At 45.9% G+C, this 576,716-nt stretch overlaps 1 protein-coding gene across 2 annotated transcripts; it reads left to right on the plus strand.

The window, feature by feature from the left end:
* The first annotated feature begins 1,344 nt into the window (after positions 1 to 1,344).
* Positions 1,345 to 275,180, plus strand: LIMK1 (LIM domain kinase 1). 2 transcript variants are annotated; one of them, XM_086954687.1, is made up of 16 exons: positions 1,345 to 1,524; positions 42,659 to 42,755; positions 174,033 to 174,171; positions 220,870 to 220,979; positions 222,707 to 222,913; positions 225,168 to 225,273; positions 226,808 to 226,992; positions 228,246 to 228,429; positions 230,551 to 230,637; positions 233,791 to 233,922; positions 234,019 to 234,078; positions 250,919 to 250,984; positions 252,142 to 252,298; positions 253,164 to 253,219; positions 269,875 to 270,032; positions 270,465 to 275,180. In XM_086954687.1, the coding sequence occupies exons 1-16, from the start codon at positions 1,467 to 1,469 to the stop codon at positions 270,625 to 270,627; spliced, it is 1,965 nt and encodes a 654-aa protein (XP_086810813.1). In that variant the 5' UTR covers positions 1,345 to 1,466; the 3' UTR covers positions 270,628 to 275,180. The 2 variants fall into 2 exon arrangements, with proteins under 2 accessions (XP_086810813.1, XP_086810812.1); XM_086954686.1 differs by lacking the exons at positions 1,345 to 1,524; positions 42,659 to 42,755 and adding an exon at positions 94,104 to 94,529.
* The last annotated feature ends 301,536 nt before the right edge of the window (positions 275,181 to 576,716 follow it).

Genomic DNA, 576,716 nt, shown 5'->3' on the forward strand with positions numbered 1-576,716 from the left:
TCTCTTCTTACTGGCCTCCCCAAATCTCACCTGTCCCCACTTAAGTCTGTCTTCCATTCAGCAGCTCGTTTCATCTATGGGGCCAAAAGAAGCGATCACATCACACCGTTGTTATCCACCCTCCGCTGGCTTCCCTTCGAGGCTAGAGCTATCTACAAGACCGCTTGTATCACCCACAAAGCCTTGCACTCCTCCTCTCCCCGCTACCTGGTGAATAAACTGAAACTCTCTGGAGGCTCTAGACCTTCACGCAATGCCGAGAATCTACTGCTTGAACCTCCCACTTTCAAGAAGGAAAGAACAATGGCCCAATCCTTTTCAGGCAACGCAGTGAGAATCTGGAACTCGTTTCCGCCTGAGCTCCGGACCACCGCCTCCTCCCAGGCCTTCAAAAGGGACCTCAAAGTTCTCCTCCTCCAGAGACACCTCCAAAAGTAATTCACGTCCTCTTGCTATTCGGAGGAAGACTTCCCACTACTGATATTTTCTACTTTCCATGACCATGGGAGTGCCTTCCCAGTGTTTTCCTGTGGTGGGAGTGTCTGCCTTTTTGCAGTATTCTCCATGTACTTGTGTTCGGTGCCCTTTTGTAACATGCACACAACACTTTGCCCTTGTAACACACGGTTGCTACCTCTCACATGTTTTTACCTTTGATACTTGCACAAGTGCCACCTTGCCTACGTAACGCCTGTTCTTGTGCCTAGCACTTATTGCAGTATTATACCTCAAATTATACTCTGTTTTCTCTTATAACTGCCCACTTGTCACTTTTCCTCTTGTGCACTTTTGACTACCTCATGTATTTTTGGTTGTTCACAATTTTTACTACCTCAAGTATTTTGTTTGCTCACAATTGTCACTATTACCTTTACTACCTCATGTATTTTTGGTTGCTCACAATTTTTACTACCTCAAGTATTTTGTTTGCTCACAATTGTCATTATTACCTTTACTACCTCATGTATTTTTGGTTGCTCACAATTTTTACTACCTCATGTTTTTTGTTTGCTCACAATTGTCACTATTACCTTATGTAAGTAACGTATGTTTTAGTAATCTGCTCTTCTGTAATGTTTCTCATTATGTTTCATTTCTGTTCCTAATGTGAAGCGCTCTGACGCCTTCGGGTAAAGTCCGCGCTATATAAAAATGCATAAATAAATAAATAAATAAATAAATAAATCTCTTCCCAGCTCATGCCCTCATCCCTCCTCCCCCCTCTCGGTCGGCGTCCCCCGCACCCTCCTCCTCCCCCCTCTCTTTCCCAGGGATGCTGCGTCTGTTGGCCATCCTGCTCTCCTTTTCTGCCGTTCAGCAGATTCCAGCCCTCTCGCCCCTCCCTCCCTCCCTCCCCAGCACACCCCGTGCACACTCACGGAGGCAGGGACACCCCGAGCAGGGAGACCCCCGCCGCCGGACCCCCGATCCCCTGCCCAGCCTGGCCGGGGGCAGCCGGCTGCCGCATGAGGCTGATGTTGCTCTGCTGCACCTGGAGGGAAGAGCTGATGGGCGAGGAGGAAGGTGGGTGTCCGCCTGCGGGGAGGGTCCCAGGGTCCGCTGGGGGGTGAAAGTCAAACAGAGAGACGAGGAAGTGTGGGCGAGACGAGGAATACGGGGCAGAGGGAAGATGGGCACCGAAGGGCAACGAGGGTGTGCCCTGGGGTGGCGCATCGCAGGATGGGGTGTGCGTGGGGCTTTGAATGGGCATAAGGCGAACGGGGCAGGGGGGAATGTGGCTGCACAAGTGGGGTACATGGGCGTCTGTGAGGTGGAGGGGGCCCGTAAGAGGAGAACGTTTGTCCGTGAGGTAAAATGTGGAGGGGAGTGGAAGGCAGGGGGTGGGTGGGTGAACTGGAAGGTATCACTCCAGAGGACCAGGAGGTGGGTGGTAATAGAGAGATGGTGAGTGGCACTGGCGGAACGTTGGGTGTCTGTGAGGGTAAGGTGGGAGGATGTGAGGTGGAAGGCTTTCACCCATTAGGAGGACGTGTGCCCCTGAAGTGTAAGTTGAGTGTAGCGTATGTGTCCATGGGACCAGAGCTTCAAGGTGGATGGTCATGGGGGCAGAATGGTGTCATGAGGGTAGCATGGCGTGCTATCCATTCCGAGGGTGGGTGTACTGGAAGGAATGTGGGTGTTGAGAGGGTGAGAAGGCACATACCCCTCAGGTGCAGAGTGTGTGTGTGAGGAGGAATGTAGGCACTCATGGTAATACGCGACTGGGGGAGGAAGCGAGGTGCCCTAGGGAGGAAAGGGGTACCAAGAGAAGGAAGGTGAGCGTCTTTGGGGGACGCTGGAAGGTAAGAAAGCAGTCCCTGCCTGGATTAGGAAGGTAAAGTGTCTAGCGGAGGAAAGCATGACTCTTATGGAGGAAAGTTTGTGATCTTGGTAGGAGGCTGGAGAGTAATAGGGGATGGATGTCTGTGAGTGAATGGCTAGTGACTCAGGAGGAGGGTGGGAGTCAGTGGGTGGATAGGTGCTTATGAAGGAAAGTGGGGTCTAATGCTGACATTATGAGAAACCCACCTTTCTGCCCTCAACACCTTAGAAGATTCGTGTGGGTATTTAGGAGAGGCTGGTATGTTTCTTGGGAAGGAATGTGAATGTCTTGAGGAGAGTGGGACTCTGTAGAGGGGTGGGTGGGTGTCTGGGGAAGATGGTGGGTATCATTAACCCTTTCGCTGCTGATGACGAGCTCAGCTCGTCATCACCCACGGGTGTCGTGTGCTGATGACGAGCTGAGCTCGTCATAACTGCACCAAAATAGCAATTTGCAGCACAGCGCAAAAATCCCCGCAGCAGCCATGTGGTTTAGAAGACATTTGTCCATGGAAGGAAAGTCTCTGCTCAGGGTATTGACGATGGTTATGTATAACAGAAAGGTGTGTATTGAAGAAAAGATGAGGGTGCACATAAGAGGAGATTGAAATTCTTGGGGAGGACGGTAAGTGTTTTGGGGACCCTCAGAGAGAATTAAGGTGGCTGGTTAAGGTAGATGCTGGTCGTTAGTGGAAGTCAATGGGTCTTTAAGTAAGGGATGTGTATATTCAGGGTTGAGACAAAACAATCCCTAGCATATGCTCAATCTCTCTTGTAACATGAATTGTGTCAACAGTAGTGTCAGTTTCCGTCTTATTGTTTGTATTGTATTGTAGATCCATCAATCTCAGCCAACAAGTGTTTCGTCGCTGGTCGGGCACCAAATCCTGCGACTTCTTCAGGGCTAAGAAATTGTATATAACAAAAAAGTTTTTTTGCTATAACGCGGTTGCTTAACCGGTTTACATTCACTTCAACCTCGTGACTTCTGTGTGCTTCTCAATCCTTGTCAGATATCACAATTAATGATGCGGCATTAATCCGGGAAACCATGCACAACTGTAGCAAGTTATCATGCTTGATCACCAAGGAATAGATCCTTAAACATCTGAAGCATTTTTGAATAACAATATCATAATGTATATCAATCTGTTACACTACAAACAGTATATAATTGCCCTCATGGGACCCATCTCTAAACTAAGTTTTTGCACTAACAATTATCCCATGCATAAATCTTGAAGGAGCGCCCTGCCACATAAATCTGTATCTACATAGAGTGTGCCATCCACACTATGCCTGTGTATGTGTTGCATGCTCTCTATAGAAAGGCGGAAAAATAAAATATAAGAAATACCTGAATATGCAATACTTCATGCCTAATTCAAAAAAGTTCTGTTCCGAAGTAAATTTTATGTTGCATGGGTTAATATTCAGATGTTCAATGAACCCATTAAGTTTCTCAATCGTACCTGTACGCAACATTATGCAGTCATCAATAAAGAGCCCCCAGTATAGAATTGAATCGTTCCACATGGGAGAAGTGAATGTAAACCGGTTGAGCAACTGCGCTATAGCAAAAAAACTTTTTTGTTATGTACAATTTCTGAGCCCTGAAGAAGTCACAGGATTTGGTGCCCGACAAGCGACGAAACATGTGTTGGCTGAGATTGATGGATCTATAATAAAAAGAATAGTGCGGAAATGGACACTACTGTTGACACAATTTACGTTACAAGAGAAATTGAGCGTGTCCTGGGGATTATTTTGTCTTGATTAGGTGATCTTGGCCACATTACAGGCAGAGGGGTGGTTCTCTCTACCTTACAAGCACCGCACCACAGATTCGTAGCACTAGGATAGGGTGTATTTCCCGTAGGAACGCCACTACCCTGTCAACAAACCACCTTTCAACAACAAATTATATCTAGGGTTGGTAGGTTGCTGTGCAGGGTACACAGTGGGTGTCTTAAGAAAGAAAGTGAGTCTACGTGGAAGTGATACAGATGTCATGGGGAAAATATGTGTCTACGGGAGGACGGTGGCTGTTTAGAGGCGTGATGGGAATGTCCACGTTGAATGGGTGTTTACAAAGAAGGAAGGTGTATAAGGGAGGGATGAGGATGTCCGGCAGGGAGATAATGTCTCTTTAAGGCAGGTTGGTGGAGTGAGGGGAAAGGTGGGTGTCTATGAGTGGACGGTCAGTGTTCTTCGGAGGTGAGTGCTTGTGGGAAGATGGTGGTGCCTTTGTGGAAGATATGGTACATACAAGCACTTCACTAGGTCTGGCTTACCATTTCTGTAGCAAATGCGGAGGCGGTAGCTGTCTGTCAATGTTAGTTTCATTAAAAATGAGACTAACCTGTGTTGTCCTCACCAGTACCCGTCCTGTCACTAGTACGGTGGTGGGACAGCTACTCTCCAAGCACTCTTCAGATAAAACACATTATGTGCTCAATGTGGCAGGAACATCATGCCCAGCTGTTCAATGATGGTAACCCATTCTAACAAGGGCATCGGTTGTGCCTTCATTGGTGGATTTGCTAAATCTTTAGGATTTGTATTAGGTTACAAATGGTCTCCCATCTTCATATCAAAAATAATATCGCAAACAGCCAAGTACTAGTACTTCTAAGTCCTCTAGAGAGGCTTCTCTCAGTCGTGCATGTCTGAAATATTCCCATCTCCCTCTAAAGACTGCTCTCCATCTGACTTCTCACACCATCATTGGGGTTAGTAAATATATCTTACACCTCTTCTGATGTTCCGTGACTCCCTTCTGCTCACAGATGTTTGTATTCAGTTAATGTTGGGTTGTCTTGCCTACAAAGCACCGATCACTCATATCCAACTTCCAAGCAAGGCTTCAGAGGGAGATTCACGCCTTACGAGAAATATACCTTCCGGCAATGAAGCATCGCCTAAGGGCTAACACTCACACACAATCTGAGGGTTTCTACAGTGGTGTGAAAACATGCTGGAATGTGCCTTTTTTTTCTTCACCTGCAGCCATGTCTAATAAGACATGGCATCAGAGAAAGACATGGCGTTGGTATGGGGGTGAGTTTCCAAAGCACGCCTGTTTCAGATCCTGGAGTCAGGTAGCTTGCCTCTGGAGTTAGTGGGCGAGAGGTTTGCAGTGGGTTGATGAGGACAACTGCTGAGCTCTGACCATAGTCTGCAGGTATAGTCCAGGTATGACATCTTTACTCATTCTCTACATCGATCGATCATATTCAGTGCAGCGCTTTCTTAAACTGTTGAATGTGTGAATGTGGCTTGTGTATAGCGCTCGCAGCCGGAAGGCAACTCAGAGCTGTACAGACTCAAAGGCAAAGATGCAGTCAGAGTGACTGGTGAGTACCCGGGGTCTGAGAGTGGCGGGGGGCTGTTACTGTGTCATGGTGAAGTGTTGTTCTTCGTCTCAAGTTTGATGGTGTCCTGGCTGAAGGGTACCCTCCAATGGCTCCGTTTATAGTACTTTCTTAAGATAAGATAGTTTGTTTAGGATCTTCCTAGTGGGTTGAAGGTGTTCACAGCTTTGGCCCTTGCATGCCTATGGCTCCTCCCGCCCCATGTTTTTATCATTTGAACTTTTGTTGCTTGATGCCTGAGATTTGGACCAGCGCAGAGTCTTGGTTTCGGACATAGTATGGTTATTTTTCTGCAAATAGTATGGATCCTTGTTTCAGAATGTCTTCTCCATGGTGGGTAAGAACTGGAACTGGACACTTAAAGCCAGTGGCTGCGATTGGAAAGTTTTCAATGGTGGCTTGATGTGATCCAGTTTTTTTCAAGTTGAGGCCAAGTCCCACTCTCTAGTTCTTTGCGAGGATGTGTGCACAACAAAACAGTATTCCTGATGTGCTATCAATAGGGATTTAGTTACCTGCACTTTGTGGCTTATTTGTTAAGTGAACAGATTGCTTAAAACCCAGATACCTAGAAATTGGTGCCACTCATTTCTGCATTTACTTGTGGAGTGAAGTTGTGATCCAGTTCAAATATCACTCCCTAGTTTCTGACTATTTGCATTGAGGCAGGATAATTTCTGGGGAACAGGGTGTTCCAATAGGACTGCACACCCTGCAATGATGCTCATCTTCCATCGAGGCAGAGGAAGCCCTACCTCCTCCAGTGATACGCCTGATCACCACTCCCCGTCAGGACCGCCTGCAGATCTTCAAGTCTGGAAGAGTGGCTCCAGATATCCCTGCATGAAATGGTGGTTCAGGGACTCCCGCCCTGCAATGCTACTCACAGCTCTTGGGCCTGGTGGCATAGATCATGGTTCCTGATCCCCTATTTGGAATTCTGGTTCCTAGTCACTTCTGATGAATGCAGGTCCTTAGATCAATCTGTCTGCAGCGCTTCGGTCTGGTGGTATCCATGAAGTTTCCAGACCCAGGTGTTGAATGCTAGTTTTAGATCCCTGCAGGAATGCGTTTTCCGTTTTTTCTGTATTGGGCTCAGATCCTGATAGTTCCCCTATTCCTGGATCACATGTTTGTTGGTAGGGTTCTAAGTACTCGATCACGTAAGACAGATTCGGTTCTCAATGCTTGCGACACCAGGCCTTACAGTTCTCTCAACGTGGAGTTACCTCTGATTTAGTTGGCCTGCTGGGAGTGGCTTTGGTTTGCATTTAGATTTTGAGGGTTGATTCATGTTGAAGTGTCCAACCCCACGCACAGCTGATTCAGTTCTCAGCGCAAGCACCATTCTTGTTTCATGCATGGCTGGTGTGGGACTGGTGTAGGATTCAGTGACTAGTCTGTGTGAGAGACAGGATCAGAGCAATGCACTACCCATGTGTCCAGGTCTGTTCTGTACACTAGTTGATTCAGGTTTAATGAGGTGTTTACCTGGGACTGGCTCCTGCCTCCTCCTCTTCTGCTGTGGTGCTGCTTGTGATCCAGAGGACCATGCTCAGAACATGTTTCTAGGCACAACTGATGCCAGCTGTGAAGCAGGTGCCAGGGCTGTCCACTGCTGGACCCCGCACCGTGGCACAGCTCTGTCTCCACTTGTACCTTGCTTGCAGGTCAGTGCTGGCCCAGGGACAGAATTCATCAGAGCGCCTGCCGGCTGCCAGCCTCCGCTGTGACATAATTCCTGGCTGGCATTGAGAGAAACTTGGACTGTACCAGCAGTGATGAGGAGGAGGGCGCTTAGAGGCTCAGGAAGCTGCATAGACAGTCACCATGGTGGGAGGACGAGGCGGCTGCAGGCAGGTAGCATAGTCAGCAGAAGGCTGAGGCTCCCTCTTCAGCATCAGTGACTGGTGGCTGCTGAGTGGGTACCAATGGCAGTTGAGCAACCAGGTGTTTGGTTGCGAGAAATATACTGGGTGCCTTCATCCACACCGGACGGCCACAAGATACATAACATTGCGAACATCTGGGAGCGCTGTGCAAAGCAGCTCATGTCTTTGATGGGAGCTTTCTGTTTTTAAGATAATTTCTTAAGTGTCAAAATGGGTTGCTCTCAGCTGTGCATTTGGGGGTGCACGGTTTTCATGGTGGGAGCCACTGATCAACTTGATAAAAAGTAAGTGCCAGGCCCTTTTCGGGAGGACACTGCAGCCTGCATCACCCACTGCCTCTGTCAGCGCTGCCAGTGATAGTACCAGCACACCTACTAACCATTACACCCTGCAAGTAGGACAACTCAGACTAATGCAGGCCACCCAAAGCTATTACAATGGCTTGGGCAGCAGGGATTTGTCATTTTGATTGTATACTGAATTCTAAAAGAGCTGTTGTTATACTCAGTTCATAACTTTACAGACAGTGCCACCATATGGCAAAAGTGCCGGTGTTGATAATAATTGAGTGGTGGTGGCCAAGCCCCGGAAACCACCTGCTCATATTAAGCACTGGCCAGGTCAATGAGCTGCTTCCTTCCTGCTTTCAGCTCCCTCTGCTCCTCTGCTCCTCCCCCTCTCCAGTCATTGTGCCTTTGTTTGCGATTCTCTCCACTGTTTCAGTGCTTCCATGATGTTTTTGTATCTGTTTTGATTTTAAGTGATACGTGTATGAGGTAACCTTTCACTATATTTTATTGCATATAGGGGAATGTTGATTTGACATGGTGTAATCTTGTAACTTTGTTGTGCGAACTTCTCAATAAAGGTCTTTGAAAATCAAAAAATATATTTATATATTAAGCATTGGCTGGGAGCTTGAGTTATGTTTTTTGTAACCAGCTGTGTCTGGTCAATTTCGGAGGGGGTGAGGGAGAGCTGGAATATGTTTATTATGTGCAAAATAAAAAATAACTGCTCCTTAAAGTTATTTCAGAAGTTTTTTATTATAACATACTCTCTCCAACTTCTATACAACCAATTCCCGCTACCCAGCATACCACAAAGCGGCAGTGGTAGACGTAGCCATGGCCTTTAGCCAGGTCTGAGCCCTATTTTCCGTGTGTCCCACTCTGATCTTTGCTGTGAGCTGGAGTTGTTAGCCACAGAACCATTCTTATGGCTAGGGCAATCAGAGGTTGAGGATGTGGATTCTTACATATAAGTCCTGAGAAGATTAGCAGCGGACTGCAGGTTTGAAAATTTCACAGACCAACTTATCAGAGACCAATTTGTTTGTCACTGTAAGGATAAAAACATTAGACAAAAATTACTTACAATGGGTGACCCTTCTTTGGATGAGACCATAAAAATAGCTAAGAGTGTTGAAATCTCTATGGTCTCTTTGAAAGAGTTGGAAGAGAAACCTGTTAATGCTATTAACCTCAATTCAGGTGCTAATGTTAAATCTTCTAAAAAACATGGCAAGTTGTATTCTAACAAAGAGTCAAATTCAGTTAAAAAGCTTGATACACAATATTGTCTAAGGTGTGGAAATTCTCCTCATGCAAAAGGTTCGCGTTGTCCAGCATCAAATTTCACTTGAAATTATTGCAAAAAGGTTGGACACTTTGCAAAAATTTGCTTAAAACTTAAAGGTCAGAAAAACTTCAAGAAACCCACTGTTTGTATGATTGATTCAGAATCTTCTTCTGATTCTGAAGTGGTTTCTGTAGTTAACGATCTTACTTCTAGTGAGGTCATAGAAGGTGATCCCAAAGATTGCGTTGATCCTATAGTAGATATTTCTGTTGGTTCCAAATGTGTCAAGTTAGTGGTTGATTCCGGTGCAAAGATTACTATGATTACCGAGAAACTTTTAATTAAACATGGGAAGGGTCACAACCTCTTCTCCCTCCTGACAGATCTCCGGTGTCATATGAAGGTCTGAAGATTGATCTTCTTGGTTTTTTTGAAGAAGAAATCTGTTTTAATGGAAGAAGAATAAGAGGGAAAATCTATGTTGCTATCACGGGGCTTAATATTTTAGGATGGTTTCACCAAGGACTCTTTGGTATGATCCTTAAACCTGGAACCAAGGAACAAGTTCTTGTTGTAGGATGTTCTGATGAAGTCCAGGCCCTTCAAGATGAATTTCCTTCTGTTTTTAATTATAGGCTTGGGAAAATTAAAGGTTTTAAGCATAGAATTATTGTTAAGGATGGAGCACAGCCTGTAAAACATAAACTCAGAGGTGTACCTTATAGTGTCAGGGAAGACTTAGAGAAAGAACTAAGACAACTTTGTGATAATGGTGTTATTGAGCCAACAGAGTCTTCACTATAGCTTTCTCCTTTAGTGGTGACTAGGAAGAGGTGTGGAAAACTCAGAGTTTGTGTCGACTTAATGCCCCTAAATAAGGAGATTTGGGTTGACTCACACCCTCTCCCTAAAATAAAATACATGATCTTTTTGCATCTACCAAGGGTGCTAAGTTTTTCACAAAACTTGACCTGGCCAGCGCTTATCACCAGGTTGAGTTGCACCCGGAGTCACATCATCTCACTGCCTTCATCTCTCCTCTGCGTACGTTCCAATATCGACGAATGCCTTTTGGGTTGGCATCTACCACGTCGGTATTTCAACGGGTCATGAACAACATCCTCAAAGGAGTGGATGGGGTTTTGGTTTTTCAAGATGACATGCTCTTTTTTGCAGAAGATATTGTTTAACATGGCCGTATTGTACACAAAGTGCTTCGTTTATTTCAGGAACATGGTGTCGTTCTTAAGCTGGAAAAATGTAAGTTTTTTTGCACTGAGGTTGAGTACTTGGGTCATATTGTCACCCAAGACGATATCAAACCCAGGCCCAGGCTTCTAGAAGCAATTTCCAAAGCTGTTGCTCCCACAGATAAAACTGGAGTCAAGTCTCTTTTGGGATTGTGTGAGTACTACTCCAGATTTATTCCACATTATGCTTCCATTGTTCGCCCCATTAGCAATCTCTTAAAGAAGGGTACTAAGTTTGAGTGGAATAATGAATGTGTTTTGACGTTCCAAGAGGTCAACACTCTTTTTAGTGAGAGTTCAGTACTCAAACCTTTTGACCCGAGTTTGCCTTGTTGTTTAACTGTTGACGCTAGTCAAATGGGTTTAGGGGCTACACTAACGCAAGTTGAGAATGGAGTTGAGAGAACAATTGGGTTTGCTTCTAGAGTTTTGAGATCACCAGAGTCACTATGTGTGGGGAAAACGTTTCTTACTTCAAACTGACCATAAACCATTAGTAAATATCTTAGGTGGAGCTCTTGCTAAATGTTGTACTCCTAGAATAATGAGAATGGTTAGTAGATTACTTCAATATCAATTTGATGTCAAACACATTTCAGGAGGCAAGAATGGCAGAGCAGATTTTTTCTCTCGGTTTCCGTGTACAGACTCCCATGAGGAAGATGTCACTTTTTCAGATCTCATCAATGAGGATTGTGAAGATTGTTTTGTAGTGGGTGTGGACATTCCTGAGTTAAGGTTTTGTTCTGAGGAAGAGTGAAAGTTAGCTTTTGCTAAGGATTGTGTCCTTCAAGATGTTTGTAAGTTCATTTGTTGTGGATGGCCCAGGGAAAAGGTTTTGTCTCCTGCTCTTCAACCATTTTCTAAAATTCAAGATGAGTTATCTGTGGAGGATGATATTTTAATCCGCAATGACAAATGTATTCCTCCACATTCATTCAGAAAAGGGATCATTGTTAGAGCCCATGAAGGACATTTGGGTGCATCGTTTACCAAGCGACGCATCCGTGACACGTTCTGGTGGCCGGGAATGGACTCGGAGGTTGATGAATTTGTTTTGGATTGTGACATTTGTAAGTCTGCTGATAAGTGTCTCAAGACTTCTCTTCCTCCTCTCATTCCAGTAGAGTGCCCTGAACGTCTCTGGATGAAGGTTGGAATAGATGTGATGGGACCTTATGGTACTTTAAGTGGGAGTTCAAAATTCATTCTTGTTCTGCTTGATTATGCATCTAAAGCCTGAATTCAAATTAGTTAGAGAAGCTGACACAAAAACTATTATAGAATTTTTAGGGCAAGTTTGGTCTAGAGAAGGTTTTCCGGAGATGCTTGTCTCTGACAACGGTAAGCAATTTATAAGTAAAGATTTTGAATCCATTTTGTCTACTCATGGTGTAAAACACATTAAAAGTTCGCTTTATCACCCTCAAGGGAATGGACTTGTTGAGAGGATGAATCGAGTTGTAGGGGATAGTGTGAAATGGGCGAAAGCTTGTAACAAAGATGTTGTAAAATCCCTTAACAGCATGATTTGGTTTTATAGAACCACCCCACATTCCTCAACGAAAGTGTCTCCTTTTGAATTGATGAGGGGAAGAAAGGCTATTACCTCTTTCCGTCCAGGGTGGATGTTCAAGTGGCTCAACACCGAGTCTGATGTGCAAAAATTAATGTATTTTGTAAGAGAAAACTCATCTGCCACCCACACCAAGCAAAAACTTTGTTTTGATTCTAAGAGGGGAACTAAAATGTCCACATTGAAGGTTGGTGACACTGTCAAAATAAGGAAATCTGTTAATGTCAACAAAGGTGAAAGTAAATTTGGTCCACCTGTCACAGTTGTTAAAATCGTAGGAAATGCAGTTCAAGTGGACAGTGGTTGTTGGTGGAATTTGAATAAAGTAGCTAAAATTCAATCTGTTGGTCAAGTGTCATCAAGCAAGGTTAAGTCCAATGTTGATCTTAATATGAGAAATGGACCTGAAACTTGCAGGAAAAGTTTAAGGACCATTGTTAAATCTGCAAGGTTTAGGTAATGTAGTATAGTTATGTTTTATTTTTCTTTGTTACATTGATATTGTTTAATCTGTAAAATTCTAGTTATAAGACATTGTTATGTTCATGTATTTTTTTATATGTTAGTTTTTTTGTTATATTGAGAAGGGAGGTAATGTAGTAATCTGTATTTTAGCTATGATTATTTATTATGTAGTGTTTCTTTAAGAACAGTCATGGTTGCTCCTTAGATACATTAGAATGTACATGATGCATTCTTGAGATGATATCCGTTGAAACTGGTTGGAGTAAAGCTGGCTCATCATCCATGTAACTATGAAATAAACCTCTCAAGACATCCTATGTATCCAGTTTCGTTACTACAGCCTGCATCCAACATCCTTAGCCTCTAACCTCCAACCTCCGCAGGGCATGACATTGGACCTGTACAGTGGAGGTAGACTAAGGAGCCTGGCTCTGCTCCGAACCTGCCGTGCATCCAACCCCGCAGCGCCCCTATCATCCAACCTTCCACATGCCCAATCCCTGCTGCCTTTAGCTGTGTGAAGGGTCAGGGCCGGCTTTAGCACTGGTGCGACATTGTTTCTTGGTGCCCCAATGACCATCCGCCACAGATTCCCAAACTGCCACCCTTTAACAGTGCCCTCAAGTCTCCATAACCACTCTCTCTCTCTCAGATGCATTTAATTTGTTTTAAAGCTGCACTCATACCAGTGTAGGGTGTCAGAGCACTTTACATCACACACACTATACAGAGACTATCAATCAAAGTTATGAACATCAGTGTATAGGAAATGTTACTTAAGACAGAGGGCTACAAGGTCACATGTCATCCATACTGGTCGACAATATAGTTTAATAGAATAGAGCTTGTTTGGACAAGCACAAACTCAGAATTTAAAACATAACACTGTGGCCTAGCAATGGGGGCGGGGGTGTTCCGCCCCAGGTGACACAGGTTTTGGAGGCAGCCCCCCCCCACTCTTACATGCAGCCGCCGCGTGGGGACAAACGCAGGGACCGCCACGGCAGCCTAAGGTCTAGCTACGCCCTTGACGTAACACCATGGTTGGGGGTTCTATTTAATAAACAGAATTGATTTATATCCAAAGGAACCCCTTTTCCAACATTAGGATACCAAAAGACTGGGGAACTAATCCTTAAAAAAAATTGTATATACTGTATCAATCAATCAATCAGGAGTTTGTTAAAGCGCGACTACTCACCTGTAAGGGTCTCAAGGCGCTAGGGGTGGGGGGGGGTGGGGTGTTGCAGGTTCCATTCCATCAAGGAGGGGGTCTGTCGAAGAGCCAGGTTTTGAGGTTTCTTGCGAAGATGGGGAGCGATGTTGTCTGTCTGAGGTGGAGCGGAAGGGCGTTCCATGCTTTGGCCGCGAGGAAGGAGAAGGAGCGGCCTCCCGATCTGGTCTTTCTGGTGCGGGGGACCACGGCGTAGGAAAGCTGGGCTGATCGTAGGGTCCTTTGGGGTGCGTGGAATTTGAGTCGGCTGTTCAGGTATGCTGGTCCGGTGCCGTGGAGGGCCTTGTGTGCGTGGGTGAGCATCTTAAAGGTGATTCTCGCCTCGACGGGGAGCCAGTGGAGTGTGCGCAGGTGCTGGGAGATGTGGCAGTGTTTTGGCAGGTTGAGGACCAGTCTTGCGGCGGCGTTCTGGATGTTCTGTAGCTTGCGGATGAGGTTTTTGTTTATTCCGGCGTAGAGTGCGTTGCCGTAGTCGAGTCTGCTGGTGACCAGGGCGTGAGTGACTGTCTTTCGGTGTTCGAGGGGGATCCATTTGAAGGTCTTACGAAGGAGGCGGAGGGTGTGGAAGCAGGAAGATGAGACAGAGTTGATCTGGCGGTCCATTTTGAGCTCGGAGTCCAGGATGATTCCCAGGTTGCGTGCGTGGTCTGTGGGGGTTGGCGGGTTTCCGAGGGCGGTGGGCCACCAGGTGTCGCTCCAGGCGTCGGGGTTTGGGCCCATGATGAGTACATTCACAAATACTGTTGCAGGGTTAGCCACACCTGGCATAGACGCGCTTACAATGCTGTATATGTGGTTACCCTCTTGCTGGTTAGAAATAATCCTAACCTCTAATCTCTAATCTATACCTTGTAGTTGGAATGCAGCTGTTTGATGATGGTTTATAGCTCACTGTTCTATGTTAGGATGTTGTTCAAGTAACAAAAGATCTCTCACACTAAAGCAGTAAGAAACCCACTGACCTATTTACATTATATGCACTTAGTGATCTGCAAGTTACAAGTTCTTTGCAGCAGGCACATTAACCCACTGCGCTATCTTACCACGAGTCAACACTTCCACTAGACAAACCTCCGATCTCTCCCCAGGAAGAACATTAGTTACCGGAGTTATCTTGGCATTTTTATTCTTGCTGGAGGCCAGGTGCTTGAAAACACGACGCAGTGACCCAAAGCCAAGGCCCGCGGCGGCGCACCAGGCGCGCGGCCCTAGAGGCGGCACTGCTAGGGTACCTGGGTGCCGGCTGTGTACTGCCCTCCTGCCACTGCCTTCAGCAGGTCAGAGAGCGCCCTAGGTACGAGACCCTCCCTGCACCAGCCTCGGTGTCACAACAACCACTTAGGCATGGCCATTGGTAGTGCGCCAGTCCCCACTGCTCCCCGCCTTTTACATATGTATAATGGTTTCTTATACAGCTGCTGTGTTTTTTCAAGACACGGATCAAAAAACTCCTAATCGCCTGAATGCCTTGAAGGTTTGGGTACAACATGCATCTATCTCTGCGTCCTCGAAGGTGGTGCTAAAGGGGCCAGGGCGTTAAAGGGCCCCCTCTGCAGCGGCGCCGAGAGCTTGTGCAGGAGCATACATGTGTCCTAGCAGCCTCGGGGGTGGAACGAGGGGGAGCAGCTGGGGAACCTCCCCCACCCCCGCCATGACACACACACTTTGTTCGCCGCTGCGCCCCCGCGCAGGGAGTGGATGAAGTTTGACCGTCCCCAGGGCTGCAGTGGACAGCAGGAGGCTTCCGGCTGCAGCGCAGGGCAGCGCCGGTGCCAAGACAGAGACGTGTCTTGCAGAGACAGCAAACCATGCGTCAAGCCTGGGCATGGGCACCGGAGCCACAATCTTCTGTGGCGGGTGCGTGCCAAGGTTATGAGAGGGCACTGCCCGTTTAGGACAGTTATGACCCGTCATACAGAGGGCTGGGGGCGGGGCAGATCGCAGTGCATTTTAGTGAGTAGGGAGTGTGAAGGTGCTGACGTCATGCAGGCTTCGCTGGTGCTGATGCTGAGGCCGGATGCCAGGCATCGGCGCCCTGCAGTCCTTGGCGGATGAGCGGTCTCGGGAGGCCCTTCTTGTACCGACCCTCTCAGGGACATCCGAAGCGAGGAGAGCGCTCTGACATCAGTCCTGTCCCACAGATTAATGACGCAATACTGGCTGAACTCAATGGCACAACACAATCCAGTGCATTTATACAACGGCAGACGCCCTGCAGGTTATAATGCTTTAGACAAGGTTTGTGCCACACATGCTCGGGCCTCAGACCTTAGACCTTCTTCGGGCACAGACATCCCTCATGCACAGCTCGAAACCTCGGACAGCACAGCCTCCTAGAGGGAACAGATACCCCCCAGACACCGACACCTCAAGCCACAGGCAGCAGAGCGCCACCCTTCAGGCACCAACACCTCAGGCTTTAGAGGGCACAGGCATCCCTTGGGCACTCACAGGTCAAGCCTCGGACACCAAAGCTGCCTTCAGGGCACAGACATCCCTCAGGCATACACAGCTCAAGCCTCAGGCAGCTGAGCTGCTCCTCCTCACAGTCCCAGCCACAGACAGCATGCCTGCTACCTATTCGTTAGCCTGTGTGGACTTTCCTTCCTCTTCTTGTGTGTGTCTCACCCCTGGAGCGTGGATGCATTACTTGTGCCCTTCCATAGCTCTTTTTTCAGGCGCTTTTTTTTCTCTTTGTTGATGCACTCTACAAGAGCGCACGTGTTTTCCAGCTGTCTCCCTAGTGTGCTGCCCCCCCCACCCCCTGCGCTCCGTGTTGCACTCTCTCTTGCCTGTGTGCTTCTCCCCTGCCCTCTTCTGTTGCTCTTTCAACTATTTACTTTTCCTCCCCTGCTCCACATTCCTCCCTCTCCACTCCCGCATTCTTCTTGCTGTTTCCCTCCATCCTTGCCTGTGTTCCTTCCCTCCTGTTGCTTCCCCCCCACCCATCCTCCTTGGTTCTTCTCCCGCCTTCCATATTGCTTCCTCCACCCCTCCCATGTTGCTGTCTCTCACCCATGTTCCTCCCTTTGCTCCTGACTCCCAGAGAAGCTGAGGATATTTGGATCTGCTCCACCAGGGAGCACATGACCCGCATGACTTTTAGACCAACTTCGCCAAGGAATACATTCTGTAGCTCCCCCTCTAAAGGGGTGCGGTGTCACAGCACGGGGTTCGTGAAATAGTCACATACCGCTCCACACTGAAGCGTAAAAGGCCATTTTGTTAGGACAGGTTTTGCAGTATATTGTTAACTTCAATGTAACTTTACATAAATGTCAACTTCAAAACATCAAAAACCCTAAATGTATACTAACCTTTCACACCCCCACTTCTTCATACCCCTCCTACATTCTTCCACTTGTCCTTACATTCCCTCAGTCTTTCTCTCACTTACCCTACCAAACATCCTTCAATGCAGCCTCCTTGTTCTGTTCCAAAGCCCCACACATCGTCTTCCCCTCCCCTAAGTCCCCACCTACTCCCCCAAGGGGTGACTTCGTCCCACCTGACTCACCATTCCCCCAAACTGCTGCCACCCAGGAAGAACCTCGTAGGGCAGTTTCCTGCCCATCTGCCTCCTCTGGCACACTTTTAGCCTCCGTGCTCATATACACCTCTGCACCCAATACTTTCATTCCAAAGCTTCCCCACCATATCCGGCCTTTCCATCTGGTAGTACACATTCCCAAACTGAGAGAAATGCACTCCATCAGTGAGAAACAAGAACTGATCCTCTTCCTTCATGCCACTGTGAGATAGTACCTTAGTGTTCATTGCCATACAAAAAACCCTCAGTGCTCTGTTGAGCTTCCGCCTGGTTTTATCAATGGCTGAGTGTTTCAAAGCACCCCCCTCCATTGTCTTCTAGGCACAAACTCCACCCACACTATTCACACCCCTTGCAAGCTTCCTCTTAATCCGTTGCAGAACCTCCTTCATGTGTTGTAGCGGTGTCATACCAGACAACCTAACCAAATAGTTTTCACCCAAATGTATAAGCAACATGTCCGGGCACCTCCTTTGGGGAACCAGGCTTTCTAGAAATGGCAAAATGTTGTCCCATCACATCCTGATCCTGTCCCACCATGTCACCTCAGACCTGCCACCGGTAGTCCAAGGCTCTGACCATAACTGCTGATCTGCATACTTAGCTGTCCATCTCACAAATGAATGTCCTACAATCCTTGTCACCAACGCACTCATCCATGGGCCGTTCACACACCCTAGGGCAGGGGTCTTCAAACTGTGGGGCGCGACCTCCAGGGGGGCCGTGGAGCGATGCAAAGGGGGTCGTGCCATCACAGTGTCACTTCTGCCCTGGCCTCCAGGGCTTCAGTCCCCCTCCTCCCCTATCCTGTGTCTCAGCCCGGGCTGCTGCAGTGCAGCTCACACTCCTGGGGCCTTGGCTGGGCAGTGTCTTATCTCCGGCTGAGTTTTTCACAGGTCTTTAAAGACCATTAGCATATTTACATGCCTTTGTTAACTGGTTACCAAAGCTTAGTTTTTTATGGTTCCAGTACCCCCTGGTCCCCCACTCTGCCTATTCCTTGCATTTGTATTTTTACAAGTACTGCTGTAGTGTGAGAATGCATTTAATGAAAAGAAATATAAAGTTGTGTTGCCAAAAGAAACATGCCTGCTATGTGTTGTTTAAAGATCCTGCAGAGACCTGCTCTTGACACTAAATTGAGTTATAAATAAAAAAGTATGTCTTAATTAGTAATGTGACTTTTTTGTCTTTATTTTCTTTAATTATTAGTCATGGATCATTGAGGCATCCCTAGAACACAATTAAAAGTGCTTTCTATTTATATTTGCTGTTCTAAGTATTCACAGATAAGTGCTAAAAATACAGTTAGGTGACTGCTTATTTCTGGGCCATCACAATAATGAGCTGGTAACCCTAATCATTAGACTGGAAGTTTGTTGCAGGATCAGCACATTATTTATTTCCTCCACCCTCAAACCCTGATTAATGCCATTATAGCAACAGTTTAACTTATATCTGAAACCCTACGCTTCAAGTTTCTGGGAATGCACCCTGCTTTCAAATTACTCACTTATTCTCGCCTTCACTTTCACGTTCACCCTGCACTCCCAGCGATCACAATGCACTCACACTGATCACCATGCACTCACACTATTCACCCGCTCACCCTGCACTCACACTGATCACCATGCACTCACACTGATCACCATGCACTCATAGCGATCACCATGCACTCACACTGATCACCATGCACTCACAACATTCACCCGCTCACCCTGCCCTCACAGTGATCACTCTGCACTAAAAATTTGCTTGCATTGTTCACTCTGTACCTCACCCTGCAGTCACACGAGCACACTTCTCACCCTGCACTCATGTGACACTCCACTCACCTGTCCCCCCCTTACTGCTCAATCTGTAACTCACTCAAATAAGGCCATCACTAACCATGCACTAATTCGTCCCACTCTGCACTTACAGCCGAACCCAAATTCATATGGTCATCTTACTCACCCTGCAGTCACTCCTTTTACCATACTTTCACATTGTTGCATTGCTCACCGTGCAGTCACATGGGCACTCTTGTCACCCACACAGTGCAGAAGGTTAAAGTGCCGGGTACAAAGAAGATGTACCATGCACATCACAGAACTGAGTGGGAGTAAACTATGAGTAGCGCTATAAAAAAATGAAATGTTTGTCAGACAGGTGCTATAGAGAGATGAGGTGTATTGTTGGTGAGTGGTAGTGAGGGAATTCATGTAGAAGGTGGAAAGACTGTTGCACTGTGTGCGACCAGTGCTCGGACAAGCCCTGGCTGGGAGTGTTAACCCCCCCCCCCCCCCCCGAAGTTCGGGTCTAGTGGTTCCCCTGATTCTGCCTATTATTTACATTTGTAGTGCGCTACTGTTACCAAAAGGTGTCCTGGGGCTAATAACCATCTGCCTGCAATGTGAGAGAGGGATCCGGGTTTGGGAGAGGAGAGAAGAGAGGGATGTAAGGAAGGGGGTGAGAGGAAAGGGGCATGGGTAAACTGTTTAACTCTGCACAAGACTGCCACGGTTTGAATGCACCCTTGCTGCTCCCGGCCATGGACAGTGAGCTTCTAATGTGGCAGCGCGTATTCCTGCGGATTGGGAGGCCCTTCACAGAGGTTGACTAGACATCTTTCTGATGTTAATTGCTGTATTTTGGTTATAAACTGGTAGTGATGGGGTGAAATCTTTCCTCAGTATTACTGTGTTTAAAAACATTCTAAATAATAAAGCAATGCTATCCCAAAATACGCAGCATCACAGAACATTATTTACATTTTCTATTCACACAATTTAGTGAAGCATGTCGCATAATTTGGTCCTCACCTTCCTCATAACCTAGATGTTTAGAAATTTTTGTCAGGAGGGGGTCCTTACGCTTGACAATGTTGACAGGGGGGTCTCTGCATGCAAAAGTTTGAAGACCTCTGTCCGAGAGTCAAAAATAAATATTAGTCTGGATCCGCACACCCTTTACCCCATAGCCCCAAGAACCCCCCTCACTTTTGCACGTAGGGCCGACAGCATCTAAATCTTCAACGACCTATCCTCCTAATATGCCTCCAATCCCACCCCAACTGTGCTGCAGTCGTGGCCGACCCAATCCTGAATGAATGCATGCCGAACCTGGCTGGTTCCATGCCCTCTTCAGTGCCAAGCTGAATACTGATAACAGACGGAAAGCCATAATCTTCCGTCCCCAATCACGGCAGAAAATCTATTATGTTAATAAATTTTAAAAGCGCACAAATACCCCAAAATTTTCCTTGCGCTATATCAGAAACATTATCAGACAGGAAAAAATAAACATGTGACCCTAATTTGTTAGTGGCCAGAGAGAAACAGCCAAGTCTTTAATTGTTTTCTAAAACTAAGCAAATTGGGCTGCTCTCTGAGATAATCCGGGAGTGTGTTCCACCGTTTACAGGTAGTGTGGGAGAAACTACTTCCTCCCTAGTGGACCTTCTTAATCCTAGGGACACTACCTTATTGGTGGTGGAAGATTGCATGGTACGGGTGGGTGTATACCACTTAAAGGTCTTTTGGATGGAGAGAGGGCCAACCCCGTGAAGGGACTTATGGGCCAGCACAGTGCCTTAAATTTTACCCGCTCCTTGATAGGCAGCCAGTGCAGGTCACAAATATTCTGCGAGATGGAGCAGAATTTGGGGAGATTCAGCAGCACTCGTGCTGTAGCATTTTGAAGCATTTGCAATTCACTAAGTATGCGCTGCTGAGGGCCTGCGTACAAGGCGATAATCAAGACTTGAAATTACCAAGGCCCAGAATAAAGCCTTCTTTAACTCTGAGGGAAGACAGGGGAGGATTTTCGTTAGCACTTTCAGGGTAAATAAACAGGCAGAACTAACCTGATTCACATGTTTGGCAAACACCAGTCTGGTATCAAAAATGACCCCTAAATTCTTTACTTTCTGAACTGATGATGGAAGGAGGCCTAAAGTAGAAACCACATTGCTGTACTCCAAAAGGAGGTGTTATTGCCAAAAAGCATCTCCTCAGTTTTCTCCGATTCGATTTTAAGGTACTTTTTCTGCATCCATTCGGTAATGTTTCTCATACAGATATTACATTGTTTGACTACACTTTTGTGATTTGAGAAGACCGACACTACTATCCGAGTGTTGTCTGCGTATCAGAGAACTGAGAAACTAAATGATTCACGTGAACCCAATGAGGGGGTTAATGTATATGTTAAAAAGGGTAGGACTCAGCGAGGATCCCTGCAGGGCCCCACAAGGAAGTATGAAAAGGTCAAAAATAACATTTCCAAGAGGTACTACTTGCTCACAATAGGAACAAAAGGTGCTAAGTAGGCCCGGTGCTCGACCCCTAAAGCTTATATGTTTTAGATGGTTTAACAGAAGAGAGTGGTCAACCCTTTCAAACGCGCCCGAATGATCAAAAAAGATCAAGGCCGCTTTTCCTCCATTATCAACAATGTCTCTAATTTCTTCAGTAGCATCTATAAGGGCTGATTCTGTAGAATCATTGGGTCTAAATCCATGTTGAACTGGGTCCAGGATGCTCATGGATTCCAGAAAGGCCATGAGATCCATGTTCAGGTTTTTTTCTAGAATCTTTGCTGGAAGTTAAAGCTGAGGGATGGGCCTGTAGTTTTTGACCTTCAATGGATTTGGTGTCATTTTTTTTTAACAATGGCAATATAGATGCTTTCTTCCAAGCCAACGGAAAATAACCAGAGGACAATATTTATTTAAAAGGGTTACCAGGTGTACTGATATGGTGCTAGCTATCGGATGGAGAACTTGCAGAGGGCAGGAATCAGAAGGGGTACCAGACCTTGAACCTTAAATTCATTTAGTCACTTTTTTTCTCTGTGAAAAGGGTGAATGTAGTAAACTGTACAGACCTTTGTTGTTTATTGGCGGGAAGGATATTCTCTGATAAGTCCTTACTCTTTAAAATCTCAGGATTTCCCTCCAGATTGGTATACTCCTTAAATATATTGTTAACTTTGGAAATAAATACATTTGCTGTTTTGCCGCTTAATGACTGATCTGTAGTCACAGCGTCCTTAATACTGCATTTGGATAAAGATTTAATGGTATTAAACCGCTTTTTCAATTAGTTTTTTGCCAAATTGATTTTATATGTGAAAAATATAGCTTTGGCTGCCTTTATTTTCCTTTTATAATCTTAATCATGGATTATATTTAATGTTCTGATCAGTCATAGTAAGCTCTCCACAACTGTTACTGATGTCTAAATTTCTGTCTACATGTTTTAAGATCTTGAGAATACCTTGGAGATGGCAAAGCGATCTTGATTTTTCGAGTTACCAATCGTGTGACTGCCATATCAATCCAGCTAGTAAATTTAGTTTCTGCAAGATCGACATCAACATCGCTCTCGAACACATTCTGAGATTTTAACAGTACGTTGTTTAGTTCAGAATAATCTAGTAAATCCCACAGGAGATGTTTTAGTGTTAATGGTGCTTTGCGGTGGCTATGTTGTTGATGGAATTCCTAACTTGAAAATTATAGCCCTCTGATCAGTCCAGGCTAAAGGTATCACCTGCTTAACCAGCAAATGCGGGTCATTGGTAAAAATACCATCAAGCGTGTGACCTGCTTGATGTATGTGTAGTTTAACCAATCGTATCATATCAAAATTGCTCACGGTGTCAGGAAGCTGTTGTGTGTCCTTATCCTCTGATTGATCTAAATGAAAATTAAAGTCTCCCAGAATTGTGAGATTTGGGAACATTATGCATGATTCAGTGGTGTTTGATGGGGATTTAGTAAAGGATTCCCTTGGGCCAGGGGGTCATAAATCAAAATGCCATTTAAAGTGTAGGTGCTTATTTTTAAATTAAACTTAATCGCCTCACAACTTGGAAGTGGAAGGGGCTTGAAAGTGGCCTTGAGGTGATTGCACTAGACCATTGCCACCCCCCCTCCTCGGTTAGTTGCTCTGTCACCTATAGCTACCTCATAACCCTACGGAATAGCAATAATGAAATCGGGATCGGATGCCGCATCAGTCCAGGTTTCTGTAAGAAAAGAAACATCTGGTCTCACTGGATCTAAAGGATCGGCCAATTCATGTCTATTTTTTTGATAGACCTTGTGTTTAAAAGCAGGCATGAGAGTGAGTTATTAGAAAGCCCTGAGTGCGCCGAGAATGGGACAGGACATACAGGGATAAAGATCCCTCAATTAGAAAATGATATTGCAAACTGGGATTAAGAACAAATTCACAATTGGGGCATGTAGACCTACCATCCGGTAGCTAGGCGTTGGGAAGGATGGCACAGGGCCCAGGTTTATCTATGTTCTCAAAAGACAATAATTCAGATCTAGAATAGACATGGAGGGTGCGGGGGCTAGGGGTCCTGGCGTACGGCGCAGTCTGTCATGGACAAGCGCAGACGGGCTTGCCTTTGGCATGTTATTAGCGCGCCCGCTGCATGTACGTGACAGCTTCCTACTTTTGTAGCCCTTCCTGTGCCCTATGAAAAAACAACTAGACTGCGCACCCCTAAAGAGGGGATGGTGGCCGTGAAGTGGCCTTTCAGTTAAAAAGGAACAGTGGCCACAAAACATGATAACCTTAAAAAAACAGGTATTGTTGTGCAAAAATCAATCCTTTTAAAAACCATATTAAGAACAAGTTTGATTTAAAAAAGCAAATTCTTCTCCCCATTTCCCTATGCAAATGAGCAATTAGTAGACAGTCAAGGGGCACCCACTTCCTACTTTTTGTAGCCCTTCCTGTTCCCTATGAAAAAACAACTAGGCCGCTCACCCCTAAAGCAGTGATGGTGGCGCTCAAGTGGGTTTTCAGTTGGAATTTTGTTTTATACGCCTGTGCCCAGACCACAAAGGAAACTGTTGGCACTCTCTCCCTTGACAAGCATCCTATGTGCCCCCTTCTCAGAGCCACACCCATCTACCCCTCCCTGCCTTACCAGTCTTAGAACTTCGCAACCATATCCTGAACTGCATCTGCTCCAGCAGCATCTTGCCATGCAATAAACCTGCCTTCTGCCCGGATACCAGTCGCTCAGAGACCCTGAATGCTCCAGAAAACATCCACAGCATGCATAACCTGAAAACTGTAACTTCACCACAGTTGTAGCAGCAAACCAGCAATACCTTCAAAAGACGAAGCAACAGATCTGTGCCTCACACTGTTTCTCACCCCTTCAGAATCCTCCCTGAGATCTCGCCTTGAGCCGGGTAAACTCCCCAGTACAGTTTGACATAAAAAAGAGATACCAGTCAACTTTCCTGATATAGTCATGGGTGATAAAGCCCTGTCAATCAAACATAAAACAAAACTCATTAGTCTTCCTTCCCAGCTTCCTCGCTCTGGAGCGTCGTCCTCTTCGAACACCGCTCAAAACTCCTAAACTACATCCAAGCCAGCTGATAACTCATTCTTGTCAAATCTGCTAAAGAGCTTTCCACCAGATCAAACACTTTCATTTTCCTCAACTCCAAATGTTGTGAGGGAGCTGTGTCTTCCTGTCCTCTGCTCCCGGAGCCAGCTGACAAAAGCTGTGCCACTGTGAACGAGATAAGGAGTCTGCTCTATCATTGTTCACCCCCGGCACATAACTAGCTTGGAAAACAATGTTCAACTGTTAGCATTTCAACATAAATTGTCACAATTAATGCAGCACCCTGAGGTCCAAGCCTTTTACCTGTTCACCAGGTTGCTCACATTGAATAGTACCGTTTTGTTGGCCAATTCCCTGCCGCAAACCACCAATGCCACTACTAAGAGGACGAATTCCAAAAAAGCAATGCTTCTGCCCTGCCTCAGCCAATGTGCAGGCCATGTTTCTGCACACCATCCCTACATTCCAAAAAAGTCTAAAACCATGCGCTCCAACCACTCAGAAAAGATGTGCACCTGCCAAATCATGTTGTCATCTAAAAACAACATGGACACCCCATGAAATCCTCCAAAAAGGTCCTCCACATGCATTGGTCCGCTCGTACTGCCAATGGAATCCACACCCTGCGCTAGGGCAAACTCTCCCTGACATAGCCATGCCCAGCCTATGGCAAAGCATCCTTCCACCTCTCACCACCCTGCGTGCTAAGTTCAAGAGACCCAGCTGCTTCTGTATCATCCTCAATTCCAAACTTCCTGCACCATTCACTTCCTCCAAAAATTGTCGTATCTCCCTGGCTTTACCTCTGTGTATCCAACTCCATGCCCAGAAAAGTCAACACCATGCTTGGTTCTTCAGTGCCAAAGAGACACCAAATTCCTTAGACAAATCCTCCAAATGCCAGAACATCCTCAAACACTCCCCTGAATTCTCCCTTCCAACAAACAAAAAATCATCCAAATAATGAGGCACCTCTTTGTGACCACTCCTCTTTGAAAAGAACTACTGCAAGAAGTTATGAAATGCTTCACACAGGGCACGTGAAATCGTGCAGCCCATGGGCAGAACCCTTAGCCCCATCGATTTGCATGTCGCATTTCCGGTCCCTGTGCAAACCCTGGTTTGCACAGGGATCAGAATTTAGCTCTTAACTTGTAGTGAGGGCACTATCTGGCAGGGTTGCTCAGTGAGCTAACTTTTGCTGCTGAGGCAGTGGCAGTTGGTAATTCTAGCAGGAGGGAAGGCAAACATGCACACACCTATCTACATGCACACTCACACACACCCATTCACAAGCATGCACACATACACCCACCGTCACAAGAACACGCACCCATTCACAGCACACAGTCATGAATATTTACAAATAAACACACACACACACATCAAACATTAAAAAAATAACTTACTGGGTGCAGCAGTGATCTTGACTTCCGAGGTTCCTGGAGGATTGGTACTGCTGCGACCTCCCATTGGCTGGCTATAGGTCAGCCAATGAGAGAGGTGGCAGTCCCTACCTCATCACAGAATGGGATTGGGTCAGTGAGACTACTGACCCCACCCCACTCTGTGACGGGTTGTTACTGATTGGTTACTCAGTTGTGTGCGCTTAAAACTGACAAGCCCATCTACGAGGGTATCAGTGACGCTCTCCTGCGTCATAAGGGGGGAGGTCCACCAAGTGCTTTGCTGTGGTTAAGAGGTCAGGCCCAGAGAGCTGTGGCATCTTCAGCGTGGGAAAGCTCAGCTCAGGCAGCCAGAGCTCATGCATTTAGTGCATATATTGCTCCTGGCTGCCTGACCTAAACATAAAGAGGGTCTGTCAGGCTGACCCTTGCTCAGACCAACAGACACTATTCATGTTGGTCAAAAGGTGGCAGTCAGGGTTCCCCCTGCCTTTAAGTGCTGGCCGCTGATGTGCTTAGGTATGAGGTGCTCTTCAAGTCACCTGCTATGAGTACCATAAACTCTGGTGTTGGAAAGTTGGATTCTGTTGCTGTAACCCTCCCAACCTTTTGGCAGATTTCTGATGTACTTTAATTGAGTGTGCCCTGGGTCCCTGCAAATCAGGTACCTATGGCCTGTGTATTTTACCTAATAACTGTACCATTGTGTCCACTATTGGCACAACTCTGGCATACCTGTAGGTCACTTGTAAGGGGTACCTATGGTACCATGGGCATGGTAGCCAGGGAAAGTCCTCTGAGGGCTGCACCATGTATTATTCCACCCTCAGAGACCTCTCACGACAAACATGCACCACTGCCATTGCAGCCTGCGTGTTGTCATGCAGCTAAACGTGGCGTCAACATGGCACACATCCCTGTGTGCCATGTCTGTCCAGCACTGCATGAGGCCTAGGTAAGTAACCCTTAAGGCAGGGTGCCCTATCCTTCATGTGAGGACATATGTGCTCGAGCAGACAGGTCCCTATAAGTGCCCAGTAAAGCCATCCTGAGTGGATGGTCTGGAAACTAGTCATTAGGAGTTTTCTAGCACCATAATAGCTTTACTGAATCCTGAGATATTTGGTATCAAACATCTCAGAAAAATAAACCTGCACTCATTCCAGTGTCAGATGTATTAATCTCTGCACTCGGGGGTCCCTTTTAGAGGGACCCCTGAACCAAACCAACCTATGGTGGGTTCCTAACTTGAGAACACCCCCTACCACCTCGAGACAAGTTTCTGGACCCCTGGGGTGAGAGCCTTCGCTCCCTGGGCCCAGAAACAAAGCCTTTTTTGGGTAGAGGTGTTCACACCTCCCCCAGGTCAGGAAGAGCCATCTGTGGCAGGGTAGCTTCTAAGGCCTTGCCGCCTTTGCAACGCCACCCCAGCCTCTCCTGCTATCAGGAGCAGGCCTCCTTCCTGTCTCACCCCCTTTTCAGTGGGAAGACATTTGGGAAAAATTAGATTAGCCCAGAAAGTGTGCCCACCTCTGTCAAACCCACCCTTCAGGAGGGGGAGGCAAGGTGAAGCCCACTCTTCATTGCCCACCATCTTGCAAATGGCGCACCCTCCAATCAGGGTTAGGGATTGTGCTCACTCCCCGACGTGTAGTGAGGAAATCAAGGGTGTAGTCACCCTATGGTCAGTAGCCAATTGGCTACTGACCTAGAGACCCCTAACACGCCCCCTAAGTACAGTATTCAAGGGGCAGGCCTGAACCCAGAAGTCAGTTCTTGACGACCTAAGAAGTTTGGAACCCCGAAGATGTTGCAGCAGTGAAGACACAAGGTTGTGCTGACTTGGCCCCGGCCCTACCACCCTGCCTGCAGCTCCGAAGAAAACAACAGCTTCAAAAAGGAACAGCGACCTCCAGATTTGTTGAGGACTGATCCCCCTCGTCAATAAAGACTTGAGACTCCCAAAGACAGCAGCCCTGTCCACAAAAGAAGATCCAGCCCATGTGGGACCAAGAAACCCTGCTCCAGGACTTACCTCTGCACCCATTGTCTACGACCTGTGTTCCGAGGGTCCATCTGTCCTAAAGTGGCACACCAGCGGTTCTGACCTTCGAGCTATCTAAGGGTGTCACCTCCAAGGTTCCATGTCGATGCCTGCAGTCTCTTCACGACAACCCCCTTCCACCACAACCGGTAAGCAGATTCCGGACATTAGAAGGGACTCCTGTAGTCTCCCATTCTGCATCCTGGTGACTCGATCCTGAAGTGTTCTTACGTCAAGGGACATCTCTACTTACCTGCCCAGCAGTTGGTTCCTCCCGGAAAACTTTCTGGACCGAACCTGTAGCCGAAATCGAAAACCTGCAACCTTGATAGGATTGCATTGGGCTCCTGACACCGCCTAAGCACCCTGCACCCGGCCGCCCCTGTGCCACTGGTAGTGAAGTCTTGATGCTAACTTGGCTCCCTCTTTGCCCTTACCTTACCCCCAGGAGCCTGCCCCCCAAGACCGAGTGAACTGCCCATGAGCAGCCCTCAACTGAGGTGCCCCATTGCCTAACATGGGCACCCTGACTTTTCACCCGGCCACCCTAGTGCCACTGGTGGTGCCCCTTGAGTGCCAACTGAACCTTGGGGAACCTAGGTTCTACACTCCAAAAGTCCAATCCTAAAACTGTTTACTTACCTGTAAACTTAACACTTCATTTTTCTCCAGAGGACTGAATGGTGGGGGTTCTCTGGAAATTCTGCTGTGTTGAACTGTCTTGTACTGCAACAAAAAGTAACTTAGTGCCTTCACAAGAGTTAACCTATGTTCCAATTTCCTGTGTTGCTTAAGCTGTGTTAGGAGTGTATTTTATGCCAACCTAGAAAAGTAATCACAATGCAATCTGATAGTAATTTAATAGTAATTACAAGCATTTTTGAACTATTTACAAATCGTTTTCTCAACTGCAAAAGTAATCTGATGTTCCTACAAATGCAATGTTCACTGTATTTTGAAAAGCAATATTATACGAAGAGTTTAACTTACCTGCTACGAAGTAAATCTTGTTTCTAGAAATAAAACAACAAAATAACTTTTTATACAAACCATTGGTCTAGATTCAGTCTTTGAGTGTGTGACGTCAGTTCTTGCCTAAGTGTGCACCACAAATGCTTAACACAACCCTCCTGAAAAGCCTGACTGCTCAACCACACTACAACAAAAGAGAGTTAGGTATTATCTACTTTAACCTCTGCTATACCTCTGGGGATCCACTGGACTCTGCGCACTATTCCTGAAATTGGTAAAGTATATACAGAGCCAGCTTCCTACATCTGCTAATCCAAGTGTGCCACATAAAGACCTATTTCAAACAATGTATTAATATAGAGTGCAAGGGCTGCGGCTTCAGACAAAAGAACTATAACTAGGATTCACAGTGGGTATAACCTATAGGGCCAGGTCTCGGGCAGCAGTCTGTAGTCCCATACAGGTGGCATGTCCAGTTGTTAGATAGCAGAGCTGTCACTCTGAAGTGGCAGCTTTGATTTTATTGAATTTTCATGTACTAAGCACCAACCGTCACTCGTAGGCACTTCAGAGCTCTTTGTTACATTTATCGGTGTATTGTTTGAGGAAGCATAGATGGTAGGGTACATATCGACGTAGCAGCAGCCCTTGGAGATCACAGTACTAACAGGCTCAAGCCTTCGACAACAGAGTTTTTCCTCAGATTACAGAAGTAGCTTATGGTCCAATGTGGAGCAGCAGACTATTCCCTTAGATTACAAAAGTAATGTAAACTCAGGTTAAAACAGTATTACAGGCTCAGGTCATAGAAAGCAGAGCTATCCACAGATTAGAAAAGCAATGTAAACACAGGTTATAGCACCAGGGTCTCCAACCGGTCGATCGCGAGCTACCGGTAGCTCGCCGACCCTCTGGGAGTAGCTCGTGCTACTTTCCAATTACGAGAGGTCATTTAAATAGTCTATTTTTGATCCTTTCATTGTCTTTCGCAGCTTTAAGACCTTGCCCGCCCACTCACAAACCAGCTGCTCTGATTAGCTGAATGAGTTTAGCTGGGGGCGGGGCGGGCCAAAGAACGTGACGTTCTTCCTAAAATCCCGCGCCGTGGCGCAGTTCGTAATTGCCATCTGGCCTATCTTATCCTCCTGGGAAGCTGCGCTGGGAAGCTGCGCAGGACTGGTAAGTGTTCCCCCTGATTATTAGAAGTATTGTTGGTAAAACTGTGTACGATTTTAATATCGGCTGCCACCGTGCTTTACATCTGCCTTCAGTAACAAAGCGCGATGGCAGCCGATAATAAAATCAAGATCCTGCAGGCAGTGAGCAGCTACCGCGCTCACAGCTGATTTAAAAATCCAAAGTCCTTGCCTGCACCAACTACTCTCACTATCACGCAAAGGCAAATTTAAAGCGTGTGGAAGTCAGTGACATTTTAACATTGGCTTCCGCTGACCACAGCACGCTTTAAATTCGAAAGCTGCTCAGTGAATGCAAAGATCCTGCAGGCACTGAGCTGCTACAACAGCGGAAGCCAATGTTAAAAATCAAAAGTCCTTGCCTGCCTTGAACTGCTTTCACTGACTTCCACACGCTTTAAATTTGCCTTCGTGTGGAAGTCAGTGAAAGCAGCTTTACAGTTTGGTGCTAGTGATGTCTCCGGGCAGATGAATGTGAGCAGGCCGGCTGCCGTTCCTCTTAGGTTAAATGGCGTCTCGTCTCACAAGGGTAGTCTGAAGATGTTGTGCTCTTCAAGCAGGGAAGCCTTGGATGAGAGGGGACATATTTTGGACTTGGAAACTGGTCCTTAATCTACTAAAAGTGTTGGATTCCAGCGGCAGTTGGCGACAGCTGTTGCATTCCAACTGGCTGCTCAGTACTCGAGTTGTGAGAGTCTCCTTTATTGACTGTCCTTACCATTGACAGAATTCCTTCCCTGTGGCAATCTGCACGCCTTTCAACCTTCCTGGGTCACATCCCCTGGGGAACCTTATCAAAAGACCACCACTCAGGAGCTGTGCAGTCTGCATTTTTAATTAATATGATATATTTCCTGACCTATACATACCCGTAGCCATCAGTGACTCACGATTAGTGCATGCAAGGACCTTTTTTAACATCGGCTGCAAACATGCTTTATATTTGACTTCAGTAACAAAGCACGGTGGCAGCCGAGGTTAAATTAAAGTCCAAGGTCCTTGCAGGCACTGGGCAGCAACTGCGGTGGCAGGCAATGTTAAAATCAAAGATTCTTGTCTGCAAGAGCCACTTTCACGTACTACTACAGCACGCTTTAAATTTGCCTTTGCGTGGTAGTCAATTAAAGCGGCTCAGTGCATGCAAGGCCCTTTGATTTTAACATCAGCTGACAATGTGCTTTATTATATTTTCTTTCAAATTTAAAGCACTGTGGCAGCGATGTTTAAATCAAAGCGCTTTACATTTACTGACCCAATCCTCCCAAAACAGGCCCTTCCCCTCTCTGTCCTGTCGCTCCCAGTCTCTGTCTCACACACTCTACCTTTGTGCCAAGGCAGCTCTGCTTGTGTGACAAGGAGCTGTGTTTTGCTGCACAACAGATACGCAAAACAAATTGTTTTGTAAGTACTTCTACTGGTTTGCGTTTAATAGAGGCAGTTTACAATTTTAGTGGCCGAGTTGATGCAATTTCTTCTTGTGTGGGATTTTTCTAAGCAAGGCTCATAAGTCCTTAAGGCAGTGGTTTTATCCATGCACTTTGATCCCATTGATGTTCTGTCTTTATTAGCATGGTTCTTGCTTTGTTTTACTTTTTTTGATAAGAAAGGGGATGCCTTCTATTGAAGCATTTTAATAGCGCTTACTAATGTGCTGGACTGAAGCACTTACCTTCATGGTTAGCAGGCTATGACATGTGTAGGGTAGGTGGTTCAAAGTGTTTTCTTAGTTTTTTTTATCCTATTTTGGATGGGCTTCCTTGTCTTGCCTGATAACACCAAGTTGCAGTTATCATGTTATGGGACGCATTGCATAGCAGTGTGGTGAATGAGGTGTGAGACAGATATACAGTTTATTATGTTATGATTTTCAGTCTGCTGACCGCTTTGAACAGCTCTATAGTTGTATTTTGTTCAAACCACAGTATGAGCCACAAAGAAATTAGACTTAAAGACAATGAAGTAGGGCGTGGGAGGTGTCTTCGAAAAATGCGCGAGTTGCTTGACCTTTAGTAGCTCACGACAATTTTCACTGATCAGAAGTAGCTCTCACTACAAAAAAGGTTGGAGACCCCTGTTATAGCAGCATTAATGGCTCAGGTCACAGACAGCAGAGCTGCCCACAGATTCGAAAAGGAATGTAAACACAGGTTATAGCAGTATTAATGGCTCAGGTCACAGACAGCAGAGCTGCCCACAGATTTGAAAAGGAATGTAAACACAGGTTATAGCAGTATTAACCTCTTCCGTGCATCGGGCGGCCTCCTGCTGTCTGACCTCACGGTGGGCGTGTGCTTCGGACAGTTGGGGGCTGTCCGATTTGCACATGCGTGGAATTTACCCGCTCCGCGGGGAAATGTGCACCGCATCAAAGCGGCTAAAGGCTCAGGTCATAGACAGCAGAGCTACCCACAGATTACAAAAGGAATGTAAACACAGGTTATATTAGAATTACAGGCTAGGTCATAGACAGCAGAGCTATCCACAGAATACAAAAGTAATGTAAACAGGTTACAGCAGTATTAGAGGCTCCAGTCATAGACAGCCGAGCTGTCCACAGATTACAAAAATAATGTAAACACAGGTTATATCAGTATTACAGGCTCAGGTTACAGAAAGCAGAGCTATCCAGAGATTACAAAAGTAATGTCAACACAGTTTTATAAGAATTATAAGATTCGGGCATAGACAGTAGAGCTATTCACAGATTCCAAATGTATTTAGGACTCAGGTGTTAGACAGCATTACTATCTCTTATGCTATACAAGTCTTACAAAAACAGGCTGTAGACAACATAACTGTGATTCACATCACAACAGAATTGTCAGTGGAGTTTACATAAATAGTACAGATTTAGGTCCTTGCAGCGGCGTGAATAGATCCGAACTTCCATGGGGCTAGTACTAAACAGTGGTGGTGGGGCACAATTTCGCACACTGGAAACCGGGCACGTTTCGAAGGCCGATAGGTCCGGGGTTAATGTGCTAATGCATGGACAAGGCATTTGTGCCTGCCTGTTCTTTCATGCATTAACACATTAAAGCCAGATCTTTTATCTTCGCCAATGCATTCCCCTGAGACACCGAGCACTGCTGGATCTCAGAGAGTGTACACCAGACCTGCAAACATCAGTTTTCTGCAAGATGGTTGGTACCAATCTAGTTCTATGCATGTCTGAGGAAGTAGTGTAGCAAAGATGCTATGGGTCTTTGTGCAAGTAGGGGAAATGGCCCCTATGAATGCTGTTGAGGTCGTAAGTACAGCAATTATCAGGGTTTAATCTACCCCTCATGGCTCTAGGCTCTGGTGCGACTGCACCTGCTGCACCAATGGTAGCTACAAACCTGGTCTGATGAACAGAAAAGAAAAGTGTCTTATCTGATTAAAAGTAGCATGAATGCACAATGCTTCCAAGGAATAAGAAGATGTGTGTGGGAGGAATCTCCTGATGCGCCTAAGAAAGTGTTTCCACATACATTGAGAAGTAGACTTGAGGTGTGAAGAATAAACTGGGATGAAAAAGATTAAGGGGATCGTCTATCTGGCTGTCACAAATTGAGGGAAGCACACAACCAAATCAAAAGGAGCAGGGCCGGACTGAGAACAGAAATCGGCCCTGACAAACTGCTCAGCTGGCCCCCCCTGGGGTCAGGGGGAGTGCAACTGAGCAGTTTCGGCCGATCTTTTTACCGGGGGCCAACATTGCTGACCCCGGTAACAAAAATGAATGAATGAATGAATTTGGGATTTCTATAGCGCATGGCTGCCCGGGAGCGTCCCAGCAAAAACAGCCCCCCAGTGGCCCAAAACCGGCCCCCGCCCTAGCAGCCTACCGGGGAAACGCCCAGTGCCCGCTATGGCCAGTCCGACCCTGAAAAGAAGGAGTATCCACACAGAGTATATTCTTGATACCTGTTCGTGAATGAATGAATGAGAAAATTTATGGAGCGCACAGCTACTCAACAAGAGTGTCCCGGCGCTAAAATTACTCTATCAAACCTGCTGCAATCCCTAAAAGCGGGAGACCAGGATTTAAACTGCAGCTAGAAAAGAGGAGAGCTTGCTTTGTTACGGAATAGCCAGGTTTTAAGCATTTTCCTAAAAACGGCTTGGTCGGTCACAGTTTTGAGTGTCAGTGGGAGAAGGTACCAGGCTTGGTTTCCCTAGAATCTAAAATAACGACTGCCTGATTGGGGGCGGCGTATCCTGGGGAAGGATGCCAGGCTCAAAGAGGAAGACCTCAAGGTTGTAAGCAGCACATAATGCATAACTCTCCTTCTGAGATACTCTGCACCGCTTCCATGAAGGGCCTTGAAAATGAGCACCAGAGCTTTGAAACTGATCCTCTTTTTTTACTGGGAGCCAGTGTAATGCCTTGAGGTGTGGGGAAATATGAGTCCTGGGCTTAAGCAAGAGAACAACTCTGGCAGCTGTATTTTTGGCGACCGGTAAGTGGTTTAGCAGATACTCAGGGAGGCCGAGGTACAGGAAATAGACATAGTGCAGTCTGGAGATAAGTAGTGCCTGGACTACGGTCTTCCTATGCTCAAGGGGGAGAAATCTCCTCAGCATCCGCAAAAGCCCAAAACAAGTGTCTGCTACCGACTGGACTTAAGATCTCATCGAGAGAGTACCGTCCATCATGATGCCCAGATTTTTTACTGAGTTTTGCGCAGAGAGAGGAGGTGACATATCCGCAGGCCCCCAGTGTTTCCACTCATCAGAGGGCGGGGAACAAAAAAAGATGACTTCAGATTTCTCTGGATTACATTTTAACTGGTTCCGCCTCATCCACGAAAACACCTTTGTGAGGCAGGTACTGATCTTCTCACCCTCAAAGTCAGCTTCCTTGTCGCAGGTGAAAAGGAGCTGTGTTTTGTCAGCGTAAGAAATTATTTTTGCACCACAGGCCCCCACCAGTGATGCCAAGGAGAACATATATAAGTTTAAGAGATTGGGGCTCAATATAGAGACCTGTGGAACTCCAACTTTCAGACTGGGGATGGGGGCCGCAAAGGGAGGAGTAAAACCATTTCAGAACGGGCCGCCTATTCCAAAATCCTGTTGCCTGTCCAGGAGTCTAACATGAGGAACGGTACCAAAGGCCGCTGAAAGGTCTAATAAAATCAGAATGTCTTTACCCCCCTGATCCAGCTTCTCCTTAATATGCTAAGCAGGGCAGTCTCTGTACTATAATTGGGTCTGAAACCTGATTGGCTAACGTGCAACAGTAAGATGGGTCAGCAGAGGGCTTCTTTAGCAGCAGGAGAATGTTAGCATGTTTCCAAATAGCAGGCACATGGCTGGCAGTTAGAGAAGAATTAAGTACCTTATTTGCCACAGGATTTAATGTTTTGGCCATCGCGGCCAGCAGTTTTGCTGGGCTAGGGTCAACTGCAGACCCTGACTGCAGACACTTGATGATATCAAGGGATACTTCAGGTTGTAGCAGAGGAAACTGCATATGAGCCGGACTTCCTCTTGAGGGGGGTTCCACCACGGGAGCTGAACGGTCTGCAGGCTCATGGTCCTCAGGAGACCCGCTAGAGAAGGAGTCCTAAAGAATCACGTTTTTTTCGTGAAACAAAGTCGCTAGTTGATTCGTCCATTCGGGAGGAAGCAGTAGAACCCTAGCAACAGATGAGGGGGAAGAGAAAGCTTCATTGATTTTAAACATCTCCTTGCCTTTATTGCTGGACGTCTCTTTTATCTTTGAGACAGCTTTTTTTTGCATCATGGACTTTTGTATAATGGGACTTCAAGGCCTGTTTGTACTCAAGTTTGTCGTCAGAATTAACGTTTTTACGCCATCTCCTTTCTAGGTGTTAGCAGGTGCTTTTTGCTCATTCTTAGTAGCTCATTAAACCAGTGTGGAAATTCTGGCTATCTTGGGGGTACGTGTGGTCATAGGGGCTAATGCATAAGCGCTGTGCTGCACCCAGGTCTTGAGCTGGGGCGCATCTCTCTCAGGATTCTCTGATAGCAGAGGAGTGGAGGTTTGTAACGCCTCCCCTAAAGCAGATGGAGAAACTCCATGGAAAGGTCTTTGATTGTTTACCCATTTATTGGCAGGGGTCTGGCAGCTCCTCCCTGACCCAGAAACCCTAAAACTTATCCGACCAGACCAACAGTAGGGGCAGATCCACCTCGAGCTCTGAATTGGAGAAAACTGTAAAAGCATGCATGTGTTGGTATTTCTATAGCATGGCTCTAGCCCGAGAGCAACAGAGGGTTGCACATTATGGGAGGTGATGGAAATTGATGCAAGATTGTATTCATCAAGTGGTAGCTTGAATCCTTTTGTTACACACACTTACAGTAGTATCTCACACATGTACATTTAGGCAAATTTTGATTCAGTGATTTCCCACAACTGCAGAATTTTCAGTCAATGCCAAGCTGGATTCAAACCAGGGTCCTCCGATTGATTGCTTAGCAACTAGACCACACTTCCTTCCTTAGTTGACGTAATATAACTTTCTAAAAAAGCTTCAAACATTTGATTTTACAACTCCTTTTGAACGCTGATGTTCTCTTGTGTTTTAACATAGCCACTAGGCGGTATTCTTCATGCTGTCCAGTGAGTCAAGTGAATGCAAATTATTTTGCTATTTATGTGTTATACATGGGTAGCACCTAAATAATTTGTCTCTTGTTTAAAGTTAAGGTTTATGTATTTGGTTGAGTACATACAGAGGATACTTTAACAGGTAACTGTGTAGCTGGTCCAATATTATCATTGAGGGGTTATAGTGATATCCTTGGCCCTGTGGTTTGTAAAGGTCAACACACACAGAGAGTTGATGGATGGAGCGCTGAAACTTTTCAGACACTCAGCCCCGTCACAGATCTGGGTTGAATCAGTCATCGTACAATAGCTAACTTTGCCACCCCAGTTCAGACACAGCTATATTCAAATCAGTCTTGACCCTGTGCCTCATGAGAACAGTTCAGCCCGAACTGCCAAGCCAGGTCCTCCCTGGACCGGAAACAAGCATCCTGGGCCCGGTTTCAGGGTAACACCCCTCATCAGCCAGGCTAGCTTGAATCGAGTGGCAAAGTGAGCAAGGGGCCCATGTTTGTAAAGGTCACCAGAAGTCTGAGCTAGTAATGACATGGTAAGCATTATGTATTTTTATGTTACAAGTTGTTTTTAAAATGCAGTCGACGATGGGCCGCAACTTGAATTAAAATGTTGAGGTTTTGTTTTCCTGTCATAAACAGATTCTTGACAAAACAATAGGCAGTGGTGAGATCAGTGGATTTATGTGAATCTGCAGCTGCAAAGTTTATAGCATAATTATGGATTTACTGAATTTGCCACAAGATTTCCAATATATGCAGATTTCACCAAAATTGTTTCTAGCTCAAACGGATGAAAATAAAACCACCAGACAATGTGCCACATAATTTACATTTTTGCCATACAATTAATAACCTTGGTCTTCCAAGCTGCATATTCTTAGAGCCTAGACAATGTAAAAATGTAAAACCTCGGCACAGTTGTTTAGGGACTACCATTATGACAACAAAATGTATATTTCACATTTAACCGGGAAATATTTTCCCTATTTCAACGTTCTTGTACTAGATGGGATTTATACCACTGCTTTTTGTGCAATACTAGTACCAAAACATGAAATACATGCATTTTCACTCAAAGAGGTACTCAGTGGTGGCTCCTCCGCTAAGGCGGAGGAGCGTCACCCCACTTATTTTTAGCAGCGAAGTTAAGGAAAAAGAAAATGATAATAACTGATGCTGTTATCATTTTATTTTGTCCTGATGTCCGGCAGCTTTGCGGGCGGGGCTGCTCTCATGACAGGAGCAGGGGGAGTGGTGCACACTGTAAGTGCACATGAATGTTTGGCCAGCCGTCTTAAGCCGGCCAAACATACATGAGCACTTTGCATGTTCCCCACGCAGGCTGCATTACAGCCTGCATTGAGAACATACCCAGGCTCCCAGTCAGTGTCTGAGCTCGTAACCTAGGTGCTCAGACCTATAATAATGCAATATTGCAGTTTGGTGATTGGCTGACTGGGTGCCGGGATGTGCTTCCTTTTCTGCCCAGAGCAAGGGTCTACAGAGGAGATACATAGCAAGGAAGTGGCGAGAAGCTAAGTTATTTTCTTTTTCTTTTTTTTACAGCCGCTTCCCCGCGTCACCCCCTCGCTCTCGCTCACCCCCAATCCTTGCCGGCCGCCACTGGGTGTAATGACTTCTCAATTATCTCAAAATGGCAATGCACTGCTGTGAGAGGAGTGAGGCAATATTGTAAATTACATCCATACAGGCAGTTCCCATTTTGTTTGCTCTGAGTTAATTTTCTTATTAAAAAAATACACACTTATGCCCTGTTTATTTTGACAAAGAAGCACGCTGCAACATACATTCATCATTAGCGAAGGAGCTGAAGCCCTGTGAAAATAAATGTATTCTTGTTATGGTGAGCATCAGCCACATAAGACCCTTTTGCAGGATTAGATTGAGATAGCCAGGAGAACTGTGAGTCGACCCATGCATGTGGGAAAGTGTGTGCATGCCCATAACCCAGCTGCACGCCTCTCAGTGGGCTCCAGTAGCTCCCGCCGCTGCACAACACCTGCACCCTCAGCCAGTGCAGGCTCATGTTCCTTCACCCGAACAGATGCTTGGGGGTCTGTTGCAGGAAGATGGAAAGTACAGCAGGCAGCACCGGGCAGTAGCAAAACGTTTGTCCACTGGGGGGACCATAATTTGAAGGCACCTTGAGTGGGTCCTTCCCTTTGGTTGTGATGGCACCAAGCCATACATTAACAGTTAGCACACATGCTCTAGCAGAGGATCTTGCAGGAAACCCCTTCCATTGCACCCTTGAATGGGAGCTGCTCTCGCAAGCTGTATGCTTTACTCCTACATCCACTCACTGTGGAGTTTGCCTGCTTCAACCAAGCCAGGGAAATGAATATATAAAATGCCAAACTCCTGCAGTATATGGAGGGTTAACGTTTGATGTTCCACGTTAAACACAATTTCGAACTGGACTAGATCACCTGTACAATTCTATAACATAGCTGCAAGTGGATCTGTCACGTGTGGAACACCTTCACTATCACCCAGTGCTTCATTTGCTTAAAAAATAAGGGCTGCTGGTGACCAAAGTCTTTGTTTTGAGATTGGCATCGGCACCATCCGCAGCCACCACCAGCACTGCCCAGCGGCACAGTGAAAAGCAGACTTCTGATGAAGGAATGGGGGAAATGTGCTGTGAAGTTTACTTTAGTCAACGTAGTCACCGCCTCCTGCTTCTACACCCTCAAAATGCTCAATGAAATCTTCAAATGGTTCCCAGTCAACACATGCAGAATGGTCACTCAGCCCTTAATCACCAGCAAGCTGGGCGGTGGCAAAGCTCTCTGTCGGGATCACTGTCTAACTGCTAGAAGACTTCAGACCATACAAAACCCAGCGGCCAGACGCACACTCAGCCTTTCCCCTGCATTCACATCATTCGCACCTCGAAGACCTCCACTGGCTCCCCAATCTTTAAAGAAGCGACATACACATACAAAGTCCTGTACAATCCGTACCCCACCTACCTCAATAGTCACGTCAACTTCAACACACCCACCAGATCCCCCTGCTCAGCCAGACTCCTGCTCGCACACAACCCCTGCATACACGAACCAGGATCGGACTTCTTGCTTTATCCTACCTCACGCCCAGAGCCTGGATCGCCCTGGCCCTACACATGCCACCTTCTCAGTACTCGAGCTCCGCAAGAAACTGAACACTTTGTTATTACGTCTCTTTGGTGTCTCCCATTTCACAAGGAGTCTGTACTTTTCCATCTCAGGCACAACACTCTCCTCTCGTTTCTTTCTCACTTTTCTGTCCATATTCTTACACATGCTTAATTTTCCTTCACTACAATCTCTCTCTCTCTCTCTCTCTCTCTCTCTCTCTCTCTCTCTCTCTCTCTCTCTCTCACATCTTCCCTCCCACCGTCTCCTCCTCACTCCCTACCAGGGCAATGTGTAAGATTAACCCGGGTGAGAGACGTGTGATATTCCCACAGAATATTAGCTGGTCCTGGTTTCTCGGTCCCCACAGACCCTCGGGTCTAGGAGTAAACGCTGCCAGAGCTCAAAGCTGTCTGTGAATTGGCTCACTCACCTCGGTGCGTGTCTGCGCAGGGGCTCAGCGCTGTCTGCAGTGGAGCTTAGCTGTAGACTTGGAAGAGATCAGCTCTGTCGGCCCCGGGCCGCAGCGCTTTGTATGCAGGAACTCATCTCCGGCTCAATGAAAGAAATCACCCATGGGTTCACGGTCTCTGCTCTTCATGGGTTCAGTACTATGTATGCAGGGACGTGGCTGCATCTAGGCTGGGGCTCGGTTTCCAGAAGAGTGAGTTCAGCTCTATAAGGGGATACGGTCTGTTTGGGGCAGAGCTCCACTGTCTTTGGATGCACAAGAACCTACTTCTCTGTTTGTAAAAACATGTTTTAATGAGAGGGAAAGTGAGAATCTGTGTTTGAAAGTGTATATGAATAAGTCAAAGTGGGTACAAGGGAGTGGGTGAAGGAGAATGAATCTGTTAGAATGAATGAATGAGTGATTGGAGGTTGTGAGAGGGAGGTCAAGCACGTGTGGTTGTAGCTATCAATGGTGCAGCAGGTGCAGTTGCACCAGGGCCCAGGTTTAGTGAGAGTGTGTAATTGTGTTAGCAAGTGAGAATAAGAATGATGGAGTATGAGTAAGTTTGTGTATGAGTAACAGTGAGTGGGGATAAATAATTATGAGTGAGAATGAGCAAGTGAGAGAATGTGAGTTAGAGTGAGTGAGGGAAGAGACTAAAGCCCAGATTATCAAAACTTCCACACAACGCAGAACAGCACCCAAAGTTTCTGAGTTGCATGAGAGGAAGAGAGCTTCTAATCGCTAAATCTACAAAGATATGGTAGTATCCTATCCTCTCCGTATCGCTGCCACACAATTAGGCTGCCAAGTGCTGCGAAGACATCTTTGCACTGTAGTGCAAATATGTTTGCATGAGTCTTAGCATAGGTTTTGTACTGGAAGGGTGCTTTTCCTGCGCAAAGTGCTATGCTTGTCTAACTTTAAAACTTTTCCTACTTTGGATGTGTGCTGCACAGCGTAGTACACTTGCAAAGTGGGAAATGTTATTAGAAATAAAATAATGTATCCTTTTTAATGCCTTTTCAACCAGCATTTATTTTTTGGGTGCAAAACCCTGTCTACTGTTGGCAATGGATAAAGTTTTGCATCAAAAACCTATAAATAAATAAATAAATAGTTGGTTGCATGGTAGTGCCCATGTAGCACCTATAGAACACGCTCTTGACACAGCGTAAAGAAAAGCAGCTCTTTGCACTGCTTTGTGTTACTTTCAAGCAGCTTTCCAGTACAAAACAGGTTTTGTGCTGGAAAGTAAATTTAAAAAACACATTTTGCGCAAGTTTGCATCCCTTTTGAGATGCAAACCCAGCACAAAATATTAATTATTCTGGGCCTAAATGTGAGAGGGAGCGAGTATGATTGAGGCAAATTTCGAAAAAATACAGTTAACTCCTGTGCGGTAATATGCCCCACCACTTTCAAAGATCACTAGCAGCTATTGGCTCAAATACTAACTGACACCATGTGGCCTAATAGCCAGAGCTGCTGACTTTGGGGTGCCGGGTCAAAATCATGTGATCCTGGGCAAATCACTTAATCTTCGAAGGCAAAAAAAAAAGTGATTTTGTGTTATGCAATCTGGTACACATGTAAAGTGCTCTAATGCCGTCGCCTCCCTAGCCCCCTGAAACATGCTAATCACATGGGTAGGAAGTACTATATAAATGTAATTCTAAATCAAGAACATTTGCCATCTTCCTGTGGTTTCAAACAAACAAGGCAGAAATAGTAGAGATTGCCTTTGAAGTGCAGACGTATGGGCAAGCACCGTCTCTCTTTAACAATGGTGTGTTCAGTAAAGCACACTGCCTTGCACAATTAGAACCCCCATTGTGCGGTATTTGTCCTGGATGTTGTGATGCGTCTGTGACCCCTGTCGCCTCATTTGAGGATACTGCAGAAGCAACCTAAGCTGAAAGTGTCTTTGGAAAAAAGTAAATGTTTGTTCCGAGACTTCGCCCAGCTATTCCCTGCTGGGACAGACACCCACACAGCTGCAGGCCTGCAGCCCGGGCTACTTATCACGACGGGAGAGGGAAGAGTGGGGACTGAAGCCCTTTCCACCCAATGGGCATTGCACGCCTCGGACCTTGACAGTAGAGCTATATATAGGTTATACAGAACCTACAGACTCGGGTTTTAGTTTTAGGCAGCAGAGCCATGCTTTGGATCTCGCAGTGCCTTCAGGAGTGGTTTTTCGAACAGCAGAGCTATCGCTTCTTGAACTCTTCTCTCCTCTTTCGTTATAGGAAGTGATCTGCCGGTGTGTGCCAGCTGCGGTCAGTGTATCTATGACGGTCAGTACCTCCAGGCTCTCAGCGCCGACTGGCACGCGGACTGCTTCAGGTAAGGGTCTCTCGCCCCTGGTTCTATTGCCCATCCTTAGTTTAGCTTCCTGTGATACCCACTTCTGTTCAGAGGCAGTCAACGTGACACAGTGACTTTGAGACCCTTGTAAGTCCATGACCACTACACCCCTCTAATCAACGCATTACCATGAATTCATTCTTTTATGGCATTGCATGGCCTGTTGTGTCCCAAGGTGCCAGCAGAAAAGAAACCCAGTCCTCCATAGGCAGACTCTCTCTGCGTTCATAAGAAAGGTTTGTGTTGGAGACTTGCTGATGTTTTGCGTAGAACATGCAAGATGGGGGAGGGTGAATAAAGATGGGCTTGAGGGGGGAATCAAGTAAAGATGGGTCTTTCTCAAGATGAAGACGGTGCAGAGGAGACGATGGTCTAAGTAGTGGTTGATTCGCCTTCAAAGATTGATGGACTTTGCCGTTGATGTGTTCTTTTGGTGCTTGCTATTTGATTGACCATCTTTTTATTGTTACACATTTATCCCTGGGTGATATTGAAAAACTGTAGTAAAATAAATCTTCACATGTTTTATCTACACCCGAGACAAAGTATCTCTTCTTATATGCCAAACAAAGCTTTACATTTTATAAATTAATTTTGCATGCAATTGGATTCAGGTGAAGGCCAATCCTTAAAATGTCTGCGTTCTCTTAAATTATTTCTTCACTGTGTACGTCTTTCTCGATACACCAAAACGCACCTTCTCTGAAATCCCACCTTTCGCTCATATTGCATATGATCAAACAGTATGGTGTTTAACTTAATGTGTTCAATAAAATATTCTTCTCTGAAAAAACACCATCTTTCCTATGCCAGGTAAATCTATGCTAGGTAAATCAAACTAAAAGTGTGATATTAGGAAAAAAACATGACAGGACATGTATTATGGCTCAAGAAAGCCATGTTGGCATTCTGTTGACGTTTACAAACTACTCTTCCTTTGGTCTTGTGTTTTAATATTATGTTTATTATTATGTCACTTGAACCCCTGGAGGACCTCATGGGACCATATCCCTGACAATATGAAACTAGAGAAGCGCACTCATTCCTGCCAGCACTGACTGATCAGCAAAGCCAGTGGCAAAGGGGCGAGCTGAGAAATGAACACTCAGTCAGAGTATATCTACACTGCATGCTGTAAACTCCTCCTCACCTGTAATCCTGATGAGAACCTAAGTTTCTTTCAAATCAAAAGCCAATAAATCATATACTGATTATCACTACACCCCTTTCAGTCGGTGTTCAAAGCAAGTTTCCTGATTGGATTTCTGTTAACTTTTTTGCGTTGCTAAGCGGGGTGCATTAGGGAGATTTTCCACTCTGAGTGAAACATTCATTGATCTTTTTTTTTATTTTATCTAACGCAATTCTCCAAACACTGACTCTCTGGCCTGAGGATAACCACCCGAATCCACTTGTCAGGCGATCTTCTAAATCCAGGAAAGATGGTGGAAGAGGAATACATGTTCGAGATCCTACATGGTGAACCGTGTCCTCCTCCACCGCTCTCTGCAGACCCCCAATATCCTAAGCTTTCAGAGATCTACGAAACTTAGCTCTTCCGCTCAGTTTTAGACTGCTGATTCACTAGCGCGACAACCACCGCCAGTTCTTTTGCACTATCCAGCGCTTTAAAAACACAGGTAGAAGTCCTCTCCCATTAGATGAAATGAAATAAGGAATGTATATAGCGCTACAAATACCCGCAGGTGTATGGGTGCTAAATAGACAAGCAAGCAGAGGTGGAACTGTGGAGGTATGTTAATAGAGCCAGGTTTTTAAGCTCTTCCTGAATTGAAACAAGCAGGGTTCTTTTTTGAGAGAAATCGTCAGGGAGTTCCAGGGTTTGACAGTGGTGTAGGTAAAGCTTTTTCCTCCCCATTTTACTTTGTGTACCTTGGAGATGGTCAGGTTGCCACAGAGGCAGTGAGCCAGAGAGAGAAGTAGGCAGTGTCCCGGACAGAGGGACCGGTGTGCCAGGCATAGAGGCAGCGAGCCAGGGCGGGGGCGGTGAGCTGGAGAGAGCAGGGGGAGAGATGACGTGACCGGAAGGAGAACAAGGAAGCGCAGGTGTGGGAGAGGGCGGGGCCGTCGTGTGAATCTTCACACGCTGATAAGAATGCAGAACTGGAACCGGCAGTGACGCAGAGGCCTCCGGTGGAAGCGCGCGAGGGAATGTCGGACGGGTGCAATGGCGCAGATAAACTGCACGAGCAGAGCAAGCGATGCAGACAACAGACGGAGGAGGCCTGAGGTGATGGATGCAAGAGGAGGGAGACGAGGAGCAAGGGCAACACGCCCTGCATCGAGAGTAACAGCAGACCTGGGAGGCCGTGACTGACGGATGCAGCACAGAATGACAGCTCCAAATGAGAGAGAGATAATAACATGAACATTGACGCCCAAAGTTCTTCGGAGAATATCCATAGTGAAACCAAGGTCATCACTTCCTGATACACCCAAACTGCATCGGAGACTAACGAGTCAAGGCATCCTCGAAGATAAAGAGGAACCCACAAACAGCCGTCTCTCTAAAGAGCTCTGCAAACTAAAAACACTGCACCCAGCAGGGGCGCAACTAGGTCTTAATTTCGGGGGGGGGGGGGCTAACATGGCAGATGAAGGGGCGTGGCTAATGTAAATCAATGGGGCGGAGCAAAAATGGCAAATAATCAGGATCGGTTAATGCTCAGGTCAAGCTGAGAAAAAAATGTGGTGAATTCTGCATTTGAAACTGGACAACAATTAAAGCACACATTTTTGTTAGTTTGATGCATTGCCCCCCAAAACCCATACTCACCCTGAATTGTAAAATTACCCCTGGCACACCAAAACACATACCCACGCTGAACCCTAAAATTAACCCCCTCACACCCTAAAACCCATACCCGCCCTGAAATCTATAATTACCACTGGCACCCCAAAACCCATACCCATCCTATCCCTAAAATTATCCCTCCCCGGCACCCCAAAACCCATACCCACCCCACACCCTAAAATTACCCCCTGGCACCCCAAAACCCAATACCACCCTGAACCCTAAAATCACCCCCCTGGAGCCCCAAAACCCATACCCGCCCTGAACCTTAAATTACCCCTGGCACCCCAGAAACCATACCCATGCTGAACCATAAATTCCCCCTTGCCCCCCAAAACCCAAACCCACTCTGAACCTTAAAATTACCCCAGGCACCCCAAAACCCATGTCCATGCTGAACCATAAATTCCCATCTGGCACCCCATAACCCATACCCACCCTGAACCCTAAAATTGCCCCTGACACCCCAAAACCCACACCTGCCCTGAAACCTAAAATTACCCCTGGCACACCAAAACACATACCCACGCTGAACCCTAAAATTAATCCCATGGCACCCCAAAACCCACACCCACCCTGTACCTTAAAATTACCCCTGACACCCCAAACCCCATACCCATGCTGAACAATAAATTCCCCCCCGGCACCTCATAACCCATACCCACCCTGAACCATAAATTCCCCGCTGGCACCCCTTAACCCATACCCACCCTGAACCCTAAAATTGCCCCTGACACCCCAAAACCCACACCTGCCCTGAAACCTAAAATTACCCCTGGCACACCAAAACACATACCCACGCTGAACCCTAAAATGTCCCCTGGCACCCCATACCCACCCTGAACCCTAAAATAGCCCCCTGACATCCGAAAACCCACACCTACCCTAAACCCTAAAATTACCCCTGGCACCCCATAACCCATACCCACCCTGAACCATAAATTCCCCCCTGGCACCCCATAACCCATACCCACCCTGAACTCTAAAATTACCCACTAGCACCTCAAAAAAAAATGAACACTACAAACTTACACTACATTTGCATATTTGGAGGGGACTGTCCTCTTTGACGTTTCTATGTATGTAAGTCAAGAACAACATTCACAGTAACCTTGATATGCAGGCAGTAGGTAATGCTGTGCTGAAAAATGCATTAAAGTTACTGGAACTTACACAAAAAACTGCTCCCTGCTCTTCTGATACTAGAGTCTGGCTGATCAGCAGCACTGTGTCCTGGCATCCAGCCCCTCCCGAAGGTCTCACTGTGCAGATCAATGTGGGTCAAATGCACAGACAGCAGGGGGAAAGGGATGGCCAGTGCAGGTGAAGCTTTTCCTTTGTAAATTAATTCCTGCTGGCATCATAGCCAAGGGTTTGCTGTCTGTGCATTTGTATGGAATACACATCTATACAAGTACACAGACAGCACACCCTGTGCTAAGATGCCAGCAGAAATTCCTTTACAAAGGAAAAGCATCACCTTAACTGGCCATGCCTTTCCCCTGCTGTGCACATCTTCACACCCCATGCTGACAACCCATCAAGTGCTTAGGTGAAATCCCTGCCTTCAGGCAAGGATTTCACCTCTGCGCCACTCTAAAGGAAACACAAGAGGTCAGGGCAGGGGGGTCGGTTCACTCGCTGAAACTTTTCAGAGGCTCGCTGTCTGGCTCGGGCTGCTGGGCCTCTCTGAAATCATTAAACAATCACCTTCTCGGATCGGATGCGCAGCCTTCCTGCACCATTTCAGTGCGTGTGATCTCAGCCCGGGCAGAGGAGGCGACGGGAGGGGGGGGGGGGGCAGGCTGAAGCCCGGTGAGCCCAATGGGTGTTGCGCGCCTGGCACCCAGCATGCAGAACCTCACCTGAACAGGCAAAGCTGACAACTACTCAGCATCAGTACATCACATTCTTTCCATTTTAAAAATTACGTTTAAAAGCAATACATTTTAGCCTCGATCCTCTTAAAATCTTTTACTCTGTACCTCTGCTCCCTTCGACCATGACTACCCTCAGTCTCCATCCTCTGCCGCAATCCTCTCTAAACTGCTTTATCCTCAAACTTTGTTCTTTCAGACTTCCAATATCTTCAGCTTCTCTACTCTTGGACCTCCACTACCCTCCGCCTTTGTCCTCTTAGACGTCCACTGCCCTCAGTTCCTGTTTTCTTGAGTGACTCTACCCATAGCCTCCATTCTCTGCTACGATTCTCTCAGATCTCCCCTTTCCTCAAAATCTTTTCTCTCAGACTTCCACTATCCTCAGCCTCAATACTCCTGGACCTCCAATACCCTAAGGCTTTGTGCTCTTGGGCACCCACTACTCTCTGCCTCTATCCTTTCTGACCTCAACTACCCTCAGCCTCTGTACTCTTAAGCCTCCCCAACCCTCAGCATCTGTTCTCCTGGGTGTCTGTTTCCATAAGCCTTCCCCCTTTTAGACCTCCACCACCCTCGGCCTCCGTCCTCAGACTTGCACTGACCTCAGCCCCTGTTCTCTTAGGTGATGCTACCCCCAGCCTCCATCCTCTGCCTCAATCCTCTCAGATTTGCTTTATCCTCAAACTCTATTCTTTCAGACTTCCATTATCCTCAGCGTCTTTACTCCTGGACCTCCGCTACCTTCAGCCTCCATCTTCTCAGACCTTGCCTTGCCCCAGCCTTTCTACTCCTAGACGTCTACTTCCCAAAGCCTGTGTTCTCTTAGAGCCCAGCTACTCTCAGCCTTGATTGCCTCAGACTTCTCTGTACCCTCAGGCCTCTACTTACCTCAATTCCTACGTTCTCAGGCTTCCAGCATCCTTGGCGTGCCCCACTACCTGTTATTTCAGACCTCCAGAACCCTGTGCACTATCCTGTTAAGCGTCCATTATCCTAAGCTTCTTTCCACTGGACCTCGACTTTCCTTGCCCGCTATCCTACGAGACCTGCACTGCCTTTTGCCTCCATCCTGTCAGAACACCCTACCCCCAACCTCAATACCGGCAGTCTCCACTTCCCTTGCCCTTCATCCTCTCAGACCTTCTCTTCACCCAGCCTCATATTTTTAGATCTTTGCTAGTCTCAGCTTCCACCTCCTCAGGCCTTCACTACCCTCAGAACTCTACCGCCCTCAGGTTCCATACTTTCTTTTTAACACCACTCTGACCTCCATCCTTCATGCCTCCACCACTGTCAGCAGTGCTTAATTTGTAAAATGTTAAGTGCCAGGGCTCTGCAGCCTCCACCACCCATCGCCCTTGTCATAGCTGCCAAAACAACTACTAATCATCTCTCTTGAAAGTAAATGCAATAATTCAGAGTATTCCAGGGCCCTAAAGCTAAAGGAGTGGCTGGGGCGGCAAATATTTGTACTTTTAATGTATATTGTATTCCTAAACAACCGTTTTTCTGCTCATCTCTAAATTAGACGAGCAGCGGCACCATGTGGTAGACTGTTCTATGTATGGTGTTGACAATTAGGTGCAGTTGCCGAGTACCGGAAACCAATTAAGTGTCAGTGCTTAGCACCAGAAAGCCCCGGCTCAAATTAAGCACTGACTGTCAGCCTCCATACTCTCTGGCCTCCACCGTCCTTGGCCTCTATCTCTCATACCTCCATTCGCCGTGGTCTCGATCCTCCCCAACCTTCACTATTCTCTGCTTTAATTCTTTCACATCTCCTGGCCTATTACCATCTATTCTCTCAGACCTCTATTACCCATGTTCGCTATGTGCTCAACCTCCACTGCCCTCTGCCTTTATTTTCTCCGGCACTTTTCCCCTCAAACCCATACTACCCTCGGCCTCCATCCTCTCACGTCTTCACGCTCTCTGGCTGCCTTAATCTCTGTTCCCAGAGAGGGACACAAGATGAAACGACTTCACTTAAGCAGAAGCTCCACCCACCCATCCTGTCCTCAGATCTCAGGAGAGGGGTCGGAGGGCCTGGGAAGAGGCCACATATGCTCCTTATTAGCCCATCTGTCTGGTCCGGAGATCAGCATCAGAGCCCCGGGACTGAGATTGTGGCTGGCTGCACACGTACAGGAGCCTGTATAAGTATTATATATTAGTGATCCTGTATCTGTGTATGTATACACTCAAACATCCAGTGAACATATATCCGTGTATGCATTTACTCAAATACACAGTGATCTGTATCCGTATGCACTCAAACACACTGTGATCCTGTATCCATGTGTGTATGCACTCAAACATCCAGTGAACATATATCCGTGTATGTATTTACTCAAACACACAGTGATCCTGTATCCGTGTGCGTATGCACTCAAACACACTGTGATCCTGTTTCCATGTGTGTGTGTGTGCACTCAAACACACTGTGATCCTGTATCCATGTGTGTGTGTGCACTCAAACATACTGTGATCCTGTATCCATGTGTGTATGCACTCAAACACACTGTGATCCTGTATCCATGTGTGTATGCACTCAAACATACTGTGATCCTGTATCCATGTGTGTATGCACTCAAACACACTGTGATCCTGTATCCATGTGTGTATGCACTCAAACATACTGTGATCCTGTATCCATGTGTGTATGCACTCAAACACACTGTGATCCTGTATCCATGTGTGTATGCACTCAAACACACCGTGATCCTGTATCCATGTGTGTATGCACTCAAACACACAGTGATCCTGTATCCGTGTGCGTATGCACTCAAACACATTGTGATCCTGTATCCATGTGTGTATGCACTCAAACACACTGTGATCCTGTATCCATGTTTGTATGCACTAAAACACACTGTGATCCTGTATCCATGTGTGTATGCTCTCAAACACACTGTGATCCTGTATCCATGTTTGTATGCACTAAAACACACTGTGATCCTGTATCCATGTGTGTATGCACTCAAACACACTGTGATCCTGTATCCATGTGTGTATGCACTCAAACACACTGTGATCCTGTATCCATGTGTGTATGCACTCAAACACACTGTGATCCTGTATCCATGTGTGTATGCACTCAAACATACTGTGATCCTGTATCCATGTGTGTATGCACTCAAACACACAGTGATCCTGTATCAGTGTGCGTATGCACTCAAACACACTGTGATCCTGTTTCCATGTGTGTATGCACTCAAACATACTGTGATCCTGTATCCATATGTATGCACTCAAACATACTGTGATCCTGTATTCATGTGTGTATGCACTCAAACACACTGTGATCCTGTATCCATGTGTGTATGCACTCAAACATACTGTGATCCTGTATCCATGTGTGTATGCACTCAAACATACTGTGATCCTGTATCCATGTGTGTATGCACTCAAACATACTGTGATCCTGTATCCATGTGTGTATGCACTCAAACACACTGTGATCCTGCATTCATGTGTGTATGCACTCAAACATACTGTGATCCTGTATCCATGTGTGTATGCACTCAAACATACAGTGATCCTGTATCCATGTGTGTATGCACTCAAACACACTGTGATCCTGTATCCATGTGTGTATGCACTCAAACATACTGTGATCCTGTATCCATGTGTGTATGCACTCAAACACACTGTGATCCTGTATTCATGTGTGTATGCACTCAAACATACTGTGATCCTGTATCCATGTGTGTATGCACTCAAACATACTGTGATCCTGTATCCATGTGTGTATGCACTCAAACACACTGTGATCCTGTATCCATGTGTGTATGCACTCAAACACACTGTGATCCTGTATCCATGTGTGTATGCACTCAAACATACTGTGATCCTGTATCCATGTGTGTATGCACTCAAACACACTGTGATCCTGTATTCATGTGTGTATGCACTCAAACACACTGTGATCCTGTATCCATGTGTGTATGCACTCAAACATACTGTGATCCTGTATCCATGTGTGTATGCACTCAAACATACTGTGATCCTGTATCCATGTGTGTATGCACTCAAACATACTGTGATCCTGTATCCATGTGTGTATGCACTCAAACATACTGTGATCCTGTATCCATGTGTGTATGCACTCAAACATACTGTGATCCTGTATCCATGTGTGTATGCACTCAAACATACTGTGATCCTGTATCCATGTGTGTATGCACTCAAACACACTGTGATCCTGTATCCATGTGTGTATGCACTCAAACACACTGTGATCCTGTATCCATGTGTGTATGCACTCAAACACACTGTGATCCTGTATCCATGTGTGTATGCACTCAAACATACTGTGATCCTGTATCCATGTGTGTATGCACTCAAACACACTGTGATCCTGTATTCATGTGTGTATGCACTCAAACACACTGTGATCCTGTATTCATGTGTGTATGCACTCAAACACACTGTGATCCTGTATCCATGTGTGTATGCACTCAAACACACTGTGATCCTGTATTCATGTGTGTATGCACTCAAACACACTGTGATCCTGTATCCGTGTGCGTATGCACTCAAACACACTGTGATCCTGTATCCGTGTGCGTATGCACTCAAACACACTGTGATCCTGTATCCGTGTGTGTATGCACTCAAACACACTGTGATCCTGTATACATGTGCGTATCAGGGGCGGCTCGTTCGCTAAGGTGGAGGAGCATCAACTCATTGAACAGGTCAAAATGGAAAAAGTAAAATGGTAACTCATTGTTAATATCATTTTATTTTTCGGTTGTTACTCAGCTGGGTAGGGACGGGCGGGGTTGGGCTCTCACAGAGGAGCTGGAGGAGGAGTGGTTTGCATTCTCTTAAGTGCGCATGACGGTTTGGCTGGCTGTCTCTGGCCGGCTAAACAGTTATGCACACTTTGCATGTTCTCCACCCAGGCTGCATTATAGCCTGGGTGGAGAACTTGCCCAGGCTCCCTTTCCCCATTTGAGCGCCAAACTTGCAGCATTGTCATTGGCTTAGGGGAGCCTTGAAGCCTAGGTGCTTCCTGTTCCTGCTATCGAGCCCTGGAAGCGGGCGGCGGCACACAGGTAAGTGCTTGTTAAATTTTTTTTTCATTTCCTCTTTCCTCCCTGCAACCCCCAGCTGTTTAAATATCAGCCGCCACTGGTGCGTAAACAAACACACACAAACAGTGATCCCCAATCCACATGCATATGCACTCAAACACAGAGTGATCCTGTATCTGTGTGTATGCACACTCAAACACACAGTGATCCTGTATCTTTGTGTATGCACACTCAAACACACAGTGAGCCTCTGTGGGTATGAACACTCAAACACACAGTGATCCTGTATCCGTTTGTATGTACACTCAAACACACAGTGATCCTGTGTCCGTGTGCATGAACGCTCAAACACACAGTGATCCTCTATCCGTGTGCATATACACCTAAACTCACAGTGATCCTGTATCCTTGTATGTATACACTCAAACACACAGTGAACATGTATCTGTGTACGTATACTCTCAAACAGACAGTGATCTTGTATCCATGTGCGTGTACCATCAAACTCAGTGATCATGTATCCATGGGCATATACACTCATACACAGTGATCCTGTATCCGTGTTCATGTACACTCAAACACACAGTGATCCTGTATCTGGGTATGTATGCACTCAAACACACAGTGATCCTGTATCTGGGTATGTATGCACTCAAACACACAATGATCCTGTATCTGTGTACGTTTAGACTCGAACACACTGTGAGCCTGTATCTGTGTACGTAAACACTTAAACACACAGTGATCCTGTATCCTTGTGCATGTACACTGAAACACACAGTGATCCTGGATCCGTGTGCATGTACATTAAAACACACAGTGATACTGTATCCGTTTGCATATACACTGAAACACACAGTGATCCTGGATCCGTGTGCATGTACATTAAAACACACAGTGATACTGTATCCGTGTGCATATACACTCAAACACACAGTGATCCTGTATGCATGTGTGTATGCACTCAAACACACTGTGATCCTGTATCCGTGTGCATATACACTCAAACACACAGTGATCCTGTATGCATGTGCATGTTCACTCACAAACACTGTTTTCCTGTGGCGTGATATACATTCACTCTTATCCTGTATATGTATGTTGTATGCACAGTGAGCCAATGATTGTGTTCTACATAGTATACAAGATGAGTATTTGTTATAGCCGCGGTGAGCCTACTTGTGTATCGCGTACACACAGTGTGTGCGTGGGGACCTAGTATTAGGTTAGATGGTGGTGACTCCGATGGTGGGAAGAGCTCTCTAGAAACGTTATGTACCTCAGGCGTATCCAAACACAGCTGGGCACTGCTTTTGTATATTCTCGAGGGGATGCTTATGCTTTGGACTCAGCATCATTGTTTCTTGGCCGATCTACAGATAAAGAGGAATCTAAATGTGCAATCAGTGGATGCTGAACTCAGTGAATGAGCATTACGCAGTCTAAATACTGGGGTAAATACCGCTACTAAAATGACTAATCAATGGTAACAGATGCAATTCATTCATTAGCTCCCATGTACGAATACAAAGCATTAGAAAGAACTTGGTATAAGGATAACAATCCACAGAGTCAGGCAAATGACGCTGCGGTTCTAAATAGGTTTACAACAACTAGTAAAAGTAACTAAAGCTGCTTTCTAGGCTGCTCGAATTTTTTCAGCCAAGGATCGCTGTAGAGCAGTTTTTAAAAGATAAATTATCCGATCCCAAATGCTGCTGTACTCAAATCGTCCCATCAGCTGACCTTGGCATTACACTTGTTTGAGAAATTAAAAAGAAACCATTTACAAATCGTGTCAGTTAAATGAAGGGGAGCATTTAGATGTTATTAAAGTACATGCTTTACTTTTAGAAAAGGCGATTGCATGCTCAGTTAAATAATGTTGCCCTAGTAACAGCGGAGGGATTTAGTAGAATTGCCCACATGGTCAAATCTGGCTCAACTTTAGATCTGAGTCCTGCTAGCATCCATCATTCGGCTTTAGAGAACATAATGTTTAAGTTGATAGAAAGTATTAATTATTTATTTCAAACTGCTATGATCTTAAGGGACTACAAAATGCAACTGTCAAGCCCCTGTTAAAGAAGCCAACAGCTGACCAAGCTTTATGCAGCAATTACAGACCTAATAGCCTTTGAAACAGTGTCTAATTCCATACTGGGCTTGCTGAAGTTGGGTTGAAAACCTTTGCCTTTGAATGGTTACAATATTTTCTCCAAAATCATATCCAAGCAGTTTTCTTGCGCCCTTTTCACCTTCACTGAGTGCGGAGTTCCGCAGGGGTCATTGAGTCCTGCGTTCTTTAATGTGCGCGGGGCTCCTCTGGAATGCCTTTTTAGATCTTACAACTTGGACATGAAGACCTGTGCGGATGACGCTCAAAGTATCTCAAGCATGGATGGGAATGTTTCTCAGTCCAGAGATCATTTTAATACATGTTTGTCATCTGTGGCCAGATGGATGAAGCGAAGTGTTCTTAAGTTAAATTCGGACTGAAAAAAAGTTCTAATTATAGATGGTTCTCCATTAACGTAGACTAGTCAGTGGTGGCCATCCTCCCTAGGCAGGGCCAGACTGGCCGTAGCAGGCACCGGGTGCTTGCCCAGTGGGCTGGAAGGGTGGGGGCCAGTATTTGACCAGTGGGGGCCGGTTTTGCAGCAGTGCTGCAATATCTACCCCCTGTAACTAAAGCAGCAGCAGTGCTTAACACTAGCACCCTTCCCCCCCTCCCACCATCCCCGCCACTAGCAGGCATGCTCAGTAGCACCCCTCATCTCCCTGTGCCCCAGAGGCCGGTCAAGCGGAATTGCCAGGGCTGGTTTCTGTTCCCAGTCCGGCGATGTCCCCAGGTCGATGTCCACTACCTGGAAGTGCTTCTTTGGAATTGGGGGTTTATATTTGATGCCAAACTAGACTGCTCATCACAAATAACAAAACTAACCACTACTTGCTTCTTTCTTCTCTGACAGTAAAAGCTAGGATTGTTATCTACAAAATATTTTTTATTTATTCATTTATCTTGAGGTTTTTATAGCGCTACCTAGACCCGAGGGGATTAGAGCGCTTTACATGTAATGTGATTACGTTTACATGAAGTCCATGCGGCGATTCATAAGAGTCAATGTCAAAGAACAATATAAAATGAAGTGGTTATAAATTCGCAAACATATAACACAAGGAAGTATTGAGGAAGAATGCAGCATTGTGTTTATAAAGTCACAAAGATTAAAAACAAGGAAGCATTGAGCGAGTCATGTGGGATAGAGATGGATACTAAAAGAGTCATGTGTCCGTTTTGAAGGAGCCAGTCAATGAGGGAAGCGAAGAGCAGCTTGCGTGCTTGTTGAAGTAGTTGTTAAGGTGTTGAGATTTAATGTCCTGTGTGAAGGAGTGGAAAGAGGGATGCAGCGGAGATCCTTGGCTAGTGAGTTCCGCATAATGGTAGCATTGCCTGAGCGTGGCTGAGCTGATTTCTTCTTTAAGATGGGTGGAATGAGAAGAAGAGCGTTGGAGCTTCTCAGAGTTCGAACTCTTCCTGTTCTAGAAATTCTGGTTTCTAAGTATTTGGGGTTGTTTGTATGAAGGGCTTTTTGGGTGATACAGGCTATATTGAAGATGCATCTTCCTTCGATGGTGAGCCAGTTAAGATTCTTGAAAGCAGGAGAGTTGCGATCGAGCCATTGTTGTAGTCAAGTTTTGAGATGACAAGCGATTGCACTACCGTCTTAAGATCTTCTGGGAAAATAAAAAGTTTTATTTTCTTGAGATTTCATAGTGTGCATAGCGCTCCTTTGACTGAGTTCTTGATGTGCACCTTCATCGATATGTTTTTGTCCAGGGTAATGCCCAAGGTCTTAACATAGTTAAAAAGAGAAAGAGAGCAGTTAAACACGCCCATATTCTTGATCCACTCTTGGACAAGTAAAGGATTGTTTTGGGGGAAAAGAGTAGTAGTTCAGTCTTTTGGGGTTCAGTTTAAGGTGGTTGGTTTTTAGCCATGTTGTATCTTAATTAGGGTGGTATTCAGATATCGGGGGTCACACAGTGATTTTATTTTGAAGTAGAATTGTATGTCTTTGGCATTGAGGTGATATTTGACCCCTGCTTTGTTCAAAATGGCAGTGAGGGTTCCATGAAGAGATTAAAAAGGGTAAGGGACTCTGGGGTAACCGACCAGCCCGTATTGCTCAAGCAAAGCTATGTAAAAGCTGGTACGACGGGGGGATTGCACTTCCAGACCTCCACTTTTACTATTGGGCGGCGCAACTTAAAATAATAAACCACTGGATCCACAGACCCCCAAGATGACCCAGCATACAGGACGGATAGGGAACAACTGGGAACGAATAATATGCTAGCAGTGCTTTATAACAAAGGATCGGTCTCGAAACTAATCAGCCCTACTAAACACACTGCCCAGGTTTGGCATGCGGCACAGACTCGATTGGGCTGGAGAGGGGTGATAACCAAGCTGACCCCACTATGGGATATCAAGGTATTAGGGCACCTGCGACGAAGTAAGGGTTTTACACAATGGGACAACATAGGCATCTCCACAGTGGGAGATTTGTGGGATAAGGGAACAGTGATACCTTTTGAGCAATTACAACGACAATACCAATTGGGCACGAACGAGAAATTCAGATACATGCAAAACGACACGCCTTACTAAAGGCGATACCGCTAGACACAGAGATTCCGGATGCTTCCCCGCTGGAAGACTGGCTACTCACAGATTACATGGAGGCAAGGGCCACCTCATTCACATATCGGAAATTACTCAATAATTTTCCGGACCCTACAACCACACTGAGTGCCAAATGGGCGACAGAAGTGGGAGAATTAGATGATCAGGAATGGCAGGATGCCCTAGCATCACCTAAGGAGGTGGGAATATCTAGCAGGCTCAGGCTAGTGCAGCTTAAAATCTTGCACCGCATATATTATACTAGAACCACTTTACACAAACTACAGAGAGCAACACACCCATTCTGCCTCAGGGGCTGCGGGGAGGAAGGTACCTTCCTACACACTTTATGGGACTGTCCAGTTTTGACAAGCTATTGGCGGCAGGTACTGTGCACCATATCGCAGACAACAACAGCGTCACTCTTACCAGACCCGAGACAGTGTTTACTAAATGTGTGGGAGCCTAACAGCCTTTCACGTTATATGCAAGTCTGGATCACGCTGGGGTTCCTAGTTGCTAAACGAGACATTGCACAGAAATGGGGGGCAGCGGAGGCTCCAACATTGTCAACATGGTGCAGGAATATGGACTAGACGATGATCACTGAACGAACAGTATATGCAACCAGGGGCTGCCCACGGAAGTGGATTAAAATCTGGACGTCGTAGAATACTTTCCGTGGGGACATATGTGACCCATTGCCAGAGTCAGAGGTAGATAGTTCAGACGAAGAAGAAGAGGGAGAGTAAGGAACAACATTGGGACTGAAGTGAGGCCAAGAACTAGTGGGGTAATAAGGTCTGACTGTATTTAACAAAGAATGGCTTTAAATGTGTAACATGATTTGACTGAGCTGAGAACTCCCCTGATATATATGCTAATGTCTGTATTGCCACATTTCTTATTGCTTTAACAAAAACAGTTTAAAAAAAAGGGTAAGTGAGAGAATTCAGCATTGAAGTACGCCTTGTGTAACTTGAGCAGGTTTGGAGAGACGGCTGTTCATTTTTATTTGCTGACAGCGGTGTTGCAGGCAGGACGTAAACCATTTCAGGACTGTGCCATTGACATCCGTGCGGTTTTTGAGAGTTTCAAGTAGAGCTGGATGATTTACTGTATAGAATGCCGCAGACAAGTCAAGTATGATTAGGAGGCCGGCGTCGCATTCAGCTAAGGATCTGTGAATGTCATCAGCAATATTAAGCATAGCAGTTTCGGTGCTACAGCCTTTCAGGAACCCTGACTGGAAAGTGTTGTGGAGATTGAATTCCTCTGTGTGTTCGTTGAGTTGAATGAGGACGCACTTCTCCAGCGTTTTCGCTAGGTTGGGAAGAATGGTGATAGGCCTGAGGTTGTTGAAGTTGTTAGGGTCCGCTCCTGGTATTTTGAGAATGGGTTTGACTTGGCCTATGTGGAGGAAATTAGGAACATAGCCTGAATATAGAGAGGCATTGATGATTTTGGTCCAAAACAGGGAGATGATATAGTTGAGTTTCTGTACTTTGAGCGAGGGCAGTGGATCGGAAATGTGGGATGTGGGCTTTCAGGGTCGCTTTCAGTCATGGGTTTGAAGTCTGTCTACTTAGCTTTGTTTTTCAGTTGTAGATGATCATGATTCATTTAGGTTTTTGTGGGTCATACTGGTCTTTGGTTAAACCTTGGGAGGGGGTTTTAGTTTGTACTGAGGGGTCAATGACACAGGAGGGGAGGGATGTGAGAATGGTATTGTGGCTAAGAGATTTTTCAATTTTTGCAACTTTGTCAATGAGGTAGTTCGCTATTTCTTCGCAGAATTCAATGGTGACTGGTGCATCAGGCTGGGAGGTAGTGGTAGTTTGATGTTTAATTATGTAAAGGGCTCCTTAGGTCGATTCTTTTCACGATCCAGTTGATTGCGAAAGAAGGTGGATTTTTCTCTAAAGATGTGTTTCTTGTAGGAGAGCCGTTCAGATCTTAGGAGTGTGAGGTGTGTCAGTGAGGCGTTTTGACTCCTGAGCCTTTCAGTTTGTCTAAGTTGTCTCCTCTTAATGTTGAGGTTAGAGTTGACCCAGTTTCTGGATTGATTTTTCCTGATTGCTTAAGTTTAAGCGGTGCACATCAGTCATAGCTGAGCAATAGTGGGTGGTAAGGTCATCAACGGTGTGAAGAAGAGGTTTAGAGGGAAGCTTGGCAGGGCACCCTGGATTCCAGTTCCATTGGAGGATGCGTCTGATGTTCCTTGCTCAGTGGGTGGGTTTGTTGGTGGGGACTGGGATGGGAATTGAGAATGTACAGCATGAGATAGTGGTCAGACTAGTTATTGGGCATGATGGATCGGAGGGAAACAAGCTTTTTTCTGGAAAAGATAGTCTTTTATTGTGATTCGGTTTGTTGCGTAATTGCTTGTGGTAGTTGATATCAAGAAGGTTAGTTAAGTTATGGACTGTGGCGTCTTCAGTGTCATTCCATTGCAGATTGAAGTCGCCAAGAAATATGTCATCGGAGTCAGTTAGGGAGTGCTGTGTGATAAAGTCTGTTAGTTCTTTGGTGAAGATTGTGCGATCACCAGGGGGGTGGTAGATGGTATGGAATTTGACGGGAGTGGTGTCATTGGTTGTGAGTACGATTCCAAGGTATTCAAAGGTCAAATAATTCGCTGGTTCTGGTGTGTTCAGCTGAATTTCTTCTTTGTGGATGATCGCTAGCCCACTCCCAGTTCGTGCAGGTCTGTCCCGTCTGATGATAGAATAGTCCGATGGAGTGAGCAAGTCTAGGAACGGGGTAGAGTGTTCATAAAAGCAGTGATTGATTCACAATTAGAATACTGCAATTCATTGTACCTTGCATTTATCAAATGTGCTGTACACAAACTTTAAATGGTTCTAAACATAGAAGTGAGATTCACTCATCATCTTGACCCACTTCATTGGGTACTAATTGATAACAGAAAGATGTTTAAAGCTCTAGCTAGGTGTCATAGTCATTTTGTGGCCTTGTCCCAATTTTGTAAATAACATGATTGAGGTTTATGAGCCTTTTCCTAAAGTGTTCTTCTAGGACTCCCTAAAGTTGAGCATGGAGAACAGTCAGTTTCATTTACAGACTCTCAGTTATGCAACACATTTACTATCCAGCTAAGGACCACTAATTATCACTTAACGTTCAGGAAATTGCTAAAGGTGTATATACTTAAATAACATAATCACTGTTCGGATCAAATTGAAATTAGTTTAGTTCCAATATCATAAACAGTTACTCAGGTCAGACAGTCTTAGCACAAGAACACCCTTTTTGGTCCAGCATTCGCCAAGCCTTTAGATTTATAGGTCTGGCATTAGCCAAGACTTTTTGATTTTACTAAAATATATATAATATACTTACATATATATTTCAGCCAACTCTCGTCATCCATTGGTCTGTTGTTGTGTCATTCCTATTTTGCTTCTGCCCACTACAGCATATAGCATGGGGCGGTGGGTCAGCCTACTTAAGCCACTAGTTAACTTCACTTTGAGTGACTGCATTTTGGTTTCTCATAAGAAGCACATCCACACACAAGCTGGTTCCCTCAGTGCCAGTGTTTTTGTTTTTACTTTATTATTACTTTAGTATTGTCTTTGTGTTTAGAGCCTGATGTCTCAGCGTACTAATGGTCCTTCGGAAGGTTCTGGATCTCCTCCCAATTGGTGCCAGAAAAACTATTGTCCATGCCCTGGTGACCCCCCACCTCGATTATGGAAATGCCCTGCTAGCAGGCTTGAGTGCAAAAGGACTTCATCAACTACAGCGTGTCCAGAACGCTGCTGCACGACTTGTGCTTGGACTTCCTCGCAGAGCCTCTGGTAAAACCGCGTTGGCAAAGCTTCATTGGCTCCCTGTTAGGGAGCGGATCAAATTTAAAGTCCTTTGCTTTGCTCATCGCATCGCACAAGGTAAAGGCCCAAACAATCTCCAGAACCTCCTCAGTATACATCGTCCCACCCGGAATTTAAGATCCTCCGGCACGATGTTGTTCAAACTTCCTCGAGTCAAGAGGGCCAGGATGGGTGGCCGCTCATTTAGATACTTGGCCTCTAAACAGTGGAACGAACTCCCGCTATATTTGCGCATGGAACCCTCGGAAACCATTTTCCGGGGTAAACTTAAGACATTCCTGTTTCCCATCACGTAATTCCTCCTCCCTATGGCTCTCCTATCATCTGCCTTCTTGAAATCTTTGCAGCAATTAGCACGGGGACACACTGTCTTCTGTGTAACCAGGCGCTCAATAAATGGTTTATTATTATTTATTATTATGTGATAGCAGGACGCTTCTGACGGGAACACAGGGCACGTTCCATCTTTATCAGATCCCATCTCCGGCCATTGCTGTTGTGAATTCTGTTTGGGGTGTTTTGCTGTCTGTAAATAAACTACTACTTCATGTATCCTGAGTTCCACATATTGCAATGTGCAGATTGAAAACCAAGCTACCATTCGAAGAAGCCGATTGCTCTCTGGGACTCCCTGTTAATCGATCACTCAGAATAAGAAAAGCTTGTAGTTTACACACTTCTTTGCAGTAATCAGAATCAAGTTAACATGACGTCTGCACGTGCACAATAAGGCCATCTAGTCACCTACCGGACCCTACTCTTTTTGGTCAAACTTGATGCTGAAACGTAGAATTCCCAAATACTTTCTTTGCATGTTGAACTCCAGCTCACAGCATCAGCTGACCCATCGAATGTTCAGAGCCAACGCCCATTGATCAGGCTCTTATTCCCAGCCAAACCATCGAAAGCTGCATCTTTTCTCAACTACAATTTATCATAGGAAAAAAAGGTCCGGAAAACCACAAACCAGGCTTTCGGCCTGTGAGTGGTGGATGACCACTCTGTATCCTAGATAAAGGAGAGGCATGACTAGTGATCCAGCTGGATCTTAGGGCCACGTTGGACACATCCTCAACACCCTTTGCAGAACAGTGATGCAATGGGTGTGTCCTGATGGTTATTTATTTATTTTATTTATTTTATATTCTTATAAAGCGCCAGACTAGACTCCCGAAGGGGTATCTCTGCGCTATTGCTGTGCCACGAGATTGTGCAGGTTACGAGAGCATGATAGTTAAGGAGTGCCGAAACTGAAGGTAATTTATTTATCGGGATATAGGTAAGTCTTTAAATTCTTCCGGAAACACAGATGACTGGAGATTGATCTGAGTTCTGGGGGCAAAGAATTCCAGAGTATTGGGCCGGCATAAGCTAATGCACGGCCACCTTGTCTGGTTTTTTTTATTCTTGGTGTCTGTAAGAGCTGCTGATGAGTAGAGCGCAAAGAACGCCCCGGGATGTAGGGCTGAAAGATCTTTGTCATGTACTTCGGGCCCTCTCCTATCCTGCTCTTATGGATTGTGCATAGAGTCTTAAATTGGACTCGCTTCCTCACTGGAAGCCAGTGGAGTCTCTTCAGCAGGGGGTTTGAAGGAGTCCTAGCTGGAACATTCAGGACAATCCTTGCTGCTGTGTTTTGGATTACTTGCAATTTACTGAGCTGCTCCTCGTTTGCTCCGAGGAGCAGCCCATTGCAGTAATCCACCCTGCTGATAACCAGAGCCTGCACGAGCGTTTTTCTATGATGGTCTGGTATATAGGGGAAGACTCGTCTCAGCATCCCGATAGCCCGGAAACAGGTACCAGCCACCTGATTGACATGTCCCTTGAAGGTAAGTTGCTGGTCAAAAAGTACTCCCAGGTTCCTGACGGAACTCTTGGGGGTGGGGACAGGGCCAAGCTCCGCGGGCCACCAGTCAGATGACCAATATGTCGCTGCTTGCCCGAAACACATTACCTCCGTTTTCCCCACGTTGCACTGCAGACAGTTAGTTGACATCCAGTCTGCAATGGCTCTCATGCCATCTGCAAAAGTTCTTTTTATTGCAGCTGTGAGAGTTTTAAACGGGAAAAGGAGTTGGGTGTCGTCAGCGTACGACACCGGGGTGAACCCGAAAAATCTAGCCAAGTTGGCTAGGGGTGCCACATACACGTTGAAGAGTGTAGGACTAAGGCATGAGCCTTGTGGCACTCCCTTATTGAGCTCCCTTAGTGTGGATTTGTGGGAGCCCAGCCTAACTTCTTGGACACGACCAGTCAGAAAGCTCTTCATCCAGGTCAGAGCCTCTCCCTCCACACCCACCTCACCTAGGCGGTCAAGGAGCACCGTGTGAGACACCGTATCGAAAGCGGCAGAAAGATCCAACAGCACCAGAATCAGGGAGCTGCCCTCATCCAGTGCCATTCTGATGTTGTTGGTCACTGTCTGAAGGGCTGATTCTGTGCTGTGGTTAGGCCTGAAACCAGATTGTGAGTGGTCCAGGCCTTCCGTCGCTTCCAGATGTTGAGAAAGAAAGGTGTTCACATGTCTCTCTGTAACCTTACCCAGGTGAGGCAGGAGGGAGATCGGTCGTAAATTGGAGAGGTCAGTCCAAGGAGAGGATGCCTTTTTTCTGATCGGGTTCACCACTGCCCTTTTCCAATCTGCAGGGACCTGGCCTTTAGTTAGGGAGATGTTAATCACATCCAACATGTGCGGACCCAAAATAGGGATCATGGGGCCGACCCTTTTGGTTGGAATAAGGTCATTAGGCGACCCGGATTTAATGTGGCTGCAGAGTGAGAGGAGCTCTGTGTTAGTGATCGGTGGAAAGGATGAAAGGGTGGATTTGTTACCAGATACAGATATTTGAGGATAAGGGTGGCCAGTGTTGGAGGATTTTATAGCAGCATTGGCAACCACTATTTTTTCGTAGATGTTATTTATTTTATCCTCAAAGTATCTCGAGACTTCATCACATAGGTCTTGTGAAAATTCCTCTGAGCTGTCACAGGCAGTCGGCTTAATGAAATTCTGCAGGATGTTGAAAAGCTCCTTAGAGCAGTTGCCGGCCTGTGCAATCTGCTGTGTTAGGTGTTGCTTCCTGGCTTGCTTTATATTTTTATAGTACTTAGATTGAGTATCTTGGAAGGCTACTCTACTGCTCTCGGTCTTCCCTTTCCTCCAAGCTTTCTCAGCCCGTCTACAATTCTGCTTAGCTACCCTCAACTCATGGGTATACCAGCTGTCTTGCTTGGACACTGGGTATTGTTTGTGCTTTTTTAATGGGGCTATAAAGTCAATAGCTTGCTTGATTGAGACATTAAGCTTAGTTAAGGCCATATCAGCAGTGTCGTTTGCTGAGATTTCTGGATTAATCCAGAATTCCTGGATTTTATTGGCCGTGACTTTGTGCCACTCTCGTCGCCAGGTAGGGGGAAGAGGTACACTCTTAACCTTTTTTATAGGGGTAGCCAAAAAGAATTCAAGCATGGAATGATCTGTCCATGCTATTTCTTTTGCCGGGAAACAACTAACTTTAGCACAGTTACAGAAAAGCAGATCTAGCGTGTGTCCACCTTTGTGGGTGGGTCCATGATTCTGTAGCTGCAGACCTAAGTTAGCAAGGTCTGTAATCAGGGCAGTGGCATCACAGTGTGTGGGTAGATCAACATGTGTATTGAAATCTCCCAGAAGAAGAAAGTCTTCTTTGGATTTGATATGAGGGGCCAGAATTTCTTGAAGCAGAAGAGCAAAATTCGTGTTAGTGCCTGGGGGTCGGTATACCAAAGCACCTTTCCAGGTAATATGGTTGGTGAGAGTGAATTTAAAAATCATTATTTCTAACAGGGGGAGCATGTGCTGCTCACTTATAGTGACTTTTATACAATCCTTATGTATTATAGCAAGACCGCCTCCGGTTTTTATTTCTCGGTCTAGATGTTTAATTTTATACCCAGCAGGGATCCCCATGGCAATGGCAGTGACTGTATGTGGCTTTAGCCATGTTTCGACCAAGAAGCAGATGTCTGGTTGCATAGAGTAGATTAGATCCCATACTTGATGTTGATGCTTAGGTAATGACCGTACATTAAGGAGGAAACTCCTAAGACCCGAAGGAGGAGATTTAGGAACTGTGGGGGGAATACTATTTCGGGATGAGTTACACCCTTATAGGAATGTTACTCTTTTCTCTGTTACCAAACTCAACTTGTCACTAACCGAAAACACCAGATTTACCATTCTTCTGGATCCTGCGAGGCTCACTGTTGTGCTCTATGCTTTTATTTATTTACATGGAGCTCCATCAGAGCACTGACCAAAAAGATGGTCTTCAAAGTTCAACATTGTGTAGCTGATCCTGGGTATCACTTCCATGAGACAGTTCCACATGCCAAAGCATTGCCGTCAATGTCATAGGATGTATGATGTTACAACGCATGCTTTTACCACGCATGCCTTCACAATGCGGTTTTTACAACGCATGCCTTTGCAACGCATAGTGCTTTGGGGCGCTGGATAGTGAATAGTTTAATTTACTATTCCAACTCCAGTCCCCGTGGATAGTAGGGAAGGTGTTGGATAGTAAATTAAACCTATTCCCTATCCTAGAGCGCCCCCCAGCGCAATGCTTTGTAATGGTTTGCGTTGTAAAAGTTGCGTCGTAAAGGCACTGCGTGGTAAAAGTTGCGTTGTAAAGGATGTTTCCCGATATTTCCATGGCCAAATTGACATATCCCCTTAAGAAGAGTGTATCCATTAAATACCAATTAATCCTTGAAAACACTTTTTAGCACAAGATTGAGTATTATGCTGTGGCCACAATTACGGTAGGCCCAGAAAAGGGTGTGAAATTTATTGTACCTGATGTTTTGCATCACCGCAGAGATTGGAATTTTTTAGGTGCTACAAAGGGCAGCCAATTACAATTATCGTCCTAATTTTGGTGCTTATCTGCACCACAATGCACTATGTTCAGTTATTTATTGGGCATTTTCCCCTGGTAAATTGTGGCAGGTTGACTTGCCAAAATTTGCCAGAGGAAAAAGACAGGGGCACATTGCTTAGCCCACTACTTGTAACTATCGGCATTGCAACGTATAGGCATAATACAATTGGGGCTTCCATATCTTCATTGATAAATGGAGTCTTTTTTTCACATAGGGACGTTAAGCAATTGCTCTCTAAACTTTTGTATCAATTTATTTTTCAACCTGTTTTTGTTAGTTGTATTTGCCTCAATTTATAAGTCAACACGTTTTGGCCTCTCAGTTTTTCCACTGCTCCTCGGGACAAACCCACAAGGACCAGGAATGAATTTATCTTGTGGGAAATCAAAAACAAGATCTGTATTCCAATTTGTCATAGAACACCGCTCTCAAATGTTGCTGTTGCTGAACTCTTTGGTTGTCCAGCATTACTCCATTTTCCTTATGTTGGAGATTTAATATCATAGGTTCAGACCACTAAAATTTCAGGTCCCGCGGTATTAACCACAATAACATGTCTATGTCTCAAAGCCACAATTTGTAACTGATAAAAAGGAACCTTAGCAAAATGGAAGTCCCTCTCCCTTCCCATCAGAGCTCCGTCTGACCATTTCAACTGTGGTTCCCTCCTCTAGGAGGATCCCTCTAAATCTCCCTTCAACCCCAGCATTGGAGGCGAGATACCCTGGAATAAATACCGAATCCCAGTTGAGGCTCGTGTCTCAGCTGAAGGCTATATCCAAAGACTGCTTCTCGCAGCTTATGTCTCTGTGCAGAACTCTGTGTCGCTTTAGTTTTCCCACAAAAACACACCCTAAACGCCCAGTTAAAGCCTCACCTCACGTCCCACCAACCTAACCCCAGCCCCCCTTCACTGGATTATGGTCCAGTAGCACATTAAGCACATTGCCTGGTGCACAAGACCCTGAACTGCTTCCGTACTACTTTTCTGTGCCAAAACTGAGGCTGCCCACGGCCCACGCAGGGGACCTTCCTAGGAGGGCGGCTAACTTAGTGCCACATGAAGGCACATAGCCAGCTGGGCCAGTGTTTGGACCCTCTTGGCAGCATGTCATGTGTCATTTCCGGCGCGCCAGTGGGCGGGGAGCAGGTATATCTACCTCTCAGGCCCACCTGGCGACCCTTTCTGCCGAGATCGCATGCCTTTTACCTCCCTACATCTTACCCAGAGTGTCGGCTGGTAAGGTGGCTTGGGTAGGTAGGCTGTTTACTTGTTATTTTGTGTTGCAGGCGGAGTTACAAGGTGATCCAGAGGTTAATGGTACATAGGGGTACCCTCTTCAGGTGCACAACAAGGATGCAAATGCCAAACAACCCCAGGAAGTCCTTACGGCAGGACATTGGAGGAACAACGGTGCCCTGTTAGACCTAGGGGTGTCATTGCTACCTGCCCTTGCAGCAATGTTTTCTCCAACATATAATGTGTCTTGTGTGTTCTTTATTATGAGATTGCTGTGTTTGCAGGAGGGGTATGTTGCTGATATTGGCACTATGCACTTTACGTCATCCAGAGAACCAGCTGCGCTCCTCAGCGATGGACTTTCTGTCCTTCCAGGCGCCCTTCACCTGGGGAGGTGGTCCGGCTCACTCCGGGCCGCAGTACTGTCAAGCTCACTGTAGCACTTCAGTTGCAGTTGGTCCTTGCATGTGTCTGGCAGTAATGCGGCTAGATTTCTGCTCAGGACCCAGTCAGCTCTCTTATACAGGGCCAAGAAGCCCACTGGCATATGTTGAGCTGTACAAAAACAAACGTAAATGCAGTGCACAGCGCAAATTGCTCCCCGTGCTGCCACATAATATTGCCACAACCAGACTGCCCTGTTGCATCGCACTGTCGTGAATCCACAGGAGTTCGGCAAGGCAAACTCTATTTCCCCTGAATGCACAAAATATATCCATGCTACGCTGAAAGGTCCTCAATTGTGTAAGATACCGTCATGCTACCGACAGTGATATTATATGTATATTGCAGATACTGCATATCACAAACATTGTGACTTTATATGTGTGAAATGCAAAATCCCATGCTACAGGCAGTGACTGTATGTTTTCTCATAATACTGCCATCCTTAGACACTGACGTTGTATGTATGCGGTGGATACAGCTGTGCCACATGCAAGCAATGATGTATGCATGCAGTAGTTACAGCCATGCCACATGCAATTGAAAATGTATACAGTGGATACAGCTGTGCCACCTGCAAGCAATGATGTGCGTATGCAGTAGATACAGCCATGCCACATGCAATTAAATATGTATACAATGTATACAGCTGTGCCACATGCAAGGACATATGCATGCAGGGGATACAGCTGTTCCACAGTCAGTGACTTGTGTGCGCAGTGGGTACGGCCGTGCCACAGTCAGTGACCTATGTATGCAGTGGATATGGCTGTGCCACAGTCAGTAACACATGTATGCACTGGTTACATCAGTGCAAGAATCAGTGACCTATGTATGCAGTGGATACAGCCATGCCACAGTTAGTAACTTATGTATTGAGTGGATACAGCCGTGCCAATGACAGCGACCTATGTATGCAGTTGATACGGTTGTGGCAAGTCAGTGACCTACGTATGCAGTTGATATGGTTGTGACATAGTCAGTGATCTTTGTATGCAGTGGATTTGACCGTGCCACAGTCAGTGACTTGTGTATGCAGTTGGTACGGCCGTGCCACAGTCAGTGACCTATGTATGCCGTGGATATAGCCGTGCCACGGTCAGGGACCTATATACGCACTGGGTACAGCCATACCTCAATCAGTGAGTTATGTATTGAGTAGATACAGCTGTGCCAGTCAGTGACCTATGTACGCTGCGGATACAGCCGTGCCACAGTCAGTGGCCTATGTATGCAGTGGATACGGCCGTGCCACAGTCAGTGGCCTATGTATGCAGTGGATACGGCCATGCCACAGTCAGTGGCCTATGTATGCAGTGGATACGGCCATGCCACAGTCAGTGGCCTATGGATGCAGTGAATACAGCCATGCCACAGTCAGTGGCCTATGCATGGGGTGGATACAGCCATGCCACAGTCAGTGGCCTAAGTATGCAGTGGATACAGCTATGCCACAGTCAGTTGCCTATGTATGCAGTGGATACAGCCATGCCACAGTCAGTGGCCTATGTATGGGGTGGATACAGCCATGCCACAGTCAGTGACCTATGTATGCAGTGGATACAGCCGTGCCACGGTCAGGGACCTATGTACGAACTGGGTACAGCCATACTTCAATCAGGGACCTATGTACGAACTGGGTACAGCCATACTTCAATCAGTGAATTATGTATTGAGTAGATACAGCTGTGCCGGTCAGGGACCTATATACGCACTGGGTACAGCCATACCTCAATCAGTGACTTATGCATTGAGTAGATACAGCCATGCCACAGTCAGTGACCTATGTACGCTGCGGATACAGCCGTGCCACAGTCAGTGGCCTATGTATGCAGTGGATACGGCCATGCCACAGTTAGTGGCCTATGTATGCAGTGGATACAGCCATGCCACAGTCAGTGGCCTATGTATGCAGTGGATACAGCCATGCCACAGTCAGTGGCCTATGTATGCAGTGGATACAGCCATGCCACAGTCAATGGCCTATGTATGCAGTGGATACAGCCATGCCACAGTCAGTGGCCTATGTATGCAGTGGATACAGCCGTGCCACAGTCAGTGGCCTATGTATGCAGTGGATACGGCCGTGCCACAGTCAGTGGCCTATGTATGCAGTGGATACGGCCATGCCACAGTTAGTGGCCTATGTATGCAGTGGATACAGCCATGCCACAGTCAGTGGCCTATGTATGCAGTGGATACGGCCATGCAACAGTCAGTGGCCTATGTATGCAGTGGATACGGCCATGCCACAGTCAGTGGCCTATGTATGCAGTGGATACGGCCATGCCACAGTCAGTGGCCTATGTATGCAGTGGATACAGCCATGCCACAGTCAGTGGCCTATGTACGCTGCGGATACAGCCGTGCCACAGTCAGTGGCACTATGCATGCAGTGGATACAGCCGTGCCACAGTCAGTGGCCTATGTATGCAGTGGATACGGCCATGCCACAGTCAGTGGCTTAAGTATGCAGTGGATACAGCTATGCCACAGTCAGTGGCCTAAGTATACAGTGGATACAGCCATTCCACAGTCAGTGGCCTATGTATGCAGTGGATACAGCCATGCCACAGTCAGTGGCCTAAGTATGCAGTGGATACAGCCGTGCCATAGGCAGTGACATGAGGTGTATTTTCAGAATCCTGCCTTGCCACAGACAGTGACATTGTATGTATGCAGTGGATACCGCCGCACCACAGACAGTGATATTGTATGTATATAGCAGATACTGCCATGCTCCTGACTGTGACACTGCATATATGCCAACAATACTTCAGTGCCACAGACTTCGACCATACAGGAACATTGAATGTATTGCCATGCCGCATACAGTGGCATTGTATTTATGCACACTTATACTTCTGTCACACGTAAAGCTAAACTATATGTATGCACACTATACTTCCTTGACACATAGACATTGTGTTTATGGGCGCTATACTTCCGTGACACGGAGAGACATTGTGCGGAGCGCTGAAACTTTTCAGACACTCACCCCCAGTCACAGATCAGGGTTGAATCCATCATCATTCTTTAGCTCACGTCGGCGCCCCAGTTCAGACCAAGCCATATGCAAATCAGTCTGACCCTGCACCCCATGGGAACAGTCGAGCCCAAACTGCCAGGGCAGGTCCTCCCTGGACCGGAAACAAGCTTCCTGGGATTGGTTTGGGGGTTTGTGTTGCACCATACTTCTGTCACACAGACATTTTATTTATGTAGTGTGTAAAGACAGTGTGATTGTATTTCCGCACAAGATACTTCCATGTTACAGACATGACATTGCATGTATGCATGGGATACGGTCATGCGACAGACAGTAACGTGGTATGTATGCAGGTGAAACTGTCGTAAACAGACACGTGGTATGTATACAGTTAATACAATAAGGCACAGACAGTAACACTGTATGTGTGCAATGACTACCATCATGCCGCATGTTGTGAAGTCAGCATACCAGTAGTTGGGTGTGGGCGGAGCCAGGGGGTCAGAGGAAGAGGAGGAGCGGACGTAGGAAGTGGGCAGTTAGAGTAGGGACACCGAGTAAGCAGGCTGTACTAAATAAAGCTCTTGAATCTAAAATCAAGGTGTTTGTGATTATTGGTAGCTGGACGCTACAGCTGGCGACGAGGGTGGGATCTGGCACATCTGCCACCCACAGAACCCTGAAGGAGTGCCCTGTCCCGAGCAGCGTGAGAAAAGGAAGAAACGCTGCCGTGGGAAGCGAGGCTGCCGCCTAGATTGAGAGGCCAGCAGCACATGCCCTGCTCCACAGTTAGGCCACTGTGTAGAGCACAGAAGGAGCGGAAAACAAGAAGCGCTGGAGCACTGAGAAGAGGTGCGTCCGATCGCGCCAAAAACGCGACTCACCCCCAATGCGTGCAAGTTGGCACGCGCTGAACGAGCAGAGGTCGGGAGCTCACCCCGACTCTGCCTACCGCAATAATCCACGAAGGAGTGCCCCCTGATGCTGCCTGGTGCCCTCGGGAAAGCCCTGCTGATCAGCGCTATCGAGCGCCAGAAAGACAGAGTTGGAGCGATACACGACATCGGGACCTCACCCCCGATGCGTGGGACTCAGCAAGTTATCGCCAATTGAGTGCGGGACCCAGAGAGACAAAGTGGGAGCCCATCCCCACCTTACCTGAAACTCCGCGGCGGGGAAAGCTGTGTGGAGCGCTGAGCTAGCGTGAAGCTCCGTGCCTGGCCGGTGTTCGCGCGCTGGCGGTGATCACGCCAGATGCGTGAGGAAGCGGAGATGTGGTAGCGACGTCGGGAGCTCACCCCGGTCCTACCCGCTGAGAAGACATCCTGATCCTGGAAACGAGGGCCCGACCTCCTGCGTGGACCGTGCCCGACCGGTGAGTGTCTGAAGTTACCGGTGGTTGAATGCCCGGTGCAGGAGCCAAATCTCGTGGGAAACGAGATTTCAAGCGCGGCGGCCATCTTAGAGTCAGGCAGCTGGAAGGACATCCCTGTGAAATTTAGCGGCGGCCATCTTTAAGTCAGGCGAACAGTGGGAATAAGCATTGACAAAGGACAAACATTGGCAAAGACCAAACAACCATTGGCAAAGGCAACAGACATCCAAACAAGCACTGGCGACTACAAGAAACAAGCATTGGCAAAACAAACAAAGCACTGGCGACTACAAGAAACAAGCATTGGCAAAATAAACAAACACTGGCGACTGCAAGAGACAAACCTTGGCAAAATAAATAAGCCCTGGCGACTACAAGAAACAAGCATTGGCAAAATAAACAAACACTGGCGACTACAAGAGACAAACTTTGGCAAAATAAATAAGCACTGGCGACTACAAGAAACAAGCATTGGTACATGCCAGTAAACAAGCATTGCTACATGCAAATCAACGAGCATTGGTGCATGCAAAGGCAAGTGAAGCAAGCATTAGTGACTAACAATACAAACATTGACCCATGCAAACAAACATTGGCAAATGCAAGTGAAGAATAAACAGACATTGGCACCTGTCAGAGGAAGCAAGCATTGGTGACGGCAACAGTACAAACATTGACGCATGCAAACAAGCGTTGGTGCATGCAAGTGGATATTAATAAAGTGCCGAAAAGACGACAAACCAGCCCATGCAAATGCAAGAAGCAATCTAAGAAGACGAGCATTGGTAAAGGAAAGTCACCAAGCATTGGTGCCTGTAAGGGCAAGCATTGGCCCAGAGCGAACAAACATTGATACATGCAAACAAACAAGCACTGACACGTGCAAATCAACAAACGGAAGCAGCGTTGACAGTGACCAAACTAACACGAGGGAAGACAAGTAAACAAGCACTGGTGCAGGCAAACAACCACGTGTTGGTGCGTACAACTCAACAAGCCTTGGTATGTGCCACTAAACAAATGCTGGTAAATGCAAAAGCAGTAAGCGAGGACAACGACACGTGGACAACATTGCACGAATCTTGGCAACCAACCAGAGTAAACACATGCTAACGCGAGAGTGTATCAATCAACAAGCACGAGCAACCACAAGAGTGACTCAACGAACAAGCAGCGACAAAACTAAGGTCAGCACGGGTGGAAACACGAACAGTGGGATACGCAAGTGACTGTGCAGTGGCGAACGTCAGGAAGTAACGCGCGTCCGTCAAATAGAGGAGGCCACAAACAAATATAAACCACGACAAAGCATAAGTGATTACTCCTGAATCAGCAACAAGCACGAGCCAATGCGCATGTGGGGCAGCCAATGACCACACACAACAAGCAAGGGAAATCCAAGGCAACATGGACAGCACAAGGTCCCGCGTCTACGACCGGTCAGGACTTCCTTCTCTCAGGGCGGGAGGAGACGTAAATCAATGCTTCACTCCACATCTTGAAGTATCGCCCCCAGTGGCACAGAGTGACGATTGGATTGAGGACCTCAAACGGCACTGGTGGCTGGAAGCATTGGATGATTTCTTGAAAGCCAACGGTGAGCAAAGGGAAAGAAAATGTCTACTGTTACTCCTCCGTCTGGTGGGTCCCGGGGGCCGATGCCCAATTAGAACATTTTCCAAGGAAGAAGCAGACACTTATGACAAACTCCAAGAGGAACTCCATGCCCATCTCAATGCACAGGCAGAGGTAGATCACAATCGCATGGTCTTCAACACGGCACGGCAGGAACCAGGCGAACCATTGCCGCATTTCATCATTCGGTTGCAAAGTCTGGTTCAAGGCTGTCATTTCAACACGTTTACGAATGAGGATGCCGTTCGGCTCAGAATAATCGAAGGCTGTGAAAACCCCGAAACAAGCCGCAAGATACTTAGAGGACATTGGTCGCTAAATGAAATTATCAAGAAAGCTGAAATTGGGATGCACGTCCATACAAGAGGCAAATGGAGGGATGTGCATCTGAGTACAAAACTTCGAAATACCTGGGAAGTGAGAACCCAGAATTCCAACAACCACAAAAAGAGAGAGAGAGAAGGCAGGCCAGAGAAAAGACAAAAAAGACAGCGGAGGAGGCACAGTAACATGGAATGCTCAGAGTCAGACTACTCAGCGTCTGGCCACTCGGAGAGAACCAAAGAATACTCGGAGTCACCCCAGAATCATCCGTCCTCCAGGAGTCCCTCAAGAAGTCAGTCACCGCACAACACACGTCACTCTGACAAAGAGGGAGCGTCCAGTGGGACAGACTGCACTCCTGGGCAAAACGACAGTCTGCACAACCAGTGGGGGAGAGAGACAAACAATAGGAGGAGCGGCAGTGATCAAGACAGGAAATCGACGTTGGAACATCAATCACCAAGGGGCAAAGATAAGCCCGAGGAAACAGCTAGCAGAAGGATGCACCCCCCACCGATCAGAGACACTAGATCACCAAACAAATGGAGAGGAAAAGACCCACACAGTCATGGGCCTCAAAGCATCCCTGGGCCCCGCGACAACGTAGAAACAGAGCGTGGATGGATAACATCAGACGAGGAGAACGAAGAGACAACCGCCTGGGATCAAGCGCAAGGAACAAGCGCGGAATCTTCAAACAGTCTCCCAAATGAGACAACCGTGAAAATGTTACGACACCGACACACGAAGAAGCCTTGCAAAGGCAATTCCGAGACGGAAAGCAGCTTGTCACGGACTACCCGGTTCCGAAGACCACCGGGTAAGACATTCCCAAAGGAGCACCCCTCTGATTCAGAGAGCATGTCGGTCCGATCCTTTGAATCAGGAGAATCGTGGTCCCGACAACGACCACACGCAACATTTTTAAAGAAACATCATCATCGGGAAGTGAGTGAGGACCCCTCTGACTTAGATAACATCTCGGTCCGATCTGTTGAGTCGACAGAATCGTGGTCCCGACAACGGCCATGGCGCCAAGCACCTGAACACATCAGCGAGCCAAGGGACACTTTTCCCGTTCAGAACAACGCGTCTAGCCCCAATGACAATGCACACTCGATTACTCCACCAGACAACCTGCCACATCGAGCACAAGTGCCTTACGACGCAAAGACTAAACCGTCCCCCCGGGTAGGGGCAGAAAGGCTGACTCGAAGGTCCTGGTCCTGGTCCCACAAAGGGGAAACAGACATCGTGGCCAGTAGCACTCAAATAAGGATGGACCAACCAGTTGATCCGCAAAGGAAGTCGGGCCCGCCTGGAGAGCCAAGTCATCATCAGACAAGAACGAAACACACAACTATCCAGCCGGTTCCAAAGTTTGTTTGGATCAGGTGCGAGCAGGAGTGGGAGAAGCAACCCGAGGCAACCACTCGATCCCCGAGTCATGCCAAGATGGCCTCCCCAAGTCATACTCCACCGGCTGGCATCCCAGACTCGAAACAGGAAGACAGTGTTGATCTCGACCTGACAAGGCAAAATGAAGCGACAACACATACAGATACTAGGAAGGGAACTAAAGTAACCTCCCCGTGGAAAAGAGGCCGAGCGTCAAGTGAGCGAGAGTCACAATGGGGGACAGACTGCCGATATCAAACTGAGCTCACCGGAGGCACCCCAGACATTGAAGGCCCCATCCCTCCAGACATCCACAACAGAGCTTGTCTAGTCAAAGACGAACCATTGGCGAATACTTATCACGACATACGTCCATCCCAGAGACTGATAGTGGAGATGGACTGAGAAGTCAGTTTATTTTATTTGTTTTGTTACAAAGGGGGGAGATGTTGTGAAGTCAGCATACCAGTAGTTGGGTGTGGGCGGAGCCAGGGGGTCAGAGGAAGAGGAGGAGCGGACGTAGGAAGTGGGCAGTTAGAGTAGGGACACCGAGTAAGCAGGCTGTACTAAATAAAGCTCTTGAATCTAAAATCAAGGTGTTTGTGATTATTGGTAGCTGGACGCTACACCGCAGACAATAGCATTCCTATGACACACACAGCACCATTGTATGTAGGCTCATGATAGTACTATGTTGCAGACAGTCAAGTTACATGTATGTAGCAGGTGAAGCCCTTCCGCATGCAGCAACACAGTGAATATGTACAGAACAGGGCTGTGCAACTGACATTAACAATAAATGTATGCTAACGATGCTGATGTGTCCGAGACAGTGACATTGTCGTCAGCGCTATATAAATGCGATTACAATACAATATAATTGTGTGTATGCACAGGACACTACCACGCTACAGAGAGTAACACTGCCACGAACAGTCAGGGTTTTGAAGCGTGACACTGCACACATGCATGTGACAAAGCCATACCACAGAGAGTGACGCTGTCATGAACAGTCAGGACACTGTGCACGTGATAATGCCACACCGCAGGCTGTCACAATTTCCTGTCAGCGCAGAGACCCAGTGATAGGGCACTAACTGACCCGACGTGGTGAAAACTCCATGACACTGGATTAGCAACACCGCGGAAAACACTGCTGTTCAGGCGCTGAAGCACGAGGCTGAGGTCCACTGGACTTAAAGCGCTGTATACGTAAAATATTACAGGCCGTGAAACAAGAATGCAGGTTTAGGATTATTTATTTATTAATAGGGTATTGGTTTATGCAAGAGACTCCAAACTCTAAAAGAAGAAGCCAAAAGGGAGTCTAAATGAGGGTAGAGGCTGCCGCCGCCATGTTAAGACTGATGCTGTCCCTCCAACAGCTGCAGGGGTTTAAAGGGAAAGCCTCAGGACTTCATTTTTCTTTTTTACGACATGAAATATGTGGATCAACTTCACCCTACCCATATCACTCTGAGCTCAAGCGGGTATAATTTCCCCTCTTCAGCCACGACTTTTCCGTCGGTTGTTTTTACTCATAGCATAGGAACCCAGTGAATAAAATTGTCTTTTTGGAGTCCTATTTTTAATCCACACTTTTTTTCTTGCCATCTCTACTCACTACACATACGCCCCAGTACCATTTTTTAGCTTCACATCGGCAACCAGAGCAGACCTCTGGGAAAGAGCCCCCGCCATTGGGCATTGCAGCGCCGGCCCAACGAGGAGCTGCCCAATGATGAAGCATGACACCCCTCTGGGTATGTGAGGGCTCTTGCTCCTAATTGGAGCTATTCCATCTTCAGTTTTTTGTTCTCCATAAGGAGCACCTGATATCTACAATCTAACCCCCTCTTTCCCTCCTTCCCACCCTTAGGAACTGCATACCCTTGCTTTTGTCATAGTCATCTGTGATAAGCAAGGAAAACGCACCCATGTTTTTTTCATAGTAAGACTGCCATAACTGGCGTCCAGTGCCCACTCACACTGAAGGGGAGGGCTCCTGTGCTGTCAAACATATAGTGGAGAACTAAAGAAGAAACATACCTTCTCACCAAGGTGCCCTCTACCTGAAAGAAATGTCAATGTGTGCAAAGGCTAATCACCAAATATAATGGCAGCTTTGGAGCCAGTGTAGATTTTAATTAATGCAGTCACTCGGCTTCATTGTGACAGATATTTATTCTGTATGAGATGCAATTCATGTGGACGTTAAAAGGACTGCACCCTTTAAATAGACACATAAAAATATTGACACTAGATATAGTCTGAATGCTTAGAGCTAAAAAGTGTATTTTGAACGCTCTTGTTTTTTCTTAAACAGTATTTTGCAGCCGCCTGTTTTATATAGTGTAATACAAATTATAAATAATGACATTCACAGTGCTGTCTCTAACAAATTGGGACTTCGTAGTACTATAAATGTCACTATTCCTCACAGCACTAATAAGGATTTCATTCTGTGAAGACATCTGCAGTGATCACATTAGCCAACTGAGGTTTCATAAGAAAAAACTGTATATTTCTGTTAGATTTTTTACCCTATATTTATTTTTAATTTGAGGTGAAAAAAAAAAAACAATCAAATGCTGAATCTTTCTTCTTTGTAACCATGTCTTTGATATTGACTTCACGCTCCCTGACCCTGCTCCACACCACTCGGTAGCACTCAATAGTATCATCTTTCATTTTCTTGTTTTCAAAGTGTTGGGGTGTCTGTGATCCGTTATTGAACACAAACAAGATATAGTGTTGCTGTCTTATGTTGCAGTACAGTGTTGCAGTAACATTTTTATGGTGTTTTATGTTTTGCGTGATTTGTAGGCATTCCATCGCCATTTCTACTGTAAATACAGTTAGACACTACGAGACTTCATTAAAGTGCTATGTATTCACAAAAACTCACATTTCTGACTAAACACTCACATCGTTATTACAACTAGGATAACTTTGTTGTATGGTACCTAGCCTCAGCACTAAGCCACTTGTAAAGATGACGCTGAGACAGGAACTGCAGTTAGGATGTTTATTCAGGAGAGAAGAGAGCCGTCCAGCATGAAGGACAGGAAGGGCAGCTGCAACTGCCAAACAGGGAACACAGGAGGAGAATGCACAGTACCAGAAGAACCCACTGGTGACATAGTGGAGTTCCAACAAGTATTGCGTAATACAGATCACCACACACCTCCCCCCTTTCTGAAAAAAAAACAAGAAAAAAAAAACTACAATGAATGGTAAATCATACATAGTCACGAAATCTGTTGGGTTTAACAATCAACCTAGAGCTTTTCCTTAAACCATCGTCAACTTGGAAATTGGGGGTAGGAACAGTTGCACGAGAAGCACGAGAGGGATCTCTGGCAACCCGGGAGGTGCTCCACCAATTTCCATTTGACAATTTGACAGCATTTTTGCGAACTTCCACAACTTGTTGGGAATCAAGGAACTTTGAGAGACCTTTTTTAACAGTGACAGGGTTCTTAATCTTGACCCAGTCACCAGCATGAATACTATGAAAAGACTTCTTAACATGCTCCATGTCACAAGGCAGAGAACTGGAAGATTTCTTGTTGGCACAATCCCATGCCAGTTCCAAGTCACAACCTTTGTGGAGACTTTTGACCATCCAAAAGGGAAAAGCTTGGGAAGAAGCTTTCCTTCCTCTCATCAACTCAAAGGGAGAGAAGCCTGTAGCAACATGTGGGGAAATTCTATAAGACCATACAAGATCTTTTACAGCTTGGAAAATGCAGCTATTGGAATTGAAGGCGGCCTGCACACATTCAACAATAACTCTATTGAACCTCTCGGTTTTGCCATTGCTCTGAGGGTGATACAAGGGAGTTCTAGTGTGTTTGATGCAACAGTTGTTCAAAAAGGCACTCATTTCCATGGAAATAAATTGAACCCCATTGTCGGTAAGGATTTCTTCTGGACAACCCTCCCTCAGAAAAATTTTAGTCAGGCAATCAATAACACTCTTTGAATTGGGGATATTGATAGGTTCAACCTCAACCCACCTGGAGAGATGATCGACGAGGACCAAGAAATACTTGGAAGTGTTGGGAAGGACATGGAATGGGCCCAGAAAGTCCAGGCCAATTTTTTGCCAAGCTCTGCTGGGTGGGGGAACAACAGAATCACAAACACCTTCCAAAACAAGGACTTTGTCGCTGGAGTTACAGCGTGTGCAAAGTTTGACAGCATCTACAATTTGATTATCCATTCTTGGCCACCAGAAATTTGACCTGACATTTCTTTTGGTGATAGTGGCACCCAGATGACCAGAATGAGCATCGGCAATAATTTTATCTCGGTAAACAGAGGGAGGAATGAATTTATTGCCCCTAACAATTTTGCCACTTTCCAAGGAAAGTTCGGAATTGATTTTCCAATAAATTTGAAGCTCAGGGGAAAGGGATTTTTCCTTGGGCCAACCTTTCTGTATGAAAGAGACAACATCCTTAAGTACAGTATCATTCTCAACAGCATTAACCCAATCATTCTCAGCAAAGGAAATGGAAGTTTGTGAAATGTTGGCCACAAAGCACTCTTCAATTTCTGTTTCCCACTCATTTTCGTTAGGTTCTTGTATGGGTAACCTGGAAAGACAGTCAGCACGTTTGTTTTTGCCCCCAGGAATGTAAACAACTTTGAAGTTGTATTCCAAAAGTTTAGTGGAGAGTCTAGCCAACCGTGCGGTTGTGCGCTTGACATTTCTGCCGGAAAGAATGTCGACAAGAGGTCGGTGGTCGGTTTGAAGAACAAATGGTCTGCCCCATAAGTAAGATTTAAACTTTTCAACACTCCATGCGCAAGCCAGCAGTTCTTTTTCAATAACAGAATATTTGCGCTCGACAGGACGAAGAGTCCTGGAGGCAAACCCCACGGTAAATTCTTTGCCAAAGGCTAGTTGAGAAAGGACAGCTCCTAGGCCATATTCACAGGCGTCAACAGTGACAAAGGTTTCTCTGTTGCCATTGAAGGGCTGAAGAGCAGGAGCCTTGGTGATGTGTTCTTTGATGAGCTGGAAACCTTTCTCACACTCATCAGACCAGCTGAAGGTGGCACCTTTTTTGAGTAAAAGTCTAAAACACTCAGTGGTCTTGGCGTAGTCTCTCATGAATTTGGAGTAGAACTCACAGAGACCGAGGAAGGACAGAAGCTGCTCTTTATTAGAGGGAGCAGGAGCGTCAATGATACTCTTGACTAGACCTGGCCTGGGCTTAATACCACATTCCGAGATGGTATGGCCAAGGTATTCTACTTCCCTAGTTTTGAACACACATTTACTCTTTTGTAGGGTAACGCCTCTTTTTTCCAAGATGTTGAAAACTTGGTCAATGACTAGATTATGTTCGTGTTCAGTTGGGGTGAAGATGAGGATGTCATCCTGAAAGACGACAACATTAGAGAGTTCCTCAAACATTTCAGACATAATGCGCTGAAAAACAGCGGCGGCAGACGCCAACCCAAAAGGGAGGCGACGAAACTGAAAAACCCCATCAGGAGTTACAAAAGCGGTGAGATGTCGAGAGAGTGGGTGTAACTCAATCTGGTGGTAAGCCGCCTTTAAATCAAGTTTGGAGAACCAAGTAGATGAGCCTACTTTAGCTATCAGATCCTCAATGCGAGGGAGGGGAAAACCATCGACCCAGATAGCTTCATTGAGACTGCGTAAGTCCACACACATCCTGAGATCGCCAGACCTTTTTCTGGCAAGAACAATGGGAGAAAGCCATAAGGTGGATTCTACCTTTTCAATGATTTCTTGCTCGCAAAGCGACTTAAGGTGTTTGGACAAATCTTCTCTGATACTGAGGGGAACATTCCTCAGCTTGTGTTTGATTGGGGAAACACCATCTTTGACCTTGATAAAGTGTTGGAAGTTGGTGATCTTGCCTAAGCGATCTTCAAAAATTTTTCCATATTTGTGCTCCCAAAATTCACTATTGAAAATGTTGCAGATGGGGGAAGATGCAGGAGAAGAAAGATTGCACCCTTCAATGAATACAGGATTGGGTAGGCCGGGTTTAATGGTGACGCCAAATTCTGCCTGATGTATAAGCCCAAGAACATTGATACCACGTTTGGCAACATAGACCTTCCCCTTAATGGACTTGCCAAAAATGGAAATTTCAGCTAAGAAATAACCTAAAAGGTTGATTTTGCTTCCTTCAAAGGCCACAGAAAGGACATCTGGAGGAAGTAGACACTTATTTTGCCAAAAATGAGAATACTTATCATAGGAAACAATGGTGATGCGAGCACCAGTGTCTACCAGTAGTAAGATATGGTGACTGTCAATGGTGGCATCAACTTCAGGATCAGGGACGAGAAAGGTACGGCTGATGGTGTCATTATCTTTTACTACAACAACATATTCCTGATTGGTCACATCACATTCAGAATGTTCAGTAGAGAACTCAAGGGGATTGGAGTTTTGGAAGGAATCATTTTCACACATGACGCTGCGTACATTACCTCTTCGTCCTCTCATGCAGACCCTAGAAAAATGACCATTCTTCCCACATTGGGTGCATTGTTGATTGGCAGCAGGACAATTTTTAAAGTTGGAAGCATGATAAGAAGAGCCACATCTATAACAAAAAGTACTTTGATTAAATTGCCTATTGGGAGTGAAGGGTCTTCTAAAACTGGTGTTTCCCATTCTTTTGAAATAGCCACGAGAGTCGCGAGGAGTTGAAATGGGGGACTTGATGGGAAAGGGCACCTTGGTGGAAACAGCACTAGAAATGGAGGTATTGGAAAGAGAAACTTCCAATTGTTTTGAATCTTCTAAAGATGTTTCGATACTTTTGGCTATATCGATAGCTTTGTCAAGGGAGGGATCTTTGCAGGACAAAAGTTTCCCTTGGATTTGTTTGCAGGAGCAACGAGCAACAAGCTGGTCTCTGATAAGCTGAGAAGTGAAATTGTCAAATTCGCATTTAGATGCAAGAATTTTTAAAGCAGTAACAAAAGTATCAATGCTTTCTTCGGGCTTCTGAGCTCTAGTGAAGAATTTATAACGGTGTACAACCATATTTTTAGTTTTAACAAAATACTTGTCTAACTTAGCTATGGCTATTTCAAATTCATCGGGAGTTTCGCCAGTAGGTGGAACATAGACTGGTAGATGGTCAAAAACATTTTGCCCCTCAACGCCAAGATGATAGTACATTAGACTTTTTTTTCTTTCTGCACGGTATCTAAGACCATCAATTGCTCCTAAATAGGCCATAAAGGATCTCAACCAAAGTTTCCATTCTAGGGGAGGATCTCCAGGAGTCTGAAGAAAAGGGGCAGGAGGAGATACATTTTGCATTGCGAGATCTTCTATTTTTCCTTTAGGTTGACAGAATGAAATACAAAAGGGGAACAATAAAGTAACAGAAGGGAGAAAAAGGAAAAAAGAAGAGAAAAAAAAAAAATGTTGTTGTAAATATGGTAGTTCAGATGCGTGCAGAAGCTGTGCACGTCAGCGTGTAGATAAAATACGTGCGGCAGCTGTGCACGTCAGCGTGTAGATAAAATACGTGCAGTAGCTGTGCACGTCAGCGTGTAGATGAAATACGTGCGGTAGCTGTGCACGTCAGCGTGTAGATGAAATACGTGCGGTAGCTGTGCACATCAGCGTGTAGATAAAATACGTGCGGTAGCTGTGCACGTCAGCGTGTAGATAAAATGCGTGCAGTAGCTGTGCACATCAGCGTGTAGATAAAATGCCTGCAGCAGCTGTGTGCATCCGCGTGTGGATAATAAATGTTTCGGTGTGCACGTCAGCGTGAGAAAGTAGGTTAATTTCCTTGTAAAATGTTTAAGCTGTGTGCTTGAGTAGCGCACGTTAGCGTAGAAAAGTATTCAAAGCTGTGCACATCAGCGTGTCAAGAGCTGTGTGCGTCGGTTGTGCGAAGAGATAAAGATGATGCAGATAAGGATAAAACGCGAAGCTCTTATGACGTTGCTGGCATAAAAAGCGTCTTGCTGGTTTCTAGGGAAACAATGACGTTTTGCCTTGCGTGCTGGCGCTGAACAACGTGCAGTTCTGGTTGCTGGGGAAACCAAGTGCGCGCTGACAAGGGGCGTCTCGCAGGTCGCGTGCTAGCGCTGAATGGACGAGGAGTTCTACAACGTCATCATTCAGTGGCGGAGCTTGAGGGTGAAAGAACAAGCAGCGAGGACGAACGCAGTGTCGAGCAGAAACACAGACAGCACTTGGAGGTGGTCGGAAAAGGAGTCGGAAGGCACAGGCACAGAGGCAGACAACGGAGGTAACAGGGAAAAGTCACACGTGGTGCTGGGAGGCGTGTTGATGGTACGAGGCAGTAGAACAGTGCGTAAGGAAGTGCGCAAGGCAGGTTTGATTGGAGCGCAGGACGAGGCGAAAAGTAGAAGTGGCTGCGACGGCTCTCTGGGATGGCGGGTGAGAATAATATGGGAGAAAGTACTCACAGTAAAGTAGATTGTAGATGTAGCAAAAGTTCATAGGTTCAAACCGTTTTGTTTGAAGATGATCTGTGAGTGGATCCAATAGCTGAGGAACAGCTGACCATCCTCGTCGTCAGTGTAAAGATGACGCTGAGACAGGAACTGCAGTTAGGATGTTTATTCAGGAGAGAAGAGAGCCGTCCAGCATGAAGGACAGGAAGGGCAGCTGCAACTGCCAAACAGGGAACACAGGAGGAGAATGCACAGTACCAGAAGAACCCACTGGTGACATAGTGGAGTTCCAACAAGTATTGCGTAATACAGATCACCACACCACTTCTTTTCAGATGGACCTTGTCTGCGTGTCCACATCTACCCAGAGAGCCAGCACCAGTACTAACAGGAAAGACCAGTACTCACCAGTGGCATAACAAAACTTGAGGCGGCCCCCCTGCAAAGTACACGCAGGGCCCCCCTTGCTTCGGACCCAGTCCAGATATCTCAGGCCAGGGACCTGCCGGTGCCGGAGGGGACCCCGGAGCTGGGGGGCCCTCCTGCACCGCAGGGGTTGTGCGGGCTTGTGTTACGCCACTGGTACTCACCGCTTTGATAGTTCTTGACAGTCCAAGGCACTGATAGAATTAAGTAAAAAAATCTGACAGACACACATTTGTAATAAACCTTCTACATATATAGCGCTCTCTTACACACACACATGCACCCCCACTTCATATGTTTTACTCTCTTACATGCACACAGGAAATATCACTTACAAATATGTCGCTTTCTCTGAGACACGCATAAGCACACACACATTTTAAATAACCCTGCTACATATATAGCTCTCTTTTACACACACAAAAACACCTGCACACACAAAGAATCAGAACCAGAATACATATCTTTCAGCAGTAAAACGCAAGCAAAATGCAAAATAAAAAAACCTCACAATCCCCCCACTGGAAAACAGAGGAGAGCAATCCAACCCTTAACAGAGGAAACAACAATTCCTTGATGCCATGTTAAGGCTGTTTTATGAGCAGGCACAAAGGCGGAGAAATCACTCTCATATGAGTACAATCAGATGTTTAAATACTGGGCCTAGAACCTGTGAGATGAGCAATCTTCCACCTATGTAATTCAAGTGCTTTTCAATGTTTATCTTGCAATGCCTCATTCAGTACATTTTAAAATGTTGCGCTAAATCAACTAAAGCTTTCCAGGCATATACTGAGCATGTCCTATTAATGAGGCGGCCCTCGAGTAAGATGAAAACTCTGCAATGCGCCATCTTTCCCTCCATTTTAGTGGAAACCGCCCACTTCTTAAAACAGAAAACAACAATAACGTGTTACCATTTAAAACTATTTCTATGAGTCGCCATATGAAAAGCATACCGTCCTCACACTCTTTTGTGGGCTTTAACTGCCGCATGTAAATGAAGAGAGCCTGGAAATGCGCCCTCACACGCTTCCACGCTATCTTCATTTACATGTAATTGCAGACCCATTTATGCCCCCCTGGGAACACGTCCGCGCCCTCTCCCTCAGATACACCCCCCCTCCCCCCCCCGCGTCCCACAGTGTGAAGACTTTTGAGTTAGAGGGTGCGAGAAGGGGGGACTTCTGTATGTTGTATATAAATAACTAATAGGTTTTACATTTTTTTAATGACTTTCGGGTGTTTTTAACAGCTCACAATTTTCCCAAAGAAGTTTTCACAGTTTTTTTGTTTTCTTCACTTTTTACAGTCTGCTACAAATGGCGCTGAATACATGTTTTTGCTGAATAGCCCTAGGAAATCAACAAAACGCGCCCTCTGAGGTACTGGCTGCATTGTCATGGGGTAGTATGTGCACTCGAGGACAGTATTCTTCGTCAAGGGCCTCCTGCACTAGTGGGCAGTATTCTTAGTCAGTAGGTAATACGTGCGCTGCCAGTCACTGGTTAAACTGCACACTGGGAGGTGGCATTAGTACTGGCACTAAATTAAATGCACCGGTGCGTAGTAGATATTGTCATTGGGTAATATGTACACTGGCGGGCTGTATTATTGTCACTGGTTATTCTATGTAGTGCTGACAATATTTTCTGGTGCTGTATAATATCTGCAATTGTGGGCAGAATTATTTGATACTGTGCCATGTATGCAGTTGTAGGCAATAACCATTAAAGGTAAATCACATGTGCATTGGTGAAGATAATTGTTTGCCACTAGGTCATATGTGTACTGGGGAGTGCACATTTTTATCCGTGGGCAATATGTACAGTGAAGGGTAGTTTATTTTCACTGGTTAGCAGTATGTTTCCTCACTTGATTATATATGCAGTGGTTGGCAGTGTGTTTTGTAGTTGCGGTATGTGCAATGGTGGGTGATGTTGTGCCGTGGAAATGGCACAAGGACCCTGGGGCACAGGGTGGGGACAGGGGACACCGGACACCACATCCGGTCAGGGGAGGGGACCAGGGGTCAGCAGTTACTAGCAGGACCTCGGGGTAAGAGGTCGGGAACACGAAGCGCTACAATCAGGGCACGAGTCCTAAAAAGCGAAGTGGGGGGACGCTAGCACCGGAAGTGAAGTCACGGCAGGAAGTGACGTCACAAAAGGTGCGCTCCGATCTCGTCCCAGAGCCAAAGAGTGAAGTCCAGCTGTTTGGCAGGGGGGACGGCGTCCACCCGGTAAAATAAGTGGAGGGACGCCGTCCACCAGCGTGGTACCCCGACTCGAGCCCTGGCTACAATGATTGATGTACTAGAGATCCAAATAAAGAAGGTATTGAAGACCATACCGTTTCCTGCGTGTTCTTGGGGCCAGGGAACACGACATCTGGCGACGAAGGCGACGGCATCCATCTGCGTGCCCATCGACAGAAAGTGCGATTTTACACCAGGAGCCCACCCTGGATCGCATTGTGCCCAGAAGAAGAATTGCATCATACTAGAAAAAAGGAAGCGCAGCGATGCGGGAGCCCACCCCGACAGCTGCGAGAGAAGACTGATTGTGCCGGTAAGCGCCGTGTATCAAAGCGAGAAGTTTAAAGAGTTAGCACGAGCTCTCGCGAGAGTCTTGGCGGCCATCTTGGAATCAGGCGCGAGGGCCAATCAGCGAGCAGCAACACGCGGGCGGCCATTTTAAAGTCAGGCAAAGATCGAAAAAAGTGCAAATTTTTAAAGGAAAATAGTGAAAAAGCACAGGCAAAAGCAAAGGGAAGGAGAAAAAAGGAAAACGTGGAACTAAAAGAAAAAAAAAAGGAAATAAAAGACATTACTGAACAAACAAACAAACAAAAATAAAAAAACAAAGACAAAAGAAAAAAGAAGGAATAGAGAAGACATAAGAGAAGGAGGAACGAAGAAATGGCAGACCCGAAACCGAGTGCGCAATATAGAAGGCCGCTACCATTGAGCCTTTCTGAACCACAAACAGGAATCAGATGGGAGAAGTGGGGCAGACGATTTGAAAATTATGTAGAAGATACTGATGTAGTGGAAACAAAGAAGAGAGGTCTATTCGTGAACTTGGTAGGCGATGAAGTGGAGGACCTATTGGTGACTCTGCCGAAAGAAGAGATTGCCACCTACGACCAGCTAAAGAAATGCCTAACGAATAAATTCGACCCCCAAAGAAATGTAGACTTCTAACCATATAGCTTCATGATCGCATTCCAACAAGCAGAAGAGTCTCTGGATGACTTCCCAACAAGGTTGCGGTAACTGGTAACTCACTGCGAACTTGACAAATTCGACAACGAATAAGCAATAAGGTTGCGCATCATCGAAGGTTGTCGTGACATTGAATTCCGCACAAGGATCCTCAAAGAACCGATCTCATTAGAAAACATTATGACGCTGGGAAGGGCTGAAGCAGAGCGACAGCACACGCAAAAGAAATGGAACGAGGCAAAGGAAGAGGCACGGAACAGATTCAGCGAATGACGAACAACAACCGCTCAGGAGGCTGGAGAAAAGAAAAGAGTGAACAGACGGCAAAGAAACAACCGGAAGGAACATGCTACAGATGCGGACTGGAGTTCCCACACAGAGGCACATGCCCGGCTTTTGGCCAGACCTGCAGAAAGTGTAATGGAAGAGACCACTATGCCAGTGTGTGCCAAGGGAGACAATTCAGAAACAACAGAGGAAGGCCAGGGAGAACACGAATGCCAACAACCAGACACATCAGACATGTCGAGGCAGGGGCAAGAAGCTCATCAGGAGGGTCGGAGGAAGAGGAAGTAGAAGAAAAAACGGAACGATTGTATCTCATGACCGCAGAGTCAGAAACAGAAGAGGAAGATGAAGATGAAGAAAGAATATGCCTGGTAGACAAAAAGAAGATAAAGAAAACAGAGTTGGTGAACATAAAGGTGGGGCCACATGAAGCAGAATTTGTCCTGGACAGGATTAGGAAAGCTGAAGGACCGACAAATAACGCTGCACATCGACGAGACAGTAAGGCCAGTCGCACAGCACCACAGAAGAGTGCCAATACATCTGCAGCCACAGGTAGTAGCAGAGCTGGAAGCACTACTAAAGCAAGACATAATAGAACCGGCGGAAGGACCGACTCCCTGGGTGTCACCCATTGTGGCTGTCCCCAAGAAAGACACATCAAAGATAAGAATATGTGTAGACATGAGGATACCGAACAAGGCCATCGAACGTGAACGACATCCTGGACCACACTTGGATGACATGATCAGCTGTCTTACAGGCACAAGGCGTTTTTCCAAATTGGACCTACATAAAGGATACCACCAACTAGAACTGAATCCTCAGTCTCGATATATCACAACATTTTTCACTCACCTAGGTCTGTTCAGATACAAACGTCTGAGCTTTGGAATCTCATCAGCTGCAGAAATATTTCAAGAAACAATAAGACAGATAATTTGGCCAATAAAGAACAGCTTAAATTATAGCGATGACATTCTGGTATTTGGCAAGTCAGACGAAGAGCATGACAAAGCCCTAAGAGAAGTGTGCTCACGCCTGGAGCAATCTGGTTTAACACTGAATGAAAACAAATGCGAGATATGGCGAAATTAACTGGTTTTCTTTGGCCACATCTTCTCCAGGAAAGGAATGCGGCCGGATCATAGCAAGGTAGAAACACTGAAAAAAGCAAAAAAAACAACGGATGTAGCGGAAGTAAGGTCATTTCTTGGTCTAGCAAGTTACTGCGCAAGGTATATCAAAGACTTTGCCACTTTGAGCGCACCACTAAGAGAACTAACAAGACAAGGACAAAGTTTCCTGTGGACCGACAAATGCAGCAAAGCATTGAAGAAATAAGACAGGCCGTAACAGCAGTGGATCATCTGGCCTATTTCGACCCAAGACTATGCACAGAGTTAACGGTAGACGCCAGTCCAGTGGGGCTGGGAGCAATACTGGCTCAGCATCAACAGGGGAGGGACTCCCCAAGACAAATAGTGGCATACGAAAGCAAGAGCCTGTCAGATGTTGAAAAAGGATACTCGCAACCGGAAAAGGAGAGTTTGGCGGTGGTGTGGGCCTGCGAACACTACCACATGTTCATCTACGGAAAACCATTTACAATTATAACAGACCACCAGGCACTCACAACAATTTATGGAAACCCGAACGCAAAAATACCGCCCAGGATAGAGAGGTGGGGAATTAGGCTAATGGACTACAACTTCAAGATCATTCACAAGCCAGGAAAAGAGCACAACCCCGCTGACTATGTATCGCAGCACCCTCTGCCACAAGTATCACAAGCAACCACGATGGCAGAAGAATACCTCAACTTTGCACTGAAACTCAGTACACCAGCAACAATCACATTGGAAGAGCTCGAGGACGAGACGAAAAGCGATCGCACCATGCAGGAATCAATGAAGATCACCAAACAGCAAAGATGGAGACACGTGAACAGCAACAGCTATGTGGAAAAAGGGGTAGAAAAAGAAGAACTGTTGGCTTTTAAAAGGATAAGTGAAGAACTATCGGAGTGCGGGAATGGAATACTAATGAGAGGCACACGGATAGTGATGCCCAAAACACTGAGAAAAAGGACTGTGGAGCTAGCACATGAGTCACACAGAGGAATGGTAGCAACAAAAAAAATGCTGCGGGGAAAAAGTGTGGTTTCCGGGACTAGACAATATGGTGGAAGAAATGGTGATGAACTGCTACATTTGCTAAATAACAGGACCGTCATCAAAGCCGGAACCACTGCAAATGTCCCCACTACCGAAGGCGGTGTGGACAGAGCTGGCAGCAGACTTTTATGGGCCTTTGGAAATAGGAAGTTACCTGTTGGTGATCATAGACGAATACTTAAGATTCCCAATAGTGAAACCAGTGGCATCAACGTCAGCAAATGCGACACTGCCGGTGCTAGATGATGTATTTGCAGCATGGGGCTCGCCCCAGACACTAAAAACAGACAATGGCCCGCCATTTTCTGGCGAGGAATTCAAGAAATTCATGGCGTATCTGGGAATAAATCACAGAAGAATAACGCGGCTGGGGCCACAGGCAAATGGCATGGCCGAACGATTCATGGGAACAATCAAGAGGTGATACAGAGAGCGAAACTGACGCAAATATCGACAGGGCAGGCCTTATCTCAGGTGCTAAGAGACTATCGCAACACCCCCCACAGCTTCACGGGGAAATGCCCTGCAGAACTGGTACTAGGGCGCTCAAGCAGAACGAGATTGCCACAAATGAAAGAGGTGGAGCAGACAGAACAAAGGGACGTCGCGACAAGAGACAAGGAATAGAAGGCGAAAATGAAGGCGTATACTGACCAGAGAAGACACGCGACAAGCACAACAATTAAAGAAGGAGGCACCGTGCTAGTGAAACAGAGACGAGTAAAAAAAATCAGACAGCGCCTTCGCAAAGGAACCTTTGAAGGTGACTGAAGTCAAGGGGCCTATGATAACAGCCTCAGCCGGCAGATATCACATCACGCGGAACAGCTCCCACTTCAGAGAACTAAAAACAAAAGAAGAGGAGACACCAAAGCAAGAACAGAACGAAGACACAGCACAAACGGAATCACCAACTAATGTCGGAGAACAACGACCAAGAAGAGAGTGCAAGAAGACAAAAAGACTGATTGAGGAGATGTAAAGGGACATTCAGTCTCTCTCTCTCTCTTTCTCTCTATCTCTCTCTCTCTCCCTCTCTCTTTTCACTCTCTCTCTCTTTTGTTCACAACAAAGGGGGAGATTTTGTGCTGTGGAAATGGCACTAGGACCCTGGGGCACCGGGTGGGGACAGGGGACACCAGACACCACATCCGGTCAGGGGAGGGGACCAGGGGTCAGTTACTAGCAGGATCTCAGGGTAAGAGGTCGGGAACACGAAGCGCTACAATGATGTACTAGAGATTCAAAATAAAGAAGGTATTGAAGACCATACCGTTTCCTGCGTGTTCTTGGGGCCAGGGAACACGACAGGTAGTGTGTTTTGTAGGTGTGGAATGCGCACTGGTTGGCAAAGTGTTTTGTAGTTGTGGAATGTGCACTTGTGGGCAGTGTGCTTTGTAGTTGTGAGGTGTGTACTGGTGGACAGTGTGTTTTGTAGTTGTAGAATGTGCACTGGCGTGCAGTGTGCTTTGTCGTTCGGGAATGTGCACTGGCTGGTGGGCAGTGTGCTTTGTAGTTGTGGAATGTGCACTGGTTGGCAGTGTGCTTTGTAGTTGTGGAATGAGCACTGGTGGGCAGTGTGCTTTGTAGTTGCGGAATGTGCACTGGTTGGCAGTGTGCTTTGTAGTTGTGGAATGAGCACTGGTGGGCAGTGTGCTTTGTAGTTGTGGGATGTGTACTGGTGGACAGTGTATTTTGTAGTTGTAGAATGTGCACTGGCGTGCAGTGTGCTTTGTCGTTGGGGAATGTGTACTGGGGGAAGTGTGGTTTGTAGTTGGGGAATGTGCACTGGTGGGCAATGTGCTTTGTAGTTGTGGAATGTGCACTGGTGGGCAGTGTGCTTTGTAGTTGTGGAATGTGCACTGATGGGCAGTGTGTTGTAGTTGTCGAATGTGCACTGGTGGGCAGTGTGATTTGTAGTTGTGGAATGTGCACTGGTGGGCAGTGTGCTTTGTAGTTGTGGAATGTGCACTGATGGGCAGTGTGTTGTAGTTGTCGAATGTGCACTGGTGGGCAGTGTGTTGTAGTTGTCGAATGTGCACTGGTGGGCAGTGTGTTTTGCAGTTGTGGAATGTGCACTGGCAGGCAGTGTGTCATAGTTGTGGAATGTGCACTGGTTGGCAGTGTGTTGTAGTTGTGAAATGTGAACTGGTGGGCAGTGTGATTTGTAGTTGTAGAGTGTGAACTGGTGGGCAGTGTGATTTGTAGTTGTGGAGTGTGCACTGGTGGGCAGTGTGACATAGTTGTGGAGTGTGCACTGGTGGGCAGTGTGATTTATTGTTGTGGAGTGTGCACTGGTGGGCAGTGTGTTGTTGTGGAATGTGCACTGGTGGGCAGTGTGTTGTAGTTATGGAGTTTGCGCTGGTGGGTAGTGTGTTTTGTATTTGTCGAATGTGCACCGGTGGGCAGTGTGTTGTAGTTGTGGAGTGTGCACTGGCGGGCAGTGTCTTGTAGTTGTGGAATGTGCACTGGTGGGCAGTGTATTTTGTATTTGTGGAATGTGCACCGGTGGGTAGTGTGTTGTAGTTGTGGAATGTGCACTGGTGGGCAGTGTGTTGTAGTTGTCGAATGTGCACTGGTGGGAAGTGTGTTGTAGTTGTGGAATGTGCACTGGTGGGCAGTGTGTTGTAGTTGTGGAATGTGCACTAGTGGGCAGTGTGTTTTGCAGTTGTGGAATGTGCACTGGCGGGCAGAGTGTCGTAGTTGTGGAATGTGCACTGGTTGGCAGTGTGTTGCAGTTGTGAAATGTGAACTGGTGGGCAGTGTGATTTGTAGTTGTGGAATGTGCACTCGTGAGCAGTGTGATTTGTAGTTGTGGAGTGTGCACTGGTGGGCAGTGTCATAGTTGTGGAGTGTGCACTGGTGGGCAGTGTGTTATAGTTGTGGAGTGTGCACTGGTGGGCAGTGTGTCATAGTTGTGGAGTGTGCACTGGTGGGCAGTGTGATTTGTTGTTGTGGAGTGTGCACTGGTGGGCAGTGTGGTTTGTTGTTGTGGAGTGTGCACTGGTGGGCAGTGTGTTATAGTTGTGGAGTGTGCACTGGTGGGCAGTATTCTCGGACAGTAGGAAAGTGTGCACTGGTGAGAAGTCTTTGTGTGAAGGGTTAATGTGTGCGCCAGCGGGCAGTATGTTTCCTCATTGGGTGATATGTGCAGTGGTAGGCCGTCTCCCTTGTTGTTGCGTTATACAGCCTGTGCTACAGTTTCATTCTAGACTTGTGTTTGTTACATTTTGCACATGGCGTGCGTCTTTGGGTGTGTTTCCTCTCCAGTCTCCTCAAGTGGCTTTAGACTGTTTTAAAGTCGTGGTAGGCAGGGCAGGCCAGGGATGCTCGTGCCCGTCGCGTGTACACGCTGAGGACGTGCTAGTTGCATACACACACAGTAAGGGAAAGACATCTGTTATAAGCACGGTATTAATGTTACACTCACCGATGCACTGCTTCTGTTTAATACACAACGAATGTACACCTGTATGTACATGACAAAGTGGGGCTGTGCCTGTGCTATCCAGTGCGAGGTTTGACCTTTTTGTACTCAGCGGAATTGTGGTCTGTGTATATTCACACAGGATCAGCGTGTGCTCCGTACATGCCCGGTGGGTGACCTGGTGGGTGTTACAGACACAGTGAAACGGCTCCCAAACTTCTACGACGTGTGTGTGTGTGTGTGTAACAAAGGTACGTTATGTCTGTGCTATACAGAAGAATGTTTTATCTGTGTTTACGGTGAAGTTGCGGTGTGTGTGTGTGAAACTGTATATATGTTTCTAGCACGAGCCTGTGGTGGTATATGGTAAAGTTGGGCTTTGCCTGTCCATTCATAACAATAGTTTACCCTCCTTGAACAGTGTGTCTGTGGTAAGGCTGGGCTGTGCCGGCGCTGCACAGAGTGACGCGTTGTCGGTTCTGTACGGAGACTGTGGTATGTCTAATGACCGGGACACTTTCCATGTGGCGTGTACCGATGTACAGGACCGGGGGCTTGGTATTCCCATCGAACCGAGCATTGACGGGAAGTAAGGGGGGAGGGAGGAGGTGCCGACATAGCCCCAACCACGCCCCTCCCCTCCCCCACTTCCCCTCGGGGCTGGTGGGTTCTGCCTGTGGTGGATGTGCGGATGGTATTTGCTGCCGGGGCCCCTCCCCTGCCTTCCTGTCCATGCCTCACAGCTGGGAGCGTGTCTGGCTGTGTCACCGAGGCGTTCCTGTACTTCCTCAGTACGCACAGACCGTGGGATCGCAGCCTGCACTGGACGCCCCGAGAGACACACGGGGTGCACCTCCCAATGAGAGTGAACCCCGAGACGGACAAGGGCCGGGACTGGAGTGTGACAACGAGGCAGCGCGCCCCCTTGTGAGAGGGGCTGGAGATTGACCCCAGAAGAGTGCCTGGAGTCCCCTGCGCCCCCATCGCCCCATCCACCTCTCAGGACAGAGCCTGCAGCCCAGGTCTGGGCCTGCCCCCTCCCCCCCCCCCCCCCCCGTCTGAGCCTGTAGTGTGCCCCCCAGGACAGACCCGGAGGATGCTGAGTTCCTTGCTGCGGCAGAACCACTGCATCAGCAGGGGTGTCAAGTAAGTGTCTCCGGAGTTTAATGCCGGTATTAGGGTCGCCGTGTACTTACTTTTCAAAGGTGCATGTTCTGTCTCGGGGTACGCCTCCTGTTACATGGCTCTTTCAGCATACGAGTGGCCAACTTTTTATTCTCCTTTGCCTGTCCCCGGCGGCACGGCTATGTAGTATGTACAGTGAGACTACATTCACCTCAGATTGTTTCTTGCATTTGTCTGTCTGGTCTCGTGGTGTTTTAAACGACCTAGGAGGTCTCCCGCAGCTGTAAAGTGCGCCGCCACATCACAAAGACAACAACACTTTCCATGGGACTTGGAGGGCCATACTTCTGATTGGAGACACGAAACTACAAGTCCCAGAATGCAAAGAGTTAGACTTGGCTAAAACGCGAGGACCAATTGTTTGAAGGTGTCACACACATGACGGGCATGTCTTGGGCCTCTTCCACTTGACCAAGGTGTATAAGCCTTTGCATCTCCCCTGTGGTCAATGTTCAATTTGACCACAGGTCTCCATGGATGCTTTTTTTTCGTCGTAGGCCTTACATTTCCTTAACAACCTCCTGGTATCGCCTCAGCGTGCGCAGGGCACGAGCTTCTCTTGTAAGCCGAGGCCTCACGGCCCCTCTCTCCGGCGGGTCTGGACGTGTCTCCTCCAGCCAGAGGCAGTGTGCCTCTGCCTCCCTTGGCAGTGCACGCAGGGAGGGGTGCATGGATGCGCGAGGCTCGGCCTGGCCCATGTGAGGACATGGGGGTGGGAGAATTCGCCTCGCGCGGGGCCAGTTGCAGGATAGTAGCGAGGCCTTGAGGGTACGTTCTCCAGACTATGTGTCTTGGGGGGAAGATGGCGGGGTGGGTATGTTGTCCTTCCTGGACTCTTCCTGACCAGGTGAAACTTGAAGCGAGTGGAGGGGCCAGAGACTGTATCTCCCACCCCCTCCACAGGGGGGGGGGGGGGGGGGGGGCACCCACCTCCCTTTATACACACTAAGACTTTTCCCTGTGGCCCCTGGTGGGCTGTTACAGGGAGTGGTGGTAGTGACGCCCAGGCACAGGGGTCGCCTTTCATGCAATCCCTCTGGTGCAACAGGCCTGAGCCTGGCCAGCCTCAGGGAGGGGCGAGGGACTGTTGAAAGGCTGTCCTCCTGGTGGAATCCCCGCACTTCAGCCCGGAGGCATGGGCCTGCCCCCCAGACAGATGCAGCATTTGGCACGTGTGATACATTCACCATTTACGGCTTTTTAGGCGCCATCTGCCTTGCCACTTTGTGTCCCCCCCCAGCATAAAAAATAGATACATATATACACACCTGCCTTTTATTTAGCCCGGTTCATCAATTGGTCTGTTCAAGTGTCATTCACATTTTGCTCCTGCCCACCACAGCATATATAGTATCGGGCAGTTGTTCATCCCTCTTCCTACACTGCTTGTCTTGCACTCTGTGACACATTTCGCATGGCCCCGTGTGCACAACCGCATGAAAAGCAGTGCAGTTTCATGGCCTGGCTGGTGCACCTGGGTCACCCCTTTACTATTACTTTATTTTAGTGTTTTTGTAATTGTTTTGCATTATAAATATGCTTGCAGAGAATAAATGCTAAACCATGCAATGTCATGGCGTTACCAGTGCTTGTTTGAGTTGTGCAGGCCTGGGGGTAGAACCACCTCCAGTCCTGAGAATGATGCATCACACTGAGCAGGCCCGGAAGAGAGGCCTGCCCCTGCCAGTGTACACGCCTGCCCCTGTGGCCTGGAGATTCCTGACAGTGCAGGTGCACGTGCCAGCGATGTGAGAGGGGAGGGCTCAGAGCGGGCAGGCCAGGGGGCAATACGCTGACAGCTATTGACGGGTGGCACTTTATGGCCGGGATGAGCGATTGACTTTTGGAACTGGGGAACTTGGAAGCTGTGCTGCTGTGCACACTTGCTTAGTGTGCTGTGCTTAAAAAAGTCTCTCTCCCGTTGAACTCCTGAATGGCAGCTACCCTTGGCTGTTATTCTTAAGATACATTTTAGGTAACAGAGATCTGAAGTTTTCTACGTCCATTCCCGAGTAGCTCATACAGTCCTGATTTTTTTTTTCACAACATACTTTTATTGTTGACAGCCAATATAATACAAAGGCCTTATAGGACACCCAGAGTATGTACGCAGGGTAAATTACATGAAGGTCGACTTTTCCAACAACAATGAAGGATGGATTGCACACTAAATATATTGCAGGAAAAAATAGGAAGTGAAAAGAATAAGAGAGAGAAAATAAACAACATTGCCACAATACCTCAGTTCAACAAATACAATTCTGAATATAGGGGAAAAAGTTTGCCACCCATAGTTTCCTCTAACAATAGCACTACTTAAATGTTGGTTGACTGGTGTCATAGCAGTGGTTCCTCAGCGTCGGTCGCACAGTCCTGATTTTTAGCTCTACAAAGTGCTAGCTGTCTGGTTGTGGAAGACCTATTGCGGACCTTACCAGAAACTTACAATGGGCTTATAGCCCTCCCATTGCTTTACATAGGTTGGCTTAACTGTCACTTTCATGTGCTTGCTTCTTAATTAAAGGCCTGCCTTCCCCTTCTTCTATTTGTTCTTCCCCTGGAGCATATCCCGTTTACCATGATTTAGATTTTAAGGGTTATACCCTTTCACTGCTTATATTTAGGGAACTACTTTTTAGGTCTCGACCTCTTCCAATACACTTGCGCTTTGCAGATGTCAAGACTATTGTGTTGAAGCTAGGAAAGCTAAACCAGGCGGATTGCTCTGAGTGCATGTGTGTCCGTGCACGCGCTTTCCATTTGCTTCCCGAGCCGCCTGCCTGCTTCACACTTCAAAGGAATGCGCCCCCCGCCCACGCAATGCCGAGAGCCAGCGCTTACCTCCCACTCGCTCACTCCCCTTCTCCCCCGCCCCACTTGTTTTTTTTATAGCCGCGAGGCATCACATTTACAGCCGCACGGCGCCAATGCTTGTTATCATAATGTTTCACCCAAATTTTATTCTTCATCCCTTTTTGTCCCTCGATTTACTCTGCCATTTACAGCTGCAGTAATTGTTATTATTATTATTATTATTATTATTATTATTATTAACTGAGCTTATAAAGCGCCTGGTTACACTAGTCAGTGTGTCCCCGCGCTAATAGTGGCCCAAAAGATCCCTAACACAGCCAGAAAAGAGCACTTCAATATTTGGGGAACAGATGTGTCTTGAGTTCCTTGCGGAAAACTTTTTCAGACGGCTCCATCCGGAGTCTGAGAGGAAGAGTGTTCCAACTCTGTGCTGCCAGAAGGCGGAAGGATCTGCCGCCCATCCTGGCCCTGCAAGTCTTCGGGATACACATTAGCCCAGTGCCCTCCGACCGGAGGGGCCTAGTTGGTTTATACAATGTGAACAGATTCCTCAGGAAACTCGGGCACTTACCGTGAGCGATCTGATGGCCTATACACAGGATTTTAAACTGGACACGCTCTTTAATTGGGAGCCAGTGGAGCGTCCCCAATGCCTTTTTGGTGGAAGATCTTTTTGGCAGTGATAACACTAGGCGTGCAGCAGCATTTTGGATACCTTGCAAGCGTTGAAGACATCTCACGTTAGCTCCCAGATATAAGGCATTCCTGTAGTCCAGCCTGGAAGTCACCAGGGCATGGACCAGGGCCCTTCTAGCTGACACTGGGAGCAGGTCGAGTGTCTTTCTCAGACAACGGAGAATGCCAAAGCAAGTACCAGCTACACGTCTAGTGTGATACTCAAAAGATAGTTTTGAGTCCATCCAAATACCCAGATTCTTGACCTGTTCTTTAGGTTGAGGTAAGGGGTCCAGGGTCTGGGGCCACCATGCGGATGTCCAAACAGACGGAGACTTGCCTACAATAAGCACCTCCGTCTTGTCCCCATTTAATCTGAGACAATTGTTTGACATCCAATTAGCCAAGTCTTGCAGGCAGGATGTAAACTGACTGGCTGCCTGCTCAGCTGGCTGAGAAAGAGCTACAACCAGCTGAGTATCATCCGCGTAAGTCACCACAACAACCCCATGTTTCTCCGCAATAGATGCCACTGGGGCAACATAGAGGTTGAATAAAGTGGGACTTAGGCTTGAGCCTTGGGGAACTCCTTGGCTCAGGGCGATAGCTCTGGACCTATGGGGCCCCTGCTCCACACAAAAGCTGCGGCCAAGGAGAAAGGACTTCAGCCAGTGCCACGCTTTGCCAGCAACTCCTCCCTCTCTCAGGCGCTGTAGCAGTGTGTGATGGGCCACAGTGTCAAACGCGGCACTGAGATCTAAAAGAATCAGTGCCGCAGTTTGACCCTCATCCGCATGCTTCCTAAGCATCTCCGTGGAATAGAGGAGAGCCGACTCCGTGGAGTGGAGAGCACGGAAGCCAGCCTGGGTGGGGTGATAGAGTTGTTGGGTTTCAATGTGAGCCGTAAGTTGTTGGTTCGCCAATTTTTCCGCTATTTTGGCGATGTAAGGGAGAAGTGAAATAGGCCGTAAATTGCTCATTTGAGCGATGTTAATATGTGGCTTCTTCTTAAGTGGAAGTACCACAGCCTGTTTCCATGTCGTTGGAACCGTGTCAGAGTCAAATGACAGTGTCAGGAGATGTCTGACATACGGCGCTAGTGTCTCCATATTGCTTCTCAGAATTTTGGCGGGTGCCGGATCTCTAGGAGAGCCTGATTTTATACTTCCAGCCACCTTTTTCAGTTCAACAATACAATTGTACAATTTAGATCCATATTATTGTGTTATACTAGACTCTACACACTATTGCATAGGCTTTCTGTCGCCATACGTGAACGCTTTCGTATTTTGGTGTATTGTCCTTCAGGTATGCCATCTCCTGTGGCTTTTACACTTGAGTTTTGTTTGAGTGTATCCGTGACATGCACTGCCCTCTTGCTCATCCAGATCCTGTCTGGGAGCTCCCCATGTGGCCCAGGTCATGACCCATTTCCTGCCATGTACTCGTAGAATTTATCTAAATATTTTTTGCACATCTATATTCTTTTTCCTTTTTGTCCCTCGACATAGTCTGTTATTTTTGACCCCAGTAATTGGTCTTTATTTTCACCATACTGGATCTACTAGGCTAAATCAGTTGTATCAGCTGACTCATGCCGATCGGGTCTTTACCGTGATCCTGTCATGTCAGTTTACAGCAACCGTCTGTTACTGGCATTTGCCTTCCTGCCCAGAGTTTACGTAAATGCAGCCGACTGAGCTACTGCACGCCGCTTATTCAGAACGCATAGATTTTCCACGCATCCCACTCGGGGATGCCTATCTTATCGAATCATCATTTGCTATGGTCATTTTTTCTACCTTTACCTTGCAACTGCCACCTTGCTCATGTCTACCCCCTTGACATCACTCACAAGCGGAATGCCGCCTCCAGCACGCCCATTGTTATCGTACAATCATTATTATTTTCATATTGATTTCTTATTACACCTTGTTGTTCTGACGTATTATTAATCGTTTTGGCACGATAATTAGCATATTTATTTTTTCCGCCTTCTTCCTCTTCAGACATCGTGCGTTCGATTTGACAACAATTGTGACTCTTTACTAACCTTAGATCAAGGTATCAACTTCATTGTCATGCTATCGTCCTCTCCGGTAATAGGCTTCTGTCTTCAGGAAATACAAGTCCTCTTGTACTAGTTAGGTCTCTCATAGGACCTCGCTTCCTTTCTAAAGGTACAACTAAGCTCCCTAGTTTCCCTTGTTTTTTTGCCCTTATGCCCTCTATTAGACTCGTTTTTTGTGCCCTTCTGCCCTCTGTTAGACTCGTTTTTGTGCCTTTCTGCCCTATGCATCACCACATAATCACTCAGCGCCACCCCAGCATCACTCAGCACCACTACATTATCCCTCAGCACCAGCACATTATCCCTCAGCACCACCACATTATCACTCAGCACCTCTCAGCACCACCACAGCACCACTCGGCACCACCACATCACTCAGCAGCACAAACTCAGCACAACCACCGCATCACTCAGCACCACCACATTATCACTCAGCACCATCACAGCACCACCCAGCACCAACCAGCACCATGACAGCACCACCACAACATCACTCAGCAGCACCACTCTGCAGCACCACTCAGCGGAACCACAGCATCCCTCAGCGGAACCACAGCACCACCACAGCACTACCACAGTACGACCACAGCACCACTCAGCACCACCACAACACTACTCAGCACCACCCCATGATCACTCAGCACCACCACATTATCACTCAGCACCACCACAGCATCATTCAGCACCACCACAGCATCATTCAGCACTCCCACAGCACCACTCAGCGGAACCACAGCATCACTCAGCACAACCACAGCAGCACCACAGCACAACCACAGCACCACCACAGCACTACCACAGCACCACCACAGCACTACCACAGCACCACCACAGCACCACCACAGCACTACCACAGCACCACCACAGCACTACCACAGCACCACCACAGCACTACCACAGCACCACCACAGCACCACCCAGCACCACCACAGCACCACTCAGCACCACCACAACATCACTCAGCATCACCACCACAGCACCGCTCAGCACCACCACATTATCACTCAGCACCACCACGACAGCACCACCCAGCACCACCACAGCACCACGCAGCACCACGACAGCACCACCCAGCACCATGACAGCACCACTCAGCACCACCACAACATCACTCAGCAGCACTATTCAGCACCACTCTGCACCACCACAGCATCATTCAGCAGCACCACTCAGCAGAACCACAGCACTACCACAGCACCACTCAGCACCACTAAAGCACCACCCCATTATCACTCAGCTCCACCACATTATCACTCAGCACCACCACAGCACCTCTCTGCACCACCACAGCATCATTCAGCACTCCCACAGCACCACTCAGCGGAACCACAGCATCACTCAGCACAACCACAGCACAACCACAGCACTACTACAGCACCATTCAGCACCACCAGAGCACCACCCATTATCACTCAGCACCACCACATTATCACTCAGCACCACCACAGCACCACTCTGCACCACCACAGCATCATTCAGCACCAACACAGCACCACTCAGCACCACGATAGCACCACTCAGCACAACCACAGCATCACTCAGCACAACCCCAGCACCAGATTATCACTCGGCGCCACCACATTATCACTCAGCACCACCACATTATCACTCAGCACCACCACATTATCACTCAGCACCACCCCAGCACCACCCCAGCACCACTCAGCATCACCACAACCTCATTCAGCAGCACCACCACATTATCACTCTGCACCACCACATTATCACTCTGCACCACCACATTATCACTCTGCACCACCACATTATCACTCTGCACCACCACAGCATCATTCAGCACCACCACAGCATCATTCAGCATCATTCAGCACCACTCAGCTCCACCACAGCACCACCACAGCACCACTCAGCACCACCACAACATCACTCAGCAGCACCACCACAGCACCACCACATTATCACTCAGCACCACCACATTATCACTCAGCACCACCACAACACCACCACATCACTCAGCACCATCACAACATCACTCAGCAGCACCACCAGAGCACCACCACAGCATCATTCAGCACCACCACAGCATCATTCAGCACCACCACAGCACCACTCGGTGAAACCACAGCACCACTCAGCGCAACCAAAGCACCACTCAGCACAACCACATTATCACTCAGCACAACCACATTATCACTCAGCACCACCACGTTATCATTCAGCACCACCACAGCACCACTCAGCACTACCATAGCAACATTCAGCGCAACCACAGCATCACTCAGCACAACCACAGCATCACTCAGCACAACCACAGCATCACTCAGCACAACCACAGCATCACTCAGCGCAACCCCAGCACCACCGCATCACCACCACAGCACCACCCAGCACCACCACAGCACCACCACAGCACCACTCAGCACCACCACAACATCACTCAGCAGCACCACCACAGCACCACTCAGCACCACCAATACCACCACAGCACCACTGCACCACCACTGCACCACCATTCAGCACCACCACAGCATCACCACAGCACAACCACAGCATCACCACAGCACCACTCAGCACAACCACATTATCACTCAGCACCACCACATTATCACTTAGCACCACCACATTATCACTCAACACCACCACAGCACCACTCTGCACCACCACAGCATTATTTAGCACCACCACAGCATTATTTAGCACCACCACAGCATCATTCAGCACCACCACAGCACCACCACATTATCACTCAGCACTACCACATTATCACTCTGCACCACCACAGCATCATTCAGCACCACTACAGCATCATTCAGCACCACTCGGCACAACCACATTATCACTCAGCACCATCACAATATCACTCTGCACCACCACATTATCACTCTGCACCACCACAGCATCATTCAGTACCACCACAGCACCACTCAGCACCACCACATTATCACTCAGCACCACCACAGCATCACTCAGCACCACCACAGCATCACTCAGCACCACCACAGCATCACTCAGCACCACCACAGCACCACTCAGCACTACCACAGCACCACCCATCTCCACCACAGTACCACCCATCCCCACCACAGCACCACCCATCCCCACCACAGCACCACCCAGCCCCACCACACCACCGCTCAGCACCACCACAGCATCGCTCAGCACCACCACAGCATCGCTCAGCACCACCACAGCATCGCTCAGCACCACCACAGCATCGCTCAGCGCAACCACGGCAGCGCTCAGTGCAACTGCAGCATCACTCAGCGCAACCACAGCATCACTCAGCACCACCACAGCATCACTGGTTCAAATATGTTCTCTCAATGTTTCAAGCTTTATTACAAATGTCGATGTTAATATTTCACTTCTGTTCTTGGATTTTCGTCACAATAAAATACACTGAACATAATCTTCACAAAAGTTTAAGCTATTGCCATTATAAATTACAATCCCTTTTATATAAGTATTAATTATTTAAAAAAATTAAAAGGCATTGTTATTTGTAATATCAATACATCTAAGTCACATAAATACAAAACATGTTGCATTACAAATGCTATAGGTGTCACATTTGCGAAAGTTATAACTATTGGCATTGTAAATGACAAAGCTATTAATTTAGCTATTTTCAAAAACACATAAATAAAAAAAATTGTCATTTACAAGACCAATAGCTCAAACGTTCATAATGCGAGATCTATTGCATTGCAAATGCTTGTTTCTTTTTCGTTCAGCACCCTATGAGAGTGGACGTGTTTTCCAGTTCTCTCCCCATGTGCTGTGTAGGGGAGCAAGACGTGGCCGTAACAACTCAGGGCCACGGGCTAACGGGGCACACACTCAGCACAAAAAAGGAGACCACACACTAGCAATGGTGATATGGACCGGAAGCCACGAGCGACCACCGTCCGTTTATTTAAAGCCTCCTAACCACGCCTGGCCAGAAGGTGTTACAATGTTTGCAGGTGTTTCCGGGTCTCAGCCGAGACCCGCGAAACACTAGAACGCTACATGCTACAGTGCAGTCCTATCCCAAACATCCAGCGGCCCAGAGTGTACTCCATGTCACGCTTTCCCTTGTGTTCTGATAAATGTTGTTATCTGAGGTCTTCGAAGGCCGATTGTGTACAAGTTCCCAAGGCCTCCAGGGCCAGACGGGGGCACGCACCGTCTCCTATCTAGACGCCAAGGCTTGGAATTTCCTCCCGGCTCTGCCGAACCCTCTGAAACAATGTTTAGGAACACATGGAAACCCTGTTTGATCTGCCCCAGTTAGTGCTCTGCTACTGCTTCTTCTGACTTGGATTCTTGGTTGTAGCGTAAAGTCTCCGCGCAGGGGCACAACCAGGCGCTTTATAAATCCATCTTTTATTGTTATGAAATGGTGTTTTGCTTGCTGAAGGCTGTCACACTGCGGTGGTCACAGTGCTGGGAGAGCACTGCTTGAAGTAGACACACTGCAGTGGTAATTAATAGCACTGCCTAAAGATGTGTGTGCTGCTGGAGTCCTATATTACTGCTAGGGCACTGCAGGGAGTAGTCACACTGCTGTGGTCATAGCACTGCAAGAAGAAGCGCGTGCTGCTGGAGTCCTATAGCACTGCCAGGGCAGTACAGGGAGTAGTTGCACTGCACGAAGATGCGTGTGCTGCTGGAGTCCTATAGCATTGCTAGGGCACTGCAGGAAGTAGTCACACTGCGGTGGTCATGGCACTGCATGAAGATGTGTGTGCTGCTGGAGTCCTATAGCACTGCCACGGAGTAGTGATACTGCGGTGGTCATGGCACTGCAGGAAGATGCGTGTGCTGCTGGAGTCCTATAGCACTGCCACGGAGTAGTGATACTGCGGTGGTCATGGCACTGCAGGAAGATGCGTGTGCTGCTGGAGTCCTATAGCACTGACAGGGAACAGCAGGGAGAAGAAGTGTGTGCTGCTGGAGTGCTGTAGCATTGCCAGGACAGTACAGGGAGTAGTTGCACTGCATGAAGATGCGTGTGCTGCTGGAGTCCTATAGCATTCCTAGGGCACTGCAGGGAGTAGTCACACTGCGGTGGTCATGGCACTGCATGAAGATGTGTGCGCTGCTGGAGTCCTATAGCACTGCCACGGAGTAGTCATACTGCGGTGGTCATGGCACTGCACGAAGATGCGTGTGCTGCTGGAGTCCTACAGCACTACCAGGGCACTGCAGGGAGTAGTCACACTGCAGGAAGAAGTGTGTGCTGCTGGAGTGCTATAGCATTGCCAGGACACCTCTGTAGGTGGTCACACTGCTGGGGTCATGACACTGCATAAAGCAGTGTCTGCTGCTGGAGTATCATGGCACTGCCAGGGAGTAGTCACACTGCGGTGGTCATGGCACTGCATGAAGATGTATGTGCTGCTGGAGTCCTATAGCATTGCTAGGGCACTGCCAGGGAGTAGTCACACTGCGGTGGTCATGGCACTGCATGAAGATGTATGTGCTGCTGGAGTCCTATAGCACTGCTAGGGCACTGCAGGGAGTAGTCGCACTGCAGTGGTCATAGCACTGCACGAAGATGCGTGTGCTGCTGGAGTACAATAGCACTGTTAGGGCACTGCAGGGAGTAGTCACACTGGCCCGTCTACGTGTTTGAAGCCAGGAGTCATTGTTTTGATTGGACAGAAGTTGTGTGCTTTCACAAAAAAGTGCTTGCCCTCCACACAACAATGATATATATTTTTTTTGATCCAGCTGCCTGAGCTTGAACTTTCGGAGGCACACACATGACATTGTAATCCTATTAAAGTGCCTCAGATAGCTAGATAACTAGTGGTGTTTATCTAGGAGGCAGTACATACATGTTTAGCTCTGGCTTGACCGTGCAATTGTCACCTCGTCATTTAATTTACTCCAACAGTATTCTACAGTTCTTTGCATCCACACAAATACATATCCATCCCCATGCGATCAATCAAACAAAACTTGTAATGCGCGGCCAATCACCAGTGAGTCTCCAGGCACTGAGGATCTTGCTGCGGAGGCTCAGCCGAATAGCCAGGTCTTGAGCCCTTTCCTGAATTGCAGTAGTGAGGGTGAGGTCTGGATGTGAAGAGGGAGGTCGATCCATAACTTGGACGCCAGGTAGAAGAACAACCTCTGCTGCAGCGTTGACGTATGCAAGGGGTGAGAGCAAGGTGAAGGGAGGTGGTGCAAAGTTGTCTGGAGCAGGGGTCCGTCGGTGCCCCTGAGTGGACAGAGTTCATGATGGTGGTGGTGCTTGGAGTGGTATGCTGGTCCCAGGTGGTTAGCAGGTGGTCGCGGTTTGCCTCTGTGGGGGAGATGAGGCTAAGGGTGTCAGCAGTGGTAGGATGGGGCTCCAAGTTTTTGTAAATATCCGAGATCTTGTTGTGGACGAAGTCCATCAGGGTGTCACAGAGTTCCTGGGATGAGGTGATGATGTTTTTGGAGGCTGATGGGTTGGACAACTCTCTGATGTTGAACAGCCCTTAGCTGTGGTTGGCACTGGTCTCGATGCAGTTGGCGAGGGTGTCTATTTCATGAGTTGATGGTATTGGTTGAGCAGTGCTTTGTAGGATGTTCGGGCTGTGGTGTCTTTGCTGGTGTGCCATCTTCTTTCAAGTTGCTTGTAGTTGCATTTAGTAGTTGTTAGTTCCGGCGTGTCCCAGCTGGCTTGTTTGGAGGGTCTCTTGAGCTTGGTGGGCTTGATGGGGGCAGCTCTGTTAGCACAATCAGTAATCCAGGCAGAGTCGTTCTTGACATCCTCTCCTAGGTTGATTGAGGTGTCTGGGTAGTATGAGTTGAGGGTGTTGGTCCATTGGCTCTCTATTACTTAATTTCAGCTTCAGTGAGAGGCGATGGGCGGTGTTTTGGTGGTGCCGAGGGGGGCCTGTAATGGCTAAGTGGACAATGGCATGGTCTGTCCAGGTGAATCTCATTACGTGGCTGCACTTGACTCTGTTGCTGGCCTTGAAAAGGGGGTCGTGTGTGTGTCCTACGATGTGCGTGGGGTCGGTGACTAGTTGAGTGAGGCTGAGGGTGTTCATGCTTTCAAGAGGTTGGCGATGTTGATGTAGCTAGGGCCGTCGAGGTGGAAGTTGAGGTCTTAGAGGAAGATTTAATGCTTGGAGTTGATGGTGAGCAGTGTGAATAAGTCTGGGACAGCAAGGCCCTCGTTGTTTGTAGGCGACTGAGCCTCTGATGGTGCTTTAATGGTGCTTTAGCCGTCACTGTGGAGTTGGAAGTTAAGAAGCTCAATGATCAGAGCGAGGTTGTCTGCGGTGGTGGTGCAGTGTATGGTTTACTTGTGGATGATGGCGATTCCACCTCCATGTTTAGTGACGCGGTCTTGGTGTATTGCCTTGTAGCCATCGGGCGTTGCAGAGGCAATGGCTGGGGCTGATGCAGGATTGAGCAAGGTCTCAGTGAGGAAGATTATGTCGGGGTGAGGGCAGCAATGGTGTCCCAGATCTCGTGGCATATTTGCAGAGATATATTGTGCATTATGCAGGAGGCAGTAGAGATGTTCTGGGTGGTGGTGGTCGGCATGGTGGAGGGTGCTGTATGTGCGGGTGCTCCGATGTTGCAGGCAAAGAGGCAGTGCAGGCAGGCAAAAATTTGTACCATAGATCGAGGCAAGGTGCTGCAGCAGATTTTGTTGCAGAATCCAGATCTTGGTGGCGGTCTAGATACAGGGGGTGGGAGAGCCGGGGTTCCTGGCCCTGGGCACAGTCCAGGTGCGGACGGGCGCAGACAAGCTTACTTTTGGCGCTGCCATTCTGCGGCCTCCATTAAGTAGGTCAGGAGGTGGGAAGTGGGAGGGAAAGAGCGGAAGCGAGCAGGGGCGGCTCTAGGCTCACGGTGGCCCTGGGCAGGGAGCGTACGTAGGGGGCCCCGGAAGAGGGGGTCCGGGCGGAGGGGGGGGTAGGCGGGAGCGTGGAGGCCAGTGTAAAGTGGGGGGGGTCAGGGTGTTTGAAAGTGGAACAGAGCCAGAAGCCGCCAAATCCCTGCCAGGGGCCGCCTCGCAAAATGTATCCATCCTCAGAGGATTATTATATTAAGGATATATATTGGCGTGGTGGCCCCTGGGGTCTGGTGGCCCTGTGCAGGTGCACAGCTTGCACATGCCTAGGGCCGCCCCTGAAGCGAGGCAGTGGAAAAAAAACTAGTAGCGGTGGGGGATCAGCTGAAAAAAGCAAAGTACAGAGTGAGAAAGAACAGCAAGTCCAATACAAAGTTAAACAAAGTTCACCAGAAATACATGTTGCAAATAGTGTCAAATGAGCACAGGGTTTACAGCAGTGATGGACAGTGGAAAGGTATTGGCCATCTAGAAGGTAATGGCTATGCAGAAAACAATAACACAGGTGAAATTAAAGGCTACTAATGCAAGGAATAACAACAGATGGTGGGCGAGGCAGCAGTGAGTGGAAGCTGGCCCCCGATGACATGCTATTCACTTGTAATGCTTCACACTACAATACATCTTTCTTTAAAGTCAGACCTATTGGCCTTGCCAATGCTTGTCTTTTCAAGGAGTGGCTGTTGGCTAGACCCTGCATGTGTGGTATAGAGATGTCGGGTGGACGAGTGCGCCAGCAGACTCATGGGCTGGGAAGGTCTAAAATCTGACCCAGGCAACACATTCATGTGCAGCACAGAGATTTTGGCGTTAGTGTTTTTTGGCTAAAGTGATAACCCAGGCCATTGGAATTATGTTGCAGGGGAGGAGGAAGTTATACGGCAGAGTTGACTAAATTATGCAGCAAGAATAGGCAAAGAAAAAATGTTGCACTACGAGTGATATTACTTCATTAGCTTGTCATTTTACCCTTCTTTATACTGTCTTGGCATAGGTTTCACCTCATTAGTTCCAGTTTAACACCCAGAAATAGCAGTAATCAACAGAAGTGTGACCAGTCAACCTTTGTGAAGGCCTTACACTGGGCAGCAACGCTCGTCACTGCATTTTAATAACTTTTAATCCTTTCGAGCTAGACATTTTTTTTGTGCTGATCTGCAGATTATCCAGCAGATGATGGATCATGTGGCAAATCCATAGTTATGCAAATTTGTGGCTTAAGCGTTTTCCACATAACTGCAGCTGTCCTGATTATACCCTTTCCTTGTACAAAAGCTTATCACTTTTCCTTGTCAGCATTGTTAGGTGTTCAGCTGCCATCTTCTACTAGTGAGCCAGATTACTGAAGTGCCGGACAGCAGCATAGACGGGCCATGAGACCTAGTGCAAGGAAGGAAATGGCCCAGCGTCATTTGTAACTCTGCACCGGCAGCACGTTGTATGCTGCGACCTTACCCCTGCTGTTTGCCCATTTGTAAGTATAATACATAATTATGAGCATTAGTTTATGAACTACCTTGCCTCTAAGCGCTGAAAAAGGCTGCATGTGTCTAAATATCACAAAATGCAAATAGCTGTGGGCTAAAAATTCAGGACTGGTGAAAGGAGTCAACCTGTTGTGGGGCCATCAACAGTCGGACCCTTCCACCTATCTATGCCCGGCCAGTGCTTTGGCAACACAGGGGCACCCATGATCCCTCGAGGATTGCGAAAACAAAAACTACCTTCATTGCATATATTCTCAAATGGCCACAGATTAAGAAGAACCTTCCTACACTGAAATAGGCCAAACATCACTCTTCCTTTTAGGTCAAAAATGAGGTAAACGGGCATATATCACTTTAAGAATGCAGAAAAACGAATGATATTTTGCATGCCCAACACCCAATGTACGTGATGAAACGTCTGGAAAAACATAATAAGGCCAGCCCGTTTACTTGATTTGTAAATATCTTGTACAATTGTGTTTGTAAAAACTTCCAGCTCTTTTTGGGGTATCCCAGTAGTGTATGCTTCCTTCCAGCGGTGCTAGGCCAATGCTACAGGTATAGAACAGAGTGCAGTAAGACCTATGACGGCATCAGAGTGGGCTTCCTCCATAAGTACCCTACAAGTGGTAGGACTCCAGCAGTGTGACCTTCCTCCTGAAGTGTAGCCTGCAGGGCCAGAGAAATGTTTGCTTCCGGGAGCAGTATGTGGAGGTGGTATTTGTATAGCCCTATCTCACCCCAAGGCAGCGGAGCCTCATGCCGTGTCAAATGCAAAGATACAGTCAGCGACTGAATGGGGGATACAGGGTTCTCAGAACAGCGTTGTGATGTGGTGCTCTTTAAAGAGGTGTATCTTTAGCTCTCTCCTGAGCAGGGCTTGTGAGGCCCTGGCAGATACAGAAATGTTGTTTCAGGTCCTGGGTGCATAGATGGAGAAGGTCTGTCACCTTGCTTTGTTCTTTTTTCACATTATTGCCTCCAGTATGATGGCACCAGGCTGTCCTTGCTTTCTTGGCAGTGTGGTCCTTCAGACTGAGGTTGCTGTCCAGGGGGAATCCAAGTAAACTGGTTATGTATGAAAGTTGGGGTCTGAATGGTTCCAGGTTCATGCCGTTGACTCAGGTTTGGACTAGTAATTGCTTGTTTTTCTGGGCAAATAAGAGCCCCTTGGTGGGGTTGAGTTTCAGAGAGGTGCTGAATGAGGGGCAGGCATTATGTGTGATTTAGAATGCCTGGAGGAGAGGAACTGTCCAAGTAAAATGACATTTGCCCTGCGTTGCCCTATAAGTGCTAAGACTACAGCAGAGTTGCCCCTCCCTGCAGTGTACCCCAGAAGACCCAAGAAAGGTGGGCTTCCTCCAGCTTCGTGTCTTTAATACAGGAGTCAGCAGTGAGAGCGTTCTACTAGCAGGGCCCTGTCAGTACAGTTGCCATAGTAGTGTGAGTCCCCTGCCCTGCCCCTTCTGCTACAGGACTCCAGCTGCGTTCTCTTCCTCCCAGTAGTGACCTGACAGTGCTATAGGGAACCAGCAGTGTGAGCTTCCTCCTTACGGGAGATGGGCCAGCCAGGCAGGACTGGAGGCGGGCTCCATCCAGTTGAATATCCACCCCGGGCCTGCCTTGACCCAAGGAGCTAGTGCAACTAAACCGAGCCGGGCCCAGCGCCCCAGACAGGGCCTCTATTCCTCCTTAATGCACTTGTTAAAAGACAAAAAACACTGAATACAGGACAACTGAGAGGAAACTGGGTTCGAACGAAGAACGTGTATTCAACTTTGCATATATAGTCATAGTCAAAGATTTTTATTGAGCGCAACTTTTCACCGTGAGGTCTCAAGGCGCTTGCAGCCATATCGATTAATCCTGAGAGAGCATCAGCCGAAGAAAGCGCAGGATAGAGTAAATCCGAGAGGAGCATCTACTTAGAAAACAACCAGGTTTTTAAAGCCTTACGAAATTGCTTGTGTTCAGAAATTAAGAGAAGGTGAGGAAGCAATTTGTTCCAAAGAAGATGAGCCAGTTAAGAAAAGGAGCGCTGACCGGTGCGGACACGTGGTTGATCCAACAGTGATTTGCTACTAGATCTCAGGGATCTCTTAGGGATATACCAGTTCATATCCGAATGAAGTGCTGTAATCTGAGCTCTGGGATCGGCTGCATCTGATTTCTTTCCGATTCTATTTAATTGCCTTGTGATGCCGATACATCGATCTGTTTGTCATTGTCAAGTCAGGGATCCTGTAACATTAGCTTGAACTGTGCATCTTGTGACTTCCCTTACACTTTTCTACAAACCTAGAGTCCGATTGAGTTAAGATGGTAGGTGTCATTGCTGGGCATAGACTGCGAACAGGACAGAGAACGCAATGCCAATTCGTTGGCTGAAGTGCACAATCCGCAACCAGGAAACACGGCTTTAATCCCAGCTTCCTTGCTTGACCGAACTGTGTGATTTCAGGCAAATCGCTTTACTTCACACTGTCTCATTTCCCGTGGCCAACTAATTTGAAAGCGCTATGAAGTAAGGATGTTCAGGGTGACACTATACAAGAAACACATTTGTTTTCGGGTTCACTGGAATGATCTTCACATATATTTAAAAAGGCTGGTGATGTATACAGTGGTCATGACAAACTGACATTTCATGGCTCTCTGGTGCCAACGTCATCGGGGTACAGGGATACTCTAAGATCAAGTTAAAAACTGCTGTTTTTTGTAAATGTCAATGCAGTGGCATGATCAAACAAACTAAATTGAAACACTCAAAGTATTGAAGAAATAGCCTTTTCTAACATTGTTATCATATTTTTAGGTCTCGGCTAAAACGCGCGAAGCGCGTTCTCGCCGAGAACTATTGTTAGCGAGTGTGCTTCCCAGGAGACACTCCTGGCCGCGCGCATCGCCTTGGAGGCAATTTCAAACTGTCACGCGCGCGCGAATGAGCGCTGCGGCCTGGCGCTGTCTCTTGGGAAGCACACACGCATGCGCATACACACACACACACAAGCGCCCACGCACATACATACAGAGACACCCACCCCCCCTCCGCAGACATACACACACGCGCGCGCACACACACACCCGAGTGCACCCCCCCCTCTCCCCCGCCGTCGCACACATGCATACACATACAACGAGGGAACCGAGCCCCCCCCCAGCCCTTTGTAAGTTACCAGATCAATTCTGAGGGACTCCGCTCTCCTTCTGGCATCGCGAGACGCTTTCACTCCGCCTTCTCTTCGGGTTACGTACGCAGCCCCGCCCCCGTCACAGGTGACTTTGCCTGACTTCCCGTCCTAACTGCGCTCACTGAGTTCGGGATCTCCTGTCCCCGTATTTACACGTTACATGTTTTCTTGTTGTGAATATGCATTGTATAGTTTAAGTACTCAAGAAAGAAAAGTCTGTCCCATACATCGACAACGGGAAACTGAATTTCCTGATTTGGAAATTCGGCAATCAACTGTTGCGCTCTGCACTAGGAACGCACAAACTGTGTACACAAAGACACACAGACAGACCTCTATGTGTGTGTATATATATATATTATATTTTGTGGACTTATTTTGTGTCCTCTGGTTTACCGAAATATGCGTTCACGGCTGTGACACAGAAAGTGGACGTATAAAGTAACTTGTCTCCCGTGGCAATATTCACCCCGAGAACGCTGGCCGTAATGAATTAGTGACAAGCCGTCACTCTCCGCACTCCTAACGCACCAACGTCACACAGGCCTCCTGAGTTCCTCGCGCTCGAGGGGCAGCTAGCTCGCGAGTAAGGTTCCAAAGCGCCTAGCAGCAGGCGTCTGTCCCCTGGCACGCACGCATGCAGCATGCTCGAGGTGTGCTCTGATCTGACAAAATAAATTAATTGTGGCCCGGCGAATTATTGTGCAGGAGCAGAGTATGGTGTGTCTGCTGGGAGTCGGTACCACTGCACAGGAAAAGAGTGCAGTGAACCCGTCATGGAGCAGCCTGGTTTATGCAGTGTGTCTGCTGGGAGCCGGTGCCACTGCGCCGAAAGTGTAGGAGGAAGCGAGCGCATTGAGGCTGTCAGGAAGCACTGTTCACTGCGCTAGGGGTACAGACACACAGTGCACTGCACCAGTCACAAGCAGCGCCCGCTGGGGTAGGGGTGCTGCTGTCAGGCAAAATAGCTCTGCGGGAGAGCAGCGTCTCCTGCGTCATGTGGGCAGGTGCCGAATGCCGTGCAGCTGCAGGGGGCCGGCACCGCCGAGCTGGCAGTAATGGAGCGGAGTGCAGCGTGTTTGTCAGTAAGGGAGTTCACTGTCCTACAGAGAGCAGAGTCCGCTATGGTAGGGGTGGTACTGAGTTGGTAAGGGAGCAGCGTCTCACGTGCAGTGCGTGCGCCAGCTCAGGGCGCACATACACTGCGTTTGGTGTGCTGCTCCAGAGTGCGGTTTGTCTGCCAGGAAGCTGCTTCGACAGTGCACTGAGTCCCACAGGGGAAGGCACCGCTGTGCCACGTGAAGCCGAATGTATTTGCGCCTTTAGAACCAGACTCTACTTTCTGTACCACGTGCCGTGCGTTCGAGTGCCTACATTTCCGAACAGGCTGCATGGGTGCAGTGTGCGCATGCCCACCGGGCCTTTAGTGCACTTTGAGCTCACAGAGTAGGCTACAAAAATGCAATGCCAGCCCGGCTAACAAGGCCCCCAGGTCCATGTGTGATGCTGCTACAGTCCATTTTTTTCTTTGAACTCTGGGACCCGTAGTCATATTCATTCTTTCTGTTATAAAACGGGACTACAAGTACATTTCAGAATCCAAAACACAAATAAAAAACTGTTCGGCGCCGGCATCTCACACCTGGCCCTGGGAAACTTGGCAGCTATGCAGTACATGTCCCAAGAAGCAGATTGCACGTGCCTCGCCGCTGAAAGCAAAGTGTCTCCCGGTATTTACCATCATTGTGTGTTGGTGCTCCGAGATAAAGTCTCTGCTACACCAAGATGAGCTTACATTGGTGTACCCTTTGGGAATCAGCCTGACAGGAGCACTCAATGGGTTACAATCTCCAAGGGGGCCGCCTGCAATATACCCCCTGTGGTGCAGCGCACGCGCGACTGAGCTAAACGCTTGGGGGCTTATTTACAAGGCACTTGCACCACTTTTGCGTCATTTTTAACATGGGAAAAGTGACGCAAAAGAGGCGCAGGTGGCTTGTAAATCTGCCCCCTGGTTCCCAGTTCATTACATGTTACAGGGTGTGAGACCACAGCCGCCAAGTGCTTAGGATTTAAGTGCAGTGAATATCCTGGTGTCCAGCGGCCTCTGCAATGGAGCTGAGTGCGGATTATCATCCAGCGGGAGGCCTCTGCTGTTCCATGTGCAGGTTAGTGAGTGCAGAGTAGTGAGTGCAGAGTAGTGAGTGTGCAGACTGCAAAGTAGTGAGTGCAGAGTAGTGAGTGCAGAGTAGTGAGTGCAGAGTAGTGAGTGCAGAGTAGTGAGTGCAGAGTAGTGAGTGCAGAGTAGTGAGTGCAGAGTAGTGAGTGCAGAGTAGTGAGTGCAGAGTAGTGAGTGCAGAGTAGTGAGTGCAGAGTAGTGAGTGCAGAGTAGTGAGTGCAGAGTGCAGAGTAGTGAGTGCAGAGTGCAGAGTAGTGAGTGCAGAGTGCAGAGTAGTGAGTGCAGAGTGCAGAGTAGTGAGTGCAGAGTGCAGAGTAGTGAGTGCAGAGTGCAGAGTAGTGTGTGCAGAGTGCAGAGTAGTGAGTGCAGAGTAGTGTGTGCAGAGTGCAGAGTAGTGAGTGCAGAGTAGTGTGTGCAGAGTGCAGAGTAGTGAGTGCAGAGTAGTGAGTGCAGAGTAGTGTGTGCAGAGTAGTGAGTGCAGAGTAGTGAGTGCAGAGTAGTGAGTGCAGAGTAGTGAGTGCAGAGTAGTGAGTGCAGAGTAGTGAGTGCAGAGTAGTGAGTGCAGAGTAGTGAGTGCAGAGTAGTGAGTGCAGAGTAGTGAGTGCAGAGTAGTGAGTGCAGAGTAGTGAGTGCAGAGTAGTGAGTGCAGAGTAGTGAGTGCAGAGTAGTGAGTGCAGAGTAGTGAGTGCAGAGTAGTGAGTGCAGAGTAGTGAGTGCAGAGTAGTGAGTGCAGAGTAGTGAGTGCAGAGTAGTGAGTGCAGAGTAGTGAGTGCAGAGTAGTGAGTGCAGAGTAGTGAGTGCAGAGTAGTGAGTGCAGAGTAGTGAGTGCAGAGTAGTGAGTGCAGAGTAGTGAGTGCAGAGTAGTGAGTGCAGAGTAGTGAGTGCAGAGTAGTGAGTGCAGAGTAGTGAGTGCAGAGTAGTGAGTGCAGAGTAGTGAGTGCAGAGTGCAGAGTAGTGAGTGCAGAGTGCAGAGTAGTGAGTGCAGAGTGCAGAGTAGTGAGTGCAGAGTGCAGAGTAGTGAGTGCAGAGTGCAGAGTAGTGAGTGCAGAGTGCAGAGTAGTGAGTGCAGAGTGCAGAGTAGTGAGTGCAGAGTGCAGAGTAGTGAGTGCAGAGTGCAGAGTAGTGAGTGCAGAGTGCAGAGTAGTGTGTGCAGAGTGCAGAGTAGTGAGTGCAGAGTGCAGAGTAGTGTGTGCAGAGTGCAGAGTAGTGAGTGCAGAGTAGTGTGTGCAGAGTGCAGAGTAGTGAGTGCAGAGTAGTGTGTGCAGAGTGCAGAGTAGTGAGTGCAGAGTAGTGTGTGCAGAGTGCAGAGTAGTGAGTGCAGAGTAGTGTGTGCAGAGTGCAGAGTAGTGAGTGCAGAGTAGTGTGTGCAGAGTGCAGAGTAGTGAGTGCAGAGTAGTGTGTGCAGAGTGCAGAGTAGTGTGTGCAGAGTAGTGTGTGCAGAGTGCAGAGTAGTGTGTGCAGAGTAGTGTGTGCAGAGTGCAGAGTAGTGTGTGCAGAGTAGTGTGTGCAGAGTAGTGAGTGCAGAGTAGTGAGTGCAGAGTAGTGAGTGCAGAGTAGTGAGTGCAGAGTAGTGAGTGCAGAGTAGTGAGTGCAGAGTAGTGAGTGCAGAGTAGTGAGTGCAGAGTAGTGAGTGCAGAGTGCAGAGTAGTGAGTGCAGAGTGCAGAGTAGTGAGTGCAGAGTGCAGAGTAGTGAGTGCAGAGTGCAGAGTAGTGAGTGCAGAGTGCAGAGTAGTGAGTGCAGAGTAGTGAGTGCAGAGTAGTGAGTGCAGAGTGCAGAGTAGTGAGTGCAGAGTAGTGAGTGCAGAGTAGTGAGTGCAGAGTAGTGAGTGCAGAGTAGTGAGTGCAGAGTAGTGAGTGCAGAGTAGTGAGTGCAGAGTAGTGAGTGCAGAGTAGTGAGTGCAGAGTAGTGAGTGCAGAGTAGTGAGTGCAGAGTAGTGAGTGCAGAGTAGTGAGTGCAGAGTAGTGAGTGCAGAGTAGTGAGTGCAGAGTAGTGAGTGCAGAGTAGTGAGTGCAGAGTAGTGAGTGCAGAGTAGTGAGTGCAGAGTAGTGAGTGCAGAGTAGTGAGTGCAGAGTAGTGTGTGCAGAGTAGTGTGTGCAGAGTAGTGTGTGCAGAGTAGTGTGTGCAGAGTAGTGTGTGCAGAGTAGTGTGTGCAGAGTAGTGTGTGCAGAGTAGTGTGTGCAGAGTAGTGTGTGCAGAGTAGTGTGTGCAGAGTAGTGTGTGCAGAGTAGTGTGTGCAGAGTAGTGTGTGCAGAGTAGTGTGTGCAGAGTAGTGTGTGCAGAGTAGTGTGTGCAGAGTAGTGTGTGCAGAGTAGTGTGTGCAGAGTAGTGTGTGCAGAGTAGTGTGTGCAGACTATTGAGTGCAGACTATTGAGTGCAGAATGCAGAGTAGTGAGTGCAGAATGCAGAGTAGTGAGTGCAGAGTAGTGAGTGCAGAATGCAGAGTGGTGTGTGCTGTTGAGTGCAAAGTGCTGTTATTTATGATTTAAGGGAAAAAAAAGATATGTCATGAGCAATGCCAATAGCTCTACTTTTAATGATGCCGAGACCATTGCATTGTAAATGCTTGTTTCACATTGTGTCTGTTGCTTTGCCTCCCCTGGCCCGGCGGTCAATGAATTTGCCAGCTGGCCACCTTTACTCTCAACAGTGTCCTGTCAGTGCTATAGGACCGGAGCAGCGCCAGCCTTCTGCAGTCCCATGGCAGTGGCACTGCACACCCTGCCCAGTAATGCCCTGACAGGGACAGTACTGCTGCAGCATAAGTGTCTTTGATGAGTGACCTCTCTGTACCACGGCCACCGCATCCAAATATGAAAATGGTTTCAAGGTGGTGGATCAGTGCTTTGGCCACCCGAGTGTGCCCACCCCCAGCGGTGCGCTGTCAGTGTGTAGGACTCCAGCGGGACACACGTGCTCCTGCAGTGCCTTGTTAGAGCTATGGTCACCGCAGTGTGCCCACCCCCAGGGCTCCAGCAGCACACGCTGTTCCCTGCCAGGGTTGCCTGACCGAGTTGCACAGCTCTGCTTCCGCCAGCAGTGCACCGAGGCCTGCACCTGCCCTCGTTCCCCGTCTCTGTGGCATTGCTTTCCTCCTTTCGAATTCGGTGTGCCCAGCCTTACAGCCGTGCCCGGCCAGTGCTAGGTCCCCCTTTAGCACGCGCTTCCAGCGCTCCCCGGTAAGCACTGGAAGATCCGGGCACACGAGATGCTCTGCAGAGCCCCGCCTGCGTTAAAGGGCCCGGACCCTCTCTGATGCGCGCGCGTGCACTGCCGCGCGCCGAGCCGGGGCTGTCCACCCAGGGTTCGCTCGTGCTTGGCCCGCCGGCCCCCGCCTCCAGGCAGCGAAACAATGGAAGTGACAGCGTGACTTAGCAGGGGACACACCCCCTGATACTGCTGATGACAGGGCGGGTGGGTCCGGTGACATCATCCTGTCCATCCGTCCTCTGGGGCATAGAGCCGAAGGCAGGAGCCCCTCACCCGTGCCACTCTGCGAAATGCAGCCCAGTACACGCCGGGGCAGGGTCAGTCTACAGAAGCGGCGGTCCATGTGCCTTTGAGCCCAATCACAATCTGCATCTGTGTATATAAAATGCAACTCCCACAGTTTGCCCACATTAGATATTGGAAGCCACGAAGTCCTTTATTTTGTTGTATTCTAGTGCTATTTATCATGCAAAAAGGAAAACACCTATTAAATGAGCACATACATTGCTCGTACCCGATGCAGCAGTATTGCATCAAGCTCATACCTAATGCAGCAGAGTTTGCACCATGCAGATCTTTGGTGCAAACTCAAGCACAAGCTGTACTTGAGCATACTAAGGGTCCCTTAGTCCCGGACCTGGCGTGACTCCATAAAGTAGAGTGCAGCACACTAGGCCCCACAATGGTGACAGACAGTTGTAAATTTACAACCTGCGCATGTTTATTACCAGATTAACAAAGTTACAAACTCAAATCATTCAATGTTTTTAAAAATTGGGAATCAATACGTGAATGTATCGGTTGGAACAATTCAAATCAGAATAGCAAATACAAAGACAAACTGCTTAAAGTTGTCATAAATCGAACGGAGCTGGCTCAGCCTCCCGTCAGGACCGGCTGTAGTGCTGGTGGCGCCCTGTGCGACAATGTTCGTTGGTGCCCCCAATGACCACCTCCAACACAGATTCTCTCAGTAGCACCCTTAAACAGTGACCGAGTCTTCATAACCACTCTCTCTCAGATGAATTGAATTTGTTATATAGCGCTACTCATACCAGAGCACTTTGCATCACACACACATTACACAGACAATCAATTATACTTGTGTAAGTCACTGTATAGGAAATGTTACATAAGCCAAAGGCCTGAAAGAGTAGAAGTCACATGTCATCCATACTGGTAGACAGTATAGTTTACGAGTGATTGGTGTGGAGAAGCACAAACTCCGAGTCGAAAAGAAACCGCATAGTTGGGAGTTTTCTTTAATAATAAGAATTCCTTTCTACCCAAATTAACCCTTTTTGCAACATTATTCAATGTTCTATACTTTGCAGAGTGTTGTGTATGCAGTCCTATTGTGAAAGTTAATTAATACCTCACTAGGACTTTAAGTTATAAATTGCAAGTAACAAAAGGATGTCTCTTTTAAAAGCAGTATCCTGCTGATCTATTTACATTAAATGCACTCTGTAATCTACTTGGTACATATTCTTTGCAGTAGGCATATTAACCCTCTGTGCTATCTTCACATATTTCAAAAACATTAACTACACACACCCTGATCTCTGTCCAGGAAGAACATTAATCTCCGGAGTTATCTTGACATTTTTGTGAGGCCGTGTCATTGCAGGAGGAAACTAACGGCAGCGGGTGCTATAAAAGCATAATAATGTTGCAAACACGGCGCCCCAGGCAGCCAGCACCCTGTGCGATGGCACCGGTCGCACCACCCTAGAGCCGGCCCTGCTCCCGTTCCCTAATATGCTTCACTAAGCAGTCGGGTAAGTTGGGAAGAAGCAACGCTTCCAGAGGCGGACGCAAATGAAGATTCAGCCCGACTCTTTCGGCAGGAGCAGAGAAAGTGTCTCCTCCGAGGAGAGTGATAAGGGCTTCTGAATCTAACTAGGAAATGCACAATTAAATCATTTCTTTTCAGAGAAAAAGTAACTCCCCGCTGTTCCCATTATGAAAACCAATGAAGAATTGAATACTTTTTCTAGTTTCATCCTTCTTTCCAGCCATCGCACCATAGAAGTCTCAACTGCATGATCTTCAATTGATATCTTGGAGAAGCGTGGCTCAATGGTTAGAGTGGCAGACCCTGATGCAGAGGTCTGGCCAGGGACCAGGGTTCAATTCCCTCCTCGGCGGCTCTTGGACTTAATCTCCCCAGACCTGATAATTCCCGCCTCGGTGCCTAGTCTAATCATGGGTCCCACTCTGTGACTATGGGCAATAGCTTGCTTAATCTCCACAACGGCCCCAGCAGGGCTTGGATGCCTGGCTTCACCTTGGGGGTGCCCAGGAGTGGACATCTCACAGGAAAAGCCAGGAAGGGTTCCACAGCGGTATGAATACAGCGCTATGAGACCTCTGGGTAGAAGGCGCTATATAAATACAAAACACACATATCTTGTAGCAGGCAGATACAGTTCGTCAGCATGTTCTTCTTACAGGTGCAGATGTTCATCATTCTGCATTCCAAGACACACAGATACACATTCACACAGAGGCTGAAAACATTATGAAACAATTTAATAGGCATCTATTGCTGCAACTTGTCTCCTGAAATGGAAAAATACAGAGCAGACAGAAAAAAATTCAACTTAACATGTCATTTTAAATTCAGGCCTATACAACCATGGTCAACAGCATTGGACTTTGTTTCACTTTTTACATTAAAAACTCCTGAATGTCAGTATGCAAAGCGCTATTAGCAAATAAACCAGCAGTAAACCGAGTATTGCAATTGACATGCTAGGTAGGGTCACTTTTAAGCTATGAGGTTTCCGTAGTTAGTTGTAGTTTCCTCTCTCCCGGCCCCCCTGACTCTTGTTGTGATCAGCGAAACGGTTATAAGATCCTCCACCTCATGAGGTGCAACCAGGGCTAAAACCCAAGACTAAAGTCACTTCAAAAGGATTAGAGCTGGGTCCCTGGTGCTGATTTCAGATTTTTTTTAAACATTAAAAACTGAGTGTCTATAAAATGTAGACTGGGCACGAATCAGGATGTCTCATGGGGGCCCGGATCCCTCGAAGGCCAGCAGGGCTGGGGAAAGAGTCATTACACACATGCACGTGCAATTGGAGCTGTGTGGTTGGCCAGTTGTCCCACAACCTGTAACTGTTCTAATCCCACAATAGACATATATGTGAAAAATGGGCATATCCGGATATTATCTTAATGTTTTAGCAGAGGGCAGAGGTCTTCAAACTGGGGGGGTGGCGGTCCCCTAGGGGAGTCTCAAATGATCCCGGGGGAGGGACGGTGGCAGGTCTGGCAAAAATAAGCCTTATGCTGATAACAGTTCTTTGTTTTCAGCAGGGGGTGGGGTGGGTGAAGGGGTAATGAGTGGCAGTCAGTCACGCTGTAATGGCCCATCCCTCACTAACAGCGCCATTGATATCCTGGTGGGAAGAAAGTGCCAAAAGGGAAGGGACTCCAAATATTCTTCAAACCCCCACACCCATTTATAATCATATTGTGGATACTTTACAAGTTAGTAAGGCCTGCCTGACCAGAATAGTATGTTTGACAATCATGTATTTGATTGCATTTGTAAAAGAGTACATAGCTTAACTGCAAAGTTTAAATAAATCTAGACATATTTAAACATTGCCATTTTAATAGAATAATTGTGGAAATTTTGGAGCCCCCCCCCAACCTATGATATTTTCCACAGTAGGGGGCATTAAAACAGTTTGAAGACCTCTGGCGTTGGGCTATAGGTGATTATTTACTGCAACAGTCTGCAAGCTCAGTAACACTGTAAGTAACAGTTTTTTTTTTAAACCCAACTCAATGATATTCATTTTATCAAGAAATAAAGCTAACGGATAACTCCTTTTCACCAAGTAAACAATACTGTAGACTGGTCTTAAACGAATACATTGTGGTAGTTTTAGTCTCCATCAAAACATCAAAGAAACCCATTGAAATAAGCAAACAGATTAGAGTGGTTTTGCAAAAGGAAGTCCATGACTCAAGCATTGTGTCCTTCATTGTATCATGTCATCTGGTAAGCTTGCAAAGATAGTATGCATTCTTTCTGCTAGGTTTTTAACCAGGGTCATTGCATGTTAAGTATGGTTACCAGATGAGTCAATGGCGTCCGGGTCAAGGTTTACAACCAGGGCTTTCCTTTCACCAACTGATGCTCTCTGGTTTCTTTATTCCTGGTTTACATCAATTGACCCAATTTGACTGACTAACACCTGAAAACAAACTTTTGAAAAGGGGAAACCCATGACAGGCCTAGAAAAATGTTAACAGACCTGCAGGTCTAGCTATCTGCATAATATCTGAATAATCTACTCGACCTCTCTGTAATACACTTATCCCATAAACACGCCTCTCGTTGTGTGATCCTATTTTATTTCATTGCGTCATCTTTTTCTTCAGTACCCCATACAAGAATACTTTCAAATATGTCAAGTCAGAATGTCAGCTGTATAAAAAACTATTTTGTTGACTTAATAGGCTAAACTATTGCTCCAAGTGTAATAAAAATTATAGCCCACATATGCGGTGCACGTGACCCCTGACTTACATCTTAGTTCACAAATAGAAGTGTCATCAGGATGGGGTAAATGTTTTTCTGATTCATCTGTCATCTGGGTAGGATGCACACCTCATATTTCATACTTGTCTAATGTATCCATTTTATTCCATGAATGCGTGCAGTCTCGGTGAGTGCCATGCCCAAATGGCACCGGAGTGATAAACAACATTCATGATGGGGCATCATCTTGCCCCCCCCAGTCGCACAGCTAAGTTGCGCCACCTTGGCGGTAGCGTAATCATGCTTTATTATAATTCAAATGTTCCTTATTTTCCAATTTTTTTTTTCACTTTTCTTCAACTGTTTATCTGAATCCACACAAGGAGTGTCAATGCAATATCCCAAACTTCTAATATTCCAACTGGGGGGGCAAGATGACGCCCCATGATGAATGTTGCAAATGTTTTTCTGTTCATATTTAAAAACTCTTACTTTTAATGAATACAGCAGAAAAGCATGACGTTGTAGCACCCGGTCGTTTACAGACATTTTCTATTAAAATGGCCACAAACCTTCCCATCGACATGCAGTTTTAATGATACAACTATGTAGGTTTCAGCAAATATTTATCATTTGTACTAAACCAAGTAAAGTATTCTAATTCTTTTTTTTGATCATATTAAAATCTGTTTGAATCTCACTTCCGAATTACAAAAAACGTGTTTTCCTAACTACTGAAATGCATTTTGAAAAATGTGTCCAGATCTCATTCAAGCTACTTAAATGTTGCATGCCCCTCACAATTGTCAGGCTGTTCTCTTTATAAAATTCTCTAACGTTGTAGTCGGAGAAAGAAAACTAAAAAAAAATTTCCAGGATAAATAAGCAGGGATTTGTCAGAAGGCGTAGGCCTGCCTGACATTTGGCTTCTGTCTTTGAACACACAGAAAACTGAAAAGATAAAAACAAGATTTAAAGTCCTTTTTATAGGCTCATCCACTTTCTGAATGAACAGAACGCTTGTTCTTTGCCCACTTGCCAGATGGGGCCAGTAGACCCCAAAGATAGCTCGACCTGCTATAATCTGACTAGACCATGGTATCCCTGATGACATGGAGTCACCTGGCAACCTTCATGTTCAGTTCAGATTCCTGCCATCCGCGGAGCTATTTTATACGCGCTCTCAAATTTCTTTAGGAAGGGATAATACCTTTGTCATTACCTTAGCAATTAGCATAACTAGAGTTCTCCCGTTTCCCAGGTCCACGCATGAGCAGTTTTTCCATTCCACTTTTTTAATTGGATTCTAGTAGCTGCACGACAATGGACTGTGCTTGTATTACACTTTGTGAACAAGGACGAAAGGGTACATTACATTTCCTATTGTTTTTTCGTGGTCACAAGGTAAACAAAGACGGAAATAGAATACAGGGAGGATGGGTTTAACAGTAGGGTATATTCCCTTTAGGGCAGATGTGTGTGAATACATGTCTTCAGTTCGTGAGGGACTTAAAGATCATGGTGCTGCACGCGTCCGCCTAGAGTTCAAGACGTCTTTGGAAGTTCCTGAGCTAAACTTGCCCTGGTGGGTTATACTTGTTTTAAGGCAAAGACTCTTCTTATCATGGACTCCGATCCTCCAGCTTTTACAGAGTGTGCCTTTACTGCGTACCCTCTTCGAACAAACACGTGGAGGGTTACACCATTCTCCAGGTATGTGGAGTCAGATTGGCTTCTCCAACTTTGGATTTTTAAAGTTGATTTTGGGGCAAGGTGTCATAGAGGCACACTAGTTTGAGTGAATAACCATACCATAGGGAGGTAATTTCCTTCTTTCCCCTTTGAACTCTAAGTCACATCATGCGCATTAAAGTTGAATGTACACCAAGCTGAAGGTGGTCTTTGTGACTGGGGCCGGTATGCAGGTGTGGTAGAGTGTAAGGTAAATTACCTTTCAGTACAAGCTGAAAAGGTAGGGGCAGTCTAGAAGTAATTGGGAATTCCATGTGCCTAATTCTAAGCATTCTTGTTTTTATAGGTCGAGGGAGACAGTGCACCCATTTGCATGACGTATTGCTTATGATATAGATAGAGAGGGCTTTGTGTCAGCCCCCTTCAACAATTGGCCTGGACGGGCAATCTGCAACATTTGAAGTGTTAAAAATATATGGACCTTCTCCCATGTGATTGTTTATAACAAGGTTAAAACTTTGATGACCTCGGATGAATAAAGAATTTGAACTTGAAAAATGAAGTAACCTTTTGTGAAAATGAGTTTGGCTGTGCGTCTGATAGAGCGGGATGCCGCCCCATTCATGTGTAATACCTGGGCGGATGCCATACCCATGCATGGGCAAGACTCTGAACCAATGCCCTGGGCAATAGGACAGATGGGGCGGACTGCTATGCCACCTTCAGCCCGCTCTTTGGTGTCCTAACCTCCCTTCATGGTCAGAATCTTGTTTCAACTGAAAAGTTCGCCTTGTGTATTTAGTAAATATGGTGGCATCTTTCTTGGCTCCCTAAACTTCTCCCAGATATCCATTTTACTTTGGTATTTGGCAGGGAATGTTTTTTCCGGAGAAGGCACAGATTTTAACAATGGGCAAGCAATGGTGTGGGAGATTATTTACCCTGCTATTCCGGCTCTGCAGAGTGGAGCTGACTTGACGGACTGTTGATGCTAATTTTTTAGTTTGACCCCATTTATTTTGTACAAGCTTGAAGCCACTGTCCTCTTCTCTAAAATGTTCTGGACATGACAAAAGGTGAGGCATACTTATCTGAGTTTTTCACACCCGGCTCCTAAATGCACCTACGTATACCAAACTGCCGCCGAGTTCAATGCATCAGAATGACTTATTAGCAATTAGCGCATCAGGAATGTGTCCAATTTGTCATCCTTTGAGAGGGCTCTCAAAATTCATCTGTTCCATTTAGAGAACATGCTTGAAGACCCGCTCATAGGGATGATTGTAGTAGTGTGCACCATAAAAATGCTTTTATTCGGTCATTCTGTCTATTTAGGACTCACCGGGTGTGATAGAGCCCAGTAACATAAGCCCTTACTTCTAAAACGTGACCCACAGGTGAATATTCACATACAATACAAATACATAAAAATCATTTAAATTGAACATATTTAGGTTGTTGGAAGTTATCTCCAAAATTTATCCTGGGTCCAGCCTCCTGGTCCCCAGTTGAGTATCCATAAGTTTGGTAGACTGGAAAAAGAAAATTTGTTGAAAGTGCTATATTAATTGCACTTTTTCCTAAAAGGATCTCCCATCCCCAAAGTCTTGTACTACAAACCCCCTGTAGCCTGACACAAAAAAGTTCAACATAATCTGTGAACATGCAAGTTGAGGAAGAGTGGAACAGCACAGACCACTGACACCGGGTTTGTGTGAGAAAGGCTGCTTCATTGAAACACCTGCACATTACAGAAAACAACCTTGGCCTTTGCCTTAGAAAACCACAACCTCACTACACAGGTTTATTCACCTCTGTTAAGCTACCTCCTACCCCCAAGATATCCCTCCCCCTTTATAAGCACTTAATTCATCAATATTTTACATGCTCCATGGCTGGTGAACTGCAACTAAGACCTCTAAAAGCCCTTCCCTCTATCCTATATCTAATAACCTCTTAACCCATTAAACTTCCTACAAAACCTTAAACTTCTAGGCTGGTCTAGGCGTAAACTTGCCCACTCGTTCCCTTCCAGCCTGAGCTGCAGCGGACAACAACAATAAACTTTGGTAAACCATGGCAACGTCGCTGCCAACCACCTATGCACCTGCATCAAGCGACACACTTAATAGCATAACCCCTTTGCACACCTGTAATCAACAAAACCTGGGAAGAAAAACCAGGAGAAACCTTCCCCAATCCTATGGAACAATGAGGATGGGGCAAAAAAACTACTACCATGTACCAGCCACGTGTCACCAGATAAAATGGTGGCTGGCACCTTAACATGGGCGTATATAAAACCCCACATTGGGCTACATGAGTAGTCCAGAACCCACCTAAACCCAGAGTAGTCGTCCGACTGCTCCACTTCCCCAAAATAACTGGGGGAGGGGGGAGACCTCCCTGTGATAGGCCGCCCTCCAAATCCCCCTTCTGCTCAGCAACATGAGATGTGGCACCAACACGAATACACAACTAAACCACGTCAGAGAGGAGAAACTTGGGTCCATGTTATGGTTCTGTCTGTCAATCTGTTTCCATGCCATAATGGCCATGCCAGATTCAAAAATCTCATAAAATCAACCTATTTCTGACAATGATACTGCGCTGTCACCAGGCAAACACAACTCCACTCTCTTGATACTTTATTTGGGGGGAAAGATGCCCTGTTTAGCTAGACCTACACACCCAAAAGTCTTTAACAGCACCACACCCAGACTATCCCAGACACGGAGGGAGTGTCTGCGAAGAAAACAAATTGAATACCGATGGGTAGTCTGAGGGGTGGGGGGGCAGTCGTTCATGTTGTGTCAGTTTGTATGAGACTGTTTTGTCTTGTCTTTACTGTGCCCGTCTGCCCCATAACCCCTATTTCTGAATCTTTACTGAGGAACAAGACCTGCATATTTGTGCTAACTCTCAATGGCATTCAATTGCAGGGCCCAAACTTTCTTCACTACATTTCGAGCGCAGATGGCATCTCGAGGTAGGCCCTGCTGACGGTCCTGGCATGCTCTGCCCATGTACTTTTATTTTTAACGTGCACGGAAAACAAGTTTCATTAGGAACAGTGGGCAGGAAAGTCTCCTGAGCCAGAGTGTAACTTATAATGCACCAAAGGTTCAGGTCTGAATTGACCATATGCCATAGACATTTTCATGGTGGGCTGCAGGAGAGGTGGCTGCTTCCAGAGCAGGAGGGGCTGCTATGACCCTTCCACACCCCCACAGCTCCAGTCCCTGCACCCTCCAGTGTTGGGCTGGTTTGAACAGTTTTGCCAGGGCTCATTGTCCTGTTCACTCCAGCCCTGTCAATGTTCAGACATGACCCATGCCCTGAGCTGATGAGCAGAACATTCCTAGCATTAGGCCTGTCGCCAGGGGTCCCAGTGCACCCTAAACAAAGCGCCCATTTTAATAAAATCGTGGTACCAGCTGAGCTGAAGATACTTTTTGAAAAATTGACATGAAGCTAACGCATTTAAATAATTCTGCTTCTCTATCACATGAGGCACATCATACCCCCCTCAAGTCCTTTAATGTTGAGTACAAAACTGTAAGAGATTATTAGAAATCATGACCTGCTGTTTTGATCACAGGCTGTTGACAGTCAGATATTAATCAAAATCCAATTCATAATTCATAGGGAGCAGTTTATCCAGTCCTGGTTTTTGCTTTGTATTTTGAGACTTTAGGCAATTTTTAACTCTGAGGTCTCCAACCTTTCCTGTAATGAGAGGTACTTCTGATCAGTGAAAATCGTCATGAGCTACTGAAGGGCAAGTAACTTGCGGTTACCAGACACCCCCTTGCCTAGCTACATTAACTTTACACCTAATGTCTGTGGAGGCCGATACTATGGTTTGATAAAAAAAAAACTGTGACTAGGGCTACTATGATAGGACTGCCATGTGCGTCAGTGAGTGCATGGTCTGTGGGCATGTGTGAACATGTGCATGAATGAATGGGATATGTGTGTATGGGTGACTGCGAACCTGTGTTGTATGGACTTGTGGCGCAGGACATACCTTTCGCCATCTGTGGCATAGTAACATGTACAACATAAACATAGAATCTTTTTTTTTTAAATGGGATAAATTTAAAGTGCATAAAAATGTTCTGCTTAAAGGATCATGAGAAGGAACATTTTTCACCACTTTACATTTATTCTATTTAAAAACAAAATGGCTGTATTTTTCAGTGATGAATATGGCGGCATGTCTACCAGCCCCTGGGCGCAAAATGCTTGCTGGGTGTAAATGTGAATCTTTAAAAATGGACAAGAACTCAACTGAAGAGTTAACTATGTTTATATGCATTACATAAAACTTGTCATTTTAATTTTCTCCCATGTCAAAGTGTCTTTACAAACAGTAGGCATATTACTCCCCGTGTCCTCTAGACACCATGCCATATTTATAAAAAAATATATATAGTCATTTGTTTAAATGTGAGAAATTTAAAGGGAAGACACATGCTTCATAAAACATTAGGACCTAATTGGCTTAATTTAAAGTAAAGAAAAACATTAAGACATTTTTTGATAGAAACCTTTTTTGTTCACTTTACATTTCTCCAATTTAAATGAATATGATGGTATGTTTCAGTTTTAAATATGGCACTGTGTCTACAAGCCACTGGGAGCAAGATAACTGTTGACACTTTAGAAAGGGAAAAATTAAAATGAAACGTTTAAGTTAACGCTTCATTTTAATTTTCTCTCATTTAAAATCATTCAGAAATATCATTTTGTTTTCATGCTTCAATACGGAGTTAATAATGACCTTTATCTAAGTGTTTAATAACTCCATGCTTCAGTTCTGAACCTCTGACCCACATAGGTCATAAATCTGAAAGAGCACTGTGGAAAATAAAGATGCAAGATAGCCAGAAGAATATGTGAAACAGGATAAGGTTTATTCTCAAAGTAGGAGTCTCAGGTTACAGGAAAAAATGGTCATAAGGAAGCAGGAAGGCTCCCCCTGGAGCAGCATCTTTGCTGCCAGCCCACACATCCCAATTGACCACTCACTCAAACCATGCACACATCAGCCCTCTATTACCTCCCAGTCACACTGGCCGGGCGGCAGGGAGCACATAACTAACTTATATGGAAAATATGAATCCATGTAAAAAAGTAATACATAACACCCGCGGGATGAGCACAAAACATGAGTTAAAAAAAATAAATACAGAAGATGGTAGTACTCAAAATCATAAAAAATAGCCATATGATGTCAGTAAAAATTCAATCATATAATAAACTAAATGGGGCATACATACATCAGTCTGAAGAAACACCCACACTTTGCCCCCTCAGCAGACAATAAAATATAGAGGAGCAACAAAAGTTACACCTCACACTAAAATCACTGACTCTACAGCATAGCGCAAAGGTACAAGATGTGTCCCCCAACTGGTGCCATACATGTATCCAATCAACCAACTACACAAGAAGATCTAAGTAAGTGCAAAACATATGCCCCTGTGGGTGCAACACATATAACCCAAAGCAAAAGGTTTGGGAACAAACAAAAGCCCATCACCAGTACTTGTAGGAAGTTGTAATGTAGTATTGTTTTGGTAGCAACTCACTTGCCCATCACAATCTAATGTTATGGTGAAAGTAAAATGGCCCCAACACATGTTAACTTAACCCCTTCGATGCTTGTGACGGAACCATTCCGTCATCAGTCACAGCTGAGCTGTGCTGATGATGGAATGGTTTCGTCACGACCGCACCCTATTCTGGAATGTCCAGCACAGGGGAAAAATTCAAGTAGCAGCCAAGGTGTTAAGTACGGTTTAGGCGAAAAGTAAATACCTATCACCAGCAACATAAATCTTAGTATAGTTTGAGTGCAAAAGAGGTGCTCCATCACCAGCAACAGTAAGAAATGTCTGCTTGTAAATTAACATCCCCCAGTACAAGTAAAAGCAAGTATGGTTTGTGTGCAACAATGTGCCCCATCACCAGCAACAGTAAGAAATGTCTTGGTGTATACACACTTGCCCCAGTACAAGTAAAAGCAAGTATGGTTTGAGCGCGAAACACTTGCCTATAACCAGCAACATTTAATAGGGTTTGGGAGCAACTAACATGCCGCAGCACCAATAACTGTAAGTGCCGTTTGAGTCGCAGCATCCCTGCTCCATCACTAGTAACTGAAAGAATTGTTTGAGGTCTCCAAGTAGGAGTCTCAGGTTTCAGATAGAGATGGTGTTAAGGAATCAGAAATGCCCCACCAGGTGCAGCATCCTTGCTGCTCAGCCCATCATGCATTCCAATTGACCACTCACTCAAACCGCGCACACACCAGCATTCTATTACGTCCCAGTTACACTGGCTGAGCAGCAGGGGACATATAACTAAGGAGAGAATGCATGGAAAAGACATGAAGATACCACAAGCACTGTTCATTATCGGTCTCCGCTATCTGCAGCCTGATAATAATGCAAAATAAGCATCGCCTCTCCTTAACTTTGAGTTTAACTTTAAGAGTCTGCAGTGATTAACAGGCAGAGGTGTGGAGCAGCGGCCAGGGTGGCTGAATCCGTAACTTCGGGGGTTCACGGTTCGATCCCCGGCACAGGCGGCAGATCAGGGATACCAGACTCTGGGCATTAGCTCGCTTAATCTTCCCGACGGCCCTCCGTGCCTTGACGCCCTCGGGTAATTGTTTGTGCTTTACAAATACTGGACATTTACCTTTAAAAGGAAAACGCAGCACAAAAATTGTTGTAGTTCTAAGTTGAAAATGAACTCATTCAGCACTGGGAGCTACTCTGAAGGTTTCTGCAAGCTACTAGTAGCTCACGATCACTGGTTGGAGACACCTGGTTTAACCCATCACAATTTCAGGACTGGATGACCTTGGAATAGTGAAGCCTGAGAGTTCTGTGGAGAAGCAATAATTAGCTGGCTGTAGCAAACGCCTCTTTTAGTCCTGTGGCATGGCTGAAGAAGCCTGCACTTGCAAACACATACCACCACCACTAATCTGAGAAAGCTTCCACTTGGACAAGAGTTCGGCATGGACTGCCATTCGTCTAAATGTTGAAAATGGTTCTACTTAATACCAAGAGCCGCATCTTTACAAGCAAAAACACAAGTTTAATAAAGAAATCCCTCCCCTTTCCCACCTCCATCCGCCAAGCGGAGACAACTGTTTTTGAGGCCCTTGAACACAATAGGTCCATTAGCTGTGGATGACATGATGGGTTGATTCAATATTCTTTTCTTTAGACTTGATAATGATAGATTTAATGGTTTTGGCAAGATTGGCCTAATTAATGGTGTTTTAGTTACTGACCGGGATAAGGATGGCTCTGCCTTATATTTCCTGGATTGGTATGAAATCAGCACAGACAAACCAACCTTAAGAGTCTGCAGTGATTACAAGGTGGAATGGCTGGAGGTGACTGAAGCGGGACATGTTCTTTTCCCTGCATTTAATTTTTTGTGCAGGCTCGGGCGCATTAGATGACATGAGCTTTGAGTGTCTGTCCTTGATGTTGGTGGTTGTCTCCAGGAAGAACTTTGACTTGTCAAGGAAGATTTTCAAGCACACCTGCGATGGTGCCTATTCACACGGAAGCGTGCGAGTTTAAATTCTTGCCTAAGGCCTTTTGGGAAGGTAGTCGTTGGGGGCCAATGCATTTCAGAAAGAGCTATGATTCTTTCTTGTTAGAACCGGGACCCTGGCCGGCCAAGACTCGCGTCGAGGTCAGTCAGGGATCGCCAGTTCTAAGTGTCAGGGCAAGGGAGTCACACACCAAGGTAACCCCTACTCGCCCTCTAGGTAACGTGGCGCGAGCAGTCAAGGCTAAACTTGGAGGCGATGTAAGTTAAGTATTTGCGCACGCACCCCAGCAACAACACCCAAGGCCCACCACAAAGAAAGACTCCACACAAGGTTATATAAAAATAGCCTTTGTATTCCAATAAACATACATTAGATAAAACACACACTTTACATTGTGCCAGAGGCACGGGCAGAATTTACAGGGGATAATGTACAGGACAGGGCCACCTGGACCACTGTCAGGAATCAGAAGTAACACTTTCAGAGATAGCACTTAGTACGTAGAATATAGCACAAAATAGCACACAACCAGTAATCACTGGTAACCAGGACCTCACTAGCACCACCTGCACTAGGGAGAAAACAACCACCTAAGTATTACAATACCTGTAGGGGTCTAAGGAAGGAAACACATGATGCATCACAATACATTCAGAGGTGTAAAAGCAACAACACACATGATGAATACACTACCCATTCAGAGGTGTAAAGGTAAAGCACATGACGCATAACATACACATTCAGCGGTGCAGCGCAGGAGAACACAATTGCGCAAAATCCACATTAGCCACCACCTGTGGCAGTCCCTGTGTCCAAATGTCAGGGTCCTAAACGTGGCAGTTGCCCACAAAGTGCTGGGCAACTGGGTGAGGATGGGGCAACACGAGGGAGCCTCGCAGGCTCTGAGTAAACCACTGTCCCCTTGAGCCTCCTCTGGGCTCTAAAACATCAAGGGGCGCAGGGAGCCTCTCTCAGGCTTTAAAACAATAACATGCCCCCTCAAGCCTCTTCTGGGCTCGTAACAAGGGTGCCGCCTTGGTTGGAGTCCCCCCTCTGGGGGACTCGAGACGCAGAAAATGCCCCTTGAGCCTCTCAGGGCTCAAACAACAAATGCGAGGCCTGGAGCCCTCGTGGCTCTGTAAGGAGAGAAAATGCACCCTTTTCCGTTGGAGCGGCCCTCTTTCAACCGGGCCCGCTCTATAAACAAAAAGGAAACTGGCCCCGCACTCACCGGGGCGTCGGGGCTCCCTTCTGACGCTGCTCCGGCTCTCTTTGGGGGACTTGTGGACAATGCTCCACTCACCGGCTGGCTGCGGAGGTCCGGGGCTCTCCTCACAGGCTGCGGAGACTCTGCAGGCGGCGGCTGGGGCTGGAAGACTCCCGCTTCTCCCACGGGACAGGCCAGACCTCCGGGGCTCCCCCTTCACTCGGGAGCCTCGGCAGGACGCGCAGGCTGCTTCCTGCTTCTCCTGCCTGGCCCAGTCACACCGCAATCCGCCTGACTTCCTCTGGGGCCGCCAATGGCAGCGCGGCCCTGGGGGTTGAAGGCGGGACTTCCGGGTCGCACTTGGCAGCGGCCCGGCAACGTTTTCAGAGCACTCCGGGCTGCGGCGGTGATTCGATGCTCTAATGTAGATAGCAGGCGAGGTGGGCTCTCGCTATGGCCACAACAATAGCGGCCCAGTCCCTGGCGAGGTGGGCACTCGCCAGGGGCTTCTAAATTGGCAAATTAGAGCGGGCAAATGCCGGGTGGGCACCGGCTGTGCACAAAAGCGCTCCCAGGTGCTGGGACCTAAAATAAAGCGCTCTCAAGCGCTAAAGACAAATAAAGCGCTTCCAGGCTCCAGGGAAAGTCCAAAAGCGCTCCCAGGTGCTAGGACAGCGCCCCAGCAAACAAGTCCTTGGGCAGGCAGGGGGGGGCAAGGCTGGGCCAGGGGCCAGCTCACTGGCCCTCCAGGCAGGGAGGCAGTCCAAGTGGCGGTTCCTCCTGGCCCCAGCAGCAGCAGCCCCTCAAGTAGGATCAGGAAAAGAACAACTTCTGTGGGGACACAGCCCCATTTTTATACACCTCATTCCTTTGTCTAAGGTGCAGGGTGGGGGAGAAACCAGTTGCAACTGGTTCTGGAGCACTCTTGATGGGCCAACCACCCATTTCATTCACTGGGGAGGCTAGGGTCGTTAGACACACCACAGGGGGGCGGAGCCAGCATTGTGTGGGGAAAACCCAGCCCATCCAGGACACAGGTACACTCCTCCCACACATCACTCATGCTAATCTCCCACTCACCACCGGGCAGACCCATCCAGACTTCCTGGAGCCTGGCATGCCAGCCAGCTCCAGCCAATCACGCTCCAGCACCCTCACTGCACACATATCTCAATGTCCAGAAGTAGCACTTCCCAACTAGACACACACATGCCGCAGACACCATCTCGCAGCATTCACTCTCACGAGTTTATACATACCAACCTCGAGCCTGTACTCCCCACGCATCAGGAACTACCAGGGACACACACATTCCCCATGCATTCCTATGGGAGGGCAGGCCAGCCATACTACATGCGCGCACTTTCACTCTGGGGCCCAGGGAAAAGTGCGCAGAGACCCAAAAATCACTGACACAGGGTCACAAATAAGGCAAAAAGTCTAGGGGTGAACCTGCCCTGCGGGCCAAGTCCAACACAACCCCCTTCCAGCCAAAACGCAGGGGAGAACAATCACCACCGTGATGGACTTCCCTGCTTGGGGCGATAGAACACGGACGCAGGCCCGCCACTGCCGGGACACCCTCCTGTTCTATGCCACATTGAACCCCTAGGGTTCCTTCTAAAGCTACTGTAAGGACCAACTGGGCTACCCCACTGGTACTCCTCAGCTGTCCGCGGCCAGGACCAGGCCCTGGGCCACCCAGGTGCCACCGGTCCTTGCCAATTCGCAGAGCGGGGGGTAGTAACCCCTGGCACATAGTATCCATTCTCCACTCTCCCTGTCTGCAAGACAGGACTGGACTGCCACTGGTTCTCCAGCCTAGGGTCTACAACCTTAGGTGGACCAGGAGTCGCAGGGAAGGCTCTCCTCCCCTTACCTCTTCTCCTAGGGTTCCTCCTCCTCCGGCGAGGGGTACACCTAGCACGCCATTCCAACCCAGGGTTTAACCCCTCAGGCTGCACCGGGGTCAGAGGTGGGCTTTCCCACCCTCTGCACCCCCTTCCAGAGGTCTGCCCTCTCCCAACTGGAGAAGTTCCTCTGGAAGAAGAACCGGTCAGGACACTGGTTACAGTCGTCCTACCCTTCAGGTCAGGCTGATCCTGAACCTGGCCATCCACCCGCCGGTCTAAAACCTTTGGTGGAACAATTGCCTGGCACTCCAGGACTTCTGGGGACTCACACTCCATCCCCCTGAGGCTGACACGTGACCCATGTGTCGTGTAACTGTCTGTCTGGCGCAGATCTCCCGTCCCCTGTCCACCTGACAGTGCGTGAAGATCCCCCAGAACAGAAGTGGCGCCACCCGGGTCCCCCCAAGAAGATCTAGCCCAACTGGCTAGTCTCTGGTCCACTGGTGCATCCACTGGGAAACTCATCCCCCAATCACTCCTCACTTCGGACTTCCGTGCCCTCCCAACTGGAGCGACACTGCCGGACACTGGAACCCCTGGAGCTCTAGTTACAGACGCTCCAGGTTCCCTAGACACTAGGAGATCCTCCTCAAGTGTACTAACAGGACAGCCTAGGTCCATAACCTGGTGTTCCCTCAAGAAACCACCCAGGTTCTGAGACAGGGCTTCGGGCATCTGAGGACTCTCAGCCTCCCACTGACTCCTGCTCCACTGAGCCAGGTAGTCAGCCTCTCCACCCCTCTCACTATACTGGGACCTAGCTGGGCTACACTGAGCCTCTTCCACCACGCTGGGCTGGAAGATACCTGTACCACTACTGTTGGACTCACTCTCTAATGACTCTACAGAACCTCTGGCACTTTCCCAGCGGTCTGCTTCACTTGCAAGTTCCCAAGGATCCATGGTTTCACACCTCAACAAGTGTTGCCGCAACTCCGGCCAACAACGACTGAGCACCTGCTCCTTGAGAATAAGATCAAATAGTTTGTCAAAATCAGGTCCCGTGGGAACCTCTAACCACTCAATCAGTGCACACTGACAGTCCTCTGCAAACTCCTCCCAAGACTGGTGAGACAGTTTCCTACTGCCCCTGAACTTCAACCTATACTCCTCTTCTGGGGAAACAGGTACCATACTCTGGGAACTGGGACTTTCTGCACTGAGATTCAAATAGCTGCCACCACTGGACTCAACCCTCCCTGGGGGATCCAGAAAATTATGACTGCGGTCAGGGGATAACCTACACTCTAGGGCTATCTTCTCCCTGGCCAAGGCCCTCTCAGCCTCTGCAATCCGCTCATTCACACCCAGCTGCGCCATCTTCCAGGCATGCTCTAACCTGAGCTTCTCTATGGCCAGCTGGTGCTCCCTCTCTTCTCTCCTATCCACCCACTCCTCTGGGGACAGGGAAAGGGATGGGGTGCTACATCTGACACTGGACCCAGCAAGGGACTCCCTATCTAGGGGGTACTCGCTCTCTGCTGGCGCCCATCCACTGTCAAACTCACTCTCCACATCAGACTCTTCAGGGCTCCCCTCAGACCCACCACCCTCATGGTGTGCGGTCCGGGCCCTCTCCCTCTCACTGTGCTCACGCTCCCAGTCACTCTTCTGCCACAGGATCATGTTATCCCTAAGCTTGGACTGGGTGTCTGACTCACTCACTGGGATGTCTCTCTCCTTACATAACCGTACCAACTCATGCACACTGTACTTAAACAGGCCACAAAGGTTAAAAGGAGATTCCATCTTGACAGGATGCTCACAAACACGTGCAACACAAGGGAACTAGCAATCTGAAGTAAAAGTACACAATTCCAAAACTTCCACACTCTCCTTAAAAAAGAACTCACTCATGCGTCCAGGAAAACACACCATTCATCCACGCACACCCTCCCCTCGGATCGGTAAGGCAGTTTCTACCACCCCTGACTTCTCAACCTGACCACATGTGACACAGGTACCAAACTCTGGAAGCAGGGCGGGGGACAAATGTACTGAACACAATTATCAAATTACACTCTTCAGGAGAAGCAATAATGGAACTTCACCAAAAACACAATAATCCCCAAAATGTGGTCATCTAAAATGCAGAGCTTTGTAGTGGCCAGTTGCTACTGTGGTACAACGCAAACACAAATTCTTATCCCACCGCTGCCACCAATGTTAGAACCGGGACCCTGGCCGGCCAAGACTCGCGTCGAGGTCAGTCAGGGATCGCCAGTTCTAAGTGTCAGGGCAAGGGAGTCACACACCAAGGTAACCCCTACTCGCCCTCTAGGTAACGTGGCGCGAGCAGTCAAGGCTAAACTTGGAGGCGATGTAAGTTAAGTATTTGCGCACGCACCCCAGCAACAACACCCAAGGCCCACCACAAAGAAAGACTCCACACAAGGTTATATAAAAATAGCCTTTGTATTCCAATAAACATACATTAGATCATGGGTACTCACAAACTTTCTCTCGGGGGCCAAATTTACAGTGTGGTTTGTGTCCGAGGGCCGCATCGGTGGGGGCGGGGTCAGTGGGGAAGGGGGCGGGGCTAGAGCAAAGAAAACCTGTGACCATGAGGTTGATCACAGGTCCCTGCAGTGGACGCCTTCGTCCACTGAGCCACCAGACCCAGCATACACACAACTCTCTCTCGCTCTCCCTCCCTCTCTCTCCCTCCCTCCCTCTCTCTCCCTCCCTCCCTCTCTCCCTCTGTCTCACTCACTCTGACTCTCTCACTCTCTCTCTCCCTCTGTCTCATTCACTCTGACTGTCTCCCTCCCTCTCTTCATCTGTCTCACTCACCCTGACTGTCTCACTCTCTCTCTCTCTCCCTGTCTGCCTCTCTCTGTTTCCCTCTCCCTCACTCTATTTCCCTCTCCCTCACTCTATTTCCTTTTCTCCCCTATCCCTCTCTCTCCTTCCCTCTGTCTCCCTCTCTATCCTTCCCTCTGTCTCCCTCTCTCTCCTTCCCTCTCCCTCATTCCCTCTGTCTCCCTCTCTCTCTGTTACATTCTCCCTCACTCTATTTCCCTCTCCCTCCTTCCCTCTGTCTCCCTCTCTCTCCTTCCCTCTCCCTCATTCCCTCTGCCTCCCTCTCTCTCCTTCCCTCTGCCTCCCTCTCTCTCCTTCCCTCTCCCTCACGTTGAGGTCTCCCTCATTCTGAGGTCTCCCTCTCTCTCCTTCCCTCTCCCTCACTCTGAGTTCTCCCTCTCTCTCCTCTCCTTCTCTCCCCCTCACTCTGAGCTCTCCCTCTTTGAGGTCTCCCTCTCTCTCCTTCCCTCTCCCTCACTCTGAGGTCTCCTCCCTCTGTCTCCTTCCCTCTGTCTCCTTCCCTCTGAGGTCTCCCTCTCTCTCTTTCCCACCCCCCCACTCTGAGGTCTCCCTCTCTCTGAGGTCTCCCTCTCCCTCCTTCTGTATCCCTCCTTCTGTCTCCCTCGCTCTGTCTCCCTCGCTCTCTCTCTCTCCCTCCCTCACTCTCCCTCCTTCGCTCTCCCTCCCTCCCTCGCTCTCCCTCCCTCCCTCGCTTTCCCTCCCTCCCTCGCTCTCCCTCGCTCCTCGCTCTCCCTCTCGCTTTCCCTCCCTCCCTCGCTCTCCCTCGCTCCTCGCTCTCCCTCGCTCCCTCTCGCTCTCCTTTGCTCCCTCACTTGCTCTCCCTCCCTCGCTCTTCCTTGCTCCTCGCTCTCCCTCGCTCCCTCTCTCGCTCTCCCTCGCTTGCTCTCCCTCCCTCGCGCTCCCTCTCCCTCGCTCCCTCTCGCTCTCCTTTGCTCCCTCACTTGCTCTCCCTCCCTCGCTCTCCCTCCCTTGCTCTCGCTCCCTCTCGCTCCCTCACTTGCTCTCCCTCCCTCGCTCTCCCTCCCTCCCTTTTGCTCTCCTTCGCTCATTGCTCTCCCTCCCTTGCTCTCCCTCCCTTGCTCTCCCTCCCTTGCTCTCCCTCGCTTGCTCTCCCTCCCTCCCTCGCTCCCTCTCGCTCTCCTTCGCTCTCCCACCCTCCCTCGCTCTCCCTCTCTCGCGCTCTAGCGTCCCAAACCCCAGGCACTGCCCGACCCTATGTCGCTACCCCCAGACCTCTGGTGCAGACACCAGGACGCTCGGAGAGGCTCGGCATCGTGTCTGGAGGCCTTATGGCTCGTCCACCACCTGTCTTCACTACCGGGCCGTACCCCTGAGCTGACGGACTCTTTGAGAGCCACGGCTGCCCAAAACCGGGCGCTGCGTCCCTAAAACCAGTGAAACTCACGAAGAGGGCAGGGCGCTGCAAGAGCCTCGGCTCTGTCCCTGGAGCACGCAGAGGCGGGCAGCACAGGACACTCCGCAACGCCCCTGGTGTTCCCAGACATTGTTGGACCCCGTCACCTCTGCCACTGTGCACCAGCGATGAAGGGCTGGACCTCTAAAGAGAGTCTGCTCTGTCACTGGTGCTCCCAGCACAGGGTAGAGCCGATGAGGTTCTAGGCAGCGCCCCTGGTGATCACAGCGTGCGATACAGGAGTCTCTGTACCTGTGCTGTAAGCATCAGCCTGTGCCACGGACCGCCGCCCCCTGTGCCCCTCGAGGCGGGAACCTCTGTGAGCCATCACCATTTGCTGCCATGACTGGCGGGCACCACTGCCACCCGTTCGCTCAGTGACCCCAGAGAGACTCCAAAACCTGCGCGTTGACACGGAATAAGGTGCATCAAATCAATAAGCAAGTCGCTGAGGCGTTCCGGCGCTTGCAAAGTAAACACCAACTATCCAAGCAGACGCAAATGAAAAAGCCTCGCTTCATTTAGTCCTAAAAACAGTCTTTGAAACGGCGTGTCTCCTATGCTGTTCAGCTTCAAAGTGCTGCTGCCCTCCTGCGAAGAAGTGCAGCGATTTGAGAACATTTCTTTACTGGGCACAATCTCCAAACACAGCCGCACCCAAAAGCACTTGACAGCTTTTTAAACGACCATTGGCATGTTAATGAGGTTTTGTTCACCTCTCAGCGCCCCTGCAGCTCCACCCTGACTATAGTGAGAATCGCCCGGCCCCCACAGAGCAGCAGAATCTGAGTCGCGCTCTGTTTGCAGACACTCTAAAAAAAAAAAAAAAGCTCGGGTACGATGTCTGGAAGGTCCGCGGGCCGCCAGGGAAGGCTTGCCGGGCCGCCACTGGCCCGCGGGCCGTACTATGAGTACCCCTGCATTAGATAAAACACACACTTTACATTGTGCCAGAGGCACGGGCAGAATTTACAGGGGATAATGTACAGGACAGGGCCACCTGGACCACTGTCAGGAATCAGAAGTAACACTTTCAGAGATAGCACTTAGTACGTAGAATATAGCACAAAATAGCACACAACCAGTAATCACTGGTAACCAGGACCTCACTAGCACCACCTGCACTAGGGAGAAAACAACCACCTAAGTATTACAATACCTGTAGGGGTCTAAGGAAGGAAACACATGATGCATCACAATACATTCAGAGGTGTAAAAGCAACAACACACATGATGAATACACTACCCATTCAGAGGTGTAAAGGTAAAGCACATGACGCATAACATACACATTCAGCGGTGCAGCGCAGGAGAACACAATTGCGCAAAATCCACATTAGCCACCACCTGTGGCAGTCCCTGTGTCCAAATGTCAGGGTCCTAAACGTGGCAGTTGCCCACAAAGTGCTGGGCAACTGGGTGAGGATGGGGCAACACGAGGGAGCCTCGCAGGCTCTGAGTAAACCACTGTCCCCTTGAGCCTCCTCTGGGCTCTAAAACATCAAGGGGCGCAGGGAGCCTCTCTCAGGCTTTAAAACAATAACATGCCCCCTCAAGCCTCTTCTGGGCTCGTAACAAGGGTGCCGCCTTGGTTGGAGTCCCCCCTCTGGGGGACTCGAGACGCAGAAAATGCCCCTTGAGCCTCTCAGGGCTCAAACAACAAATGCGAGGCCTGGAGCCCTCGTGGCTCTGTAAGGAGAGAAAATGCACCCTTTTCCGTTGGAGCGGCCCTCTTTCAACCGGGCCCGCTCTATAAACAAAAAGGAAACTGGCCCCGCACTCACCGGGGCGTCGGGGCTCCCTTCTGACGCTGCTCCGGCTCTCTTTGGGGGACTTGTGGACAATGCTCCACTCACCGGCTGGCTGCGGAGGTCCGGGGCTCTCCTCACAGGCTGCGGAGACTCTGCAGGCGGCGGCTGGGGCTGGAAGACTCCCGCTTCTCCCACGGGACAGGCCAGACCTCCGGGGCTCCCCCTTCACTCGGGAGCCTCGGCAGGACGCGCAGGCTGCTTCCTGCTTCTCCTGCCTGGCCCAGTCACACCGCAATCCGCCTGACTTCCTCTGGGGCCGCCAATGGCAGCGCGGCCCTGGGGGTTGAAGGCGGGACTTCCGGGTCGCACTTGGCAGCGGCCCGGCAACGTTTTCAGAGCACTCCGGGCTGCGGCGGTGATTCGATGCTCTAATGTAGATAGCAGGCGAGGTGGGCTCTCGCTATGGCCACAACAATAGCGGCCCAGTCCCTGGCGAGGTGGGCACTCGCCAGGGGCTTCTAAATTGGCAAATTAGAGCGGGCAAATGCCGGGTGGGCACCGGCTGTGCACAAAAGCGCTCCCAGGTGCTGGGACCTAAAATAAAGCGCTCTCAAGCGCTAAAGACAAATAAAGCGCTTCCAGGCTCCAGGGAAAGTCCAAAAGCGCTCCCAGGTGCTAGGACAGCGCCCCAGCAAACAAGTCCTTGGGCAGGCAGGGGGGGGCAAGGCTGGGCCAGGGGCCAGCTCACTGGCCCTCCAGGCAGGGAGGCAGTCCAAGTGGCGGTTCCTCCTGGCCCCAGCAGCAGCAGCCCCTCAAGTAGGATCAGGAAAAGAACAACTTCTGTGGGGACACAGCCCCATTTTTATACACCTCATTCCTTTGTCTAAGGTGCAGGGTGGGGGAGAAACCAGTTGCAACTGGTTCTGGAGCACTCTTGATGGGCCAACCACCCATTTCATTCACTGGGGAGGCTAGGGTCGTTAGACACACCACAGGGGGGCGGAGCCAGCATTGTGTGGGGAAAACCCAGCCCATCCAGGACACAGGTACACTCCTCCCACACATCACTCATGCTAATCTCCCACTCACCACCGGGCAGACCCATCCAGACTTCCTGGAGCCTGGCATGCCAGCCAGCTCCAGCCAATCACGCTCCAGCACCCTCACTGCACACATATCTCAATGTCCAGAAGTAGCACTTCCCAACTAGACACACACATGCCGCAGACACCATCTCGCAGCATTCACTCTCACGAGTTTATACATACCAACCTCGAGCCTGTACTCCCCACGCATCAGGAACTACCAGGGACACACACATTCCCCATGCATTCCTATGGGAGGGCAGGCCAGCCATACTACATGCGCGCACTTTCACTCTGGGGCCCAGGGAAAAGTGCGCAGAGACCCAAAAATCACTGACACAGGGTCACAAATAAGGCAAAAAGTCTAGGGGTGAACCTGCCCTGCGGGCCAAGTCCAACATTTCTGAACTAGCCATATGTTTTAGGGCTGTTTTTCTGTGTTTTTGTCCCAGGTGTCATCATGCATTCTCCATTTAGGACCAGATGTATCCAAGGGTTTTGTCCATTCTGTGTCTATGGGGAAATGTGTCGATACATACAGCCCTTAGTCTCTAGTTTAAGGCGCAGTGCAGTGTACCATTACCAGTATTCTGCTGGCGTTCTAATGCGTAAGCCTCATTTTGGGGGAGACTAGTCTAGTGCTTTTGGAATGAATCTTAAGTAGTCGACGCAGGTGGGGAAGTGGTTAATTAATCTGAAGTACTTTATTGCAGCTGGACAAGATAGTCTGCCTTTTTGTAGTGCACCAATTTAAGGGATCTTCTTGGGCACTGGAAGTGCCCTAAGAATCCCCACTTACATGTTCACTCTCTACAAACCCAGACAAAAGCGAATGGCAGCACACCTCATCCGACGCCAGAACATCTTACTCACTGTTGCAAACCCCCAAACCCCACCCCTCCCCCAGTCCACCCACCTCAACCACGAACTGTTTGCTAAAAATACAGCCGAGATCCCGATGCACATTTCAAAGCAAGATTGTGGTCCTTACTCTAAGCATAGTGTAGGATTACAATATGGCTTCTGGTTTTCCGTTTTCACAAGTGTTTTTTTTTTTTTTTACATGAACAGACGCAGACGGAAGACAACATGTTGACTGGAAGCATTTATTTTTAAAATACCTTAAAAAAGAAAGTAGGTCTTCCTTTGACTCTCTCTCTCCATGCTGTCCTTATGACTGCCAGGCCAATAACTGTGTGTGTTGAAGAGAGAGTGAAAACAGCGATGGCTTTTCTAATTGAAGCTTGTATTTCTGCAGATGTTCACTGCTCTAATGTTTTCACGTAAATGCCTAGCCTGTGCACAAACCCATACAGATATCCAAGCGCGAGGGTACATGTATCTGTTAGATGCATTTTCGTCAACCATTAAAAAAGAACAACAACCATTACGATGAGAGAAAGAAAATAGATACAACCAGAAATGTAACAAAAACAATTCCACAAAAATCGACCCAAAATGATAAATAGCTCCAGTTGGTGGTTTCAACCATTTCGTTTGGGTGTGGCTGTCTGTTCATGGCAGAGTATTGCAGTGAGTTGATATCTATTCAAAATGTTAAAACGTTTTCTGTGGTTTGGCGCCCAGGAGGCAATGCAGCTAAGTGAATATGATGTGTGGAGTGCTGGGAGGCTAATGTACTTTTATTTTTTTAGGTCTGGCTTAGAAACAACTTTGTCACAGAAGCTCCATCTAAAAACAAATAATGTGAATAAAGTATGCATACATTTATGGGGAAGCCCTCTTCATTCATTGATCTATTTATCTGTCATTCGCATTTTGCTCCAAACTACCACGGTATACAGCATGTGGCAACTGGCCAGTCAGTCATTTTAGCCATCGGCTCTCTTGCACCGTGATGTTGGCATTTAGCCTGACCACATGTGGACAGCCACCAAGAAAGAAGTGCACTTTAGTGTAGGGCCAGTGGGTCAATATGTTACTCTGGAAATGGATTTTAATGTCTTCCAATTCTTCGTCCTTTACTGTTTTTCCTTTGTAGCCATCCTTGTGTGTTTACACTATACCTTCTTGTTGCAGCTGGTAGAAGCCACCAGTACCCTTTTCAACGCACCATCACGTTGCCCTCTGATGTGCATTACAAGGGAACAAGTTTCTAAATAAAGCTGCCTTCGACGAAGCACCTTTACTGTTCTAATATTATGTTTTAATATAATATTTTTATTGTTAGTATATGGCTGCTATATTTAGGCGGCAGGTCTTCTCACTGTTTTCCTTTTAGTTTTTAATCATATGGACGCAGTAAAGAATTAACAAACATTGGCATAGCCAATAGGTCTAGCTTTTGTGACCTTTTAAGTGTTTAGCCATGCTGCAAATGCATACAAAAAACATGCAAATATGCAACAAAAAAAAGAAAGCAACATAAATAGATATCTCTACTCTCAAAGACCAACAGACTTAGTCAGCCTTGGACCCGGGGAACATAGTTGAATGTGCAGAGCGCTCTTCACATGGGAAGATTCCTGGAATGTAGAGATATGCTGATGTTCGGATTGAGAGGACAGTATAGTTTGTGCAGGGATCGTTGTGCCGGCAATGTAGCCTGTTTTTTGTGTTTTTGGTGTATTGAAAGGAGTTGAGTTAAGGGGGGCATGATGCTTTTGGAAGAGAATGTGGCGTGACGTTCGGGGCTGCCGACCGTTGTGTGGGGGAGCAGTGGTTGAGGTTTGGCATCAGTGGCATAACAAAACTTGAGACCCCCCTGCAAAGTACATGGAAGGGGCCCCCCATTCTCTGCGTCAGTCAAGAGCTCTCACGCCAGCGACCCACCATACTGGAGGGGCTCACCCCAGCCATAAAAAAAGGATTCTGGTTCCTCCATTGGTCACATCCGCACTTTCATTGGGCGATTTACATACATCAGTAAATACTGCTTCTGTAGTAGGGGATCTCTGTGTATAGTCATAATCTGTGAATAGTCCCTCCATGTGCTGGGACCCCGGAGCAATTAAAATAGCCTCTTAAGTCTTCTTCTGCAGTCCTGCATAGACACTTATAAGAAAATAAAAGACAAATAATGCAGCCTGACATTAACAAGGCTACATTGGCCAGCACTTCATCCTGAAGTGAAAAGGATTGCCAAATAATAATAATACATTTACACATTTTACAGAGTTTCACCACACATATAGAAACTCCCCTTCACAAAAATCCTTTGCATGATAGAGAGGAAGGGTTGGACAGACAAGCCTCATAGGCTGCCATTGTGTGTCTGGAAAAGGGAAACCGTGCCTTTAAGGAACCCTCCAGAGACCCTCGGTATCCCATGATGCACAGCCAAAGGCAAGTTACTTTCAGTTCTTTTTAAAGGTCTCTTAAAGCCAGGCCTGTAGCATCCAGGAAAAAAACTTTTATTTCTACCGGGTAGGAGGGTGGATCGCTTATGACTATAACAGAGATACCCCTACTACAGAACTGGAGTTACAGGTAAGAACTACTCATTCTGTAGTAGGGGATCTCTGTGTATAGTAATAATCTATGAATAGAATGGCAAGCCCATCCCAAAACCAATTCCAGCGGTGGAAGAAAACTAAAGAAAAAATCCTTACTGAGCAAATAAATTCCTCAGCAAAGCCTGCCCAACTTGCGCATCTGTCCTGGCATCAGAATCCAGGCAGTAGTGCTTCGCAAATGTGTGGACAGACTTCCACGTAGCAGCCCTACAGATGTCTGCAATGGGAACGTTACGTAGCAAAGCCGTAGTAGCCGCTTTGCCTCTAGTTGAATGAGCCTTAGGCTCACCCCCTAGAGTCTTGTCAGCCTTCTGGTAGCATAGTTGTATACAGGACACAATCCACCTAGATATATACTGTTTGGAGGTGGCAAGGCCAGTCCTGACTGAACCATAATTCACAAACAACTGACCTGACCTACGAATGTCCTTGGTCTTATCTAAGTAAAATTTCAACACCCGCCTCACATCCAGTGAATGAAGGGACCTCTCTACCAGAGAGTAGGGGTGTTGAAAAAACGTCGGTTTCTTATACGCAGTTAATGCTGCGAGGTGAACCTTAACAGAATGGAAATTAAGGCCAGATTGAGCTAAATGCAAGAGGTATGGAAGGATGACATCTTCCTTGCAGGTTTAGGGTTAGCGTTCTTGGATGTGCCCCAAATGCAGAACCTCTTCCACTTGTAGGCATAAGAAGTCCTGGTGGATGGCCTTTTAACCTCCTTAAGTATTTCCATACAGTTGTCAGGCAGGTTCAAGTGTCCATATTGTACTATCTCAGGAGCCATGCCGCCAAACTCAACGATGAGAGGTTGGGGTGCACCATCTGCCCCCCGCACTTTGTTAGAAGGTCCAGCCGACATGGAAGCCTCAGATGGGGTTGGAGAGACCGGTGGAGCAGGTCTGTGAACCACCACTGTCGAGGCCACTCCGGAGCAATAAGGATCATTCGCGCTCTGGCACGGGTGGCCTCACATAAGCTGACGCGCTGCAGACACAACCATTATATTCAACTTCCGCACCACATGATCGTTAATGATCATGACCATGGAGAACAGACTATCCTTAATTAGAAATATGGTATAAATCTTCTAAACTGTTCCTATAAATATAATAAATATAGGCATTTAAACTGCAATAAATATAGGCATATATATAAATAGACATTCAATAGTAACACAACATTTGTAAAAAAGATGTTAGCATATCCCAAGAATAAATACAGTGCTATATATACACATGCACACACCTATATAATTTAAATATGATATATTGAAAACAAAACATGTAGGATCTATATGCGGTGTCTTAGGGCGATGGTCATGTCCATCTCAAGTATACGGATAGTGCAACTGCTGCGACTGCCCCCTCTTCTAAGCAACAGGGACAGTTCAGACACGCAGAGGTCTTTGAAAGGCTGGGAGTGTGGTGACAGAGTCAGACATATGGCAGGTGCCCTTGACACAAATCTCTGCTTGACTTTCTATTCAAAGGTCCTGTCCTGGTACAACTCTGGAAACTACCCGTAAGCAGTATTGCAGGGAGTTGGCTGTTCCACATTTTATACTCCACCACCCCTATCAGGATTATGAAGGAAGAGCGGGCTGCTCCCTTTTGGCCATCTTGAAGCAAGGGAGGGGGTCGGGCCCTATGGGCGTGGGTACAGTCAGAGTTGGGGCCTTACGCTTTTTCACTCCCCACCTTCCCTTAAGCAACAGAGGGGCTATTTCCCTATCACCCCAAGAAAAGGTGGTGCTCATCCATCCTTCTCCCCTTCCCCCCCACACTCCCGATGGAGGTGTTGGTGTTGTTGCTGCGCAGTTCTCCAGGGACTCTGGGCCTGCCGAGAGGACCTGTTACAGCCCCTAATGGGGGGACAGGCAGCGCGTGAAGGAGACAGACTTCTGAATCAGCAATTAGCGGTGGAGGCGTGCCAGCATCTCCCGGCTTTGTCTGCCCGACGCCTGCAGCGATCCAACCACCCGCGCAACCTGCGCCCTGCATTAACCCCGTTAAGGAAATATTTCAATTTACCCAAAGATTAATGTATTTTATAGGCGGGTTGTTCCGTCTGCTCCCTACACCACAGCCTCTGGTAACCTCATGCCATTCTGCCCTCACCCACTAGGGGAGGACTGGCTCACCGAAACAAGGTTTGAGCCTCGGCGTTGGCTCAGCATTCTTTGATCCTGGGCTAATCATGTAATATCCCTGTGCCTACCAAAAAATGAATGTGTCCACGTGTAACGTAACTTGTACTCATGTAAAGCGCTTCAATACCTTCAGGTGCGCAAGAACAACAATGGGCATGGCTCTAATCAGTAAGGCGCAGCCTGTAAACATCAAAACGACCAGAAATGGCAGTACTGGTAGCTATTCAAAAACCCTTTTAGGACACAAAAAGCCACTGGTCAGTCTGTTTCCAGATTAATCAATAGTCTTTATTTCATTGAAAAAAACAGTTCATTTCTTAATAACCTTTTTCTCAAAAGAAACGCCGCAAGTTTTTACAAGAAATGTAAACAAGTGTTAAAGAAATATAGACACCACACTTGGTGTTTAAACAAAGTTCATCTATATACACAAGAAAGAATATATGAAAACTCAAGTCTCAATTCACTCATCCAAACCTTCCATCATTCAAACCACATTTTCTCCATCATCCTGTTCAGCATTCATACACATACTCATGACCCCATGAACCAAAAAAGAGAAATTTTCAAAAGTTTAGACAACCTAGGGGGTCCAAGACTAAACTATGCAAAGATTCGATATAAAGGATTGGCTGTGCACAAACTTTTGATTGACAGTGATAAATTTGATACACAATTTAGAACAGCACAAAACCAGCCCTGTCTGTCACAACAGCGCATTTGTTTGGTATACCGCAATAAAACCAAAGGGTCTACACGTTTCGAACCCCTTTTAGTTTTTGGGGTTCTCCTCAGGACCAAAAAGTGACTGAAAAAGAAATATGCTTGTGTTTAGAAATTCTGACTTACAATCTCATAAGTGAGCCACCTAACAGCAACAAGCCATAGCTGCCTCTTACCTACTTTGTAGCTGCAGTAGTGAGCAATAAAGTTATTTCAGAGCTGGGGGGGGGGCGTTATAGGTTCTAGAGGAAACAAGAGCACATAGACACAAAAATGACATAAAGTGCACTGTCAAAAGGAAGTCTTGTTATGTCTAGGTGTCGACACCTGTGAAGTTTTCTTACCGATATAAAACAGCATGGCGTCATATGATGGTCAGGTCAATTGACTTCTGAAATAGTATCATTTCCTGAAGGAAGAACGTTTTTAAAACATGTGTTAAGACTGGCTGTATTATATAGGGAGCTCAGTGCCTGAAGATTAATGTCAGGTTCTTTAGAAGATATACCTGGACATCCAACTTGAATCTGATGTCAGCGGGTGTCAGGCCGGAGCAGCCATGTGACGAAACTCTGAAATGGATAAACAAAGGGTTTAGCGGACTCAACGTTGTCATTGTTGTCTTTGCTTATAAATAAAGTTGGGCATGCTATCCTAGCTTGAAAAAAAATCAAAAGCAGCGGTCTGCTTGCTAAATTACTGGTGAACCGGGCTTAGAGAGTCGTGTATAAAGGACGACAACGCTACATGCCTCTCCAGTGATCAACATACCTTATTCATTAAAGTTACCTCCTTGGCGGCATGGCGTTTCAAGTGCTCGGTACTCGTATTCGCGCTTGAATCACTCGGCGTTTTCTGGATTTTTCGAAGGCTATAACGGATAGATTATCTATATTATTAAATGGATTGCAGTGAGCTACTGTTATACCCGGGCTCCGGTAGTTTGACAGCATACCTGTGTTTTGTTCCCACGACAGCGATCAGCGGGGTGCAGCGTGGTCAGCTTTTTTATAGTTGAGGCTGTAATGAATTTGAAACTGCTTTAAGCTTTGGCACCACGCTAGCTTGCTGCTGCACAAGTTTCTACTACGTACAGGCAGCTTACCTGCATCTACTTAGAGTTGCATGGCTCTCCGAGTAACAGCGAAGTCTGTTTCAATAACCTCTGAGTGTGGCTTTCCTCCTGTCGAGCTCCAGGCTAAATTGATCTCTGTAACGGTAGTCGCTAGAAATTGTGGGAGCGCCCTGCCGCTAGGGATCATGGTAGTTGTAGTACAAAGATCTCTGTAAGCGTAGTCTACACGTCTACATGGCACTTTTGGCTACAAAAAAAGAGTCCATCTTTACAAATTAAAGATTTCAGGTAAGTCATTTAAACCGGCACACGCCGCGTTGAATTTGACAATAAGCAAGGCCTCACGTTGGGCCAATCTCAAATCGGGATTGCCTCTTCTTTGGTCCCTTTCAATTTTAGAAATCACTGTCCATCGTAGATCTTGTTCTGAATGGGCTTTTTAAATCCAGTGATTGACTAATGGGGCCGTAGCCCCTTGCTTTCGAATACGTGATTTATGTTGCGTAATGCGTTGTCGCACTTCCTAGTTTGTTTTCCCTATATACAGCATAGGGCAGGGGCAAAGTACTCCATACACCACATGTTTTGTCTTGCAGTTTGTGTAACTGTCGTGTTTCCAGTGAATTCCATTGTGGCTAAATAAGTCACCCTCTACTGTATCGTCGCAGCAGGCGCATGTTCCGCATTTGTGGTGGCCTGTGATTGGGGGTAGGCCGTTCATTTGTCTCATTGATGGTTTTTCAATTTTAAAAGCTGCTCTCACAATATGATTGGATAAACTCTTTTCTTTTTGTAAGCAAAAAGTGGAACATTGGAAAATGCCGGGTGAAGATTTTGAATTAAATGCCAATTTTGGGTGATGGTTTTTTTGAGCTGGTTCGAATTGGGACAGAAGGTTGTTACACACGCTTGGCGATCTGTTGCCTTTTTTTCTTTTCTTTGTAACAATGCTTCCCTGGGTGTCCAGCGGGCCCTCTTCGTTGTGGTTTTCAACAGTTTTTTTGGGGAGCCCCGCTGTAGTAATTTCCCTCTCAAATTTTTGGCATGAGCACTGTATTCATCCTCAAATGTGCAATTACGGCGAATTCTTAAAAATTGGCCGTACGGTAGGGTCTTTTTTAGGCTTCAAAACGTTCTTCCTTCAGGAAACGCTACTATTTCAGAAGTCAGTTGACCTGACCATCATATGACGCCACACTGTTTTATATCGGTAAAAAAACTTCACAGGTGTCGACACCAAGACATAACATTGACAAGACTTCCTTTTGACAGTGCACTTTGTCATTTTTGTGTCTATGTGCTCTTGTTTCCTCTAGAACCTATAACGCTCCCCCGGTTCTACAATAACTTTATTGCTCACTACCGGAGCTACAAAGTAGGTAAGCGGCAGCTATGGCTTGTTGCTGCTAGGTGGCTCACTTATGAGATTGTAAGTCAGAATTTCTAAACACAAGCATATTTCTTTTTCTTTTTCAGTCACTTTTTGGTCCTGAGGAGAACCTCAAAAACTAAAAGGGGTTCGAAACGCGTAGACCCTTTGGTTTTGTTGCTGTATACGTATACCAAATAAATGCGCTGTTGTGACAGACAGGGCTGGTTTTGTGCTGTTCTAAATTGTGTATCAAATTTATCCCTGTCATTCAAACGTTTGTGCACAGCCAAGCCGTTATATCGAATCTTTACATAGTTTGATCTTAGACCCCCTAGGTTGTCTAAACTTTTGAAAATTTCTCTTTTTTGGTTCATGGGGTCATGAATATGTGTATGAATGCTGAACAGGATGATGGAGAAAATGTGGTTTGAATGATGGAAGGTTTGGATGAGTGAATTGAGACTTGAGTTTTCATATATTCTTTCTTGTGTATATAGATGAACTTTGTTTAAACACCAAGTGTGGTGTCCATATTTCTTTAACACTTGTTTACATTTCTTGTAAAAACTTGCGGCGTTTCTTTTGAAAAAAAGGTTATTAATAAATGAACTGTTTTTTTCAATGAAATAAAAACTATTGATTAATATGGTCACAGACTGACCAGTGGTTTTTTTGTGTCCTAAAAGGGTTTTCAAATAGCTATCAGTACAGGCATTTCTGGTCGTTTTGATCAATACCTTCAGGGCGGGTTCGCCCTATTTAAATCTGCAAAAAAAAAACAAGAATAGTGGCGGTAGAAAAACAAATGGAGGAGAGCGGGGAAAACGAAGCATGGTTGAGGGGGCTAGGGGCCTCCACGACAAAGACAGCTGGAATGTAAACTCAAGGCTGGTAGCAGCGGCGGATGCTGAAGAAAAGACCAGTAACCAAAAATGGAAGATACCTGTGAGGAGAGGGCAGAAACAAAAAGTAGCAGGGTCAATCGCCAGGGCTGTAACAAACCAGCCACAAGGTGGGACAAATGCACATGGTTCACCAATCATAGCAATGGAATTTCTAAAGGCAGAGCCAGCAACCAATAAAAAAGTGCTGGGCATGTCTGGGTGTGTTCAAACCTCACAAAGGGATTACACCATACCTCGCAGAGCAGCGCATGTGTACTGACTCTAGGCTTGACCTAAAAAGAAACCTTCGCATCAGCATGCCAAGGCCTGGGTTGCCAGTGCATGTTTTAATTAACATTGAGATCAGAACGGAAACACACATTATTCTAGGATAGGCTGTTTTGTTGAGCTGTTATGGATAATTCATGTCTGAATGACAGCGATGCCTCCTTTGCGGTTTGGCCTGGATGCAGTAGGTATGTGTGCGAGACAGAGTGCTCTCAGATCCAAGTTTCCGTCAGGAGGAATAGGTGTCTCTGCGGTACCTCATAAGGTCACTGTGCTGACACCAGTGTTCTGTCAGCCTCCCGCAGTATTTCACATGGAAATATTGTGCACACACCAGCCTGACACATTTACTCACAAGGAACTGGGTGGGAATTTAGTTTCTCGGGCCACGGTGGCGAATGTGGAACACACAGTGCTCAGGGAGGATATTGGTTTGCGCAAAGGATTTAAGGTTGGATGTGGACGAGGGTGGAGTGCGGGTGGTTCAGAAGGTCAAGGCGGGGTTTTTATTTCACAGGTCAGGGGGACATTGTGGGATTTGGATTTTGGGGGGTTTTTGGTCATTCATCGGGTCGAGGCAGGATTTTCTCTGAACCACAAGTCCAGAAGAGGTTGCTGTCACAAAGACCAGGAGCAGAGCGGAGTGCGGAATTCAGGTCAAACATGGGCCACCAACGTGCCAGGGACCATGGCACAGCCACAGTATTGACTAGAGAAAAATGTAAAACTTTTACAACAAAGTCTGAATTAGACCAGGGCTTCTTTGGACTAGGAAGAAACCAAGAATCACACACATTCACTTTCAACTCACAATCTTGGAAAAAATTGGCAAGTGCACCATTTTAGGAATATATGCGATCAAAAAAGTGCCTTAGAGGCAAACTGTCAGAATTTAGACAAAGTAGGGGGCACATAAACTGCCCTGCTTATTGTGGAATCAACCGCCTTTAGTAAACAGTTTGGACGAGGGGACACCGCATTGTTGGTGTTCCTGGATCTCTCTGGCGACTTTCTCACCCCAGACCACCAGATCATGAAGGCAAAGCATGAGGGCAGTGGGCAGGGTGTCGGAGGCAGCGGGAAACTGGTTTGAATACTTCCTTAGGAACAGCGACTATAGTACGCACAGGTGTTTCAATATTCAACACACAGGTGGTGCAGCCCATGCTTATTGGCAGTCTCTTTCAGTATCTTTTTGTCATAGACTTACCAAAGACGTGAGAGCGGGAGCAGCACAGACCACTGACACCAGGTAAAGGCCGGCTTATTGAGACGGGGGCACACCAGAAAACAACTTGGGCCCTTGGCTTACAAAACTACAATATCACCATACATAATTGATCACCTATGTTAAGCTACCCACCACCTCTAAATAATCCCCCATACAACTACTTAATTCAGTATTGGTGTACTTGCTCCATAGCTGATTAATTGCAACTGCGACCTTTAAACCGAAGTACAGTGTCCTGCCCATGAAGGACAGATGCACTCCATCCCCAAAGAAAAATTCCACGTTCTCATATTGTAGGTCCGAAAACTCCACACAACCCTTTCCTACCTCCCTACAAAAGATCGCATTTACTTGTTCAGTTTTCTCCTGGCCCTATCTATCACTGCTGGCTTCAAGGGACCCTGTCAAACCCTTCTGGGCACAAACTCCGTCCATAGCACATGGCAACCAGCCCACTACATCTTAATCTCCTTCAAGTCCTCCTTCATTGATTTTGATGAAGCTAAACCTTTCTGTACCACTAAACCATTCTCACATAAGTGAAGCAGCAATGTATCAGGACACCTGCCTCCAATCAACGGCCTAATCAAACAGGGGAGCAGCTCCCTCCATCTCATGCCCCCTTTTCCATGCCAACTGATAGAGTAAATGGCAACATTAAAGACCAGATTTTCGCCATGGCTGCTGGTTTTTGCGTGTCTCTCAGCCCACTTTACGAAAGAATGGTCCACAATCCAGATATTCAAACCAGCTGCCTCAGGCCTGGGAACAGAACCTGCAAGACACAGAAATAAAAGTTGACAACCTGAACAATTAATCACAACATTCCCTTGCCCCACCCCTCAACATTCCGCTGGCAGCAGTTGGATGACCATCTTCCTTGTCTCCTCTACCATGTCATCCTACTTCTCACCTCCCACACTTGCTCTCTTGTCTAATACTTTAAGTTAATACCCGGATTGTTCCATGCCCAGCTCTGCTTTTCCTGAACCCCCCAGCACCTCTTATCCCCGTGCCATGGTTCCAGAGCTCTTGAACTCAAACTGTGCTCTTCCGTAATAACCCCAGTGCCTCTCACTTAAAGACCTTTCCTTAAGTGGGCCTCCCCGCTCACCAGTGGTTGCGTGGCCTCTACTTCCATGGATACCCTTTTGGCTGCATTCGCCCTGCCCTGCGTTAGCTTACCTGGCACCGAAGTTGGTGCCCGCTCTGGGGCCCGCCATGTCTTCCTGGCCAGGGTTTCACTACTTGTGCCTTGAGGGTGCCTAGGACCTGCATCCTTATGCAAGGTTCCACCACTTCTGCTGAGAACTTGCATCGTGCAAAATACGGGCAGATTGATCAATAGCACTCCCCCCAACGGGAGCCTTGTTGCCACCACCTTGCCTCCACAATCTGTTCATCATCTCTCAATTCCCCTTCCTCCAAGCTCTCTTACCCATAATTGAGCGTGGATAACCTCAGCAGGTCCTGCCCAACCTCATCGTCCCTCTTCAGCGTGTGTTAATCATGCTGCACCGTCACATTTAGAACCAACTTGTGCTGGGGTACTGTACCCTGCTCTTCCAAACTTTCCTATGATGCGGGATGACCCATCCTGTGCTCTGGTCTTCTGGAGGTTGTACCCTCTAGCACGTTGCACCACTGCGGCCACTCCAGACCATTCCAACCAAGACCGACAACAGCATTGTCACCAAAAACGCTAACTACCAGGTACCAGCCACAGTTTCGCCAAGACAAAAGGGTGAATGGTACCTTAAAATGTCCAGTAATTAATCCCTTTGGCTTCGAATGTAGCCCCCAAAAATTCCCAAACCGGAGCCGTAGTTCGACTTCTCCACTTCCCCAAATTACCCCAGGAACAGTCCTCCCTATGGTCGGCAGCCCCCCTCCCCCATCCCTATTAGAGTTAAGGAAAAATATGGGTAATTGATCAAATTCAGAAATTGGTGAATGCAAATAATCTTTGTTTACTTAAAGGAAAACGAAGTTCACTGTTATAAGTTCAGGGAGCATTCCACTCGTGAAGAAGGGGCATTGAAATACAAACCAGAGATATGGTCTAAACGTTGGGGATGATTTTTGACTCTAAAAATACATTATCCAGGCAGCTGCCACGATTGCAGCGACAGATTACCAGGGAATGATGTGGAAGCACGTAAAATCTTCCTAGCAGACAGACATCAAACCGGTCTGAGCCAGGCTGGACGGTAATAGGTTATAGAGTGGAATGGTGCACTCCAACACCAGGAAGCTGCAGCGCATTCAAAATTCAGGGGCAGCTTATGACCCATCCAAGAGACCGCACACGATGACCATATAATTAGTTAAATGGATTTCTCGCCAGTTCAAACCCTCACTGTGACGCACAAAATGGTGGAGAATTGTTGGATTATTTAAAGAGATGGTACAGGTTCACAACCTAAATGGAAACCTCAGGACAAAAGATAAGAGGGTCTTGAGTCGGACTAACATTGTGAGGGTTGGGGCTGGAGGAAGAAGTTTTGCGAAATGGCTGCTTGCCTGTAGAACTCTGTGCCGGAGAGGCTCAGACTGTGGCATATTCTAAATCAGTTTAGGAAGGATGTGAAGACCCATCGTTTCCCTAGTGGCTACAGCGCCTATATATAATAATGCTCGAATGTCCAATTGTGACGCAGCGCTTTCCAAACACTTTGACATGTACGGGCTGGATGGCAGCCTGTGCTTGGCTTGGTTTTGCACAGGGACAAGTGTGAGTTTGGAGTGTCAGTGTAGGGTAGATGCGAGACCCACATGCCATGGCTGGACTGGGCAGGCATAGGTGGTGGAAGGGGGTCATGTACAGGTTGGAGAAGTGTGGCTCACCGGTTAGAGGCGGCAGACCCCGAAGTAGAGGTCGGCCTGGGACCAGGGTTCAATACTCGACGCGGCAGGGTACGGAACCAATGTCAGCGGGCTCGATAAATCTCACCTCGGTGCCTCTCTAACCATGGGTCCCACGCAGCAACTCTGGGCAATAGCTTGCTTAATCTCCACAACGGCCCCCTCGCTGCCGGGGATGCCTGGCTTCACCTTGGGGATGCCCAATAGGGACCATCTCACAGGGAAAGCCAGGGCGGGTTCCCCAGCGGTACACAGCGCCAAGAAACCCCGGGGTGAACGTGCGCTCTACAAATTCATACTAAATTCATACTAACAGGTTGGTCCTGGTTGGAGCTGGGCTGTGCTTGACTGTTACACGTGGGTCCCTCTGGTTTGAGGGTGCAGGACAGGGTGTTGCTGTGAGACGCGCGCAGGCGCGGCTGGCCCTGAGTCCAGGCTGGGCTAGGCTGCTGCACATGGTTGGAGTCACGCACCACATGTCAGGGCCACTGACTGTGTCTCTGGTGTCTTATCTGGTACTTCTGCAAGCTGCCTGTTCTGGGTCACTTGAAACAGGAAGGGAGGGAGGCTGTGGTTTTACTTCCTGCTCTGCAGAACAGCCCAGTGAGGTTAGCCGCTGTCATCGACTGAAGTGAACTAAATGTTCATACGCCTGGAGCACAACTACCCAGAGCATCAGCAGCTCAAGCCACAGAGAGCCTGGGGACAGGGATGCGAGGGTCATGGATGCAGGTTAATGGACCTTTCTGGATCCATGTATATATCAGTTTTATGAATGTCTATCGATATACGTACATATAGGATTGTATGATCCATTGGGTACACCAGTATCGTGCTACATATATATCATGTCCAAAATATTGAATACATATGTATTGTTTTTCAGTATGTCCTCTGTTTTGTTACATAATGTATCATATAAGTGTCATCAATATATGGTCAAATGTGAGAGCACAACTCGCCCTCAACCTTATTCCTGAACTGAACCGTCCCCTCACCCGGAACCTGGCCTCATACCTTAATACTCTGTGTCGATGCACGTACAGAAGATATTATGAGTCCCAATATATTTATCGTAACAGCGTATGACCTTATTATTGTATCATGATATTTTGCGTTATGATTGTTCTACACTGGTCTGTCCCTTTAAATTGTTAACACAACCTTGACACAACCTTGAAGTTGCACTTATTGCACCATAGTGTTTTTTTTGTTTTGTTCGTTTTGTCTACATTGCAGTAGCCTGTCCATTACCTGACATTTGTCATTCACAACAATACAAGGCCAACGATTGAGCGGTTAACTCACCAGAAGCACTAGATGGCTTTTGGTGGGCTATAATTTCACCTGATCCAAAACTTTTTTTGGACCACTTTTGCTGCAGGCGCATTAACTGGTATAGCAGTTGTCAGTACAAAAAAAAAATCTTTCAAATTGCTCCTGCGGTTTCTAGTGAATACGTTTTTCCATTTTAGAGCTTATTTTAAAAGCATCTTTCATCAGAAGACATGACAGCAGCCTGGTGCAGTGTTCTGCTATTAATTCATAAGTGATTGTTTGAAGTGATTCTTTCTTTTACAAGTCATGAGTGGAGTACTTATTAAATACATAGGATTGATTACATTTCATAACATATAGAATTAATTTTCAAATATATTGCGAGGCTTGGAGGATAAAGACATTCACTGGTGTGACGGAACTCCAACAGAGCTGCTTGCGTTTTAGACTTCCCGAATTGTTTCATTCCTTTATTCGTGCGATCAATGTTGTTGTGTAGTTCCTATAGTACCCATGCAGGACTTGCACGTTTTGATAACATAAAGTGTAGGATTGGTGGCAGACTAATTCTGAACATCCCCACCGCGTATGTTAGCCTGTTTTCATTAGCTAGCTCACAGTGCCTAAAGAATCTCCTCTTATCGGGGAGAGAATAGTTTCTGGCAACCTTGAACCATGACAACTCTTTTCCCCAGGATTGTGGAAACAATGTACTACCTTTCGCTCAGTCACTTGCACTCACTTAGTTTCTCTCAGAGAGTTACACAGAATAAACAGTTGGGCGTGTTACAATAAGAATTTATTGCACAGTTGTTCTTCTAGTGTAAAATAGATGTGCTGCGCCAACTGCTAGACAGTAGTACAAAAGGGGGTGGTGATGGACGGAGCATCTGAATCAATCAAACACTCAAAAGATCTGGGTTTAATCCATCACCGTTCTTTAGCCCACTCTGCCACCCCAGTTCAGACATGGCTATATGCAAATCAGTCTGACCCTGTGCGTCATGGGAACAGTCCAGCCCGAACTACCAAGCCATGTCTTCCCTGGACCGGAAACAAGCTTCAGAGGACTGGTTTCTAGCATTCCAGCCGTCTTCAGTCCGGCTTGCTTGAATCCAGTGGCAAAGTGAGCAAGGGACTTACGTCTGAGCATACACTGCCACACTTATGGCGGCCAAAAGCGGTACAAAAGGGGGTGGTGATGGACGGAGCATCTGAATCAATCAAACACTCACACCCAGTCAAAAGATCTGGGTTTAATCCATCACCGTTCTTTAGCCCACTCTGTAAATGTGTAAATGTGTAGGCATTTATATAGCGCACTACTTACCCATAGGGTCCCAAGGCGCTTCGACCGCTGCGAAACCCTTCCTGGCTTCCCTGAGAGATGGTCCCTTAATGGGTATCTCCAGGGTGAGACCAGGCATCCCCGGCGGTCTGGTGGGGCCGTTAGTGAAGATGAGGCAAGCTAATGCCCAGAGTTGCCGAGTGTGATCGCTGATCAGAGTGGGCACCGAGGCGAGAGAATTATCGAGTCCGCTGACCCTGGTCCAGAAACCTGCCGCGCCGGGATTCGAACCCTGGTCCCGGGCCGTCCTCTGCTCTCGGGTCTGCCGCCTCTAACCAGTGAGCCACACTACTTCACTGCCACTCCAGTTCAGACATGGCTATATGCAAATCAGTCTGACCCTGTGCCTGTGCCTCATTGGAACAATCCAGCCCGAACTGCCAAGCCATGTCTTCCCTGGACCGGAAACAAGCTTCCGAGGACCGGTTTCTGGCATTCCAGCCGTCTTCAGCCCGGCTTGGCTGAATCCAGTGGCAAAGTGAGCAAGGGACTCACGTCTGAGCATATCCTGCCACACTTATGGCAGCCAAAAGCGGTACAATATTCATTCATACTGTGAAAGATGAAGTCATAGAACGCTATTGTTCAGGACTAGAACTAGGTAAAGGTTCAATCGTAAAAGGCTTGTTACTCTGTAGTGTAGTGTAGTTGTTAACACAACCTTGAAGTTGCACTTATTGTGCGTGAAAGGGTATAATGTTACCCGGGCTTATATTAGGGTACCTATATGAAACATAACAATGTGTTTCTCTTAGGTTGTGTTCTGTAGAAGCACTCCTTCTGTTCAGTGTGGGACAGGCCTGTTGTGTCACTCAGGCACTGACAGATGAGCGGTTTGAAAGGAGGGAGTGTGCTTTACTTACATTACTTTACTGCCAGATCATTTGGGTAGAGATCTGTGTTTGTGATCCTGGTCTTCCCTTTGGCAAATTGTTTTCAGAGGTTTATAAGATAAATGTATGTACTGCTTTGTATTGTGTCTCACTCATCAGTTATCACACCCGCAATCATATCTATCTAATATAAATGCATGTACTGTCTTGCATTTTGTCTCAATTACCAGTTATTATACCTGCAATTGTGTCTATGTAAAATATATGTATGTACTGTCTTGTATAGTCTCAATCAACAGCTACCACAATCATGTTTATCTAAGATAAATGTATTTTGTGTGTTGTATTGTGACTCAAATCATCAGTTCTCACTCTCACAATAATGCTCCTCTACCAAAACAGTTCTTGACCTATGTACCTTGTTTCATGTTGATATTATACAGTGTTTCTTGTTGAAACGGTCATTTGATTGAGTTTTCAGATATGTTAATCCCATTGGTTCAGTTGAATCCAACCAAGACTACATCTCCCAGAATGCATTACATTGTCAAATGAAAGTCCCAGGGTGGATTCACGATTCCTTGCTGACATGAAAAACTGTGTTTATGGACAGTTACCATCCACAAATGCACACCTCCCAACTCACACAGTGCACCCGTGGATCACACTTTTTCGGCTCAGTGACGAGCCAACTTACATGGTGGAAGGGAAGATGCACCGGAAACTACTAGTCAAAGTGGATTTCCAGCTTGTCTTTGGAGGCTTTTAGCAGCCAATGTCCATTAACCGGTGTAAAAATACTCCAGGACATCAGTGACTGCCTCAGTGACCATTTAATCTTTTTTTTTTTTGGGAGGGGTTGGAGGGCAGTGCACCTTGCAGGTAGCTCTTGGCATGAGGCCCCACCCCTTCCAAGCCCCCAGCCCCTCCTCTCATGCTGAAATACATTTATATGTTGGCAGGTATGCAAATAACTATTTGAACATTTTGTTATTATGTCAAGTCAAGTCAAAGGATTTGTATAGGGCGCTACATACCCAGAGGGTCTCAAGGCGCTTGAAGAAGGGGGGGGGATTACTTGTCAAATATCCAAGTTTTAAGTTGCTTTCTGAATGCAAGGTGGTTCTGAGTGAGACGAAGGTGAGTGGGGAGTGAGTTCCAGGTTTTAGCTGCGAGGTAGGAGAAGGATCTACCTCCCATGGTGGTTTTATTGATGCGAGGTACGGTAGCAAGGGCTTGGTTGGAAGATCGTAACTGGCGAGAGGGGGTGTAGAAGGAAAGTCGTGTGTTGAGGCATTCGGGTCCAAGATCGTAAAGTGCTTTCTGTGCGTGGGTTAGGAGGCGGAAAGTAATTCTCTTATTGACGGGGAGCCAGTGGAGGTTTTTCAGGTGACTAGAGATGTGGTCTTTACGCGGGATGTCTAGTATGAGTCTGGCTGATGCGTTCTGGATGCGTTGGAGTTTTTCTGGAGTTTTGCGGTGATACCGGCGTATAGGGTGTTTCCGTAGTCCAGGCGGCTTGTAACCAGTGCATGGGTGACTGATTTTCTGGTTTCGGTGGGGATCCAGCGAAATGTTTTTTTGAGCATGCGAAGAATGTTGAAGCATGATGATGAAACGGCGTTGACTTGTCTGTTCATAGAGAGTGAGGTGTCCAGGATGACGCCCAGGTTCCGTGCGTGGTCCGTTGGGATGGGTGCTTTTCCAAGGGCCTCTGGCCACCAAGAGTCATCCCAAGTGGAGGGGGAGGTACCTAAGATAAGGACTTCTGTTTTGTCCGAGTTCAATTTCAGACGGCTGTGCTTCATCCACTCGGCTACTTCTTTCATTCCTTCATGTAGGTTGGTTTTGGCGCCGTTAGGGTCTTTGGTGAGAGATAGGATCAGTTGAGTGTCATCCACGTAGGAGATGATGTTGAGGTTGTGTTGGCGTGCGATCGCCGCGAGGGGGCTCATGTAAACGTTGAAGAGGGTGGGACTGAGTGAGGACCCTTGGGGTACGCCGCAGATGACTTCAGAGGCCTCTGAGTTGAATGGTGGGAGGCGGACTCTCTGGGTTCTTCCGGTGAGGAACGAGGTGATCCATTTCAGTGCTTTTCCTTGGATTCCGATGTTTTTGAGGCGCTGTAGAAGGGTGCTATGGCAGACTGTGTCGAAGGCTGCGGAGAGGTCGAGGAGGATGAGGGCGACTGTGTCTCCATTGTCCAGTAGAGTTCGAATGTCGTCTGTTGCTGCGATGAGGGCGGTCTCCGTGCTGTGTTTGGCTCGGAAGCCGGACTGTGAGGAGTCGAGGGATTTGTTGCTTTCGAGGAAGGCGGCGAGCTGGTTGTTGACGGCTTTCTCAATGACTTTGGCCGGGATTGGAAGGAGCGAGATGGGGCGGTAGTTCTTGAGTTCGGTGGGGTCCGCTGTGGGTTTTTTCAGAAGGGCGCTAAGTTCTGCGTGTTTCCAGCTTTCTGGGAAGGTGGCGGAGCTGAGTGAGCAGTTGATGACATCTCAGAGGTGTGGTGCTATGATGGAGTCTGCTTTGTTGAAGATGTGGTGAGGGCAGGGGTCTGTGGGGGATCCTGAGTGGATGGAGTTCATCAGGTGGATGGTGTCCTCAGTGGAGATTGGGTTCCAGTCATTAAGGATGTTCAAGGGGGGTGAAGGTCCTGCAGAAGGTTGGGTGGGTTGGTCTCCGGGTCGGTTGTCGAAGCTGTTGCAGCTTTGATACATTTATCACATTATGGGTAAATAGATGACCTTCCCACTGCTTACCAAACCTAAAATGATTGCCTTCTCTCACCTATTCAGGGTAACTAGACGACACCATGTTGCCATGACTCCGACCTGGACTTTCATATAACAAGCTAATAAATAGTTTGAATCTTGAATCCCATTAATTAAAACAATTTGAATAATTTACTAGATTGCAATGACTCGTATAATGAAATTCCAGGACTGGAGCATTGCTTTATTGGGACATAGTCACCTGTCAACATTACCCCATACCTCTCCATCAGCTACTTGATACCACCAGAGCTCGGCCCACACTCCTGTGCAGCCATACGCTTCAGATCAGCCGTTGGCCACCACTGAGTGGAGGCTCTCACGGGCTGATTGCCATCTTAGCTTGCCAAAGGGTAGACTTGTGAATACCAAATGTGGTGACAGTGTTTAAACTCTAGTCCTTCACAGAATTCCTATGACTTGTAAGTGAAAACGATTAACCCATTAACGCCACTCTACTCTACACCACTCTGTGCCCACCACCGATGCACTCTACGCCACGCTACTCTACACCACTGCCCTCTACGGCACTCTATTCTACACCACTACACAGCACTCCATGACACTCCACTTCATGCCACTCCTCTCTATTCCACTGTACTCTAGTGTGCAGCACTCTACGCCAATGCACTTTACCGCTGATGCACTCTACTTCACTGCACTCCATGTCAGTTCATTCTGGGCTACTCTAATCTACAGTGTACCACTGCCCACTGCACTCTATCCCACTGCATTCTACGCCTCTTTACTCTACTTTGCACCACTCCACGCTATGCCAGTGCAATTACTCCACTCTACGATGCACCACTGCACTCTACACCACTCCAGTCTAGGTCAGTCCACTCTAGTCTGCACGACTTCACTCTACGTCACACCACTCTATGCCACTGTACTCTGCAACACTGTGGTCTACGCCACTACTCTCTACCCTGCAGTACTCCACTCTACGTCACTGTGTTCTACGCTGCACCATTCTACAACACTCTACTCCAATGCTTTTTACACTACTTTACTCAAAAGCACTGCACTTTAGGCCACTGCCCTCTACGCCAACTACTCTGCACCACTGCACTCAACACCACTGCACTCTACTCTGCAACTCTCTAGGCCACTGCACACTCTGCCACTTCATGCGACACCACTGTACACCATTGCGCTCTGTCACTTCACTCTTCTCTGAAACAATCTACCCTAGGCCTCTGCACTCAACACTGCGCTGTATGTCACACTGAACTACTCCACTCTACGCCATTGAACTCTATGCCACTGCAATCTACTCTGCATCACTCTACTTCACTGCACTCTACAACACTCTACTCTGCGTCAATGCAGTCTGTCAGTGCAGTCTACACCAATTTTTTGAAAACCAATGCACTCTACGCCAATCTACTCTGCACCAGTGGACTTTACACCACTCTACACCCTTCCACTTTACGACATTCTATTCCCGCCATGACACAACACTCACTCCATGCCACTCCATGCTACTCCACTTCACCCCACTCAACTCTACTCTACGGCACTACATAACACTCCACTCTACTGCACTCTACAACACTCGACTATACACCATTCTCCTTTACCCCACTAACCTTTAGCGATGTTGAACAGCAGTCCGCTGGTTTACAACATGGCTAAATCATATTGGCAAAGCCAATAGCTCTTGCATAGGTGATGTATTGGCAGAGCCAATGCTTGTTTTTTAAATCACAGAAGAAGCATCCGAAGCTTGGGTTGCTGCACTTGGAGCAAGGTTGCTATGGTATTGTCCAGTTCAAACCAGGTTGTGAAGAGGTGGAGTGGGTGGTAATCTGGATAGTGATAGACACTGCGTTATTTTGATCATCGCACCTGCTTTTTTCAAAACGCACAAGTCTGCATTTCCTTAATTAAAATCTGAGGCCCTGGGAAATGCAATGTTTATGTTATGTTATGTTATGTGATCTTGTATAGCGCATGGCTACCCCAGCGACGGGGCGTCCCAGCGCTTGCAGACATGCCAGATCCAGGTATGGTAAAGGAGGTGCTAGATGGATGCAAACAGCCAGGTTTTTATAAGTTTTCGGAATTGCAGATGATTTAGAGTAGCCCGAGCTTTAGGGGGGATAGAATTCCAGAGCTTAGGGGCCAAATACCTGAAGGAGCGGCCACCGGCTCTGCTCCTCCGAATTCTGACAGTACAAGCAAGTGAGAGGTCCGCTGAGCGGAGTGCGCGCGTGGGAGTATAGAAAGAGCACAGTCCCTGCAGAGTATGGGGGCCAACATTATACAGGATTTTATGGGTAAGGCAGAGGGTTTTAAAGTGAATGCGCTGTTGTATAGGAAGCCAGTGTAGTCGACGGAGAAGGGGGGACGTGTGACAGGTTTTAGGTAGAGCAAATAGAACGCGGGCGGCAGCGTTCTGTGCTCTTTGCAACCTATTTATTGCAGTCTTGTTAGATCCTAGCATGAGGGCATTGCAATAGTCCAGGTGAGATAGAACTAAAGCCTGGACTATGATCTGACGAGTGGTAGGCTCAAAAAAACCCAAAATGGGTTTAGGAGAGCGAAGACGCCCAAAGCAGGTACCTGCCACTTTTTGAGCATGAGACTCCAAGTTGAGTGTATTGTCCAATAACACCCCCAGGTTTTTTACTGACTCCTTGGGTATAGGAGCAGGTCCCAGCGCCAGAGGCCACCAGTGCTCTTCCCAAGTCTGCGTGCCATTGCCAATCAGGAGAACCTCTGTTTTGGAGGCATTAAGCTGAAGGCAGTTGTTGGATAGCCACCTTGAGATCGCCAGAATGTCTTCCTGGAATTAAATTTGGTCCTCCACATTGTTGTTGGAAAAGTTGAAAATAAGTTGCGTGTCGTCCGCATATGATGTTAGTAAGATCTTACGTTCCCGGGCCAACAAGGCCAGGGGGCGGACGTACGCATTAAACAATGTGGGACTGAGCGCAGACCCCTGAGGCACTCCACATTCAAGAGGGAGCTTGCTGGATGAGTACGGCGGGGCGTGCACCTGGAAGGAGCGATCAGATAAAAAAGACGCAAACCAATCCAGGGCCGTTTCCCTGACTCCGATCTCCCATAGTCTCTCAAGTAGTATCTTGTTGGAGACCGTGTCAAAGGCCGCACTCAAGTCCAGCAGAACCAAGATAGAGGTTGTGCCCGTATCCAGGGAGGCCCTTAGATGTTCTGTAACTGTTAACAGGGCAGACTCCGTACTGTGATTAGCACGGAAGCCATGCTGGGACTCATCAAGGATCCCATTAGACTCCAAGTAGGCAGTCAGAATGGAATTGACATGTGCTTCCGCCACTTTCGCAAGATAGGGAAGCAGCGAGATAGGTCGAAAACTGTCTGGCCTTAAGGGATCCAAAGTTGGTTTTTTTAAGAGGGGTAGTACTTTGGCATGTTTCCAGGATTTGGGAACCTCGGCTTGCTGTAAAGATAGATTAATCAGCGCCCGCCCTTCCTGCAGGACAGAGTCATGAAGTGATCTGAACAGATCCGGTTTAATGGGATCATCCGGAGAGCCTGATTTTACTCTTAAGGCTAGGTGTTCCATCCCTGACTGTTCTATAGATGGAAAAATCAGGAGGGAGTAAGGAGGGTCAGAAGTGACTTTGTCAGGATTAGAGGACCCCAGCGGGCTGTCCAGTTGTAGAGAGTCATATATACCTTTAACTTTGTTTATAAAGAAGCCAGAAAGTTCTTCGCACTGTGCGTCTGACACGATCAGATTACCTGTGCCTCCCGGGGCTTTAGTCATGTCTTTTACCAGGGAAAAGATCGTTTTGGAGCGATTTGTACTTGAAATGATTAGGTCAGTATAGTAACTGGCTTTAGTTTTCTTTATAAGCTTATGATAAGCTTTAGTGGCCATTCTAAATTTAGTTTTAGCTAGGGGATCATACGATCGTCTCCAGGTACGTTCTAGGAGCTTACAGTGTTTTTTAGTTTCCGTAAGAGTCTCCGAGTACCAGGGGTGGGTCTGAACTCGCCTAGGTCTGGAGTATTTCATGGGGATAAAATGGTCTAGAGAGTTATTTATCCACTCTCTGTAAGCATAATCTGCTTCATCCATGTTACCTGACCACACAGGACGGGTCTGGTTAAGCCTAGCTTCAAACTGAACTTTATCTAGGTTGTTCCAGGGACGCCTCCGTAAAGAGGGAGGAGGGGTCTCCCTACCGCTGACTGGAATCCTAACTGAAACGGACACCAAAAAGTGATCAGTCCAGCTAAGAGGGCTGGGGGATTCTGCTGTAACTTCCTCAATATTAGTAAAAACTGGGTCAAGGAGGTGGCCTGCCTGATGAGAGGGTCCCACAATCAGTTGGTGAAGCTGGCAAGCTTCTAAGTCGCCAAGAAACTTTGATATATTGGGGGAGTCTTGACGCTCGAGGTGAAGATTGAAATCACCAAAGATACTAAAGTTAGCTGATTGAAGCGCCAGTGACGAAATAGTTGCTAATAGCGACTCTTGAAATGCACTTGCCGATCCTGGGGGATGGTATACAAGAAGCCCTGTAAGAGTGAAAGTGTCAGAGACTTTTATCTTAAATAGTGCGCATTCGCTACTGGATAAACTAATGGCCTTAAGGGTGCAAGTGTATTTGGACTTGTAAATCACCCCTAGTCCACCACCCCTACCGATAGGTCTGTTTTGAACACATATAAGATATTCAGGAGGGAGGGCCAGAGCTAGGGTAGCCGTAGAATCCTCAGATAGCCATGTTTCTGTCAAAAGCAGAACATCAGGCCTTTCATCTAGGAGGAGCTCATGGACGTCCTCATGGTGCTTTACCAAAGACCTGCAATTAAGACTTAGTATGTGAAGCTTGGAAGAGCTGGTGGGAGCTAGGGTTGAACAAGATAGTGAAGAGCAAACCCCAGAAGCCTTAAATCCGCAATAAATGCAGTTTATGGTAGAGGACCCAGGGTGGCATGCATGCGCCAGGCACTTAATCTGAGGTCTAAGAGCAAGCAGCTCATCCCTGGCATAGGGCGCCATCAAAAGTACGACATTCAGGGATCTGGGCGACAGGCGACGGACCAGCGCGGACGGGCGCAGACGGGCTCGCCTTTGGCGACCCGCCGCGCGTGTCCGCTGCGCGGGAGGTAGAGTCTCCGCCTAAATAGGCACCAGTCCCGCCTCTGGCGGTAAAGTTACACCCTCGGGGGCCGTGCAGCACGGTCAGGTACGCCCTCCACACAATCGGCACAAGCCGTGGTGGAACGGGGCGGCGACCTGGAGGAAACAGCTGTAAAGTGCGAGTAAGATTTTGTCAGGGAAACGCTAATGAGGATTTTTAAAACACATGACAATATGCAAAACAGATTTTAAAAACAAGGAGCAGAGCGCCGCTACAGTGCCTCGCGTTTCTAGCGTGTCAATGACTGAGCAAGAGTTGAAAGAACTTTCAGACAAATGCCAAACCTGAATTAGCACCCGGGTCTCCGCAGTAGTCTGCTGCTATGAGGCTGCCAGACCTAACCTCTTATCTTACTATAAAGAGTGGCTTACTTCCTTAAATTCGACAATTTATTGGTAGTATAAGTAGTAACCGGAGGTCAAAGGTGCAAGATACTACCAACCCTCTCTCTACTATGGGTAAAAGTACCACAAGAAGGTTCGTTTTCCAAAGAGAAAGATCTTTTTGATGAACTCCACAAAGACGCTTCGAGGCACGTGGATGTAAGACACGAGCAGCAATGCAGGGGTAGACCAGAACAGCTGTCTAAGTGGGTTCAACAATGCCAGAGATGTGCAAAGTTCCAAAGCCGACAGTATGTCCATTCGTAGCCTCAAGGGAGTATGAAGAGCTGGAGACCCTCGGCATCTCCTTCGCGACTCTGCTGAATTCAGGATCATCGGAGTGGTCTCTCTCCAGCTGGGCCTGAGGTCACTTGGTCACCCTCGAATCTGGCCCTTTCTTGCCATCCTGGCACCTACACGTGCAAAATAACCTTGAATTTTCACACTACCATAGATGGCAAAACCTGTGCATTCGTCTTTTCAGATAGACTAGAAAACAAGCAATGGATAAGGTTTCTCTGATTGTTTTAAGTAAGCAAAAATAGAAGGGCCACACCCCAATGTGATCTTACTTCGATTATCCATCGGGGCTATATTTTCCTGATGAGAGGTGGGTGATCCGCCGAAGACCCGCCAAAGAGCTGCCCGTCTGCGCCCGTCCGCGACAGGACGGGGCGTAGGGGCCAGGGCCCATGTGTTATGGACCCTCCTGACTCAGGTACTCGTTATATTTCCTACTCCGCTAGCTTCTTACGCCAGCTTGAACCCATAGGCATTTGTACCACACGACTGTCTTGCGCACAACTCGAGGGTTGCTTTTCTTGTCGACAATGCCGCTATCAATCAATGGGGACAATAGAGTGTTCCCTAGACAATGTAACTTCTTTAGTATCCCCTCTAGAACTGAAGTGTCTTCTCCTTAATGTACGCTCTTTCCCCAAACACCAACTTCAGATCTGGGACCTGATTTCTTCCCAACAACCGGATATATGTTTTTTAACCGAAACTTGGATGAAACCACACACTATAACTGCTATTACACTGGGGGTCCCAGTAGGTTATAGAATCATACATGCGGATAGGCCAATTAAGACAGGAGGGGGGCTTGCTATCATATTTAAAGACTCCTTTAAGATAGCAACGCTAGAACAAAGTTTTACTCCTTTTTTGGAAATTATGGTATTTAAAATCAACCTAGCAAGCAACATCTCATGGAAAGGAGCATTAATATATCGTCCACCGGGACACAATTCAGATTTTGCTCTTTCTCTCCTGGAATTACTGGCCCCCCATGTTAGAGCTAAGGAGGATTTTTTCCTCCTCGGCGATTTTAATGTACATATGGATAACCCTGAAGACCCTGAATCAATACAATTAACAGCAGACTTGTCCAATCTTGGACTTGAGATAAAAAATAGTGGGGCAACCCATAGAGCGGGTCACACTCTTGACTCTATATTTTCCAATTGCTCTAAAATTAGGTGTCTCCCTGCCACTGAAATCCACTGGACAGATCATTTCCTGGTGGAGTTCCATCTGGCAGGACCTACTAAAAAACAACCTAGAACACCACCTCCTCCTACCTACCGCCGCCAGTGGCATAAAATATCAGCTGAAAATCTGCGTGAATGTTGGCAACAACCTCAGTTCTCTGAAACAGACTCTGCTGAAGTGGCATTGGAAAAGTATAATAAATCTCTTAAACAAGCTATAGATACTCTTGCCCCGCTTAAACTTCATAAGCAGTATTCCCCTACTAAACAAGAAAAGTGGTATACCCTTGACCTTAGGAAAGAAAAACAGAAATGTAGGAGGCTTGAAAAAGCTTGGAGGAAATCAAAAAAAGAGCAGGAAAGGGAAATATTTCTACTTGCTCAGTCTAACTATTACAAGAATATAAAACTTGCTAGGAAAAACAACTTATCTTTACAATTAGAGGAGGCGGGTAACTGTCCGAGGGAATTATTCAAAATTCTGCTCAGCTTTGTAAAACCGTCTGCTACTGAGAGCCTTGACGATGCCTCACAGACTCTGTGTGATGAGATTTCCATCTTCTTTGAAGATAAAATAAATTTGATTTATAATAAAATCATTGCTTCTCAAGGCACAGGAACTAGGTCCCCCTCTTCATGTGTATCTTCGACACCTATAAAAAGCACCTTTCTTACCATTCCACCTGTCAGTGATTTAGACCTCCCACTCCTCATTACTCACATGAAAACCGGCTCCCCAAATGATCACCTTCCTGCTAAAATGGTGGCCTCTCTGATCTCCATCCTAGGACCCTCCATTCAGTCAGTTATGAATACCTCGCTGGCGAAAGGACAAGTCCCGAGGGAATGGAAAATAGCTGTGGTAAACCCCATAAGGAAGAAGGCGACCTCCCCCTGGACAGACCTTTCCAACCTTCGGCCCATCTCCCTCCTACCCTACATCGGTAAAATGACAGAGAAGCACGTAAACACCCACCTATCGAATCACCTGGAAGCAGCAGAAGGCCTGGACCCCTCACAATCTGGGTTCAGGCCTAACCACAGCACCGAATCAGCCCTACTTGAAGTGACCAATAACATCAGGTTGACACTGGATAGTGGGGGATCTATGATTCTGGTGCTGTTGGACCTGTCTGCTGCTTTCGATACGGTGTCCCATAAAGTGCTTCTCGGTCGTCTGAGGGATGTAGGGGTGGGAGGTACAGCCCTGTCCTGGGTGGAAAGTTTTCTCTCCTGCCGCTCTCAAGAGGTCAGGTTGGGCTCCCATAAATCCACCTCTAGGGAGCTCACCAGGGGTGTGCCACAGGGCTCATGCCTCAGCCCCACATTATTTAATGTGTACGTGGCCCCCCTGGCCGACTTAGTGAGGCCTTATGGGTTTACCCCGATATCCTACGCTGACGACACCCAGCTGATGTTCCCCTTTAAAACTTTCACCCCTGCCCTGCAAAAATCTTTTGCTGAAGGTATGAGAGCCGTCGCAAATTGGATGGCCGAGAATTGCCTTCAATGCAACGTGGGCAAAACGGAAGTCTTATTGTTTGGGGAGGCGGCAACATCATGGCCTGGGGAGTGGTGGCCCACAGAATTAGGACCAGTCCCTGTCCCAAAGCAGACGGTCAAAAACTTGGGGGTGTTATTCGATCAGGCCCTGACTTTTAAACATCATGTCAACCAAGTTGCGGGCACATGCTTCAGGGCCATCGGACTATTAAAAAGGGTGTTCCCTTATATACCTGATGGTCACAGGAAAACCCTAGTCCAGGCACTAGTGATTAGTAGACTGGACTACTGTAATGGCCTTCTATTGTCAACTAATGAAGGCCAACTAAATAAATTACAAGTGGTCCAGAATACGGCGGCAAGGTTGGTTCTCAATGTTCCATCTAGAACTCCCTCCCGCCCTCTACTAGCCAAACTTCATTGGTTGCCAGTGCGGCAACGTACAAAGTTCAAAATCCTTTGTACTATTCATAGATGCCTGACAGGAAAGGGCCCTAAATATTTGACCAGAGCCTTTCAACCCTATGTGCCAGGCCGATCACTTCGATCGAGTAATCTTCATTTACTTCAGGTCCCCAAAATAAAAAAATCCCGTCAAGGAGGTCGTGCTCTGGCACATACAGGCCCTGCTCTCTGGAATTCCCTTCCCCTTGAACTTAAACTAATCACCAATCACTTATCTTTTCGTAAAACTCTCAAGACCCATCTTTTCAGCACTAATTAATCTAGTTTATGATTTCTCATCTCTGTAATGATCAGACACAGGTCCAATCCCCCTTTCCAACATGAGCGCGGAGATACCCCTTCGGGGATTTATTCAGGCGCTATAGAAGCATATAATAATAATAATAATCTAGTTTTATCGAATTTGTGCCTGTTCTCCGACTCCTACCATCTCTCATCTAGACAGCTACATCATGCAGTCACACATCCCAGTTACCTATGATAAACACCTTTTCACACTTCTTGGTATCTGAGGATACCTACAGCAAAAGATCTCCTTCCAGGCTTCACGAGCCACAGAAGACCTCCGCTCTAACCTAACCTGTTAGTGTTGTGGTTCTGTAGTAGCAATTGCTGGAGGAGGGCCTTGCTCTGGTAGATGTTCCCCTATCACTGCCCCGTTTAGTCTGAAATTAACCAGAATGTCATTTGCAGTCCACTTTCCCCGACATGTCTATCTTCCCTCAGTTTACATTGATTGAAGCATTGCACGTGGAACTTGGTGTCGGCATCCTCAGAAGAAGGACACATCTGTTCTTCTTAAAAGGCCTTCTACGTCTCCAAACTCTTGAAATAAATTCCCTCAGAACCGGTTTTCAGTGAAACCCGCCTGGACAAGAGCTAATGCCCAACAAGGAGCTCAGAAAACAATTCTTACTAAATAGGAAATCACTGGTGAGATTTCCAGTGTCACCAACCAAATCACTCGAAATTTGAGTGATGTCACAGCGTAGTTAAGAAGTATCGAACGATAAAAGCCATTATCCTTTAAAGATTTATAATGCCATCGTTTCAACATCATCACACAGTCCATCCTTGCCAGGTCTGTGACTTCCCAACTTTTACCATCTTTGAATTGTGTTTTCTCACAACTATAGCTATTTATTCTGAAGACTGTGTGCCGAGGTCATGGAAAATAAATTCTAGATTTCTTTGAAACATTGAAGAGTTCTGCTCTCCAGCCTTGGATTGTGTGCTGTGTTCTCCTGCATTATAACCTGGAAAAGCCTGAACTGGGGGGAACAACCAAGAGAGGAACAGAGAGGAGCGGCGAAGGCTGTAAGGCCCTCCAATGGGCGCCTGCTTAAGAGCGTCCCAGCATCACAAAGGCAATTTGGAAGTACTGTGTCTGATGGGGTTAGGTAGAACTGAGCGCTGCACTAATTTTTGGCACTATATCAGTGTGATGCGAGGGCTTCTCTCATTAGGCAACGGGACCTGGTGATATTTACAATTTCCAGCGTTGCGAGCCCAAAGGTCCGCAGAAGTTTATTCTCATCCCAACCAGAATTAGATCCTCCTGAACACCACCTTAAGACCACCACTGCTGGAGAAGAAGGAGCCCCAGAAAAAGAAGTGGCAAGGCAACATTTCCAACAAGGCAATCCTTCTCATGTGTGTATCCCCCATCCATTCAGAACCTGGTCTGCCCTTGGGCCCTCGTCCAATGTACAGACGCATTAGGCGGCTTTGTCATGCTTTACATCTTTTGCACACTCCCTTAGACTTTAATTGGGCACCATGGACTTTAATGTTAAACGATTCCCATTCACTTAAACTTATAAGTTGAGCTTATTTTTTCCATTCCATGTAGATGGTTGTTGTACTTAGCCAAAAAGAACAATACTGTATACATTTTATTGTCTGAGCTTATATGCACTTTATTTTCCAACTTTGTATTTGCGCTTGATGATTTCTGCCTGCTAAGTGACTTAATACTCTGAACCATTCGGCATCGCAGATGGTGGGTGTCGAAAGATGCCCACCAATTACTACTGGAGGGCTTCCAAGGGAGCCACTTAGATGTCTCTGTTTGTAAAACTTTGGAGTTTGTGGTTGGGAGAGCTCACCCAAAGCCTCCTAAACATATAGCCACTCTCTTCTGTCAGTTGGTTTCTTGCATGCCTTGTGGTGACTGACCTCTGGAATTGAAAGTGTGGTATCTGTGCTTGCTGACTGTTGTCTTCCCCCAGGTTCTGTGTGTGTGGTATCTATTGTTGGTCACTTCTGTCTCCCCACTCCCCACTGAGTGCTGCAAGTGTTGTGTCAATGGTTGCTTATTGCTGTCTCCCTTTAGGTGCTGCAAGTGTTGTGTCCCTGCTTGCTTACTGCGGTCTCCCCTCAGGTGCTGCAGCTGTGGTGTCAATGGTTGCTTACTGCTGTCTCCCCCAGGTGCTGCAACTGTTGTGTCCACAGTTGCTTACTGCTGTCTTTCCTCGGGTGTTGCAAGTGTGGTATTTATAGTTGCTCATTGGTGTTTGCATCTTAGGGGCTGCACATGCAGTAGCTATGGTTGCTCACTGCTGTTCACTTGTTAGGGGCTGTGTGTGCAATCTCTAGGGTTGCTCATTGCTCTATACCTTCCATGGGTTCAGTGAGTGTGGAGTTCATATTCTGATCTTTTTTCCTTCCACAGCTGCTGTGGTGCCTATGGTGGCTGACTCTTCTGTTTTCAGAGTTGCAGTAGAGGTTGTGCCTATGGTTGCTAACTTCTCTTTCTCACTCTTCTTCAGATGCTGTGAATGCGGAGCCTCCCTGTCCCATCGATACTATGAGAAGGATGGACAGCTTTACTGCAAGAAAGACTACTGGCTGCGGTTTGGAGAGCTGTGCCATGGCTGCTCGGAACAGATCACCAAGGGCCTCGTCATGGTAAGCCAGTCTCTCCCTGAGACCATCTACTTCCTCCATGGGGATGTGCAAAGCAACTCTGTCTTCTCCCACTGAGAGGGCCTATTGAATATTCTCTTCCGGGTTTGACGACAGCAGAGCCCACCCAACCACATCCCACTTGATCTAATCAGAGACAAGTCGCTAAGGCCCGTCATCTACTGTTAGCCCATATCTGGAGGCAAGCAGGCACCAGAAATCTTTCCTGACCTTAATCGGGATATAGATGCGGCCCATTATTTATACACTCGCTGAGGATGGAATACACCATCCTGTCTCCTCCCACCATGGGGTGTTGGGAATGAAGAAACCTATCATTTATTCTCATAGGGGTAGGAGGCGTCCAGTCTGGTGGTGCACAGGGCTTTTGCATCTTTTCCCACCCTTGTCTGGACAGAGCAAAAGACCGACGTTCTGTTCACTCCTGACCTAACGCGTCCTCCCTATCCACTGTGTCCTATGTGTGCCCCCTCTTTCTCTTGCAACACCTGGAGGAGTCCTGGACACCACTTTTAGCGCCCTTGGTCTCCAGGTCCGCACAGACCAGGCCTCCTGTTCAGGCAATTCCTTCACTACACAATAGTCCAAAAGCATGAGGCAGCTCTTTGTAATGATTTAACTTCATCTGCTCTTGTGGGTGGTCTGCCTGTGGACAAGGAACAATTCGTTGATATTTCGCTCTATCGTTCGCTTTCCAGAGTTGTTACAGTTCTCTGAATGAGTGGTGACTGTCATCTTTACAGTCCTTTTGAAACAAATATCATTATAAATGTCTTTGTTGATGCTAATCTGACTCTAGAGTACAATAATGTCCTTCGCATACCTCTGAGATGTTATGATGAGGAGCTTGGAGGAAAATATTTGGTCATTACCATTACATAAGCAAATCTTCACGTACTAGGGCAGAAATCCTACAAACAAGGTATTCTGGTTCTAGGATGTTCCAACTACAGGAGAACACAGCTGCTTGGTCGCCAAATCAAGATTTTAGTTTTGCACATATAAACAAATATTACCAAATCTGCGATGATCAATTTTGATCATCAACATCTACTTGAAGTTGGCCGTGATCACCTCTAAAGCTTTGGAGGTTAGGATCCCTGTGTATGTACAATGTCGAGAAGAGCATTATATGGTCAGGTGTTACAAACTAAATCCATCTGAGAGTGTCTGGTCAAATCCATCTGAGAGTGTCTGGCCAATCAAATCAGTCGTACTGCACCGAATGAAAGAAGTCGTTGAGTCCTTGCATCTGACCAGGTATGCATGGCAAGCTTCAGACGGTTCCAAATCATGCAGTAAGAACTACATTTTCTTTGCAGTGTTTTTTTTAATGCCTATTTAATCTTAACCTTATGCAAAGCATTCGGAGTCTCCTTTAAACATGGACTTGTTAGGTCGAAGTCTTCCTGGTTTGCTTACATCTTGGACTTGGAGAATAATTGGAAAGCTTCTTTGGGAATGCATTCCACCCTTGCTTACCATTGTCTTTGTTTTGTAACTCATATTTGCTTGCTTACTATTTGCTGGCTTTATTTGTTTTAGGCTGTCCAGCTTTAATCAATCCGGATTTATAAAGCATGGCTAATCACCCAATACAGTATCCAGGCGCTTGCAGGCCCTGGAAGCTTATAGGACAGCAGGTCTTGAGGACCATTTGAAATTTCCTTTAGTGAGGTGATGGTTTGGAGTTGCGTGGGGAGGCTGTTCCAGGTCTTTGCTGCGATGTGGGAGAAGGGGTGTCCTCCCCTTTTGCTTCAGTAGATGCAAGGAGTATGGGCAAGTGAAAGAGAGCCATAGGGTAGTCCTCTTGATGGCTGTTCAGGCGTGGTTAATATAGGCGGGTCGTATGTTGTGTAGAGTGCTGTCTCCACGTAGGTCAGCAGCTTGAATAGGCATCTCTTCTGTGCATGGAGACAGTGGAGTTGCCTGATGTGTGGTGTGATGTGTGTTCGTCGAGGAAGGCTGAGGTTGAGTCTGACTGCAGAGTTTTGTATGGTCTGAAGTCTATGTAGGAGGTATGCGGCGATTCCTACTTAGAGGGCGTTGCCATAGTACAGTCAGTTTATGATGAGGGCCTGTGTCAGCGTCTCGCCACTTAAAGATTTTACGTAGCATGTGCAGATTAAGGAAGCAGGTGTAGGAGATGGCATTGATCTGTGATTTAAAGCTGAGCTTGTTATCATTGATGAGTCTTAAGTTTTTTGGCATGGTCAGAGGGAGTGGGTCCAGGTCCTAGGTCTGATGGCTACCAGGAGTTGTTCCATGTGTTGCTGCAGTTGCCGAAGATCAGTACCCACGTCTTGTCTGTGTTCAGCTGGAGGCAGTTGTTCTTCATCCAGTCAGTGACGCTTGTTATGTATCTGTTGAAATTGGTTCTGGTGGTGGTGGGGTAGTTGGTGAGTGAGAGGATGAGTTGGGTGTCGTCTGCGTAGGAATTTATGTTGAGACTGTGGGATCTGATGATTTTGCCAGCAGGGTTATATATGCGGTGAAGTGCGTAGGGCTGGGGGATAAGACCTGGGGGGGACAGCACAGGTGATCTCCTTGGGTTCTGAGGTGAACGGTGGGAGGTGGATCCTCTGATTTCTTTTGCTCATCGTGTGTTGGGATATGGTGTCAAAGGCTGCCGAAAGGTTGAGGAAGATTAGAGCTGCTGTTTCTCCTCAGTAGAGGAGGGTTCAAATGTCATTGGTGGCTACGATCAGGGCGGTTTTTGTGCTGTGGTTGCTGAGGAAGCTAGATTGGGAAGGGTTGAGTAGCTGGTTCTGCTCCAGGTGTGTTATGAGTTGCTTGTTGATGATCTTTTCCAGTTCTTTTGCTGGGAATGGGAGCAGGGATATTCGCCTGTAGGTTTCGAGTTTTCTGCGGTCGGTGAAAGGTTTTTTGAGTAGCGGTCTGCCTTTAGCGTGTTTCTAGGTGTTGGGAAATGTTGCTATGGTAATAGAGGTTTTGAGCAGGATGGTGAGTTCCTGCCTGATCCTTTGCTTTCCGAGGTTGAAGATGTGATGAGGCCATGGGTCTGTGAGTACGCGGGTGGATGTATTTCATTGTGGAGGTGTTGTCCTGGCTGGAGAGGAGGTTCCAGGTGGTCAGTCTGTGGTTTGTGTCGGTTGCGGTGGTGGCATATCTGTCGAGTAAGTCCGTAGGTGTGGGTGGTTCAAGTTGGGGGAGTCTTGAAGGGTGCCCTGTCATGGTGTCCATGCTGGCGCGCCATCTCCTCTCCAGCTATTTGCTGTCTTGTTTGGCTGTTCTGAGTTATTTGGTGTACCAGCTGGCCTTTTGGAAGGATTTTCTCTGGATGTTGCTGTTGATCGGGACGATGCTGTCAGCGATTGAGTTCGTCCTTTCTCTTGCCCTAACCCTATTTACTGTATCCTTCCAGCAATGCTTGATTTCTGTAAACAGTCCTCTGAAGCTGCTTCTTATCTTGTCACATTGTCTGTGCTTTCAAAGACGAAGGTCAAATGTCAGGCTTGGTCTTAGGAGGTATATTGGTGTTTACTTTTCCTTCTTTCACTTCAAAGTGAGAGGAATTATGTGGCAATCATGGTGGCTATTGGGGGTGTGCTGGAGGGAAGTCTGTACGATGTTATTTTATTCAAGCATGCTGTAGCACAAAACTCCATAAGTCAATCTAAGGTAGGGAACTAGGGGCTTAGGTGGCTTCTTAGCTTGGCTGACTAGAGGACCTGAGAGCAACAGCTATTGCAAGTATTGTTTTTTCTGGAATGAAAGGTTTATGCAAGTGATGCAGGGGCGAAACACAGGCCCCCGCAGCCCATGCAGTGCGGGGGGGGCCCCAAGCTCCAAGAGGCCCCCTCGGCACTGCACCCTGGCCAGAGGGCTCATGATTGAGCCCGGAGGGGGCCCCTATACATACCGTGCAGGGAGGCCCCCTCAGTTTTCGTTACGCCAGTGAAGTGGTGTATACTTTAATAGGTTCTTGTGCATGTCCTGATAAATGCTGTGGACTCTTAGCCGCCTGGGCAGTAACATATCAACACTTAAGTGCTGTTGGGGTACTAGTTTCCCTACACTCCGCGCCCAATTTGAATACCAAGTGGTACTCCACAAAGTAAAATACATACCGGTTTATCACACTGGTTTTTAACCTGTTTAGTGGATCCCTAACTCCAAAAGAGCTTAGTGCCACCTTGCCTCCAAGGTGCAGGCCCGCTCTCCATCATACTGGAGTTTTTATGAGCATGGGGTTGTCCAGTGATGAAGCAAGGCACCAGGTAGGTGTGTGAAGATATCCCTTCAACTGTTTTGTATGTGTCAAAAAGCTGTGCGATGGACGGTAAAACACCAATAAATAGAAACTGTGATGTTGGCCCGGGTAGGCTTCTCCGGTTTCTCTCCCACAGTTAACTTGGGTGACCTTTTGTGAAAAGAAAAGTTTTTTTTTTGGAGTACAAAACAAAATGTAAATGAACTGTGCAGATATTTCAGAACATTACAGAATTGGGGGAGTGCAAATGAAGCACATTTTTGGTATATCTGAAGTGTGGGGGAAACAAATATTTTAATAGGATGAAAACAAATCAATACACTAGGTCAGTGGTTCCCAAACTTTTGACTCCTGAGGACCCCCCACTGAATCACTACTGTAAGCCAGGGACCCCCAAGCAATTTGTACAATTTAAATTTCAAAAATTAAAACAGTAATTTGCAAAAAGTACACAAAACAGTTCACATCAAGAAAATACTCAAATTAATAAAGTGTTTATTATATTATATTGAGAAAATATGCAAAAATCAAAACATTTCAATCGGACGGATGGACCTGCATCTTGGCGACTAACTTTTCAATGTTTGGTTTTATTTCGGAAAGTTGAATCCTCAGGTCTGATTCTACGTTTTCCAAACGATTTCTGTATTTATTTTTTAGATACATAAGATCTAAGAAAGCTTGTTCACGTGAATATGTGGTGGGGAAAGGAAGTAAAACCTTAACCTCAATACAGAGATCTGGGCCTAAATAAATAGTTTCTTTGCTCCCCATGCCATTCCAGTTTGAACCCAGCTAGTTGCAAATCAGTCCTGACCGTGTGCCCAATGGGAACTGCCAGGCCAGGTTCACCCTGGACTGGAAACAAGCATCCTAAGACTGGTTTCGGGGTTTCACCCCTCATAAGCCAGGATGAAAGCTTGACAGCACATATAATTCACCCAAGGGCTTATGGAAAGTGTGCAAACGAACAGCAACGTGAAAACCCTACTGCTGATCCTGGCTGCATCTATTGTTACCCGCCTGCCAAGTAACAGTGACTGACACTCTGAACATGTGCCTTTCCCCTGCAGCAGCTATAGACCCAAAAAAAACATAATTCAGCCCTGATGCGCCATTTTCTTGCTCATTTTCTTGCTGTAGGTGAGAAGCCATGCCAGCAATGACTCATTTTCATCTTCTTGAGTTCAGACACTGATTTTGTGTAGTGCAGCGTATTAAGTGCATTTGTGTACCCGTAAAATAGCAAAATACAAGCACTACAGATTAGTAAACCGGGTGACAGTTCTCCAGTCGTAACATGAGGTACTTAATTCATTCATGGCAGACAAAGCACTTGGCATTAGTGGCAGGCTTTTGGTTTCTGCCTATTCAAGGAGCGGCATTCATGTTTTTAATTCATGAGCTATGAACGGCAATTATTCAGGAATGGCAAATCTACCTCAGTGACTGAGTCACCCATAGCGAGCAAAATAAAAGTATGCATGCAGCCCCTTGAAGTCATGGGTTCCATTTATTCAGTGATAGGATGGGGCAGAGCAGGAGGTAGAATAACAAGACCCTTTTAAGTGTGTTTATTAAGACGCACTTCTAGAAAAAGCAACTTGGATTTTTATAGCGTTGTTCACTTTCAGTTTGATGAGGCTGATAACATAAAAATGAAACACTTTTTTAATGCGTTTGTGCGTTCGCTTTAAACTTATGCGTATGTCATCAAGGCAGGGTTGGGTATCCTGTGGGGGGAAAGTACTTTAGTTTATGAAGGGGTGATTATCACGCTGCAGCCACTTTGAGTAAATATGATTTTCAGAATGAGGCTTACAGGCATAGATTGTAAAATTCAATAATTTGGACTATACCTCGAGGGCAGATACGCTTTCCAAGAAACCAACCCTGACGGCAGAAATGAACATGACTGACACTAGCATATAACAAGCTGATCGCTCATCACATGTTTAGAATCATTCATATCAAAAGGCTGCTGCTAATTCCCCTTGTGTAGACGTAAACACTTGTGTTTCTCTTTGATTTCCAGGGTGAAGTGCCCTCCTGCTGGCCCTAGGTGGCATGGGGTGGCCTTAGGCATGTACAAGCAGTGCACCTGCACAGGGCCGCCAAACCCCTGGGGCCGCCACACTAATATATATCCTTAATATAATAATCCTCTGAGGGTGGATACATATTTGCGTGGCGGCCTCTGGCAGAGATTTGGTGGCCTCTGGCTCTGTTCCACTTCCAAACACCCTGACCCCCCCCCCTCTTCAGGGCCCCGCCCGGACCCCCTCTTCCGGGGCCCCTACCTACCCTCCCTGCCCAGGGCCGCCATGAGCCTAGAGCCGCCCCTGAGGTGGCGAATGCTGCGTATCCGTGAAACAAGAGGCACAGCTGTATTCTGCTTTCAGGGCAGAAAGTCAATCAATCAATCAATCAAGGGTATTTGTAAAGCGCGCTACTCACCCTCTAGGGTCTCAAGGCACTGGGGGGAGGGGGGCTGCTACTGCTCGAAAAGCCAGGTCTTGAGTTGCTTCCTGAAGGAGAGATGGTCCTGGGTGAGTCGTAGGTGGGTGGGGAGGGTGTTCCAGGTCTTGGCCGCCAGGTAGGTGAAGGATCTTCCGGTGGTGGTTCTGCGGATCCGTGGGACGGTGGCGAGGGCGAGGCTGGCAAAGCGGATCTGGCGTGTTGGCGTGTAGAACATGAGGCTGTTGTTGAGGTATTCGGGGCCCACGTCGTGGAGAGCCTTGTGTGCGTGGGTGAGGAGCCTGAACGTGATCCTTTTGCTGATGGGGAGCCAGTGCAGGTCCCTCAGGTGGGCGGAGATGTGGCTGTGTCGGGGGATGTCCAAGACGAGTCGTGCTGAGGCGTTCTGGATGCGCTGGAGTCTTTTCTGTAGTTTGGCGGTGGTCCCAGCGTAGAGGGTGTTCCCGTAGTCCAGACAGCTGGTGACGAGGGCCTGGGTAACCGTTTTCCTGGTTCCAGTGGGGATCCAGCGGAAGATCTTGCGGAGCAAGCGGAGAGTGTTGAAGCAGGAGGCAGTAACGGCGTTAGGAGAGAGGACATTGCGCCGCAAAACGCTCTGGGCCGGGTATAAACACAAGGGGACACGCACTGCTGTGTGAGCACGACTCAAAGGCAGGCAGGCAGGCAGAATCAAATAATAAATTAAGGCCAATCACCCTTCAACTTGCACCTAAAGTTGAAGGGTGATTGTCCAGATCTTATTGTGGTCTTGCTGCATTTGCGCTGTCATTCACAGCTCTTTTGGCGCATCAACGTTTTGTCTTTCTATGACCGTTATGACGGAAGGCACTAGAGTCCTGCGGACCCCCTGGGAATGTGTCACGGACCCCTGGGGGTCCGCGGACCACAGTTTGGGAAATGCTGCACTAGGTGATGACATTATCATTTATGCGCTGTATAGTTTTATCAGTAAAACCTTTCTTCTGTTCAAGTGTAAAGGTCTTTTCAATTGAAGATGTCTGTAATGGCAGTGTGCTACCACACCATGCAGACTCCACTTAACCCCACTCCACTCCACTCCACTCCACTCTACTCTGCAGCACTCCACACTACGCCACTCTACACTACCCCACTCCACACTACGCCACTCTACACTACCCCGCTCCACATTGCGTCACTGTAGTCTACTCTGCACCACTCCACTCTACACCACTTTACTTGACCCCTCTCTACTCTGCACCGCTCTACTCTTTGCCAGTGCACTCTACCCCACCCCACTCTACTCTACTTAGCACCACTATACTTCTTATCACTCGGGACTAGACCACTTGACTCTACTCTGCACCACTCTATCACTGCACTTTACTGTAACCACTGTACTCTACATCACTGTGCCGTATGCTAATGCACTCTACAATACTTTACTCTGCACCACTGCACTCTATGCCGCTATACTCTGCAACATTCTACTGCACTGCACTCTATGCCACTCTGCACCATTGTACTCCATTGTACGCCAGTCTACTCTGCAACAATGCATTCTCCGCCATTGAACTCTATGCCACTCCAGTCTAGGCCACTCCACTCTATTCTACACCACTCCACTCTGCGACACTCCACTATGTTCCACTCTACTCTGCAACACGGCACTCCATGCCACTGCATACTAAGCCACTCTTTGCACTGCACTCTACGCGGCTCCAGTCTACTTTACACCACTGTGCTCTACGCCATTCTACTCTAAACCACTGCACTCCCTGCCAATGTACTTTATAATCAAAACCAATCTACTCTGCGTCACTCCACTCTGCTCCACTCCACGTTGTGGCACTCCACTCTTCATCACTGCTAACTTTGCCAATGTGCTTTAAACCACTTTACTCAAAACCAATGCACTCTAAGCCACTGCAGTCTACACCAATCTACTCTGTACTTTGCACCACTTTACTCTAGGCTACTCTACAACACTACACTCTACGACACTCCACTCCATGATACTCCACTCTGACGCTCTACTCCACTCTACGACACTACTCCACTCTACACTACTCCACTCTACTCAACACACCAGCCTCTTCTCCACTCTGCCACTCCACCGGAACACTCTACTCTACGGCACTCCACTCTACAACACTCCACTGCACTCTATGCCATTCCACTGTACTGCACTTCTCCACTCTACGCAACACCCTCTATACCACACCACTCTGCACTATGCTACTCCACTCTAATCTGACACTCTATTCTACATCCTTCCACTTTACGACACTCTACTCCCTCCACAACACTCCAGAATACTCTGTGCCACTCTACTCCACTTAAACCAGTTCACTCTACTCCACAACAATCCACACCACAACACTCTCCTCTATGCCACTAACTTTTAGCCCGGCTGAACAGCGGCCGCACTGGTGTACAACCCTGCTAAAACAGATTGGCAAAGCCAATAGCTCTTACATAGACCTCTTGGCTGTACCAGTGTTTCTTTTTTAATATAATCATGGCTTAAGATGTAATCCCTTTAACAGTGACTTTTATTAGGGTTTCCAACAGTGAATCCTATCGATTCCAACCTCTATGGCGAGTGCATCTGAAGGTCCCTCCTTCACACATACATGCTTGTCTTTTTTCACTTGTCTAATGTGTACCAGTGTTGTATATAAACAACTAACGTTATGTGTGGATTGTGCAACTCATGATGTCACGTTGCTCTAGAATGACCTGAAGCAAGAACACTTAAGACAAACAGAGGGGAAGTTAAAATAAGTTGTGGGAAGTGGTGGTGTGACTCGAGTGTCTCTCATTGGGCAAGAGAGTTCCGAGCAGAGGGCCGCTGTTCATGGGGGAAACAGACCGCATTAAAAGGAACCTCTCGGGGCAATAGTGGGGGAATTCCTTAGAAGGTTGAACAGGCCTGAAGAAAGAGGAGCAAGCTGAAAAAAATTCTGTTTTCGTAGGTCTTGAGGATTCAAGCGGTAGTCCATGCAAGCTGTGTTCATAGTAGATTTTTAGGCTTACCCATAAGTATGTAATCAATTATTTTTAGGTTTATTGTACATAAATATCTCCCCCCACAGATACGCTGGAAAAAGGTATTGGCTCAGCTTTCGTGTGGGTTATTGAACAGTTTGGCATGCACACAGGTGGTCGCCCCGCAATCTTTCAATGGACAGAATTATGAGTGAAGATCAACCCATACTTCACTGCACTTACATGTTTACTACACTGCATTTGCTTGTAACTTCAAGCGCATTGGATTGTTATTCTATGTTCTTTTCACCACAGATTAGTTTGCCGCATCCAGTTTCTTAAGGTTGAAGCAAGGGCAAGCATTAGACCTGATTAACAAGGGCCACATGTCTGTAGTTTGACCAACCGTTTAAAATCTGTGGAACGATGAACTTGGAGTTGTATTTTTGCCAAACTTTGGAGAATTATAAGTAGGAAATGTGGGAGCACTTGAAATTCTATGGTGTCATCTGTAGCAGTTGGTGCACTATGTACATTGAAGAAGGTTTATTTGTCAACATGTTGGCACCAAGGTATTTTGAGGTTTGTATATTCTTCACGTAATATGGTAAGGTCCATTAGATCTCATTTTGGAATTCTGGAAGGCTGGGATGGTAACCTACATGACTTCTCAAGTGGAGAGGCAAGGTAAGTACTGGTTCACAGAGGGGTTGAAATCTGAGTAACCCTTAGGGGTTCAGTCTCCTATTATGCCACTAGGGGGATATTAACAATATCAGGAAATTTAGTGCGGGGGCCACTGAGGGGCAGGAATATCCATTTCCCTCCTGTATCTCCGTACTAAATCCTGGCAATTTTCTCCAATGACAGAAAACACACACAGACTCTGCGATAGCGGGTCCATTACAGCGCCTTTTACTGCTGACTATTTTAGTCTGCTCCGAGAAGGCGGTAGGTGTCAGTGGGGGGCTGGTGGTATGGGGACGCACAGTGCAGGGCGGCTTGTGCCTGTCCACGGGACCATTGTCTGCTCCTACCTGACTGTTGCAGCGGTCGAGTAGAGGCTGAGCAATACAGATGCCCATAGCCCCTCACCTGAATCACTCAAGAGCAGGGGTCTTCAAACTGGGGGGCGGGCCCCTCTGGGGGGAGGGGCGGGCCCTTAAGTGATCCCATGAAGCAGGCGTCTGGCTCTGCCCAAAAGGAGCATTATGCTGATAACCTTGCTTTATTTTTTTTAAGTTCAAATCTTTTTTATTGAGCAATGACAAAAATGATAACGGCCATAAGGCATCAGTAGAATTACAGTCGTATTGTAAAAATTATTTTTACCAATGATTTTTGTATTTTTCCCTGTGGGGGGGCGCAGCATTAAAAAGTTTGAATACCGCTGCTCTAGAGGCTTATGTGTCTCTTAGCTGGAAACTATTATCAAGTCTGGAATTTCTGGACCTGATGATTCCAAGTCCACAATTCACCCAAAATGTGACTTTCATTTTAGATTTTTTTTTTGACAAAATTGGAGTAGGAGGTGTAGGAAGGAGCTCTCGAAAAGAAGAAAAAGATGTCAAATTATCATCGTGAATTACCAAATAAAACCTGGAAAAGACGATTCAACATTGAGAAAAATTGTTTTTTGTCAGGGTCTATGACTATTTCAGGAAATGTATTTCAGGGCAGTTGGTTATTCTAAACCTCATAAGCGTCATTTTACACCATGAGTAGTTTATTCAAGTTCTGGCGGAACTGTTTGCTTTCAAAGACCCGTGCCCAGTATGCATGTTATATCTTGTTTTGAGACTATTTGTCTGAAGAACTGCTATGCATGTTCTTTATTCACACCAAAGACTTTAATTTATAGAGACATTATTTTTCAGTATTGGGTTAAAATGATCTCCCTACAAAGGAGACTGACGCCGACTCTAGAGGACATGGGATTAGCTTCAGACAATGAAGATGGCGAGGCAGCCAGTTTCTGAACTTGAGGAAATGGATGCTTTTTCTGTCGAGGCATGGGAATCTGTCTCTCAAAAGATTTTAAAGACTCTTAAGACTAAGGAATTCAAGTCTACGGTGTCTCAAAGAGATCTTCAGAGACATGTGATAAAACCTGGCGTACAGGTTTGTGGGAGAAATATTCACTTTCAGAGAAAACTACAAACAGAAATAATATTGATGTTGATAGCAGCACCAGTTGAATCCTTATCCAGATCGGTAGGAAAAAGCCGAAAGGTATTGCTTCGACTTCTGCAGACAATTGAGATCAAATGAGCAAAGAAAGGTCCTCGTGCTTGAAGGATAAACAGGACATCTCAAAGGTATCGACTTTGAAGGTTCCATCCTCAAAATATAAACTGGAGACTCCAAGACTATATACCTTGAAAGCTGGACAAGAAACAATGAGGTTATTAAACTTGAAAGATAAACAAAAGTGAGACAAACTGATGACTTTGACAGACAAACGCCAAGGTCTTCAACCTCTAAAGATATGACCGGCTTAATAAAATAGCTTAAGGTTTAAGATACTTCGAAGACCCCTACTTTGAAGGAAAAACAGGCAATTAGAACTCTGGATGTCAAGGAAAAAGAAAAAAGCCATTGAAACTGAAATAGATAATGTAGGTAAAAAGAAAAACATATTTACAGAAGGCATTGGCATACCATTTCACACTACCACAGCCATTTGGCATAAAATGACCTAAGGAGGATTCTGAAAAATGTATGCAAGAAAAAAGACAAATCCTTCTTACAATGAGTTGAGGCCCAACACGAGGATAAATAAAATCAGGAATTAGTAGAGGAGTATCTTCAAATTCCAGAAACAGAGGAGGAGCATCGTATGTATGCCATTCAGGGGGAAGAGGAAGGAATATGGAATTAAATTGATATAGATTCTCCATTAGAGGAGGTGGAATCTTATCCTCCATAGCAGTGTCCTCCAGATGATATCACTGTGTATAACAATGTAGTGAAAAAAGCCCCGTAAGCCCCGTAAGCCTTTGATGTCCAAGTCACTCCTTTTAGTGGAGACACTGAGACCAAATGTCATGAAAAATCCCTTTTCCCTGGAAATTTTACATCAATGTCGACAAGTTTTCTAAAATGTCAGCTACCTCTTGGCAGTAGCTTCCAGGATAAAATAAATAAACCTTCAACATAGTACATACAACACATTAGCACACATGTGGAGCCTGACACTGTGATCGTCAGCTCAGCACAGCCAGGAAAAGAGCCCACTCCCCAAGTACACGACCGGGTACAGACGGAGCCAATGGGCAGGAACATAGTAAGTTGCTGTCATACGTTGGCAAATACCAAATTCTAATTCCCAACTCAGCTGATGCGCTCACCAACAGTGGGACATATGGAAACTTCTTCCAGAACAAAACCAACAAAGAGGCAAACACCATAGTGAAGGAAGGCAGAATAATAGCAAGTCTTTGCTTAAAGTCTGCTTTAGACGTACCTTGTACAGCCAAGAGGCAATTACCAACAAAATAGTTCTACAAAAACAATCCTGGGTCCGAATTGTAGTCTTCAGAAGTATCATTCCAGCAAATATTCATGACACTTTTAACTGGAGAGCACTTATTTGGTCCTGCAGTAGATCAGATTCTTGACCAAATGAAGGAAGCTTGTAATACTACAAAGGGAATGACTATCCTCAGTACATTACCTCTGAAACAATCATGCCTCCATCTTTCTAAGACCAGTTACAGTGGCAGCAAAACAAATAGAGTAGACCACCATTGTGCATCAAAGACTAGAGAATAAAACAGAGGGGGCACCACCTCCAAGAAATTACTCTTTTGCGTCACACCAAATACATGTAACACCAGTAGACACCATTAGGGGGCAGAATCCGGGACTAATGGGTATTGAATGTTATAAAATTCAGATATTGCATTAAATATCTAAAACGCCACAAGCCATTCCTCCACGAAACAAATATACAACAAAGACGGTTGAAAGTACCAGAAAACGAGTTCATGGAACTGTGCAATACAATACTGAGGAAATATAAATTTTTTGGTCATGTTATGTTCCCTAGCGCGTACCCCACCAACTCCATGTACCAGCTTAAAGTGCATGTAACTTCCCTCCTGTACCAGCTATGAAGACGCAAATACATTTGCGTCCAACGTTAACTTGTCCTCTTTCAGATCCACCCTGAATGGATTATATAGTCCGTTCCTAAGTATGCTATGCCACCGTCTTTTTGTAGTGTACTTTACATGTTTTTCCTGCTCTGACAGAGTAGGCCCTGAATTCCTGCCATCGAGCCTCTTTTCTGGCTTCTGACTCTGACAGCCTCTGCCCAGGCTACCTCTGTACCCGTGAACTCTGACTTACTTCCAGCGCGGCCCCTCGCGCTCAGCTCAGCCTGCTTTCTGCCAAGACTGACTATAACCTTCGAGTTATCTGTTCCGCTCCTCGAAAATGCATTCCTGCCTACTAGCTTCAGTAAACATCCTCCCCAGCTGCAGAGCCAAAGGGCCGACCTGTCTCAATGCAAGTAAATCATAGCTTCTGTTACCATGTTTCCATGGAAGGCCCCGTGCCCCACGCTTCTCATGTAGACACTTAGGCGCTTGTACATGCATCCACAGTTAGCATAGAATAGCTTCTGCCCTAGAGACCTTTCCGTCCAGATAATATGGTTCCTAAACATCAGATATCAGATATGATAGAAGTACAAGTTGATCTGACATGCCAGACTTCTGTCTCTTGCCGTCAGTGTAAATGTCAAGTCCCCTGCACCCCGTCAATCACACGTCATGCAGCTGCGCGCGCATCCAAGCTTCCGATTTCTGCTGACATTCCCACATTTCTGCTTAGTACCACCCCCTCGCGTCACCCATCTGTGACGTTTCTAGCACACACCTCCAGTTCACGCCTAGTTCACGCCTCTTGATTACGTACTAGTACCACGTGTATACTGTTATCTTGTCTTCTCTCAACTGTTACGCCTCCTGCACTATTACTTATGATGTGAATTAAGTATATAAGCGATGTATTGTTAATAAACTGGAGCGCGCTCATCTATCCCTTCTGACACCCCTGTGGTGTTCAGAATCCGATATCCTGGTCACGACCATTCCTTTATGAGGAATAAAACCCTTAGAAACTCTAACACCACGGACTCTGTCTTTTTTCATCCGATCTGAGTTATTATTGATTAAGTACTTACCTGCATAGGAATTAAGAGAGTAAATTAATTATTTACGTCATTTTGGCGCCCGAATAGGGACCCCTCCCCCACCTCACTCGCCGGTTGGTGCGTTGCAAGCTCTGTCCCCTGCCATCAGTTAGACGGAACCTACGCGTACTGGCAGGATTTCCTGCATCTCCCTCTGGCCCACGGAGGTGACGAAGACTGCGATCAGTGCCCAGACGAGGCGGTGAGGAGTGCGGAGGATCCCGACCAGAGCCTAGCCGAAAGAAGCAAGGTCCGAGGTGTCAAGAGGCCCACCAGGTTTCCGAAGTTTTCCGAAGTTTTCCGAAGTTTTCCGAAGTACCGAGTCGAGTCCAGTCAAGTTTTCCGAGGCCTTCTGTTTCCGTGCTTCCCGGTGAGTACCATTGCTGGGACGTATCTAGACGGGTTTGGGTACACAAGTCCGGTCTGCACTGTTTTTAGGCAGTGTATCTGTACTGTTTAGCAGTATATCTAGTATTCCGAATTTCTGCACTGTTACACCAGTGTATCTGTACTGTTGAGCAGTACATCCAGTATAGGGGGTAGTCATCTATGTCTCTAAATGTCTTCTTATGTGATTAATGTCGTGGTATGAATGTGACCGTTTAAATGTGCATTTTTGTGTTTCTTGTATAAAGTAGCTGTAACCAGTATTAAGTAGTAAGGATTGAGTATTCAGTAATAAGTAAGCAAAATGCCGTTTTTCAACAAGTTAAAGCAGATAGGAACTAGGAAAGGGATACTGGAGGAAGAAATTCCTATTCCCCCTAGGGACACTCCAGGTAACTTTATGTATCATAAACATGGCATAGATGCCATATTGTATCTGGACTTATGGGCCGATTACACCAAGCACCTAGACGAAAGACACAGGTGGCCTGTTACCGGAACATGGGATGCCGAGTGCATCATGAAGGTAGAAGAAGTATTATGGAAAAAGAAAGCTAGACAATCTCAGAAAGACGCCATAGAATTTTGGCGTAAGGAATCACATAAGCGTGCTGAGAAAGCACTCCGTAGAGAAGACAGACTTAAAGAATCAGAAAAGGCCCAAGAAAACGAATTAGTTATTGAAGGGATCCGAGTAAAAACAGAACAAATAGACCGTGCCCGAAACAATCTTGTAAACGGTATGTATCTTGCAGCCGAGGGCACATCTGAGGCCCTATCAGAAATACCGAAAAACTTACCGCCACCATTAGTTCCAACTAAAGTAATGCATAAGACTACTAAAGACATATTCCTAAATTCTTATCTAGAGGATGTAGCACCAGCTTACACCAATTTGCCTGTTCGTGCCCTGCCTACTGACAGGGACGGGGGTGGCACTACGCCCCCAGATCATGTTCCGCCAGTACCGCGACAGACCTCCCCCGTTCCGCCAGCTCCGCCACTTCCCGCACTAAAAACTGACCTGCCGAAACCACTCCGACCTGATCTTACTAAACGACAAATTCAAGTTCAGATCCAGACTCCGCAGGGAGATAATGCCCAAGCATCTGCTTCAGGAGGTGCGACTGCGGGTCTTCGGACCCCGCCATTAACACGCAGATTCAATCTCAGGGATATGCAGAGTCCTCTCACGTTCCAGTCTCCCCGCCTTGACGCATTAAAGGAAAACATGTCAGTTTGCAGATATGATCCAGTGCCCGGAAAAAACGATCTAATGATATTGGCATCACTACGGTTAAGATCTGCTACTGATATCTTGCTATGCTATGTAGGAATGAAGGACCGTCTAGATAGGATATATGAGTTTGTTCAGACAGGGAAAGACCCTGACAGTATCAAGGATGCCATGGAGAAACAGAAAGTTGACATTCAAGCACAAATACTACGATTTTTCATAAATTGTCTAATAAGAGAACGAGACAGGCCTGAAACAGATCAGAGTGAATTAGATGCACTGAATAAGTGGGGTCAAAATATAGCCGATGGAAAACATGACAGGGGGGCTTGCATAGCCAGTATGTACAAGAAAATTAGAAAAGCAGTGATAACGGTACACCAGAAAGGGAATGACAAAGCTTCCTCCGAGGAGGAAGAAGAACCTGAAGAACCAGGAAGGACTACAGATACTATAGCGTATGTAGGTAAGGGAAACTACCTTAGGAAAGGCATCCGTCCGGAAAACAAGAGAGTTTTTCTCTCTGCTTTAACAAACCCGAATTCTTCTGAACATCAGTTCCAGGAAACTGATAAAAGGCTTCGAGACCGAATGGGGTACCATGTACTAAATTCTATGGATGAACAGGAACTAGCTCGGTCAGCCGTGTTATGGGCCGAGAATCCAGACATATATAATGATGATACGTTAGCGCAGACATTCTTGAACCTCTCCCCAGACGAGCAGAAATTAGCAGGTGTATACATGATTCAGCACCTCCTCATCAAGTACAGGAACCATCATTCCGATCCAGGTCCCTTACATGAAACATTAGAAGCACTACTCATGGATAGATGGAGAGGTTTCAGTACCAAGTTGATACAAATAATTCTAGAACAACGACATAAATATAACACCTTCATAAGCTCCGAATATGTTCCGGCCCCACCTCCAGAAAGGAAAATGTACCACATGCAATGCGGTAGTGGCATTGAAAGTCAGAACCCCTTACGAGAAGTACACCCAGTTATGGGTACGGATCACACCTTGAAACGTGTATATGTGCACACGCCACTAACTAAGTTAGAACTGTTAGAAATGAAGAAACTAGTTCCGTGTCATGATAAAGACCCTGCAGGTTTTCACAGAGAGCTTAAAGACATGTTGTTAATGGGGGATTACACGTATGATGATATCATGAAAATGTTGAAGGTACTGTTGCCCACGGGCATTTACGAGAATTTAAAGGAAAAAGAATGGGAGGTGGGGGACACAAAGATTGCATGGGCAGAAATAGAAGACGAAGAAAGCAAACGGGTCCCAGGGTTAGGCCTTGGGGACAAGACTAAAGCATTACCCGGATTAATAGTACAGGTTTTGCCAAGATTATTGACAACTAGAAAGGAAGATTGGGACGCCATCTCGTCCTGTAAACAGAAACATGATGAAGATACTAGTGACTTCTATTCAAGATTCGAGAAATGTTTCATTATAAATAGTGGCCTACAACCAAGCAGCGAGTCATATCCACACCTTTTTGTATCAAAACTAGTCGAGAACTCCCTACCATTAGTTAAAAATAGAGTGTACAAAGTTGAAAGTACTTGGCAGGCAAATACGCCATCCCAGATGTTACAAATGTTACAATATCATCAGAACAGAATTAGAGAAGAACAAGATCAGGAACAGAAACGTATGAAAGACACAAAGATGAAAATGTTAGTAGCTCAGACGGTCCCAGCCGACGGTCAGAGAAAAGGTGGGACCCAGACAAGTCATACTACAGCTCCCGTTAAGGGGACATGTAATTACTGTAAACAGCCAGGTCATTACGTACATGAATGCCCAGTCCTGAAACATAACATTTCAACCGGTAAAACTAAAGAAAGACCGCATCCGCCTAGACAAGATCAGGTCCAGCAACAGACCTCACAAAATGTACAGCCAATGCAGAATACACAGCCTATGCATGCTCCATCCCATACAGCACAGACAGTAGCAGTACCACAGCCACAGCCCATTGCCGCGACTCAACAAGTTTCACAACAGATGTACCAGTATGCCCAATCTGCATATCCAGATTACCCCCGATATACATGAAACAGCCTAGAGAGGGAAGATGGTTTGCCTCTTATTGAAATTCCTGTAGATCAAGAAGGTCCTTATGTACACAGTCACGTATTGGGAAAAGACAGAAAGTTTTTAATTGACACAGGGGCAAGCCGCACCACAATCAGCCATAATGAAGTCCCAGGGGCACCCCTCTCAGGCTCGCAGAATGTTTCCCTTGGTTTTTCAGGACAGCCTATTGTAAATGAAGTATCGGAACCAGTACCTTTGGCTGTGGGCCCATTATCACGAGTTACAGATTTGTTACTTACGAACTCATGCCCAGAAAATCTGTTAGGAATAAAAACACTGAAGGCTCTAGGAGCTATAATATGCTGTTCCCCGGAGGGAGTTAGACTCTTTCTACGGGATTTCAAGGGTCATTATGTTTTACGAGAATTTGATGTCAGATTGAAAAATGTACCAGATCACCTATGGGCAAAAGGCCCAGCTGACGTAGGTTGTATGCATATCACTCCGTACCGTGTTACACTCAAGACAGGAGTTGTTCTACCGAGAATCAGACAATACAAGTTACCACCCGATGCTGTAGTGGCTTTACTGAAAATCATTGAAGAGCTCATTGCCCAGGGAGTGGTCGTAGAGACCGACTCTAATATCTGTAATTCACCCATCATTCCAATTCTTAAACGTACAGACCCCAATGCACCGCCAGTATATCGGCTGGTGATTGATCTTCGAGAACTGAATAAATGTATTGTACCACAGTACCCTGTGGTCCCCGATATCTCTTCCCTATTGACTGCTATTGATTCAGAAGCAACGTTCTTTACTGTAATTGATCTCAAGAACGCTTTCTTCAGTGTACCTATTGATCCGGAGAGCCAATATCTCTTCGGATTCAGTTTAAATGGACGAAGTTTCAAATTTTCCCGCGCACCTCAAGGATTCACAGAAAGCCCCAGCATCTATAGTCAAGCACTGAAAAGACAACTAGATTGTATTCAAATGCCAGTTAACACCGCTTTACTGCAATACGTCGATGATCTACTGATCACCGCACGAAGTGAGCCCGAATGTGAACAAGCATCATTGACAGTTTTACATTTCCTGGCCGACAAGGGACACAAGGTGTCTCCTTCGAAGCTACAATTCTGTGTTCAGCAAGTTGTATACTTGGGTCACTTGCTGTCCAAAGTGGGGAGACAGCTCACTCCCGATCGCATTCAGTTAATTGTAAATATGCCACGACCACAGACACAAAAGGAAGTGCGGGCCTTTATAGGCCTCACCTCGTACTGCAGACAATGGATTCCTCAATATGCATTTTTAGCTAAACCACTCATCCAGTTAACGACGCAGGAGGCAGCAACTTCGACTGCCCTCCCTTGGACTCAGGAACACACACAAGCCTTTGAGGAATTAAAGAAAGCATTATGCCAAGCACCAGTTTTAGCGACACCATGTTACAGCAAACCGTTTACACTTTTTGTTACAGAACGTGACGGCACAGCATTGTCTGTCCTCACTCAAGATCAGGCAGGTTCACATAAGCCTTGTGCTTATTTTTCAAGTACATTGGATTCAGTAGCCCAGGCACTCCCTGCGTGCTTAAAGTCAGTAGCAGCAACAGCGTTAGCAATAAGACAGAGCGATTCAATTGTTTTAGGCCATCAGTTAACAGTACAAGTTCCACACTCTGTTGAGGTTCTGTTAAACCGAACCCAAACTCAACACTTGACTATAGCACGACTGACAGGTTACGAATTGACACTATTCCAGCCACACATAGAAATCAGACGCTGCAGTATCCTGAACCCAGCAACACTGTTACCTACAGTTATGACAGATCCAGCTCCGCATGATTGCATAGAGATCATTAATGCAGTAACAAAGCCCCGACGAGACTTAACAGATGTTCCATTGACAAATCCAGACCTGACACTTTATGTGGATGGTTCATGTATGAGAACAAGTACAGGAGAGTTAGTGGCCGCATATGCCGTGACCACTGAAACTAAAGTTAAAGAAACACATCGTATTGACACACTGTCTGCTCAAGCGGCCGAGCTCATCGCTCTGACCCGAGCCTGTATTCTAGCCAAGAACAGAAATGTTAACATATACACTGATTCCCGTTATGCGTTCGGAGTTGTACACGACTTCGGCATGTTATGGCAAGAACGAGGTTTCTTGACCTCTCATGGTGCCAAGATCCAACATGGCCCCCTCATTCAAGCACTGTTAGAAGCAATACATCTGCCTTCAGCCATATCCGTCATGAAGTGTAAAGCACATACTAAAGGCACAGATTCTGTCTCCCAGGGTAACGACCTGGCAGATCAGACAGCAAAACATACAGCATTGACTCACACTCAGACAACTGATACGACAAAGACAACAGAGCCGACAAACTGTATGACAATCAGGGATCCCACACTAGATGTTATCGACATTCAGACACATGCTACTCCAGAAGAAATAAAGAAATGGATTGAACAAGGAGGGATCCAAACGGATCAAGGTTGGGTGACGAAGGGAAAATCTACATGGTTTCTCCCTGACTCTATGGTTCAAGTCATGATAAATACAGCACATAGCCCAGCACACCTAGGAGAGAAAGCGATGTTAGACAGTTTACAAAATCTCTGGAACAATAAACACTTACGAGCAGCAGCGAAACAGAAAGTGCGTACTTGCATGATCTGTTGTCAGTTCAATCCAGGTAAAAGTGTCCCTGTAGAGCAAGGTGGATTCCATCCTCCCGATCACCCTTTTGAAGTCCTCCAGATGGATTATATCCAGATGGACCGTTGTCGAGGATTTAAATATGTTCTCGTAGTTGTCTGTGCTCTGTCCCGCTGGACCGAAGCATACCCAGTCCCAGATTACACTGCTCCGACCACTGCCAAACAGCTGGTTCGTGAATTCTTCCCACGATATGGCTTGCCTCGTGTCGTGTACTCAGATAACGGTCAGCCATTCTCATCTGCATTAATGAAAGAAGTTTCTTTATTACTGGGATACCAGTGGAAGTTCCATTGTGTCCGACATCCCGAAGCTGCAGGCCTTGTAGAAAGACATAACCAGACACTAAAGATCCGCCTTGCCAAAATATGTCAGGAGAAAGGGGTCGACTGGATAGTCGCCCTGCCAGTGGCACTATTCTACATGAGAATGGTCGCCCATTCGAGATCAGGGCTATCCCCGTACGAGGTGGTCTTTGGCAGACCACCGAACATGTGGGGGACGCCCATTCCGAAAAAGATTACTGATGTTGATTGTAATATGTTGACAGATTACCTTGCCTCCTTGATGTCTGCACTCCAATCATGTCGTTCACAGGTTGCTGCAGCCTTCCCTGACAACACTGATGTAAAGCCACACGACGTCCGTCCTGGGGACATTGTACTAGTGCGCAATTTTGATAGAAAGAGTCCGTTGGAGCCCCGCTGGAAGTCCCCGAAGACCGTTCTTCTCACCACGAGGACGGCCGTGAAAATCGAAGGAAGAAAGGGGTGGGTTCACACGAGTCATGTGAAAAAAATTTTTGGACTGAAACCTGATCGAGACTCGTCCACCCCCACCAAAGACTGTGTCGAGCCAAAAGACTTTACAGAATCTGAACGAGAAAAAACTCCTCAAGAAGAGTATCGCATGAAACTCCGATCTAGCAAGTCAGACAGTTTAATTGTTTAAGTCCTCCCCTAGGTGAATCGGTTAAATAGTTTCTGACATGTATCCCCTAGATCGAGATAGAGAGAGAGAGAGAGAAGCCAAGAAACGTACATACTGTAAATCACTTCGTAGTCACTGTATAGTGACACTATTAATCATGTTTATTCTGAGTATTTTAATTATTGTTGTTAGCATCGTTTTACCTATCTACTACCCTATTTTCAAGCGTGAACAATCTGTCTATAATGTATCTGCTGAACACACTTTTAGTGAGTTACCTCCACACGAGCTTTCCTACAGACTTGCGCTGCGCAATAACACATTCATTAGTATGCTACACCATTCTCATCAAACTAACAATGCTACAAATTGCTGGATATGTGGCCGACTCCCTCCCTACCAGAACTACAAGGGAGCTCTGCCCCTCTTTCCGTACCCATTCACTCACAATGGCTCTTGCGGAGCATGGTTTAAAATAATTAATTCCTTAGATCCTGATATTGCTGTTTTCGATGGGGGCTGGGTTTGGGGAAACCTGAACTTAGTCCTGCTCGACGTCTGTTTCCCTGATAAGGAGGGACTCCCTACTAGAACAGGAACTGATCTAGAAAATGAAGTATATGGATTAGGTAATTACACAATTAGCCTTATGATTCTTACTGTTGAATCCGAAGACACGCCAATTCTACCCATTATGTCAGTATTGCCAGTTACTGGTGAATTGTGTATCAAGAAGAAAGGCTCAGTACACTTAGGCCATAGTAAATGCACTACTGTGGTCGAATTCAGTGATCATGGAAAATCGTCCTTTAAAGCTATTAGTCATTCTTACTTTGTTTGTGGTCATACCGCATACATACGCTTACCTCCAGATTGGGATGGTACCTGTTACATTGCATTCCTCCTGCCACCTGTTTTCCTAGCTTGCCCTGATTACCATAGAAATACCAATCTAGTGAAGAATAGACCCAGAAGAGATATCCCACTTGTCGACTACACAGAAACGGCATGGGAACAGTACACCGATTTTAATAAAGGATTCTTTTTCTTTTTAGGACCTGTTCAGAATAGTAAATTAATACGTAGATTAACTAGAACACTTGAAGCAGTAGTAAATGAAACTGCCTCCGCCTTAGGTAACTTAACAGAAGAGCAGTCCGCCATGCGGGTTGTTGTCCTTCAGAACCGTCTTGTTATTGACGTCATCTTGGCAGATAGAGGTGGAGCCTGTAAGGTCATCGGGTCAAGTTGTTGTGTTTTCATACCACAAAACGCACCATCTGTATATCAAGCTATCACCCGTCTCCATAAAATTGCAAATCAGATACATCAGAATCCAGGCACCTGGACTTGGTCCGGTTGGTTCTGGACAACGTTAACAGCTTGGGGATGGAAGATCCTATCCTTCCTAGGCATTGGCCTAGTCCTAGTATTCAGTTGCTGCCTGTGCCTACAGTGTGGGCCAGCGATTTGTGGACTATGTGCCACCTCTTGTATTGAACATTCCAGTTTTCTCTCAAAACGTAAACGAAAGAAAGAAGAACAAATGATGTTACAAGAACAAACTGATCGATTTATGAGGATCGATATATCATGAAGGGTCCGTAGGGAACAAGGAGGGAATGAGGAAATATAAATTTTTTGGTCATGTTATGTTCCCTAGCGCGTACCCCACCAACTCCATGTACCAGCTTAAAGTGCATGTAACTTCCCTCCTGTACCAGCTATGAAGACGCAAATACATTTGCGTCCAACGTTAACTTGTCCTCTTTCAGATCCACCCTGAATGGATTATATAGTCCGTTCCTAAGTATGCTATGCCACCGTCTTTTTGTAGTGTACTTTACATGTTTTTCCTGCTCTGACAGAGTAGGCCCTGAATTCCTGCCATCGAGCCTCTTTTCTGGCTTCTGACTCTGACAGCCTCTGCCCAGGCTACCTCTGTACCCGTGAACTCTGACTTACTTCCAGCGCGGCCCCTCGCGCTCAGCTCAGCCTGCTTTCTGCCAAGACTGACTATAACCTTCGAGTTATCTGTTCCGCTCCTCGAAAATGCATTCCTGCCTACTAGCTTCAGTAAACATCCTCCCCAGCTGCAGAGCCAAAGGGCCGACCTGTCTCAATGCAAGTAAATCATAGCTTCTGTTACCATGTTTCCATGGAAGGCCCCGTGCCCCACGCTTCTCATGTAGACACTTAGGCGCTTGTACATGCATCCACAGTTAGCATAGAATAGCTTCTGCCCTAGAGACCTTTCCGTCCAGATAATATGGTTCCTAAACATCAGATATCAGATATGATAGAAGTACAAGTTGATCTGACATGCCAGACTTCTGTCTCTTGCCGTCAGTGTAAATGTCAAGTCCCCTGCACCCCGTCAATCACACGTCATGCAGCTGCGCGCGCATCCAAGCTTCCGATTTCTGCTGACATTCCCACATTTCTGCTTAGTACCACCCCCTCACGTCACCCATCTGTGACGTTTCTAGCACACACCTCCAGTTCACGCCTAGTTCACGCCTCTTGATTACGTACTAGTACCACGTGTATACTGTTATCTTGTCTTCTCTCAACTGTTACGCCTCCTGCACTATTACTTATGATGTGAATTAAGTATATAAGCGATGTATTGTTAATAAACTGGAGCGCGCTCATCTATCCCTTCTGACACCCCTGTGGTGTTCAGAATCCGATATCCTGGTCACGACCATTCCTTTATGAGGAATAAAACCCTTAGAAACTCTAACACCACGGACTCTGTCTTTTTTCATCCGATCTGAGTTATTATTGATTAAGTACTTACCTGCATAGAAATTAAGAGAGTAAATTAATTATTTACGTCAATACAATACAAAAAGTTTATAAACCGCACAACTGCTTCTGAAGAAGCGTCCTTGTGCTCGCAGCATGTGACCAGTATTGGGCAACCACAGAGGCCAATCTCCAAGCACAGGAGATTATCAACAGAAATTAAAAAAGAAAGATCTTCAGATTTTTTCTAAAAGTAGCTTCAGAAGGGGCTAAACGTAGATCAGGCGGAAGAGAGTTCCAACGCCTAGCAGTAAGGTACACAAAGGATCCCCCTGCTCTCCTAGCCTTACCAATCCGTGGAGTTTGCAGTAGCTTTGAATTATTTGATATCCAGGATCTAGTCTGAGTCTTCTGCTTAAATAGAGGGGACCTTTATTCTCAAAGCTCTATAGGCAAGGGTTAACGCCAGGAATTGATTTTGCTTAATTACGGGCAGCTGTGAAGCTGACGCAAATAAGGCATTACTTATAGATGCGCAAATATCTTCCCGATCAGACGAGCAGCTGCATTTTGAACGATCTGAAGGCTCTGAATCCGGTACACTGGCAAGCCCAGATAAAGAATGTTTGCATAGTCCAATTTAGAAGCCATCAGAGAATAAACATTGATCTTGCGTGTTTCCTCTGGCACCGAATGCAGCATTCTCCTTAAAGATTTGAATGTTGCAAAACAACCAGCAGTTCAAAGGAGAGATTCAAATCAAATTTGATAGTCTGGTTTCTTACAGTCGAAGAGGAAGGAGGAGGGGACCCCAGCTCAGAAGGCCACCAATTGCATGAGTCAGGGGAACATTTATTGCCATAAAATAGAATCTCCGTTTTATCGTACTGAAGCCAAATGCAATTACTGTTCATCCACTAATCGACTGATTTCAGACATAGCTTAAAGGAGTTCAGACTTTTCACATCATTCTCCTGAAACGGCAAAAGGAGCTGGGTATCACCAGCCTAAGAAATTACATGTGAGCCCCGGGATTCAACAAGGCTCGCAAAATGCCCCAGGTAAACATTGAAGAGGGTGGAACTCAGAGCAGAGCCCTGCGGAGCCCCCAACTTGAGGGGTTTTGGAGAGCAAGGAATATGAGGCAAAATACAGCCTGTGTCCTATCTTCGAGAAAAGACGGAATAGTCCTCTGTGTTCGATAACCTGTCTGTGGAAAATAGACCTTGTATTTGCTACACTGGTGTAAACACCTTTGGAACCTATGTGTAATTTATTCATTTATTTATTTATTTAAGCAATTTGTAGAATGCGCAAATACCCATGGGTGTCTCGGCGCTAAGGACGTAGATCGTGGGAGTAAGGCGGAATGTAGTTTGAGTGAACAGCCAGGTCTTTAGTAGCTTCCTAAAGGAGAGAAGCATTGGGCAAGCTTTGATAAGTTGGGGAAGGGAATTCCAAAGTCTTGCCGTGGCGTCAGTAAATCTTTTGTCTCCCAGGAGACCTTGAATGTATGGGGGACTGTCAGAAGATTGGCTGAGGAAGATCGCAGATTTCTGCGGGGTATGTGAGTGGACAGGGCTTTCCATAAATAGCAGGGACCTGTGTAATGTAAACTTAAAGTTCCCTGTGCTGGAAACTGCCTTTCTAGTTGCAATCACATCATTAAGGAATGTAAGTGAATTCCAAGGACTATCAATAAACAAAGCATATTTGCCTATATAGGAAAATAAGGTGTGTATCAGACTGCATCCAAAGTTTGTTTCGAGAGTGGTGTTAAACTTTCACATGAACCAAACTGTTTAGCTTCCTGCCTTTTTCTAAACACCTACAAAACGCAGCTGAAAGAGCATAGCATTATTTAGGTCTTCAAATGTTAGTAGGTGAATTTATCTATTATTTGGAAAAATATTCAGATCCCTAATGAGTTCTTCATAGTGCATGCCTATCACGCTTTAGGTATGCCTGTTGTGCATGGGACAATCACTAATGGATTGTACCAACATTACAATTGACTTATACATTGGCAAGCCAAACACTAATCAGCAAACCAAAAGCACATTAATCGAGAAAGCTTTTTTGTTGTAAATGTCCCATTAAATGACATGCTGTGACCTCGTGGTTCTAAAAACACAATAAGAGGTAGTTGTAGGTCAAACAATATTACAACATTTATTTAGTTACACCCTTCCTTCAAACTTCTCCATGATGGAAGGGGAAATACAGCTACAAAATCTATGCACAGCATGTGAATCTAGAGGAAAATGTATGTTTCCAAAGAAGCTACTTACTTGCTTGTAACAATTGTTTAGAAGCTCGAGTCTTCTCTAGATTCATATGTGACCCTCGCTGTCGAAGTAATGGAGAGGAAAGAAAATACAAACTTAATGAAAAAAACTAAAATGGAGATCGCCTTTTGGGACGTCGTGGGCTTAAGTCTGATGTCACAGGGAGACACGTGACTCTGCTCTGGTTAACCCCCCTCCAGCAATAACTTGTATACTTAGAAAGCACTTCTGGACCTAACCACTGAAGGTTGGAGTCATGAACCACATGTGAGTCTAGCGAAGGCCCAAGCTTCAAAGCCATTTTTAGTGATGGCTGGACGGAGGAGACGTAGGGCCACTTTTCAATGGACATAGCAGTTTTTCAGCTGCTTGGGGTTTGCTCACTGTTGCTCAGGGAAAGGACGCCGGTTAGAAATGGTGTTTATCGTGGACAGGGAAGAGCAGTGGAAGGACCCTCTGCACCCAATGGTGCACAGAAATTCTGGAACACGTCTCGAATGTTCAAAGGAGGGGTAGGGGGTGGGGACCTGACTCACTATGGTACAGAGAAAGGGAGATGTTTGGGGACAGCGATTTTCATGAAACGAAGGAAGTCAGTTGCAGGGTGTAGAAAAGGGCCTGGTCCATCCTTTCAAAAGACAGGCAGGGAGGGCTGGGGGCCGGGCTCACTCTGGTGCAGGCAAGGGTCAGGGCTGGACTCCGTACGATCCCAGGAAAGGCCGGGGCTGGTGACCCTCGCTTACTATGGCGCAGACAAAGGCATGTGCTTGGCATTGAATGCTCAAAGGAAAGGCCATAGCTGGTATGGCTGGGCGTCTGGATTTGGAGGGTTGTGGGGCTCTGTGGCACAGTGAAAGCCAGGACATTGGCGCATCTGCTCATTGTGGGCAGGGAAAGACGGGTACTGAGCTGCTCGGTCCAAGATGCGGCGGGAAGGGTGCACCAGGACGGCTCTGTTTCCTTCGCGGCGGGAAGGGGCAGCCAGGGCCCTTTGCTGCCTGTGCTACGGCCGAAGAGTGGCAGCTGGCGGTTCGAGTGGGCGGTTGCCAGTGAAAGTAGGCACACGTGAGCCTTGAATGTCGATGTATGGATGCCGTATGGTTGCCACGATGGAAAGGCCCGGTGGTGGCCGGTGGGAGGCAGCGAGAGTGCGGCTCAGAGTGAAGCTGAAGTGACGTCACTTGGGGAAGAAGGCGAGGTGCTTTCCACTCCAGCTCCGGTTGTCGCGCGCTGCGAGGAAGTGGGTTCACTCTCCGTGGACAGGCAGGCGCGCGCACACGCTGCTGGTGGCACACAGCTGGGGAGGTCTTGTTTGTGCACCTGGAGCCTCAGAGACACGGGGTCACATAGCAGGTACGGCGGGTCTGTGCATCGCCGCGTCAGGGCCGGGCCAGGCCAGGGCCTCTTTCCTCTGCCCCTTGCTCTCTGTTATCCGCTCTCCATCCCTCCCATGCAGCGCCTCGCTTCTGCTCACCTCTCCCTGTGCTGATCTGGCACATACGATCATTCTCTGCCCTGTGCTGTTCCTCTCTGTTCTCCAAAGTGTCTTCTTTACCTTATGTGCTGCCTACCCTTTCTCTTGTGTTTCCTCGCCGGTGTGGTTTGCTGACTCCCATCCGCCACATGCAGTTTTTATCCTCAATAATGGTCGAGATCTCTGTCCGATTTCTTGGTTTCCTCAGTCCTGTGGTGTCTTTTCTCTGTCGCATGCAGTGATCGCGCCTGCATTATGTTTACAGTTTCTCTTCGTTGCCTCGATCCCGTGCTGTTTCTCTTGGGATGAGCACCCATCTCTCTGTCCTGTTTTTCTGACTCATTTCAATCATCCTGTCCTATCACTCGCCAGTGATTTAAAGTCTCTCCTTTGTTGACGCGCTCCAATCCCCTGCTGACTTTGCCTTGTTCGTTGAGCCTGCCTCATTCAGTCCATCTCTTGTATCTGTCTTTTGCTCTGGTTTCCGTTTTCCATTCGACGTTGGATCTTAGCCGCAATGTTTCCCCTTTACCCTAAGTTGACTCATCTCTTCTCTGCACACGTGTTGGGCTGTTTATTGTCCTCGTGCTGTCTCTCTGCTGTTTTGTGCTGCTTCTTTTTTTTCTGCCCTGTACTACCTCTGCGCTGTCTGCTCTTTCGGTTTGGTGTTTGTCCGCGTACTGTCTATTCGGTCTTGTTCCGCTTGTAAAATCTAGCGAGATGCCTATATACTTACCTTTATGTTGTTTTATTTTATTTGCATTAGTATAGCCACTGGTATGGCCTCAAAGCGCTACTGCTGGCCTGGGGTTTTGTCCAATGCCAGTCCATTTGTACAGAGCTCTCAAGTTTCCCAGGTCCATGTGTGAGTAGTAAAGCCAGTACAGACCTCTGTCTATAAATGCTGGCAGGTGTAGCCCTCCTCATCCATTATAAAATCAGAACTACAAGTCCCAGAATGCAGAGAAAAGAACCTAGACTGGCTCAGCTACTCGCTACTCCTGGACCTTGGAAGCTAGATATCACTGCTGTTACCATCGTAGACCGGTGAGTGACGGTTCATGTGGTGCTGGGTTCAGGCTGCCTTGGTAGATGTGTTTGCTTGATGAGAGGTTCATCGGTTCTTGCTCTGTAGAGGAGCATCGGCTCTCCTGTTGATAGCTTGGAGGGCTCCCGGGTGTGTGATATCGGTAGATAGGATAGGGTAAGAGGGGTTTACCAATGCTTGAGTAGCTCTTAGCTTAGCAATACTTATTGGCCACCTCTTGAAGAGGTTCTGGACTCGATACTTCTAGCAAATAAAATGACATTCTGTGACAACCAAGTAAGTACGCGGCACAGCAGGTCTGTGGTGGATATACTTGAGTTGTTCTGTCTAAAGTGCTCTGTTGGGTTCAGTTAATAGACGTCCTTTATTGGCGGAAACAGACTCGCAGCAGCTCATCCTCTGTCTTCTTCCCTCACACAAATACATAAAATCTGGAATTAATGCAGGTTTGTTCTACGCCTCCTGCACTCTTAGAAGAATCAGCCCACCATACTAGGCTCTTTAATGGCGTGTCCCACATCCACAAGGCAGGTGGTGCCCATCACTCTTTTCAGTAAATCCCCCCGCACACACATGTTGGGGTAGGGGGGGGGACATCAGGGCCTTTTCTGTCTAGAACCAGCATGTTTTGCATGATGGTCCCCAATATCAAAGATGCTGGCTTTTATAGCATCTGAGGGGATGCTCAAATGAGAGCGGGCACTTTGGCACCATACCCACCAGCAACGCATAGCATGTTCTCTGAAAGTGGAACAAGCTGTGGATCTCCATAGAGAAAGCTCTCTTTCACTGACCTCGAAATAGGGTGGGCTATTGAAGAGTTGGACAGATGAGACATCCAACTGACTTAGTTGAATACCAATTTCTTCACACCCTTCCAAACTCTAAACATTAATAGTTAGTTCCATTGCCACCTAAAGCCATCAACAATCTCTTACCTTGTCGCTTGAACCAGATTGATTTCTTTTTTCCAGAATATGCCATGGCAAGGCCTTCAGTCCCATCAGCACTGGATGAGAGTCCATTTTGTGCCTACGCTTCTAACATGTGTACACTCTTCTGTTAAACAGTCCAGCTCCTCTCACTACTTCTCAGCAAGAACCCTGGACCGCTGTCCACACTTCCAGATTCGTTCCTTTGCCTACAGCGGTCCCTACGCTTTGACTCAACGCAAATGGCCGCCACACTATTTATCAAGGATGGGTTCAGAGCCGGCAAGGATCTGTGCTATAAATAATTTGTGCATGTAACCATTTATAATTGTGGTGCGGGGTGCAGAAAACCTCCTGAAGATTCAAATGCACCCCATTGCTTTAACCCCTGTGCACCAGAAATTGTAGAATATGATTTTCTTTATCACACAAGAACAGAAAAGGGGTTAAGGGTCTAAGGGCCTGATTCCTAAAGCTGTTGGGCACCCTATCTGATCTTGGGTGCACACACATCTCATTCGACTTACACCACATGACTGACTGTGCATACCTGTAAACTCCCAGATTTTGAAGCCTAAGTTACTTTATTTTACTTGTCTCCCGTTTGAAATTGACTCTGATCCAATGTTTGACATTTAGGAAAATGCACCTCCCTGACTGATTTTCAAAAACCTCCCACTTTCCAATTGTAAAATCTTGGCATGTATTTGTTGTGCACTGTGTCGACGACGACCTGAACATGTTTACTCAAATTTAAACTGAGAAAAAAGCATTGGCAAAGCCAATAGATCTTGGCAATCCAAGAGTTATAGGTGTTGGCAATGTTAATGCATTTGTGTATATCAGTAAAAACAGCCCCAGAGCCATACACAAATGCATTTAGATTGCCCGTGCCTATAGCTCTCGGATTGCTGAGACCTATTAACGTTGCCAATGCTTCTTTAAAAATATATATCGCCTGTCATCTGCAGACCTATAAAATATAATAAATACTTCAGCATATACTTAAAGTGGGCTTTGGGTCAACTCACTTCAGACTGTTTGCTTTTTTCCTTTCTCTTGTAGTCATTCACAAGAGACATTGTCAGACACATCTTATATCTCCGCTCATTCGGTCAGCTGTGTCTATTCTCCCACCTCTTATGGAGTCCTTCAAGTTTCAAGTTTTTATTTATTATGATAACGGAACTCTTTACGAGGTCCACATAAAAGACAAAATATACATACAAAAAGCATTAAACATAAAATGTCGATTATGCAATAGTATCAGATAGACAACAATGAAAAATTACCATCTTAATACAGGTCCAAAAAACATTTGAAGAAATTGTACAGTTTAAAACAAAACATTTCATTTGGTGGATTAATCAGGGCCGCCTGGAAAGCAGAGGCTGATAAAATGTTGAGTTGTAGGCAAATTGGTCTTAACCATCTTCGCCTAAAAGACATCAGGGCAGGACAAACAAAAATGACATGAACCAAATACTGGTCATACATCTGACAAAAATCACAGAGTGCTGAGTGGCCATACCATCTGGCATAAAGAGATTTCAACGGAAGCAGGTCCTGTCTTATTAAAAACACTAAGCGTCTAACGCGATGAGGAATGTTCCAGTGAGTGTAGAGTTGAGCTTTCCTCAGAATACAGGACTCAATAACAGGGGTACGGCCTTTTTTCAACAACCGGAAATCTCTATCCTGTCTAAACCCAAGTTCCCACGTGGAGGATTTCAAGATGGTTTTTAATTGATAAGAGGATAAAGAAAATAGAACCTCTTTATCTAATTGCAATAGGCCCACTGCATATCTGAATTTTTTTACAATCGAAGAATAGTCATTAAAGTTTCCCAGCAATTCATTTTTTATAAGATGTCTTAAGGTATTAGACTCACTTTTTGCAATACTTACAACCCAGCGTATGATGCTGGCCAAACCTTGAACCCAGCTGCTGCGTAAGCCGAGTTCCTGTCTCAAGGAAGCAGTAGAATTTGCTGTGCTAACAGATAGTAAACTACGCAAAATTTTTCCTTCCGAGGAGTTTAAGAAACTCCACTTTTTTTTGTCAATTAGCTCTATTCCGTATAATAGGGAGGCAGGTACTTTAGCTCTGAATACATGGAGTCCTTCAATTATGGTGTATGAGGAAGTATTTTTCTTTCCCTTTCTCTCTCTACTTACTGCTGCCCTTCCGTCCCTCCCTGATCGAGGATCCCTCTCTTTACTCTGCCCTCCTCTCCCGGTACGTCCAGTCTTCTCCTACCTCCATTTTTTTTGTGCAGAGCATCATATGCAGTACATATCCACTTACTGTTCAAAATTGGCTGTCGGCCATCTTGGAACAGTACATTTATAATGAAGTTTAACAAAAAAAGATGGCCACCTATGCCTGAGCGTGCACTACGGGCATCTTTTAATCCATGCACGTGCATAAGCAAGCATCAGAGTCATCTTGGAGCGGTCTTTGTGACCCACATCATTGAAAAATGGATGCTGTGAGTGTGCACACATGCATAAGGATGGGTGACAATCTTTCAAAGGTTATTATGGCAAAAACAGAAAACATTGGCAAAACTAACAAGTAGCATGCGCCCCTGTGTCACAGATGAGACCTACTGGCTTCGCCAATACTTTTCAGAAACATATTTTTTTTTCTTCCAACTTTAACCCAGGCACAGACCCAGAGAGGGAGAGAAGCAAGGAGGGAGAGAACGATACGAAAAATGTGCCAAATTAAGAAAGCAGCAGTTGAAAAAGAGGATGTAGCAGAAAGATAAGGCAGGAAGTGTAGGGTGGTGGAAGAAAGAAGCATGAGGTGCAAAAAAACTGGCATCTTTGATATTCTGCTGCCCCAGCTCTCAGCAGCGTCATGCCAGGCTCTTTATAAAAACTTTGGGCCCTGTTCATACGTTTATTAATGTTTCATTTACAAATTAGGCAATGAGGGTGACGGTTCAGTTCTTATAAGAACGAGGGCGTGGATTTTTTTACCAATTGTGTGATTGCAAGTGGCGAAGGCACACACTTGATTAACGCTACAACATATATATATTATTATGGACTTAAAGGTAAGAAATGCAACTATTTACAGGGAATAGTAGGGCGGTCCTGCAAGAGCGGCAGACAGACGGGGGTACTCTGTAAAAATGAGACAGACAGGTGGGCAGTGACTGACAGAGCATGTCAGTCACATTCTGTACAGGAGAAAGACACAACCAGGTGCTGCTGGCTCTGACAATTACCAGGGTCCATAAACCTTTGACTTTTCTACATGAGGTCAATTTCCTTCGCCCTTCCTGATTGTCTGCTTCTTCCAGCCTATCGTTTTCTAACCCCTGCCTGTTTTTCTCAGATTTTTCTTGCTCTCTCTTTCTCGACCTTACTCGTTCTCTTACCTCTTTCTGTATCTCATTCTCTTCCTTACACATGACATTGATTGTTTTCCTCTCTTTTCCTCTCTCACTCTATCGCTCCATCTCACTCTGAGTGCTTTTCTTTTTCATTATTCTTTTCTCACACACCTTTCCCCCGCATCTCTCACTTTGTCTGTCGTGTCCCCCACTCTTTCCAGTCCCTTCCTGTCCACCCCCCTCTCTCTCAGATGTTCTTTCTGTCTTGTTTGTGTCCTTCGCTCTTCCTCATCCTTCTCCCGTTCTGCTGGTAGGACGCAGTTAGTGACGGATACGTGGTGTGGAAAAGGCTGTTTCTGAGTTTGAGATTGGCAGATATAAGACACCCACCCACAAGAGGTGGAGGTTCCGTCTGTCCTGTTTAGAGTGCACAGCCATTAATGCCCTCTTAATAATGTGGACAGACATCTGCTGTTTTTGGCCAATGGCCCACCTCACCCTGTGATCACAAGAAAATCATATTTTAGGCAGATTTCCGGCCAAGTGTATGCCTCTTCCCTCAAACCAACAATGCAGCATACAACACTGATCACATGTGTGTTTATGGTTTATTGCAGCTGTTTGTCAATGTACCGTACCGTAGTAATAAGAAAGATTTTTGACCATCATCAGTACACAAAGGTGTTTAATCCTTGAAATGATGTAAACATCACAGTAACTGGGCCCTGTGAGTGCCGCCTAATTAGTTTCTTATGTCCAGTTGTTGTAGAATGGAATCTGTGAGGCATTATGCATTTTTTTCTGAAGTTATTTTAGCTGTACTATGACAATCCGATTGGATTTGACCTTTGCACTCTAGTAATTCACTGGTTAAATACATTTATGAGTATACATGTTTTATATAACGTGCTTTATTGGGCCACAATTATTTTCTCTGGCACCGCATAAATAGTATGTGAATTTATAAAGAGAATGGAATATGCTCATGGTTTTCATTGTTGGATGTGGGGTGGGCCGTGATGCACAGGAGAAGATGCCCGGATGCGGTCATGATGCTCCCCTGCCTCATCAGTGGACATAAATAGATTATCACGCTCTGTGCATATGTACATATTGTTTATTCCAGGCTGTTTTGTCCTATGTAGTAGTTCTAAATAAAGATATTTAACCACAACCAGGAAACAATGCGTTAAACCCATGCATTGCGGTAAAATCACACGGGATAATCCTTGTGACTATTAGCAATATGGTTTCCTCTGTCAAGTCATTGCAGCATGCATTCTTTGACAGGAGGCCTTGTTTTCTCAAGTCTGTTATTGCTGTACTTTGAATTTACTGCATGAAGATTTTTCGGAAATTAACTCTGAAGACCCAAATTTATATAAGTGGGCTAGGATTTTGCCCAGTTATCAACACTTTGCGATTTTACATTGGAGAACCAAACGATGCTTTTGCCCTCACACCTAGCGAATCATTAATTGGGTGGCATGAGAAGATTTGTTTCGTGATTGACGCTTTTGGGTGGACTCTATCTCTGTGTGGAGGAGGTCCCATAATGTGAATACCATTTGACTGCCCCCGAAACTTGCCCCAGTCCTGAGGAAGACCTGCGGTGATGCGTACTCATTAACACATGCACCGAGGGTCCACACGTCAATGATACTTTGAGTAGTTCATGTGAAATGAAATGAAATGAATTGTATTTATATAGCACACTTCTACCCTCAGGCCTCGTAGCACTGTATTCATACCACAGAGGAACCCTTCCTGGCTTACCATGGGAAGTGTCCACTCCTGGGGACCCCCAAGGTGAAGCCAGGCATCCCCTGCGCTGCTGGGGCCGACGTGGAGATTAAGCAAGCTATTGCCCAGAGTCGCAGCATGGGACCCATGATTAGAATAGGCACTGAGGCGAGAATATCAGGTCCAAGGAGTTTTTTTGAGCTTGAGACCCGCCGAGGCGGGAATCGAACCCTGGTCCCGGGCCAGAGCTCCGCATCAAGGTCTGCTGCTACTAACCATTGATCCACACTTCTCCACATGTCCTTGGTCAAACCATCCTGAAATTGAAATTAATTCTCTAGAGGGTGTAAGTTGAACCATTTGATGATAAAAAGGACTGACATCTGTATATATTTTGTTTAATTGTTGTATTGTACTGTATGAAACACTGTCACGCTTTGGTTGCCTGGTGGCCTGCAGACTGCGTTCCCCGTCCTGTCCCGGTCAGAACAGCAAAACGTCTGGTGGTCACTTTTTACGAAGGTCTGACCTTTGATGCCCAGGTCAGCCCTTCATCCAGCACCTGCTTCTACATCTTAAAAACCCTGAGACAGGTGCTGCCGTATATTCCATCAGAACTGCATTGGTCCACTATCCTCACACTAGTCACCTCCCGGCTGGACTACTGCAACTCTCTGTACCTTAACATCAACGTAGTAACCCTGAACAAGCTTCAGATGGTACAGAATCAGGCGGCAAGGCTGATTCTTAACACCCTGAAGTATCAGTCGGCCAGGGAGGGGATTAGAGCATTGGCTCCCCATCAGGAAGCGCATTTCTTTCTAGGTCCTAAATATGGTTTATAAGGTCATGCATAGCAAAGACTCATCACATTTAAAAATCATTTTTCAGAGGCACACTCCGGGGAGGACCCCGAGATCCTCCTCACAGAAAAAACTGGTTTCTCCTAGATTTCACAGATCCATATGGGTCGGTCGCTCCTTCTCTGTGGCAGCCACCAAACTCTGGAACTCCTTGCCCCCTTCCATCTCCAAGGCGGACTCTCATCTGGTCTTCAGGAAACTTTTGAAAAGTTGGCTATTTGCAGCTTAGCTGGATGTTAGCACTTTTCCCTCCTCCCGCTTCCGTTCAGTGCCTTGACACCCACGCGTATAAGTGTGCTTTATAAATATTATCCTATCCTATCGTTTTCACTAAGTCACGTTTTATGTGTTTTGTATCCATGACATTTTTTCAAGAAAAAACTGGGGTTAACCCTGTGTCCCTCAGAACCTGGGTAAATTATGATTAAAAGGAAAATCGGTTCTGTCGGGTAATGGAAACAACTAATTTGTAAGTTCTATATGATTGTTGTTTTACCTCCCTCTGACAGGAATTCAAAACAGAAATTCAAGACAAGTTCTTACAATAAATGTATTGTAAGAACCTGTCTTGAATTTCTGTTTTGAATTCCTGTCAGAGGGAGGTAAAACAACAATCATATAGAACTTACAAATTAGTTGTTTCCATTACCCGTCAGAACTAATTGTATCCATGACAGCCATATGTGATGGAAATAGTACTTGTCAGCCAAAAAATGATATTCAATATACAAAACTGAATATTATTATTGTGGTGTGTTATCTTACATTCATTATTCTTTCATAGTACAACAGGAGTGTCAAATATTGGTCTAATATGGACCACACACGTTTTATTTTTCATGTATTGATTACGGAACGGTTCAGTTCAAAGATTGAACTGCGGTATTTATTGGATAAATGATTTTCTGATTTATCAAAGCAATTGTGTTACCCGACAGAACACATTGTAGCTTATATCCAACTTTGAATTGTGGCAAGGAATTCTTAATGGGACTTTTATGAGTACTCTTGCTCTACATCACAGGTGTCATTGGGCTGCATTTATTTTCACTGGCACAGCATAAATGCTTATATTGAGCACAGATGATTAGTGTCAATTAAGTTAGCAAGCTCAAGAGACAGGTGCCAGTTTTCAGATGTCACTACTTGCTGGATTAATGTTACGCGGCACAGAGGAATCAGTGGCCCGCTATGGGGTTGCCATTTTAGGTGTACGTTGACAGGTTTATGGATCTTCCACACATGATAGACCTACTCCTCCCAATAAAACTTTTTTAATTCCTGAACCTCGTGCTCCACTTTCAGAAGAGGTGGTTCAAATACTCACTCCCCCCCTCAAAATCTTATGTGGGTCCACGAGCTATCACTACATCTTTTTGTAAGCAAATGTTTGCAGACCTAACTGATCTTTGGTCCTAAATTGACACTCCCTCTTGTGAGCTTGGCTCACATTCATATATATGGTCCCAACATTTATTTAAAAGTTTGAAAGGTGTTTGCAGATAACTTTTCAGGATTTGCACCTTTTGGACATATGCGGACGATGGGTCTGTTAGGCTGCTAGTAGTAGAAGCCTGTTATCACTTATTTGGCAGTGAATATTGCGAATTTATGGTAATAAAATGTTGGTAACTCTCATACTTTCCCGTAGGGTGGTCCAGATATTTCAGACTCACATCAGGGTAAACATGGCGTCCCTGGTCTCCTTATTGTAGTCGGTGCTGTTAATGAGGTGAGGGGGCAACTCTCTGTCTCTGAGACCGGCGTTTCCTCAGGCCTGAATCTCAGACGGGTGCTTGAAGTCATACTAGCACATATCTCAAATGCCGCTTCATAGTCTGGAATAAGGGTCTCCAACCTTTTCTTTAATAGGAGCTACTTATGTTCAATGGAAATCATCCGGAGCTTACTAATATTATTAGTTTTGCAGTGTTGTGATAGTGACGTCAGACAAGATTACTTTAGTCGCCACCCTGTGCAAGATTAGCACCAGTAATCCCCCCGTGCATCACAGAGGGTTTCTAGCCGTAACATAAAAAAAGATTCGTGAGTTTGAAATGCCTTCGCATGGGAAATGAATTAAGGGTCTACCTGCGATGACCCTGGCACCAAGGTGGTAATCAGCTTAATAGTTCTAAAAATACATACATTTTGTCTCAAATACACACTTGTTAATTTTTGTATACTTCTATTGTTTCATCCACCAAAACCTTTGAATTTGGTCAGCTGCGTTGCACAAAGATGAGCTACTCATAGGTAGCTGGAGAGCTACCAGGATCCCCCAAGATACTCTATGGAGAAGCTTGGTCTGAAACCAGTGAGTGGAGGCTGTCTCTTTAAGCTTGTGGGTGGAGGGCTGTCTCTTTAAGGTTGTGGGTGGAGGGCTGTGCTGGTGCAATGGCTGACTCACTGGAGGGAGATTCGAGGCTGTGAACCCTAGACTGGTTATGGGCAGGGTGACTGTACTTCGCAAATGCAGAATTTCCCCACACGGCCCAGCAGCCGGTAATTTCCATGGACTTGTGAAACAACGCGGCTGGGGGAGGCCTGGCCAAATGCCTAACTGTACTTTTGGGTTTGCCGTGTTAGTCAGTGTTTTGGTTTCTTCTTTATTTCTGACGTGATTTCCTTCTATAGAGTTGCATAGCCTCATACACATGTAGAGGTACCCTGTTCACAAGTCCAGGCGCAGTGAGTAAACTCGGCCCTAAATAGGACCCTCGCAGTGCGGCAAGACTGATCATTTAACAGCTAGAAACCAGCGACCACCACAGACAGTACTAAGGGTAAAGACTTGGCGGGTCCACCCTCTCCTCGTATTATGCCTTCTGTGAGTTAAACAACCAGCTTTGGTTAAATAACCTGTCACTGTGATCAGGAAGGCCGCGAGGGTTCTTAGCATCCAAAACTCAATATATTGCCCCTGCTGGACCTCTCTGTGATCTAATAAGCTTTTCACTGAAAGTTGGTGCCCCAGCCTTGCTTTCGGTGGGGATGCACACTCTTCTGGTGATACACCATCGCGGTCATGTCCATCACATGCGCTTGTTACGACACATGCCCCCTTCTGGTGACTAACCCCGCACTCGTTACATGATCTCTCCTGATCACATGCTCAACAGCTGTGATATGCTGTAAGGGCAGGAATCTTGTGCATGATTTGGAAAGGCTGTCGCCCTGCCTGGCCATTTATTATTCCGGTTTTCCACCAGTAGGCTTGGCAGTCTGTAAGCCCACTGTAGATGCTTCACCATTCAACAGGAGGTGTGGGACAGCAGAAACTTGCTCCGTTCCAATGGAGGTTTACTCAAGTGTAACCAAACAAAGGTGGCGGTGGCTACTACCCCTTTCATGCCAGCCTTTGAGATGACTCGCGGTATGGCATCAGTCATATCTTATTACCTGCACCCTGGTGAGAGACTGCCTACCAGCTCTTCCCTGCAAAGCTCTGTCAGTTCCTCATTTAGTGGAGTCACTTGACTAGCCTCATGTGAGAGACATGAGGGACATTTGTGCTTGTGTGCTTCATTGAGGTTGACCTGTGTGGAAGATGCTCCTGCAGGGCTCCACAAGATGGTGGGTTGTTCTCTGTCAATGTTGGGGTACCCTCAATCTTTTGCCCACTTCCTGTCTTCGACACATCTCACATCCCCTGCACACTTTCCACATTTGGTGGTTCTTAAATGACTGGCGCAGTTTCTGTCACCAGAACATGTTCTCATTGTCATGTCTTCTATGTCTGGCACATTTTGCATACCTTTTACATGTCACTGAGATTTCTCTCATTGCTGTTATACCTTTCATCATTGAAGACTTTTGATTACTGAGACTTTGCCATCACTGTCATATCCTGTGCCTCTTATACTCACTGGCACACTTGGTCTAATAGCGAATCCACTAAAAAGTGCCTCAGGTGTTTGCCATGTTCAAATGTGATTTCGCTTTTCTATACCATATATTTGGTCATACATTTGTTCAACATGATGCAGTTTTATTTCAGGTCATGAATTGCGTACCCCCACATCCTGGCACTGGCTTCTGAATTTGAAACTCTTAGAGTAGAGCTACATTGTCTTTTAATGTGGGACAGTGAGATAACACCCTATGCTTCTTAATAGGAATGCCAAGGCCCTTGACCTTCCAAACTTTTATTCAAACCATTTTACGGCAAACAAACATAACTACTCCGCTACTTCAGCCAACAAATTACTAAAATGATATCACGTAAAAGAGAAGTGTAAAGAGACAAAAATGAAGAAGCATATGATCAAAGGTATTCACCTCTAAGGGTAGGGCGACCTCAACAAACAACTATATGGTTGTGCAGACAAAGCTATCCTGGGTTTTAAGTCCTTTAACACAGATCTTAAGCCAAGAGCATGGTGGGAAATAACAAATATATTCTAGACCAGTTGATTTGCTTCTTATGGTTTGGTGTTAAGATTCTGGACACAACCTCTTCATCAAAGATGCCAAGTGGTCTCCTTCAGTTAGCTCTGGAATGCCATATATTCTCAGGTATATGTTTTCTAAGTCTTCAGCATGACTTATTTTTGCTGTTTTCAACTCCATTTTACCTTATGTGCAACGTACTATTTTACGCTGATTCTCTTCTCCACATCAGGCCCGTGTTTTTCTCTTCCAGACCACTTGTCAGCTGTACCATTTAGCTCGTTGTTAGTTTCTTCTTTGAATGAAACCCAAAATTCTAATTTCTACTTAAAACAATTTATATTAATGTAGAAGATGATTTAACTGCTGATGCTGGGTCTTTTTTAAGCTGAGTAAGTGTTTGCTGAAAGCTCTTTCATAAGACCATTGTTAGAAGCATGGAATAATAATGTCATAAGTTAAGGAGGGTTTGAGTTTCTTGGTTTCTCTTTAAACATATTTGCATGTCAGGACAGTGGTTTATAATATGGCGTGGTCATACGCCCCCCCCCCCCCCATATAATAAACTCCGAAATCCATCTTGGGTGCAGTCAGGTTGGTTTGCAAAACCTTAGCTCAGCCCTGGATAGCTCTGGCTTTGAGTGATCAGGCTTTGTCAAAGGAAGTAGTGTAAAACATTCAGAAGTACCAGAAGAGTTGAACAAGAAAGAGACATGAGACAAAGTAAATCTGACACCAATTTATAAAAGTATATCTTGTTTTTATACATTTTTAGACATCAAAACTAATGAAATCCACTAAATCCACTAAATAAATCATTGCTTTTCATTCAAATTATAAACCAGCATTGGCAACTATTGAACTTAATGGTTTCTTGTAAAACTTCTGAAAAAGTTTGCAAAGTTCTCCAGCCAACTTTGGCTGACCAACTCCAGCAGGAAGCAAGTGAGAAGGGCTAATACGGCTTGACAGTAAGTTGCAGTAAAGTAGTTTCCAGTCCAGTTCCATGCTCTATGGTCGAAGCGCCATAGACTTCAATAGAGTGGTCCCGATGCAAGGGATACAGGATGCTGAAGTTGCTGATCTGTTGATGGGGTCTTCCTGGGGCTTCCCTCGGTCTAGGAACATGACGAGGCAACTTTGGCTTCAGAGGTTAATATCCCTCGAAGTCTAGTTGAAGTACTGCCAAAAACCAGTTGCCACAGGTATACTGGTCTCTGGTTACAGTGACACCAGCTATACCCTTTAACTGAGGTTAGTGTCCGTCTTGGTTTGGGTGACCAAACTGCACTCCGACAACTCTCCCTGGTCTAGCAGACTCAGGTGCAACTTTTGAGCATTGAGACTTAGTCTCCCAGACTGTGCTTAGGTGGTCAATGGCGATCAAGCAATTGTGGCTACTGACTTGCCAAGGATGGCATCTTTAGATCTTGTAGCCCTGTAACTGAAACAGTAAGTCAGCCAACTGACTCTTGGAGTCACTCATTCTATTTGGGCCTTTGTGACTACCTTTTCCCAGCAGGGCACCACAGGCACAGTCTTCTCTTTGATAACCCACGGACCAGCAGATGCAGTCCAGTCTTTGGCGCAGCCTCTTTTTGCCAAGTCAAGGGGACAGCAGGGTAGTCCTTCTTCAGTCTTCTCTCCAGAACAGACGTGATCTGGGATCAAGGGGTGCCACTTTTTTTACCTGGAACTTGCCATCAGAGGATGTGATTTCTACTAGCCAATGAACTATCTGCCTGATGACAACTCTGTGTTTAGTGTAGCATCTAGCTGTCCCAGAATGCAATATTCTGAAATCTTCCAAGATGGCAGAGCCCTTCTTTCATTGTGAGCTCGGTAGCTCACCCTAGAGGTGTGGCTAGGTAAGGGCGACACACACATGGGCCAAACTGTTTCCACGTCTCTGTCCCTGACACCAACCTGTCTACCACAACAAAACTGCATCTCCTCTCGTGTGTCCACTATTTGTGCTACAAAGGCAGCTTACTATATGAAGCTCGTCCTTTGGGTTAACACACAATTTGGCCTTCCGGCCAGGAGGAGATAATATGGCAGGCCCTTTGTGTTCCTTCCCGCGTGCCCTTCATCCAGTCCCCCCCCTATCCCCCCTCCCCACCCCCAACCCCCCCATAGGAGGGCAGAAGGCTGTCTCGTGGCTAGTAGCCGTAAAGGGTCACTTGAAAACTTGGGCAACAGAGTGACAACTGTCTAAAGTTGCCTTTTACTTAAATGTTACAATAATGTCTACCTGGGTATTAAGTCAGGTTTAATGTAATGGTTCTTTTGATACCTTGAAGTATCAACTTTCGTAATCCCATTCAGAAGTTAGTACAGCTGATGTGTCCGCATCTAACCCTGTACTTGCCTTTGGGGCTATTAATATTTGCACAGCAAAAATCAGAGTTTGATTTCATAGTGTTAGGAAATGTAAAAACACTTGGACCACTTGTTGAATGCAGCACCCTACTTAGGGCTCGATAGTTCTGCCTTAAGGGTGACTTGTATATATTAAAAAGGAAGGTCTGGACTTTTTTATTACGTAATGAGGCAAAGTTGAGTTAGCTGTTCACAAACTGCCATGCCTGTTAACAGTCTTGCTCTGCTTTGTCACACTCGTGATTGCACAAAAAAGTGCTGCAGTCCATGAGGTACACTTTAACTTACAGGCCCGGAGTACCTGTCAGTAAGATAACTTATTCCAGTTGTGGGGGAGCCAATCACTCACTCAATTTTGAGGGTTATCATGCAAAAAGAGTCATTTCTGTGCCCTGCATTATAAGTCACATATTTGATAATGAAAGCCCTATCTGTTAATAAAAAACATCATGTTCAGTGAGCGGATGCAGGAAAATGTGCGGGTATCTCCCGGATATCACAAATGGAGAGTGAAAGGCCAAGAGAGGGATCCTCACATGCCCTCCCTATTTATACACTATAAGGTTGCCGATGAGGAAGCATGCCACAAAATTAGGGTGAGGTTTTCTTATCCAGAAATCATGGGTTTCATCAGGAGAATTGGTGTGTGTTGATCATTAACTGAGTCACATCACATTTAGTGATATTCTGATTCAAGCACAGCCAGGACATGTATTGGATTGAAGTGCCTCGGGCACCTACTCTCACTTCACCCAGTGAAACAGGACAAGCTAATTAGCATTGCCAACCATATCGACCAAAAGTCCAATCACTGTCGCCCTTTCGTACATTCGCTTTGTAGACCCACCATCTACATCATCTGTAAACATTCGCCTTCATGCCCAATAACCCGCACAGCGGTCAAAACCTCGCCATCTTTGTTGGCCTTAAACCACGACCTCCAGGTTTTCAGCCTTCTAAATGTTGTTGAAATGTATTAAGGGTGTCAATGGTTCTGATGTAGCTGCCTCAAAGTTTTTCTATTCTTGGCTGGTATGGTTCTATTGCAAGAATCACAAGCACTGTCCTGTTGTATTTCCAGAAGTAGATCATCTATTCTTTGTTTCAGTGGCCTGCGAAGGTGGTACTTAATAACTGCAGAGAGAAATTACAATTAAACAGTTTGACTTGAAATGTTATAGTGCCGGAAAAAACTGTTGTATGTATTCTTAATCTTCCATACCTACACGGCTGCAAACCTACCCAGCACTGTGCAGTAAAATACAAATTTAACTACAAGAAACTTTATTTTTCAGTGACCCTACCTACAGCAATCAAAATCGCTGCATGGTATTCATACCCCGTTCGACAAGTTGCATGGTTGAAAATGTTTTCACATGTAATCAGTTTTGTATGTAGTCATTTGCAAGGCATACAACGACTCATCTACACAAACAATATGACTTTTATGTGTTTATACAGACTTCCTATCATAGTAGTCACATGAAACGGTTTTTACAGGAAGGAAAATAATAAGGCTACGAGGCATGTCTGAAAACGAAACCTTTTTGGAGGATTGTTCCCTCATTCAAAAAGAAAAATGATTCATTCAAATGTCCACATATACCACTCATGGATCATAAAATTGCACTGTGCTTTACAACTGATTTCTCTTCTAGGATGTTCTTAATGTAAGTTGATTATATCGCAAAGTATTAAGCGTCACATTTAGGAGTATACAGGTGTGGAGCTATATGGGAAACATTTTCTATTTAAACTACTTGAATCATTTCATTTGCACAACTGATAAACACATTTTCTTCTTTTATTTTTGAAAAGACAGTTTTCAACCACACTTTAACAAAAGACAACAATAAAAAACCTAATTAGATAATTTCCTTCCATTTAACCTTAATGAAATGCTGTGAATTCAACACCCTCTATTCCAGTAGAATGGAGCGTGCTCTCTTTAGTTCTCTCATCCGAATAGAAGGCGAGCCCCCGAAATGTGTCCTGGAACTCTGTCACCCATGCAAGGTCTTGAGCCACATCCTCGATCTGTGGTCCTTTCCTAGCTGTAACATACGCCACATTCTGTCCCTGTTCCTTGATCTACCTGTTGTTACATCTTCAGACCAACCATGTAATGCCTCTTGTCACTTTCTCTGACTCTTGTCAGCCTTTGTGATGTCCCTCTATGGTCTTTCCCAGTTCATGCATTCTTTCCATCACATCTTTAAACCCCATGGTTGGCCCTTGGCCCCTTCGATGCGTCTCTGTGAGGTTTTCGTGTTCTACGATAAAAGCTGTCGCACTGACATGCTACATGGACAATGGGACATGTCGACCTAACATGTAGCTGATCCAAGTCTTATGGAATCTCAGCATTTTCTATTTTAAAGCCTTCGCAAACCTTGTTAAATCCAGGGTTTAACCTTGCTGCTTTTGGTATCAGCAAGTTTATTTTGTAAAAAATCAGTATTTAATGAAAGGGTAATGAACCCAATTCGACTTTCAACAACGGTTGGCACATAGGGTTTATTGACAGACCAAAACAAAGCGCCATCTAATGAATTTGATTTGCTTTACATGGAGACCCTGCTATTGAAAAGAAACACTCGTCCCAAACTGTCCACACTGCTAAAAAAACGTTCTAAAGGCAGATCTCAACAATGCAAATGATGACAATATTATATATTTCATCTGTGTTTTCAGTTTCTTTGCTGTAACTTCAGAAATCAAATGCTTTGACCAGACCTATTAAGAAAATATCAGTCATTCATCATGTGAGATATTTCAACTTTGGAGGGAATGTGTTTAAAAACAAAATAGAACGCCTTATTTTTAGAAATGAAATGAAATAATTTTTAGAACTGTGGGCTGTGTCTGGGTGTGGTTACTTTAATAGTACACAACTAAGGTGTGGTTACTTTAATAGTGCACAACTAAGGCTTTGAAGGAAGCCCGCTGTGTTTTAGATTTCCTCTTCTTTCAACGGTTGCCAGCTGCCCGAAGATACGTTTTTACCCACAAATTCAGTAGCTACATAGGAAGTGTAAGAACATGAAAGGTACTCACACCTGTAACATGGCGACTCCTGTTGACTGATTCTGTGAATTGTTAGCGCTGCAGTTATTTATTAGAACGCTGCTCTCCTCACACCTCCTGAGTTTCTCATATCACTAGATGATGATGTTTATAGGGTCTTCGGGCTCTGAAGCCTCGGCACTGCGCATTCTAATTTCCTAATCCCATATTTCTCTCCTCAGGTTGCCGGGGAGCACAAGTACCACCCAGAATGCTTCAGCTGTCTCAATTGTCGAGTCTTCATTGGCGACGGTGACACCTATGCGCTGGTGGAGCGGTCAAAACTGTACTGGTAAGTTAGTGGCCATTCGAGCTCCCATCTGTCCATGCCTACGGGAAGTGGGTGTATGAAAAGGAGGCCTCGGGGGAGGAGCATGAGAGGTGGGCAGCAGGGCCAGCTCTAGGCATTGGCAGTGTGGGCAGCTGTCCAGGGCTTCAGCCCACCAGCCTGGGGCCCAGGAACAGTGCCAGCACCCAGGCTAAGGCAGCACACTTGTCCTTTGGTGCACCCTGCTGATCTAATTGAAAGAAAGGTGTCTTTGCAATTGGGCCCATGGGAGAGGGCCACCTGCCCTGAGCGATGGTGTGCTGAGGCCTACAGCTCAATCCAAATAACTGACTTTAACATATCCACCACTCAAATTACTTTCATATTTTCACTATACTAATTCACCCCTCATCCCTTATGGGTTCCGGAGTAGCATGCTACTCGCCAAAAAAGCGATTTGACGCCTCGTCAGTGCTAGTAAGCGCTATATAAGCCCTTCTGCCTATTCCGAGGCACTCTGGGATGCCCGTTGTCTAGTAGTTAGGTCCCCCTAGTGTTAACCCTCCTCCTACAAGCAATTCTCACACCTCTGCCCTAGATGACCTTTAAAAGAGGTGCTCGTAGGTGGCGGAGAGGAGTTGCAGCCAAGGAGGTGTCTGGACAAAGCAGCTTCTGAAGCCTTGAATGTGTCATGCATGCAAATTATAGGGGTCTACACATTCCCTTCCTGCCCCAAGCTCCCAAAAACCACTGGTGGGCAGATGGGTTGTGTGAGTGGGGACATGAGGATGAACCCAGGGCTGGTCTAAGGAGTTGTGCACACCTAAGGGAAAAAAGCATGTGACCCAGCCCCTCCGAGCACAGGGGTAAAGTTTGTTATTTTTAGGGTTCTCAGTTGCCTACTGCTGGTGACGGCCTGGCTCTGCCCGGTTTTGTTTAGACCAAATATGTCTTTCTGCGAACCGGCCCTTTGAGTGGGTCAGGGATCTATGTTTTTGTGTGGGGTATGGTTGTGGGCGTTTATGTGAGTGTTTTGGAAGCTGTCTAGATGGTCCGAAGGTGTTCGATGATTTGAATTAGGTTAATGTTGAGAACATTCCAGATCCCATCCGACTGATTGTCTTATGTAGCCGAATGAGAAAGTCAGCCGCTTCTGGGCGCTGTAAATGGCAGTTTGACAAGGACTGGAGAAAAGCATAAATGTGTCTGTGATAGGAGTCTCCTTTGCTAGGACAAAGGGAAGCAGGGACTCTGCCAACAAGGCTCATTATCATCTTCATAGTATTTAGGGAGTGGATTCAGTATATTTCTAATGATTTATTTTTTTCTCTCTCTCTCTCTCTCTCTCTCTCTCTCTCTCTCTCTCTCTCTCTCTCTCTCTCTCTCTCTCTCTCTCTCTCTCTCTCTCTCTCTCTCGTTTCAATCTTCTCGCATCTGCCCCATGCATTCTCATCTTTTTCCCCAAAAACCTCTTTCCACACCGTTCTGATCATACACTATCTCCTGGACTCCAACTTGATCGATATGTCATTTCTTTCCTGATCCTCTTCTTTATCTTAATACCCACTTTGTTTCACACTCCTATTTTCTCCTCTTTTTGTGGCTACCACAATGTTCTTCTCCTACCTAACCCTCCTCTTCCTGTGCCTCTGCTCTCCTATATTATCATTCCTACTTCATTGCTTCCCTTGGCTCCCTCTGGTCCACCTCTTTTGCTCTTTATTTCCTGTTGCTGCCCCATTCCTCTGCAGTGGACACTGTTACTACCAGATGGTGGTGACGCCGGTGATTGAGCAGGTCCTTCCAGAGTCCCCGTCAGCACGGTTGCCGCACACGGTCACCTTGGTCTCCATACCCGCCTCTTCCGATGGAAAGCGAGGCCTCTCTGTCTCCATTGATCCAACCTGCACCGCTCCTGGTTGCGGCTCAGAGCACTCGCGTGCTGTCAGGGTCCGAGAGTGAGTATATCCTGTCTGTGGTCGCCATCAGCCAAATTCAGTGGACAAAATATTCTCAAAAGGATAAACTTTGCTAGTGCTGAAATACAGTGAAGAGTAAACCATGGTAGTGTTCTCCTCCTGGCTTTTAAAAGTTAAGGATGTAGCAATGTGCCAGGAACCTGCTCTTGTTAGTTTTGACAGGCATTTTGTATACTCCCTCAGGCTGTCACAGTGGTAAACGTTAGGCGACTGCAACAAAGGCAGGAAGACAAAGCTGGGATTAGGGATGCAAAACCTGGAAAACCTACAGAGTAGCTGAAAGTATGAAAAAACAAAAGTTAGGATAACATTGAGATAAAGTAGAATTGTTGGGCTTAGCAGCTCGAACTCTCCACACACACTAAAGCTGTGATGTCGAGAGAACCGATGCAGGCGGGAGATTCACGATTTCTGAAGCTAAATATGGCTTTATTTTTCTACCACCTGCCTAAAAATTACCTCTGCTTCCTTACATGTCAATGAGGAAAATACATTCCCCCGCTTTTGTTTTTCAAAATATCCCACTTTCCACATTTTAAATGTTGGCATGTATGCCGAAGAGCCATGCTAGCAGTATACATTTAATCCTAATCTTAGTAGACTGGAGAAGTGTCCCAGTGTTTTTTGAAGACGTTAATGAACTGCATCTAACATTTAGGGTTCTTGAAGGTTGTTCATTATTTTCTCTGATTTACCGGCAAGCAGATCCTTAGTTTAGCTTTGGGTGGATCAGCGCTCCCGCCATGATGGTGCCAACATTTGTGCAGCGAACTAAGCATTTTTCATAGGAGATGCTTTTAACTATATTCTGCCTTTACTGGTGCTCTAATCTATGACTAATGTGAGACCCTGATAACCAACAAAATTCAGAGCTTCTTAATTTCACTGCTAAAATGTAATGGAGGGGCACTGCTAGCTGTTTTATAAAGAACGTAGTCAGAAGAACGAAAGAGAATAACTTTGATTTTCAACCTGTTCGGCTGCAAGCAGCTTAACGTCATCTATTTCTCTGACGCTGAGCATTTCGTGACTTGTTGTTGACGTCTGTTCAAAGTGATGTATATTTTTGTTTTGTCTGCCTGCAATTGACACTTTAGATCAAAATAGCAAATCAGATGTAAAATGATGATTATGTACGTAACACTGGACCTAGAGTGGCCCATCGTGATACTCCATAGACAAGAGTAGCGGAGTAGACTGGGGGAGTTGATGGATGAGGCACATTGTGTTCCTCTGGTTAGAACGACCTCAAACCACTCAATGTACATTATTGGAGACACCGCTAGCCATTTCTGCCAGTCCAGGCAGTCTCCTCATCCACAGTGTAAAAGCCGCTAGCAGTACAAGCATACATGCTTCCTGCTTCTGCTCTCAATGGCTTTTCGCTTTCGTTTTTTAGACTCCGTGTGGCGTAAAAGACTTTGGAATGCTTTGTTAAAGGTTCTACACCAAGTAGGCTTGTGTGGTGCATTATTACAAACTTGGACGAGTTGTCAGAGTAGAGAAATGACCTTGTGCACTTTTAACATGAATTTTTGTAAACCGCAATGAGGCTTGTTAAAATAACAAGGTGGTTGCAGAATTAAGGAGTATTTTTGTTGTGAAGCAGACAATTTACTTTTATACTATAGAAAATCTTTACCCTTGCTTCATGTCAGATGTCCTGATCAGATTCGTATCCCAACCATCATACTTCCAAAATGCTCTTTGGGGCTCATCTAAGTGAGTGCAAATAAAGTAACAGCCCAGGGAGATAGTCCATGTATAGATTCTGTTCTCTAAACCCTAAATGAAGGGCTGCAGGGGGTCACTCGATTCCCCCAACTTCAGAGCAAGGGGATGCTCTGCCTAAAAATCTGCCCCCCCCCGACCCCCGGTAACCTTTGGTGAATGGTGCTTCTTCGGTCCTTGGCCCAACCCAATCTTGGAGGGTAACTCACCTCTTCTGGGGACCGACTCATTGTCGAACTCAGTTGAAGGGACATAGAGGGACTTTGCTCTCCTGATGAGCCTTGATAGAGAGAGAAACAGAGTGCAGAGATACAGTTGGATTCCTGCTCGTCAGTTAAAAAAAATGCAAATGAATCATTGGTGATTCCTTGAACACATGCTATGTCTTTGTAAGCATCTGTATTTGTTTCGTGCAGCACATCTAGTACCATTCAGCATGGGGTATTATGCTTTGTGTATGATGGCTCTGATTATATTTTAACCTGTACTTCTCCTGCTGCAGAGTTGACACTGACCGCATAAGTCCAGATGTGAAGAATTCCATCCACATTGGGGACCGGATTCTAGAGATAAACGGCACTCCTATACGCAATGTTCCTCTTGATGAGGTAATGGATTTTCCCATCCTTTTGCTGCATTTTAAGCCCACTATTGGCTAGTAAAGGCACCGTTCCACTGTTTTATGGAAGATCAGGGAGTTTGTATATCCTAGACGTAGGATGAAGAAAGGAATAGAATCTGACTATGTCTTAATAGTGCGGTGTGATTGCTCAGATTTGTTCTCAAAGTTGATACAAGTTATTCCCTGGTGGTGGTTGAGCTTCTCAGTTTGTTGTTCCTGAATGTGATGCATGTTGGTTGGTGTTATGAGTGCTTGAGGAGATGGGACTCGTATTTTTTAGATGGGTAAGAACTGGCTACTGATCCAGGAAGATGGGGGTTTGGACTGCTTATCCGTCAAGCAGGGCAGAGGTGACGCACTCATGTCCTGGAAGTTGGTGAGATGCTCATACCCGTGTCTTTGGATTTGTGTATATTTGCTTATGCATATGGTGAATGTAAGTAGTATTTTTCTTTCACACTGGGAGTTGTGGCGGCTAGAATCTCATGAATTTGGTTGATTCTGACTCCGTATCTGATTGTTGAGTGTATTTAGATTCTGCATTGGGAAAGTGGGGAGATTTGCACTATTCCAGAGTTGATAACAAATTAAATTTAAAATGTAAATTTGATACTTGTATAGCGCACTACTCACCCGCAAGGGTCTCAAGGTGCTTGTACGAAAACCGCTGTGGAACCCATCCTGGCTTTCCCTGTGAGGCGTCCACTCCTGGGCACCCCCAAGGTGGAGGCCAGGCATCCTTAGCGTTGTGGGGGCCGTTATGGAGATTAAGCAAGCTATTGCCCAGAGTTGCAGGGGGGACCCATGATTGGAATAGGCACCGAGGCGAGAATTATCAGGTCGTGGAATTTTGAGCCCAAGACCCGCCGAGGCGGGGAATTGAACCCTGGTCCCGGGCTAGACCTCTGCATCAGGGTCTGCCGCTCTAACCATTGAGCCACACTTCTCAATGGTTAGAGTCAAATTTACTCCAATTTCCTATAATATCTGTAGAATTAGGCAGGCATGCCCTGTATGTAGGTTGAGTTTAGACCTTGTACATTGGAAGTGAAGTAGGTTTGAGCTCCGTGGCCAGTGAAGGATGGTAGAGATCAACTTTCTTCTTTAATGTTGTGTGTCCTTTGTGGGATCTGGAGTTCCCTTTTTGTTCTATATTAGCAATCGCGCAAGATTGTGTAACAGACAAAGTGTGGAACAATTTATACAGAATTAAAATGAAACACTTTTTATGATCTTAACCAAATTCCACAACCTTTGTACCTCGTCTGACCACAAGCCTTTGTTTTCCCCCAGTTACCTTCCTCTAGAAGTCATCTCTCTTCTTTTCGGTATTGCTCTTGCTGTACATTTTTGATCTGCAAGTTATCATAGTCTCCTTTCTTTTACCATTATCCAATTCTTGTACTTCTTCTTTTTTGATTGCACTCTTTCTGTTGCCACATCCTGCTCTCAATTTGTTTTTCCAACATGTTAGATCCTCGTGCTCCTTCCCTGACCCTCTTCTCTCTGGTTCTCCATAGATTGATCTTCTCATCCAGGAAACCAGCCGCCTCCTACAGTTAACGATTGAGCATGATCCCCACGAGGCGGTCGTGAGAGAGCACGTCACGGAGATGAGCCCCCTTGCGGATCTGCGGAGCCCGTTGAAGTCACCATCACGGACGCCCTGCGTTGAACCTGGAGCCATTCGCCAAAGGACAATCATGTACGCAGATTTCATTCTAGGATCGCTTTAAAGTGAGAGGTCTATCCTAAGATACGGGTGTCCTACTAAACCAGGCAACTACAGGAGTTCACACAGCAATATGAATATCCCACAGGAAGAAAGCACCGTGGGCATTTGAGGGTGGAGAAGTGAGCACAAGTACTATTCTGCCCAGCTTGGCAGTTATTGGCTATGTGCCCTTGCAGCTTCAAAAGGCATCTGCCGGTTAATTGAGGTGTAAGAGTGAAGGATCCGCACCGGAAGAGAGTGCGGTCAATTGACCCATAGGGAGAAGCGCCTAGGAAAAGTGAAGAACTTTGTGTCTAGGCAGAAGAGTGAGAGAGACATTACTAGGCGAGAGGGTAAGACCTGGGATCTTTCACTTGTAACCGCAGTAATTGTGCTGTGCCCTGGAAAGAGTGGAATTTATGGTGTGCCCAGGTGGAGTGAGTGGTGAAGGAAGATGTGTGCCCCTTTGAGGAAAGTGGTAATAGTGGAGGAGAATGTAGAGTGATGGTGGTAAATATATTGAGAGTTAATATCTGTTTAGAATAGTGGAAGAGGAGTAAGTAATGTGTCTGCAGAGACAATTGAAGACATGAAGTCTTACACTCGCGGAGAAAGTTTTGGAATTCGGAGGGGTCTCTGGCAGTGGGCATAGAGAGCAGTAACTGAAAGTCTCTGAATTGCTGCCACTGTTTTACAAAATCTTCACCCGCTTTCTGGATTTAATGAGGTCCCCTCTAGCTTATGTGAGGGCGACGTCCGCTGCAGGGCTGGAGACCACTAGAATTGTAGGGATGGCAAATGTGCCCTCATTACCAGAAAATGGGGTTGAGAAAAGGTCACTTTGCCTAAGGTGGCACCAATTCGCTATTAAAGACTGCCTTGACCCAGCTCAAGCTAACTGGATGATGGAAACGATGACGTCCCTCCCAAATTCTGATGTCCCGGGCCTCATAACGTTAATGCTGGATCATTTCTCAGCAACAATGGCTCCAATTATTCTGCATCTGTTGGTAAGCATCTCGCATAGGTGAGTTTAATGCTCCTATGGCTTGTGACTCTGTACAAGTGCTGGGTACTTGGAGGTTACTGCTCATGTCAGCCACCATCTGCATCTGGGTTGGCTGCTTGTCAATGCTGGTTATTCTTGTCACTCAGGCTCTGGTTGAAAATGATGCACAGTAATTAGAAGACTGCTTTCAGCTTTGTATAACCCACTTTTCGGTCTCCCTTGCCTTGTCTTCTAGGCGCAGTTGTAGCATTGACAAATCTCCATGTTCCAGCTCAGTGGGATCCCCCATCTCTCAGCGCAAGGACATCGGGCGCTCGGAGTCCCTCAGGGTCGTGTCCCGGACGCACCGGATCTTCCGCCCTTCAGACCTGATCCATGGGGAGGTGCTTGGGAAAGGATGCTTTGGCCAGGCCATTAAGGTATGTCTGATCGCACCATAGAGGGGATTCAAAGAAGTCTAGGATGCAACCACCCACCTGTGCTTCAAAAAAATTAGCGTCACGCACAAACCATTCGTTTTCATGGGCAGGATCCACGGTGATCCAGGCAGTGTCGGTCTGGCGAGATTGGATATAGAAGAAAACCCTAATAGACTCCTGGCTGATGGACTGCTACATCACCTCAGGCATGGGAGCAGCCTGCAGGAGTATCCCTCCCCCCCCCCTTCTCACAGACCCTGATAGCTGCTTGATTGTGGATAGCATAGTCAAAGTGAAGGCCCTAAGAAGCCGATAATGTGCACAAAAAGCTGCGTCTAAAACATAAGTAGAAGAAGATTTAAAATGCTTTATTATACAATAGCACGTAGAAGAAGCGGCACGTTTTCATATACAGTTTGTTGCTGTAGGTCACCGCCAGCTAGAGTAGCAAGCTCTGCCTGACACTGTGCAGCTTCCGCTACACTGCATATCTGCACATGAATATTAGAAGCAGCAAACTTACTCTGGGAACTTCCAGCATCATGTAGTTTTGGCTGGACCTCTGCCCTGTCCATCAGATTTACGCCCAATGATCAGAACCATCTCTGTAGCCACAGCACTAGTAATTGCCGTTGTTGTGTATATTTTTCAATGCTACAAAGGCGGGCTGCGGTGTTCTGTGCTTCACAATCTCCCTGCAGCAATGAAGAGGTTGGTGGTTGTAGAAGCCCCCATTACTGGGACTGGAAAACAGCTCCAAAATATGAGCCAGGAAATTGTGATTGGAATAAGACATCCTGCTTTGAATTCTCAGATTTCTTACTTGAATGTCGTCCAGGTTTTTTACATGTCCCTTCCTCTGATCCCGCAGATTTATCCTAAACTCTCACAGATCAACCTGGCGCCTTCCTGCTGATGCGTATTTTTAAAGGCCCACAACAATACAACTGGCATGTACGCCCACTACACACACTCCCAGGCACATCGGTGCAGCCTTTTCTGTTTTACCCATGGCATTGATGCAAGGGTGCATCCAGAATGTTAAAGGGGTGTTCCTACATTTGCTTGAAGCCTTTACCCATGCTCCATATTACAGAGGCAGGTGCATGGGCAAAAGCCACACAGACTTTAGGGTATAGTCAATGTGCCCCATGCCCTCTTTGTGCTATTTGGTAGGTTATAGAGGCTCTGAGGGACTTACCAGTGACACTCCAGCAGTCCCATGCCCCATTCCAATGTAAGGCTGCATACATCCCTGCAGATACACCCGCAGTTCAGCAGGAATCGCCATATCCATATATCTCCAGAGCCAACATGCACCCCCGCTTTGTAAGAGAAATCTCTAGGCCTTCGCGAAGGTGAGTGCTATTTATAGTCAAGCTCTCTATCACTGAGTTAACACGCATTTGCAATATAATAGGTTTTGCGAGAGTTTAAGCTATTGGCATTGTAAATGACAATGCTTTTTATTTATCTGTTTTGATAATTAACCCATAAATACAAGGCATTGTCATTTACAATGCCAATAGCTCTAAATCTTGTGAATGCGAGACCTACTTGATTTCAAAGAAGAGGCCGCCATTGGCCCAGACTGCTTGGAAAATGAAAGCTCACAATGTTCTGGGAAAGAATGTTGTGCCTGCAGTAGGACAAATTCATTAAAGAAAATAGTGCTTACAGACTAAATAAGACATACCGATTAACAATTGAAGTAAAAGGCCAGTCCTCCTGGGAGGTTACAAATGGAGACAAGGCAGTATTAAGGAGGGACTAACAAGCTTATTAACGAATCTGAAGCCAGCATTTACGAAGGGCAATGACACAAGCCAATGACAAATATGGGTGGAGAGTAGGCGGGGCTTCAAGTCTATACTCCGATATAGCATGCCTCGCAGAGCAGTGCATGCACTGCCCAGGGCTCGACCTAAAAATGACATTGGCGAGAGTCTTGTTTTTTTCTTCTCATCAGGCACACATGGTTTGTCCCTGCATTCGATCAGTACTATGGCCACTGATGTTGCTCTGACACACAGGAATCGCACAGCAGCTCCACTTGGACCTTTAATGAGGCCCAGAATCATCCTTTTTTGTCTGCTGATACCACTTCCTCCCTGTTACTAGGTGACGCACCGAGAGACTGGGGAAGTGATGGCGATGAAGGAGTTGATTCGTTTTGATGAGGAAACTCAAAGGACGTTTCTCAAGGAGGTAAGCTCGTCATGACTAGACTATGAATGTAGCAATGTCGTAGATGTCAATTTAGGCAATTGCAAACTGTTATTTTTCTCTGATAACAGCAGGAATTCAGTGTAAGCCTCTCGCGCAACAAGATTGACATATGTAGAAATTGTCATCAGATTTTCACCAAGAACAACTGCAAAACACACCCTGTCCTGCAGAAGCCTTTGAATCCCATCTCTCACACATCAGAAAACAGACTAGTAACCTCTGAAAACTAGCCAAAAAGAATTATTTATCCAAGCAATAAAAAATGCATTATATAGATTTAAAATTCCCTGGTAGGCTATATGGAATCTGCACACAATCGATTTAGAATCAGACGAGAATGGAAGCACAGACTCTGTAAAGCTTTCAGATCCGTGATTAACACTGGAGAGGGAACTCGATAAAACCTAACGTTTGTTTACGATAAGGATAAGTTACACTTGACACATTTTTAACAACTCAAACGTTTGTACTGTCTCTGCCGGAATGGTGATAAAGAAACACAGCAATAGTAAGCTAGTAACCTGTAATTGCTTTTACTTCTCCATTCCAATTGGTTCACAAAATGAAATGTAATGAGATCGCCGTCACTGCATCTTCAAAGGTTTTCCTTGGGTCAATTGGAGGTTGTGTCTGGTTGGTCTACACACTGATCTGATTCTGTTTTAAGAACACCCCTGGTTGATCCACTCATAGTCTCTGATTAAAAGATGTTACTGGTTGTTGTGCACATACACCCTTGGTGAATATGTATTTGTTCTGCACATTGTGCCTGGTTGAAGGATGTCCCTTCAGGTATCCCTCCAATGAAGAATGCCCACATTAGGTGTACATCCTGGCCCTGGTATATACATGGCCCCTGATGGAAGGTTGTTCCTAATTAATCCACATATGACTTACTATATACAGATGTCCCTAGTGGTCGCACATATGGCTGTTGGAGAAAGTCTACATATATCCCGTGGTTCAATGAAGTTCAATTGGACCTCTATATTGGCTCTTAGAGAAAGATATACCAGTTTGGCATACATCTGGCTGCTGGTTGAAATATGTTATTGTTTGCTTGATGTATAAAACGGGTTTAAGGAGGTCACTTTTGAGGATACACATGTTCACTGATTGAAGGATGCCCCTGACTGGTTGTCCTGTGGACCCTGATTGAAGGAATTTCCTATTTAGGTCCTCATTACGAGGACTCTGATAATTCCAAAGAGACTGTAAGTTGCCGGCTACATCTAAATTACAAGGTCAATAGTTTCACTGCAGATCTGGACATTTCACACTAGTTTAGGTGAAATGAGGAATTACCTAGAAAAATAACCTGGAATTACCTATTCCTTAGTAATTCCTAATTTCTCAGAGAAACCTTATGGTTCCACTTGTACTCCCCAGTAAATACGTAACCCCATTCACACTCCACCCCTAGTGTTACCAGTAAGTCCGGGAGGGTGAGAGTGGGGGGACACTACAATTCAGGAACCTTGTAATATGGCCCACAGTCTAGATATGCTTCGTACTGTAAGACTCATCTGTGTTGGTTCACAGTTGGGGCTGCAGGCAGTCTCTTTAAGAAGGTGACATTGGACGTGAGCCTATGGGCTATTGTTATATTCCATATAGGTACCCTAATATAGGCTCGGGTAACATCATAACCCTACACCTATATTCTCCCCTACATTACATACATAACGGTTCTTAGGGACTGACTTTTTGCCTAGATACAACACTACACACAGAACGCGGGATTTTCCCTGGTAGAAGACTCGTACATTATGCATGAGGATTCTTGGAAGCACAGCAGGACTACCATCTCCCGTATAATATCTATGTACAAAGTTAATTCCCGACGTCATCCTAAGTGCGAACCCCTGGGGAGACCTATGTAAATGTTATAGTACTTGTATAGGGCCTGAATCACCCCACATGGGGTCTCTCCGGTGCTTGTACGCATACCGCTGTGGAACCCTTCCTGGCTTTTCCCTGTGAGGCGCCCACTCCTGGGCACCCCCAAGGTGCAGCCAGGCATCCTAGCGCTGTTGCGGCCGTTGTGGAGATTAGGCAAGCTATTGCTCAGAGTTGCAGAGTGGGACCCATGATTAGAATAGGCACCGAGGCGAGAATTATCAGGTCCGAGGAAATTGAGCCCAAGATCCGCCGAGGCGGGAATTGAACCCTGGTTCCAGACCAGACCTCTGCATCAGGGTCTGCCGCTCTAACCATTGAGCCACACTTCTCATATACCTATGGGTATATATACATCACATCTTGCTAAGGCAGGCAGAGAGGACCAGGACTTACCAGCCAGCACACTGACCAAAGACGCTGAGGTTCCTGCATGCAGATACTCCAGCTCACAGTCGTCTAAATCCCTTGCAGGGTGTCCAACCCGAGACCAGAACCGGGTCCCACAGTCTCAATCCAGGTAATGGGGTTGACTTTATCCTAGAGGGATTCTTGGCTTAACACCTACACACATGCTAGATACACTTGGGTACATCTAGTTAGGGAGGCATCGTAGGAGTACACACCTTTTATTATCATGTATTTTATATTCTTGTGTGTGTTCATGATTATTGCAAGATGGCAGAACTCTATCATCCTTTTACTTTCATAGTGCTTCTAAACATTTATATCTGTTACTGTCTAGTGGTTGCTGCAGCTCATCTAGTTTACATTAGAATAATGACTGTTCAATAAATGCTTATTAAAAAACCTCCAGGCCGTTTATTCTGTGTATCTCTCTGAGATTAAGTGAGCACAAGCGACTGAGCGAAAAGTAGTACACTGTTTCCACGGTCATGAGGGATCAGGATTGTCATGTTTGATGGTTGCCAAAAACGATTTTGTCCTTGGTAGGAGGAGATTATGGCACTGCGAGCTAGCTGATACCTACAGGCCGACATACACCCGGTGGGGGTATGACATCCAAATGCGCAGATCCTGTATACTTTTTATAGGAACTACATGACACTACATAAAAGCAGGCGATGTTCCCCGGATTAAATGGACAGGTTCGGCTTTCAAAGAAGTTCCATCAAATCAGAGTTTTATCACAAAACCCCTGCGCCTTGCAGTCTTGAGGGAACTGGAGAAGGGGGGCTTAGAAATAACATTGTGCACCTTTTGGCTTTTCAGGTGAAGGTAATGCGATGTCTGGAGCACCCCAATGTCCTGAAGTTTATTGGGGTACTGTATAAGGACAAGCGTCTAAATTTCATTACAGAGTACATCAAGGGTGGCACACTACGAGGGATCATCAAAAGCATGGTAAGCACCAAATATGATGTGTCTTAGACTTTATCAATGTATTTTATTGAAGGTCTGAGAACGTCACTCCGTCTAATGTTGCTGCTCTCTCCGCAGGACGCCCACTACCCCTGGAAGCAGCGAGTCAGCTTTGCAAGAGACATAGCAGCTGGAATGGTGAGTCTCAAACTCCTGCTTTCTATCCTGAGCTATGACCCATGAGTCACGTGATTTTAAAGATGGGCTATACAGAGGGACCCAGACACGCAGGAAGCTATACATGCTGCATCTCATGCACACAGGCGTAGGCGATCTGACACTGTCACACACCCAGACAGGCACACACATTTATTACATGGACCCATCTTGCAGTTTTGGTTTGGCAGCCAATCGCAGTCCGCTTGCACCTGTGCATATACATTGACTTTGCTACTCTGGATTAGTTTTAGGGTCTTCATGGGTTGCTTTTACTTTTGAATAGTTCCCTGGTGGTTGTGGCTTTTCTTGGAGCTGTCGTTTGGAAGGGAATGTCCCTTGCATTGTATACAAGCATGCTCCCTGGCCTGAGAGCTCGACTGTATTTGAATTTCATAACCTGACTTTTATTTTACGCTTGGTGTCCTGTTAATCTAGCTTGTGCGCAGAGGCCTAGACATGTAACCCGTCCTGTGACCTGGAGTAGTTCACGAACTGTGTCCCTATAGGGGGCAGAGGACTACTGTCCCTATCCTGGGCGTAGCACCTAAGACAGTGTTGACAGCATACCGTGTTTACTTAATTTATACTGTGATCAGACCTTTTTATCTGTGTCAGTGAGAGTGTGGCCTGCTGACCCCTCCTGTGTTAAGTTTCACCGTTATATGTGCACCAGAGCCTTGCGTTGGACTCAAGTGTGTATGTTGAGTGTGTGCGCATGCAGAGGACTCCTTCCTACATGTTATACTAGTGGGTTTGTAGTGCAAGGCCCATCATCCATGAGGGTATCCAGGCACTTGATACATGCTACATCTAAGCATGAGGTTCAAAAAGGCAACTGGTTACATTGATCTAACAAGATCAGAACAATTTTTGCATAATGATTGCACAAATCTTCCACACATGGGAGTCAAGTGTCCTTGATACTCACAGGTGACAAAATGTCAAAACATATCTTGACCGACAAAGCAGGTGACCTCAAAACAGGCGTTGATTCGATATTAATGGCTCTCACCATAGGCTCAGTTAAAGTATTTGTAAGCAGCTGAGTCATCAAACGAGGAATTACAGGCGCCTGCAATACATGTCCATGGTTTCAGAAACAAATGTCAACAGTACGATGGAAAATTCCATTGAGACAGACATTTTACCCTCAAAGCTTCCTGCAGTTGACGATCGAGCTTACAGGTGTAACACATGAGTGCCTTAAAACATACGTATACATTTGGCCGTAGAACATAGAAATATTATTAGTAGGAATTCCAATAACCACTAGCAGCATTGATCGCTGCATTGCGAGTTCCATGATTGGAGAATGCGCTGCGCCCAATTATTTCATAAGGTCACTTGATACAAATTTGGTGGCCCCTTTAACTTCAGCGAGTAAGTAGGAGATTTGCTTCCTGGGTCATCAAAGTGATTGTTGTCAGTGCCTTGTGATCATAGAAAGAAGACTCAAATGTGTGGAGAATACCAGAGAGATGTGGAGGAACATCTGTGCCCAGATGGAATTTCTTCCTGACTCCAAAATCTATGAGACACAAGTGATTATTGTGGAAGATATTAATGCATGCAGCCTGTCCATCAAAGTGACTGCAGATGAGGTGTATTTCAAGAAAGAATATAGCATGCAACCAGCCCACTAAAGCAACTTCAGATACGACAATCCATGCCACCATGCTCCTGTGACACTCACAACTTAAAATATACACATTCAGACGGTGTGGGACCTCGTCGTACTTTGTGCTTCAGCAACAACACACTGATATCTTAGAAATAAAGGACGCACTTCAGTAGCTCAGCACAGAAGACGACACTGCCCAGGCAATGGAAGCCTTCTAGCAGTGTTGGGTTACTTCTAGGCCTCAGCACAAGCAAGGGCAATGAGCCATGCCACCCAAGCCTGAGGTATTCGTGGACTCAACAGCAGTAGCAGCCACTTGGAAGAGCTTACCAGGGGCATGGTTTTACCAGAGAATAAGCTTTCGGAACAGTTCCAAATCCAGTGCGGCTGAGGCGTAGTGCCATTCAGCTGAATAAAATTACATGACGGACAGCTGTAGCAGCCATCTTAAATAAGAATAAGAATGGATATGAATTCTGCATATCCTGGAGGACCAAAATATAGATTATACCATATATCAATCTTTAGTTTAGAAAAGAATATGCAAAATATCAAGTTTACATGCCCGCGTTCTCAAGTGAGGAATGTTCGGCCATTTTCTTTCGACTGACGTGTTACAGATGCTTTTGTATGCTTTTTCCTTCCTGTTAGTGATTTTCAGAGTAGCTCAGATCTTCGAATGCTCCTTTATACATTGACATGAACATTCATAGAGATGCCTTCAATGCTATATCAGCTGGCCAGGACTACTTATAATGTCGTTCATCCGAGCATAGTCATCCTGGCAGCGTGACACCTCAGATTTTAGAATCTAGTCAGTGACTTTGTCACCAGGCAGTACATTCAAGAAACTGTAATTGAAACTCTGAGATAGGCTATAAAGTTTCACTTGAGAACACAGTACGCTTGCAAAAAGAATTGATTTTGTTTGCATTACCAAGCAAAGGGGCGTCACCAGTGGCGGCTGGTGACATTTGAAAGTGGTGAGGCGTAATGCAATTGTCATACTGCACTGCGTTGAGTGAGCGTAGCGAGCAATCCCGAACCACCTATCCCCAAAAAAAATTTGGAAAAAGATTAGGCAAATGGTGCATTTTCAAGCAAATTTGTGAAAGCAGGAAGATTTATCAAGCAATTGTGAATCTGTTCTAACAAAGACAATGACTGGCAAAACTGTCAGTCTAATTGGCCTACCACGTGCTCTGTCCATCTGTGCCACTGTGTGCTATTCTTTCACAAGTCTAATGTGCCCCCGTTACTAAATGACAGGAGAAGCTGGTTTCTTGTCACACCAGAATGCCACGAGAAGACTGCAGCATGTGAAATGTGAAAAATTGCATCACAAACTTAACGTAAATACTGTCGGATCCTTTTCACTTGATAAATATAACCTACTTACGAATCAATGATCCCTACCTGCAGTGCTCTTCTAAGCCATCGCTCCCTGGCCTCAGAAAGGACAGCATCGGTCCAGCCATGATCCGGGTGCTCTTATTAAAGTCAAATCAATACTGCAGTAAAATTACATGTGTGACTCGGAAATAAGGGAACATTGGGAAAATATGATTTTCTCTAAATCTTATGGCACAGAACAGCCCAGGAAAAGAACATAATGGCCAGTCCCAACTTTCCGCTTCTGCACAGCCTGGTTATAAGCGTTACCTAATTTAGCTGAAAGAAACATCCAAACACGTTTTGCCTCAGCTCAGAACCTAGAAAATGCATTCCTTAGCTTCATTATAAAAACACGGCTCAGGAAAACCCACCAGGATGCCATCAGTCGTACAAATGTAAACATTAACACGCTTGACATTACTGTTGGCCTGCTGACCAGCTCGGGTTAGAAGGGTCACAAGAAGCAGAATGATGGCTGAGCCAGCCTCAATGTGGAAATGCTCTGGAAACTGTACACTCGATCTCCGAGGACTCGCAACTCCCTGTCTCTTTCACCAAAGGCTAAAAGTACGAAAACCAAAAAAGGCCACCACCAGCCTTCTATCCTTCAAGGGTCGGTAAACTGAGGGTCATTAATTTGCCAGATAGAAACACCAGTGATTTTCCCACTTAAAAAAACAACATTCCCATTACATGGAATTTACAAGAAAACACATTTCTGAGCCTCAGATGAAAGGGTGCACGCAGATTCAAGCTGACATAGACATTTTTGTTTTGAGTGTAGCAGCTTCTGTGTTGGAAGTAATTTGAGGCAAGTTGTCTAAGAAACTGCACAAAATATACTTTATTATCCGTTTTGTAATCCTTACCAGTAAGTATTCTTGCAATATACGAAACACTCATCACAATCTACTGTTAGTAAAAAAAACATTAGAGGCAGAGGTGATGCACTGGGACCTGACGCGAGGAAGGAAAACTTCAGAAACCTCAGACTGCATTTTCTTCCCTACACTTTGTTTTCAACTGCTCGTGAGAAAGTGTCACTATATGTCACTCATGGCCACACAGAGCATGCGGCAGCCTGAACTGCTAAGCAATGTCCCTTATGCACAAGAACACACACAATCGACCCCAGACTGGTTTAAGCCTGCCGGTAAAAATCACTGAGATAAAGTTCAAGTCCAAAGGCACAGTAAACATGGGACCCATGTCTGGGTTTACCATTTGTACGTGGGACTCCCACGTACAAATGGTATACCCAGACATGGGTGGGACTTCTCTCGGAGAAAAACAATTAAACAATAGAGGCGTGCACCAAGGAGCAGGGAGTATGCCTCCTCTCTATGCAACGTATATCTCTGTGTCTTGATGTGTATTTAAACGTTTTATCAGGCTACATGAAGACACCTAGAACAGGTGCCATGCGATCAGCAGTGCCAGCTTACACATACATAACAAGTTCGAGGCATGTGGGCTGCTGAATTCATATCTGTGCATAGATCGCCGCCTAGTGTTGGGTCCGGATGATTGCACATTGTTGTCCTGGAAGAGTCTTCGAAGTATCACGAGATAGGTGGCTCCTCCCCTGGACTACAGTGCGCATGGGCATCGCCTCCATCCCCAGATTGTTTTTTTCCGCCATTGGGTTCGGATGTGTTTCGGTTCCCTCTGTCGGAATCGATAGTTGTTTAACTTTCCTTACTTGAGACCAAAAGGTCTTTAGGACTCGCGTCGGTATTGTCTATCGTTCGGGTTGGTTTATTCATCGGCTCCGAGCACTTGCTGCCCTTCCGCGTGCTGTCGGCGCGGACGGGCCTACACGACGCTCCAGACTACTTCAACATGGAACGAACTCCGTTTAAGAGGTGCCCAGTGTGTGCCTCGAAGTATTCACACCTCGACGTGCACCCAGTGTGCAACAGATGCTTGTCGCCGGACCACGACGAGGCCAGGTGTATGGCCTGCTCCAAGTTCCGGTCGAAGAAGACTCTCAAGCTACGTCGGGCCGCAAGACTGCAGGCCCAGTTATCGGCACCCCCACCAGCCAACAACTTTGAAGAAGATGTTGAAGACGACACCGTCCTACATGTTTCGGACTCTAACCCGGCGTCGGAGGATGAAAACTACGACGCGGGAGATGAAGAGTTCGAGGAAGTCGTCGAGGAGGTAGAGGACGACGACGGGGCCATTGCCACCGTGGAGGATAGCTCGGAAGAAGAGCATCCTCATACTGACTCCGGGGCCGAACCCCAGCATAAGGCCCAGGTCGAGGGATCGCCTTCGGGCCTTACCCAAGACCTCAATACTCGTCCCACGGCCCCGGCCACGGACATTGGTGATGCGCCACTCCCGGTACAGAAACCGAAAGTGAAGCCATCGGGGTCCGCACCATCTGTATCGAAACCGAAAGTGCAAGTCGCACTGGTGGGATCAAAGGCTCCAGAGGCCTCGGCGCCGAAGAAATCCAAAATGGCCGCCGAGATCAAGAGCCACGCCAAAATGGCCGACCCGAAGACCCCCGTGTCGAAGCCGACGGCGAAAACGCCCGACGCGGCTGCGTCGGCGCCGAAGCTGGTCGACGCTCTGAAGAGCCGCGTCGACGCCAAGAAGGTCGATGACCCTAAGAAAGCCTCTAAGAAGCGTCAGGACGACCCCAAGTCTCTGGCTGCACCGATCCCGGTCGACAAAGCCAAGGGAGGTGCTGTGTCGGCTCCGAAGACTGCGCCTTTGGTCGCCGACCCGAATCCGGACTCGGAGGACTCGCTCGAGCCGGTCCAGCCCTCCCCCTCCTTTACCAAAAAGGTCACGGAGTCCCTTCAGCGTATTCGGAAGGAAGCAGTGGCTCTCGAGCCGAAGGATGTGGCGCCGAAGCCTCCACAGAAACCGGCGAAGGCGCCAACGCCGATCCACTTCACGCTGCCGCCAAAGACGGCGCCGAAGGCTTTCGCTCCGAAACATGGGGCCGGGGTGCCCTTGAAGCTGGTGTCTACGCCTAAAGCATCCTTGGTAGTGCCGAAGCCACGGCACCAACCTCTAGCGGACGAGGAGCGTCGAGAGGTTGTCATTGACGCCAACACAGGCAAGCTCTTTCTCCTTAAAAGGAAGATCACCCCGGAGCCTGTGTTGGAGCATTTTCATATTCCACTTAAAAAGAAGTTGGACTCTGCGGGTACTTCTGCCCCTATGGAGCCTGCATCTCCACCCACTCACTCTAACGCTGGGGAGGGTGACGGGGACGAGGAGGAGGAGTACAATTATCCAGCGTACTCGGATCCAGAGGAGGTCAATGAGCCATGGTCTGCTGGAGGCGACCCTGAGGACCCTCAGTCAGGACACGAGCCGCAGCTTTTTGCTGCAAAAACTTCCCCAACAGAGGACTCTGCAGCCTTCAACGCTCTAATTGAGAGAGCTGCGGCCAATCATGATGTCGACCTCCATGCGGACCCAGTGGATGTCGATTTTCTGTTTGACACTTTCTCGGTGGCTGAAAAAACTGTCAAGACATTGCCAATGCTCAAAGGAGTGCTAAAGCCTGAGGTTTTCAGGGAGCCCACCCGGGCAAGAGTCATCAATCCTCGTATTGACAAAAAATACAAGGCAGCGCCCACTGATCCAACGTACATCAAGGGACAGTTGCCACTGGACTCTTTGGTTGTCTCCAACGCACGTAAGCGGGCAAACTCACAGACCACGGGTGATGCTCCTCCCCCAGACAAAGAATCGAAGGTCTTTGAAGCCTCAGGGAAACGTATTGCTGCGCAGGCAGCTAATATTTGGCGCATTTCAAACACGCAAGCCCTACTTGCACACTACGATAGGGCACACTATGACACCCTAGAAACCCTTCTACAGCACTTACCTGATCAGTACAAGGAGGGAGCTGAAATGTTGATTCAGGAGGCGAAGCTGATCACCAATGCTTCAATTAAGTGCGCACTGGACGTGGCTGATACCGCCTCCAGAGCTATAAACACTAGCGTGCTACTGCGTAGGCATGCATGGCTTAGAATATCAGGCTTTAAACCAGACATACAGACTACCATCTTAAACCAAACAGTTAATCCGGACCACCTGTTTGGGCCAGAAGTGGATGCAACCCTTGAAAAGATGAAAAAAGACACTGACACTGCTAAGTCTATGGGTGCCCTACAGTCCCAGCAGTTTCGGGGTGGTTCCTTCCGCCACTCCAATAACAGAGGCACCTCAAGGGGTCAGGCATCACAATCCACGCAATACTATAAAAGCAACACCCAATCCTCATACACCAACAAGGGTAGAGGTGGTTACCGGGGCAACAACGTCAAAGGCAGAGGACGTGGAAATAACAGCTCCAGGTCCTCCACCGCCAGCAAACAGTGACGCCTTGTCGCTGCCCCCCGACCACACAACACCAGTCGGGGGGAGACTCCAGCAATTCCTGCCCGCGTGGAAATCCATCACCACGGACAGGTGGGTCAAATCTCTTATCCAATACGGTTATTGTCTGGAACTCACTTCCACTCCACCAAACATACCTCCAAGAAACCGTCCTATGTCCGGCGAGCACTTGCACTTGTTGCAGCAGGAAGTCCAAGTCATGCTGCAAAAAGGGGCAATAGAGCTCGTTCCACTGCAAGAAAGGGGAACAGGGGTTTACTCTCTGTACTTTCTAATCCACAAGAAGGACGGATCCCTCAGGCCCATCCTGGACCTCAGGCCCCTCAACTGGTACATTCTGTCAGAACATTTCCATATGCTCACGTTGCAGCAGGTTCTCCCTCTGCTTCGGCAGGGGGACTTCCTGGCTACTCTGGATCTCAAGGATGCATACTTTCACATTCCCCTGCATCCTTCACACAGGAAGTACCTAAGGTTCACCATTCAAGACCAGCACTACCAGTTCAGGGTTCTGCCTTTTGGGGTCACCACAGCGCCCAGGGTCTTTACGAAGTGCCTGGCGACTGTGGCGGCGCATCTAAGACGTCAAAACATCCACGTCTACCCCTATCTGGACGACTGGCTCATTCAGGCAAAGTCGGAACAACAGTGCGCCGACCACGTGTCCCGCACCATTCATCTCCTGCACGATCTGGGATTCTCACTGAATTACCCAAAATCCCATCTCCAGCCCGCCCACATACGGCAGTATCTGGGCGCGACAATAAACACTCTGGCGGCCACTGCGCAGCCAAATTCAGTGAGAGTCGCCAGTATTCAGACGCTGATCCAACGATTCAGACCTCAGCACTCGCTTCCGGCGAAGGTGTTCATGCAGTTGATAGGCATGATGGCCTCCTGCATCTCCATTGTCCCGCACGCGAGGTTACATATGCGTCCGCTTCAGGAGTGCCTAGCACGTCAGTGGACTCAGGCTCACGGGCAACTAACAGACCTAGTGTTGGTGAGCGGTCGGGCGTACAACTCTCTGCATTGGTGGAATCCACAAAACCTTTGCAAGGGCCGACTGTTCCAAGAGCCTGTGCCACAGATTATCCTGACGACGGACGCTTCTCTCCAGGGATGGGGAGCGCATGTACTCCACTACACAGTGCAGGGACTATGGACACTACAGCAAAGGAAGATGCACATCAATGTATTAGAACTGATGGCAATCTTCATGGCCTTAAAGGCATTCAAAGTACATCTGTGCAACAAGGTCGTGTTGATCCGGACGGACAACATGACGGCCATGTACTACATTCAGAAACAGGGGGGAACACACTCTCCGCAGCTGTCTCATCTGGCTCAGAGCATGTGGAAGTGGGCCATTCAGAGGAACATTTTCCTAATGGCAGAACATCTCCCAGGCAAAGACAATCAGATGGCGGACCTGCTCAGCAGGCGCAGCCATCAAATGCACGAGTGGGAGATACATCCATCAGTACTCCAACCGTACTTCCAAAGGTGGGGTCATCCAGAGATAGACCTGTTCGCCATAAGGGAGAACACAAAATGCCAAAGCTTCGCCGCCAGGTTCACACACCCGCAATCGCAGGGCAATGCGATATGGATGAACTGGTCAGGCAGATTTGCGTACGCTTTTCCCCCAGCACCTCTGATACCGCTGGTGGCGCGCAAGCTCAGGCAGCACTCGATGACTCTCATCCTGGTTGCTCCAACGTGGGCTCGCCAACCATGGTACACCACGTTTCTGGAACTTTCCTTGGTACCGCATCAAAGGCTTCATCTCACGCCCAGCCTTCTGACGCAGAGCCATGGCGACATTCAGCACCCAGATCCGCAACAGCTCAACCTGGCGATCTGGCTCCTGAAGTCCTAGAGTTTGGCTACCTCAATCTTCCCCCGGATTGCATGGACATCATTCGGGAGGCAAGAAAGCCCACTACTAGAGCATGTTATGCGGCTAAATGGAAGCGGTTTGTCATTTATTGTGCGAACCATGACATTAACCCGCTGGATGCTTCCATTCAGAACATCATCTGTTACCTGTTCCATCTGTACCAATGCAATTTGGCGTATTCTTCCATCCGCATTCACCTGTCTGCGTTGGCCGCATACCTCCAGAATAGGCAACACCTTTCACTTTTCAAGGTGCCTGCTATCAAGGCATTTCTGGAAGCACTCAAAAGGGTCATTCCACCACGGACACCACCAGCTCCAGAATGGAACCTCAATGTGGTTCTTACAAGGCTGATGGGTCCTCCTTTCGAGCCACTACACTCTTGTGAGCTTCAGTTTCTGACTTGGAAAGTGGCTTTCTTAGTAGCAATTACATCGCTACGGAGGGTTAGCGAGTTGCAGGCCCTCACCATCCAAGAGCCTTTTTTCCAAGTCCATGCTAACAGGGTGGTGCTCCGCACTAACCCTAAATTTCTACCCAAGGTTGTGTCTCAATTCCACATAAACCAAACAATCGAGTTGCCGGTGTTTTTTCAAAATCCTGAGTCGCTGGCGGAGCGGATGCTCCACACCCTTGACGTTAAAAGGGCCCTAATGTATTACATTGACAGGACAAAGGATTTTAGAAAGACTAAGCAGCTTTTCATTGCCTTTGCATCACACCACAAGGGTAACGCTATTTCCAAGGCTGGTATTGCTAGGTGGATCGTGAAATGTATTCAGATCTGTTACGCTAAGGCTAAACGCACTCTTACAATTCCACCGACAGCCCACTCCACCAGAAAGTTGGGGTCCTCTATGGCTTTCCTTGGGAACATTCCCTTAGAGGATATATGTAGAGCAGCCACATGGTCTACCACACATACATTTACTAAACATTACTGTGTAGACGTGCACTCTAAACAGCAGGCAGCTGTAGGTCAGGCTGTTCTCAAGACACTTTTCCAAACTGCTGCAGCTGGCACGGGCGGCCGCCGATAATGGGGGGACTGCTATGTATTCTATGCACAGATATGAATTCAGCAGCCCACATGCCTCGAACTGCAAATGCTACTTACCAGTATGCATCTGTTCTTGGCATGTAGGGCTGCTGACATTCATATCGCCCGCCCTCCTCCCCGGCGCCTGTAGCAGCTGCAGTATTCATGTATATGCTCATAGCATGGTCATCACTCACACAGTTCACTCCATCTCGGCCACAATGGCTAAAAACAATCTGGGGATGGAGGCGATGCCCATGCGCACTGTAGTCCAAGGGAGGAGCCACCTATCTCGTGATACTTCGAAGACTCTTCCAGGACAACAACGTGCAATCATCCGGACCCAACACTAGGCGGCGATCTATGCACAGATATGAATGTCAGCAGCCCTACATGCCAAGAACAGATGCATACTGGTAAGTAGCATTTGCATTTAGCATTAATAGCAGAAATGCAATACACACACAGCATACTGTTATTTTTTTCACCCTAAAAAATCTGAAAACTTCGCTATTAACCGACGATCTTTAGTTTTTCCTTTAAGTTTCTGGTTCTGATCGGCTGATAGCGCTCATGTATCACGATGCGCTGAGTCCTGTGTATTGACAGCATGAGCGTCCTACTCGTATTTCTAATTTACTGGATGCTAAAAAAGCCCGCCTGGGCTTTACCTGGACTTCTGAACTTGAACTACCTGACCCGAGTTAGTTCAGTCGATGTCAGCACTCAGCAGGCACCGAGTCCGGCCTAGTACTCTCTCTGGCAGGCCGCAGGCGGCAGCAACAAGTTACAAAAGCACTGCAAATTGTGCTGTTACAAGTAGAAAGCAAGCAACACTGTGTAGTAATCAGTGCTGGCCTGGCACTGATGATTTGGGAATTCAGAGTCCGTATAATGTGACGCAGCACCCCCACCGGCAACTGCCACAGTCACTGAGTGCAGACTCATGCGCGGGAAGCCTGAGGTGGTCGAGTCTGCGCAGACTCGATTCCTGCTTCCCACCTACCATGCCCTTTCCCAACTCGTCACAGGGAGGGGCCCCACCCATGCCCTGTAACGATTTGGGAAAGAGTGTGCTGACAAGTTCCACTCTCCCTGATTGACGTGGAGGGTTAGCGATCCCGGGCTTGTTTTCAAAACGCCCGGGGTTAACTTAACCTCCACGCCATCAGGGGGTGGAGACTGCGCCTCACAGATAGTTGTTTGCCGAGCTGATGACATCACAGCCTTCAGGGCTGTGATGTTCTCAGCCGGCAAACACGTAGCCTTAGGCTAGGCTTGAGATGTGAGCAAACAGGGCAGGATGAGTCACGTGACGTGACATCAATGAAATCAGTGCTGATATGTATCGGTGAGTGTGGGGCATACAGTGCCCCATGTGCAAGGAGCTCATAAATCATTGATCATGGGTATTTTTCATAAATGATGACTGCTGAACATATTTAGCAATGTAATGGGGGCGGAGCCCCGACGCCCTCATAGAAAAACCGCCACTGGGCGTCACATTTGTTGCGTGATGACGTTTCTAACATTCTGACAGTGCCAGAAGGGCTGGTCTGAAGGGCCGTGTGTGGGCCTAGTTTTTGGCAGTTCGTTTTCCTGTTTCATGGTCTGTTTCTTAGACAGATTCTTATTATTGTTGAATTCTGTGATATTACAACAAACATGGCCTGCAGCCAGCTCAAAGGCATGCAGTCTCCCCTACCGTTAAAACACATTTACTGCATCCCTTTACTAGTTCAAAGAGACCCGATTTGCATCTGAGGGCCGTTTTTTTAGATATCTGTTTTGCTAATGAGAGCCACTTTTATTTTGATGACCGGCTCTGTTTCCTGTCCCAGGCCAACCTGGAACCAGTTTCGAATCCCGGCCTCAGCTTAACATCCTGTGATATAGGGCAAATCATGTCACCTCCCTGTGCCTATAAAAAACATAGAAATGCGTTCTATTTTGTGGTGCTCATGTGACCCACTTTAATGCCCTCGGACCAGGTATGCGCTATATTTACAAAAAAAACTCAATAATCCAAAATACTGTCACTGTTTTATTATTCAGGTCTCCAGATTTGTAGGTTTTATTGAGGGCTTACATTCCTTTCTGAGTATTTAGTATGTGTGATTAACTTATGAGTCCACTTTTGACTTCCTCTTGTTTAACTACAATTAACCTTTAAATAAGTGCTTTCTGTACATTTGACATGTTTTTAGTGTTAATACTGAGGCGACTTAAAAGCAGCCCAGTGCTGCTGCTGCTCAGGGGGCCTCATGTAAGGGTCAGAAGGGCTGCATGCGGCCCCGGGCCGTAGTTTGAATATCGCTGAGCTATAGCCTTCACCTGGCCAAAAAACGTGCACTGCAAGATCCAAGCTGCATAATAGGACCACTGCTCTGTAAGGCCAGTCTCTTCGATAGTCTGTATTTTTTTCAGGTTTTATGTTGCGCAAACTCCCCTGGCTTGCCCTTTGCTACCCCTAGCATTGCCTTTGCAACCCCTGGCCTGAGTGGTGGCAAATTCAGTGCCCGGAAGACTGGGGATCCACTTTCTTTATTTTCTGTCAGTTTTTCATTACAGTAATAGTAAATAAATAAAATGTATTATTCACTAATAGTCTAATAAAAATGGAGTACAATAAGCTGGAATATGCCCTTCCGTGCCAGCTGAGTTAAGTAAAAGATGTTTTAAAATGTAAGTTGTGTGCGAGCTTGCGGGTGAGAGTGTAAACGTGTGAATTTGTGTGTATGAGTGAAAGTGGATGACAAAGGGCGTGTGATGTCACTTTCGCTACCCCTGGCATTTGGGTGGATTGACGTCCATGCACATTACACAAGGACACATTTTTTTGCAGGCATAGGGAGATTACGTGATGTGCCAGAATCACAGGATGTTGAGCCGATGCCGAAACTCGAACCTTGTTCCCCAGTTCTAAAGTTAACAGCTTTGGCCTCTACACTGCTTCCTCTCCCTATTTTACCAATATCACCTCCCCCTGAGAAAGGCTACGCCGTTAAGAGGAAATAGCTGTACTGTGGGTATTGGCTCACTAAATGATATGAGCGTGACGTTGATCAGGGGTTTTTGACATCGCCGGGGACTGACGGCTCTCGCACTTTAACTCGCAGCTCAGTATTGTTATTCTTTTGCCACGATAATTCCGAATGCGAACATCAGATGGCAGTAGAGCGCAAACATATAAAGCTGCAATGGAATCTAGACTGCAAAATGAGCTTAGTATGTTGGTGAAATATTCATTTGCCGTTTTGTCATCAGCCTCTGCCCCTTCTGTCTTCCCATTCTTTTCAGTTTGCGATTTGCTTCTAAGCTCTGAATTTTAGACTCGGATGTCAATCTCCGATTTCCACTACATTTCCTGGTTTTTCCCCATGTTCCCGCTCAGATTGCACTGCCTTTGGATTCTGCCGCTTTAGTTGTGCATTTTACGCTGCACAGGTCCCTCCAATTGTGCTACATCACCAACATGTATGCCTGGTCAGGCTCCACCTGTGTTTCGGTCTTGGGTACCCCTCTTGATCGTTAATTGTAAGCGACATCTCCTTATTCCAAGCAGCACCTCCCTGCTTATGCATCTTAGGGTGCATGTCTTGGTTCTGTCTTCAGTGGTACTTCAGGTCTTTTCAATATAGACCTCGCGAGCTTCGTGCATTCCTGCTGCGGCTTCTGTCCTACATTACTCCCCTGGATTCTATATTGCAAGTTGCATGTCTGAATCATTTGTCCCAGGCTACACCAAGATGTCATCCATCTTGAGCTGCACCAAGATGTCCTCCATCTTTGGCTGCACCAAGATGTCCTCCATCTTGGGCTGCACCAAGATGTCCTCCATCTTGGGCTGCACCAAGATGTCCTCCATCTTGGGCTGCACCAAGATGTCCTCCATCTTGGGCTGCACCAAGATGTCCTCCATCTTGGGCTGCACCTCCAAACTCTTCATCTTAGAATGCACCTGTAGGCTGTCCATCCTAGGACACACCTGAACATCTTCCCCTCAGGCTGCACCTTCAGGTTTTCTATCTTAAGAGGCACCTCCACACTTTTCATTCCTAGAATGCATCTTCAGGCTGTTCATCCTAGGATGCGCCTCAGAATCGGTCTATCCTAGGACGCAGCTCGAACTCTTCTCCTTAGGCTGCCCCGCCAAGTGTTCTGTTTGAGGAGGCATCTCGACACTCCTCATCTTGGAATGCACCTGCAGGCTGGCCATCTAAAGATGCACCTGCAGGTCCTCCTATTTAGGCTGCCCCTACAGTTTGTCATCTACAGAATTTCCATCCTATGATGCATATTCCGGTTCTTCATTTTAAGACACACCTGCAGATTCTCGGTCTTAAACTAAACTTAAGGAGTTTTCATGTTAGTCTGCACCTGCAGGTTCTTCATCATAAGATGTACCTGTAGCTCCGCCTGCGACAGTTCTCCTGTAACCCTCTGCTGCCTATCTACTTGCTGCCCTCTGTGCCTCCTTTGCTCGTTTCTTGCTCTGTTTTGCCCTTTCTTCTCGTTTTTCTGCCCTCTGTTTTGCCTTTTCTGCTCTCATTTCTGCTCTCTGGTTGGTCTTTTCTGTTCGTTTCTGCTCTCTTTTTTGCCTTTCTGCTCAATGTTCTGCCCTCTGTTTTGCCTTTTCTGCTTGCTCGTTGTTTTGCCTTTTTCTGCTCGCTTCTTCCCGCTGTTTCCTCAAGTATGGCTTTGCGACATAGTCCTTGCACCACAGCGCCCACATACCCCCAGGGGTGACAGTGCCTCGCTCTACAAATGCTGATTGATTGACCCGCAGAGTCTTCATCTTAGGATGCCCCTGCAGGCTCTCGGTCTGGACGCACCTGCTGGGTCTCCATCTTAGGATGCACCAGCAGGTACTCCTTTGTGCAGCAGGTTCTCCAGGGTTTGAACACAATCCATTTTGAACTGAGGTACGTTTTATGGTTGCGAGAACAGCAGCATTTTCCCACGAAACACCAGTTTTTTGTGGCTTGAACCTAATCTGAATTCTAGTCACATGCTGTGATTTATTCTGCCTGTAATGAAGAGGCTCAGAATGACTCATATGACATCAACTTTAAGCTCACAGGGCCCCAGGACTTGACCACTGATTTTGGTTCCTTTTTCTACTATTTTGTTTAGCAGTATTGAACACGACTGCCAGCAAATATTTTCTTTCGACTTCACATAACAATCTTTTACCAGACAGATGTCCAAGCTCAGAATCGGCGAAAGGAGCAGATGACATCTTTGTTTATCCTCATAGTCTCCTCATTTTGAGGAACAACATTTGTTTTTGTTGCTGGCAGCTGTTGGATTAGTTCCAAACAGTAGGCATGTTTTATTAAGTCCCATTCTTCCGATCTCTCCGACATCCCCCGAATGGTGGTGAATGGTCGGGGATGCAAACGTTTTATCATTTTTTGGAAGGGCCGCAGCCTTTGGACTGTCTTCATCTGGCACAAAAAGATTGGCATTGGTTGTATGACGACTCTTGCTTTCTTTTTCCTGTCTCCTAAGTGCCTGGTGGTTGCTGAGTGGGTCATTATTGATACCCTTATCTACCTTCTGCCCCTCCTTGAGTGAAAGTTCGCCATTTGTAAGGAACTCCAGTTTGACCCCCCCTTTTCACCCCCACACACACACCCTTTGTAGCCTTCCTACCTTTATTTGTGTCTTTTGTTGCTCTATGTGGACTTTTGGCGTTTTCAATTGTGAACTAAGCATTTGCTTTCTGTTACAATGCACACACTTCAATTTTTTATATTAGGGCCCTGGACAGTTCTGAATTGCAGATCTCTTTTTCCACATTAGTTAGCGGGTTTGACCAGGTTTAAGATACATCGACTATGCATTTGCACAGGATAATAAAGTTAATACTTGTTGTTAATTAAAGAACTTACAAGGGTGACTGGTTAACCAATTTTGTTTGAAAGAAAATCTTGATATTTTTTGTGAAATGAGAAAAATCCGTTTTTCAAGTGATTGGGGTTCGAGCCGAAGTCCATTATTTATGGTCTTCAGAATAAAGTGGTGGTCGTATAAGGTGAATGTCGAGCAAAGGTTGGAGTTCTTGTTACCTTGTTCTTCAGTGAATAATATCCACAAGACGTGTTCGTAATTTGCGCAGTGATAAGGCAAGACACCACTTTACACTCAATATTCACACTCTTTTCATGTAAGCCACCCAAATTCCCAGTGGGTACTTTTCATTTTTCAAAAAATGTTTTGAAGTCCTTCCCCTCTAAAAGATCATTAATTATTGATTGTAGAGTCTGCCACCAAAAAAAAGGTTTCTAACCACATGAGAGGCCATGTCAGATATAATGGGCAAATAGTTATTTGCAGTAAACTAGAATTTCCTGGATGAGTGTCCAGAATATATTATATAAATTATAATACAATATATGATGTGACCGCTGTCTTCCTACAGTTGGTCACACATTCTTCGGTCTTGCACTCGTGTCACTGGTGTATTCTTTGTCCACAGGCGTATCTGCACTCCATGAACATCATTCACCGAGATCTGAACTCCCACAACTGCCTGGTGCGAGAGGTGAGCGGTCACGACAGCACTATGATGTGACGTAACTCTAGAATGTGGGGCTTGATGAGGGAGCGGGATCTTCCACACTATTCTAGTCTTAGTTAAGGGGAGGTGTACAAACACGAGTCTCATACCAACATATGTCATTTGATGAATATGATTTGATTGTATTTAAAGCTCTCATCCACCCACAAAGGCAGCATGGCGCAGAATTTGTAGTCAAAAACAGCTGCTAGGATAAAAAACATATGGGGCAGGACAAGAACCTGAGCATCAGGGCCACGACTTAATAAATGAGAGAGTTTTCAAACTCTTCTGAGTCCTGATGCAAAGAGGAAGATTATTCCACCATTGGGGACCTACATAACTAAGAGAGGGCACCCCAAATCTTGCTTTCTTAGCTCTGGGTTTGTTCAGTAGATGCTCAAAGTTGGATCATCAGTTCCTCCCTGCGTATACTAGCTGAATGGTTGTTGTAGGCATAATTAATCTACATTGTAATGTGCCTTATGCAAAAGGCATAGTGTCTTGAACGTGACTCATTGCCTAACTGGAAACTGATGGTGTTGAATTCTGGCTTGGGACACATGATTTGTCATACTACGGTGGGCCACTTTTCTCACTATGTAGTTCTGTATCCTTAGTAGTTTATGCATATTTTCTTCTGGGAGACCAAGTTAGATTGTTACAGTCGTCTATTCTAGATATAATACAGGCAGAAACCACTTGAGCATGAGACTCCAGTACCATTCGACATTTGAGGCTGTAGAAAGAAGCTGAGGACACCACGTTGATCTAAGGGTTGAGGAGAAGGCAATGGCCCAATTTTATTCCCAAATATTTTTTTCTGCTGGTGTGGGGCATCACCAATGGATAAAGGCCAGGTGCTATTTTGCAAGTGCTCTGAGATTTCTTTTCAAACACTGAAAGTTCTGTCTTATGAGCTCCTTTTTTGGCATAGTCCAGTTTACAGTAGAGCTGGGAGCTGACTTATCTAGTCAGTTAACCAACTGGGTGTTATCAACATAAGAGACCACAAGACAGTTGTCATATCTGATTACTTGTTTGAGAGGTTTTATATATGTGTTAAAGAAAACTGGAGACTGCTATGAGCTCTGCAGCACCACCATCTCCTGTACCTGACTTTGTCTCTTCTGTGTGTACAGAACAAGAGTGTGGTGGTGGCAGACTTTGGGCTTGCGCGGCTCATGGTGGATGAGAAGAACCAACCAGATCACCTGAAGAACCTGAAGAAGGTGGATCGCAGGAAGCGCTACACAGTGGTGGGGAATCCCTACTGGATGGCGCCAGAGATGATCAATGGTACATCATCCGCTGGAAATATTATGTTATGTTGAGGACCAGGGACCCACAAGAGGAATACAGCCAATAATGTGCAGATTGTAGGGAGAATAATGAGAAAGATGCATTGATTTAGAACTGTTGGATGAGAAGGCCATGCAGGATAAATAAGACTGGAATGGGCAAATGTGATCCAGTAAAGGATGCTGGGAGGCAAAAATGATAAGAGCCGTATAAAGTTGGAAGAGACCTATGGGCGAGGAGTAGAGGTGAACCATGCTAGAGGGAGAAAGGGAGAGCCACCATGTCTTGTGTGAGGTAGAATGCAAATAGGATGATGGGGGAGAGTAGGAGGTCAGTATTGAGCAACTAGGGCAGGAGCAGGTTGGTCAGGGAAAGAGAACTGGAGAGGAACCATGGGGTGATGAAATGAAGAAACTGTGAAACCAGGGGCGGAGAGAACTCTGGTTTACCGCAAAACATGCAGAAGCGCCCTCTGGGAGAGAGGGTTAAGAGCTCCTTAGGGGAGACAAGAGTTGTGATGGGAGAGTGGAACCTTCGCAAGAAGCGAAAACAGGATATAGAGTTAAAAGGAGAGTACCGCTGGGGGTGAAGAAGGGAGCCTCGTAGCATATTGCGAATGGAAGAAACACTATTTGCGATACAGTAAGAAAACAAGCAATGGATAGTTTTATGGAATGGAATCTGGTGGACCACAAGATAACTATGGAAACCGAGAGAATAAAAAGTGATGGGTTGAATTGGGTGGTGGTGGTGATGAGTCTCTTTGGTGTTCATTGGATATCCATAGGGTGAAGTTACTAGTGAGACCCCTTTAGGCCAGGTGTATTGTTTCTTGTAACATTTGTTCATTCTTTGCTTGCAGGAAGAAGCTATGATGAATCAGTGGACGTCTTTTCTTTTGGGATTCTCTTGTGCGAGGTATTTAATCCCATGCGCTCCTATGTGAAGTATTGATGCATGAACCCTCACGATGCACTGTATAGAACTTGATCTGCTCGTTTAATATTCCTAGTGACCGTATAAGAGCCCATGACCAGAAGACTTGATGCAAATATCAGGAAGATCCTTCATTTCCCTTTTTACAGGCAGTGTAGCCATAGAAAGCGCAAAAAAGTCAAAACAATACAGAATAAGCATGCAGGAATGAGGACTCTTGCATAATGACGCGAACGGCAGACAAGGGTGCGAATACTGTGGAATCTGAATTACAAAAGTAGTCTGAGAAAATTGTGTTTTTATAGAGTACCAGTTACTACAGAGGTTGATGTTTCATACCACAGTAAAGAACAAGCGATGCTCTGGTCCAGTTCAATAGAACTGCTATTACCTTTATCACTGTCCTATAACAACTGATTGCTGGAATCGAAGTTCATCCCTTACTTTGTATTACGTGTGTGGTCTAATTTTGTCTTCCCATTCTCCTATCCAGCTGATCAATTATATGGTCATAAGAGGCTGGTGTTTAGTGTGATAAGGTCTTTCCATGGGGGTGTGTACTACCAGGGGTCTCTGGGAGAATGGGTGATGGAGGTCTCTATAGTTTGTGTGTTTGTTAGTAGTTGTATGTTTTTTGACCCGCTATCAGGAAATGGGTGCTGTGTGAAAGATATCTGTATGCAACAAAGGTTGTGCCTGGTTCTCCATGGAACATATTTAATGCCTTTATTTCTTATGTGCTGTTAAGGTTGCTAATGGGTAATGTGTGTTATCTAGAGATCGCCTCTGTGAGTATTGTGGTGTACTGTGTGGGTTGCTTGTCAGGGACGATCCTGTGCCAGGGAAGATCTTCTGTTGGTTGTGTGCTGTGCACAGTCCTCTGAAGGGAAGATTTTGTCGAAGAACCTCTGTATAGTACAGCAGGTTCTTAACTAACTGAGAAATCTTTGCAGGCTGTCTAAATCACTGGTTATTTTGCACACTATTGTTTGTATTAGGGAAAGGTGTCTTTGTAATGGATAGTGATGCACAGGGAACATGATCTTGTACTGACCCAGGCCAAGTATTCAGCCAAAGTAGAAATGTTTTTCTTTTTACTTTCTAAACCTACTGTACTGCAGGCTCCTAGGGGGCCATAAGTATGATGCTTTTTTGAGGTCGCTATCGGCCTGATTAAGAGAATTCAAGCCGTTTGCGACTGCCAAACATTTTTTTTACATGTACAAATGCCCAATTTGTGATCCGGTAACTTATTACCAAATCGCAAAATAGGTGTGCGATTCAGTATTAGGAAGGGTCTTGTTTATGGCGTTCCTGCCTAAAAGCGATTCTCAGTGGTATATGTAAATGTTTTGTGGCCGATATGTAATCTCATTTTACCGTCCGCTCTGAGTTGGTGGTAACCCATTCACAAATGGTAAGGGGTCCCCAAGCAACCCCTTACCCTTTGTGAATGTTGGGGGAAATTTTTTTTAAGAGTAGGCAGACCACTGCTTACTCTTAAAAAATGAAAAGAAAACTTTTCATTTTACATTTTGAAATACATCCCGTGTTCCCTGAAGGAAAACAGGATGCATTTATAAAAAAGTATTGCTTTATTGAAAAGCAATCACCGACATGGTGGTCGGCTGACCCTAGCAGGCCACCATCCTTGTGACTTTTGCGATTCCCAATAGGTCACAAACCAAGACCTACCTCATGAATATTAATGAGTTAGGTCTATTTGCGACCCACTGGGAATCATTAAATGTGTACATGGGGATTGTAATTCCCAAATAGTGAATCGCAAAAATGTGCTATTTGGAAATCGCAAAGCCAAACCTATGTACATCTGGCTCATAGCTTTGGGGCTGTATGGAGTTCAGTATACTTGCCACTCCTACCATTCCACAATACAATTTTTCATATTTTTCTTTAAAATGCTACGCTATTCCCGTAACCTAACTTTTTACACAGAAAACATATTTGAACATCTATTTGAAACTCGTGCCTTCTCCATGCACTGCTTCTACCCTTTTATACTATATCACTTGTATCCTATAAATTAGTATCTAAAATAACACTAATAATATTGCAAATCACATCTGTCAGAGCTTCGTGCATGGTATAGTTATAGTTAATATAGTGTGGCTATTGAGTTAAATACACTGTGTATGGAGGTGCACGAGTTAAAATAGTTTGAAAGTGTTAAGTGAACTACAAATTAAATGTATAAGCTTATAATGTTAATTTTTTATTTACTTTAAGAGTGGTTTGTAGATAAAGAGTAAATAAAGTTATAGTAACTTAAAGGTAGGTATAACTGCAACTTTAGAATTTGTAATCTTTGTGAAGTTTAGGTTTGGTTTCTATATAAAGAATAAATATAGTGTTCCTAACTATAAAAAACCTTTAACCTTTGGGTTCTATCACTGAATTTTTATTTTTTAATTTTAAGAAAAATGTTTGTAAATCGCAGTTTTGTGCCGTCAAGTATTGGTTGGTAAGTGGAGTGGTGTACAGTAGAGCGGAGGACAATGTGGTACAGTGTAGTGTCGTAGCGTGTAGTGCTGTATAGTGGAGTAAAGTGGAGTGGCATAAAGTTGAGTAGCATGGAGTGGAGTGGAGTAAAGTGGAGTCTAGTACAGTGGTGTAGTGTGCAGTCGAATAACGTACAGTCCTGTGGAGTATGGTATCGTCAGACACTCCGGTATTTCGCAATTCCCAAAGAAATCGTGAAATCAGCTGACTAGCGCGATGGGTGCAATATTTACTGTTTTTGCCTCAACACAATTTCTCCTGGGAGACAGCAAAAAAAGGTTGCCTCCTTACGGACTGTACGCGTAGACGTCACTACGTGCCATGGTAAAGCCATAACATAGCTGCTTCTTCCTGCAGCATTATAGCTGACATTCTGTGTCTGAATTTGATGCTCAAGATCTAAGCCTTTAACCCATGTGGCTCTATCATGCAAATGCACTACTTTCCATTAGTGCCAGAGTGGGGGCGCTCGTGCCCCTCTCAGGTTTGTCCAACGTCCAGAGGGGGTGTCGGTCGGCTCAGGCAGGATGTTATCAATTTCAATTTTCTGCCGGCCCGGGCCCCCAGTATTTGCTGCCGACACTCGTCACTGGGGTTAAATTATAGGAGGACAGGCAAGACGTGTCTGTCCTCACTGACCTGGACATGTGCTGTTGCCCTGCTGTGTTTGCAGGGATTGGGGGGAGGGACACCGGGGTCTGTGTCCGGTCATGGTGAGTCTGAGAGCAGATGCTGAGCGTCTTTAAAAGTCAGACTGTGGTGCCACTATGATGAGCTCCTCTCACCGGCATAGACTACAGTCAGATCGTCAGAAGCTGTCTGCAACCAATGAGTGTAACTTCAGACACATGAGCTACAGAAACAGCGCCAGCCTGAGGTAACAGCCGTTATTTTTCCAGCTGCAGCACAGTTGTGAGTCAGAGACTTTTGGTAAGTTAGTCAAAAATTAACGCTGGTGAATATAATGTTCCTGCTCAGGTTGGAGTTTTGTCTGCTAGCATTTTGACTCCCAATGTATTAGCGCAGAGGGATAATATCCCTTGTAGGTATAACACGTAGCACGCATATTCGCAAAACCATATTTTGAAGATAGCTCTAAGTTATTTACTTGTGGAACTTCTGCGGCACGCCTGCAGAAGTCTTTTTGTGTCCAGAAGTTTTCGTGCAACAATACAAATGTCAAGTTAACTCTGCTGAATAATGTTCCTGCTGTTGCGAGATCAACGTTTTGGCTAGTGGAAGTTTTCACTAATGAGAATTTAACGTAGAAGATCAATATGCCTGCTGCAAAGAACGTGAATCAGGTTACAAGGACACTAGGTTAGAGCCCTTCCACTTCTGGTACTTTGCTGCAGTTTCAAGATATTGCTAGGGTTTCTAATTGATCAAATGAGGGTATTTTGTGGTACTTCTCTTTCTCTGACTTCCCTGGACTTTAGTGCTTGATTTTGTTTGGGAGAAAGTGTCACTCGTATTCGTCGTTTGTCGCTCATAATTACTTTGAAATTAGGAAAATGTCGCACATTAGCAATCTGAAATGTTGGCAGCTATGTTAGCGTATTCTTTTTCCACTCACAATAAAGTGTCTCTTAAATTGCCACACTAAATAAAATAAAAAACTGTCACCAAGAGACATGTGTACAACGATGTAGATAATAATAACAAGGTCCAGACTATGTACTTTGAATCGATAAATGACATTGAGGACATCATAGGCAAATAGATCAGAGTGATCTTTGTGTGAAAACTCCCAGCAAGATATGAATTTCTGTTATGCTCCAAAACAATGAAAAATTTACTTTTGCAGCGTGAATCTTTCTGGATTCACTATGCTGTGCATTATTTCGTGGTATAGTGGTTGGGTCCGGAATCGTAGTCTTTTCTCTTTGTTTTTTATTATTTTCGTAGCCCAGGTGGGCGTCGATGTACCTCCTTTTGGTGTACTTCCTGTGACTTCGGCACGCTTCCTGCGGAAGCTCCCACCTTTGGGCGCCATCTTCAGATTCTTTTTTCCGCTGTTGGGTCTGGATCGTCACCGAGAGGTTCCAGAGTTTTGGGAGAAAAGAAGAAGGAAAAGACTGAAATCTACCGAAAAAGATTGGAGAATACACCCAGGAACAAGACCACTGAGCCGGAACGACGAAGAAGGAGGTGAACATCGAAGACTTCGATGTCCAAAGGTGAATGTGGACCCTGGGGGCCCCTTGAGCGCAGGAATGGATAAGACTCCCTTCAAATTCTGCCGCAATTGCCACCACAAATACGCGCAGAAGGACCAGCACCCAGTTTGCAACCTCTGCCTGCCGGTCGACCACAAAAGCAAGGATTGCAACGCCTGCTCCGTCTTCACCCCGAAGACTCTCAGGATTAGAGAGAGGCAGAGGATAGCCAACCACAGCATGCAAGGCAAAGGCCAACCTCTGTCACTTCGCGACTTGGGCCTCTCCAGTGACGAAGAGGACAACATCGCCGGGGGACCAGATGACTACACGGTCGTAGAGACCGATAAGAAAACTACAAAAGAGGTAGGCGAGACGTCGACCCCTAAAACCCTGACAGACTCTCGAAAGCCTGAGTCAGACTCTCGAAAAACAGAGTCTAAGTCCACGAAAGGAGCACTAGCGCCAAAAATTTTGACGGCCACAGCTGCATCCAGGGACAAACAGCCCAACGGATCCTTCGAAAAGGACTCCCAGATGGCGAAAACACAAAATAAGCCTAGGTCGTTGAAGCACGTCTCCGAAAAGGAGCGCTCAATGCCAAAGGAAAAGGACCGAAAGGCTACTTCGAAGTTGACATCTACGTCGAAGAGATCGTCTGAAACACTCAATGCCGAACCGTTCGCCGAGATGGAAACAAAATGGATAACATCCTGCAAAGGAAAAGAGAATTCGCCGAACGAATGAAAAGGTTCACCGTCCCGTCGAAGCCGGCGACAACGATAGTCGAAGAGGAGTTTGACGCCAAAGAGCCGCCGAAAACTCCTGAGCCCCAAGAACACCAAGAGGAAAAGGGCCTATACTATGACGAGGAAGGCGAGGAAGACCAGCGCACAAGTTTGGACTTGGCATCGCCGGTGGCGCAGGACCTGGATTGGCAGGACCTCGACGCTGAAAGGCCAAAGAGGCCGTGGAGATGTATCCTTCGAGGACTTGTTATCTACAACATGGTCATCAGGAACACAGCAATAACACTCTGAAACCCCCCCTTCAATGGAGAAACCCCTGTTCTGAGCACCAGTGAATACCCATTCAAGACATATGCCTGGCGGCAACAGGGGCTTCAGTGCACACGTTCACTAAGCACTACTGGGTGGATATACAAATGAACAAGGAAGCACAAGTAGGACAGAAAGTGCTTCAATATATATTCAACAACCAACGCTCATCTTCCACCCCGCCGACACAAATGTAACAAACCCCTACGAAGTCTATGCACAGCATAGTGAATCCAGAAAGATTCACGCTGCAAAACGAATAGTTTCTTACCTGTCGGTGTAGTTTTGCAGCTTGGAGATCTTTCTGGATTCACTAGCGAACCCACCCAACTCCGCCAGAAAGATGAGGCAGGAGACGAAGGTGGAAATACAAGTACGTTATGCACACAGACACCTTAAGAGACAAAGTGGAAATTCATTTACTTTAAGGAAAAACTTGATAACATTGAAAAAGGATTCACGGACATAGCACAAAAACAAGAAAAAAGAATCCGAGGATGGGGCCCAAAGGTGGGAGCTTCTGCAGGAAGCGTGCTGACGTCACAGGAAGTACACCAAAAGGTGGAACGTCGACGCCCACCTGGGCTACGAAAAAAAAAGAGAGAGAGAGAAAAAACTACAATTCCAGACCCAACCACTAGACCGCGGAATAATGCACAGCATAGTGAATCCAGAAAGATCTTCAAGCTGCAAAACTACACCGACAGGTAAGAAACTATTCGTTCTGGTAGAACTAGATGAAGAGAGCAGATTCCATTACCAGGACTAGGTGCAACCTACATTAAAACAGGTGTCGAGGAAAAAGTTCAGCCGACAGCTATGGTAGGAATTTGCACATAAGGAAGATCTTAGCTTCCTTTCTTAACGGATGAAGTGGACTGAATTCTTCTAATTTATGGAGGAAGCGGATTCCAGATTCTCTGGGCAGCTTTGGAGAAGGCTCTGTCATAGGTTTTCTTCTTCTGGAAGATGGGCGGTTTCAGCACTAGGTCACTGGCGCTCCAAGATGGTCTGCCTCCCCCAGAAATCTCAATTTTTTGAGGCAAGATACATCAGCGTTTTGTGGCGGAGTGCTTTGTGTTTAATACATGCCAGTTTGAATTGAATTCTGGCTTCAAGTGGTAGCCAGTTAAAAGCCTTCAAATGAGGAGAGATGTGGTCATATCTTTTAGAACCTGTTAAGAGTCTTTCTGCAGTATTAAGACAGGTTTTTAGTGGGGCTGTAGAGATCTTGGGTAAGCCTGATAGAGTTGAGCAGCCATACTCTATCCTAGAAATGACTAGCAGGGGTCTCCAAACCGGTCCTGGAGGGCCGGATCCATGCCATATTTTTGGGATATCCCCATTGAGATACATGTAGTAATTTTAAAAACCTGGCATGGATCCGGCCCTCCAGGACCGGTTTGGGGACCCATGAAGGCATGTACTGCCAATTTAAGGTCTGTAGCTGAAATAAATAGTTTCATTTTCCTTAGATAGCTCAAGTGAAATCAGGCCCTTTTTACCATCGATTTGATGTGAGTTTCCATATTTAGGTTCTTAACAAGTGTAATTGCAAGTGATTTGGATGAGTCAACAGGACAGGGGTACAATTAAGAGCAGTGATCGTCTTGGTCCACCTCCCTAACATCAGAGGAGATTTTGGGCAGAGAAATGAAATGAAATTTTGTTTTATTTTAGCATTAAGCTTAAGATTATTGCAGGTTAGCCTCTGTAAGGTTAACTTTAAGGCATCATTCATTGACTTGATCTCCTCCAGTGATTAAATCTTCATATAAATCTGGGTATCATCAGTGTACATGTGGAAAGAAGTGTTAGAGTGCTATAAAATTTCAGTTAGTGGTTTGACATAAAGGTTAAAATGTGAAAGGGATAATGCTGAGCCTTGCGTAACTCCTATCGAAATAGGGGTTAGACAATGACAGATCATGGTTAACCACATATAGGGTCTACATTTACAAATATGGTAACCAAGTATAAAAGCAAATATACAGGGCGCTTTGCAGTTAGTCTTGGGTATAATTGATACAGCAATACTAATGTAGGTGCTACTAGGAGGGGAGGGTCGGTTACCAATTCAACCCCAAATAGTCTCCTCAAAGAAGAGAACACAAAACAGCAAAAAAGTCCCCTTCCGAGCACTCTAAGAGTAATGAAATATCAAGTTTGTTCCAAAATATAGTCTCAGTCCACTTTTAATTCAAAGTGTCAGTCCAGGATCAATGTTCATTTATGTTCTTTTTTACAGCCAGCTATCCACATGATACAGTCCATAAAACAGATGTTGGTATCTTCATAAATAAAGTGCAGCAATAAAACCGCAGAATCTCCATTTTTGTGCCGCACATTTGTAAAATCTATGCCACAATATCTTGGGGGGTCTGTAGAGTGCAGTGGCATGCAGTGGAATACCACAGAGTGGAGTGGCATACCGTAGAGTGACATACAGTGGAGTGGTTTGGCATACAGTGGAGGGGCGTAAAGTGGAGTTAAGTGTAGCAGTGTACAATGCAATAGCATATAATTGAGTGGCGTACAGTGGACTTGTGCACAGCGAATAGGATACAGTGGAGTGGTGTACAATTATATGATAGAGGCATGCATGGCTAAACCACGTGTCCTTCTACCACACAGCCCGAACCATGAATGCGTCTTAACCAGGCATTTCTTTACCACACAATTTCGTTGTAAAGGCATGAATGGTAAGGGGCAATGCGAGCCCACTACGCCCCTTCCCCTGCCCTAAGCCCTAAATTACAAATCCCCTGCCCTGAAAACTACCCATTTCCCTCCCCCCTGTCCTAAGGGATAATACCCTGCCCCTTAACATATACTACCCGCCCCCTCGCGCTGTCCCTGAAACTACCACAACCCCTTCCAGTGCCCTGTGCCCTAAAATCCTGCACCCAATTAATAAAACTAGACGCCCCTCCCATCCTGAGCCCCAAAACTGGCCCATTAAGAAAAAAACTTCCACCCAAATGCAGCCCTTAAAACGACCCCTTCCCCTCCCACCACCCTGAGCCCTAAGAACCTGACTCCTTCTTCAAATTACCCCAACCCACTATCCCTCACTGAGCCCTAAAACCTGCTCCCTTCCCAAAAAGTACCCGGAGTCCCGACCTCACTCCCCCAAATCGACCCCCAAACCTGGCGCCGGCCCCACTTACCTGTCTGTATCCTGAGCTTCCTGTTCTGACACTTCTCCCCGAGCCCCCGCCCATCCTGAACACTAGAGCGCATCTGCCTTAACCGCGCATATGCGTGCTTAAGGCAGATATGGTGTTAGGGCAAGCGTGGATACACTTGCAGTGTTGTGGGACTCGGGGCTCTGGACGTTTCTTATGGCGTACAGTGTAATAGCTTTGAGTGAAGTGGCATACACCGGAGTTCCATACATTGGAATAGCGTACAAAAGAGTAGCATAGATTGTAGTGGCGTACAGTGAATGGCATAGAATGGAGCGGCGTAGAGCAGAATAGTGTAGAGTGTAATGGAGTGGAGTTGCGTACGGTGGAGTTGCGTATGGTGGAGTTGCGTACGGTGGTATCGAATGGAGTGGCATAAAGTGGAATAGTGTTGAGTGGCGTACAGTAGAGTTGACTACAGTGGAGTGGGGTAGAGTGGAGTATCAACAATGGTGTGTTGTATAGTGGAGTTGCATAGAGTGCATTGGTGTAGAGTGGAATAGCATAGAGTGTAGTGGGGTAGAGTGTAGTTGCGTAGAGTTTAATTGTGTAGAGTGGGATGGCATAGAGTGGAATAGCGTAGAGTTCAATGTTGTAGAGTGGCATGCCATATAGTGGAGCTGCAGTAGAGTAGCATGGCGTGGTTTAGAGTGGAATAGCGTTCAGTGTAGTGGCGTACAGTGGAGTGGAGTAGCATACAGTAAAGTGCCGCAGAGTGGAGTGGAGTGTAGTGGATAAGCATGGGCGAATTTTGCAAATCTCGCGTTTGCGGATTTGCGAACTCGCAATCCGCAAAATCCGCGAATTCTCGCGAATTTGCGGATTTTTTTTTGTGTTCGCGCGGGTTTCTGCCAGTTCGCGAGGGTTTTGTACAATTTCGCAAACGCAAACTTACCTGTCGGATCCCAAGTTTTGCGAACTTGTTGTTTCTACGTGTCCAGCCTGTTTGGGACACTCTTCTTCACCACTGCCACTCTCTGACTACTCATGCCACCCTCTGGCCCACCCATGCCACCCTCTGTTTCATCACAGCACCCTCTGGTTGTCCAGTGTACATTATTGTGGCAAAGCAAAGCACACCTTCCCTGCCTCAAGTGACCTGAATTAATTTGGGGCTGATTAATGTGTCACAGAATATTTTTTTAGCTGGCACCTGCTTCCTTAGTGCTTCCTGATTAGTGATCTTTTGCACTTGCTAAGTGCTTTCATTGTTGCAAAATTAGTTACAACACCTGCCCTGCCCCAACTGACAATAATGAATTAGGGGCTGATTAATGTGTCACTGGATTTGAACTTCCAGCCTGGCTCCTGCTTGTCTCCCTTAGCTGTAATTCAGGACCTTTGTGGCATATGTGTAACTATTCTGAGGGTCAGAGCAGGGTCACATAATAGTTGCAAGTAGGCAACTGAACTCTGGAGGGGCCCCTCAGGAAGCACTACAGGAAATGGCTACTAATGATGAGCTTGAACTTTTGAACCTGGTAAGAATTTACCGAAAATCCGCAAAATCCGCGAGCGGAACGGATTTTCCGCCCATGCTTAGTAGTGGAGTGGAGTGGAGTGGAGTGGAGTGGAGTGGAGTGGTGTTGTGTGGCGTTGACTGTTGTAGCATAGAGTGGAGTGGCATACAGTGAAATAGAGTAGAGTGAAGTGATGTAGAAATAAAATAGCGTATAGTGGAGTGGCGTAGAGTGGTGTGCCTGAAAATGTATTGGCGTACACTGGAATAGCATAGACAGACCCTCCAGGATATCGCGATTTCGCGATTTGCAAAAAAATCGCGAAATCGGCAGTTTTGTAAAAATGCCGCGATTTTTACAAAACTGCCCGCGAAATCCAGCACTTTCTATTGGCTCCGTGGCTCTCATCACCACGGAGCCAATAGAAAGGGTCAGGGGGTCAGGTCAAAGGGTCTCTCATCCTGTGTGCGCCGTGCATTACCCCCCCCCCCTCACCTCACTTGTGCCGCCTCCTCTCACCTGATCCTGTCTCCTGCTGCTCCTGCCTGCTGCTGCCTCCCCTCCCCCCCCCAGGATTTCACATCGGGGCTGTGCTGTGCCGGTGTTTTTCACATGCAAATGAGCCAGACAGGGCCTCTTGGAAATGAAACGCAAAGATAACAAAAGGGCAGACAGAGATGGGGAGCATGCACGAGCTGCTGGAAGCGGAGGAAGTTGCGAACTCCACGTTCTCTCGTGGTTAGAGCCCACAAAGCAAAGCGAAAACCTATTTTACAGAATGCATAAAAAAGATAACTCTGAAATTGTGCTTGGACGTTTCCAAATTCTTATTTTCTGCTCTGTATTTTTAGCATTTGCGTGTACACGGAAGTATGGTGATAATTCCTTGACTTTTAAGTACCGCTCCCTAACAAAGTTCAACAGTTAGATTGCACCTTAAAAAGCCCTTGTTAATAACAGAACTAGCAGGGGTTCCGCCGCACTTGGTACAGAGGCCAGCAGAGGGGTGAGTGGGCACTATGGACAGTACAGCAGAGAGTCAGTGACAGCCAGCGTCTCCTGACGGTTAAAGTGGCAGAGGGGAGGGAGTGTTTAGGCTGTTGTGTAAGTAAGTCCTCTGAGGCCTGTGGCGAAATCGGGACAGCAAAAGGCACACCAATTGCTTGACAATAACTGTCTCGCGCTCATACCAGGGACCTAAGCTATTCTGTTATGAACTACCATGCAATGTTTTTCTCCACCCCATATCTACACGAGTGGATGCTGTTGGTGTGGGTCTAAATGCAGTGCTTGTGTGTGTTTTCGTCCTTATTTTGGGGTTTACTGTAGTCCACGTAGTGTCTTTATCTACAACTAGCACCTCGGACAGTAGAGTCAAAGCACTCCAAATGGAAAGTTAACTGTGCGGAGGAAAAACACGTGTCAGGTGGCATTTTCGGCCGTGTGTCTGCTGAAGGAGCAGCACTGTGCAAGGGGTCCTTGTCGTTCCGGGAGACCGTTAGTCAGAAGGCAATTTTCTAAGAATCGTCACAAAGAGGCTCCAAACGATGTTTTAATTACCACTACTTTACCCACCACGGTGGACAATCTACAACTGACTTCTGTAACATATATTTTTAATCATCTTCACTGAAAACCCATCCAAATTCAAACCTTAACCACACTTGAACTATAAATCTTTACACTAAGCCTTGAACAGACTAATATGTACAGTATTACTAACCCTATATTTGATTTAACCTTAGACATCGTTCTATAATGTACCTTATAGTACTACTCTACACGCCTGGGGCCTTATTTATGAAGAATTTGCGCCACTTTTACGTGACTTTTAAAATGGGAAAAAGACACGCACCGGTGGCGCAAGGCCTTCATAAATAAGGCCCCTTGTACCTCTGTGTCTGGTTGCTTAGTGCTCTGCATGTGTTGCTGACGTTCTTTCTATGTGCCTGCCTCTATCAAACCAGGCAGGGTGCAGGATCCTGAATGATTTTGATTTTGTTGTGGGGCACCACAGGAAAGTCAATCAAGAGCATACCTTTAACATGGTTCTCATGCTCCTGGCCCCACCTCCCCCAGACAACATAATGACTGTCTTTCACTGACGCTGATGTCTGCCCTTATATTATGATGTTCACACCCAAAGAGCTGAGAGGTTCCATGTACATACCACTTACAGGCTACCAGATTTCCTATATGGATAAAAGTTAGATTTAGCCTAGACTTGATCACCTTGGATTGTGGCTTTATTTTGCGCGCAAGAATGTGTCACTCATAGTTGTTAAAATGTCACTCATAATTACATTGAAATTATGAAAATGTCACACATAGCAATTTGAAACCTTGGCAGCTATGCAGCAATCCCACCTTTTTTTTACCCCTGAGGACGAAAACCTGAGGTAGCTATGACGGTAATTGAAATGTTTGGCTTCGATGCCGTAGGATAGGCCTCGAACAATCTTTCCCCTTGTCTGAGGTTTCTTCGCATTGTCATTCAAACACTGCAAAGGAAAGCACAAGGTTTCTGCATATGTAGCATATAATTCTACTACTACGGTAACGACTTCTAATTCTACGTATATTGTTATTAATATTACAATAAATAATAATAATGATAATACTAACAAATATAATAATAAGATTGTAAGGTCCAACTCGTCTGTATTTATTTTAACCCCTTCCAGGCTGATGACGAGCTGGGCTCGTCATGGCGTAGCCTCCTCGCACGCTGATGACGAGCCCAGCTCGCCACGTAAAGTGCGATTTAAAAAATCTCAGCGCAGGAGCGGAATTCCGCTAGCGCGCATGAGGTTAAGGGAAACAAAGTGTCTACATTGTAAATAAACCAAATATACATAGCTTCATGTTGTTAAATAACTAAAAAAAACGAAGATATCAGTGTTTGTTGTAGGAAAAATGGCCAAATAAAATGCCGCAAAATTGCCGCTAAATTGCCATATTAGTGCCGCTAAATTTCCATTTTTGTGCCGCTAAATTTGCTAATCCATGCCGCTATATCCTGGGGGGTCTGCATAGAGTGAAGTGGCTTACACTGGAGTGGTGTAAAGTGGAGTGACACACAGTGGAATACCGTAGTTTAGTGGCATAGAAAGGAGTGGCATATAATACAATAGCGTAGAGTGGAGTGCCGTAAACTGGAGTGGCGTGCATTGTAATAACATACAGTGGAGTGCCATACAGTGAAACATTGTACAGTGGATGGCATAGAGTGGAATAGCATAGAGGGGAGTGGCGTACAGCGTAATAGGGTAGATTGGATTGGTGTTGTTTGGTGTGGAGCAGCCTCTTGTACAGTGGAGTGGTTTACAGTGGAGTGGCATAGAGTGGAACAGTGTAGAGTGGAGTGGTGTACAGTGTAGTATAATAGGGTGGAATAGCATACGGTGAAGTGGCATACAGTGCAGTAGCATCCATTAGAGTGGAGATGAGTGGAGTTGAGTAGTGGTGTACATTAGAACAGTGTAAAGTTTAGTGGCATAGAGTTTGGTTGCATAAAGTAAAATAGCAAATAGTGGATTGGCGTAGAGTGGAACAGCATACTTAGGAGTAGTGTAGAGTGTAGTGGCATATAGTAAAATAGCATATAGTGGAGTGGGATAGAGTGGAGTCAGGTAGAGTGGAGTTACGTAGTGTGGAATAGTATATAGCAGAGTTGGTTAGAATCGAATAGCGCACAGTGGAGTGGCGTAAATTAGAGAGTCTTAGAATCGAGTGTCATAGAGTGGAACATCTTGGTGTCTAGTGCCGTAGAGTGGAGTTGCATACATTGGAATAGCGTAGAGTGGAGTTGCCTACCATGGAGGGTCATACAGTGGAGTGGCGTAGAGCAGACTTAGAGCAGGCGTAGAGCAGACTGTAGTGACTGTAGTGACGTAAAGTGGGATACAGTGGAGTAGCATACAGTGGAGTGGTGTAGAGTGGAACAACATGAATGTAGTGGCGTACAGTGGAGTGATGTAGACTGGAGTGCCATCTAGTGGAATAGCATAGAGCAGTGTGTTGTACAGTGAAATAGGGTACACTGCAGTAGCATACAGTGGAGTGGCGTACATTTGAGTAGAGTAGAGTAGAGTAGAGTGGAGTGGTGCGGTGTATACTTAAGTGGCATATGGTGGAGTGGCAAAGAGTGGAGTAGCGTAACAGTAGAATAGAGTACACTGCAGTGATGTACAGTTGAGTGCCATAGAACGGAGTGGCACAGATTGGAACAGCGTACAGTGGAATAGTGTAGAGTGCAGCAGCGTATAGTGGAGGGGCGTACAGTGTAGTGGCATACACTGCACAGTGTCGTATAATGGAGTGGCGTAGAGTGTAATAGCATACGGTGGAGTGGTTTAGAGTGTTTACAAGTAGAGTGGAGCGTGGTAGAGTGGAGTAGCGTAGAGTGCAGTGGTGTACTGTAGATTACTGTAGAGTGTAGTAGTGTATAGTGTATTGAAATAGAATGGAGTGGTATTGAGTATAGTAGCGTAGGTCAGGAGTGGCTCGTGCAGGTAAGAGCAGTGGGGCAGGGTGGGGGGGATTCGACAGACTAAGATGAAGCAATATTAAATAAGTAATTAATTTTCCCTCGTCATCTGTCAAACCCGCTTCCCCCAGCTCACCGTTCTTACCTGCACGGACCACTCCTGGCATAGATTGGAGTGGAGTGGCATAGAGTAGAGGGGTGTACAGGGAAGTGTGGTGCTTGAAGCAGATGTAGTGTTAAAGTGGGTGAACATGTGTAGATGTAATGTGCAAGGAATATGCATTATGAGGTGTAAATGTAAATTTTTGGTATTAGATGTAAATAGTGCAAGCAGTGTTTGAGTTATAAGTGTTAAAGTGCATAGTAATATATTGTGTTGCTGTAACTTTGAGGTATACCACAGTACATGCCAACTATAAGGCCGTATCTGTTTGCCTAATGGCTGTCCTTCCAAAACGTAAAAGGCAGCCATGTAGTTTTTTAGCACGCTTTCGCTGCGTTCTGGGCTAGGGCCTTATATATAGGTAAGTATTAGGTTTTATTGTTGTTCCTGATCTATTAATACTTTAGGAAAGTGATAATAGTTAGAGAAATCTATTTATAATTTTCTATAAATCTTTCCAGCAGTTTATGGAGAACTGCACATTAAAAAAAAAAAAGTAGTGATGTAATTTGTTAGTATTTCCGCAGTACTTCATAGACTTTTTTTTAGAAGATATAACTATGTTCAAAAGTGAAAATACACTGTAGTACACTACATAAAGTATAGTGTAGTACAGTGCATTTTAAATTTTTAAAGAAATTATGATTTGTTTTTAAGTACGGTATTCCGTACAGTAAAAGAAAAAAAAATATTTATAAATACTTTCACCTCCCGATTTCCACTTTAATAAAGTGGTAATAGATAGGAGAAAAATATCAAACCTAATGCTTACGTATATCTAAAGGTGTAACGCAGAACACAGCCAAAATACACCTAAAAACAACTTGGCAGCCTTCAACTTTTGTAAAGGCAGTCATTAGCCAACCGTATAATGCCTTGTCATCTCAACGTACCGCAGTACTTCTGTGAAATACCACAACATTTCGTGAAAGTACTGTCACAACAGATATCACTAAGTTAAAATGCCCTATAACGTACCAAATACTTATCCTACTTAAATGTAGTACGCAAAAGAATCATCAATCCTGTCGAATTTTATAGAAATCCGACAGGCATTTGCCCGCTACGAGTGGGTACAAAGTCCATGGAAAAATGTATTGGTGCCCAAAAGTGTATTGTCTCCCCCTCACCCCACTATCCTTTTTCTTTGCTCCCCTTGACCAAACACCTCAACGCCAAACTTTCCATTTTCTACCAATGTAGAAAAAGCAATGGGTCTGGAAAGCTTTGTGGAGATTGGTCAAATGGGCGCAGAGTTATTAATGGTGAAAAATCTGAGGAATTTTTATCTTCATTTTCTACTGTATCACTGTATGGAAGTCCTACATCACTGTGCCATGAATTCTATCCAGTCTAAAGTAAACCACATTTACACACAATCTATGTGCCAGCACTTTGTGAAAACACTTTGAATGAAGAACCACTGTTCACAGGGAACACTAAAAATGCACATTTTGTTTATCATTCATTAACTGAAAGCTTGTTGTGGGCTGTCCTATTTGATAGAAAACATATTTTTAATATTTTCTTTTATTTTTAATTACTTTGTTGGTGAATTGTGCATGCCTTGGGTCATGATTCCTATCTCTTTATCCACCAGATCATTGGACGGGTAAGTGCTGATCCAGATTACCTTCCCAGGACCATGGACTTTGGCCTGAATGTACGAGGTTTCCTGGACCGCTTCTGTCCTCCCAGCTGTCCACCCAGCTTCTACCCTATTGCCGTCCTCTGTTGTGATCTGGACCCTGAAAAGCGGTGAGGAGCTGGCATAAAGACTGTTTCTGTTTTCTTCACATGGATTTCAGTCCACACCTGTTGTTGCTCCTCGAGTTTTTACTGCAAACAAGCCCTGAGGTTCCGCTATTTTCAGTGCTGTTTTAAGTTTGTAAATTTTTGCTAACAACACAAAATTTACTAAGGAAACATCACACAAGCACTGAGTCAGTAAATGCTCTTTTTTATACTTGCAAAAAATGTTCGCAAACATAGATTGTCGTGAACGTTAATGGTCCAACTGACCACCATAGCCTGGCGCACAGACTGTGTTGCTCGGACCTCTGTTGCAGGTTATGCAATTTCGGTCTTCTTTGTGTAGCGTATGGTTTGTTTGTAGTATATATGTTTTGTTTAGAGCATGTTTAATATATCTTTCCAAGTTCTGTTCTCATTCTTCGTTCTCTCTCCTAGGCCTTCCTTTGTAACCCTGGAGCGATGGCTTGAAAACCTCCTCATGCACTTGGAGATTAACCTCCCGCTCGGCTCCCAGCTGGAGCAGCTGGCAAGGCAATTTTGGGAAACACATAAGCGTGGTGAGAGTGACCTTGCTGTACATCCTGAAGTTCCCGACTGAAGAAGTGACGGATACTGAAGTCGAAGAATGGAAAAGCTCGGGGAGCAAGAGAAATAGACAATGGAAAGAGAGCACTCGGAGAGCCGGGCACAGACACTTTAGCATCCATAGGCCCCCTGATCTCTGCTAATCTCACAGACTGCCCTCACTCTCTGTTCTGCGTGATGGAAAGAGACCTTCCTTGCACGTGACCTCTGAAAACCCACCTCACCCTTAACTAGGGCCTGAGGTCCTTCACCAGCAGAGGTCAGACACAGCCAACACCAGGAATCCTACCCAAGACCTTTGTCCAGATTGGGCAACCACATTTCAAAATGTGTTTTGAGACTTTGAAGGAGAATGCTTGTGAAAGGGAAATGCTTGTGGTAAACTCAGATCAGTGCATTACAGTCCGGCTAGGTGCCACGTATGGGCCGCTCTTCAAACCCTGCATTCGGGGGATGGCAGCCTCCTGGTGTCAATGGACAAGTGTCTTTTTTTTCCAAAGCAAACAGGGTGATACCAGTCTCAAATCTCTTGTAAACTCCTACTGATGTTCTGCAGTACCTCGAGAGTTTAACATACTCCACATTCAATGTCTCTTTTGGGTGGCTCAACCCTCAGAGATGCGGTAGTGACACCGCCAATGTTCAAGGACCCACGCACTCCAGTGTGAGGAACAGTCTTCCATTAATTTAATGGGGGGGGGGGGCTAGCCCAGAATGGTTCTTTCTAGCATAGAGTAGAAGCAACCGTTTTCCTTTCTGGACCACTAGAGCCCTAGAGGGAAGGATGTCCCCTTACAAAGTGGGGAAGATCTTGCCTTTGACACCTCTGTGCTAAGAGTTGTGAGGTTTTTAAGGGAAAATATGTTGATTGGTCCCTGTGATTTAAGTCCATAACCTCTGTGCCTCTGGCCTGTGAAGAAGCATCATGTAACTGAGCAGGGCAACCAGCTCCTAGCCACGCTTGCATTGGCTGTCCCATACCAGACTGGATGAGGGAACTCTACCTTGCTCACCCTTGGGCTGTGCAGTCCCATGATGAGACTAATAACCCTGGCAAACCCCTAGAGCGGGATGTGCAATCCAGCACATGCAAGACCTGACCTCGTGGCACGAACTGCACCAATATGTCGCAAATTGAACCAAGTTTGCATCTCATTTCCATTGGTTGTCTCATTTATGAGCTAGCGGGTATAGCCATTAAGTAACATTACACAGGGGGCACCAAAGGTAAGATTGCTTGCTACCTACCTGACTTCCAAAGGAAAACATCTCATAACTTAGTGAAGAGTCTATCCCTAGGAGCTCCAACATGGGTCATCTAAACACATACAATTTCAGAATCCCCACGCAGACCAACCCGGAACTCATCACCAAAAAACACATCCGGGAATTCACCCCTTAAATCCTAGGATGGAATATTCCATCAAATGGTGAGTGTTAAACTGCTATGAGGCTCTTTGGGATCTAATGTTCCATTACTTGGTAAGTAGGACTGACCAGAAGAGGGCGAGCGATGGAATATCCCAAGAGATGGCATATGTGCATCTGGACGGCTCCCTGGGCAGAACAGTCTGTTAAGGTAAGGCGAGTATTACATGCCCTGGGACTGTATGGCTGTCCACACACTACTTCTTCGCCTGTAATCCCAGGGTTTGGTCGCTTGGGTGCCTCTCTTTGTGATCAGTTTCCTGTCTCCTCTCTGGGTCACATTAGCCAAAGAGAGAGTCCTGTCGACACTGTGGAGACACCAAGCCTGTCTCCTCCTCTGAAAATGTCTTGAAATAGGAGTGAACACCTTCAAATACCCGACAGTATGGTAGGCCTTTTAATGGGGAAACCAGTGAAACAAATGTCAATGTCCTCAAACAAAGCAACAGTCCCAAATTCCAGTTGTTGGTGATTATTAGAGATTAAGGGCAGGGTAAAGAGAATAGTTTTTTCTCTTCACTGGTTGACCCCTTTAAGGACCCAGAGTGCTTCACCCCCAGGCATTGATTCAAATTGCAGTCATGTCCAACTACAGAGGATTCCTATGGAGCAGCTTAGACCATCTGTGGAAATCTGGCAGCTTAAGGAAAGGGTACACTCTGGGTAAAAATCTCAAATTCTAAGGACAGCTCACACTTTTGTTATATATATCGTGTGTCTCACACATGTGCCCTGTGGTGGTACGCTTCTGTTTGTAAATATTTATGTGTACATTTGGAGTGTGAAAAGTCGGCTGTAAATGTCTTAGCTTGTCAGTAAAAGTTTGTCTCTCCTGCCACAGGAGCGCCAGAGGGCCTCCTCGCCCTTGTCGCAAGGTACAGGAGAACATACGACCAAACTGTCGCACAGGCAGAACGAGCAGATCCACAGTTCAAGCTCCGTGTTTTCGCCAGGAAATGGATCACATAGATCCCTTCTTTAAAGAAGCCTATACTGTGACCTCACACATCAACCCCCACAGCGGAAGCTCGTGTGCTGTCACCTCAAATACAAATACCTTGCAGCACAAGCTGTGTTGTCACCTTACCCACAGACACGGCACAGCCCATGTGCTAACACCTGACCCAGAAATTCCATGCACCACCAGAAAATGTACTGATACCTTACATTAGCTAACGAGCTGCACACGCCCATGCACTGGTACCTTAAATCCAAGCACGGTGCAGCTCGTGCTGTCACCTGAGTGTCTCCCTAGCATTAGAGGCTTGTTAGTTGTTATCCTCCGGTGCTGTTGCTTATCACACACTCACCGTTTCTGCGACTCTTATAAACGCATATCTACAATTTTAGACCTGTGGAATATGTATGCATAGGTTGCATGCTTTCACATTAACACTGCTGGTACGCTCATTTAAGGTGGATATATGACTTGCACACACACAGACCACTTCTGTATAATTGCCAACATTTAGGAGTATCTAAGAGGAAAATTTGCAGATCAAAATCAAGCAGATTTAATTTCCCCATGAACTTGCATTGGAATGGATGAAATTTTTGGCAGGAGAAATAAATATAATAAAATTTCTCCTTAAAGAAAATCAGCATCACTCAACTTTATCGGGTCTATTATCATGCGTGATGCAGTGTAAATAATGTGCAGGCAGTGGCTACATTGCCCCACTTGTGCTCATGCAGACCCAGTCATTCACTCAAGAAAAACTGACAGTAGCATATTAATTCGGACCATTTTGCACCCCCCCTCTCTTTTGAAGAGGGACATGAGACCAGACAAAGCCTATGGTGGTTTCGAAAAGGTTTCTCCTAGAAAAAAAAGTTCCTTTGAGTTTCCTACTAATGCCTGGATAATTTTATGCCAGATTAATTTGGATAAAAGCAATCCTTTTGTACCATAAAAACATATAAATTAAAAAATAAATATGATGGCTAAAGTCACAGTTTTGATTTCTGGGCCACACACTGTTAGGGTTTTCATTTAACAATCAATTCTTGGAGATGTGGTCTTGTTTCACTTTAATTGATCCAACTGGACTAAATTACAATATAAAACCCTGGAATAGTTTTTGCCAGAATTCCATAGTGGACGAGTCGTGTGCTATACATATTCACATAACCTTGCATAACTGGGCTGGACACATGGTATTAAATCTAACCTTAAGTTGTCTGGTCACCTACACTTGCGAACCTAGGCTCATGCCAGTCAATCTCAAAAACCTTTTGAGTTTAAGGGAGTCTCAATCTTAGAAATCAAAAGAATTCTACTAAAATGTCTTCCTTCCAGCCAACTCTCACACTTCTGGTTCTTTTACCCAAACTTCTTTGAAGCCAGGAGTGATTCTTTGCCAAACCCTCAACTACCATTTGGGGCTAGGACACCGCTTTGTAAATACATGTAGTAAATATCAAATAAATATTAGGTCTAGCCAAGATTTGAGAGTTCCAATAGGGTAAATAGGGAAAAAACATCTGGAAGATTTGTTGAGTCCTCTTGCCATGAGTAGGAGGAGCAACATTGTTTTTTGGAGAGAGGAAGTCAAAACATCATACATTTTAAACAAGAACTGGAAATAAATAAAAGAATGCTAGAAAGATGATGAAAGTTGGTAAAAGTGAGCAAAGCTCTCGAATTCTACAAACCACTTGTCTGTGAAGGTGCATTTTCTGATCAGCCACTCTGGGGGTCAGCGGGGAGCCCATAAAGGGGGTTATTCGCAACAACGTTTTGCCTGTGCCACAGGAAGCCTACACGCTTTTTCCATACACTGAACCTCCTTGGAACTAAGAGGTGCCTTGCTTTTAACCTTGCACTGTGGGGACAACACATGCTGATGGATTGGTTTCCTGCAGTGCAAGGCTTTTTCATAATCTCTTTATTTGGGTTATGTTTATGCAAAATGAAAGAGAAGAATACGTTATTTTTTCATGCCGCTCAGACAGCCGAAAGTTGCCATTTCGCTACTTGGCCTCCGTTCGTAATTACAGGAAGTTAATTCAAACTGTGAAGCGCTGTTAGCGCACTTTGACCTGGAAGTAACCACAATGATAATCAAAGAGCTGGGAAGGGTAACTTTTGTAATGTAATTTAAGTTCAGAGAAATAAATGCTACTTTTCCCAACCTTCCTGACGTGTGGCGTCTGCTTTATCTGAGGGGTAAATATGGAACTCTACATGCACATGGCTGAAGTGGTCAGAATACCTTGAATTCAGTCCTGTTCGACTTTTGTGTCTTAAATGTTAGTTGTTTTTGGCTGGTCAGGGCCCTGTTATGTAATGTTTCTTTTTTTTTTTTTTTAATACACAGTTAACTTATTTCAGCTTAATACGGACCTCTTAAAAGTAACTGTATCGTGTGTATTCCATTGCTTCCAGTGTGTAACCACTCCCATCAGATGTGTAGGTTTGCTTTTTCCGTAACTGCGTTCTGATTCATTGAGGTACCATGTCATTCTATGTAATCCCTCACATGAGATTGCTTGACTCTTTCTTTTTTATTGAATTTCTGAACACATTCCTGGGTTGGTTCTTGATATATCTTACATTCAGAATGAAATCATTATTTCCCTTCTGCATTTTCAAAACACAAGTTTATCCTTGGTACATTTCCAATGCTATGCTTAGCTAACGTGTTTCACGATTTATCCCACTTCTTTAGGGCTAAAGAATCTAGTTATACACAACATTTTGGAAAGTAAGTTACCAAAGTGTTTCGATCATATTATTCAAAAAATCAATACACCGTTAATCTATAGGTCTCCTATTTTTGTGCAACAGTGATATATCCACACGCATCCACATTCAGGTCAAACCACACGGGTTTCCCCAGTGTAAATAGATAGAAACGTGGTGCGCATATCTTGCTTAATCTCGGGTAAACATCTTCTTGTTTATTCCCATGTGCACATTTCATATTGCCACTAAACTCTTTATGGCCCAAGAGTTACATTAACTGTTTTTGTTTTGTTCAAATTTAGAGCACCAGCATTGCTCATACATGATCTTCTTTTGGTTGAGCTATCATCAACCTTGGAAGTACGATATCCCAAATACTCAACTTATGTTCACCCAAGCTTGCGCTTACTACAGTCGAGCCAGAGTTTTTCCAAAGCACTTAATACTCGCCTTAAATGATCATGTTCGCCTTTATTCTTATTGAAAACTTTTCAGGGCTGGTTGTTTACTAGTAATGCGGATCCTTGTCTTCGGCTGTGCGAGGTCCTTGTCTTCTGCTGTCCAAGGTAAGGTTTCTGAAAGCCACACTGTCACCACACTGGAATATGTGGTAGGCAAGCACCTTCGAGATGCTGTCACCTTCTCAAGAGGAAAAAGCTAAAGCTGTAGAACAACTCCTTGCTTGATGAAGGATTTAAAGGTTTGAAGGGAATCCGGAATCCGACAGTGGAATGCTATTGAAGCGAAGAACCCAGATCAGGAACACGACAATGTTATGATGCTCTCTCCAACTACACAGAAACCCTTCTATGGTAACAGATCAGGAAAATGAAATGACATTAAACATTACATGACAGGAAGCATAATGGATTGGGAAAACCAGGTAGGAACCAAGGGAGAAACAGCCATGATGGAAATGAAAAAAGAATGAAAACCTGAACTAACTGAGGAGCAATTTGAAAGCCAGCTGATAACCCTTACATAGGTGATCGCCATTTTGGTGTTGGATGTGCAGGGGCAGCAGCCAGGAACACAAAAACTTGAGAAAAGGCAGCCCCAAGTGAGCAAACCTCGCTGCCTTTAGTTGCAGGTTTCTTGCAGTGTTTTCTTAGCACTGAGAATTGCAGGACCATACAAGGTACCACAGTTCTCAAGCGCCTAGGCGGCTGAGCCTTCATCTTGGAAGGCTTTGGCACTTTCCAACTCTTTCAAATCACTCCTCATAATTCTCTGGAATACTGCTTCCACACTAACAAAGCAAACACCATTATTGTATCATATAAAGACCCTTCCAGTGCAACAAGTGCTGTGAGATGGTATGATTCTTCCTTTAACAATTTATGATAGCACACTTTAGCAAGGTCAGATGGTGAAAACACCATTGCTCCGGATACTAAAAATGAATGTTATGGGAAGTAGGGCAAACTATCTATCCAAATAGTGTTTCTTGGTCACGGTAAGTCAATACTTAATCATAACTCCCCAGTTCACTTTAGGGGGAAAACCGTAGGTGATAATCAGCCTGAGTTCTTGGTTCAATAATGTCCATCTTAAATAATTGCGCCAAAGCTTTATTTATTCTCTCCCTGTTTGTTAAGTATAAACTCCCCATTATTTGACCAAGGAATTGCTTCTTATATAAGATGATTTTATTTTTAAATCCTTCAGATTTTCCAAGTTTACCTTTGAACAATATGCAAACTTTTTCCTTCTTAAATTATCACACAATCATTCATCTCCTATTGCTAATCAACTACGTATTCTGGAGGAACTGCTCTTGGATGTAATCCAATGCCTTATTCTTGATGGGGACAACTGAATATAGTTTTTCCTTTAACAACAGTGTACACTTTGGTTGTTTCCGCCTGCCCATAAAATAGGCTGAACATATATATATATATATATATATATATATATATATATATATATATATATATATATATATATATATATATATATATATATAATATGGACTGCGTTAACCATGATGTGCACGGAGTATTTTTATGGACTGTACAAAACACCCACATGGGTTTAAACGGGACTCACAAGCATGGCGGAAATGATATGGACTACGTTAACCATGATGCCACAGTGACGCCCACTGGGGCGGGGCTTATGTAATTAATAAAACCACGTCCTAAAAACAGTTTTTCCTGGTCCTAGCACATTCATCAAGTATCTCGCCAGTGATCAAGGGTACAGTGAGACCCGAAACGCGTTTGGCTGCTTATTGAGGAGCAGGTGAGGAACGCTGTGCCTGCTACCACCTGAGGCATTTGTGCGTGTACCCCTTCATGAGTGATGGCTTCTTTGGGGCAACCTTGGTTTTTGATTTATATATATATATATATATATATATAATATATATATATATATATATATATATATATATAAAATACAAGCTCCTCCTCGGATTTCGCAGCGTTTTCAAGCAGCAGCACACGCCGGCAAGCGAGGGAGACGGACCACAGGAATCAGCAAAGATGGTTTATTAGTTGCAACCACACAGAGAACAGCTACGAGTTTCAGGCTAACTCGCCCTTGTTCACACTGTAACATCACAACAAACGAAATGCTTTTTTATATATTTGCTGAAATGTGTATACACCCACTCTTAGTGACATCACCTATCACGTGACTAAAAAAGTGAAGAAATACTACCACTTGTAGTTTTTACATCATAGATTCTGCACATTTAGCTTTCAGGATAAATCCCAAAACAACAAGATTTTGCAATTGCATACAAAGGTAAATAATAATACACGTTTTAAATTGAAACTGTGTCTAAATACCCATTCATGCAGCTGGTAAATAGATTTATAATAACTGTATAAATACATAATTATATCTCATTTTAAGACCCTAAATTGAATGAGCCTTCTGGACGGACAATGTGTTGCAAAAAAAAAAAAAAATATATATATATATATATATATATATATATATATATATATATATATATATATATATATATAATATATATATATATATATATTTTTTTTCCACCATGTAGCCCACTTGTTCCACGTCGGCGCTCTTTGATGGGCGGTGCGTTTTTTGTGGCAGAGCCACACTGGTAGTAATGAAAACATTTTTTTTTGCCTCGCGGCGAAAAATAAGAGAAACGCACTCTCTTGTGTGCAGAAGTCAAGGCGGTTTTATTTTAGATGTTTTGCCCAACGCGTTTAACCTTCACAGGGATAGTGCACCACAAGGCTTGTTCACGGGATAGTGCACCATAGAAAATAGACATCTTTTATTTCTAATTGCACACAGTTACTTCCTGTTTTAATTTCAAAGTGTATTGTGGTTAGTGTAGTTTAACTTTTAAACTGCAAGTTTTATGAGTGAAATTAATGTGCTCATTTTTCTAAGTGATTTTTAAATAGTTCATATTTATCCATTTGTGGCCAACAATGTTTTATGTCCGTTTGTATATCCTTGATTTCTGCTCTCTGGTGAGCATTTCTCCTATTTACCAATGATTTTAGCCCATTATCAGTAATGATTTGTTTTCGCTGCTCATAACTTATTCTGTTTCTTTGATTTTTTATTGTTTTTGGTGTGTGATAAATGCGACAAAGTTCTCAACAAAGTACCTGGATGCGTAACGCAACATGAACAAAAGGCTCGCAAAAGGGGAGATGCGTTGGTTCCGTGATCCGGGGGAGAGGATGCGTCGCGCTGCAATGCTTGCGCAGAGTAGGGGATGCGTTGTGATCCTTACGGGTGTGGGGTTGATGCGTAGATTCTCGGCTTGCGGTCCGGTTGCGATGCGCAAGATGGTGCCTCGATGCGATGCAATGCGATAATCCTGATGCGATGCGAGAAGATGGCGCCCTTGATGCGACGATGCAATGACGATGCGGAGATGCCCTGGCAGCCTTGCGACAACTCTGTACTTTGGAGCTGTTACCGGCCCTGCGACACGCTCCTCCGGCGATGCGATTGCGACTCTCTCAATGGCGTCACGCTTTTCCAATAATGCGACCGCAAGCAGCTTTGACAAAGACACGCTTTCTGGGAGATGCGGCGGCACGCTTCTCCGGCGGTGCGACGATTTCACCTGTGGCGGCATCACGCTTCTCGTTGCGTCGCTCTTCCAGCTCCCAGCGACACGCAGGCTTCTGCAGTTAGAATTCACAGCAAGGAAATTCAGGGGGGAGCTGGGGATGAAGTCTTTTGTCCCTGAGACTTCAGCTGGAGGCAAGCATAAATTCAAGCCCTTGGAGAATATTCTGTAGATGATGAAAGTCCTTAAAAGTTCCTTCTCCTTTCCCTTGGCAATAAAGAAACCACTGCAGGCCAACCCAGCAAACAGCACACTGGCAGAGGGGCAATCCAAAACTCCTGCAGCTTCCTTGGTTCTTCTCCTTGGCAAAAGGTTTCTTGTTCCCAGAAGTGATCGAACGTTCTTGGGTCTGAGTCCCAATATTGATACTACTTTTCTCTTTGTTCTCTGAAGGCAGAGGGACCTTTGCCCAGTCCAAACCAGTTCTTGAGCACTTTGTTTACAGGACTCCTTCTTTCCTTTCATAGTGCAGGGTAGAAACATCAGACGCCCCACAGGAGGTGGAGCAAGCATTGTGGAGGTAAATCACAGCCCTGGAGCACTTTGTTGACACGATTCCTTCTCTTCTCACAGTCCAGGTCAGAGACATCAGCTGCACCCCAGGAGGAGGAGCAAGCATTGTGGAGTGAAGGCCCAGCCCTATTCAGGTCCCAGGTGCAAATCCTCCCTCCCATTAGGATGCAGATCTCCACATTCACCGCTGGGCTGACTCATTCTGTTTCTTGGAATCCCCCAGCCCTGTCACTCAAACTCCAGACAAGGAATACACAACCTAGCAGAGGCAGGCTTTGGATAGATAGACAAGAAAGCACCTACTTTCTAAAAGTGGTATTTTCAAACACAGAATGTTAAAACCAACTTTACTAAAATATGTATTTTATCATTCTGAGTTCAGGCATACTAAATTCGAATTTCTACCATGTTCCCTGAGTCAGTTAGGAGTATAAGAATGTAATAATCTAACTGCCCATTCTGGCCTATGGTGAACAGATAGCCTTGCAATAGTGAAAAATGAAAATGTCTGTAATTCACTATTAGGACAAGCCACACACCAGGGCATGTCCTACCTTATACTTATAATGCACCTTGCCCATGGGCCTACCTTAGGGGTGTCTGATATGAAGAAAAGGAAAGGTTTAGGGAATGGCAAGTGGGTGCACTTGCCAAGTCGACATGACAGTCCTAGACTGCACACAAGCCTTGCAATGGCAGGCCTGAGACACACTTTACAAGCTGCTTCTGTGGGTGGCACAACCAGTGCTGCAAGCCACCAGCAGCATTTGATTTACAAACCCTGGGCACACATCGTGCACTGTACTAGGGTCTGACAAGTAAATCAAATAACCAAATCATGGAGTCACTAATCAGTACATCAATTTAACATAGGGAGCACTTGCACTGTGGCACTGATTGGCAATGGCACTGTGCCCAAAGCATATAACCAGCAAAAACATATAAAAAATAGAGGAGGAAATCAGTAAAAATGGAAGGGAGACTCACGCCAATGATGCCAGGTCTAACACGTGTCCCCTCCAGCTGAAAGATGAAAGAACTACCCTTCCCCTTGGGAGCTCTCTTCACTAAGGTGGACAAATCTGGACAGACCATCAGCGTTGGCGTGTTCTGTACCAGGGCGGTGTTCCACCTTACATTCCAATACCCTGTAGGGAAATGAACCACCTCAACAACTTTGGGTTCTCACCCCTCATCTGCATTAGCCATCTGGGGGGCCTGTGGTCGGTCTGAACCAGGAAGTGAGTCCCAAACAAGTATGGTCTCCACTTCTTTAGTGCCCAGACCACAGCAAATGGCTCAGGCTCAATTGCACTCCACCTCTGTTTCCGTAGAAGTAACCTCCAACTGATGAAGGCTACGGGTTGGTTTAGGCCCTCTTCATTAATCTGTGATAGAACAGCCCCCACACCATGCTCTGAAGCATCTGTCTGAACAATGAATTCCTTTGAGAAGTTGGGTTCCTGAAGCACTGGTGCTGTGCACATGGCAGTCTTCAGGGCGTCAAAAGCTTTCTGACAGGTGTCAGTCCAGTTCACTTTTTTTGGGCTGCTTCCTGGAAGTCAGCTCAGTCAAGGGTGCAACAATGTTGCCATACCCCTTGGCAAACCTCCTGTAGTACCCCGCGAGTCCTAAAAAGGCTCTCACCTGTGTCTGAGTCTTTGGGGATTCCCATGCCAGGATGTAATCAATCTTGGGTTGTAGGGGTGCCACCTGACTGCTCCCTACTTGGGGACCCAAGTACACCACGGAACCCTGCCCGATCTGGCACTTACTTGCCTTGATCGTGAGGCCTGCCTTTCGCAGTGCCATCAACACTTCCCAGAGGTGGTGCAGATGTTCTTCCCAACAGGCGATGAACACTGTAATGTCATCCAGGTAGGCGGCACTGAAATCCTCCGGTCCAGCCAACATCTGGTTGACCAACCTCTGAAGGGTGGCAAGGGCATCCTTCATCCCAAAGGGCATAACCCGGAATTGGTAGTGCCCATCTGGTGTGGAGAATGCTGACCTCTTTGGCCCCATCAGTCAAGGCGATCTGCCAGTACCCAGACGTCAAATCAAACGTGCTGAGGTACTATGCAGCCCCTAACTGATCAATGAGCTCATCCGCTCTGGGGATGGACTGCGCGTCAGTCCTGGGGACTGAATTGAGTCCTCTGTAGTCCACACAGAACCAGAGTTCGGGTGTGGCACCAGGCGCTGCAGCCTTTGGGACCAAGAGTACTGGGCTGGCCCAAGGACTGTTTGAGGATTCAATCACCCCTAAAGCAAACCTCTTGGAGTCTTCCTCCTTGATATAAGCTCCGACCTTGTCAGTCACTCTGTAAACCCTCTGCTTCACAGGAGGACTGTCTCCAGTGTCCACATCATGGACGCACCTCTCTGTGACACCAGGAATCAAGGAAAATAGATCAGAGAATTGTCCCAACAGTTGGCGACAATCTTGCTGCTGATCAAGGGGCAGTGTGGCAGACAGGCTGACACCATCCACTGACCCATCTTGCTCTGTTGCAGACAGGAGGTCAGGAAGAGGCTCTGTCTCTTCTCTCTTCTTCCATTCCATCATCTGTTGCTAGGAACATGCCCACTTCAGACCTTTTTAAGTGAGGCATTAGGCAGTTAACATGCAGGACCCTCAAAGGGTTCCTGGGAGACTGCAAGTTCACCAGATAGGTGACATCACTCTTGCGCTCCACCACCTTAAATGAACCAGTCCACCTGTCCTGGAGCGCACAAGGCTGTACAGGGGCCATGACCCAAACTTTCTGTCCAGGCTGAAGCTCAATCATAGTGGCATTCTGATCGTACCACCACTTCATCTCTTTTTGACTGGCTTCCAGATTCGCCTGAGCGAGATCTCTGAATCGCCGAGTCTGGTTCCTGAAGGCCAGCATGTAACTGTATACATCCTGGGGAGGTTTCCTGAGAGATTGTTCCCAGCCTTCCTTGACCAGACTCAAAGGTCTTCTTACCGGGTGTCCATACAGCAGTTCAAAAGGGCTGAACCCTGGGGACTTTTGTGACACCTCACGGTAAGCAAACAGAAGGCATGGCAAGAGGACGTCCCACTTACGCCTCATTGGTTCCTCAAGACCCATGATCATGTCTTTAAGGGTTCGGTTGAATCTCTCAACCAGCCCATTACCTTGTGGGTGGTAGGGAGTGGTGTACTTATAGGTAACACCACACTCCTTCCACAAAGACTTCATATAACTGGAAATTAAGTTTGTACCTCGGTCAGACACCACCTCTCTGGGGAACACCACACAGGAGAAAATCCCCATCAGTGCACGTCCCACCACGGGGGTCGTCCTTGTCCTAAGCGGGATGGCTTCCGGTACCGGGTAGCATGGTCCACCAAGACCCGAATAAACCTGTTGCCCATGGCTGTCTTGGGGTTCAATAGCCCCACAATGTCAATGTCCACCCGTTCAAAGGGGGTACTGACTACAGGGAAAGGTTGGATAGGAGCCTTGTGCTTCCTTCCACTTTTCCCACTTGCCTGGCAAGTTTGACAAGTCCTACAATGAGTATCTGAACTCTTCCGCATCTGGGGTCAATAAAAGTGGGAGACAAACCTTTCAAAGGTCTTGTTCTGCCCCAGATGTCCAGCTAAAGGTACATCATGAGCCAACCCCAGTAGGAAGGCTCTGAAGCACTGGGGTACCACCAGTCATGGGTTGACCAAGGCTCGGCAACCTTAGGCTCGCTAAACAGGAGACCATTCTCCCAGTAGATCAAATGTGATCCAGACTGATCACCTGCTGCCTGGTTTGTGGCCTGTTGCCTCAAACCCTCCAGAGAAGGGCAAATCTGCTCTGCACAAAATTCCTCCCTGGATTGCCCCTTTCTTGCTGCCAATGGGTCAGCTCAGGTAGGCTCCCCAGTTCAGAAACTTGCTCCCCTGTAGGTTCCAGGGCATCCCCCTCAAGGTCTGCCTCCTCATGGACCGTGGGAACAATGGGGGCTGGTTTCCTGACCCCCTACCTCTTATCTTTAAGGCAGGTTCCGGGCCATACTTTCAAGGTTCCAGGATCTCTTGAACACCCTTGGCTGCCATAGACCGATTGGTTACACACGCCCACTCAGGCAGAGCCAGCATCTCTAAATGAGCCTTCTTCTCCACCTTAACCCAAGGGGAGCTTTATAAATCATTGCCTCAGACAATCAACAAGCATGGCTGGCCTCACAGCTACTTGAAGAGTTCCAGAGAACCCCCCACCACCACCACTCAAAGGGAACTTGAGCCACTTTGCAATGTCTCTCTGTGTTGTCAGAGGCAACAACTGGGAAGAATGCATTGGGGAACACCTGCTCTTCAGACAACAAGTGACACTTGACAGCGGTCACACTGGCTCCAGTGTCTCTAAGAGCCTCCACTCTATGGCCATTGATGGTCACCCACTGCCTGTACTTTTTAGTGCTATCAGGCAGCTGAGTTTTTGGGACCATCTCAAAGTCTCCTAATGAGACAATGGACATTTCTGCGGGACCCCACCCACCTTCTCCCCACCCTGGGCTATACTGGCAATCTGACGGGGTGGTACACGGGGTGGCACAAAATGATCCTTTTGGGGACACTGGGGATCATACCATCGGTGTCCCACCTGCTTACACTGAAAGCAGGTAACAGGCCCCCTATGAACAGGTTTACCTGTTGGGGGTTCTGACTTCTTCTCAGGGGGAGGCTGGGAACCCTTACCTTGGTTCCCTTGAGAATTACTTAGGGGGCCCTTTCTGGAACTTCCTCTGATTACCCTTGTCCCCCCACTCTTCTGCTGGGGACCCTGCCCACCTTTGGCGGAGTCTCCCACATGACCCTTGTGGACCCTTGTACTGACACAGCGGTCTGCCTCCTCAGCAAGCTTCCTAGGGTTAGTCAACTTGCTATCAATAAGTTACTGGAGTAGCTCTGGAAAACAATTAGCAGACAAGTGCTCCCTGGCAATCAAATCAAAGAGCACTTGAAAATTATCCACTTTGCTACCCCTCACCCAACCATCCATAGCTCTGCAAACGTGAGATACATATGCTACCCAAGTGGTTCCCTCCAGCTTCTTACAATTCCTGAACCTCTGTCTATAGAGTTTTGGAGTCAAACCATATCTTGTCATCCGTGCTTCCTTCATGTGGGCATAAGATATCCTATTCTCCCTAGGTAGGTCTAACAAAGTATCCCTCCCCTCAATCACAAAGCGGCCCCACAACACTGCTCCCCAATCCTTCTCAGGGACCCGGTGGGCCAACATTGCTATTTCATAGACTGAAAACCACTGCCGATATCTTCATGCTTATGGAAATCTTTGATGACATCCTTGGGGATATATAACCTGCCTTCTGAAGGCACAGATGGTGCGCTGCCACCAGAGGGATAGATCTCTAAGCCCTTCACCTTGATCTCTTACCCCCTTAACATCCTTTCGTGTTCCATTCTCATTATCTCTCTTTCCAAGGACAATCTGTTATTCTCTGCTTCCCTCTCACTCTCCATCTTAAGCTTAGCCATCTCCAGCTTGTGTGCCCTATTTCTCTCCCTGTCTTCCAACTCTCTGGGGAGCAGGTCTTTGGAAGGGATACTGCTGCCAGGTGGGGACAGTACCCCTCCCCTGGCTGGAAACACTGGCCTACCCAGTTGCCCATCTGCATTCCCAACTGACTCCATCACAAGATCAGGGGCATTTCTGGCTTCTACGCAGGCCCTCAGCGCCTTTTGGTAGTCATCCTTTCTCGAAATGCATGGTGCAGCAACTTTCAATTTCTTGCAGAGATACTTGAGCTGTTTCAAAGTGTAGGTTTCCAACCTCTCTTCCTCAAAATCAAGATCCATAGATGCAACAGATGCTGGTCTACTCATGGTAGTAAGAATTGGGAGTTTCAGGAAAAAAAAACAGACCAAGGAAAAAGATTCTACCAAAAAAAAGTATGTGGTCGCGTTTGATCTGCACTCAGTAGTAGTGTACACCAATTACTGTATATGAGTCACAAATGCAGGTCCAAATCCTCACCGCTGACCACCAATGTTAGATCTGGGGGTCAGGATAAGGGTATTACACTCCTAGATAACCCCTGCTCACCCCCTTGGTAGCTTGGCATGAGCAGACAGGCATATCTCAGAGGCAGTGTGTTAAGCATTTGTGAATATACAAAGTAATACAGTGAAAACACTACAGATGGACACAACACAGGTTTTATAAAAATAAGTATTCTTTATATAGACGTAACATAAAACCCCAAACGACAAAAATCCACAGTACTATACTTAAGATTGACTTAAATATGGTAAAAGTTACTTAGTTCAAGTTGATGATAAATGTAACAAAGTTCTCAACTAAGTACTTGGATGCGTAACGCAAAATGAACAAAAGGGTTGCAAAAGGGGAGATGCGTAGGTTCCGTGATCTGGGGGAGATGATGCGTCACGCCTCAATGCTTGCGCACAGTAGGGGTTGCATCGTGATCCTTAGCGGTGCGGGGGTTGATGCGTAGATTCTCGGCTTGCGGTCCGGTTGCGATGCAAGAAGATAGCGCCCTGGATGCCACGATGCGATGACGATGCGTAGATGCCCTGGCAGCCTTGCGCCTACTCTGTACTTTGGAGGCGTGACAGGCCATGCGTCTCCCTCCTTCGACGATGCGAAGGCGACTCTCAATGGCGTCCCACTTCTCCGGTAATGCGACAGCAGGCAGCTTTGACGAAGACACGCTTTTCTGGGAGATGTGGCGGCGGCACGCTTCTCTGGCGGTGCGACGATTTCAGCTGCGCCGGTGGCACGCTTCTCGTTGCGTCGCGCTTCCAGCTCCCAGCGACACGCAGGCTTCTGCAGTTAGAATTCCCAGCAAGGAAATTCAGGGGGAAGCTGGAGATGAAGTCTTTAAGTCTTTTGTCCCTGAGACTTCAGTAGGAGGCAAGCACAAATTCAAGCCCTTGGAGAATATTCTGTAGATGATGAAAGTCCTTAAAAAGTTCCTTCTTCTTTCCCTTGGCAATAAAGAAACCACTGCAGGCCAACCCAGCAAACAGCACACTGGCAGAGGGGCAGTCCAAAACTCCTGCAGCTTCCTTGGTTCTTCTCCTTGGCAAAAGGTTTCTTGTTCCCAGAAGTGATCTAAAGTTCTTGGGTCTGAGTCCCAATATTGATACTACTTTTCTCTTTGTTCTCTGAAGGCAGAGGGGCCTTTGCCCAGTCCAAACCAGTTCTTGAGCACTTTGTTTACAGGACTCCTTCTTTCCTTTCACAGTGCAGGGCAGAAACATCAGACACCTCACAGGAGGTGGAGCCAGCATTGTGGAGGGAAAGCACAGCCCTGGAGCACTTTGTTGACATGATCCCTTCTCTTCTTTCACAGTGCAGGGCAGAGACATCAGCCGCACCCCAGGAGGTGAAGCCAGCATTGTGGAGGTAAGGACCAGCCCTATTCAGGTCCCAGGTGCAACTCCTCCCTCCCAACAAGATGCAGATCTCCCTATTCACCACTGGGCTGACTTGTTCTGTCTGTTGGAATCCCCCAGCCCTGTCACTCAAACTCCAGACAAGGAATACACAACCTAGCAGAGGCAGGCTTTGGATAGTTAGACTAGAAAATACCTACTTTCTAAAAGTGGTATTTTCAAACACAGAATGTTAAAACCAACTTTACTAAAAGATGTATTTTATCATTCTCTGTTCAGGCATACTAAATTCGAATTTCTACCATGTTCCCTGAGTCAGTTAGGATTATAAAATGTAATAATCCAACTGCCCATTCTGGCCTATGGCGAACAGGTACCCTTGCAATAGTGAAAAACAAAAATGGCTGTAATTCACTATTAGGACATGCCACACACACCAGGGCGTGTCCTACCTTATACGTATAATGCACCCTGCCCTTGGCTTACCTTAGGGGTGTCTGATATGAAAAAAAGAGAAGGTTTAGGGACTGGCAAGTGGGTGCACTTGCCAAGTCAGCATGGCAGTCCTATACTGCATACAGGCCTTGCAATGGCAGGCCTGAGACACACTTTACAAGCTGCTTCTGTGGGTGGCACAACCAGTGCTGCAAGCCCACCAGCTAGGAAACCTAAAGGGTCTTGGCTCCTAACTACAGCAAGGCTGAACCAATAAATTACAAAGTAAACACAACAATTGCCAGTACTGGAAGATTTCTTTAGAATACGCTATTCAACTTGGCGGCGTGCATCACACAAGACATGCACACCTGCTTTATGGATTGCAATGTTATTTATTTCTTTTGTTATTAAATTTTTAGATCTGCATCATTTTTTGATTTTATGCAAGGGAACACAACAATTTTTATATACATATATATACACAAACAACACAAAGTACACAATTAATTCGGTATGTACAAGAAATGAACAACTTTCATACAACGCATTCGTGGCCTTCCATTCATACAAAACATACACTCTGGTCCCAGTGTCACACAAAGAGATTAAATATCAACCAATGAACAGTTTGATTTTTGTCTGTTACAAGTCAGGTTTCAATTTTTCGAGCAAATAAAGGAAAACAATACAGTTATTTTAGTTCCCCAAAGGGGTTCCTTTGGGATAGACTTTTAGAGGGTGACCTGGGACATGGTCGACGCGTTTCGAGCCCTGTAGGTGTCAGGGTTCTCTTCAGGACCAAACGTTTACTGTAAGGAAAGGAACAAAACTAATGAATGTGCGTACTAAGGGTTCAACACCTGATTCACATCCAAACCTGTCTCAGCCTACCTCTACTATGGGTCTTAACTCCAACACGGTGTTCCGTGATGCAGGACAGAGAAGAGAAAAGGCTGGAACAAGTGGAAAAGGGAGGTCATCAGTGTACTACATTTACACTTGCGCATTCAACTGGTTTGGGTGGCATGTTGTGAAAAGCTTACCTATTATAACTTTGCAGTGCGGCACGGTCGATCTGCAAGAGGAGGGAAACTCATGAGTGTTTGCTTATTTTATTGAAGGTGGGGCTAAGCGTTAGCGGGACACCGGTGGTGTCAATAGTATACACTTACCCGCTAAGGAGTGAAACTCCGTATTACTCGCTGGGGCGGCTACTGCTCCAGTTGGAGTCTGAGCGCTCAGTGGGATTTCCGTTCAATGTCTCATCTGCAAAGAAGCAATCGGTAGCGTGTTAGCGGACCGATTTTTGTAAACTAACGCAAACACTAAGTTTAAAAAGGCGGTCGCATGGAAGGCGACGGGGCTCTTGTTATTAGGTCTTACCAATATTTTGCTTCTGTCACGGGGGTGCCGCTCTCATTCACTCTCCTTCCTCTTCGGTTTGTGGAGGCTGAGTGTGGCTTCTCCCAGAGTAACGTGGTATGGGAGTGGCTACGCAACCTGAGGATTCTGGGACCTGTAGTCCCCAAATAATTTTAAGGCGTAATTTACATGCTTGGTCTGTAGATTTCTGACAGTTCGTTAAGCCCATTTACTGCAGCATCGTATTTCATTATGAGCATTGCCTCTCTCTGGTTAAGCCTCAATTCAATATTTCCACCTCTTGGGTCGTTTTCGATTTTAGAGATTACAGTCCATTTGATCTTGGTCTTATCATGTTTCATTGTAATCCAGTGGTTGACCAGAGGTGCATTTGCCACTTCTCTCCGTAACCTCGATTTGTGTTGGGTGATGCGCTGTCTGATTTCTTGCGTTGTTTTACCTATATACAGCTTCGGGCATGGGCATATTATAGCGTAGACCACGTTTTTTGTCTTGCAATTGGTAAACGTGTCATGTTTCCAATTAATGTTATTAAATGAAAACACTGACTCTTCAATTGTCTCTTCACAACAAGAGCATGATCCACACTTATGGTGTCCAATAATCGGTGGAAAACCGAGCAAACTTCTCAATGTCGGGGCTTCTTTGCTGGGTAAGGCGGCTCTGACAATGTGATTAGCCACGCTTTGTTCTTTCTTATGTGCAAACAACGGTACTGTTTCCAAGTCTTCATGCAGTCCCTTTATTAGGTGCCAGTTTGATGTGATCAATTTCTTAAGTTGATTCGATGCCGGGCAAAATGTAGACACACATACTATCCGTTTCTGCTCTTTTTTTGGCCTTTTCTCTAGAAGAGATTCACGTGGCGTCCACCACGCTCTCTTTAAAGAGTTTTTTAGTAATTTGTTTGGATAACCTCGTTGGAGGAGTCTTTCTTTTAGTTGGTTGGCATGGTAGTAGTAATCCTCCTTGCGTGAACAATTCCTTCGTACTCTAAGGAACTGGCCGAAGGGTAAATTCTGCCTTAGGCCACGTGGATGATTGCTGGAATAGAGCAATGCTTTATTCCTATCGGTCGCCTTTCGGAATAGTGTGGTTGCTAGACTCCATCTGATGGTTCCACTTTAACGTCCAAAAATGTGATTGATCTACTAGATGATGTGCAACTGAATTTAATATCATTACTTCGTGCATTCAACCAATTCACGAATTCATTAAGGCTCTCAGGGCTGCCAGTCCAGATGAGAAATACATCGTCGATGTATCTCATGTAGTGGGAGATCAAATTCAGTTGCACATCATCTAGTAGATCAATCACATTTTTGGACGTTAAAGTGGAACCATCAGATGGAGGACTAGCAACCACACTATTCCGAAAGGCGACCGATAGGAATAAAGCATTGCTCTATTCCAGCAATCATCCACGTGGCCTAAGGCAGAATTTACCCTTCGGCCAGTTCCTTAGAGTACGAAGGAATTGTTCACGCAAGGAGGATTACTACTACCATGCCAACCAACTAAAAGAAAGACTCCTCCAACGAGGTTATCCAAACAAATTACTAAAAAACTCTTTAAAGAGAGCGTGGTGGACGCCACGTGAATCTCTTCTAGAGAAAAGGCCAAAAAAAGAGCAGAAACGGATAGTATGTGTGTCTACATTTTGCCCGGCATCGAATCAACTTAAGAAATTGATCACATCAAACTGGCACCTAATAAAGGGACTGCATGAAGACTTGGAAACAGTACCGTTGTTTGCACATAAGAAAGAACAAAGCGTGGCTAATCACATTGTCAGAGCCGCCTTACCCAGCAAAGAAGCCCCGACATTGAGAAGTTTGCTCGGTTTTCCACCGATTATTGGACACCATAAGTGTGGATCATGCTCTTGTTGTGAAGAGACAATTGAAGAGTCAGTGTTTTCATTTAATAACATTAATTGGAAACATGACACGTTTACCAATTGCAAGACAAAAAACGTGGTCTACGCTATAATATGCCCATGCCCGAAGCTGTATATAGGTAAAACAACGCAAGAAATCAGACAGCGCATCACCCAACACAAATCGAGGTTACGGAGAGAAGTGGCAAATGCACCTCTGGTCAACCACTGGATTACAATGAAACATGATAAGACCAAGATCAAATGGACTGTAATCTCTAAAATCGAAAACGACCCAAGAGGTGGAAATATTGAATTGAGGCTTAACCAGAGAGAGGCAATGCTCATAATGAAATACGATGCTGCAGTAAATGGGCTTAACGAACTGTCAGAAATCTACAGACCAAGCATGTAAATTACGCCTTAAAATTATTTGGGGACTACAGGTCCCAGAATCCTCAGGTTGCGTAGCCACTCCCATACCACGTTACTCTGGGAGAAGCCACACTCAGCCTCCACAAACCGAAGAGGAAGGAGAGTGAATGAGAGCGGCACCCCCGTGACAGAAGCAAAATATTGGTAAGACCTAATAACAAGAGCCCCGTCGCCTTCCATGCGACCTCCTTTTTAAACTTAGTGTTTGCGTTAGTTTACAAAAATCGGTCCGCTAACACGCTACCGATTGCTTCTTTGCAGATGAGACATTGAACGGAAATCCCACTGAGCGCTCAGACTCCAACTGGAGCAGTAGCCGCCCCAGCGAGTAATACGGAGTTTCACTCCTTAGCGGGTAAGTGTATACTATTGACACCACCGGTGTCCCGCTAACGCTTAGCCCCACCTTCAATAAAATAAGCAAACACTCATGAGTTTCCCTCCTCTTGCAGATCGACCGTGCCGCACTGCAAAGTTATAATAGGTAAGCTTTTCACAACATGCCACCCAAACCAGTTGAATGCGCAAGTGTAAATGTAGTACACTGATGACCTCCCTTTTCCACTTGTTCCAGCCTTTTCTCTTCTCTGTCCTGCATCACGGAACACCGTGTTGGAGTTAAGACCCATAGTAGAGGTAGGCTGAGACAGGTTTGGATGTGAATCAGGTGTTGAACCCTTAGTACGCACATTCATTAGTTTTGTTCCTTTCCTTACAGTAAACGTTTGGTCCTGAAGAGAACCCTGACACCTACAGGGCTCGAAACGCGTCGACCATGTCCCAGGTCACCCTCTAAAAGTCTATCCCAAAGGAACCCCTTTGGGGAACTAAAATAACTGTATTGTTTTCCTTTATTTGCTCGAAAAATTGAAACCTGACTTGTAACAGACAAAAATCAAACTGTTCATTGGTTGATATTTAATCTCTTTGTGTGACACTGGGACCAGAGTGTATGTTTTGTATGAATGGAAGGCCACGAATGCGTTGTATGAAAGTTGTTCATTTCTTGTACATACCGAATTAATGGTGTACTTTGTGTTGTTTGTGTATATATATGTATATAAAAATTGTTGTGTTCCCTTGCATAAAATCAAAAAATGATGCAGATCTAAAAATTTAATAACAAAAGAAATAAATAACATTGCAATCCATAAAGCAGGTGTGCATGTCTTGTGTGATGCACGCCGCCAAGTTGAATAGCGTATTCTAAAGAAATCTTCCAGTACTGGCAATTGTTGTGTTTACTTTGCAAGCCCACCAGCAGCCTTTGATTTACAAGCCCTGGGCACACATGGTGCACTGTACTAGGGTCTGACAAGTAAATCAAATAACCCAATCATGGAGTCACTAATCAGTACATCAATTTAACATAGGGAGCACTTGCACTGTGGCACTGATTAGCAGTGGCACAGTGCCCAAAGCATATAACCAGCAAAAACATATCAAAAATAGGGGAGGCAATCAGTAAAAATGGAAGGGAGACTCACGCCAATGATGCCAGGTCTAACACTCCCCTTCAGATCAATCTCTGGGTGGAAGACTGAAGCTTTTCACAGAAGTGCTCCAATGCGCTGGTGGATGACGTGTGGCTCCATGTTGATATTGTTCTTCCCCAGATGTGACAGAGTGGAACTGATATAGATGCCACCCATGTACGCTGATGTTAGTTCCCTCCTTTTCACACTTTCAGACGCAGATCCCGAACTTTGCTTTTCTTGTTTTTTTATTGTTGACAACCTGTTTTCCCATGATAATGTACATGTAAACTATGTACCCTCCAAGGACTACAGGATTTAAACCATGTATGGGCTGTCACAAGCAAATGTGTTTATCATAAGGTATACATAAAGAACACATGATGGCTGGAATGTTAAATCAATCTAACATTCACCCCCAGTCACAGATCTGGGTTAAATCCATTATTTTGTACACTCCATGCCATATGCAAATCAGTCTTGACCCTGTTTCCCAGGGGAACAGTTCAGGCTGAACTGCCAGGCCTGGTCTTCCCTTGACCAGAAACAAGCACCCTAGCACCATTTTCGGGGTTTCACCCCATATCAGCCATGATAGCTTGAATCTGGTGGCGCAACAAGCACAGAACCACGTCTGGGCATACCCTTCCCACCTAGGGTCACAAATGCAAGAAGAACAGATGATGGACGGCATAATGAATCAATCTAACATTCACCCCCAGTCACAGATCTGGGTTAAATCCATTGTTGTTTTGCATGCCAGTTTGGTCTTGACAATTCCCATGTGGCACATGGTCAAGACTGATTTGCGTATGGCTGGGTGTTAACTGGAGTGGCATGGTGAGCAAAAGAAAGATGGTTTTAACCCAGATCTATTGACTGGGGGTGAATGTTTCATTTGCTCTGCATTCTGTCCATCATGTGTGTGTCTTTTGCTTTCTTGCCCTAAGTGCTCTGGGTATGCCCAGATGTGGGTCCCATGCTGCCTGTGCCGCTGGATTCAAGCTAGCATGGCTGATGAATGGCGGTGACCCAATCCAGGTCCCAGAATGCTTCTTTCTGGTCCAGGGAGGACCTAGTTTGGAAGTCCGGTCTGCACTGTTCCCATGAGTCACAGGGTCAAGACTGATTTGCATATGGCTGGGCCTTTACTGGGGTGGCATGGTGAGCAAATGAATGATGGATTTCTCCCAGATCTATTGACACGGGGTGAATGTTTGATTTGCTCTGCATTTTGCCCATCATCTGTGTGTCTTTTGCTTTCTTTACAATGAGGTATACCTTTGGTGTTTGGGCTTGGGGCATGACTCCAAAGCGTGTGAGGAGTGCGCCCTGATGGACCCATAACTGAAGACCGTAACAAGCCTCACAAGTTTCTATCCCGGTTGAAGTTCAGAACTTGGACTCACTCCAGCTTCTGAGACTATTCAAGCAACAGGTCACCCTGGTGGTCAAAGTCTTCGGGTAAATCCAGGTTTAATACAGTGCCGAAACACAAGTAGACCAAGGGAGACATGTCCCCATCGCGCCACCCTGTCTCCAGAGAAGTTGCGAGGGCGTAAACATGCCACCTGATCTCACTCCCAATCCACAGAGGATCCTATACCACAACTGGTCCCGATGCACCCTGAATTTCCTGGGTCAACAGCAACACCACAGCAGATCAAGGTCTTCAAGCAAGCCATGTCGCACATCTTTGGCATTCTCCTGGTTTCGTTTGGTGTGTCTTTGGGCAATAAGGATCTAGAATCTGTGTTACTCCCATATACATCTGCAGACCCCTTTCCCAGAGTTGGCCTAACTGCAGGATTGGCGGGGATCACCTGTGAGAGGTGGAGATCAGAGGACTCTGGTCTGTGGTGGAAACCAGACTCCACATCAATCTGTTGGAGTTGTGGGCCATCCGCCTGTAGCTGAAGGCATTCCTGCCATCCATCAAGGGAAGGCTCGCACAGATTCTCACAGACCACACCACCACAATGTGCAACTGCAAAAAGCAGGGTGGAGTGGGGTCCTGGGCTCTGTGCCAAGAGGCTCTTCAACTCTGGCCTTGCATGGATGGGCTGGGTATATCCCATGTCATGAATCATCTAGCGGGAATGTCGTAGCAGTATTTAATTTCTTCTTAGGGCCTTACTATTGTGTATTTTCTGTGTTGGTGAGTGTTGTATTAAATTAAGTCATTCTGTACCTTCTGTCCGCAGGAATACTACATTCATACCTATGTGTTCGAGGCATATGAGCTGCAGATACTAAACTTAGCATTAGATCGCCACCTGGTGTTGGGCTCGGATGATTGCATGTTGTTGTTGTCTTGGAAGAAGTCTTTTGTAGTCACGAGATAGGTGACTCCTCCCTTGGACGATAGTGCGCATGGGCATTGGCTCCATCCTTAGATTGTTTTTTTCCGCCACTGGGTTCGGGTGAACTTTTTCTGCTCTGGCTAGAAATAGACTTTTCAAGCACTTTGAAGCACAAAAAACGTATTAAAACTTGACGAACTACCTTCGATTCGACTTACATCGTTTTCGACTCCATCAGCTCGATTCCAGTCGTCGATGCGGGCAGTTGGGCCTATCTACGCCGTGAGGCCTACTGCTCCTGTAAAGGATGCCATTCAATAGATGCCCCGAGTGCGGAGCAAAGTTTCCACACAGCGACCACCACGAGGTCTGCAACCTGTGCTTATCGCCAGACCACGACGAATCCAGCTGTACAGCCTGTGCGTCCTTTCGATCCAAGAAAACCATCCAAGATCGGAGGGCCCGTCGACACGACATGCAGAGATCAGCTCCGGAACCGGTGGATATCTTCGACGAGGAGGTTCCGCTCGTTCCTGAAGAAGATTCCGATGATCTCCAAATAGTATCAGAGGCAGACGACTCAGACGACTCCATACCATCGGGTCAGCGCATGAGTACTACTGCCCCTGCACCACACACAGCACCCAGATCGAAGGCAAAGGTCAACACTCCGCCTACGGGGCCCAGTAACAACCGAAAAACCACTTCGAAAGCCCCGCCATCGAGCCCGGCTCCGAAGAAAGTAATTAAGCCTTGTGGTAGCTCTGCACCGAGCAAGCCGCATGTGCCGATCCCACCAGGTCCCTCGGCACCGAAACCGAAAGAAGTCTTGGCTCCGAAACCGTCGACTTCTAAAGACAAAGGTATGAAGCCAGCGTCCGATGCCTCAAAGCCGACGAGACCAGCTTCCACTCCAAAGCCATCGTCTTCGGTACCGAAACCAATAAGGCCTGATTCCGATGCGCCCAAGCCCTCGAAACAGTCTACGACACCGAAAACAATGTCGTCGGTGCCGAAAACTACGCCAAAGGACATTGTAACACCTCCTAAGGCTAAAGACAGACCGCAACCTCGTCCGGAACCGAAAACATCGGCGCCGACTAAGGTTCCACAAGGGGAAGACCTTTTTCAACCAGATCCTCTGCAAAAGAAGATCTACATTGACCCAAAGACAGGTCATGTATCCACTACACCACACAAGAAGAGGAAGGCCGATACAACACCCACACCTGTAGTACCTGCCAAGAAGAAGGACTCTGCCACATCTCCTATGCACCCTTCTTCTCCTATACTTCCTCTCCTTCATCCCCAGTTCCTCTTAACAATTCACCACAGGTTTTTCATCCACATTCTCCTCTACTGTCTTCACACTCACCTCAAAATGATGATGAGTGTAGTTTAGGGAGAGGGATGGACCCAGATGAGCCTTTCCCATACCCTGTAGATGATACAGACTGGGAGTACCCAAACCCACAGGATGTGCCAGATATCCCTGACCCACAGTCATATTCATTGAAACCTTCTCCCCCAGAAGATAACATTGGTTTTGGTCACCTGCTGAATAGAGCTGCCATTTACCATGGATTCACTATGCATTCCGACGAGGCAGAGGAGGATTTTCTATTAGACACATTTGAACAATCGCAAAGGTCTGTTCAAATTCTTCCCATGATTAAAGGGGTAATCAAACATGCTCCAGTGATATTTAAAGACCCTGTACGTACTAGGATCCTAAACCCTATCATTGAGAAAAAATATAGGCCTGCACCTGTAGATCCAGCCTACATTAAGGGACAACTACCATTAGATTTACTAGTTGTGTCAAATGCTAGGAAAAGGGCAAACTCACAAACATCAGGTGAGGCACCCCCACCTGACAAAGAATCCAAAGTAATAGATGCTTCAGGCAAAAGAATAGCTGAGCAAGCTACCAACATATGGCGTATAGCTAACACACAAGCCCTACTTTCAAGATATGATAGGGCTCATTACGATCAGTTAGAGAAACTACTAAAACATCTACCTGACCAATATAAAGAGCAGGCAAACGACCTTATACAAGAAGTCAAGCTAATTTCTAATGCCTCGATTAAGTGTGCACTAGATGTGGCAGACACTGCATCTAGAGCTGTAAACACTAGTGTCCTACTTAGCAACGCATTTCAGGATTTAAACAGCAAGTGCAAACTACCATTTTAAATCAACCTTTTAATCAAAATGAACTGTTTGGACCAGAGGTAGACACAGCACTTGAAAAGATGAAGAAGAATACAGATACTGCCAAATCTATGGGAGCTTTACAGTCCACACAAGCTAAAAGTTCCTTTCGGCGCTCCTTCTACAGAGGAGGCTCTAAACAGACTGGAGCAGACAATACAACATCCTTCAAATCTAACACACAAACATCCTCTAACAAGGGATATTTTAGAGGAGGATATAGAGGAAACAACAACAAAGGAAGAGGTTGGGGTAACAACAATAATCGAACCGCTTCCACTACAAAACAATGACTTCCCTCCGCTTCCCAGACAGCATTCCACTCCTGTGGGGGCAGATTAACACAATTACTACCTGTCTGGAATTCCTTCACAACAGACAAGTGGGTAAGACAAATTATCCAGTATGGCTACTGCCTCGAACTTATAGCAACCCCTCCACACATACCACCCAGGCAGCGTCCAATGTCTGCAGAACCCCTTACTCTGCTTGAACAAGAAGTTCTGTTGCTTCTTCAAAAGGACGCAATAGAAATAGTTCCTTTACAACAGCAAGGAACAGGGGTTTACTCGCTGTATTTTCTAATACCCAAGAAGGAAGGGACACTAAGACCAATTCTCGACCTCAGGCCCCTCAATCATTACATACAATCAGATCATTTTCATATGATCACTTTACAACAGTTGCTCCCACTGCTGCAACAAGGCGATTTCCTTACAACCCTAGATCTAAAGGACGCCTACTTTCACATTCCGATACATCCTGCTCACAGGAAGTATCTAAGGTTTGTACTGGGAAGATGACATTATCAGTTCAAAGTCCTTCCATTCGGAGTGACAACGGCACCAAGAGTATTCACAATGTGCCTAGCAGTAGTAGCAGCACATCCCAGGAGACAACACAAAAAAGTCTTCCCTTACCTAGACGATTGGCTCATAAAAGCCAAGTCATTCAATCAGTGTGTCCAACACACACATCAGACAATTCAAGCACTGCACGACTTAGGGTTCACACTCAACTACTCCAAGTTGCACCTGCAGCCCTCTCATGTACATCAGTATTTAGGGGCTACAATAAACACGTCTACAGCTCTAGCGTATCCCAGTCCAACAAGGATACAGAGCATTCAAGCCTTAGTCACAAAATTCCAACATCAACACTCTCTCCAAGCCAGAGTGTTCATGAGACTAATAGGCATGATGGCATCTTGCATCTTCATCGTACCATATGCAAGACTGCAGATGCGTCCATTACAGGAATGTCTAGCACGACAGTGGAACCCGGCTCAAGGGCAACTAACAGACCTGGTGTTGGTAGACGGCCGCACACATCGCTCTCTGCAGTGGTGGAACACCAAAAACTTGACAAAGGGGCGGCCGTTCCTCGAACCTGTTCCACAAATAGTACTCACAGCAGACGCATCTCTCACAGGATGGGGAGCCCATCTCCTACATCATACGACACAAGGACAATGGATCATTCAACAACTATTGTTCCATATCAACCATCTAGAGCTGCTAGCAATATTTTTAGCACTCAAAATATTCCAAGTACAAGTACAAAACAAAGCTGGCTTAATCCGGACGTACAACATGACAGCTATATACAATAGCTGGGGGGGGCACACTCTCTACAACTGTCCCAGCTTGCACAGAACATTTGGAGATGGGCCATTCCACAAAATATATATCTGCTAGCACAACACCTTCCAGGAGTTCACCATCAGATAGCAGATCTGTTGAGTCGGCAGACACAACAATTGCACGAATGGGAACTATATCCGCAGGTTCTTTAACCATTTTTCCACAAGTGGGTCATCCAGACATAGATCTGTTCGCCACACAAGAAAACGCAAAATGCCCAACCTTCGGCGCCAGATTTCCACACCCGCGGTCCAAGGGCAATGCGTTATGGATGAACTGGTCAGGCAGATTTACGTACACTTTTCCGCCACTACCACTAATACCATTAGAAAACTACCCTGAGCCCCTAAGCCCACCCCCTGCCCACAAAAAAACCCGACCCACCCCCAGCCCAGAAAACCACCTCAACGCACCCACAGCCCAGAAAACTACTGACCCACCCCAAGCTCAGGAAGCAATACCCGACTAACCCCAGCCCAGAAAACTACTCCGATTCCTCCAAGCCCACAAACCAACACCCAACTCATCCCCCAACCCAGAACTTCACCCAACCCCACTTATCTCACTGCTTCCTGCGAGGTCTTCCTGCTTCCTTCAGCAGCAGCCCCCGACTAGACCGCGCATTGCTTTAACCACGAATATGCGTGGTTAAGGCATGTGTGGTAGGGCTTGCGGTGCCGGAACACTTGTGGTTTAGACTGTGGTGTTCTGTTTGTTCCATCGAAACATTACCCTCTTACTGACTCCTACTTAAGCATTCATCAGCACAGTCATGTACACTGTGGCACCAAACAAATACAGTTAAATACACAAAATGTAGCAGTGGGTCACACAAACGGCATGAACTAACTACGTGTCTGGAAACAAAAACTAAACTCCATATACAGTGGTGAACCTATATTACGGCTGAATGTTATAAAGATAGGGTACTCCTTCTTTGTGAGAAAAATACCCATCAGTTGTCGATTGACACCGCCCATGTTCATCATTTGGGATCCTTCACATCCAGAAGGTATGAGTTGTTTTCTAGCTACTGGGGAAAGGATAGATGTAAACAGCCTATCCAACCAAATACAGCCACTGTCCATTACAACCCCCTGTTCAGCTGATATACAAAGTTCCTTGCCAGCATTGATGGGTACTTGAACATTAACAAACGCTGATCTGCAGATAATACATACTACGGTATATCGTAAGGTAACTTTTGAATAAGCCAGTACTCACTTTCCCAACTGCACTTCAAGTTCACAGGTGAGTATCACTATATCACCTAAAACTGAACCAGCTAAATTAAATGTACACTTCTCTTCACCAACTTATAATGACTCCTTGTCTGCGGCTGAACAGATGTGGGGTCCTGTAACCCAAACATTTGTTCTAGTGCAAAATCATTTGTGGTACATCCTAAACAGGAAGATATCGACCTACGTTGTGAAATAAGTCTAATTTCAATTTTTTTTATGGGGAATAAAAAACGTTCATCGAACAGCATGGGTTTTGTTCAGCTGTACACATTGTGGCTCTATCAAAATAAGGTGATAGCAACATACTCCTGATAGACCTTCCAAAAAAAGCCTTCAGAACCAGTAAAAGTAGCACAAAAAGCAGCAGCCAACAAAATGGTACTATTTAGTGTTAATAATGCTACCCTGAACCCAACAGAACACTATTTCTTTCTTAAAGCAGCATGCCCAACCTATGTAGCCCTCCTCAAACCTTTCAGCTACTTGGAAACAAATGGTTCTTCCCCATTGGGTTCCAGGCTAAACGCAGCATTGGAAATCTGTGCTTCTAAGCTGTCAGTCAAGAGCTGTATCGGTTCTACTGCAGCCATGTTGTTTCTACCCTTCTCTTAATGAAGTTCCGTCTTGGCATGACCCTTCCAAGGCTTGTGAGGAACCTGAGGCTAGCTTTCTACTCTTTCATCATGAAATCCTTCCGAGGGTTGTTATCTAGAATCTGTTGCATTAAAGATGTTAATTCTGAACTTTTTGAACTCTTGGGAGACTTGCTGGATGGTGAATGGAGCTTCTCTTGCTCTCCAATAAACCAAAGACTCAACTATTTTGTGTTGCAACTCATTTATTTGGACGATTACCACATTTTGACGAAGATTTAAGTTGACATGTGCCATCATCCAGTAGTTGCTTCAACATCAACAGAGACCTTTGCCGCACTTTAGGTACTGCTTGCAAGGTGTAAAATCCTTTCCTGCTGACTTCCTTAAGCATTGCATCCTCAGCATTGAATCTAAATCTGTACTATTTGAGTGCATTCATGTACAAGTTTCATGCAGATTGTCGTCTCTGTTTCACGCAGGAAGAATATCTACTTTTGAACCATTTTCCTTGAGACTATGCCATTTGATTTTAAAGTATTACGGGAAGCGCACCTTAAGTATAACTTTTTTAAGATCCTCCACTGTTGGCCCTGGTCGCCTGCAAGGTTACCCAATGTCCATTAGTACAGATTTGTGCCCATATTTTATGGGAATGTGATCGGCTGAGAAACTTTTGTTTGCAGGTTTGGTACCATATGAGGAAAGATCTTGGAGTAGACAGGACTTTGACCCCCCGGCTGGTGCTCCTACAAGATACTTCTGACCTCCCCTCTGTGACTCAACATTTTAATAGATAGCGGTCTACTGACCTAGGTGTGGATAAACTAACTGGACAATTCTGCGACTCTAGAAATTGACTCTAATTCCCACATTACAGACAGTCGCTGATGGTCCTGCAAATCAGTATTGGGGCGGGGCAGGTGAGGGCGGGAGGGGAGAAGAAGAAAAAAAAATCACTCACCTGTCGACCGGCTGTCCGGCCGCCGTCTCTCTTCAGTCCTCTTCTTGGCTTCAGCTGGAATAGAAAGCAAGATAGGGTCCCCTGAGCCATTCACAGCAATGTAGCGTTGTTATTGGTCTGAGCGCTGTTGTGCGGCGCTCAGATGGGGACTGGAAGCCTGCTATGTTTCCCACCCAGGCTGTATTTCAGCCTGGGTGCATACCATGCTAAGGGCTCATGAATCTTTGGCCGGCCCCAAGGATCAGCCACACATTCATGAGCACTTAGGAGGGTGCCACCACGCCTTCCCTTGCGCAGTCCATCCCAGCCCCGCCCCAGCACAGGAAAATAAAATCATAATAATATTGTGTTATCATTTTATTTATCCTTTTTAACCACTAAGGCGGAGGAGCATCACCCCTGATTACAGACCCAGTTGGACGACATGTATGACCGGTGTGCGTTAAGCGCCTTATCTATAAGCTAATTGACAAATTGCAGATATTTGATGAGGTTTGGGGCGCTTTTCTAAAAGATTAAAGAGCCCAGCATACTTATACATTTAAGGCATCTGTAGAGTACCTCATCCTGCTTCACTTTCCATGCAGACCCCTGTGTTCGTTCCCACGTCCCCTACTCCGGAGGTTCCCCAGACTTCGATCCCTATTTTCTATTTTTTTTTAAAACCTTTATTGCAGCATTCATAAGGTACAAGTACGGGCCTACAACCACAGGGGCCGGCCGCTAAACAGAAGTGAAACCTGATGTATCAAGATATAACACAGCTCCTCAGCCGACAACCCTGAGGTCCGGCAGCGAATCAGAATGGATCTTGTACTAGAACGCATTGATAAATTACAGGAGATACTAAAGGTTTCATTTTATATTATTTAAATGAGCGGATCAGGTGCCATATAATCTAACAATAGGATACGGGGGACAGGCCAAGAAAACAGGATAAGCAGATAAAAACAGCCATTCATGGGACTCTGGCGTTAAGACTTACGATTCAGAGAAAACAACAGAGCAGTATACATTTTCGTAGACGCCAGTTCTCAGGGCCTGCCCACCCAAAGTTCGACTTAACGTAGAAAGCAAGGGCACTAAATACCAGATCTCAATGGGTCAAAATAGAGCACAAACCATACTGATCCTAAAGGAATAAAGGGAAGGGAGAAAAGAAAGGCCATAGAAAATAAGAAAGGCAAAATAAAAAAAGAAACCTCCAACCCCCCACCCTGCACCCCTGCCGATGGCTATAGCCTAACCCCACTAGCAGCGTGCCTGTCGCCCCATTAACCTAAACCCTAAAAGAAGGAAAAAAGAAGAATGGAGGAGGGCATAATCATACGATGTTCCCGACTCCTTAGTCCCCCTGCCTAACACAGATCCCCCCTGTCGCAAAGAACGGATGTAGAGCTACTCTTACAAAGGACCACAGGGGGTACCGTGATATACCGCCCAGCCTCTTTAATCAAACGGTTACAATTCAGGCATCGATAACAGTAGTTCCAAATCGTCCCGATGCAATGGACTTAACCCTGACCCTTCCGAACTAGCACACGAACCCTCCCCAGCGAGACCCATGAGCACACATACAAGTCATAAATGAGAAGGAAACCATCGAAAGTCAATCCATTACCACTTGTAGTTGATAACTCTACTAAACGGTCAAGCACTGAAAGTTTCCTTCCCCTCGCTGGACCGTCACGATGTTTCTCTCCCCAGGATCGTAGAAGCTCCAAAGGAGGGAGAGACCACAACACGATGAGGGGAGAGTCTATGGCACAGGTCTTTGGGGGGGGGGGGGGGGGACGGAAACGCCACACGATATTTCCAAAGTCAATGGTGATGTAGGGTACAGCGACACACTCACGGCCTCGGGGACACAATCTTCCAGAGCGCCATCCGTTGGTTCCGATATTCGCTTCCCTACTCGTTCCCTCACGGGGTCCTCGCACAAAGTCAAAATGGCCGCTGCTTGAATGGCTGCAGATTGCTGATTCAACCGTAGGGCAGGGTCCGGTACCTCGAGCAGGATCCCAGTTAGGCATGCATCCATTTTAGTCAAGGGCATATCCATTTGCGAATGAAACGCCCAAAGTTCTGACAGTATTGACCTTAACGTTAGCCCTGATGTCGTTTGGTCCATATTATCAAGTTCGGTACCAGTCGCGATCAGCTCCCTGGGTAAAACTGGCCTTTTCAGGGGGAGCGAACAGGATCACGAGAGAGCAAGCGTGGATGGTGACCCGCCGTTATCCACAGCTGTGGTGACCGGGCGGAACACCGCAGGCCTGGGTCCCGACCCGCCGAGCCCCGGCAGGAATCTATGTAGGGGCACATCCACCCCCAAGTTGGCTCTGAGCCTCTTTGCCGCCAATGGGACTGAGGCGCAGAGAGGCTGAGTTTGCCCAAAATCACACCGGAAGGTCAAACCACGTCGCAGGAATAGGATGCAGGGCTGGGTGGCTCTCCAACAACTGACTTGTAAGTACTGTATCACATCAGATAAGTCACTGCCTTGCTTCACACAGTGTTATGTCATAACTCTTGACTCTGTTTATGCTAGATTCCCCATTTTTAGAAAACGTTGCCACGTTTCTGGCGAGCACATTTGACACCCGAAAGCCTAACACCTTTTCACCAGGTGACCACGTGGTCATCCGATGACTCCTGCCCCCCTTATATTAATTACTCCAACTGGTCAGCCCAGGACATATCTTAAGAATTAAAACGAGGTTGCTTGACCTTTCTGACTCCGGCCGGCAAAGGACGCGCGTGCAGGGGGCACAGAGGTCAGAGCAGTGAGCCCTGGTATTGGTTGTCAGGGTGATGCCGCTGTTCCCCAGGGAGGTCCCCACCGGAAGGAGCGGAGTCCCGGTCAGCGCTGGGGGTCATCAAGCCAGCTACGATGCATTGGGCTATGGTCGAGGCAGAGGGGATTGTGGAGGCCTGAAGATTTCTGTTTGATTCATACCTCTGCTCCCCCAGCACAGAGGCAAAGACGGGGCGTGGAGAACCCCAGACCCGTCCCAGAAGAGAACTGTCTCAGCACCTGCGAAAGGAGAGAATGGCGTGGAACACGGACACGGATTGGGCTGGAGAGTGTGGGACATAAGGGAAGAGGAGAGGGGAGATGGAGGAAAAAGGAACGAGTGGGCGGGGAGGAGGCAAGATTGGCAAAATATCTCCCATAAGCCGGCCCCGGTACCGGACACCCATTCTGGAACACACGCAAGCTGGCCCGTCAGCAAGGATCTCGGGCACCGGCTCTAATCGCTTTGTTTGGAACCGTTACCTGGGGTTATGAGGCAGGCGTGGGAGTCCGGTGTTGGCGACTTGTGTGGGAAGTTCTCTCCGGTCCTTCAACGGTGCTGGGACTTCCTTTCCTCTGCGTCTCAATGATGTTGTGGGGGGGGCATCCCCAGTTGCTAGGCAATCCTCCCTGTTTATTTCCCGGCTATGCGGCCCCTGTTTACTCACGGCCCCAGGCAGCCTACTCGAGTAGCGGCAGGGTTTACTTTGCTAACGGGCAGCAACCTTGACCATCGTGGTGGGGGAGAGATACCGGCCCTCAGTATACTGCTTTGTTCTCGGGCCGGCGGAGGTGAAATCCGCGGCGCTCTCGATACTGGTGGAGAGCGGCCAAGCGTGAGCTGAGAGTTGAGCATCCTTGCAGGGGACTGAGAGAAATCGAAACTGCTGATGGTACTAAAGAGCGGCAGCAGGAGGAGGCGCGGCAGCAGTGGGGAACGATAATTGCTGCAAAATGGTGGTGTGCACTCCCGCAAGTAGATCGCCTCGCGTGCACGTGTTGCCATTGATGGCAATGGAACACGTGCACGTTTTTGGCTAAAAAGCCATAGCGATCGGAAAAGGTATTTTTGCCTGTGCAGCACATGCGCGCTGCATAGGCGAGACCTAAAAAAGGAGCCCAAAACTGGAACTTGACAGCGGCCCCTCGGGCATTGCCCGAGTGCCCGAGTTACCCATCCGACGCTGGCTCTCGTAATATCTCCAAGAACTTCTCTGCTACTTTGTTTTGTGTTTCAAACAAGTCCTTGTTGATTCTCATCTGTTTCAACACTGAACAGATATTTCTACAGACTTACCTCCGAACAAACTGTTGTCTTCTCATCGCATTCTGTACCTGGAATGAGGGGAAGTTCTCTGATCCCCTGACACAGACACTTCAGTAAATGGCTTTTTAGCTCCTGTACACCACCTACTGGTCACAGTTTGGAACTGTGTGTTTTTTTAAATTACTTGAACTCTATGTTTGTATATTTTACGAAATTCACCTTTAGGAGGTTTTGGAGTACTTTAAAGGATACCAGTGGTTGGTTTGAATTCTTTGGGTATAACGTTGTATATTGGCGAGTTTGTTATGTGTTATTGTTCTTTATTTCTATAGCATTTGCTATACCACATCAGTCAGGATTTAATCTTTTATTTTCAAGATAGGAAACATTATTCTCCCTCCATATTTTAGTTTATCCTATGAAACCAACTCTCATTTTACATTAATGAAAACAGGTTTTTTGCAAATTATAAAACGTGTGTGGCTCAAATTCAATGCTGGAAAATGAAGTTTCGTTGTTACTTAGGTCCTGAGCAGTAGGAGGTTTTTGAAAATGTGGCTGATTTAATAAAGGATCAGGAGAACAATGTTACCGGCAGCCAAAACGAATATGAAATTGCTATCAAGAAATTGGACAAACATTACCTGCCCACAGTGCTTAATTTGTAAATAAATAAGTGCCGGGGCTCTCTTCAGGAGACCACAAACAAAGGCCCTGATTAGAGGGCATGCGCAAAACAGAGGGGTGTACATTGCACACCTGCTTCCTCTTGCTGTCTTCAAATGTTTATTTTTCTTTTTTGCCCTTCTTTCCCTTTACTGAGTACACTAAGAAGCCTCAGTCACCCATTCACATATCAGCATTGAAAAAACTCTGGGTTGTGTCTGGCCCATTGAGTAGGTTCAGTCCCACAACCTCATGATATTTTCGTTGTGCTTTTTTAGGATTATACCAAAAAAGCAGCGATTAAAGCAAGGACAAAAAATTACTTATGTATTGTTTTAGAGTAGATCAACCGATTTAAGAAGGAAGTGGAATTATCTGCTGGATAATTACCTTCTTCTAGAGCAAATTCCCACAGGTGGCAGAGTGTGAACAACAGTTCTTTCACTAGATCTTTACAATGGACGGTGTATCACTTTGGCTATGAGGGGATGCTAAAGGAAAGCAGCACAGATGTCTGGTTCAAGGGCGTGTGTCGTCCTTGTTTGTTTTAAGACCACAACTGAGACACACCGTCTGCCTCAAAAACTCCTTTTTAACTTTCTGCTTTAAAAATCAATTACAAAAAAAACGATAATGTTATTGTTTGAAATATTTAACATAGAAGGGCATACAGAAAAACAAAGAAAGAAAAAACATAAAATGAATAGAAAATGAGAATGAAAAAGAAAGAGGAAGAGGAATCCGAGACGGAAAGAAAGAAAATCGATAAGACCGATACAAAGTAAGAATACAAAATAAATCTAGAAAGAGAGAAGAAAGAAAGAGGGAAAGATATAAGAAAAGAGGAGGTGAAATGTAATGAGAAGAATGAAAGCAATCATTATAAAAAAAAGACAGAAAAAGACAGATATAGAAAAGAAAGTACGAAGGAAAGGCAATCTGAGAGATAGGAAACAAGTATTCTAAGAGAGGTACACATGTAGGTTTTTTGCTAATAGAAAAAACACAATACATCACAACAGCAGCACAGTAATAGAGTCCAACAAAATTATGTTAGATTTATTGGGAATGCGTGCACCACCAACGATGCCAACCAGTTAGTTCAGCTCCCAGTCTCCAACCGACACATTTGGAACAAAGCTCCCATGAAGTACGATTACAAACGACGTTATTAATGGCATTCCGTAGTATTGTTTCCGCCGTGGCCCTTTTTTTTTTAATGAATTTTCCTTTATGCACATTAATTCAAATAAAATAAGTTCAAGATTACAAATGAAAACAATACCCTTGGGGATCGCCACGTCGCCATTGTATGTGCCTTAAACCGCGCAGAATTCGATCGCGTGGGACTGGAATCATGATAAAGAGAACCTTGCGCGAGCCTGATCAAGTGAAGAATGCACGTGCAGGCGTGCCTCTTACTCTGAAGAAGCTGCATGATTTAGCGTCACAGCTAAAGAAGCTGTGACGTCACAGACGGCAGCACAGCGTTCTGCTGTTGTGACGTCTGCTGACCAGAGCCAATCACAGGCGCGTTCTGATCACTGAGCCTTCAGAACATATATCTTGAGGAGGATAAACATGATCTTCACCGACGACTGAGATACACGCTGATTTGACCTTGAGGGGTCAAGAAGTCAAGCTATGGAGGGTTACGCTTGGCGTGCCCCCGATCAACCAGGAAGTGGGATGACTCAGAGGCTTCCACCCCAGCAGGCATTTGACAGACCTCGGAGACCAGCGTCACCGCAACAGGATCTGATCTCACCGGTGGCGCGCTACCGCCCGGCACCAATGGGCGGGACGGAGTCCTGCTTTCCTTGCCCGCCACAGCAATTTATAATGCAACCCTCGAGCCAGAGCTTTCAGCCCTACCAAGAAACCTGCACTACAAGTGCGCCTCAACCCCGACAGCATAATTATGTATGCACCCCTATCGCGCCTGCTCCTCAAATGAGGCCACCGCAGAGGCCCCAACCATTACCGCATCAAGATATGGTCTGTAGAACCACTTACGTCCACCCCTCACAGGGAGGGACTTGCCCACCCCCAGCTGCAGCACCTATGGAAGCGCCTTGTCACATGCCTCCTCACACACAGCAGGGAGCGACCTGCAGAGTGCCCATGCAACCGAAAATCCAAGTATGCCAGCCGCCACCGGCCTCACAGGTATGCAGTAGGCCAAGACTCCCCCCGCCTATACAATCCCACAGGACCTGTCCTACACCGCCAGCAGGGTGCGCGCGACCAATATGTGCCCCAAGGCAAACACTCCTATCCCAAGTGGAAACTGTGCACAGATCTGCTCTTCCACCACAGATTGAACCGCCCCAAAAGATCACATTTAAGCTGAAGTCGAAATCGCCCTGCAACGACTTTGTCTGGCCCAAACTGGAGTACAACCCTCGGATTGCATTAGCATCCTTCACTGAACACGTGCAGAAGGTCACACCCAAAAAGACAACTGAAACTAGTCAAAGTGTTTACCAGAAAACTCAAACCGCAATGGTGAAAAGCTTTTCCACTGATCTGCAGACAGAATGGGTCCCGTATCGTCTGCCAACAAAGTTGGCTCAAGCCATGTGTGAAAAAGCACAGATGCAACAGAATTGCCCCCCTGAACTGCCAACTGATATGTTCCAACAGGATGACTCCCAATCACTAAACAGCCAAACTTGCCAACCAGAAACCGAGGTAGCCCACCGAGTGACTGTTTACCCCGAGTCAGAAACAATTCAAAGGTTCAAGCTGTACAGAGACACAGACACATGTGAAAAAGCTGCATCATGCACAGGAAAAGAGGACTCTTTTGTGCCACGATATTGCATGGACGACGAAAGCAACACTGTGGATTTTCAACAAAAAGAGACAGAAGGAAAATGTCGCCCGGTTACGGGCTGTGAAGAAACTGGAGCCATACGCAAGACGCAGCGCCCTTGTAGCCAACCATTCTCGTACTACAGACTAGCCAACACTATGGCGACCTCACCACGCAAGCAGATGGAAACACAACGGCAAGTGAAAACATGCTCAAGAACAGAAACTGAAAGAACCAGTGCTTTCTTGCCCCGTCGCCAAGCGGACGTATGCCCGGAGATGGCATATACCAAAGAAAGTAAAAGACCTTGCAGGGGTTCACCTCCACATCCGATGGACGCCAACCAGCAAGCACCATGCTTTCCAGACCCTGGTAGGCGGCAAAAGGTCATGTGCCAGGATCCGCCAGAAGCCCAGAAAGTTTCATACTTCACAGACATCAAAATGAACTGCAGGACCTTACTGCCACCCCCCCAGGTAGGGAAAGACCAAAGGGTCATGTACTGCTCTGACCCAGAAAGGACCTGTATGGCCATGCCCATGCCTCACCACCAAAAGGAAGAATGTCAGCAGCAGATCCCATACTACATGGATAATGAAAGAAGCAACACAGCCAACAACCCATGCTACGGAGAACCACAAATGACCAGCAGGGCTGCCTCGTCCCACAATACCAGAGACTTAGAAATGGAGTGCAGCATCTCACCCCGCCCAAATCAAGGAGAGGGCCAGGAGAACCCATATTATCCAGACCTTGACATGACATGTAGGGTCCTTCCATACCAGCAGAATGAAGCGTACCAAAATCCCCCACATGACGCACAACCTGAAACTAGCTGCAGGACCTCGCCGTACCCCCAGAATATTGGTCCCACTGATCAGGAAATCAATGCTGTAAGAAAGCGTGCGAGGTCTGCCCATACTTTAGTAGACCAGAAGGTCCCATACTGCTCAGAAAACCAAAGAGTCTGCCCAGTACAAAACCGTACCCAGATGGAAGTCTGCCAACAGAACCCATGTGATAGAAATGCAGAGAGGACCTACTGGTATCCACGGCACCCTCAGGCTGGGCAACAGAGCCCAAAAAATCTGGTAGCAGAAAGACCCTGTGAACAGTTCTACCCAAATGAAGAGGAACAAAAGATGGAAGAAGCCTGCAGGGCCTCACGCTACCAACAAAACAGAGGTGGCCAGACACTTCCACGCTACTGTGAAGCTGAAAGAACCCGCAGGGCCGCATCAGACCCCCGATATGAGGCTAGTGTGAATTGCACAGAAACGGGGACAAAGAGGATGGAAAAGCCAAGGCCCCAGATGCATTGCGAACAGCGCATGCCAAACTATACATACACTGATACAAGAAGCCAGGCCCCACCCCACTATCAGAGAGAAAATGTCCAGCAACAACAGTACTGCATAGAAACTGATAGACCCTACAAGACACCATCTACCAAGCATAGGGAAGAGAGGCAGAAGTCGCCACAGCACCCAGAAATCAGCAGATCCTACAAGGCACCAGGGCAGCCCCAGACTAGAGATCCAATCCGCTCCATGCATTGCGCAGAAACTGAACGGAAGCGTAAGGCCCCATCCCAGCAGCAGATGAAAGAAGGACCAAAAATCCTCTACTACACAGATACTGAAAGAACATGTAAGGCACCTTCACCGAACCAGGGAGAAGCTGCCCAGCAGATCTCATTCTACACAGAAACAGAAAGACTCCATAGGGACCCACAACACGCGCAGAGGAAAAGCGATCAGCAGAGCCCAAGCAGGGCAGAAGCTAAAAAGAGTGATTGGGCCTCACAAAACCACCAGGCAAAATCAAATCAACAGAAGCCATCCTTCAAAGAAACAGAAAGTATCTACAAGGCCTTGTTCCAACAGCAAACAGAAATGGATCAGACCCCTTATTACAGACAAGCTGAAGGTGTTGATACCTCCTCACAGTACCCCCAAGGGCACACTGATCTGCAAAGCACATTATACAAAGAACCTGAACAGCACACTCGACCAAAAGATAGGCAGATGACAGCCTACAGAGAACCTGAAAGGGCTGATACAACCTCACAGTATCATGTGGCAAACACTGATGGGCAGATACCACGCTACTCAGAGCCTCAAAGACTTGATATGGCCTTACAACACCACCAAGGAAAATCTGATCACCGGATCCCATGTTACAGAGAACCTGAAAATTCCACTACGACCAATCGGCAACACCAGTCAAAAGAAGACCGACAGATCCCCTGCTACATAGAAACCGAAAGCATCTACAAGGCGTTGCACTACTACCATCAGGGAGAAGCAGATCAGCAGCTCTCCAACAATAGAGTACCTGAAACATCTAAGGCCCCACCTCTTCCCCAACAAAAGGACACTACCCCTCCAATTGGAAGAAACACACAAAGCAAAGGAACCCTCAGAGACTCCTCAGAGATGCCTTTTTACACTGACACTAACCTGTTGGAAAATGAAGCGCTCTCCTTGGCATATGAAGCCACACAAATGGACCTCTTTCCCGATTCTGAAGCTCTGACACTGGGACCAGAATCATGGTTTCAATCGCGCCCGGTATTACCCGAAGCCTGTAGCAGGGCCTCCTCCACAAGTGCACTTAGTGAGACAACTATTGAAAAGTGGGCGATGCCAGAGATCTATGAGAATAGAGACTTTGCTCCTGATTACACCAAAGACAGGCAAGAAGAAAGTGCAACAACTCCTGACTTACTGGAAATGTCTGATTGGGAAGCGCCCACTTCGAGCACATTCTTTGTCGGTATGTTATATGTCAATACGTAGCTATTGAGTGTATAATCATTGGAATTGTCATGTAAGTCATTCATATAGAAACCCTGTTCAGCTTTTTGGGCTAGGAATATCAGGGTTAGCTCTAAGTTACTGAATTCACTGTGTAAGTTTTTATATTTGTTCTTTGCAATTAATAGAAAAATATAACAGTGAGATCTGTCTGTACCCTTTGAGAATGTGATGCTAGAATGTCTAAAAAAGACACCATCTCTGATTGAAAGGTAGAGCTATTAGGAGCTCTCCAGCCACTAGCAGTCGCCTCTGAGAAGTTACAGTTAGTACCAAGTCTCCATAGGAATTTGACTTTTTAGTATGCTAATAACTTTGGCGCTGTTTGATGAACCTTCACAAAACTTTCCCAAAAATGTTTTATCCACCTCAAGTCTTTCCTGGAAAGTTTTAAAGTGGTCCATCAAGCGGGGGCTGAGAAAAAGGGGGATCCCAAAACATATTTTCCCCATGCAATCTTCCGAAGGAAAAGTGAACATCAATACAAAAAAAAGGCTAAACAGAATTACACCACATTTGGCAAAAAGCTACATGTGGTCCAGAACGCTTGCTTTGATTTAGTGTAAATCTGTTCAGTAATTTTTGAGAAGTTAAAGTTTAACATTCATATATAAATAAAGACATAGAGGCTCAGTGGACCCAATGGATCAAAAGATAAGATATGGTTTGCTGCCTCAACATCAACAAAGATGTTGCAGCAGCCATTTTAGAACTCAGAGTATCTGTTCCCTGATCTAAAAAAATATTAAAAAAAATATAGGGGGGCAGGGTAGTGATACACTGGCCCCCTTTGCCTGTTGGAGATCCCAGACAACCACCGGGTCCAAAAACTGGCCAAAAACGGATCTATATCAAAATTAAAGAATAAGAGCGGGGTCCTGCCCTTTTTAATTATTGGCCCACTGAAGTGGGCCAGAGTCCAGAGGGTTGCCACATGGTAATAAAAGAGGAGTGTGTGGCCCCCTCCCAGAGTCAGTGCCCCAGGTACACCATCCCACGAAGTGGAAGCATTTATTTTGGGGAGTGGTTATGGCATCCTCCTTGAGCCATTTAATGGCCCCAGGGACTGCCTCCCTTGGGCTGAAGCATTTTTCCGGGAAGAGGGTATGGAGACCCCTCTCCCAGAGCCATGTAAGAGCCCAAGAGTGCCCATCCCCTCTCGTCCAATAGCAGTCAGTGTCCTAGCGACCCCATCCCGAGACACTGTGCTGTTCCCTGCTGGCACAAGCACAGGCAGGGAGCACATCAACCCACTGCCTGTGCTCTCGTGGGCAGGAAACATAGGTTTGCTACTGTCTAGTAGGAGCAGAAAAAGAAGCTGCTCCCACTCTGGCGGGAGCAAAGCTGGCTCCAGCCAGCACCCAAAATGGGTGGTAAATGAGGTGCGGGCGGGGCCATGGGCCACTCTGTGCGATTCTCAACAGCGTGCAGTGTTGTGGGTGCCCTGGAAAACAAAACATGCATGGCTCCTGCAGACTACAAGGATGAATGCTGGGAAGGGACATGGTGGGCCTGTGATGGCCTTGGACCGCCCCCTGGACCCCTCAAAATTATACATATGTTCTGGGTGCCCAGGGTGAGACGAGGTGATGTGTGCTTGTTGAAATATACTTGTTACGTAAAATAAATATAGGCAGAGGCAGGGAAATACAAAAAGCACAAATTCTTCTGAAAGAGCCCAGGTCCTCCCATCACTCTAACTAAAGACGTTAGAGCCAGCAACCATGGAGAAGGAACATAGAACCAGGATCACACTACAAATATACACAATGAGTGCATGCTTTGCTGAATAACAACCAGCAAGCATGCTGCAAAATTAACCTCATCGCTGCTACGGAGATTTTCCTCCAGTCCTGGATCCTCTAAAATGGGTGTGGTCATGACGGAACGGTTCCGTCATGAGCACAGCTCAACCGATGCTCATGACGGAACCGTTCCGTCATGAGCATCGAAGGGGTTAATGGAACATTCATGTGCTGTCACTATATCAGGACACCAACAAATAAAACGAAAACAAAAGAGAACAGCAGTGAATATGACATGAGTGGAGTAGCTGCTCATTTATAACGTACTGCTTCTGCTAGTGGAGAATCCCATAATGCTCTGCTAGGTCTTACATACTTTTGGTTCATCTTAGTGCCACCAATACGGGGCTGGGACACCACCAACCATGCTTTCCAATGTTGTGAAGGGCTGCAGGGAGTGCAGCAGCTCCCCTTACAACTGTAGAAAAAAAATATGTCTCCTGGGTCTTTCAGTACATGACCTCAGGAGAGCATAATATATTTTGAAAAGTACTCAATGCTGGAGCTGTATGCTCTTTAGCTGGAATGCTAAAGAGCATACATGCAGGGACCCTTTGTGCTTGGTCCTGTGGCTGCATTTTATGGCTTGAACAGTGTGAAAAAGGACTCAACACATGTTCATGGTTGCTATGAATAATAATTGTTTATTTAAAATGTTTTTGTGACAGTAATAATTTTTAATCATAGCCATGTCCATGGGAATGCATTGGATTAAAGCTACTGATTAATAATTGTTGGGATTTATTTGCAAAACCATCAGGTATGATTTATATATATTGATGTGCTGACCACCGGATAAAGTTAATGGGACTTTCTTTTATATTTTGTACCCAATCCTTTAATGGAGCTTGGTCTTAGTTACTTTATGTTAATAAAACCTCAGTGATTCACTGAAAAAAAACATAAATGTTATTGTCAGGTCTCTTACTCATATCTTACTTTAGTTTTGAAAATAACCTCAGAAATTCCCTGAAAAAAACAAAGTTTTAAACTGAAGAAAAAAAACCACTGAAAATAATTTACTGAGTAAATATAAATTGAGCCCCTGTCATACACTGCGTATGACCTCACATATTACAGCACTTATGACATGTTCAAAGACATTTATGACATCACTCATTACATCTCAAATGATATCACTGATCATATGAGTCTAATACATTAACACAAAGTATTATCATCTATGTGTGGTGCAAATTAAAGGGGTATCACAACCAATGTAAAATTCAATTAATAAAATGATTACTTTAGAAGTTTTTCTGCCTACAATTTTATATATACAATATGGCAGTTGCATTCCATGTACACTCCCTATTTATTGATCAGTTCCATATTGTTTCTGACAGGGCAATGTATTTTAGCTTGGGGTTTATATATGAAATAAGTACTGCAATCTTGGTATAATCTATAAAAAATGTAACCTCCCCTGAGGTTCCTAGACGGACATTATATATATCAATTGCATATGTATATGTGTGTATATATGAATATATATTTATGTACACACACACACTGACACATCTATGCAATTGAGGTATATAGTGTGTGTGTATATATATATATATATGTGTGTGTGTGTGTGTATATATATATATATATTCACTGAAAAAAACATAGGTTTTAGGCCTTATATAGTTAGGAATTAGCCTTTAAAAAACCTTGGAAATTCACTGAAAAAACCATAGGTTTTAGGCCTTATATAGTTAGGAATTAACATATAAAAAACCATTGAAATTCCTCCTATATAGTTAGTTGGTCTAACTATATATGGCGCACCCGCAATCCACTGCTGATGATGTCACATATTACATCATTCATGACATGGTCAGTGACATCACTGATGACATCACTGATGACATCTCAAATGACATCACTGATGACATCACTCATGACATCACTGATGACATCTCATTTGACATCACTGATGACATCACTGATGACATCATCCAGTGACTGTCTGTATATTAAGCTGTATGTATATGAGTGGCTATTTGGGTTATTGATTGGTTGCCCAAGTATTTGTATGGGAGACTGAGTGTGTGTGTGTGGCTGGGAGGTGTGTGACTCTGTGCAGATCAATGTGTACTTGTATCAGTGATTGTATAAGAGAGTAAGTATGTGTTAGTATATGTTTGAATAAGTAAGGTGTTGTGTGTATAACTATATAGATGAGGAAATGGAATGGTGATTCATTCTTTCATGACTGACTAGGTATGTGAGTAACTCCATGGAAGAGTGGCAGAGTGTGAGTGTCTGCATAGGTGTATGAGTACATATGATAGTTTTGCATTGATGAGTGACTGTATGTATGAGTGATTGTATGGGTGAATGAGTGGATGTGTGAGTAAACCTAGAAATCAGTGAGTGCCTATGTAGTAAGTGGTATTGGTGTGTCAATAGTTTCAAGAATGGTAGTCTGTATTTAACACTGGGTGTATCAAAGGTTATATTAGAGTGTGAGGAGGTGCATCGTATTATCACATGAATGATGTAATCAGTGATGTCATCAGTGATGTCAAATGAGATGTCATCAGTGATGTCATCAGTGATGTCATCAGTGATGTAATCAGTGATGTCATTTGAGATGTCATCAGTGATGTCATCAGTGATGTCACTGACCATGTCATGAATGATGTAATATGTGACATCATCAGCAGTGGATTGCGGGTGCGCCATATATAGTTAGACCAACTAACTATATAGGAGGAATTTCAATGGTTTTTTATATGTTAATTCCTAACTATATAAGGCCTAAAACCTATGTTTTTTTCAGTGAATTTCAAAGGTTTTTTAAATGCTAATTCCCGGCGGGCACAACGAAGGCTTCCCCCAGGCAGGGGGAAGCGGACGGCGTCTCCTCTTTTCCCGGAGCTCCCTCAGCACACGGGAGCCCCGCACCAGCCGGCATCATTATCCGGTCTCCCCCTCGGCACGGGAGACCGGCGGGCACATGAAAGGCTTCCCCCAGGCAGGGGGAAGCGGAAACCACGTCGTCCCGGCCCCGCCCACAACCAGGCCGCGGCCATCTTGAGGCGGCTCGGGCCGCGGCGGTGATCTCGGGGGTAAAACGAGGGGTGGGCACCCTCAAAATTAAAATAAAACAGATGAAAATAAAAGAGAGAAGCCCCCCAAGCCCCCCCACCCCCCCCCAAAAAAATTCCAAAAAATCACGGGGTACGCGCACGGTGCGCGCTTATAGATATATAATTTGATTCTCTTTTAATTTTCTCAGGAACTACTGGAGGGATTTACACTATTTAACCAAAAGCGTGATCTGCGTACCAGACACTACCATTTTGACAAGTTTGGTGTAATTCCCTTCAGTGGTTCAAGCTGTAGCCGTGTCTAAAGGTCCTATGGAAATTAACATGGGGAAAACACGTTTTGGGACGCCCCTTTTTTCTCAGCCCCCACTTGACTAATCCCCCCCCCAAACTTTCAGGGAAGGAGAGGAGCGGAGCGAGCCATCTTCTTTGAGAAATTTGCGAAGATTCATCAACCAGCGCCAAAGTTATTCCCAATAGAATGTTGGTGATTTCCTATGGAAACTAGGTCCTAACTATATATACTTACTGGCTACCGCCAGTAGGTAATATATATATATATATATATATATATATATATATATACATATACATATATTAATAAAGTTCCAAACTTGAAAGTGCTCTCAGTCCGCCAAACAACACGACACCGCTGTAGTCTCCAAGGGTGTTTATTTCACTAACAACATGTTTCGGGTGCGGACAGCCTTGTTCACGTTAGTGTGAAAAGGCAGTTTCCGTGGTAAATCAAGTGTCCGGAAACATAAGCATAGAAACAGGACTTGAATACCACAAAACATAAATTGCATGATAAAACAATTTACATGGAACATAATAACATAGAAATTAAATTTCTTGTATCAAGCATTGCTAAGACTTAATATAACTGTCTTAATACAAAACTATAAAAGTTCGTACAAGTTGTGAAAATAATGTTCACAAATGTCAGGAATGCATAAATGTCCCGCTGATATATATGTAGTGTTGAAATCAATAATTCATTCAAAAGTATTGTCAAGTTTGCCAAGAATATACAACAATGTACAAAAAAAGCCTCCGCCGCCATTATTGTAGTTTACCAAGGGCTGCGCGGGACTACAGGTTACTCTGTCAACGTATCATTTGCATGTAGTTCGTGTAAGAACAACTCATCGAAATTTGGATAAAGTTGCAACACATTTGAAAAGGCTACACAGCTGTGTGCCAAAAACGGCATGCCCATAGAATACAGTTAATGTTGTCTAATGCAATGTAACATCGATAATAACGTGCATTGTGAAAACCATCACTTGGCAGTGAAAAGTGTCGCTGCCACTGTCGTAGTTAATAAAGAGATATCATAAGCATGAACAGTTTAAATGCCTGGATGGTTAACACTTTCGCAGAAACCCTATGCGGTGTGTGATTAAGTATCCACCGGAAATCAACAGGGTCACATGAACATTGCAAAACACCACGTTCCACTGTGAAGGAAAGTCTTGCACACAGGAGAAATTATGCATAAATTATATACTGTGTGTAAGATACCAGATGTGCTATGTTGGTAAAATACCAGAGCACAAAAACAAAATGGGCAATGACAATAGTTCCAAAAGGAAACCCAAGGGTCCTGGTCAAAGGTAACAAGTCCATGATAGAAGGTTGCCCCCCACAACGGGGCCTACCGTGCTGGGAGAAACTGCCTAGATGTCAAGGTGAGGGGAAGTGATTGCGTGCTCTCAAGAGATGAAAGTCCGTTTTCATGAAACTGGACAGGTGAGAAAGGTGAGGTGATGTCAACATCCAGTGTGAAAGTCAATCTAAAAAAAACATGAGAGGACAAAATGAGTACTCAACATGTGTGTAAAACTCACTAGAAACATCTTAAAATAAATAAACAGTGCGTACTAGGAATTGGAAGAAGCAAATAATTTCAGAGAGCATAAACAATGAGGTAAAAACAGTATCAACATAACACAACACAATTACTCTTTCAGATGCACTGCTAGCTCCTCATCCTGATTTAATCCTCCCGGGGCCTTAATTTGAAATTCAATTATGTATTTGGACTCTTTTTGTCTTAATTTAAGGGTCCTATCTCCCCCCCGGGGTTTTCTTTCCATGTGTTCCAATACACGAAAACTCATTTGGGCTGGATTTGAGAAGTGCTTTTCAGCAAAGTGTCTTGCTACAGGATATTTCTCATTGTTGTTGATGATGGCTCGGTAGTGTTCAAGTACTCGATTTTTTGCTTGTTTGGTACTGCTGCCTATGTACCATAACCCGCATGGGCAGACAATTACATAGATAACAAAAGTTGTGCTGCATGTCAGAAATGGAGTCAGTTTTTTACTTATCCCATTGTAAGTTACAGATTTTTTGTGAGTGCTGTGTCTACACGCCTTGCAGTGACCGCAAGGAAAGAAACCTGCCAGACCCAGGTTCTGTGTTTTGGGATAGACAGTGATGTCACTTTTGACCAACATATCACGTAGAGACCTTCCTTTTCTGTATGTGATAAGGGGCCGGTTGGATAAATCCTTGCCAATCACATTATCCGCTGTAAGGATGTTCCAGTTTTGTGATACTATTCTATGAATCTGCTTGGATTCTGTATTATACGTGAGGATGAGACGTGTTTGTTCGTCCTCACTGATAGTATCGATCTCTTTGTCTTTGTCATCTAGGGTATCTGACCTAAGGATGCCGTCCGCACGGGATTTGGCTCTTTTTATAACCCATGCTGGATAGCCTCTGTCTTTGAATCTGGCCATCATTTCACGGCTAACCTGTTCATAACCTTTGTCAGTACTGCAGTTCCTTTTCGCCCTGAGAAGTTCACAGAAGGGAATACTCCACTTCAGAGTCTCAGGATGACTGCTCAGGGCATGCAGCACGCTGTTGCCTGCAGTAGCCTTTCTAAACAGGCAGGTCTGTAGATTACCATTGATAACCTCAACTCTGACATCTAGGTATTCTGCGGTACTGTTGCTGATATTACTTGTGAGTACAATATTCAGATCATTTATGTTAAGTCTGTGAACAAAATCATTTGCCATCTCAGGGGACCCACTCCAAATTACAAAAAGGTCGTCAATGTATCGCCACCATGTGTCTACATATTGCCAAAACGTTCTCAAATTGGGATCTGAGTGGATGCTTTGCTCCCAGTGCCCCAAAAAAAGGTTCGCAAAACTGGGAGCAAAGCATGAACCCATCGCGGTCCCAGTTGTTTGTCTGTACATGACACCATCAAAGACAAAATAGTTGTTGCAAAGACAGTATGACATCATGTCCACTAGCATTTTACTATGTTCTCTAAAACGCAGAGGACGCCCTGCCAGGAAACTGGCACAGGCTTGTAAGCCTTGTTCATGGTCAATAATGGTGTACAATGATTGTACATCCATGGTGATTAAAAGATTGTTCTCTTTCCATTGGACGGCTGATAGTTTTTTCAAAAAGTCCTTAGTGTCCTTAATGTAACTGGGAAGTTCGTGTACCCAGTCTCTAAGAAAAAAATCAACATATTTGGATGTGTGTTCAGAAACACATCCTCTTGAGGACACAATCGGTCTCCCTGGTGGATTGGCTGTGTCCTTGTGAAGCTTAGGAAGGAGGTACAAAACCAGGAGTATGGGATGGTCATTTTTGAGGTACCTGAATTCCTCCCATTCCAGGATACCTTGATCTTTCCATTCCGTAAGTTTTTCCCAGAGAGTGAGTATGCTGTTATTATAGAGATCATAGGATGTGATAGTGTAATATTTCTCATCCCCTAGTTGTCTTAGTGCTTCTCTAGTATACATTTCGCGATCCATGATTACTATATTGCCACCCTTATCTGCAGGGCGGATGACTATAGTTTTATCCTCCATCAGAGAAACAAGAGCCTTTCTTTCTTGTGAATTCAGATTTTGCTCCCTAATAGCTCCTCTGCCTTTCTTGGTTTTCTGTGCACAGATTTGTTTGGTTACACAGTCGTGGAAAGTATCAAGATTATCATGGGGCATATTGGGAATAAATGTGGATTTCGGTTTGAAACCTGATAATGCACTGTCATCAGTGACAAATGCCGCCTCATTCAGCATTTGGGTGGTGGAGCCCAGGTCCATTTCCTCTTCACTTGCAGGCTGGGCCTGATCTAGTGCGATGATGTTAATAATGCTATCCACATCACTAATTGCGAAATTTTCATCTCTAGTAGTGAGAGTAGGCCCTCCCCTACCATGGTTGTAATTCAGTCTTTTGAGTTTATGCCACTTTTTCAATGTAAGTTTGCGTATAAACTTAAAAATATCAATGCGTGTTGCGCAAAATTCAAATGGCATAGAGGGACAAAACGAAAGACCCAAGCTTAAAGTTGATTTTTCTAGATATGACATTTTTCTTTTTGAAAGATTTATTACAGTTTTATTTACCAGTTCTTCATCCATCATTGACCTCTCTTGGAGCGTGTGACGATATTTCTTGTGTCGCCTTTTGCCTTGTCTTTGTTCCAACCTCTGGAAAAGCCTTTTCCCCTGGTTGTTCCTCTGCCGCCTCTTCCCCGTGCTCGTCCTCTGCCCCTCGGGGTGTGTGCCTCTGGTGCCGGAGTCTCCACTGCCGCCCGTCTGCTCCGGCACAGGTGGTGGTATTCCTCCCAAAAACTTCACCTTTGGGGGGCGTGCATCAGGCGCTGCTACTTCTTCTATTGATGAATCAGATTCTGTGCCACTAGATATCACTGAAGTTTCCACATTCTGTGGTGTAGAGCTTGTGGAATTGGGTTTGCTTTGATAAAGATGGTCATATTTGCGACTAAACGTTAGGATTCTGCCACTCTCGTAATCATTATAGTCGCGGTCCAACTTCCGCTCTTTTCTTGCTTTTATATCTTCTTCATAGTTTTTGAGGCGTGTTTTCATGGGGGTAATCAAATTCTTGGCTGTTTCTTCATCAACTTCAGATTTGATGCTTTCCATTGAGAGCGGACCTTGGAATTTATATATATATATATATATATATATATATATATATATATATATATATATATATATATATATATATATATATATATATATATATATATATATATATCTGGAACACTCCAAACTTTCTCATCCAAGTAAGGCACTGACTCCGTGAAATTTGGTTGATTCCAAATAAGTTTATTCTTGCATATAGGCTGCTTGACGCGTTTCGGCGGTAAGCACCCGCCTTGTTCACAACATCATGACATTCTGTGATTGTATTTATACCCCTTAGTCATTGCATTACATCATGCATGTTCAACTCCTGTTTTTACGCACAATTTAGCTTGTTTTTCTCATTACACACACTAGTCACACCCAGTTTCCATGGTAATATGGGGCGTCGTCCCCTTACAATTGACATAAACAAGTTACTTTCAATTTCACTGCTAATTGGTTACATCATCCTCCCCCCTGTTTGGTTTCGTTACTATAGAAACCCTTATGTCACATGAGCCTGGTGATTTTCTCATTCCTGCCTTGCCTGTTGCTCGCTGCATGTGTGTGTATTGTTTCTGCCTAGATGGACTGAATGCCACGAGTCAATTCCCAAATGGAAAACTTTCTCGGCGCTGGTAAGTTAGTAACCAGACACCATAGGCTATTCCTGCATGTTTGTTCTTAATCCGAGTTGTTGGGTCTGTCGCGCTACTGTGTGTACTCTCAGCGTGTTTTAAAACCGGGTACAGTTGGGGAATGTTCTAAGACTAATGCGAGCGATTTAATATTACACGCGGTACATTAGGGTTTCACAGGCGCGCGTTTGTCATGCCGCCTCGTATCTGAGTTGAGGAAAGCTTTGTTGCAGTGTTTTAAAACCGGGTACAGTTTCGGCATGTTGCAGGAATAATGCGTGCGTTTTAATACCACACGCGGTTTATCAGGGTTTCAAAGGCGCGCGTTTGTCAAGCCGCCTTGTATCTGCGTTGGGGAAAGCTTTGTTACAGTGGGTGCAGCGGGGGATGCTTTCAGGAAACTCTGAGCGCATTAGTACGCATGCTAGCTCTGATGTTTAAGGCGCGCGTTAGTAAGCACCTCGCAGTGTCATTCCAGGGCGCGCAGGGTCATTTAAGGGAAATTTTGCTATTGTTACAGAGTGCTGATTCCATATGTCATGGCGCCTGTCTATTTATGTTACCTGAACTCCTAGTGGATTTAGGCTAAGTTTTTTAACATTTTTATCATTTAGTATGTACAACATTCACACATCATTTCCTAGTGGACACAAATACAGGCATTTATTCAGTGCCTTGCACTGATGGATACCGACATATCTAGCACTACAACATGACTTCTAACCAAAGTGTTGGTCCTTATTGCATCTATGCATTGCTTTCTGGGTCATCAATTTAGTAACATTAGCATTAATTCCCCTTATATTGACATATACGTGTGTGAAAATGATTTGTCTAAAATGTTGCACTTGCAGGCTAAAACTGCTATAGGGGTTATAATAGTGCTAATATATACAGTGAAAAATTATTCTAAAAAATGAACAATAGATGTTAACTGGACGGGAGGGGGGAAGTTTACCTATGACAGGTTCCGGGGCATTGTCATCAAGAACCATGTTTCCATGGTTAGAGATGGACACTGAGTGCTTCATCAGAGTTGAGACCATTCGGTATCTTAGAATTAAGCATTATAATATACCGTGATTCTAGTCTTCTCAAACTCTGCAGGCGATTGCCACCTCTCGGATTTTTTGGCACATTGTCAATGACGAAGTATGTTAATACTCCAATGTCCCCTGCATGGGTTGTGTTTATGTGCCTGGCTACAGGGTAAGCTGGATCGTCATTGTTTACAGCGCGGAGGTGTTGGAGGACTCTGATATGTACAGGGTGGATGGTACTGCCTACATATCTTTTACCACAGATGAAGTTTAGGACATACACCGCATGGTCCGTTTTACAATTGTATTTGCCTCTGATCTTATACGGTCTCTTTCTGAAGGGTATTTCTACTTTAGTGGTGTTTATCCCATGCTTGCAGGCTTTACATTTACTGCACTTGCTGAAGCCTTTGATTTTTGTCAGCCAGTCATCCTGTTTTTTGATGGCCGGCGCATTGCAGACTAGGTGCTCCCTCATGGATTTAGCCTTCCTAAATGCCATCATTGGTCTATTGCCACATAGTTCTCCAATTACGGGGTCTCTCCTTACTAGCGGCCAATGTTTGGTCAGAATCTTTCTGACCTGGTTATGGTAGGCATTAAATCCTGTAATCAATCTAGGTGGCTCTGGTTTGGGAGTCTCTGTCTTTTCTTGTTTTTTGGCAAAGAGGAGATCTTTTCTATTAGTCTTACTACTACATTTATATATATATATATATATATATATATATATATATATATATATATATTGCTTCAACTCAAACTCAGCATCTGTATTCACACAGAAAAGATGAGCGTGGCCCCAGGTATGTGCAAATTTATTTATTGCTCTTTAGCCAGCTCTGCCATTACGCGTTTTATATATATATATATACTGACTTTCTCTGGCTCGTGGACCCCCTCCCTGCAAGAAGGCTCCGTGTCAGCAAGCATTGTCCTGGGCAGCTGCTGGCGATATCAGAGGCTCGTTGTACGAGTCGGCGGGGACCCCCGGGGCACTAAACAAAGATTTTCAGAGAACAGAAAGGAAGGAACCCCCTGCAAGCCAAAAAGTATTGCGAATGATTTCGGAGACGGCTGCTTACATGGCTGTGTTACCTCAAAGCATGGTGGACGCTTCGATGAGTGTTCGTGTGTGAGGAGTGAGAGACGAGGTGAAGTCCAGCCCCCGTAAGGTATGCAACTGGCAATTGGCAGGTGGGGAGGTATACAACCAGTGTAAGTTCATCAAGGGTATTTACCAGTTGAAGGACGGGATACTGTGCAATATAAGACATTAGCCAAGATGTCTGCGGACACTCTAAAAAATCTTGCATTGGCTGCCAAGGGGATGTTTTGTGACTCCCCTGACGATACTCAAGGGGCCAGCAAAGTAAGGAACGAAGAACCCAGCAAAGTAAGCAACGAAGAACCCAGCAACAAGGAAAGTTTTCGAACCTTAGAGAAGCTCAAAAGACAAGAACAGTCGAAATGGTGGGAGGCTACATCACTGAGGAGATACCTGGATGTGGGGAGGATCCCCAGGGGTCTCCGCATTATGATTGCCCCCAGCTACGAGACACCGAACCCCCGCATGATGGTGGAGTGGGGGGAATGTAATCTGGAGTCGTCCCGCAGACTCTTCGAAATCTTAGTTAAATACGCAGATATCGACAGAGGTGAGCTCCAGGAAAAGATTGAGCTGATGGAGAAAGAATTAGAACATATAGAAGAACCCCAGACCAAGCAGAAATTGTATGATGAGATGATTAGTAGTTTACATAAGGAGGAGGAGAACATTTTAATTGGGAAAACGTATACATTTAAAAGAGACAGCAAAGATTATGCGAACTGACAAATATTTATTTTTGCGAGGCGGTATGATTCTATGAAAAGTGCCACAGCCAACAAACAATTTGCTGATGCTGATAAATCCAGGAAGGGACAGAAACCAACAGAATCCCCCTCGGCTTCGGAATTGAGTTCCGCCGTGGAGAGCGTGTCGGAATCTGACAATTCCGGTAGGAGATCAGAGCTCAAAATTGTTAAACTGACATTGGGGGAAGAGTTGCAAATTTTAAAGCGCAGCTGAAGGGAAACATTGAGACCACACAACAAAGCCCCTGTCCAAACAGGAACACTGTTGGAAGAAGGGAGCGCAGGAAGGCAAGGAGAAGATGCCGGGAAGTGCGGGAGGGGCAGAGGGAAAGGCAGACAGCAACAGAAAATTTGAATGTGGATAACTCAGAAAACCAATACCCAACAAGCTAATACCATTATAAACCTGGCGGGCATAGATCTTACTGCTGCTGAAACAACTGCTGTCACTTGGACTGTCATATTGTCCGGAGTCTAATTTTGACTTCACAAGAACGAGGGCGGACATTTATAGGTTCATACGAAAGCTCAAACTTAAAAAGTTCCATCATCAACAAGCCAAACATGGTGATACCAATGAGGAAGTGATCCCATTACAAGAACCTGGCATGTCCGGGTTATTGAACTCGGACTATGAATTGCTACGAGGCATGCACAGTTTGGAATGGAGCGAAAGGATGGAACCCAGTGTTGACAGTTACACAACAGCATGGAAAGTATGGAAAACACTCAGCAGTCCCAATTAGATGGGACTAATGTCAAACCGCATACTCCTTTTAAACTAAAGTCCACATTTTTTCCAATCATGGCCAGGGATTCTATTGACGTATTTAACAAATAAATAGTGGCCCAGATAAAGAAACTCAATATGACCATCAATAGTGCTAGAATGAAATATACCAATCATGACAGAAAATATCATCAACAAACTTAAAAAGATTCATCAAGTCATAATACGTAATTCCGGCGGAAATATCATGTTGTGGCCCTTCAAAGAATACTTGGAAGAAGCGCATAATCAACTTAAAAATGTCGAATGTTACAGAAAGATCTCTCCTACGAAGTTTAAAGACACTCGGGAGCTTTTATTTTTACAATTGCTAACTTTGAGAAGCAAGGGTCTGTTAAGTTGGGAGGAGTTTAATACCTCAAGAAAATCCCAGTGATTTACTTTATACCCAAAGTTCATAAAAATATTAGTAAACCACCGGGAAGGCCAATTATATCTGCCTGTGACGGTCTATTGGAGAACTTATCAACATATATAGATTTTTTCCTGCAAGACTTTGTTAAGGGTCTCAAATCATTTGTGCAGGACACTAGTGACTTTTTAAGAAAGATTTGTAACATCGAGTGGAAAACTTGGTACTTGTTGATAGCGCTTGATGTTTCCTCCTAATATACATGTATTAGAAATAAGAATGGTATGAGGGCAGTGGAATATTTTCTGATGAATAGACCAATTATCTATGCGCAACATACTAATATGCTGCTTAAGATGTTACTGTTCTGTCTGGAAAACAATCTATTTTTGTTTGATGGCAAAATGTACCAGCAGTCTCAGGGTGTTGCAATGAGGGCCAGCTTCTCCCCGAGTTACGCCTGCCTATTTATGGGGTGGTGAGAGGAGCTGGTCCTCATGCAACAATATAAGCAGACATACCAAACTAAAGTCGTAACATGGTTGCGATACATTGATGATTTGTTTATAGTTTGGGATGGAGATGTAGAGAGTGCCACAGGATTTATAGATTCGTTGAATGTCAATGCAATCAACCTTTCTTGTCGTCAAAATACAAGTGATTAATAGAAAAACTGTCAACAACCTTCTTCAGGAAACCTACTGCAGGGAATACCCTCCTTCACACCACTAGCGCTCATCCACCCCACTTAATTGTAAATTAAGAGTATCCCTTATGGGGAGATGTTACGCATTAGTCGTATCTGCAGTGAAGAAGATGATTGTAAGCAGAAGCAGAGTGGAAGCCACAATAGGTTCCTGGCTAGAGGATATACGATATACGATATGGGAAAAACGAATTAGGGCCATTGTCAGAAACAATTGGGCCATTGTGAGGGAGGATCCAGTGATTGGTAAGCTGTTACCTAACTATCTGGCTGTCACATTCAGGAAAACAAACAGTGTGAGCAGCTCGCTTACCAAAAGCAATCTAGAAGCGAAGTGTAAAAAATATGTTGTTGTCAGCACAGAAGGGATTCTTCAAGTGTGCGGTATTTAAAGCTTGTCAATATGGCGTCAATACAACTAATTATACTATGGCATTTAACATCAGACCTTGCAGTATAGAGCAACACCTCACATGCAAATCGGAATATGCGTATATGTATTGACCTGTAGCTGCAATCTGAAATATACTGGTAGCACCAAGCTACAGGCGCACAAGGGAATCCTTCAAAATATTCGTGCCATTGTAAATAGTGATGTCTCGAGACATTTTAAGACTAATCATAACAATGATCCTAAACACCTAAAACTTTACGTCATAGATGCAGTAGGCCCCCAGAGAAGAGGAGGGGATGGGGAATCCAAACTTAAAAGATTGGAGACATCATACATTCTAGAGTTTGATTCTAAGCACCCCAGGGGCCTCAACAATAGTGAAGATTTGTACATGTTTTTATAACTAGATCAAATGTTACAATGTAGGCATGATACGGCAAATTGGATACTTTGATATATGCTATATAAGAGGATATATGAATTGATTCCAGTAATTTGATGCATAAATATATCATCAGTAAGGGGATCCTTAAAATGAACTGTTTCGTAGTTTATGCAATGCTGGAACTTGAATCTAACAAACTGTTTTTTTATATGGTAATTGGGAAAAATTGTTTATGTTTTGCACATAAAGATATTCGTTATTTTGCACAAGTTTGGTAGGCACTTTTATAAGAAATGGTTGACGACTAGAATATGGAAAAAAAACATTTTTGTCTATGGGTTATATTCACTTAAGCCGATATTAATAATATATATTTTATATGTATTTTCTATCCAGTGTAACCACCATGCAAATATTTTGGCAATTTATTACATTTTTGTTTTTATTATGTGCCAAAAGGATGACAAAAAATAACCAGTAACTTTTTCATGTCTATGAAATGACCAATTGCACTTGCACTTTATAAGGAGGTGAAAATAGATAGAGAGTTGTCGTGTGATCAAGGGCGGGATTGAACCCTAAAACGCGTAATGGCAGAGCTGGCTAAAGAGCAATAAATAAATTTGCACATACCTGGGTCCACGCTCATCTTTTCTGTGTGAATACAGACGCTGAGTTTGAGTTGAAGCAATATATATATATATATATATATATATATATATATATATATATATATATATATATATATATATATATATCCAAGCTTCTCCAGCCACTTCCGAATCCCGCCACCGGCGGTACGGCGAAGAAAGAGATATTTTCGACCCAACACAACGCGTTTCAAGCCCTAAAGCCCATGTTCACGTGCAATGTGTATATGCATCGTCTTACTTTTTAAAGTTAAAAGTAGACCCACCCCTTGTCTGACATCACATCACATGTCACATGATCATATATAAGGTCATGTCAACAAGGCCCTTCGGGCTGAAACGCGTAATGGCTGCTGTGTGGTAACGGAGAAATAAAGAAAATGACTTGCACCAAATCGTTGGGTTCGTGCTCCAGTCTTTGTGGCAATTCTGGCAACCAGTGGGTGGAGTATGCAATAAATATATATACACACACTCAATCTGGTCAACTTTGGTCCCACACCTACAGCAGGTCCACTTATCCTGGCAGCTCCTTTCTCCAGATTAGGTGACTGGGCTTCTCCTCCTTTGCAGACAAGTCACTCCTTCAGTCCTCTAGGTAGGTAGGCTCCAGGTTCTAGATAGATCTAAATCACACTACACATAAGGGAAGTAATAGTTCAGTGAAAATGTCAGTTAAAACATACAGTTTCAAGTAACTATAACTCGTGCCCTAAAGTGACTTTAACTTGCACTCCCACTATGCACAGTATTGACATCAATGATGTAGTTTCAGATGTTGCATTGATGTTATCCATGGTGTCATAGAACATGTCACCCCTGACCTCTGTGTGGGGCTCTTTGCGTGTGTGTGTGGGGCTCTTTGCGTGTGTGTGTGTGGGGGGCTCCTTGTGTGTGTGTGTGTGGGGGGCTCTTGCGTGTGTGTGTGTGTGTGTGGGGGGCTCTTGCGTGTGTGGGGGGCTCTTGCGTGTAATGCAATATGTGAGATAATTAGCAGTGCATGGTTGAGCGCAAGTTATAGTTACTTTAGGGTGCAAGTTATAGATACTTGAGATAACTATAACTGTTAAATTTCAATTGTTTTCTTACTTTATTTTTAAACTGACATTTTCACCTAAGTATAGTGTTCCTTTAGCTTATGATTTTTTAAGGAAATTTCAAAGTAAATTTTTTAATGTAAAGTAAGATATTACTACATTTCCTAACTATTACATCACCTTAACCTTAGTTATTTTCAGTGATTTTCTATGCCTTTTTAATGTAAAGTAAGATCACTGTGCCTAACCGGCCACAGATTCCCAAACCCTTCACCGCACACTGCGTTCGGCTGTGCACTATATGGGGTTGTCAACCCTATATCCCCCACTGCTGCGCAAAGCTGATTATGCCATATAATCATATAAAGTGTGTCAGTTTAAGTAAGGCAGCGCTACTAGCTTTGTCACAGGGCCAGAACATCAAAATATAACAAGCATTTACAATGCAACGTGTTCGCCTTCGGAAAAGTTTGAGCTATTGGCATTGTAAATGACAAACTTTTTATTTATGTGTTGGTTTTGAAAACAGATAAATAAATGGCATTGTCATTTACAATGGCAATAGCTTACTCTGTCGCAAATGCAAGATGTATTGCATTTGCACACACACACCCACACAAGAGCCCCACACACACACAAGAGCCCCCCACACACACACGCAAGAGCCCCCACACACACACGCAAGAGCCCCCCGCACACACACGAAAGAGCCCCCCACACACGCAAGAGCCCCCCACACACACCACACAAGAGCCCCCCACACACACACGCAAGAGCCCCCCACACACACACGCAAGAGCCCTCCCACACACACACGCAAGAGCCCCCACACACGCAAGAGCCCCCCACACACGCAAGAGCCCCCCACACACGCAAGAGCCCCCCACACACACACACGCAAGGAGCCCCACACACACACACGCAAAGAGCCCCACACACACACGCAAAGAGCCCCACACAGAGGTCAGGGGTGGCACAGAAGCAGAGTTTCACCAGCTGAGGCTCGCATGAAGCATCTAGCATGAAATAGAGGGAGGGTAAGAGAGAAGTGATGAAAGAGAGGAGGAAAACGAGCGTGAAGGGAGAGCTGCGTACGTGGGGCGGGGGGTTGAACTTGGCCAGAGGTGGAGGAGGTGTACCCCAGACTCGAGGGAGTGTGTAAAACTGCAGCACCGCTCTGCGCCTTAGAGGACCTGCCGATAATGGAGCGATGGAGCGAGTGTGGGACGGAAGACCCTGGGTGGAGGGTGAGAGTGATGGAGGGTCGAGCTTGGCTCGCCTGCGCGAAAAGCTGCGCAGTGCGCAGCTTTCACTTAGGCGAAACCTAAACAACAAAGATGTAATTTTTTATATGTATCAACCACGTTTGCAGCATTGCACATGGAGAAAACCATCTAAAAGCAAGAATGAACTTTCCGGTAATCACTGGGTAAGTCACCACACCTCTACCTGGCAACCGCTCAGGAAAGGGGCACCGCTCTAGGAAAAACGGTAGCAACTAATAGTTAGTAATAATATACTTTAGGAGCTGAGAGCGTCATAGAACTATGACTACCCCACTAAGTCAAAGTGTAAGGAGCCAAAATTACAGAGGGAAACTTACATATAATGGGTTAAGATGTAAGAGACTACTTACACCAAAATATTAGTTGGCTTCGATAGTCTGAACTTAATCAATATTGTCTATTTACCAAAGCCTGCATACCAAGCTCCTATAAAGTCTAAAAGTCATCAGAAAGACTTTCAACTCAAATAACCAGCCGGCAAGAATACAGACAAGTTTTACCATAAACAAGTAGAAAATGTCTACCAACCCCCTAAAGAAAGGGTTCCTGAAAGTGTGTAAACATCAGGGTGAGGCTGGACTACGATTATAACAAGGTTGCTGCTAGTCACAAGTGCAGGCGACTTAAATATAACGATCATATAGGTCTAGAGGGAGCCCACTTAGCTAAAAAACCGAACGATAGACGGTTTTACAAATAAGAAACACAGAGTACCTGCAGGGGGCTTACCTGTCCGTCGGTACGCAGCAATTTGTAGAGCCTGAAGCCGGAGGGACCGGGACTTTTTCAAGCCTCCTTTTGAGATAATTCTTCCGTAATGTAAGCCAATCAAAGCATTCATCGGGGCTCACATGTGATGGAAGACGTAACCATAAGCCCAACGCATGCGCGAACTGAGTACACTATTTCCGTGCGCATGTGCTGTAATATCGATGTGCCCAAACATACTGGAAAAAATATATATATATTCTGCCCCTATTACTGTGCATAAAGGTTAATAATTAAATAAAGCCTATGCACGGAAAAAAACACACGGCGAACAGTTGAAATCACAAATGTCGGAATGATCACAAAACTTCACTGATATGGAGCTGTGCGCATGCGTACTTTGGATAAGCTAAGCCAACTACTCTGCATGTGTAAGTACATGAAAAGCCCACAGTGCAATCCAAGATTATTTCAAAACCAATATTAAACAGCTAGGAAGATCAATGACATAAGAAAGTATCCGAGAGACGTTCTACATAGACGTTTGTAAAAAAAAAACATAACGAGCACCTACGGGCACACGAACAGGGGGGGCGGGAACGGACAGCGGGAGGGGGGGCGGGAAAGACACGGACAGCGGGAGGGGGGGTGGGAACGGCACACGGTCAGCGGGAGGGGGGGCGGGAACGGGCACTCACCTGGACTTCGGCCGGCCTGGAATGAACAAAACAAAACAAACCTAAAAAAAAAAAAAACACCCACCGCCGAGATGACACGCACAGAGGGGCGGAGAAGGAAGAAATCGCGGGAACGCCCACGAATCTGGTCCGGCTATGACGGACAGATCTCTGTTCCAATGGCTAGCCTCCATTTTTGGAGCTAGCCAATGGAACAGAGGGCGGATTCCCAAGCCACTCTACTGTTCTCATTAGGTTTTCACCTGCGTGAAAAGCTGCGCAGTGCGCAGCTTTCACTTAGGTGAAACCTAAAAAAGGGAAGGTTTTCAAGACAGAGAAATTAAATGAAACTCCAGGAGAGATAGCAAATGAGAGAAGTAATAAGGGTATCAGAGATCTAACAAGAACGGAAGTAAAGCCTACATGGAAGACACAGGAGTGAGAGAGAGGGGGAGGGGATTTGTAGACAGAGGGACAAAGATAGGAAACGAAATGGGAAAATGAGACAGAGTGAAGAACATAGGTTGAATGAGAGACACCTCTGAGAGAAAAAGAAGTAGAGATGAGAGATCAAAAGAGGAAGAACCAGAGTGTGTCAAAACAAGTGATAAGAAGAATAACAGAAGTGTACAGAGCAAGTAAGAAAGAGGTATGGAGACAGAGGGAAAGAAAGACAGAAGCGGAAAGAGAAAAAGAAAAGTTGGTGTTAGAGATGGATAGACAGAAATACAGAAAGCTAGAAAATCAGACAGATAGTTGCAGTTTGTGATAGCATAGGTGAAATGAGGGAATAGAGAAAAGGTGAGAGAAGAGAAGGGATGTGTATATGTTTCTGTGAGAGAGAATGATGGGGCATATCATTGCTAGAAGATGAATTAAAAAATGTTCCATTCGAAGGGAATTCCTGTAGCTTTTTCAGATTCAAATCAAGTCTCTCACCACAATACAAAATACATCAAGTATCAAGCTGTATGCAATGCCCCAGACACGTCAGTTTCAGAGAGGCTTCTGGGTGACAACTAAAAGAGGAAAGCTTGCACAACTCTGATGAGTATGATTGTGGTTGCGTTGCTGCAACTTTCCAGGGAATCTGGAAGTCACCTAGGGCTTTGTGGCAGCTACGAAGGATGTGAAGGTGACTAAGAAAGCTACTGGTTCAAGAGTTGGCAGGTACTGCCCCCCCAGCACATTGAGACCCTAACGTATGAGTAGCGCGATTTATAAACCCCTGATTGCTTGATACTTCAGAGGCATGAAAGTGAAGCGAGGAGGAACGTCACGGACCCTAGGGTTATCATGAATGTCCAGCACCTAATGTGGACGGGAATTTTAGGGACGTATGTCATGAGCACGAAGCTTATGTACCTGAGAGTGACCCTTTGCCAGAGGAACCTGAGGGTGAGCAGAGGCCTGGGGACAAGCAAGAACATAAGGGACATGAGATTGAGCAATTGTTTCAGGAAAATGGAGGTAAACTGGTGCCTCAGATGTCTAAACTGAGCAATACCCTTTAAGCTCCTGCTCGCCTCATTGCCGTCTGTGGGAACAGGGAGAGAACAGGAGCCTCAGGGTGAGCAGAGCACCCCATGATTTGGCCTGAGAATAAACATTGGAATCAGAGCCTTTCAGGTGAACATGGTCCTCGGTAACTCCATCACAGATTTCGCTCAAAATGACACCCCTGATACTAAGAAACGCTTCATGAAAGGTCTTTATCCATAAATGTGCCCCACATTTGGGGGGAGGGGGGTGGGTGACCGAGCCTAATTTTAATCCCAATTCGACCCTAGCTACTATTGTCCAAGCTGAACTGCACTAGGCTCTTGTCCTTACGCCACTCTCCACCCACCCCTGCCCCCAGGTGCCCAGCTGTTCTTCGTGTCTCCCACCACCACCCCCCGTGCCCACTCACCTCGCCGCCGCCTGCGCCTCCCTGTGATATCTGCTGTTCCTCCCCGCCTGGCGCCACTGGTTCCCAGGCGGGGGCGCGCGGCGTGAGTCTCGCATCACGGCCTCGTGCGTCACCCTCCTCTCAGCGCACAGCTCGCGAGCCCAGAGCGATGCGTACATAATACAAAACAGGCGCAAGGGCTGCTGGGGCATTCCATCTGAAACCAGCGAGGCCAAGTTTGCTGTTGGGATGGCTGTGTTGTCGCAGAGATTGTTGTCATTGGATTAATATCGTCCACGCCGATCGTGGTGCTATGTATAGCAGTATTTGGGGTTTAAAATATACCACGCACAGGCACCTAACCGGATAGTTACACCAGCCTAGGATAAAATTCTCCATTCGCTTCAATTAGAGTTCAATTGTGGCAGAGACCGTAAATTCCCCAGCATCACATGTGAATAACAAACGGTATTGTTTTCTGGCTTCATCCCGCCCTAACCCATGTCAAGTAATGAGCGGGAAAGCTAAACTACAATTACAACATTGAAAAACAAGCAGCAGAAACGTGGCGGGCAGGCACACAATCAGCGGGAGGGGGGCGGGCTGGCACACGGACAGCGGGAGGGGCGGGCAGACCCACGGACAGCGGGAGGGGGCGGGCAGGCACACGGACAGCGGGAGGGGGGCGGGCAGGCACACGGACAGCGGTAGGGGGCGGGCAGGCACACGGACAGCGGAAAGCAAACAGCAAGAAAGGCACTCACCTGGACTTCCTCCAGCGGCGTTCGGCCGTGGAATGCCCAAATTAAACCTCGACGTCGGAAAAAATAAACCCAGCCCACCGCCACACTGACCTAGGCAAAAGGGAAAAATTCTGCAGAACGCCCACGAGTCGCTTCGCAGAATGACTGACGCCTCTGTTTTCCAATGGCTAGACTCCATTTATGGAGCTAGCCAATGGGAAACAGAGGCGGGACAAACAGCCATACTGCAAAACAAAAGATTTCGCCTGCGCGAAACGCTGCTTGCGCAGCTTTCGACAGGTGAAACCTAAAAAGTGGGCATCCTATTGGCTTTATCAAGGGTTTGGCATATCAACATGTATAAATCAAACCTAATATCTTTGTCAAAAAATCATCAATAACTAGAATCAAATGTATGTTTTATAAATTCACAGATTGCAATGTTTAATAATAGTGATTGCCTCAAAATATTTTCACTGAAGTATTTGAGTCTTTTTTAAACATTTTGAGTCTTTGAGTATTTTTAAAACATTTTTCAGGTCACAAAGCGCAGCCATAGAACCAACCACAAGGGATCACTGCACTCCAGCTATAGAACAGACAGCTCTACCATGGAGTGCTTTAAAAAAAAATGTGTACGCTGTCTGTAGTAAACTCCACACATAGGATTATCTTCCAAATTTAGAGGCTTTTTTACAAGCCCATTGCGCTGCTGATGCGCCACTCTTTCTCACATAAAAATGACGCACCTGCGGCGCAAGGGCCTTGTAAGTAAGCCCCTTAGTTTATTGAGGCATCAGATTACAAGGATGTAACAGTCCAGCAGACCGCTAACAGTTTCCTTGCCATGTGACACTAGGAGTCCATTACCTCATATATATATATATATACATGGAACATATCAATATTCTACATGAACTAAACCCTTAGACGAGCTAGAGCTTCTACTTAAAGGGAACTTACCCAATACTACACATCCCACTTCCTTGAGACAAAATGTAAATGGTAAGGGCCTCATTACGATGGCAGTCGGAAGAGCATCCAACCGATATCGTAAGCAGGATGGAGACCCACCGATAAGTAGTCTGTGACGCCACCTGCCATTTTATGATGTGACTGCCGTGTAGATGGTCAGAAATATGTCTTTCACTATTGCGACTTGTGCTGAGGCCCGGAAAAAGGCCACGGCACAAGCTGTAGTAGTAAAAGGCTTGTTTTTAAATATCCATTTACCATGATCCCGCACTCTGCGGTGCCTGGCACAGTGTGCATAGATGTTTGGTGGGGCAGTCCATGTGTCCCTCTGGCCCAATAGTTTAGGCGCATGGGAGCCGTCCTAGGCAAACTCAAAGTCTCTTTCCGACAGCCTTTCCATGGCATTACGACCACCTTGAAAAGGCTGTGAGAAATGAATCCCTATGGCTGTGTCTTCGCAGGCACCACTTCACTGTAGGGATTATTGTCTGACCACTGCCCCAACGGGCTACTTGAGCCTGTCGGAGGCTTCCCCTCCCCCCGCTGTTCTCCCCCCGACATCCCAATGAGACCCTATATGTGAACACTGTAAGAAAAATAAACAAAATAAAAGTAACGGAATAAAACCACACCCACTATTTCCCCTTTTTTTTCATGAAAACGATTTCCTTATTCACATACATAGTCTTCCAACTTCTTTGATTTTCTGATAGTTCTTCCAAATTTACAGGTTTAATTACTGCAAACCGCTGCACCCCCGTGATTGGTTTCTCTCTTCACACATTCTTTGCCTGTCATCTTCACTCGATATCAACTCCAAAGCACTGTCTTCATGTACTACACCGTTGTTCACCACCTGTTCCTTCTCCTGTGCTGCTTTCGATCACCAGTACTTATACAGCACCAGTTTAACTTCTCCCTCTCCACCATCAATACCTCTTTTATCGATCAATCAATCAATCAATCAATCAGTGACACTTATAAAGCGCGCTACATACCCGTAGGGTCTCAAGGCGCTGGGGGGGGGGTGCCGCTACTGCTCGAACAGCCAGGTCTTCAGCTTCTTCCTGAAGGAGAGGTGGTCTTGGGTCAGGCGCAGGTCGGACGGGAGGGAGTTCCAGGTCTTGGCGGCCAGGTAGGAGAAGGACCTTCCTCCTGTAGTCGCTCTTCGGATGCGGGGGACGGCGGCGAGGGCGTGGTTGGCTGATCGGAGGTGGCGTTTGGGAGCGTAGAAGTTGACTCGGCTGTTGAGGTAGCTCGGGCCTTGGTCGTGTAGGGCTTTGTGTGCGTGGGTGAGGAGGCGGAAGGTGATTCTCTTGTTGACGGGGAGCCAGTGAAGGTCTCTCAGATGTCCGGAGATGTGGCTGGATCGTGGGATGTCGAGGATGAGTCTGGCTGAGGCGTTTTGGATCCGCTGGAGTCTCTTCTGGAGCTTGGCGGTGGTACCGGCGTAGAGGGCGTTACCGTAGTCCAGTCGGCTGGTGACGAGGGCCTGGGTGACGGTCTTCCTGGTCTCTGTGGGGATCCACCAGAAGATCTTCCGTAGCATGCGTAGGATGTTGAAGCACGCCGAGGAGACGTTGTTGACTTGCCTGGTCATGGAAAGGGAGGAGTCCAGGATGAAGCCCAGGTTTCGTGCATGGTCTGTCGGTTTGGGTGCGGTGCCCAGGGCGGGAGGCCACCAGGAGTCGTCCCAGGCGGAGGGTGAGGAGCCCAGGATGAGGACCTCCGTCTTGTCCGAGTTCAGTTTCAGGCGTCTGGTCGTCATCCACTCGGCTACCTCTTTCATCCCTTCGTGCAGGTTGGCTCTGGCGGCGGCGGGGTCGTTGGTCAGGGAGAGGATCAGCTGGGTGTCGTCGGCGTAGGAGATTATGCTGAGGTTGTGTTTGCGTACGATGGCCGCGAGGGGGCTCATGTAGACGTTGAAGAGGGTGGGGCTCAGGGATGATCCTTGGGGGACGCCGCAGATGACTTCGGAGGCCTCTGACTTGTACGGTGGTAGGCGGACTCTCTGTGTTCTTCCGTCGAGGAAGGAGATGATCCATTCCAGCGCCTTGTCCTGGATTCCGATGTTGCTGAGGCGCCGTACTAGGGTGCGGTGGCAGACCGTGTCGAATGCCGCGGAGAGGTCTAGGAGGATGAGGGCCGCTGTTTCTCCATTGTCCATCAGGGCTCGGATGTCATCGGTGGCGGCGATGAGGGCGGTCTCGGTGCTGTGTTTGGCTCGGAAGCCGGACTGTGAGGGGTCGAGGGATCCGTTCGTCTCGAGGAAGGCGGCCATCTGCTTGTTGACGGTCTTCTCGATGACTTTGGCTGGAAACGGGAGAAGCGAGATGGGGCGGTAATTCTTGAGGTCGGTGGGGTCCGCTGTTGGTTTCTTGAGTAGAGCGCTGAGTTCGGCGTGTTTCCAGCTCTCAGGGAAGATGGCGGTGTCGAAGGAGGTGTTGATGATGTCTCGCAGGTGGGGTGCGATGACAGCGTCGGCCCTGTTGAAGACGTGGTGAGGGCAGGGGTCGGTCGGTGATCCGGAGTGGATGGAGTTCATCGTGCGTATGGTGTCTTCGGTGCTGATCGGGGTCCAGGCGTGGAGGGTGGTGGTGGGGGGGGGGTGGTTGGTCGGTCATGGTGTGCGTTGGTTGGTTGTTGAAGCTGCTGTGTATGTCCGTGATCTTGTTGTGGAAGTATGAGGCGAGGGAGTTGCAGAGGTCTTGCGATACCATGCTTAGCAAAAGCGAAGCGACTCGTTTGACAAATGCTTCCATCATCCAGTTCTACTGTATTCCTCATAACTCTTACCACTTATTTGAGCTTGATAAATTTACTCATTCCTTTGACCACCTTCCTATCTGACTTCACTCTCACTCACTGTCATTTTTCCAAATGCACCTCTATGCTCTGTGCTTGGCATCAAATTAGGCCTCATTCTTTTCCTGTGAAGCCAACATACACTTTCTTACACTCTCAGTGTTTCAATCTAAATTCTTACTTTTCTTCATCCATCCAGGATCCACCTTTGAATGTGGTACTCGACCCCTTATCAATCCAACCAAACTCTGATCTTCCGTCTTATGCAGTGTCATTCTGTATGTCCACACCATTCTCTTAAGTTCCCAGTCCCAGTTCTTCATTCATTAACTTGCCAATAGTATTATACCTTTCACCACTCCATTTCCCCTCTCGACAAAGCATTATCCCTGGGATGATATAATGCCATGAACTTCTGTTCTATACCTGCAAACTTCACAAAACATTTAATATCCGACCTGAATTGCACTCCATTGTCAGTCAATATTGACACAGAAAAAAGTTTCTTAGAAAAACTTCCACCCATAACTTAATTAACATACCAGTATCAACTTTACTCACCATCTCCAGCTTAATCCACCTGGAAAACAAATCTACCACAAATATAATGTATTGGGATGTGCCATGAGAGCCTGCAACAGGCCCTACGATATCTAGTGCTATAGCTTCCCAAAGTAACTTAGGACACCCCAATGAGGACAACGGGGGTAGGGGGAGTGGTGTGTTTCAAGGTCTTCTGAGATTTGTCTGCATTCTACCAATCCACACAAGTTCTCTCAAACCTTTCGATCTCCAAATCCAAATGAAGCCACCAATATAAAAATTTTATGTTGCGTTTGGTTCGCGTAATGCCTCAATGCCCTTCGTGACTGATTGAAATAATTTTGTCTCTCAGTCCAGTGAGTAGAATAATTTTCTCCCCTCTACATAGGAATTCATCACTCCAACTCAATTCATCACACACTTCCCGGAAAACGTTCAACTATCCCTTGCATTAATTCCTACGCACATTAGCCAAACCATTCACAATTTTATACCTCACCATCTTTAACGCCTCATCCTTACTGTAAGCATCCAACCACTCTTCTTTTTGCTGGCTACTGAAATGCTGGCTACTGAAAATTCATTCCACGGATCCTGATCAATTTCCCTTAGTGGTACATACCTCATATATTTAGATATACACACATGGAACATAACATTCTACATCAACTAGACTCTAACATGAGCTAGTGCATCTGCTTAAAGGAAACTTACCCAATACTACTCTGACCTGGGGACATGAATCCAGTGATCCAGGAGACATACTTATTTTTTTTTATGTTGCTGGGGGGATGCTGTGCTCCCTACAGCCCTCCACAACATTAAAAATGCTTGGTGGTGCCTCTATCCCAAATATATAACTAAAAAGCATTTTAAAACCACTGTGGGATGTATTTTGCTTGGAGCAGTGAATGATAAATGAGAGGCTCTTGTCGCTCATTTATTATTCTTTTAAAAAACATTTTTGTTACGGATGTCCCGGTCTGACTCGGGACACCTGCACTTTATAAAAACTCTGAGGTCACTGGAGGAACCCCAAGGCTTCCAAGGCCGGCCATTATTTTATAGTGGGTTGCCCCAGTGCCCACCAGGGACACCATTTTTAAGATCAAAACACCAAATAGAGCAGTATTAGGCCTTTCTCGACTGCACAAGTGTTGTAGTAATGTAAGTCAATGTTATGTTCTACATCTCCCTGAAAGCCCTACTGCTCATGGGCCCTAAATTGTGTAACAAAACATAGAATGGGGAGCGCAACACAAAACTGCACTTGGGCCTTCAGGTAATGTAAGAATTTAAACAAGAAGCCAATTTCAAAAACACAAACAATATAACCCGTCAAGAAGGGTGAAAAGTATTTCAAATAGTCCATACAAACAAGAAAGCCGTGAAGTTGAGTCTTCAACAAAGGGTTATTAACTGCTACCAAGTAGAAATATTTTGTTATGCGGTATTAAAAAAACGTTATAGTGCCTGTCGGCGCTTCTAATCGTCACGTGGTAGCTGACAAGTAAGCGCGCCGAATGGGAGAGCCCGTTACTGATGCCTCAGAACCAATACTCGCCACTCGGTCTCTATGACTAACTCCTTCATAACATACAGGCAGCAGGTCGCAAATATGGGCAGGTGATGTAGCAATTTTTAATAAGGCTGAACCAAAATTCACTACTTGGCAGCAGGTGTGCAAATGATGACAGAAATAAAAAGTGTACACTTTTTCCTAGATTAAGACTTTTTGGAAGGATGAAATGCGTTGACTGGGCTTAATGTTTTGTATTTTGAAGAATAAGCTTTGTTGAAGACTCATCTTCACAGCTTTTGTGTTTTTAAAAACAGCCACCTCCCCAGCACTGGCTAACTCAGGAGGATTAAAACGAAAAGGGTGGGGGCCCTCTGTAACTCCCCCAAAAGTCCTGGTGTAGGGGCAGGGTATCCTTATCCTTACTCTGCCCCCTATATGTTCCCCGAGTTCTAAAATGGCTGCTGCCACATCTTTATTGATGCGGTGGCAGCCAATCAGATCTCCTCTTTTGCTCTGTTGGATCACGGAGGACCTCTGTCCCTATAAAGAGATACATTAAACCTTAATTTCTCAAAAACTACTGAATGGATTTGAGCCAAAGCACAAAAGCACCCTCTCTGGATCGTGATCTAATTTTCAGCCAAATTTGGTGTAATTTCGTTCAGCATTTTTTACGGTATTTCTGTTAAATTTTCCTATAGAAAATTGCATGGGGAAAATGTGTATTGCCCCCCTCGTCAGGATTCATCAGATGTTGCCAAAGTTATAAGCAAAACAAAAAATCAATTTCCTATGGAAAGGTCTTTCTAACTATAAGTAACTAGCAGTGACTGCAGCCAGTAATATTGTCCAATATTGTGACCAAGGTGTTCTGGGGACATCATAAACCACAAGCCTTATGGCTGAGTGGTTCGTTAATGTCAAAATACACCCTAGATGGCAGTATTGGACTATATTCACGTTATCCATTATGTATTGTTTGTATCATGTTTATTTTGAGGTCGTTAGCTTAAAAAAGCAGTTTTCTTCAAATGGGGCTGCTATTTGCCACTGACTGAAAATAGTAAGGTTTATATTTCTTGACTAAAATTTTGATAACAGACTGAGTAATAGTGAGGGCTAGGGGATTTATGTGATTTCATGTCTGCTGCTTTTGCCACATAATTATGGATTTACGGCATTGATGCTGAGATTTGCAGATCTCACAAGAAATGTATTTTAATGGTCATCACCAGCAGCGGCAGCACCGGCACAGGCAGCAGGAGTTGAGGAGCTGCACAGTTAGTCGCGGCCGGCATTAATCGCGGGTGGGGGGTCACGCTGGGAGGGAGTCAATTAAATAAAATATAAAAAAAATTAAAACGTACCTTCACCTTTGGTCCTGGACTCCTGCGTCGCGTCTCCTGCTCTCTGCTCACAGGAAGCAGAAAGCCTGCCTCTCTTTCCCTAAGCCAATCACAATGCTGCAATAACAGCGTTGTGATTGGCTTGACCGCATTCTTACAGGCGTCCATGTGGAGGCTGTTTTCTTCATGCATGCTGCTCAGCAGCCTACATGAAGGAAACGTAGAGTGCTGACTGTTTGGTCGACCCTAGGGCCGACCAAACAGTCAGCTGCCATAACATTGGCCAAGGCACTCCTTCCTGACTCAGCCAGCCGCCCGCCCCAACCAGGCATACCCTTCTTCTGCTTTCTCGCAGTGCAAGAAGCAGAAAGCAAGGGAGTGATGCCCCTGCGCACTGGACTGGGGATTGTTCAGAGGGGTGTTTGCACCTTTCCTGGTTACTCCGGGCACCAGGCAATCCCCCGGTAGACCGGATGGTGTGGGGGGCCGGTTTTATCAGAGGGGGCCGGTTTTGCTGGGGCTGGACCTTGACTCCCTGAGTCAGTGACCTAACTGCGGGGAAAAAGCACAACTAGCAGTATTTCTTTGGCCAGGCCCAGGCCTGATCATTGATCAGGCCTGTGATCATGGCATAAATATATGGCAGGCCAGGTCAGGTCACTCAGTGATATATTAATGTGCGTGCCCTACCCACTGCTGTGCCGGTGCGCAGCGCGCAGATATCTCCGTGTCAGCATCTGCACGGCCGGTCTTTAGGGTGGTGCTTAGGCTGCCTGGTGACCCTGTGTGTCATGTGCATTGAGGGCGAGCCTCGCGCAATTTATAGTTCACGTTTTTGCTTGCGACTTACCCACCTCGTCCGTGCTATTTCTGCTTTCCTCTTCTGCGTCTGTCTGCTGCCTCCAGGTGAGTGTATCGTCACTCAGGTGCCCAGTGCCGTCCGTCACTCTCGGGTCCTCTCGGGGTGGGTGGTCATCATGGGCTAGGGCTGGGCACAGTCAGGTGGGGGCAGGCGGCGGGGCGGGGAATTGGATTAAAAGCTAATTTAACTATAATGGGCCCCAGCCCGGTGTTGCCTTGATGAGATTGCATACATTTATTTGCTCCTCAAGTTTGTGAGAGGCTATTCCCACTTATGAGTGAGTGTCCTCAGCGCAGCAGAGTGAGGAGGCTTGCGCACCGCGTGGGCCGGCGTGGTTGATGATAAATCAAACATTTTAATCATGATGATTGTCACTGTGACTGTGACAATCATCATGATTAAAAGTTTTTATTTATTGCAGCCACGCAACCGTGACGGTGCAAGCAGCGCAACAGTTAGTCAGCCGCCTGCTGCCCGGAACTGCATAATGCCATTGGGCAGGCCTGATGAGGCTGGCTGCCGCTGCGTCCGGGGCCGCTAGAAGACGGGTGTCTACTCTCCACTGCTGCGCAGTGCTCACTTTGCTGTTCTGTGCTCTGAGCAGCTCAGAACCAGGCCTTGTATTAATTTACAAATCACCTTCTAGGGCCTAGACGTTAATTTGTAAATTAATACAGACCCTGGTTCCTGTTCTGGGACCATGATTGCCAGTGCCACTCGAGGCCAGTTAGTGAATGTGAGAGCCTGAGGAGCGCTTTGCAGGGGGGCCGAACTGAAGTTTTGTTACACTGTCCTGGCCACTGGCACATTCCCCTCACCCCTCAATCATCCCACTCCCTAGGGCGCGGCCACAATCATCCTCCCTGGATTTTTTGCTGCCTGCGCACGCACTAAATTACTTGGCAGGGCAGGCCGGCACTTTCACATTTGGCACTACCTGGCTACAACAGCAACTTGTGACCCACTGACCCGACCAGATCCGATCGAGGAGTCATGTCACCAGAGATACCGTCTCTGTGATGATCACAGGGGCACAATGATACAGGCAAATGACTGCAAATACATACAATTTGATGTCAATTTGGCTGAAATGGCGGGTATTACCCTTTTTTTGACAAAATATCTATAACATTTCATACCACTGCCGGAAAGAGACCCAAAGGAGCAAGCGTAATTGGGTAACAGTGGACAGAACTGTTAAAACTGATAAGCAAACTTTAAATAATCAGACCCGGCAGGGAAATATCACATCCTGGTATCTTTTCAATGTGAAACCATCCCTAAAAAGCTTTGTGCGATGTATCCCTCTCAAACAGGATAATGAATAACTCCTTCACTTTACAAAACTTTAGACAATGAAAATATTTACCATTACACACATGACTGACCGAATCCGATATTACTATCCGAAGTGTTAAAGATGTCAAATCATCCCTCACATACCAGGCATCAGATTGTTGTCCTTGCACCCTCATATTTAATGCAGTATAATGATGCAATTGATGTGCACCGCAGGACACCAGTAGTTCACACCAATTGCGTTGTTATGCCGCAGTAAACATACTAGTGTGAGCGGCTATGCTCATCATCTGGGGATTCATTTGCTTTCCATTTCTGCTGGTAAGTGCAATTACCAGACAATCGGGTTGGTACCAACCTCTTTGGGGAGGCAGCCGCAACTGATGCTGACCTGGGGTAACTGTGTAAATAATTAACGTATGGGTTTAATGCTGCAAAGTACCTTGTATGTAGTGTGTCCAGCAATTTTCAGGCAACAATAAAAATGCCAAGTTAACCCTGCTGGTTAATATTCCTGCTGGAGAGAGATCAGAGTTTGGGCTAGTGACAGTTTTGACTCATCATAAAGTAGCACAAAGGGTTAATATGTCTGCTGCAAACAACATGTACCATGCAAATCACATAACTGTATTTTATGTGCATAGCTCTGTGGGTTACTGGTTTTGCCACAGAGATATTTTTGTAACCAGCAGTTCCTAAATTACAATTGTTATATAGAGCAATGACCAATAAACTGTCATCGAAGAGCTGCAGGCAAACTGCATGCTACAGGTTAGAACATTAGTTTTCCCCAGATTTTCATTACCCAAATGCTGCTAAAAATGGTTTGTTTTGGTAGAAATATATTCTTAATAGTAAAGCCAACCCCAACCACTGAGGTACATTTTAAATCCTGAGTTTGTGCTTCTCCAGAACACACATTCTTAAAATTTAATTTATACCAGTATGGATGATATGTGATTCCTACACCCTGCAATTCACATTGTCTTACGTGTTATTTGCTATAGACTGATTTTACACACGTATAATTCATTGTCGCCATATATAATGTGTGTGTGTTGTAAAGTATTCACCAACCTACCCTGCCTGGTATGAGTAGCTCTATAAAACAAATTAAATGCCTGTGAGAGTAGCTATGCAGAGAAGGAGGGTACTGTTGGAGGGTGTTGGCGAGGGATTCCACAGAGAAGGAGATGATGGGGTATGCCAAAAAAGACTGTTGCCCCTGGCACTACCAGCGCTAAAGCTGGCTCTGCCTTCTTCATGTCAGAGTTTACTATTTTTACTCCTTTTCAAAGGGATTTAAAGACTGTGTCCCTGGAATTCAAACCCTTGACCCTCTCAAGTGATTATTTACATGTCACAACAAGGCATGTAATGAAAAATGTGTTGAAAAATGCATTGTTTTGGCCTTTTGGTCTCCAAAGTTTTCTTGGGGTGATAACCCCCCAAACTCTCCCTAGTAGTAGTTGCTCACTGCGCTGCTCGCTACACACGATATGGGGGCTGGTCTCACTTTTACTTTGTTCTCTCTGATTCACTACTTATGTCTAGTTTTGGTGCTCTCTGTAAGAATGGCTATGGGTACATATGACTGGGTAACCTGGTGCTCTTTAAGGTCATCATCAACTATTGACTGTTCTTTGAAAGTTGATACAATTAAATATGTAACGAAAAATGTGCTGTCAAATGCACCATTTTGCTCTGTCTTTTTCCAAAATTTTTGTGGGGGGAGAACCCCCCCAAACCGCCCTATTAGTGGTCGGGCTTGCTCGCTGCACTCGCTCGCAACTCGTTGGACAGGGGCTGGTCTGGCAAAATTTGCCAGGGCTGCTTTCAGTTCCCAGTCTGGCCCTGCCGCTGACATTCGGCTGTAAATGGGCATGAATGGGCGTCAGTAAACTCGGCCCATTAGAAAAAAAAATCTCTGCTTCCCATTGGCCATTTTCATCTAGAGTCCCTATACGGAGAACAAGCACTCTGTAGGGTGAGTGACTCCATATTTGTTTTTTAACCTGGAGCATTTTCTGACTCTAATTAATAAAGCTTAATAGAGCTTGTGATTAACATTATGGAGAAAAGGAACTGTCAAGAGAAGCCCCAGGCACCTGTGATCAGTGGCGGCTAGTGACATTTGAAAGTGGGGAGGCGTAAAAGTTATTGATGAGTGGTTGATCGGCAACCGAGAGCTTCAGTGCGTTGGTAGACTGGGTCAGTGTCTATAATGTAGTGCTGTATTCCTATTTGTGACGGGAGGAAATAACTGCTGTAATTGTGTACACATCTCTGTACCATAGCGTAGGCTGAGGAAAGCATTTTTTTATGGGCCAGGGGACGCCATGACAACGCCAGTTTGAGCAGGAAGAGCTCAGCATTAAAGCGCTAATTACAATTACACTTATGAATTATAACACTTTAAACCTGAGATGAAGAGAGATAGTCCGTAAGTGCAGTTTGTGTCTGGATCAAGATGTTTGTATTTGCAACAATAACTTGCTGGATGTTTAGAGACAATTTTATACTATTAAAGTAAGACATCTGCACACAGCGATTTATTACTGGATATTTGTAATTCCAAATAAACGCCCCACTTTCACAACTAGCATTCTGGTTGTACAATGAAAATCAAAGCACTACACCGTCCATTTTCACCATTCCCTGTGGTCTCTTTTCAACTAACAGCCCGCCAGCAAGAGCTAATTAGGAAATAGGTTTTCAAGGCCTAAAGAAGCGAGCGCTCGTCAGACAGCTGGTGCAGTTCAAGGGGAGAGTGCTCCAAAGTTCGGGAATCAGTATAGACTGGAAGAGAGTGAGACGCCTAAAACAAAACGTTTCACTTTATCTCTCAATCTTACCAGCGAAAGTGTTTCCTAAGCAGCCTGTTGGCTGGAAAAGCAACTTCACTTAAAATTCACGAGGGTCCAGTGACGTACACACACATTCCGCCATCCGCAGCTGAACAACAGCTGACCGAAGCCAGCACACACAAAATGGCAAATAAAATGTAACATCCCGTGGGAGTATGAGCGGTGGTGGCGGCCTGGAGTGTAATGGTATCATTTATAGAGCGCACACTACAGATGAAACTGCCTTTAGGCGCTGTATCAATACTACAAATATTAAATATATCTGTTTAAATCCGAACTACAGAAGACATAACAACAATTTGAATTATACATTTCTAAACGGGTTCTGTGTGTCGTACTAATCATGTAGATGGCAAAAAAATATAAAAAACTTACCTTGGCTTGCTTCCCGCGCTGACTCCCGCCATCCTGGATTTAGAATGCCGCCGCTGCGTCTGACGTGGGCTCTCGTCGTCACTGAAGGCTGCAGGCAGCCTCCCTCCCCTCCATGGCAGCCGGCGCTGATTGGTTCGGCCGGCTGCCCTAACCTCGTCATTTTCCCCAGTCTGCATTCTGCAGAACGGAGAGTGGGAGGAGGCTTGGGGGAGCGGCTTGCCCACTGTTGCTAATACTGTCTGTTTGGACAGCCTCTCAGGCTGTCCAAACAGTCCGTATTCACAACAGTGGGCAAGCCACTCCCCCAAGCCACTCCCCCCTGCCCTGAGGCTCGAGTAAAAACAGGAAGTTCTGTTCTGCTGACTGCTTTCTCGCCGTGCGAGAAGGGCAGGCAGAAACAAATGGTAGTTATAAATAAATAACTGCCATTTGTTTCTGCCTTCTTCTCGCATGGCGAGAAAGCAGGGGGGGCGGCGCCCAAACGCCCCTATGGTAGAACCGCCGCTGCCTGTGATGTTTCTGAACATTTGGACTTGTCCTTCCATATTGGCAAACAAAAGCTGAAACTTGCCCAGATCACACGTAGTCTTGCTTGGGTCCACAGGGGACTCCTTTTTCAAGTGAATAAGTCCCTTGGTATTAATCTGTAAAGCCCAAGCCGTAGGGACCGTTACCTATGGGGCGGAGATTTGGGGGCACACCCGCGAAAGACATAGTGTTGGCTAATACATTTATCAGGCAGCTAGTGAGCCTCCCACCTAGTACTCCTTAGTCCCACTTCTCCTTGATGTAGGAATTAGGCCCATTTCTGAGGGAATCGGCTTGAGAGCCATCCTCTTATGGAGGAGAATCTGGGTCACCCCAGAGTTGACTCCATAAGACTTGCACTAGAAGAGATATTAGAACTACCTGGGGCCAAAAGATTGCCATGGTGTTCCTACATCAGGAACACTCTGACTAGAGTTGGCCTTGTGAACCTATGGTGTGATCCTGCAGTAGCTTGTATACTAATATTCAGAAAGGATCTTATGAATCGCTATAAAGGGTATACACTTTCCTCCTTACTGACGAATATTACTCTGGGCATCCTGACAGAAAGATTCACCAGGATCAAAGACGCCCAAAGTCCTGAGGCCTTTCGAGATGAGATTCAGCCAGTATTGTCCAGAAAACTGTATATACAATTCAGACATGAATTCCTCCCTTTGCATTCTTTTATTTATTAACACCTTTTATTAACACCTGGAAAGAGGATTCAACTCAGAAGTGTCCATCATATGATACACTTGAAGAAACAGAGGATGATGCTCGTTTCGTATGCTGAGTCAACCAAAAATACAGATCTAAATGGATAGTGAAGATTTGTAGGACCCTGGGGACCTCTAGCTGTCAAATGACCATTAGAATCCTAAAGTATGGTACACTAATCAGCCTATAGGTGTTGCTGTTTCATTGTATTTGTTCGCCATCTGGTGCATAATGTAAAGGCTTACTTGAACCACTGTTTAAGGTTCAGGGTGACTACAGTTACTAGCTGGATGCCCTGAAGACCACAAAATCAGATGCCAAAGCACTGGAATTGGATTCTATACTGGTCAGGCCTAAGTGAACAAAATCACCTGCAGTAATGTAGCTAATAGTCGAAATTATGGAGGAAATTAACCAGAAACACTCAGTAAACAAACTAATGGAGAGATCCCTTCTCGTTTCAGAATTAGTTATACATTCTTCGCCTAATAAGAGATGCATCAGGTCCTAAATTGTATTGAGATTAGTGCTGATTTTATCTATTTTATGTGTCTTACTGCGGTTATAAAATTGCATTTAAATTGGCTTCTGCTTGTCTCTTGTATTTATAGGGTATATGTCCTCACCCCTCACTCCATCGCTCATACCCTACCACTCGTCTCTCGCCCTGTGACAGCCGGGTTTCAATACTCCACCCAGCCATCCCCCTGGCTCCTCAGGCGTTATCGTCTCTTTTGTAACTGAAACCCCGGGAGTGCATTGTACAAGCGCCAGCTATTGTGTATCCACCCTCTCATCCCCCGCGTGTCCGCTGCTTCCCCCCTAGCATATCTGAAGGTGTTATATAAGCCCCAGAAGTTTTTCGGCCTACTAGTGGGGGGGGAGGAGCTCGCTGTAGTGTTCAGCTTGTGTGCAACAGTACACCATGTCCCTGGCCCATCGTTTTTTGGTCGGGGTCGGCCCTCTCATCCAACACTGCACAACCGTACGTCTCGCCAACAGCAACCCCATATCCGCCAACCGCCTATACGCCACCGGCAGAGGTCTCGAGTAGCCCAACAGCGCTAAAGCTGGATCAATCGGAAGTTCATGATCTAGTATTTCACTGAGTTCCGAAATGACCGCCACCCAGAACTCATGAATCTTGCGGCAGCTCCACGCCATATGTAGGAAGTCCGCCACAGGCGCGTGACAACGCTCACACTCCAGAGACTGACGGAGGCCGTATCGGTGTAAGCGTTCGGGAGTGTAATACACTCGCTGTAGTAATTTAAAGTGTATCAGCCTGTGCCGTCCATTCAGACACTTTTTTGGTGTTGCTACAGCAGTATGTCCACATTGCATCATCTATCTCCACTTCCAGGTCCCTCTGCTAACCGGGCTTTGGAAGGTTCCTGCGCTCTGTATGAGATAATGCTCTTGTACAGATGCGTCGTCAAGTGTCGTGGGGAGGCATGAGCTATGACGTAGGCGAGTTCCGGGATGTCCGGTGGCTCTGTCATATCCGGGCCCAGAACTTCCCTCAAGGCTCCCCAAAGCCTGTGAAACTGGAACCGCTGCAACAGTGTCGGGTGCTCAACCTCTTGGGCCACCTGGTCCCATGTTTTGGCCTTACCGTCCGCAAACAATGCACCCGCCGTCTCCCCAGGTCTTAACATTCTTGTCCCCGATGGGGGCCAGCCACTGTAGCCATTCCACCGCCATCACGGGGGAGTATAACAGCACTTCCTCCCTAGCCTTCAACAACGCGTTCCAGGCATGTTTTGTAGCTCTTATCGAGTCCAATACGCCCACTCGGCGGTCCACAGGAGTGCAAACCATGGCCGGGAGCGGAAGAGGGTCCGCAAAGAGTCGCTCCATGCGTACGTGTGGGATATTCCTGTCCCCATGAATCCACGTGTGTAAGTGAGTGGCCTGGGCCACCCTATAGTACCTTTCCAGGTCAGGCGCACCGAGTCCTCCCAACTCACACGGCAGTGTGAGAGTGCTCCATTGCACATGCGGCTGTTTACCTCCCCAGGCCAAGTGAATCATAAGTTTCGTTACATTCCGGAAGAAGGTTCTTGAAAGTTTTATGGGCAGGGTGGCAAACAGGAATAAAAATCTCGGGAGAAGCACCATCTTCATGATAGCCACGCGGCCCATCAAGGAAAGCGGGAGCTTGCACCAGCGCTCCACGTCGTCTTCACATTTACTAAAGGCCACCCCATAGTTTTCATTGAAGAGCACTTCCGGGTCCGTATGGATCATCACACCCAGGTAGCGTACCGGGTCCGTGGTCCAGTTCAAAGGGTAGTCCATTTCAAAGCGCTCCGTCACTGGGGTCAGGGGGAACGCTACCGATTTCTCCCAATTCACTTTCAGACCCGAGAGGGCGCCAAAACGCACCACCTCCCTGAGAACTGGGGCAAGGTTTGATTCTGGGTTCCGCACGTACAGCAACGTGTCGTCTGCGTATGTTGAGATGACTATTTTGTAGGACGGAAAGCTAACCCCTCGGTACCAGTGCGCACGCGAGTGGTTCTGCCACCAGGGCGTATAGCAGGGTGGGCAGGGGGCAGCCCTGTCTTGTTCCTCTGCTGATAGTAAAGGGCTCCGAAACTCGATCCCCCAGCCTCACCCTGGCCACCGGTTTCCAATACAGTGCGCCTATCATCTGTAAGAACTGCTCTCCCAGCCCCATACGACGGAGGACCCGTAGCATGATGAATGGCCATTCGACGAAGTCGAACGCCTTCTCCATGTCCAGGAAAATGGCCACCGCTTTCGCGTCCTGACGCACATGCTGCATCGTACCCAGCACCGTTCGTATATTATAGGACAAGTTCCGTCCCGGGACAAAGCCGGCCTGTTCTGGGGCTACTATCTCCGGTGCAATGAGGGACAACCAGGCGGTCAGGACTTTGGCATAAAGTTTAGCATCCACGTTTAAGAGGGATATTGGCCTGTACGAGCTGCAAACATTAGGGGGTTTACCCGGCTTTAAGATGGTAACTAACAGGGCTTCCCTCATTGTGTTCGGCATACTGCCCTCCTCGCCTATCTCGTCAAATAAGGACATCAAGCGTGGAATGAGTTTGTCCTTGAAAGCTTTGTAAAACCCCACTGTCAGACCGTCTACGCCGGGGGCGCTGTGGACCCGCATGGTAGCCAAGGCCTCAGAGAGCTCGTCCGCTTGTATGGGTGACGGATCTATGACAGAATTTCGACAGACATAATTTCGACCTACACAAATATCGGCGTAATTATATCGATAGCAAAAATATCGACGCCCTATGTACAACATGGTAAGTACCAAAATATCGAAAAATTAATATCGATGTAAAAAATATCGTTGTTAAATATATCGATTTTTTTTAAATTTAAAATAACATTAAAAAAACTGTAAATAATACTTAATAATTACTTAAACATATTTAAATATATGTAATAATTGTTAAAAAAATAATAATACATATTTAATAAAAAAAAATAATAAATCATATATAATATATAATTACTTAACAATAATTACTATTCCCACTCCAGTGGGTGCAACAGTAGGGAAAACTGACCCTGAACACTAAAAATACCCCTTTACCCAAAAACCTAAAACTGACCCTGAACCCTAAAAATACCCCTTTACCCATAAACTGAAAACTGACCCTGAACCCTAAAAATACCCCTTTACCAAAGAACTGAAAACTGACCCTGAACCCAAAAAATACCCCTTTACCCAAAAACTGAAAACTGACCCTGAACCCTAAAAATACCCCTCTACCCAAAAAACTGAAAACTGACCCTGAACCCTAAAAATACCCCTTTACCCAAAAACTTAAAACTGACCCTGAACCCTAAAAATACCCCTTTACCCAAAAAACTGAAAACTGACCCTGAACCCTAAAAATACCCCTTTACCCAAAAACTGAAAACTGACCCTGAACCCTAAAAATACCCCTTTACCCACAAACTGAAAACTGACCCTGAACCCTAAAAATACCCCTTTACCCAAAAACTGAAAACTGACCCTGAACCCTAAACATACCCCTTTACCCAAAAAACTGAAAACTGACCCTGAACCCTAAAAATACCCCTTTACCCAAAAACTGAAAACTGACCCTGAACCCTAAAAATACCCCTTTACCCAAAAACTGAAAACTGACCCTGAACTCTAAAAATACCCCTTTACCCAAAAACTGAAAACTGACCCTGAACCCAAAAAATACCCCTTTACCCAAAAACTGAAAACTGACCCTGAACCCTAAAAATACCCCTTTACCCAAAAACTGAAAACTGACCCTGAACCCAAAAAATACCCCTTTACCCAAAAACTGAAAACTGACCCTGAACCCTAAAAATACCCCTTTACCCAAAAACTGAAAACTGACCCTGAACCCTAAAAATACCCCTTTACCCAAAAACTGAAAACTGACCCTGAACTCTAAAAATACCCCTTTTCCCAAAAACTGAAAACTGACCCTGAACCCTAAAAATACCCCTTTACCCAAAAACTGAAAACTGACCCTGAACCCTAAAAATACCCCTTTACCCAAAAACTGAAAACTGACCCTGAACCCTAAAAATACCCCTTTACCCAAAAACTGAAAACTGACCCTGAACCCTAAAAATACCCCTTTACCCAAAATTAATTAATATTACAAATAAATTACTTCCCACCCTATACCCCTATAAACCCACAACCCGCTCCAGTAGTAAAACATATAATTTAGTTAAAAATATACATAAATTATCAATTAATTAATCAATTAATCAATTAAAATAAATCATTGCCAATTAATATTTAATTGCAAAATAAATTAATCATTGAAAAATAATTATTTAATTACAAATAAATTACTTCCCACCCTATTCCCCTATAAACCCACAACCCGCTGTGGTAGTAAAACATAATTTAGTTAAAAATATACATAAATTATCAATTAATTAATCAATTAATCAATTTAAATAAATAATTACCAATTAATATTTAATTGCAAAATAAATTAATCATTGAAAAATAATTATTTAATTACAAATAAATTACTTCCCACCCTATTCCCCTATAAACCCACAACCCGCTGTGGTAGTAAAACATAATTTAGTTAAAAATATACATAAATTATCAATTAATTAATCAATTAATCAATTAAAATAAATAATTGCCAATTAATATTTAATTGCAAAATAAATTAATCATTGAAAAATAATTATTTAATTACAAATAAATTACTTCCCACCCTATTCCCCTATAAACCCACAACCCGCTGTGGTAGTAAAACATATTATTTACTCTTATATATTTTTAAATTATAAAAACATATTAAACACATATTATAACAATTAATTTAAATACTTAACTAATATTTCTAACACATATTAGTAAATCGAAATTACTTACATCGATATATATGCTATCGATATTAGTAATTTCGATATTACTTACCTTAGGGTCGATATTCTGGCCATCGATATTCTGGACATCGATATTCTGTCCCATCGATATTAGCAACTCGATATAAGTGTAGGTCGAAATTAAAAACTCGATATTTTGACTGTTTACCATGGGTGACATGAGAAACTCCCTGTCTGACTGCGCCAGAAACGGTAGTTGTATATGTTCTAGGTAGTCGTCCATGTCGGTTTCCATATCTTTTGATTTGGTCGCGTACATGTTAGAGTAATAGTCACGGAAAGCAGAGATGATGTCCTCGTCTGACGTGACTGTGGACCCTCCCGGGGTGTCAAGCTCCCTCAGTCTGGGGGTGCTTTTTTCATCACGCAGTATTCTGGCTAACAGCGAGCTAGGGCGTTCACTCTCTCCGTAAGTCCTAGCCGAGGCGTATTTCCCCATGAAACAGATTTCCCTGTCCGCTTCCTCATTAAATTCCGGGACCAGATTCCGAAGACTGTCAGTCACAGCGGGATCAGGGTCCGTCAAGAGTTGCACCTTCAGGACGGCCAACTGAGACTCTAGGGCATGGAGCCGCTGTCGTATGGCCTTTAAGACGCTGGAGTGCTTGGCCATGGCTATCCCGCGAATGAAGACCTTGAATGCCTCCCAGATTGTGTGGAAGTTGTCCACGGAGCCTAAGTTCTTCTCAAAGAAGAGGTCAATCTCCTCCGCCATCTCCCCCCTGAAAGTGTCATCCAGCAGGGCATACGGCGGGAAGCGCCAGGTGAACGGGGGGATCCTACGCTTCGGTGTCTCTAAAGCCAACAGTATCGGCGAGTGGTCAGATAGAGTTCACGCGAGTACAGTGCACGCCACAATTTGGTTAGTGATGGAATGAGAGGCCAACCAGTAGTCAATCCTGGTGTGAATGTCATGGAAGGAAGAGTAGTGTGTGTATCCACCCCTGCCCGCATTTCTGCTCCTCCACACATCGACCATATCTAGAGTCAGCAGCTCAGCTGTAAGAGCCACCGCCGCTGCAGCTGGCCTCCTAATAGGGCCCGAAGACCTGTCTAATCCGGGGTCTAGCACCAGGTTAAAGTCCCCCCCCCCCAGAGCATGGGTGCAGAGGCATAATGTCTACAACTCAGGGCTAACCGGGTATAGAAGTCCGGGGAGTCATAATTCGGGCCATACACATTAACTACAATTAGAGATGTTCCTTTCCTTCGCATCTCGAGATGAGATAACGGCCCTCAGGGTCCGCTGTAATCAGCCGCAGTACCAGCTTGGAGCGCGGGTTCACCCATGTCAAGACACCCCTAGAATGTGTAGTGTAGCCCGCTGCGGTGGAGTTACCCAATAGGCCCCTGGGCTGCAGTATCTTGCTTGTGAGTGGTAAATGAGTTTCCTGAATCAAGGCAAGATCCACATGGTGTCTCTGTAGGTAATGGAGTACCTTCCTCAACTTCCTGTGGTCATTAAGACCCCTAACATTCCAGGTTAACACTCGTAAGGTATCAGCAGAATCGGCCGAGGCCGTTACCCGGGCGTCCGCCGTTGGAATTGACATAGGGCAATACAATAGTACACTGCTACAATGCCACCAACATTTCTCGAGTCATCTGAATGGTGCAGCGAACATTTTATGGACAGTCCCACCCCTTTCGCACCTCCCCCCCCCACCTCCCATCTCTCCCAAACACTGTAACCACCATTGCAACAAACCCCAGTTCCTCATCCACATCAAGACAATCCAGCCCCCCACCCACAGCAGACCCACCTCAACCTGGTCCGACAGCAGCACGCCCACCCCACACCCCAACAGACCCACCCCAACTAGGTTCAACCACCACAACAGTGTGCTTAACGCGCGGGGCAGCAGGAAGCAGAGTGACATAGTCTCTACCTACGTCTCAGAACTCTCGTGTGGCCCTCCACCCGCTCCCGCCATGCAGGAGTTACGCAGCAGTCATAACTATAAAGAATGTCCGTTACGCGCCTCGCCCTACCCGATCGTGCACACAGTCCCCAGTTCCGGGTCTGTCGCCACCAGGTACCAGCAATAAGACTCCTGCAGTAGGCCCCAGCGTGCGCCCGGATCAAAAGAAGAACAAACCTCCACCAGAGCGGTCCCCCCCGTATACCCCCTGTCAATACCACTTATCTGTGCAACCAGCAATGTTCACATGAATCTCCGAGCTCCCCGACTCTCCTCCAGAAAGGAAAAACAGCACGCCTCCGTCCCGGGGCATCCACCCCGGAGTCATAGAAAGCAATCCATCGGAGACAGTGTTCAGTCCTGATCGTCCAGTCGGCTGTCGGCCTCTTCATCCTCGGGGGTCTTTTCAGAGTTCGTTTTCTGTTCCTTCGCCCACCTCTTCATCGCCTGCTGTAGTGCCTTTGGATCCGTGAAAATATGAGAGTGTCTGGATACAGCGAGATGGCAGACCCCTCATACTGCAGGTGTTGTTTGGCTCTCGCCAGGCGGAGCGCAGTGTCTCTATCCCTGTAGTTGAGGAGCTTTGCTATAAAAGGGTGCGGTGGTGCACCAGTTTCCGGCCGCGGGGCCAACGATCTGTGTGCCCTCTCAACAGTGAACATGGCTGAGAACACTCCGTCCCCCAACAGTTTCGTGAGGAGATCCTCCACAAAGCGTTCCATAGGACCAGTGGATGTGCTCTCCGGAAGGCCCGTAATACGTAGATTGCAGCGTCGAGAGCGCGCCTCCAAATCCTCCGTCTTATCACTCAGGGCCTGCATCATCCTCTCCATTTTCTTCTGTGCCGTGTCCAGGTCCATTTTCTTCTGTGCTGTGTCCAGGTCCGTTTGTGCCTCCTCAACCTCTGTCATCCTTCTTTCCGCCATATCGTGTCTCTCTGCATGCTTATCTAGTCGTTCCGCCATCCGGTCCATTCTATACGACATAGCATCTATCTTGGATCCCAGGGCCGAAATGCTGGTCTGTATTCCCTGTTCCATCGATAACAGCATGGTTTTTATGTCCGAATCAACGCTCCGAGCTTCCTCCGCACGTGTCGTAGGGCCATCCTCCGTGGCCGGGCTTTGTTGGAGCAGCCGTTTTTGAGAGAAGGGCAACTTGCTTTGTGTCCGATCCCCCTTGCCCATTGCACCTCAGCGATCGTCAGCAATTCACAGTAGAGTGTGGGGGCCCCCGAGGCAGTATGCAGTGCTATTAAATGTAGGGCCTTAGCACCTGAGCACACCTTCGCAACCCCAAACCACCGTCCGGGGGAGGCGAAAGCGAGAAAAACCACCAGGTCCACTCTACCCCCACTGCTCCTCGTGGTCCAGATGAAGCCACCGGTCAGAGCCACCGGATGCGTGTCCCCGCTCTCATGTGGAGTGAGCCGACGTCCCAAGCAGCAGCTCGGCCCAACAGAGAAACGAGGGGGGGGATGAAATGAAGGGCCCCAAGTGCTGCCCAGCCGGCCGGGTGTCCTGTGTTAGCGCAATTCTGGGGGGCCCCCCACCGCTCGTGCGTGCTGGCTCAGTTATCTGCGAAGTGTCCTTGGAAATGGCACGACACGTTCCAGGGGGCCGACCGCCTCGCCCCACGAGTCCCCCGAAGCAGCAGCTCTCAATGCGGCTCCCAATGCGGTCCCCGACGGCGACCGCCCCACAGCAAGTCCTTCAGAGGCCACCAGTGGCCGGCCTCCGCACCTCCGCCGTCTCAAGGGGGGGCCGCGGTGTCTCTCCGTTTCCCTGTGTCAGCCCACCGGCTCGGGGGCGGCCCGCCGGGGTCCCGCCACGAAGGGTCTCAGCACCGGAGCCGTGGCAGAAGGTCGCGGACCTCTCGGAGTGTGCTCCTCACACGGGCGAGGGGGAGGGGCCGCCGGACCGGCAACTGGCGGAGTCCGCGGCCGCAAGTCACGTGATGCCAGCCGGGCGCCGCGATCTTGAGCTCGCTGCTTCGCGACCCGGTCCCTCGGTGACTCGAGCTCCGTCTCGCCTAGCCGCGTCTCCCGTTTCTCGGCGCCGCCGGAGCAACCGCTGAGTCCCCACATGTCGGGAAGTTGGTGGGGCCAAGAATTGGCGAGATGACGCTGCTAAAGAAGGATCTTTAAGGATTATAACGGCAGTGCACGGCGGAGCTGTGGAACTAGGCAGCCATTACGCTTGCCGGCGAGCTCCGCCCCCCCACAAAGGTGAGACCTATTGGCTATGCCATGCTTGTTTATTAGTGTGGCCCAATGGAATGGGATCCCCGGGGTCTAATAAGGTTTGGGAAGGGGTGTTGCCTGCCTCCCTCCCTCCGCTTAGATTTTGACCCTAGGCGATGGAATTTCTGAAGCCCAAAATGCTGTCTGCAGAGGGCCACGGGCTCCCTCCACTTTAAAATGTTATTGGCCCCCAAGGGATGTGGTCCTTGGGCCTATAAGGCTTGGGGAGGGGGCTGCATTACCTCCACCCCTGTTAAATTGTATTTGGCCCCGGAGTGGGGTCCCAGCACTGTTAAGGCTTGGGGAGGGAGGCCATAAGGCCCCGTCCCCTTTTTATTGGAACTGAACCCCCTGCGGTGCACGTCCAAAGGTTGAGTGCAGCATGGGGGAGGCTGCATATGGGGAGTTAGAGGCAGGTCCTGGCTGCAAGATAGGCCCTGTGGTTAACCCTATGCCATGCACAACCAAAAGCTGTGTGCAGGGTGGGGTTGCCTGCCTCCGAGTGGTTGCCAGCAGGTAGGTGGATGCAGGGTCCGACTGCAAGCCAGGTCCTGCGACCAACCCACGGCATGTGCGATGAAAGGCCGTTGGCTGCCTGCGGGGCTTGGCTGCCAACGGATGGGTTGGCTACAAGTCCTGGTTGCTGGCCCCCAGCTAGAGACTGTGCACAGCTAAAACCTGTGCACAGCATGGGAGGCTACCTGTGGGGGGGTGGTGTCGCAGAGCCTGCCATGTGGGGAAGGGGATTGGCTTTACGTATGGTTATAAAATATTACTTTACTTTAAAACAAAACTAGAAATTCACTGAAAAAACAAAGGTTAAAGAAATGTTATAGAAATGTACCAGTTATAGTTAGAAAAGTTAACTTTAACTTGTGCCCCCGCCAAGCACTGCTTATGACCTCACATATTACGTCACTCATGATATGTTCAATGTCATCATTTATGACATCATTGATAACATCTCAAATGACGGAGTCTTTAAATCACCTTCACTTGGAGGTATGGCATTTGTAAGCAGTAGCAGCTCTTATTCAACAGCCCAGGCATTGAAATCATACTAAAATCATTGGCAGCGTTTTGAGAAGTGCTGTAAAATTCAAATGTATGAGTAATACCACTGGGGATCCAGTAATTGTTTTGAATTTTTTAACAAATATATTTTTTCTGGGCTTAGCATTCTCTGCGTTACTATCCCAGTGTGCTGCTCTTAGAGTGTTTAGAAGTCCACTGGTGGAATCCATTTTTCTGTTGGAGTTTTGTTTCTTTAAAGGCTAGTAATTAATTATCCGGTTCTGTCTTGGGACCTTCCTCTGGTCCTACAGGCATTGCAAGGGCTGCCATTTGAAATGTTTAAGTTAATCGGAAATTCTATCCTACAAAGATCTATTTTTAGTTGCATTTTCACTGGAGTGAAAGATTGAGGAGTTAGGAGCATGGGCAAAGCCATTTCTCAAGTCCTGATCCTGACTTCAATCTTAAAGTCCCATCTTCTTTGCATTGTGCCATTGATTTGGTGTCACCTCTTTATTATCCAGAACCATTCTCTATGGAAGAGGAATTGTTGCATACTCTTGCTTCTCGAAGAGCCTTAGAGATACATCTGGATAGTCCAGAACCGTTTAAGAAAGTTTAATTTTATTCATTACTTTTGGGCCTTCAGGCTGAGGACTGTGACCTTCATGAGCTACTCTCAGCAGATTGCTGAAGCAAGCTATCAGTGCTTATGCTTATGAGTGAGGTCAGTCCACAGGAGCTCAGGTCAAGAGTAGGTCAATTAGGTGAGTGTCTACTTCTTTGGCAGCATTGAAAGGAACCTTGATGGCTGATATATGCATTGCCACCACACACTCAATCCCTTCCCACATATGTTTAAGAAACATTACTGACTGCAAATGAGGCATACTGTTTCTTGCACCTGCGTTTTGAGTTCAGTTATGCAACAGTAATGTACGCAATAAATTGCAAGTTTCAATGTTTTTTAAATCCTGGTGATTTGAAGACTTGAAATCAAAATGTTTTAGCTTGTATATCAGCTCATTATGTCAGGGGTGGTCCCCTTTAAGAGCATAGGGGCGTTGTCCCATTGATGTTTTGCCCCCCGCTCCCGAAATATATATTTTATTTTTGCCCACAGCTGTGCAGGCCCGCAGCATCGATTTTTTTTCTTTTATTAGCAGGAGCTGGGTAGTTCCGCAAGGTGGGGGTAGGGCTTCAAAGTAATTGTCAGGGCACGTACCTGGTTGTCAACACTGACTTTTACGCCTAAAAGAAGTGTGCATGTCAGGTGGGCTGACTGCCTGTATGTGGCCAACCTAACATGCGCTCTACAGGCCTCCTAGTCTCACTGCCAGTGAAATGGTGAGGTGGGCGAGATCACAGCTTCAGCCCTCTAGGCTTAAAATGAGCTCTCTGACTACCTGCCCTGTCCAATCATGGCTCTGCGCTCAGCAACGGCGCAGGTCAGGATTGGGCAGGATACGCCTCTGGCTGAGAGGCCCTGTATACGAGGCACGCTGGGGTTGGAGTGGTTCACATCCATATGGCCAATCACTGCATGACTTTATTATCAAGCTTGAAGTGATTGGTCATTCTGTCCCTTTTCTCTTTTCCCTCCGTCTGGCTTCCTCAGCTCGAGGTGCAGCACCACTAAGAGGGAGTGGGGAGAAGACGTTGCAGTGGTGGCTGAATCGGAGTCTTGAGCAGTGAAGTCAGAGGCAGTGCCGGCACTCTTGTGGTAAAATGTGTAAGATTTTTTTTTATTAAGTTAATGTCAGAATTAAAAAAACTTTAAGCAAAGCATATCGGTTTAAAGATTCTGCTGATACCGTGTTTTGGTCTGCAACTAGTGGAGTGTACCTCCATCTGTACCAGCAGCATTTCACTCTCAATTTCAGTACCGGAGAGAGAGAGAGAGAGAGAGAGACAGACAGACGCACAAACACTAACCGTCGCACTTGCCCCCACCTCCTCCATCTATACATTTCCCCCTACTGTATTCCCCATTCTGCAAAATAAACCAACGTACACTTCTGTCTTGTGGTGGTCATTTGTTTGCCGCAGTTTATTTAGGAATACAATGACAACATGCATAAACTTGTACTTTTGTTGTCTAGTCTCTTTTGGCCCTTGCGGGTCGTTTCTCTTTGGTAGGTTGGATTTGGGCTCCCTTTGCATGGGGGAGGGAGTAGCTTCTGTCCCTGGAGTTAGGCCACGACTTGCTACGATGTCCGATTCTGGTTGTGCCCTGCCGTCCGGTGGGGGCTGGGCTGCATGCGCCGCCTCCGTTTTGCTACCTCCCCCTTTTCGGTAAGCCGCTTCACCCAGCCGTGAGGCATCTGAAGGTGAGTGGTCTTACCCTCTGCCCTTCAGCTAGCTCTCCCAGTCGTGAGGCATCCCAAGGTTAGTGGTCCAATCCTGGCACACCGGTGTGACTCCTTACCAACCATTATCCACGTAGTTCTCTGCCTGCTTGCAACTGCTCCTCAGCCTGCGACATTGATGTTCCTGGTGTGGGTGGGTGGGAAAAAGATTAAGTCAAGGTGCTGCTCCCCCCGATCTGGCCATGAACATGGAGCTCACCTGGGGGAGCAAGCATTATATCCCCCCCTTTGTTCCCTGCCTAGCTTGTTGGCTTCCCCCATTGGGGGGTTTGTAAGTGGCATAGCCCCCATTGGCCGTGACGGGCGGTGCCTGTCCGGCGGTCACCGCGGGGTGGGGGGTGGCGAGGCCGGACTGTTTTCACGCCCTGCGTTTCCTGCGCGTCAAAACCCGGCGCGAGCTGGCTTGATATGGGGAGACATGGCGATCGTTATGGCGCCGGTTCTCAAGCCCCCCTTCGTGTGCAGCCTCTGCAAATGCACTCACACACACCCACTTGGAGCACTCATGTTTGATTAATAGAGCCACATTATGTCTTCAAGTATCACGTGTCCCTTCTATTTTGTTGTCTCTATACACCAAAGCCGGCAAACACTGCCAGTCTCCCTGTCCTCCATTTAGCCTCTCCAGCCATCACAGTACAAGAGCCGCACATCATTATAAATGCACCTTGATTATTCCTTCCCGTCACAATCACATTCAAACCCTTCCTGAGTTCTGTTCAACTATATACTAGTTTTTCCTGTTTCTGCGAATAATCGAAGGCCCAAGGAGGCAATGTCAAGGTGCATAAGCCCCGCATTGCATCTTTCCATCTATGGCAGTGCTAGAATCTGTCAAAGCTCTGTCAGTACACCTCAATTCTGGGCTGCCAGCCCACCCTGCTATTGCAATACTAGGACCTGGGAAGGCTGTCAGTGCCCCTAGCCCTGCATTGCATCTAGTGAATCGTGGGTTAGCAGAAATTGTGGATGGTCAGAAATGGAATTGAACAATATATATGTAATGTAATGAAGTGCTTAGTTCTATGTTGCTTTACATTTGGATTGTGTGTGGTGTACTGTGAAGCCTTTCTGATGCACGGCCTCAGTAGCCTCTGTTGTTCATTATACACCATCCTCGGCTCTTAACGCATAACAGTGAGTGACAAAATGGCGTCACTCAGGACTCAAGGTTAAGGCACTTTCACAGTAGTGCGGGTGGTTGGTGGGTACATACCCCTAACTTAACAGCGGTTGTGTGTGTCTTGTGTGGCATTTTAGAATGTATAGAATTTGCTCTGACCTGCCTCCATAATGAAAACAAACTGTTCTCTTTTTATCTCGCCGAGCATTTATGACCAGTACACACATAACTTTTTTTTTTTTTTTGATTTAAAGATTTTATTGAAAAATAAAAGTGGCATATACATTGGCAGTTGTTACACAGTGCATTTGTAATCCTCATAAATAGGCTAATGTAAAAGAAAAGTTGAAACAAGTAAATGAGGCAAGCTGAATAAGGGCGCTGAGCATACAGCACATTTCAGTAATGCCCTCTAGCACAGCTCAACAAAAAGAGTAGATATCTCCTGGCATGCTGGCTTTCAGCCACACTCTTATCATTTGGCAGATTCTTCTGTCCATTTGCAAAGCCCTGGACATTTCTGTTTGTGGAACTCCAGATCTAAGCCCGGGTGCTCAGCTAGGCTGGAGTCTGATGCGGTCCAACATGTAGCCCGTTCTGTATGTGTTTAACCATGGTAGATAATTGCGCCTGTGTGATCATGATGTGACATGTTTCATTGATTTGAAGCTTCTCAACGGCGCCGTGTTTTACATATATTTGAAAATGCACTTGTGCATTGCCAGTAACACGAGTATTGTGAAATGAGGCATATCTTTTTTTTTCTGCACATAGCCAGGTGTCTTGGTACTGTCCTTAAAATAAATATACAATTGCTAAAAGTACCTATGTAAGTGATAAGCCTCCCCTAAAACCCACAGCAACATTGTCATAGATTGTTTCCTTTAGCAAGTTTACAGCCCTATGTTTATGTCCTGAGAAATGGATTCAGCCTAATAAAACTGCCAATAGCAGACACCTATGCTGCTACCAAATTCAGGTGAAGCAATAATCACAAACCATTTGTCAGGGCAAGGGCCGGGGGCCCTGTAACAGCTGGCACGACTTGTATGACATCAGGCTGTAGTTTGTGTTGTGGTGTAAACTTGGAAAAGGACATCCAAGACTTGCCTTTAATGTTGTGACTAGAACGGTAGTTAGCAGATCTATGTTGGGCAGTGTGTCTACTGATAAAGCTTACAATGTGTAGAATTTTATTTTCCCCCTCAATGTTGATATATTTTGAACCATGTACACTGTTTATTTTAAGGCATTTATTACATGCTACTGTGTCACAAATGTGTTTTGATAATACAGCCTTTTCCTCAGTTTCACACCTCCTTTAGCACACACAGCAAGAGTGTCACACATTTGTTTCCCATTACAAAATCCTCTCACTTTGCAGTCAGAGCAAACATCAATGTCAATCAGAAGAGATAACCAACAATTTGTCAGAAGACACTGCATTACATTTCACCTCTGTCTTTGAACCCCAAGCAAATCGTGTGTATGTGACAAGATAAAGACACAATTTAAAGGTCTCTTTACTGCATATTCATATGAACTCGAGCTTGGTTATTTTTAGGGCTCGTGGCGTCAACCGCGCGAAAGCGCGGTCTCGCCAGAGACCTATTGTCACTGAGTCAGCTTTCCAGGAGACAGGACCTGGCCACCGCACCTCCCAAAAGGCGATCGTAGCGGGCCGCCCATGTGAGAACGCGCACGCTGTGGCCATCTCCTGTCTCCTGGGAGGCTCTAACACACAAGCAGCCACACCTCCTCCTGCACGCATGCGCACACACAGAGATATACATGCACGCACACATACAGACACCCCCCCTGGTGTTGCACACATACACACTCGCACACACACACAAGCGCACCCTGACCCCTCCCCCAGGCCCACTTACCGCCACTCCGGACATCTTCAGCCTCGGCGGGGCTCTGGTAGCCCCGCGTCACCACCGCTCCTCTGGCCAGGCACTCGGTGGGCGCGGGCTTCAAAAGACGGAAGTCCCGCCACACGATAGGTTTTGTTTTCTCTGATGTTGAAGTTCCGCCCCACGATAGGTTTCGAATGCTGAAAGGCTGTTAATATGCAGATGGTGCAGAGGTGAAGGCGCGGATTGTTTCCGGTAAGGCTCTCCCATATCTGGAGTTAAAATTCATCTTAAATTCACTGGCAATTGTGGAACTTAAAATAAAGTATGGCATACGGGAACACGTGTGTAGGATGTGAAAGTACACAAAAAGCAAAGAACTTCACAGCGTACAGTAGGTGTGTTGTGTTAAAGAGAATTATATTTCATTTGAGTTTATGGGCAACCCATTGCAGCTGGAGGTCTTCTCCCCGCATACACTTTGTGTTATACCGTAGAGTGCAGGTGCCGTAGGTGCAATGTGGAACCGCAGAAATATAATCAAAACAAGGTTTTCATTCATTATGTGGGATCTCCCACTCTTCAATCTCACTGTTACTTTTGGAGTCGAAGCAGCCTCAAACTTTTCATCACTCACTTTTGTCAAACTATTGATGGCTCGATTTCCTTCAGCAAGTTTACTAAGCACCTGCTGCACTTGAATATGCAGACTAGTGAGTGCAGACTAGTGAGTGCAGACTAGTGAGTGCAGAGTAGTGAGTGCAGAGTAGTGAGTGCAGAGTAGTGAGTAGTGAGTGCAGAGTAGTGAGTGCAGAGTAGTGAGTGCAGAGTAGTAAGTGCAAAGTAGTGAGTGAAGAGTAGTGAGTGCAGAGTAGTGAGTAGTGAGTGCAGAGTAGTGAGTGCAGAGTAGTGAGTGCAGAGTAGTGAGTAGTGAGTGCAGAGTAGTGAGGGCAGAGTAGTGAGTGCAGAGTAGTGAGTGCAGAGTAGTGAGTGCAGGGTAGTGAGTAGTGAGTGCAGAGTAGTGAGTGCAGAGTAGTGAGTGCAAAGTAGTGAGTAGTGAGTGCAGAGTAGTGAGTGGTGAGTAGTGAGTGCAGAGTAGTGATTAGTGAGTAGTGAGTGCAGAGTGGTGAGTGCAGAGTAGTGAGTGCAGAGTAGTGAGTGCAGAGTAGTGAGTGCGGAGTGGTGAGTGCAGAGTGGTGAGTGCAGAGTAGTGAGTGCAGAGTATTGAGTGCAGAGTGGTGAGTGCAGAGTAGTGAGTGCAAAGTAGTGAGTAGTGAGTGCAGAGTAGTGAGTGCAGAGTAGTGAGTGCAGAGTAGTGAGTGCAGAGTAGTGAGTAGTGAGTGCAGAGTAGTGATTGCAGAGTAGTTAGTGCAAAGTAGTGAGTAGTGAGTGCAGTGCAGAGTAGTGAGTGCAGAGTAGTGAGTAGTGAGTAGTGAGTGCAGAGTAGTGAGTGCACAGTAGTGAGTAGTGAGTGCAGAGTAGTGAGTAGTGAGTAGTGAATGCAGAGTAGTGAGTGCAGAATAGTGAATAGTGAGTAGTGAGTGCAGAGTAGTGAGTGCAGAGTAGTGAGTAGTGAGTGCAGAGTAGTGAGTAGTGAGTATATAGTAGTGAATGCAGAGTAGTGAGTGCAGAGTAGTGAGTGCAGAGTAGTGAGTGCAAAGTAGTGCGTAGTGAGCAGTGAGTGCTGAGTAGTGAGTGCAGAGTAGTGAGTAGTGAGTGCAGAGTAGTGAGTGCAGAGTAGTGAGTAGTGAGTGCAGAGTAGTGAGAAGTGAGTGCAGAGTAGTGAGTGCAGAGTAGTGAGTGCAGAGTAGTGAGTGGTGAGTGCAGAGTAGTGAGTGCAGAGTAGTGAGTAGTGAGTGCAGCGTAGTGAGTGCAGAGTAGTGGGTAGTGAGTAGTGAGTGCAGAGTAGTGAGTAGTGAGTGCAGAGTAGTGAGTAGTGAGTGCAGAGTAGTGAGTGCAGAGTAGTGAGTGCAGAGTAGTGAGTAGTGAGTGCAGAGTAGTGAGTAGTGAGTGCAGAGTAGTGAGTGCGAAGTAGTGAGTAGTGAGTAGTGAGCAGTGGGTGCAGAGTAGTGAGTGCAGAGTAGTGACTGCAGAGTAGTAAGTAGTGAGTGCAGAGTAGTGAGTGCAGAGTAGTGAGTAGTGAGTGCAGAGTAGTGAGAAGTGAGTGCAGAGTAGTGAGTGCAGAGTAGTGAGTGCAGAGTAGTGAGTGGTGAGTGCAGAGTAGTGAGTGCAGAGTAGTGAGTAGTGAGTGCAGCGTAGTGAGTGCAGAGTAGTGGGTAGTGAGTAGTGAGTGCAGAGTAGTGAGTAGTGAGTGCAGAGTAGTGAGTAGTGAGTGCAGAGTAGTGAGTGCAGAGTAGTGAGTGCAGAGTAGTGAGTAGTGAGTGCAGAGTAGTGAGTAGTGAGTGCAGAGTAGTGAGTGCGAAGTAGTGAGTAGTGAGTAGTGAGCAGTGGGTGCAGAGTAGTGAGTGCAGAGTAGTGAGTGCAGAGTAGTGAGTAGTGAGTGCAGAGTAGTGAGTAGTGAGTGCATAGTAGTGAATGCAGAGTAGTGAGTGCAGAGTAGTGAGTGCAGAGTAGTGAGTGCAAAGTAGTGAGTAGTGAGTAGTGAGTCCAGAGTAGTGAGTGCTGAGTAGTGAGTGCAGAGTAGTGAGTAGTGAGTGCAGAGTAGTGAGTGCAGAGTAGTGAGTAGTGAGTGCTGAGTAGTGAGTGCAGAGTAGTGAGTAGTGAGTGCAGAGTAGTGAGTAGTGAGTGCAGAGTAGTGAGTGGAGAGTAGTGAGTGCAGAGTAGTGAGTAGTGAGTGCAGAATAGTGAGTGCAGAGTAGTGAGTAGTGAGTGCAGAGTAGTGAGAAGTGAGTGCAGAGTAGTGAGTGCAGAGTAGTGAGTGCAGAGTAGTGAGTAGTGAGTGCAGAGTAGTGAGTGCAGAGTAGTGAGTGCAGAGTAGTGAGTAGTGAGTGCAGAGTAGTGAGTGCAGAGTAGTGGGTAGTGAGTAGTGAGTGCAGAGTAGTGAGTGCAGAGTAGTGAGTAGTCAGTGCAGAGTAGTGAGTAGTCAGTGCAGAGTAGTGAGTGCAGAGTAGTGAGTGCAGAGTAGTGAGTAGTGAGTGCAGAGTAGTGAGTAGTGAGTGCAGAGTAGTGAGTGCAGAGTAGTGAGTAGTGAGTAGTGGGTGCAGAGTAGTGAGTGCAGAGTAGTGAGTGCAGAGTAGTGAGTAGTGAGTGCAGAGTAGTGAGTAGTGAGTGCAGAGTAGTGAGTGCAGAGTAGTGAGTAGTGAGTGCAGAGTAGTGAGTAGTGAGTGCAGAGTAGTGAGAGCAGAGTAGTGGGTGCAGAGTAGTGAGTGCAGAGTAGTGAGTAGTGAGTGCAGAGTAGTGAGTAGTGAGTGCAGAGTAGTGAGTAGTGAGTGCAGAGTAGTGAGTAGTGAGTGCAGAGTAGTGAGTGCAGAGTAGTGAGTGCAGAGTAGTGAGTAGTGAGTGCAGAGTAGTGAGTAGTGAGTGCAGAGTAGTGAGTGCAGAGTAGTGAGTAGTGAGTGCAGAGTAGTGAGTAGTGAGTGCAGAGTAGTGAGTGCAGAGTAGTGAGTGCACATCATCAGAGCTGTGAGAATAATAACTGCATCAGCCCCGTGCGTGAGGTGCATCATCCACATTGCTCAGGTCACCCAAATTCCTGCACTCTCTACCACACTGCTTTCAAGACAGCATACTCTTGCACACACTCTCACTGCTCACCAATTCAAAGTTTGCTAAACATTTTATGCAACGCATTGTCATACACAATGCCAATAACTCAAACTTTATTGCTGCGAGCCCTATTGCATTGTAAATGCTTGTTGCCTAACATGTATTTGCCAACACTCAAATGCTAGGGAGCCTCTTCAATGATATTTTGTTTAAGTGATTTTCACAGCATACTATAAAATACCTTCTGTGAGGTACTGAACAACTTCTGTTAGGTACTCAGCATTGTTATCTAAAGTCTGTTATGAAGTTATGTGGTTATACTGAATAAGCATCTACTTATGTCATTATCAAATGAAGTGTCTTTATTGATGCCATAACTACACTTTCCCAATTGATTTATTAACCTTTTTGCTTTCTTAATTGCGCTTGAAAATTCACCATTTGCCCACTCTTTTTTTCAAAGGTTTCACCTGCTTAGAGCTGGATTAAGGAGTGACAAGGTGTATTAGGAATAGGCCTCCTAATGCATTGCTGGAGTTGTGTTGTGCTTGTGACACAACTTCAGCAATGTGTTACTTTTGTGCCAACAGATGCGTCAGAATTTGTGACGCATCTGTCAATTCTTGCACCATGGTGCGTCGTATTGGAAACACGGCGCCTCCATGGTGGCACAACGGTTTCGCAGGCTGGCGCAGGAATGCTGACACATCTATATAGATGCGTCAGTTTCTTGTATATAAGCCCCTAATAATCTTCATTACTCTGAATACTGGTCTTCCTCGTCACAGTCTAAGTCTCCCACCCATCTCTTTGGAGATGAAAATTTCCGCCTTAAAAGGGTGTTGGAATTCTTGGCCAAAAAACAGGAAGTGGGTTTTGATAGCTTCTTTTTTGAAGGTATTATAGGTGGTTTGGTACAAAGTAAGCCATATTGGTGGGATTGAAAATTTTTAAGTTTGGCTTCAGGAAACTTCTGTTGGCGGGAGTGAACTGCTCAAGATGTAGGGACTATGTTGAGGAAGACGAGGTTTTCAAATAATGAAGATTACCAGTAAGTAAGCTGGTCTCTAGTGCTAAGGTGCATTCAAGTGCAGGTGCACTGTACAAACTCAAATACAAATTTAATACAGGAGAACATAGAAATCCCCTCCCACACTTTATTTTTTTTTTAATTACCCAGGTGTTTGTGAAAATTCTAAAGCAAAACAAATAAAATGGTACCGCTGTCCTCTCTTCTGTTGCTGCCCTGTCCCAGAAGTCAAGGGGGGGGGAGTTAATTTACTAGCTGTTCAACACTCTGTCCATCATCCCCTTTGGTTTTGCTTTGTTCGCCCTAAATTGGCAGGGTATGCCCAGACTTGTGTCCCTTGCTCACTTTGCCACTGGATTCAAGCTAGCCTGACTGATGATGGTTGATTAGCCAGAAACCGGTCCCAGGATGCTTGTTTCCGGGTCAGGGAAGACATGGCTTGCCAGTTCGGGCTTGACTAATCTCATGAGGCACAGGGTCAGACTGATTTGCATATGGCCTTGTCTGAACTGGGGTGGCAGAGTGAGCTAAAGAATGATGAGGTATTAAACCCAGATCAGTTGACTGGGGGTGAGTGCTTTCAATGTTCAACACTCCGTCCATCATCCCCTTTGGTTTTGCTCTGTCTAGGAGGAATACACAAAGGCAAACTGTAAACTAACTACAACGAGTCCGGTGAGCCAGTAACAGTACATGGTTAGGTCAAGAAATAGCCAGCTGTCTAAAAGTGGCATTCTCAGAATTGTGACTTAAAATCCGACTTTACCATTAAAGAGGGGTTTACATTACAATTCCTCAGACACCAACCATGAAATCGCTACTTTTGCACAATCAAAAGCTATTACTTACTAAATGTAATAACACAATGTTTTGCTATGGGAGAGATAGGCTTTGCATTATTGAAAACGATTTAAAAGAGTTTTTCAGTATGACTACGTCTAAAAGTGAAAGATACATGTCCAACTTTTAAAAACAATGCACCCTTCACTATCGGCTGTTTAGGTTCTCTCCTAGAGGTGAATTATAACTATGGAGTAGTACACAGTTATATTTGTAATCTCCATACAGATCGATTACACCACCACTATCCTTTTCTAGTTAAGTTGTGTAAAAAATATGCCCTCAGAACCTGGGCAAAGTGGTTGGGAAAGATAGCATATGCCCGACTCCCCTGTCCTCGGGTGGCGCTGCAGCACCCTGAACCACAGACAAGAATAGGGTGCATAGAAATCTATTGACTGCCTTGGGTAAGGTGAGGGTGGAAACTAGTCTTCATATCTGTGGCCAAGGCGGGGCTTCCCACTTTTGGGCTAGGTGGGTCAGGTGCAAAATACTGTAAAAGCCTGGAAAGGACACTACAAAAGAGAGCAGACCCAAACCAGGTTCTGAAAAGGGAGACCAGGTATTTGGACAAAATATTGAGTTGTAAATATCAGGCTACAGAAATATCGGAAAACAAATATTGTGAAACAAAAATATCGTAATGTAAAAATATCGTTGTCAAGAATATTGATTAGTACAGGTAAGCAATATCGCAGTTAAGAATATTGTTGCTGCTCATATCGTTTTCAATAATATAGTTGTAAAAAATATATGTTTTTTTAGTTTAATGTGTTTCATATATTAATTTTGTGTCATTATTGTTTGAATAGCTGGTGATAATATTTTTAAACATAGTTTATAATTTTAAGTGATATATCATTTTTAATTTAATTGCTAATAGTAATTTATAGTGTTGTAGCAGGTTGCTAGGTTTGTAATTGTAATGGCAAAGGACTGGTAGCTAATAAAGTAATATTTAATTAATAATATATTATTTATTATTTAATTCATTACTTATGTAAATTGTGTCAGAATTTATTCTTTGGTTAGACTTTAGGTGTGAGCTGCTGGGGTTGAATGGGTATAGCGTGGTAAGTTAATTAAATAATAATTGATTAACAATTATTTAATAATTAATTATTTAATTGATTGTTCGTTATGTAAATGTTGTTATATATTTATATATATATTAGTTATATTTTAGGTATGGGCTGTTAGGTCGTGGGGATATAGTGTGGGAAGTTAAGTAAGTCATAATTAATTCTTTATTAATATTTATTACATTGATAATCAATTATGCACATTATGTATTATTGATTTATTTTAGTTATATTTTAGTTGCAGGTTGCTAGGTTTGTAGGGGTATTATGTGGGAAGTTAATTAAGTATTTATTGTCAAATAATTATTAATTATTTATTACTTAGTTAATTGATCATCATTTATGTAAATTGAGTTATGCTTATTTAATTTATTTGAGTTATATTTTAAGTGTGAGCCAATAGGTTTGTGGGAAGTTAATGAAGGTATTAATAAATAATTTTTCTTTTATAATTTATAAGTTTCAAATTGTTTACTGATCATGAAAATTGTTTAATTTGTATTTGTTGGGGTTAAATAATAATATTCACACTGATAGTTGTATTTTTGTTCTAATTTAATAGGGTTATTCAAATATGTAATGTGTTTTCTCCTAGATGTAATATGTAGGGAAGTCATTTGGGGTAAGAATTACTAGTCTGTCATATAGAGGGCCACCTTTATTTAATCTTTCATAGCATATGTATTTTAGCAATACAAACCTGCCTTTATGCCTTTAACAGGGTTGAACATGCAATCACTGAACAAATAGGTGGAAATGCAATGGTATTCCAAAAAAGCTCATAAATGCTGAGGTAACATTTTATGCGTGAACAGCCACTGTAAAAATAGTTGAGTAAAAGATGCATGTTATTGAAGTTGGGTTCAGAGATAAATTTCAGTGATCGTGGTAGGTTTGACTAGAGTGCGCTTGGACGCCTAGAGGCACTCTGGTGTTAGTTATGGTAGATTGTAGTACCAGAATATAATTATTAGAATATCGTTTGTCATAATTATTGAGTCCAAAATATTGTTCACAAAAATATCACCCAATTGAAGTTAAGATTTATTTTGAAGACAATAGTGGTAGAATGAGATTTGGGATGAGTCAGAGTGGTGATAGAGGATATATTGAGTGAGGTAGAGGGTGGGACAGAGTAGTGCATTGGAGAGAGTAAAAGTTTTTTTTTCCTTTGCATAAGGGGACGCCTCGTATATAAGCAAAGGGGCAGTAGGGTACAAGTGCTGGTAACACTAGCATCAAGAAGAAATTGGCATAGATCAGTCGAACATACACAATACCACACTGCAGGACTGCAACATACAGAGGGGCCAGCGCAACACACATCTATTAGCACCGATAGCAAAGAAGATGCTGCAGGCTGCAACAATGGCACCACAGTCACAGACAACATACCATAACTGGCAAACATAACATAGAGTAAGACACACCCAACAAAAACATACAGCAGCAGATGTCGAGTTATGCCTCCTTTGACTAACCCTAACCCAACAATATACTTTTTAACTTAAATGTTGTAGTAAGTGGTACAATAAAGCTACAACTCTGCATAACTATTGCTAATCCGAGCCATGTTTAGAAAAGGCTGTTGTAAATAAATCACACTTATACTATGCCAACATTTTGGTCGAATATTTGATGCAATTTAAAATGAATTGCTCCTCACTTTCATTTTTGTATTTATTTATAAGAGATCAACTTTCAAAGCACATTTAACTGAAGACACCTTTCAAACTGCATTAGTTTCTAATGCAAAGTGGGGGTTTAGGCCTGATATTCAAAACATATTTAAACATTATACACACACGCACCTGTGCCAGACTCGCACATTGGCAGTGTTGGACCTGGGGTCACCAGATCACATAGGGTAGCCTGACACAGAGTAGGAAGGTCTAACCTAGAGGCATCAATGTTAAGCTTGCGTCACACCCTTACCATAACTCAGCGTCCATCCACTCAAAAATGACACTACACCGTGTTTTTATAAAAGTTGAAAAGTTTATCTTTTCCTCTTTGAGTGTGCTTTCAATCACGTTTGTCTTAGTAGTACTTCAAATCATATTCAATACCCTTAAGTTCACAAATCAGCAATAAATCATGGAATACATGGAAATGGAACTTAGTCATAACCTTAATCATAATAAGTTTCGAAATAATTCAGGTTACATCTCAATGCTAACTTTCTTTTGATCACATGTACAAACTGACTATAAATTAGCCTTGTGAATATCCAATACAAATTAAAATAGCAATAATTAGGCGGTGCTTAAGCTGACAGCTAGCTATTGTCTAGATTGCAAAAGGAAGTGGTTTATCTCTTTGAACCAATCACTCTCGTTTGTAGATGTAATAGGTCTCCTTCTCAGGTCACTTGAACATATAAAGCGTAAAGGTCAGGCTTTACTTCATGTACTTTGGACAGAGGAGTTACATTACTGCCCTCTTGAATAAACTGATCCTTATTGATTTCTCACAGTAAACCTGGTTGAGTATGAAAAGAGTAACAGCGGTCTTTTAGTTCTCTGGACCTTACAGTGGTAACCCCGTCTCCTTTAAGCTGCCATCTACCCTTCCCACAGTAGAATGCTTTCCTGCAGGCAGCCTTCTTAAGTAGGTACGTTAGGACATTTATGGAGTCACGCACTCGTGGCGTCTGGATTATTTAACCGCCAACACAGTTTGAAGAGAAGTTGCCCCAAACCCGTTGCTGATTGAATGGCCCCTTTCCGACAACTGTTAGCATGTGAAATGCGGTCTTTGAATACGGGTTCGGCGGCTCTCCCCTCCCTCCACTACTCCGTAGCCAGTTACGAGGCCCTCTCAGACCCGGGGGCCCGCTCTCCGCTTCTCGGTCTTACCGCGTTGTTGAGGGACTCGTCCTTGCTCCACACTCGTTCCTGCTGGAGCCTTGGTACACAGGAATCCCGGCTCCGTGATGATTCCGACCCCAGCGCTGCAAGATGCAAAGCAGCTGACGGGCCGGAGCTACGCCGCGACTTCCTCGGCGTTCCTCACAGCTCCGTGTCCCGCCCTCCTCTCGTCCGTCAGAGGGGGAGGGAACTACGCAGGCCGGCCTCCTTCAGTTTCATGTCACCCTTCTTCCGGAAACTCGCTCGCCTGCGCTCGCTGTCCTCTGCAACGCTGGCCTCCAAGATCACTGCCCTGCTGACCCCAGACAGGCCCGCCCAGCCAACTTTCCACCACAGGGGCCCAGGAATCAGCGGCAGTAGTCCGGTGAAGGCGTCGTCACACGCCAATCGCTACCAGGTAGGACTATTTTCCTATGGCCAAGAAGTCTCTCATGGAAGGAGCGAAGAAGTTTTTAACCCCACAACTTCTAAGTGAGCAGTTCAGGCGGGGTCACCCAAAGGAAAGTGGGAGCGAAGGCGGAACAATCTCCTTTTTAATCAGGACCTGTCCCCAGTGACTTCCCCAGCCAATTAACTACGCATTTATGAAGGAGGTTTAATAGCTTCAGGAGCCTATAAATGATGTAGAGCTGCCAGGGCTCAGTCAGTAGGTAGGGGGCTACGTCGGCAAGGTAGGGCAGCTGAACCAAGGGACAGTCTATCTCCTAACAGTGCGCTTGCCTCCCCACACTAACGCTTCACTCCTCACTAGGCTCTCGCAGGCTCTCTGGTCACTCACACCAACAGCTAAAATGGCCGCCCTGGTTCTGGCCTTTTATAGGCTGGCTCTGGCTACCAGAACCCTCCAGAAGGTTCTAGTACCTTCCTAGTGTAATCCTATGGCCCAGGTCTCTGAGGTAAAAATGTGGCAGTTACAAGCCACCATTTTGTGTGTCTAGGTATTCAGTCAGAAAGGCACCTAGGCCTCAGGAAAAAGACTATGAGGGCAAAGAGCACCTAACCCCTAGGTCAACACCTGAAAAGTCCAGTAGATATAAAAACAAAGAGATTGAGGAGCAAAAAGGGGACAAAAAAATAAATGAATAAATAGGAGGGACCACCCCAAAGGGCTGACAGGTCTAACTCGCGTCCCCCCCAGCTGAAAGTGGGGAGAGCTACCCAACCCCTTGGGAGTCCTCATCACTAAGGCGGAAATACCCAGAGAGATCGTCTGCATTGGCGTGGTCCACTCCAGGCCGATGTTCCACCCGGAATTCCATTCCCTGTAGGGAGATGGACCATCTCAACAACTTGGGATTTTCTCCCTTCATTTGCATCAGCCAACGAAGGGGTCGGTGGTCGGTCTGAACCAGGAAGTGCGAGCCAAAAAGGTATGGCCGCAACTTCTTCAGAGCCCATACAACCGCAAAGGCCTCCCGCTCTATTGCACTCCACTTCTGTTCTCGGGGAAGCAGTCTCCTGGACAGGAAGACAACAGGCTGATCCAGACCCTCTTCATTGAGTTGCGATAACACTGCCCCAATGCCATGCTCGGATGCGTCTGTCTGAACAATGAACTCCCTGGAGAAATCCGGGGCCCTCAGGACCGGTGCTGCACACATTGCTTGTTTCAGCTTCTCAAAGGCTTGCTGACAAGCCTCCGTCCAGACTACCCGTCGAGGTTGTTTCTTAGATGTGAGCTCAGTGAGGGGCGCTACAATAGTGCCATACCCCTTCACAAAGCGACGGTAGTAACCTGTGAGGCCCAGGAAAGCTCGGACCTCAGTTTGGGTCTTGGGGGGCTCTCAGGCCATGAGTGCCTCAATCTTTGCCTGGAGGGGCTGCACTGCTCCCCTGCCCACCAAGTGACCTAGGTACACAACCGACCCCTGCCCGATCTGACATTTACTGGCCTTGATTGTCAAGCCAGCCTGTTTCAGGGCCTGGAGAAAAGCTTGCAAGTGACACAAATGGTCCTCCCAACTGCTGCTGAAGACGGCAATTTCATCCAGATAAGCAGCAGAGAAAGCCTCCATTCCAGAGAGGACCTGGTTCACCAGCCGCTGTAAAGTGGCAGGGGCGTTCTTGAGCCCAAAGGGCATCACACAGAACTGGTAGTGTCCCTCAGGTGTGGAGAAGGCTGACCTATCCTTTGCTCCATCTGTAAGGGAGATCTTCCAGTACCCTGAAGTAAGGTCAAAGGTACTCGGGTATTGGGCAGCTCCCAGCCGGTCAATAAGTTCATCCGCCCTAGGGATCGGATGTACATCAGTCTTGGTCACTGAGTTCAGTCCCCGGTAATCCACACAAAACCTCAGTTCTGGAGTGGTGCCCGGTGGGGCAGCTTTTGGTACTAGATCCATCGGACTGGACCAGGGGCTACTTGAAGGTTCAATGACTCCCAGCTCCAGCATCTTGGTAACCTCACCGTGGATGCTGGCCTTCACCTTGTCTGACAGCCGGTAGGTCTTAGACTTCACTGGTGGGCTGTCTCCTGTGTCCACATCATGGGTACACAGGTGGGTCCTTCCCGGGACAAGGAAGAACAACGAAGAGTACTGCTCCAATACCTGGCGGCAGTCCTCTAGCTGCTCAGGAGTTAGGGATGGGGAGAGAATCACTCCCTCCACCGACCCATCCTTTTCCTGAGACGAAAAAAGATCAGGGAGAGGCTCGCTTTCCGCTTCCTCTGCATCATCAGTCACCATCATCAAGATGACCTTGGGCCTCTCATGGTGGGGTTTGAGGCGATTGGCATGCAACACCCGTAGGGGCTGTCGAGGGGTCTTAAGATCCACCAGGTAGGTGGCCTTACCCTTCTTCTCCAACACCTCAAAGGGGCCTGTCCAGCGATCCTGGAGGGCACTTAGCTCCCCAGGGTCCATCACCCATACTTTCTGGCCAGGCTCCAACTCCACCGGGTGAGCGTTGTGGTCATACCACTCTTTCATCACTGCTTGGCTGGCTTCCAAGTTGTCAGAAGCTTGCTTCCACAACTTTGCCATTTGGCTCCGGAAGGCCAGCATGTAGCTCACCACATCCTGGGGAAGCTTCCTGGGAGACTTTTCCCATCCGTCCTTCACCAGGGTGAGAGGTCCACGTACAGGGTGCCCATACAGAAGCTCGAAGGGGCTGAAGCCCACTCCTTTCTGTGGCACTTCCCTGTAGGAGAACAGCAAACAGGGTAGGGGGACGTCCCATTTCCTCCGCAGGCTCTCAGGCAAACTTCTTATCATGCCTTTCAAGGTCTTATTGAACCTTTTCACCAGACCATTGGTCTGAGGGTGATAAGGAGTGGTGAACCGGTAGGTAACTCCACACTCCTTCCACATAGCCCGCATGTACGCTGACATGAAGTTGGTCCCCCTGTCGGACACAACTTCCTTGGGGAAACCCACTCGGGTAAAGATCCCCATCAGGGCCCTAGCCACTACAGGTGCAGTGACAGTCCTCAGAGGAATTGCCTCTGGGTACCGCGTGGCGTGATCCACCAGAACCAGGATAAACCTGTGACCAGCTGTAGTTGGTGGATCCAATGGCCCCACAATGTCGATGCCCACCCTTTCAAAGGGGGTGCTAACGACAGGAAGTGGTACCAGGGGAGCTTTCAGCTTCACCCCTGTCTTCCCACTGGTTTGGCAGGATACACACGTCCGACAGTATGTGCCGGATGCCACTTTCATCTGAGGCCAGTAAAAGTGGGAAACAAGCCGGGCAAAGGTCTTGTCCTGTCCTAAGTGTCCTGCCAAGGGATTTTCATGAGCCAGTTCTAACAGAAAGGCTCGGTACCGTTGAGGGACTACCAAGGCCCATGATGAACCGGGCAAAGGTACCTTCGGTTCACTGTAGAGGAGTCCGTCCTCCCAGTAAATATGGTAGTTCCCAGCAACGTTCCCTGCTGCCTGGGCTTCGGCCTGTCGCCTCAGTCCCTCAAGGGTAGGGCACTCCTGCTGGCCCTTACACAACTCCTCCCTGGTAGGCCCTCCTTCCACATGCCACTCAGCAGGGATAGGTAAGTCCTCCAGGGAGACTACTTCCCCCTCCACGGACTCCTGGTCCGACCCCGCAGGTGGCCGATCTGTCTCATGGGGCGTGGAAGCCGAAGCAGGCTTCTCCTGTCCTCGGTTCTTTCCCTTTTTGGCAGCGGGCTGGGCCATTATTCCAGGCTCCAGCCCAGGTGAACTCCCCCTCCGGGTAGTCCCGGACGTTGTGCTAGCACAGGCCCAGTCAGGTGTACCAAGCATCTCCGAATGAGTCCGGTATTCCACCTCCTTCCAAGCATTGTGCTCCATGTCATTCCCCAACAGACAATCGACTGGCACGGCAGGGCTTACTGCAAGTTGAAGTGAACCTGCAACCCCTTCCCACTCAAAGGGAACCTCGGCCACAGGGTAGTGGCCCAATCTGCCGTCAGCCATCGCGGCGGGGTGGAGTACATGGGGAATCACCTGCTCCGGAGACACCAGTTGACTCCTTACCATAGTCATACTGGCTCCTGTGTCTCTCAGAGCCTCCCCTCTTTGGCCATTGATAGTGACCCATTGCCCATACTTGGTAGTATTTGAGGGCACCTGGATCTTAGGAACCATCTCCCGATCCCCCAGGGACACTAAGGTGACACCCACCCACTCACCCCCCTTATCTAAGGGCAACTCCTCCCCGAGCACTACACTAGCTACTCCCGGGGCTTTTCCTCCAGTGGGAGGGGGTGGTCTCTTTGGGCACTTGACATCTCCCTTATAATGTCCAACACCACCACACTCAAAGCAGTGGACAACCCTTGGCTGCTGACTTTGGCCAGGATGAGGGTTTCTGGCCGGGTTAGCCTTAGGGGTGAATCCTGTTCCCTTTCCCTGGAAACTGTTTTGGGGGCCTTTTGAGAACTCCCTCTTTTTATCTCCCCCCTCTTTCTTCTGGGTGGCGCCCTGTCCGGTCCTTTGGGAATCCCCTCCAGTCCCCTTTGAGGACACCCGGGTACTTGCCCAGATGTCCGCCTCCTCAACAAGCTTCCGGGGGTTGGTCAGCTTGCTGTCCACCAGGTGTTGACGCAGCTCGGGAAAACATTTCTCGAGTAGGTGCTCCTTTATAATAAGGTCGTACAACCCCTCATAGTCCCCCACTCAGCTGCCTTGCACCCAGCCCTCTAATGCCTTCTTTGCGTAGTCCAAGAAATGCACCCAATTCTGTGTGCCTAGCTTGTGACTACCCCTGAACTTCTGTCTGTATTTTTCTGGGGTCAGTCCAAACTTTCTTGTTAGCGCCACTTTCATGGTGGGGTAGTGGGTCTGCTCTCCCTGCTCTAGGGCCAAGAGTGTATCCCTCCCTGCAGGAGGCATGTACTTATACAAGCCACCCCCCCAGTGTTTCTCTAGTATCCCATGGGCTCTTAAGGAGACCTCTTAGGCAGCCAGCCACTTGGCGATATCATCCCCTGTGCTGTAACTGGCAACTATGTCCTTCGGTAAATAGGGTCTGGGTTCCCTGGTCACATCCTTTGGTTCGCTGCCACCATTCTGAGAATTGGAAGTCCCTACTTGCAAGGCCTTAAAGTCTAATTCCCTGAGGCTCAACTCGTGAGCTAACCTACTTTCCTCTCTTGCCTTTTCCAATTTCGCCAACTCCCATCTCAACTGTCTCTCCTCCCTCCTGTCTGCTAGTTCGGCTTCAGTCAAGCTTCTCGCGGAGACACTGCTGCCCTCTCTTGAGAGTGTTCTGGGACCTGTCAATAAGTTCTCCCTCTCAGATTGATACAGCACATCTACCCCGATGACAGTTTCCCTGTCTGTCTCCTCCTCCTTCCCATCTGGGTGGGCTGCCACCCACGCCCTCAAGCTGGTTTGAAGTTCCCCCTTCTTAGCACCACGCTTGAAGAACACTCCCATATTTTGACAAAATTCTCGGAGTTGAGCCAAATTATAGGTTTCTAACTCCTCCAGTGCAAATTCCATTTTTGCCAAGAGAGTTTGGGACTACCACCTGGACGGAATTAACTCAGAGGATAACTAGAAGCTTCCTCCACCCACCACCAGGAGTAAATTTGGAAAAACAAAAATATAATTAGGGAGTTCGCAAGGAGAAAACTCCAGGCGTAGACCTGTGGAGTACACTAGGTTACTATAGGGTGGACGCAAGCACAGTTCTCATCCCACCGCTGGACACCAATTATGTTGGACCTGGGGTCACCAGATCACATAGAGTAGCCTGACACAGAGTAGGAAGGTCTAACCTAGAGGCATCAATGTTAAGCTTGCGTCACACCCTTAGCATAACTCAGGGTCCATCCACTCAAAAATGACACTACACCGTGTTTTTATAAAAGTAGAAAAGTTTATCTTTTCCTCTTTGAGTGTGCTTTCAATCACGTTTGTCTTAGTAGTACTTCAAATCATATTCAATACCCTTAAATTCACAAATCAGCAATAAATCATGGAATACATGGAAATGTTACTTAGTCATAACCTTAATCACAAGTTTCGATATAATTCAGGTTACATCTCAGTGCTAACTTTCTTTTGATCACAAGTACAAACTGACTATAAATTAGCCTTGTGAATATCCAATACAAATTAAAATAGCAATAATTAGGTGGTGCTTAAGCTGACAGCTAGCTATTGTCTAGATTGCAAAAGGAAGTGGTTTATCTCTTTGAACCAATCACTCTCGTTTGTAGATGTAATAGGTCTCCTTCTCAGGTCACTTGAACATATAAAGCATAAAGGTCAGGCTTTACTTCATGTACTTTGGACAGAGGAGTTACATTACTGCCCTCTTGAATAAACTGATCCTTATTGATTTCTCACAGTAAACCTGGTTGAGTATGAAAAGAGTAAACAACGGTCTTTTAGTTCTCTGGACCTTACACTGGTAACCCCGTCTCCTTTAAGCTGCCATCAACCCTTCCCACAGTAGAATGCTTTCCTGCAGGCAGCCTTCTTAAGTAGGTACGTTAGGACATTTATGGAGTCACGCACTCGTGGCGTCTGGATTATTTAACCGCCAACACAGTTTGAAGAGAAGTTGCCCCAAACCCGTTGCTGATAGACTGGCCCCTTTCCGACAACTGTTAGCATGTGAAATGCGGTCTTTGAATACGGGTTCGGCGGCTCTCCCCTCCCTCCACTACTCCGTAGCCAGTTACGAAGCCCTCTCAGACCCAGGGGCCCGCTCTCCGCTTCTCTGTCTTACCGCGTTGTTGAGGGACTCGTCCTTGCTCCACACTCGTTCCTGCTGGAGCCTCGGTACACAGGAATCCTGGCTCCGTGATGAATCCAACCCCAGCGCTGCAAGATGCAAAGCAGCTGACGGGGCCGGAGCTACGCCGCGACTTCCTCGGCGTTCCTCACAGCTCCGTGTCCCGCCCTCCTCTCGTCCGTCAGAGGGGGAGGGAACTACGCAAGCCGGCCTCCTTCAGTTTCACGTCACCCTTCTTCCGGAAACTCGCTCGCCTGCGCTCGCTGTCCTCCGCAACGCTGGCCTCCAAGCTCACTGCCCTGCTGACCCCAGACAGGCCCGCCCAGCCAACTTTCCACCACAGGGGCCCAGGAATCAGCGGCAGTAGTCCGGTGACGGCGTCGTCACACGCCAATCGCTACCAGGTAGGACTATTTTCCTATGGCCAAGAAGTCTCTCATGGAAGGAGCGAAGAAGTTTTTAACCCCACAACTTCTAAGCGAGCAGTTCAGGCGGGGTCACCCAAAGGAAAGGGGGAGCGAAGGCGGAACAATCTCCTTTTTAATCAGGACCTGTCCCCAGTGACTTCCCCAGCCAATTAACTACGTCTTTATGAAGGAGGTTTAATAGCTTCAGGAGCCTATAAATGATGTAGAGCTGCCAGGGCTCAGTCAGTAGGTAGGGGGCTATGTCGGCAAGGTAGGGCAGCTGAACCAAGGGACAGTCTATCTCCTAACAGTGCGCTTGCCTCCCCACACTAACGCTTCACTCCTCACTAGGCTCTCGCAGGCTCTCTGGTCACTCCTCACCAACAGCTAAAATGGCCGCCCTGGTTCTGGCCTTTTATAGGCTGGCTCTGGCTACCAGAACCCTCCAGAAGGTTCTAGTACCTTCCTAGTGTAATCCTATGGCCCAGGTCTCTGAGGTAAAAATGTGGCAGTTACAAGCCACCATTTTGTGTGTCTAGGTATTCAGTCAGAAAGGCACTTAGGCCTCAGGAAAAAGACTATGAGGGCAAAGAGCACCTAACCCCTAGGCCAACACCTGAAAAGTCCAGTAGACATAAAAACAAAGAGATTGAGGAGCAAAAAGGGGACAAAAAAATAAATGAATAAATAGGAGGGACCACCCCAAAGGGCTGACAGGTCTAACAGGCAGGAATGCACATTGCTCTCCATGTCTACAGAAGTCCTCAGACTCCAACCTGCAACAGTCCTGCAAATTTGCCCAAACGCTGGCATGCAGCAATCCACAGAATGTGTCCTACATACAATTATGAAATCAGGCACACTACTGTTTAATTTTCATGGTGCACCATAAGGCACACATTTTCTTGGTTTCTACAGCGTTGCAATAATACACATTGTTTTCTTTTTAACCCTAGGACTCTTCTAACATAACTCACACTGCAAGTGCCCTACCCAGGAGGGAGGCCTGTCACTAGGACGGAAACCTGCAACATGCACATTTCTCCAGCAGGGGCATTTGACACAATGATCTATCTATGACTGCAGACTGTGATGGAGGTCTGAAACATACAGCTCAACGGTATGTGCATTATCCCATCTGGCTTTGTGAATGGTTTTAGCACCGGTGACCTGCAGCCTACACATTTATGGCTGCAGTCAGTATATTTACCGCTAAACTATTTCACTTGGGTTAGAGTCGGAGGGCGGTAGATTACATACACTACTGTGCATTAGGTGCACCACCCTCTGCTTGTATCTCACTCGTATTTTACCTGTAGCACACAAAGCTTCTGCATTTTCCCTCTGCTTTCTTTGTATTTTCATCACTTTCACTTTTCTTTCCGTTTCTGTCCTTTGTTTCAAGCCACTTTCCTTTGTCTGCAGTCTCTCCTTTCACCTTCCCCCTTTGTTGCTATCTTTAACTGATTTCTCTCATTCCTTGCGAGGAGGAAGATCCCAGGAGAAAAGCTCACCCTCTCAAAGAGTAGAGAAGGTTTTTACCCAGTAGATCTGTATCAGTAGTTGGTTGATTTGCAGATCATTGATCCCAAAGAACTTGCAGCAAGCGTAGTGGAGGATATGTTATCTTTAATACAGCGGGTCAGTTATATTGATTAACATGTACAAGGCATTTAAGTGATCTGTCTTAACGGTAAAATAATCTTTTTTTTTTCATAACAAATTTTATTTATTTACTTTCTGTAATCTGTCTGATATACGACGTCATAGTTTGTAGGTGATTATACATAGAGTCGTATCGTATACTTATAACAATATAACTTTACAACAATTCAAGCCAGTGTATTATTGCATGATAATAATGTATACTGTATCCCGATAGAGAACATAGTTCGACAGTCTTGTTACAGAATATAGAATACGTCTGTGCATCATATGTCGGAATTTCAGACTCCACTGCATCCAACATTGTTGTCTGCTGCGGAGTAACCAGCCCTTGGTAGTCTGCCCATCTTTGCCAGATTTTAGGGTGCTTCTGAGGGCATCTCCGTGCCAGGAAAACCAGAATCTCCAATCCCATACAAAAGTCCATTCCATTTTTCCAGACTCTAATGGTAGGAGGTGTTTGCAATTTCCACAACCTGGCTATGTCACGTTTAGCGACGGTGTGGCCAAGCCACAGAAGATGGCGTTTATACCTGTTTCCCCCAATCCCGTCTGTGATATGGAGAATTGTGAGTCCAGGGGGCCTAGGCAGTTCCTACCCAAGTATTTCCGTTAAGCATGCCAGTACCCCGGACCAGAACCTATCCAGTGCCATACACATCCAGATTGTATGTAGGAATGTACCCTCCTAGTTCTGACTTCGTAAACACACTGGGGAGTCAATCAGCCCCTACCTCCATAGTCCCTTGCGCGTATAGTATGCCCTATGAAGGTACTTAAACTGGATGAATCGTAAGCAGGAGCAGATGGCTGCTCCGCAGGGGGACTCCAAGGCCTCAGTCTAATCATCTGTGTCTAGGGGACCTATGTCTGTTTGCCAGGTACCTTTAAGTGTCTTGATTGTTGTGTTGATGTGTGTAATGAGGAATTGATATATTTTGGATAACTTATGTTCCCCAAGATCTCCCATTAGAAGCTTGCCCTCAAGTGGATTGTACTCTGGAAGTGATTTAAGTTTATCTATGTCGGGTGCGATAGCATGGGGGAGCAGTAAATATTTATAGAACTATGAGTTGAGCATGGAAAATTAATCTTGTAGGTCTTGAAACGATTTGAATACCTTGCCGTGCATAATATCTGCAGAATCCCTGGAATCTAGCAAGTTGGGGTAATAATTGGTTATTCCATAGGGGTGTTTCACAGATAATAAGGCCCCACCCCCCCATTCTTCTGAGAGATTGTCGCCATGTAAGAATGACCACCTTGGTGGCCGATGGCAAGGAATGGAAGTTTGATCTACTGTATAAGTGGGATTTAAGAGCCGAGTCGTTCATTATCCAGCGTTCCCCTGCATATACGTGATCACAGCTAGTGCTAATCATTAATCACCTGGAGATGGGAGGCCACATAGTAGGCCTGCATACCTACAGCAGCTATTCACCATAGTACGTTGACTGAAATCAGGTGTGAAGTGCAACCATGGCGGGACCTCCACCTCATAGAAATTGCCAGAGCATGGCATTGATATATTTGAACCAGAATAGTGGGATCTGATATAGGTGATTCTGTAGATGTGAAAGTAATTGTTGGAGTGATACCATCTTAAAGATTGCAGACCTTCCATAGAGAGACAATGGCAGCCCAGCCCATGACTGTGCATTAGTTTGCGTCTTTTCGGTGGCTACACGTAGATTTCGATTCCATGATATTTGAGAGTCCTCAGTCAGGAATAGTCCTAAATACAGCAATCTATATGTTGCGTGTTGAAGATTCTCAGCCCAGTTAGTACGTTCCAGTGTACCAAAAGGGACCAAATATGGACTTTCTGGGGTTCAAGTGCAAGCCTGATGTTTCCCCGAAGATCCACATTATGTGTAATATTCTAGGGCCCGTTTTATATGGATCTGTGAGGAAGAATAATACATTGTCTGCATATAATGTTATACGATCTGATACATCCTCAGTCCATTCAAATCCCTGAATCAGCGCATCTTTCCGGACCCATATAGCCAAAGGCTAAATTGCCAGTCCAAAAAATGAGATGGGATAGAGGGCATCTCTGTTGCGTTCCACACCCTTCTAGGGAGGGTCTGAGACGCTATCCGCAACTTGAACCGTAGCCATTAGGTCAGTGTGTAGGAGCTTGATGTATGCAATTAACCGTGGGCCAAAATTATAGTGCGGTAAGAGCACAAATAAGTAGGTCCAACTAATGGAATCGAAAGCTTTGTCCATATCTGCCAATAATAGGGCTGCTGGTCTAGCTAGACGATTCACGGCGACTATCACGTTGTGGGCTCTCCAAACATTATGACGGGTTGAGCAATGGGGCATAAAGCCAGCTTGATATAGGTGGACAATGTCTGACATGCATGGTAGCAGTCTATTTACAAGGATTTTGGCAAGGATTTTCACTTCGATACTGAGAAGAGATATTGGGCAGTAGGAGGTGTGTTGTTTGGGTGGTCTTCCCAGTTTAGGAAATACCAGAATTTCAGTGTGCCGTCTGTCCGGTAGCAACCGCACTATCCAAGTCGGCTCTTGAATTATGTGGCAGAGATGTGGGCTAAGCTGGGATATGAATGCTTTGTAGAACTCACTGGGGAAGCCATTAGGGCCAGGCCTGGCCTGTCTGCAGCTCGGGCACTGCTGTCGTTAGCTCTTCAAGTGCAATGGGCGCATCTAAGAATTTCCGTGTATCTTCAGGGATAGTTTGTGGTGGTATATCATCTAGAAAGTTTTCAATTGCTGAGACGTGAATGGCCTATCAAGGTCTGTATAGTTTCTTATAAAAATGGGCAAAGCTAATAGCGATTGGTAGTGGGTCTATGAGAGGAGTCCTGTGTGTGTCGCAAATAGGAGGGAGAATGGTGGGTGCTGCAACCCGCCTGCTTAGTCTGTAGAGTAGTTTGCTAGATTTGTCTCCCCACTGATATATTCTGCTCTGAGATGCCAGCCAATCGCGTCAGGTCCGGTCCATTAATTCACTCTGATACTGTTGTTGGGTTAATCGTAGATGCCTACGTGCTATGTGTGTGTTGCTGTCTTAGCTGTGTCTTTACAGCAGGGGTCTCCAAACCGGTCCATGGAGGGCCGGATCCATGCCAGATTTTTTGGATATCCCCATAGAGATACATGTAGCTATTTTAAAAATCTGACATGGATCCGGCCCTCCAGGACCGGTTTGGAGACCCCTGCTTTACAGTGTCATTATTTGGGTTTCTCAGTGTGTAAGTTTAGCCATCCGGAGTTTTCATTCTGCTGTGGTATAGCTAATGTCTACCCCCCTTTTTGTGTGTTTCATAGCTTCCCACAGCGTTTCTGGAGAGGAGACAAAGTCTGCGTTGAGGGCAAAGTATTTCATTACTGCCTTATGCATATGAGTCTTGGGAGAGTCGCCATCTAAGTGAACGCCAATGTGGGCTGAGTGAGAGTGTTATCGTGATTGGGGAATGGTCGGATAACCCCCAGGCATAATTGAGGCCTCCACCTCTCGCTGGAGATAGTACTCTGGAATAAATAAGTAATCAAGCAGGGAGAAGGTATTGTCGACTGAGGAGCAGTATGTATAGTCTGTGTCGTGGGGGTGAAGCATTCTCCATGTATCGACCCACCCCACCATATTTGCGAGGGAGTGTAGCTTTGACTCCTTGGGCCAGACCATGGTCCCAGAGGGCCGCCCCCTGTCGCGGACACATGCATTACGTCGTTCCAGTCACCACCCACAATCTCCAGGCTTTCCGGTAGTTGCCCCCATATGTTTATTAGACAATAAATGAACGTTTGAGAAAGTGGGGGGAGGCATAGATGCTGCCTATTACTATTTGCACTCCATAGATAAGCCGTTGGACAATCAAATATCTCCCATGTTGGTCAATCCATTGGCATATGGATGTGAATGGAACCCAGCGATGCATCATGAGGGCCACTCCCCTGGAGCCCCTTATAAATCCTACATGAAAGACATGGTCATACCCATAGCGGGCTGGGCAGGGTGTCTTGGTGCCCATAAGGTTTGTCTCTTGTACTAACACTATGTCGGCTCTAGATCGTTTTACTTGGTGGAGTATCGCGCCTCATTTGATTTTGTCTAATAGACCCCTTACATTCCATCTCAAGATACACAGTTGACCTTGTAAGTCCTCATTTATTGAGATGGCATTGATATATAATAGGCAGTTATATGGATGCGGGCACAATGATGCACTTATCTAGCTTTACAGTATCTAAGCACTGGGTAAAAACAGTAAAAGAAATCAACCCATAATCCATCCCTTCCCCATCTCCCAGCCCAATTCCTCAAAGAAATTGAAGCATCTGTCGCGGATGTAACACCATATTGACCCCAACGGGAGATTCACAGTGTATTCCTTCAATGGATCCCTAAACACCCATAAGCCATTTTAGCAACTTAAAAGGAAAGGAGCTAGTGTTGGAGTTCTAGCCCGCTATCCAATTATCAGTAGACTGCATAAGTCAGAGTAGTTATACTTCAGGTCAGTTCCCATGGACTGATGCTTCGATTCATGTATGCTGCGTTGAAGTGTCCACTACTTGCTTATTTCCTGATGTGTCATCTTGTATCTTGGAGCGCCATGTGGTTCTGGAGCAGTGTCTCTGTTTGCGGTACTGCTGTGTTCGCAATGGCTGGTATTCACTCGCAGTCTGAGTCATGATGAGGGGGAGTGTGAGGCTTGGTCCGTATCTGTTCATCCGTCCAGCTGAAGACAGCTTCTGGTGTGGCAAAGAACATAGTATGTGAATTTTATACAACACGCAAACGAGCGGAGAACTGGAGCAAGTATATACTTTTGAGTTCTCTTAGTCGTGCCTTGCCGCTTGAAAGGATAGCCACTGCTGCAAGACGATTCTCGTACAGTATGGGAATATCATGCTTCTATCTGAGTCATGGACTAGGTTCCCCTTTGTCGTAGCATGTTTAAGGACGCGATCATGGTAGTTCAAAATGCTTGCAATTATGGGTTGTGGTCGTGCCCCCAGTGGTAGCCGCTGCAGCAGGGCTCTATGTAGCAGGGAGAGAGGGAGTCCCCCCACGATGTGAGCCACTCAGATATGAACATTTCGGTATTGTTACCCTCACAGTGTTCGGAAAAGCCCAAAAAGAGGAGATTGTTTCTGTGGGCACGCCCTTCCGCATCTTCCACTGACGTTGAAGGCCTTTGGTAAGTTTCTCCAAAGAAGAGACCTTGGTCTGTAATACAGAGACGGAATCCTCCACCCTGAGACCTTAGTTTCTGCCCCAGAGATGCGCTTGACTGTGTGAGAGCAGTAAGGCTCTGCATATGTTCATTACAGCATTCCAGCACATTTGCTGGAAAGGTTCTCCATTCTGCAGAACCTGTCACCTTAATATCACCATGATTGTTATGTTATGTTATGTTATGTTAAAATCATTTGTAGCGCGCGCGGTCACCCAACGGTTTCATGGCGCTCAAACAAATACGGGAAACAGGTGCAGGAGTTACTCGAAGGCTTGCTGAAAGAGGAGACATTTAAGCGTTTTGCAGAAACAGTCATAGCTAGAGCAGAGTCGAAAGGATATCAGGAGGGAATTCCAGAACTTGGGAGCTAAGAAAGAAAAACACAGCCCGCCGTGCTTTTTCCCTTTGAATTTAGGGACAACCAGTAGGTTGGAAGAAGTGGAGCGGAGATCTCTCTGAGGCACATAGCACTTCAGGCTAGAAGAGATAAAGGCATGAGCTTGGCCAGACAGGGCCTTGAAGATCGTACAATCAAGTTTGAACATGCAGCGCTTAGCCACAGGGAGCCAATTAAGGCTCCTAAGCAGCAGTGAGACATGTTGATGTTTAGGCTGGTGAAAAACCAGTCGGGCTGCCTGGTTTTGCACCAGCTGCAGGCGGTGAAGATGGTAGGCAGGGATCCCAACATAAAGAGTGTTGGCGTAGTCAATACGGGACATGATGAGAGCCATGATAACAAGAATAAGCGCATCCGTGGTGAGAAACCCACTGATTTTACGAATCCTGTGAAGGTGGAAAAAGCAGGATGAGGTGACTGCATTCATTTGAGGCCTCATAGACAGATCGCTGGATATAATTATACCAAGGCTCTTTACCGAATTGACAGGGCTAGACGGGGACCCAAGAGAGGGGGGCCAAAAGTTGGTATTGCAATGGCTCCATGGCTTTCCCATCCTCTCATTTCTCACTGGCCCAACATAATTCAAGGACAAAGAACAGCCAGTCATTTTGATACTGAGCACCTACATGTGGAAAAAAGGTAGGGCTAGGACCTTTCTCAAGATTTGCCCGGCGCTAACCGCCCTTGTACCATTCAAATTTACCAAGCAATGAGGCAGGCGCCGGAGACCAGAAGGCAGGAAACAGAAGTTTTATTCCGACGGAGCAGAACACATCAGATCAGACAACAAGGTATCATCTCGAGGTGCTCTAACAGCCTCTCGGAGGCCTGGCCTCTTATACACTGGTTTATGGCATGTGACCTTTCTTTATTATAATCAGAACATTGTGAAGCCCGGAAAAAGACATCCCCGCAATCCTCGTGTCAATCCCACCCCCATATACCTTCACAATAGAGGTCCTCAACCTGCTGATAAGAGGAGGGGGGTCATCACGCAGCTGAGTGTTCTGCCGAGTCTTAGGATGTGTGCGCCTGATCATATCACAGGGGGTGGGGAGGCCTGGATCAATAGAGGGTCCTTTGAAGGAGAGCGACCTCATACAATAAGGGGCAGTAAATGATATCTCCCGGCTTAGGCGATGGCCTCGGACCTGTGTGGACAGCTGGACACGGGGTGAGGGGTCATCAAAGGAGTGGTATTCATGCCTCGTGGACAATCCAGTGCGGAGGGAAGGTTGATCAACAGAGGGGCATTCATCGGAGGAGAGGAGGTGTTGGTCAGGCGCTGGCGTGACTCCCAAGGACAGGGTCATGCAGAAGGGTTATGTTCATGAGGGGAGGGAGGGGGAGCCAGGGTGCGCGGAGGATGCTTGCTGGGTCAGAGGGGCGCGCTGGCGATCGATCGTGGACAGGGAGACCATGATGCCTAAAATGGTGATCGTGCACGTTGTACGTGGGTGACAAGTTGGCGCAGATAATGTTTAGCTCACAAACTAGAATTCCACAGTCCTCCCTTTTAACATATCTCGCCAACTTGTCAGTTTGGATTTATCCCCATAAGGCCACGTATTTCTACTTCATAGAGGGGACTCATGTGCTCATTTCGGAAGTCCAAAGTCTTTGGGCACATACAGTTGGAAACAAGGCCGCACAAAGATGGTAGACATTGGATACCTAAGCAACACCCACATAAGATCACAACAGGTATCAGCACGAAGGAAAACAACCTCCAACCCCAGTTCCTCAAAGTGTCCCAAAACCAGCTCCCAAGCGACCATCCTTCCTGCTCCTGGTGAACCTCCGAGGAGAGTCTGTGGAGGTGTTCAATGGCTTTGTAGACTGAAGGCGAGTTGTCTGGCACGTAGGTGCAGCAGCTAGATCCGATGATGCGGCATGCTCCTCCTCGGTCGGCTAGGACCACATCCAGGACAAGGCGATTTTGAAGGGTCACAAGGCGGACCGCCTGAAGCTCCGCAGTGTTGTTGGCGAGGATGCCAGCCGTGATGTTGATCGTTGTTTCTACTGCCTGGGTCAGGTGTCGGATAGCGCGGCTGTTTGCCATTGGGCCCCACAGAGGAACAAGTCCCTTTGCTGCATCTAGGAACTGTGCTCCGGTGGAGTCGGCTTGTCCAATGTCATCTGCACGCCTCTGTCGGTGATGGTTGGCAGGGGCTACATATGTGGGTGGAAGAACGAAGGCAATGTAACATGCGCCCTTCCAACCTCTCGGGAGCCAGGTGTAAGCTTTGGTGCCACACACAAAGTACATATTCGGAGAAGCAACAAAGGAAGGGGGGTCAACTGAGTCCAATGTTCTGGTGATTCGGCAGGCACTGTGACCCACCAGCTGCGTTCCATGGCCTTCGAGACACACAAGACCTGTGACATTGATAACAGACAGGGCCACAGTCAGAGTAGCGGTAGTTTGTTTTTGCAGATGAGAGAAGGTGGTCCTGGCTGGATTGTGGAGCACCTGTACTTCGACTCGTTCTTTGGCAGGAATGTCTTTAAGGAAGGTGGCGCCCGTGAGCGCAGGACACAGAGCAACAGAGGTCTTTTCGGTTTTGTTCAGCCAGAACCCAGAGTAGAAGTGCGACACTGTCCGGCTGGAGGTGGCGTTGTCCTTGTGGCTCTCTTGCATGAGGATCAGCCAGGCGAGGCAGGAGCCGTGAACTGAGAAAGGAGAAGGGATGAAGGGGATGGAGTGTCCTGTAGCATGCGGGAGCAACCCGCAGATCCAGCAGTTCGTAGCATTTGCAGCAAGGTTGTGTTGGTGCAACAGTTGCACGAAGGAATTGTTCCAAAATTCCCTGCGCCTTTCTCGGAGCTGAGGCGACAGAGAGATTAGGTGATGCTCTTTCAGGGGTGTTGGCTGTGCAGTAGGGAGCAATGCCTCATGAGCCGGTGTACTTTCCTCCAGAATCAAGAAGGAGGTCATGAGGAGGAGGCAGAAGAGGAAGACAATGAAGAGTGCGATTGTCTTTGATTTGTGCAAGTTGTCAGTCTTTGGATTTCTATACTGGGTATTTCCTGTTACTTCCATCATCTTCTTATCTGGCGCTTCCATCATCTTCTTATCTGGCACTTCCATCACCTTCAAGGGGCTCGGTAGTGGGCAGAACCACAGACTTCGTTTAGCTTCTCTCCCGGTAACCCTTGATTGTGTTTAGGTCACCGTTCTGAGATTTTAACTTAGTCCGTGGCCTACTTAGCCGAAACTCCCTCCTTTCGACGCAGGAAATACCCTTCTCTGGATGGCACAGTGGGATCAGAGAATTTTGCAAGTTCGAGTGCCTCAGTATCGGGATAACAATCCAATATCGGTCGGTCTTTGCTCAGGAGCTCTTCTTGGGTGCTGACGTTTTCTGTCGTGGCCAGGTTCGCAGAGACCTTCCGACAATGATGCGCGTGCAGCCAGTGCTTCTTCCCCTCCACTCGGAGCGCCGTTCGGGTGGTGATCAGCACTTGCCAGGGGCCCGTCCACCGAGGTTCCAGACTCTTGGTTCGCTGGAAATTTCGTATCAACACGAAATCTCCCGGTTGGATGTCATGGCCGGGGCCCCTGGAAGCATCGGGGATGGCTTGCTGCACCTGTTGATGAATGACAGACAACGTTTTGGTTAACTTGCACAAATAATCAGATAGCAGGACGTCTGGGACGTCATGAATGGAGGTCGGTTTGGGAGCAGTCCAGAGATTCATCGGTCGCCCAAACACGACCTCGTAGGGGGTCAAATGGTGCTTGGTGGGAGTGGAGCGCATCGATAACAAAGCCAGTGGGAGGGCATCCGGCCAGTTAAGTCCAGTGGTGGCCACTATTTTTGCCAGTTTCAGCTTCAGTGTGGCATTATGGCGTTCCACTAGACCGGCGGATTGGGGGTGGAAGACCGCATGAAACCGTTGCTTCACCCCCAACCCCTTTAGGATTAGTTGGATAACCTCAGCTATGAAGTGGGGGTAAGCATGAGCGGATTTTGCGGATTGGCAATCCGCGAATTTTGCGGATTTGCGGATTCGCAATCCGCAAAATCCGCGAATTCCCGCGAATTTGCGGATTTTTTTTTTTTTTGTGTTCGCCCGTGTTTCTGCCAGTTCGCGAGGGTTTTTACAATTTCGCAATTTGCGAACTTACCTGTCGGGTCGCAAGTTTTGCGAACTTGTTGTTTCTACGTGTCCAGCCTGTTTGGGACACTCTTCTTCATCCCTGCCACTCTCTGTCACCACTGCCACTCTCTGACTACTCATGCCACCCTCTGGCCCACCCATGCCACCCTCTGTTTCATCACTACACCCTCTGGTTGTCCAGTGTACATTATTTACGGCAAAGCAAAGCACACCTTCCCTGCCTCAAGTGACCTGAATTAATTTGGGGCTGATTAATGTGTCACAGAATATTTTTTTAGCTGGCACCTGCTTCCTTAGTGCGCCCTGATTAGTGATCTTTTGCACTTGCTAAGTGCTTTCATCGTTGCAAAATTAGTTACAACACCTGCCCTGCCCCAACTGACAATAATGAATTAGGGGCTGATTAATGGATTTTAACTTCCAGCCTGGCTCCTGCTTGTCTCCCTTAGCTGTAATTCAGGACCTTTGTGGCATATGTGTAACTATTCTGAGGTTCAGAGCAGGGTCACATAATAGTTTCAACTGGCAACTGAACTCTGGAGGGGCCCCTCAGGAAGCACTACAGGAAATGGCTACTAATGATGTGCCTGAACTTTTGAACCTGGTAAGTAGTTACTTTCAGTTTTGCCAAGATCGTATTTCTGCAATTTTGCACTTATTCGCGGGGCGCGAACTCACGCGAACAGTGCGAGCAGTGCGAGCAAAATCCGCTGCTCGCGGATTTGCGGATTTTGCGGGAAATTCGCAAATCTCGCGGATTGCGGATTTCCCCGAAAATCCGCAAAATCCGCGAGCGGAACGGATTTTCCGCCCACGCCTAAGTGGGGGCCATTGTCGCTCCATAAAATTCGACAAAGGCCATAGCGAGGGAAGAATTCCTTCAGTAGTACTTTGGCAGTAGTCATGGCAGTGTTGTCACGGGTTGGATAGGCCTCCACCCATTTGCTGAAGGCACATACGATGACTAGTACATACTTCAGGTTTTGGCATCTCTCTAGTTGGATGTAATCCATCTGAAGGACCTCAAAGGGGTGATTGGGGGTCCCAAACCCTCCCCGGGGTACTACAGTTCCTTTCCCGGGGTTGTGTTGCAGACAGATAAGGCACTGCTGAACTAGGCGTCTGGCTGAGTCGGGGATTTTGTCAATGTGCCAGACTTTGGAAATGAGTTCGATCATGGGTGCAGATCCTATGTGTGCGGGGGAATGTGCCATTGTCAGTATGGGGATCAGATATGAGTCGGGCAGCAACCACTTGTTTGCATCCTTCGTTCGCCAGCAACCCTCTTCGTCCTTCAAACCCACCCTTGCCCACTTAGTCAGTTCGTGAGGGGTGCTGGCCGACTGTATGTCTCTGATCATTTCCCTTGTGTCACTCCATTTTTCTGCTTGTGACCTGGTCACATATATGCGTGTCACCGTCCTATTCTCAGCTGTGGTTCGTGCAGTGATGTCGGCTAATGCATTCCCTTGTCCGACTAAGTCTGTCACTCTTTTGTGTGCCTGACATTTGATCACCGCTAATCGTTTGGGGAGGAGAACTGCCTCAATCAGAGCGGACACTAAATCTCCGTGGAGGATTGGGGTGCCGTGGGACGTCAGGAATCCCCTCTCCCTCCACAGGAGCCCAAAATGGTGGACCACTCCGAAGGCATACTGGCTGTCCGTATATATGTTCGCGGTGGTCCCTGCGGCTATGATGCATGCTCGGGTGAGGGCTATCAGCTCTGCTGCCTGGGCAGATCGTTGTGTGATGCAGGCTGTCTCAACTACTGTTCGGGCTGTCGTTACTGCATAGGCAGCTGAAGTGGTGCCATCTGGGAGTTTGATGCATGAGCCGTCTACCCATAGCTCTCCATCGGGGTCAGGAAAAGCAGTGTCTCGGAGGTCAACCCTACTCCTAGTCTGTTCGTCTGTGAGGGTCACACAGTCGTGTATGGGAGGAACGTCGGGGTCGTTTTCAGGCAGGGGTAACAATGTGGCAGGATTCAAAGTCGTGCATCTCTTTAGTGTGATGTGGGGTGCAAGCAGAGTCAACTCGTACCCTGTCAGTCGTGCGCTAGTCAGGTGTTGGGTCTTTGTCTGGTTCAAAAGGGTGTCAACTGCATGGGGCACTAATACAGTGAGGGAGTTGGAAAGTACGATTCCCTCGCTCTGACGGATAGAGACAGCAGCGGCAGCTACTGCTCGAAGGCAGGCAGGTAAAGCTCTGGCTACAGGATCAAGAATGGCGGAGAAGTAGGCACAAGGGCGCTGCTTAGGACCAATCGATTGAGTCAGGACAGACAATGCGCATCCCTCCCTTTCGTGGGTGAAGAGGGAGAAGGGTTTGGAGTAATCCGGCGTTCCGAGGACGGGTGCCGAGCAGAGTGCATCCCGTAATTCCTTAAAGGAGGCTTGACACTCAGTGGTCCAAGGAAGCGGGGAGGGGACATCTTTGGTCAGCAGGGCAAGTAATGGTTTCACAATGAGGCTGTAATTAGGCAACCACTGTCTGCAAAAAGAGGTTAGGCCAACCAAAGAGCGGACCTGTTTTTGTGTTTTTGGGATGGGGGTGTCTAGGATGGTTTGGATTCGGTCAGGGGTAAGTTTCCTCCCTTCTTTGGACAGAAGATGGCCTAGGTAAGTCACTTGTGGCTGGCAGAACTGTAACTTCTTTTTGGAGACTTTATGGCCATTTTCTGCAAGAAAGTGTAGGAGTTGGACGGTGGCTGTCGTTGCAAGCGGGGTGGTGTCGGCCGCCAAAAGGATATCATCGACATATTGGATCAACACCACTCCCTCTGGTAGCTGGAAGGCATCCAGCTGTCTTTTGAGGGCCTGGCTGTAAATGCTGGGACTTTCAGTGTACCCCTGGGGAGCTCTACAAAATCGGTACGAGCGGGATTTTAAAGTGAAGCCGAAGAGATAACGGCTGTCTGGATGGATGGGGATAGAGAAAAACGCGTTCTTAAGGTCGATAACAGTGAAGGTGGTGGCGGTGGACGGGATGAGGGTCAAAATGGTGGTGATATCAGAGACTACGGGATATTGGGGTACAACCACTTTGTTAATCTCTCGTAAGTCGATGATGAAGCGGTACGCTTTCTCATCTCCTTCACCTTGCTTCTTAACAATAGGTAGGATTGGGCTATTGCAGACGTTGCTAACCACCTCTTCAACCACTCCTGCATCTACCAGAGACTGAATGATCGCTACCAGTGCCTTCTCACCCTCTGGGGATATCCGATATTGCGGGAGTTTCGGGAGCATAGCGTCCTGTCGTACAGTTATGTGGATAGGATCAATCATCATTCGCCCCACATCAGAGTCGTTTTTGGCCCACAGGTACGGGGGCAGGGTGTCAAGCAAGGACATGTCAGCGTCAGTTATGGGGCACATGTGTCGTGGGGGACGGGATCTGGGCATGTCTGGGTTGTCGTATAGGATGACTCGTATTCCATCTGGGGAACACCTAATGGTAGCTCGAAAATGTTTCAGTAAGTCAATGCCCATAATGGCGTCAGGGGAGTTGGAGGAAAGCAGGAAAGTCGCGTCAGTGGTGTTGTTTTCTAGATCAAAGGAAATAGGTACGGACAGGGGGTTAGTGGAGGGCGTTCCATCGAAACCTATCGACGTTATGTGTGAGCCAGACAAGGGTGCCCTTGGAATCAGTCGTTTTGATAACACACTACGTGTCGCCCCAGTGTCTACCAAGAATGGAGACTCTGTACCCAGGACCTTAGCGGTGACATAAGGACCTTGCTGGTCAACACAGAGCTCGACTGGATCCCTCCCTTGCCCCTGGCAGTCCTATGCAAAGTCGGGGGCATGTTCACCTTCGGACAGCTGATATTGGTTCTGCCGGGGACGGTCAAATGTGTTCAGTCTCCCTGATCTGTCATTGTTGGTGCCGTTGGCGTGCCCTCGTCCTTGTACCCCATTTCTTGGACCACTTGCACATCCTTGGAGTCCCTATTTCTATTCATCTCTAGCATAACCGGACACTGGTATTTCCAATGGCCGAACCCTTTGCAGAAGGCGCATTGGTCGTTGCTAATGTCTCTACGTCCAGGGTGGGGTGTGGGAGTGTGATCTTTAGGAGGTAGATCTCTGGGGGCGGCTGGTTGGCAGTTCCCTCTTTGATGTTCCCGTCCTATCGTTATACCTTGTATCTGGGCTATCATTACCCTTTCTTTTAAATCTTTCTTCTTTTTCTCGGACGCCCTATCATTCTCATTCTTTTGGTGCTCGTAATACTGAGCCATCTGAAGGATAGCTGCAGGTTTGGAGGCCCCCCAACTACTCTCACTCGTCTGCAGCTTTTGGGAGACCTCTTGCGTTAGACCCTTTACGTAATTTTGTACAAACAGGTGCTGTCCGGTTGCGGTGGTCATGTCTTGGCCACTGTAGTCGGAGAACACTGTCTCGAATCGGGAGAAGTATTCTGACACATCTTCCTGCGGTTTCTGTCGACAGGCCGTGACTATCGACCAGTCTACCTTTCTTTCTGGGATCAGTGTCTTTAATTTTTGAACTATTTTGTCTGGGAGTTCTAGTATGTCTTTCACTGGTTTCCTTCCAGGTTCTCGTTGTCTATCTAATTTACCGAGTTGGTCCCAGGTATGTCCAAACAGATCCGTGTGGTCAGCCTTCCGGATTTGCTTCCACACGTCAGCTGGCAGGCATAACCCGAAGAACAAGTCAATGTCTGCTAAAGTCATTATCGTCGAACCCAAGGCTGTGCCTAATTCGGTATAAAATGCTGTCGGGTTCTTTCTTAAATCGGGCAGGGTTTGCTTAAAGGTTAGGATATCTTGTCGGTCCCATGATTGGTAAACCCAATTGTACACAACCCTTCCCTTTGCATTTTCATTATTAATATCATCGCTCGTTCCCTGGCCCTGTGGCGGGATCCAGTAAGGGGCCGCTTCTCTGATAGGCATCATAGTATTGGCTACTTCTACCGAGGTCGTTTCAGGGACTGTAGCCTTGGCTTCTGGTTTCTGTTCCGTGAGGTGGCGGAAGACCTCAAGCATCTGCATGAAGAGCTCCGTCGCCTCACGTTCAGTCCCTTCTCCAACATCAATTTTCCTATACAGTGTTGTTAGTTTAGCGGGACCCTTACTTTGATACCTATCTTCATACGCGTTCAGGGTGTAGTAGCTGAATCGCAAGATGAAATGCCGTCTGTGGCTGTCGGCATGTGAATTATATACGCTCATTGTATAATCTTCGCTCTCCCTTCGTTCTATTAATGTCTTTGCTATTTTGTCGATCCCATCCCGCTCATCTTTGCTCAACCTATTTAGTCTGGCTGGTGATTGTTTGCTAGACTCGGGGTCGTCTGATGAGGTTGTTAATGTGGCTGGTGCAAAGGCCGTGAGGGCTGGTGCACTAGCACTGAGATCGCTTTCGCTCACACTCGGAGCGTGAAAGCTTTGTCGGCAGGGGGCATATGGAGGGGGCATGTAGATGATTGGGGGACCTAGCAGTAACTCATCGTTCGCCCGTTGTTTGGAGGGCAATTCAGGGTAGAGCGCAGAGGGGGTCCTAACAGGACATTGGCCTGTCGACCCTGATTCTTGGTTTCGCATAGTATCTTTTCTTTCTTTTATTTCTTCTTCTAGTTGCTTTGCGGCTAGGTGGGCTGCCTTTCGTAATTCTTTCCCTATTTTTGCTTCTTCTCTTTTCTTTCGTTGTTCCGTTTCTTTGCGCCACATGCCGATACTGTCGAGCATAGTGGGCGTGGTCTTATTCTTCTGGAGCGCTATTTCTAATGTTTTTATTTTATTTTCGTCAAAGGAACCTATCAGTGGCCACTGACTTTCAGGGTTCTTTTTCGTATATTTATGCCATAGTTTAGTGTAAGCTATAGCGACTAGTCCATACTTAGTGAACATGTCCTTATTAGGGGTGCCCTCCAGTGGAGCTGGATGGTTCATCTCTAATAAGCGGTCCGGGCTAAACAGGCTACCAACCAGTGGGGAGAAGACAGGCATGACGGATTACAACGGAGACAAAAGTCTGCACTACCTATCTTATCACGGCGGACAAAGACTAGACAGAATATTTCTATTCTACGTTGTTTGGAGGCCGTGAATACCTCAAAAGAACCAATACCGAATAATCGGTCAATCAAACAATCCAGTGGGGAGAATAAGTGGGCACGAAAAGTTATCGTTACCCACTCTTTCTCTACCTGCAAAGAGAGACCTTGTTCTTCCCTGTTTGCAGACAAAGAATCTCCAGACAATAATCCACGAACGACAGTTCGGGAAACAGTGGGGGAGGAAGATAGGCACGACGGATTACAACGGGGACAAAAGTCTGCGTTACCTATCCTTCACTGCTTGCAAAGAGAGAGCCTGTTTGTTTTTCCCCGTTTGCAGACAGTGAATCTCCAGAGGGTTTCAACAAAGCGTAATACTAGTATTATCCAAACAAAACAATATTTTTTCCAATTTGTCGTGTTTACACGACCTTACCCGGACCGCATGGACGGTTTCCTGTCCTCTGGATCCAGCGCCCAATCGTCCTCTCTCCTTCGTGATGCCCGTGGCACTCCTGATGGTTCCCAGTCAGGACCGTGGATCACTCGAGAGAGGTCTGTTCAGAACTAGTGAAGGTCGGATGATCGGCTGTCAGACGAGGGTCTATCGGACACGAGCTCTTCCCGATCGTTGCAGTCGTTCACTCTGTCATCGGGACCTCTCCCACTGGATCCACGTGTCGCTGATGGGCCCCACGCTTTGGGACGCCAATTGTGGAAAAAAGGTAGGGCTAGGACCTTTCTCAAGATTTGCCCGGCGCTAACCGCCCTTGTACCATTCAAATTTACCAAGCAATGAGGCAGGCGCCGGAGACCAGAAGGCAGGAAACAGAAGTTTTATTCCGACGGAGCAGAACACATCAGATCAGACAACAAGGTATCATCTCGAGGTGCTCTAACAGCCTCTCGGAGGCCTGGCCTCTTATACACTGGTTTATGGCATGTGACCTTTCTTTATTATAATCAGAACATTGTGAAGCCCGGAAAAAGACATCCCCGCAATCCTCGTGTCAATCCCACCCCCATATACCTTCACAATAGAGGTCCTCAACCTGCTGATAAGAGGAGGGGGGTCATCACGCAGCTGAGTGTTCTGCCGAGTCTTAGGATGTGTGCGCCTGATCATATCACAGGGGGTGGGGAGGCCTGGATCAATAGAGGGTCCTTTGAAGGAGAGCGACCTCATACAATAAGGGGCAGTAAATGATATCTCCCGGCTTAGGCGATGGCCTCGGACCTGTGTGGACAGCTGGACACGGGGTGAGGGGTCATCAAAGGAGTGGTATTCATGCCTCGTGGACAATCCAGTGCGGAGGGAAGGTTGATCAACAGAGGGGCATTCATCGGAGGAGAGGAGGTGTTGGTCAGGCGCTGGCGTGACTCCCAAGGACAGGGTCATGCAGAAGGGTTATGTTCATGAGGGGAGGGAGGGGGAGCCAGGGTGCGCGGAGGATGCTTGCTGGGTCAGAGGGGCGCGCTGGCGATCGATCGTGGACAGGGAGACCATGATGCCTAAAATGGTGATCGTGCACGTTGTACGTGGGTGACAAGTTGGCGCAGATAATGTTTAGCTCACAAACTAGAATTCCACATACAGGTATGGACATCCTTTCCTCAGGTCCTCCTGGGTGCATCAGAAAAGTAAGGGGCCTATTCACAAAGATAAATATACCTCTGATGATTAACTCACATGTATGTTTACTTACTACATCAAAGTGTAAGTCTACATTTTTTTCTAACCACCATCGCAAGTGTAGCATTACACCTAAGTGTACACTAACATGTCTCCACTCCGTGGTCGAGCCTCTTTGAAAAATAACTAATAGTAATTTTTCACAAGTAGGTAGAGATCTCCACCAAGTGGTGAAGTCCTCATATTGGGAAAACGCAGGAAAAATATTACGATTTAATGATCTTTAAACATTTTTTTTATAATATGTGAACATAAAATATAAATATAAAAAAATTACAAGTGTAGTATTGAGCTGCTACTTATAGAATAAAATGTTACAGCACATTAATTCATTAATTTATTAAGGAATAATTTTTACAAATCCCACACACAATGTACTTTAATTTAACGTATAAATGTTTGTTGAGTTTTATGTCTTGAATTATTTTGAATTATTTATTTTGAAAATAATAATATAATTATTTAATAATTCTTTATGTATGTATAGATAGATAAATAGATAAATAGCTATTGTGTTATTTTAAATGCCTGCCCCTGTCATTTTCTTTGGAAGTGTATTGCAGTGCCTGTCAGTGGCCATATGTGGTGGTTGACTTACTTCAAGCCTGGGCAGGAGTACATTTACAATTTATTTTGACACCTTTAAAGCTATAGTGCCTTTAAAAAATGTAGTTTGTGAGCAGGAATAAGTTTATTCTTTTGTGGGTAGGTGTTTGTAATAGCCTGACTATTCTTAAACCCCTCCTTAAATTTCCCTAAACTCATCCCATTTTGTAGTAAGTATTTCCCATTTTCTAGTTACTCTCCCTAGACCCCTCTTTTTCTACTACAAAATAGGCCTACGTATGCCAATACTGTGTTGGAGCGCTCTGCATAGATAAGATTGGGAAGGCGGAGGCAAAGGACTCCATCCATAGGTTTGTGAATAGTACTTTGTGGCACTGGAATAGTATCATTGTAGTACTACTTTACGTACTACAAAATGCAGTTTGTAGGTGTCTATTGAAGTGCTGAAATGAGGGCATACAAACACTCAAAGAAGGCGTTCGTGAACTGTGAGCTTCTCACCTTTTACCCTGCTTTTTATACTTGATAGAAAGGAATTAGGCCTAGAGGAAATTTTGATTGCACCACTAACATTTTAAAAAGTTCCGACTTTTTTGTTAAAGTGTAATTTCTCACAATATCACACCAGGCAATTTTGTATAACTTTTTAAAGCGAGCACACATCTCACATAAAAGTCTTGGGAGATACCGGTGGGAGACTGGTTCACACAGAAAATATATTTCAAAGAGAAATTGTCTCCTCGAACTAGTCTCCTGACAGTGTTCGGCTAGACTTTTATTTTTACATTAGGTGCAAACTTACTTTAAAAAAGATGGCTGCAGTTTTTCATGGAAATTTTACGAAATGTAAAGAGACAAAATTATGCAATATTGTGTACCCTAAACACTTTCTTACTTGCAGACCTTGTGCAAAGACAAATTGGTAAAAAGTAATACACATTTTTTATGTAGTGCTTCATACCACCCTTCTGCTATTTCTAACTGCTCTCAATGCTCTAATAATATAATTAGAGGGTCAAAATGCAGGATAGGGGCTGTCTGAGTTTTCGCAAGACATAATGAGTCTTCACCCTAGCCAAATAATAAAATCTTCGCAAGACAAGAATTGAAAGTCAGAACCATAGTGGTGTCTGCCCCTTGGTTCTCCGACAGACTAAAAGAACATCTAGTCGGTGTCAGACATTTGGAACGTAAATGGCGCCAGACATATGAGAGTGGAGCGAAAGAGGACTACAAGAATGCTAGTAGACGTTATCATGTAATGATTAAAAACGCAAAGAAAACCTATTTTACCTCCTGCATCGAAGCGTCAAAAAATAAATATAAGGACATTTTTAAAATAGTCAATAGTTTCACTAAACCTAAAGCCCTATCACGAGAAATACCACCGTCCCAGACCCTGTGCAATGACATTGCCAACTATTTTGCACAAAAAATTGTCACCCTGACTAAAGATTTCCCTCAACCAGAGTTAAAAGACTCTCAGGCCAATTCCAACACAAATTCAGTCTATCCAAGGTGGACAATTTTCAGTCATATTAGTTTGGAAGAATCTCATCAGAGGATACTGGCCACTAAATCTGGTTCCCCGTTTGATCCATGTCCCCCTACGCTTCTGAGAACTATAATACAGGAGGTTAACCCCTACATTAATTCCATTATTAATGCGTCCCTGCAATCAGGGGATATCCCTCCGCAATGGAAGCTGGCAAGCTGTCAGGCCGTTACAGAAAAAATCAATACCTGCCCCCTCGACATTATCCAACCTGCGCCCTATTTCCCTTCTCCCCGTAGTTTGTAAAATCACGGAATCCCTTGTCAATAAACAACTGATGGCATACATGGAAAGTAATAATATATTACATCCATGTCAAGCTGGTTTCAGGGCCCACCATTCTACCGAGTCAGCTCTTCTATCATCAACTGAAACCATTCGTGCTGCCTTAGATCAGGGCAAAATGGCTGTCCTGATCCTATTAGACCTATCTGCAGCCTTCGACACGGTGTCCCATGCTGTCCTTTTACATCGCCTGACCAAAGTTGGCATAGCAGGAACCGTGTTCGAATGGCTTAAGAACTATCTGGAACAGAGGCGGCAGGTTGTCATGCTAGGCAATTTTCATTCTGAGGAAAAGTTCCTGACCTCGGGGGTGCCGCAGGGCTCAAGTTTGAGCCCTACCCTATTCAACCTTTATATGGTACCCCTGTTGGAACTTATTTCCACCTTTAACATCAGTACAATTGCCTATGCTGATGACACCCAACTTGTGCTGACCCTGGATAAGAACCAAACAAATGCTGAACAAACGCTGAAAGAGTGTCTATCAGCAACATTTGAGTGGATGACTCAAAATCACTTAAAATTTAATTCAGCAAAAACGGAGATCGTCCCTTTCGGCCCCAATAACTGTTTCTCACCACAGGACTGGTGGCCGGAAATGGTGGAAGCCCCCCCCAAGACAATTAATGCTGCCCGTAACTTGGGTATCAAGTTCGACAACACTTTGTCCTTCAATCTACAAGCCAATGAAATAGCAGGGGCTTGTTTTAGAACTATTAAAAGCCTCAGGAAATTTTTCGATTTCCTTCCTTTGAGCGCCAGGTGGACAGTGGCTGTTGCGCTCATAATTTCTAAATTAGATTATTGCAACAGTCTGTATGCAGGGCTGACTAAATCGGCCCTGCACAAACTGCAAACGGTCCAGCATGCAGCCGCCAGGCTTGTCCTGAAACTGCCCAGAAGGTCCTCGGCATCGGCAGCACTGGACGCATTGCATTGGCTTCCGGTGCACAAGCGCATCCTTTTTAAAGTACTTGCCATCACCTACAGAGCCTATTACCAACATGGCCCGTTGTACGTGAGGAAGTATTTTAAACCCTACCAGCCGAAACGAACTCTTAGGTCATCCACAACCAATCTGCTCTACGTCCCCAGATTCAGGCTAACGACCAAGGGAGGGAAATCCCTTGCAGTCATTGGGTCAAAAGCCTGGAACAACCTTCCCTTACCTCTGCGTCAAAGTACAAATGAACTCAACTTTAAGAAAGACCTAAAAACCTGGATCTACTCTCTGTCGGAATCCGGTTGTAAAGCGTTGCTATGACCCTCTCTGTGTTTTTGATCCTTTACCATTACGATCTCTCAGCATATATCTGACAACTAGGAGTTGAAGCGCCAAGATACTCCGTGGAGTGGTAGCGCGCTATACAAGAACCCAATCAAATCAAATCAAATTCTTCAAAATTAAGGTTGTTTCAGAGGGCAAAAGATTGTTAGCGAATCATGAATTAGCACAAATTAAAGTAGTCAAAGCCATGATCTGCATGAGGTCTAACATATGGTTACTGTTTAAAACAAGCTAATAGCAGGAACCAAATGTAAAGTGAATAGACAGACTAACAGAATTTACTCAGTTTTAAAGGCCAAGAAAAGGTAAGTATAAAGTGAGTAAATAGACTAGCAAAGAGTCTGTTCCCTAATGATTCAGGAAAAGTCTTACATAAAGTGAGTAAACAGACTAGGGTATAGTCTGCTCAGATAAAAAGGCAGAGAACGTCTGGCATATCTCCCAGATACAAGGCATTTTATTGCGTTGCAGGCAGAAATGCCACAAACTCAAGAAGTTGTGACATAATATACTATGGCAAGATTAACAAAAATACATGTAAAATCACTAATTACTATTCGAGTTTACATGATATATGAATTAAGAAACACATTGGAGCACCTACTTTCTGCATAATAATAAAAAAGTGAAGAAACAAAACCAAGAGGATTTCATAACAAGCGAATGAAAGGAGGTGTTCAAACAAAAAATAGCTCATGTAAGAACGTCAAGCAAAAGACCTTGAAATTGTTACAGAGAAAAAGACATCCTGGGCCCTGCTTTCGGTAAGGAAGGCACATTGATACATTTGTAGTTTATCACAAAACAGACAGTTTGAAGAAAGATTCTATTTCACTTGTATTTCTAAAATTGAAATCACACAGCAACAGGCACATAGAAAGCTTAGCTCCTTGTGACGGCCGGATTCTCAGACCAGATAGGATCAGCTCACCAGAGCACCACCAACCCAGCCGAAACGTAACCACCTCCCTCCTCAGGACCCATCTATCCAGGCACCTGGGTACCTACCTGAGGATGGGGAACTCGCAATATACAAGCTCATATCACCAGAAACACCACTAAATCTATAGGGATTACTAGGAATACTCACTGATTACTAAGGACGTCCATGCCCTACACCACACTCATACCTCATAGTCTCGCGACCACATGGGCCAAGACTAATCTACCCTGGGGCAGTTCTGATTATTTACCATTACACACTGGTCACAGTCAGTGCCCACCGGACAAGCCGCAATCCTGCGTGTCTAGACACCAGTCTCCTCCCTGGTGTTCTCTCACTTACCTTCCGAGCCGCAATCCTGCGGATCTAGGCACCAGTATCCTTCCTGGTGTTCTCATTACTTACATCCCAAGCCGCAATCCTGCGGGTATCGGCACCAGTGTCCCGCCTGGTGTTCTCATTAACGCCGCTTACCAACGATGATCACGATCCTATGAATACCCTTGGAAGGAATCTCTCATTGGCTACTAGGGATACGATACTACAATATTATAGCACACAACAGTTTACCAAATTAGATGATGTACAATCTATTCTCCTCCTCAAGGGGCCCCTCTCTCCCTCATTGCTCAGTCACTACTTACCTGACCGGGAATTACATCCGTTCATGAAAACAATGCCTGACTAGAAGAACAGGTTACCCTGATTGAACAAGAATACGAGGCACATGCTGGTTCACTAAGAACTGGGGTATCTTTATTACAATATCAATAAAATGGGAATAGACACATACACAGATCTGCGGGGTCTCTGTAAAGCTTTATTACTATACTACATCCACATGTAACTAACAGAAACTGTAAATAAACTGCACACCTCTGAAAGAAAAAGGATTAGACATACAATAGGGACAAGGTTAATATTTAAAGATAAGGAAAGGTATCACCTAAGGAGTGTGAGGTCTTGCTCTAGCTGTCATCTGGGCTCGTCTCTCGTCTGTGCCTTAGCTCGTCTTAGATCCTCTCCTGCACTCTTGGACACACATCTGCGCTGATCACTCTGCACTGGATTCCTCTCCCCCACGAACTCTCTCCACCTTCCAACTTCAGTCTAATAGTTTCTGCCGCTCTGATAACCGTTCGCTCCACTAGCTTCTTCACTCTGTCTAATTGTCTCTATTCCAATGTCCAATTCACTCCAGCTGCTCCCACAGATTAATCCACGATATAACTTCAGTCTCTTCCAAAAGGCATTACTTCAGACTCCAGCTGTTCACAACTCCTCCTGATAAGTAACTGCTTCTGACTGCTTCCTTCAGTTCCAGCTCACTGACTGTCTGTCTGTCTTCTCTCTGTTCCAAGCATCTTCTGTCTCTTCTCCTCTGCTCCAACTCCTCTCCTTCTGCACTCAACTCTTTCTGCAACTGCACTCCTCTCCTCTGCTCCAATCCAACTCAACTCCTTCCAGCTCAAACTCTTTCTGATTCTCCACTCCTTCTGCAACTGCACTCCTCTCCTCTGCTCCAATCCAACTCAACTCCTTCCAGCTCAAACTCTTTCTGATTCTCCACTCCTCCTGCAACTGCACTCCTCTCCTCTGCTCCAATCCAACTCAACTAACTGACTCCGCCTCTGCACTTCACTAATATGGAATGCTGTCTCCTCATGGAAAGTTCCAGCCATCAGCCTGCCGCCCATCAGATCTCTGCACCACTCCGCGTCAAGGTCACACACCCAGCCGGCCGGCCTTTTGTAGTGTCTTCCACACAGAGAATAATACAGCCTACCGATAAGGGCTGGCCCAGACCGGTTCTCTCCAAGTGAACAACAGCTCAAAACTAAAACATTACCTTTACCCTGCAAGCATCTCAGTTCTGCAGGGACAGAAAGCAAAATGGAGACTCTCTAGTTCTGGGCCTTGTAGGCCTGAGAAGGATGAAATAACACTTAGCTCTGTCAGAGTACCTACACAAACCATACCAATATGTAATATAAAGTCAGGACTACAGGATCCACCCTCTACTATAGGCAGGATGATGAAAGGACACATAATTATGTCAAAGCCAATAGGCAATAGATGGATTAGAGTCTAGAATAAGGGATCTATCATCATATTAAGCAGCTATCCTCTAGTTTATGCTTCTAGGTCTGGAAAAAGGCTTTAAAAGGACCAACACAAGGTAAGAATACAGATTCAAGATGTTAGCAAGCTTAAAGTCATCATCACTCCGAAATAGAGTCAAAAACCATGTCAGAACATTGCACCCTTGACTTTAACTTGCGAACATCTGTAAACAGCAAACAAATAAACAAACATCAACATAATCTATCAACAAAACCAAAACCCAAAAGACTCCCTAAAATAAATGACAACTTAAGGAAATTCCACCTAAAACTTGATGTAGGTAATATAAATCCAACAACCAACTGAAAACAAATCAAAGCACCCTTGACCTGAATGCTGAAATGTAACTAAGATTGATCTGATAACAACATAAACTAACTAAAGCACCTTTGAACTAAATGTGCCTCAACTTCTAGTGATAACTGATGAAATCTATTGATGTAGGGACATTTTCGTGGAATGAAAACAACAAAGGGCCTAAATGGGGCCTACCTACTTCGGTCAACTTAAGAACTAAATGTGCCTCAACTTCTAGTGATAACTCATGAAATCTATCGGTGTAGGGACATGTTTGTGGAATGAAATCAACAAAGGGCCTAAATGAGGCCTACCTACTTCGGTCAACTTAAGAACTAAATGTGCCTCAACTTCTAATGATAACTCATGAAATCTATCGGTGTAGGGACATGTTTGTGAAATGAAAACAACAAAGGGCCTAAATGAGGCCAACCTACTTTGGTCAACTTAAGAAAAGATTTGGTAAAATCTGACAAATAAACATGACAAAGGGTCCTCAAAGTCTGGGCAACTATTACTAATTGATGTAGGATATAACCTGACTAAAAGACACACCTCCCAGGACAACTTAAAGTCTAGGGTGACCACCCTTGGAACTAATCCCAATGTTCTAATTAAGAGTTGATGGATCAAAGTGAAAGTGTAATAACAGGAAAACAAAGATGACCCCATTCCTACAAAATAGCTGGTGTAGCACTATGCATATCAAGCAATAAATCAAAGAAAGTTATCTAAGTGTGGTGTATATATTTTCTCTAAAAGATCATAGACTTAAATTTGGAAAATTGAATAATAGTAGACCATGCCAAAGGCAATAGGTAAAGGTCACAAGTCATCTAACTCAGGAAACAGTTTGCACCTAATCTCTGTAACACATGTGTGCACCATCATTTAAAACATTACTTTCATTCCAGTGACAAGACTGTTTTGCAGAAAACAGGAAAACTATGAAATAGGTGAAAGACAAACAAGTGTATCAATAATGAAATAGCGTAGCATACTAAAAGCAAAATATATATGAATCATTGCATTAATGTGGCACTGCATCTTTTAAACTGAAACATCAAAACCATGAACAGGACTAAGAATTTTCTTTTTTTTTTCAAGTGGGGCCTGTATATGGTAACTGCAAGAGTGGCATAATGTCCATCTGAAATAGAAACATGGGAAAAATGCAAGGCTCAAGAATGCAGGCCTGGGAATTACATTTCTGGTCAATGAAATTTTTTTAAAAAAAATCAAGAATAGTATATGGGGTTTGAACCTGACTGCTGAGGCAGCCAACTGTAAATTGAAATGTAAATTTAAAAAAAAATTCAGTCACTTTAAATAGTTCTCTGAAGTAGTGTGGCTCACTGGTTAGAGGCGGTAGACCCGAGAGCAGAGGACGGCCCGGGACCAGGGTTCGATTCCCGGCGCGGCAGGTTTCTGGACCAGGGTCAGCGGACTCGATAATTCTCTCGCCTCGGTGCCCACTCTGATCAGCGATCACACTCGGCAACTCTGGGCATTAGCTTGCCTCATCTTCACTAACGGCCCCACCAGACCGCCGGGGATGCCTGGTCTCACCCTGGAGATACCCATTAAGGGACCATCTCTCAGGGAAGCCAGGAAGGGTTTCGCAGCGGTCGAAGCGCCTTGGGACCCTACGGGTAAGTAGTGCGCTATATAAATGCCTATACATTTACATTACATTTACAACATTTAGTTGGTCTCTCCTTAGGAAAACAGTTCATTCTTGTTGGCCATGATTCTCCATCTTCATCTGTATCCGGTACCAAGGAAGCACACCCTCCAGTCTGGTCAGCCTGGTACGTCTGCTTCTAATCCTGGATTCAGCCTCGGGGGTTTTGGGGGTTAGGGGCCACTCACTCCGAAAATAAAAAAGCTCATCACTCCAAAATAAGAAAGTCACACTCATCCAGTGCCCCCACACGATAAAGCCATGTGAAACGAGAAACACGCATCATCAATCTTGCAAAAACACATTTTCCATTCAAAAAGCACCCCAAGTGCTTTTTATTTTCGAAAGAAACCTCCTAATTCATGAAAAGAATTCTTCTTAATCCAAGGAATGATTTAAACAGTCTACCTATACCATATTCTTTAAATTTGTTTGGGCAAAATCTAATTTTGTCATACACAGCCAGAAGGGCTGGGGCCTAGATACTCCTCACTCCTCTGAGAAACAGCCCCTCCCTCTAGAAAGATGTTCGCGCTCAGAGTTTTGAATCAGCTCCAACCATAATAAGCAGGAGCCGGGCTACACTGCGATGTAATTTTGAATCACTGCCTAATGCTGATTTCATTGCAGGAGCAAAGCTCCTGCCAATTATTCTGTTTAAGCATCTTCTAATCTCTAGTCAGGGAAGCTTTCTGTGACTACTGTATTTATCTAACTCCAAGGGCCAAGCGTCTGCCAATTATGCTGTATGTGCAAGCATCCCTTATCTGAAGTCAATGAAGCTGTCCGCGCCGACTGTAAGGAAGAGCAACTTGACCCCCCTTATATAAACATTTCTCCGCGGAAAGAATCTGTAACATAGCCAAGAATAACAAATTGGCTCTCTCTGCTCTCAGAAGTCACCCATGGGTCCTCCACCCTTTCAAAATTCTGAGCCACTAACAGATGCCGGACTCATATCAGCCAAGGTCAAAACAAAGTCTTTCTAACTGAAAACATACAGCCGTTCCCAGGCCAGAAACACTGACCATTAATTCTAACTAACTGAAGCAGATTTAAATGTGGTAAAAAGCACATTTTTCTGTAACATAGTCACATGCTAGCATTTTAAAATAATTCTGTCATAATGTACTGCTACTTACTGAAAAGGAAAAATATTAGAACAACATTGCATGCAGACACATTTCATTTTTTTTCAAATAACAAGTGAAACACCATCAAATTAAACAAGGGGCATAACCAAGAATTCATAATTTAGTGTGCAAGCTTTTCTATTCTACCTATTAAAAGGGCCAGATTCATTTTTTCAGATAGCCATTTTTTCTAACTGAGTGGGTTTACTCACACTATGGTCTGCTACATATCAGAAACATTTGCATTTGAAAAAAAAAACAGCTTGCATTAGGAAAATGATCATTTATATTTTCTAGAACATTTTTTTCTAAAAGCACACGGTTGCATTGCACTAATTAAAGCACATTCTATGATGGGTCTGTTTTATTTTATCTTCTGAACCGTTAAAGCACCCTCCGTGCTCAGCTGAAAACCCTTATCCCAATCCGACTGGTTGATTTACAACTGTCCGACCTCCGAGTCAGACACATTAAATCATGTGTTCAAAGGCAAACCCACACAAATTCGCGGATGCATTTCAAATAGAATGTTAAATGAACACTGCTTTTCTCTCCATGCAAGATGTTACCATTCTGTCAGCAAGCTGACAAAGCACATAGGCGAACCCAGCAACCAATGAAAAAGTTAAATCAAACCATCATTCAGCTAAACAGTCACTGACTTTTAGTGTCAGCTCACGTAACCATGCATGTTAAACAGCATGTTAAAATAAATACTGCCATCTCAATCCAAGATATTAACCCTTTGGCAGCTCAAACACAATCCTTCCCCAATGTCTGCAGTACATGGGAAATTCAAGAACTCATCTCTCCACGTTTTCATATAACACGTGCGCACATCATCAAAACAGTTTCTCCAAGCATTTGAAAGAGATCCAGCTCTCTCCTGCCTAACGTAACAATAGCATGCTCTGTACAAGCCATATTGACATGGCGCTATTCACAAGCCATATTTACAAGAAACTCAACAAGTCATAATAATGACATGCTCTTCACAAGGCATATATACAAGGCCCAATTCACAAGGAACTCAGCAAGTCAAAATGAGAACATGCTCCTCACAAGCCATATTTACAAGGAGCTATTTACAAGGAACTCCACAAATCATATTACACTGAATACATTTCACATTGCACAGCATAAGCAAATGCAGCAAGCAATTTAATGGGCAATTTAAAAGCATTTTTCACACACATATGTACAACTGCATCAACACCAAGATGTAATTGGCTCCCTCACATATAGTTACCCTTCAAGCCTGACAGTTCAAACACCAAGATGAAAAGCATTTCTTCCACCCTGCATAAGTCAAATGCCATGATGTACTGCAATCTCCTTACAGTGCAACTGTTCAAGCCCATAGGTCAATTTTCGTGCCGAGTGCAAACCAACAAGATAAAAACAATAAAGCGCACACAGGCTACGTAAACATGTTCGTGACACCAGATGTGACGGCCGGATTCTCAGACCAGATAGGATCAGCTCACCAGAGCACCACCAACCCAGCCGAAACGTAACTACCTCCTTCCTCAGGACCCATCTATCCAGGCACCTGGGTACCTACCTGAGGATGGGGAACTCGCAATATACAAGCTCATATCACCAGAAACACCACTAAATCTATAGGGATTACTAGGAATACTCACTGATTACTAAGGACGTCCATGCCCTACACCACACTCATACCTCATAGTCTCGCGACCACATGGGCCCAGACTAATCTACCCTGGGGCAGTTCTGATTATTTACCATTACACACTGGTCACAGTCAGTGCCCACCCGACAAGCCACAATCCTGCGTGTCTAGACACCAGTCTCCTCCCTGGTGTTCTCTCACTTACATTCCGAGCCGCAATCCTGCGGGTCTAGGCACCAGTATCCTTCCTGGTGTTCTCATTACTTACATCCCAAGCCGCAATCCTGCGGGTATCGGCACCAGTGTCCCGCCTGGTGTTCTCATTAACGCCGCTTACCAACGACGATCACTTTCCTATGAATACCCTTGGAAGGAATCTCTCATTGGTTACTTGGGATACGATACTACAATATTGTAGCACACAATAGTTTACCAAATTAGATGATGTACAATCTATTCTCCTCCTCAAGGGGCCCCTCTCTCCCTCATTGCCCAGTCACTACTTACCTGACCGGGAATTACATCCGTTCATGAAAACAATGCCTGACTAGAAGAACAGGTTACCCTGATTGAAGAATACGAGGCACATGCTGGTTCACTAAGAACTGGGGTATCTTTATTACAATATCAATAAAACGGGAATAGACACATACACAGATCTGCGGGGTCTCTGTAAAGCTTTATTACTATACTACATCCACATGTAACTAACAGGAACTGTAAATAAACTGCACACCTCTGAAAGAAAAAGGATTAGACATACAATAGGGACAAGGTTAATATTTAAAGATAAGGAAAGGTATCACCTAAGGAGTGTGAGGTCTTGCTCTAGCTGTCATCTGGGCTCCTCTCTCGTCTGTGCCTTAGCTCGTCTTAGATCCTCTCCTGCACTCTTGGACACACATCTGCGCTGATCACTCTGCACTGGATTCCTCTCCCCCACGAACTCTCTCCACCTTCCAACTTCAGTCTAATAGTTTCTGCCGCTCTGATAACCGCTCGCTCCACTAGCTTCTTCACTCTGTCTAATTGTCTCTATTCCAATGTCCAATTCACTCCAGCTGCTCCCACAGATTAATCCACGATATAACTTCAGTCTCTTCCAAAAGGCATTACTTCAGACTCAAGCTGTTCACAACTCCTCCTGATAAGTAACTGCTTCTGACGGCTTCCTTCAGTTCCAGCTCACTGACTGTCTGTCTGTCTTCTCTCTGTTCCAAGCATCTTCTGTCTCTTCTCCTCTGCTCCAACTCCTCTCCTTCTGCAATCAACTCTTTCTGCAACTGCACTCCTCTCCTCTGCTCCAATCCAACTCAACTCCTTCCAGCTCAAACTCTTTCTGATTCTCCACTCCTTCTGCAACTGCACTCCTCTCCTCTGCTCCAATCCAACTCAACTCCTTCCAGCTCAAACTCTTTCTGATTCTCCACTCCTCCTGCAACTGCACTCCTCTTCTCTGCTCCAATCCAACTCAACTAACTGACTCCGCCTCTGCACTTCACTAATATGGAATGCTGTCTCCTCATAGAAAGTTCCAGCCATCAGCCCGCCGCCCATCAGATCTCTGCACCACTCCGCGTCAAGGACACACACCCAGTCGCCGGCCTTTTGTGGTGTCTTCCACACAGAGAATAATACAGCCTACCGATAAGGGCTGGCCCAGACCGGTTCTCTCCAAGTGAACAACAGCTCAAAACTAAAACATTACCTTTACCCTGCAAGCATCTCAGTTCTGCAGGGACAGAAAGCAAAATGGAGTCTCTCTAGTTCTGGGCCTTGTAGGCCTGAGAAGGATGAAATAACACTTAGCTCTGTCAGAGTACCTACACAAACCATACCAATATGTAATATAAAGTCAGGACTACAGGATCCACCCTCTACTATAGGCAGGATGATGAAAGGACACATAATTATGTCAAAGCCAATAGGCAATAGATGGATTAGAGTCTAGAATAAGGGATCTATCATCATATTAAGCAGCTATCCTCTAGTTTATGCTTCTAGGTCTGGAAAAAGGCTTTAAAAGGACCAACACAAGGTAAGAATACAGATTCAAGATGTTAGCAAGCTTAAAGTCATCATCACTCCGAAATAGAGTCAAAAACCATGTCAGAACATTGCACCCTTGACTTTAACTTGCGAACATCTGTAAACAGCAAACAAATAAACAAACATCAACATAATCTATCAACAAAACCAAAACCCAAAAGACTCCCTAAAATAAATGACAACTTAAGGAAATTCCACCTAAAACTTGATGTAGGTAATATAAATCCAACAACCAACTGAAAACAAATCAAAGCACCCTTGACCTGAATGCTGAAATGTAACTAAGATTGATCTGATAACAACATAAACTAACTAAAGCACCTTTGAACTAAATGTGCCTCAACTTCTAGTGATAACTGATGAAATCTATTGATGTAGGGACATTTTCGTGGAATGAAAACAACAAAGGGCCTAAATGGGGCCTACCTACTTCGGTCAACTTAAGAACTAAATGTGCCTCAACTTCTAGTGATAACTCATGAAATCTATCGGTGTAGGGACATGTTTGTGGAATGAAATCAACAAAGGGCCTAAATGAGGCCTACCTACTTCGGTCAACTTAAGAACTAAATGTGCCTCAACTTCTAATGATAACTCATGAAATCTATCGGTGTAGGGACATGTTTGTGAAATGAAAACAACAAAGGGCCTAAATGAGGCCAACCTACTTTGGTCAACTTAAGAAAAGATTTGGTAAAATCTGACAAATAAACATGACAAAGGGTCCTCAAAGTCTGGGCAACTATTACTAATTGATGTAGGATATAACCTGACTAAAAGACACACCTCCCAGGACAACTTAAAGTCTAGGGTGACCACCCTTGGAACTAATCCCAATGTTCTAATTAAGAGTTGATGGATCAAAGTGAAAGTGTAATAACAGGAAAACAAAGATGACCCCATTCCTACAAAATAGCTGGTGTAGCACTATGCATATCAAGCAATAAATCAAAGAAAGTTATCTAAGTGTGGTGTATATATTTTCTCTAAAAGATCATAGACTTAAATTTGGAAAATTGAATAATAGTAGACCATGCCAAAGGCAATAGGTAAAGGTCACAAGTCATCTAACTCAGGAAACAGTTTGCACCTAATCTCTGTAACACATGTGTGCACCATCATTTAAAACATTACTTTCATTCCAGTGACAAGACTGTTTTGCAGAAAACAGGAAAACTATGAAATAGGTGAAAGACAAACAAGTGTATCAATAATGAAATAGCGTAGCATACTAAAAGCAAAATATATATGAATCATTGCATTAATGTGGCACTGCATCTTTTAAACTGAAACATCAAAACCATGAACAGGACTAAGAATTTTCTTTTTTTTTTCAAGTGGGGCCTGTATATGGTAACTGCAAGAGTGGCATAATGTCCATCTGAAATAGAAACATGGGAAAAATGCAAGGCTCAAGAATGCAGGCCTGGGAATTACATTTCTGGTCAATGAAATTTTTTTAAAAAAAATCAAGAATAGTATATGGGGTTTGAACCTGACTGCTGAGGCAGCCAACTGTAAATTGAAATGTAAATTAAAAAAAAAATTCAGTCACTTTAAATAGTTCTCTGAAGTAGTGTGGCTCACTGGTTAGAGGCGGTAGACCCGAGAGCAGAGGACGGCCCGGGACCAGGGTTCGATTCCCGGCACGGCAGGTTTCTGGACCAGGGTCAGCGGACTCGATAATTCTCTCGCCTCGGTGCCCACTCTGATCAGCGATCACACTCGGCAACTCTGGGCATTAGCTTGCCTCATCTTCACTAACGGCCCCACCAGACCGCCGGGGATGCCTGGTCTCACCCTGGAGATACCCATTAAGGGACCATCTCTCAGGGAAGCCAGGAAGGGTTTCGCAGCGGTCGAAGCGCCTTGGGACCCTACGGGTAAGTAGTGCGCTATATAAATGCCTATACATTTACATTACATTTACAACATTTAGTTGGTCTCTCCTTAGGAAAACAGTTCATTCTTGTTGGCCATGATTCTCCATCTTCATCTGTATCCGGTACCAAGGAAGCACACCCTCCAGTCTGGTCAGCCTGGTACGTCTGCTTCTAATCCTGGATTCAGCCTCGGGGGTTTTGGGGGTTAGGGGCCACTCACTCCGAAAATAAAAAAGCTCATCACTCCAAAATAAGAAAGTCACACTCATCCAGTGCCCCCACACGATAAAGCCATGTGAAACGAGAAACACGCATCATCAATCTTGCAAAAACACATTTTCCATTCAAAAAGCACCCCAAGTGCTTTTTATTTTTGAAAGAAACCTCCTAATTCATGAAAAGAATTCTTCTTAATCCAAGGAATGATTTAAACAGTCTACCTATACCATATTCTTTAAATTTGTTTGGGCAAAATCTAATTTTGTCATACACAGCCAGAAGGGCTGGGGCCTAGATACTCCTCACTCCTCTGAGAAACAGCCCCTCCCTCTAGAAAGATGTTCGCGCTCAGAGTTTTGAATCAGCTCCAACCATAATAAGCAGGAGCCGGGCTACACTGCGATGTAATTTTGAATCACTGCCTAATGCTGATTTCATTGCAGGAGCAAAGCTCCTGCCAATTATTCTGTTTAAGCATCTTCTAATCTCTAGTCAGGGAAGCTTTCTGTGACTACTGTATTTATCTAACTCCAAGGGCCAAGCGTCTGCCAATTATGCTGTATGTGCAAGCATCCCTTATCTGAAGTCAATGAAGCTGTCCGCGCCGACTGTAAGGAAGAGCAACTTGACCCCCCTTATATAAACATTTCTCCGCGGAAAGAATCTGTAACATAGCCAAGAATAACAAATTGGCTCTCTCTGCTCTCAGAAGTCACCCATGGGTCCTCCACCCTTTCAAAATTCTGAGCCACTAACAGATGCCGGACTCATATCAGCCAAGGTCAAAACAAAGTCTTTCTAACTGAAAACATACAGCCGTTCCCAGGCCAGAAACACTGACCATTAATTCTAACTAACTGAAGCAGATTTAAACGTGGTAAAAAGCACATTTTTCTGTAACATAGTCACATGCTAGCATTTTAAAATAATTCTGTCATAATGTACTGCTACTTACTGAAAAGGAAAAATATTAGAACAACATTGCATGCAGACACATTTCATTTTTTTTCAAATAACAAGTGAAACACCATCAAATTAAACAAGGGGCATAACCAAGAATTCATAATTTAGTGTGCAAGCTTTTCTATTCTACCTATTAAAAGGGCCAGATTCATTTTTTCAGATAGCCATTTTTTCTAACTGAGTGGGTTTACTCACACTATGGTCTGCTACATATCAGAAACATTTGCATTTGAAAAAAAAAACAGCTTGCATTAGGAAAATGATCATTTATATTTTCTAGAACATTTTTTTCTAAAAGCACACGGTTGCATTGCACTAATTAAAGCACATTCTATGATGGGTCTGTTTTATTTTATCTTCTGAACCGTTAAAGCACCCTCCGTGCTCAGCTGAAAACCCTTATCCCAATCCGACTGGTTGATTTACAACTGTCCGACCTCCGAGTCAGACACATTAAATCATGTGTTCAAAGGCAAACCCACACAAATTCGCGGATGCATTTCAAATAGAATGTTAAATGAACACTGCTTTTCTCTCCATGCAAGATGTTACCATTCTGTCAGCAAGCTGACAAAGCACATAGGCAAACCCAGCAACCAATGAAAAAGTTAAATCAAACCATCATTCAGCTAAACAGTCACTGACTTTTAGTGTCAGCTCACGTAACCATGCATGTTAAACAGCATGTTAAAATAAATACTGCCATCTCAATCCAAGATATTAACCCTTTGGCAGCTCAAACACAATCCTTCCCCAATGTCTGCAGTACATGGGAAATTCAAGAACTCATCTCTCCACGTTTTCATATAACACGTGCGCACATCATCAAAACAGTTTCTCCAAGCATTTGAAAGAGATCCAGCTCTCTCCTGCCTAACGTAACAATAGCATGCTCTGTACAAGCCATATTGACATGGCGCTATTCACAAGCCATATTTACAAGAAACTCAACAAGTCATAATAATGACATGCTCTTCACAAGGCATATATACAAGGCCCAATTCACAAGGAACTCAGCAAGTCAAAATGAGAACATGCTCCTCACAAGCCATATTTACAAGGAGCTATTTACAAGGAACTCCACAAATCATATTACACTGAATACATTTCACATTGCACAGCATAAGCAAATGCAGCAAGCAATTTAATGGGCAATTTAAAAGCATTTTTCACACACATATGTACAACTGCATCAACACCAAGATGTAATTGGCTCCCTCACATATAGTTACCCTTCAAGCCTGACAGTTCAAACACCAAGATGAAAAGCATTTCTTCCACCCTGCATAAGTCAAATGCCATGATGTACTGCAATCTCCTTACAGTGCAACTGTTCAAGCCCATAGGTCAATTTTCGTGCCGAGTGCAAACCAACAAGATAAAAACAATAAAGCGCACACAGGCTACGTAAACATGTTCGTGACACCAGATGTGACGGCCGGATTCTCAGACCAGATAGGATCAGCTCACCAGAGCACCACCAACCCAGCCGAAACGTAACTACCTCCTTCCTCAGGACCCATCTATCCAGGCACCTGGGTACCTACCTGAGGATGGGGAACTCGCAATATACAAGCTCATATCACCAGAAACACCACTAAATCTATAGGGATTACTAGGAATACTCACTGATTACTAAGGACGTCCATGCCCTACACCACACTCATACCTCATAGTCTCGCGACCACATGGGCCCAGACTAATCTACCCTGGGGCAGTTCTGATTATTTACCATTACACACTGGTCACAGTCAGTGCCCACCCGACAAGCCACAATCCTGCGTGTCTAGACACCAGTCTCCTCCCTGGTGTTCTCTCACTTACATTCCGAGCCGCAATCCTGCGGATCTAGGCACCAGTATCCTTCCTGGTGTTCTCATTACTTACATCCCAAGCCGCAATCCTGCGGGTATCGGCACCAGTGTCCCGCCTGGTGTTCTCATTAACGCCGCTTACCAACGACGATCACTTTCCTATGAATACCCTTGGAAGGAATCTCTCATTGGTTACTTGGGATACGATACTACAATATTGTAGCACACAATAGTTTACCAAATTAGATGATGTACAATCTATTCTCCTCCTCAAGGGGCCCCTCTCTCCCTCATTGCCCAGTCACTACTTACCTGACCGGGAATTACATCCGTTCATGAAAACAATGCCTGACTAGAAGAACAGGTTACCCTGATTGAAGAATACGAGGCACATGCTGGTTCACTAAGAACTGGGGTATCTTTATTACAATATCAATAAAACGGGAATAGACACATACACAGATCTGCGGGGTCTCTGTAAAGCTTTATTACTATACTACATCCACATGTAACTAACAGGAACTGTAAATAAACTGCACACCTCTGAAAGAAAAAGGATTAGACATACAATAGGGACAAGGTTAATATTTAAAGATAAGGAAAGGTATCACCTAAGGAGTGTGAGGTCTTGCTCTAGCTGTCATCTGGGCTCCTCTCTCGTCTGTGCCTTAGCTCGTCTTAGATCCTCTCCTGCACTCTTGGACACACATCTGCGCTGATCACTCTGCACTGGATTCCTCTCCCCCACGAACTCTCTCCACCTTCCAACTTCAGTCTAATAGTTTCTGCCGCTCTGATAACCGCTCGCTCCACTAGCTTCTTCACTCTGTCTAATTGTCTCTATTCCAATGTCCAATTCACTCCAGCTGCTCCCACAGATTAATCCACGATATAACTTCAGTCTCTTCCAAAAGGCATTACTTCAGACTCAAGCTGTTCACAACTCCTCCTGATAAGTAACTGCTTCTGACGGCTTCCTTCAGTTCCAGCTCACTGACTGTCTGTCTGTCTTCTCTCTGTTCCAAGCATCTTCTGTCTCTTCTCCTCTGCTCCAACTCCTCTCCTTCTGCAATCAACTCTTTCTGCAACTGCACTCCTCTCCTCTGCTCCAATCCAACTCAACTCCTTCCAGCTCAAACTCTTTCTGATTCTCCACTCCTTCTGCAACTGCACTCCTCTCCTCTGCTCCAATCCAACTCAACTCCTTCCAGCTCAAACTCTTTCTGATTCTCCACTCCTCCTGCAACTGCACTCCTCTTCTCTGCTCCAATCCAACTCAACTAACTGACTCCGCCTCTGCACTTCACTAATATGGAATGCTGTCTCCTCATAGAAAGTTCCAGCCATCAGCCCGCCGCCCATCAGATCTCTGCACCACTCCGCGTCAAGGACACACACCCAGTCGCCGGCCTTTTGTGGTGTCTTCCACACAGAGAATAATACAGCCTACCGATAAGGGCTGGCCCAGACCGGTTCTCTCCAAGTGAACAACAGCTCAAAACTAAAACATTACCTTTACCCTGCAAGCATCTCAGTTCTGCAGGGACAGAAAGCAAAATGGAGTCTCTCTAGTTCTGGGCCTTGTAGGCCTGAGAAGGATGAAATAACACTTAGCTCTGTCAGAGTACCTACACAGACCATACCAATATGTAATATAAAGTCAGGACTACAGGATCCACCCTCTACTATAGGCAGGATGATGAAAGGACACATAATTATGTCAAAGCAAATAGGCAATAGATGGATTAGAGTCAAGAATAAGGGATCTATCATCATATTAAGCAGCTATCCTCTAGTTTATGCTTCTAGGTCTGGAAAAAGGCTTTAAAAGGACCAACACAAGGTAAGAATACAGATTCAAGATGTTAGCAAGCTTAAAGTCATCATCACTCCGAAATAGAGCCAAAAACCATGTCAGAACACTCATGTAAAATAAAATTGCACAATTCTTTCTTATTGAATGCCAGTGCCAGATAGCTGTGACTTGTCTTTGATTGAGGTCTAGTTATGTCAACTTAAACACATCTGATTTAAACATTAAATGCTAATAAATTAAATCAATTACCCCCTCTGATCATTTCTGAAATCATCACTAAATTACTACTCTACACTACATTACAAGATTTCATTAATCATTGTCGTTTCCTTCAGTTTAATTTTCTGCAAGACCTTCCTTTCAACCTACATTATTGCTTTAAGGTCAACAAGTCCAATCTCTTCTTTCTTTCTTTTTCTGGTCTTCCTCTTCTTGTCACAACAACATTTCAAACCTCCCAAAGAAATTTCCAAACGTTTCACAATTAGTACTAGGCACATTAGGCTTAAAATTATCATTATTAGCAGGGTCAGATATTTTTCATCCACACTTCCATATATACCATCAGCAACACTTCCAAACCATTCACTTATCTTGCTAAGTGCCTCACCAGGTTTCTCCTAAATAATTAACCTCTTTTGCAATGCTAATTATGTTATCAATCTACTTATTAATAGCCAGTCTATTATCATGCACAAAAGGGCAACAAGGCTGAACCTTAATTACATAACACACTCCACCTTCTTTTGTCAAAAGTATATCCAAAACTAGTTCATTTTGGAACACAACTGCATGAATGGCAATCATCTCTTCATTCATTTTAGATAATGCACCTGCAGTATTAGTATCCAAATGCACCACTAAAGTAAACAACTTTCTAATCTTTACATCATTAAAAGCCACACCAATGGTAGGAATCAGTACATCAAACATATCTGTAAGCACTTGACCAAACCCACGTTTCACCCTCTTGTAACGCATTTCACTCATGTCATTTAACTTATTTAGCATGATATATTTTAGAGAAAACAAATGCTTAATAACAAAAACCTGCCCAGTTGCTCTGAATGTTAAAATAAGATATTTCTCCACTGATGTGATAAATACCTGTAGGAAAGTAGAACCTGCTTTTATGGTTACCCCCACTTTTTTCCTGGTGCTAAGCTGTTTTGACTAGTCTGACTGAGATCCTGCTAATCAGGATCCCGAGTCTCTTTGCTTTTTCCCTTAAATTGTTATGTTCCGTTCTTAGGTACTTCCCAGATTGGATTATGAGGTACCCTTATAAGTCCTTAGTATATGGTACTAAGGTACCCAGGGCACAGGTGCCCCAGATGCCCCCCATGAGCTGAGGCATGTATTATGCCACCCATGTGAGACCATTCAAACTGTAACTGCAGGCCTGCCATTGCAGCCTGTGTAAGCTGGTGCTAGCACCCCTTCCTAAAGATATAGGTTTCCTGCCCTTAAAACCTATAAGTTATCAAAATGAAGGAATTAGGCAAACAAAACTACAACTACCAGAATTCATGCACTATTAATGCCCCCGTATCAGATGGACTTTTTCAGAATATAAAAGGGTGCAGCTCCAAAATACTTTATTTCAGGTTATCTTTTTTTACACAGCCAGCATGAGACAAGATCGATTCTGGCATATAACAACTTGCAAAGATGTCGAATATTCTGACAAAACTACTTTCCCCATGACTCTCCGCGCTTCAACTACAACTCCCATGATCCCCGTGGACGCTGCTTATTCAACGACGTAAGCCATTACAGACACTCACAGTCCGGAAGCTGTATCTATACGGAAGCTGTTTACATTCCGAGTCAAGTGAATGGAGACGATTGATCCGTCAGCTATACAGGTACGCCATGCACTTAAATCCAGACGTCCAATTGCATATGATGTTAAAACTGCACAACGAGAACATCAGTTAATACTCCATCTTTCTAATTATTTTAGAGCGTCTTAGTGCGAAGGTTTGGAATCCATTAGACGCTCACATTGGGGACGTGATAGAGTAAGTGCTCACCCTTCACTTTCTATTGAAATAGGTAATCAGAAAAAGAGCATATACCACAACTTTCTTTGCATTTCACCATAGGTTCACAAGATACCGATCACTTCCATACACAGACAGAGACTGTGTTCCAAAAAATCACATGTAAGTTCAACCACCAGTGTGTTTGTTGACTATCTTGAGAGAATGGTAGCAAGTGTTTTGTTTTGCTGAATATCAAGTGCTAATGCACTGATTGTAACTTCCCTTGCAGTGTCCTGCAACTGAACCCCTTTGGGTTACACACAAGTGTAGACAGGTAAGAGATGCCCTAGACTAAAAGAGAGGGTGGGAAGGCTCATATGAGCAATGATACGAATTAGGTTACTATTCCCTTTCCCCACAGCTTGTCCTTTTGGTCCTGATGAGAACTCTATAAACCAGCTCGAGTTTGAAACGCATAGACCAGTTTTTTTCCAGCCATAAGAGTGTATAAACTTGAAACCCTAAAAGATTTCTGAAGAACACATTTTGTTTGATTTAATTTTCTATGGCTTTGTAAAAAGAAATGTTGAAAAAAGTCTGACTATTGTAAATATATTGGTTGTTGTATGTGGTGATTGTGTTGAGTGGGTGTGACTGAAGGTGTGAAAAATCCGGACTTTGGAGTGTTTGAAAGTGTATTGGTTGTTTTTGAATTTGTAGATTATATGTATTTTTAATGTGTGAAAAATGGAACAGTCTAAAAAATTGAGCAAAAGAAATGTGATATTTGAATAAATAATAATTTCACTTTGATAAATTCAGACAGAAAATGTAGTCCACGTCACTTTTTGTTTTTTGTCAATTAGTGTATAGCCATTAAGAAATCAAAGCATTTACAGTACTGGCAGTTATTTTGTTATTTAGTTCTTAAAACCTATAAGTCACCCCTATAGCAGGCCTTTGCAATCCTGAAGGCAGGGTGCTTGGTTTTAAGTGTGAGGGTACCCTTGCATGAGCAGGACACCCCTACAGCCTACAGAGTCCATTCTACAGAGTTGTAAGTGAAGCAGCCATATACCATATAGAGGGTCACCATGTAATTGTGTGATGACCATCTCAAAACTGGCTGCTATGAATCCTATTATGTGTGGTATCAAATATGTTGGAATCCCCACACTGTGAAGGGTGTGGGAGGTATGATTCCAAGCACTGGAAGAACCCTACATTAGGCTCCCCATGTCTCTGGTAGTAGTCTTCAAGACCCGGACAGCACAAAATGGTTGCTGCCAACCAGAGACACGATTCTGCCCTCCTGCTGCTGAGCTAAGCTCAAGCAGGGAAAGGCAGAACAATAGGCATCCTGTCACAGGGAGATGTGACCACCTCCCAGACGCGATTTGGTATATTGGGGCAGGGTGGGTGTTCTTGCCAGTGTCACTCAGTGTGCATAAGAGGCACATTTGGTGTCCCCGTGTATAGTCCAGTTCAAACCAGTCCTGGGAGCAGTTGGCTCCTGTTCTGGTGCGAAACTGTACAAAAAAATGGGAGTAACCTCCCCCCTGTCCAGACTCTACCCATGGAGGGTCCCCTGAATCGTCCCAACCCTTTCCTAAGGGTACTTAAGTGCTTACCTGTGGCTGGCTCCCTAGATTCGAGTTGGGACAAGATTCAATTCAGACACCACTTCTTCTTCTTCTACCGTCTGGGCTCTCTGGACTTCGTTGGACTTCCTTTGGGCCCGAATTTGTCTCCCTTCCAGTCTGCTGCAGCGTCTGTACCTGTGCACCATGCAGGAACCTTCCAAGGCCTGTGGGCATCAAAGACACCTGAAGGAATCTCCCTTGAAGTGAAGGAGTCATTTCCCAGCATTTACAGGCACCACAACTAAGCTGGCTGGTCTGCTGATCCTGAGCTCCTACAGACTCCGAAAGGTTCTGCAACACAAGTGGTAGCTCTTTACAGCTCTCGAGGCCTGCTCTGCCCTATCACCAAGTTTGAGGCCAGTATCCCTCGTGGAGCTGTAAGAACCGAACCCCTGTGCACCTTGTCAATTTGCAGTTGCTAAGGCTTGTTGACCTCCTTCCAAAAAGATCTTTGGGCTCCAATTAGCCCTAACCTCAAGCATCTCCCGTGACCAGAAACTTTAGCCACACCACATTGTTTGCATCGTGGCCTGAATCTTTTACTGAGATGCTTGAGATGATTTTACGACTTCAGTGCCTTTGGCCTGTGGGTCCATTTGAGGGTCATCTTTATGTCTTTTGGGCTCCCCTGGGTGCTCAGGCCCTGACTGCTTGTGGTGAGTCTCCTGGGCCTTTCTGGTCCCGACACTGCACCTTCTTCGACCTCTGCATAGGTTGCATATGCCAAGGCTTGTTGGTGCTCCCACTGGACACCGACCAATCAGCACTTGACATACGACATGGGAGAGCTCGTACACAGCTCCTGGTCTTCCTCAGCATCGCCTGATCCTCACAGCTGCAGAGTCAAGGTCCTTGTCAACTCTCCTGCAACTTCCGACATTGGTGTGCATTTGTCTTCCAGATCTCCGAGTCACTCCTGAGTGATATAGACTCTGTCCCCTCTGCTTGTGGGTAGCTCTCAACTAGAATCCACCTTCGGATTCCACCATACACTTTCTCCTTCGACAACAGTGGATTTTCCTGAAGTCTTCCATTGGGTTTGACTGCGGTTTCCGAAACCACTTCACACCTTTGCACCAGGCTTCCCTGGTGTAGGTAACGTGGGTAGTAGGGTATCCATGGGTGGGGTGGCTCTCGAACCTTCTGTCCTCCACAGGGCTTCTTCAGGGTCCTTTGGGAAGGGTGTTTAATCTTTAAAAATCCAACCGCTACTTCAACGTTGACTTGTATGGAGAACTGCACACTATCTCCGTGAGGTTCCTAGTTACTCACCTTGGGTGGTTCCTTTGAGGCCTCAGTACTTCTGCGCCCTCTCGACGTTGTCTTGACCTGAATCGTGGTTCTTATACCACTTTCTTAGTATATGGTTTGGTCCCCCCTGGGGTCCACTGTGTTTTTCGTGCTATTTATTGTGATTTCTATGCAAAGTATTGTGTGCATTTTGCATATCACTCTGTAAGAGATATCTTTATGTGTTAGAGAGTATTATATAATAAATACCTATTTTAATAAACACTTTGTGTGGTTCTTTTTCACTTAGTCTAATACATATAAGATTGTGTTCTGGTAAAACAAGCTGCTTCAGACTCCTTCCGGACAAAACCTGAAGGCTGCTCTCCACAGCTACCTCTTAGAGAGCTTTCTATGGTTGTCTTAGACCTCCTAAATAACCATAAGGGTTGTCATGATGTCCACTTACATAAGGGTACATCAGATACCAGGCCAGCTTCTCACTATACCTCTAAATATAGGATATTCACCCAATATAAGATTTCCATCAATTATATTATAATTATGCACACTTCCTAACTGAAGTACCTATCACTTTTCACGCTCATTCTTTCAACTAATTTCTTTTCTTGCAAGATCCGATCCTAAGTCTAGGATGCACTTGTGAATTCTTAACAATAGTCTCATCTTTTGAATGAAACTCATTCTTTCAACACCAGATCTACTAATTTGCACTCTCTTTTCATTATATTCTGTAATAAAATTACGCTCTGCACCACTCAATTTGCACACACTCTTCTCATTTCAGCTATTTGGTTTTGAGTCATAAAACATAATGGGGCAATTATATTTAGGAGAAGAATCTAAATATACAACTCCATGCTCCTCCACGAATTCCTGCTTCATAATAATAGAAAAATAAACACTGCACAAAGGTCTGTAGGAAAAGTTAGTTCAATATATGAAACACCTACTGAAGCAAGACTAAGTACATACATATAAAGCAGTTAGGTACATTCATTGTACTCAAGCAGATTCACATAGGCATTTTCCTTACAGTCCCCATTAAAGCTATCTTTATGATCTAATCTTCTATCTCTCGTAATGTTATATTGTATTTTATGCATATGGTTTTAAGCATATCCATCAGGGAAGTATAAACTCAACAGGATTCTGATGAACATTAATAAAATAGGGATTATAAAAACTACCAAGCACAATCCTTTTTTACATTAAATCATCTTCTCTCTATAAATAACAGTCTCTTAATAAAATGTTAAGATTAATATGATGTGAGCATTTACCGAAAATAATCCTTAAAACAATGAATGCAGGGAAATCTTGTGGGCATGAGTAAAGTTATCTTTAAAACAGAAGATATAGGTAACTCAAGAAAAAATTACAGGCAAAAATAAACTTCAAATGCATTGATGTGGACACAAAATATGGATGCGATCAGTTAATTTATTAATTTTGGATGTTCACAAAATAATTAGGGTTAAGAAAAACACAATTAATGTAGCACAAAGTTCCGTTTAAATGTTCACAATGAACTTTGCAGGAAAAATAGCTTATCTTCAGCTAAAAATCTAAGTACAAAATGAGCCTTCTTCAGATAAAGACATTCTAAAAAGAGCACAAAGAAATAAAAATTCTATTCTAAGAAAGTTATGTGGGCGCACAAAAAATTCTCCCAAATTTGAATATTCAGTTCCGTTTCTCCATCAGGAAAAAATAATAGTTCAATGTTGCCCATGCTCAAATTCAGTTTATATGTCAATTCATAGAGGTTTTTCAAACAGAAATTGATAATCTCTCAAGTCAATGTCTCTTTCTTTATGGCACAATCTTTGTCAGATATGCCCTTTGAGGAGCTGCATATTTCTTGTTTAGCCCTCTTACTCTTGTTGATCTTCTGATTACAGATTTTTCAGTCTTTTGTCATTTAGATCTGTCACTGTTTCAACTGTTTTCTCTTAATTTCTCTTTAGAAGGTTGAATCTTTGCAATGGTCTTCTTTTCTCACACCTTCGGACCATTCAGCTTGTATCAAGCTCTCATCCTCTGTTTCATTTCCTTTACTTGCCTTGTTTAAATCTTAATTTACTCTTGGGTTTTTCACAGTTACAGTTTTGAAAGTTTGATTTTCTTTATTTTGATTTTTCTTTTGTTCTCTTTGTTCTTGTTCTCCCCCTTTTTATCCATAAAGCGAACTTGAACTTGACCCTGTGAATTAGTGGTTGGTATTACAATTTCTTCATCTGCTGTGGGTCCAATGTGGTATATCTCCACACTTTACAACAATATTTGTCACCAATAGCCCTTGGTAGGGCCCCTGCCAGCGTGGCACCAGATAGGTCTTTCTCACGTGTTTCTTCACCACAACCCAATCTCCAGGCCTTAGGTCATAACAGGGCTCCTCACTTGTCGAATGTTTAGCAAGCTTCCCCTGGTAAGATATAAAGCAAACCAAATCAGTCAAACCTTTATAGACATATGGAATAAGATCATCAGTAATATTCATAAGTGGTGTTGTAGGAATACCAGAAATACTCATTTCCCTCCCCATTAACACTTCATCGGTGTTAGTCCTGTCCCTTTATTTGTGGTGTTTCTTGTGCTGAGGGAAGCACATCTGGCCATTTCAGTGAGGTTGAATAGCAAACTGTTGTCAATTTTTCTTTGATCATTTTGTTTGCCCTGTCCACAACTCCTGAAGCTTCACGATGGTAATTACAGTTTAACGTTTGATCACTTTATTTTGAAAATGAGATCCTCCAGCAGATTACAAAGAAGTTGGAAGGCTAAATCTAGGGATCAGTTTCCTTAGTAGTAGCTTGTCTACAGTCAGCAACTCACATTTCTTTGTAGGAAGCGCTTCAATCGATCTACTGAATAAACAGATGACCACTAATATCTAATGCACACTATTTCAGGGTGGCATATCTGCAAAATCTACATACAATCTTGTTAAAGATCCTTCTCATTTACCCACTTGACTCATAGTCACTTGTGGTTTTCTGCCAACATTTACTTGCTGGAATATCACACATCGTTGAAACAGATTTTCAGCAACCATTCTAAAATGAGGATTAAATCAATATTTCTTAACCATTGCAGTCTTCCATCACATCCCACAACATCTCATGTGTGTAGGTCCATGCATGTATTTTGCCATCTGCAATAGCTTTGAATCTGGCAGTACAAAGCTGTCATCAGCAGACTTTCACACTATGGGGCAGATTTACAAAAAACTAACGCAGCGCGGTGCCGCAAGTCATTCTGTTGCGCCACGCTGCGTTAGTTTCGAAGCACAGGGATGCACCATATTTACAACAATATGTTGCATCTCTGTGCTTCCCCCTACGCTGGCGCACACACTGCTGCCATACGCTGGCACAGGCACCCTAGCATCACGGTGTAAGGATGCCTTCGTTGTGGGGATAATATTTTTGTGCAGTAAAGGGCACCTTCCTGCACAAAAACAAGCATGGCTGCCATACGCTGGCGCAGGCACCCTTGCACCATGGTGCAAGGATGCCTGCGTTGTGGGGAGATTGTTTTTGTGCGGTAATGGGCACCTTCCTGCACAAAAAAAATCAATTGAGGTAGTTTCCTCCTTTAATGTGTGCTGTAGAATACAGCACGCATTGAAAGAGGAAAAAATGGGGAGAAATTAAAACATTTCTCCTCGCTGCACCTCGCTCTGACGCATTTCCAGATTAACGCTGGCTCGTAAATCTGGAAATGTATCAGTGGACATGGGTGTTATGCGGGAATACCCACTGCAACACCCATGTCACGCCCCTCACAAGCAAAGTGTTGCGTGAAAAGGGGGAAATTTACAAGCACAGGTAAACCCACTCAGAGTGGCTTTACATGTGCTTGTAAATTTCATGCAGCAGGTTGCGCTGCCGGTGCGTCACACAACGTGACGCACCGCGGCGCAAGGGGCTTGTAAATCTGCCCCTTAATTTTTCTCTTGGAAACATCCTGCTTTTTCCAAAAATTTCTTTTCATCCTCTGGTACTTCCCTTTATAGGCCCCTAGGATTTGTTACCTGACTTTGACAAAACGTTAATTACAATTCTCACTTCTGTTTCAAAATTTCCATCCAATCCCAGTGTACCAGACACAAGAGCACAGCATTTTGCAACTTCATATGCAAAGTTGTTGCCCATTAAAATGATCTCATTTCCACCATGTGTGGCACATTTTAAAACTGCAATTTTCTTTGAAACTGTAAAGCATTGAGTACATCTAGAATTTGTGGACCATTTTTGATGTGTGTCCCAGTAGATATCATAACCCCCTCTGTGACCACACCAAAATCATAGACCACTACAAAACCGTACTGATTATCCATATGGATTGTAATACTCAATCCATTGGCCACACAGCATGCTTTGGGCCTGATTACCAGTTTGAAGTGCGGCAGTGGGGGCTGCACACCACTGCCCTGCTCCCACACCACCAAACTCAACAGCCAGCCGGCTGGCCGCCGCCAGATTATGACTTTCCTCGTTGTCTGGTGGGTGCTCCTTTGGTGTTCCCACGGGGTGCATTTGACAAAGGCACTGCTGTGGGAACACCAAAGCAAGTTCCTGCCCGACATAGACCATGCCGTGCAGGAACTGGGCAATGCATGCAGACAGGGGAGCAAACCATGAGCCCCCTGCATGAATCCCCATGGCCTGAGGCACCTGGGGGCCCTATTGGGTACACTAAGTTTCCTCATTGCCAGCAGTTTCATGGCATGAACACTGAAATGTGACCGCTGGCAGTAAAGCCAGGGATCACCTGCGGAAAGCTTGCTGCAATGCAATGCAAACACTCCCTTGCCGATGCCGTGGGGCTGTGGGTGAGCTGCTTACAAAATGGGGCACGGAGGTGTGCTGCCATTGGAAGGTTGAAATCCAGTGACCCCCTTTTTCACTACTTCCTTTTTGCCGGTTTCTGCCTAGCCAACCTGACTTTTGCTGGGAGGGGTCTCCCACGACCCTTGGCCCCTTGAATCGGCACTACAACTGGAGCATGGGGGCCACCTCACGGGGCCAAAGCTCTGAACTCCCATCTCACTCTTCAGATCCCATCCAGTTGCGGCTGAGACCCGCAGGGCGGTGGCCCCTACTTGTTCCGTGGGGGGCCTGTCTGGCACGGGCACCTGACCTGTGAGGCAGGTGGCAACAGGTGCTTCCTGCGTCTTGCCTGAGGCTGGGCCATCACTTCACTCTGGGCACAAAGGATCACTCATCCTCCAACGAGCATTGGTTCAGAGGCGCAACGCCAACTACCCCACCACAGGTGTTCCCTGTGGGGCCCCAGCTGACAACACGGGATCGCCTCATAGCATGGGCAGACTACACTCAACCACTAAGTCTCAGAAGCCAGCTCCTCTCTGGCCCCCTGTAAGGGAGAGGAGGAAAATGCACCACCCTTTACCACATCCGACAAGCTGGACAAAGTGCTGGAGGCCATAGAACACTCCAGGATCACTATAGAAGACAGTTCTGGAGCCTTGTCCACTGACTTCACTTTGTCCAAGACAACCACCGCAAGCTTGCTGATGGCGTCACGGACGGAGGGAAAGCCTTCACCAGGCAGCGATTCACGATCTTCAGGGCTGGGTTACACAACAAGAATGCAGGGTGAACGACTTGGTGGTCTGCTCTCAGAGGAGCAACATTTGGATTATGGGAATTCCAGAGGGGGTCGACCCCGTGGCCTTCCTAGAGACCTTGGACCTCACCTCCTTTTTCTCCCTTGAAAAGTCTCATTATATCATGGGTTGCCGCCAACCTCTGGACAACCCCCGTCCGATGCTGGCAAAACACCTTCACTTCAAGGACATGAAGGTGGTGTTTTGAGCCACCAGGTGAAGTGGGACTCTCCAAGTAGAGAACAAGCATATCATGTTATTCTTGACTACACCCGCGCAGTCTAGCACCAGTGATCGTCCTTCCCAGAGGTGAAGCGTCGCCTCTGCCAATGGAGAATACAGTACTCGTTGTTGTTCCCAGCACACCTCAAGATCATCTTCGAGGGGGGCTACCTTCTTCTTCACCGACTTCACTGAAGCATGGGACTGGACAGACCAGCACTAGAAAGACTCTTTGCTGTAAGATTGTGACTGCACCCTGCAGGCCGGGAGGTCCCGGGGCAAGCGATGATGCAAGAAAGGTACCCAGGCCCGCACGAGGTCCCTGCCCTGAACTCTTGGCTAGCTCTCCCAACCTGAAACAAATCATTCCTGACCATAAGACTACGGCCACGGACGTTGAGAGAGGCTCCCACATCTTCACTGCTGATGAAGACCCCAGTGGGTCAGGCACCTCCTGGGCCCACTCGCCAGTGCCTCCCATTGTGACCCCCTTAGACTGCGGACACTCTTATTTAACATTTCCTAGCTATTCCACCCTTGCCTCAGCTTAAGTAATAATTCGACACTGTTGATGTGTAGCCCTGTGGCTACCAGTCTTTCTTTCATACCAGGGTTCTTTTTACGGGCAGCTACCTCGTCTGCTCTGGGCACATGCTTTGCTCGCTCCCCACAATATATTTGAGTAATTGCATCATGTTCTGTTTGGACGCACCGTCAGTTGCAGTAGGTCCCTGGTATTGGAAATACTCCCCTCCCCAGTTTCTACACATCCTTGTTGCCCCTTTCTGCCTTCCATCCCCAACAATACAGTGGGTGGGTAGTACCAGGCTTTGGGATCAGGCGCAACTCTAGGGGAGAAATGCCCAACTGTGTGTTCTTCACATACCCCTAACACCTTGCCATGAATCCTTCATCTGACAACCGTCTTCACACTCTTAACACTCAAGGCATACACACTCGTGTACTCTGACATCAAGTGTCAGCAGGCCCAGATAGCTTTTTTGCAGGAGACGCACCTCACCACTGGGGAGCTGGGCCAACTGCTCAATCGATCAAGGGGTTTCTTTTGTTCTACCACCTACTCAGCGTTTGCACGAGGGGCCATGGTATGGATCCGTCCCTTTCCAGGAAACTCGCAGGGTGGTTGAGAGTCAGTACGCACTCCTCGAGGTAGACTTAGATGGCCAACCTGTACGCCTAGGTAGTATTTACGCACCCAACACAAATCAGGGAAGATTCTAGGAGTGCCTTCCCAACACATTGGCCCACTACACAGAGACGCCGTGGATACTAGAAGGAGACTACAGTTGTATGCTCGACCTTACCCTAGATATGTCCCACCCTCCCCCCATACATGCAGACGGAATGCTTCCATGCTTGGGTACACCACTGGTCGCTAACGGACGCACAGAGATACCCGCACACCATGACAAAATTATACTCATTTCACTCTATTCTGCATAACTTCTACGTATGCCTTAACTGCTTCCTCTGCTCTCTCACGGTTGTCTCCCTATTCCACCATGTAGATCACTTAGGTTGGGTCCTCTCTGATAACGATGGACATCTTCTGACCCTTGGGTGAAGGCCCCCTTTACCCTCTACTCCCACTTTGAGACTGCCACAGTATTGTCATGAGGACCAGGACGTCAGCTAGGAGCAGCAAACCAACATCTGCCGTTATTTTTCTGAAAATCACAGCATGGCATCCACCAGGACACTGGAATGGGACGCCTTCAAGATTGTGACAACGGGCGCTTGTATCAGTTAGCAAGAGCCCACAGAGTGTGTGAGAGAGACTTGAAGATGGCAGAACACAAGCTGGCCACCCTTAGTAAGGTAGCCGACCCCACTCTGGCTTCCACGGCCGGGCTGGCGGAGGTGAAGACCGCCTACACAGCACTGGACGAAGACTTGAGATGTTACAATTTGAAGGCTCATGCCACCAGGGCACAACAAGAGTGTGTCAGACCTGGCACACTCTTGGCGTGGTTTACCAACCAGGATATTGATTCACACCCCATTATGGAGATGGCTACCCCTTACGGTGACAGGATCAGCACCCAAACTGGCATCCTGCAAGCCATGTGGGACTATTATGCCATCATATTCTGAGTGCCGCTGACTGACCAGTTGGAACAAAAGGACTAGTTCCAAGCCGCCCTCTTCTTAGCCCATATCCCCCCTCTAGCACGGACCTACCTGGACGCTGAGATTACACTGGCTGATGTAAAGGCTCACGCCTTGATCTAGCTTAAAATAAGACCCGGGACTTACAATACTACATCGCTTTTTCAGCTCTCTTGTCGCCTCGGTTGGCGGCAATGGATAAGGCAGCCCTGGAGGAAGGTGCGCATACCCCGCTCGCTGCACAAGTCCCTCTTAGACTCGATCTCGAAACCAGGCAGAGACACAGCCCTGTTAACTTCCTATGGACCAATTGCAATCCTAGAGGCGAATTACAAAATCAAGAGCAAAATACTAGCCGACTGCTAATGCTCAGGTCCTCCCGGAGCTTGCACACTTAGACCAGAATGGCTTCTACCCAGCAGAAGCACCACTCAAAATATCTGCCATCTTTTTTATGTCCAGGATTTGGCGGGGTCGGTTTCCTTGCACCTCCTGCCTTGTTCTAGACTTGGATAAGGCGTTTACCACCCTGCCGTGGGCTTACCTCTTTACTGTGCTCCACAGTATGGAAGTGGGAAACAAATTTTTAACATACACAAAGCTATTATACTCAAATCCCTCCTCCTGAATCTGTTTGGGCCGCTACATCTCGGCTCCATTCCCAGTGGGCAGTGGAATGCACCAGGGATGTCCGCTCTTCCCCCAACTCTTTGCCCTAGCTACGGAGACTATAGATGTGTGCAGTGTAGGGGGGGGGTAAGGACTGGGTTATCCCCTTAGCAGGTGAGACTCACAGCATATCCCTCTATGCAAATGACCTCCTCCTCAACATGCTGCAGCTGGACTGAGAGTGGTCAGTTGGGTGTAGTCTGCCGTTTACCCTCTCAGCCCCAACCTTTCTCCGCGAGAGGAGTACATTGGCGACTCTCACCTTACCTGGCACGCACAGGCGCCTCGCTATCTGGGTGTTCGCCTGTACCATACGCCTGAGACCTGTACGAGGGCAACCACTGCAGGGCCTAAACATGTATACTATCCCAGGTTGATTTTTGAAGGACCCTTCCCTTAGCCTCTATAGGAATGATCGCCCTGGCGAGGATGGTCATTCTACCCCGCCTTCTATATTACTTTGCAAATCTCTTTGTTATCCCCTTGTTCCTTCTTTAAGGAACTGGACACATTTCTCTGCTCCCATATGTGGGAATGGGAGCCAATAAGTTGCCCGTCCATCACCACCCCCTTTTGTACCGCTTTGTTCGCCATAAGTTGGCAGGGTATGCTCAGACGTGAGTCCCTTGCTCACTTTGCCACTGGATTCAAGCAAGCCTGGCTGAAGACGGCTGTAATGTCAGAAACCGGTCCTAGGAAGCTTGTTTCCAGTCCAGGGAAGGCATGGCTTGGCAGTTCGGGCTGGACTGTTCCCATGAGGCACGGGGTCGTACTGATTTGCATATGGCCATGTCTGAACTGGGGTGGCAGAGTGGGCTAAAGAACGGTGATGGATTAAACCCAGATCAGTTGACTGGGGGTGAGTGCTTGCATTGTCACCGCTCCGTCCATCATTTCCTTTGGTTTTTCTTTGTTCGCCATAAGTTGGCAGGGTATGCTCAGACGTGAGTCCCTTGCTCGCTTTGCCACTGGATTCAAGCAAGCCTGGCTGAAGACGGCTGTAATGTCAGAAACCGGTCCTAGGAAGCTTGTTTCCGGTCCAGGGAAGGCATGGCTTGGCCGTTCGGGCTGGACTGTTCCCATGAGGCACAGGGTCAGACTGATTTGCATATGGCCATGTCTGAACTGGGGTGGCAGAGTGGGCTAAAGAACGATGATGGATTAAACCCAGATCTGTTGACTGGGTGTGAGTGTTTGATTGGTTCAGATGCTCCGTCCATCACCACCCCCTTTGTACCGCTCTGGCGAGGTTGCAGATGCCCGTGGACCGGGGATGCCTCAGAGCCCCATCTTTTGAGGCATACCTTCTGACAGCGCAGCTCCAGTGGCTGTCTCGATGGACAGCAGGGCGCTATCTTGGGGAGACCTGCTCAGAATCTGGACCTTTACTGTTGCCGGTGATTCACCGCTTACTTTTGCTGGGAGCCCAGCCCGCCTCAACCTATCCAATACAAGTGACTATAGCAGGGGCAAGTATGCTTCGGATCCACCGCCTCTCTCAGGGTACCCCACTCTACACCCGATTGCTGCTGCTGGTTGACGTGCCTCGAGGCAGGGGCTATTTACACAGCCCGAGAATTACGAAACTGGACTGACGACTCGCTTCTCAAAGTGGAGGCCCTAATCTCTGAGGGCCAGCTTCTCCTCTTTGACCAACTGGCCAAGAGGAGCGGACTACTCCAAGATATTTCTCTTCCATCGACAGTTTATATATGCTTGCCGGCGTCTCTGGGACTTATCTGGAAGCAAGCCCACCACTCACCCAGTTCTCCACGCTGTGCTAACTATGGGCCCTAGGCCCCATCTCATTACCTGGTTGTAATGCTACACCCCCGCCGCCACAAAACCCTCAAGGCTCACCCAAGTAAATGCCCTTCCAGAGGGTGACACCTGCTCCTTACCCTGTCATTGTCTCTGCGTTGTTAAGCTCACTGAGACATCACAGTGCGCTCCCCTATGCCAGTACCTGTAACCCCCGTCATCTGCAATGCTCTTGTAATATACGCCCCCCCCCACCCTAAAGCACATTCCTATAGTCACTTCCCAAGTTGACAGATGAAGTTTCTCCCTTGAGTACGAGGCCAGGAGGCAACGCTTCTCACTGCGGTGGCTCCCAGTTACTAGGGACCCCATTGGATGCTTCCTGATGCTCGATACGTAACTATTTTGTGCAATACTTCGCCTCAAATGTACCACTGTATCTCCTGAGCATTACATGTAATTTTATGTGGCAAAATATGTAATGGCACTTCCGCATCGAAAACCCAATAAAATGTTCAGAAACAAAACCATGTTCAAAGAAAGGAATGGTTTATGGAAGAGCCTCGAGCAAAAGACCTTGAAAGTGTTACTTAGACAAGAACATCCCGGGCAGGACTTCCTCCTAAGGAAGACACATTAATACATTTGTATTTTATTAGCAAACAGACACTGTGAAGAGAGCTTCTATTTTGCTTATTTTTCCTAATTTGTAAAATAAAGGTGCACATTTTTTTCTGACTGGATGTTAAAGCAAGCAGGCTGTGAGATTGTCTTTGACTGAGGCCTATGTATGCTAACTTGCAAACATCCGAATTGACTATTAAGTTATAATTCTTATAAACCTTTCTACCCCACCTATGCAGGGACCATGTAGACTGCTAGGATTTCACCACACCGCATTCACAACACTATATTTTGTCACTAGTGAACATTCTGCTCACTAATCCATTGAAAAAATTATGCTGGCATAGCAGCACTTTTGAGTGTGCAAGGAAGAGGTTTCCATTACATTATTGCAGCTGTGTCTCGGTATAAAACATAGTAGTGTAGTGGAACACTGATGCAACACAGACCTCTAAAGTGTGGCTAGTTAGGATTCTGGGAGATGTAACCGTAGGTGCCCTTAGTGAGGCAAAGATCTGTGATGTATATCACTGCAAGAGAGGTGGTCCTGGGATAGCATCTCCATGGAGGGATGGGGGGTATGGCAGAAAAAAGCACCTCACAATCTAACAAGGAGAGGTTTCTAGTACTTTACTTCAAACTGATTGAGGAGAAATGGCTCTAGTTGACAGTACATTGCTAAACAGGCCTTCTTTTTTTTGTTTCCTTTTAGGCCCAGAAGATGGTGTCAACTCAATGGTACTCTGGTGGTTAAAAGGTGCGAGTTTCAAGTTTTTGTTGAATTCTTCATTGTCGTATGCTGGGTAGGAGTTTGGGTGGGCCCACTGGTGACAATGGGTTTTTAGCAAGAGATGCTGCCTTGTGAAACAAATAGCATTGGGGTGAGCCTGCTGTGGATAGTGCAACATCTCGTGGTTTTTAACATTAGGTTTTTTTGCCGACACATCATTTCAACCAATAGTGGCGGCTGCTCCTGGAAAGCAGTAGTTGGGTGAGGGGTAAAAAAAAACAAAAGATCACTTACCTGCTGGCCGGCTGGCCGACTAACCGGCCGCCACCTCTCCTCAGTCCCCTCCGTCCTCTTCCTTCTGTGAGGACCAGAAAGAGGAAGCACCCAGGGCCCCCTAAGCCAATCACGATGCTGCTATCACCATGACAGCAGCGTACTAATTGGTCTGAGCGCTGTGGTTCTGCGCTTAGACAGGGACTGGGAGCTTGGGCATGTTCTCCACACAGGCTGTACAATACAGCTGGTGGAGAACATGCAAAGTGTGCATTACTGTTTGGCCGGCTCAAGATAGTCGGCCAAACAGTTATGCACACTTAGATAGTGCCACCACTCCTCCCCCCGTTCTGCCCAGCCCAGCCTGCCCCACAAACCTGCCTCTGCACGGAAAAATAAAATGATAATAAAATTGCGTTATTAGAATTTTCTTTTCTCTTGTGGTGATGCTCCTCCGCCTTAGTGGAGAAGGCCACCCCTGTTAACCATATTGTAGAACTTTACGTGTATCTGCCATTGCATATATGAATATGGTAGTTGTAAAGGGCAAATCTAGAATCGCACTGTGCAAAGGCAGAGATATACTCAGATTAAGCTGAGAAGGGTTCCTGGATTCTGAGAGGGGAGATGGCCAAATAACTGTGTTATTGACATATTGTTCTTTAAAGATGTGTGTCTTTGTTGCTGTCTTTCTATTTATTTTCAGTCCCATTGATGCATCCAAGGGTGGCCTATCGATCGAGTCATGCATTTCTGCTGGTTCAGAAGGCCAGAAACTGCAAATGATGTGATTAACTTAGCTCTTCCTTTCCTCCTCTCTTCTCATCCATGTATACTGTATGCTCCATGTAAATATATATTTTTCTACAATAAAAAACTACAGAAATCCAAAAAAAAGAAATCTGTGTGGTTTACATGGTGCATCCTTTTATGGGGACGACGAAGGGGTACACATACATTATAGTACACCAGATTTATTTCTTTTTTCAAGGTACCTTATGTGACCAGAGAGTTAAAGACATTTCTGCCCATGGACTTTGGTTTTAATAGCCATCACCACAACACCAAAGGAAAACTTGGCCACAACACAGCACTCACTGGGCCGCTGACCTCCATGTTACCGAGTTCTGAACATTCTGCTGCCTGAACCAGATCCATGGTAGAGAGAAAAGATAACCAATCTCAACAGGACAATAATGTTACCTCCTCGTCTGTCTTTCTTGTCCCTGTCCTTACTAATGAGACTCCTGCTCAAGAGCATAGACTATTACCGCCCTAAAAACACGGGACACAAGGCAGAGGACATGGTTTCATAAAACCACCACCTCTCTACTTTGACATAAATAAGGGACTACCCCTCGGTAACACCCTATTCTACAAAAGTAAAAAATAAATAAAAATAAGTAATGAGCCTTATAAACTGTTCGGAAAGAGAGGGAGGGAACATAGGACTGTGACTAAAAACAATACGACTCGTTGTAATGAAGATTACCAGTAAGCAATCTGAGCATTCTTTGCCCCACAATGGTAGCCTCCACCCTGCACCTGTCTACGCACACTGTTTGCAGACCCTACACTGGTTTCACCCCAGGGCTGCGTGTTTCCTGCATCAGTGCAGCAATGCATGCTCCGTAATTCCCAAACTGCACCGTAACACACCCTCCTCATAGCCCAAAGCTTGCGCCAAGATACCCCTGTGGGGGTGATTCACTGCGCTACATCATGTTACTTAACACAACATGTAACAAGAGGCCACACCAGTGGCAGACAAGTATCAATAGCATCAAATAATACCTGCTGTGTATAAACATTTCTCTCATTCAGTATTACTCACGTGAAGTCAGTAAAAAAATACAAAGAAACTTTTTGGTGCACTGGCTGTGTATAAACCTGACTCCAAAGTGGCTGACGGTTTTATTTTATTTATGAAGAAAGAGGGGTGGGCTTTATAAATTACAGCCAATGGCAGGGTATCTTAACTGTTACTATACAATGAAGATACTGGCTGCCACTACGACTGGCCTCTTGAACCTTCCCTCCCTCCCTCCCTTCCTGTTCTCCCAGTCTCTTTTCAGTCTCTGTTCTAATGTATTCTGAACCAGTCACCTCGGGTTGCAGGTGGTTCACCAAGCAAAACACCCTGATACAATGTAGTAATCTGTAAAAAGATTCTTTAACGCCCTTTGAGGCTTTAATTTATCTGCAACCTGTCTCTCACAGATTGGTTTTTGATGTGACATATGTTACATTGTCTCCAAGATCAGTATAATTTCTGGTGATATTTAACTCACATGCAGCAGTTGTTGGATCACCTAAAAAATGATACTTCATACTTTGTCCATTCTTGGCATTTTAGTAACCTGTCATTTGTTGTAATCCAGTGTCCTCGTGTGGTCATGTCTGATGGCACAATAAAACAGCTGCCTAGAGGTGCCTTAATGTAGCACCATTCCCGGTGAAACTGCCTCTTAGTCTGCTTTTGGGAACAGTTAACTCCTTGATTCTGCCTTGATGGTGTGCCTGCCCTCCCTCAACAGTGCCTTGGCTAGTTATGGTGCTGCGGATGCAGTGTCAGGTTTAAGACAAAGCACCTAATAGTAAGAACATACTTAGATTATGGGGTTTTCAGGGAGAAGGTGAGAGACTTAAGGTGGGCAGAGCCTGGGACAGTCTTGTGTGAGTAAGTGGTGCATTTTAGGGGTTACATGTTTCAATTTTTCACCTTCTACATGGTAATTTTGTCTATCTAGGGCACTAGTGGTATAGGGGCTATATTGTCAACTGATGGGGAGCTCTTTAGAATTGGATATGTGACGTCCAGATTACACAACAATCTTTGAGACAGGCACATACATGCACTGGTCTGTCTCATCAGGGTCCAAACTCTGTGATTTTTTTAGTTTTGTGCAAAATATTGCAGTAGGTACATTAGCTCACTGTGCTTTCTCACCGAGAATACTGTCTGTGGTTTGCAGGTTCTACGCAGATCTTTACTGTAGCTGTATTAACTCATGTTGGACGGAATAACTTGCAAATTATACATAGACTTCTGCAGGGGGTCGCAAATTCAATAAGGTATCTCACTATTGTTTTGATTTCTAACTTGCAGAACCAATTCTTTTTTTTCTGGTGACTTTCTTGTGTTTTTTTTATTCACACCCCTAGTATCTTATTGTTTATTTCTCTTTTCAAGCCCTGGCCCCTTTTTGTCTGCATTCCAGCACTTTTGTACTTGTTTTCATTTTTTGTTGGTCTTCTTTTTCATCTTTTTCCCTTTTGTTTTCATTCCTCTTATATTTTATTCAATATTATGTTATACAGTAAACACTTGGTGGTGGATTGGTCAAACTATTTTCTCCTGAGAAGGGGTCAAAATACAATCTTTCAGACATCAAAGCTAACCCATCTGATTCAATTCCAGTCACTATCATTTTGAAGAATCTAATTTGGCTTTTTCGACAGCGCTATTTCCTGAAGGGTTTTTGGGGCCCAGACCAAGGCATATTTTGGGGCCCCGTTTCGGTATTCAACTTTGAATGTTATAACCCATTTCTGCTAATTTAAGCCTGCAAGATACAAAAACTGTCTTGATTTATATGCTACATTATAAGTAACGTGGTCACAGAAAACAGCCAAAATCTGACTTGTCTGAGCCTGCAAAATCCATAATATGACATTGTATCGAGAAAGAGAGAGTGAGTGTGAGTGTGAGGTAGTCAGACAGGAACAGACTGAGACAGATAAATAGGGGTGATAGAGAGAGACAAATCCCTTTCCTAGGGTGCCCTTGGAAGATGGGGATGGTATATCACATCCCTCTCTCTTCCCTTTGTTCCGCACCCCCATTCCCTTCCTTCTTTGGTTGTGTCCACAGAACGTCACAAATGTTCTGGTTCTCTGTTTGTCAGTTCCCAATGGCATGCCATGATGAGGCTTGGTGTGTATTGGTTATTATATATTCCCACTAACAAACGTGGAATACATCTCTAAGCATTTAATGTAAAAGGGTCCTGGGTAATTGCCCTCTTTGTCCATGCCTTAAAACATCTCTCAGCCATAGCACACCGCCCCTCCACCCTATCGAACAACTACTGTGCATGAGTGCCTTACATGCGTATCTAGGGGCTTCGGTTTCTAAAGGGAAAAACAGGTCATAGAAGTATGGGATACAGAGTGGGGTTACGATTGATAGGGCAATCAAAGAAAGCATGGACAGGAAAAAAGGGAATGTAAATTAAGAAGAGATCCATGGATCAGCTTAGCAGCCTTGCAGGACGCTTGTATGGGGCTAGGGGCAAAGCCTATTGGCTTCCATCCAAGTTGCAGACCGTAATTAAGGAAACAAGTATGATGTAGAAATGGAATTAAATTAGCTAATATGTTGAAATAAGGTAACATTGACTGGACAACCTTGAGTTTGGCAGCCTTGGTGACTAGATTGTCGCTGCTGGTGTGCTGAGTTTCTAGTAGTTGTGGATTGTTGGCCTTCACAAAGTTTGTAGGTATTCCTGCTTTTCCTTCGCCTACACCAATGTGTAGTTTTTCTCATGTTTTAAGTGGAGGTGGAAGTGAATAGTTATTTTTTTCGGTAGTCCTTTAAAACCGTATTAGCTCCTTATCTCCTTCCTCATCTCTGACAACTTAAGAACAGCCCTGATGAAGTCAGAGGTTCATGTACATAATGACGAAACATGTGTTGGCTAGGAGATTGACCAAAGTGACTACTGGATTGGTTGAAGTCACCTAATTTCATGTGAAGAAGAAAGAATAAAAAGACAAAGAAGTATTACTGTCTTTATGTACTGACATCATTGGACATTGGGTTGCTCAGAAGTCTTATTCATTTATTCAAACTGGGGATTTCGCTCTAATCATAGCTGAGGGTTTTGGTGGCCACTCTTTCCCCTTGGAGCACCAGAGGATTATTTCAGACTTACATGGGGATATTTACAGGTTTGCGCAATCAATAACATCGCCACCGGGAATTTTTGCCCATTATCCCCAACCTCCAAAGCAGTTTTCTTTTACCATCACTATGAGCACTTTCTGTTTTTTTTTACTGGTGCAGCCGTTTTCTTCAGTCTCCGGGTATTAGGAGTTGCAAGGGCGTCCTCAAATGTATTTCTTCTTAAAATTGTAATTCTTTATTAATTTGTTATATGTAAAATAAAAAGGCTTTTTGCCCTTCTGATGCCTGTGCTCGGTTTATAAATTCATTTTGGGCAGCGCTGCTGAGCACCTTGCTCAGCACTTGCCCAGTTGTTGGTGGGCTTTCTTTCGCATGCGTCATCACCAGGTTTGTGAAGAAGCAACATTTTTTGGCCTGATCACAAGTATGTTTATATGTTTTACCAATTGCTTGTTGCTTAGACCAGAGTGATTCATTCCTTTTCTCTCTATGCTTTAGTCTTGCTGGAGGTTAAAAAAAGTGCCGAAGGACAGTAAAGACGTCTTTGTGATGTATCTTTTTTACTACCAGATGGGAAAAATATAAATATATGTAGATATGTGCACTAAGTGTTTCCTTTTATGGCAGTATATGGGCCTTTGTTCCGATAAATTTGTGTATTATGTAGCAAAAAAGTTTTATTTTCTTACACAAATGTTTTTTCAAGCTTCTGCTAATGTCCTTTATATAAGAAAACTTTCTTCCTCTATCAACCTTCTGGGTTTCAATGGCTCGTTCTGCTTCTTGTTATGAGTGGCGTCACGATGGGCAAGCATCCGCACAACAGACATCATCTTTCCCCTCCTCTGTCTCCTGGGCAAATGTTTTACATGGGCTAAGAGACCATTCTCACACCAGAGCTCGCCCTTTCCCATTGGCTGAAGGAATGTTGCAGGAGAGGGTCAGATCGCTCTATGAATCTTATACCATTATAGAGCCTGCCTACATCAGTTTCCCCTTTTTTCAGAATCTTCTCAATTTTTGGTTTCATCTCCTTCTCATGCATCATCCTGGGCATCTCGGAATACGATGAGGAAGAGATGGGGTCTCCTAACAGTTCAGCCACCCGTATAGGGAGATATATCCAGAAACAAGAAATTAAGCTGATTGCTTCCTATCTCTCAGCCAATGTCCAGCTGCCAGTTGATAAGGAACAACCTTCCTCAAGTGGTGATTGGTTTTGCCAGTTCCACAACGCTACTACACATAAGCTCCTTGTATTTCCAGCCATTCATGGTTTGTTGCCAAGAGAGCTGAGAAGCCTGGGTAAAGTGACTTCCTACTATTTTCAGGTAGACTTTATCCTTTAGCTACAGGAGACCTAGTGGTGCTGCTCTCTTTGTATATGGACCCTCTACAGATATCCATTTTGACTGAGGACATTGTGGTTTCAGACAACGTAGACAAGAAAACTGAGGGTGTTTTAAAAAGAGCCTATGCGGGTTTAAGTTTTTCTCTGAGAGCTGATATATATTCAGTCTCTCGTTAAAGATGTTCAGTCTCTGTCAACTGCGATTCATGAACGGGAAGACTGCTCCCAACTTTTATTTTGGCACGCATGGAGCTGCAGGCCAGATTGTTGCCTGATGCCGTCTTAGTCTCAGAGCTTTAGCTATGACTTCAGCATGGGTAGTGGCTGCTAGATTACATCCCTTCTCTTCCTTTGAATCCGACAAAAAGATAGGTTTTTCAGAACAAAGGAATTGTGGCTGGTAGTTTTTTTGGAGCAGAAGTCATCAGAGGAATTCAGAATGATTATAGTCTTCAAAGATCTCAACTACTATATTCCCACAGAATATTTAATGAATTAGCTCATTGCAGCAGGTCATTTCTTTGGTGATGCAAGGAGATATTATTTTATCCAAAATAGTCCTGTCAACTGTATCTCAGATTCTGTGTGGGGGAAGAACATTGGCAGCTGTGTGTCCTTTCTTTTGGGTCACAAACGTCTTGGCTCCAGTGATACCCATATCTGGATGACCTTCACATCCAGGCATGTTCCCACTCTCAGTAATCATATAAGGGAGGTTTGCCAGGAGTTGTAGATATTCGGGTTTCTGATCAAAATTAAGAAATCTTTTATACTACCATCTCAATATCTGGATTATATTGGTGCCAACTTCAGGACTGATGTAGGGAAAGTGTTCCTTTCAGCTCAAGAAGATTGAAGTTATGCTGTCATTTGGAGCAGATTCTTAAGAAGCAAAAAGCTCCAGTGAGAGAATGGCTACAAGTCCAGGGTATATGGTGACTACTATTCTTGACTAGCTACAAATCTTATATTCTTATAGTATGAGCAAGAGCAGAGTGAATTTCTTTGTAATTTGTTTTGTCTTTTCTTGCAGGCAGCAACAGTGTTTGTCATACCTTGGGATCGTTTTCACTTAGGACTTGTGGTTCATCACATTATTTGACATTGGTCACCAACTTCTGAACAGCATTCCAGTGACATTATATATGGACTCAAATGGCCTAGTGGAATAAGACTTTGCCCTATTGTAGAGGACTCCTTTCTCTCTCCCTCGCCCAATGATCTTAACAGCCGATGCCAGCAGTCAGGCTAGGAGAGCTGTTCTAGGGGATCTAAAGGTTCAGGGTTACTGGTCATATCAACGCTCACGAAATTTTTCGAACTGGTGAGAGTTAACAGCCATTTAGAAAGTCTTGCAGGTGTTTATTCCCCAGATCAAGAGTCCTGCACTAGTGATCAGCACAGACAATGTAATAGCGAAAGCCTATGTCAATCACTATTTTAGGACAAAATGCTAGAGTCTGAATGAAATTGGGCATGATGACATGGGCAGAGAACAATATTTTATCTCCAATAGTAGTACACAATCAGAGGTACCAGAATTATCAAGCAGAAAGACTGAGACAACTTTTTCCTAGCTCTGAGAATTTCACCCTTAATCTGTTGGGCTCTATGTCTCAGGTGGGTTATTCAAGTGCTAGATTTGTTTGCAGATCAGAAAAAAGCGTAAATCCCAAAGGTTATTTTCAAAGTCAATAAGCAATCAGTCTCTTAGAGTAGATGCCTTTCTACATCCTTGGTTTAGTGCCATACTTTATGCCATTCCTCCTTTCCCTCTCGATTTGGAAGATTTTACTTAGAATTCAGAGGGAGGGCATGAATGTCATCCTGGTTGTTACATTCTGGCCAAAGAGAACTTGACTTCCCCAACTGCGACCCCTGTTAACAGTCAAAAAGTGGATTTTCCCCTTGATTCCTCGACCTCTAAATGATCCATTTTGAATTCTGCTTCTTTGGCATGTATTCAGCCTGGATGTTCAAAAAGAGGGCCTTCTGAGAAAATACTTTTCTTTACCGCTTATCTGTCTCTCTTTCGATCCAGCCCTCTAGGAGGGAATCAACCAAAGAATCTTACAATCATCAAAACTTATCTTTTCGTAATTTGGAAAAATTGAAAGCATTACTTGCCCCCAATAAAAGATTGCAGAATTTATTGAAGAAGGTTTTGATAAACAATTGTCTGATTCTGCTCTTAGGCTCCAGTGGTCAGCTATTAAAACCTTGAGGCACCCTTTCTACCATTGAGGATTTAGTCTCAAGGCTTTTTAAGGGATTTCTTTTGAGAAGGACCAAGGTGAAAAGTTTATTTTCTCCTTAGGACTTTTGTTTGGTTTTGTCTTTGTTGCAGGGTCCTCCTTTTGAGCTCTTGAAAGAAACTCCAAAAACATTTCTAACTTGTAAGGTTTTTTTCCTAATTGCTATAACCTCTGCCAAAATATTGGGGAAATTAGGTTTCCACTGGTGGCCGATAGCCATACTTGAAAATATTTGAAAATGTGGCGGTTTCGTCTCTGGGTCCGAATTTCCGTCCTAAACAAAAATGTGTCCTGCCATAAAAATCTGAAAATGTTTCTTGCTTTCCTTTTGGAGTCTGGTTCTGCAAACTCCTCTCTACCATCCTTAGATGCGGTAAGGACTCTTACTATCAATCAAAAAAGAATCTCTCAGTTTAGGAATTCAGATTATTTGTTCATCAATTTTGGCCATGCAAACACATGTAGGTCCTCTAAATTGACTTTAGCCAAATGGATCACGATTTCCTTAGCTTTAAGGCATGCATGCAGCAAATTTACGGACTCACTCAACTAGGGGCATGGCCACCTCTTGCGCTGAATTGGTAGGGGTTCCTGTTGTTGGTAGACCTGTCAGCCTTAGGGTGGTGGTCTTCCCTCACACTCTTTGCCTACTTCTTCCATTTTTGCTGATCTCATTTTTGCTGGCCTTAGGACTTTGCACAATGTTGACCACTCTTAAAGAGCAAATGCTCACTACTTAAAACATGGCAACTTTGACTTATCCCCAACAAGCATATTTAATTTACGTATAATTCCCTAGTAAAGTGGTACTACATATGCCCAAGGCCTGTAAATGAAATGCAACTCGTGGGCCTGCATTACTTAGGTTGCCACCCACTTATGTAGCCCTTTAAACATGTCTCAGGCCTGACATTGCAGCCTGTGTGTGCAGTGTACTACTGCCAGGCCCAAATCTTCCTTTTTTGAAACATATAAGTCACACCTAGGGTAGGCCCTGGACAGCCCAGAGGCCAGGGTGCAATGTTATTTAAAAAGTTGGACTTTTAAATTTTACTTGTCCTGGTAGTAAAAAACGTGTAATTTGTTTTTCACTACTGCACGCCCTACCTCTCCTGTAGGATAACATTGGATGTACCTTTTTACCTTTAATACATTTTAGTTTCCAAATGGAAACAGGTAGCCAGATGATGCTGGGTGTTTTTGGAATTGTAACGAAAAATCCTCTCTCATGGTAAAGTTGGATTTTAAATTACAATTTTGAAATGCCACTTTAGACAGTTGGCATTGTCCTGGCTTTGTGTTTTTCTCCTAACCAGTCACACACAATAGAGAACCTAGGGGTGCCTAACTGGCAAGATGGGTGGGCCGAGCTGGGCACACCTTACTCACACTTGAATAAGCTGTGTCTTGACTCCACACAAAATGCTGCATATTGAATGTAGTTAGCCAGGAGCTAGGACAGAGAAGGTAGGATGCCTGGGGACTTTAATGGGAAATCTCGCTTCTCCCACTTCAAAGACAGAAATGGGTATAAGTACTGGTCCTCAGGCACCAACTCTTCAGTGCCCTACTAGACCTGTGTATTTTCTGCCAGGAAGACAGACTTCTGTGCTGGTGAAAGGACTGCCACTCTGCTGGCCTATTGCAGTGCAGGACCACTGCCTTGGTGGGCTGATGCCTTGCTGTGTTGACCTGCTGCTCTCTTTATGGTTGAGAAAGACTGGACCTGCAGCTGTTGACCCTGGACTCCAAAGTGACTCCAAAGTCTAGTTGCTGACTTTTGAGCCTCAGGAATAGAAGGCTTCAACAACGCTGAACCCTCACCCGGATTCTGTCAGCTGTGAGTCCTGCCCTGTCAAGTGGTGCCTCTGTAGTCCTGGCCCCTTGGAAGTGGGCCGAAGCTTCAATGCCAGCCAACTCATGGACTCCGAAGAGACAACGCATCTCATGTGCTCCCTGGTGCAACCTGGAGCATAACTGACACATCATACGGCTTCTACTGTGTAAGTAAAAACCATGCATTTGTTGGACAACATAAATGTCAAAACTGTGCAAAACTGATTTTACGCACACCATCAGGATATGTTAACCTTAGTCCTGCTAGCTGACAGTACATCATCTGTACCCCTAACCAGGAAAAGTAACAGGTGGAAAATGCAACCCTGACTTCCCAAGCAAATCCTGGTCCCAGATCTAGAACCTTTTCATTTGGTAACTAGTGCATACCAAAAGAAATACATAAGAAACACACAACATGAACTTTCAATATTTATTAAAACATTGTGATGCTTGAATAAAATAAGTGTGCTACAATAATCAATAGAAGGAAACAGAATAGTGTGATCAGAAAAACAAGAATAGTTAAGAAGACGAATAATTCAACCATTGTGCTGTTTACAGAGAATATATGCAAGCATATGAATACTATTATATTTTACTCCTACCTAGTCTGACCTATCCTGATGTGCCTAAGGTGGGTGAAACTGCCAAATCCCTGTAGGGTGGTCTAACTCACCCGTTACCTGTGGGTAAGTGTAATTCGGTGGCCCATGTTGGTGGAGAGCAGGCTTTCATCCCTCATGGGAGATAAACAGAAATCAGCTCTGCTGGAATTCCAGCATGGGTCGACCTCGCACTGTCAGCGAAATGCTCCTCTAACTAAATAAAGGAGTGACATGGTTTATATAATAAACCTTACTCATGTTGCCATGCTGAAGTCCCAGTCAGGTCACTATTTCTTGATTCTATTGTGATACCTCAGTCACCTAACAGACATTAACAAACAACAACATTTTGCGCAGTGAACTTAGCGCTTGTACAGAATGCTCAAGGTATTTTATATTATGCCTATGACGTGGAAATGTAACAAAGCTGTTCCAGAGAATATTATCCAGCACAGGCACACAAGCAAATGTGTGTCAAATGTCATTGTGTTTAAGAAAGCAAGGCATCTTAAAAACGTGAGCATGTAAAATGGTGGTGTCTTTACTCAGGCCTATAATGTGACTACATGACAGCCTCTGCTGCTAGGGTTCTCTGGATGCGAGGACTTTGTATCATCCACACAGCCTGCATTGGAACCATCACCTGTACAAAGCTTTCCCAATGCAGGACTTCGCAAGACAAATCTCTTGTCTAAACATCACAGCTCTTCTGAACTGACCGATCGCCTAAACTGCGGAACGCTTCCTTGATGCCGGACTTTGCATTACAAGTCCTCGGAGTATGGAATCGACGTGGAGGACTCAGGCCCTCACATCGCCGCTGCGCAACACCACAGAACCGGCGCGTCACCTTGGCTGAGCAACACATCCTCTGCGTGGGACCTTGCAGTGCTCCACAACCAGGGCTTAAGGTACTCTCGTTCACAGGGTGTTCTTTGGTTCCTGCAGCCAGCCTGCGCTCCATCATAGTCAACCTGAACTTATCCAGGTCCAGCGCGATCCTATATCGACCATTTGCACTTTGTGCATTTTTCATGCTATATTTACTGAAGTCTTTAAACCTGAATATCTCCGATTCTAATGATTGGATTTTTCCGATTTGGTCTTGTTTCATTTCTTTAAAGAATACACTATTTTTCTAATCTGGTGTGGAAACCTTTTGTGGTGTGTTTTCACTGTTTTACTGTTTTGAAGTAATGTGCAAATATTTTACACATTACCTATGAGTTAAGCCTGACTGCTCTATTCCAAGCTACCCAAGTTTTGAGCACACTGTAATTTAGGTTTGGTTGAGACTTCACACTGACAAGGATTGTGGTTCCTTCTTGAGTCTGGTTTTACCCCCATCAACCAGTAGCCCAATTTCTTACTGTTGTAGATATCTGATCTGCTGCAACTTGTACTGGCCGTAATCTGACTCCCATTGCAAGGACAACCTGCTGCCTGCATACAAGGCTGACCTTTCGCGACACCCGCTTCGCGGGTGCCGCTCATCACCTGCCTGCCTCCGTTCTCCCTGGTGTGAGCGTCCACAGTCGGTGGAAAGCCATCTTCGCTCCCAGGTTGAGTACAGCGGAGGTCAAGAGAGCGGCAAGCCTACCGGGGGACTGCGAGTACCAGCAGCCTTAGCTCACCACAGCTGCTGCCTCTTCCCCCGGCGGCCACGCCCCCAGCCTTCGGCCTCTTGAAGCGCTGAGCTGCGCACACAGAGTGGTGTGTTCCTGGCCGTAATCTGACTCCCATTGCAAGGACAACCTGCTGCCTGCATACAACGCTGACCTTTCGCGACACCCGCTTCGCGGGTGCCGCTCATCACCTGCCTGCCTCCGTTCTCCCTGGTGTGAGCGTCCACAGTCGGTGGAAAGCCATCTTCGCTCCCAGGTTGAGTACAGCGGAGGTCAAGAGAGCGGCAAGCCTACCGGGGGACTGCGAGTACCAGCAGCCTTAGCTCACCACAGCTGCTGCCTCTTCCCCCGGCGGCCACGCCCCCAGCCTTCGGCCTCTTGAAGCGCTGAGCTGCGCACACAGAGTGGTGTGTTCCTGGCTGTAATCTGACTCCCATTGCAAGGACAACCTGCTGCCTGCATACAACGCTGACCTTTCGCGACACCCGCTTCGCGGGTGCCGCTCATCACCTGCCTGCCTCCGTTCTCCCTGGTGTGAGCGTCCACAGTCGGTGGAAAGCCATCTTCGCTCCCAGGTTGAGTACAGCGGAGGTCAAGAGAGCGGCAAGCCTACCGGGGGACTGCGAGTACCAGCAGCCTTAGCTCACCACAGCTGCTGCCTCTTCCCCCGGCGGCCACGCCCCCAGCCTTCGGCCTCTTGAAGCGCTGAGCTGCGCACACAGAGTTGTGTGTTCCTGACCGTAATCTGACTCCCATTGCAAGGACAACCTGCTGCCTGCATACAACGCTGACCTTTCGCGACACCCGCTTCGCGGGTGCCGCTCATCACCTGCCTGCCTCCGTTCTCCCTGGTGTGAGCGTCCACAGTCGGTGGAAAGCCATCTTCTCTCCCAGGTTGAGTACAGCGGAGGTCAAGAGAGCGGCAAGCCTACCGGGGGACTGCGAGTACCAGCAGCCTTAGCTCACCACAGCTGCTGCCTCTTCCCCGGCGGCCACGCCCCCAGCCTTCTAGCGTAAAGGAAGAGGGGCCCATCCCGCAACGCGGGACGCACGCGGGACGCAGGCCGGGGCGAAGACCGTGCAAAGAGCGGGCCGTTTGAGGCCGTTCGAGATCGTGAGAGTCCGGTCCGGCCCATATCCCTAGGCACTACACACTGGTCTTCCCGACACAGATAACCATCATCTCTCTGACCTCTACAATAACCCTGTCAGACAGCTTAGAAAGATCTCCTAGCAACATATCACGGAAAAATGAATACGAGATCTAGCAAGCAGAAAAAATCTAAAAAGAACGGGATAGGAGAAAAACTGTTAGGTCCAATGGATGACTTTCTAGCTAAAGCAAATTCTTTCATAGACCAAAGCATAAGTCTAATGGAGGGAAGAGTTTCATCCGAACTTGCAATAGCACGCCGCTCCTCAATGGGGCTACTAGCAACCGCAAGAACGCCAGAACTACAGTCAGCGTCAAACCAAACCTCGGCGACTGCAAATAGACTCAGCCTTCCAAATAATGTAAACCTTTCAGCTTCTCAACTATCCATAACTTTTACAGAGAGCGACTTAGAGAAAACCCCTGACATCTTCCCTGACCCAACCCCAGAAGAAATAAGGCAAAAGAGAGGGAATCGGGAGGGTGCCATAAAGAAAAGGAAAACTAGGAAAACTCCAGAGCACACCGAAAATCTCAAACCGTCCGAACACATAGTTTTGGTCGGTGATACAAACCCGGCAACTTTATCCCACCCCACGGCTCCCTCAAACAATAATATTGTAACAATCCATCATGTACCACAAGATTTCCAAGACTCCTTAATACCAGAGCCCCTTATACCACACCAATCAGGTAGAGACAGGGAATCAGCAAGGCTAATTAAGGAGATAGCCTCCCTCCTAAATTCCTACATTCGCCTTTTAGAAACCAGACTCAGCAATATTGAGAGCCAATTAATAAAAATCTCTGGCTCCCTCAAACCTATACTCCCACAACCCCAGCCTAAACCAGCTGAAGGACTGGGTTCTTTTGGACCCAGCGGTGCCAGGGCACAACACCTGAAACCTTCGTGGGTAACCTGTTCCGGCGTACAAGTCACAGAGACACGGGACACTTCCTTCGGCGTCAAAGAGTCAAGGTTTATTTACTGCAGGGAACACAGAAGTCACAGGAAGTACATCGAGTGTAGTTCGGGGAGACTGCTTCAAATTAGTTCTGTGGATCGCTCCTTTTATACAGTTTTTACCCATAGGCTAACATTGAACACAAAGGTTTACAACTTGGTTCCCACATCTAGCTCCCAGAGGGGTCGCTTTGGTCGGTTTGAAACACATAAGGTCCGGAACATAACTGCGGAAACATTTGGCGGTTCCCAACTGTAAAAACCCATCTTCCCACCATTAGCAAATTCCAATCAGCAATCAAGTAGATCGAAACAGGAACGAAGACAGGTGTAGAGGAAGACGGAGACAGTGGGGAGATCGGAAAGGGTGTAAAAGGGGAGGTGTCGGGAAACACGAGATACAGGCATCAAAGGGACGTGCCTAATGAGATGCACGGCTGAGACAATAAGTCCGTGCGGCAAGATGAGCCTCGAGCGGCACCACCTGCCTTACGGTAGCAACCCCCTCGTCATAAAGACACTTTCAAAAGACATGTGTCTTCCGCAAATATCTTGGGAGTCCCAGGGTCGCGAAGCGGACAGCGTCCGTTCGCTGACTACTTGAGGGCAAGAGACAAAATGGATGCCGTATCTAAGATGGAACCCGTGGGTACAGATGAAAAAGCCCACGTAACAAACGAACGGTTTAAGTTAGCACAGCGAAACTGCGCACACTTACTAAACTCGTCATTTGCGGTTCATAGATACCAGACTCGACCATATTCGTACGAGTCGGAAACACCACTTACAATTGTCACGGAACCTCAGACGCTCCTTTTGCCCTCATGTAGGCAAGCACTAGTCGGAATCATATTCGATATTCATCAGACCATCAAGATGTCGTTGTAGCATAGCTCTGTCCAACCGAGTCCCCTTGGTAACAGGTGGTTGTCTCATACACGTTGTAGCACAGAGGCCACATAAGGCAGGACCACACTGCACACAAAGGCAACACGTGAACAGGAACACTACCACAACTCCGATGACCATCAGAATCTTCCAACCCCAAGTCGACATCAGGCCCCAAAACCATCCAAGTAGCGTCCAATCCCCTACATCCACGTGTATGGATTCGGAGATCTTATGCAACTTCGAGATGGCTTGATAGACAGTAGGAGCATTATCTGGAATGAAAATGCAACAGCTCGAATGGATCACTTTACATACCCCACCACGATCTGCCAAAACGACATCCAAAACCATACGGTTTTGCAACGTCATAAGTCTCTCCGCCTGAAGTTCTGTGGTGATATTACCAAGGGCACTGGCAGTAACATTAGCTGTCGATTCTACCACTCGAGTCAAATGTCTCAGGTTCCTACTATTAACCATAGGTCCCCAAAACGGGAGGAAACCCTTGAAAAAGTCTCCTGCCTCTTGACCGGCAGTATCCTCTTCGCTGATTACGCCTCGTACAACTCTAGTCTTATGGTAATCGGCATCTACAGTGAACGTCGGAGGCAACAAATTTGCAACAAAACATGAGCCCATGAAGTCTACGGGCAACCATGTGTATGCACGATCATGACAGATGAAGTACGTACCCTTGGCAGCCAGAAACACAGGGGTCGGGGACATTGGCAGAAGGTAACTTTCAGTGCAAGCACTTACTCCAAGTGAGGCTTGCGAACCACGACCCACGAGACAAAGATTACCAGTGTGGGGTACGACCCATATTGGAGGCGAGCTTTTAAGCTGCTTTTCATTGATGAACATACTATATTCCCCTCTACTCAGGACCCTATAGGCTTGTACCTCTTCTTTAGGGATGAGAAAAGCATCATGGATCTCATCTTCCATATCCTCTATTGCCATCGACAGCACCCACTGATACGAGGTAGAACCAGAGTTGGGGGAACGTTGTTCTGGAGTGGGGTGGAAACCCAGTGCGCTTCGAAGCATTGTTTGGAATGCTCGAGCTGACCCTTGGGAACTATACGGTAACACCAGATATGGAATTCCCTTACCCGTAGTATGTGGCATCAACCCACACACCCAACAATTAGTAGTGTTAACCACTAACTGGTGCTGGTGGAGGAGCTGGATAAAGGAATTGTTGCGGAATTCCACACGTCTAGCCTGTTCGTGTTCCGGTAAAATATGAAAGGAATGGGGAGAAGCAGTAGTAGTAGTAAAAGTAAGGTTAGGGTAAGGAGTAGGAGTAGGGGTAGCAAGTAAGAAGTGAGACATAGTGTAATACACCCCACCCGCCAAGAATGCAGAAGCAGTTAAAAACAATACAAACAATTGGAATACAACACATTTAGTACGACTGAGTTCCTGCAGTTTGTCTCTGTACGCCTGAGCTCCTTCCAAATCGTTCAGCTTCGAAAATGCCATTTCCCTACGACCGTCCGCAACGTTTCTTGACGCACTTCGTTCTGTGCAGCAATAGTCAATCCCCAGGAGTTCCTAGGAACCGACGGTCTTTAACCTAACGTCAAGACCTACTGTCCAGAAGGAAGTACGCGCGCGGCCCTACGGCCCTCAATACACAATATGTATTTATTTAGCACAATAATTCTCTGCTGTGGAAGGAAAAAGATACAAGGAAAAAGCTTGATATATGTACAAAACAAGTTTCAACGATACGAATGTTCAAAGTTGATCATGGGAAACGAAAATATTGCAGTTATCAATTTCAACAAAACAAGGAATTTTTATTAGTCCTTAATGCGAGAACGCAAAGAATATCGATGTTTCCCGGGACGTGTCTGCTCGTCAAACAAAGGATCCGTTGAAGAGACAGCGTCCTGCTGATCAATTTGTTGATTTGGTCTTGAGTCTTTTGCTGACAATGTTCCAACAATGGCTTTCTGCTGCGCTGAGGGTTCTCCAACAAGCTGTGCGTCGCTAAAAGGTACAAACGCCGGCAATGTCTCTGCTTCTGTTGACGCAATGCCTTTCCTTACCCACGGGTCTGCCGGCAAAGGAATAGGGACTCGCTTACAATGGGTAGCATGTACCCAATTCTTCCGCCCCTCAAGACGAACGGCAGTCCTCGTGGCCAGGAGCACCTGGTAAGGTCCAACAAAACGGGGGTCCAGATTCTTCTTGCGCGAGAAGTTACGGGTAACTACCCAATCACCGGGCTGGAGCTGGTGGCCTGGACCCTCCGTCTGCGTCGGCAAGGCGTCGTAAACCTGTTGATGAATTAACCTCAGTTTAGCAGTCAAGTCATGTAAGTAGTCAATCAACATCGGATACTCAAGATCAACGAATATACCTGGCCTAGGAACCCCCCACACATTCGCAGGACGGCCGAACACTATCTCATAGGGGCTAAGCCCTATTCGAGAGTGTACAGTCGCCCTAGTTGACAGTAATGCTAGAGGCAAAGCGTCAGGCCACGAAAGTCCAGTCGTAGCCTGAATCTTCGCAAGCTTTAGTTTAAGGGTGCCATTGTACCCTTCAACCAATCCAGCTGACTGGGGATGATTGGCACTATGGAATTTCTGATTAATTCCAAGGCCCTTACACACACTCTTCATCACACTTCCAACGAACTCACTTCCATTATCTGACCACACGACTCTAGGCATTCCATACCGAGGAAAATATTCCTTCAGTAGGATTTTCGCAGTAGACAAAGCAGTATTGTCTTTGAGGGGATAGGCCTCGATCCATCGGGAGAACGCGCAAACCACAACCAAAACATATTTCAGGTTATTGCATCGCTCCATATGGATGAAGTCCAATTGTATCACCTCAAAGGGATACGAAGGGGGAGCAAAACTGCCAGGAGGAGTTGGGGTTCCTTTGCCAGGATTGTACATTAGACACACCATACAATTCTTCACCAGACGTTCAGCACACTTCGTAATACCATCATTCTTCCACACATCATCCAACAACTTGCAAATACCTTTCGCGCTAATATGTGCTAACCCATGTGCCATTGTCACAACGGCCAGCACATACGCATCGGGCAACATCCATCTTTTCTGATCCGACAAATCAATCCAGCAACCATTCGCATCCAACCTTCCCGTACTTTCTTTCCACTTCATCTTTTCCGTATCGGTGGCCTCATTCTGAATTGCTTTCACACTCTCTATAGTGTTCTCACACATACTCGATTCTGTAGGCCACCTAACCGAACTCGTCACATACATTCGGGTGCTAAGGTTCCGGGCAGTCTCCTTAGCAATCTCATCTGCAAACGAATTACCACGACCAACATCATCCGTCACTTTACGATGCGCACTACACTTAACAATCGCAACTTGAGCAGGCAAAGTCAATGCATCCAAAAGATCATTCACAAGCTGGCCATGCTGTATTTTCGTGCCGTGTGACGTCAAGAAACCACGCTCTCGCCACAATCGTCCAAAGCTATGCGCTACACCGAAAGCATACTGGCTATCGGTGTACACATTCACACGTTTACCTTTTGCTAACACACATGCTCTAGTAAGAGCAATCAGCTCTGCAGCCTGGGCAGAATTCTGACTCAATCTCGCAGTCTCAACAACAGTATTCAACGTCACAACAGCATAAGCAGTAGTCACATCACCATTCGGTAATTTAAAACATGACCCATCCACATACAAGGTGCCGTCAGGGTCTTCCAATGGGGTGTTTTTAAGGTCCACTCGACCCTTTGTTTCCTCTTCTGTACGCAAGTAACAGTCATGTTCCGTTACTTCATCTGACTCTGCACTAATTGGTAACAAAGTTGCCGGATTTAGGACATTACAACGTTTTATCTGAATGTGGCTTGCCAAGAGCGTCAATTCGTACCCAGACAACCTCGCACTCGTCAAGTGCTGAGTTTTCGTTCGATTCAAAAGAGTGTCGACTGCATGCGGAACCATCACCGTAAGCATATTATCCATGACCAGTCCTGCTGATTGCCGGATAGAGACCGCAGCTGCCGCAGTTGCTCTCAAACAACTCGGCAATGCTCTAGCTACTGGGTCTAAGGTCGAGGAAAAATATGCACATGGACGTTGCTTACCACCAAAAGGTTGCGTTAAGACACTCAACGCACAACCTTCTCTCTCGTGAACATATAAAGTGAACGGCTTGCTGTAATCAGGGGTACCTAACACAGGAGCCGAACACAGTGAATCACGTAATTCAGAAAAACTTTTCTGACATTCATCCGTCCAGGGTAAAGGAGTTGAAACATCCTTGCACGTAAGAGCCACCAATGGTTTCGCTAGCAATGAAAAGTTAGGAATCCACTGCCTACAGTACGACGTGATACCTAGAAAGGCACGCACATCTCTTTGGGTGTTTGGCACAGCCATTCGCGCAATCGCTGCAATTCTCTCTGGGGTCAATCTCCTTCCCTCCTTTGACAATAAGTGACCTAGATAGGTTACTTCTTGACAGCAATATTGGAGTTTAGAAGGTGACACCTTGTGATTTAACTCACAGAGATGTTGCAGCAACGACACCGTAGCAATTTTGCAAATGTCCTGAGTATCAGCAGCCACCAATAAGTCGTCGACATATTGGATTAAAGCCGCACCAACCGGCAACCGAAACGCATCCAGTTGACCCTTCAAAGCTTGACTGTAAATCGATGGACTTTCACAGTAGCCTTGAGGAGCGCGTTTGAACCGGAAGCTACGCCCACCAAGAGAGAAACCGAAAAGGTCCCTGCTCTCCTCGGCGATCGGGATGCTGAAAAACGCATTTTTCAAATCAATCACCGAAAACCATGATGCAGTAGCTGGAATCAGAGTCAGTAGCGCCGTGATGTCAGGCACAACAGGGAATTGAGGAACCACAATTTTATTCACCTCCCGTAAATCGATAACAAAACGATAAACAGGTGGTTTGGTAGGATCAGTACGTTTAAGAATGGGCAGTACAGGGCTATTGCACACGTTTCCCCGAGTCTCCTCAATAACATCTTTCTCGATCAAATCATAGATGATCGCCAACAAAGCTCGTTCACCATCAAGGGAGATACGGTATTGGGGAATACGTGGCAATCGCACATTCGATCTCAACTGAACAACATAAGGGGAGATATCAAGTAGGCCTACATCATTTGGACCCGTCGCCCACAAAGACGCAGGAAGAGAATCCAATTCCGGTGGAAGCTTATCGAGAGACAAATACATGGGAGAGACTACTCTCTCTCCTAACGTAAGCTCTACACCCGCAGGAGAACAATACAAAGTCGCATACAAACGTTTAAGCAAATCCAGACCCAAAAGATTTTCGCCACAGCCAGTGGTTAAAATCAACGGAGCTTCGAGCTCACAAGGCCCAATTTTAAGGGGCAAAGGGCGCGAAACTGGATTGCTAACTGGGGCGCCAGAGAATCCAACGGATACATTTGTTAAGCCAGACAAAGGTGCGCCAGGGAGTTTCGAATGCATGATAGAACTTTTCGCTGCACCAGTGTCCAACAGAAAAGGCTCAACGACGCCCGATGCAGCAACTGCGACGTAAGGCCCTCTCTGATCAACCGGAACTGATACCACTCCCTCCTTTTGTCTTAGGCTGTCCTAGTAATTACTGTCGTCAGTTCCCTGATCGACGTAATAATAGTCTACATTGTACTGCGCAGATCGTCCTTGCGATGATCCACGTTGATCGAAACAATTATTAGAATTTGATGAATTGTCGGAACGGTCGTTCTGAGCACCACGACCTCTACCACGTGATGCATTCTGTGAACCACCACGGCCTCCTCTAGACGAATTACCACTAATACGTTCGTTCAAAGCGGGACAATTGAATTTAATGTGTCCCTCCTGTCTACAATAAGCACATTGATTATACCCTAACGAAGATCTTTGAAAAGAGGAATCGTTACGCGACTGCGATCGATTCAATTGCGACTGTGATCTATTCTGCTGAGACGCATTCTGATTAGAACGCGGCGGATACGCTTGTTGTAATAACACTTTAGTTTTCAGCTCTTTTGTCTTTTTATCAGCTCGGTCATTTTCTTCTTTCTCTCTATTTTCATAATATTGTGCCGTAGCCAGTATCTGAGCTGAGGTAGAAACGGCCCATGCACTTTCTGAATTCTTCAATTTATTGCACAAATCGGGCAATAAGTTCGATACAAATTTGTCCACAAACAACCTCTGTCCACCCTCAGTACCCATATCCTGTCCACTATGATCGACAAATGCTTCCTCAAACCTCGTAAAGAAGTCTGATACACTCTCATCTTTCTTCTGCTTACAGGCTGACAACTTGTCCCAATTTACCCTCATAGCTGGCATAAGCGTTTTCATTAACGTAATGATTCGCTGGGGAAGAAGTTCAATCAACTGATCGGGTTTAGCAGCAGCCACTTGTCCAACATCTGCCGCTGTAATGGCAGCCCAATCACCACCTAATTCATTTGTGTGGTCTTGGTGACGAATCTTAGCCCATACCGGTTGTGGTACGACGTTGCCGAACAACATGTCGATATCGGCAAGATTCATTATCGTAGCATCTACGAGCTGCGATAATTCCTTATAATACCCAGCAGGATTTTTACGAGGATCGGGCAAAGATTGTTTCACCTGAAGCACTTCCGATCGTTTCCATGGGAGATGTATCCACACTCTCTGAAAATGTGCTGCCACTGGAGCATTAACATTAGTATTATCAGCTGGTATCCAAACCGGCGGAACTTCACGCATAGGATATTGGCCAGACTCTGCTTGTTGGCGTTCAATATCCTCAACAAACAGTGCGTGAGGAATAGGAGCGAGACGAAAAGACAGCAACTGCTCAATAGCACGTCGGACATTAGTATCGACTATCAGTCCAGTTGCGAACTGAAGCCGAAGATTAGACAGGGCAGTCAGCACCTCGTCAGGCGCTACGGCCGCTATCTGATCATGTAGGAGTTTACACATTTCGTCAAACACATATCTCTGAGTCGGTATGTTGAATTGACTAAATGTTTCAAGAACAACTCGGGGTGGATTTCTCTGCGGATTGTCCATCCAACCCATCGCCATATTGTATAGCGCAGCGCGTTCCCTATTACCAGGAAGCTGACTACGTCTCTGAGGTGGACCATCAGAACCAGCGGACCCAAAAACAGGTCCGAGCGACTGAAAGAAGCTAGCCGCAATGGGAGAATTACGATTACAAGTAGAGGGACAAGAGTAAGACACAGGACTAACAAGAGAAGGAGTAGAAACGTTAGCAACAACAGGGGTTAACAACACAGGAGCAGTAGCGTGAGTGGGAGTATGTGGAAGCGGAGGAGCAGTAGGAATAGAAACAGACACAGGAGCAGGGACAGTCGGAAGAGCGGGTGCAGGTTGAGGAACTGGTGGAGGAATAACAGGTGGAAGAACAGGTACGGCAGGGACCACAGGAACTGCGGTACCCTGTACGTACGGAGGTGGCGACTTCATAAGATAGGACATTAAAGGATCCTCAACTGCCTCTTCCTTCGTATCCGACTCCGCAGGCAAAGCAGGGTAGCATTTATCTATGGTCATACGTTGTAGCCTCTCAAACACTTCCTTATCCTTATCCTCCTTATCACGCTGAAACTGCTCAGCTTTCTTTACTATGGTAGCAACATTATCTCGCTCACTACGTTTATTTTGTCTGATTTCTTTCTGTCGGGCTTCTTTGCGCCACAACCGAAAGGCATCAAACATGGCCGGCCTAGATTTACGTTCGAACAACTTTATTTCCAAATTATCTAAGATCGACGCTTCGAAGCTACCGTGAGGTGGCCAACGAAGATCGCCGTCTTTCTTTGTATATTTTATCCAATAATCGTTAAAAGCAATCGGGCCTAGTCCATGTTTGCTATATAAGTCATAAGTAGGAGTTCCAACCGGAGGTATCGGACACGAGTCCTCCAGCAGGGAATCCGCACCACAAGGTCTACAACAACTGAACAAAGTACTGCGACCAGGCATCTTGCACACTAGCCGAGTTTCACAAACTTCAAGGGTTACGGGATTTACCAAGTCCCAGCAAGAACAAAACCCTCGGTTTTTGGCGGCTGCAGTCGTCAAACAAATACAACAACAAAGTACGCTAGCAAAGTGTCACCGACAAAAACACTCACACAGCGTATACAACAAAACAACACTAGTGTTTACAACAAAGACACTCGCTAAAGTGTCTACAACCAAGACACTCGCTAAAGTGTCTACAACAAAGGATTCTGGGAGCGACCCACAAATACTTAACTCAAAGATCAATGGCGTCCTCAGGAAGGCCCGTCAATCGTCTCGCTATACCAAGGTCTACGCCAGGCGCCAAAACAGGTCTACAGTCAGGGCAGCAGTCCGTCGCAGCCGTCAGGAGGCGGGAATCTTCGCGGGAAAAGTCTTCGGGCCACTTATTTCGACAACAGGATCGATGAAGCGGGGTGCACCTTCCCTCGGAGATTTCACACGAAGTTCCTCACGATCGTCGGGCTTGGACCGGTACCACTGATGCAGCCCCACGTTGGGCGCCAACTGAAGGACTGGGTTCTTTTGGACCCAGCGGTGCCAGGGCACAACACCTGAAACCTTCGTGGGTAACCTGTTCCGGCGTACAAGTCACAGAGACACGGGACACTTCCTTCGGCGTCAAAGAGTCAAGGTTTATTTACTGCAGGGAACACAGAAGTCACAGGAAGTACATCGAGTGTAGTTCGGGGAGACTGCTTCAAATTAGTTCTGTGGATCGCTCCTTTTATACAGTTTTTACCCATAGGCTAACATTGAACACAAAGGTTTACAACTTGGTTCCCACATCTAGCTCCCAGAGGGGTCGCTTTGGTCGGTTTGAAACACATAAGGTCCGGAACATAACTGCGGAAACATTTGGCGGTTCCCAACTGTAAAAACCCATCTTCCCACCATTAGCAAATTCCAATCAGCAATCAAGTAGATCGAAACAGGAACGAAGACAGGTGTAGAGGAAGACGGAGACAGTGGGGAGATCGGAAAGGGTGTAAAAGGGGAGGTGTCGGGAAACACGAGATACAGGCATCAAAGGGACGTGCCTAATGAGATGCACGGCTGAGACAATAAGTCCGTGCGGCAAGATGAGCCTCGAGCGGCACCACCTGCCTTACGGTAGCAACCCCCTCGTCATAAAGACACTTTCAAAAGACATGTGTCTTCCGCAAATATCTTGGGAGTCCCAGGGTCGCGAAGCGGACAGCGTCCGTTCGCTGACTACTTGAGGGCAAGAGACAAAATGGATGCCGTATCTAAGATGGAACCCGTGGGTACAGATGAAAAAGCCCACGTAACAAACGAACGGTTTAAGTTAGCACAGCGAAACTGCGCACACTTACTAAACTCGTCATTTGCGGTTCATAGATACCAGACTCGACCATATTCGTACGAGTCGGAAACACCACTTACAATTGTCACGGAACCTCACAGCCCCAAATCCCACGACCACACTTCCCGTACATAAGAAACCCGCAACTTTACCTCCACCACAGACCAAAAAACAAATTGCAGTAAAAGTTCCCACAGCAACAAACCCTCCCACTGCACAAAAAACAATCCCAAAGCCTTTGACCATTCCCTCACAAACCAATTCCCACCCGACACCAACAGTAAATACCCCAACAATAAATACAACTGTTCCTAAAACTCCCGCTACAACAAATGCAAATGCTCCAAAAACAAAAGGTCAACAGGGGGGGATTACTGACCACAGACCTATTTTAAACTTGCCCCCTGAGGCATCCCCATTTGTGGTAGACATGACGGGGGTCCCCGAACTTACAGGTGAGGGGACAGAACCTAACTGGTCGTTAAAGAACAAAGTCCAGTATTGGTTGAATACAAATCGCCCCGTCCCGCCACCCTGGAAAAGCAAAATAGCATCAGTATCCCGTACCTCGTGGGTAGGTCACAGGAAAAAAACCATCCGGGGGGATTGCATAGTTATCACGTTTGAGGACCCCAGCATAGCTGATTATATCTGCTCCTGGGACTACAATAACTCCTCAGGAGGGATCGCAACAAGATCTCTGTCGTACTTTTATCCAAAAAGGTTTAACAATAACAACTACCTACGTGATAATGATAACATCTGGCGGAAACCAATCCCACAGCCATGGGAGCTAGACTTTACTGGTCCCAAACTACCACCACAACTTAATGACCCGAATAATTCCTGGTGGCCAGTAAATCAGAACCATCAGCAGAGAGAGGCCCCATGGCAGCTCATCGGCCCACAAAATAGATTCAGAAACTGGGAACAATGGGAGAGACCACCCCACCAACCTTATGGACCCAGTTACAGAGATAACATCTACAGACAAAATTGGATGGGCATACCAACCTCGAACAGGTTTAGCGGCCTGGAAATGGTCGATTGACCAACAATTATACCCCCGGAGCCCCTACAAACAACTGTGACCTCCCCTGTCCTTATCACAGTCCCCCCACAAATGGAAAACACAGCTTCAGAAAATATGTCCACCCAGCTTTCTGTGATCTTCTGGAACGTGGCCGGCCTCCGAAACAAGATCGAGGATGGTACGGCCGCTGGCTTCCTAAAGGACACTCAAATCATTTGCCTACAAGAAACCTGGGCAACGGCGTCCCTCCACCTTGTAGGGTACAGGACTTTTACATCCCCCGCCCTTCCCAGCATTTCAGGCAGACCAAAAGGGGGTCTGGTAATCTACCTGGCAAATACAATCCCAGATATGAAGATTCTCAAGGTAGACTTACTATCGAACTTCCAGATCCTCACTGTCATGCTGGGGAAAAAACTCTCTATTTCTATAATCAACATATACAATAATTTGGAGGACGAAAACTTTTTGTGTATTCTTTCTTTAATTCAGGAAAAAATAACCGAACACTGTCACTCTAAACAGAAAACGGAAAATGTCCACATATTATGGGGAGGAGATTTTAACCTACATCCTTGCCCCAACAACGCTATCTGTGGTCTGGTGGACGAGCACGACAACCCCTTAGTCCACTTTACCCACTCAGGAGCAGGGACAGCCATGAACAAAATACTGTCTGATTTGGATTTGCAAATTTTAAATCCTATCCATCAACCAAATAACACACTGGAACCAACGTACAGAGGAAGGGGCCATAAGACTACCGTGGACTATGTAATAGGCACAGAAGCTTTGAAAGCCCAAATTAACAATTTCAAAATGTTGGAAAATAACCTCAGCGACCATTCCGCCATAAGCCTAAACCTAGGAACAAACCAACCAATAACATTGATGACAACCATGGCATCCGCACTAACCCAGAATCGGCTTGAATTGGGCAAAAGGAACGGATTTACCATAAGATGGGAAAAAGTGGACCCTAACATCTTGACAAAGCAACTAATAACATCTACATATGATAACATAATGATCTGTCTCGATCCCTGTGTGGAACCAAAACAAATATTGGAAAACTTCAACATTATAATAGAACAAATTAAAACGTTTTAACTAAAGCATCTAACCGAAATAGTTCCACAGGATGGTTTAACCGAGACTGTACCAAAGCGCATACTAATCTGAAGAAAGCTCTCGGAAAACCAAACAGAGACAAGTTAAATATCCAATCACTTCGACGGGAGTATAACTCCGTCAGAAAAACAAGGAAAAAAGAGCTAAAACAATCCTTGTGGAATGCTTTGCATCGGAGTGCACTCACGAAAGACAGCCAGGCATTCTGGAAAATAGTTAAAACTCCATTCCTAACCGATTCCAACGGCCCAAAAATCGACGTGGCTATTGATGAGGACACGTGGGTGAATTATTTCTCGAAAATCTTCAATTTGACATCTAGTACTGAAGAATCCCAGTATACCACCACTGTAGTAACCTATCCTATACCACTGGAGGTGGATTTGCAGGACTTTGAACTGGCGCTATCCCTAAGCAAGAGCAAGAAAGCCCCCGGCCCTGACGGGGTCCCAGTCGATCTATTCAAACATCTTCCTGACCTCTGGGTACCAATAATTACAAGAGTTTGCATGGCAACAACCAAACTTGGTCTGTTAGATTCATGGTCCTCCTCTACCATGGTACCAATTTTTAAGAAGGGGGACCGACAAGATCCTAAATGCTATCGACCAATATCGCTTCTTGACTCTTTGGGCAAAGTTGTGGGCCGAGTCCTCCTTGAAAAACTACAAGACTGGGCAGAAGACAAAAAGATCCTCTCGGACCTGCAGTTCGGGTTCAGAGAGGGTTTTGGAACCATCGAACAGGCCTTAAATCTAAGCTTGTTAACATCAAAGTACACCCACGCCAAACCTGGTGCCATCTACATGATTTACGTAGATTTGTCCTCCGCATTCGACTGTGTCTCGCATGCTAATCTTTGGTCACTGCTGAGCAAAATGGGGGTAGATCCCCCCCTTCTGGACTTTTTAAGAGAGCTGTACAGTGAAGCCACGGCGAAAGTGAGGTTTGGGACAAGAGGCGAACTGACGAGGCCATTCAAAATAGAGCGGGGAGTGAGGCAAGGCTGTGTTTTGGCCCCCTTCCTCTTCTCCTTGTACACCAATGGATTAGAAGAGACCATGCTGAGAGGAGGAAGGGACCTCCCTAGAGCAAAAGACCGCTGATCCCCGCCCTATTATACGCGGACGACGCTGTTATACTAGCGCGTACCCCCATTGAACTGCAGAAATCCTTATCTAAATATGCAGATTTCATGGGTGCTCTGGACTTGCACATCAACATCAAAAAAACTTTTGTCATGGTGGGCGGTGGACCAAGAAAAGCTCCTAAATCCATTTACTTGAAAAAACAAAAAATAGAAAAGACCTCACAATATCCCAATCTAGGGGTTATGATTGATGACGCCCTAAATTGGAAAGCGGCGGTTGAGGCTAGGAGACATTTATTTAAACGTGCAATTATGGCATTAATGAAATTCTCAAACAAACTTGGGAAAAAACCCCAGGTAGAACTACTACAGATCTATGCTGCGAAATGCCAATCCATCGCATTATACGGCGCAGGGATCTGGGGTCATATTCCTACTGGTTCTATTCAAAAAGAGGAAAACACTTTCATAAGATTCCTTCTATCAACACCACGAGGCACCTCCACCTATGCCTCACACATAGAACTGGGAATATCATACATTGAGGATTTAATTAAAATCCAACCTCTCTTACTTTGGAGGCGAGTCTGGCTGTCGGAAAAGAATACTCTGACCAAAAACATCGTACAGGACATTATGGAGTTGGACCACGCCCACAAAATAGCTTGGCTCTCCTATGTAAGACACTTCTCTTCCGACATGGGTCTACAACAATATTATCATAAACCAGAAGACCTAAAAAACATATCCAAAAAAGAACTGAAACAGACTGCATTGAGCCATTTGGAATCTTTGAGACTGTCTTCATTGATCTCAAAAAAATCTACCATGCATGCGATTTTAACACAACAGTCTCCAAAAATCCAGCTCTATTTGACTTTAGAGATCACCGCATACGAAAAAATGCTTTTAACAAGGTTCAGAATGAACCTCTTCTTCAGACTTGTGACATTTCCGGAAAAAAATAACTGGAAAACTCAGCTGGACCTGTGTCCTTGCGATGATCTTTCTCAACAGTCCACCATGCATACAATATTGTTTTGCAAGTTCTTCCACACCCACCGAAAAATATGGCTTATCCCCTTACTAAAAAAATGGGGTTATAGACAATGTCGTCCAGCTATGCTAGCACTTCAATCTCTGGACTCTGAAACCATTGTGTATCATGTGTTGAACTTTTTAAAGTGCATTTTGAGACACAGAAACAATCTTTAAACTAAAAAGACAATTCTATATGCCACGTAAATTCTAGGCACTTTCTCTTCTTTTAAATGTATATTCAACTGCAAGTTTTTACTGTGAATGTTTGAATGTCATCTTTTATGATTTTGCAAATGCTAAAAAACCGAATAAAGATTATTATTATTAAAAAAAAACTCTTACTTCCCCATCCACATTTACTTCCCATTATAGGTTAAATTTAACTCAGGTTAGTGAACTGAGTTTTGTCTCTGGAGTTCTCTGTAATGTTGCATCCTAGAGCTCTGCGTAATTATTGACACTTAGGGCCATATTATCAAGAACAGGCGATAAAATTATCGCTGCTTTATCGTCAGGAAACTGGCGCTAAAGTGGCAATAATGGGCTTGATAACATGTCCTTGTGAATTCCCATAGCAGCCCAGGTTCTGGTGTTAACCTGGGCTGCTATGTGAATTCACAAGGGCATATTATCAAGCCCATTATCGCCACTTTAGTGGCAGTTTCCTGCCGATAAAGCTGCGACAATTTTATCGCCTGTTCTTGCTAATATGGCCCTTTATTTTTTGCTTCTGCCATTTTTTTGTTTGATACATTGGGGTGTTTTTCTTGTTTTCAATAAAAGATTGGCTGTACACTTCCAATGTGTTCTATTTTTTCCTTTGGTATGATTGTGAGAAGAGGGTATGTGTTAATGTAAGGAATGGGAAAAGGAAGGAGATGAGAAGGTAATGTCTGAATTGCTAACATATAATCTTCATTACTTACTTATCTCTTTGTCGTCCCTGTACTCGCAACCCTCCCTTTGTCCTATTTTCTGGGCCATCTTATCATTATAATGATGCATGGGCTGTAATAATGACTTAGGAAGTGCTGCTAGAAGAGGGAAGTTTTATGGGAGATCAGGGTTCATTGTAATGGAAAGAAAAAAGTGATTTGGAGGTTATGACTAATGTCAATCCATGAGGTAAACGTCATAACGTAAGTACTGGGATGAGGGGGAGGGAATTGAAGTAATGAAGATTACTGGTAAGTAATCCAGACATTAACTTTCCCTGCTGAGGGACTTCTGTGGGTAAGAAGCATCAAATTGAACTTGTGTACAAAAGTATTGCAAAAGTTCCCATTTTCACACGAAAGTTCAGTTCACAGATAATTTTGGGTGACCTTCACATACGTCTGTGTGAGAAGTAAGTGAAGGTTGTGAGAAAAAAAGCTTTACTCCTTGCACACTCTTATTTATAATGCCTCTCTTCCCTCCAAACCCCTAACTCACCTCCATTATGAGGCTAGGAGAGTTCTGTTATATCCACTGTGGTGGAACCAGAAAATGTCCCATGCAACCTTTTCCTGGGGTCTCTATTTTTTTGCTCTTTCCTTTTCTTGGAGGCAATGAACTTCCCGTTGTCACATACACTTAAAACCATAGATGTTTCCCCTACAGTACAAAACTCAGTAAGGTTGGTATAAGATGTGGCTTCTGCTCTCATTTATTCAGTAGTTTCTGATGAAAACCCCATCCAAAGTGGCAGAGACCATGTAGGTAAAGGATTATAGATATGGTAGATCGCCAATGAATAGAAGGCATTTTACTCTATAGCCCTTCGAGCGTGCGTTTGTGTAGAGAGCTTTAGACATTCGATTGGCTGTTTTGGATACAGATTGTGAGTCAATGAGGGATTCAAGTACAGGGGTGATCCTGAAAACTGCTTAGATTTAGTAATCAATATGACTGCAGAGTGGAGGATGGTTTCTGATGGGTGCAATAAAGGTCTAAAGAAGGTCTGTGAGTATTGCTTTACCACATTTATTCCTAGCTATTAAAAGCGTTGGTACAACAGATTTCAGGTCATTCTGGAGAAGAAAGGTTTTGTATTGTGCAATAGTTTGAAATTCAAATGTTCAGGGACTTCTTTGCCTTGAGTGTGAAAGTTAGGGACTTATTCAACCAATAGTCACAAGACTTAGCTGAAGCACCATTTTATGGAGAATTTATTTATGTCATTTCTAAAGCGCGCTGCAACCCTACAGGCATCCTGGCGCTGAATGATCAGGTCTTTGAGTTTAGTATTGCTATTTAAAAGCCCCCCTTGCTTGTTTACTAGAACAAAGGAAGAACAATTCAATCTTGTGAGGGTCTGAATTTCATCTGGGACCTCCAAGAATCCACATCCTTAAGATCTGGGGCTAAAATATTGAAGCTTTCTAGGCTATAAGTCCTCAAATAAAGTTGTTTGTCCTCAACATAAGGATAAAAGGCAATATGAGATCTCATAAACGTCCCAGCCAGGAATTCGACATATAGATTGAATTGATTGGTGGAAGAATAGAAGCCTGAGGGACTCCTAAAAGGGCACCAAAAGTTTTGGATGTTGATTTTCTAATTTTCATAGATTGTAACCTATTTACCAGATATTCTTCAAATTATTTTAGAACTGGGCCTTTCTCCTTCTTATGGCGCGAAAGAGGATGTAATGGTCAATGGCATTTAAAGCTGTGCAAAGCCTGAGGAGAATGAGAAGTCAAGATTTTCCTTTATCAGAAATCCTCAAGATGGCATCAATAAACTTGTGCATGGCTGCTTCCTTGGTACATCCTGTTATGAAACTCAATTCACAATGTCTTATCAACCGGGTTCCTAGCTGGTTTGCGACACATCTCTCACTAATCTTGCCGCCAAGAGGTAGTTTAATCCAGTGATGTGTCTTTAGTTTTTCAAATATATCCTGGTCAGGATTTGGTTTTTGGAGGTCCGGGTGAACATGCCTGATTGTATGGGTGTTTGGGTAAAACACCTTCTCTGATCACAGAGAAATGAGAGGGTCATCATGGGTTCTTCATGCTGTAAAGGTGAGCTGGAGCAAGCGTGGATTGGGAAGCTGTGAATGGGGCAGCTAATTGTCCCTCATGCAGCCGTTATTCTGGAAAAAATGAGCTGTGCGGACACATCACTGATTCTCCCTCACGCAGCCCGAGACACTTTAAACATGAGCTGTGCAGACACATCAATGATTGTCCCTCACGCAGCCCTTGACACTTTAAACATGAGCTGTGCAGACACCTCACTGATTGTCCCTCACGTAGCCCTTGATACTTTAAACATGATCTGTGCAGACACATCACTGATTGTCCCTCACGCAGCCCTTGACACTTTAAACATGAGCTGTGCAGACACCTCACTGATTGTCCCCCACGCAGCCCTTGACACTTTAAACATGAGCTGTACAGACACATCACTGAGTGTCCCTCACGCCTCACTTGAAAATTTAAACATGAGCTGTGCAGACACCCCACTGATTGTCCCTCACGCAGCCCTTGACACTGTAAACATGAGCTGTGCAGACACATCAATGTTTGTACCTCACGCAGCCTAGACACTGTAAACACGAGTTGTGCAGACACATCAGTGATTGTCCTACAAGCAAGCCTTAACACTGTAAACAAGAGCTGCTCAAAAATATGATTAAGTGTCCCTCATGCAGCCCTTAACGCCGCTAACATGAGCTGTGAGACACATCACTGATTGGCCCACACAAGCCTTTAACACTGTAAATATGAGCTGTTCAAACATATGATTGAGTGTCCCTCATGCAGCCCTTCACACTGTAAACTTGAGCTGTTCAAACATATGATTGAGGGTGCCTCATTCAGCCCTTCACACTGTAAACGTAAGCTGTTCAACATATGATTGAGTGTCCCTCATGCAGCCCTTCACACTGTAAACTTGAGCTGTTCAAACATATGATTGATGGTGCCTCATTCAACCCTTCACACTGTAAACTTGAGCTGTTCAAACATGATTGAGTGTCCCTCATGCAGCCCTTCACACTGTAAACTTGAGCTGTTCAAACATATGATTGAGTGTCCCTCATGCAGCCCTTCACACTGTAAACTTGAGCTGTTCAAACATATGATTATGGGTGCCTCATTCAGCCCTTCACACTGTAAACTTGAGCTGTTCAAACATATGATTGAGTGTCCCTCATGCAGCCCGCCACACTGTATACTTGAGCTGTTCAAACATATGAGTGAGTGTCCTCATTCAGCCCTTCACACTGTAAACGTAAGCTGTTCAAGATATGATTGAGTGTCCCTCATTCAGCCCTTCACACTGTAAACTTGAGCTGTTCAAACATGATTGAGTGTCCCTCATGCAGCCCTTCACACTGTAAACTTGAGCTGTTCAAACATATGATTGAGGGTTCCTCATTCAGCCCTTCACACTGTAAACTTGAGCTGTTCAAACATATGATTGAGTGTCCCTCATTCAGCCCTTCACACGGTAAACGTGAGCTGTTTAAACATATGATTGAGTGTCCCTCATGCAGCCCTTCACACTGTAAACTTGAGCTGTTCAAACATATAATTGAGGGTGCCTCATTCAGCCCTTCGCACTGTAAACTTGAGCTGTTCAAACATATGATTGAGTGTCCCTCATTCAGCCCTTCACACTGTAAACTTGAGCTGTTCAAACATATGATTGAGTGTCCCTCATGCAGCCCTTCACATTGTAAACTTGAGCTGTTCAAACATATGATTGTGTGTCCCTCATGCAGCCCTTCACACTGTAAACTTGGGCTGTTAAAACATATGATTGAGTGTCCCTCATGCAGCCCTTCACACTGTAAACTTGAGCTGTTAAAACATATGATTGAGTGTCCCTCATGCAGCCCTTCACACTGTAAACTTGGGCTGTTAAAACATATGATTGAGTGTCCCTCATGCAGCCCTTCACACTGTAAACTTGAGCTGTTAAAACATATGATTGAGTGTCCCTCGTGCAGCCCTTCACACTGTAAACTTGGGCTGTTAAAACATATGATTGAGTGTCCCTCATGCAGCCCTTCACACTGTAAACTTGAGCTGTTAAAACATATGATTGAGTGTCCCTCGTGCAGCCCTTCAAACTGTAAACATGAGCTGTGCAGGTGAGCAAGCATTTGATGGCAGTGGAGCAGCTGCAGCAAAAAATGTTTCTTATAACGTTGGGTGCATGTTTTTTAGCATTAGTAATGAAGAAGCATCCCAACGTTTACACAGAGCATAATCTAGCAAGGTACCTGTCCCAAAGCCTACAGTGAAGCTGGCCGACCCTACATTAGTCAGATTGAGTTAATGGTTAGACAGTCGTCTACCCTGACCCTCCTTCTTCGAGTCTTTTGATGGGCTCTTGAGAAGGTTTGCTTACATTCTGGTAGGACTTGAAGTCAGGGTGAACAGATTTAGACAATCCAAAACTGAGCTCTGCCATAGACATTAAGATAGAACTGCAAGTTAGAGTGCCAACACATTATGTTGCATAAATATCTCCTTTCTGCCGATCACTGTTCATTTAGAAAAACAGATCAGAAGAAGAAAAGTCAAGGTTTTGATTTTGTTGTTTGAACTGCATCGTTAATTATGCTCCATGTCCTGCCTTCCCCCTAGGCTGCTTGCTCCGCCATTATGCATTTCAATTAAGAGCTCAACTGAAATAAGATGAAACAGTTGAGAAACAAAAACATTTCTATGTAACAGGTGACTAGAGACGTCACAAGTCGCCTTTTGTACGGGAATTGCAGGCTCCCTTGTATTATCTATAACCTTAGACTCAGTCACAAATGCCTGACCAGCACACGACCTCCCTACCATTTCTGCAATATATCCACCATCTCATCAGAAGACCTTTTCCATTTGCTAACCTAAAACCTACCATACAGGCCCCAAACTTTGGAACAGTCTACAAAATCCCCTAAAATGATTGCATTAAACATGTCTGATGAGCATGAGGGTCACACTTTCTGAGACCTGTGCATAGTCGCAGCAGGCAGGTGTACAGCTGCCAAGCGCTCCAAAGTCATTAGTGACACCTTCAGCTAGTCCTGGCTTTTTGTGCAAGCAGCACTTTGCATGCTGGGATATTTTAGCTTTTAATTCCTATGGGAAAATGAAACAAATTAGCTCCTGTATGCACAGATCTGCCAACTAAAAAGGCAGGGCCGCCTGAAAGTGACACGCATGGCATAAGGACACGTGTCCTCCCTGCATGTGTGATTTCTATATGATTTCTTTGCTGGTTTGCTCGGTTTTTCGCCACCATTAACCACCACCCTTTTTCTTTTCTCTCATTCATCACTGCTTCATCTCGCGGATGCCTGTCTGGATCCGAAATCTCTAATCTTCAGACAAAGAGGTAAGAATATTTTTTATTCCGCATTTACCAATTTTATTTCTCCGGTGGCCGTTCTTCTAGGAGTAACCTAAATCAGTTCTTTTTAAAAAGAAAGTCCAAAATTGAAATAAAAGACTACTGAATGGCTGAAGAATTACATTTCATGAAAGGTGGCCATGTTACTGAAATCGGCCATATTTGTTTTTTCAATAAATCTTTTAATTGAAGATTTAACTGTTAAACATATAGTTTGTTATGGAATCACAACTATCTCAGGAGATAGGCAATCTTTCCAGGTCAACCTGCAGTTCAGATGCTAAGCCCATAAGTTAAGGTTGGAGAAGCCATGAATTCAGTAAAGCAGTGGTCCTTAACCTGTGGTCCGCGGCCTCCTCTGGGTCCACGATATTTACTCAGGGAGTCCACGACTGCTTAGGAAATTAAATAATATGAATAAATTAATGAAATATATAAAATAAAGAAGAAAAATCTACAATTGATACTAAAACGTTCTGTAAATACGAGGCAATTTGAAATTGGAGGCTAAATATTTTGCTACATATTTATCAGACTTTCATGCAATGCAGCACAACAAGGCTCGTTGCTGTGCTGCGCTCCACGAAAGGGAAAAGACAGGAACGCGCCGTATTTATCATTATACGGCGCATTCCTGTCCTTTCTTTGCTCTGGCCCACAATGTGCTGCCTTGCGCCTTCTGACTTAAATGTAGGCTCCCTTGCACTATTGTGTTGCGCTGCGTTGCAGAGAGGATTGTTTTTGTGCAGGAAGGGCCACCTTCCTGCGCAAATACAATTCTCTGAAGTATTTTCCTCTTTTTGGTACGCTGCAGATTGCAGCACACAAATAAAAGGAAAAACAAAGAGAAATAAAGATATTACACCTCACCTGGGCAGACGTAGCATTTTGACGCATTCCCAGGTCCACCAGTAATGGCAAATCTGGGATGTGGCAAAATTCATGGGTGGGTGCGTGGGAGCATCCACGCTGCATCCATGGAACGCCCCCCTGGGGCAGATGAACGTGCGGGGAATGAGATTTTGATATCTTTTCTGATCACCTAGATACCTATCTCATTCATCCAATTTTGGATCGATTATTGACTGTCATTGAGAAAAAAGGCAAACCCACATAAGTTAAATCAACCCCATAGACTGACGCAACTCTGAAGAACCTCTTACGACTGATAAAGTTTAAAAAGTTTAATATAGAACCAGGGTTAATTGCAAATACAATCCTCTCAATATAAGATTCAACAAGTATACAGGAACTAAAAGAAACATAAATTCCCTAAAGAATCTCAGTCTACAAAAGAAAACGATCAAAACCAATTCCAAAATCAACAAATTGAATAGCATAGACACAAAGTGGATCTGATGCGTCATTTACAGAAAAAGAATAAACAAGTTAAATCTGTCCCTACTCTATGCTAGATGTCATCCCTACTCAGCAAGTTCTTTACCTAAAAAAGGTGTCAGCAGTTTGACTTCCAAAGAAGTTCAAACTCTCTTAGTCTCTGATGGAAACCTATGTCGAGAAGCAGTACCCTCTCTGCCTACCCATCCGCTCTCTAAGGGTCCTCGGCCTACTGCTCTCTTCTCCCTTGCTCAAGTCATCTGCGCTCGCTCTGCTCTGACTTCTTCTCTCGCTCTGACTTCTCCTCCCCGGGGTGCTGTCCCTAAATACAAAATCACAGTATGGGTGGAACGCCCCTTTGAGACGCCCACCACGTACACATTTCACGTGATCCCGCTTCTGGTTTTTTCCATAGTTTCGTCTCTTCGCGTCGTCTGTTAAGTTGACCTTGCTTCTCTGGCGCCGTCTCCATCTTCGTGCTGGTGACTTCATGACATTCCAGTTGACACCTTCAGACCAAAGTCTATCACTTCAAACAGAGCTCTATTCATCACGATTGTGATTGTAACCCCTTTTGGTCCTGAGAACAGTCACTTCGAAACAAGACCCCAAATTCCAAGCGTCCCTTATCTCGCTTAGGCCATAAAACCTCGTCCAGCAATGTCACTTTAATTTAACAAGACCTTTGACTCTTAGCTCGCATGTACAGATCAAAGCTATCCCCCTATTCCTGTGAGCCCACTAAATTATATGCAGCGGACTACACTCTTGCGAACCCTTGGTCCGTTAGGTTAAAATCACATATGAATACACCATTCTAAAATTCCTACAAACTCTTCTATACGGTATGACTTTTAACACACATATATATATATCGAATTAGCAAATCATTGATTATAATCGAATTCATTTTACATAAAAATACAACGTTATACTCTCGTTCTTACACAGTACTATATAGTCTGCACATTTCTTCAATTTACATTTCATCTCCTTTCTCCGTTTAATCATTGCATACATGAATTCTGTTTAGCACGTTCTACTGTTCTTAAGCATTTTCACACATTTCTATATTAGCCCATCCTATATACGGGCCTTTCTAATTCTAATGCACATTCTAGAGTAAATACAAATACATTTTCTTATTACTTAAGTTACATCGGCTAACTTTACGCTACAAGTACTAACTTTACGTCACAAACTTGTAAATATGGTACGGATATACTTTTCATTCAAATTGCGCTCTCTCAGTTCCCCCCTTTGATGACCTCTAGGGGTCATCACTAACACCTTAATTTGAATGTCACTTTACACAGAACTAGTTACAAGGCTCCCTCTTTTTATCGTCTCAAGAGCTCTCAAACTTCTATACTGTTGATCTTGCAACGCAGCTAATCTCCTTTCTTGCTCTCTCATGGACCTTTGCAACCGGTTTGACCTATACCATTTGTACAGTCTCACTAAACCCAACAATATGATTATGCAAATCAATATTATTAAGACAGGTTTCAAGATGTACCAAACAACACTTTTACCAAGATTGGTAAACCAACCTCCAACTTTTCCCATTCCATGACCTACTTTTTCCCAAACATTTACTTTTGTTAAGTCTTCGATTTCTTGGTATATCTCAGTAATGTTCTGTATGACCTTCTCAAGTGGTTTTGAATTGTCTGGAATATAAGTACAACATTCCTGGACTTTCAAAGCCTGGCAGACTCCGCCTTCTTTTGCTAGCAGAACATCTAAAGCAAGACGGTTCTGAAGAACCATTGCCCTAATCGACTGCATCTCTCCTTCTACTAGCATCAATGACCTTGCAGTACTGGCGGACAGTCTATCTACAACTGTAGCTAGTCTCCTGATCTTAACATCATTGAGTATCAAACCTAAAAGAGGAAACATAGCTCCAAATACGTCTCCAACTACCTCAGCATCTCCTACTTCTCTTTTCCCTCTTGTCGAAGCCTTTCCCTCTATGATCTCTAAATCCTTTGCATGATATATTTTGGGGAAGACAATTGCCAAATAACATGAACCATACCAATTGTCAGGCAATTTTACATAGGCATTTCTTCCACATACAAAATATACATTAGGAATCGCTTGCATCCCTTTCATGAAATCTTTCGTATAATACTCTAACCGGAAAGCATGTTCGCAACTAACTTCACCTACAAATACACTCTCATAATATGTCTTGCTTCGAGTCAAACATAACTTTCCTTTCTGCGTTCTATCTAAAGCTATTGGACCATTACTACCTTTCCTTTTGTGTGCCTTTTCCTCTTCGGTCCAATCTGTTTTCCATTGTCCTGACATTAGAATCTTCTGCCTCCTGTACCTGTCATCTACTTGTCCAATGAATCTTTTCTCAACCTCTGACACTTTGCAAGTCAGATTATTTCTGCGTGCATATGAAGTATCTAATGTATCCCAAGGAAGAAAGAATTTGGCTAATCTATCTTCCTTTTTGTGATAGTCCCACTTATTCATTTGTTTATAATTCGGGACTTCAGGCAGTACCGAATCATAATTTGAAAAGTAGTACTCAAACCCTTCTCTACCATAAAATATACTGAGCAATAAACTACATGTTATCCCATATGTCAGTGGAAGGTGATGATATCTGATGCCTTCATCTACGGAAGCCGGCAATTGCATGCAAACATAACAATCTTTGGCCTCCATGGCATCAATATACTCGTATAATAACTTGGCATATGCGTTTGACCTAAAATTTCCCTGCGACTCGTCTACGTGTAACCTACGGACTTCATCTGCCAGTAACGCCTTTTCACGAATCACATTGCTCTCCTCCTTCTTCCCAACAAGAGCAGGTTTCAAAGTCGTTACAGGCTTTACATCTGTTGTCTCCTTTACACTTGCATGTCCTACTATGTACGATATAGTAACTACTGTGATGATGAGAGAAATTACTACTGCTATTAGTGTACCTATTATGCATTTGGCCTTTCGATTTGGGTTGCCATTCTCCATGTTATCAAACAACGTGGCTCTTTCTTTTTCGAGGAAAAGTTTTCTTTTTCAGGTCTTTATTTGCTTTATTTCATTTCTCAGTCTGTGAAGCGCTCTTAACCAACAAAAAGTTTCTTTTTCAACAATGTCTTTTTATTTTCAGCAACAGACAACCCTAACCCTTCTCCGTCCTCTAAATGTAATCCCTAATTTTATTCTTCTTTCCACTCGGCGCTAGGTTATCTTCTTCTTTATAGCTTAATCACAAAAGTCTTTATGCATCTACAATGATTCTAGTGAAGGTCAGTAACCCCTCAGACTCGATTCCAGGCGTCAACATCCATACTTCCATCGTCACAATTGGATCGAGATTGGTTACCTGTACTTCCCTCACTCTCCCAGATCTCTGTCTCCAAGACATCTGCTAGATAAGTCCATTCAGGGGTGGCATATCTTCTGCAGGGCACACGTACCCTTCTTGATCTTCTCGGACTCTCAGAGCCTGAGTCCGTAGCTCCTTCGTCTAGATCTGAATCTTCAGAGATCGGGACAAGGGTTCTCTCTGGATTTGCTCTCAAGCTTGACCTTCTCCTTCTTTCCGGCCAAGTAGCTTCTCCATTCCTTGTCCTCCTGCTCCTTGTTCTTGGACTCGTTTCTTGACCACTTACAGCTTGTTCGGTGTCTGACTCGAACTCCCAGCTACTTTCCTCTTCTGAGGCAACTTCGGTCTCACTGGTGTCCTGATCGTCATCGGCCTGTTCCGACACAGGCTCAGCCTCTTCAATCACCTCTACAGCTTGACTTTCCCTCTCTGTGGCTTCTCCGCTTTCCGCTGGATTTTCATCCAAAAGAGGAGCTGTTTCTTCCAGAGGTGCTGGAACTCTTCGGGTGTGTGAGGCGTGTATCCAGTTGGGCAAGCCTCCACACTTTACTGCAGTGTTCGTAACTAGTATGACTTGGAATGGTCCTCGCCAGCGCACGTCTAGACAGTTCTTCCTGACATGCTTCTTCACCAGGACCCAGTCCCCCGGACACAGGTCATGGCACAGGTCTTGAGCTGATGGAACCTCTGCAGCCTGGACCTGAAGGGACACAGAATGAATGGCATCAGATAGTCCCTTGCAGTAGTCCAAGATCAAATCGTCTGTGATGTTCAACAATGCTGCAGTCGGAACCGATGGCAGTCTCATAGCTCTCCCCATTAGCACCTCGTGTGGAGAGAGACCTGTTCTTCTATCTGGTGTGCTACGTATGCTCATAAGAACCAATGGAAGTGCATCAGGCCAACTCAGGGATGTCGATGAACAAACTTGGCGAGTCTGGATTTTATGGTGCTGTTGATTTGCTCTACAATCCCCGAGGCTTCTGGTCGATAACTACTATGGAGCTTCTGGTCTATACTCAAGGCTGAACATAGCATCTTCACTATTTCGCTGTTGAAATGAGTTCCTCTGTCCGATTCCAAAGAGGCTGGCACCCCAAACCTCGGTATCAGTTCTCTAAGCAACAATTTTGCTTAGAGAACTGTGTCGCACCTACGTGTAGGGTAAGCCTCAACCCATCTAGAAAATATACAAACAATCACTAAGACGTATCTGAGGCGATTGCACTTGGGCATTTCAATAAAATCCAGCTGCATTCTATTGAAAGGCCCCCCAGATCTCCCTATGTGACTCAATGTGACTGGTGTTCTCTTTCCTACGTTTAGTTGCTGACATCACACAACGCTGACATACTGCTCCTGCCGCTACTCTAAACTTCGGATTGTACCACGTTTGTCTGAATACTCTCACCATGGCATCTCTACCTATGTGTGCTGGTCCATGCAATCTCCTCGCCATTGGACTAACAAGTTTGTTTGGTAAAACTGCTCTCCCATCTGCAGAGATCCAAAAATCCATCTCACTCTTGGTACAACCAGCTGTCTCCCATGCCTTTTTCTCAAAATCAGGTGCATTCTCCTGGACACATTTCAGTTCATCCCACGTGTCTACAGTTTCTAACAACATAGTCAAATCAGTCCTTTCCTGTATTCCCCCCACTTCTACCTTGGTGAGAGAATACCCCTGTTCCGCACAATAACGTGCGACTTCATCTGCATACCGATTACCTTGCGACACAAAATCTGTATTTTTTGTGTGCGCGGCACATTTAACAACCGCTATAGCTGCTAGACCTTGTAATGCCTCTAACAATAATCTCACGAATTCTCCATTCCTAATAGGAGAACCCGAGGAGGTCATGTAACCTCTTTGAGACCACAGCTGCCCATAGTCATGAACTACCCCGAAACCATACTGGCTATCGGTGTATATGGTGACTCGAATTTTGTTGCCTGCCAAACAGGCACGGGTCAAAGCAATGATTTCAGCTACCTGAGCGGAATGTACTCCTTCCAGGCAGGCGGCTTCCACTACTCCGGTAATGGTACAGACTGCATATGCTGCTCTCAGCTGACCGATATTGTCTCTTACGCATGAACCATCAACAAAGAATATTTCATCAGGGTCGGTCAATGGCTCATCTACGATATCTGGTCTTGGTTTGGTGCATAGTTCAGTCACATCAAGGCAGTCATGATCTGTACAAATTTCATCATCAATATCATTTGGAAGTGGCATCAAGGTAGCAGGGTTCAAGACAGAGCATCTTTTTAGGGTCACATTCTCAGCAGCCAATATGACTTGCTCATAGCGTGTGAGCCTGCTATTCGTCAGATGCTGAGTCTTGGTCCTAGTCATTAACAATTCCACAGAATGCGGTACGTACACCACTAACTGATGTCCCATTACCACATTTTCACACCTTTCAATGCTGACACCCGTTGCAGCAACGGATTTGAGACATCCGGGCAACGCTGCGGCTACTGGATCTAAGGTAGCCGAAAAGTATGCAACTGGTCTACGGGCATTTCCGTGTATCTGGGCCAAAACTGACAAAGCACAACCTTCCCTTTCATAGCAATAAAGCAAGAATGGTTTCTCGTAATCAGGCATTCCCAAAGCCGGGGCACGACACAAGTCCTCCCTCAGCTGCAAAAACGCCATCAAACAATCCTTGTCCCATGGTACCGGATCACTCACCCCCTTGTGCGTCAGTTTTTGTAAAGGTTTTGCCTTCAGTGAAAAGTTGGCTATCCACTGCCGACAATAACCGACCATGCCTAGAAACATCCTGACTTCTCTTTGTGTTTTGGGCGCGCTCATTTTCATGATCGCCTCTATTCTGTCTGGAGCCACCTTCCGTTTTCCCTTTTCAATCCTGTGGCCCAAGTATTGCACTTCGGTCAGACAATACTGCAATTTACTCGGAGACACCTTGTGTCCGTTCTCGGCCAAGTGATTTAGTAAGGTGATGGTGTCTACTTTGCAAGCTTCCTCAGTTTCTGACGCCACAAGTAGGTCGTCTATGTACTGAACCAGAACCGAGTTCATGGGCAGCACTAGACTTTCAAGATTTTTCTTCAGCAGCTGGTTAAAAATCGATGGGCTTTCTGTATACCCCTGGGGGATACGACACCATGTTAAAACGCGATTTTCCAGCTTAAAGGCAAAAAGATACTGGCTTTCCTCATCTAAGGGGATTGAAAAGAAAGCCTGGCACAGGTCTATCACCGTGAACCATTCAGCTTGGAACGGTATCTGAAACAATATCACTGATGGATTCGGTACCACTGGACAACATGAAACAACGATATTATTAATCTTTCGAAGATCCTGCACTATTCTGTATTTCCCACTAGGCTTCTGCAAACCCATAATCGGGGAGTTACATGGACTTCCCACGATTTCCTTCAGTATTCCCTGTTTAATCATGGATTCGATCACAGGCTTTATTCCTGCAATCGTCTCCGGTGTCAACTTATATTGTGGTGTTCTTGGATACTCGGCATTGGGTTTTACCATGATCTTTACCGGTTCTACCCCTTTGATCAATCCTATTTCTTCTCCAGTAAAATCCCACACCTCAGCTGACACCATCTCCTTCAAGTCCTGTGGAAGCTCCTCCACCGTTAAGGTAGGGTATAGTTCCACACATCCCTGTGAGTTTACAACCTTAAAGTCGGCATCATCATCGTTAGTCTGCACTTCTACTCCTTCAGGTGTGCAATATATGGTGCAGTTTAGTTTACACAACAGATCTCTTCCTAGCAGACACACAGGGCTGGAATCACAAATCACAAACTGGTGTTCATCACTGTATTTACCTATCTTCACTGATACTGGTTCTGTTAGAGGATTCGTCATTCTCCTATTTGCGACTCCTACCACCTGGATTGTCTCTCCCGACATTGGCAGACCTGGGACTACCGCCGATCTCAAAGTGGATCGAGTGGCCCCCGTATCCACCAAAAAGGTCGTAGGACATCCAGCCACCTCAGCCTCCACGTATGGCCCTCTCTGGTCTACCTCCAGGGCTGCTCCTAGGGTACAGTCTTCTTCCCTATTCACTCGTTGTCCCGTGAGGGGATCAACGTAGTAGCATTCTTCTCCTCCTACGAACAGTGGCAGTTGTCTATAGGTTTTCCCTCCATTTGCAATGCGAGGCGGTTGAGGGAACTGAGCTCGAGGAGTCTGGGTCCCCCCTTTGATAAACTTTCCCTTCGGGACTGCTGTTCCCTTTACCAGGCTGTTCTGAACCTCATCCTCCTCCTGTTCTAATTCCCCCGTCTCAACAGTATAGGGACACTCGCGTCTCCAATGTCCCACCTCGTTACACTGATGGCACCTCGTTGTCTTTTTCAGTGTCGCGATATCTACCCTAGGTCTCGGTTTCTCCTCCTCATCTCTGCTTTGATTGTTCTGCTTTTTCCCTAGAGTTCCTGTTCCCTGTTGCCGCTGTCCACCCTTTCCAGCTGATTGCATCTGCACCAACATCAGCTTCTCCTTAAGTTTCTTTGCTTTCGAGTCTATTTAATCGCTACAGTACCTTGCATACCTCAGGATCTCATCTAAAGGTTTGTTTTGCCAACAGATCAAATGCTGTTGAATCATTAAACTTATGTCTGATCTCAATCCCAGGACGAATTTCGACACAAACTGTCCTATGTCTTTAGGATCCATCACGTCCAATCCACTGTACTGTTTGAATGCTTTCAGCAATCTCTCATAGTACTCGTGAACGGTCTCTTTAGGTTCCTGAGTGGTTCGATCTATCTTAACCCAGTCTATGTCCTGCAACGGCACCTTCTCTTTCAACCATGCCATTACCCTCTCGTACTTTTCCATGACTTTCTCTGATGGTCCATTCGTTTGGGCATCCCTCTCTGGTTCACAAATGGGCCATTCAACACTGAGCTTACATGCCGTCCACAAATCTCCGGGTACTACAATGTCAAACAGGGTGTTCAAGTCGACCCACAGCACCTTAGAGATCTTCACGAACCTCTCTACCTGTTTGTACCATTCTACGGGATTCTCCCTTAGCTTTGGGAAGGAATTGGTAAATGCCGCTAGATCCCCCCTACTCCAGGGCACATGCACGTAGTTTCCGTTCGCGATTTCTCGCGAAGGAAAAGCTTCCATTCGCATTAGCCCTCCCTCCGGGGACCCCACAAGTGTGCTCCTTCTGACGGTTCCCCTCTTGGACCATCTTTCCTCCCATTTATCCAAATCCCTCCACAATCTGATACTCAGGATCAGTTCCTTTATGTGTATTTTCAGCCCAATCGTCCTACGCTCATCTAGATCCTGATCCGTGCAATTTAGCCTATGGTTACCCTGTAAAGCTTTAGTTCATGATAAGTCTATCATATACCTGGCTGCCAATTCAGATAATTTTTCATGAACCGACCTCGCTTTCCGAGTAACATCCTTAGCCATAAACAGTATTTCATCCTGTTCATACAGATCGATCCTTTCCATTGGCAATGTGCCATCTATTATTTCCTCCAAATCTGATTTTAAACTAGTTACATCGAGCCGTTTTGCTTTTATCTCAGCTCTCAGTACCTCACTTCTAGGTGGTCCGTTTACATCCCTCTCACCCCCACTACGAGTCCTACGTCTAGGCGCAGGTGAGTTCTGAGGCGTCCTTCTTGCTTCTCTTTGTTCCCACCTCTCTAGGTCCCAAGCTTTCCCATCTTCCCTAGGAGTATGGTGGAACAATGTTCTATTCCCCATCACTGTATTCTGTCTTTTCAGCTCGGTCTCTCTAGATGCAAGATAGGATCCTCCGTTCTGTTCTAAATCACTGCAATTCCCTTGCTGTCTGGTGTCGCTCAATAAACGATAAGATCCCTCACGGCCCTCCATGTTCCCGCGATCCCGTCCGTGATCACCGGAGGCATGGCGAGAGCCTTCGCGACTCCCCATACTCTCGTGACTCCAATGTCGCACATTTTCGTCCGGGGTATGGTGAGTGCACCTGTAACTATCTCGGTACTCCTGTGTCTTTCGTTCTCCCTCACTAAGGATGAGGCGAGGCACCCCCCCACATCCTGTACTCTTGTCTTCACACATTTGTCTATTGACACCGATGGTATGGTAAGTATCTCCTTTGTTTCCTTGACTCCCTCCCTCCCACTCCGGACTGCTTTCGCCAGCTCCGCAGTGAGAGAGGATCCTGTTATCTTGTTCTCTCCATTCTGTTTTTGTTTCTATTCTCTTATTCTGAGTTTCTACGGCAGCATCCCATTCTTTCAAGTACTCTCTTAACTCCTTAAAGGATTTCGGTTTCGGTCCCCTCAGATCCATCTGTCCTCTCTGACCCCCCTGTTCTATCCAGGGATCCGTTACTGGATCCAATGGGGTACTCCGACTCCTTGGTCCTAGCAACTGCCTTTGGGAATTGATCGTATTGTTCCTACTTTCCATCTCTGCCCTTTCCCTGTCCCACCGTGCCTGTTCCTCCTCCTGGGCTCTCTCCGGGTTGTAGATTGACACTATAGGACCTATGGTAACAGGTACTTGTAGAGCATCCGGCAGTTGATACGACTTTGCATACTCCGTTTCTGGCACCTTCTGTACCACAAATCTTCCTACTACTCTGTACGGGACTAGATTGAGGTACTTCCTCACCTTTCTTGGGTTCCCATTCTGTTATGGGGAGCGGTTTATATTCCCCCTGCCTAGCCCCGTCCCCCTGCTGTAATTCGGGACTTTCGGCTTCTCTGTTGTACGGAGGTGGTCTGTCTAATAATAGCCTATCTATCAGACCATCATCCGACTCGCTGTCCTCATCTTCTTCTAGAGGTTTCTTTTCTCCCGTAGCCTCTAGCATTGGGTACAGTTTGTCTGCTTCTATTCTTTGCACCCTCCACTTTTTAGCTTCATCATCCCATTTAGCATCCTGCACTGCTTTTACCGATCGTCTCACTCTTTCTTGGCGCCTATTCAAGCTCCTGTTGTGTGCCGCCCTGAACCATGCATTGAGGGCTTCGAACTGTGTTGGCCTCGGTAGAGGTCTCGTTGCAAGCATTACCGCTTTCAATTGATTCAATGCTTCTAACCTCAACGTCCCGTATCTCGGAAACGTCAGTTCCTCATTTCCTTCTGTTAGCTTACTCCACTCGGAGATCCATAGTATTGAGTGTAACCCAACATTCACTGCCATATAATAAGCTGGTGTGCCTTCTGGTGGGGCTTCTTCCCCTGCATACGAGTTTCCTCTATCTCTCTTAATGATCACCCTTAAACGTTTAAAACACTTCATTGTCAAGAATCTACGATTTTCCTTAATTCTCTTCCTTATTTACTTCCCGACGACAAACCACCAATCCCTGCGCGGCTCTCGCTAACCAGCCTATCCCAGCGCGGTTCTACACCAACCAGCCAATCCCAGCGCGGCTCTACGCTGACGTCACTCGTCCCCTCTGCAGCAGTTCCCCTCCTTTCTCAGCTCGTCTCGCGGTCTTGCATGCGTCTCATTCATACACCGAAAAATGACTACTTCCGCCCAAGCAATCACTTTTCTTGACTGTACGTCCACAGTCTAACTGTAATTGTCACCTCAACTGGCGAGACGTCTTCCTCTCACTTCAGACGCTCGCCTTAACTGATAGGTTACTTACACACAGTAAACGTCCGACCAGCGTCCGTTACTCATACACTCACTCTGACATTCCCCCTATCTCGGTCCTGCGGGCGATCAATGGTACCTCATGACCCCCTTTACAATGGTAGACAATTACTCTGGGTGTTCGATACACCCGAACCACTTAAGCCCTTCTCTGGACTTAAGATTTTATCCGGTTGCGCGCGCTCACAACCTTCCCACAATCGCACTACAGGCATTCAACTCCGCTTGACATTACAACACAGGTACAACACAAAACACCGCAATCTGGCAACGCATGACCCTTATACTCACTCTCGACCGACTCTGCTGCTTTTCTTTCTCGCACCGTCAGCACCTTCTTCGGCAGGGACTCTTCTTCTGGTCGTCGATGACTAGGGGCCTTGGGGTAATCTAGACCTAACCTAGGTTGCCTTCCTCAAGAAGCCAACCATCTTTCTCTGCTACCAACTGCGGGGAATGAGATTTTGATATCTTTTCTGATCACCTAGATACCTATCTCATTCATCCAATTTTGGATCGATTATTGACTGTCATTGAGTAAAAGGCAAACCCACATAAGTTAAATCAACCCCATAGACTGACGCAACTCTGAAGAACCACTTACGACTGATAAAGTTTAAAAAGTTTAATATAAAACCAGAGTTAATTGTAAATACAATCCTCTCAATATAAGATTCAACAAGTATACAGGAACTAAAAGAAACATAAATTCCCTAAAGAATCTCAGTCTACAAAAGAAAACGATCAAAACCAATTCCAAAATCAACAAATTGAATAGCATAGACACAAAGTGGATCTGATGCGTCATTTACAGAAAAAGAATAAACAAGTTAAATCTGTCCCTACTCTATGCTAGATGTCATCCCTACTCAGCAAGTTCTTTACCTAAAAAAGGTGTCAGCAGTTTGACTTCCAAAGAAGTTCAAACTCTCTTAGTCTCTGATGGAAACCTATGTCGAGAAGCAGTACCCTCTCTGCCTACCCATCCGCTCTCTAAGGGTCCTCGGCCTACTGCTCTCTTCTCCCTTGCTCAAGTCATCTGCGCTCGCTCTGCTCTGACTTCTTCTCTCGCTCTGACTTCTCCTCCCTGGGGTGCTGTCCCCAAATACAAAATCACAGTATGGGTGGAACGCCCCTTTGAGACGCCCACCACGTACACATTTCACGTGATCCCGCTTCTGGTTTTTTCCATAGTTTCGTCTCTTCGCGTCGTCTGTTAAGTTGACCTTGCTTCTCTGGCGCCGTCTCCATCTTCGTGCTGGTGACTTCATGACATTCCAGTTGACACCTTCAGACCAAAGTCTATCACTTCAAACAGAGCTCTATTCATCACGATTGTGATTGTAACCCCTTTTGGTCCTGAGAACAGTCACTTCGAAACAAGACCCTAAATTCCAAGCGTCCCTTATCTCGCTTAGGCCATAAAACCTCGTCCAGCAATGTCACTTTAATTTAACAAGACCTTTGACTCTTAGCTCGCACGTACAGATCAAAGCTATCCCCCTATTCCTGTGAGCCCACTAAATTATATGCAGCGGACTACACTCTTGCGAACCCTTGGTCCGTTAGGTTAAAATCACATATGAACACACCATTCTAAAATTCCTACAAACTCTTCTATACGGTATGACTTTTAACACACATATATATATATCGAATTAGCAAATCATTGATTATAATCGAATTCATTTTACATAAAAATACAACGTTATACTCTCGTTCTTACACAGTACTATATAGTCTGCACATTTCTTCAATTTACATTTCATCTCCTTTCTCCGTTTAATCATTGCATACATGAATTCTGTTTAGCACGTTCTACTGTTCTTAAGCATTTTCACACATTTCTATATTAGTCCATCCTATATACGGGCCTTTCTAATTCTAATGCACATTCTAGAGTAAATACAAATACATTTTCTTATTACTTAAGTTACATCGGCTAACTTTACGCTACAAGTACTAACTTTACGTCACAAACTTGTAAATATGGTACGGATATACTTTTCATTCAAATTGCGCTCTCTCAAACGCAATACAGCGATTTGCGCTGCGTAGCCTTACTCTTGATTTATCAAGCCACGCAGAGCAACACTTTGCATGGTTTGATAAACCTAACTTTAGTCTTGCTTCGCCCCTGCGCCCTGTTGCGTGGCACTAGGTAGACGCAGAACTAAAATTAATTTGGCCCTCAGAATGATTTTTGGGAGCAGTGCAAGTGCATCAAACAGAATACAGTATGGGCAGTGAGGGGCCTCAATTGAATGTAGAAAAGTACTAAGCTTCCAATTAAAATTAAAATATTTGTGAATTAAAATATTTCATAATTTGTATATCTGTTTGATGAATGTTTCTTTCTGTATTTATTGTGTGTATTGTTTTACATTTCAAATCATCGAAAATGCCTAGGCTCCGGTCCCGGATCCAGTAATGACTCAGTGGGGCCCCTGGATTACAATATTAATATGTGTGGGGGGGTGGGGAATGGGAGGGTCGGTTTCATTAAGGATTGAGTGGAGGTCCACAGCAGTAAAAAAGTTAAAAACCACTACACCAAAGTGTACCCATCATTGGCCCCATATTTTCTGGTGCTTAGTGAGGTGGACCCTCGCTAGGTATATAACCTTTTATATAGATCTCCTGGAGATTGCAGGTGCAATTCGTAAGTTGGACTTTGCTCTAGGCCGCAAGCTTGTTGTAGTTTTAAGAGATACCCATAATGGTACTATTGTAAGTCTATTATTGTACGGCTGTGGGTCCATGCCAGCAAAATCTCTTAGGTGGTAGCAGACTATTGAAATGAACATCTGGAAAAAATGGCTCAGCTTGCCTAGAGGATTCGTAAACACTGCGCTGAGATTAGAAATGGGCCTCACTAGCATATTATTTAAATATTAACAGTGGATCCTTAACTATTGGTCTTATCGCCTTAAGGCGGAGGAGTGCACTTTAGGCAAATAATACAATCCTACTTGCAGGAGAGGTACATTGGCCAATGGGTTATCTCCTGTATGCCAAGGCCTCTCTCTATATCCAAGCATTGTACACATATCAAAATATGTCTGTAGTCCAGCAGAAACAGATATCAAACACTTAGTAAATGAGTGCTCCATATAGAGGACATGCGCAATAAAAATAATCTGCACCACTTGATGGAGACACACTACGGTGGCATGCCAAGCCTGTCCTTCAGAACACAAAAGCGGTTATATTAGGTAGTGGGGCCTGAATGTCAGGCTGAGGCAGGGCCCGCCTTTATAAAGTGGAAGTTGGTATACTGGTTGGAGCGGTAAGTGGTTTGTGTCTCTTATGCAAAAACACTCCATTGTCCTTTCTGCACATAATTGCATTTTGCGCATGCTTTGATAAAAGCAGATGTTTTGTGCTACCCGTTTTAAGAATGTTACAGGTTCGTCATATCTGTGACCTAATGACAGTAATTTTAAAATGTAATAAGATTACATTGTGCTCTGCTGTAGGGAAGCGCTTGTCTGTAGTTGATGAACGGTCAGCTGGACGGAGTAATCCATTGTACTAGATGTAGATTAATGGAACTTTGAGGCTGGTCCTCCAATGTGTGATCCATGGCTCCTGTGAAACCAGCTTTGATGAATAGTGTTCGAGCTTGAAACAGGAACAGGATAGTCCCCCACCACTTGTTCCCTCAATCACTATAGCTGGTTTATGCCATTTGAAAAGGAGAAATTAAGTTTGCTTTCTCTTGTGCTATAAATGGATTTTGCACAAATATAATTATATTTTGCTTATTTGTTACTGTTGTGGCTCTATTTTGCACAGATTTAACTGTATTATTCACAAAGATAATTGTACTTTGCATACATGTTGTAGCTGTATTTTGCACAAAAAGAACTGTATTTTTGCACAATACTAGGTTTGCCATAGTGGGCAATTTTCGTGTTTGGTTTTTTGGAGTAATTTGCCCTACTTTTCCAGGCACTGCCTTCCATTATATTTCACGTATCTAATCATGTCTACCCTATAACGCGTAAAAAGACTGTGAGATTCGCTTAAATGTACTAACAGTATTTTGCAAAAGCTACTAAGGAAAGGGCAATTATGATCAATTGCATGTTTGCATGAAAAAAGAAGAAAATTGTTAATATTACATGCAAAGCCTAGCTTTGGGTTTTTAGAATAATTTTATTTTATAACAAGTGGGTGGTTTTGGTTGTAATTGTAGTTTGGCGCAGAATATGGATATAAGATGAATGTAGATTTAACCCCTTGCATGCTAGTGACGGCCAGGAGCCGTCACCGTGGGCGTGTGTAGAGGACGGCCACCGGCCCTCCGAATCCCGCCCGCTAATTAAAATCCCCTGGTCAGCATGAAAATTTGCGCTGCACGCAAGGGGTTAATGAAGTAGGCCTTATTTTAATTAATGATTTGTATGGAAATTAAATGTTTGTATTGCCTTATTGGCATGATATCAAGCTGTTGATAAAATCAATCAATCAACTTCAAACCTCTTTAGTGTGATCACAATATTCCATTCCTTCCTGCCACTCTGTGAGTCGAGTGCTCTCTCTGGGACCCAATGTTGTACTATTTCCCGTTTTACTACAAAGTCATGTCCCACCAGGCTGGGTCTATCCTGTGTACGCTCTCATCCCTTGATCCACAAAAGACATCATTTTGGGCCGAGTTCTGGTGGGTTGTACAGACCTCGAGAGTGTGTCTGACATTTGTTCCAGTAGTTTTGAATATGTTGGCAAGACCAGACTTGTTTACTTAATATGTGCTGTGTTTCAGTTTGCCTTTTTTACCTTCCACAGTCTGTCAGGAGTGTAATGTTTGCTGTACAAGTATCTGAATTGTATCAAGTGCAGCCTCTTTGAGATGTTCCTCGTCCCGTTAATGTGGAGCCGTCTTGGTCCCTATGCGTCTTCATCCTCTAACTGCCTGAAGTCAATTCCCCACCATCTTCTGAGATGTTCAACTTGTTTGGGTGCATTCACTACCAGGAAATTCCTTGTTTTCCTAGCAGGCCCATGGATACTTTTACCTCTGCAGGGTTAAACTCGAGGGGACGACAGCCTCGTTTAATATGGCTCCAGCTCCTGACTCTGCTTTAACCCCTTCACTGCGGGGTGTTTTCACCTGCTGTGCGGAGGGAAGGGGGGTCGAGCGCGGCGTGGCGCCGCGGTGCTCGTGACGAGCTCAGCTCGTCATGAGGCACAGTGGAGCGGTGCTCATGGCAAGCGGAGCTCGTCACGGCCACACTCATTTTGGAACTTTCAGCACAGCGGGAAATTATCCCCGCATGTGAACGTTCCAACGGCCATGACGAGCTCAGCTCGTCATGAACACAGCTCAACCGTGCCTCATGACGAGCTCAGCTCGTCATGAGCATGGAAGGTGTTAAATATCTAAATAACTGGAAGTTATGCAACAGAAACTGTTCTACTAGTTCGGCAAAAGACTTCGGGGCAGATTTATGTTGGACTAGTGCCACGTTTGCGTCACACAACGGTGGCGTAAACGTGGCGCATCCCTTTGACCCATTTACAACGTGACGCATCTAGGCAGATGCGTCATGTTGTAAAGCCCTGCGCCACATGTGGGTGTTCCGTCGCAGGGTGGGTATTCCGGGGCAGGTGCGCCTCGCAAAAGTGGCTGAGTGAAATCTACACTTTTAGGCCAATGCTGCATCAAAACCCTGCGCCTGCTTGAAGCAGGCGTCAGGCTTGACGCAGCATTGGACAGATAGGGCACCCCGAGCCTTGCTGGAGCTGCATTGCGCTTGCAACGCAACTCCAGCAATGCGCCACCTTTACGGCACAGATGCGTCACGCATCTGTGCTGTTTTTGCCCCATGGTGCGCCACATTGTAAATGCGGCGCACCATGGGTGGCGGAGCTGCGGCGCACAATAACTGGTGCATCCCTGGGGATGCGCCAGTTATTGTAAATCTGCCCCTTCATAACTCTGCCCTTACAGACACCTCCCACTGTTGATATCTGCCTTTAAAGTTCCAGGGTCTAAATCCCTCGAGAGCTTCTCCTTCAGGCAGCCAGGAGCCCTCCCATAAGGGGGTCTGTTGTGTGGACTGGCCATCTCAATTGGTCCAGGGCAATGCGTCTCGCCAGCATTTTAGCATGATGCATGTTGTGTGTGGTAAGGTCTAAGGTAACTGTGCTCTATAGAATAATCCTAGGTCAGGGCTGTCTTCCAACAATTCCAATCTTAGTCTAAATTCTGGGTTCTCTGGGGCCAGAAAGCCAGTCATTAACAAAGAGTATTTGGGCTGCCTGTAGTACAGTTTTTTATCTGCAGAACCAGCCCTTTGCCATTTACCGATCGATCCCATATATTCATCGATACCCTGGATTACTTCTACGTCCAAAAGAACCCTCTAAGCGAACTGCCTCCAAACATCCTTTGGGGTTATCATATAGTTAGTTCTGAAGTGCATATAAAACCTGCGGGTGTGCAGTTATTTTTAATTTAAGTTTTTCTGTCTATAATGTTTACGGCAAGGTTGTTTTAGTTTGGGTTCTGAAGCGATACACATCCCCTCATATTCAAAACTTTTTTCCTTGAATGTAAGTTTGACCTGTAAGTTTGCAAGATCCTTTAACATAGACAACAACTTGGGATACTTACAAAGTCGCTTCAAAGTCAGAAGACAAAGCAGCACTTGTAGCAGCAAAATCATTATACATTTAAAAAAATTTAAAATAAAGCTTTACATTTAGACGTTTCCTCTTGAGTTGACTGTTGATCAACACACCTAACACTTAGCACACTTAACAGCAAATTTCAGGTGCATTTGAAGAGCATCAGGCAAATCTTTAACATAGGACCTATTCTTCATAGGGGTCCCTACAGACACCAGACACATTTGCTGCAGCCACAGGAGCTCAAAGTCCTGCGAGATCTTAAATGCATGCTTTGAGTTACTTTAAGTTAGTCACTTTTTTCTAGGTAGCTAACTAACAAGCACATGTAAGAGCAGTCAGTTCCTCTGCTTCAGCAAAGTGTACCCATAGTAAACATCAACTCTCAGCAATTTGATATTAGGTGGAAGCAGCATAACCAGCAACCAATAACTCTTTACTATTTCTGAGACAAGAAACAATCAACATAATATAGAAGGACAACGGTTTGGCAAAGTCACGTCAGAGAGATTAATAAGGGATTAGTAAGGTGGGCAGAAGTGAGGATACAAGCATGTGATTCTCCATCATAGGACATGGGGGACAGGGTCGCAGGTTGAAGGACAGGGAATTGCACAATGGTAATGTGTGAAGCACCGGATACCAATATTGCGGGCATGGCCAGCAACATGGCTGAAAAGATGAGCCATCCTTGAGCTGGGCTTAGCCATCCATGCCAGAATGCTGCCTCAGTCTCCATTTGCTGTTGCACAAATGAGGCAATACATGGCCTTTTGGTGGAGGGAATAATAATCCTGGTTCTTCAGTCCCGATAGCTCAATGCAGTATTGAGCTGAGAGAACAGAAATGCAGTTTCCTCTCAGCTCCTCGTAGAAGGTACACATGGGGCTCTGCTCACACTCTTAATTTTTTTGCATTTCTGAGTTTTATATGGCGTCAACTTGACCCAAAGGTATCAAATATCAGAGCGCTTTACATGAGCACAAGTTATATTACACAAGGACATATTACACTTTTTGTTAGGCACGGGAAGGTTACGTGATTTGCCCAGAATCACAGGATGTTGAGCGTCATTGCCGGGACTTGAACCCGGTTCCCCAGATTTGAGATCGACTGCCCTAGCTGGGTAAGGCCTCATCCTCTCTTATAGCTGCCAAAGAAGTCCCTGTGGCTGCTTTGTAATCCTGGGGGACATATCTCTGCTGTATGTATTGGGAACATTGGTAGTAGCTGAACCACATCAAAAGGGTGCCCAGCTGCAGAAGAAATGGCGATCCAGGCTATGAGGAGGTGGCCCTTCCTCCACGCTGCAGTGATCTTGCCAAGCTTAAGAGATGAGGAGACACAACCCTCCATGGCTCACATTGATTGGTGGAGATGTATACCAGTCACCTTGTATGCTAAAGTCTTCCTTCGAAATTGGAGGTGCTGGCCTGAACTGGTACCAGCACTTGGATACTCCTGTGCCATCAAATTGCCGCTGCTTTGAGCGCTGGGGTCGAAGCATGGCCGAGGCTGCTGTACAGTAGCTTGAAAGCTCCTCCTGTCATCTTGGTAGGCACAAGGCTCAGTGGAGTCCAGCCTGGACATTGTGGATGGAGGTTCACATCCTAGGGGTAGTGTATAACACTGTGAAAGGACTGGGCCCAGGTAGCATTCACGTGCAGTGCATTGAGCCCACCTGCAGTGATATAACACATATTGGAGCCTTGGTATCCATCAGAGCACTTGTGTGCCAACAAGGGCTAGATAATACCCTTAGCTTTCACACTCACACTCTCCGCAGGTTCTACACCATTTGTGACTCTCCGCTCTACCCCTTGAAGAGGCTGAATTAACTGTGGAGCCGTAGAGAAGGAAGGTGAAGGATAGAGGTCGTCTGTGGCCCCACTGCCATCAGTGGCACTTGTGGTCAGGTAGTAAGGAGGTCATCTATGGTTGCATATAATATTGGAAATGCTTCAGTTTTGAAATGATGAGACTGAAAGAACAATAACGAGTCTAGTTGAAGTTACATCAAAGGCCACAAATGGTAGTGCTTCTGCCAAGTTAAGATTTGTTTCCAGGCTGAGGGCAAATATGGAGAGCTTGATAGGGACCCATCTCAGCACCTGCTTTTTATAACTGCTGGTGCTGAGCACCGGCAGAACCCGGCCCACTGAAAGCCCTGAGTAGAGGTAAGTCGCCTTTCATGGACTGCGTACCTACAATTACTGTTGGGCAATGAAACAGAAATCAAGGGAGTGCTCCCACAATCCCGAAGGAAACATTTGTAATGGTGGTCACCAAACAGAGGAAGGATACCCTGTTGAATCTATCACATGGTCCTTTGTCGCTCTTGAATTTAGGCAGTAAGACAATTGGGAACGTTTTAGCAAATAGGATATGATGTGCACTACCACAGTTTTATTCACTTTACTCACATGGACCAAAACAGGCGTGTCCCTGGTTGCAGTACATCCCTGAATCTGAGGCGCCTTTCCCACATTTTCTTATGTTAAATGCTGGGGCACTGGATATTGAAAAGGCATTTGACACACTGGACTGGACAAGCTTGTTTGCTGTTTTGAAATGCATTGGGTTTGGCCAGGATATACTGGGTATGATTAAACTGCTATATGCCCAGTCTATAACTAGAGTAAAGGTGGGACGTACGTACTAAAAGGTGGGACGTACGTACTACGTACCGGGCACCAAGAAGGGGAGTGGTACATCGATCATGGCACTAGACAAGGCTGCCCTCTCCCCCCCAGGCTGCCCTCTCCCCCCCATATTATTTGCTATTGCCAAGGAATCATTGGCTATCTATTTTAGGTGATATTGGGCTAGAAAAGGACCAGCTGTCTGTATAATTCAGCACACTATCTCACTCTATGCTGACAATGTCTTATTATACATCCAGGACCCAAGAAAACAGATGAGACATGGCATGCAACTACTACAAAAATTTGAACACGTCTCGGCCTCATGGTAGATAGGGACAATTAATGTCTGTTTCCCCTCTGCCAGTCAGAACCATCAATAATACATGATATAGACACAATTGCACTGAGCTGGTCAGTAGCCACATTTGCATTTGCATTTCTGGGGACCTGGCAATATCATTCGGACTGTGACCTGATAGAAATTGGGTCCGCTTTTGGTGCAGCCTCTCCTAATGGTGCTTTATAGTATCCCTTTACCTAAGGTAATTATGCTCATGCATTTGTTTATACTTCTTTGTTAATATCCCATTGACTCTTGTTACCGTTTGGGAATCTGGACTCGTTACTGAGAGGCCTGGGTTGGAATGGAGGCAGACGTAGAGCTACCTTGAACAAGATCTAGTTGCATTTGAGGGTAGAAGACCTCAGAGCTCCAGACTACCAGTTGTACTACAATGCCGCACAGCTGCAGTTGCTGGAGAAGTGGAGGCGGTCCTCCCAGGCAACAGAGACACAATATCTTTCAAACAATTTAGAATTGAATATGCTTTTGGGTGTTCTATTTGACAGACACATGGACAGATCCAACAACACAAAGACAGTTATTGATGAGTTGAAACTACAACCTCCAAAGGCTTGTTAGTCGTCTAGTAAAGTGTAGATTGGGCGGCTGCCCACCTTTAGAGTGCACCTCCGGGAGTGGTGTTCATCTGACAGGGTGGGGACCTCTACCATTCAGGAATTCTATAAACCTTCGCAAATGTCATATGGCTCCATCTAGTGGCATCCAGATAGTTTTTGGTCTTTGACTACTTGTTTAGGGCAATCAGTTTAATCTGGGAAGGAGGGATGCTGAACCCAATAGTAACGTGGTTCTACACAACCTGCTGATGTTGGGTTGGCATCAAAGGAGTGATCAAAGTAATATACGAACAGTAGAGGAAAAATGGCAATGTAGCACTCTGATACCCGCTAGGGTCATGTTCGCGCTATACAAAACTTTATAATTAAAAAATAAATGAATAATGTGACGAAAGTATGCACAGCCAATTTAAGTTTTCTTCAATTCAGCTTTCTGCAAAAAAACATAGCCAAAGCTTTAAGAATACACAGGATATTTGGTTGCTACTAGGGTCGCTGCCTTGAGTAGCAGGCCACATATGTGTATTCCTTCCACCTGGTGTTAGGATGAATGAATGAATGAATGGGTGTCTTATAATGCGCATAACTTAACCCCAAAGGGCATCAGGGCGCAGATAACAGGCAGTCACAGCAAAACAGGAGGGTGATATAGTAATAGTTAATAATTAATAAGCCAGGGAAAAGAGCCTCAAAAGTCTTCAAAAGTTTACTAAAAATCACCAGTGAGGGTTGCCTAGAAAGTTCAGGGGGGAGTGTGTTCCACAATTTGGGCACCAAGAAGGGAAACGCTCTTCCTCCCCATCTCACCTTATTGAATCTAGGGACGGTGAGCAGGTTCTTAGTGGATGAGCGAAGGGGTCTGTTGGGGATATAGGGGCTGACTAAAGATTTAATCCCTTCAGACCCTGGTCCAAATACAGCCCTGTGGTCCAGACAGAGGAGTTTAAAAGAAATTCTCCCATGAATTGGCAGCCAGTGGAGGTCTTTTCTGCCTTGGTGGCAGATGAGCGCCTGGGCAGATTGAGAACCAGCCTAGCGGCGGCGTTTTGAACCACCTAAAGTCGCTGACTCAATTTCTTATTAATACCACCATACAGCGCGTTACAATAGTCGAGCCTGGAAGATACCAGGGCGACCGTTGACTGCTTACGTGCCTCAGGGGACAAATAGGGGGCGATCTTTTTTATTGTCCGTATGATAGTACAGCATGTGGCCACTGTTTTATTGGCCTGACGGTCGAAAGAGAGGGCAGGGTCAATTATGACACCTAAATTCCTGGCTGCTTGAACTGATTGGGGACATTCCCCTGGTGAGAAGGGCCACCAGTCATCATTCCACACTTCATGGCTTCCACCAAAGACCAATACCTCAGTCTTCTCTCCTTTTAGCTTAAGATGGTTACGTATCATCCATACCAACACCTCTTCCATACACGCTCTAAATTTGGGGGCAGAGTCTTGTGTCGGTCGGGAAGCAGAGACAATGATCTGAGTATCATCGGCATATGAAAGTACCTGATACTCAAAGGATCTTATAATTTTAGCAAGAGGGGTCAGATAGATGTTAAATAATACATGGCTCAGAGCCGAGCCCTGTGGGACCCCACATTGCACCGCCTGGGAGGGAGACAGAAATTTTCCTAATTTCACTCTCTGCTGTCTCTGATGCAGAAAAGAGGAAAGGAGATTCAGAGCGTTGTCCTCGACCCCTATCGCCCTCAACCTGTCTACCAGGATTGAAGGGGACAGGGTGTCGAAAGCTGCTGTTAGGTCCAACAACACCAGAAGAGCGGTTTGACCTTTGTCAACTTCCGCTCTGACGTTGTTGACTACCACTGTGAGGGCCGTTTCTGTACTATGGGCCGCACGGAACCCATGCTGGGAAACATCCAACAGATTCTCCCTCTCCAGATATAGGGACAGGTGGCGATTGAGATGGGCTTCGAGTATTTTAGCCTGGGCCGGAAGTAAAGAGATTGGCCGGAAATTTTTCAGGACTTCGGGATTCAAGGAAGCCTTTTTCAGCAGGGGTTTAACTACTGCGGTCTTCCAGGCTACGGGAAAAATCCCTCCGGTGATGGACATATTCATAATCTCCAGTAGGGAAGGAAAAACAGCCTCTCTACAAGCCTTAAGAGTTTTTAAAGGGCAAGGGTCCAAGGGGGAACAGGACTTAGTAGCGTTTAGGAGATTATTAAGCTCTAACAGTGACATAAGAGGAAAGTATGTCAAACGGGTGCAGGGACTTTCTTCCGAGACCTCAGACCTGACTGGGAAATGAGCTAAAGATGAGGTGGATGGTGGCCGAGTGTTCAACTCCAAATTTAGAGTTTCAAAGGCAGTATGTATGTCTGCTATTTTAGTGTGGAAAAAGTTAGCAATGCTATCACATAGCGACTGTGTCTCCACCACTTACATTTACATTTACACCACTGAATTAGGGGTTTTAGGTGAGGATAAGGAGTCAATAATTTTGAAGAGCTCTCTTGAAGATTTCAACGAGGCAGTGGTGTTATTGAAGTAGGTCTTTTTCTCCTCTATTATCGCCCTTTTGTATTCTTTTAGGGCCTATTTATGCTGGCTCTTCTCGGGATGTTAGGTTGGGCGAGCCAGGCTCTTTCTTTTTGTCGGCATTTCTGCCGCAACAATCTCAATCGTTCAGAGTACCAGGGGGCAGAGGGGCTCTTCCTAGCAGAATAGTGGGGCATATTACCAAGCAATAGCGATAATGATCGCTATTGCTTGGTTAGAGACAAAAATTTACCGCTGAGCTTCGGCGATTTTTACCACAAATAAACCTTGGTATTACCAAGGTTTATCGCAAATGCAATAAAAATCGCCGCAATGCATGAATATCGCTGAAAAGTCCGCGATATTCATGCATTACCAAGCTAATGCTCTTAGCCATGTTATCCACCTCCCATTGGATAACATGGCTAAGAACTGCTCAGGGCAGGTGTTAGCTTCTGGAGATATTCGCGCTTAGCGCGAATATCTCCAAAAGTTGGTAATAGGAGATAGCGATGTTAGCGACTGTTTTCAGTCGCTAACATCTTGGCACGCCCACATTGCATGTCATTAGTGATAAATATCACTGACATGCAAAGTGGGGCCCAACATGGTCGCTATCTCCTACTAGCTGTTGCTAACTGGTGTTAGCGACAGCTAGGTAATAGGGAGATAATTTTATCTCCGCTTTCTTGCCTTTTAAAGCCAAAAAAGTGGAGATAAACCCCCTTGATAATATGGCCCAGTGTTTTTTCGGAGGTGCTAGAGTATCCATAGCCGTGCTTAATGCACTGGACAGGCTAAGAGCAGCAGCATTAGAATCAGGCAAGAGGGAAAAGTTGCCTTCTGCCAGAAAAGGGGCTATTGAGATATTGTTCACCTCTTTATAGTTTCTTCTGGTTTCCCATGAGTTGCTATTTTTAGAGGTCATGGTAGAGGAAGGTGTAATTAGACGGAAAGGAACGGCCCAATGATCTGACCAAGTTAAAGGGATCGGCGTTCCGGTCCTCAACCTGTTATCGTTGGAAAAAATGCCATCTAAAATATGACCAGCAAGGTGCGTAGGACCATCTACCAGTTGGTTCAACCCGCCTGCGTTCAGATTTTCCATAAGAGCAATCGTGTCCGAATCCTCTGTCTTCTCCAGATGAAAATTAAAGTCACCCAGGAGAGTTAGATTAAGCCTATTAAAAAAAAGGCTCTAACATTTTAAGTATCTCATTGGCAAATGGGGCCCTAGGGCCGGGGTGCCTATAGCAGAGAATGCCAGAGAAGAAAGAAGTGGGGGCAAACTGTATGGAGAAATAAAGAGCTCAAATTTATCTGAGCGGGAGGAGAGTGGATCTATTCGACATGTGAAACCATCTCTACATAAAATTCCCAGACCCCCATCTCTATGCCCTTCTCGGTCCATTCTAACCGGTGTAAAGCCTTCAGGATAGCATCAACCAGATCAGGACCGGCAGTACCTGAACCCCAGGTTTCAGTTATAAAAACCCAGGGGGGTTCCATTAGTAACACAAACTCCTTAAAAGCTACATTGTTTTTGACCAGGGACCTGGCATTAAAGAGAAAGCCAGGCTCCATTACAAGGTTGTCTAACCCCTTATCTTTCAATGTCCTGATCCGATGATTTTTGGACCCACGTGTGGCTCCCTGGGGAAGTGGAGTGATGCAGCCACAAGTGACATTATCAGGGGATCTCGTATGGTGACATGGTAACGAGGGTGGCCTGAGCGAGAGTAGAGTGGCGAGGGAGTATAACTCACAGTCATTTAGAAATGTAGAGCGGGGGACAGCCTTCCTGGCGCTGACGGGCGCAGACGGGGTGGACTCTGGCGCGACTCCGGCGCAGGTCCGGCGCGCCCACTGTTCGCGTCCGCTGCGCGAAGCCATATCCGTCCCTTATTATACCGAGCACTGGACTTCGCAAAGCGCTTCCTCCCTATCCAAAATGGTCGCTCCAAAATGATCCCCGGGACGGGCAGAACTCAGCACCTAAATCGGCTGCGAGCTGGCCCAAGATGCGGGAATGGCGGGGAAATTATGCAAATGCCCTCCTAAATCGAGGCAAAGTGCGAGTGCAGGCAAATTAGAAATAATGCTAAAATTTTTATAAACACGTTTAATCCGTGGCACAATAGGGAGAGGGTAAGGAAAAACAGTACCAATCACCAGGCAACCTCCCGGCTTCCGCCTCCGGAGGAGAGAGACACACACACAGCAAGGAAGAACCAAGCAAGGAGTGCCCATTTTATACCGAGCGCTGGACTTCGCAAAACGCTTCCTCCCTATCCAAAATGGCCGCTCCAAAATGATCCCCGGGACCGGCAGAACTCAGCACCTAAATCGGCTGCGAGCTGGCCCAAGATGCTGGAATGGCGGGGAAATATTGCAAATGCCCTCCTAAATCGAGGCAAAGTGCGAGTGCAGGCAAATTTGAAATAATGTTAAAATTTCAAAAACACGTTTAATCCGTGGCACAATAGGGAGAGGGTAAGGAAAAACAGTACCAATCACCAGGCAACCTCCCGGCTTCCGCCTCAGGAGGAGAGAGACACACACACAGCAAGGAAGAACCAAGCAAGGAGTGCCCCTTTTATACCGAACGCTGGACTTCGCAAAGCGCTTCCTTGTCAGACACTGACCCTCCTCTAGGGTGAAACCTTTGTGAACAGTAGCAAGGTATGACCTTCGTGAGTACCCTGACCAGTCCTCAGGGGTGGGCCTGCCTCTGGGGTCTTCTGGCATTTTAGCAGAGCAAGCTATAACAGTTAACTTGCAGACCTGGGACTGTTGCTGACCAGACAGAGTACTCCCATGAGGTGGAAGACTCCACGTGCCCCTTGCTTAGACATATGGCGCTCTGATGTGGTAAGGTATCCACACCAGAAAACGCATATCTGCAGGCAACTTGCCTCAAGGGGGTGGACAGCACAGTGCCCAGAGAACAGAAAGTGGCACTAGACTAGAAGCAAGCATACCTGACAAGCTGTAACTAGTCAGTGTATCGTATAAAAACACAAAAAACAAAGAATGATCATACACCTAGAGAAATGTGTTTCTTGGGAAAGATTACCAGTCACCTAATTTGGCTCCTTTTTCCTAAAAGTCATATCCTCTATACTCAAAAGGTCTTTGAGTTAAAGGCACTGCGAGCCTCAAACTCGCTTTGTGGTATGCTTCATCATAAGGTCCACCCCTGAACCTGCCTAGGGCAGGCCCCCACTTTATTCTGAGCCCGTAAGTGCTGAAACTTGAGTATGACTCCTCTTGTTGTCCAGTTTTCTGGTGGCGAACAAATCTCACTAAGGTACATACACTATTTGTCTGCTGTATAGAGCTACAATGGGACCTACTGTTGAAATTGCTTAAGGGCGATTAAGAATGCTCTTTGTTTGTCTCCCTGCGGCAACCATATAAACAAGAGGGCTAGTCATGACGCTTGCCAGCACTGCCAATGACAGAACCAATTGAAGTACTAACCATTGCACTCCTACATGTGTCACAATTCACACTGTTCCAGGCAACCCAAAGCTATATATAATAATGGTGTGAGGGATAAGTTTATAATTTTTAATGTATGTTGACTTATTGAACACTGTTGTTGTGCTTATGTCACAATTTCACAGACAGCATCACCATGTGGAAGACTGTCACTAGAGCTTGAGTTGCAAATTAAGTGCTAATGCCGAGCACTGGAAACCACTGGCTCAAATTAAGCACTGAGTGGGAACCGCCTATTTATTTGGTTTGCAATTATTATTGTTAGTCCACTCATTTTTTGTAAGATAGATGACAGTAATAGCATTCAATGAAGCATCTCTAGCAGCAATTGAAGCAGCACTGTCCCAGGGTGACTGTTGTGAACGGTTCGCTTTGGTCACTGTGAGAAAGTGCCTCTTTTGACATGGTTTGCCTCCACTTTTTGCTTGGTTTTGATGTGGTTTCAGATGTATAACACAACTTTCTGGCAGTGAGGGCATAAAACAAGTGCACACCGGCATGTTATCCGGGTAATCTATTACAATGTTTCAGTCACACTCAACTTATTGTGGTCCAACCGCTAATGGGCCACGTCTAATAAAGATTAAACCTATAAACAAGGAGCGTGTAAATTATCTATCATTCATTAATGATAAATGTCCGAGCTGTATTCTCTTCCACCAAACAAAGAAGATCTTGAGGGAGTCTTGTTGATTGATATAACAATTCATATTTTATTTAATCCATCAAGCATCAAAAGTACAAATTCAAAACAATTCATCCCGTAGTCAAATCAAATCAGCCTACGCGTTTTGTCCTGTGGACATCATCAGGGCTCATAATCATGAGAATTGTTTTTCTTTCTTTTCATATATATTATTAAAACAATTCATAACATTATTTTCCCATCCTGGTACATTCGCTTCAGTTATGGCATGTTTTTAATTTTTTATCGACTAAGTTGCAAGCTCTGTTCTTCCATGACTACCGCTGTCAGGATTTCAGACGTTTTTCAAAAACGGTGGGAATCCTGAGCCCTGATGATGTCCGCACAGGAGGGTGGCATGACACAGGGTGTAGTCACCCCAGGTAAGGTGCCCATTGACCCTACCTTCTCCTTCCCTAAAAACACCCCTAAATTTAGTATTTAGGTGGGTCCCCCAGACCTAGAAACTAGATCTGCGACGACCTAAGAAGAAAGAAGAAATCACTTCAGACAAGACTGAAGATGACAACTGCCTTGGCCCCTGCCCTACCGGCCTGTCTCAAACTTCTGCGATCCTGCGACCTGACTTGTAGCAGTGACTTCTGAAAACCCTGAGAGGAGTACTGCCTTCAAAAAAGACTCTAATGTCCCTTGGTCAGGGGACCTGTCCAGAAGAAACTAACTCCGTTTCTCCTGCCCACTCTGCACCTGACGCCTATGGCCAGAGACTGACTGGCTCACCTGTGTAGTGAAGTTTCTCCAGCGATCCTGACCTCAAGTCCAGCATTGGCGGCTCTCCTGGCCTCCACGGCCGCACCTGCAGTGTGAATAAAGAGGCTCAACCTGACGCGACTGGCTCCAGTAAGAAGACTCCAACGTCGAAAGGCTCTGCAGCCAGGCCCCACTGTCCAATCACAGCGGTGCAATGCAGTGTTGTGATTGGTAAGCACCCAGGCTCCCCTGATCAACACAATGCAGTGCAGCAATGTGATTGGTCTGAGCGTCCTAGTTCGATGCTTATTCATGGAATGGGGGCCTGGTTATGTTCTTCACGCAGGCTGTAATGCATCTTGGAAGAAACAAGGGAACCCAAAGGTAATACTAGTAGGGACCTTGGGTGAGACAATTGTTACTAAAGACAGCGGTCCCTAGACAATTTCAGGTAGAGAACAACTTATAAACATATGCTATATAGACAATATGTTCTTTGTCCAGCCAGACAGCATTTATTCGAGAAATAAGCTTTTGTAAACGAAAATAATGACAAATACAAGTAGGACGCAACCTGCGACCAACACATACAAAACAGAAGTAGGGGGAGGGGGTCCAGGCAAGGGGAAGGTGTCTGTATTCAGGTATACTTTAGACAGACTAGATTCTCATATTAGTACCATCGTACATTGTATCCACATTATTTAGTGACATATGGTACAATTAGTGTCGACGTTTTGATCCCTGGGCTTAGATTCATGGGATCATCTTCAGGACAGTAAAGTAAAACGTGCCTGCGTACAAACAGAAATCTATTTGTCAAACCAGGGAATTCCTGGAGGCCTGCAACTTCCGAAATAACAGGCAGCCCCAGACCGGAGAAGGTTCTGGGATTGAGGGAGACTTAAAAAACAACCGGTCCGGCAGTATTGCTGCGTTAATACTGGCATGGTTTAGCAAGCGCTTGCCGGAGTCATTCCCGGTGTTCTGGGGATTAAAAGGTTGCGGGCTGCTCGGGATCGAGGTCCTAGCCCATAGAACAATATATTTGAGTGAAAGGATTACACTCAGTTAGCAAGGCCGTCGCGGATGGCGAACACGGCGGGGGACTGAGATAATACTCGATGGACGACCTAATAACGTGGCTCCAGCAGGGTGTAATGCAGCCTGCATGGAGAACAGGGAAATTGCGCATGACGGTTTTGCGCGGCCGAGAGGGCCAGCCAAACAGTCATGTGCACTTAGGAGAGGGCAAACCACTCCTGCCCAGCTCCGAAAGCCCCAATCCCGCAAAGCAGTACAAACATAAAATGATAATAACTCAAAGTTAATATCTATTTATGTTTCTCCATCCCCCTGCTTAAAAGCAGTGGAGCAACATTCCTCCACCATAGTGGAGGATCTGCCACTGGTGTGTCCATTATTGGTCAATGTTGTGCAATAAATGCCTTATACTCCTCTTTGTTAGGCCTAAGGCTGCTCACCCACTCTACCACTAATAGAGCACTATGGGTTTTACATTGAGCTGTGTACACTCTTGGGGAATTTCTGGATTCTGTGCACGGTACAAACACCTAGAGGCATACCATATACATAGCCAGCTTTCTACATCACCAACCAGTCTTTCACTTGTCCAGGCATAATAACACACATCATTTGATTTATAACCCCAATTTGGATTACAGCATTTGTAACTCCTCCCTAAATTGCTGTGGATTCTCACCTATTTTGAGCAATTGGCCTGGGTTATGAATGATGAAGTGACCGAAGCCCTTCTCCGGGATCTGGATTTTGGGGAAAACGTGTAAGACATCCAGAGACGTGAGAATTCATTTGATTTGTCAATGCTGGGTAAAATGATCATCTGTCAAGTCAGAGCACACATTCGAGGTGTCTAACTCTTTTCCACATTGTTGGTATGAGACTGACCCTGAGTAAATAGTCAGGCTGCATGCCCCCTTCTCCAAACATGCTTTGGATCTGTGGACTAGTAAACTAGGCCATACTAGGGGTGGCAAATGGGGCATTGTTGTGTCCTCCCCTCATCTTGCTTATGTATGCGCTTGTCAATGTGCTGTCAGCCACGCTGATGCTTGCTATCCCTCTACCCACTGCAGTGACTTGCAGAGCGCCTACCTGCTCCTTCCCTGCTGCCCATCGGCAAGCACTACACTGTTTCTGGGTGCAATTGTTGGTGCGCCCAGGAACTTTTGGATGGAATTAGAAAACTAAGAACATCTAATCACTTTTCTAGTCTTTTCTTCAGGATATTAAAACATTCAATATCAAAAGCACCTTATTTTAGAAAGGACTTGCTGTTGTCCCCAGTATTGCACTTTGTTCTCTCTATACCTACATGTGCTGTGACCATACTAGCGGTACGTAATATGGGCATGAGTCACTCTAGGGAGGGCCTTACTTCAGTTTGATTATTTGGCTCCTATTTTTCACTACTGCACCCACACTTGCACTCAAAGGAAATGTTTAGGTAGTCTGTCAATTTACCCACAGGTTATTCCTATGGAGTGGGGGTGGGAAAGTAGGATGAAATGGGAATGAGGGGTTAACAGCTCTTTCCCTCCAGCTGCCTGGGAGTGAGGTTAGAAAGCACATTCACGCTTGTCCACCAGCGCCCTTGCATTTGTAACACCTCCGGATGCAGCCTGTTGAGGTCTGCAGAAGATCCAGAGCAGCAGAGCCAGTGTAACTCTTTCAACACATTCAAAGGGTCTGGACTGGTACCTTGACAACCATTATCTCCATTTCCCCTGTAAGCTCCCGCCTAACTCCTTCCGCCCCAATATTATAACATCATCACCAAACCCAGATGGCAAGTTAGTATGTAAAGTAATGATAAAGTACCTAATAAGTAATAAATATTCACAAACAAACTCACATTTCAAAATGAAATACTACATTAAGGGGTGTTTAATGGGAGTGCCAGGTAGTAGCCAATGAGCTACTTACCTTAAGGGGGACACCACCCTGCTAATGCACACCCCACGTGGGGTTTGGACATATACCTGATCCTAATTAGAGGAATTCCACCATCTTCAAGATGGTGCACACTGAAAAGTGTAGTTCACCTCGCCTCCAGCACCTGAGGGGTGGAGTTGGAAGAGGGGGCACACCTCCTTTTCTTTCTGTTTTCCAACCTGTTCTGCCAAAAAGGGGGTGAGGACAGGAAGGGGGCCTGCTCCCTCTAACAGAAGAGGCTGGGGTTGCATTACAAAAGGGCAGGGCCATTGAAACTCTCGCCACAGATGTCTCTTCCTGACCAGCGGGAGGTGTGAACACCTCCACTCAGGCAAGGCATTGTTCTCAGCCTCAGAGTACACAGGCACTCTCCCCACAAGGTCAGAACACTGGTGGTAGCAGTCTAGCTCAGGTCAGTCATGAGCACACTTAAGGATCGGTAGGTTTCAGGGGACCCCTCTGTGTGAACTTTTTAATAAATCTGACATTGGAATCAGTGCAGGTTTTATGCTGAGATGTTTGGTACCATAAATCCTATATTTCAGTGAATCCATCATGGAGCTGGGGAACTTGTAATGACAAGTGTCCAGCCCATGCACTTACTGTGGCTTCCCTGGTCACTTACAATATGCAGGAATCCACAAGGATGTTGCAGGGGCATATCTACATATGCAGACATGCCTGTCGTGCCCTGACGAGGGCATTAGGACCCTGGGGACACAGGGTGGGGGACAGGGGACACCGGACACCACATCCGGTCAGGGGTGGGGACGAGAGGGCAGACTGGACCTGGACCTCGGGGTGAGAGGTCGCGCAGACATCGCGCTGCACCCCGCACGTAGCTAACAAATAAAGTTACCTCAAAACAACCAGCATCGTGTCCTGTGTATGTTCCTGGGCGAAGGGGAACATGACAACTGGCGACGAAGGACGGGATAAGAGCCCACCGGCATGCAAAAGGAAATCACGATTTGAAACCAGGAGCCAACCCTGGATCGCGTCGTGACCGGAGCAGGAACAGGACCAAAGTGCCACCAAGAGAAGCGCAGCGACGCGGGAGCCCACCCCGATCGCTGCGAAGGAAAAGCCAAGTGAGCCGGTATGCGCCTGAGTGAAGCGCGAGATTTGAACGAAATTGACGCGAGCTCTCGCAAGAGTCTCAGTGGCCATTTTTTAATCAGGCAGCGGAGCCAATCAGAACGGAGCTTACCCGGGCGGCCATTTTGAAGTCAGGCATCGTCCTGATTGGCCGCAAAGCAACGCGAGATTACGGCGGCCACCTTGAAGATAGGCGCAAGAGCCAATAGGAAGCAAGAGTCAGCGCGGCGGCCATTTTGGGGTCAGGCAAAGCGCGAGGAAAGGCTCAAAAGAGCCAATAACAAAGAAAAAAGCGAAATAAAGAGCAAAAAGGCACAAGAAGCTGAATAAAAACACGAAAGAAGGGCAATAAAGAAAAGAAAAACAAAAGAAAAAGAAGAAATGGCACAAAAAAGGTGCATAACAAAGGAAAGAGTAGGAACAAAAGAAAGGGCCCAAGACACAAAGATGGCTCACCCAAAACCAAGTACACAATACAGGAGACGACTACCATTCAGTCTATCTGAACCACAAACAGGAATAAGATGGGAGAAGTGGGTCAGAAGATTTGAAAACTATGTGGAAGCAACCGATGTGACAACAGCAAAAATGAAAGGTTTATTTCTGAACTTAGTAGGAGATGAAGTGGAAGACCTACTAGTTACACTGCCAAAAGAAGAGATTGCCACCTATGACAAACTAAAGAAGTGCTTAACGGACAAATTTGACCCCCACAGAAATGTTGATTTCGAGCGATACAGCTTTATGATCGCATTCCAACAAGCAGAAGAATCTCTGGACGACTTCGCAACAAGGTTACGGAAACTGGTAACTCATTGCGAATTTGACAAGTTCGACAACAAGCAGGCAATAAGATTGCACATCACCGAAGGTTGTCGTGACATCGAATTCCGCACAAGGATCCTAAAAGAACCGATCTCATTGGAAAACATCCTGATGCTAGGAAGGGCTAAAGCCAGGGCGACAGCACATGCAAAAGAAATGGAACGAGGCAAAGTAAGAGGTGACAGATCCAACGGGTGACGAGCAACAACCGATCAGGAGGCTGGAAAAAAGATAGAGGTAACCAGACAGTGAAGAAACAACAAGAAGGAACATGTTACAGGTGCGGACTGGAATTCCCACACCGAGGCCCATGCCCAGCATTTGACCAGACCTGCAGAAAATGCAATGGAAGGAACCAGTATGCCAGCTTGTGTAAAGGGATGCAGTTCAGAAATGACTGAGGGAGACCAGGAAGAGCGCGAATGCCGACAAGCAGACACATCAGGCATGTTGATACAGGAGCAAGAAGCTCGTCCGTAGAATCAGAAGAAGAGTGTGAGGAAGAGAAAACGGAACGACTATATCTCATGACGGATGTCACCAGAGAATCAGAAGAAGAAGAAGAAGAAGAAAGTGGAGAAAGAATATGTCTGGTGGACAAAAAGAAGATAAAAAAGACAGAGTCGGTGACCATAAAGGTGGGGCCACATGAAACAAAATTTGTCCTGGACAGTGGCGCGACGTGCAACATCATGTGCGTTTCCGAATACGAAAGAATGAAAGTAAAGCCGACTCTAAAGCCATCTCGTGTAGAAGTGTTCACATGGGGGGCCAGAAGACCAGTGACAAACATGGGAAAATTCAAGGAGGAACTGGTGTACAAAGATCAAAGATTGACAGAAGACATACACGTACCGAAAGGAGACATCCCAGCGCCATGCCTACTAAGCAATGTTACGGCACAAGTAATGGGTCTGATGGAAATGACATACAACATGTCAGAAAAGAAAAACATTTTGAAAGAATACCCAAAGCTAACAGAAGGACTGGGAAAACTAAAAGGACGACAGATAACGCTGCACATCGACGAAACAATAAGGCAAGTTGCACAACACCACAGAAGAGTGCCCATACCTGCAGCCAGAAGTAGAAGAAGAAATTGAAGCACTACTAAAGCAAGACATAATAGAGCCAGCGGAAGGACCGAGACCGTGGGTGTCACCCATCGTGGCTGTCCCAAAGAAAGAGACATCCAAAATAAGAATATGTGTGGACATGAGGATCCCAAACAAAGCAATTGAACAAGAACGACATCCTGGACCACATTTAGATGACATGATCAGCTGTCTCACAGGCACAAGGCGGTTTTCAAAACTGGATTTATGAAAGGGATACCACCAACTGGAACTGGACCCTCAATCACGGTACATCACAACATTCTCCCCTCACCTAGGCCTTTTCAGGTACAAGCGTCTGAGTTTTGGGATCTCATCAGCCGCAGAAATATTTCAAGAAACGATCCCGACAAGTAATCAGACCAATAAAGAACAGTTTAAATTATAGTGACGATATCCTCGTGTTCGGAAAATCAGACGAAGAACATGACAAAGCACTAAGAGAGGTGTGCTCGCACTTAGAAGAAGCAGGTCTGACACTAAATGAGGAGAAATGCAAGCTGAGGCAAAGTAAACTGGGATTCTTTGGCCACATCTTTTCCAAGAGGGGAATGCGGCCGGATCACAGCAAGGTGGAAACACTAGAAAAGGCAAAGAAACCAACAGACGTGGCGGAAGTGAGGTCATTCCTTGGGCTAGCAAGTTATTGCGCACAATATATCAAAGACTTTGCCACTGTAAGCGCCACTATGAGAGTTTACAAAACAAGGCCAGAGTTTCTCATGGACCAACGAGTGCGACAAAGGGTTCGAGGAAATAAGAAGGGCCGTGACAGCAGTGGATCACCTGGCCTATTTCGATCCAAAGCTGTGCACAGAGCTAACAGTAGATGCGAGTCCTGTCGGACTAGGAGCAATTTTGGCACAGCATCAGCCTGGTAGAGACTCCCCAATACACATCGTGGCATATGGAAGTAAGACCCTGACGGACGTTGAAAAAGGATATTCCCAACCGGAAAAGGAGATTCTGACAGTGTGAGGTTCTGTGATTCTGAACCCGATTCATAAAGATCGTGATATCGTTACGATTTTGGTAGTAGTGGACCGCAAATGACGAGTGCGGCAAGTACGAGTGTTTTTGTCATGTTCGATTTATGGATTCACTATGAAATTAGAGATTTCGTTCTGAACCTTCGGGTTCCATTTTGTGTACGGCAGCCATTTTGTGGTTGCCCTCACATAGGCCGATGACTACGGCCGAACGAGTCTTTGTGACACGTGCACCTTTAGTTGACTTTTGAATGACCTGAGCGAACTGACTCTGTTGCCTGAAGCTAAACTTGCTGAGCCAGTTGCTTGTCCGGCAGCTGGTCAAGATAGAGATCAAAGAGCAGGACATTGCTGAGTTTATGGTACACGCACACGCCCTTCTATCTTGCTTCACATCTGTTTCTGTTCCTTCTTTTATGGCCTGTTTATGGTTTGGGTTGTGGTCTTTTATTATGGGTTCGTCCGGCCTGTCTGAGCAAGAATGTTGGGCCTTCCCGTGTAATTGATGGTGGGCTGGACAACTGAAAAGTGGGCTTGTCGTTATGTGATATCTTTTGCAAAGTCATCTGTGATTGGATAGTTGGTAAATAATTTGTGTTTGTTAGGAATGTGATTTTTAGCATAAAAGACGATGTCTCGCAATACAAAAATTGTGCAGTCTCTAGCGAACCACCCGTGTCGTGCTTCGTAGACTTCTGTTCCTGGTTGCAGCCAATAAATTTGATCTTTGACGCCACCGAGCCATATCCCATGTCTCTGTATTCTAAGACAGGTGAACCCGAAGACTTTGGGCGTGCCCCTGGCGCCGCTGGGTTCTAAAACCCTGTTCTTCAGTTGGCGCCCAACGTAGGGGGACTTCAGTGGTACCGGTCCCAGCCTGAAGATCGGGAGGAGCTTCGTGAGAAAATTCTGGAGGAAGGTCAACCACTTCATCGACCCCTGTATGTCGTCGTGGTCCAAAAGTCTTTGCTGCGAGGTTCCCCGCTTTCCGACGGCTACGAAGGACTGCTGCCCTGACTGTCACCCTGTCTTGGACCCTTTGATGATTTGTAGAGCGAGACGATAGACGGGTCTTCTGGTGACGTCATCGATACCTCAGTTAAGTATGAGTGGAGCGTCTCCCAGTCCTTCGTTTTTGGGTATCCTTTGGGATCTTTGATTTGGAACTTGCAAGCGCCAAAGCCGAGGGACTCGTGTATTTGCGAGACTATCGAGTTTGATAATCCCTTGAAGTTTGAAGCTAGACTAGTGAGCGAAGATGCCTGGTCTTAGCAGACTTGAAAAGATATTTTGTCGTGGTTGTAATAGGGATTCCCGATTGGAGGATTCGTGTCTGATACCTCTGGTTGGAACTCCGACCTATGAGGTCTATTTGAAACATGGTGTGGGCCCCATTACGTATAATGAAGTATGGGTAAGGTACACCAGAAAAGATGGTGTTTTAAAATGGCCCCAACATGGTACTTACGACACGGAAATTGTAGATAATCTGGAAGTTAAACTTTTCAAGAAGGAAGCCCGGCCGTCGATGTTTGACTCTTTCCGCCTCTGGCGAAAGGAAGCCAAACAGAAAGAAATTAAACTAGTGAAGAGAAATAAAAGAGAGAATGGTATATCGATAATACAGGCTGCTATACAGTTTAAAGATAACGAAGAAGAACAAGCGAGTGAGCAGTTGCACAGGCAACGTAAAATGGCTATCGATAAATGTTATCCAGCTTTTTCACCTCTTCAACAGGGTGTAACCAAGGAACTTGAGAAAGATCCTTTGATGTCACATTTGTTGAGTTCTCCACCCCCTTATGTGCAGAGTGCTACAGCACCTCCGCAACCTTTAGTTGCGCAACCTCCAGTTGTGCCTCTTGCTGTTGTTCAACCGGCAGCTCCTCTTCAGTTGGCTCCTATTCCTTTGGTGCAGCCTTCTCAAGGGCCGACAACTTTGCTTCCGGTTTCGCCTCCAATTCCTACGACTTTGTCTTCTGTATTTCCTGCTTCCTCTGATATTCCTTCTGCTACTACTTCTACGTATACCTTGTCTCATCCTGTTTTTCCTCCTGTTCTTATGGCTACTTCTCCTTCTGTTCGACAGAGAATGACCGACACTGTTAGAGGTCTTTTGTCTCCTTTATTTGGGTCATTGAGTATGACCCCTGTTTCAGCGAGTAAACAGTTGCGTAGCCACTTGCCTGGTCCCGAAGAGCGGGCAGTATTGGATCATTTGGCTCGTAAATGGGTTACTAGTCCTTCGAGATATGATTTAGGGTCGGTTATGGATGTCTTCCGTCAATGGGAAGCACCAAAGCAGAGGTATGTTGTTGATACTATGTGTACTTTCCTTCATGAAGAATGGGAAGATGGTGATTTGTGACAGACTCCTTCTGAGTTGTTCCGTGTACAGTCCGAGTTCGCGAGAGGTACTATAGTGGGTCTTGATGTCGAAAAAGCAGTTGCGACATTGCTGTCGTTTAGAAATGCATCTCCTTCTCAGCCGTTGTTTGACCCTGATTCTTCTGTTAGGAGAAAAGTGCGACAATATCCAATGAGAGAGGTTCCTCCGGTATGGAAAGATGCAGTTCAGGCCGACGCCGTTGCGGGTATTCAAGCTGTACCGGCTCATTTTCAGCGTGTTTAGGCACATGTTCCGTGGAAGCGAGCTGAAGTCTTGGCTCTTAAGCAGACTTTATCTGACCCCCGTAAAAATCCTGCAGGTTACTATAAGGAGTTATCACAGACAGCAGATGCGTGTATTATGAATCTAGCCGATATAGATATGTTGTTTGGGAATGTGGTTTCTCAGCCCTTATGGGGAATGATTCGTCATGTGGATCATGCGCAAGAGTTAGGTGATACATAGAATAATATTACAGCTGCAGATGGTCGACAGGGTGGTGGTGCTAAACCTGAGCCTTTAGTTGCAGAACTCCCTGGTAGGATCATTACTTATATGAAGACTTTGATGCCTGCTATGCGAGTGAATTGGGATAAGTTGTCTGCGTGCAAGCAAAAAAAAGGCGAAAGTGTGTCTGATTTCTTCACTAGGTTTGAAGAGACTTTTATAGACCACAGTGGTCAAGACATGAGTACGGAAGGTGGCCAACGATTGTTTGTAGATAAGTTTGTGCATAACTTGCTTCCCGAGTTGTGTACTAAGTTGAAGGATTCAGAGAGTTCATGGGCTGTTTCTTCGTCGGCGCAGATATTGGCTACTGCACAGTATTACGCGAATAGGGATAAGGATGAGAAAGAGAAAGCGGATAGAAAGACTAAAGATCTGAAGACGAAGGTTCTTTTGTAGCAAGCGTATCCGCCTCGTAATAATCAGCGCGACTATCAGCAACCTCAGCAGTTTCAGAGAAACACGCAAAGGTTCGAGTCTTCTCAACCGCGTTTTCCTGTAGGCCCTAATCAATGTGCGTATTGCAAAGAAGAGGGTCACTTTAAGAGTAGTTGTCCGGTTCTGTTACAGCGTACGAATAGTGCTTCTGGTGTGAGAGGTCGAGGTGTTCAGCAAGCTCCTAGAGGTAGAGGACGTGGTGTGTTCCCCCAGAATGCACGTTCTTTTCCTCCACAGAACTCGATGAACTGTTTTGATCAACAGAATGTTGCGTCTGGTAGGACGACTCAGTACTATGCGGACGACTACTATGTCGAAGGTGAGAATATCGATGGTAATGATTGCTAGGACAGCCATAGACAAAGAGAGGGAGTTGTGTCAGTTCCAGTAGATCAGAGTGGACCTTATGTTGAAGTGATTACATCAGGTGTGTCAGAGCCTTTTCTGTTGGATACTGGTGCTGCGAAGAGTTCTATCATGCACTCTAAACTCCCTGGGGAACCTTTGTCTGGCTTGACGAATGTTTCGGTAGGTTTTTCTGGCACGCCAGTTTGTAATCCGGTTTCTAGTCCTTTGTCTCTTTCTGTTGGACCTTGCGAATTTGAAGCACCCCTCATTTTAACGACAGGTTGTGGTGAGAATCTGTTGGGATTGGATTTATTGAAAAGATTGTATGCAACACTACATTGTTCTCCTCCAGGAGTACAGCTTACATTGGGTAAGAGAGTGATCTCTCCGATGTATTTGTCTAAAGACCGACTTCCATTGGAATTGCGTTCTCTCCCTGATACTCTTTGGGCTCCTGGTCCTAATGATGTGGGTCTTTTGAAGATTCCACCATATGTTGTGACGTTGAAGGCGAATGTTCGATTGCCACGTATTCCTCAATATCGGATTTCTAGTGATGGTGAAAGAGCGCTTCTAGCGATCATCTATGATCTGATCGATAAGGGTGTGATTGAAGAAACGAGAGGTAATGTGTGCAATAGTCCGGTTTTGCCTGTTCTGAAACATACTTATTCTTCATAACCGCCTGTATGTAGGTTTGTGATCGATCTTCGAGAAGTGAATAAGATCGTAGTTCCGCAATTTCCTGTTGTTCCAGACATTACTGCTTTGCTGACTATGATTCCTGCTTCTGCTACCTGGTTTTCAGTAATTGATTTGAAGAATGCTTTCTTCAGCATCCCGATTGCCGAGGAGAGTAGAGATATTTTTAGCTTCTCTTTAGGAGGCCGAAGTTTCCGGTTCAAGCGCGCTCCTCAAGGCTATTGTGAGAGTCCATCGATCTATAGTCAGGCTTTGAAAACACAGCTTGATACGATTGTCTTACCTGATGGTGCTGCTCTTATTCAGTATGTTGGTGGTTTGTAAGTCGCTGCTGATAATGAGGAGATTTGTAAAGAAGCTACTTTGTCCTTGTTGCGTCATTTGTCTAACCTCCATCATAAGGTGTCTCTTTCGAAGTTGCAGTATTGTCGACAAGAAGTAACCTACTTAGGTAAACTCTTATCGGAGGAGGGAAGAAGATTGACCCCAGAAAGAATTCAAGCGATTGCAAAAATGAATGTGCCAACCACACAGAGAGATGTGCGTGCTTTCTTGGGTATTACTTCATACGGTAGACAATGGATTCCGACTTTTTCGCTCCTTGCGAAGCCTTTGTTAGCACTTACTGTTAAGGATACTCCGAATCCTCTTCCATGGACTGACGAATGCCAGAAAAGTTTTTCTGAATTGCGTGATGCGTTGTGTTTGGCTCCTGTGTTGGGTGCCCCCGACTACAGTAATCCTTTTACACTCTATGTTCACGAGAGAGAGGGATGTGCGTTGTCAGTCCTGACACAGCAGTTTGGCGATAAACAACGTCCATGTGCGTATTTTTCGTCGACTTTGGATCCGGTAGCTAGAGCATTGCCGAGTTGTTTAAGATCTACACCGGCAGCAGCTGTTTCTATCCGACAGTCTGCTGGTTTGGTGATGGATAATACGTTGATTGTGATGGTTCCACATGCAGTGGATACCTTGTTAAACAGGACCAAGACACAGCACTTAACTAGTGCTCGATTGTCAGGTTATGAGTTGACACTTTTAGCGAGCCATGTGCATATATAGAGATGCAACATGTTGAATCCAGCTACGTTGTTGCCGATTTCTGTAGAGACAGATGCTCTAGAACAACATGATTGCTTTCTTAGGACAGAGGAGGAAACGAAGGGTAGAATAGACCTTAGGGACACTCCTCTTACGAAGTGTGATGGTACTTTATGGGTAGATCGTTCGTGCTTCAAGCTTCCGAATGGTGATACGACTGCGGCATATGCTGTTACGACTTTGCATAAGATTCTTGAAGCTGCACGTATCCCACATAATTCAGCTCAAGCAGCAGAGTTGATTGCATTGACAAGAGCGTGTGTGTTGTCGAAAGGGAAACGAGTGACTGTGTATACCGATAGTCAGTATGCGTTCGGTGCGGCTCACAGTTTTTGTCGCTTGTGGAAGGAACGTGGGTTCCTCACGTCTCATGGAACGAAAATACAGCATGGTCAGTTGGTGAATCAGCTTCTTGAGTCGCTTACGTTACCGATGCAAGTTGCGATCGTGAAATGCAGTGCACATAAGAAGGTTACCGATGATGTTGGTCGTGGTAATGCTTTTGCAGATGAAGTTGCGAAAGATGTGGCGAAAGATGTGATGAGTCGAATGTATGTTGCGGGTCCGGCGAGATGGGTTCCGGATAGAGGAATGTGTGAAGATACGATAGAGAGTGTGAAGTCAATTCAGGCTGAAGCTACGGAGAAAGAATTGAGTGCATGGAGAGAGAGTACGGGAAAATTGGATTCGAATGGTTGTTGGATTGAGTTGTCAGAGCATCAGCGATGGTTGTTACTTGATGCGTACGTGCTTGCTGTGGTTACAATGGCTCATGGAATGGCTCATATTAGTGCGAAAGGGATTTGTAAGTTGTTGGCTACAGTATGGCAGAATGCTGGAATTCCTAAGTGTGCAGAGAATCTGGTCAAGAATTGTATGGTTTGTCTGATGTATAATCCTGGCAAGGGAACTCCAACTCCAGCTGGTCACTTTGCACCTCCAACGTATCCGTTCGAGGTTTTGCAATTAGATTTCATCCAAATGGAAAGATGTAACAACCTGAAGTATGTCCTCGTGGTTGTTTGTGCCTTTTCGAGATGGGTAGAAGCATTTCCCCTGAAAGATAATTCTGCTTTGTCCAAAGCTAAAGCCTTAGTTAAGGAATTTTTCCCTAGGTATGGTTTGCCGAAAATGGTTTGGAGTGATAACAGGAGTGAATTTGTGGGTCAAGTGATGAAGAGAGTATGTGATGGATTAGGTATTCAACAGAAGTTTCACGCTGCAAATCATCCCCAATCAGCTGGTCTAGTTGAATGCTATAATGGCACTTTGAAGCTGAAGTTAGCCAAGATTCAGGCGAGCTCTGGTCTCCAATGGCCCGATGCTTTGCCATTAGCACTTTTGTCAACTAGGACTACGGTAGATTCTCGAATGGGACTTAGTCCATACAAGATTGTTTTTGGTCGCCCAGCAAATATATGGGGAGTGCCGAGGCCGACAAAGTTTAGCGTTTTGCTTGACTATCTGTATGATTTGACGGCTAAATTGCGTGTTTTACACAAACAAGTTCACAAAACACTGCCCCAAGCATCTGAAGATCCGGGACACGCCATTGATCCTGGATCCTGGGTTTTCGTCCGAAACTTTCAACGGACAAAGAACAATCAGCCCCGCTGGACCGGCCCGTTCCAGGTTCTGTTAGCGACACAAACTGCAGTACGAGTGCACGGTAAAAAGAACTGGATCCACGGCGTACATTGTAAGAGGGCCCCTTTGCCTCTGCCGTACGACTAGTGGGTCCAGAAGAGTGTAGGCGATTCGGAAAGTGAGACCGTGCCTCGTTTTGTGACATTCAGCGATTAATGTTTAATTGGGACAAGTTCTGAGCATGAGAACGACGATATTCTGCAAGAAGCTGTGCCTCCATCAGTTCGCCTGGACACTTCTGAACCTGAACTATTGTTTCGTGATCAGACATTGCCTGGTAAAGGCCGATATAATTTACGAACGAGAGTTGATGGACAAATAAAAGAAAATCTTTTCTTGCTATTTTTTTAAACTAAGCTCTCCCATCTGAGAAACTGTTTTGATCGATTTTTGTTTTTCGAACCGCGATCCGGGTTCAGCTGTAGGGTCGCGGTATAAAGACTCAGAGCGTACGGCCGTGTAGACACAAGGTCGACGGTTCTGGTTTGTTGTAGGGCGTTCCCTGGAACATTCAGAGGTACACTGAGCGAATCGAACCAACTGCCGCGAACAGCACGGTTAGAGGATGGAGTTTTTCGAGATGGAGAGACCTGTTGAAGAAATGAACTTTTAAGACCAAATTGTGTAAAATAATGAGTAGAAAATGTTTTCTGACAATGTGCCTTTTGATGTTACTTAGCCTAATGATGTTTTTGATGGGATATATTATTTTCTCTTTTCAGGTGACGTTTGCACCCACTACACAACCCTTACCTTCTTCTACTATGTCTTCGCATTCTTTTCACCCTTTTCCTGAACATGAGTCCATAAGAAGATTGGAATTTGTTAATAACTCCTTTGTTCAGCTTTTGCACCAAGACCAGCTAGTAGTGAACACCACTAATTGTTGGGTGTGTGGCCTTATACCTAAGCATGGGCGGAAAATCCGTTCCGCTCGCGGATTTTGCGGATTTTCGGTAAATTTGCAATCCGCGAACGCTCGCGAATTTACCGAAAATCCGCAAATTCGCATGCAGCGGATTTTTTTTTTCTTGGTAATACAATTTTGCGGCGTGCGGTGTAATCTCACACTCGCGAAATTACAAAAATTGCATTTCTGCACAAGAAATCTACTACAAGCAGCATAGACCTTCTGAAAATGATGATTTTTATCAGAATAAGTCCTCAGGTTGACATTTGCCTGCACTTTTTTGAATTTGAGGCGTTTTGATTTTCTTTGGATAAGTTTTGGATTAGAAATCAACTTTCTCATATAAGCTTGTTTGGGGCATTACAGTTGCTGTAATGCTGTTCTGCAGAAAAACGAGTTTTGCAAAAGTGAAAGCATTCAGCAGGTTCAAAAGTTCAAACTCATCATTAGTAACCCTTCCCTGTAGTGCTTCGTGACAAGGGCCCCTCCAGAGTTCAGTTGCTAGTTGCAACAATTGTATGACCCTGCTCTGACCCTCACAGCAGGCTCATAGAATAGCTACAAGTAGGCCACAAAGGTCCTGGAAAAAAAAATTGCACTGCAACAGAAAGCAAATTACAGATAAGGAAGCAGGTGCCAGACTGGAATTTTAAAACAGTGACACATTAATAAATCAACCCCAAATTAATTCATGTCAGTTGAAGCAGGCAGGTGTGCTTGCTTTTTCACCGCATAATCTACAGTGATGATGAACCAGAGGGGGGCATTGATGTGCCAGAGGGTGGCAGGGGTGAAACAGAGGGTGCTGGGAACCTGTGATGATGAACCAGACGTAGAAACAACATAATCGCGACCGTTGCGAGCCGACATGTAAGTTCGCAATTGCGAACTGGTACAAAACCCTCGCGAACTGGCAGAAATCCTTGCGAACTGGCAGAAATCCTTGCGAACACAAATAAAAATCCGCAAATTCGCGGATTTTGCGGATTGCGAGTTCGCAAATTCGCAAAATTCGCGAACGCCAGATTCGTAAAATTCGCCCATGCTTACTTATGCCCCATACTACTGATAAAGGTATTCCATACCTAGTCCTGCCTTTCAGCTACAATGGTTCAGTGTGGGCATACAGAACGATGTTCATCTATGCTCGTGAAGTTTAACCCTACGTTCTGTGAAAGACAATCCAAAGAATAGTGCTCCAGTTAAGGGTATAGTAGACATGATTAGAGGAATTGACTCCTATGAGACTATCCCGAGAGATGAGACACTAGCATATATTGGATGGAACGTGACTGGATATGGTGTTAGTCTGAGTGGAAACCAGCGAGCGAAAAGATCGTCTCCGATTTGGATCGTACCCCATCGTGGTCATTTTTGTCTGCAAGGTAATGGCAAGAATCCGAGAGCTCAGTTAGGGAAGAATATCTGCACTGAGACGTATGTTTTTGCGTCCCAGACTTCCCCATTGTTTTTAGCAGCTAAGGGTACCTGTTTTGTCTGTTATGACAGAGCATATACATGGTTGCCCCCTGATTTCTCGGGCACATGTTATGTCTCCTTCCTGTTGCCTCCTACGTATACTGCTGCGGTAGATTACCATAAAATGAGAGTTGTTAGAGGTGTCTTCAGTAAGGAAGATACTTCAGGACAAGAATTGGGAGATTTTTTGAAGGGTTTTCTGCCGTTTTGGGGACCTATGGTTAACAGCAGGAACATACGGCAATTGACGAGAGTGGTTGAGTCCACCATAGTTGAGACTGCCGGTGCTCTTAGTAACCTGACTGCTGATCTCCAGTTGGATCGCCTTATGACTCTCCAGAACAGTTGCGTTAGATGTCATACTTGCAGATAGAGGAGGGGTATGTAAATTGATTCAATCGAGCTGCTGCGTTTTCATTTCAGACAACGCTCCGACAGTGTACCAAGCCATTTCCAAGCTACATAAGATCTCCGAGTCTATACATGTGGACGAAGGAGATTGGTCGTTAATGGGATGATTTTGGGAATTGTTATCCACTTGGGGATGGAAGATTTGGATGATCATTGGGATGATTTTAGCCATTTTTTCCTGTTCTGTCTTTGCGTACAGTGTGCTCCTGCTATGTGTGGCCTTTGTGCTACTTCGTGTGCAAGGAAACCTGTCCAGAGAGAGCTACTAAGTAATAGGATGATGCTACAGCAACATCTTGATGATCTGATGAGTATAGACCTGGATGCAGACTGACGTGAGTTTAGGTTATTGCCTATGTAAGGGCAAAAGGAGGGTCTGAGGTTCTGTGATTCTGAACCCGATTCATAAAGATCGTGATATCGTTACGATTTTGGTAGTAGCGGACCGCAAATGAAGAGTGCGGCAAGTACGAGTGTTTTCGTCATGTTCGATTTATGGATTCACTATGAAATTAGAGATTTTGTTCTGAACCTTCGGGTTCCATTTTGTGTACGGCAGTCATTTTGTGGTTGCCCTTACATAGGCCGATGACTACAGCCGAACGAGTCTTTATGACACGTACACCTTTAGTTGACTTTTGAATGGCGTGAGCGAACTGACTCTGTTGCCTGAAACTAAACTTGCTGAGCCAGTTGCTTGTCCGGCAGCTGGTCAAGCTAGAGATCAAAGAGCAGGACATTGCTGAGTTTATGGTACACGCACAAACCCTTCTATCTTGCTTCACATCTGTTTCTGTTCCTTCTTTTATGGCCTGTTTATGGTTTGGGTTGTGGTCTTTTATTATGGGTTTGTCCGGCCTGTCCGAGTAAGAATGTTGGGCCTTCCCGTGTAATTGATGGTGGGCTGGACAACTGAAAAGTGGGCTTGTCATTATGTGATATCTTTTGCAAAGTCATCTGTGATTGGATAGTTTGTAAATAATTGGTGTTTGTTAGGAATGTGATTTTTAGCATAAAAGACGATGTCTCGCAATACGAAAATTGTGCAGTCTCTAGCGAACCACCCGTGTCGTGCTTCGTAGACTTCTGTTCCTGGTTGCAGCCAATAAATGTGATCTTTGACGCCACCGAGAAGTATCCCGTGTCTCTGTATTCTAAGACAGGTGAACCCGAAGACTTTGGGAGTGCCCCTGGCGCCGCTGGGTTCTAAAACCCGGTTCTTCGAGTGGTGTGGGCCTGTGAACATTACCACATGCTCATATATGGAAAGCCCTTTACAATTATAACAGACCACCAAGCACTGATAACAATCTATGGCAACCCAAATGCAAAGATACCACCAAGGATAGAAAGGTGGGAAATCAGGCTCATGGACTACAATTTCAAGATAATACACAAGCCAGGGAAAGAGCACAACCCAGCAGACTACGTGTCGCGACATCCTCTGCCACAAACGTCACAAGCGACAGCGATGGCAGAAGAGTATCTCAATTTCGCATTGAAGCTCAGCACACTTGCAACAATAACACTAAAGGAACTGAAACATGAGACAAAGAAGGACAATACCATGCAGGAGACAATGAAGATCAACAAAGAGCAGAGATGGAGACATTTAAACGGCAACAGCAGCGTGGAACGAGGAGTAGACAAAGAGGAACTGCTGGGGTTCAAAAGAATAAACGAAGAGCTATCAGAGTGTGGGAACGGAATAATAATGAGAGGCACCAGGATAGTAATGCCCCGGACACTAAGAAGAAGAACGGTGGAATTGGCACACGAACCACACAGTGGAATGGTGGCCACCAAGAAAATGTTGCGAGAAAAAGTGTGGTTCCCAGGACTAGATAGCATGGTGGAGGAAACAGTGATGAATTGCCATGTCTGTCAAATAACAGGACATTCCTCAAAACCGGAACCACTACAAATGTCCCCACTGCCAAAAACGGTGTGGACGGAGCTGGCAGCAGATTTCTACGGCCCCCTGGAAACAGGAAGTTACCTGTTAGTCATAATAGATGAATACTCAAGATTCCCCATAGTGAGCCCGGTATCATCAACATCAACAAATGCGACACTGCCAGTGCTAGATGACATCTTTGCAGCCCGGGGTTCACCACAAACTCTTAAGACAGGCAATGGCCCACCATTCTCAGGTGAGGAGTTCAAGAGATTCACGGCCTACCTGGGAATAAACCACAGACGAATAACACCATTGTGGCCACAAGCAAACGGAATGGCCGAGCCGTTCATGGGAACAATCAAGAAGGCGATACAGAGGGCAAAGCTGACACAAATATCAATAGGACAAGCCCTATGTCAAGTACTACGAGACTATCGAAATACACCTCACAGCTCTACTGGAAGATGCCCGGCAGAGTTAGTACTAGGACGCTCAAGCAGAACAAGACTGCCACAAATAAAAGAAGTGGAGAAAAAGGAAAATAAGGATGTCGCTGCAAGAGACAAGGAACAGAAGGTGAAGATGAAGGCTTACGCAGATCAAAGAAGGCATGCAACAACAACCAAATTAAAAGAAGGAGACACAGTGCTTGTGAAACAGCGACAGGCGAGGAAGTCGGACAGTGCTTTCTCAAAAGATCCTTTGAAAGTAACGGGAATAAAGGGGCCAATGGTCACAGCATCAGCCGGCCAGTACAACATCACACGAAACAGCTCCCACTTCAAGGAACTGAAAACAAAAGAAGAAGAAATACCGAAGCAAGAGCTGAAGGAACAAACATCACAAGCAGAATCACCAACGGACGTCAGAGAACAGCGACCACGGAGAGAATGCAAAAAGACAAAAAGACTGATCGAGGAGATGTGAAGAGACCGAGATGTGAACATCGACATGTCAAAAGAGTGGAGTCTCTCTCTCTCTCTCTCTATATATATATATATATATATATATATATATATATATATATATATATATATATATATATATATATAAACCAGAGACAATTATAGGAGGGTCTCAGATCTTTAAGGTTATGAGTAATTGGGAATACAGCCCCCAAATGCTAAATAATGAAAACTTATATGAATTCTAACATATACCTTGACCCTTAATAGTACCTAATTTGTCAATATTGTCATAACACCAACTGGTATGTAAATAGTGAAATGAAATGTTTGTTGTAAGATATGTTTTTAATGAGCACTGAGCACTTTACATTTTATTGCGTTAAGTCTTTTAAACCATGTATATTTTAACAATTATACGTTACAAGATGGCCGCCACATTATAACTTCAAAGGACTTCATCTATGTCAACTATGTGGGTAGTGGCCAATAGGTTGAAAACTACGCAAGTTTTCACAAACTTACTGACACTGACGAAGCTAGAGTAGCGAAACGCGTCTGTCGGGGGTGAAGGGGGGTTTGCATAATAAAATTTCTTAATTGGATTCCAGCGTGCTCGCCTTTTTTCCACTAAGAGAAGCGGAAAGTGTTGTGAATATATATATATATATATATATATATATATATATATATATATATATATATATATATATATATATATATATATATATATATATATATATATATATATATATATATATGCCTTTCTTTTCTTTCTTTCTTCATCAATGCAACGGGGACAAATGCCAAGAAATGTTTGTTCACAACAAGGGGGGAGATGTCGCGCCCTGACGAGGGCACTAGGACCCTGGGGACACAGGGTGGGGGACAGGGGGCATCAGACACCACATCCGGTCAGGGGTGGGGACGAGAGGGCAGACTGTACCTGGACCTCGGGGTGAGAGGTCGCGCAGACATCGCGCTGCGCCCAGCATGTAGCTAACAAATAAAGTTACCTCGAAACAACCAGCATTGTGTCCTGTGTATGTTCCTGGGCGAAGGGGAACATGACAATGCCCTCACATGAGATATTGTGCACCCTTCCTTAGGGCTATGGCCTGCTAGAGGGATGTTTTACCTGTATCTCATGCAGTGTCTGTGGGCATGGCATACAGGGATGTGTGCCAAATCGACTCTTCAGTTTTATCTGCACCAAGACACTCAGGCTGCAGTGGCAGTGTGCATGTGTTTGGTGAGGGGTCCTGTAGGGTGCCACAATTCGTGGTGCAGCCCTTCGAGACCCTCTTTAACCACAAGGCACAAGCCCTTGGTACCAGCGGTACCTTTTACTAGGGACTATATGTGAGCTAAAGAGGTGCCAATTGTGGAAACAAAAGGTACAGTTTAGGGAAGGAGATGTGGCACAGGGGACCTGGTTGGCAGGAACCCTGTGCACTTCCAGTCGAAACTACATCTTTTTCCAGGCAAAAGGCGGGGCTAAACATGTCCAAAAAAGGCTCTTCCCTACAATGGTGCTGTGAGGTCTCAGCCTGTGACTGAAAGCACTGTGAAGATGCAAATCATTATTTTAAAAGCATATTAATCACAGTATAAGATGGACTACCACAAAATGTTCAACAAGTTTGTGTTTTTTTTAATATAACAAGTGTTGTAGCAGTTTCAAGTGATTTTTAGAGCTTCTCATAGCTCAAAAGAGCTCATATGTAGATCTTTCCATGAACTTCATATCTTGGCTTTACTCTCAAGAAAGTGTCACTCAAAGTCTCACACATTTGGCAGTTGAACATCACTCCTAAGCACACTGAATCCATAGAAATGTCACACATAAGCAATGAAAACCTGCCAGCTATGAAGCTGGTGATGGTTGGCCTCGGGTAGCCCGGACAGAACAGCATGGGGGAGAAGGTGGAATCATACAGGGCAGGGGACATTGACTGCTTCGATGCATGGAGCACTGATCTGCAGCCAGACTGGACCGTGTTTCTCAAATACTCTAACTACAACCATTCATCCAAGATGGGCTCCCTCTATGGCCCCCTGCCATTGATAAGCACCATGTAAAGAAAGGGGGTGACTCTGCACATCCTTTTTATTTATATCTCTCTCTATATTGTCTTTATCTCTTTTTTTGTATCTCTTTTTGTTTACTCCCTATGTAATGCATGCACTGGACCTTTTTTGACCTCATTTTCCTTTCCTCTCTACCTGATCTCCCCTGGGCTCATCTTTTATCAGAATGATATTTATTAGTATGTCTGCCCTTAATAATAGCAATCACATTACTATTTAAAATAATGCATCATTATTCGTATTACAATTATTATTGTTATTAGAAGTAGTAGTAGTGATTGCCTTTATACAGCACTTCCAGACCGTGTTATTAGTACCTAGCTCATTAGTGCTCACCGTATCGACTTTGGAAGGATTTAAATATGTCGGTTCCGGGGAATTATACTAATTGCAAGTAACAGGGGGTACTGAATTCTGCAGTAATCCGGTGTTTCCGCTACAAGTGTCATTTGTCGATGAAGAATACACATTTATGCATTTTTTTCCTTCTATTTTGGTCTGTCGATCATTCTCCCCTTCTTTGTTCCTACCTCTTCCCCTGCCGGCTGCCTTTCTACTTTGCCCTCGTTTCTCTAATCCGCGCGTCGTCTTACGTCTGTCCTCGTTAAGAGCCATTAACGAGTCTCCTAATTGACCTGCGAGTGGCGACAGCCTGGTGGGTTTCTATGGTCACGAGGCTGATGGGAGCGGCTCCCGCCCGCGCGCACCTGCAGCCTGCCCCGGCCATTGATCCGCTCCTGAGGAGACCTTCAGGACCAGGGGCGGGGCTTCGCTGACGTCAGGCCCTCGCTGACTTCATGTCAGGTGTCATGGCAGCAGCCACATACCCAGAATCCTCTAGGTGTGACTTAATGGCGCGTGTTCAACAAAAAAAACATTAGGAGCCTGGAGTCAGTGCCACATTTGTGCAAGTGGTGGGCACAGACACTTATTTTTGGGTCTGGGACATATTTGAGAGATGCAGAAAAGGGACAAAGAGGGAGGAAGAGAAAGGAAGGAAAACAATGATGTAAGTAGAAATTAAAAAAAAACTACCTGCAAGAAAGAGTCAGGATAAGGTTTGCCACCTTCCCCAGAGAAAAGTCACTTTATTAAGCTTCTGCAAAGTTCGGGACATGATACTTAAATATAACATTATATTACATTTTTGTTTACTTTAATTATCAGTAAAAGGATCATGACTCAGGCTTTCCTCGTATATTTACTGGTTAAGGTATATACTGATAAGTGCAAACATTTTCCTAATTTGTGTCCTGGCCAGGATAATAAAATATTGGACATAACGGTATTGAGTGAATGTGTTAATGAAGCTGTAGGCAGTGAAGGCCCAAGTTTATCCCTCCTGGATTAGACAGGCCTGGGCTAGACAGAACCTACAGAATTAGAAGACAGTTGATGGACACATTTTTTAAATTGATATTTATGTGCAAAAATAAATACAATAGGAAAACGAGGAAAACAGACAGAAGTATAAATCCCTAGAGTAAGCTGAAGAGGGAAACACTATTCAAAACAAAAAGCATACATTTACACCAGAATATAACTTCCGGAATATACCATTGTTAAGTGTCTATTTTACGTAATTAGGAAGTAAATGCATTGTGTGAATGAAAACCAGGCAGTTAATCAAAGGGTGTTTGCAATCCTTTCAGCTCTTGGGTTGACTGGACATGGAGTGACATTTTTTATTTTTAATAGAAACACGGCTAAAATCAAAACATATAACACAGGGTCCTGGGTCATAAGTGATTATTATGATGGAAGGCCATTTATGCCAGTGTGGTAGACCAAGATGAACCGTGTAAAACAAGGAAAGAGCAAGGGAATTGGAGGGGTGCGTCCTTGCCCCCAGTTCAATAATAAGCTAAACAATGTGGACGAACCAACTAAAAGAAATATTTATGAAAACTCACCGTTGTGGTAAGCTTTCTCAGGGAACCATAAGGTTTTCTTAAAAGACCCCTCACACATCAAACCAGTTTGTGTCATGCTTCATCATTGGAGTCTCAACCGGGTGGCCGAATGCCCCCGGGTTGTGCTACGACGCCTGATTACAGCGGAGCGGGTGTGGTGAGTTATGTGATTAAGTGTGGTTAAAAAATACCTCCGGGAATCCTTGCCTGATCAATTTATTACTGTGAGAAGTTGGCCTGGCATATGCTGTCCACTATTATAGTGAGCACCTTGCACCAGTCCAAACGATCCTTATTGATGGTAGGTTTAAAGACAACCTATATAAAAAAAACTATCCTAGGGGTAGCTGTGGAGAGCAGCCTTCAGGCTAAGTGTTGAAGGAATGTAAAGCAGCTTGTTTTACCAGTCTATAATCTCATGAATGACCAAATGAAAGGAGAACCACACCGGGTATATATATAAAATATATGTTTTTATTGTAAACACATCCCTCTTCTTTATGAGACTAGAGGCAAAAGTACATTTAGTAAACTTATTTAGCACACAGTAAATTAGCACAATATACGTTGAGCCCTAGGGGCGTATCAAACCATATATTAAGAAAATGGTATAAGATCCACGACTGACATAGATAAAAGGCCTAGAGCCTTTAGAACCGCTGGGACCACCAGGAACCACCAAAGGTAGTGACACAGGGGACCCACGGGGGAGGCAGTTTTAGAGTCAATACCCATAGGAGCACCGGAGTACTCGGGTTACTCACCCAGGGAGGCTGGGTGCACAGGTGTCTTTTGATGTCGGGTTTTGTCGTCATTTTCAATGGCGATCTGCTGCACAGTGCTGCTGGCGACCAAGTCGAATGTGTCCAGGTGGATCCAAGGGTGGATCGAAGATCTGAAGAACCTGAAAGCAGAGGGGGCAGAGTCTGGGTCACTAGCCAGTGACCAGGAAGGCGATGAGCTGATGCCCACCGATGTCGGGTGCTTTCAGATGAAGAAGGTGAAGCTTGACTCTTAAGCCACGAGGACCAGGAGGCATTGACGACAACCAGGAGCTGGATTCGGGCTGTCCCACAAAGGATGTTGAGTGCTGCAGTGTCGGTATCCAGATTGGACCTAACAAGCCATGGCAACAGCAACCCATGCAAAAAGCAAAGATTGGCTTCGGTGCAGACCAGCAAGGTCTGAGGGACTCACTACTTGGTGGGGAGTCAGGGCATCTCTGGAGCAACAAGGAAAGCCCAAGAAACAGAAGAGTTACTTTCGTGGGGACCCACCAGTTGACGTACCAGGAATCACGAGGGAGCCTCAAGCGGAAATGCTAGAAGTGGGCCGACGGAACACTCGTGGAGTGTGGGCCCCCAATCTTCAGTGCAAATAGTGCTCGGTGCTTGGAATACAAGTAGCTCAATGCACAACTTCGGGAAAGCTCGGGAAGTTGATGCACTTGTAAATGTGCACGGTGTCCAGGAGTTTCGGTTCCACGTCACTCGTGAGGGCTGTGGGTCTCAGCTTTGTTGGGATCTCGTGTCGGTCTCTGAGTAGTCTTGAAGTCTATGTAATGAGTCACAAATCCGTCGGGATCCGGCGGGAGCCTTGGAAATGCAGACCTGCAAGATGCTTCTTTGGTGCCTGTTTGAACAGGGGAGTCACTTCTTGACCCCAAGGGAGATTCTTCTGTCTTCTAGTCGAGTAGAATGTTGAAATTCCAGGATATGTTTTGCAGAGTTTCGTCCAGGTGTAATCTGAAGTCCTAAGGACTGGGACCCCATACTTATACTAAGAAAGGGGGTTGGACATACTCTGGGGACCCACCTATGGGAGGGTCAGGGAAGAGGGGTGGTTACACCCATTGCCTTTGTCCAGTTTTGCGCCAGAGTAGGGGCTGAGTGTCCCTGCAACCTTTTGAACTGGGGTATGCACAGGGACACCAAGTGTGCCCCCAGCACTTTCTAAAAGGCATTCTATGAATGCACCCACCCAGCCCCAATACACTAAAGCCTGTCTGGGAGGTGGTTACACCTCCCTGTGTTAGGAAACCTATTGTCCAGGCCTCCCTTGCTGGAGTTTCGTCCAGCAGCAGGAGGTCAGACTCATATCTGTGGCTGCAGCATCCATTTTGTGATGCTGGGACTCTTTTAAACTATTAACGGTTAGGTTAGTGTGTACATGTCTTCTCCCTCTAGAAGGGTGGAATTCTACCCAGCTGCCAGGACTGGTGGGAGGTTAGGATTCCAAAGTGTTTGACACCAAACACAACATATTTCCATGCAGCCATTCCAAAGTTAGCATTTACTGTGAGGTTATAATGCACTTAAGTGTATATGGTCTGGCTGCATCACAGAACAGCATCAGAGAATAGATTTTGAAAGCTGCAGAGGGGTCCTGCACATGCAGTGGCACCCTCTCACACAAACCAATCACTCTGCCTTCAGGATTGATAAGGCCTGCCATAGATGTGACTTATAGGTTTATATGTGTCAGTGATTAAAGGTTGTTATAGGTAACCTATATCTTAGTAAGGGGTGCATGCACCACCTTACCCAGGCAGCAGTAGCAGACCTGTGGTGCCATTTTGGAAGGCTTCCCAGGGGTGGCATAATACATGCTTCAGCCCCTGGTAGGCCTATGGGGTACCTATGCCCTTAGTACCTAAGGTACCATATACTAGGCACTCACAATTGTAACCCAGTAACCCATCTGGAGTGTACCTAAAAGGAATGCAATCAATTTAGAGAGATATCAGCAGCTAGGCTGGTGTCCTGGATAGCAGGGCCCCAGCCAGACTAAAGTCGAAAAACAGTGAAACACCAGCAAAAAGTGGGGGTAACCATAGTAAGCAGATCCTACTCTCCTACAATGACAGCCCAGGATATCGTTAAAAACAAGTGGTGCAACTAAAGGAGGGATTTGGTTCTAGTTGTCAAGTTATGGTCTACATGTTTCAGCCCAGCAAAACGTTTTAAAGGGCTTTCTTCAAGACAGGGTGAGTGGATGTGAGTGGCAAGAAAATCACGCCATGTGAATGTGATTGTCCAACACACGCGCTAAGGTGTGTGGTAGTGCTCTACCGTGTTGGTATACTTATGAACACTCAATAAAAACCTGCAAAGGAAAAGAGACAGGACAAGATACATGAAAATGCAACATAAAATACAATCTTTTAGTGGTGCCACTAATTGAGTTCCTGGTAGGTGGGCACAACAGTGAGGCAATACAAAGTCATAGCCAGGTGAGACTACATGCTTAGGCTACACATGGTGCATGTATAACTCACAATGAATATATAGCTGTGATATTGAAGAGGCATGCAGCAAATCCAGTCCCGATGTGTCTCTAGCACCATCGAACGCAGATGTGGCGTGTGGCATGTTAATTTGTTGTTTAATGAACCTAGGGTTGAGTTCCCCCTGTGTGTTCTCTTGGTGAAGCGTGGCACAGATTGTGCAGAAAGGGGTGGCCCCAAGTGGTATGACTCTGTGTGGTCATTATAGTTGTAATAAAAGTCCCAAGTAAAATTAGATTGCGTGTGGTAACTATGAACAGAATGAAAATGCGCATAATTACACTAGGCTGTAGTGCTAGGCAGAAATTCGGGGCTCGGGAGGGGTATCATCTGTAGTCACACTCTATGGAGTTAAAGAAGAGTGAGAAAAAACATGAGTATTAAGTACAGCGGTAGGCTGTATCTGAGAGCAAAAGATGTGGGGTGACACTACTTCGTCAAGATGAAAACCCGCAGTAACCCGTTGAGGTTTCCCGTGGTCCCAGCTGCTATCTTTGCCCTGTGTGAATGCGGTTTTTAATCACAAAGGCGCACTTTCTGACGTACGGGCGACCGCCACAGAATGCGTAGTGTCAGAAAAGGCTGGTCACCTTTGCAAGTTTAGTGCGCATGCGTGGGGGCCATCTTAGGTGAGGGTAACCGGGTAACAGGAAATACGAGCTGACTGTCAGAAGTATAAGTGTCCAATCGGGAAGAGACACATAGCCTTATTCATGACTCTTTTAGATGACTTATGTAACAAAATAGGGCCAGTGTGAGTGCTCAGCTGGGTAACCAGAGATACAGGTAATGGGAAATCCGAGCTGACTATCAAAAGTATAAGTGTCAAATAGGGGAGAGACACATAGCGCTATCCATGACTTTATTTGATGACGTTTTTAATACATTTTGCAAAGAAATAGAGCCAACACGAGAGTGCTCAGATGTTATGGTAATAAGAACGCCATTGCGAGAATGCCAATTGGGATAGAGGCATTACTGTGCAGCCCAGTATATATGTGCCAGTAGCAATACTGTGCTAACCAGTTTTTGTGTATTTCCTCGAAATGTATCAGTGACCTGCGAAAGTCAGAGAGAGTGAGGGGCAAATAGTATTTGGCAATACACCAACCGGTGTTCCTAACTGGAGCTCTTGTCAGGGTAACAAATGCAGTTGTTGCGTCTTTGGGGGGTAATAATCAAGTATGTCAGATGGCCTCACAATGTGAATGCATCGGATGGACTCGTAAAGGAAATGGTTGCTGATGAAACCTAGTGGAATGTCAGAGTGTGTCCGCGATGATGTGGAGGACTAATTCATGGTGGTTTACTAAGACAGTTTCACGGTATGTTATCATTTAAGCCAGTCACATGACTAGACAGACGGTAAATCCATCTTTGCTCCTTCTCTAGGTGGCAACTCTTTATGTTGGGCATTTTTGGGTCTAATGTTTCTATCACTACCCATCATTAGTGGTGTGACCTGCCTCCAAGAAGTGATTAGTCAGTTGTTTGGTGTTTTTCTTGCATCTGATGGTGCTGAATCACCTAGCGTTCAGAAAGCAGCTTAAAACATGGATATTTGACAAATAATCCTCCTCCCCTTCCCAAGCGCCTTGAAACCCTCCGGGTATGTAGTGCGCTATATAAATGTTATGACTTGACTTGACTTGACTGCAATGCTCACAGATGCTTGTCTTTATTTTTCTACTTGTCATGCCAATGTATGTGAGATTGCATGGGCAGACAATGCGGTAGATAGGATGTGCAGTATTGCAGTTTGTATGCTGTCTGATTTGCCATGTCTTGCCTGGTTCTAATTGTAGGTTTTTAGTAGTTTCCGTGATGTGGCAAACAATACAATTTCCATTCGGAAAGTGGCCAGTAATGTTTGGGAGACCCCAGGCATTCAGGACTGAGTTTATAGGTTTTGAAGGTGGAGCCGGGCTGGCCCTCTTGTGTGAAAGTAGAGGTTGTTCCCATTTCAGTTTGCCAGTGTGAAGTATCTTCCAGTGTTTTTTGATGATGTGGGAGATTTTATTGGAAACAGCATTGAAGGTTGTGACGCACTTGAGGGGGATGGGCGTAGAAGTGTGTTCTGTTGTCTCCAGTAGTCCTTTCCGGTTTTGGTTACGTGCATGTTTCCTAACTTTCTCAGTTATTTGCTTCAGGTAGCCTCGGTGTTGCAGTTTGGTGCTCAGGGCGTTGGCATGCTCTTTGAAGTCATGTACGTCACTGCAATTCCTGTGAAGCCTGAGAAACTGCCCGTAGGGGAAGTTTTCACGTAAGGTTTTGAGGGGAAAGCTGATATAGTGCAGTAGGGAGTTGCGTGCTGTAGGTTTAAAGTGTGTTTTGCTTTTCAGCCCTCCCCCTATTGCTTGTATCTCCATGTCCAAAAAAGTCATGTTGTGCCTATGGATGCTGTGTGTGAATTCAAGGTTCGGGTCACAGGTGTTTATCCACTGGCAGAATCTCATCAGGGAATGAGTGTCCGCTTCCCAGATCAAAAGAATGTTATCTATGTAACGTTTGTGAAATTTGATCAGGCAACACGTGACATGTTGTTATTTAGCAGGTGGTTCATCTGCAAGTTGTAGACATATAACCCAACCACACTGGGAGCAAAAACGCTCCCCATGGAAGTGCCACATTTTTGTAAGTAGAGTTCACCCTCAAACTCAAAGTAGTTATCTTTGAGTGCCAGCGTTGCCCATTCTTGTATGAATCTTTTGGGAGTGTGGTAGTTCTGGGTGTTGTTGTCCAGTGCAGATTTCAGTACCTTGAGCGTGGCATCCTGAGGTAGCCTTGTGTATAGACTATCGACGTCAAGACTGACTAGAAATGAGGTCTCTTCAAGAACCCCAAAACCTTGATTGTGTTCAAATGGGTGTTCTCATTTCTGTGGTTGTCGAAAATGAGACTGGCCCTGAATTCCATAGATTTTGATCAGATGATTATTTTTAATGGAATGCTTATAGGACATGCTTTAAGGCCTCAAACAACACCATCCCATCCTTCCACTCAGTTCATAGACTGACTTGAGTGGCAAATGAAGGGCTCAGGAAGCAGTTCATGCTGACCATATACCCTAGAGCAGGGTTCTTCAAACTGAGGGGCAGGCCGCCTAAGGGGGGGGCTCAAGTGATCTCAGGGGGGGCGCAAGGCTCTGGTATGCTGATAGCAGCCCTTTGTTTTTAGTAGAAACAAATGAGCAGCATTAAGCTTCTATGTAATGAGCCTCCAGCATCTCTTTCTACCAAGATCTTCATCTTTACAGAATCCTGCATCATTGGTGAGCTGCTTGAGGTCCTCTTGTGACTCCTGTGCTTCTGACCTCTGAGTCCTCTTGAGGGTCGTCTTTGGCTCCAGTGGGCTCCCCAATCCTGCTCTGGGCTTGCCCTGACTCTCCTGCTCTTGGTGAGTCCTTTGGACCATGCAGGTCCTGACACTGCTTCTTATTCATCTGCCATATTTGTTGCCGCTGCCAAGGCTTGTTGGTGCTCCCGCCAGACATCGATCCTCTGGCTCTTGAAATCCAACATGGGTCAGCTCCTGGTCTTCCACAGCATCACCTGGTCTACACAGCTACAGTGCCAAGGTCATGTCAACACTTCTGCATCTCCCTACATCGGTGTGCATTTGTCTTCCAAGCCTCCTGGTCACTCCTTAGTGGTGTAGACTTAGTCCTCTCTGCTTGCAAGTACTTTTTTTCCTGAATCCACCCTTGGATTTCACTGGACTCTTTCACCTTCTTCTCCACCAGCATCTTTTCTGAAGTCTTCCATGTGGGCTACGGTGGTTCCCGACTTCCTTTCGTAACCTATGCACCCGGCTACCCTGGTGTAGATATCCTGGTTCCCGGGGTATCCACAGGTGGGATGGCGCTACAACCTTCCATCTTTCATGGACTTTCTTCAAGGTCCTTCTTCTTGATAACTGCAACTGTGGCGTCCTCATTGTATTGAGCATGTGGTTGTATATCCACTCTGCACACAGCCTCCTTGGGGTTCCTAGGTACTTGCTTGGGTGGTTCCTTGGATCCCCGGCAATTCTAAGTCTTCTAGATCCAGTCTCGACTTCAGTCGTGGGTTGCATTCCAGTTTATTAGTATATGGTTTGGTCTCCCACTGTGTATTTGTGCTACTTACCTGTTCTATTACAGAAGTATTGAGTGTATTGTGATTATATCTCTGGGTAGGATATATTGCAATGTGAAAAAGAGTGTTTATAATAAATAAATATATTTATAACTACACTGTGTGGCTCTTTTTCACCTAACCTACACTGTGTAATTAGTACTGGTAATACAAGTTGCTTCACACTCTATCTGGACTAAGCCTGAATGCTGCTCTACACAACTACCACTTAGAGAGCTTTCTAAGGTTGTCTAAGTCCACTAAAATCACCATAAGGGTTGTATGGATTAGTGCAAGTTGTGCACCATACACTAAGCCAGCTTCCTACAGAAAGTATTTCCTGGAAGAGGATATGAAACAAACAATTCCACCATGCAGTGTTTGTTCTTATTGTTACCACTGGTAGATTATCAGGACCTGCAGCCTTTGTAAGTTTTAACATTTCAATTTTTTTCTTGATTGTTAACTCTGTCAACCTCTCCTTTGTCTACTGCTTAACAAGGAATCTTATGGGGGCTGGATAATTGTGGTATCATTATCATAGGCTTCCTCTAGATGTTCTACCCATGCTTCCTCACCCACCGAGCCTGATGATTGTCCCTGGTAATTTCCTATCCCACTCTGTACTAACCTCTAAAATGTCATTATATTTTTTGTCTCTATGGTCTCCATCATTACTTCCCAACATTTTGCATTTGATTCCCACTTCTTCATAGCGACCAGAGTTTCAAATTCTTTCTCTAAACTAATAAAGCATAACCCCACAATTTTATCTCTTAAGTATCAACAATCTATTCATGAAAACTAAACAAAACCTAAGCATTCTAATTCCAATCAGTACCCATTGTTAACTTCACTCTGAAGAGAACAGCTTTTTCCGTCTCTCTTCTTCGACGGACCGAATATGTTTTTTTAAAAAAACAAAGGATTTTTTTTTCTAAAATCCTACATCTTGCACTACATAATTAGGTATAGTGAAGTATTACTATATTCAATAAACATTTCTTTGCTTTCAAATAATTACGTTTTTAGAAGCTAACCACCCCAAACATCATGCAATATAATAAATACATAGCAGCTGTATTGTCGTCTTGAGCTTCTGGTGATATTTATAAATCATTCGGTCTTTGGAATTGCGGTTTATGAAGTCACCAGAACTCTTTGATGGTAGTACTGACCACATTGCACTATTGTGTATCCTGTATATATTTTATAGAACAGAGAGGAACTGATGGACTACGTATGGTACAGGTGCAAACTTTATAATGTCAGAAACATGGAGAACTGTTTACAACAAAGGTTTGACCAATTACTGTTATGATACAAGTAATAAGATAACAGCAACAGTGTCGCTAAATAATTGGTGTCTAATTCAGAGAGTCTATTCTTATTTATTGTCTAAAATACCCCCATACTATAATGTTTGGTTGCCAAAATAAATAATGTAACGCAGCCAAATGCAAGTTAGTTTAGACATTCATGCATAATTGAGTTTGTGTACTTTAAAAAACAATTTGGGGATTATGCAAAATGTTGTTCTAAACTATGCAATTCTCATGTTGTGCTTAGACTTCTGCTTTGTTTATGACTGTTTGCCTGTTCACTAATTCTGTTGTGACTCTGTTAATGGTCCTGTGTCATTCTGAACATTCCTGTATGTAGCTTTTTAAGTACTTGCTGGCACATGCATCAAACATGTAATTTGCGATTCCTTATTTGTGAAAAATAAGGATTCGCTTACAAGGAATCGCAAAAGCCTATGCATGTAGGAATCGCTAAAAAATAGCGATTCCTACAAATTCCTTAATTGCGACTCGCAATTTGCGACTCGCAATTAAGGAATGGCTTCCCATTCATTCCTATGGGCCTACAGGCCCTTAGGGTGAATGGAAAATTACATGCGCAATTTGCAAGTATCCAAAAGGTACTCGCAAATTGTGCATGCATTTTCAAGTGTGCAACTGGTGTCAAAAGGACACCCTGTTGCACCCCTGAAATTGATATGTGCACCCATGTTACGTACACACATGTCCCAAGGGCATGTGTGTGTGCAACATGAGACTTTGAAAAATGCACTTTCAAAGAAATCGCTATTTACCAACACCTTTCATTTGATGGTAAATTGCGATTCTGAATTGCAAAATCGCTTTTCTTTTTACCTTATTGCATTGCATTTAAGGAATCACAAATTGAAATTCCCTAAATGCAATCGCAATTTAAGTAATTGCAATTTTGCGATTTCTTAAATTGCGATTTTTGTGTTTGGGATGATGCATCCCAAATGCAAAAATACTGGTCGCAAAGAGGCAGATTCTGAGAATCTGCCTGATTGCGACCGTTTTTTCCTTTGATGCATGTGTGCTAATGTATTGATCACTTCAGGTAATCTTCATTCCTCTCACGTTTCATTATCCCTTGTACTATTCCTATGCTGAAACAAGGCATTTACAGGCACATCAATCAAAGCTATTTACGATCGCAAATGGTGCAAATTGCAAAAATTGGCTGCTTGCGATCGCAAAATTAGCTTTTGCGATGCATGAAACAACTTGCCACTCGCACTTTAAAAAATCGCAATCATTTACTAGTTTTCAAATTGCGATTGCATTTATGGAATCGCAATTTGCAATTCCTTAAATGCAATGCAAGAACCACTTGAGAAGAGCGATTTCGCTAATAGGGGTGCAAATTACCATGAAGTTGAACTTCATGGTTATTTGCAAAAACTTTGAAAAATGCACTTTTGTGCATTTTTCAAAGTTTCATGTTGCGAACACACATGCCCTTAGGCCCTTAGGCATGATCTGTGCAACATATGTGCACAGATGAATTTCAGGGGTGCAACAGGGTGTCCTTTTGACACCCTTGCACCCTGAAATTGCATGCGCAGTTTGCGAGGACCTATTGGTACTCGCAAATTGGGCATGCAATTTCCCATTCATTCCTAAATTGGAAGCCATTCCTTACTTGCGACTCGCAATTTGCGAGTCTCAAATAAGGATTGTGTAGAAATTTCTATTTTTATAGCGATTCCTACATGCATAAGCTTTTGCGAGTCCTTAATTGCGATTCCTAATTATCGCAATTAAGGACTCGCAAAATCCTACCTTGATGCATGTGCCTGTTTGCCTCCTATCTGGCCTAATTGAAAGCCCCAGGCTTTCTGTAGTCCCTTTTTTATTTTTTTCCTTTCTCTAGCCTAACTGCTTCAGGAGGGACTGTGAAAGACTTTTACCCCCTACAAACTCCCTACAAGTATCAAAACACAATATATGCTTCCACCGTGCCCCTCCTTGAGCCCCAACCTTAGGTAAGGAATGGTACGAGTGATGAAGATTCTCATAATAATTCAAACATTACCTCTCCCTGACTTCTTTCTTGTACCTTTCCTAAACTAAAATGAGAACATCGCAAAGCCACCTGTTGAAAAAGGAAACATTGTGATGAAAGCAACACAATACATTAGAGTTGATATAGCCCCAAGCAAATTCTGCTTGTAAAAAAAGAGATAGCATGTAATGGTGATAAAATCCGTTCCCACCAGCATTAAGCGTATGCTGCCCTATTGCCTTGTTAGCATAATCAGATACCAGCATGCTAAAATCCACTAGAAATTAAGGCGGAGCCTGATATAGTAATTCAGCCTACATCTAAAAGGAGAACGCCTGAGGCCCAAGGCCAATGAGCAGCAACTCCCCAAGTTGGCCAACACTAAACACATGGAGCAAAAGGAACAGCAACAATGTCATATGCTCTCACAATTAAAGAGGAGATCCATCTGCTTCTGGTACCAATAGAAGGTCTTCCCATTGTCTACTTGTCCCACATGTGACAAACAATGAATCACACTGCAAAGTTCAGCTGCACAATGCAAGAAGAATTAAATACTCTCACACACACATCTAGACCTTTCAGCTGTGTCCCTTCCTCATCCTTAAGTGCTCTAGAAGGAACCATTTTATTGTCCAAGTGGAATAATGACATTATTGTGGTTGGAAAAGAGGAACATTCTCAAGGACGAAATGGCCACCATAAAAACTACTTTCTTAGTGAGAAGGTCCAATGACACAAATTGCAAAGGTTCAACAGAAGGACACTGATATATCCTTACTAAGTTTTTCCTAGAAGAATTTAATAGATTGAAACCTTTCAACTGACATGAAGCCAAAGCTGTGATTTCATCTAATCCACCCCATGTTAACCAGAAGACCTTGATAGCAGTCCCCTGGATTTTTCATGGGGCCACTGCAGACCTCAAACAGAAATGATTCAACAGGACAACAATATCACTGGAAGGGCAACACTCATACTGCAAGGATTTAGAGAGATTGTATGAATGGAAATAACATCAATGATGTTCATAAGACCTCAGAGCAAATAATCATCTAGAATGTTGAACTTCTTCAGCTGCATCTGCATTCTGCCTTAGATTTTGGAGTCCCAGCCATTCAAATACCAAACCACTAAGCAAAGTATGGAAAAAGACAGCATCAAGCAACTTAAGAGCACTGGGATTACAGGTGACACCCATTGAGGCTCCCCTGTGAGGTCCGGAGAAGGGCTGATCACACTCAATGGTTCTAGAAAGGGGCTATCAATAGTCATACTTTGGGTAATAGAGGGATTTGAGGGACAGCCTTGAGCAATATCTATATGTTTCCAATGTGGCCCTCCTTAGATAGACCTGTAGAGCATCTATCACCCAAGCCAAGCAATCCTTGATTTGGGAACAAAATCAGGTAAAGTCTTCATTGTCTCTTGTAGCAAAAAGTTAAAGTCATTGAGTTTCAAACCACTTCCATATCTCCAAAAACCCTTCCGGAGCGGGGGGGGGGGGCAGAATGTCCATGAAGACAGGAACACTTTGCTCAAAAGATTCACTCTCCAATTTGGTTTGCCAATGGTATGAAATACTTGCAAGTATGAAAGGTGGGGTTTCACCTATTGAAACATCTGTGTTGCCATCAGTGCCAGTGCCATAACTTGTGTTTCCCCTAGCTTCTTGATATCTGCTCTGGCTGCGATATTGTCTACCTGGACCACAAAATGCATATGAAGAAGTACCAAGGCGTGGGGCTGAAGACCTCTCCATATGGCTTCCAGTTCCATCCACTTGGATAAATGGAGGGACTTGGCTTGACCTTGGGCCTTCAGACACTGGCATCAACTGTCTATACCAAAAAAGAGGTTGGATTCAGGGATATTCCTTTGATCCAATTGGGAGTGTGAAGCCACCACTTGAGTTGAAATTGACAAGGGGAAGGCACCCCAAAAGTAGGTCATATCTCCCATTGAACTGGTAGATAATGCACCAGTAAAATACAGTGGATGACATGTCCATGTATCTGTACCTAAAACATGAGTCTAATTCGAGCTTTATTGGACTGAAGGAGGGCACAAGAGGTGATTGGTAGGTCAATACCGTTCGAGCTGGAAGGAAGACTGTCTGTATCTATCTACAGTGTCACCTGATGAACTCGAGAGACTGAGTGGGAACAGGTTATGATTCCTTTAGATTGGTCAATAGACTGAAGAAGAAGTAGTAGCACTGTGTACACCCTTGTTGTTGCCTTCTGGGACAAGGACCAAGATGGGGCATTTTTCAATCAATCGAAAAGGTTACTTACCTTGTGTATCACTCTTTCTGATGGATACTCTACCTAAGTGCAGATACCACACATTGTGCATATGCCTGGCACCCGACTAGATCCAGAGATTTTTTCATAGGTTTGTTCCTGCATACTGTGGCTTTGCATCAGCTTCATTACGCACCGAAAGTGACAACGTCATCCCATATTAGTGTCATCCCGCTATGCTGATGTCAATTTATTTTTGACACTGTTCATGCCCTCAGATGAGGAGCGCAATAACTGATCAGAAGAGACAGTGTGTAGCTCTCTAGATTGGAATCTTTTTTGTATGGTAAAATAGAACATTCAACAGAACAGGGAGGTGGGAGGGTGGTGGGAAATCTGCAGTTAACGTATCCACAAGAAAGAGCTAAGTGGTGTGTTCTTCTGATGGATAACTCTAATCCCAGATTCCTCACATTGTGAATAGATGCCAAAGCAGTACCTCCTAAGGTGATGGGTCTGTTAAAGGGCTCAAACCAAAAGGTCCTAATGGACCAACGGGGCAAAGTGCCCCTCATTGACAGACCCAGCTATCAAGGCAGTAGTGCTTTGTGAATTTGTGAATTGACACCCATGTCATGGCCTGACAGTTGCCCAAGACAAGAACTAACCTTGGCTCTGGTTGATAGAGCCATCAGACCTTCTGGAGGCTGTTTCAAGGCCCATGCGTAGCAGATCTAAATGCAACGGGCTGGCAACCTCGATAGGGTCCTTTTCTGCATTGCCGTACGCTTCTTTGCTCCAGAGGACCCCACAAAGAGCTGATTGTCTACTTGATGGTCCTTGGTGCGATAAGAGCCAGGTATTGAGGTCTTTTCTGAATGGTTGCAGTGTCTGGCTTTGCCAGAGGTGAAGGGGGAGGTCGTTCCAGGTCTTGGCTGCGAGGTAGGAGAAAGTCCTTCCACGAGCTCTGTTCCTGTAGAAGTATGGGATGGTGGCTAGGGAGAGGTCGGCAGAGTGTAGGTTTCTCTTTGGGGAGTGGAAGTAGAGACAGTAGTTGAGGTATTGTGGTCCGATGTTGTAGAGGAGCTTGTAGGCATGCGTGAGCAGCTTAAAAGTTATTATTCTTTTGACGGGGAGCCAGTGGAGGTCACGGAGGTGTTGGATGATGTGGTTGTGCCATGGAATGTTGAGGAATAGTCTGGCTGCGGCGTTCTGGATGGTCTAGAGAATGCAGAGGAGTTTTTTGTTGATTCTGGCGTTGCTGTAGTCCAGTCTGCTGGTGATAAGGGCGTGCGTGACTGTTTCTCTGAAATCGGAGGGTATCCATTTGAATGTTTTGCGGAATATGGTGAGAGTGTTGAAGCATGCAGAGGAAACTGTGTTGATCCGGCGGTACATAGTGAGTGATGAGTCCAGTATGATGCCGAGGTTACTTGCATGGTCCGTTGGGGTGGGTCGGTTTCTGAGGGTAGGGGGCCACCAGATATCATCCCATGCGGAGGGGGTGGAGCCGAGGATGAGAACTTCTGTTTGCTATGAGTTGAGTTTCAGGCAGCTGATGTTCATCCAGGTTGCGACGGCTTTCATCCCTTCTTGGAAGTTGTGCCTGGTGATGTTGGGTTCTTTGGTGAGGGAACAGATGAGCTGGGTGTCATTGACGCAGGAGACAATGTTGAACCTGTGGTTTCTGACAATGGTTGCGATGGGGGACAATATAGACTTTGAAGAGGGTGGGGCTGAGGGAGGATCCCTGGGGTACTCCACATCTAGTCTCTTTCGGTTCTGAGAGAAGGCCATGAGTCTTATTCTCTGTGGTATGCCTGTGAGGAATGGTTGTATCCAGTCTAGGGCCTTTCCTTGGATGCCGGCGTTGTGGAGTCTGGTGGTTAGTGTGCGGTGGGAGACGGTGGTGAAGCCTGCCGATAGGTCCAAGAGAATGAGGGCTGCCATTTGGCCTTGGTCGAGATGGGCATGGAAGTCGTCTCCGGCAGTGAGGAGGGCTGTCTCGGTGCTGTGGTTGGTATGGAATCCGGATTTGGAGGTGTCTAGGATGTTGTTGGCTTCGATGAAGTGTGTTAGCTGGTTGTTGACAAGCAGGGGTCTGAAGGTGCTCCAGAGTGGATGCTCTTCATAGACTTTAAAGTCTCTATGGCTTCCTTGTCCAAAAGAGCCTAGACATACTGCTGCAAAATGAACAAATGTTCCTCTGACAGCTGCTCTGGTGTAGAATTGAGTATGTAGCAGTTTGGATTGCAATGGTAGGACATATCCTTGCTGGACTATTTGGAGCACCCATCTATTGGGTGTGATACCTTGCCACCTGTGAGCGTAATACCTTATCCTGCCTCCTATAGGATGGGCATGTGCTGCTGGGGCAAGCTAATGCAGTTTGAAAGCACGCATGGTGAGGGACTGAGCAGTATGCTGCCCCTGATGCCAAGGACGTTGTTGGCTGGGTCATAGACCCCAGAAAGGACTGAAGCGTATTTTGCTGTTCCGGTGGGCCTAGCAATTGTCCCAGACCCAAGCTCCTTACAATGCCATGACAGGGGAGAAACTGCTAGGAATACTGTCTCATGGGTGCAGAAAGGCAGATGGAGTGTGCTGGGGCCTTACCTTCTTTCTAGCCCTCCAGTGATGATGCTCCTTTATTTCCAAAGATGTAGGTGCCATAAAAGAGAATACCCACCAGTAATGCTTGGACAACACCGGAAAAAACTGTGAATCTCATACATGCTCGATGCCGAAGCATCATGCTGATACAACCTCCCCGCCGAAGCAGTCAGTAGTATCCACCCCACAGCGGATGATGTACTTCACTGCATCTTGACCATTCTGAATACGTTGCGCAAGTTTGGCACAATATTCATCTGGGACTGTTGGCAAGATCTCGCTACTCATTGCCACAATGCTTACTAGTATCAACCTAGGAGGCAGTTGGCGTTGGCACAAGAGAACATCCTTTTTGCAAATCCCTCCGTATGTTTTGTTTTCCCATCAGGAGGCTACACGTGGATACCTGGACTGCTAAGTTTTAAGTACTTGTGGATAACATCTGGATGAGGATGGACCGGCTGCATCAAAGGTAGTAGAGGATACGACTTTGGTTGAGGTAATGACAGGTTCAGCTTGGAGTTGGAGCCGGTGTTGGTGGCATTAGAGCTAACATTGATGTGGCAGGATCTGATGTGGATTGTGGATCTGGGGTTGGAATCGGGAAGGGTGTTGGCACTGAGGTTGGACAGGACCCCACAGTGGAGTCAAGAGGTACAGACGATGCAGAGGACAGATCGGCTGACAGTTATCTGACATCTATCTCGCCCCTCTTGGATTCTTGGTGTCCAACGGCGCCCAAGGGTGCCAAAAATCTGCAGCATGGCCTTCTTGAAAGCCTCTATTTGTTGCTTCTTTGCTGATGGGTCTGGGAGCTCGGAATGGACAAGCTGAGGAATTGGTTCCTTCTTGGGAGACTGGGAACCAAGAAACATATCACTTAATCTGATTTTTTTGTTCTACTTGTACTCCCCTGAATATTTGGAGTGTCAGGCTCTTTCACTAGAATCAGCCTTGAGAACGGGAATGGAGACGAGTCTGTATCCTTGACTTTGACCAGGAACAGCTCTAACATGCCTTTTGACGGTGTTTGGGAATGTGTGGAGTTTGTCTTCGTGGTAAAAGATGGCCTGGGTTCATGCAGGTGCAGCCCCCACAAGACTTTGAGTCATGCAGAGACCCTAGGCACGAGTAACATACATTGTGAGGGTCTGTCACAGACATTTCCATTGTACACTGTCAAAAAGATTTTGTAGGAAAAAATTGTCAGCGGACAAAAAAAAAAGTTTTGGGGTACGAGGGCTCCAGATCTGCATCTAAAGGCACAGAAATAAAGAAACTGGCATTTGCATGCAGAAGTGGCACATATATGTGCCTCCGATGTCACTTCTGGGGCAGGGCTAAGCCAACTTGGAGTTGCACAACATCGCCTGTCACCGCACAGAAGCAATGTGATGAAAAATCTCCGGATCCAGTCTGGATCCAAAAGGTATTCAAAAGGTTCGGAATCTGTGGGCAAGTATTATCTATCAGAATTTGAGTTGCAAGAACACTTGGGAGATCTTCCATATGGAGTCAAGACTCTTGGAGCGGTTTTCCAGCCATAGGGAAGTACAATTAATTGAAAAAGAAGATTGCACACAGCGAACCGGAGCAATCTCCAACAACAGTTGTGAATTATACAGGGTGAATGAATAACTTATTTTTCTCTTATAGTGCACATTGCATCGCCTCTAAACACTACGAAGGTTGGCAGATGAGGTGAAGTACTAGGCGATTAAGGGTTCTACCTAGAACCACACAAATTGGTTAATGTGAAAGAGCTGGGGTTTGTGTGTAGGTGTCCTGGCTACAAATCTTCAGCTTAGTCCCCAGAACAAATCTCTGCATCATTCCTTAAGCCAACAAATCCCTCGACCCCTCACAATCTGGCTTCCGAGCAAAACACAGCACTGAGACCGCCCTCATCGCAGCAACAGACGACATTCGAACTCTACTGGACAATAGAGACACAGTCGCCCTCATCCTCCTTGACCTCTCTGCAGCATTCGACACAGTCTGCCACAGCACCCTTTTACAACGCCTCAATAACATCGGAATCCAAGGAAAAGCACTTGAATGGATCACCTCGTTCCTCACCGGAAGAACCCAGAGAGTCCGCCTTCCTCCATTCAAGTCCGAGGCCTCTGAAGTCATCTGCGGCGTACCACAAGGATCCTCACTCAGTCCCACCCTCTTCAACGTATACATGAGCCCCCTCGCGGCCATCGCACGCCAACACAACCTCAACATCATCTCTTACGCGGACGACACTCAACTGATCCTCTCCCTCACCAATGACCCCAGCACCGCCAAAACTAACCTACACGAAGGAATGAAAGAAGTTGCCGAATGGATGAAACAAAGCCGTCTGAAACTGAACTCGGACAAAACAGAAGTCCTCATCTTAGGTACATCCCCCTCTGCTTGGGACGACTCCTGGTGGCCAGAAGCCCTCGGAAAAGCACCCATCCCGACAGACCACGCACGAAACCTAGGCGTCATCCTGGATTCTTCACTCTCAATGAACAGACAAGTCAGCGCCGTTTCCTCTTCTTGCTTCAACATTCTTCGCATGCTCAGGAAAACATTTCGCTGGATCCCCTCCGAAACGAGGAAAACAGTCACCCACGCTCTGGTCACGAGCCGACTGGACTACGGAAACACCCTCTACGCAGGTACTACCGCCAAACTCCAGAAGAAGCTCCAACGAATCCAAAACGCCTCAGCCAGGCTCATATTAGACATCCCACGCAACGAACACATCTCCGGTCACCTTAAAGACCTCCACTGGCTACCCGTCAATAAGAGGATCACTTTCCGTCTGCTTACCCACGCACACAAATCACTCTACGACATCGGACCAGATTGCCTCAACTCACGACTGTCCTTCTACACCCCCCCCCCGCCAACTACGTTCTTCCAGCCAAGCCCTCGCCACTGTACCTCGCATCAACAAGACCACCATGGGAGGCAGATCCTTTTCTTACCTGGCTGCCAAAACATGGAACTCACTCCCCGCGTACCTTCGCCTTACCCAGAACCACCTAGCATTCAGAAAGCAACTTAAAACATGGATATTTGACAAGTAACCCTCCTCTCCTTCCTAAGCGCCTTGAAACCCTCTGGGTATGTAGTGCGCTATACAAATTCCATGACTTGACTTGACTTGACATATACACATGAAGGCAGCTAAACAAGTTGTATTTTCTTTTAGAGTTGTTTAAAACTAAACATCCAGGAGCAAGTCCCTCTTATAAAAAATACATTATGAATCGAACCCTTGGACTTTTGTAGAGCTGTCCCTCTGGTTTTGAAAGCTGAGGTATCCCTCCTCTTAGCCAGATGTTCCTAACCTCGCATTGCAGGGCATTCGGACTTACTGTTTCACTGCCTTAGCTGTCAGAGCTATACTTGCACCGACAGAGTCTACAATGTGAGCGCTTAGGAAGCAGTGGTATCCCTCATGTTACTAGTATTGTCGGACCGTACCATTCATTCAATGGGGGAGAGGGTTATCCCTCCATTTTCATCCATCCTGTTTCCTGCTCTTGGACAGCAGAGCTATCCCTCTTATTTCATAGATCCTGCTGTTTCTGTCTTTGGACAGCAGAGCTATTCCTCCAGTTACATATGTTGGCATACTTGAACTTTTAGTTAACAAAGCTCTCACAGGTTTGGGTTCGGACAGCTGAACTGTCCCTCAGTTACACTTACTGTGCAGACTTGAGCTTTCAGTCTGAGGTGACTAAAGGTTTCTTTCCAGGTGATAGAAAATTGTGCAATATGATATTTTGAAAACTATTCAGGGCACCATATTTCTGTTAGATGATAGTTGTGCTAATGATTCTCTGATATAGCACACAGTGTTCACTTTTCAAACTATTCCACAAACTTTATCTCTTGTTATTTTGATTATTCCAGCACTTGTTTTGAATATTTGCTGCATTACAGGCAGCTCCTCAACCGCTAGAGTGAAATGATTGCAGCGCGGTAGCTCAGTGGGTTAAGGCGCTAGCGAGGAGGTCTCGTGTTGTGCGGCCCGTAGGCTTCAGTCCTAGGGAGACAGCTCAATGAAGACCGGGAGAGGGTATCCGGAGTCCATGGTCAGCTCACTTTGCTATCTTCTCGCGAGCAACGGTTCCTTTCCGCAGGGAATGTCTGTCTGCAAAAATCTGGCTCCCTAATACCTACTTGGTGTTTAGTTTTTTTTTTTTGCTGCCCATCACTGTGATGTTTTGCTGCATATTTTACATCCTTCAGTGCCTCGCTGCCTCTTCGCCTCTGGAGCCCAGGAGAAGTGAGGCAGAACTGGGCAAACAGGGGTGACGGATCCCTGTTGTCCCGTCTGGCCCTGTCAGCAGCTCGGAGCCGCGGAGGGGGCTCCCCGTGTCTTGCTGCCCCCACCCTCCCCCGCTGCCGATCAGATGATGCCTCCTCGGACAGCCTGAGCCAGTGGAGTGCCCGCCTGCTCGGCCCCTCCCTCCTTGCACACTCACACCTCCCTGCCAGTCCGCCAGCCCGGATTCCTGCTCCGTAATCCCGCCAGAGAGGCTGTGGGCACGGCTCCGTGCACGAGAGGCTGGCGCCCTGGACCGGCACCGGGCCAGCGCCTCGGCTCGGCGCACCGCAGCCATGGTAAGGCGCCTCTGCGGGTCACTCACCGCGGCAGAGCGAAGGGCAGAGTCTGTGCCAGGGGCGGGAGCTGGAGGGGCGCAGGTGCCGGTCTTGTTCTGTCTTGGACAGGTAACGGGGATTCGGGGGGTACCTTGTCCCGTGGTTTCTGTCGCACTGAGAGGGGTAACCAGGTCTGTGGCCTGTTACAAACCCGGAGGGGCACAATGTCCCGTTGGCTCTACCACACCAGGAGGGGTGCCCTGTCCCGTGGGCTCTACCACACCAGGAGGGGTGCCCTGTCCCGTGGATGCTGCCACACCAGGAGGGTGCCTTGTCCTGTAGGCTATGATTTACTGGGAGGGGTGCCCATTCCTGTGGGCTTTGCCGCTGCAGGAAAGTGACCCTGTCCTGTGATCCACTGAAAGGGGGGGGAGCAGTCCTATATTCGCTTTCACCCCAGAGGAGTAGTCCCTGTACCTGGTCTCTGCCACACCAAGAGGGGTCCCTTCTTGTGTGAACTTAAAAACACGAAGGTGCCTGTTTTGCCAGCCAATTGGTTAATATCCCAGTTCCGGTTCTTACACCTAAATTTGATCCCCAGCTCTACATTAAAATGGGGATGTATGACGTTACAACGCATGCTTTTACCACGCATGCCTTTACAACGTGGTTTTTACAACGCATGCCTTTACAACGCATAGTGCTTTGGGGCGCTGGATAGTGAATACTTTAATTTACTATTCCAACTCCAGTCCCCGTGGATAGTAGGGAAGGTGTTGGATAGTAAATTAAACCTATTCCCTATCCTAGAGCGCCCCCCAGCGCAATGCGTTGTAATGGTTTGCGTTGTAAAAGTTGCGTTGTAAAGGCACTGCGTGGTAAAAGTTGCGTTGTAAAGGATGTGTCCCTTAAAATGGTATTATTTGTCGCTGAGGATTACTTACAGGATCTAGTCAGAATCTGGCACAGAATCTGTCATTAAAACGTACTAAATGGGGTTACCTTATTCCTGATATTACCGACGTGGTATTGGGTAGCCTTCTTTTGAGTTTTGCAGTTGGACTTAAGGCGCGCGGACTAATTAAGTGAAAAAACTTCTTTTAAAGCTAAAAATATATTTCTCAAGCTTTTTGTTCTTACTTTTTCCCTCTTAAAGGTCCTGAATGTGTTTTTATTGGCAAATGAACATATATATATTTTGATGTTTCCACTCGTCGGTATGTATGTCAGGAGCACTTTTACAGTGTTTTGAAGGACGGCCTTGGAAAGTGCTTTTGTCTGGTATATAAATTGTTGGTTTTTCTCAAAATAAACCATGTATCTTGAAAGGGTTCAGCTGCGCCCATTGACCATAGCTGATGTTCACTGACGTCATAACTTACCGATCACCGTACCAGTTCTACGCCACAGATGAAGAATTATAAAGAGATCAACTTCAATAGATGATCACCTTTCAGGGTCATTGCGAGCAGTTTGCTCATTCGAAGTTACAGATGTATTTTATGAAGGTCTGGACAGTGCTTAATTTGAGACGGTGGTTTCCGAGGCTGGGTTCCAGCAGTTAATTTTCAACACCGGGGCTTAGGATAGTTTGACAAGGAGGCGCTGTCTGGCTGATTTAGACATGATCACATCAACAACTAATTATTAATTCAATATCATTAAACATGTCTATCACCTGCATGCCAAGCCACTGTTATAGTTTTGGGGGCCTGAAATAGTCCGACTTGTCACGCTTGTAGGAGTGTGATGGTTAGTAGTTGTGTAGTTGCATGGCAGGGGCGAGCTGCAGTTTCCTCCTGACGAGAGCCCTGGCATTTTCTTTTTACAAATTAAGCACCAGATCTAGTTCTCTCAGAGATGGCTTAGTTCCATGTCTCTCTACGTCCTGCTTTATTTCGACGTGCTAGTGCTTCAGAGCTTCGGCCGGCTGCACTGAAGGCTGTAGAAGATGTTACATTCAATTAAATGGGCACTCCATCCCTTAGACACGACAGATATGACTCGCTGTATAAAACACATGATTATGCCTTCATAGTTTGTTTTCAGGCTTGGAACCATCGTAAGTGATTGTGACTGTCAAGAAAACGAAAGCATCGCCAGGCCAGAATGGTGCAAGAGAAGTATCTATCAAGGCTCTAGGATTGGCCCTCTGGAGGACTTACAAATAAGCACTACTGGGTATGGGCTCCCAAGCAGCAAGGCCAAGCCACAGCCTAATATCTCAACAATAGAAAAGAATGCCAATGCTGCCTTCTTTTGTTTGTCACAGTCTAAATCTCACCTTCGATTGAAACAAGAAGTGAGGCGATCTAAGTTCATAGAATAAATCTTTTGTTTTTTTATTTTCTTATTTCATTAGAATTTTTTAGTTATTCTCGAAAGTCATTTTGCAAAAACACATAACATACAACATTGTGAAGTACCTTATATACATTTAAAACACTCCCCTACTCCCACTCTCACATACATTCTTTTGTACAAAAAACACTCACAACACTCTCTCACGCTCTACAGGAAAAAGCACAAATTTCCAATTTTACAAAACAATATAATATCAAACAATACTGCCATAGATGTTCTTTTTGACCTATTTGTAAATTTCACAAGTAGTTCTTATTATTGTTTACAGTCTTATGGCATAGAATAGTACAGGGTCTGCACGTTTCGAACTCTTCTTGCTCTCTGAGTTCTCATCAGGACCATAAACTCTGTATTCGAAGTGATAGCAAACTCGATCCTTTCGGTACGAGTTCCTATGAAGAAACAGACCCCCAGGAGCCGGAGTAAAAAGAAAACGGTGTCCAAAATGACAGACATATAAAATCCGGCTCCCCGCAAAGACTCCATATCCGAAAGGAGCGAGTTTGCTATCACTTCGAATTCAAACAACCCCCTACACAAAAACAGATTTCAATAGTTGGCGTTAAAGTCAAGATACACCGGTTGTCCAGCGCCGTGTGCCCTAGGACTCCGAAAAATTCATTTGGTAATACCGATACAGAGTTTATGGTCCTGATGAGAACTCAGAGAGCAAGAAGAGTTCGAAATGCGTAGACCCTGTACTATTCTATGCCATAAGACTGTAAACAATAATAAGAACTACTTGTGAAATTTACAAATAGGTCAAAAAGAACATCGATGGCAGTATTGTTTGATATTATATTGTTTTGTAAAATTGGAAATTTGTGCTTGTTCCTGTAGAGCGTGAGAGAGTGTTGTGAGTGTTTTTTGTACAAAAGAATGTATGTGAGAGTGGGAGTAGGGGAGTGTTTTAAATGTATATAAGGTACTTCACAATGTTGTATGTTATGTGTTTTTGCAAAATGACTTTCGAGAATAACTAAAAATTCTAATGAAATAAGAAAATAAAAAAACAAATGATTTATTCTATGAACTTAGATTGCCTCACTTCTTGTTTCAATCGAAGGTGAGATTTAGACTGTGTGACAAACAAAAGAAGGCAGCATTGGCATTCTTTTCTATTGTTGAGATACTCTGGAGGACTTAGGCAGTACACTCAAGGCACATAACTGAGCTTGGAGTACTAAAAAAGAAAAAAAATGAATCTTTATTGTTCAATTAATTAAAATTGTTACAATATTCTATTAATAAAACAAAAACTTGTTTAAAATCTCACACAATTAGTTAAGAATGAAATAGTCGTTTAAAAAGATTTAAAATAGTTAAAATGACTGTTATTAGGATTATTGTCTTATCTAGCAGTGAGGTGTTGTATGTTGGATTTAAGGAAAAGTTTTATCATAGTCTCTCTTGCTTGATGGCCGACTGAGTAATGTTATAATTCAGTTTTCAGTTTCAGTTTGACTGGATTGCGTCTGTGAATTTCCCTAGTCGGGCCGCAATTTGAGGTGTTTTAGTAGAGAGGCACAGGTCGGAAACTTCCCTGCAACCTACTGATGGGGAGAACCAAGCGCTGCCGCTCACTGACTAACTTTGGGCAACAGCACAGCAGATGGAGCGAAGGTTCACGGTGGTAATTGCAGAGTCGGCAAGCCACTGAATTATCCTGCCGGGCCTAAGTTGGGTTAAAATCCATGTTGGGCAAAGCGAGAAGTCTCATGTAGGTGATTCTTCCCCGAGCCAGGACTGTCAGAGCTTGCTCCAGGTAGGGCTGCGGTTTTCCCATGGTGTATGAGGAGTCCAGCAAGGAAAGATTGAATTGGTAATGCAGGCTTTCCAAATCCCTTTCAAAAGATATTCTCTTGGCGTGAGTATTCAATGTTTTCCTCCAGGCTGTTAGTGGGATGTCAGGGTTATGCAGATTTTGGATGTTAATGTCCAATAATCTAGTGCCTGCTGCCAAATTCACCTGCCATGGGGAACCCTCCTCTTCGAAGAGTGTTTTAATTTGGCTTTTTAATGACAAATCTGATGCTCGCATGGTCCTGATATAGTATTTTATTAAATCACCTGAGCAAGTGATGTCCGGACTCGTGAGACCCAACTGCAGCTTTACTCTTGCTCTCCTGGCCTGTCTAGGGAGAGCTAGGACCTTTTTGTCAGCCAAAATGTGATGGTTCGCGAGGAACTTGTTGAAGGCACCGGGGAAAACTAAATGACCATAGTTAAGTTTGTGAATGCAAGTGGATTCATCACTAGTCCCTGTGTCCATGTTTATTCTTATTTTATGATTGTGTCTTACACAAAGTCGTGTGTTTTTTTCTAAAGAGTGAATTTTTTGACTAAAATAGTTGTGCAATTAAATAAAAGCTACTAATGAGCTTTCGGATGTATTGTCCTGTGGTCTATGCATCTATGGTTAAATTGTGAGCCATACCCTTTATTGTTACTAGTCATAGTTAAGAGAGGGCACTAGTTTTGCCTTAAGAACTTTCAAAATGGGTTCAGCGGTTGGACTGTGAAGTCGCTGATTAATGCTTTTTAAAGAGAAAATGATGACAGCCGCTTTCCTTCTCAGATGTTTCAGATGGGCTGTAGGTTTTGCCCCTTCTGATAGCCAGAAGCCCAAATAGCTGTAGCTCATACTTGTTGTAATTTGCAGGGCCCCAAGTTGCCGATGTGTGGTCTTCTTACGAGGGTACTTCCCCGAATATAAGTATCCTAGTCTTCTCCTGGTTCACCAGGAGTTTGTTCTGTTGGTTATATCCATGCAAAGCTTTTAGGGCCTTCTGTAAGCCAGTTCTCATGTGGTCCATAATTACGATGTCATCCGCATACTGGAGTATTTGAAGCAGTGTTTTTCCCAGTCTAGGGGGCAATAGACTTGCCCCCTCCAGCGCTTCCCCCAGGTCAGCTGTGTACAGATTGAAAAGTATAGGGGCAAGTACGCACCCTTCTTTTAAGTCGTTATTAGTTGGTACCTTAGCGGTGACTAATGTTTGACTGATTTTAATGCGGTCCCAGGTCCCCTGATATAGGGAAATTATGGCTTTTAGCAGCTGTTGGATTCCCCAAATATGTAGTTTTTCCCACAGCTTCCCACGATCAACCCTATCAAAAGCTGCACCATAGTCCACAAAGCAGATGAAAAATGGTAACTGAGATGTCTGGGTAGCGCGGTTAGACAGGTGGCCCAGTACTAAGATGTTTTCTGTGGTGGAGCTTTGGGCCCTGAATCCTGTTTGAAAAAGGGGAAGAATGTTATTATCTGTTACCCAGGCTTCCAGTTCTTTCAAAAGTATTCTGGCGGATGCTTTAGCTTTAACGTCAAATAAAGCAATAAGCCGGTAATTTTCGGATTTTGTGCTGTCCCCTTTTTTTGTAAATTGAGGAAACTATTGAGCCTTTCCACAATGGTGGAACCGTAGAGGTGGCAAAGGTGTGCTTAAAAAGTGTTGTTAACTGCTCTGCCCAAAATCCCTGCTAGGCTTTAAACACAGATGCGGGAACTCCATTGGGTCCTGGAGCTCCATTTGACCTCATATTTTTGATCAGGGTAATTACCTCGGGCACTGTGATATTGGAAGTTGTTATGACTTTATCTTTTGTTGGAGAATGTTGATGGGAGTAAGTTTGGGTGATATCCTGTTGGGTTGAGTACAGCTGAGCTGCATGTTTAATCCACTCCAAGGTGGCCACTCAATTTTCTTTTATCTGACTGTTGTTGGTGAATTGGTTATTATATCTCCAACGTTGTATGTGACCCCTTTCTTTGAGGAAGGTAAACATTTTCACCCATTCTGTCTCCTTTGAGGAAGGTAAACATGTTCACCCATTCTGCTTGGAGTAGCTAAATAGTAATTCCCATACCCATTAACTCATGTTGGGGCAGATTTATCACCGCTTGGCACAGGTGCAAAGTCATAAAACGTGACGCAAACTGAAGAAAATATTTTTTATTTTCCAGCACAAACATATAACTGGGCTGTAAAGGAGACTGTATGTTACTGCAAATAGTGCTTTGCGCTAGTTTGCTAAGCGGTGGATCCCGGCATGTGTAATTACTTCCTGAGCTGCCGACTTTGGAACTGGGGTACCAGGTTCGAGTCTTGGCGTAGGCTCAACATCTTGTAATTATGAGCAAACATCTTAATCTCACTATGTCGAAAAAAAGAATGTGTCCTTGTGGAATGTAACTGGTGGTCATGTAAAGCCATCTAATACCTTTGAGTCGATTTTTCGCTATATAACTGTACACCCCAAAAAAGTTGTCCCTTCTTTCACAACAACATTCATGCCTATAACACAGGCACTCTTGCACCATGGTGCATTTCTGCTCTCTTCCTTTCATGCAGCGCAGCAAGTTCTCACTCTGCGCCGCGTTGTGTGTAATAATAGTAAATGTGTCCCTACAAACAGACAATGCTGGAACCGGCAGAGTCTGGTTGGCTGAAGAGATGCCGCCAGCCTGGCAGAGTTTACCGCTCCCGTCAAGGGCAGGTGATTACACTCACTGTACAAATGTGCTCACCCTTGGGTAGCATGGCAATTAGCAGTCAGGCTTATATCAGAGGCAATGTGTAAAGAAAAGGCACAGCAGCAATTATCGCAATAAAAATACTGAGTGTCACAAAAGAGACTTAACACAGGATGCATGTAAAAACGTTTATATTCAACACACATATTCAATCATGATAACATGAACATTATATATACTTTTAGGCATAAACCACATTCAGAAATATTATTAGCAGTACTACGCCCGCTCGTATTGCTATGATATCAATAGTATGCACACTGTGGGCAATTCCGAATCTAACTCCAACCCAGTTGAGAGGAAGCTCCCTAATGCAATGCACACTATCCAAATTATGTACATACATGAAAATGCAACACATTTTAGCAGCACCGCGAGCCGAAGCCACAAGGGAAAACCCAGGTCGGACCTGCGCAAAGGAGTCACGCAGTCTCTTGACCTGTTTAAAAACAGTCTTGGAACGTTACTTCAACTCGGTCAATCTATCTCGATACTACCTGGCACCAAGATGTTTTCAGGAGGGGGCAAGTGTGGAGAGGGCAGTTGGTTTGCTACAATGAGGTTCACAAAGGGAACGAACTATGAATGGGAAGTAACACATGGGAGCCTCTGGATAGGATGAGGTGACCCTATTAGTACACAATGATCCAGGTTGTGCCCAGGTATTCCGGGCACCGCACCTGATGCGAGTTGGTATGAGCCGCACCAGTCACTTAAGATTTCAAACACCATGAGTTGCAAATTCCGCTCCTCCCTGGAAATGAGGCACAATGACCGGTGCATGTTGAGATGGGTCGCACCAGGCAATTCTGATCGCAAACATTGAAGAGATGCAATTCCGTACCTTTCTGGAAATTAGGCACAATGTCCAGTGCACGATGATACGGGTTGCACCAGACCAATCCGGTCACACACACAGGCAAAAGTTCAGCAGAGCCACATGAGGTAAAATGAGGCACTGCTATGGGTAAACCCCCACCTCTGAGAGTCGCACCCTGTGAATCGTACACCGCATTCAATGAGCATGCACTCGACTTGTCGCATGAGAGAGATGCAGCACTATCAAAGAAACAGGCCACGCAGGGTCCTGTAACTGGCTTATCCGCTCATCATCAAGCGTTTATGATTGTCAGGGTCCATGTAGTACAGGAACCACAAGCTTTCAATGTGGGCAAGATCTCTGGAGCTCCGCACTAGGCAATCAGGTCTCCAGGCATAAGTCTTAGTTCCACACTCACCCCGCGCTACCTGTTGGGATTCAGTAGGCATTTGACAGGGCACCACTCTACATATGTCGCAGGTGGATGGAGGATGTCTCTCACAGGAGATGTTTGATGTCCCTGAGATCTCCTGGAGAACAGAACGCCGACCCTTGGAGAGCACACTTCAGTGTGCCACACTTGACAAGGTCCTTGGCCAAGCCAGCTACTATTTAGACCGGTATCCTCCCTATACACAACAGAGTCCTCTGGCAATGTGCACCACGCAGCCCGGGTTCTCCGGTCCCCTGTCCCTACAAGCTTATCTCACTCCTTGCTGAAGGAGGGCACCCATAGTTATTCTATTGTGTGGCTTTGAAGTTCGGGTGGTTTAGTTATTTTTTCCTTCGAACCACAGCTATCTTCCCTAAATTGTAGCCCTGTCTGCCATGGGGCCGTGGAAAGCAGATCTTAATATTCAGTGGGTCCATGATCCGTCTCCAAGAGAATAAGTGTCAAATCCTATATCTTCAATCTATCACATTCGGTCCTCAAATGGCAGCGATTTACAGTTCCCATGGGATGCCCATGGTTTATGGCTGTTGCTTCGGGAATGTACAGGTGTGCTTTCTCCGCCCCTTGGCGTCCACTTGAGCCAGGCACCATGGTCACTGAGACTCTTGGAACTTAGAAATGGCTATATTCTATAAGTATTTACCAACAAGGTGTGGTGATGGACAGAGTTTCTGAATTAAGCAGAATACTCTCACCCAGTCAAGAGATCAGGGCTAGATCCAACACCATTTTTTAGCTCACTGCACCATCCCAGCTCAGAACCTGGCTATATGCAAATTAGTCTGTTCCTGTCCCAGTGCATGATGGGAATAGGGCAAACCAAACTACCAAGCCAATTCTTACACTGGGAAGGAAACAAGCTACCGGGGACCGGTTTCTGGCATTTCAGCCGTCGTCGGCCCGGCTTGCTTGAATCCTGATGGTGCAATGAGCAAGGGACTCACATCTGAGTATACCCTACCACGCTTAGGGTGGACAAAATATTTAACAACAAGGGGTGGTGATGGACAGAGTTTCTGAATTAAGCAGAATACTCTCACCCAGTCAAGAGATCAGGGCTAGATCCAACACCGTTTTTTAGCTCACTGCACCATCCCAGCTCAGAACCTGGCTATATGCAAATGAGTCTGTTCCTGTCCCAGTGCATGATGGGAACAGGGCAAACCAAACTACCAAGCCAATTCTTACACTGGGAAGGAAACAAGCTACCGGGGACCGGTTTCTGGCATTTCAGCCGTCGTCGGCCCGGCTTGCTTGAATCCTGATGGTGCAATGAGCAAGGGACTCACATCTGAGTATACCCTTCCACGCTTAGGGTGGACAAAATATTTAACAACAAGGGGTGGTGATGGACAGAGTTTCTGAATTAAGCAGAATACTCTCACCCAGTCAAGAGATCAGGGCTAGATCCAACACCGTTTTTTAGCTCACTGCACCATCCCAACTCAGAACCTGGCTACATGCAAATTAGTCTGTTCCTGTCCCAGTGCATGATGGGAACAGGGCAAACCAAACTACCAAGCCAATTCTTACACTGGGAAGGAAACAAGCTACCGGGGACCGGTTTCTGGCATTTCAGCCGTTGTCGGCCCGGCTTGCTTGAATCCTGATGGTGCAATGAGCAAGGGACTCACATCTGAGTATACCCTTCCACGCTTAGGGTGGACAAAATATTTAACAACAAGGGGTGGTGATGGACCGAGTTTCTGAATTAAGCAGAATACTCTCACCAAGTCAAGAGATCAGGGCTAGACCCAACACCGTTTTTTAGCTCACTGCACCATCCCAGCTCAGAACCTGGCTATATGCAAATTAGTCTGTTCCTGTCCCAGTGCATGATGGGAACAGGGCAAACCAAACTACCAAGCCAATTCTTACACTGGGAAGGAAACAAACTACCGGGGACCGGTTTCTGGCATTTCAGCCGTCGTCGGCCCGGCTTGCTTGAATCCTGATGGTGCAATGAGCAAGGGACTCACATCTGAGTATACCCTTCCACGCTTAGGGTGGACAAAATATTTAACAACAAGGGGTGGCGATGGACAGGGTTTCTGAATTAAGCAGAATACTCTCACCCAGTCAAGAGATCAGGGCTAGATCCTACACCGTTTTTTAGCTCACTGCACCATCCCAGCTCAGAACCTGACTATATGCAAATGAGTCTGTTCCTGTCCCAGTGCATGAGGGGAACAGGGCAGACCAAACTACCAAGCCAATTCTTACACTGGGAAGGAAACAAGCTACCGGGGACCAGTTTCTGGCATTTCAGCCGTCGTCGGCCCGGCTTGCTTGAATCCTGATGGTGCAATGAGCAAGGGACTCACATCTGAGTATACCCTTCCATGCTTAGGGTGGACAAAATATTTAACAACAAGGGGTGGTGATGGACAGAGTTTCTGAATTAGGCAGAATACTCTCACCCAGTCAAGAGATCAGGGCTAGATCCAACACCGTTTTGTAGCTCACTGCACCATCCCAGCTCAGAACCTGGCGATATGCAAATTAGTCTGTTCCTGTCCCAGTGCATGATGGGAACAGGGCAAACCAAACTACCAAGCCAATTCTTACACTGGGCTGGAAACAAGCTACCGGGGACCGGTTTCTGGCATTTCAGCCGTCGTCGGCCCGGCTTGCTTGAATCCTGATGGTGCAATGAGCAAGGGACTCACATCTGAGTATACCCTTCCACGCTTAGGGTGGACAAAATATTTAACAAAAAGGTTATTGTTAGTGGCATTTCTAAGCGTGTTATGCCAAAATCCCATTTACCAATTGTAAGGGTTTGGCACTGCAATTCCACTGATATGAAACATAAGGCTGCTCCACTACAATCCAATATTGCAGTATGAAGTAATGTCAACCTCTTCCCCATGCTAACTTATAGAAGGAGCTGTCCTCATAGGTAGTGAAAATGTGCATAGGTATTCCTCTCTACCTGGGCACACATGAGCTAGTGTACACTGGCTCTGGCAGTTGGGACACATAGTTCCTAGCACCAGGGGTGCAAGTGCGCCCACACCAGACTGGAGATGGTTTTAAATAACACGTGTGTCTGTGGCACACACAATCCTGCGTTGGCATGCTGCACATGCAGTCACAGACCATAGGTGCGGTTGCACACTTCCAGCAGCCTAAATTCGCAAGCTGCTCAAGTGTTTACTCATGATACATGCCAGTGCACACCCACCAGTCCGTAATAACAGAACGGCCCATGTTTTCAGAGCATTGAATCAGCGCCACTGCCCAGCACGGATAGGAAGGGTGCACGCACTTTAGCGCAGTCTTTACAGTGGGAACACGCCCAGAGTCCAGAAGCCACGTAAGAGATCAGCAAAACCCAGGTGGAAAAAGCATAAAGGTGCAGGGTAACACTCCCTGACTAGTATCAGGTCCAACAGACAAACTCTAGCCTCTGTTAACCCGTAGTCTCCCAAACTCTGTACATGTTATTTCAAATACATAAGACTGTATATAAAACTAATCTTGAGTCACGTAATCTTCTTTTCTTCCTGTCTGTTGCTAAGCAGCACCTGATATGTAGCTCCCTGTTTTATATCATTTGCTTGGTTGCCAACATTTGGGTGCCAATTAACAATTTAATTGCCCCAATTAAAAATAAATGAATAATCCTTATCACCCATATCATGTATATTGCCCATGTTGTGACAATCGGTTCAGAGAAGGGTAAGTACCATGTATTTGAGGAACGTCAACAATAGTACAGAACAGCTTTCAGAAGTAAATAGTATAGGTAGATTTATACATTCAGTAAAAAGCCCACAGCCGTATATATCCCAAAATTTACTTTATTGTATTCAGTTTCATAAAAACAGCCAAAGAAAGCCAACACGTTTCGTTCTTGTAAATGAACTTCTTCAGGGCTCATTAACGTCTGAGAAACAAACTGTTCAAATTGTGTCATCAATTAAAGTAAAGTTGCTATACAGTTCATCAGTAGATAGGACACTCGTCACTATCCCAGAGGGGTGTAGCTTACCATTGGAGTGGCCAGGGCCACTCTTGGGCGGTACGACCGGTGCAACCGCACCGGGCACTGACTTAGAGGGGGTGACTTATGTTTTCAATTATATTATGGTTTAAAAAGCACCTGTTGCTACATTTCTTGTCTCCAGCAATTTCCAGGCATCAATAAAACTGTCAAGATAACTTCAGCAATTTATTGTTCTTCCCAGAGACAGATTCAAGGTTTGTCTATTGGAAGTTTTGACTCATGATAAAGTAGCACAGAGGGTTAACATGCCTGCTGCAAAGAAGGTGTGCCATTCAGATCACAACAAGCATATAATGTAAATAGGTCAGTCGGTTAATGCTTTTGTCTGAGAGATCCTTTTGTTACTTGCAGTTTATAATCCTAACATAAAATAGCCAGCTATTAAACTATACTGTCCACCAGTATGGACGACGTGACTCCTACACCATGAAGTCAGTCCCCTGTCTTATGTAACATTTCCTATACACTGATTTACACACGTATGATTGGTTGTTTCTATCTAGTGTGTGTCATTTAAAGTGCTCTGATGCCCTGCACTGGTATGAGTGTGGGCGGCACTATGAAACTAATTAAATGCATCTGAGAGAGAGTGGTTACGGAAACTTGAGGGGCACTGTTAAAGGGTGTTAGTGAGGGAATCCGTTATGGAGGTGGTCAATATGGGGCGCCAACAAACATTATCACACTGGGCGCCTCCAGAGCAATAGCCGGCCCTGGCAGTGGCACAAAGAATCCGTGCCCCATGCTGCTGGCCCAGCATACCATTCTGACAAAAAAGCTTTAAGGCACAAATTCTTGGTGCCACTGCAAGGGTAGTCTACTGTTTTTTCTCATATGTTAATGATCTGTGAATAAGTTATTTTACATGAACAAAACGCGTTGGCTGTTCTGTGGCTGTTTTTATTAAATTTAATACAATAAAGAAAATTTATGGATACATACCGCTGTGGACATTTTACTCAACGGGTGCACCATCCCATACTATTTACCATTGTTTTGTCTGCGGTGCAGCAGTATCATTCAGATATATGGATTAATGCTGGACGTGTGGTTTGTGATTATTCACCGTCGGTTTGGCTTTCTAAAAGAACAGCTACCAGACCGCGTTCAGGCCCAATTTGGAAAGTGGAATGTCTGGGGTAGAAAGCAATGGATTTGTCAGTACGCATGGTTACTACACACCAGAGGGCACATGTAAGAGTGGAAGACCAATTAAAACCCATGCTTTTAGCTTTGTCCACTGTAGCACTGAGTAGTGTGCGCATAATGGTAGTGAAAGACCTAGAGCACAATAGAGCATGTGCAAAATTGTGTTATTGGTTGACTGGGGTGTGAGGTGTGGTGAAGCAGCAACCACAATCCTTGTCAGGGTGAGGCACAAGCCAACCTTAAATTAACCTGTGCTCAGTCCTCTGGTTGCTTGGCACTGAGCAGTAAGGTTTAACTTAGAGGCAATGTGTAAAATATTGTGCAACACTTCAAACAGTAATAAAGTGAAAACACTACACATAGGGGTCCCACGCCAAGGTAGAAATATACAGCTTTCTCTGATATATCAAACAAGATCAAAACAGCAAAAATTCAATCTGCAGACCTGGAGATATGCAATTTATAAAGATCTTAGTGAAAATAGCATCAAAAAGAACAAAGCGCCGACTAGATATCTGGTCATGCCGGACAGGGACATAGACACAAGTTCAGGCTGACCGCGATAGAGCATTGGCTGGATCCAGGGACCCATTTAGGCCTGCTGAACAGAGTATGTTAAACTCTGGTTTGCGGTGAGTATTTCAAGGAACTGCATCAAAGATGTGATGCACAGCTGAAGCAATGCGACGGTTTCAAGGCAAAGCTTTGATGTGTGTTCATGGAGGATCCCGCCGACAGGGCTTGCGCTGTGCAGTCTGGCATCAAGAATGCAGCACGCAGTCGGGACGATGCGTTAGTTACGAGGAGCTGCGAGGCTGTGATGTGGAGTCGGGGGTCATTGTCGGGGGTGCTGTCAATGAGCGATGCATCATACAGTGGTGGTTCCGATGGGACTGCGAAGGTGATGCGGGTCTTTGCGGCAGGCCCAATCCACGCAGCAGAGATAATGCATCAGTTCTGCTCGGATTTGCACCATGCAGCAGAGGAGATGTTCCAGTTCTGTTGAATCCACAGACTGGCAGAGAATCTTAAGCACACCTCCAACGTCCCAAGATTGAGGTCGCACCACTTGGCAGGGCAGACTCACAGATGGCAGAGTGCAGGTGCAGATGCAAGGTTGTTGTAAGCCTGTTATGTCCCTGAGGATTCAAATCAGGAGGACAAACTACGTAGCCCATGGAGTAACTCTGGGTTCTGGGTTACAATGGTGCAAGTCCTGCCCTTTTCACCCAGACAAGAAGGCAGATGGCAACAGTTTAGCACAGCAGGGCAGAAATCCACAAGAGCAGCAGTCCAGAAGAGTGGCAGTCCTTTCAGCGGTACAGCAGTCCTTCTTCCTGGCAGAGTATCCACATGTCTAGAAGTGTACTGAAGAGTTGGTGTCTGAGGTCCAGTATTTATACCTAGTGGTGCCTCTGAAGTGGGGAGAAGCTTCTAGAGGCATGCTTCTGAAGTGCACAGGTCCCCTGTCTCCCTGATCTTGGCTACAGACTAACTACAGGGTGTATGCAGCCCTTTGTGTGGAGACAGGACGAAACCTATTCAAGTGTGAGTGGGCTCAGTCCAGCTTCTCCCTTCCATCCGGCCAGTGATAGACCATCCAGTCAGAGCTAAGCTCCCCAATGTGTGTGGCTGTCTAGGAGGAATACCCAAAGCTATACTGTCAACCACACCAAGTCATGTGACCCAGAGACAGGCTGCAGGCACCAAAAGACAAAGGCAAGACAATGACAACTTTCTAAAAGTGTAGTTTTCAAACTGTAGTTCAAAATACGACTTCACCAAAACTTAAGATTTTAAATTCCAATTCCAGAAACACCAAACATGAACTGGAAGCCTGTTCCCATTTTGAAATGGCCCTTATAATATGTAATAAGGTAACTCCAATGTTATCCCATGGGAGAGGTCAGCCTTGCATTACTGAACAAAGAATTTAAGAGTTTTTCACTGCAGGACATGTTAGACATAAAAATACATGTCCTACCTTTCAAATACTTTGCACCCTGCCCTCTAGGCTGTCCAGGACCTACTCTAGGGGTGACGTGTATGTATTTAAAAGGAAGGTTTGGGCCCAGCAAAAGGTTTGCTTTACCAGGTTGAAATGGCAGTTTAAAACTGCACACATACAGGCTGCAATAGCAGTCCTGAGATATGTTTAAAGTGCTACTTAATTGGGTGGCACAATCAGTGCTGCAGGCCCACTAATAACATTTAATTTACAGGCCCTGGGCACATGTAGTTCCACCTTACTAGAGACTTACAAGTAACTTAAATATACCAATTAGTTGTAAACTAATTCTACCATATTTTATGGAGAGAGCACAAGCACCTTAGCACTGGTTAGGAATGGTAAAGCGCAAGGAGTCCTATGAGCCAACACAAACAGATTCAGCAAAAAGTGGAGGGTAACAGGCAAAAAGTTTGGGAGTGATCCTGCATAGACGGCCTGTTCCAACACACCCTACTCTGGTTGGCAGGGTTTATGAAATAAGAAGGGGACACATTGCGTCTTGGCATCCCTACAATACCCTCATCTCTGATTTTGTGGAGTAAGTGCTTTCTATCCATCTTGAACTCAGGCTGTAGCACTGTGGCCACAGCCAGGAGGAGGCAAACACCTGGGCCAGGACTGTGAATTTCCATACCACTGGAGTTGGGACTAAGCCTTCGTCAAAGGGAAACGTGCTGATTCTTTTTCCTCCTGGCTGGACGTTGGGTGGCTGGTCTGCCCAGAGAGGACAGGGGAGAACAAGCTAAGACCCAATGGACTGAGACCTGTGCAGGATTCACGATCATCTGCAGGCCCAATGAACTATACTTACGGGGAGAAGCTAAATCAAGCCTCTTCACCAAAAGAAATAGGAGGATGTGTCAGAGACAATAAAGAACTATAACCTTAGCAAGTCTGCACTGCTTTTTGATTGCAACCTGTTCATCTGTCATAAGTATTAGAGTAAGCAACTGAACTTGATATATTTTCTGCGGGGTAATTCTTATCTCCTGAGTTGCCGGGTTGGATTTTGAACTCCCTGGCACCATCTTCAATAATCCTACCATGAGAGGGGCTCATCAAGGCCCCTAACACTGACCTGGTGACCCACTCCATATTGGTAGCTACCCGCTAACCCCCAGCCAGCACCAAAAAGATATACGCCCTGCTGACAAGGGCCTCAGTCATCGGACCTGAGCCGGCCAAACACAAGATGGCGGCCTCAACGGTGTGGGGCTGCCCACATTAGTGAAACAAGACTGGCAGAGGAAGACGCAGACACTGCTGGGCTGCCTGGCATCACCCAGGAATCGAGAGATGCTGCATCTGGGCGCCTTACATTGGGGGTAACCCATGGCCTGTGAGCAGTCGGCGGCCCAGTGCTGGCACAGCTGACCAGCCCCAGGAGCGCTGCATACTTGAGGAAGTGAGGCCTGGCAAGGGGCTGCAGAGGGTGTTCGCTGCCACATACATTCAGAGGGGAGAGGAGGGGCACCCCACGCCAAATGACTCTCCCAGAGGGCACTTACTCAGACACAAGAGGTGATCACCACAAAATGTCAGACGAGATGGTGTGAAGCTGACTGCACTAGTGTAGTGGACTATCGGAGGGCAGCAAGGACCCCAGGGGGCACTGTGATTGAGCGCCTCCCGTTGGGGGCAGCCTGCGGCATGTGATCCACTGAGCATCCTGGTCTACCCAGGAGGGGAAGCCTGGCAGTGACTGAGGAGGTGGCGGGTGGCGGTGCGCTAATTGGAGAGTGAGGGATAGCCCCCACACCACCAGGCCCGCCTGGGAGGACACTGACCCAGTCATAAGGGGGGCTCACAGCACAAGGATTGGCTGCTCCGGAAGCAGAAGTGGGTTCTGTGGGCTCCAGGGGACGGCGTGGCATCGGCCTGGCCAACACCCCAGAAGGTATTATGGATCTCCTACCTGGAGGGGCAACTCAATTCATCTACCACCCTTTCCTCCTCATCTACCACAGAGAGTTCGGATCTGGCATGGCTTTTCCTTTGCCGGATACCTCAGTCTCAATTATTTGTTAAGAGACACGTGTTAACAGCTCATGACCCTAAATTGTCCTAAACATAAATGGCTGCCATTCTCTGGTGTATTGCAGGGCTGCGACTTCTTCACGTATATTAGTCAGAATGATTGAGGAAACTGTTTCAAGAGTCCCCATTAATGTCGTACCCAAATCCAGAGCTGGTGCGGCTCCGTGCTCATTTTGTACTTGTTTCAACAAAACTGGTAATACCTCTAATGAGGGTGTGTGCTGTGTAGTAATATAGATAATCTCAAATACCCTCCCCGCAGCGTTGCACTCTTCTATTGGTGGCCCCATCCCAAGGGGAAGACACTTGGTCGAAATTATATAGCTTGTCTTGCAGCACTGGTTTAGGACAGACAGCTTCCACCTGGTTCGTTGTACGAGCAATCCAGAATGGAATTTCATCTTCTTTTGCAAGCACATTGCCCATGATTGCATTTATAATCAGCGGACTGATTGCCTGTACTGCAACCTGTCCTTGTGGTACAGATCTTATAGAGCTGCTCTGTCAACTGTTGTCTGCAGTACATCTTGTTTAAGTCTCCTGTAAATAACTACGATTTGATTTAATAGTCGTACTACATCCTCAATCAGTAAATTTGCTGGGTAAGGAAATTGTGTGAATTTGGCACATACAAGCCAGGTGGCTCTTTTTCTACGTAGGGGACCCATTCTGACATTCTGTGATACCTGCTGCTTATGACAGCTGAACCAATTTCTGATTTCTTGGTAAGTCAAAGAGTCTACCACGCCACAATATGCTTGGTAATCTGCTGGTGCTGGCGTATATCTATATGTATGAAATTCCCAGAGTTGGTATCTACAACATCAAGTTCCACCTATGAGTAAAAAATTCAACTGCATGTGTCTTTACAACAAATGTCACTGCATCCCTTTCTACCGGGACGCCTTTGTTCCGAAGATGTTGTGTAACTTGTGTCTGTAATTCATACCTATGGCAAAAGGTTGCACCATTTTTAGTGAACAGATTCAAAAACCACAGAAATCACAGAATGGGGAATAACCTTTTACGGGTCAAGCTTGGCGAACCTACAGAAAACAGGTGCTTCTTATTTGAGCCAAAGGAAGTAACCAATTTTACCATGGGCTTTTCCGTTATAATGTGAAGAAAGATTTTTTGAGTGTGTCATCAAAAACTGCTCAAGGATCCAAATAATTTGAGCCCTACTTTAGAAAATAATAGAAAATTAATGCGTTCTCTGGGCATACATTTCTCCTGAGTAGCAGGGGTCATATTTCTAAGCCCTTGGTGCAAGTAATTATTCAATGTGCTGATTTCAATTAAAAATGTAGTTTGAATGCAACCCATACACAACCCACTGAGCAGTAACGTGTGGGAAATGATTTCTGGTAATGGTCAGTCCCACAGGATGAGTTTAGGGACACAGTAGAACTCCAAATCCCCTTTTGTTAATAACGAATACACCCAATGATGGCACAGAGAAATATGAGACATCTTCCAAAATTTTTATTTTAAAATCCTAACTTAGTGCACCCAAATATCAATAGTAACCACACAGAATATGAAAACTGAAGCATCAAAACTAAGGCTCCCTGTTTTCCGTTTTTACTGATTTTTACAGCTAAATACAGACAGAAAAACATTTATTTTCTTGTCTGTATGAGTGCATATTTAATGGTTAGATAAATGTGGAAATATACTAGTTTCATCTTTATTTTTTCACAAAACCCATAATAAATATGGATAAATACAGATAAAGTTGACAAAAAATAAATATGGATAATTCAGACAGAAATGTCAAAAAACTAAATACCGGAAAACTGGGAGCTCTAAAAAACATGTCATGGAAAATGAAAACAAGAAGAAAAACGCTAATATTGTTATTGATTTGCAATATTTCTAACATCCTCAAGCGATTTCTAAGCGATATGCTAAGTTTGACCAAAAGCTATAAATACCAAGCCTGTTTCCAAGTTTCAGATATGGTTTGCACAGCATACCTGTATTTTCGTAATGCAATAGTAAGCTAACTATTTCTAATCACATATTGTTCGAGGCTGGAAAGTAAACAGTCATGGCTGAAGGCCACTTCTTCACACTGTCGCCTCCATCTAAAGTTGATGCTGCAGACAGGCATGGCCTCTGCCTCGATAGCCGAGGCACAAAGTACTTCTACCTATAGTTCGATACCTGGGTTTCTATAAGATCTGATTAGAGAAGTTGTCTCATATTTTTAGGACAATGATGGATCTAGCAGATACTAACGAGCGATAAGACAACAGAATTATGGTGACAAAATGCATCAACTTGGATAACAGTACTACTATTACAGTAGTAGCAGTGGCAAAACCGTCTGCACATTCTTAAGTAATACAATGCGGCAAGTTTAGTTTGTCTCAAATTTAGAGAATTCATATCACATAAGGAGTCAAAGTTAGGCGTTCTAACATAATCAAAACATACTGGCTAGCAATAAGTGTGCTTGATGCGTTTACCGATTTTTAGGTCTCGTCTATTCCATCCCGAAGGGATGGTAGGCGAGATTTATAGTAAGGAGACCTAAAAAGTCTACCCACTGCGGATCGCATACAGTTCATGTGAGCCAGGCGCGTGCACAGGAATTCGCTCCCCCTACCCCTCCCACAAAGCAAGAGAAGACAAGAACATCGAAGCGACCGCGGCCGCTTTCATTCCATTTGCCACAAGCCACTTCACGTGCTCCGCAGGTCATAAACAGGACCATCTGCTTGTGAATCGGAATGCTGGCATGGTAGCCCAGCCCCCCTCCCAGCGCTGCCTTTCCTCTGCTCAGCTTCAACTGGTGCCCAACATCGCACCCCAGTTCAAATTGTGTATTTTTTATTTATTTATTAGTATTTTGTAAAGCGCCTGGTTACACTAGCAAGTGTGGCCCCGCGCTGTAAATGCTAATAGACGTTGTTCGTTACAGATGCTTCATTCGATTTTAGTTGTTGGGGAAGAGTATTGTTTTCAGGTCTTTCCTGAATTTAGTTTCTGAAGGTTCGATGCGCAGTTCCAGTGGCAGTTGATTCCATTTCTTAGCCGTTTGGACTCTGAAGGATTTTCCGCCCATTTTGGCTGTCTGGACCCTCGGGACATGCACCTGTCCCGTCCCACACGACCTCAGTTGTCGTGTGGGTTCATACCATTTCAGAAGACCGCGGAGGTATCTAGGACCTTTGTCATGCAGAATGCGATGACCTGTACATAAGGCCTTAAAAGTCACCCATTCCCTGATCGGGAGCCAGTGGAGGGTTTTCAAAGCTATTTTAGATGGGGCTCTCCTGGGTTGTTGTAGGATCAGGCGGGCCGCTGCGTTTTGTATTCGTTGGAGTCTGGAAAGGCTTTTTTCGTTGGCTCCAAGATACAGAACGTTCCCATAGTCTAGTCTAGATGTTATTAGGCTGTGAACTATGGTCTGGCGCACCGATACAGGCATAAGGTCGAGCGGTTTCCTGAGGACTCGTAGTATCCCAAAACAGGTTCCTGCTACCTGTTTGGTCTGGTGGTCGAGCGTGAGGTTTTTGTCTAGCCAGACCCCTAGGTTTTTTACTAAATGGCTAGGTGTGGGAAGATCACCCAGCTCTTCCGGCCACCACGCCGATGTCCATACTGATGGGGCTTTGCCTATGATCAGTACCTCCGTTTTGTTGCCATTTAAACGAAGGCAATTGTCTGCCATCCAGAGTGCTACCTTCTGCATGCAAGCTGCAAAGTTGGAGGCGCTTTGCTTCTCAGGTTGTGTTAGGGTTACAGTCAATTGCGTGTCGTCTGCATACAACACTGTCTCAACCCCAAACGTCTCTGTAATTCCTCCTACGGGGGCTCCATATAGATTGAAAAGAGTGGGGCTGAGACTGGAGCCCTGTGGCACTCCCTGATTGAGTTCTATTTCCTTAGATTTTAACTGTCCCTGGGCGACCTGGAGGGTTTGGTCGGTTAGGAAGGATTTCATCCAGTCCCAGGCTTTCCCTCTCACTCCTCCATTTTTCAGGCATTGTAGCAGTGTGTGGTGGGCTACAGTGTCGAAGGCGGCACTACGGTCAAGGAGAATTAGTGCCCTTGTCAGCATATCCTCGTAGGGCTTCTGTCGAGGACAACAGGGCAGACTCGGTCGAGTGATGGGCTCGAAAACCCGACTGAGAAGGGTGGAGGAGTCCATTAGCTTCTGCAAATGCTGATAGCTGTGTATTCACAGCTTTCTCCGCAATTTTAGCGAAGTAGGGAAGAAGGGAGATGGGTCTGAGGTTGTCCAATATATCAATACTGATATTGTTTTTTTTTCTTAGAGGCAGGACAGTAGCTTTTTTCCATATGATGGGGACTTGTCCTGTACTGAAAGAGAGAGCCAGGAGGTGACTAATATGGGACTCCAGGATAGTGATACTGTCATGGAGTCTTCTAGGGGTTGCTGGATCGCTAGGTGAACCAGATTTGATGCTGTTGGCTATACTGCATAGGGTTTCTTTGGGCGGAACTATCAATGCTGAGAGGCATTTATCCTCCTCTATATGAAGGTGGTTGTCTACCTGTTCCCTGCCTCTTCTGGCCTTGTCTGGGAAACTAGCGTAAATTTTATCCACTTTCTTAGCAAAGAACTCGGCTATTAGGTTGCACGTTTTGACTGATCCAGTCACGGGGGTGGCTAGTGAAGTTAGATCAGAAATTTCCCTGTAAACTAAAAACATTTCCTTCATAGAGTTGTCAGCATCTTTGCTTCTGGTACAGAGATAGGATTTCTTAGTTTTTCGAATGAGTGCGTGGTATATTTTGAGCCTGTTCTTGTACTCAATTCTGTCTGCCTCATGATAATGTAGCCTCCATTTTCTCTCGTAATTTTTGCATTTAGCTTTTTGATCTCGGAGTTCACCATTGAACCAAGGGGCAGATTTGGTCCGTCTGACCGGTGCCTTATAAGTCCATGGTGCTGTATGGTCCAGCGCCTTTACGATCAGCTTGTTAAGATTTAAGCAGGCGGATTCTATATCATTGTCTCCACGGGGAGCTTCTAGTGTAATGATTTTATTGAAGGCCTCTGTGGAGAATTTACCCCATTTCCTGCATTTGTAAGCGTAGGTGGGATCCTTGAGTAGTCTGTCGTCTGGTACTGAAAGTTACGAGAAGGTGGTCGGACCATATGATTGGAGTGGGAGGGTCTATGGTTAAGGCATCCCAGTTGGCAAAAATGGGGTCTAGGAGATGCCCTTGACGGTGAGTAGGTAGTTCTGATTTGAGTAGCATCTGGATGCCAGCTCATTCCTGTTTGATTTCCTGGGCCTCGTTGTTCTTGGGGTCATCAAAATGATAATTTAAATCCCCTAACAGGAGACGTCTATCATGTTCTAGGGCAGAGAGTGTAAGTGTTTCCAGCAGTTGGGTGGGGAAAGTGGCTGCCGGGCCAGGGGGGCGGTATATAAGGTATCCCCTGATGCAGTATCCCTGGTGTACTGAGATGGAGAAGAGGCCAGTTTCGCTTTTGTCAAGGTCCTTCCCTCAAGCGTGCAGGTCAGGTCCTGTTTATGAATTATAGCGATTCCTCCCCCTTTTCCCTTAGGTCTGTCTATTCTTTTGATATCGTATCCTGGTGGCAGGGCCATCAGAATGTCAGGTGCCGAAGTGGCGTTTAGCCACGTTTCCGTGAGAAAGAGGGCATCTGTTTGACCGTCTGTTAAGAAGTCGTGCACCACCATCTTATGTTTCCCTAGGGAGCGACAATTCAGTAGGGCCATGTTTAATATCTTTCCTTTGTGTTTAGATCCCAAGTTTTTATTGACGGAGAAAGCACAGTGTGCACATTTTTTGTCTTGATTGTATACATTTATACTATGTCGGCAGGGAAGGTCTAGAGGGGGACATAGCTTTCGCAGGTCTAATGAGCTATAGCTTTTCCGGAGGTTGAAACCAGCAGGGGGTCCTGCACCCGGGCGGTCACGGACGGGCACAGACGGGCTTGCCTTTGGCGCGCCTTCGGCGCACTTCCGGCGCGCCCGCTGCGCCCGTCCGCTGCACCTCCTGTGAGAGTCAGACATTTACTGGAGGAGTGCCTCGGGGTGGGCGTGGCCAGGCAGCAGCAGCGCTCCCCTCCCACCTCCCCCACGATGGCGGCTGTTTGCTTGTTTTTCCTGTCCCCTAGCAGCGCTCAAATCGGCTGCGAGGGGGTCCAACAGGGGTCAGAGGCGAACGGAAATCAAGCGCTATCACAGTAAGTGCTTTTCAAAAAAATTTGAGCAATGTATGCCCTCTGTTTGTATTGCAGGTCCTAAACATAAAACATAAACCTGTCTTTCCCCAACAAAAATGCTACCATTTTTCGAAATGTAACCCTTTAACTGCATGAAGTTTATCAAAAAAGAAATGGACACTTGTAACAAATCTCAACTTTTGGATAAATTTATGGTATTCTCAAAAACACAATGTTTTAGTGGAATAAGCGGTATATATCTTTCCTCCGCCCCTACATTGTAGTTGTGGCAGTTATCATTGAATACCATAAGACGTGCTGGGTGCCTGCCTCATCCAGAGGCTCCTCTGGTTTTGATTTGCAGTGTCCAGAGATCAATTTGAGTGTGGGTAACAGATGTGGAGACCCAAAACAAGGAATGAAAAAATTAAAAATTAGGTCAACACCCAGATTTTTATTAGAGGTGTGGAACCAATGATTTAAAAAATTTGTGGTACTTTCTTTAGACCGTGTGACTGGGTCTCAAAGTATAACATTAAGGATGTGTCGACATGTTTCAGCCCCCTATGGCTCAACGGAGTCTACGGGCTTTTGTCAGGACTGAACAGACAAACAAACATAAAATGATTACTCACACAATTAGTGCAGTATACTTAGATGGCTAACTGGAAAAGTTTTTCAGTGGCCATTCCAACTCTTTTTAAATCTAAGAGACAAGTAAAGAACAATGCATTAAATGTCATCCCATCATAACCATTTAAATTTAATTTTTCTTTTTAAAGGCACCAAAGTACGTATTAATCTCTAATTAGAGTATTAAAAGTAATTCTATTATGCAATTTCTAGGAAGGAACAAGGTATGGCAATTTAGGACTGAGATGTAGAGAGCAATAAGAACTTGTTAAGCATCAGGCAATTGTTAACAAAGGGGAATATATGGGGGGAGCTTATATGACAATGCCCCAATGTGTAAGAAGATAGCTTCAACAGGAAGCATTAGTTGGCCATTAGTATGTGGACACTAGCCATACAGATTGGCGCTGAGATGGTAAAGCTGGGGTGTTCAAATGTCCCTCGAGAAATGTTACACTGTGCACTGGTAGGGCATCATTACTCATTAACCTGGGTAATCCTATTGATAATGGAACAATACGAGCAGTGTGGCGACAGTGAGGAAAAATCAAATTCCCTTAAGGTTTGAAAGATTCGAGCGTTGTGCTAGAAAAGCGCTCAACAGAGAAGTGCGCGAGCGCTCTTACCTCGTATGTAGATAAGAGGAGGCTCCGTCAGGGGTGCAGGCTATATTGTCGCCTCAGAGCTGTGGAAGGTAACGGGGATACCGGTTAACTACAAGTCACCTTACCGCAGTTGGTTTACAGAAGAGAAGAGGAAAGCGTTCGTCTGCCGCTATTACCCGCGCTGGGGAAAGCTTCCGCCTCTTGTGCTGACTCTGCCCCTGGACGTGGGGTCAGAGTTAGTGAGGCGTATTAGTAGCGAATCACAAGATAGTGAAGAGCAAAGAAACACTAAACGCTCTAATTTGTGGTTTTTAGAGAAAACATACCAATGCTTCAAAGTGTCAATGAAAGGTGATAGTAATGTTAATGAAATTTATATTGCGCAAATTAGAAAATAACTGAATTTAAGAAACTTTATGCGCTGATCATTTCACTTGTAAAACTTTATCGACAATAGTTTGACTGCGTCGGATGGTGTTTTACAAGGGTGATTTTCAAACAGGATAGACGATATACCTGATTGGCTGTAAATGTTACACTATTCTATTTTATTCACATGTGGGAATAGGTAGCAGTACCTAAGAATGAGGAAGTGTCACTTCTCAAAATGAGCCCTAGACAGGGGAGAAAAGAGGAAGTGCACCATGCTAATGTGAATAGCTGGACTTCTGAGTCTGGAAATGAAATTTCAGGTTCACTTAGGAGACTGAGTTTTAAATGGCGAAATGGTGCCAAGGTATATTGTCATTAAGACCCCAGACATGAGTGCTGAGACGGTTTACCCACCGCTGTTCCTTTTCATACAGTTTTCTCTCAGCATTATTTGTTTTGTCTGTGAGCATTTCGATCACAGTCCAGCGTAAGTCATCGCACGTGTGTCCTGCTTCAATGAAATGTGCACAGAGTTTCGTGGTAGATTTTTTAAGCCTGATGTTACTTCTGTGCTCGCCGATACGGTTTTTAATTTTACGGCATGTCATCCCAATGTAGGTTTTATTGCACGGACAGTTTGCCATGTAAATTACGTGTGTAGAGTTGCAGTTCGTATGTTGACGCTGAGTCCATGTGAGATTTTCTGAAAGTTGTAGTTGTTTTGAATGAGTGGTATACTTGCAAGCTGCACAGTTTCCACATGGGTAGTGGCCTGTAACTGGAGTCATCGTGATGTCCCTTGTAGGTTTCTCTTGTGGTTTTTTCTTTGGTCGCGTATGGACCAAAGTATCCCGCAGATTTTTAGTTCTTTTATTTGCAAATCGTGGTTTAGGCCAGTTGAATTTGCCAGTCATCAGGATTTTCCAGTTTTTATTTACCAGTTTCTGCATTTCATAGGTAGCTGGGCCAAAGGTTGTTACACACGTAACTAGATCTGTCGGGGGTTCCTTGGGATGAATCTGTAATAAACATGCTCTAGGTTGGTTGTTGGCACGTTTCATGCATTTCTTGATAGTGGTCTGGGTGTAATCACGTGCTTTCAGTTTTTGACTGAGTGCCAGAGCTTGCTCTTGATAATCCTCTTTTTTTGTACAGTTTCGTTTGATTCTTAAAAACTGACTGTATGGTAAGTTGTCTTTTAGGGGTTTTGGATGAAAACTTTTGTATGATAGTAAGCTGTTTTTTGCAGTGGGTTTTGTGTATGTTTTGGTTTGAAGGGTAGGGTTCTCCACAAAAATCGTTAAATCCAAAAAGTCAATGGTGGAGTCATTAGCTGTGTAGGTGAATTTCAGCCATGGATCACGCTCATTGAGCCATTCGATGAAGAGTTTGAGATCATTTTTGATATCCCATATGAGAAAAATATCGTCTATGTATCTCTTCCAGTATAATATACTGGAAGAGTATGGGTTGGAATTGTTAAGTACCTGTTGATCCTCAAACTGACTTACATATAATCCCGCCACCGAAGGGGCGAAGGCACTGCCCATGGAAGTGCCATGGTTCTGTAAGAAAAGCGCTCCATCATATTCAAAGAAATTTTCCTTGAGCGCTAATTGGCAACATTGTAAGATGAAGTGTCTAGGGGTTTGGAAATTCCAATTTTCTTGAAACAGTACATCTTCCAGCATCTGGAGGGTGTCATCTTGCGGGAGGCTTGTGTATAATGCTTCCACGTCTAGGCCTACCATCAACATGGAACTGGGGTCAAATTGGATATCCGAAATCTGTAAAAGCAAGTCTCTTGTATCCTTTAGGTAGGTGGGTGTCTTTTGAACAAGAGGCTTTAAAAATTCGTCGCCGAATTTTGACAAAGGTTCCAATAAGGAACCTATACCTGCCACAATTGGTCTTCCTGGTGGGGGATTTTTGTTCTTATGTATTTTGGGCAGTGAATAAAAGTATGGTGTTTTTGCATCTTTTGCCACAAGATAATCAGCCTCTTTTCCAGATATCCAGCCATTGGTTTCAGCTTCAAACACCATCATTGAGATGGTATTTTGGAGTCTCTCAGTTGGGTCTTCTGTGATCCTGGTGTAGAATTTTGTATCTGAAAGGAGGTTTAGACATTGTTGATTATACCCTTCTTTACTGAGGATAACAAGGCCTTGTCAGCGGGTTTGATCACTATGTCCTCATTTTCTTCCAAACTTTTTAGTGCTTTTCGTTCGTTGTTGCTCAAATTTTGGAAGGGAGTCTTCATCTTATGTTCCATGGCATCTATGCCTTTAAGTATTGCTTGCTCAAAAGTGAGAATTTCTGGCGGGACACTACCTGAGGGTGGGTTGAAGGTTGATTTCCTTTTTAAGTTAGTGTCTCCTTCAGAAGGTGGTGGTAAAGTATCTGTGAAGAAAGCTTTCAATTTTAGGACCCTGCAGAATTCTGCTAGTGGACACTTATTCCTCCTCCCTACCTTGATTTTGTATTACCCTTTAACTGCATTCAAACTTCTTTTAAATATTTTTCATTTCACCATCAAAGCTCCTCTGTTACTACCCCCTTTGCTCATTACATCCATTCCACTGTTGCTAATCTTTCGCTGTCTCATTTTTTGAAAACTTTTTTTGGACCCAGCAGTTTTTTGGTGGGCTGCACCGTTCTAGCAAAAATGCTTTTCTCATGTTTTTTCTTGTTCACGGTTTCAAAATAAGTGTGCCATTTTGGAATGGTAAACAAAAAACAAAGTGGTTACTTTATCAAGACACATGGTTGATAATGCTGGGCTCGCTCAACCAAAATGAGGCATGCATGCATGGTGACACGTGCGCATATGCACCATTGCACTTTTTCAAATTTGCAAACACTGTTCAGCATCGGCAATAACCATTTTTTGGTATTGCTGATGCTGAATGGCATTGTCAAAAAAACGGTATAAAAGGGGGTGGTGAAAAAGGGGGTGGTGATGGACGGAGCATCTGAATCAATCAAACACTCCCACCCATTGTCAAAAAAAGGCATTGGAAAAGCTAATACGTTCAAAGCTAAAGGTGAACCCTAATAGCTTTGCCAATGCGTGTTATTTCCTGTTCCTATTGTTTCTTGTCAAAATAAAGGAAAAGAGGCACCAATGTTCTTTGTACGGGTTTGCAATCTTAGAAACTGTTCTCCCCTCATCGATCCATCTGGTGATACATGGGTCATCCGGTCAGGAAGGCCTATACCGAGATTGCTTCCAGCTTGCTTAGCTCCAAAACTCCTGTGCCATTCTCATCTGGAGCAATGTGGAGCTCTGCTGCCTAAATTGCGCCAAAAAGTTTAAGAAA

This window comes from Lissotriton vulgaris, chromosome 2_1, assembly GCF_964263255.1.
Source record: "Lissotriton vulgaris chromosome 2_1, aLisVul1.2, whole genome shotgun sequence".
NCBI lineage: Eukaryota > Metazoa > Chordata > Amphibia > Caudata > Salamandridae > Lissotriton > Lissotriton vulgaris.

Coding starts and splice junctions, on each gene's coding strand:
- LIMK1 (XM_086954687.1), top strand. CDS start 1,467: ATGAGGCTGATGTTGCTCTGCTGCACCTGGAGGGAAGAGCTGATGGGC. Junction 220,980..222,706: donor GAGCGGTCAAAACTGTACTG/GTAAGTTAGTGG, acceptor ATTCCTCTGCAG/TGGACACTGTTACTACCAGA. Junction 250,985..252,141: donor ACAACTGCCTGGTGCGAGAG/GTGAGCGGTCAC, acceptor CTGTGTGTACAG/AACAAGAGTGTGGTGGTGGC.